The 576,716-nt window shown below is 43.1% G+C and overlaps 3 protein-coding genes, 1 long non-coding RNA gene and 1 pseudogene across 18 annotated transcripts; 2 read left to right on the plus strand and 3 right to left on the minus strand.

Annotated features, from left to right (window-relative positions):
• Window positions 1-45,548: 45,548 nt before the first annotated feature.
• Window positions 45,549-384,059, minus strand: Itpr1 (inositol 1,4,5-trisphosphate receptor type 1). Of its 15 annotated transcripts, none has more exons than XM_029478985.2 (62): window positions 383,878-384,058; window positions 382,973-383,049; window positions 361,002-361,109; window positions 356,849-356,919; window positions 263,591-263,706; window positions 250,193-250,279; window positions 247,756-247,914; window positions 245,131-245,229; window positions 243,594-243,677; window positions 243,340-243,486; window positions 236,108-236,203; window positions 234,489-234,533; window positions 230,679-230,833; window positions 222,823-222,922; window positions 221,755-221,915; window positions 221,297-221,438; window positions 218,519-218,677; window positions 218,228-218,400; window positions 217,386-217,505; window positions 215,825-216,019; window positions 213,215-213,466; window positions 212,581-212,722; window positions 211,736-211,889; window positions 210,524-210,711; window positions 201,421-201,559; window positions 200,794-200,848; window positions 199,268-199,433; window positions 198,918-199,088; window positions 198,238-198,303; window positions 197,063-197,200; window positions 193,748-193,873; window positions 191,622-191,822; window positions 189,542-189,793; window positions 187,512-187,637; window positions 186,999-187,127; window positions 181,973-182,093; window positions 178,953-179,137; window positions 175,929-176,077; window positions 174,898-175,009; window positions 169,523-169,555; window positions 161,167-161,202; window positions 159,961-160,008; window positions 154,288-154,420; window positions 152,164-152,354; window positions 122,892-123,072; window positions 120,475-120,728; window positions 114,339-114,539; window positions 112,758-112,868; window positions 110,329-110,424; window positions 107,230-107,352; window positions 105,917-106,021; window positions 101,935-102,127; window positions 96,603-96,725; window positions 89,755-89,930; window positions 84,931-85,095; window positions 79,944-80,139; window positions 78,300-78,392; window positions 77,099-77,238; window positions 76,477-76,642; window positions 72,504-72,664; window positions 54,044-54,205; window positions 45,549-46,896 (listed from the first exon to the last, which is right to left on the minus strand). In XM_029478985.2, exons 3-62 carry the CDS (start codon window positions 361,091-361,093, stop codon window positions 46,810-46,812), a joined length of 8,247 nt encoding a protein of 2,748 aa, XP_029334845.1. In that variant the 5' UTR covers window positions 361,094-361,109; window positions 382,973-383,049; window positions 383,878-384,058; the 3' UTR covers window positions 45,549-46,809. The 15 variants fall into 15 exon arrangements, with proteins under 15 accessions (XP_029334845.1, XP_029334838.1, XP_029334837.1 ...); XM_029478978.2 differs by having other exon boundaries at window positions 159,961-160,011; XM_029478977.2 differs by having other exon boundaries at window positions 211,709-211,889.
• Window positions 384,060-409,946: 25,887 nt separating this feature from the next.
• Window positions 409,947-494,230, plus strand: Sumf1 (sulfatase modifying factor 1). Its single transcript, XM_021164694.2, has 9 exons — window positions 409,947-410,223; window positions 417,533-417,706; window positions 420,340-420,414; window positions 443,679-443,761; window positions 445,495-445,617; window positions 446,394-446,508; window positions 453,843-453,956; window positions 482,540-482,599; window positions 492,669-494,230. The coding sequence occupies exons 1-9, from the start codon at window positions 409,960-409,962 to the stop codon at window positions 492,777-492,779; spliced, it is 1,119 nt and encodes a 372-aa protein (XP_021020353.1). The 5' UTR covers window positions 409,947-409,959; the 3' UTR covers window positions 492,780-494,230.
• LOC147003861 (deubiquitinase OTUD6B pseudogene) lies at window positions 435,010-436,644 on the minus strand (annotated as a pseudogene).
• A 4,699-nt stretch (window positions 494,231-498,929) lies between the features above and the next one.
• LOC115031281 (uncharacterized) lies at window positions 498,930-520,140 on the plus strand. Its single transcript, XR_003836880.2, has 2 exons — window positions 498,930-499,231; window positions 519,564-520,140. It is a non-coding gene; the product is annotated as an uncharacterized LOC115031281 (long non-coding RNA).
• On the minus strand, window positions 517,388-529,325 carry LOC110296632 (histone-lysine N-methyltransferase SETMAR). Its single transcript, XM_021165339.3, is given in 3 exon segments — window positions 517,388-518,031; window positions 518,034-518,789; window positions 529,123-529,325. Coding segments are annotated over 3 exon segments (948 nt in total). The 5' UTR covers window positions 529,282-529,325; the 3' UTR covers window positions 517,388-517,998.
• Between the last annotated feature and the right edge of the window lie 47,391 nt (window positions 529,326-576,716).

Consider the following 576,716-nt stretch of genomic DNA (forward strand, 5'->3'; position numbering starts at 1 on the left):
ATGGAGAGAACTCTACTGGAGGCTCTTTTGCAGACTGGTTACCTCCAAGGTATGAGATGTTTCCATGCATAGGTGGCTGAGGAGAAAATTGTGCATTGGCTGGGCCATTCATCAGTGGTCTCTAAGCAAGCTGGAAATTATACGCCCCCTCAGCTATGATGGGGAATACTTGTCTTTCTGGCCCCATCTGGAACAATTTGATCAATTCAAAGATAATGCCCAGGTTTGGCAACTGCTAGATTAGATTCCCAAGGTCAAATCCAACCTTAACACAGATTTCCAATCTTATATGTCCCAACCATATGAGAGAGGTTGTTGCAGGTATGGATTTCTGGGAATCATTTCAAGTTTAGAAAATCAGGCCAAGCCGGGCGTGGTGGCGCACGCCTTTAATCCCAGCACTCGGGAGGCAGAGGCAGGCGGATTTCTGAGTTCGAGGCCAGCCTGGTCTACAAAGTGAGTGCCAGGACAGCCAGGGCTATACAGAGAAACCCTGTCTCGAAAAACCAAAAAAAAAAAAAAAAAAAAAAAAAAAAAAAAAAAAAAAAAAAAAAGAAAATCAGGCCAAAGTAAAAATTTTTGTTTAATTTTTAAGTTTTTTGACTATATACACTTAACATGCTGGAAGTTTTATAAGGTCTAAAATATTGTGTTATAAAGGATCTAGGATCTCTCTCCAACTTCATCTTCCTGATACTTCAATTTCTTCAATTTACTTTCTGGGGTAACTAGCATTACTGTTCTTCATCTACTCATCCAGAATATATAAGAATGAATACACACACACACACACATACACACATTATCTCATGGATAAACTGTATGGTTACATCTTATAATCTGTAAGTAAGATATTATTGTGGAAACAGATCTCACACCTCCCGATGCCCATCATAACCTCTTTCTGACAACTCCCTAAACACAGAAGGTGGGCAGATTAGAAAGCAAGCCAGCTGGAGACAAGGGATTCATTCCTCAAATGCTATTAAATCCTCAAAGGTAACCTGAAAACTTTGTCCTCTGTTTTGATAGGAGATGTACACCCGAATTTTGTCTGGCAAGTTATACATATACAGCCTCACCAAGATCATACAACATATGCTCCCCACAAGCAATTACTCTCCCAATCCTGGGAAGACGCCAGCCTACTTTCTTGAGGTTACCTGTAAAGCCAGAATGGAAGGAGTTTTATTCAATAGCATTAAGGAGCAATTGGCCAACAATTACAAATAAAAACAAATACATAAGAGGCTAGCCCACCTAAGCAATAGGCTACCATGGAAATCATGAGAGAGTTGGGCTGGAGGAAGGACTCAGCCACTGATCCCCTTGCTCTGTAAGTGTGAGGATCTAAACTGGGTCCTCAGTAGTCACATAGTAAGCTCGGTGTGGTAGCACGGGCCTGAAATTGTGGCACGAGGGGAGAATGAAGAGACAGATGTATTCCTGGAGCCCATTGGTTGGTCTTACAAGCCAATCAGTGAGCTCCAGGTACCCTGAATGCAATGATTCATGGAACCTCCAACTCTGGGCTGTAAGAGATACTGCGGCTTCAGTCGTGCTCTTTCTCTCTCTTGCCTATGAGGACCCTGGAAGGGACCAAATCTTCTGTAGCAGTCAGGACTTAGGGGCTTCTTAAGTGTATCATCTCAAAAGGGCATCCTTCAGCTTCAGGTCACTCTCCTTTTGTCTATTTTATTTTATTCTATTTATTTTATGTGCCTTGGACTTTGCCTGTATGTGTGTCTGTATGAGGGTGTCAGAGTCCCTGGAACTGGAACCACAGACAGCTGTGAGCTGCTATGTGGGTATTGGGAACTAAACCCCAGTCTTCTGGAAGATCATGCAGTGCTCTCAGCTGCTGAGCTCTCTCTCTAGCCCTTTATCTATTTCTTTTAAACCGGGGTGTCTTACATCTCAGACAGGCCTCAAACTGACTGTACATCTTAGTGTGACCTTGAACTTCTGATCCTCCTGACTCTACCTCCTAAATACTGGGACTGTAGGGTTTGCCAGGAGACTCAACCCAGGCCTTTGTGTATCCTAGGTAAATACTCTACTAACTGAGGTGTATCCCCAGCCCCTCAGTCCAGCCCTCTGAGGACAGCAGCCCCAGAGAGGCCCTGACAGAGAAAAGTACTTGCTAAACTCCTTCCAATTCAATCAGACGCTGCACGTTATAATAAATGCCTCTGTGCTGAATTTATTCTTTTAAACCGCTAGTGTTGTTTGTTTGTTTGCTGAGGGAGAGATGAGATAGTGCCCCATTACATGGAGAGGTTTTAAAAAAATTATATTACATAATCTTCTTTACTTACAACTATACTTACCAGTAGCTTCACTCCCATCTCCTGGATAAATTGTACAGTTATGTCTTCTATCTGTAAGTAAGGTACTGAGCTACCTTGGTTTACCCCAGGTAAGCATCAGTTCAGAGTACACGTGAGGCTTGTCCACCTTGTTTCCTTTGGAATGCTAAGGCTGGGAAGAGCAGATGGGGAAAACTCTGATGATCTTTTGAGTAGGGATGTGGATTATTTGTCTCCTGTAGAAACAGATCTCATACCTCCGGGTGCTCATCAGAACCTCTTCTGACAATTTCCTAAACACAGAGGGCACGTAGATTAGAAAGTAGATCAGCGGGAGACAGGGGTCCATTCCTCAAAAGTGATTAAATCCTCAACCCGATCCTGAGAGCTTTGTCATCTGTTTTGTTAGGAGATGTCTGGCAAATTGTACATATGCAACATCACCAATATAAAATGCACACAATTGTCCTCCATACACACACACACACACACACACACACACACACACACACACACACACTACAGGCAAATGGTAAAGTGCTCACTTCCATGCACCAGGCCCCGGGGGGGGGGGAGTGTGGAGGGTTACACAATAAGTCTGTTTATTCAGACTCTCCCACCTTTCTGTGAGTTTCTTATGTCTCTTTCAGAAATAGGATTTCATTACTTTGCAAATGACTCAGATGATTGTTTTCAACAATGGATCTTTATTGGCATGTATTGATTATTCAGAATAATGGATTTCATAGTGTTATTTTACGTATGCATATCGTTGTGTGGCTTTGTTTAGTTGATATTTACTGGTTTTGAGGCAGGATTTCATGTTTTCCAGACTGGCTTCAGACTTGCTTTGTAACCAACGATGATCTTAGACTTCTGACTCACCTGTCTCTCCCTCCCAAGTGCTGAGATCACAAATATGGACCACTAGAGCTATATATGGTGTTCAGGATTAAATCCATGACTTCATACATTCAGGACAAGCATCCTACCAAGTGATCTACATCCCTAGCCTTCAGATGATTCTTCTTATTATTATTTTTTTTTGCAGAGTGCCCTGGCTGACCTGGCACTCACTATGTACATCAGGCAAGCCTTGAACTTACAGAGATCTGCCCTCCTCTGCATCTAAGTTCTAGGATTAAAGACATGTGCTACCATGCCCAGCCAAATGATTAGAGCCCTTCACTTGCTTTATACAAGTTGCATGAAATGCCTCAGCCAGATTGTATCCCTGACACCTTATATTTAGCCATTGTCTATAAGGGAGCTTGCAGTCATTAGAAGGAGGAGCCACTTTTAGCCTAAGCCCTGTGATTCTGGCATGCATTGCATTGCCCCTCCCTAGCATAGAAAGCAAGAAAATTCTGGAAAGAACAGAGTTTTATCACTGAGGTACAACAAACCAAATCAAAACAAAGAAAAAGATATGGAGGTAAGCATTGAGTGGGAATGGAGAGAAAGGTGTTCTTGGCAGGGAGAAGAATATAAATATGGCACTCCCAAGTTTAGATCCAGCACGCTACTCTCCGACACACAGCATCCCCAAAGTAGAGCAACCAAAGAGCCTAGGGAGAAACAGAGGAAGCAAATGTACTGGCTGCGATTAAGAACAGCTAAAGCTGAAGCTCCAAGCTAGAGCATCTGGCTAGCAGAAGGAGGATGGGGCACCACCATGCACCCCAACTCAGAACACAAAATATATAGGAAAAAATAATATCTGAAAGTTAGATACTAACCTTGACCTGTTATACTTAGTGGGGAGGAATGGACATTGCTATTTAAAGAATGAGTCAGAAAGGCTACACGTGGAAGGAGAGAGAGAGAGAACAAGAGCGAGAGTAAGACAGAGAGAGAGAATTTTAAGACATTCTTAAACCTGGACTGGCCTGAATTAGGTGGCGGGACACATAGGTCAGTGGTAAAGCCTTGCCTAGCATATGCAAGGCCTGCATTCCATCCCCCAAGGACAAGCAACTGGAAACATCTCACAGCTCAAAAGGTGGCTTCCGTCAGACTGAAAGGAGACTCACCCAGCTTCTCCCATGTTTCTAGCATGGGTTGCTCATCACCCATTGACTACAATAGGGAACAAGGGTGAGAAGACTTGAAGAGGCTGAAAGAACCCAGGAGGCTGGGAGAAAGAGTCATTGGCTGTTTTGAACTGAGAAGCAACACGGTTGAAACGGAAGTGCAGCTTCCCGGTGAGAAATAGGGGCCAGGTGGTAGTAGATGAGGGCAAGACAAGTTTCTCTTACCCCTCCTCTTCTTCCTCCTCTTCCTCTTCCTCCCCCTCTTCCTCCCCTTCCTCCCCTCCTCTTCTCTGAGACAAGGTCTCACCCTGTAGCCTTGACTGGCCTGGAACTCACAAAGATCCATTAGTCCCAAATGCCGGGGGATTAAGGCCATTGCTCCCCACCCACACCCACACCTGCCTGTTCAGCCCGGTTCCTTTGGCCCTTTTTTTGCCTTGCCTACACAGCTTTCTGCTGCCCAGAGAGTCTCCTGTTCTCTCTTTAAGCAAGCTATTTATCAATACTCTTCAAGCATCCTCCACTTGTTCGAGTGGCAGGGCTGGGACCTGGAGAAACGTGTTCAGAGCTACTGTGCTTGAAGAATCTTCTCGAATGGTTATAAACAGTCTCATGTTCAAAACTTGCTCTAATATATTTTCTTTTCTTTTTTTTTAATTTGCTCCACATGACGGTCACACCTCTTGAGCAGCCCACAGTACCATGGATATGTTTGTATCTAGGTAAGTCCACAGCTGCTGTTCTCTACAGGTTTTTTTTTTTTTTTAAGAGTTTTGATTGGAACATATAGAATTTAAGCACATTCGCTGTTTGAAAGTACCTTTGTTTTGTGCCTTGAGCAACTAGCCAGAGTCATTTTAAAATCATGGTGGTGACTAAGAAAGTAAGATCTATGCAGAAAAATCTGAAGAATTTTATCCATTCTTAGTTCTTGTTAACAGGCTCATTGTGCGCCGTGTGGATGGCTTGGGTCTAGGACAGATTTCTCTCTGAACTTGACAGCATGGGTATATGAGTGCAAGTTGGCCTTTCGTTTTCCCTGGCAGCCGGTGCCCGTCCATTTATATGGTATGTTCACAGGAGAGCTGACAAGTGTTGAGAGGTTTTATTTGATATGCAATTTTTTTTCCTTTTAAGATGAAAAAAAAAATCCGTAAAAATAGGTACTTGTTAGCTAGTTTTCCTAGTTAGTCTTGTGATCATAACCAAATGTTTCATTAAAGAGTTTCACCCAAGCAGATTAATGTGCTGAATGGTTGTGCCATGTTTAATATTCATGGTGAAGGTGTACACAGGGGGAGTTTTTAATGATGCAAATGTAAAGCCACGTTATTTTTCCTGTATGACTTGCAAAAGCCATTCCTTCTAAAACAGGGCTATTTATGCTAATTTGCAATAGTTACTGAATTGCAGGCAGCTCTGTGAATTTACTTTTCTTGGCAGTTCTAGAATATCCTGCCATAACACATACTGAAAAATTGTTTGACGGGTTATGAAAATCTGGATGCACTGCAGGTCGGTCTTGTGCAAACCATGAAATGGTGACTCCATTAGGAGCACAAAGCCTGTTATCTGATCAGGGAAAGGAAGCAGTAAAACAGGGGGAAATCCAGGGTTCTGAATGGAAGACAGGCTCTGTATGCGTACAGAGGCTCACTGGGAAGGTTCATTACTTGCTATGTAACTTGGTTCGTGGTACCCAGCCCTTACTTGGTATTATTGATCTTTTTGAAGATGCTGAGCTGCACTGTCCATGAAACTCACCTGGGAGGCTAGTAACACACACCTTTCTCTAGAAGGCATTCATTATTGTTTTGAGACAAGGTCTCTTGTAGCTTTAACTAGCTTCAAACTCACTATGTATTCACCCTCCCCGCCCCCATGAACTTGAACTCATCAGTTTCCTGCCTCCACCTCCGATGGGCTGGGATACAGGTATTTGGAATCATAGCCAGCTTGGTGACTTAACTGACTTTTTTTTTCCTGTTTGGAAGAATAGGATTAAAAAAAAAAAACCTTTATTGTCTTTATCATATATTACACAAAGAAAATCTTTAGTTGCACCATAAAATTAAATGCTTTTAAAAAATAAAAATAAGGAAACTGGTCTAGACCAGCAGACTTCTGGGTCCTGACTCAACTGTTTGTTAAAGCAAGTAAAACTTTACTCCAAATATTTCTAAACAAGACATTTTATTTGAAATTGTGATAAATCAGGACAGGTATCTTGGAGGAAAGGACCTTGGTTTATAACTTCAACTACAAAATATTTAATCTTCCGTCTAATTTAAATGATTCAAAGAGTTTCAAAACAGTTGTAACATTTAGAACATTAATAAAATATAAAAATTTAAGAGAAATAAACAATTAGGCCATGAGCAAGATAGGTAACCCTTTATAAATAAACTTGTCAATACCGTAAGATATATGAAATATCACATAGCAATGTCTCAACAGGAGTTTTTAAAGCGAGGGAAGTGGTTGTCAGAATTACAGGTGCAGAATACGTTTTGAGAATTTTGCTATTATTTTTAATTGATCCTCTAGAGTTGTTTTTCTCAAATGATAATTAATTATTGGCTCTGTCACTATTGAGCTAATGATGTGTGATTGCTTTTTTAATGATTGATGACCTCAGTGGATAATATGATTCCACACTGTTAGCTGTGTCTAACCTACTCCTTAGAGACAGTTCCTAACCTGGGTGGGCAAGTGTGATTCTATGCAAAGACATTGGGGAAAAAAACAGAGGTCGTCCATTTGTTTATCAAGTAGATGTTGAGAATGTCTATGCAAAGCACTTACACTTTCTTGGGGCCTAGGGAACACTGTAGTGAATGAGAGAAAGGGTTCCTATCTTTGACGAAGAGCAAGAAGACAAACATGAAGGTGACTGAATGATAAACTACTTAACTATGTGAAGTGCTTTGAAAGATACCTACAGCCTGGGTTGGACATATATGATGATGTATAGTTTTAAAGAGATTGTGTGTTTTTTTTTCTTAGAGATAGGATTTCTCTGTGTAGCCCTGGCTGTCCTGGAACTCACTCTGTAGACTAGGCTGGCCTTAAACTCACAGAGCTCTGCCTCTGCCTACCAAGTACTGGGATTAAAGATGTCCCCACCATGCTTGGCTAAAAGGATTTCTCTTTTGAGACAGGATCTTAGGTACTGCTGACTAGTCACAAACTTGATTGTAGCTCAAGATGAGCTTGAGCTTTTAATCTCCCACTCTCAGCTTTTACCCCAGTGCTGGGATTGTCACTGTTCATCATTTATCTTAGATTTATTGAGATTGTTTTTACTTCAACTACTATTTATTATTATTATTATTATTATAAAGACCGGGTCTCACCATATAATCCTGGCTGGCTCGAACTCTCTACATACCCCAGGCTAGCCTCCAACTCACAGAGGTCTGCCTGGCTCTGCCTCCAGTACTGGGATCAAAGGCATGTGCTACCATGCCCAGCCAAGGAAATGATTTTATAACTCTAAGATAGAAGCAGTATTTTTATATTCCACTTCCGAAAGAAGAAAAATAGATAAGAAATACAGATGGTCAATTAACTTGTTCATCTAACTTCATTCAGATCATAAAGAATGCAAACGAACATAAAAACTGTAACAGACTTATATGCTTTATATGCTAAGAAGTGCATCAAAATTTATTAAAAATTTCCAGTGGTAAAATTGGATACTTGATCAAGGAATGTTCTCATCTGTTTCTTTTTTTTATTTTAAATTTATTTTTGATAATCATCTTTTAATCTCTGACATGTTCATACAGTATAAATATATATTGTATATATGTATATACATATATATGTATAATATACATATGATATAAGCATAAACAATATGTCCCTATCAGATCTAACTCTAATACCCATCAGTCACCCCAGTTCCTCTTCTCCTCTTTATATCTTATCTTATCTTTCCTTTCCTTTCCTTTCCTTTCCTTTCCTTTCCTTTCCTTTCCTTTCCTTTCCTTTCCTTTCCTTTCCTTTCCTTTCCCCTTTCCTCTCTCTCTCTCTCTCTCTCTTTCTTTCTTTCTTCCACTCAATTTAATTAGCACTGTCTTTTGGAATGCTGACGGATATTGTTTGCTTGATCTTGTCCAGGTAACCATTGCCACAGTGAGTTCATGAGTGCAGTAGCTATGTCATGTCCTGAAGACAGTACTTCACAGCGCTCTTCCCCATCCTCCATTCTTACATACATTTTGCCTCTCTTCTACAATATTCCTTGAGCTTTGGGTGGGGATGTGTACTGATATAGATGTCCCATTTAGGGCTGAGTACTTACTGGCCACTAATTTTTTTTTTCATTGGTCAGCCATTACTCTTTACATTAACTGCTGCCCACTGCAGAGAAATGCTTCTCTGGACAAGGTTGAATAGTGTTGATCTACAAGATGAGCATATGTATTTAAAAAGCAATTTGAAGACATTTCCACTTAACAAAACGACAGCGGTAGGTTCCTTTGTACCTACGATGTTCCTAACGATGGGTCTTTAACCAGGTTTACAGTACCCGGTAGGAATTCCCTACTGTGGAATATACCTTACAATGCAAATGCGATTGGTGGCATCCATAATTGTTGTGCCACCATTGCGTCAGTGGGCACATCTTGCCTGACACGTTATAGTATAGCATGCATATATATGCACGCTATAGTATAGCATGCATAGTTCACCACCAGGTAATACAATTGATTAGTTTTCTTTTCAATGGACTGACTAGCACCTTCCTACACTATGACAGCTAGCTAGCAGAGAGAAAGTTTTCAGGTTAGTTCTGGGTTGATTTCTTTATGTCCTGCAAGAAAAGTATGTGGTGTCTTCAGCAATAGTGTCTGATCATCTAGTTTCATTATATGAGAGATCTAACATCTGTTCCAAGGACAGATGTTAGGTCGTTCCTGTTAATCATCTCAGTAGTTACTAACTTTGTGACAGTCATTTTGCTGTGTATTCATAGAGGTAGAACTTCCAGCTGAAGAAATAACCAAGCCAAAATTCCCTCCATGAAGACTTCTACAATAGAATCTTTTTTCATTTTTGTATGTACACTAGGCACATGCACTTACATGTTTGCATGCGTGTGGGCACACATGTGTGGGTGCATGTGGAGACTAAAGGCTACCCAGAGGAGCCATCCTGCATTGTTCTTTCATCTTAGTCATTGAAGTGGGGTCTTTAAACCCAGCCAGAGCCCTCAGATAGGCTATTCTCACCAGCCATCTGCTTCTGGAAATTCCCCCTGCTTCAACCTCTGGAGTCTGGAATTGCAGGTGGCTCACTCTGCCAACCTGGCATTTACTTGACTCATGAGGACCTGAGTTCTGGTTTTCATGCTTGCACATCTTAACCACCGAACCAGCTCTCTAGCCTTGGGTGACATAATCTATATTTCCAACAGGAGTACGTGCACACGAGTATTTTCAGTGATACCAAGCTTTCAGATTCCTTTTGCAAATTGTTGAAGAAAACCAGGGCCTCGCTTTTTCATTGTTTTCATTGTTTTTCTCTTCTGTTAGCCATTTTTTCCAATTTAAAAAGTTTTTTTTTAAATACAAGGGAGGTAACTTTTTGCTTGCTAATAACAAGTTGCAAAACAATTCATATCTCACTGTTGGACTTTCCACTTGCTTTCGGTGACTTTTGCCAGAGGGAGATTATTCTCTCTCTGTCTCTGTCTCTGTCTCTGTCTCTGTCTCTGTCTCTGTCTCTCTCTCTCTCTCTCTCTCTCTCTCTCTCTCTCTCTCTCTGTTCTGGCTCTCCTGGAACTCACTTCATAGAACAGGCTGGCCTTAAACTTACAGAAAGCCTTCTGCCTCTGCCTCCTAAGCTCTGGGACTAACAGTGTGTGCCACCACTGCCCAGCTGAGGGGGATTTTTCTTACATAGTTGAATTTAACAAAACGTTCTTGACTCAAGATTGGAAAACAAAAAAATATCATATTGCATTTCATTATGGGGGTATGCAGTTTTTCTTCTTGACTACAGTATAGATAGTTTTTAATATCTACCTTAACTTTTGTTTAGCTGTTTTGAATTTTAAAATGCTGTTTGTGTGTGCACACTGGGTGCACACTGTGTGGAAGGTAGAGAACACATGGGAGTCGGTTCTGTCTTTCCACTTTGTGGATCTGGAGACTGAACTCAGGTCATCAGGCTTGGTAACAAGCTCCTGTACCCTCTGAACCGTCTTGCCAGCCTGTGTTTGAAGATTGTCTTGGTTTATGAAAGGTCTAATCCCTGCCCTAATCACTCGTCTACACTGATCTGTATTGCAGCCTTCCTCCTTTTCCTCCCCACTGTCCCCCTAGCCCATCCACGGTCCCTCCTTATTGCCATCTCAGTCTGTATTTTCCTTTTCCCCACTCTGCCTTGCAGGAGGGTCTTGGTATCTAGTCCCTTTTAAGTAGTCTTCCTGCTTCAGCCTCCTCAGTGCTAGGACTGCAGGATGCTCTGCCACACCCAGCTATGGGGGGATTTGTTTGTTGTTTTGTTTTGTTTTTCTCTCATATCTCTTTGGATCAATGTCTGAACTTCATTTTCCTTTTCTATTTCTTAACATATATATTTTTACACATCTCAATTCTTTTTTTTCTCTTTTGGTTTTTTGAGACAGGGTTTCTCTGTGTAACCTGAACGCACCCTGTAGAGCAGGCTGGCCTTAAACTGAGAAATCTGCCTGCCTCTGCCTCCCAAGTGCTGGGATTAAAGGCATGTGCCACCATTGCCCAGCTTACACATCTCAATTCTTAAAAATGTTCCCATGTGGCATCTGTCTTTAGGCTCCTCTGAGGTGACTACAGGGTTTAACTTTTTATTTTATGGCTGATTTTTTTCCCCCACTGTTAACAAAGTTTGTTCTAGTTGCTTCCTTGGGCAACATGTTTAGAAGCTTATAATGAATGAAAAATGTGTTTGCAATTATGTGAAAATATTATTCACATCAGAGCTAACTCTGCAGAAGCTGAAACCTCGTGAAAAAGACACATCTATTTCAAATGAAATTCTTCCAAGAGAAGAGTCCCTAGAGTCAGACCAGAATACACGCTTACACGCTCGCACAGAGAGAGAGAGAGAGAGAGAGACAGAGACAGAGACAGAGACAGAGAGACAGAGAGAGAGAGAGACAGAGAGAGAGAGAGACAGAGACAGAGAGACAGAGACAGAGAGAGAGACAGAGAGAGAGAGACAGAGAGAGAGAGAGACAGAGAGAGGGAGGAGAGAGAGAGGGAGGAGAGAGAGAGGGAGGAGAGAGAGAGGGAGGAGAGACAGAGACAGAGAGATAGACACAGACAGACAGACAGATAACCCATACACACATGAAATGTGTTATATATTTTGAAATGAAAGATCTGGGCAATGAAATGATAGAAGAAAGTATTTTAGATCCACCTTGAAATCTGCAGTGTGATTTACTGGCAAGCTGATTTTCATTAATTGATTATTCTCTGTGTATGTGTGCTCACGCATGTGGAGGTCAGAGATCAATGTTGGCTGTCCTTCAGGTGCTATCCACCTTGCTTTTTTGAAAGAGAGCCTCTACTTGGCCTAGAACTAGCTGATTAGGCTAGGTGGTCCGGCCAGTGAGCCTCAAGAATCCATTAGCCTCCACCATCTTACCTCTGAGATTCAAAGTTCCAATCCATTGTACCTAAGTTTTCAAATGTGTGTTCTGGGGATTGAACTTGGGTCCTCATACTTGTATAGCAGGAACTGAGCTATGTCCCCATCCCTGAGACTGATATTAAATTGTACTAATTGGACAAGAAGATGTGCATCTATCCCAGCACTTGGGAGACTCAGAAAGGAGGAACTTGAGTTTTAAGACAAGCCTAGGCTACATAGTAAAACCTTGTCTCAAAAAGCTAGAAATATCACATTTACTGTAAGGTGGTTCTGTCCCTGACAAAGAGTTTTAATAGGAAACAGCAGCAGTTGGTTTCATAATACCGGGAACTGCAAGATTATAATGACAATGGGATAATCACATGCAACGTTTGTGTGTCAAAAAGGGGAGGGGCAGAGAGAGGTCTGCTTCATTTCCCTACCTCACTGATTATCCCTGGTTTAGCTTAACCTGGAAGCTTATACAATTAAGAATCCGAGATCCAATAGTCTATAGACTATTGAATCCTGCACCGGGCTTATAGACTTATTTGTGCTCTTGGACTGCTTATGCAGAGTTCCTGATTTCCTATTCTTACCTAAAGTGCATTGGGGGAGCACACAGTGATTCTTATTCATACAAGCACAGAAGAGGTGGACCACCAGGCATTCAGAAAATAAAATTCATGGAGCAGGAATCTTTCCCCCTCTTAGCATTATAAAGTGCTCCGACTTAGGTCAGCTCTCTCTTCCTGGGAAGATACCACTGTTAGCATCATGCCCAATTTAATGAAGGATTTCTTCCTCGTATGTTAAGGCGAAGACATAGCTGATTATTTGGGAGGGGAATGTGCCAGGAACAGTGTAGCCCAGGATAGCCTTGAATTTGCAGCCTTTCTCCCTCAGCCTCGAAGCACGTGCCACCATGCCTGGCTAAATGCAAACATTTGTGAGACTTTAATAAAGATCGACACATATGAAAGAATCATGCATTTGAAGTAATTTTGTTACTCCCAGACTGTAGTGGAACATAGATACCTTTTACATTCGAAATAGAAATAAGTAGGAATTGATCCCTAAATTATGCTTAGGTTCTCTTTCTTCTTGCAAATATAATCTTGAAATTAAAGCAAGTATCTCAAAGGTAGAAATCCACCATCGTCAGGAGACATAATTTGATCACCTACAGGGGAAACCTTTAGTAATTTTACTCGGAGTAGTTTTTGCCTGTACACAGATGTAACTAAATGAAGTCAAAGTTAATTTTTAACATTTGCTTAGTAAATGTGTGCTATTTTTTAATACTAAAAGTAACTTTTTACTTTTTTGTAAAGAGGAGAAAAAAACATAACTAAGGAAATACACACATTTCATTTAAAGAAAATTTATGCCAGGGATGGGGAGATGGCTTAGTGGTTAAGACATTTGCTCTTGCAGAGAACCCTAGTTTGGTTCCCAGGACCCACATCAGGCAGCTCACAACTTCTGTAACTCTAACTCCAAGGGCTATAACATCCACTTCTGGCTTCAGTAGGCATCTATATACTATATACACATATGCATACAACAGATAAACACACATACACATGAATTAAGAATAAGTTTTTAACTAATTTATTTATTTTATGTATATGAGTACATTGTAGCTGTACAGATGGTTGTGAGCCATCACGTGGTTGTTGGGAATTGAACTCTGGCCCCGCAAGCCCTGCTTGCTCCAGCCCAAAGATTTATTTATTATTATATGTAAGTACACTGTAGCTGTCTTCAGACACACCAGAAGAAGGTGTCAGATCTCATAACGGATGGTTGTGAGACACCATGTGATTGCTGGAATTTGAACTCAGGACCTTCCGAAGAGCAGTCAGTGCTCTTAACCGCTGAGCCATCTCTCCAACCCAAGAGAAAATTTTTAAAGGAAGCTAATTTGATATAATTTACTTGTATCCTGGGAATGAGGAAATGGGTAAATTAAAACTGGGACTAGAAGGTGGGATAATTTAGATGCTTAATCCTTGGATATGCATCTTTTTTTTTAATTGCATCTTGTTGGTCTAGCCTGCACCACTGTGAAACAACAGAGGGTCCTATGACGAATGAATGGCCATTGTTGGTATGAAGATATGATGGCAGTAAGGCAGTGGCAGTGAGGCAGCTTTAAAGGCACTAACACAGAGTCCATGATGAGCAAGAGTGGACTGAAGTGGACATTCCCCAGCAAAGCAGCAAAGGCAGCAATTAAAGCTATTTTTTAAATGAGTACCAATGCCTGTGGTATGGCTTTCATCGCTTGCTGATTTTATTGCCTGAGTAGTGTGACTTTCTGTTCAATTCCTTTTTAGTGGTTCCTCATAAAACTGCATGTGAGAAATGAGAATTGAAAAGCCTTTTAAAAAAAATAGGACTAACGTGAAATCAAAGTACTCTGAGACTAGCATGTAAAAGAAAGAATACAATTGTTAATTTAAACCCCCTCTTGTATTTATTGTACACATTTTAAGGCTTAAATTTTAATTTTATGTAATGTGTGTTGGTTGCATGGGTAGCAGCCCACAGAGGTGAGAGGAGGCATCCGTTTCCCTGGTATTGAAGTTACAGGCTCGGTTTCCATGCAGTTGAAATGCTAGGCTGTTGTGAGCTACCCATGGGTATTAGGAGCTGAACCCAGGTCCTCTGCAAGCCATTTCTCCAGCCTCCTGTGTTAATTGTCTTTGGTGGATTTATCAAGTGTCTTTTACATTCAATGAACTAAGACTTGCTTTCTATTTTCATAGTGAAGTGGCTTGTTTGGGTGACGAGTTTAATCTTCTCTAATATGTAATATTTAAGCCTATATATCAACTGTCAGAGATGATTCGGGTCATAGCATTTCAAAAAGAGAAAGACTGTGGACTGTCAGCATAGGCAAATTTCCCGAAAGACTAAAATTAGTTCTTTTCGCTCCTTCTATATGTTGCTGTATATAATTGGCCAGGAACCAGAGAGCTGGATTGTGATGCGAGAATAAAGGGCAGGAATGAGGGGGCTGGGCTGAGAAACTGTCATAACCTTTGGGAAATGCTTTACCCATCATTGGTGCTACTGAGAATGCCTTGTGTATTTTTCCCTCAATCTTTTACTGTTTCCCTCAAACTTTCTCTTTTCTGATTTAATGACCAAAGATGGTACAGACACAGAGGAGACAGAGAGGCAGACAGAAGGGCTTGGCCTGGGTCTGAGAAGCAGTCCAGCGGGTCCATCCTGGTACCCAAATCTGAGAAGGGGCCTTGTGGGTGAGCACTTGGCTAGGAAGATGACATGAACATGTTTTTCACGTCAGGTGTGAGGTTGAACTATGACCGAGTCCAGTATAGCACACGAAAAGGCCGAGTGCTTGTTGGCAGTTGGGGCAGAGTTAAGGGAAACCATCTCAAGTGGGTCTGAGATCTTAGGCTCCTGGGGACCTCAGATTCTCCTGTTTTATGGCTCAGATCGCATCCTTCAGCATGTAACAAACAACACCATGGCAGGCATTCACCCCTCGCTGCTTGTTCCTAGGCACAGCCTCTCCTTTTGGAAAAGAGCATGCCTCGTGACTAGAGCCAAGTCTCCTACATTCTTCCCTGATTCCTGCCTCAAACAAACCTGAAGTCCAAGGTTGTGCAGGCTTATTTTCTTTCAACTTGATATAAGCTAGAGTTATTTGGGAAGAGAGAATCTCAACAAAGAAGATGCCCCCCACCATCAGATTGGCCTGTGGGTAAGCCTTGAGAAATTATCTTGATGGAAGACTGATTTTGGAGGTCCAGCTCACTATGGGTGGTGCCACCTTTAGGCAGGGGGTCTTGGGCTGAGTAAGCTATGAGGAACAAGCCAGTAAGCAGCACTCCTCCATAGCCTCTGGATTAGCTCCTGGCTCCAGGTTCCTGCCCTGTGTGAGTTCCTTCCTTGACGTCCCTCAGTGATGGGCTGTGGTATAGAAGTAAATCCTTTCCTCCTGAAGTTACTTTTGGTCATCATCTTTTTTTTTTTTTTTTCACAGCAATAGAAACCCTACGTCAAAGGTACACTCTGAGCTCAAGAATGTCCCTGACTGTCTATGCTGGGTTCCACAGCAAACATTCGCCTGGATCAATACATGCGAGCTGTCTTTTGCAGATGCATACATTCTCAATCATCCTCTGTTAATGATGAAACCCTGGAGACCTCTTCTTGACCCAAGTTTTCTAGCATTGAATATTGCCCCAGGGACACGAACAAATTGAAAGGTTCAAGGTGCCCTTGGAATCCTACCTCTGACTAGCATTTTGTGGCTGAGTGATTAATAGTTCTCTCAAGTCTTTTGATGTGATTAAAGCTGAAAAGTTATGACTACTTGGTATAGTCTGCATGTCACCCTGACCATCCATTAAGAAATACCATTTCTACTGACCTAAACACCTCCTTGTTCCTTCCAGGAAAGCATGAGGTGGGAGACAGAGGTCGGGGATTATTTACCACACTTCTCTGTTTGACTTTTGATTTTAGAGTTTTCTTACTTTAGGTTAACTTTTCTTTACTTTCTGTAATACGCACATGATATTACTAATACTATAACAAATCAGAAAAATACATTTTGTCCCAAGTCAGCAAAAATGGAAAAGCTTTTAAAAATGATAAAGGCACATAAACACAGAGTATACTATATATACAAGTGGTATGTAGGAGTGAGTGGGGGTGTAGGTTCTTGTCTGTGTGTATACACAGAAGCAGATGCATGTAGAGACCAAAGGTTGATGCTGGGTGCCTTCCTCTATCATGCTCCTCTCTCTCTCTCTCTCTCTCTCTCTCCTCTTCTTTCCTTTCTTCCTTCATTCCCTCAACCCCCACCCCTTCCTTATTATTGAGACAGAGTCTTACCGTATAACTCTAGCTGGCCTGAATGCTGCATAGAACAGGCTGCCCCCAAATGCATAGAGATCTGCCTGCCTCTGTCCCCCAAATGCCAGGATTAAAGGCATGTACCACCATGACCAGCTCCCACTTTGTATGTTTGTTTATTAATCAGGGACCATCTGTCTTTACACACACACACACACACACACACACACACAGTGCTTGGGTATGTATCCCAGATGCTACTACTGTCCAGGTTTTGAAGTGGGTGCTGAGGTTCTGAATTCAGGTCCTCACAGATGTCTACAAGCACTTTACAGCGTAAGCTGTTTTCCAGTTCCAGGATATAATTTAAAAATAAAGTTTCACAGCCTTAAAGCTGCAATGGCGGTGCTAGCATTGGCTGTTTCTGTAGTATTTTACCAATGGCTGTTTTCTGCATATACCATTGGGAGTAGCATAGATTGTTGGTTTGCGGTCAGTTCAGAACATGGCTCTGCCACTCGAAGAGTCAGAGAGGGTAAGGTGTTGACTTCCTCTTAGCTACTGCTTGATCTCAGTCCTAGTCTCACAGAGTGACAGAGGATGCTGAATAATGCCTGGGATATGTTCACTGGGCTGGACTATGGAAAATGTTTCATGGCATTACTTACTGTCTGACTTTATTTCTCGTGAAAAAGCAGGGCATGTGGGATTAGCATCACTTCGCCAAAGGGGAAATTTGCGCTCAGAGATTAAGTGAAGTGACAAGTGACTCCTGCAGTATTTCTGCCAGGACTGGAGGAGACAATCAGCGAGCTCCCTGGGATCTTTCTGAAAGGTGGGGCAAACCCAAACCTGAAATGCCAGTTGAGCCTCCCTGGTGGGGTTAGCTGACCCCATGTGGTCCTGTCAGCTCTCCCATATAGTTCTATGCACAGCCAAAGCCTGAAAGCATTGGGGAACTGAGCATGAGCAGGGAGGCCTCAAGTCCTTCTTCATGCTGCTTAAGTTTTGATGCTAGGTCAGAGGAAAAGATGGTGAGACTACATTGGTACTCTGGTAAACTTTCTCATTTCCAAATGAAAAGTCGTCTTCTCCACTTTCTGTGAGTGTGCAGCCCGGAAAAGCTGCTTTGAAAGGCCAGCTTTGTTAGTTGCTGTGGCTTTGAGAAAAGGCACCTAAGCCTTCCAACCACAGGGTGCCGGCTGGCCCTTGCCCTATTTGTTCCGGAGATGTGTTGACACCTCTCATCAGCTTGTGACAAAGATGTACTCTGCCATCTCTTCTCAGCAATGACATCTCCCTCCCCTGCATTAAAGCTCCCTCCTCCCACCACCTCTCACCATCTCTTTATCATTTTGTTTCTTCTAACAATCCACACCTGCCCCCCTCTCCCCCGACAAGCCATTTTTAAAACGACCCATTGCTTTTAAAAATGAACCAGAGTGTTAAAATGTTGGAGCTGGGCACAGACTCCATCCTCATTCTATAATTGGGGTTTTTGTGTTCAGCTCTGAGAGAGGTAAATGATGAGATGGAGATTTCCCAGTCAATACTGTAAAGGGCACAATTCACTTTATAAAAGAAATGTTTATTCGCATATGGGTTCGTTGGTGATATGTTTGACGTTGATCTGTGAAATGTTAGGAGTCAGTTGGCCCGAAAATCTCTGAAGTCACATTGTCGAACAGACAAATTAAAATGCAAACATTTTGATGCTTCCCGAAGTTTCCAGCTTTCATAGCTACTTGGCAGACTTCAAAGTTTATTAACTACAGTAGTTTGGAAAAACCAACATGAAAGAGTTATAACATCATGCCTATAGGTCATGATGAAAACAGATTAATTCAAAAGAAAATAATAAATCAGGGGTAGAAGATTTAGAGATTGAGCCACAGATAGAGAAATACTTCACATAGGCACTATAATCTTTAAGAAATATAGGATTTCTTTTTCTTTTAGGGAGAGGTCCTCATATAGCTCAGGCTAGCCTCCAACTCATTCCCTTGTTGAGAATGACTTCCCTTCCTGCCTCCACCATCCAAGTGCTGGGGTACCCGGTATGCATCGCTGATCCTGGCTTTTGTCATCTCAGGGACTAAAGACAGGACCTCCAGGGTGCAAGGCAAGCTCTCTGTCTGCTGAGCCACATACAAGCCCTATTTATGAATCGTTTTTTACTGAATTTTACTGCATTTTATTACTTGTTAGAGTTTTAGACAGCTTTCTTACAGACCGTCTACAAGGATGCCAGAGAGGCATAGCAGCCCCTCTTCAATTTGCATATGGCCCGAGACAGTTTGCAAATGGTACTTTTTTGTTCTTCCAAAATTATACTTTGGACGGATGTGGTGGCACAAGCCTTTCATTCCAGCATTCAGGAAGCAGACACAGGTAGGTCTCTGAATTAGAAGCCAGTTTGGTTTAAATAGTGAGTTCCAGGCTAGCCAGGGTTACACTGTGAGACACTATTTCTAAAGCCAACAAATTCACCCTGCTGGTAAGGACTGAGCATCAAGGGTCAAAAGTGCTGCTGCTTGTCCAGAGGACCTGAGTTTGACTCTCAGCACCTAAATCAGGAAATAACAGTAGCCTGCAACTCCAGTTGCAGAGTCTGATGTCCTCTTCTGGTCTCTATGGACACCTGCACAGGTCAAAGGCACACATGCACCTACACACAAATAAAAGTTAAATAAGTAAAACTTAAAATATTTCAAGGGGCCGTCATGATGACGGCTCGGTAGGTTAAGGTTACTACTGCCAAGGCGGATGAACTGAGTTCAATCCCCAGAGCCCCATGGTGGAAGGAGAGAAACAACTCCTCTGCAGTTCTTGGACTTCCACGTGCCTGCTGTGACTTACTCATGTATCCTTTCCCCCAATAAAGGTGAAAAGTTAAAAACGCCATTGAGTTGAAGTCTTTTTTAAGAGAGGATTTGGAGGCTGGAAAGATGACTTCATGGTTAAAAGCCCCAGCTGTTCTTTCAGAGTGCCTGGATTTGATTCCCAGCACAGACATCTGTAACTCCAGTCCTAGGGGACCCAGTATCCTCTTCTGGTCTTTATGCAGACCAGGCACGCAAACAATGCACAGACATATATGTTAGTAAATGCACACACACTTTAAGGAGAGAGGGGTTTACAGAAATGTAGTATGTAATGACAGACTATTCATAGTTTGCACTCTGGAGTTCTAACTAGGCTTAAAGGGGAAAGGGATATTGAATTCGAGGCCTACACCAAGGCACTTTGGAGGGAACGGAACCCACATTCTCAAGGGCTGAAACTGCACTTTTAGTATTTTACTCAAAGTTCCTGTAATTAGTTTTCCTATCAAGCGTTTTATTTGTTTGTTTTGAGACAGAGCCTGCTATTATCTAAGTAGCATCAAACTTCCTGCTAACACTCCCAAGTATGGGGATTACAGATGTGCACCACCACATCTGGTTATGTTGTGCTGATGACCAAAGGCGGCTTTGTGCATCCTAGACAGACACTCTACCAACTGAGGTACTTCCTCATCTCTCCCATCAGGAGTGTATGTGTGCAGGCACACATGTGAATGGATGCTGTAGTGAGGGCATGGATGTCAGAGGACAAGTTTTGGGAAATTGGGCCTCTCCTTCCATCATGTGTTGGGGAATCAAACTGGGGTTTTTGAGGCTTGCAGGCAGGAAAAGCACTTTTACCTGCTGGGCTATCTCTCTGGCCCTTCTTATCAAGTTTCGAATTCCTAGCATGAAATTCACACATAGAGTTTGGAACCTGGGTGATGCAGGGTTTTGCTTTGCAGTTATGACTGGTCTAATCCCGCTTCTCCACAGTTCTAGCATGAGATGGTCCTCCTTTCTTAAGCAGTAGCTTGCACTCCATTTTCTTGGATATGGACAGACCAATGCCAGGGCAGAAAGGAGATCTTATGATTTGTAAAGTGCAAGTCATAGCAATTAGTGTGGTTTCTCTTGGGTATTGCCAGGGCTCCTGGAGATGCCCTATGGAAAGCTCTCCCAGTAGCTCTGCCATCCTAGCCCGACCTGTTTTAGTTTTCTTTCCCCCAACTCCCAACCTCCAGACATGAGGCAGACAGCCTTCAAATTATTCCACCCTCCAGTCTTTGAGCCAGCCCCAGCTGATGCTGCGTGGAGGGCAGGACCACCTGTCTCCATGGAGCCCAGCCCAGATTGCAAAGTACTTGGGAAAAGAAGCACGATGCATGTAGTCTTGATATCCAAGGATTCTGAGGGCATGGATTCAACCAAGAACACATGAAAGATACCTGCGAAAGATGTGTCTGTACTGAACTCGTGGATATGTATTGTCATTCTTCCTCAAATAATAAAATATAACTATTACACACATAGTATTTGCATAAAGTTTGTGTGTGTGTGTGTGTGTGTGTGTGTGTGTGTGTATGTGATGTGATGTGCTCACACATGTACAGACCAGGGATCAATGTTGGCTGTCTTCCTCAATTGTTCTGTTTTGAATGACATTGTCTCTAATGGAACCTGGAGTTTGCTAATTTGGCTGGACTGGAAGGTCACTGAAGCCCAGGTCGCAGAGGAAGTCCTCTGTGAATGTGTATTGTTGTCATCAGTGTGGCAATGTGAAGGACCAAAGCCTCACACCCATGGGAATGGCAAAGCCTACTTCTGGTCCTAAAGCAAATAACTGTTGGCAGGATGTACAAAAAGTAGCCAGTGCAGCTTCCTCCTCTCCAGGATGTTGACAGCTAGAGACTTCTCCCTACAGAGATCTCTTACAGAGACTAGCTAACTCCACCACCTTTGCTGTGCATAAGAAAATTACTGGGGTTCTAGGTTGTTGTGAATGGTTGGTGCCATCCTATCAGATTATGATCGGCCCACCTGACCCCAGCTTTTCAGTACATGTGTCTGTGTGGTCTCGCCTTTCTTCATCCCCTGCATGGCTCTAAAGAGGTTTCCAGGACCAGGCTTTGCTTCAAGAGTTGGGAAGAGCACCACTCCCTGCCCCCAACTTTGTTGGGATTACAGGCATGTACTGTTATGCCTGGCATAAAATTTTTTTAAAAGATTCTTATTCATATGTATAAATACTTTGCCTGTATGCGAATGAAAATGAGGACATGACCACTCCAAGGTATGGTTGAAGAGAAGTATTTTTAGTGTACCTATAAGGGAGAGTACAGTCAAAGGCAACTGGAAGAGTCCAGACTGAACTTGGCCATGAGGAGAGAGAGAGAGAGAGAGAGAGAGAGAGAGAGAGAGAGAGAAGCCACGAGGGCAAACTAGAACCGCAAGGTGAGAAGGACCAAGAGAACACATGGCCAAAATGGCAATTATAGAGGAAAGAGAACAGTTATATAGGAGGGGAGCAAAACCCGTGGGCTGAGAAGTTTAGGGGAGAAGTGCTGAGAGGAGCCACAGGTGCTGAGTCTAGAACACCAAGCAGACACTTCGCTATGCTAGTAGGTACCACAGTTAACCATTTGTCTAGTGTTCCCTTGGGCCTAACAGTATGTATGCATATGTAGCATGCACAGACAAAGCTTGCGGAGGTCAGAAAGAGGTCGGGGCTGATCATCTAGACCTGGAGTTACAAATGATTGTGAGCTGCCAGGTGCTTGGAGGCAAACTCAGATCCTCTGTATCAGGCATCATCACATGCTCTTAACTTCCGAGCCCTTTCTTCAGCCTCCCTCTCCACTTCTAAAATTGGGGGTTTCTAAGCATGCAGTTCGGGTCTTCATGCTTTTGGGGCAGTGTACAAGCAGAGCCATCTTCCCCGCCTCTCTATTAGGTTTTCTAAGCAGTCTAGAGATGATTTTAAGCCCCTGGGAAACTGTGTAGAGATTACATACAAACACTGTGCCATCTTATATAAAGTTCTTGTGTTTGCCTCTGATTCCCCGGAGGGTACCAAGAACTAACTGTAGTGTTGCAGAGTCTACTAGTGGTTTTCTATATAGCATTTGATAACCAGTGTGTTAGATCTGAAGAAAGTCTTGTTAGGGCAGAATACTGTCCATTATTGTACATAGCAGGGCTGGTTTACCAAAGTAGAGATTTGGCTAGTTTTATTTTGTGAACTAAAGCAGACACTAAAGCTAAAGCTAAATCACCTTGTCTTGGGAAGAGCGGTAAAACATACATGGGAGTGTTGCTTGACCAGGAAGCCAACTCAGGCTCCCAATCCTGACTTCATCATAGATGTGCAAAGTGTGGCGAGGGGTGTGACAGTCCTCTAGTTGTCTATTTCTTGTGATTCTCCGTTAGGAACTGGGCTGAAGTGTTGCTCGGTGGCTTCAGAAGACTTCCATCTCTTGTCTGGTGCTCTTCCAGATGGATTTCGTTCCCAGCCCATGCGATACTTCTCTGCACGCTTGACTGTAGCCCAGGCTTCACAAAGCCTTTCAGGCTCTCTTCCCAGAGGGACTCAAAGCCAAGGTGGCCAGATCTCTTCAGAGCAGAGCAGTCTCTGAATGTCATTTTTACTTCATCCTATTAGACAAAGAAAGTCACAGACCAAGCCAAGAGTGAGAAAAAGTGTCACCAGCTCTGTGTGAGTGGTGTGTGTCATGCATTCACAGGGTGACAAGAATCTGATGGTGGCCATTTTGGAGACAGACAGGAAGGATAGTTGGTCACGAATAGGGACAGAACCATTGTATTTTTGTTGTTGTTGCTTTTATAGACAAGCTCACATTGTAGCCTAGGCTGGCCTCAAACTCATAGCAATTGTGCTTCAGCCTCCTGAGTTCTTGGATTATAGCTATCAAGCCCTGCAAGGGAAACAGTCTTTTTGTTTTAGAGGTTCTCAATCTGTAGGTCTTGACCCTGGTTGGGGGTCAATGGCCCTTTCACAGTGGTAACTGAAGACCATAAAAAACAAAACAAAACCCCACAATATTTACATTATGATTCATGTCAGTAGCAAAGTTACCTGTATGAAGCAGCAATGAAAATGACCTCATAGTTGGGGGTCACCACAGCATGAGGAACTGCATTGAAGGGGTACAGCATTAGGAAAGTTGAAAACCATTGTTTTGTTTTGTTTTGTTTTGTTTTTTACCCCACCCTGACTCCGAGCAGGGCTTATGTTTGTCATGCAGGCTGGCCTGGAACAAACTGTGCAGCCCAGGGTAGTCTAGAACTCGACACTCTCCTACATCAGCCTCCCAAGTGTTGAGATAACAGAAGTGTGCCACTACGTACACACGTCTGGCCTAAGAGAGCAGTTCAAACTCGGGGACTGCCTTTAGCGATGTGAGATTGGCTTGAATAATAGCTAAGGGGACTGGCAGTTAAGAACATGCCCTCCAATCCTACCCTGCTCTAGATAATCTAGATAAAATATGAGCTTAGGAGGCGTGGGAGGGAGCAGCTATAATCAGATACCTGATAAATGAATTACCCATTTGTGTTCTTCTGGGTGCTGGTTAGCCTGCGCTGTTGTTTAGAGCTGTGAACCCGAGTGACATCCTCAGGGGTCATGTCCTTAGCTGCTGCAGTGATCCGGTTGCACCGCCCCTCTTCCTCAGCTTCACAGGATAGAAATACAGCACACACTCCTGTTTTTTTTTTTTTTTTTTTTTTTTTTGGTTTTGGTTTTGTTTGGTTCAGTTTTGCTGACTTTTACAGGGAGTGAGAGATTTAGAGTTCTGCCCAAATCCTGGAAGCTGGTTTGTACAAATTATATAAACCTATTACAAGATAAGCACCTTGAAGTTTATTGAAATATCTCTTTCTTTTGTTTTTAAATCATCTTCACGTGTTCTAACCTTGACACTTACAGTTTCCTGAGGCAGCGTTCTATAAGACATCATTTGAAGGGGACAGTCTTTTAGCTGTCTGTGTGATTTTCAGTTGGAGGTATCTTGCTCAAGGTTCAGTAAGTGACCCGGTACATTCGAGCCTGTGGGTCAAGATGGGTACAGCATTCAAGCCTTTTCTGGTTACACCTGCTCCTGGAATTTCAGCACCAAGCCCCAGGTTCTGAAAGACTCCTGTGTGCTTGGCTCTAACTAGTTTCACCTGTAGGGTGGAACACAGAGACAATCTGAACAAGATCTCCGTGCTCCTAGAAGATTCTGTTCTGGTGTTTAAACTACTCCCTGCACCCTAGGCTTTCCTATCCTACAGCCAGGATCCCTCAGAGCCTATATAACTAAAATGGCTCCTCAAATGAGGACATGGGACAAGCAATATACAAATCCTCTATGCCAAGAACTAACTGTGACTGTTAAAATATAGACTAGCTGGTATTAACTGGCTACCCATTCTGCTTTTTGAAAAATTCTCATTCTTTCTGTAAGTTGTTACCCCATCTCCTCCAAATCTCCCCAAGCCATGATCTTCCACCATTTTTTTTTTCAAATATTCGACACTGCTTTCCACCCCATTTCTAAAGCATCTAGGCTGTAAAAACTTGAGTGATGTGCATTCCAGTCAACCCACGTTTGGAATGCTGAGGCAGGAGGTGAATGAGTTTGAGGCCATCCTTGTCTCCTGAGGGGGAGGGGGTGGGAACTGAATCAAAACAAAACAAAACACCATGGTTCATATAAATCAAACACCTTGAGTTGTCTGTACCTGAGCGTGTCTAGCGATATAGTCTATGTAGCTCATGCTGACCTTGAATGGAGAGTCCTGCCTCCCTTCTTAACTGCTGGGATTATGGGTGGCTGAGGCAACCACATCCTGCTCTACATGCTAAGAATTAAGACAAGAATCAAAGCAACCCCTGAGCAGTCGGCCAATTCTGAAGTCTTGCGAAGTGGGAGGGGCACACAAGAGGTGGCAAAGAAGGACCTGGGCATTGAAGGCTTTTCTGTAATCTATTCAGTCCTCAGTGTTCTGCAATCCTCCTGTCCCCTGCACGACCTTCTGACAATAGTATTCAGTAAGACTGGTCACGAAGGATGAGACTGAGAACAGAGGGGTGCAGCTTCTGCAGTATTAAGAAGGACACAAGGTCTCAGTTGAGCCAAATATTGGAGCAATAACAACCAACTAGACCCCCAGAGCTCCCAGAGACTAAACCACCAACCAAAGAGGACCCATGGCTCTCAGCTGCATATGTAGCAGAGGGTGACTTTATCTGCCATCAATGGGAGGGGAGGCCCTTGGTCCTGTGGAGGCTCAATGCCCCAGCATAGGGAATGCTAGGTCAGTAAGGTGGGAGTGGGTGGGTCCCTGGGGGTGGACTCTCATAGAAGCAGGAGGGGCCATAGGAGAGGGGGTTAGCAGAGGGGAAACCCAGAAAGGGGATAACAGTTGAAATGTAAATAAATAAAATATCCAATTAAAAAGTTTTTTTAAAAAGAAAGTGAGGGATGATGGTATATAGCTTATATTTTGGTGGCATGTATAAGGCCTTAAGACTTAGGTTTATTCTCCTGTTTTATTTGTTTGTTTATTTAAGGAAGAAAATGAAATTTGGGGTTATGTGTACCCACATATAAAAATATTGTCCAGAAATTGACAACCAAGCAAAACTTCATGCTACCTAATGAGATAAAAGTGGGACACTTGTTCATCTAAATCCTTTCCCAGGAACGCCCCACCGTAGTAAATGCCATTGGTCGGGTTCAAAGTAATGTTAAAAACAAAAAAGTGGGGTGTGGTAGCTCACATCTGTAATTCCAGCCCTCTGCACTTGGGAGCTGGAGGCAAGGGGGATCAGAAGTTTATAGTCAGTCTCAGCCCGGACTACGTGAGATCATGTAAGAAGCAAACCAGGGAAAACGTGCTTTTCTCAAGGTACAGGCTTTATTGAGTGTCCGTGGACTAAGAACGCACCAAGTGGCTAAGATAGGGATTTTGAAAAATCAATGCAGTCTGGCGGCTTCTGGAAGCTGCAGGAATATACCTTAAGTTAGGTGTTGAGGTAAGAGGAGAAGTGTTGGTGTTCTGACTCTGTAGGAGCCTGGCTTATGAGGCAACAGGCCTAATAGACTCACAGGAAGCTTGGATAGGTGGCCCCCACACAATGGATGGATGCCCATGATTACTGCCTGCCTTGTGCTGAGAAGTCACAGGAATTTTGATAACCGCGACTTAAGAGTGTTTGCATGCAGCCATAAAGTGGGAGACTTTAGCAGGTCCTGGTGACTTCCCTCACAAGACTCCCACGGGGCAATGTGTGTGCAGCTTTTGACACCCACTTCCTTTTCTGCAGAAACGCCCTCTCTTCTAATGTTACCGACCTAGACACCCCCTCCTTTCTACCAGAGCTAGCTGCCTTTGCTGCTGCCTCAACCGCACCCACGGACTTCCTCAAATCCCTACAGCCCACACTGGAGCTTACTTTGCTGGATCTGGATCAGAAGAGGGGTCTCAGAGTGCTGCGGGGTGGGAGGGTGGGGGACGCCCTGGAGGGCGTGGCGAAGACGAAGCCCCGCCCTGAGATTTGAGCTGGCTTCTCCGCAGAGGTCCACGTGAGCTGTTCCCCTGCTTGCCCTTGGCAGTTCGCAGACGGGTGCAGCGGGGCTGGGGCGAGGGAGTGCCTGGGAACAGTCTGTGTGCTCCTGGCGCTGTGCCTTGCAGCTGGCGGGAGGGTGGGGTCGCCCTGCCCTGCTGGGAGCTGCTGACCGGAAAGCTGGCTGGGGATGGGAGCCCCTTGGTTCCCCCACTTCTGCTCAGAGTCTGGGGACCTTGAACGTGAGGTAGACAGGCTCTGGATAGAATTACCATTTGGACCACAGAAAGACTCAAAGGCTCTTTTCTGTCTGCCCCCTGCCCTGTGACCTTTGCTAAGTCACTTGATCTGGGGCTTCAGTTTTCCCAATTGTCCTGAGGAGTTGAGGCTTGAAAGTGGCCAGGGAGGACACAGCATGTCATGTCACATTACATTCAAAACATGTCTAGTGAGTATTTAGGATGTTCATCCATGCCCTCCCTCATCCCGGGGGTCTGGTGCCTAGCGCCAGCACTGTGCCAGTTAGGTGCTGAGGATCCAGCGTGGGCAATGAGGCCAGTTTGGTCTCGCTTCCTCACCCAGCTACAAATTGGCTTCAAAGGTCATGAGAAAAGGCGAGGTCTATGACGTACTTCCTGTAGTCCCTGGCACAAAATGGGCTCCTAACCCAAGCAACTGGCTTCCGGCTGCACAGAGGGTTTGGAGACAGCTGTTCCTATGAGACTGGCCTGGTCTGGAGAAGTGGAAACAGACCTTGCAAGCTGGGTGTGCACAGCGCCGAGCAGGGCTCAGTTTCCACGTAGCTGGCTAGCCAAGAAGGAATGCAATTACTCAGTAAGCACACTCCCATTGATCCCTGCCTTAGCAAAAGCGTCTCAGCGTTGCTGCTGTCAAATTTCCAATTCAACCCCTGTTTAAAAAAAAGAAAGAAAGAAAGAAAGAAAGAAAGAAAGAAAGAAAGAGAGAGAGAAAGAAAGAAAGAAAGAAAAGAAAAGAAAACCCAACGAACGGTTCATGGACGTTTCCCCCCTGAATTCACACTTTCTAACGAATAAGAAGAAAACAAGATTGGCCTACATCAGAGGTGATTTGTTTATCGGTATGAAATTATAAGCATTTAATGGCAGAGTTGGTAAAAAACCACATAGGCTTCATCCGTCACTGTGGCTCTCGGCTCTAAGTCTGGAAACCAGTCATACTTTGTGCCTTAGGGATAATATAAAAAATCCCGCCGCCCCTGCTGCCGCTAGGTGCAGGGGTTCTGTTTTGATGCTCTAGACTCCTGCTGTGACCTTAGTTTCACCTTTTCCTGCCAGTAGCCACTGTAAGGTCCTGTTGCTACAAGAATTAAGGGAAAACCCATTAGCAATGAGTTATAACCACACCCCTGACTTCTGCAGAATGTTGAGTAAATCAAACTTCTGTTCTTTCTGGAAAAAACCTGCAGCTGAAACTGGGATCAGGGCTAAAGAAACCCAGCTGGATTCTGTGTCTGCCTGCCCCTGGCAGTTTCTGTTATGATCTGTTTATCATACAACATTTTTTTTTTTTTTGAGGATGTGACTAGCTTTTCTAAGTCTAAGATGATGACAGCCACTGTGGGATGCCTCATGTCTAAAAGACACAAGAACAGCCAATTGATCCTGACCCCTCTGCTCAACGCTTATTGAAGTCAGTGGTCTGTTCACACGTATTAACAGTTCCCAGAAAACAGTAGCTATTGGCTAGTGTTATCTATGAATAGTAACTTAAGATGAATAAAACAGGAAGAATTTCTGGGCTCAACCCCTTTTTTTATTTCAATCTTTTAAAAAGTTGGTGAGTTTAGATGCTAATGTCTATGATTCTTAAGATTGCTATAAAAGGCTGGGCATGGTGGGGCACGCCTTTAATCCCAGCACTTGGGAGGCAGAGGCAGGCAGATTTCTGAGTTCGAGGCCAGCCTGGTCTACAAAGTGAGTTCCAGGACAGCCAGGGCTACACAGAGAAATCCTGCCTTGAAAACACAAACAAACAAACAAACAAAAAGATCCAGTTGTCTGTCTTTGAACTCATTTTAGTCCACCAATTTTTTTTTTAAACCGTGAGTATACACTATGCTACATCAGGATATCATTATCATCAATATTCACTGAGAATGTTCTATATATGCGCTTAGTATATGAATGTGTGTGGTAGTTCTATATGTATCTACATTCACATCAGTGATGTGATTATATATAGCTACATCTATATATCAGTATCAATCACTCAGCATTTATGGGCTTGCCCCCTCCCACCTGCCCCCATTTCCTGCTTTCTGTAGTATTGGGGATTGAACCCAGGACCTTGTTTATTCTATGCTAGTATTTGACCACCGAACCATACCCCATTACCGTTTTTAAAAGATGGTTTTTTCCTGTAAAATTATGCTTACCACCTTGTGCTTGTATTAAAGCCAGGGACTTACTTCTTGGGCAAGTACTCTATCATTGAGCTGTAAGTCTTGGTAATTTGTAATGTTCAAGAAACACAATTTACTTTTTTTTTCTTTAAAGGAAATCTGACAATGTTTTGGGGGTTTTACAAAAAAAAAAGTATAATTTGTTTATTTGAATAAGAGGATGGAGAGTTTTAATTCAAAGCATAGCAACCACTTGAGAAGCTGCTCATAAAATTGGTATCAGATGATGACAGTTTTTAAACAAGGGTTTTTAGATTTCAGAAAATGAAACGTAATTTATGGCTTATCTTGTACTGTAAATAAATTTGAATGGATAGGAAGTTACATTAACATGAACATGGATGGGTAAAAGATATTAAGTGGGGTTTCGGCTAAATGGATCTAACGGTGACTTTCAGCATCAGGGGTTTATGTATGTAAGTGTGGTTGGGTATCACTGCTCAGTTTACAAAAATCCAGTTCCTCTGTTCCCCATCTAGTTCTCCTGAGTTAGTTTGATTTGGGTATTGCTTAATCCATTTAAGAAACAAGAAAAAAAATATGACAGGGTAAAAGGACGTATCCAAGTATTGTGAGTCTAGTTACTGTAGTGTCCCCATGACAGGAAGGCACTGGGGACACTGAGCACATCTCAGCAGAGCTCTGATACTGCCCCTTCAGTCTGCCAGAAGGAGAATCATGACTTTTCCGCTGGCTTCTTCTTTCTGCCCTTTAACTCTTTCGAGGGCAGAAGAAAAGTGAACAAGCTAGAAATCACTCACTGATCACATCCCAGTGCTGGGAAGAGAGAACGGAGAAGATGGAGGAGAGAGTACAATCCTGTGGGAGATATAGAGAAAGGAAAGCAATCATGGAGTGTTTAGTGTCAAAGGGAAAGGGGGCACTATGTGACATGTCAGAGGAGAAATGCCACTGAGATCTTGAGGAAACAGAGTTGGTCAGGGAGACAGCAAGAGATGGGTATTCTAAGGAGAGAACAGAAAGGGAAAAGACTCCTGGGAAAGGAATGCTTGTTCTGCCAGCGCTGGGATGTACAGTACAGTGTTGGTTATTACAGGTGTGTGTGTGTGTGTGTGTGTGTGTGTGTGTGTGCTCGCGCACAGTGTGTGTGTATATGTACTAGCACATGTTGGGGACAGTGACTCTCATGCACAAGGAAGTGTTGAGAGATGGGCATAATGAAGAAGGAATCAAAGGACTTTGCACAAGCAATGAGGATCAACTCATCAAGACATGTCATGGCAGCCATGACTCAGGGCACTAGCATGCTATAAGAGCCGTGAGACAGAACAGATCAGCGTTTCAGTGGAAGTTGTCAACTCGTGGTTTAGTATCCATAGAGCGAGCAGGCAGAAAATCAGCAGAAATGAAGAAACCCTAAATGTCCCCAACAATCAGCTTACCCTAAGTGTATTTTGGAGAATACTCCATGAACTAACAAACACCCCGGAGAATACATCTCCTTTTCAAGAGTTTATGAGAAGTTCACAGTTTGAACATATTAACACATTGACAAATATACATAATTGAGATCATTTAAATTATGTTCTCTGGACTAGGGAGGTATCTCAGTGGATAAAAGTGCCTGTACTGAGATCTGACAGTCTGAGTTCCATCGCTGGGACTCACATGATGGAAAGAGAAAATGATTCTGACCAGTTGTCCTCTGACTGCAAATGCACTGTGGCATGGGCCCATCCGCACCCCACAATGGTGTCCTCTGATCACAATGGATCACACTATAAATTAACAAGGATGTCTGGACAACTTTAAAATATTTGAAAATTAAGCTCAATACCTCCGAATAATTAATGAGTTAGAGAAAGGGATAAAAGAAATCCAAAACTGTTTTGAGTTGGAATGCAAATGAAAATGCGCTCCGTTAGAGTGTATGGGACTAAGCCACAGCAGAGCTCCGATGATCACATACAGCATTAAATGCTTATATTAGAAAAGATAAAGGACCAAGGGCAATGATCTAAGCCAGTGTTTCTCGGCCTTCCTAATACTGCTAGCCTCTAATATAGTCCCTCGTGTTATGGTGACTGCCCTGCAACCATAAATTATTTTCATTGCTACTTCATAGATCTCATTTTGCTACTGTCACAAATCTTAATATAAGCATCTCTGCTTTGCTGTGGTCTTAGGTGACCCCATGAGAGGGTCTCAACCCACAGGGTGAGAACCACTGTAAGAAAATAAAATAGAAGAACAAATTAAAACCCCACACCAGCTGGGCAGAAATAGAATTGAAATCAAAAGTAGAAAAGTCATTAAAACCAAAAGCTGGTATTTGAAAGATAATATTCATTAAAAAGAGGAAGTAGATGTAAACTTTAGTCTGCAGACTGCCCTGGGGTGAACCCCTGGAGTGGACCTGAAGTGGCTGCAGCTGCTCTAAGCCTGAAGCTCTACCAGGGAGATCAAGATGCTCTGGGGATGCTGAGGAAACAGAGGCTGGCTAAGCTACAGGTGCAACTTGGGATCCTGGCAACATAGCTTAACAGGAAGTGAAGCACAGGGAGCAGAAAGAAGTAATAGCCCAACTTCTGGATCAGTCCTGGAGGGATAATCTCTTGTGGACTGTGTGGAAGCATCACCTGTCAATAAAAAGCCGATGGCCTATTAGCAAACAGCCGGAAATAGAAGGTAGGAGTTCTGAGAGAGAAACTGGAACTCTGGAAAAGAGTTATGTAAGGGGAGATTCACCCTGGACTCTGAGGAAGTCCCTAGCCACATGGCAGACATGGAATAGTATAAAGAGGTTAACTGAGTTCTGAGCTAGCAGGAAACAATGCCTGCTATAAGAGCCAGTAGCACTTGTTAGCATAGTCTCCATGTCATTATTTGGGAACTGGAGAGGAGTTAGAAAATCCCAGAGTGGTTACAGGTCCTGTCTACATTGTATAACTTGGCACTTGAAAAGACAGGAATAAATGAAAGTAGAAGCGAATTTCCTTATATAGGATGGTAAGTTATAATGACCATATAGTAGAAAGCTATCCGAACACTGTCCAGCAGAAATCCTGAAGCAGGAAGCCGACAGAAAACGCAGGTTAAAGTCAACCTAAAAAGAATAATGGACTTGGATGAAGATGATGATTACTGAACTAAAAATGTTTGGAGCCTGCTGTGGTGGTGCATGTGAGCCATTACGCCGTCATAGCACTCTGAAGGTTGAGACAGTAGAATTGCCAATTTGAAGCTGGGTCCGGATACAAAGCAAGACCTTAGAACAAGTTTTAAAAACCCCGAACAACACATGCAACAGCCAGAGAGAAGTCTAGAGGGCGGAAACAACTGTAGACCAGAGTTTAAGATCAAATTAAGGGTTGGCTCTGTTGTTGCAATGCCTTAAAAGTAAACCTGTTATACAAAATGAACAGCAGCAAACCATGAAGTGAGAGACATCACTATAGTCCCCACAGATGTTAAAATAATAAGAGAATATTATTGGCAATTTCTAAATGTCAGTAAAATTGATAACTTAGAAAGGACACAAGTCCTTGGAAGAATTCAAGGGAGACTCAGTAATTTAAAACCTTTTCTCAAGGAAAAGTGTGCTGGCTTTCAGCAGCCAACACCTGAGCAGCACTATGAATATTTGAGAAGTCACGCCAGCGCTGCACATCCTTTCTCAGAAACAGGAAACGAGGGAACCCTTACCATCCACACTTACAAGGGTACTGTGCTCTCCATAGCCATGGTTTCAACTAAGTGGGAAAAAAAACTCGACTTATAAACTGTTTTCTTGATACCTTGTAAACAATCTATCACAGCAGCCATTTATCTATTTGTACAACATTCACATTACATTAGATATTTGATAAGTGCTCAAGAGGTGATTTGTGGTAGATAGAAGAATGAATGTAGGCTAGTTACGAATATTAAGCTATTTGTAATGGTCCGAAGAAGATGCAGATTTTGGTATCTGTAGAGTGCCCTGGCTTTAGCCCTCTGTGGAAGGGACCTGAACTCCAAGGGACAACTGGGTTAGTAAATAATATCTGATCTATAAAGAGTAAGAAGTAAATCATTACCGGATGAGCTTAGCAGCTCAAAGGCAAGATTGGTTCAGTATCCCCGAGTCAGCCAATTTCATTTATCATTTCATCAGGCTAAAAAAAAAAATCATCTCAATAGATCAAGATAAAGTATTTCATAATCATCTATTATTTCCTGGAAAAGCTTTCAGAAAACAAGCAGTGAAAGAAAAGTTTCTCCATTTGATAAAAGGCATTTATTTAAAAATAACCTCACCACTAACATTGTAAGTCCAAATGAAATATTGAATGGTCCCCCCCTGAGATCATAACAAAGGGACAGTGTTGTGTTCACCATTGTTACATTTTAAAAGTATTTATTTTGTGTGTATGTGAGTATGAATGTATGCATGTGTGCACATACATAACCTTCTGAGACATCTTGCTTGCCCTTTTGACATAAGCATTGAACATTGTCAGGGATATCCTACTTAATACATTATGGCAAGAAACAGAAAAAGAAGGCATATACATCGGAATACAAATATCTAATCTAAATGACTTTATTCATATATAGCATAATATCTATGTGGAAAATTCAAAGGATACAAAAAGTTGATGACAACTACTACCCAATGCTCAGATAAACAAGGCCATGGGTTCAATATATGAAAGTTAATTTTCAATACTGACAGCAAACGCAACTTGAACATTTATAAAAGCACTATGACAATTGCATTCAAATAATTTAAATTTGTATGGAGAAAACTAATGAAATATGTGTAGAATTTATGAGCCGAAAACTCTTAATATTATTAATAATAGAAATAAAATTTGACAAAAACTACTGGTTGCATACACAAAGTTTGGAAGACTGGTTATTATTAAATGCCATTGCTGCTGAGTTAGTGTATAGATCCAGAGAGAATTCAGGGGAAGACAGTCTACGTGGCCTTGCTTATGGAAGTGGTCAGGTTACTTCTAATATGTGCACAGAGAAGCAAGGGAAGTCAGGAGAAAATTGAAAAAGAAAGAAAGGAAGGAAGAAAGAGAGAAAAAAAGGAAAGAGAGAAAGAAAGAGCAACCATTTTCCCCCAAACAGACCAAACTCCCTAAACAAAACAAAAAACAAAACAAAACAACAAACAAACAAAGGTGAGGCTGCAGATGGCTGAGGACTGCTGTCAAGTTACCACAATCAAGGCAAAATGAAATTTTAAAACACTGTGGTTAGAAAACACAACATAAGAGGCAGGTAAGTATGGTCCATTGGTCTCTTTGAGACAGGTCTTTCCTTGAACCTGGAGCTAGGCTGGCAGCCAAGCAGTCTCAGGGATCCTTCTGTCTTTATCCCCAACCCCAACAGCAATGGAGTGTGATAGGTGCACATGGAGCTACACCTAGCTTTTAAAAGTGTGGGAACTGGAATTTGAACTTAGCTCCTCATTCTTGCATAGCAAGTACCCATCCTCACCGAGCCACCCCACAGCCGTTTTCTAGTATTTGCGGCATCTCTGTACTTTGGTTGTGCCTGATCTATTATATCCCCTACACACAGACTTTATGATTATATCCTTGCCTATGACTGTTACTTCCTGGTTTCTGTCTCTGTCACTGTTGGTCTAGTACTCACCCTAATAGGTGTGAGGCATTCGTTCTCTCACTATGGTTTTGATTCACATTTTTCACCATGATTTCTGACGTGGAATGTTCACACACATTTGCCATCGGCCATTTGTATTTCTTTGATGGGAAATTGTCTCTGCATGCTTTTGTCTATCCTGAAAGTATGTTTGTTTTTGTTTATCTGCTTTGTAATTAAATTATTGGAATCTTTATGCTTTGGAGTATTATTATCCCCTTATCAGATTATTGGTGTGCAGATATTTTCCCCATTCTACAGCTGTGCTCTTGTGCTGTTTCTGATGTGTGAGGTTTGAATTCTGATGCAAACTTGCTCTGCTTTTGTCCCATAGGCTTCTGGTACCATACTGAAGAATGCCCAGTGAAGACAGTCATGAAAGTTTTCTGGTATGCTTTCTTCCAGGATGCGCGTGTACACACACACACACACACACACACACACACGTATGCTAGATCAAACCCAGGGTCTCACGCACATTGGGGAAGCATGTTATTCTTCGGCTACCCACTATTCAATGTTACCTTCATTTTCCCCACTAAATGTAAAATCTGTCGTAGGATTCAAGGCCCTTTCTTTTTCTTTCTTTCTTTCTTTCTTTCTTTCTTTCTTTCTTTCTTTCTTTCTTTCTTTCTTTCTTTCTTTCTTTCTTTCTTTCTTTCTTTCAGATTTATTTATTTTTTATCTGTAAGTACAAAGCAGCTGTCTTCAGACACCCAGAAGAGGGTATCAGATCTCATTATGGATGGTTGTGACCCACCATGTGGTTGCTGGGAATTGAACTCAGGACCTTTGGAAGAGTAGTCAGTGCTCTCAATCACTGAGCCATCTCTCCAGCCCCTCAAGGGCATCTTTTAGACTAGAAGCAGCAAGCCTTGGTTTGTTATTCTGATCAGCATAGACCTATCCTGGGGACAGGACAGGGGCTGACGGAGAGTCCATCTGAGACCTTGTAGTGAAAGGTCCTGTTATTGCCAGGGAGAGGTATCTCCCTCCCAACAGGAGATTGGAGAGTTCTATTATGTGGGTGTCATCCTATGTACCAGAGCACAAGACAGCAGAACAGAGTCCCCTTGAGAGTTGTGGTGGCAGAGAAATTAAAATTCACAGCTGCATAGGAAAAATAATTGGTAGACCTTCTGGATGGGATGGGTGCACTTTGACTGGAAGGAGCCGGTTTGGTCACTTTTTTTTTTTTTTTTTTGATTATTGTTGTTGCTGTTTTATCAGTTTGACCCACGTGTCTTGGAGCTAAACCCCCAAAGTTCTTTCCTTTAGGTTGAGTTTCAAAGGCAATGTCTTATGCAGTTTTTTGTCTGGGTGAATACAGCCTCCAGCTCTTCTTGATGTTAGTGGGTAATCAAAATTGTTCCTCTTTTTTTTTTTTTTTTTTTTTTTTGGTTTTTCGAGACAGAGTTTCTCTATATAGCCCTGGCTGTCCTGGAACTCACTTTGTAGACCAGGCTGGCCTCGAACTCAGAAATTTGCCTGCCTCTGCCTCCCGAGTGCTGGGATTAAAGGCATGTGCCACCACACCCGGCTACAAAATTGTTCTTAATGCTTCTTGGATACGGTGGAATTGGCTAGATCCTGTGATGTCAAGCGCATGCAGAGTTCAGTCACATTGCTAAAGGGGTGTGCCTGCCTAGGACACACCAGGGACACTACAGTAACCAAAGACATGAGTCCAGCTAGGTCCTGTGGCATCAAGTTTGTAGTGGAATCATTTGGGATGATGAAAGTGTCTGAGATCTGTTAGGCCAGTGCTTTTTACCAGGGTTCTGAAATAATTAGTACTCTGTGAGTAGCCAGTCCTGCTTCCTGGTTCTCTCTGGTTTATGCAGTTTCTTTATCCAATATGACTTTTGCTAAAGCTTGAGCATAATTTTATTAGAGTTTGGGAGAAATAACAAGGCAAGCAAGTTGTGACTCTCAGCAGCTGCCAGAAGAGACTGAGGTGAAAAGGAGTCAGATAAACATGTCTTTTCAGTCAGGGCTCAAAAAGCAGCCATCATCAGCCAGCACCTGCGTGGAGAGGGTAGTTTTCAAAGAAAGAGTGTGTAGCCTCAGAGCGGGAGGGCAGGTCTGCTTAGGAGTTTGGCCAGTATCCAAAAGAGAGATAGAAAGCGGGGAGGGGAGGAAAGATGATGATTATCGAGTTAGAACTCAAAAATGGGCTGACTTAGCAGTCATGATCAGTCATCGACTGCCTCAGTCTTACTTTTTTTTTTTTTTTTTTTGAGACAGGGTTTCTCTGTATAGCCCTGGCTGTCCTGGAACTCACTTTGTAGACCAGGCTAGCCTCAAACTCAGGAATCGCCTGCCTCTGCCTCCCGAGTGCTGGGATTAAAGGTGTGTGTCACCACGCCCAGCTTTTTTTGTTTGTTTGTTTGTTTTTTTTTGTTTTGTTTTTTTTTTTTTTGGTCTTACTACTTTTTAAAGTGTTAATACTCACAAATTAAAAAAAAACTGAAGGAGATGAAATCTAGTAATACTCTGTGTCTGTCTGTCTGTCTGTCTTTCTCTCTCTCTCTCACACACCATATGTGTGTATACATATGGATGTGTTCCTAGTTGTCCAATATCAATACATTTGAAAGGCATGGTCTGATTCTTACTCAGGTATATGTAGCTTTCTATGATCATTTCAGTGGCCTGACTTGCTCAGCCTGTTTGGACCACAAGAAATCATGGCATTCTCAATTGTATTCAAGTCTCTCAGAAGTGGAAAACAGAAGTGGTTTTCTTCTTCTGTCTGAAACATAACTGGCCTAGACTCTGCTCAGTCAAATGTGGTAGGCACAATAGTGGTTCCAATAAAGATGCCTGCATCCTAATCCTAGAGACCCATGGATATGCTACCATAGCCGGTGAAAGGGGATTTGCAGATGGAGTCTTGGGATGCAGAGATTTCCTGGGTTATCCAGTTGGGGAACAGGGTCATAATACATGAAAGAGGTAGGCAGAAGAGTCATAGCAATACCCTGTGCCAGATGCTCAACTGACTATAACTGCCTTTAAATAGGAGCAGTCTCCAAATCAAGGATGCTTCTAGAAGCTGGTAGAAGCCAGAGAATGGGTTTTCTCTATAGGTCTTCCAGGAGAGTGTAGACAACCAGAATTGTGAGATAATGTATTGATATGATGATGATGACAATGTTAGGGTTCTATTGCTGTGAAGAGACACCTTGACCAAGGCAACTCTTACTAAAGAAAGCATTTGACTTGGGACTTGTTTATAGTTTCAGGCCACCATAGCCATCATGGTGGGGAGCAAGGCGCTGGAACAATAGCTTGATCTGTTGTGGAGAAAGAGAGAGAGAGAGACAGAGAGAGAGAGACAGAGAGACAGAAACAGAGAGAGAGAGAGAGAGACTGGCTGCACCTAGCATGGGCTTTTGAAACCTCAAAGGTCACTCTCAGTGACACACTTCCTCCAACAAGACCACACCTCCTAACCCCCAATCCTCCTTAGTCACTCCCCATGACTAAGCATTCAAATATATGAGCCTATGGGGGCCGTTCTTATTCAAACCACCACAGCATCTCTGCCTTTGTTTTCTTTGGTTACTTGTTACAGCTCCAGAAGGAAATTAGCACAAAATTCATTTGCAAGGTTATTTTTAAAGTAATTACAAAAACCGAAGCAGGACACAGCTTTTCTTCTTTTCTTTTGTTTCTTTCCTCCCTCTCTCTGTCCCTCCCTCCCTGCACTTCATTGCCATGCCTGTAAGACTCTAGCAAGCAGCTTTTTGGTTCTTATTCTTGTCCTCAACTCTGAAGTAGTTAAAAAGTGTGCATACTTAATGTGCTAAAAAAGATAAAAAGTGGGTCAGCCATGGTGGTGCACTCTGGGAATCTCAGCTTTAGGGAGATTGAGATGGGAAAATTCCAAGCGTGGAGCCTGCATAGGCTACACAGTAAACAGACAAAACATGTGTGTCAACCCCAACATCAGTGGTGCTTCTCAGCAGAGGAGGCACGGGCTGCTAACATTCCAGGCACCGTTAGACGCATGCATCACAGTTTACTTACCATTTACTAGTTGGTGAGCATTTCTGTTGTTTTGGTATTGGGATACATTTATAATTTGTGTAGAGGTTTATTTATTTATTTATTTTTAATTTTTTTTTTTTTTTTTGAGATGGAGCCCAGGCTGGGCTGGAACTTGTTAAGTATGTTGCTGAAGATGACCTTGAACTTTTGATCATCCTCTTGACTCCATCTCCATAGTCCTGAGATTATGGTTGCATGGCAGCATGCAAGGCTAGGGGTCTTAGTCTCCATTACTATCATAAATCACCATGACCAAAAGCATCCTGGGGAGGAAAGGATTTCTTTCAGGCTTAAGAGTTCCACATTACAGTCTCTCATCAAAGGGAAGCAAGGCAGGAACTTAAGTCAGGAATTGCAGTCGAGAGCATGGAGCGTTGCTGCTTACTGGCTTGCTCCTCACGGCGTGTTAGGCTTGCTTTCTTACAGCACCTAGGACCACCAGCGCAGAAGCAGCAACACCACAGTGAGGAAGGCTCTCCCACATCCATCACCAACCAAGAAGATGCTCTACACACTTGCCTCTAGGTGTTCTGAGGGGAATGTTTTCTCCGTTATGATTCCTTCTTCCCAGATGACCGTAGCTTGTGTCAAGTTGACATAAAACTAGCCAGCATACTATGCAAACAATCTGCCCACAGTGCTATATCCCCAGACTTGCATATAGGTTTTTGTGTAGACATGTTTTTTTTTTTTTTTCTTCTTCTTAGTTACATTGTTGGAAGTGGGATTTTGGGATAATAAGGTGTGCTTACACTTTAGAATCTGCTAAGTGTTTTCAAATGGGTATATCATCTTCCTACTAACAATTGTAAGAAGTCCAATTTAAATAGTAAGAGAAAGACACAGAATAAAAAGTGAGTTCCATTTCACCTCCTGGTCTGTTTGTTCTTATTAGATTTCTGGGATTAGCAGAAACTCTGAAATATGTTTGTTTTTATCCAGCTGGGGGTTAAATTTGACTCAGTCATTTACATATAGTTCATAAATAAATGAGACAATTCTTTATACTACCCCAAATGGCCAAAATTTTCTTATGCTACCAAAGGTGTGCTCTGTCTAAGAACTGACTCAATGAGCAAGTGGAGTGTTCCCTTTAAGGGTTCCTGGATGAGGGGTGGTATAGCAGGGAGCATTGGAGGTACAGCTGGGTCTGAATTCTCACATTCCTGGATGCTAACCTAAGCCACAACACGGTTTTGTCTCTTCTCAAGAAAGAAGAGCAGGGCTTTGCTTGTGTAGAGGGATCAGCTTAGTGTATGGTTTTGGGCTCTGAGGTGAGAGGCATTCTGAGTAGTGAGTGGTTATCTGGTAGCAGCTGCTGGATTGTTACTTTAGTGGTATGCTTCTCTTTTGGGGTGACTGGCATATTCTTTCTTTCAGGAAGTCTTCCTCCTTAAACTTGACTCCAGAACTCTAAAGTAGATGAAGGGAAGACTTCCCCACATGCATGGGGCTTCTTCACTCAGGAGGAACTGTGCTCCATCCTGATGATAAGGAAACAAACTAGTATCACCCTTAGTTCTTAAAAAACACTTTCAATTTCGAGTTGGGGAAATAGTTCGGGTTGACAGAGCCATTGCCTTATAAGCATGGGGATCTGACTGAGTTTAACCCCAGCTGCATCTATTAAAAAAAAAATAAAATAAAAAGTCAGGCATGTACTCTCTGCACTGGACAGCCGGAGACAGGAAGCTCCCTAGAGCTTACAGGATAAGTAGCCTAGCCTACTTGTAGACCAGAGAGAGAGACCCTATGTAAAAAATATCAGATGACATCCAAGGACAGAGGATATCCTAGCTCACTGTCTATGGTTGATGAAGGCAGGTGGTTGCCTTTGACTATCAGGCTCAGAGTTCTGTTCAGTTAAATCCAGGTCATCTTCCCCACGTGGATGTCTTCTTTGAAGCTGAAAGGTGGGCGTTTTCTTTGTTTTGCTGTTATCGAACAAGATGGTGGGCAAATATAAATGGCTGAGAACTTGTTATTTGAGTGGCAAGGAAGGAAGGGAGGGAACTCTCATTCTGTTTTCACAGGTTTCCTGTTCTTTGTTCTCTTCCCCTAGTATGGTGCCATTTTTCACACTGCCCTGTGTCACTGACACTGAAGGAAGGAGCACCATAGCCACATCGCGGGTGGAGTAAGAGGGAGATGGGACAGGAAACAGAATAGGAATCGGATGTAGGGTCTAGAGTGGGAAGGTTCACTGAGGGAGTGTAAGCAAATTTCTTAGGCTCCTTGAAACTGTTAAGGGAAGTTCTGGGTCTCCACAGTTACATGCAATATGGCACAGACTTTACATTTAAATGTTAAGTGAAAGACAGTGAAACTGTGGATGAGTCAGATGCAAGAGGAACTGTATCATTAGCAGGGTTGGGAGGTTCATAAGCTAAGGAAATCCATGATCCCAGACGTTAAATAGCTTCAGATATTTAAAAAAAAAAAAAACCTCGGATTTTAAATTCACCAGTGATCACAAATATAAGAGCGATTATCCGGAAGTTGGGAACTGTGTGACTAAGTTTTTTTTTTTTTTTAATGAATTATTCAGTTCAAACTGATAGTTACAACATAGTTAAAATAAAAATGACTGGATGTGACCCAAACATGTCATGTGAAGACATAAAGATTTAAGATCCACAGCAACAACAGCAGAGCGATTTAGTAGGAACAGAAAGTAGCTTGGTTGTGCAATAGTTAGCTGAGATTGTGGGTAGGTGTGAGAAGAAAATGTCAGGCACAAGGAATGGGCAATATGGATGGAGCATACCAAGCAGGCCCCTGGTGTCCGCATAGCATCTCTGCGCTCATTACCACCTGTGGGAGGAAGTGGAAAGAGCGCTCTACTCTTAGAATGGGGAGAATTAAAAATTGAAATGACTAACTCTCTCAGAGTCAAAACATGTAGGTGGTTGAGCTAGCACAAAGATTCTCATTGTCAAGGGCCTTGTCTTTTTATTCTACCCTGTACCCTGTGGAGGCCAGACAGTCCTTTAGCCTCTGAACCAGTGGTTCTCAACCTGTGGGTTATGACCTCTTTGGGGGGTTGAACAACCCTTTCTCAGGGGTCACCTGAGACCTTATGATTCACAACAGCAACAAAATTACAGTTATGAAGTAGCAATGAAAGTAAATTTATGGTTGGGGTCACCACACCATGAGGAACGGTATTAATGGGTGGCAGCACCAGGAAGATTGAGAACCACTACCAGCCTTGTGTGTCCCAGGCATCTTACCCAGTGTCAACACCAAATCTTCCAGACAGCTTCCACAGAAGGCTTCTGGAGAGACTTAGGAGATCCTGTAAGTGACACATATGTGAAAAGGGCATGAAGTGCCTTCAAGCTATTCAGCAGTGAGGACCTTACATTCCTGGATTGTGCACTTGTGTGTACTGTATTGTATTGTTCCATTGAAATGGACCTGGCCTCCCTCCCTCCCTCCTTCTCTCTCTCTCTCTCTCTCTCTCTCTCTCTGAGGTGATCACAAAAGTGCTGGCGAATTCTTTCCACCAGTGGTTCCTGCACACAACACGCACTCATGTTGTGGGACTCTTTTTGTTGTTGTTCAGAATTCACCTTAGGGGTTTTCTCAAACTCTGCCTTCTTGCTCTCTGGTGGTTTTTAGCTTTCTTTTTTCTTTCCAGGCTAGGTGGATGATGCAGTTTCACTTCTAGGTGTTAGGATTCTCTTCCACACTGGCTTGTCACGACCTTAAAAGGATTTTAGGTTGCCTGCTTGCTATTTTTTTCCTCAAGTCATACCTCCAGTAATCTAGAGACTCGTAAAAGAATTCAGAAGTCCAGCATTAAGGCAGTCCATCCTATAGTGTGAGCTGTGACAAATACAATCCACTGTTGTTTTCTAAATTGTCCATGTTGGTAGGTTTGGTGTGTTGAGCTGCTTGTTTCTGAATTGGTTTTGGGATGCTATACTTGGCTTCTATTGCTAAGGGTGGAAAGGTATTTGTTATGATCCTAATTGTTTTAATTATAATTGCCGTCTTAGCTCTCTCCTGTCAGGTAATTGAGGTCTGATAGTCATTCTTAGCTAAAGCCACCCACAAAAACCACACACAGTGCGTTTTACTCAAAACAGTACTTTAACCACCACTTTGTGATGCAAAATCAGTGGAATTTTGGGTACTTTCTGTAAAATCGAAATCTTTATGGGGGTTTTCCAACATCCCAGTTGATTGTTAACAAGTGATCAGTGAACTAGAGTTAAGTGGATTTGGCTAAACACTTGACTTCTGGGACAGGATGGGACAGCAATGAGTACAGTCATCGGAAGGGAGCTGCCTTGATTGACTTGAGATTGGCTCTCCTTTTGAAAGATGTGGCTAAAAGGTATTGTACGAGATCTCTCCTTGTGGAAGGCAGATCTGTTAGGAGTGTACCTGTTGCTTATCTTTGCCACAGGGTTTTCAGTCTTGATACAGTATTCACATTTAGTGCTTTCTAGCTTATAGACTCTCTTATGAAAGAGATTTGAAAAAGAACGACTGATCGGTGGGTAGAATTTGCTATGCAGGGACAGAGTGGGAAGGAGATGACTACTAAAGTAGGCTAGCCCTGTGCTAAAAGGCAGGCAGCACCTGACTTGGGAAGAGCTAGCTCTGTCTTGCAGAAGTCAGGAGGTGTCTGTTTATGTTGGAGCCAGCGCTCAGGAAGTTACTCTCCCTGTTGAAGGCTCCAGGGCTCATCTTTTAAGGCTCATTAGTGCTCTTTGGTTTGGTAGACTGAGCATGTAGTCCTTTAAGGAGGACAAACAAACCAACCCTCCAACCCACCAACCTACCAAAAACCAACCCACCAACAAACCAAATCCACCAACCCACCAACCTACCAAAAACCAACCCACCAACAAACCCACCCACCAACAAATCCCATCCACCAACCCAACAAACCAAACCCCAAAACTTGATCTGCTATGGTGGCAAACATTTAAGCAAATAAAGCCACAAAGGCTTTCTTCTTGCACATGGACACTGCATTGTCATACCTAATGCTTAACCTGGAAATACTACTTCTTCATGGGGGATGGCGGAGGGTAATTTTGAAGGTGACCTGGATCTCAACCCCTGAAACAGAGGTGTAGGAAAAGGTGGTGTGTGGAGGAGGCAGTGGAATCAAGGCCCTCTCAGATGCCCTGGGAGAGTTACCTATAGATTCTGTTTTAGCTACACTGTACCAGCTTTGGTGTTGACGCCCACATTCCCAAGGTAGGACCTGCAGCGAGTAAGGCGGAGTGACATTCCAGTTTCAATTATTTTCTGCTGAAGCTGGCAAACTGAATGAAGATTTATATCTTTGGTGACAGGATTCAAATGAGACACGACAAACCTGTAAAAGCTGCCACCTAAACATGTCAATGCAGAAGTTTCCAGTGAACCAGCTAGGACGTGGGGAGACACAGCGTACAATGCCAGCTATGCCGTGCTGGAGAGCTTGAGAGATCAAAGACGAAGCCCAGGGCAAAGAGCAGGTCCTTGCTGGCCGCACAGCATTATGGGATTGAGTACAGGAGCCATGTTGGTTTTAGACAAAAAGCAGGCTTACCTTATGGTGGAAATTTTTAAACTGACTGGAAAATTGACTTAAGTTACCCAATTTATATAGTAAAGTGTAAGTTTTGAAACTACCCATTGAGATGGAATTTAATCTGACCCAGTTCTCTGAGCTGGGTGAGAATTAGTCCCATTTACCAAAGCACAGTCAACAGGTGTCAAAAGAGCAGCCGGAGCCAGCCATGCTTCAGGAAGGAACACATTTTCTCTGTTTGGATGGAAGAATGAGCCTAGTACAAGACAAACATCAGAAATGCTCTGTGATAGAAGCCTGGTCACCAGGGAGTGGGACCAACAAATCCAATGATTAGTGATCCTTCCTCTCATCTGGGAAATGCCAAGTTAAAGGTGCCCACACTAAACAGAGCACTCTGGACTGTGTCATGCCAGGTGCCGTTGACATCCTGGTGCTACCCAGTCACTGAGGAGAATAAATTCTGTATGAAGTTCCTTCTGGTATTTGTTTGACTGATTTCTCTTGAGATATAAACAACTGTTTATTTTCTAAAATCAGGTCAGCATTTCCTGAATTAATCTGGCAACCAAATGAGTTTTTAGCTATAGTTTAACTCAGTCCCAATGGGGAGAAAAGTCTAACACTGGAATTGTTCTCAAGCCACAAGGAAATGCCAAATGAAAGCCACCAGCCAGTCACTGCATAGGATTCTGCATCGTTTATTAAATATTTTTAGGTATGCATTTACAAACTTGACTTGCTTCGGAACTCTGCATACGGTTCAGTTTTTAAACTTTTGTGCAGAGACGGTCTAGTAAAGCGAGACCCAGGTACAAAACAAGGCGACAGGTAGAAAACACTTCCTGTGATACTTTGCACCCATCCAGAAAAGAAATCATGTGACAAAGAAATAAAACCCAAACGTGGTTCTTTCAGAAGAACAGCATTGTCAGTGTTCAGCTATGCATCCTAAGGGACAGCTCCTACTTTGTCTTATATGAATGTATATATGTATATACGCATAGTAACTTCTTACCTACTGCATCATGGTTCAGAGGAAGAAAATCTAGAAACCATCAGCTAACTCATTTGACTATGATGTGACATCAAAATTCACCCGGGAGATGACACTGACTGGTCAGCAATATGCTGTTATTCCAAACGTCGTGTAAAAAGTTCCCTTTAAAAAATTAATTCATCAATTCCTTTCAAGCTAAAGTGTGAGCCTCTAACATGGCTCTCTTAAAGAAACACTTTAAATGATTAACTTTGAAGCTTAAAATTATCCTTGAAACTAAAGTTGCTTTTCTCAAAATGAATGCTGTTTGAATGGTTCACAGACCTGGAGTTATCACTAGGATACAGGGGCACTAATGCCATTAGCAACGAGAAACAGCATCACCATAGGATAATTACAAGGTACAAAATTGCCCAGGGGCCAGAAACTCGCTATTAATATAATTTTGGCAGCAGCAGCATCATTTGATATTTAACCATTTATTACATGAGTATCAACAAATCAGCTTCAAAGATGCGTACTCCCTTAGGACACTCAGGAGTTACAAAGTTATGGTGATTGCATAATTTGTATTGCACAGTTTTATAAAAAAAACATAAATACCGGCTATTCTAGTTTTAAATACAAAATACATGTCATATACTTTTAAATCTATAATCTGGTTCAAGTGCAAATCAGGTACTTTCTGTAGTCCTTCCAAAAAAGGCATTTTTAATATTTTTGGCAGGAGTGACACGTCACCATGCCAACAGAGCTAATTACAATACGAAAGTCCAAACCTCTGAGAATAGCAATCATATACATACAATACAAAACTGAGTATTTACACATGTACTACGCGCACATGTAAGCTTAGTGGGCAAATCAGAACCAATGAGCCGTACCCACACTGACAGTAATACACAAAGGGCTGAGCAGAGTCCTTCTGCCTCATTTGCCTAGGCCGGCTGCTGTGGGTTGACATTCATGTGAGGAGGATGTCCTAGAAGGCCAATTCTTTGTTTCTGCTTCCTCTGTTCTGTCATCTGGAAAGTTAAAAAGTTTCATCATTACACTCAGACACTTCCTGTGCGTCAGGTCACACACTGAACCATAGATTTACCTCTGTGGTTATGGGTTATACTGAAACCCACTTTCTACAAATAGTGTACTGTCACACACACACACACACCCCTTCAACAAGGGCATCTTCCTCCGCAGATGGGGAGTTCTGGGGCCTCATCATGCAGGGTGACATTCAGTTTTAGTGTATGTGCTGCCGAAGCGAGCACAGCAGGGTGACATTCAGAAGTACTGCTTGCTACTTGTTTCATAGAGAAACAAACGACAGGTGAAGCATAGCTTCTAGGTCATTTCCAAACGCCATTTCCAAGTGATGTCAACACTCATTGGAAAGTGGCAGCTCGCTATGATTATGTTATGTCACATGATCTGGAAAAAGCAGTGTTGTTAGAATCCCTGGGTCTACTAAAGACTTTGTGCCCACACTCTTCAAGGGGTCTTGGGTTCCTCTGCTCAGTGATTCTGCGAGGTGAGAAAAAAGTTACCTGCTTCTTCTAGGAAAGATGACAGACAGGTCCTCACCCCTGCAAGGTGCAGGGTAACTAAACGGCTATATAAACAGTGCTCTAGCCACCAGTGCTGTGAACAGGGACTGGATTTTGGGTCACATCAGGTGAGAGCATTTCTCAGTGTGGGTTCCCATGAAGAAAGTACACTCTCAGCCCAGAGCAAGAGGTTGGCTTTCTTCTGGCTGCTGGGCTGAGTTCTCACTTTGGGTCTCTAGCTCTCTCCTGGATATTTTACGACTCTGTTCTCTGCAATAGAGTTTTCTCAGCATTCTCAGGACGACTTCTGAACTTGAGGCTCATAAGTTAACTAAGATAAGAGACTATATGAATACATTAGATGGAGTTATGTGCCAATAGCATAAGGTTTAGGGTAGAACAGTAAAAACCTAAAGACTTTAAACTCAGACAGCCATTTAAGTCAATGTAAAATGTTATTTAACTTCTGTCACTTTGTGCATCAGTCCAAGTAGTGAAGGTAATTCCCGTCTGGAGGGTAAAAAGCTGAGGACCTATCGAAATGAGATGGGACGTATGGAAGAGCACAGAGTCAAAGCCAGGGTGTCTGGGTTGCAGTTCCTCCCTGCACTGATTGCTGGTTCATTCCTAGCTCAGTTACTCTGGCTCAGCTTTAAAGTGGTTATATTTTGCTTTCTCAGAGCAGAGCACTTTACTGTTTAAACCAAGAGATACTATTTTTTTGCTCAAATGGAAACGCTATCTTTATTATAATTTAGACAAAAAGATGTACAAAGATTGAACACCTCTACTTGGAAGTTTTAAATAAAGTTTTTTGTTAAACTGAATGAAGATATTCTAGCCAGCCTTCAAAGTTTACATTCACAGGTTCATCTGAGGAAGGAGATGTTCACATGGCACATGGATACACTCATTGTTACATTAACATGTCAGTTACATGCTCATCTGAATGGTTGACAGTTCAGATAGGGTAGCTCAGGTAGTTTGGATAGGTTTCTCACATCAACTGCTGTCTAGACAGGCAATCTTGTGGGGAATCCATTCATATCTTGATAATCTCAAGTATTAAAATGGGTTTAGAAAATCTTGGCATACTCACCCTTTAAGAAAGGGTACTTTCCTAAAACATCCATATGGAACTGCTAAGACCATGCAGCTCAAAACTGGCCCATACAACTTTCTCAGAAATACTTCAGTAACTGTTGGGACCAGAGAGAATCTTTTTTATACACTCACCTCCTCTCTGCTCAGTAAGTCACTCACTCTATCTTTGTCTTAAACTCACAACCTGTAAAGCTTTCTGCCTTTTAACAAGTGAGTCTTTGGCTTCACTTAGAGCCATCAATGGCTCCCTCCTTCATGGTCCTGGTCTTCCTTTCTACTTGTTTCTTTAAAGCCTGTTAGCAAATCATCTTCCCTCTCTCTAAACCAATAAGGTCCATAGTGCTATAGGTTAGTGGTGAAGTCTTAATGCCTAATCATGTCAAGTACCCAATACAGTACCTATCTGACTTTGATCGTTTCTATAGACTAGTTCATAAATGGTTCAACACCGTAACCACCCAGCACATTAAAATATAGACAAAGAGAATTTGATATATCAGGTCTTCTGTGGGGGCCTAGGAATATGTATTTCTAGTGAAGTCCTGGGTGTTGAAGATGTTGCTGGCTTGTTTTGGAAGAACTGGGTGTGTACATTTGGAGCATGTTTTCATATATTTCCGTGTTTCCTTTCTCTTCCATGCAGACAGGTCTTGGAGAAGATTCTCTCCAGCTAAGAATACAGTAGCACACTATTTGATTGTGTGATCTGCATTAGCCTTGGCCTCATAGACAGGAGGAAGCCATAACCCTTCCACTGGAAGAATTGGCTATCAGAAACAACTACAAGGGAGTTAAAGAGGGGGAAAAACAAAAACAACAAACAAAAGCCATAAAACAGCTAAGGTCTAAATCTGACTTAAAAGGAACCAAGGTCAGTGATATTGAACGCTTAGCTTTCCTACCGTTCCTGCCTGTTCCAGACTTCCCATGATACAGCCTACTGGCTATCTTACTGCAAGGCCTCGCTCACTATGTGTTTCCATCACCTTGTCAGGAAATAATCTGTCCTAATTAATGGATATCCAGAGCAAAACTGACCACTGATAAAAGTCCCCATCAGATTTATACTTAAGTAACTGAGTCATGTAGAACATCCTCATTGGAGAACACTCAAAGGTTTTAGAATCTCCACACAGCTGAAGACTGGCAGCTGAAACAGTGCTCTGCTATAGCTATACAAACGCAGAAACCACCTTGAACATCTCTGTGCTGCCTTTTGCCTCTTGTCAATATAAATATAGATGTAAATGTAAGTCAGACAGAAGCAAAGTCATGAAGACCTTGCATTAGAACACTAGACCCAGCATGGGTGATCATGACGTGAATATAAGTTTGCACAGGGCTGAGGCTCACCCCCACCCCCAGTATGGCTCACAACTGACCTTAATAACTCTCTGAAAAGCTGCTGGTTACACATGGACAAACATCCTGGTTACTGAGATGCCAAATAGCCAGCAAAATCTAATAACCAGAATTCTGTCCTATGGTTCTGTACAGTCAGTCGGATTTAAAAGATGCTTAGAAGTAAAAACAAGATAATAGCCAAAACCACAAAAACAAAAAACCTGAAACAAGCCCCGAACATAGCATCTGCTAAATATGAAATAATATTGTATATTAGTATTGCTCAGACCCTTACAGGTCCTTCCCCCCTACCCCCCATGTGTTAACTACTACCTCACTGACAAACACTATTTCTCAGACTCTGAACCACACACAAACTATCTTGAGAAGGTCTTGGGGCAATGGCTGCAGTCTCTCCCTTAAGCTCACTGTGAGGAACTCATCACTCCCCTTTGGAAGTCCTGGTGGGGAGACAGCTAGATCTAGAAGGCAGATGCTAGGCCCTCTCTGCCCTTGTGTCCCTGCCATCTAGTGCTGTTCTTGGCAAACACATGGCTCCCGTGTTGGTGGAAGTGAGGAGTCAGGTTAACTTGGGTATGTAGCCATTCCTTGAGCGTGCCATGCTCAGTCATGCATTTGTTCATGCTGCTTCCTTGCCAGGAAGGCCCCTATTGTAGTTCTCTGCCAGCCCAGAAGCCACCTCCTGTGTTATTCAGAAGCTACACTGGTCTCACTTGAAGCCACTGTTGGGCCAGCCTCCTCTGTGTTCGATGGAGCCCTACTCACTCCTTCTCTATGTTTCTTGCTAAACATGGAGTCCTAGAAGGCAGACATCTGTCTTGGCTCTCTTTCATGAAAAAAGGCAACATGCTAATATAATTGAGATGTTCAGGCACTTCTTACATTCCTAGCATAACAGGTAAGGGGCGCTGTCCTTTAGGAAGCCAGTCACATTTTCAAGAAAATTAACCTTTGCTTAGTATTTGCTCTTTTGCATTATGAACGAAACATGCAAAAAAAAATGTATGAAGTTCTTACATTAGTCTTCCTCCTTGGAATAAGGATGTAAGAGAACCACATTTAGTATTCAGAATCTCTTGGGAGGGGAAACTTGGAGATGAGATGCATCATTTAGTTCTTTGAATAGCAACCGTCTCAGTAGAATGAACACCTGACACCACGAATCACGTTTTCACTAATATCCTCGCAAGGACACCTCCCCTCGTTGGTAGTTTAGGAAAACAACACCCAGAGACCTCAAATACAGCAAGGAGTGAAACCCAAAGTCATTCACACTTAAATGACTGTCGCTCCATTGCTGGTTTCTGGGCCAGAACATCTACGGAATAGCTAAGGGATGAAGCAAGTTTTTGTGGATTTCCCAGTGAATGGCGGTCTTTCATGGCTGTAGTAAAAAAATGTCTGTGACAGAGGTTCTTGTTCTTGAACCATTTGTGGGGCTTTTAGTTTTAATCCATTTTGATGCCTTTTGTGGGCAGGAATCGTTGCAATGACCAAAACCAGATCTGTCACATGCCACCATGAGTTCCAATCCACAACAGCTTAACAACGTTTAGAATTCTCTGAACACCAAACTTAATAACATTGAAACCTAGTCAAGTTAGTTCGGAGATGATGCAAAGGTTTGTTAAGGTGACCCATTAAGGAAGCAATTTCTACCTCCTTTTGAATGAAACAACCCTTTCCTGACCCCAAAGCAACTGTGGGTTTTTTTGTTTTGTTGTTTTTTTTTCCTCCCTGTATTTCTTAGCATGCTGAAACTTCAGCAGTTCAATCCTGGTAAAAAAGAGAACTTCAAAATGTGCTATTGCTGTTCCATGCTTCTTTGTAGCCTAGAACACTTTCCAAGAAAGAAAAAAAATTCATTTTCAGAATCCCTCAGAGGCTTTTCTCTAAAGAGCATTTCTTACTGCCAACCTGAAAACGGAAAACGATATAAGAAGGGCTGGGGACGGAACAGTTGAAACCACCCAGAATCTAAGGTGATTTCATGACTTTTAGTCTAGGGTTAGCTCGGGAGAAATAGCTCTACCCTGGCCCGAGTTTACAAAAGATGTGCACAGCTTTTTTGTTTGCATATGACAGTGGAGGCATCCTCAGTCCCATGAAATAGTTTCTTCTTCTTTTAGGGAAGGAAGGGAGGAAGGAAAGGAAGAAGGAAGGAAGGGAGAGAGAGAAAGAGAAAGGAAGACAGAGAAAAGAAAGGAAAATAAAATTTAAATGTATCACAGAAGGCAAACTGAATACAAAACAGAACACACCTATTAAAGACTTCAAAGCAGGCCAGCACTGGGGGATGAGGGCTTTACTCTCTCCTGCTGTGCCGTGCAGTGGGACCTGCTCTGCTCCTTGACATCCTTATCCAGAAAATCAGGGTACTGGTAGGATGGCCCATGAGTTCCTGAGGCATCTCCCTACTCCTGCCATCCCTGCTGTATCTCCTCAGGCCAACTCACACCCAGGTCTGTGAAGTGGGGCTCCAGGTAGCTTCTGAATCACTGTACGTGAGCCACTGGGAGACAGACTACTCAGCATATCATGGGACAGGGATTTTCACCAGAATCTTGACCACCACAAAACACTCCAAAACTTAGTACTTTTGTTTTTAAGAAACTCTCGGACAAACTGGAGGCCCCCCCCCCCCAATTGTTCATATCAATAGAGCACGTCGCTTCTGAGCTTGCAAGGATCATGATAAACAGTCTTGAGGAACTCAGATGAGGGTTAGACACCATCCCTAGGAGGCCTGAGCAGTAGCAGTTCTGATACCCTGGGCATGAAGTGTAGGTGAACGCTCTGAAAAAAAAAAATGGCACCAAGGTCACGGGTAGCACCTGTGTTTAAGTGTCTTGGATCAGAGTCCAAGAATTGTTCTCTGTACCTAATTTAAAACATCTAATTGGACTGAGATTCTTGATGCCACAGCTACCTCAGACAGGAGAGAAGAGCTTGCTGGGCTGTGAAGTTCACCAGCCTCTCTCGGGGGCTGGAGAGACAGATGCAGACTCAGTCATTGATGCATTCCTGAATCACCCTTAAATGTCTCACAGCAGGACGGGCAGTTAATAAGGAAAGCAATCTAGCTAGATCTTCCTCAGTTTTCTCATTTAGGCTATTGCTCATCTCAGATGGTTGCCAAGCTCTGGGCTGCAGATGGCTCTCATCAGTAAGACCTTCTCTCATTGGTCTTTTCTTATTTGTATCTTAGTGTATTTGAAAGGAAAGAACTTGAGGCCGAATGGTATCTTAGGGCACAGATGAGCAAAATTCAGCGGGAAAAGAAATATAATTGAAAGCAGAATTATTAAAAATGCTCTTTCAACTGCCTCTGAGAAGTGTTTATTGCAGGCCAGCTCTTCTCTAGTTGTGAAGTGCATAAAAGTAATAAGTCACCTGTGGGTACACCTTGCTACTTACCTCCAGGGCAGGCTTGTCCAGTGCCTACTGCAGTGTCTATGGTGCCCATTAAAATGCCTTCAGAACCATATGATGCTGAGCTGTACCTGTTAGTATGTGGCTATCTCTGGGGAGCTGCTCCCCATCTCTGGTTCAAGTCCTTGACCCAAAGTGGCCCCTATCACTACTATACAACCATTGGGTGCTTGCTGTGCTCTCAAGGCATCAAAGGTCTGTGGGTGGAGGACAATAAGCTAGGTTTAGTGTGAATCCGCCATTTCTTTTCAACTTCCCTCAAGAGGTAGTAGGGCAGGGGGCTGTGTTTCTGAGATGACTAGAAAAGCTCCCCCAAACCTGCAGTTTTTCTCCGGTTGTGGAGTTTTAAAATGCGGGTGAACACCTGAGAAGTCACAGGGCTGAGAAGCTAAAACAGAACTAAGCACACACTCTCCCATCAGTGAGTCAGGTCGCAAGGGGTGCAGCTCTATGCAGCGTAATGTTTTTGTTGCTCAGTGTTTCACTGAGATAGTTTACATATTGAGACCACAGCCTAAGTAGTGCAGAAACAGTGACATATCCACGCCAAGGGTAAGGGCAGCCAAAGCAGTGACCGTGAGGGGGGAGTCTGTCTTCTGACCCCCAGTCCCCTCCATGGAGGTAAGATGCTTCATTACTGCAGCATGAGTGCTGCCAGAGTTGGAATGGGAGACTGCAGTGAGGATGGGGTGGGAGGGGTGCGTGAGGGGGTTTGGCCCTTTACCTGGTCCTTTAGTTCTGACAGCTGGCCAGAAAGATTGGTGACCAGCTTCATGGTAGACTCCAGCTTCTCCTGCAGGTTCCTCAGCTCGTTCTGTTCCCCTTCAGAATCGCTGCTGACCAGGGACATGGCTCTCATTCTGGGGAACCAATCAAGGTTTCTTTCCTAGAATTCACAAAGAGAAGCAGAGGGAGGTACTTCTGAGGGTGGAACAGCAAAGAGTTATCTTTTCCCGTCATCCTCCCATGGCTGGCATCAGAGTCTTCCTGGTTAACTCTCCGTGTTGTTTGTTCGTTTATGTTTTGGTTTGGTTTGGAAACAGTTCTCCTTAGGTACTACTGACTGGCCCAAAAGTGTGTAGATCAGGCTGGCCTTGAACTCACAGGGATCTCTGGCTGACTCTGACTTACAAATATTGAGATTAAAGGTGTAGATTACTATGCTTGACCCCACTTAATTATTTTGAGAAAAGGACTCTTATTCATGTGAGCTCCCCAACTTGGCTAAACTCACTGGCCAGCGAACCCCAAGGATCCCCACTTCTTTGGAAGCACAGGTATATACCACCTGGTCTGACTTCTTCCGTGGGTTCTGGGGAGCCAAACCCAGGCCCTCAGGCTTGTGTGGCCAGCACTTTACTGACTGAGCCATCTCCCTAGCCTAGAGAAGCTGCACTCAACACGGTGGAGCTCTTAATTCCCGGAAGAGGAGACTGCTGCAAAGTTGAATGTAAGGGGAAAGTAGGCTTCTAGTTTAAGTTCCTAGCTGAGCAGTGGACACAGCCTCTTTAGCTTCTGTCTGTATTACTATGGCTCTTAGCTTTGCCAAACTACATGACTGACAAGCTTTGTTTCAGATGGGGCAAAAGAACGCGCATAAGAAACAGTAATTTTTAAGTCACAACTCAGGAGCACTGAATACATTCACACTGCTGCATAGCCTACACCAGAATATTTCCTTCTTTCCAACTGAAACGCCGTGCCCTTTATGTGCCCCCTGATGTTACCATCTTTTCTCTGTCTGAGGCTTTGACCACTGTAAGTGCCTTACACTGCACTGTATTTAAAAGGAGCTACATGGGGCTGGGGGGAACCTGCATTAAGTCCCTGCCTGTTCTGGCATTTTAAAATATGTGTGAATTTGCTTGGGTAAAGGATTGTTAATGGACTGAAGACGAGGCAATGGGCTCCTCAATCCATTTCCAGTTGGTGAGCTTCTGGAAGGTACAGCCATGTTCCTTCCAGCCTTCAGTGGGCGACAGATGCTGCTCACTGTACAAGGCCGGGCAGTTCAGCCACATGCCCCACCCAGCTCCATCCTCTTGGTGTCTCAGCCTGTACGTGTGAACGGTCTTTCTCACCTTTGGTTAGCAGAGTGGGACTTTTCCTTCTCTCACCTCACTTCCTTCTTCCCATGATGCCTCCCTCCTGAACAGCATGCTTCATACTCGGGGCAGGGATGCACAGAGATCCAGGGGAACTGACTCACCCTGGGCCTAGCCGCTGTCTTCTCACCTGGGCCACTTTGATCTTATCAATACACACTGCACACTTTTCAGAACACCCCTGTAGGCAGGAACAACGATCTACTATGGGTTCTCAGCTCTGGGAGCCAGTCTTTTCTGACACAGACTATTTTTGTCTTTATGAACCATATGCCCTCTTCAAGATATCTATGGGTATGAAAGGAAAGATGCAGCTGTGTGCCAAAACAAAACAAAGCAAAACAAAAAAAACATTATTTACAAGTGCTGGTGGCTCACTGGGTTTGGACTGTGGACTAGTGGTGTCCGTATCTTGAGAGACCTAAGTCTAGATATGATATATCAGTTGAGACCATTAAACTGTCTTCACTTAAGGTGATCTTGCAGGAGAAGCCATTCATAGACCTGGTTCAAAATAAAGAAGGCAACCCATGTTCTTGCACATCTTTGTGGGGTGTGTGTGTGTGTGTGTGTGTATGTTGGTGGGGGAAGGGAGTCATGATCTCATGTATCCCAAGCTGGCCTCAAACTCACTGTGTATAAGTTGACCTTGAACTCTTGATGCTCCGGCCTCTATCTCTTGACAGTTGAATTATAGCTATGTACTGCCATGTCCACTTCTGTGGCTCTGGGCAAGCATTCTACCAATTGAGCTATATCCCCAGCTCAAATCACAATGTAAAACACCAGGGGAGTCCACGAAGGCATTCCTAGGCGCTCACTACTGTTTAAGGTGAGGGGCTGGACCTACCTCTATGGAGTGACTAGACCAAAGCTGACAGTCAGTGTTTGTGGGAACATGGAGGGATCCTTCACACACTCGACTCTACTCACATGAGCTTAAATAGTTAAATATGAGGTGCTTACAATGTTTCTTTTCTGTTGAAAGAAAAACATGGCACTGTCTACCCTGCTATATCCTCTGATAAACATTTATACTACCCCACATTCATTTTAGTAAATTTCTCGACAGAGCGACAGGCAAAAGATCAGCCCATAAAATACTCTGATTCAAAGCTACTAGCTAAAACACTGAAGTGTTTCTCTGCCTGTAATCTGTTATCTACAGAACAGCTTCAGTGACCTGCTGCTGCTGAGACTCTACAGGCCTGTGTCAGTCACTCAGACACATAAAACCATGTTCCCACCAAGGAAACATCTTTGTTCAAGGGATGAAATGCTGAGGGAGAAAAGAATGTTGTATTTCAGAAGACAGAAGCATGTGGCTGCTGGATAGTGAGCTTTCTCTCATCAGGGTAAACTAGCTTCTGTGAAGGGATCAGATGCTGGGGACTGGCTGACAAAGTCATGTACCCAAATTGATTGAGGGATCTCAGAGGCCAATTTACCCATCAAAAGCCACAGATATCCAGCCTCACTTTAATAAGTTTTGTAGAAGAATGATCCCAGAGAAGGAGAACAAAGATCCCAAATCTTACTATCATTGTCAAGCCCATTTTCAAATAAGATCTTAGGAATTAATTTGTATTTACAAATTCTATATCATTATAGCGGAGTATATGGGTGGACATCCTAGAGTCATTTGAGCTCAAGTGTGTGTAAGCAGGAAAGCACTCTAAAAGTATAACAAAATCAACATAAACTATAGGAAAAATGTGTGGCACCAAGCATGGTGCAGTGGCCACACAGATAATGGTCACTGCATCTGGGTCCTGGGACCTCTTTAAAAGTAGGTATGTTTGCCTTGGACACCTAGGTAGGAAGCGGGTCTTCCATCTCCAGGTGCCTGCCAGGGAAACGAGGAAAGTAGGTGTTAGGTAAGAAAGAGGAGGCTGCATTGAAGCACATGAGCAGAAGGGAGGACTATTACGGTCAGACAAGGTAGCTTGGATCGTAGCTGTACAGCTGTACAGCCCAAGGAAGCATCGGGAATAAGGAGACAGGAACTAACTGTGAGTCAGGGAATGAAGGAAAGAAAAAAGAAAGGTGATGTGAGAGAAGAAAGTCCACCTTACTAGGTGTGGGGCATGCATAGTGAGCAGCCCTAGGCTCATTTGTGATTGTTACTGCTCTGCAAATAGATGCCCCAAGGCCAAGCTGGTAGTAAACTCCTCTAAGGTCAGGCTCTCTAACGCCCTATGTTCTCATGTGCTTAGCAACCCTTTTAGAAAAAAGAGAAGACAGATTTCCAAAGAGTCCATGTCAGTGAATCTTTAAAAGACTCCAGAAGATCCATATATGGGTGTGCACACAGCTTTGAATTTAGGGAATGGTAACACACGACTGAACAATGACAGATTACAATGAGATTGAGCTATAATGAATTTCTACTTCTTCTGTAGCACGTGTGACATCCACCCCACCCCCCACCCCCAGTTCGAGCAGTGACTGCAAAAAGGGCTTTGAACACATGTAAAACGCACACACTTCTTCCACACAAGAGTCCTTGACTCAACTTTACTCTTTCTAGTTTTTTCCCCCTGCTCTATACAGGGGTACCTGTGACTCTGGGATATGAAGGCACTGTTCAACGAGTCCATAAACATCCACAGACATAATGGATCTTTAAACCATAGCAAACTGAAAGAGTGCTGTGGACCAAACTTTCAAACTTCAGTAGCATCTACAACAATCAAAGGTCATGTGTTCTCACCTGGGATAACCCTTCATTCTCTACTTCTTAGGAGATCTTCCATGAAAAGGTAGGAAAGAGATTTTTCTGGGCTATGACCCCTTCACTGCCTCTGTAAGTTCAAAATGTGAAACTGGGGTAGGAGGAACCCCATTAAAATCCTAATGCATAGAAGACAAGTTTCCTAGAACAGAATCTAAGCTCTGTGCTGAAATAACAGATCCTTAAATGTGAGAACTTTGGTATCGCCAGTATTTAAATGAATCACCTGCCTGTTAGGTCAAATCTCCAATTACGAAGTAGTTAAAATTAATTAGCAATTCTAGCCAAACTCTTCTCTCCATTTCCAGCTGGTTTTTGCATGTGGCTCAATAGGATGGATAAGCTCCTGCTGGTTGGGGTTCTTCATCAAGAGGGTTCCAATCTACATGGGGAATCAATCTGAAAAGAAAACCTTCAGACTACTGTAATGCAGTGAAGGTGTGTGTGTGTGTGTGTGTGTGTGTGTGTGTGTGTGTCTGTGTGTGAAGCCTTGGACTTTTAATGCCATTACTAGCTTGTTATCCACAAGTTCTGTCACCATGCATCTAGCCATATTTGCAGACTCTTGCCCTAAAGTCTACTCAGGATCAAAAGCATGCCACTGGCTTGCATTTTTGGAAAAGCCATCCTTGACCATGACATCCTGTTTCTAAGTGAGTTCACACTGTGGGGAATGTGTGTGGTTGTGTGTGTGTGTGTGGGCATCACATGGCATCTGCCATTCTGGGTCTGCTATCCCTCTTCGCCTTCCTCAGTCAGCTTGCTGCTGGCATCTCACATGCCAATGCTATGAGGCACCGTCTGCCCGGGTCCTCCCACAATCCAGTCATGCACTTCCCATCCTTGCAAATACTTCCTCTGTCAGAGCACACAGACTAACTGAAGCCACAGCCGGAAGCAGGCTAACCACAAGTGCTAAAGTTCTGGTTAGTTCTTTTCTAGGTAAGGTTGGAAAAGTCCCTACAAAGGCAAACACTCAAGTTTTAGACCCGGGGGTGGCACTGACCAGCCACTTCAACACATCCTTGACTGGAAAGAGGGAGAGTGTGTGTACATGTGTGTGTGTGTGTGTGTGTGTGTGTGTGTGTGTGTGTGTGTGGAGGGGAGGGGGTGGTAGGGGGGCTGGGAGCAGAGGCAGGGGTTGCCAATGCTGAGAGGCAGGTGTTTTTTTCTTCCCAGGATCAAGTGAAGGAGCTGTTCTGAGAAAGATTCCAGAGAATCCATGGCCTCCTGAGAGGGAGCCCTTCCTTCTTACTTCTCTGCCGTTAACCCAGTTAAAAGTGTGCATTGCTGAGGATATAGCTATAGCTATATACAGAGAGATCAGCAGCAGCAGCAGACACACAGATCCTGTGACGCTGTTGTGAAAGTCCTGGTTTGTGTTGGGAGGGCTGCTCTTGCTGTTTGATACTCATCCAGTGTTTTCTGACAGACATGTGGTCGAGCAGGTTACTTGCCAAACCCTTTGTTCTTCTATAGAAAGTCTCATGAGAACATGAGGACTTGGGAGTTGGGTGAAGGGTAAAACAGATGGGTCATGGAAGAGACGGCAAGGTCTAGGAAATGGAACTATTGCTTTGCCCCCAAGTAATCCCTTTCGGAAGATTCTAGATGTCCAGACTATCTTCAGCTCAGATGGTAGCTGCAACTCTGTGTCTTTTGGCACACTAGAAATCGAGAGGCCAGAAACACACTGGAGTTCAATCTTCAACGCCTCAGAATGCTTAGAGGGGGAGGGAGACGGAACATAATACTTAATTTGGACAAAGCAGACATGTAGGGTACCCAGCAAACTTGGAATCAATTGTCTCTTTGGGGAGCAAGGCTGGGTCATTTACGCTGAAGAAGAAAGTAAAGTATTCTTTAAAGTGTATTTGTTCTTTATGCTCCATGACTTTCATATTTATACATTAAAACCCCCTGGAAAGTATATTCCAACTTGGTAAACTCAGTGGATGCCACAGGCTCTGAGGGAGAGGCACATGAGGTCCAGAGGCTTTAGGGCAGTGAAGCTAGCCTGTGTGATTCCGTAATTACAAACCATATGCCTGTCAGAAAACACTGGATGAGTATCAAACAGCAAGAGCAGCCCTCCCAACACAAACTAGGACTTTCACAACAGTGTCACAGGATCTGTGTGTCTGCTGCTGCTGCTGATCTCTCTGTATATAGCTATAGCTATATCCTCAGCAATGCACACTTTTAATTGGGTTAACGGCAGAGAAGTAAGAAGGAAGGAAAGACAGGAAAGGGAGGAGGTAAGACTTGATACATGGGAAAATGAGCTTCCTGCTCCATTTCTCTATAAACCTAAAATTGCTGAGAAAAATTTAATGAGAGAGAGAGAGAGAGAGAGAGAGAGAGAGATATCTTCTACCTGGAATTTCATTGCTACCTCAAAGAAGCTACCAATGAGAATCCAGTCAACCTAAAGCACAGATGTTGCTTTTTCACCACTTCTATACATGTCTACCACAGATTTGTGACAGTAGAAAGAGCAAAGGCCTGGATCAAAAGCTAGGCAGAGTTAGAGGTGTGACTTTCTCTATCCACACAGGACAGAGTGAGTCAGCTCATTTAGCTCAGGATTTCCTTTCTTCTCTCTCTGTCTCTCTGTCTCTGTCTCTCTCTCAAGAGCTCACTAGCTATTGTACTTGGTGACAATAAGGATCAAGTAGCTGTGAATGTGTCCCCTAAAATGGATGGTATTGTATAAAAGCATTATAAATCAATAAAAAGTCATTTGCTCAAGGTCACATAGCTCACATAGAGGCAATGCTGTAATCTAGATATCAAGACTCCTACCTAAATTACTTTCTTTCTGTGGGATAAGGTTTTGGAGACTCTGTTTTTCTCTTTGACCAGAGGTTTGTCCAAGTCGCTTACAAGTCGAGGTGGTAGTCTGGCCATTTGTGTGCTCGGAATGACATTACTGAAACAGGCACATTACATAATCTCCAGCTGGGCTGTGATGACCTGTTACCCGTCCTAGACTTAGTTAATAGTTGTTCTTGGATGATATAGAACAACAAAGACCAGCTCGTGCCAGCAGAGAGAACCGCACCCAGTTCTGATGAAATTCCCATCCACAGCCAAGTGCAGAATCACCCTTTCAAGTCAGTCTGGGGCCACAGGTGGAGTGTTCCCTGCGCACCCATGGCGACTGTGAGAAGGCAGAGTTCACCACTGGGAGTGACTCGCCTGGGTCCTGGGCACCCGAGGCTGCCACGTTGAGCAAACCAGAGGTCAGGGAGGAGAAGGAGGTAGGCCAGTGGCCTGTGCCAGGCAAGGCAGGACTGGCCCCCTTTGAGACTGTTAATAAGAGACAATCTGGCAAAAGTCACCCTTTTTTGGAATCCAGCATCCAAGCTGGCTTCTGACCTGCTGCTAAGGCAGCTTCCCTTGCAGTTTCCACCAGCTAAGAGCTGACCAGAACATTCCTGGAGTTGGAGATGGAGACCGTGACAATTTTCAGCAGTTTTGATTCGTTCTAGATTCTGTAAGTTTTTAACGTTGACGTGGTTGACTGAATCCAGTGCTTTCTTCTTTGCTTTGATGCCTAATCTGATAACCAAGGTTCTAAAATCTTTTCCCCCAACTAGCAGAAAGTCCTTCCATTCATTCACCTTTGAACAGACACAGACACATAGCTAGGTATGGTGGCATATGCACTTAGGAGGCAGAGACAGGAAGATATTTGTGAGTTCAAGGCCAGCTAGGACTACACAGACTGTGTCTCAACACACGTGAACCAACATACAAGCACACACACACAGCTAATAGCTGTCTCATGTGCCATGGTGTGCTTCCGGAGCTCTTTCAGCTGGGTTGAACAGAAAACTCAAGAGAAGCTTTGTTCAGGATCACTGCTTTGTAGCTATTCTGAGGGCAGGCTAGGAACACACTACAAGTCTTTCTGCCCACAGTTCTCAAGGAACTGAAGAGCTGGTCTGTACCTACTGACCTGAGAGTGGTTTGCAGGGATGGTGCCACCTCTGAAGAATGCATATCAGATGCAGGCTTTCCAGACTCCCCCATCCTCTCCAAATCACCTATCCTAGTCTCTAAATACAAGCCTGAGTCTCCCCTGATACCACTTTGAAAGGTGGTACCCAAGTCTTTTCCCTTTCCCATGTTCCCTGAAGGCATTCACTATAAAAAGACAGGTCTTAAATAATTTCCATTGTGTGCACTTGATAAAGACAGTCCATTTCAGAGTACTTTACAGATTGAGTTTTATATCTCTTATACCTGTTTATCAAATATATACACATACATACATATATATATATGTGTGTGTGTAGTATATGTATATATGGCTGTATACTGTCTGTGGTAGCAATATGATACTACTAAGTGGTTATATCAGACAAAGTTGGTATTTAGAATCATTAGGAATGAATGCAAGAGTCAGGGCAAAGGAATTACAGATGTTGCCTGAATGGGTGGCAGCCCAGTGGACTGTATGATGGATGAAAAAAAATGGGAGGGGGGCTGGGTATAGTTTTTTTTTTTCTTTTTGTTTATTAGCTCTGTCTTGTTGGGTGATGTGTATATAAATATTTACTATAAGCATATAAGCATGTGCTCTCTTGGGTGGTGAACACTTTCTCCGTGGCTCTATCCAACCTTTGTTGGTATGACCCTGACCCTCTGCGGCCTGGAAGACCAGTCAGGTGGCTCCACTCCCCCAGCTCCCCTTCAGCATCTCAGATCCTTTAGGGCTCCACTTTCTGTCAGAAAGGCTGTAACATACAGACTGGGGAAGATGCAGAGCATGCTAGAGCTGTATGCAGAAATGCAGGCCAGATGCCAAGTGCTTCCCAGCACCAAAAAGGTGTCCATGAAGTGCACAGGAAGGAGGGGGTGGCCCCACCCCCTCTACACCAGAGGACAGAACATGTTATGAAGTTAGGTGGGGAAACATAAGCTCAGCAAATGTTTTGTGCAGCTGCCACCGACAGGAACCCAAGCTCAAGCCCAGCGGGTGGGGTCAGAGCCTGGCTGGCTGGCTGGCAGGCTGGGAGGTACACTGAATGGTGCTGACACACAGTTTCCAGCCCCTGAGAAGGCAGTGGCCAAATCCCTCTCCACTTCTCTTTCACCCTGATATTCTTGAACTTGGACATGGTGTCACCTCACTCCAGGGGGCATTCTGGGAATGGTATTTAGAGGGCAGCACAGGCTGTCTCCTCCCGTATGGAAGCTCAGGGCTTTTCACCAATGCATATGGCCTCCCAGGTTAGGCACAAAGTTGTTGCTATGGCACTGAGGATACCGAAACACTGATATCGCTGCCCCAGGAATTTATCGAGACACTCCCTTCCTCCTAGCATCCTCCCTTGATTTCCAGAATCAAAGTCCAAACTGTATGCTTGAATGGAGCAATGGGATGTCACTGTCACATTTCCAATGCCGGGACAAAGCGGAGTCTGTCAAAACTCAGGTAAGACAGGTCAGGGTGGAGCTGGCTGCATGTTCTGCCAGGCTGTGTCTCTCAGTTATATACCTCACATGGGCTCTCATTCTCATTTCCCTCCTGGAGACCCCCGTGGCTGTGACATTTGAGATGCATTTCCCTATGCTGGGCAGCCCTTGCTCCACAGCCACCCAGAACCTTGATTTATCTAGGTATTATCCATGAAGAGTCTCCATGCCAGTCCTTGGACTACCCTTGGCAGAAGCACTGTCCCTGCACTGGAGAGTGCCTGTCTGCAGACTCCAGAGTACAGGCACTCCTTCAGGTCAAGCAAAGTGCACGACTTGGGCCAGTTCTGCTTTAAGACAGAAGGGAGTGACACCCACGCAGAGGCGGGCACTTACTCCCCATTCTGATCTCTCAACCTTGCTAAGGGTAGCTTTCTGTTTACTTCCTGTGTCTTCTTATCAACTACAGACAAACAGGCTGAGGCCAGCGCTCCTCTTGCTTCCCAGTTTTCTCACCTTGGTCCCTCAGAGACCTTTTGTACTGCATACTTTGTTAACACAATCTATTTGCTTGGAACCTTCCTTGAACAGACCTTTTCAGGAAGAAATAAAAAGATTCTCACCTAGCTTCTCATACAGACTGCATTAGGCTCTTTAAGGAAAGCCTTTTCCAAGAACGCAAAGCAAGGGTCCCTCCCCTGCTGGGCAGACACTCTCTACTACCTGAGAGAGGATTAACAAAGAGTTCACAGCGGTGAGAAAGAGTCAGCGAGTCAGCGTGGGGCTTAAGGGATGTCAGAGCAGACATTCTCCGGTCTGATTGTCACTGGGTGAAGCGCAGGGCCTGAGTCACCTGGGTGTGGAAGCTGGTCCGCCTGGTGGTTCTGATGGCTCCTCTACCTTCTTGCCCTTAGAGTCCTCTCTCCCCCACCAGATCTGGCCATCAAGGACTATGCTTTGGTGTCTCAAGTGTAAGTGGTGGTAGAGGTGTTTATCATATATGTCAGATACATTCTTTCCCAGAGCTGTACACTCCCTGCCCTACTTCTGTCATATGGACACTCTCTAGCACTTGAGGTGGTCACCTGGGAGCCAGGCTGGCTATGCACAGCTTTGAGCATTAAACCCCATCTAACCACGAAGCTCAAGGCCTGCTGATTTATGCATTAGCCAGCCAGCATTACCCAGGAGATCCTCTTTCCAGCGGCTCTCCTTCCTACCCCCCACGGGGCCTTTTCTGCCTTTTAAAAAGTGATTAATTCCACACCACAAGGGAGATGAGGCAGCCAGATGACAAAGGCTGCATGCAGCCTCCCGACCAGGAGGGCCCAAGGCCGAGGGCCCTGTGCAGGTGCACAGGCTGCCCCCAACCCCCACCCACTTGCAAGGGAACCTAGATGTATGGGTGGGGCCACCTGAGGCTGAACTGGGGCCCAGCAGCTCTGGTCCAGCTGTGTGACCCTGCAGAGGCTGCTTTACCCAGCTGAGTTCTCATTGGTGAACTGTTTATATCCTGCTAGGTATAGAATGGGCGAGATGCTGCATGGAGGGTGATTAATGATAACCTAGGACAGGCAACCGCTATCCAATCAGCCCTGCTGTTGCCAGTGTACTCTAGCCGCTGTTCAGGTCACCTGGGGAAACACATTCTTAGCCACTGCTGGGTCCTGGGTGACCCTGATTTTTGGCTTACCGCACCGAGGTGCATATTTTACATATCAAAGCAGATCTGGCCTCCAGGTTCTCCCAGCATCCTTCAGTCCTTATTTGGCACACCCAGCTGGCAACCTTGAATTTTCCAGCCCAGAGGCTGAGCTGCCCTTTCCCCAGAGGTTCTTCCTATATAATCCAGTTATTTTGTTCTCATGTTCCTTCGTTCTCTCCCCCCTCCCCCGCCCCCTCTTGGGGCCAGTGAACTCACCTGAGAGCAGCTTCCCAATAATCCTGCCTACACGATCTAATCTGGTTTGAATTGGCTCATTTCATCGGCAGGATAGAAATAGCCTGTCTATCACATGCTACCATGGAGGAGCGGCACTCAGAATAGCCCAGGATATTCTATCGAGTCACCCCACTTTCTATGAAGTTCACTCAGAAACACTTCTTGGGGGGGGGGAGGGATAGCTAAGATTATGAGGTGGAATTTCAAGATACATAAGTGAATCTGTGTTTAATTAGGAAAAGAAATTCATCATTCATTTTTTTTTTTAAAAGCACCTTTCCTTTTAATGTTTTTTTGTGCTTCTAACATTCAAGAATTCAGGCTTCTCCCTTGAATACAGCAGAAAAAAGGGCAACTGTATCTTTCTGGGAATCATATATTTTGTCTCTTACCGTTAATGTCCCCACTTATGTAGTATTTACATCCTCCTGGGCAGATAATTCACAGTGAATTCCTACCCAATAGTATCACCTTAACCTTACACAAGCACAAATCCTCAGTTTGGTGGGCCCAGGACAAAGCCACTGGTGTAGAAATTATATAAAAGGCATGTATATAGCTGTGGAAACACATACGGAGATCCAGATTAACAAAACCCCATAGGCTACTACCTATGGGAAAAGGCAGCCCTATCTATCTATCTATCTATCTATCTATCTATCTATCTATCTATCTATCTATCTATCTCTATGCTGCCAGGGGCTATCTGAGGTCACTGCAGTCATAGCTTACCTGTGACAAAGATGACATCATTTCTATATATTAAGCTGCACATGTATTATAGGAGCCGGAGCCAGGGAACAGAAGAAAGCAAGTTTCTCCAGACTTCTGAGTCACAGACCACTTACCATTGGGGCTGCATCCGAAGGTCAGGTCTACTAGTGAACTGAGAGTAACCCCAGAACTCTAAGACCATTTCTCTGAATCGACAGAAGCCCCACTGATACTAGAGAAAGGGGAAGATACTGTTTTGTTTTGTTTTGTTTTTTTTCCACATAGGATGCTATTAAAATCAAGATGGCTTGGTGACCATTAGCTGGCAGCGGAGGTACCTCCCACAGGGATGGGACTACAAGGAAGCTCTTCTGTCACCATGTGGCCTTCCCGTTTGCTGGCTGCTGTGCTTAGGCTTGCCCACCAGCTGTTGCTCTCCACACCCTCCTGCCACACTCTGGGTCTTATCTGTCTAGTCCCAGATGGGTGTATGAGGTAGCATGAACCTGAATTTGTAGAAGTCCCAGATGGTCAATGGGTTACTGATGTCCTATGACTTGGCTGGGGATTTCATGCCTATGAAAGAGCAGAGCTGGCACTCAGACCAGGATCTTCTGTCCCCACACCCTGTCCCTGGGTAGGAATGGGCTCTGTGGGAAAAGCAACTGATGAAACAAGACAAGGGATGACCAAAAGGAGAGAGCTGAGGATGCAGGTCATATTGTACTTATGTGAAATTTAACTTGTGGGTGAATGGCTGGGAATTTCTCAACTAAAAGATAGTTTCCTTCGTTTCCCCCTAGGGAGAGCAGAAAAGCACAACTGTCCTTGACGGAGAGGAAGAACCTTGTTACCTTGACTGAGGGCCATTTCTTGACTGAACTAGGGAAGGTGATACGCTAACCTATTGAGCCTGTCCTCAAACTCCTGAAATCTTGTCTCCACATCCTGAGGGCTTGCATTACAGGTCTGAGCCACCACATACCTGGCTGTCACGTTTTTTTTTATACAGGTTGGCCATTACCATAAGGGACATATGCCTTTGGGACGTGAATGCAGGCAAATGCTCAGTACTTAGGCAACTCCCCATCCTCCCCATCCATGGCCTGTAGGCTCTCTTCCTAAATCACCAGCCAGACGCTAGCTTTGGGAGTGGAGGCCCATATTCTAGGCCTGATGCCTCTGCCTGAAAGGCGCTGTCCTCAAGGTACCAGAGAGCTCTTTTACCTTCTGAGCTCTTTTACCTACCTGAGGCTTCCCACTTGGTCTCCTGCATGGCCTGCAGCAGATGTGACAGAATCTTAACTGATAGACTAAGGAGAGCAGTGGAGGATTTAAACATCCTCTTCCCCCATCAGGCAAATGCTGTCCTTCCTCAGGGTCGCATGCCACTAAAGAGCCTTTGTCAAAGACATGAAGTGTCTAGGAGGGGTGAGCACTGCTGGCCTTTAGCTTCCCTCCCTGATGGCTGTCCCCTTTCTGTCCTTCACCTGCAGTGACAGCAGTCTCCAAGGCTTGTCTTGCCACACAGCCTAGTTTCCTGCCCAGAATCAGTGAGGAGGAGAGGTCTGGGAGGCCTCTTCCTGACAGTAACAGCTTCCACATAGCATGAGCTCATGGTTGTTACAACACGGGCACGTGACCTGCAGCAGTGCAGCTGAATGTGCCTAGGAGCCTGACAGCCTTGAGTGCTTAGGCTGAACCACACTCAGGTCCTCTCCTGCTATGGCTAAGTTTCTGTCAGGGATTCATGTGGCACCAAGTTGAATCACCACTAAAGAAAAAAGATCATAGGCAAAAGGCTCTGCCTTTTGGCCAGTGGCTCTAATACTCTTCTGTGCCTCTTGTATAAGCACAAAACATCCCGCTCCCCAGCAGTGCTGACATTCAGAGTTAAGAACCCTTTAATGCTCTAGATTTTCCTGCTTTCTGACAAGACATCTTAGCCAATCAAACATGGTACAGACAGGAAGCAGAATGAATGCTCAGGTTCTCAGAGCATTGAATGCAGAGGACTCTGATCAGGCTGTGTGGCAGGCAAGGGGTCACTCTGCTCTTAATCCCAGTCAAGTGACTGCTCACAAGACTTCAGTAAGTCTCCATGACTGAGACGGAAGCTCCAAAGGGCACCAGACTTTTCTATGAGTATAATGTAAGCTGATTAACAGAGCTTCACAATCAGCCCTGGAAAGATTTAAAGATATGACACAGCCAGACACTTTAGAGAGGAGAAAAGTCCAGGTCACCACACATACCTATGGTTAGGTTCATGGCACTGTGCGGGCTGATGAAACATGGACTTGTTTGCCAGTGTCAACCACTGGAGGAATAGACTCAGAGAACTGATGTTTATTAGGGTGTCATGCCCTGATGGGAACTGGCTCTGACACTCTCTGCTTACCTACCCCCATACAGAAGTCTGCTCCCATCTGACCAGGTCTCACCAGCACCCTGCCAGCCATCTCCCATAAAAGTGCTACAGAAACTGATTTCTGAAACCCTGCCTAAAACCTTCTAAAGCTGTGTGGGCAGGCACCGACCCCAGCGTTACTTTCATCTGCATCTATCCCTGTCTTAATATTCATGAAGTATCACCCAAAGATTTCCGTGGTAAAGGCTTGGCCTTCAACTGCAATATTATATCATTGAGAGGTGACTGTACATGAGTGTTGCCTTAATCAATGGATTAATCCAAAGATCAGTTTACAACTTTGATGGCATTATTTGAAGGTTATAGAAACTTCCAGAAGAAGGGCCTACTTGGAGGAAGTAGATCATTGGGAATTTCACTGTATGTTTTGGTTTGTCTGTTTTTCTTCTCCCTCTCCCCACCACCCTTCTTTGTTTTTCTCTGTGTTGCCCCAGTGTATGTGCTCCTATACGTGGGCATGTACACATGGAGGCTGAAGGTGGCCACTGGGTGTTGTCAGAGCTTTGTCAACTTTGGCACAGCCTAGAGTCATCTGAGAAGGAAGTCTCAATTGAGGAACTGCTCAGGTCCAGTTTGCCTATGGGCATGTCTATGAGGCATTTCTTTTTATTACTAATTTATGTAGGAGGTCCCGGCCCACTGTGGGCAGTACCATCCTCTGGGCTGGTAGTCCTGGGCTGTAAGAGAGCCAGTTAAGTATGAGCCTGTGCGGAATACAGCAAGCAGTATTCCTCCATGGTTTCTCTTTCAAGTTCCTGCCCTTAATTCCCCAATGACGGGCTGTGATCTGAAAGCAAGAACCAAATGGCCCTTTCCTCTTGGTCAGTGTTTTATCACAAAAGCAGAAAGGAAATGAAAACAGCTCTTTCCCTCCATTGCTTTCCACATTGTTTTCTGAGCCAGGGTCTCTCGCTGCTCATCACTTGTTTAGTCCACCAAGCTAACAAGCTCTAGGATATATGCCTGTCTCTGTGCTCCCTCCTATCAGTGTGTGTGCGCGTGGGGGGGCAGGGGGTCACAAGCATGTGCCACTAAGCCTGGCTTTTGATGTGGGTGCTGGGATCTGAACTTAACGTTCTCATGGTTGCACAATAAGCACTCCACTCACTGAGCCATCTTCCTGGCCCAGAATCTGCCTTTAAAGGATGATATCTCTTTCGGGCCTCTGCCTCCAAGAAGTGAGTGATAGCCCTTTCCTTCTTTGGTTGTTTGTGTCGGGCATTTGTTACAGTGACTAAAAGAAAAACTGCACAACCCTTGCTCTTGATGGCGTGTTCTTTGCTCGCTGCTCCTCTCTGGCTCCTCTTCCCTTACGTTCCCTCTCAGGACAGGACACTTGCTCTTGATGGCGTCTTTTGCTCGCTGCTCCTCTCTGGCTCCTCTCCCCTTACGTTCCCTCCCTCCAGATCCTTTCCAGAAGCATGCTCTGCTAATCTCTTCCCTTACCCCAGACCATTCCCTGTTGCAAGCAAGTAGTTACAGTGACCAAACAGAATGCCAGATATGGAAGAGCTTTATACGTGGTGAGAGCTACGTACAGTGGGGGTCGGCAGTATTTCTCCTCAGCAGTCACATAACCAGTCTCGTTGCTGTGTGTGCATGTGTGTGTGCGTGACTCACCCATGTGTGCACGGACAGGCCAGAGGCTGACATCAAGCACCTTCTATTGCTCTCTGCCCTCTAAAAAAAGTTTTCTTTTTCTTCCTTTCTATGTGTATGAATGTTTTGCCTGCATGTCTGTATGAGCACCCAACTGGTGCCCGTGGAGGCCAGAAGTGGACATTAAATCCCCTGGTACTGGAATTACAGGTAAGGGTAGCAAGTGTTCTTCTTAACCTCATATCCTACTTTAAAAAATTCATTTATTTATCATCTTTATTGATTTTAATTGTTATGTTTATATTATAAACATAAGTAATAAGTATTATATGTAAATAAGTTATTTACCTATTACATTAACTTTATTACTTTATATATATTTGTTATATTTAATTAGTTAGTTATCTTGTGTATGCACATGGCATATGAATCAGTTTTCTTTCCATCATGTTGGTCTGAGGAATTAAACTCACGTCATCAGGCTTGGCAGCATGTGACTTTCCCCACTGAGCCATCTTGCCACACTCTACACTCCCAATGACCTACTTCCTCCAACTAGGCCCTACTCTGGAAGCCTCGCTGGTTACCTAGACTGGCTGCCTAGTGAGCTTCAGGGATCTGTCTGTCTGCATTTATAGACTTGTGACACCAGGTTTGGCTTTTCCATAGTCACCAGGGATTTCAACCTGGACTCAGAAACTCAGCCCAGCAAGCATTTTGCCCACTGAGCCTTGTCTCCCAGCCCTTGGATGGTAACTGATTAAGTCAAAGTGTTTTGCCTTTTCTGTTAGATTCTTACTACGCAAAGGGTGATTCGCAGATTGGCACCCCAGGGAATCCTTGAAGTGAGTGCTGAGTCAGAATAATACTAAGAAGAGTTCTAAGTGAACTGAAATTTGGGAAACATGTAACTTGTGGTTAATACAGACGGTCATTCACCTTGAGAGGATCTAAGGTCACTTAGGAGACATGCCTCTGGGAGGGAGGGCCTAGACTTGGTTAGCTGAGGTGGGAACACCCATCCTAAATGTGAGTGGCACTGTTCCATGGGCTGGGGTCCCAGGCTGAAGGCAAATGAGAGAGCAGCCGAGAAGCAGCACTCACACTGTGGGCGGTGTGAGCAGATGCCTCTCACTCCTGCCTTCACGCCTCCCTGAAGCCGCTTCTCATCTGGTATCTGGTCACAGCCATGAACCGAGCACCTGATACAAACCCTAAGGATTCAAGATACATATGGTAGTTCCCTCTCCAGGAAGCCTTCGAGCTGGTAGGACTGGGGGGTGCAGGAAGTATTACCACACGACTGTGGCACCGCACGCAGTACAGTTCACTACCCCTTGCTAGCATGGGTGCTGCTGCTTACTGGGACAGACGTGATATGAACATGTTTCTAGGCCTGAAAGTCTTACACACAGAAACCACAGCAGAGCTTGGTTAGGGAAACTCATGGTCAGTTGGAGCACACTGGTTCCTGGCCACTGGGAGGAGGGCAACAATCGTGGAGCCCACTCCTGAGTGAGCCCAGGTTCATCACCCTGCTTTGACAGTCCATGCTTCTTCGCTTTTCCACACCCTCCCCCGCCCCTGCCCTGCACATTCTAACAAATTTGGAAAGCATGTGTTATAAAGGGCAGCTGGCTGGGGACTCTCATAGCACACGTCTTATGATTCCTCAAAGCCCTGTGAGAGAAGAGTTATCTAGAAAACCTACAGCAGCTAACTCTCTGCCTTGCTGGGACACAGAAATATACACTTCCCATCAGCAGGAAGGTTAACCTGGAGCTTAGACTCCCTCATGTGATCCCTTCCATATAATCAGCAGAGCTCCTAGAAGGCTGAGCCCAGAGAAACAAGTCATGCTGAAAACTATACATATTAATTATGGGGTATTTAAAGGACCAATTTTAGTGGGACTGGAGACGTTAAACAAACAAAAACAATGTGGAATACCAAGGAGAGGTAGACTGAGACAGATACTAAGCTGGGAGGTGGAGTTTGAGATAAGATAAGGCAGCCCTGAGTCCATTTTCCCAAAGTCTCAGCCTCCCTTCCTTGAGAACCGGTGGGCAGAGCTGGCGCCAGTTGAACCTCAGGGAACAGAGGTGCACAGAGTACTGAGGTCTCAGCCCATAGGTTTTTGGTATGTGGCTCCTCTACAGGTGCCAGAAACATTGAACCAGAAAGGCAGAGCCGAGGCTGCCGGGGCTGCCTTGCTTTGGGGCCCCTTCTTACCCTGATCATCTCTGCCACGTAACTCTCAGGCCCCGTGTACTCTGTGGAGTCCTTCACTTTCACCAGCACGATGAAGCACAGATAGTGCCACATGTTGTGTTCTTCCTTGATGTGCTCTTCAAAGGTGACAGTCTTATTGTCAAACTTGTCCCTTTCCAAGCCTAAATGAGAGACAGAACACCCCATGAGCCACCATGATACAGCAAAGTCAGCATAGCTTGTTGTCTTGATTAATCTGAAGGCAGTGTTGGAGTCTTTTGGCCTTAAAACCCACTTTCATCATGGTAGGAGGGCACAGGCAGGGAGTCTGACTTACCAGGTTTTATTTGATATTAATGTTTTGTTTTAAAACAGGGTCTCATGTAGCCCAGGCTGGCCTTAAACTCACTATGTAGCCAGGGGGTAACTTTGAACTCCTGGTACTTCTGCTTCAAACTCCCAAGTGCTGGATTTACAGATAGGTAATACCATGTGCAGATCCTAGGGTCTGAAAATCCTGCTTTCTACTGAAGGCCAGGTGCCTTGGCTGCCTCACGGGTGCATGGGAAACCTGCCTTCCAGCTTCTAGGGGAAGAACATGAGGATAGGCTCAGGCCCTGGAGGACATCCGTGATTTTAAACTCCCTTGTCCCAGGTAAATGCCAAAGTGTGGACATGACAAAAAAGAACTTTAAACCAATTTCAGATGCTGGTTGATAACTGTATTTTGTAGAGGCCTGGGCTAGCCATTATGAAATTAGAATTGAGTAAAGGAAATATATTTCAGGCCATTAGTAGGGTTTGGATTCCTCACATTAAAAGAAGGGAGCACAAATATACAGAGTAAGGACAATGATATAGACACGGCAATGCTGAGGTAGAATTAGAGGTAGCCATCTTTTTGTTATCTATATGAAACTAGAGGAACAGATGTAGGTGGATCCGTCTCCATGTCTTTCTATGCACACACAAAGGCATACATACACACCAGCCCATAGATCTACAGCCTAAACCTGGAACAGTGGTCATCAATAGGAATGAACACTTAGATGTTGCCTACTAAATGCCTATTTCACTATGAACAACTTAAGAAATGGCTGATTGTATGGCTGGATCGGAGAAGGCAAAGGTTGGAGACTGGAAATTCTTAAGCTGCCAGAAAAATATACAGTACAAAAAAAAATTATGACAGGACAAAACACAAAAGGCAGCCTGAAGGGTTCTCACTGGCCAAACCCAAGGGAAAATGAGCATCAAGGCAGAACCTGATACAATGGCACATCACCATAGTTGGGAGGCTGAGGCAGGAGGACCACAAGTTCAAGGCCAGCTTACGCTAACTCAAAATTAAGGTAAGATGTTATGCCAAACTTAATGAACTGAATAAATAAATATGGGAAATAATTTCTGAGGCAAGAATCATTAGGGGATACTAAAGCTGGGGCTGAATGTGCAAAGGGAGGAACACCAAGGTTACTTACAAGGTTTCCAAGTGAGAAACATACCAAATATGTCCTTATCCAAGAGAACAGAGTGAGTATCGGCAGCTGTATACTTTAAGCTATGGCTTAATGTTTCCCTGGTGTGGCATACTGAGACGGTGAGAAAATATGTCTTCAATATTCGTATACAAATGTATAAGCTTAGCTCTACTAGAAGGGACCTTCAGAGAAACTCAAATCAAAGGATTTCCTACTAAACAAGTGCCTTATGTCCTTCACAAATGCCTGTGGAGGGGCTGAAGAGATGGCTCAGTGGTGAAGAACACTGGCTGTTTCTCCAGAGGTCATGAGTTGAATTCTCAGCAACCATGTGGTAGCTCACAACCATCTGTAATAGAGTCTGATGCCCTTTCTGGTGTACAGACAAACATGTGGATCAAGCACTCCTATACACAAATAAACAAATCTTTAAATTAAAAAAAAAAAAAAAGCCCATGGAGTTAAGAGGAGCCCAAATGTAGGATGTCACATGGCCTGGGACTTTCTAAAGGCACTAGTGGAATGAAGGGTGAGTTTTTAAAATTAGATAGACAGATAGCCTTGTCTTAAATTTCCCAGCAACTATACTGCAATCATGTAAGAGAATGTTCTTGCCAGCAGCAAATACATACTGAAATGTTGAAGATCAACAGGGCATCGTGTCAGCCACTGACACTGAATCGGTTCAGAAAAACTGTGTGTGTGTGTGTGTGTGTGTGTGTGTGTGTGTGTGTGTGTAGAAAGTAAAGGAAAGGGAAGCCAGTATTAAAATTAAAATTAGGGGAATCTTAGGAGCTGGGAGCAACTCTTTGTACTAATTCTATGACTTTTCTGTCACTAAAATTACAGCAAAATAAAAAGCTTAAAAACTAGGTCTTAAAGAGGCTAAAAATTAAAGAATTTAGATGTTTAAAACAAAGTTTCCCTTTTTTAGTATCCATATTGGGAAGGAATTCATAAATTTAGTAACCATATTCTGAATAATCCTGATATGATTACTCAGCTTCCAGATTCCCACATGATTAGTTTGCATTTACATACATTTTCCTATAGTAATACTTTTAGAGACTTTTTTGGTACCTCATGAAACTATTTTTATTTTGGTTTTTGAGACAGGGTGTCATGTAGCAAAGGCTGGCCTCAAACCCATAGTCCTCCTGGCCCAGCCTCCTCCTGAGTGTTGAAATTGCAGGTGTGAGCACTTGTTTCCTGCAGCAGTTCCTACTTAGCCTGCAGCGTGAAGGGGTTGGGGGTGGGAGTGGCTATGTCAGGAGCTTATCCAAGTCCTCACTCCTAATTCTCACAGGGATGCAGAGAGGTGCACGGGGACACCACCCACGTTACAGGTGGAGAAGATGGCTCGGTGAATGTAAATGACTGAGCGCAGGTGCATGGCCAGTCAGCAGCTGAGGCTGGTCCAGAAGCAAGGGCTGATGTACCTAGTCCAAGCCTTTAATTTTCACCTGACTGTAAGAGACCTCTTTCTTTCTTTTAAAAAATAAAACAAAAAATCTATCTATCTATCTATCTATCTATCTATCTATCTATCTATCTATCTATCTATCTACCTACCTACCTACCTATCTACCTATTTCTTGAGATAGGGTCTCACCATGTACCCTTGGCTGTCCTGGAACTAGCTATGTAGACCAAGTTGGCCTCAAAGTCAGAGATCTATCTGCCTCTGCTTCCTGAGTGCTTGGATTAAAATACAATTATACCATCCGTGTGCCCCCTCAAACTCATGGTGAGCATATGCATATGTATATAAATACAACCTACTGAGTCCATTAGTGTTGCCTGCATATATGTGTATCTGAGTGCAGGTGCCTATGGAGACCGGAGACTTGAGTTCCAGGGTGATGTGAGCCATTGCTTGACATGGGCGCTGGGAGTTGAATCTGGGTTATGTGCAGGAACAGAGCATGCACTTAACCTCTGTGCTATCTCTCCAGCCCTCCTCTCTCTCTTGTCGTTGAGAAAGGTTTTTACTAGATAGCTCAGGTCCAAGTTGGCATTGACCTCACAGCAATCGTCCTGCCTCAGCTTCCCAAGTGTTCTGATTACAGATGGGTGCTGCTGTGTCCAGCTCTAATGGAATTTTCCATTGCAGCCTGATCCTGCCAGTGGAGAAGACATTTTCAGGCTGTTGCTGGATAACAACTTTCCTTCCTAGTCTACTCAGGACTGGACCAGGGGACTTTCAGGATGACGCGAGATACTTTTTTTTCTTACACGTGTGGCGACATTTCTACTCTTTAGAACTTAATTCCGAAAGGCAAACCAGTAACTACTGCACAGAGTTTATTGGCTTTCGAGATACTTCCTGGGTGGGTGGGTGGGGGAAGCCACATAGAAGCCTGCTGTTTGCCAAGAGAGGGCAGGGATGGGACTGCACAATGTGACTGCCTCAGTGCAGTGTCTGTTATGTACCCACTCCATTGCCACGTGGCCATGTGCTCAGCCACGCTGGCCAGTGGCCTGTGGCCTGCCCCAGTGGGACAGACACTCACCGCAGATGAAGCACGTGGTTTTTAAGATCTCCTCCTTCTTTTGCTTCTCACTCCTCAGGTCAGCAAAGGTGTCGATGATGACCCCAAAAATCAGGTTCAGGACGATGATGATGACCATGAAGAAGAAGAGGAGGTCGTAGATCACCCTTGCAGCAAACAGAGGCTCCTGGAGATGAGAGATGGTGCTCTCAGGCAGGGCCCGCACTGCCCTTTGCTCTTCAGAGGTCAGAGTCCAGCTCCAGCTGGACAGCTGTCCACTTTGACAGGACTTACACTGAGCATCAAACTTTAAAACTCCCAACCAAGTCTCCTTTTAATCCCCTGGCTCTATACTGGGAGTGCTTCAACGGCTGTGGGAAACACAACTAGGAAGATTCTGTCAGTATGTTGGCCAGACCTAATATTAGACAAACCTGTGTCTAAGGAGTTGCCCTGGGGCCTCAACATGCCTTAGTGGGGTCTTGAGGGAAGGGACTCTGGCTGGGTTCTGCACAATGGCTTGTCACACTCCCAGCTCATGTTCCAGACCTGACAGCTTACACTCAGCATCACCACCGAGCACCCCCGCTGCCTGCCCCCACAAGCCCCTGTGCCCCCTCTTTTTCCCTTGAGATCGGTTTACCTCTTTGGATGGCTTCCTGAGCACGTCTCCTACCCCTCCCCCACTCCGCAGCCCGTGACTCAGAACAGTGACGATGCACATGAGCAGGGTCTCACACGTGTGTTCCTTATCCTGTTCTGTTTCTTCTGCAGGGAGCAGCTCTGTGAGCAGGGCGAGTAATAACACAGTTAAGACAGGAGAGGGGAAAGAAACACTGTGATTCCCCAGTGATGCTTCCCAAATGCCATCTCTCCAGCTGGCAGCCCATGGAATAAAATTAAGCAGTTGCGAGTCAGATATGTGCTGTCGGGAGTCAAACAGGGCTGTTCCCACTTTAAACCTTTAACTGAAAACTTCTCAAGCTAAGCCACTACTGTCCTTCCTCTATGGAGCTTCAGATATCTCCTATTGTTTGACCATGTTACACTATAGTCCTACCTACAAACAGAATAGTCTTTGGCCTAGGCTGGGAACAAGGCATCTTGCTTCTCAGGTGAGGTTTCTGCCAGGTACCCACTGGGTATGCTCAGAGGACAGAAACAGGTCTTTGGCTTCCCATTAGAGGCCGTTTATCCCACTTTGCAGCCTGTCTTGCTACCTTCTCACTGGGCTGCTAAAGATCTCTCTTATCTATTGATTTTGTACTCCTGGCAGGACCTCACACAGATTAGGCAAGTGCTCTCCCACTGAGGTACAGTCCAGCAGCTTCTGGGGCTCTGTAACTTTCACTTGCTTAGCCTGACACAGATCCATAGAGACCGGTCCTTTTCTGGAACCATCTCTTGCTGCTCTCCTTGCACATGCCTGTTATCTCTCTGAAGGACTTTTATCACTGAATGCCTTTCTCCCCTCCTTAGCCTGAGAGTCCTTAGTTTGAGTCGCAGCACCTTTACCACAATACTCTGCTGGCTGCCAGTCTTCTGAATGGCACCCTTACTGAAGCAGCATTTGGTTATGTGAACTCTCGTTTACTCCACCATCCTCCCCTCCCATGCTGTCTCCACTCAAATATTGGCTGCCTCAAGTCAGTAGCTTGCTTCATCATATGTGGCTTCCTTTTCTGTTCATCCCCACAATCCCAACTAACTTCTCCCTTTCGTTGTTAGCCTCACTCCTAAGCAGTAGTTCGGCTTTCTTTAATCTGCTTCCAATACCACCTGCCTCACGCACTTCACTGAAGGTGTCTGATAGTCACCTGGGGCTGGTGGCCATGTGGTCCTACCTTCTTTGGGTGCAGGAGAGGTGCAGTTCTCCCCCGTCTCTACCCTGCACACATCAGAGTACAGGAAATCGTTGGCCAAACTCTCGCCAGTTTCTGGGATAGAGAAGGGAGTTTTGACGAACAATCTGGCAGCATATGGTTAAAATGTTTGAAGTCCCTAGTTCACGGCTGATTAAACAACCCTTTACATAAATAACACCCTCCAATACTGCATATAAATTCAAAGCACAGATGCAATTTACACTCTTATTTGGTGAGCTGGATGGGAAAAAAGCCAGAAATGTCAAGTTCTGTAGGCTTACTAACAGTATCACACTTAAATAGCACCTCTCCGGCTTTAAAGACAAACAGCTCAAACTCGAAGACAAATACTACTGGGTGTACAGATTCCATCAAGATCTGGAACTTGGGCATGAATGGAACCCCAAGGCCCAAGCTGGCTCAGTTTAGAATAAGAAGGTAGGTGATACTAAGTGCCACTTGGTGTCAACTGAAGGTTGAATGAACTTTTACAGCAAGTTGCACAGTTGCGGGAGAAGGCGGCCAAGCTTGGTGTGGCATAGAAGGTCTAGTTTGTCCCCAGGATTCAGGCAGCCTGACTCCTTGTAACCAGGTACTTTTCATTAAGGACTGACAGCTCTTCTGGGAAAGAATGCTTTGGCATCATCTAAAAATGACCAAAGCAATTGGTCGCTGTTTATCATTTACCAACAGGAAATCACTTCCAGTTTTGTTATATACAGGAGGTCACTGTAAAATTCACACTTTTTTTTTTAAATAAAGTTTCAAGGATAGCCACCTCAAACAATGTGGGGTGCTTGTCTTTCTACATTAAATATACAGATACCCAAGTGTGGTATATGTATGGATGTAATCCTAGTACGTGGGTGGTAGAGGCAGGAAGAGGAGGAGCTCAAAGTCTTCTCTGGCTACATGGTGAGTTTCAGCCTGGGCTATAAGATGCTCTGTCTCACAAAGCTCCAAACACAAAACAATACAGTGATATAAGTCTTAATTTAAGGTATGATCTTACTACTATTATTCTGTATTTTCTCATGTTATCAGTGTTTGTCCATAAAGGCTTATAAGGATGCACTCTCTGTGTGGGGTACTCCACCCCACAGATGTGGGCCATCGTCCAGTGCAGTGCCCTGTTATATTTGGATTGCTCCCAACTTCAAATTGCAGTGAACATTTTCCTAGACATGTCTGCTTTTGCACACACTCAGCAGGTTTTCCCCAGAAGTTACCAGAAGTAGGTTCAAGGGGATACTTTCACTTTATACAGTCAAAATGCTTTGTGAAAAAGTTGTGCTGGTTGAAAATATGGCATTAGTAAGTTAGCCCTTTTCTGTGTATTTTTGAGACGGAACCTTGCTATATGTGGCCCAGGCTGGCTTCTACACCAATCTCGGCCTCTTGAGAGTTTGGATCAGAGTGTGTGTGAACACATGTGGCTTTGTGGTCACTGGCCCTCGAAACACAGTATTCAGCATTACCCTTTGAATAACATGACAATGACATTTGTGTTCATACTTTGTATTCTGGTGTTAGAGACACAGTTGCCTGCTAAGGTCACGTATTTACTCTAGTCTGGTTATAATTGTGTTAACGCTGAAAAAGACAAGAGGACCCCAAACCCACCTGGGACAGCTGTTTCATTGGGCAACCTATCTACTTCCAAGATAAAGTCATCCTTGAAGAACAGATAGCCCACAATCGAGAACAGGTAAACCAGGATCAGAGCCAGGACCGCTGTCAAGATGATGGACCGTCCATTGCGGGTGACACTTTTAATGACATTAAGCAAAGTCTCCTCTCTGTACACTAAATCAAAAAGCTTCAAAAAACAAGACGATAGAAGAGTTGTTAAGGGATTTGGTTTATATCAGCATCATTTACTCTCCTGGAAACTCAGAATCATTCTATAATTTTAACACGTAACATGTTGCCTGTCTTCACAGTGAGAACTAGGATGGTAAAAAGGAAGAAAAATAAACACAGAAGAGGGGGTGGCAATCAGTACCAACTTCAAACCACACACAAAACAGGTTAGAGGTTCCAGAAATAGAAATAGGAGTTTCAGAGAGCGAGGCGGAAGAAAGTACCGAGGGTCTTGGAACCCATCCATTTAGCATCTAATTTCTGAGCTTCTCCAAAGGGCTAGGAACTCTGGTATCTGTCTGCCTCTAGGAAGGCCATTATCTAGTTGTGAAAGGCAGGCATGTTGTAATGGTTTTCAAAGGGTTCTCATGACCCTTTGGCAAGCTTCTATCTCCAGTAATATTTACATTATGATTCACAATTTCAGTTATGAGATAGCAACAAAAATAATTTTATAGCTGGAGGGGTCACCACAACCTGTATTAAAGGGTCTCAGCATTAGGAGGGTTGAGAACCACTTAGCTGGTACAAGCTGCAAGATCTCTGGACTGCTGAGGTCCATATCTCAGCTCAGTTACTGAGAGCCAGTGGGATCCTGGGCTTTGTTCTGTCCCTAGTCCCTAGTCTCAGTTTCCACATATGCAGACCCCAAGATGGAGAGTTAACAAGAAGACTAATCAATCATTATATATACAGTGCTTAGCACACAGGCATACATACATACTGTGCAAGTACAGTAACTGGTAATCACCAGCTTCCTGATGAAGACACTGGAGCAAAGCCACACAGTGTGGTTGAAGGATGTCCATAGTGGAGACATACCAGGAAGCCTTACCCTTTATCCTCCTCCCCTAGTATAGGAATGACCCCTAAAGGCCACACTGGGTTCATAGGTCAGTCCTAACCCCTAGCTTGCAGGAAGTGGGCTTCATGAGAAAGGCAGGATCCCTGAAGGTACACATGGACATTAGAGGATGACAGGTAGAGAGATTTCCATGAAGTACAGGCAACTGTTTGGCTGGGGAGCCACTAGGGGAAAGCTCTGGAGTAACTCTTGGACTTAGTTAGAAACTTTGAGTATTATTTTTAAGATGGAGGTCTCTTTATGTTGCCCACACTGGCAGCAAACTTTTAACTCTCCTGCCTCAGCTTCAGCTTCTTAATCATCTAGTGTTATAGGCACATGCTGCCCAACCTGGCTGAAGGCTAGTGTTGTTTGTTTGTGTTTTAATTAATGTTGCCTCTGTTCCCATGTCTAGGCAGCTCTGAAAGGCTTGGTCTTCATTGTGGCTTTAGCTAACTGCACAGTGAAGATGGTTATGGGGAAAGCAGGTGGGCTCTCCACTTTGCTTTTGAATTACAGCGAGATGCCGAATGAGCCTCTGTGGACCTCCATCTCCTCATCTGTAAAATGAGTGCACAGAGCTGGTCTCTTCAATGTCTTCCAGTTTAGTACTGTATATCTGAGGCCATTTTCTGGCCAATTAGCTTTTCTCCCATCTGTATCCTGAAACCAGTTTCCTAGAGGGTACTGGGCAAAGTAGGATCCTTCAAAGGAAGCAAGGATGTGGCATTTAACCCACAAAAGAAAGTAAAAGGCTGTGTTGCTTTAACATTGGTTAAATATTTCCTAGCAACTCAGTCTGAAGTCCTAAGAGCAAATCACACAGTGAACAAAGGGTACTTGTCTTCTGTGAGCAGGAGGCGCCGAATCAACAGGTCAAACCAGGAAAGACCCTCTTACGGTGTTTAGAAAATAATTTTAAAATTTAAACAATAAAATATAGCATATATTCTATATTTTTACTTATAATATATATAAATATATTCTATATTTTTACTTAGAAAAAATATTTTTTCTAAGTAAAAATTGACCTTGGAAAAGATAGAATATAAAGGAAAAAACCTAATAATTCCATTCCATCATCTATAGACATCCACATATTATTCCTTTTAAAAATGGAATGTATAGATATTATTAATAAATACCATAATACTGACTTATAGCCACTCCTGGACATTTCATGTCATGTCAAAATGATCTCCTAGTGTTATTTAGAAACACATACACTTAACATAGCCAGTATCATGTTTGTGACTAGTCAACATGTTTTCAATTGTCTTATCAGTGCTTCTGTGATGAATACCTCTGGATATGCTTGTATACACATCTGTCTACTTAGGGCTTTCTGACTAATTTCCAGAAACAGAAATCTGTAATTCCTGTTATAATAGAAGAGTACTGCCTATAGCCATCAAGTATGCTGTCTCAATTTATATTTGCAATTACTAGCAATTTAGACCCACTGTGTCCCTATGGCCACCAGACCAGGAATGAGTGTGCTGTTTAACCTTTCTCAGGCGACAGGTTAAACTCAGAGAGTGTGGGCGTTCTAATGAGCTTGCCTTCGCTCAGCACTCAGGGATGAACCTGTCTCTGCGTTCAGTGACCATCTGGGGCCCTCATCCTGTCAGCTGCTGTTTAGGAACTTTGTACATTTTCATCTCCGCTGTTAATATTTTCTTAAGAATACAACTGGAATGCAGGCTTGAGGCCAGGTCCAGATGCTTCCTGGGGGCCATAACCTTAGGCCAAGGGATTACTGTTCCTTCCTCCTAGATAGCTAAAGCCAAAGGAGCTCTGATCACCCAGGGGACTCCTCTAGATTTCTCTGTAGGAAGTCAGTCTCTCTCTCTCTGTCTCTCTCTCTGAAAACTCAGGTTTGTTTTGAACATGGGAGGCTTTCTTTCTTTGTGGGAGTATTGGGTTTTGAGTTCTCATCAGACACAATCAGTACTTCTTTGGACAAGAACAGGATCCCACAGGCAAGTCAAGGCTCAGGAAGCCCCTGGATGCACACGAGAGTGGCTTTCACCCTGATCTAGACTGACAGCACTGTGCTTCCGTGACAGGAGGGCTCTGGAAGCCCAGGTGTGAACTGCAGCATGGGACGCTGCTCTCACAGAGGTATGGCCTGCCCATGATTGGGAGGAATGACATTTGGGTCTGGAAGATCAAGTGACTGTGTGATTCAGGACACAAGTTACTTAACTGCACCATGCGTCACGGTCCTCAGCTGCGACCTGAAGACATCATCTCCCTCAAAAGGTGGGTGAGAGTGTGGGAGCAGAGAGTTAGCTGCTACCGGTTTGCCTCTGTCTCATTGATGGGAAGGCTGTGAGGTAAGGAGTGTGGGTCTCACCTCACACTGTCCCTTGCATTTAGGAAAGGCCCTGGCTACCTCCAAAAAATAACTCAAAAAAACAAAGAAGCAGAATGGAAATGAAGAAGAAAGGAAGCAAGATCAACAGGAAGGAGAGCAGCAAGGAAAGCCACACCCAGCAGGGGGAGAGGGCACAGGTCAAAGGGCACAAAGGGAGAGATCCTACCTCAAAACAAAACAAACAAACACACACTCAGGGACACAAGAGACAATCCCTGACCTCTGCCACTCTCCCCAGGGAGAGTGCACTGGTGGATGTAGGTCTCCTTGACTCACGTGCTAACTTCTGTCCAGGGATGTTCATGCACGATACAGAACAGTTCCAGAATAGGCTCCAGAATGGCTCTAAAGATTTCTGATGCAGAATGACCAAAATAGGCCACATAATAGCACTCACAAGTACATCCTGCCACCCCTTTGCTTAAAAGTTCAAAGTACAGCCAGCCAGATTCTGAAACTAGAGAAAATAATCCATTCCGTTTAGCCCGCCAACATCTCTCACTAATGGAATGAGCTAATCCTGGTGAATTCTTTATCTTTTTTTTTTTTTTTTTTTGTGGCATGGAGAACAGAGGATGATAAAGATAAGACTAGGGAGCTGTCCCGTGGCTATGCTTGCTTAGGATGCTGACATGAACAGTTACATGTGATCCATACAGTATCCCTGCAAGGAAAACCTTCTCAACTTGTAAGGAAGGAAGGAAACGAGACAGACAAAAGCAGCTTAGAAACCATACGTCGGTTTTCCTTAAGGACGTTTCACGATCCCTATTGTCTAAATCCTTTCATTCCTTTCCTTTCCTTCCATTTCCCTACCCCCTCTTATTTTGAGGCCTTGGGTATTTTTTTTTTTTTTTGATCTTCATATTTTTATATTTCTTGTGTTTGCACCATAAAAGTTTATGCTTCTTGCCATGTTATGTAGGTGCCCTGAAATTTCTTATCCCCAATTTTATAGATCTAGGTTTCTTTTGACTTTGGCACAGAAAATCATTATTTGGTTTGTAACTTAATCTGCTCCCCAGAAAGGGACAGAACCAACTCACTAACTGTCAAGGTCTTAACAACTTGGCTCTATGGGAACAAAATCACTTTTACTTAGCAAGCTCACTGTCCTGGGTCTTGAGGCTTTGCAAGTTGCTCTTACTTTGGTCCTGGCATGTTTGCCTTGAGAAACAGATCCCAGAGGACTGTAGGTGACAGTGTCAAACATATGCCTCTTGGCAAGTGCTTCCCGAGTGAGAGAAATGGACACATATGTAGGAAACATCTGAACTGCAGAGGCACCTCTTCTATGAGTGGAAACTACAGATGTGCCACATACAGGACATGATGAGATCCTGCACTGCCAGGTTCCCTGGAGCTGCCCTGTTTCCTATGTCATTTTCCTCTCAGATCCTCCCAAGACCAGATGCAGTTGGAGTTTTATATTATAGGACCAGGCCCAGTAGCTGTGATTAGAAGGTGGGGGGTCTGTGATAAGAGATGACACAGTTCTCCAGATGTGAACCCCTGGTACTCACCAGCAAGCTATAGAAGAATTCATGTACGAAGAGGCCCATGGCACAGATGAGTAGATACAGCAAATGATAGAGGAACTCCACATCCAGAACCATGGCCCGGTAGCCTCTGGTGAAGGTCCCACAGTTGCCCACAAAGCTCATCAGGAAGATGATTTTATTGCAGACCTGAGAACAGAAGGTGGTGGGAAGAGTCAGATGACAGAGACCATGCTCAACTAGGCGTGAGAACCTGAGAGGAGCCTTAGCAGCGAGTGCCCACCAAGGTCTCTCAGAACTGTCCTGTGACTCTAAGTCATTCCAGTACTTTGCTTTTCAGGCATAATACAAATTACACGGTAGTCAAATCATTTCAAGTGTACCAGCAATCAAGCAGCACTTGTGTACGGCAAAAACAAAATTAACACATACTGAAATGATGGTTTTCGAAATGAACCATTTCTAACATTCTTATATGAGTCAGTCAGATACACAAGTCACCCCTCTCTGTGAACTCTGTGATCAGCATGCTTAAAGCTCGTTATCTAAGCTGGCTCCATTCCAGACACTACAGGGGCTGAGCTTAATGAGAAGTGGACACGTCTCAACTTTCTTTGCTTCTGCAGTCACAAGTAAGATGAACATTTTCTTAAGAAACAAAAATAGGGTTTTGCCAGGATGAGCTCTTTGTCCTGTACTTCTTTCAGGGAACGATTTCTGACCTTCCCATGGGGGATCCACCCCTTTTCAAGAACCAGTTCCCGAGGACGGGAAGGAGCTTCATCCGGCCAATCACAACATTATATTCTTCTGGATATAATAATTGTTCAAGAATTGTCATGTGACCAAATGAGCCAATAAAACCCAGGAGGCATCCCCCCCCCCCCGGGATTATAGCAAAAGACAATTTTGTTTTTTTCTACTTACCTTGAACCTGAAGGGAATATGAGTTTAGGGCTACTGTCCTCTTCTTACCCCACCATGGGTCATAAAATCATAAATATTCAGTAGACACAGAGCCAAACTAAGGGACAAAAGAATTGGGCCCTCATGCCACTGCTTAAGCCCCCATATTCAGCTATACCTGAAGCCAGGCTCTTGCTTTCTATGTCAAAATGAACCAATGCATTTCCACTCTGCTTCAGCTAGTGTAGGTTTCCTGACACCTACTATTGAAGGGGCCCTGACTTACCTACTAGATAATACATTTGTATGTGAACATACACCCCCTGCCTGGAAATCCATCTCCATTAACAGGCTGACAGAAAAGCTGGAGAGAAGACTCTGAATACACTTGGGGAAACCATCTTCTGCTTCTCTAGTTCCCTTGGCACCAGGCACACAGACATCCTGCCAGCTAATCTGCAGGCCAGTGTAAGCCAACTCCTTCACAATCAGATAAGGGAGGTCACCAACACGGACAGAGAACCTCCAGCTTTCTCAAGAACCCTCAACATTCAATCGGCCAGGTTTCCCCTGAGTTCTGACCCTGTGGGTGAGAGTCCCTCACAGGGTAGCAGAGCATAACTGACTCTGGATGGAGGTTTAGAGAGAGGGGTTTGGAGAAACGAGAGATGATCATAGTCCAGTTGACACCACAGAACCTCTTACACACCCAAGTTCTAAAAATCTGAACAGGCCAACAGTCCACTTCAACCTACTCGCTCTCCTCTTTAACATTCACTGCCTCTGAAGCAAGTATCTCCTGTTTGTGGACTCAGTCTATTGCCCCTACTCCTCACTGACTGTTTGACCAGCTTTTGATCTAGCTTCCTGCCCTACCTCTAAGGGATGCTGTCAGTATATACCATGTCTTATGTTCTGAGCACATCCATTTTGCTTCCTCTAGCAGGAGACTCGTGAGCCTGTCCTAACCCTAACCCCAAGTGAGCCATCCTTTTGATAGCACCCTAGCCTCTTCCCCTAGCCTTCACCTGTTTGTTCAGCCACTCTTCCTTATCCCATACACACCAAATGGTATGTCTTGCTAAAACAAAACAAAACAAAACAAAACAAAACAAAACAAAACAAAACTCTAAGTGACTATGATAGCTGTCCTGGCCTCCTTAGCTAATGTATTAAAAATAGCAATTGTTCAACTTGAGTCTTCCTTGAAAATGGTCTTTGTTAAAGATGTGTTGTTTGTGGAATGATCAAAGGACAGAACAAAAAGAAACAGATAGTCACACATTCTGAGGAACTAATATCTTTTCTTTCCATCCATCTGTCCTGTCTGTCATCTGATTATCCTATGTTCCCTCTGAAACAACTTCTCAGAGCACACAACACCTATGCCACTGTCTCTAGAACTCTCTCTCTCTCTTTGCCATTGTGCCCATGCTTCGATAATTGTAAGAGCTAATAGAAATGGCATGTTGTGCCATCTCAGGCATTATAAGTGAACAATGTGAATGTATTGTTGCATCATTTCATTTTAGATGGAGGCCATAGTATTGCCCCAGCCACCCATGATTGGAAACTTAGAGTTAAATTGGTATTTTTTACACTAGGGAGATGGCTCAGTTGTTAACATGCTTCCTGTGTAAGCCTGAGTTTGATCACCAGAACCCATGTTAAAAAAAAAAATCCTGTGTGGTGGTGTAGACTTGCTATCTCCGTACAGGGGAGGCAGTGGGGAGGCAGTGACAGGGAAGCCCTTGGTGCTTGTGAGCCTAGCCAACTCAGCAAGCCTTAAGCCAGTGAGAGACCTGTCTCAAATAAGAAGGTGGATGGCTCCTGAGTAAAGACACTAAAGTTGACATTTGGCCTGCCTACACACTGGCACAAACACAAGTACACACGTGAACTGCAGCCTCTAGACCCAGGTGGCTTGAATGAAAATAGCCCCCACACCCCAGGCTCGTGTGTTTCAATACTTGACCCCAATTGGTAGACTAATTGGGAAAGATTAGGAAGTGTGACCTTGTAGGACGAAGTTCATCACATGGTGGTGGGCTGGGGGTGGGAAGAGGAGCTGAGGTTTCAAAAGGACAAGAGCCATTCACAATTTGCTCTCTCTGCCTCCTGCTTGTTCAAGATATGAACTCTCAGATGTTCCTGCTGCCGAGCCTTTGGTTCCCCCATTAATTGACTTGAGCCCCTGAAAGTCCAATTAAATGCTTTATAAATTGCCTTTGCCTTGGTATTTTGTCACAGCAACAGAAAGGCAACTAATACACAAAATAAATTTATTCCTTTCATTGTCCACCCAGTTAAGACAATAATACTTCTTTGCTTGAAGAAAAAAACCTCATCATTGTTTGCTCTGCCTTTTTGCCTACCCCATGGTGTTCTTTCCTTCATCACTGAGACACCTGCAGCTTGTTTCTTATGTCTACACTATGACTCAGCCTTACCACACCTGATCAAAAGCGCTGGCAGAGCCCCAAGGGCCTCTCTGACTACAGTACCTCCCACCCCAGTCTACATAACATGGATGAATGAATTTTCTAGGATGTCTTTGAAAAGATCATCTTGGCTCAAAACACTGCAAACATTTACCAAGGCGAACAGTGTACCCCCCCTGCATCAGTCTCACTGACTCGTCAGCAAAGCTACAGGCATGTGGGAAACATGGCCACGAAGGTTCCCTTTCTCAGAGATTTGGGCTTATTCTTTAAGTCTTTATTGCAGCTACAACACTTTTAATGGATTTTTGCCATTGACCCTCTATTTTAATTCCTCACCCAACATTTACCACCATGGAATGATGTTCTGGAAACACATGCAAATCTGGAGGAAGACATTCAATGAACTTACCCCAGAGTTCAGTCTTCCAGGATTAGTCCCCTCCCTAACACGGCTCTCTGGTCTATTGCTCCACTTAGGCCTATGAAGCCTAAGACAAGCAAAATGCTTTCCTGAGTCTTGCACTTCCTGGCCTCACCTTTTCTATTCTTTCATGTACAGTTTCATAAGGTGTGGTGGCAAATGCTTGTAATTTTTATCACTCTGGAAGGCTGAGGCAGGAAGATCATGAATTGGAGGTCAGCATGGGCTACATAGTCAATGTAAGATCAGCTTGGGACACAGAGAAAGTTCAAGGCTGAGCTGGGCTCTACAGCAAGAATATTTCAAAAATCCAAACCAAACCAAAACCAAATCAACAAAACACAATTTCAAACCCGCTGCCTTTCTCTGTGCTTATGTGGCCAGAATCCCTGATGCTTTAGCGATCGGGATACCTGACACAATTCTGTATTACCTGTACTTTTCTATGACACTTCCATTTTTGTACAGCCACGTCAGCTTTCTTACATGATTAGAATAGAAACCAAAGCCAAAGGAAGGTGTTCTGAGATTCCCAAGATGCAGGAGTCCCATGCCACCTATAGCCTTCCCTCAGCCATAACTATCTCCTAAGGACCCTGGACATCCCTTTAACTATAGTGACAGCACTCCACTGATATCTAAATAGTCATCCATCATTTCTCCTTCCCTCACCACTTGCTCTGTCTGTTTGTGAACAGTCCCTCTAACCTCTCCCCTCTTTTCTATGTGAGCCCTTTGAGAACCGAGTGCTATGTTAATATTTGATCATTTGATTTGCTGGCTAAAAACCTATGGTCCAAACAAACCTTTGGTCAGACTGACCAAACTAACTTGAACTTCGGTGGTTGCTACTGTCCCTGTCTAGCTCTTGAGAGGGATACTCCCAAGGAAAAGTCATGTTGAGGCCCAAATGATGCCCTGGGATACTCAATTCACCCTGAAGAGGTCAAAGGAAGATGGAGACTAATAGCATTTTTTTCTAGATTGAAAACCAAAGTCAAGATGCTAGGGACAAAATGGAAAGCATTCCTACTTACTCATATATGAGAACTGTACTACAAAGCGATTCATACTTACATTGAAAGCTCCCAGCAGAAACAGTGTGGGTTGCAACCCAACTGAAAATATCAGTCGTAGGATTGTAGAAGCAATTAAGGCCCGGATGCCGTGGGGCTTGGGCAGAGCAATGACAATGGCCAGAGAGATGAGCATGGCTGTCCACAGGAGGCCTGACCAGTGTGGCTCTAGCGTTCCTGGAAAGACAATACAGACGTCTTTAGAATTTGTTTTCATGACATCTAGGTGACAGAGTAAGATAGGTCTAATGACATTTTCTTTAGTTACTTCTCTAAACGATGTTCTGATTTTTTACCTCATTAGATTCCCAGTCATTCATGTTTCTTATGCATCCCCCCCCACCACCACCAATTCTCTGGTCTTCCTGTGTATTTTGGGTTTAGCTGAGACATTACTATTTCTGGTAAGTCATTCCTACTTACAAAGAACTTGCAAAGTGTTTCCTCCTACGCTATGTCACCATACTTCCTGGTTATTCCTATAGGGTCCCGTATGCTAGGGAAGGGCTCTACCCACAGAACTACACTCCTGGCTCAAATACTACTATTTTCTTTCTTTCCTTCCTTCATTCTTTCTTTAAGATTTATTTTATGTCCATTCATGTTTTGCCTACATGTATGTCTGTATGAGGGCGCCAGATCCCCTGAACTGGAGTTACAGATGGTTGTACGTTGCCATGAAGGTGCTGGGAATTGAGCCCAGGTTCTCTGGAAGAGTGGCCAGTGCTTTTACTGTTTGAAATATTTCCCCAACCTCAAATGCTGCTTTTTGCTAACCATCATTTTACTTGTCTGTCTTCTATCTAGACTCTTGAGAAAAGTATGTGGCACAGAGGACACACCAGATTCTCACTCAATAAATAAAACTCATTCTCAGGTCAGAATTTACTTTAGGGGAAGGAGGAATTGGAAGCCTAAGCTGACTTATATTCAAGATCTGTGAAGTCATACTGCAGGTTCCATGGCTCAATTTGATTTTCACAAGGGAAGGGGGAAGGCGACTTCCGGCTTTTGAGCATCATCTACAGTTAGATTAACCCAGTAGATAACGAGCTTCTACCAGTTTTTGTCATCTCTTGCTATTTCAGGTTCTATTTAGAGTGTCCCACGAGATGTCTTGGTTACATAACATGAGCCAACATGGCTAAAAATACAGTTCTGTAAAACACTCATTAAAAAAAATAAAACACCCCTATTGCAAATGCTGTCACATTCCGAGTCTCCCTCGGATGTAAACAAGCAGGGCTACATGATTCAGGACACTTATATAAAGGAGATTTTCTTCTTTAGAATAGCCAGGAGTGTAGTCCAGCTCAAGAGGAGGTACCTATGCAGGTGGCTGCTCTTTCTCCAGCTAAGTGACAGCCACCTGAGGCATTTTCTCTTCAACAACTGTCCCCCTAGAGCCAGCCACTTGCCTTCCCCCCCCCGCCTTCACTTTCAACATCCTTAAGGAAGAAAAGCTGGTTAAAATGGGCACAAAGTGGCAGTTCAGGTCCCCACTGTCCATGTGAATGTTGGATGGGTGTGGTGGCTCTCCTGTAATGTTCCTGAGTAGGAGGTGGAGACAGGCAATCCCCTGAGCAAGCTAGCTAGGTAGACTAGCTTGGGCTCAAGTGAGAGACCCTGCCTCTATATACAAAGTAGAGAATGGTCAGGCAACACACGCATTGTTAATATTGAACCTCCACACACAAGCATAAACATGTGTGCTCACACACATGTGACCACGTATACCTCATCCACAGAAAATAAAAGAAATGGGCACAAAGGTACATAAGGTTTATAGAAGCTAAAAATGTGGCTTCTGGGGGCAAATTAGCATTTTGTGCCCATGTAACAACTGTCACACATCCTGCTGTCTCTCCTGTTCTCATTAATTACCGTTCACTCAGCCCTCTCTAGCAACCTAGGTTGGTGCAGTATCTCTACTTTAAAAGCAATCCAGTCTTTATGCATTTTATCTGAAGTGACCCAGGAAACGGCTGGATGTACATGCCTTTTATGTTAACAGTCTTCAGCTACTGTTAAAATAAAAGCAGCAACTCACTGTGCACATGGATCAAGAATTTTGACAGTTTTTTGTTATATGACCATCACAGGATGTTGTTGCCACAATCAAGACCTAGAATGTGCTCACCCTGACAAACACGAGCACCCTGACAGGCTGCCTAGAGGTCTCCTCAGTTCATGTGTTGCCTCACCCCACTCCCGGATACCACCAGTGTGCTTCCTGTTACTATACGCTTGCAGTTCTCATGAAAATGGAGAAATAACTGTATTAGGAGGTAGGCTTGGGTGTGACTAACAAGTGCTTAAAGAATCATGGTGGCTACTCCCACTTCATTGTTCTTGCTGCTGAGTAATAGTCCGCACTATGCATGTACGGCAATTTATAATCTATTTATTCATTCACTAAGTGGATGGATGTCTGTGGTCATCCCAGAGGTACTGGGAATGTTGCTACTAGACCATTCAAGTGCAAATCTTGGAGTGAAAATGATGCTATCATTTCTTTTGCAGAAACACAAGAGAAGTAGACTGCTGGCTCTTACACAGAATGTACAATTTTGTGAGATACTGCCATACTACTTTCCAACCAAAGCAACCACACATTCTTTTTTCTTTTTTTCTTTTTTTGCCTTTCACTAGCCATTGATATTAACAGTCTTGTGATTCAGCCATTTTAGCAGGTCTATAGAACTACATCACTGTTCTACTTTGTATTTTACTGATAACTCTAGATATTGGCTATCTTCTTACATACCTACTTGTCATCCTTAGATCTTCTTTTGTTAATCATATGAGCAAATACTTTGCCCATTCTTTTAATGTGGTAGTTTTTCTATTACAGTGTTTTATGTGTTTTTAATCTGCATTTACATCCTGATATAGTGAGATAGTCTTTGGAGATGCCTTCCTCCATTCTCTGGCTTACCTTTTAGCTCATAAATGTTTAAAAATGTTAAATAGATTTCTTTTTTCTGGATACACTATGTAGCCACACTACAGGGCTAGACTATATAGCTCTGGCTGTCTTAGAACTATTTGGGGTTGAACTCACAGAGAGCTGCCTGACTTTGCCTTCTATGTGCTGGAATTTAACAAAAAAGAAAAAAAGAAAAAAGAAAAAAAAAGGAAAAAAAAGCCCAATTCCACAAAGCCTGGCTTCTAAAAGATTCTCAATGTCTTAACCATAAATATGGCTGGTACAACACTTGCACCCAAGGCCTGAAGAGGCCAAGGTAAGAACCTGGTCTTTTGATGCTATTAACACAGTACTGAAAACTAGTGCTAGACTCCAAGAGACTGGGTCTAGAAAGAAACCTTGGAGACAGCTGGAGAAATGTGAATTTGGACTATTACAAGATTTACTGTTAGTTTTGTTACATATGATAATGGCCTGATGGTTATATATATTTTAAAATATGCTTATAAGTTAGAGGCACACTGAAATATTTATGGTCAAAACAACAAAATGTCTAAACTTCTCTAAAATGTTTCAAAAATACAGTGGGGGGCTAGAGGAAACAAGTTTAGCAAAATGTTAATTGTTCAAGCTGGGCCGATGTACATGGCAGTTTGTCATGCTGTTCCTTCTACTCATGAGTAAGTTAAAACATTTCAATAATAAGAAAGTTTAAGGAGCCATACTGTCTTTATTTGAGCCATTGTGGCATGTTCACAGATTGAGTAGTATCTGACTCTGCACCAGGACTGTGCTTCTGACAGGTGGCTCAGTGGGCTGGGACGATGCTTTTGAAAAGGAGCTTTTAAGGCCACTGCTGCTCTTGGCTGCAAAGGTCATGTAAGCCACAGAACCACAGCACTGTACAAAATTAGATTGTTATAACATCTAAGAGGTACTTTTTAGCAATTCTGTTTTTAGAAAGATACTGTGATGCAAACATACACAGAAAATTTTATTTTAGAAGTGCTGGAGCTCAAATCCTGGTCTTGGTCACGCTTGGCAAGCATCCTACTACTAAGCTGCACCTACAGAGTCTAACACATACTGATCTCACACTGGCATTTTCAGACCAATTAACCAGATATATTTTCTGAGCAGTATGAAAACAACCATTTTCCTGAAAACAGTTGGTGCTAAGCACAGAAAATTTCCAGAACACATGTTACAAATGCAAGCATTCACTCTAATAGTGAACTGTTGCTTCAGTGAAAGGGGATTCATGGGTCACCTCAGCCTCTTTTCATTCCCAGGAGCTCTGACACTGCTTTCCATAAGTCCATTGGTATGAAGTTCTGAAGCCCATAATCCACAGTCTGACAAGGAAACCCTGTGAGGCTAATAAAGGTGGGCGCCATATCCGAAGTGCATCACCATAGAGTTGGAAAGATCTCAGCCATCACTTCGTTCAAGGGGTCTCAGATTTGACTGGTAAGAGATAGGCTTCTAAAGCTATTTTGTCAGCGCCTTCTAGGCATTTCTGAAGCCACATCAAAGCCTCAACATCTTCACTGTCAGCATCTTATAATACAGGAAACATCAAGGAGTAACCAAAGAGGCCTGCACGGAGTCACATGACCAGTGGCCAGCAAACCCATGGCTAGAATTCTACAGTATGAAGACTAATACTGAAGGTGAGGGGTGTCAACTCACTGTCCCCAAACACTGGTCTGGATGCTGGTGCAAACGAATAGTGAAGAAAACAGTTGGGGTGGATCATTAACGTCTATATGAAATATCTTCAGAGGAGTGGAGGGCAGAGGAGAGCTCAGCCAAAGAAATGGCTGGGTAATCTGCTGAGAGGAACACAGTAACTTCTTGTGTCCTTGAGCTGGAAGGAGACCGGGTAGTCACCAACAGAGGTTTGTGCTGACTCCCTGACTACTCTCACCTCCACTGATCAGAATCTTTGTTAAAGGAGCTAACTCCCCAGAGAAAAACTGTAGCCCCGTGTTCTGATCAAATCTTTTCAAATATTGACCCTCATGTTACCTAAAGTGGCATTTAAAGAAAATACATACACACATACATACATACACCCACACACACCCTGGGTCTGTGTTTAGATCATGCTTCAGTGAAGAAGTGGCCATTCAAATAGTGCCTTCAATGTAAGTTAAGTCCAACAGGAAAGTTAAGTCCTTGAAAGGGTATGTGGCATTATACAACATGTTATCACTTTAAAGTCCTTAAGTATACTTTTATTACACATGTGCTGCTTAGATCTATGACTGTATTATTCAGGTCAAATATTCTCAGTGTTTTCCTGGTCTGATTCTGGGGCTTCTTTATCCCATCAAGTGTAATACAGGAGGCAGGTTGTTATATCTAAAGGTGAACTGGTGGGCCAAAAAATCTCCAAAGAAAAACTTAGCTAAAAACCAACCTTCCTGGAAACTGGGCTACATGGGACTGGGAACAAGATCCCATGCTGGAGCACTTGCCTAGCACTCATGAGGGCTTCCATTGCGTCCCTAACATGGTGAGGAGAGAGGGAGGACATGAATTGCTAACAGAAGAGGAGCCTTTCATGTCTGCCACCAGAACTCCACAGTGCCAATGGCTCTCAAATGCCAGCTATCAAGTTGAGGGTCCCCAGTAGAGAAGTGTTGTCCTAATCGTTGCCATTTTTCATCAAAATATGTTGAAGGCTCATGTGGGCGTCTGGAAGGAGATGATGGGTGGGGGAAATCCACGAATGGTCGCAGGCGGCTCTCCACAGACTAAACACTCAAGGAGTACTGGCTACAGTCTCAAGACTTGCCTTACCTCTGACCTGCAAAAGGGAAAAAAACATTCCAGAGGTTTCTTAGTCTTTAGTTGAAAACCACTTCCGAAGCACAGTACGGGAAAACATACAGTGGCCTGACTGTTTATATCTATGCTATGAGATCAGCTATGCATCTAACTAGCTTGGTGTGATATCTCTCCTAACTTCTTGGATGCATGCTTTCCCTGTATGTAGGACATGGGGCTTAAGACAATTTCTGACAGTCTCAATAGCTCTTTCTCCTCTTTCTAACAATTTTAAGTTTACTTTAAAACTAGATCTTGGGTAAAAGCTAGCATTTCATCTTATCTGCGAATGGATAACTGGGATCCTAAATGGCACTAAAGATTTCAGTGACAGGATTTAAGACCTAAGACACAGCCTTCCAGAAGTCATCAGCTATTTCTTTGAGATTAAATATATTTAACCTGCTATGGTAGAATACGCCCGTATGTGGGTTAGTTGTATGTCAATATGACACAAGCTAGAATCATTTGGGAAGAAGGGACATAAATTAACAAAGTGTCCCCATCTAATTGGCTTGTGGGCAAGCCCGTGTTGCATTTTCTTGATTGATCTCTGAGGGTGATCTGACCCCTGGGCAAGTAGTCCTGGGTACTCAAAATTTGGATTCTCAGGCTTCAGAATTTTTTTTTAAATAAGATTTTAATAACATTTTATTTTAGACCTGGATGCCAATGGGATTACTTAGTATTTAATTTATTTAAGAAACGAATATCTCAAAATGTAGTGCAAGTCTGTGTTTTTCTGCAATGTTCTGTTAGTGAAATCAAAAGGTAGGCTGAGCTAGCTATGAGGACCAAGCCTGTGAACAGCACTTTGATTCCTGCCTCAGGATTTCTGCCCTTATTTCCTTCAATGACAGATTGTGATGTAGAAGTTCTTCTTTTCCCCAAGCTGCTTTTGGTAATGGTGTTTATGACAGCAACAGAAACCTTAGAAAAATAGAAAAAGCAGGATGACAGCCTGGATCACCAGAAGGCCACAGCAAGAGAGGAGGAGCCTAGGTTCCAGGCCTGCTTGTCCTTCTAGCAAGATGGTGTCTCAAAAAGATAAGGCAGAACACTTAAAGAAAGAAAGGTATGGTTACCTCCCCTCACTCCTTTAAATGGATAGAAAAACGCCACCAGCAGGTTCATCAGGACGGCCAGGTTGAAAGAGATGCTGCTCCAGAAAGACATGTTTCGGGCACACCAGTACAAGACAGGTTGGGCTGTGGAAACAGATGAAGCCAGTGAGGTTGTTGACTGCCGCATGTCAGAGGGCTAGAGCTTGCCACAGCCCTTACTTCTGCTAGATCCCTACAAGTCCACTCTTGTTCCCAGTCTTGATCCCACCAGTAAGAACAAGAATTTGTTTCAGAGCTGGCACACAGTCACATGACATCAGGTCATTGGAGAACTCATGAACAGAGGCTTCATTGGGGTACAAGGGAGAAGAGAAGGGCAAAGGCTGGGCCATCGAAAAGTCCTTCGTGCCCTGTCAACTCCACCAGTTGTGGAATCTGAGGGTTAGCCAGAGTTCAAATACTGAACTTCTGGTTCTCCCCCAGATCTCCAGTACCAGATGAGATGCCCAAGAATTCAATTAGCCTTTTAGAAATGTCAGAGAGACAGAACATTCAGAGTTGGTGCAGCTGAGCCTCTGACTGGGCCTGGTACCATTTTCTTCACTTAAACACCCCATCAAGTCCCTTGTGTGGGACAGTTACCCCCCTTTCACCATCAACTCACTTGCCATTTCCCTCAAATGGTATAGTTGATCTCAAAACCAAGGAACTGGGGAAAGCAGATAGGGTCAGCAGTGGAGTTTACATCCAAAAGCTCCAGGAGAGAAAAGATAGGACACAACGCTGTAAGTTTATCCTGACGTGGCCATGCAGGGGACAGCTTCCACAAGACAATCTCGTTGGATATCATTCCCTCTGCTCCAGAGCACAGCACAGGATATGTGAGACAGGAACTCTATTTTGTCCCACCTCCCCACCAGTGAAATCTTCTTTGTAAAACTTTAGGACAGCAGCCAAGCCTTTGGAAACATCCATCCAGAGAGTGTTATGGCACAATTAAAGAGGTCTCTGGTAATTTAGTAACTGTTGATAATCATGTTGGAACTTGGTCACGGGCAATGTTTCAAAACTGTTGAGTTACAGAGCTATGAGCAATCATCTAGTTTGAAATTCTTCATCTTCAAAAATAAGAGAAACCAATGCCCAGACATTGGAGGAAGTATTCACGATCTTGTTTTCCCAATTAGTGATCATCTGGGGTTAGTAAAAGGACTAAGACAGATGGCAAATGTCACCATTCAATGGAGGAGCTGACTAAATCCAGTCAACTGCCAGGTAGCAATGTAATATTTTGTAAAATAGTAGTGAGACAAAAATGAAATCCTTTTTTGAGTCAAGGTCCCAAGTAGTATCAGGTAACCAAGTAGTGTCAAACCAACCACACAGGTTAGGATGACCTCAAATTTCTTATCCTCCACTCTTTTACTGAGTACAGGGATGGCAGCTGTGTGCTACTGTGCCTACTTTATATGGTGCTGAGGATCAAACCCAGGGCTTCACATATGCTAGGCCAGCACTGTATAACTGAGATACATCCCAAGCCTGCTGAAACAAACTGAAGATGAGAATTCATCTCCTCTGGCTGTAGCAGCCATTGGCACTTCTATGGGGACCGAAGTGGACACTTGTGATACATGTAACAAAAAACACCTGAAAAGGTCAGGAGAGCTGAATGCTGAACGTTGGTGATTGCTGAGGCTGAGAGACAGCTTCAGGAAATCTGACAGCACCCTCTCCACACTAATGTATGCATCAAAAGCTCATAAGAAGTCAAGAAATACAAAAAGCTAGCAGAAATCTGTGGTGGTCCTTGGAAGCCAGCATTCCTTAAATGAGAACATGTCCCTTTCAGTACAGCAATAATAAATGATCTTTAACTAGGGTATATAGCTCACAAATAAGTTTAATTTCTCAAAGCTAATATTCATTATGCTCTCATTTTGAATCTAAACAAATAAATAATCAGTTCTATAGCTCAAACAGTTATTAATCCAGGTATACAGTTATGGTTAACGATCCACAGTATCTTTACACTTCCTATGATACATTGGGCTAAGTCCTATCCTTCTCCAAACCATCTCCCTTCTCCACATAAGGTGCTTCTACAACCTAACCTAGTGGTAGTTCCCACAAACGCACTGTGCTTTCCATATTCTCCCTCTGCTGTGAGATAGCACATGCCCCAGTCTTTGATGGAATACCTTAAGAGGGGCAGCTAATTATATTGTCCTGAGTATGGCTGTACCTGTGCTATGATTCTAATATGAAAAGGATACTTTACATGCAGGCATTAGGTTTCTAAGAGCAGGTCACAAAAGCTCTGTGGCTTTCTTCTCACTCTTGCTCTTCAATCATTCACTCTAAAGAAAGCAACTGCCACGTTATGAAGATTCCCCAGATTCACTGGAAATGTCTATGTGCAGACGAAAGGAATGCCCTGATTTCAGAGCTATTAGAGAGCACAAAGAAGTGGACTCATCAGGGCCAGGCAAGTGCTTAGATGACAACAGCACTGGACATTATCTCAGTGGGGACCTAATGAAAGACTCTGAGATATAACTATCCAGCTAAGCCACTCCTGACCACAGGAAACTATAAGAAAATGAGTATTTGTTGTTTCAAGCCATTGTGTTTTGTGAATGATTAAAGCAATTAACATACATTGATGCTCACAATGTCTGAAACCTCAGTCTTCAGCTGGTGAATGTGTTATGTTACATGACAAAAGGGACTGACAAAGTCTTTCTAGTGAAAGGAGGAGGCAGAAGATTCACCCTATCCAGATCTGGATTTTTTTTTAAAACTCAGTGAGAACCTCACCTGACTTCCAGAACAATAAGATAGTTCATGTTCTTGTAAGCATCGGAGTTTGATATCGAAGCAGCAGGCAATAGAACATACCTCCCCATCCCCTAATCTTCTAGGCTGTGTCAATCCAAATCCTGCTAGATGTTACCACCATTCATCCCCTTCTTTCAAGTCCTTCCCCATACTTCTGTAACCTGTCATTGCTTGATTATAACCCTGGTCATAATCAACTTCACATTGTAGCCACTTAAAAATCTACTTGTGCTGCCTGTCTTCTTACAGAGTGTAAGTTCCCACAGGAAGAAATATCCACGTTGCCAAGCCCCCCTCCCCCGTACCTTGCAGCATGTTGTCTTTTCTAAGGATTGTAATTTAGTTGAACTGATATATTTGTCACACACCAGCAGAATGGAAGAACGCTGGCACCCGAGACAGACAAAGCTATTTAAATAACTGCATCCAGGGCATGTCTCGGTCACAGTGGTTCCTGGTTTGTGTTCAAGAAACTAGGTTTTTCTGGATGACTTAGGACTCCACACAAGCAAATGCTACCTCTAATGTCATAAGCATGAGGGAAAATTCCAAGCAAGAAAGGGTCAGCATGAGCAACTCTCTCTTAGCTTCCTCTTGCTCTGTCATCTGGGTTCCACAGCCTAGAGTCTTCTCTTCACCAGATGTGTGATCTTCAGGTGTCAGAAAAGGGATGGCCTGAGAAAAGCATGTGTATACATAGAAGGGTGTGTGTATATCTTTCAAGAAGAAAGCAGGAAAGGGCTTCTGTGGAGCAAATCAAACCGGGTGTTAAACTGCTTTAGAATTAAAACGTTTGCAGAACCAATTTCTTCTAAAAAACAAATTTCTTGATCTTTATTTTATATGCATGGGTGTATAGCTTGCATGTATGCATGTGTATCACATGATGCCTGGTACTCACAGAGGCCAAAAGAGTGTGTCAGATCCCTGGGAACTGGAGTTACAGATGGTTGTGAGTGGCCAGGCAGGTGCCAGGAAGTGAACTCAGTTCTTCAGCAAGAGTTGCCTGGGCTCTGAACTGCTGACCCATCTCTCCAGCCTCATACTGATTTCTTAACACTACAAAACACTCACATCAGTAGACAGGCAGACACTGAGGGAGAACTGCCTACTGACTTCCCATCACACCCATCACAACCTTCATGACTTCAGCCAAAGGTAAGCTAGCTTTGCCAACACAACAGGAAACTCTGCACACTTGGCAGAAGTAACTTGCTCGGGAAAAGCAGTGTGTTCTATTTTAATTCTGCTTCTAATGAGTACATCTCTCCCCTTCTAAATACTTGCTTTGTTTAATTCACTTATTGTTTTTCCATTTTTCTCTTAGTCTATAGCTTTGAAGGCAACTAAAAATTTTCAGATGACAAGTATTGTTGTCTTTAAACTTCCCTAAAACAAACACTATTTTTCAAAAGCCAGGAAGATTGAAACCAGAGGAGGCATTAGCTATAATTTACTAAAAATCTTGGAACGATGAGGCAGCCTCTCTGGAGAAAATGAATCTTGCCTACCCACCGGTTCCCAGAGGGTCTGGGGATGGGTACGCTGCCTGCCTGTGTCCACAGAAGCGGTAGATGGTGGAGGTGAAATAGAGAGCACTTCTCCCACTCCTCGGTGCTGAGGACCTGCTACTCCTCTGATTGCAGGAGAGAAGGGAAGCAAGGAGGAAGGCAGACAAGGTAAGCCTGGTGAGGATGGCAGGCCTGGCTCTGCTCAGGGTGGCAAGGACCAAAGATTGCCCAAGAGATCCCAGAAACTGTGCTCTCTCTTACCCTGGCCGCACCCTGCAGAAAGTCTCAAAGATCTCAACTAGAGCCTGGCTTTAAAATTGAAAAAAAAAAAAAAAAATCCTGGCTCCCAACTCATACACAAATAAAGCACGATCCTTTAAAGTTGGTCACAACAGCTGCTGCCAAGTACACTGCTGGTGCTGAAGGATCACATTAAAGACGCTAATGAAAACTGGGAGTCCAGAAGCCCTCTGGGGGAAGTGCTATAAATGTGCCTTAGACAAGTAATCTTCATTTGACTGGGCTGGCTTTGTCATGGGACCTGCTGGTGAGCCACACTGCATCTTAGATGGCAAACAACTGTACTGCCTATAAAATGACTGGGAGTTCTGACCCTGAGCCACTCCATCAGAGGGAAGAGAGAGAGTCTCAGGAACAGGTGTGCCAGTCTGCCCTCAGCCCGAGGGAACCATCCAGGGCAGGAAAAGGCCTGGGCTTTTCTCTAATTAGTTTCCATAGGGAAACACCTAAATTACAGGCACGCTAAGCCATCCACGAAGCTCCTAGGCCAATCGAATCAAATGCTGTGTGAATGTAGTCCATTTAGGGCCCTTAGATTGAACCTGGATATTAAGATACCAAAGTTCTCTGTATTCAAAGGGGCACACCAACACCAACCGTTCCTGACTCGATTGTCCTTGGAGGTGCACGCACTCCCCTGGGCAGGTGTGAAGCCTCAGAGCTGTACATTCCCAGAGCGTGTCCAACGCGCTGTGACTCACCTCGAAGTTTCTTCTGCCAGTTCATCTCGTTAAAGAGGTCCTCGGAGCGCAGGAAGAAGTCATTGATCTTGCTACCTTGCTCATCCCGCTCTGTGGTGTAATATATTCGAAGTTTCGATTCCTTAGTCAGGAATTCACAGATGCTGGGCACGGGGAAGACGATCTGTTCCATTGTCCGGTCCAGTCTGACAATCTAGGGTTAACATGGAGGGTAAGCGGCTATTCTCAAAGTCTTTTACACACACTCTTTTTCTTTGCTATTGGCAGTGAACTCTGGTTTCAAGGCTCAGGATAATGTGAATCTGTCTGATTTGAGAGCCCTCAGCTGTGTGCATTTGTGCATGCACACTTCCAACATAAAAGTTTTGTAAAGTCTATATGAATTTGCCTAACCTTATGCTCCATTCATTTAAATATGAAAATATGATCAACCTCCCCCCTTAACATCTTAATGCTCCTCCACTGTTTTGTTTGTTTGTTTGTTTGTTTGTTTGTTTGGTTTGTTTGTTTTTTGAGACAGGGTTTCTCTGTGTAGCCCTGGCTGTTCTGGAACTCACTCTGTAGACCAGGCTGGCCTCGAAATCAGAAATCCACCTGCCTCTGCCTCTGCCTCCTGAGTGCTCGCACCACCACGCCTAGCTTGCTCCTCCACTTTTAAATACTGGTTTTAATTTTATGACTGTAGCATGGAATTTCTTTTTAAAAAAATAATCATTAATAAAAAAATATAATCACTAGAATCAAAAAAGTATTATAGTTACAACTCTACATACTCCCAAGGTACTTTAAAATGATGCTGTTTTGAGACTGTAGATAAACAATGTACAACCATGACTACATATTGCTGAAGTGCTTGTCAACAAACAACTGATAAGCTTAAAGACAACCAGCTCAATTTCACAAGCTGACAAGCTCAGCCAGGGTAAAACTCAGCAGCAATAGACGCCAGCACTGTAGAGTGTAAAAACGAGTTGATCAAAATGAACATATGGGAAACCCATTTCTCATTTTCCTTTAGATAGGATCAGCTTTCATCAGGAACAATTTATACTGTGCTTCAGAACACTCAGCAGAGGTTGGTACTGTACAATGGAACTTTCTATAATGATAGGGCAGTTCTTGGTGTGTCCACGAGGACAGCCACTAGTCACAGAGGCCACCAAGCACGAGGCACATGCAGTCACCGCAAATGAGCAACAGAATAATTGCTTGCATCTAACTTTGCGTTAACAGGCACAGCTTGATGGCTATCATGCTAGATAGGGCAATGTTGGGTCATAGTATATGCCACACCCACTATTCTTCCTCAGATAGCAAAACTGGGTTAACTCTGGATAAGATCCTTTAGAGCAGACCTTTGCTTTTCTACCACAGTTGCAATGACTTCTTACACCTTGTCATAATGTCTAGAATGCATGACATCTGAACCAATATGCCCACTGCCTCTGGGAGGACATCAGTGTTCCTTAAACTGGCTTTGTGCTGCTGCAGGGGTGGGTGGCTGCAGGTTCGTTCCATTTCCTCCTTAGGCGGGCTCCATCTCCAGAGTAGTCTGTTTCCAAGTTTAGGACACTGTATTAAGTCACAGTTTCAAGGGCAGAGAGTTCTAAAAGGTCACAGGCTGCAGTACACCAGAGACATGGCCTCTTGGCCTTTCTGCATTCTTCCCCAGAAGCTGAGGAGGTCGAGTGAAGCCCAGGGCTGACGCCCTTGACAGGACGAGCTTGCTCCCTCTCTCAATACCTTTGTTCCCTGATGGGGCAAGAGAGATGACTCAGGCCCAGTTGGAGTGGGAAACTCTTATGGAGGTCAGACAGGTTCTCACAGCTCTGACTGCGTAAGTACAGAGGAAAATGGTCTTTATACCAGGGCCTCCTGAATCTATCTAGAGCTCAGGTTTTGGGGTGGGGGTGGGGGCTCAGAATCACTCTGCTGTCAGAATGGTTTTGGTTCAAAGCTAACCTGGTTTAACTGGAAGTGTAGCGTGTGGTTAATACCTAGAACCTGCCTGGGACACAGGCTCAAGGGCCTATTCCATATGTTTGTTATGAAATGGTCACCTGCTTCACAGACTAGCATTAGGACCCAAGCACAGAAGAGGTGTGCAGCTGGCTTCAGGAGGAAAAGGGAGGGAAGAGGAAGACTTCTGGCAAGAACTGCATTCTATGGCTGAAGAGTGAAGAGTCCAGAGTCTGCTAGCAAAGCCCAAGCAGCTATGCCACAGAACCTCGGATCTGCATAGTACCTCAGATCTGCATACATAGCCCTCGGGGGAATCAAAGGGAGGGTCCCAGCAAGTCAAGGACTGGATTCTGAGGCTAGGAACAGCTTTTAAAATTTCCTTGTTTGGGTAGATTTAGTGGTGGGTGGGAGTCAGGAGGACAGAATAGCATTCCTTCTCTATGCCTAGTAGTAAGACACTTTGTTCATGCCTTTTCTCTCGGTCAGGCTTCAGTCTTCTCCCAACTGGGCCAGAGAGTTGGACAATACCTCCTGATTCTATTCATCTTTAACCTTCTCCATTGCCATGCTTATCTCCTGAAGGATGAAGAAGACAGAGCTAGCTGGCCTTTTGGCTAAGCTTCTGGCCAGAATCAATAAATCCGGACTATACGTTTGGCCTGGCTGACTGAGTTGGTCAAACGAAGCATTTCATCAGGGTGGCCTGGAGAGCTGAGACGGCAGGTAAGAAGAGACTCCCAAGAGCCTCCATCCTGAATGTGTCATTGCACCCAACCAGTCCCTTAGGTCTACAGAATCCCTCTACAGACAATGATAATAAATTCATTAGCAAAACAAGGTACAATATCCTGACTACCTAGACCCTGGAGTCAGACATGTTTCTTTTCAGATTCTAAGAGACATATAGGTGATATAAAAGATCAGGGGTGGGACAGCCTGGGATTCATACTCCAGCTGTGAGCCTGAGAGTGAGAGAAGTTAGCATCCTCACTGAACGTTATTGAAGAGCTGCTCCTCCACTCTCCAGGTAGAGATGATGTTATGCCGTGGAGGAGGTCACTGAGTGTTTTGTCCTGTTAGGATGCATAGAGGACGGTGGGGTTTCTGTGGGAGAAATGCTCGCAGTTCCACTGCTCTGAGAATAAAGTGCAGATGTCTTCCCAGGACAGTGTGTCCGTGTCCATTGCTCTGTGTTATTTCCTCTCCTGGACTTGCACATTTTCACATTGATTCACTCCCTTCCAGCCAGCATGCCTTCTCCTGAGTGCCCCTTACCTCGTCGTTCATTCCTTGTAGGGGCCAGGAAAGCTCATCTCTCTGGGAGCTGCTTGGTTCAGTCCTGTGTTCTTTCATTCTGTCTCTGGATTCCATTCCTTCTAAACAGACCTCCTACAATCTACAGGTCCCTCTGCTAGACTTCATGTGCATATATGTTCCTATGTGTGGGTGGGTACTGGTGTACATATAAAGAGAGAGGTCAGAGTCAACCTTGGTGTCTATCAATTATCAGGCACTTTCTCTACCCTGTCCCTTTTTGGAGGCAGTTCTCCCTCCAAAATTGATGGACCTGTCTCTAAGGAGGCCAAGCAAGCCCAGATATCTGCCTAGCTCTGCCTTCCCAGATGCACTGAGACCACAGTGCATGATAATACACCTGGATATTTTATGTGGGTTCTGGACATTGAATTGGGCCCTTGTGGTTGTATGGCAAATGCTTTATCAACTGAGCTGTCTCTTCAGCCCTACCTACTTGCTTTAGCAACTGGCCAGAAAATATAATCAAATCTATATGAATCTGATCAGTGTGTTCCCCCTCTGCATGTTAAGCAGTAATCATGATAGTTTTGATCAACACTGGAAATCTAGTACCTAGTGGGAGGAGCTAGAAAACAGGAAGCACTTCAACACTTTTATTGCTCAGAGCAGTGAGAACACGCCAACCCTGGTATAGGGTACCATCTACTGCAGGTCCAGGCCTTGCTAGTGAGTATTCCCTGCTCACGGCTTGACTGGTTCATACCTCAATTTGTGCTGTGTGCTTCGCGTAGAACTCCAGAGCTTCATCCCCATCCACCTGGCCTCCAGGTTTCAGCATGGTTTGAAGTTCTTTGTTATGCCGAGCCAACTAGACCACAAGCAGAGAAAAACCGGGAGTCAAGGATTACAAGAGCTACTTTTAAACTCTAGATTTCTTTCTTTCTCGTGTATCTCGGGCTGGCCTTGAACTTGTGATGTAACTGAGGATGACCTTAACCTTTCCGTTCTCCTGCTTCTTCCCCCAGAATTCTGGTTTTATGGATGTACACCACTGCAACCAGGGCTTTTTGGATGTTAGGTGAGCACTGTATCAGCTGAGCTATACCCAGCTTTTCGGAGTTTAGAAAAAAAATTGCAAAATGACCAGCAGTAAGCCAAAGGCCAAGGTACCTAAAGAGAGGCTTGCTCCCTCTGCAAAGCTCTGCTTTGCACAGAGGCTATTTTGGGAGTCTGGCATAAAAGAATAGATAGTCCATGCCCATGCAGAATAACCCTTTTCTCTGATTTCTTAAGCTAGGCAGGAGGGACATGAAGTTTTCTGTGCACCCCATTAAGCCTCCATTCTGGGGCTATTGAGAAACCCTTTTGGATGCTAGATGCTGAGTATGGAGGCAATGTGGGACAGGGGAGTGTCTGAAATCATTCAGTACGCATGCAGAGGCAGAGACCTAGTAACTCCAGGCCTCTTGCCTTCGTTGTATTATGCCCAGGTCCTGTACCCAAGTTTAAAAGAGGCTAAGGAAAGGACATGTCAAACTCCACTGGGCTTCAGCTTTTCCATCCCCACCCAACACCTGAAGACACGAGTATACCCAAAGAAGCAACTGCAAAAACCCAGACACTTGGGAGGTGATTATGAAATGTGGCATGTTGGTGTCAGGGAAGAAAGTATCACCCAGAAAGGCAAACAAAAGGAAACTGTAAGGACAGGTTCCCACAGATCCCCAAATGTGATAATCAAGGAGGCTCAAGTTTATTTCTTTAGGTTGTTAGGAGAGACTCATTAGTATTTATAAGATGCCCAAGACTCCTTTCAGCCACCCTAGACAACCATCCTTAAGAGTATATGTATGTACAGAGCATGGGGATTTCCAAGTCCCCGACCTACCATACTGGGAAAATGGCAGTGTCTGGGAATTCAGTCCCTTAAGGCAGGTGGGCAAACACACCTGCAAGCCATGGTCACATGGGTACAACCAGTGCTAGAAGAAAGCTTTCCAGGAAGAGTCAGTCTCAGGGTGCCTCTAGCTTAACATGCTGGTGATGTGTAGAAGGGCAAGAGAGAGAAGGCTGTACCTGGTGAGCGAGGATGTAGATGTTGTGGCCCACGTTCCTGGGGGAGGCAGCTCCATCCTCACCATTCTCCCCATCCTCAAATTCCACTTCACCTTGCATGTAGGCCTTCTTGATCACTTCCACCTTTGGGTAGGAATAAGAGAACACATCTCCTGACTCAGGGCTGACCCCTGCAGGACTGGCATCTATAGCTTAGACAGCTGTCTCCACTCCTAGAACAGACACTGCTCCCCAAGGACTACAGCCCACTCCATCAGGCTTGGTTGCAGCCCAGACTCCTCAGTTATAACGATCCCAGGAGCAAGCACCACCTTCACTCACAAGAGAAGTTGGTTCACTCTGCTTGGACCAATACATTCAATGGCTGGCTTATAACCTTCTGCTCTGGAAGTTGGTGGTGAAAAAAAAAAAAACACCCTAATAGGGGAACAACGGATTGTTGAGATGATTGGCTGAAAGGGCTTTGCCATGCAAGCTGAAGGCCTCAGGTTGAATCCTGGAACCCACGGTGGAGAGAGACAGCCTGTTTGTGATCTCTATATGTCCACTACTACCACCATGAACATGCATGGAGATACACACTACCACCTCCAGTACTACCCAATCCCTTGAAAATAGCAAAATGTCACCCACCCCCAAAGTTTCCTTATCCCACTGCTACTTTGGGGAGCTGGTGAGGGGGAGTGCAGACGAGTAAGAAATCCATTGGCTTTTGAGAAAGCAGTGCTACTACTTTCTGTTAAAATGTAATGCTAGCAAACATTCTGTGAGGTCTCGGAAGCCCCTACTCCTCCTTCATCTATGTAGAAATGAAGACACAAAAGAACATTGCTAAGGTCATGGTTAGTGAACTAGGATTTGAACTTAGCCACTCCCCTTCACAGCTGCCTGGCTGACTCTAGGATTCCGCACAACCTCCTAGCACACTTCTTAGAGCACTGCACTATCTGCTGACTGTTCTCACTCACGTTGGTGAAGAAGCTGGGGCTGCTTACATCTAAATCCCTCCCCATGGCACTTGGCACGCTGCCCTGTCAAGCTTTCCTAAATAAACATGTCATTCAGAATTTAATAATTCAAACACTAAGAGTAAATATGTTCAGTTATATTAAGAATTAATCATTTCCTTGGATGATTCAGAAGGTACTTCAGCCTGGGGCACCGTCTTCATTGCCACTGGCCGTTATCTGGGACCTTCTCATTATCCAAGAGGAAGCATGTGGGCAGCCACATATTCTGCACTGACACGGTCAGCTGCTGGATGTTACTTCAGGGATGAGACCCTCACTCTCTAAGTTTGTTTTCCAAGCAGTTCTAAAACCAAGCCCAGCATACTATATATGCAAAGAACATACATAGGTGTATGCATGCATGCATATATGTGCACATGCAGATATGTTCTGCATTTAAGAGCTTCCTTCCTGTTTGTCGCCTTAGAGCCCTGGTTGCTACAAGAAGACTTGATTCTGTGATCCAGAATAATGTGCTCTAACCAAATGGGGCAACCCTGGAGTTGGTGGAGCCATAGCAAGGGGTCATGGCATTTGCTCTACCCGTGACAGTCTTGAAGAGACAGGGCATATTCTTAATTCATATGATCTGAAATGGGTCCTATGCAAGGGCCATTCTGACCCTACTAAATAATGACCCTTGGCTACCCAGTTACCCCCCACCCCCCACCAGTTACATAAGCTGTTATGTAAACTCTCAGAGAATCCTGTCTCTGTGGGAGAACTCACTCCCTGACCTCAGGGATCAAAGAAGCAGGCTGCTGTGAACTTTTATTTAAAGGATACATAAAGGGACTTTGGTCTGGCCTCTAGTGCACATCCAGGTTACCAGGAGGCAGAAATGCTTTAATGCCCTCATTTAAGTCTGTCGGTTACAGTTTATTTGCATGGGGCAAAGTCCAAATAGACTCAGCTCATATCACCTATCCTTGAACACTGCTCCTTTCACAGCTCAAACCACCAACTCCCAGCATGGGGAATCACAGTCTATCATAAATGTCACCCTTCGAAAATAAACCAGGTCATGTTTCAAGGAAACAAAAAGCAAACACCAACATTCAAATAGACTCTCCTGTTGTTCGGGCGACTCCACCAAGAACAGATGCGAGCCTGTAAGGCTTTAAAAGATGTGGTAGTAGGCTATGTATGTGTGGTGACACACACCTGTCATCCCGGCGCATGAAGTTAAAGGGATAATAAGCTGGGGTACAGCAAGTCACCGTTCAAACAATCAAAGCTGTCAGGGAATGGGGGGAATAGCACGGCCATAACCCCACCTCTCAGGGAGATGGAGGTAAAGAATCCAGAGTTCAAGGAAAGCCTGAGGTGCACAGTGAATCTGAGGTCAGCCTGAACTACATGGGACCATGTCTCACCCTATTATTCCTAACCCTGCTTCCTTGCAAAAAACGAAAGCAAAATTGCCCAAAATCAAGAGCTGGGAATGTGGCTCAGTGGTAGAACGCTTGCCTAATCATGAATACAGAGAGGAAAATGGACCTCAATTCACATGAGGCTATATGCAGGCACCATGCTAAAAGTCTGACGTGACTCTTGTGTTCTAGACTTTAAAATAACCCTTCAACGTAAGGAATCTTACTTTCTCTTTTACAGATCTGGAGAGTTGCACAGCTCAGAGAGCTCCAAGAGCTGTGTAAGCTGCACAGTCAAAAGAACGAGCACCAGACCTGCACACTTCACACTCACTCACTGCACACTCACTCACTGCACACTGCACACCCACTGCACACTGTACACTCACTCACTGCACACCCACTGCACACTGTACACTCACTCACTGCACACTCACCCACTACACACTGTACACTCACTCACTGCACACTGGTCTCCATGAGCGAGCAATGGGGAGGGAAGCTTTCATACATGGTCTGTGCTGATAGGTCAATGTGAAACATCCCATGTCCACTGCCATATTTCTCTATGTAGTCATGGGGCTGGATTAAACCAGCCTTGATGTTTCTGTTTTGGGGAATGTTTTCAGAAGCTCAAAGAAGCAGGTTCATTATTCTGTCCCAAATTTCACTTTGAGTTCCGTGGTGCTCCTGTCAAGGGATGGGTGGCAACTCACCAGCTCCTTGGGCCTCATGTTATACAGGATCCTCTCTGCATTTTCACTGTCGTGTCTGCTTTCCATGATGGCCAGGAGTAGCTTCGAAGCATTGTTCTAAATGGAGAGAACCAAGGGAAGAAATATGGAGGAGCAGCCTGGGCAGCTGCCTGGACCTATGTGCCCAGCTGCACAGGTGTGCACTGCAGAGGACCTTCACCAGTCAGGGCTCAGCATATGGACAGAGGCTGAGTTGAGTCTAAGAGGCCTCTATCTGTTAGGACATGCACTACATTTTTGCAAACTTTCACAACCCCTGGGACCCCAGAAGAGGGTGAGAGATTGTTCAGGAGCACACTTCAGACACTGTCTTCAAAAATGGTCTGTTAGCTAGTAAGCCCCACAGCAGCTCTAGCAGAAATAGGCAACTTACACAAGGGTGCAGGTGGGTGTGGTCTTCTCACTGTAATTTCATGGAATAACATTTGCATATAATCTATGAATTTTTTCTTTGTCTACTTCATCTCTATATTATTTGTTTTTTTTAAAGATTTATTTATTATATGTAAATACACTGTAGCTATCTTCAGACACACCAGAAGAGGGGGTCAGATCTCATTTTGGGTGGCTGTGAGCCACCATGTGGTTGCTGGGATTTGAACTCTGGACCTTCAGAAGAGCAGTCGGTGCTCTTTCCCACTGAGCCATCTCACCAGCCCTCTATATTATTTGTACGACCTAGTATGGTCTACACATATAGTATAGATACAATCTTTTTTCCCTAAGTATTTTGTTACTCAATATTGTTGGACAGAGATGACAGTCAATAAATGTCATTTCTCCCTGTCCTAAAATGCATCAACTTTCATGCCTCTGTTAGCCTGACTACATATGCCATTAGTTAACAAAAGTGGCCCCAAGGAACACTTCACATCCACTGAGGCATACCTATTATGTTAACAATGTCCATGTGTCCACACCTGGAGTTTCATGGCTTGATATCATTTGAGGTCCCAGGTCTACAATTTATGTACTTCTTTGTATATAGGCCTCAAAAGTTAAGGTTTTCTTTCTAGGGGTTGGAAGTTGAGACCAGTTTTCCTCCCCAGCTTTGGTCATAGAAGTTCAGTCCATTTACTGTGCTCTCTGTTTTTCTAGCACAATCCTCAGATGGCTAAATTTATTGGAAAAGGCACTGAAATGCCAACCAGGAACACAGGCGTGTCTCAATCTATTTCAGATACTCACCATGTACTTTCTGATAAATGGTAGCCATACGAGAGCTTGAATGATATTCAAGTCAAGAATAAAGTATTTATCAGAAGGAAAAAAAGTGCTAAAAAATTCCACTTAAACCATATGTTCAAATCAACCATGAGTTTGGACTCTCAGTTCTAAATACTAAAGGCAAAATAAAATTAACCATGTAGTTCCTGGAGAAGTCTGTGTTAATATCTTCCAAAGGCCTTGTCTTCTATCACCTTTCATACAATAAATACTTTTCAGCTGACCTTAGTAATTCAAGGCTATTTCCCAGTCGTGATAAAGTCCTTACTGATGCCTCTGGGTATAAGGGAGAACACAGATCTCAACATGCCCTAACGTGGGAACAGCAGAAGAGGAAATGTGCTCAGAGATGCTAACACGTTTCCAAACAGCATCCCACACCAGGGTGGGTTGCAAGGTCAATTTTCAAATTGGATTTTTTTTTTAATCCTTGACAATCTCTGGAACACCCCCTCCACACACACCCTAGAACAAGGGCAAGACATTGGGGCAACGCACACAGACCTTCAGAGATGGTCTGTCAGCTAGTAAACCCCAAAGAGAAAGTGCCTTAAAGCCATCATTTAACTCCATAAAGCTGTTTTCATGGGGCATCAAATGCTAGGGTTGCTCCTGGCTTCTCCCACTTGTGACAATTTGAAGAACTCATCAGAGGACTGGAGGCACATTCTTATTTTAAGCTAACATTATTAGCCACCCTTCTGCACAGCCAATGACAGAACAGAAAAAGGCGTCCCTTAACTAAGTAAAGATAGATTTTTTTTTTTTGAGATACTGGAAGGGCTTGGTTGTACTGTGTTTCTGCTGGCCCCTATCCCCAAAGGCAGTAAGATCAGAAACCATAGAGAAATGGTCTTTCTTTCTCCTTCTAACTCCCAACAGATTTCAGAATTGAGGCTTTTCATTCTTTCTGAATTTGTTTCTCAGTTTTGGGGACAGCTCTTCACTCTAGGTGACCTGAAAAGCTGGTACTCCCAAGGCCCTTCTTTGGAAAGAGGTAAGTTCTGCATTTTTGGTCAGAATGGACAATGTGGGTCATTTGACCAGTTAAACAGAATGTCTTTGGTATTCAGTTTCACAATACCATCTGTGTCACATGCCAGGCAACGCATACAATGACTTTTCCCAAAGGCTGCCTCCTCTAGCTCTTCGTTTCCACTTGCCTTCAGTTCTAACACCAGGTCCATCCGCTTCTTTCCCAGAGGGTTGATATCATTGAGGATGAGGGCTGTGATGATATCGATGCCATTGGACTCGTGGGTGGCGATGCAGTTCTATATAGACAAGCACACACACGGGCATTTACACAAATGCTGGCCATAAATCAGACGTCAAAGGCTAACAGGCTAAACTGCTATTTCAACACAATGCTCACCACTCCCAGTAATGTCGTTTGGGGAGAGTGCAATTTTCCGTGAGAAAGTGGTAAAAATAAAAGACAGATGAAGATCTCTAGTTTCAGAATTAACAGTAAACAGTAGGAAAGTCCCCATACACCCTAACTGATAAATTGGCTGAGTCTAATCCAAATAGTGCCGTGCAGTCGACTTTGTTCTTATAGGAAAATTTGGTGTGTGACTGATACCAGGATCTGAGCCCCCTCTCCCCTTTAAAATTGTGTTCCGTTCTCTCTACACCACTCATCTTGTGAATTTGGTACTTCTGCTTAAGGCTTAAGCTTGGAGAGCAAGCTTTTGGCTCAGTCTGTATGGTATCAAAATGGAACAGCTTCCTCCAATTAGGTTCCTTGACTGCAGAACAAGCCAGCCTAGTTGGTTCCTTTCAATAGGTCTTGGTGTAGCATGAAAATAAACTTGAGGTAGTAAGAAAACTCACCTACCTATGTCCAGAATTGGTGTATTTCTGTTTTTTCTTATAACTAGACCTATACCATCTCCTTCCAGGAGAAGGAAGTGGATCTACCAAAAATGTCTTCATACTAAGACTACTGTTTTCACAGATGGTAAGTTGTCTACTTTAAACTGCTCTCCTTGGCGTGAAGGTCCCACCTCCCCTAACTAACTTAGCACCTCATACTTTCCCTGCCCGTGGAGTATAGAACCGACCATTTCAAGCCTTCACCCACCAGCTCTCCAGCCAGGAAGGAACTACCATCTGGAGCTAAAAAATCATAGTCAGTCTAGCCTTGAAGTGTAAACTAGAACCTTCCAGATGCCATGTGTGAGCAAGGATTCTGCTTAAGAAAAAAAAAAAAAGATATAGGCTCTACTCCACAGTGACACTTCTGACACTTCTTGTGGGCTTGGGCAAGGCTAGCTGGTCTTTCCTTTCCCAGAAGACCCTGGTGTTAAATCTCAACTACAAATGTTCTCCTCTGCGTCCACGCACTTTCACAGGAAGCAGGTGTTTTCTACTTAGCTGGGTTTTGAGGAGTTTCAGGGAATCACTTTTTGACCTTTTCTAGTATTTAGAATATGTCACAACTCTCAGGTACTGCTTTCATTCCAACCTTCTTACTTACCCCTAAAAGTCAGTTACAATTGGACATTTAAACTGATTCAAACAAGACTGAGCCAAGAAGACGAGGTCAACCTCGTGTATTCACTGGGTCAAGGTCAAGTTCTGGATTGTGAAGAAGTGGCACGGAAACGTCTCCCCTGCTGGAGAAGGAGCTCCTGTCTTAGGATTTCCCTAAGAGCCACAGGCAGGGGTTTTATATCCATTGTTAACCTTTTCAAAAATATGTATGCCTTGCTCTCATCCCAGAGCATAAACAGAATTACCTGGTTCTCATGGCAAGGCCCTTGACAGTACTCCGTCAGACTCTCCAGGGTTTGGTTGATAAGTGCTACATTCTTTTCGTTTATGTACAGTCCAAGAAGACCAAGGCCTCCGGTTGTGCTCCCACAGATACAGTCCAGAAACTGCAGTGTCTCACACACCAAATTGTAGTTGGTCTTATTATTTTGGCAACGAAGGAAATTCTGCATGAACAAAGGCAAAAACAAAGAACAACAACAACAAAAGGTCATCCATGCTGCTACTTTGATTTTCTCTCTCTAGTAGGCTGGTGTCCTGGAATCAAGACTATGATAGGCTGCTATGAAAGCAGGTGCAATATGGGCTAGAAGAGTCTTCATGGCCCAGGGATTGTCAAGCAATGGTCTTGCTCTATAGCTACATCACTGGCTTTTTCATCAGTACGTCTATATGAGTTTCAGGGAAGGAGCAATTCTCTTGAAAATCCATTTCAGGTTCCTCTGGTATGAATTTTCACTTTTCCATTTATTCCTTTAACAAAATTAATCTGGGTACAGATGTATATTTGGTGGATGTGTTTATATGTGTGCATGCATGAATGCTCCTGGGTATATGCGACTGTGTGTGTGTGTGTGTCTGCATGGAGGCCAGATACCAATGTTAGGTATCTTCCTTAATTGCTCTCCATTCTATTTATTGAGCACAGTCTTTCACTGAACCTGGGGTTCATCAACTTAGCCAGGCTGGCTGCACAGTGAGCCCCAGGGACCATTGAGTAGTGTGTTTACATGCATGCACTGCTATGCACAGCTTTTTACATGAGTGCTAGATCTGAACTCTGGGCTTCAGTTGCATAACAAGCACTTTACCAACGGACCCCTCCCCTCCCCTACACCTCTCTGCTTACTTCTTCCCTTGCTTATCGTGTTCTTATTGGGTGGTTAGGAGGTAGTGTGTGGTGAATACAAGACTCATGTTAAGTATAGATACTACAAAGAGAGATGTTAGAGGCTGGCTTAAGGGCTGGGAGGTTAGCTCAGAGGAAGAGAGCCTGCCTAGCACCTTGGTTACATCACTGGCACTGAAAAAACTGTCTTACTTTACACACACACACACACACACACACACACACACACGCCTGCACACACACAGTTTAGTGGTAGCTCATGACCATTTCCCCTACTAAAGGGTGAGAGTAGGTGTGCGTGTGCATGTGTGTGTGCGCGCGCGTGTGTGTGTGTGTGTGTTCATGCATATGCCTGACTGTATTCTCCAAGAGAAACAAAGCAAGATCCTTCCTCAACAAGATAAAGAGAGCATCATCTAGGTAATCTTGCAAAGCTCGGTATTCTAAGAAAGAGGAACTTGTCTGAGAGTCCAGCCACAAGGCACAAATCAACTACAATATTATTTATCTCAGGGTTAGAAAGTGGGCAATGTTTACTGTAGAAATTGGGAAGTAAAAATGATAACATCCATAGAAAGGGACAGTGGACATGAGCTTTGATGTGATTCCACTTCTGTTCATAAAGTATACACTGGACACTCATGATAGCACTGTTTACAGCAGCGGAGAAATGGAAATAACCCAAATACCAACTGGGGAATACTAAAACAATACTTCACTAAATAATAAGGATCCAGGTTCCGGTAGGGTTCAGAGGAAGCACAGACTACTCAGGGGTCCTACCCTGTGGGCTTTCCTAAGGTAAGTGAGTAGTTTTTTTCAGGGCTACAGGAAGGCAAAGAAGGGTCTCACTCAGTTTATTCCTTGCTATGACTACCAAAGGAAGGTGCTGCATATCTAAAGGCCTGGCAGGGCCCCCCAACACACAGGGTTAGAGGGTCCTCGGCCTAGGCATTGAAAGGATCTGGATGCTCAAGAGGCAAACTCACAGCATCCCTTCTGCGGCCTACCACAGTGACGTCACTGTTCCCAGGACGTTCATCTCTGCTGCGTGAAGTCACTGCTCCCCCAGCAGTGCTCTCTGGCAGCAGCAATCAACTACTTATTGCCTAAGCACTCTTTCCTTTTTTGCCTCTGGGGCTCCACACAGTATTTCCTCTGTCTCACACACTCTCCTGGCCTCTCCTCTGACTCCTCTTCCTTCAGGATGTAGTATAAAGTCACTTCATCCAGGAAATCCTGTCTGGCTCTGGAGCACCCCCATGTTATGGACAGGAGACTTATAGGATGCCTTTCTGTTTTCAATGCCGGTGGGCGGTGTGGGCTCCACACGGGAGAGGTCCCTTGGTACCACTGAGAACATCCCCGGCTCAGTGTCTTGGGCAGCTTACACAAGGCTGGCACTAACTAGCTGCTTTATCAAAACTGATTGCAATCATCTGAATTCAATTAAACAAATGGAGAAAAAAAGACAAAGAAGGCCATCAGCTTATGTGGTCTCCAGGGAAGGCCACCTCTCATGGTTTTTGCAGTGTCTAGTTGGAATCTCCCTTGTCCTAAACTCAGCTCTATTTCCTCCTATCTTTTACACAGACAGACACATACTTCTCACCGAGGGGCCCAGGGAAGCTTTGTCAATCCACCTTTAGCACACAGCACATTGCCTCGTCAGCATGAAGAAACTCTGGCCTTTTGGGGAGGGTGAAGTGGGGGATGGAGATGGGTGAGGAAGGAAAAGGTTTCAGGCCTGTGCTCATGTAGCCTTGGGCCTTTAACCTGGGGATGGGGAAGCTCAGGCTCAGCAAACACTCAAAACCACACACTCTGGTGAAAGGGCAGTCCTTCATTAGGCTTCTGACTAAGCAGGGCTTGCTTAGGGCAGTGATGGCCCACTTGGCAAGGCCAAATTCAGTGGCTTTCTCGACACTGAACATCTACCAACAGGAAAGTCAAGGTTATAAATATGACAAGAAACTGGCACGAGCCCAGAGACCGCTGCCTCAGAAGGCTGGGGCTTCCTCTGTCTGAGCAAATCTGGGTTTCCTTGCACCAGGGAGCCAACCACTCCTGCCTGGCAGTTATAAGAAAAACTGAGGGTCATTCCTGGGTCCACCGGTAGAGGCGGGTAGGTTAGAAGCCTCTTTTAAGAACTCATCATATATGTACAAAAGTATCCCACTATCTGCCAAAGGGTGGCATTCTGAGTAGGTACACCTTACTTCCTGTCATTTTCACAACTAGTGTCTCACAACTGTAATGCCAGTGGGGCAGGGTACCCCGATTTGTGGAGAACCATGCCTCTGCCTTAAAATTGATTTTTAAAATGACCACACTGAGAGATGAGTTTCATTACGACACTCTCGTACATAGCTTGAGAGTTTTAAGTAGATGGTTCTACCCTACCCCACCCCCCACCAGTGGATCTGGGAACACCACAGGTCCCTGAAGACACCTGAGGTTCCCAGGACTGAGCCCTATGCTCTAGAGCTCCTACAGATGAGGGCTAGGGGAAGAAGGCGCTGGGACTCTCTAGTTTCCACTCTCAACAGGGCAATTTTGCTCTGTGCTACTCAGCTCGAGCCTATCTCTGCACAAGAGGTCTTCAAACAAAGGATTCTATAGTGAAGAAAAACGTTGCTTAGAACCACTTAATTGGAAAATCTTCATATACCTTCAAACGTTACCTTGCTAGGTCTTTTTAAAATATGTGAGTCAACCCTGCACCCTGCATGACTACACACACACACACACACACACACACACACACATACACACACACAGTCCCCCACCCCCAATTTTCCCTAGAGCAGTATAAAGACCTTACTAAAAGTTGAACTTTCCAGAGATCCCAAGGGTGTAAGGTGGAGGGAGAGTTACATGAAAGATAAAGTCTAAGAGTATAGTTCTGAAGACTTCCAGCAAGAAATCATGTAGTTTGTGCAGTTAGCTAATCGTGCACTTAAGGCCTAGCTCTATTTTCCTACTCTAGAAACATGGAGATGAGGGGTCGGAGAGTGGGGGGAGAGGAAGAGAAAGGCAGGGCAAGTCCATGAAACCAGAAGGCAGCTCAGAACCCATCTATCAGCAACTGTCCCTGTGACGTGCACAGAGGCAATCCTTGGTTGGTTAGATGGGAACTCAGCAAATATTAGCTGTTTGGACCTTCACAGCACTTAGCATGCTGTATTGCAATCTCTGATTGGTCCCAGTCCTCCTGCTCCATACACTCAGATCTGAGGGATGAGTGAGGTCTGATCACCATTAGTGCTGGGTCCTGAACATGTGTTCTCCAGTGTACATGACAGGAATTGATGCCACCTATTTCTTTTGGGGAGCTTGAAGTTGGTGGTGGTCAGTGACACCACATGGAAGAACAAACAGTACAGAACACCAATCCCTATGCTTAGCAGCACAAGTCACAAAGATGCCACAAATGAACTGCTTGGGCCTAGATTCATACACATCACTTACTCTTCCCTTAGTCAATTTCCCTTCTGACCAATGATGCTGTTATAAGGTAGAGGGACATCATGAGACACGGGAATGCCGGCCAATGAGGCAATACCCAGATCCTGGAGCTTTGGGAAAAGAAAGGCTCTGTTCTGCCTGAGCCGAGTCTCATCCAGTGGATCTGGGCCTAAGGTGTCTGAGCCTGAAGCAGTAAAGTTTGAGCAATGGTCAACCAAAGGGACATCTAGGATGTCATCCTCAGATAGTGACAAGGTAAAGCTCAGAACACTGACACCTGAACTGGACCACTGACTGCCAATCATACCTTGGCACATGATGGGTCAGCATGGCCAATGGTGGGTCTTATGGGGAAATTCCTTCATTTTAAGGTCTGGCTCCATTTAGCCAGTTGATGACCCTAGAAATTAGATGGTTTTCAAAGTTCAGGGTCTTTAGAGAAATTTGATAAAATAAAAACAATCGGATGGATTAACGTTAAAAGATGTCGCTTAGTTCCATTTCATTGTTCTGTATTATTCTTCAAGTGTCTTTTCTTTATGATGGAGGTTAACTTGGCAACACTAAATGGTCCAGCCATAGTCACTCGGTAGATACAGTCAGCAATGTAAACATTTAAAGGTAGTACCGTCCTCTTGCTACATTTGGTGTGTATCAATGCCTCTCATATCGCCATTTAAGCTCATAGAACTACCAATGCCAAGTTGTTTAGCGTTGGAAGAGATATCCCATCTAAGAGCCATGCAGATATACTTTTCCTTTCCATCCTAACACCACTCAAGCAAAGAGGGGCGGGCACCTAAGGTTCAAGAATTGACAGGAAAGCCAGGCAGTACACCAAGGGCCACATGTTCCAGCGCATCTCTCCGGGGCAGGGATTTGGAACAAAGAGTTGGATCTCTGGAGCACACCCTCCATGCCCTTTCTAAACAGTCTTTGTTGCAAGGAAACTTCAAGCAAGGTAACACCTTGTCCTTGTCTTAGAGTCTGGTTAATATCACAAGCTCTAGACTGTCTAGGTTCGAGTCCAGCTTACTAAACTTCTAGAAGATGTAGAACACACTGCTGTATATATGATTTTCCAAACACTACAATGTCTTTATGCAATACACAGCTATACTCAGATTTATGTATTTGATTTTGTAAATCTCATGTGCTTAATATATTTAACAGTCTATTCATCTCTTCAATTATTACCTGAACATCTATTGTTATTGGTGGCAAAGAGCAGTAGGCTATAAGACATATGCTCATAGGAACCTATGCACACTAACTACATATGGAGCCAATGTCCCTAATGAATGAGGCTATCTTTGTTTGACCTTGTGGAGACAATGGTGAAGACATGATGGGATAGATCACCCACCCATATTTCCATTACTAGTCACCCAAAAAGTCTGTAATGTTGGATCCTCAATTCAGGCAAGCTGGCCTAAGTGACAGGAGCTGAACCACGAGTAGAAAGGACACCACGGTCCAACCTACCCCAAACTCCCACCTCTAGGTGCTGAGGTCTCCAGGGACCTCACCTACAAATGCTGGGGCTTCCTGGGCTTTAGTCAATTACTTACAGACCTCAGGGTCCTCCAGTCCCAGGCTTTCACCTGCCAGTGTCAGGTTCCCCAACCCAGAACCCTCTCCTGGAGGTCTCCGGGTTCCCATCATCTGGCTTCCCACCTGTGGATATTTAGGCTCCCTACACAGGACTCCTCTTGCACATTTCCAGGTTTCCACAGCCTGGCCTCTCCTGGAGGTCTCAGGGACCCCACAGCCCAGTCTCTCACCTGCAGATCTCGGTTGTGGTTTTCACACAGAAGCTGCAGGAAGCGCAGGATAGGCTGCATGATGGTGATGACAGCGCTCATCTCTAGGTCATCCTTGGCTTTGTCGGTTGTGGCCTGGGTGCCCTCCCCAGACTGGTAATGGTCATCAGGGTCGGCCTCCCTCCGGAAGGTGGTAAAGGCTTTCCTGGTGGCAGCAGATGCTTCCAGGAGCTGATCCCGGACCTCTTCTGTTATCTGTGTTGTGGGTTCTTTGGCTAAGAGGCAAACTTGTGACAGTCAATACTGCTACATCCTCAGAAGTTCTATTTTCTATATTCTATATACCAGTCAGAAGCCCAGGTTCCTGCATTTGCAAGGGATCTGTACACTTGGCAAAAACAATCCAGGAAGCCACCATCTCCTCAGTCTCTTGATAGGTGGAATATAGAGCCTAGCCCTGCTAATTCCATAATGCTTTTGACACATCACTGAGTGACCCCATAATCTGTGGCTCCGAGCCTCAGCTTCTTCCTCCATAAAATGTGAGCACATCAGTGATTTCTTCGAGAAGGTTCCTGAGAGGCCTGAAGTAATGCTAATGACAACAGCAATTACTGTTACTGGAAGGACAGCAATTGACCCCCTGCCAAGTGCCAAGATATCATGAGTAAGCACTCTGTGTGTATTATCTTATCTTTTCTGAAGAATAACCCTCTGGGATCACTACGGCATCATAGGTGGGGCTGGGGATTGCATGGGCTCTGAGGCTGGCTCAGTGGCGTACTACTATATCTGTGCCTCAGTTTCCTTATCTGTAAAATAGAGATAGCCATTTTATCTAAGTACAGGGTTAACTTGAGGTTTACATAAATTGACACAGATAGGTAAAGAACTTTGAACAATAGCTGCTTACAATTTGGATTTAGGAACGTCTTTCAAAGGCCCATATGTGAAAGGTTTGGGCCCCAGCCTTTAGTGGTATGGGAATGAATAGAACCTTTAAGAGGTGGGGCTTGGTGGGAGGTCATAAATTAGTAGGCGGGGTGTGTCCCTAAAGGGATTGTGGGACATTGCCTGTTCTGGTTTCTTCTGATTCTCTGCCGTGAGGTGAGCGGTTTTACCCTCTGCTCTCTGCTCTAGTAGTGATGTGCTGCTCTAAGGTGGGTTCCAATGCAACTAGACTGAAACCTCAATTAGTCTGAGCTCAGACAGAAATTCCCTGGTCCTCGGTTTATATACCTCAGGTATTTATTACTGCAACAGAAAGATGGCTAGCATACACCTGGTTCATATTCAGTACTCAGCAGGACTTGGTAGGTTTATTTTTCCCTCCTTCTCTTTATACCCCCTTCTAGACTAGTGGTTCTCAAACAGTAGTGAAAGTGGAGATTTTTTTTTTCTCCCTAACTTTCCCCAGCATCGAAGTGGAAATATCTGGAGACATTTTCGGTTGGGCATATGGGTGTGTGAGTGGCATCTAACAAGCTAAAGGTCACAAATGTTGCTCAACATCCTATAGCCTCTGCGAGGAACATTCTCCAAATGTCAACAGTTACTTGATTGACAAATCTAGCACTAACCTTGAGAAGTTGAGTTCAGTGTGGTTAATTAACTTGCTCAAGGCTGCTTGACTCCTAAACTCACCCCTTCACCACCAGTACTTATCTTTTGGTTTTGAAGGGAGATTATAGAGGAAAAGTTTGCAGTTTGGAAACTAAAGTTACCTGACACGGACAGACAAGATTTCTAAAAGTACATATTTTCTCAATGTTCTCTAACAATAATCAGAAAAACACAGTAAAACAAAAACAAAACCCAAACAATTCATGGATCTTAATTTCCAATGCCAACTTGATGCGATTCAGCGTTGCCATGGAAATACGACGTTGAGCTTATCTATGAGAGAGTTTCTTGATGAGGTTAACTGATGTATGAAGAATAACACCGAATGTGAGTGGCACCATTTCCTCAGCTGGTGCTGAGACCTGAATGAGAAGGAGCCGAGAATCCACTCATCACGCTCTGCTTGCAGACTGGGGATGCAGGGTGATCAGCTGCTTCCCATCCCTGCCGCCAGGCCTTCCCTCCGTGACAACTACAACCTCGAAGCCTGCTCTGCAGTAAGACTGGTCTGTCTTGGGTTGTTTGTGTCAGGTCCTTTGCCACAGAAATAAGAAAAGTAGCTAATGCCACCCATACTAATTAGAACTGTGCATGCATGAGAATATTTATGAATTTATTAAAGCAGGAAGACCTTCCTAGGTGGCAGGGCTTTTTTTTTTTTTTTTTTTTTTTTGAAAGGATGGCATAACCACAGTGGTAGCTTTCTTCTAAAGGCCCTGCTCAGAAGGCATGTTGGAACCTGGAAGCCATGAAAAGCATGCAGCATAACACAGGCTCCTCTGTGAGCTCCAGTCCGATGGACCAGAGCATATTACCTTTCTTCCGAGACGGGGCATCCCTGTCCACTTCATCATCTTTCTTTTTGTTTCCCAAGTCGCTGGTGTTCACTGTCACTGTTGCCTTGATTTCTTGCTGGGCCACCTTCATTCGATCGTAAAAAACCTTGAAGAACTTCTCTGATTTCTTATCTTCTGTCAGCCGGCAGAAAAATGAGTGCTGTCACGGAGAAGAAGAGATTCTCAACACCATGAGACGGACACAATTAAGATCCCCAAATTAAATGGAGATCCTAGGCAGGTCATAAGCTTTGCAAATGGTCTACCATTCTGCTTATTAGTGCCTGGGAGTTTAAGGCCTGAACTTTTCAACATGGAGAACTTCAAAGAAACAGCTGAACTTGGAACAGCACTCGCTCTGCCTTCCCTGCGGCTTAGCTAGGATGAAGCTCTCCTCTCACATCAATGGACAGCACACATGAAGGAGGTCGTTTGTCTTCTCTATGCTCCTGTGCACATCCCTACGAACAGTGAATGGAAATATGCCATCTGCTCTACAGGGCATGCTCATTGTTTACAGGTGACCTGTCCACAAGCCAGGCTGAGGTTCGAGAGCCAAAAGTGCTCAGGAAGGTGTGGGATCATGTGACAGGAGCATAGATGAGAGTAACAGTGGGCAGAACAATATTAAATGCTTCAAGAAAAAGGTAATTTTCAAATAAGGCCTTGTACCATAGGAAGGAGTGGTTAGATGATGTTCGGAATTACCAGGTAGCTTGCCTCTTGGATGTGCATTTGTTTTTGGCCCCACTGCAAGCAATAGTGTATATTGTTGATGTGAAAACACAATATGGTGTCTCTACTTCATTTACGACTGTGCGCTTTCACCCCCTTGCAAGAACCACACTGTTGTGAGTTATTTACATAAAAATACAATACGGTCATTTCCAAAGGAATGAGACAAAGCTTCAGACACTATAATTCCTGCTCTCAGGAGATCTTTCAGTTTCGTACCTGATTCTGGCAAGATGGAAGTTCCTACAGGGATGTCCTAGGCTTCCAAAGCTGGAAAGAACTATAACCTCCTTGCAGCTCTGCAGTGGCCCCTAAATCCTCTAGCTCTTATATGTGCATCTCCCAACTTAGTAACCCACCCCACAGAACTGCTGCCTCCATCTGTGAACAGGCATTTGCTGGTACCCTGGCTCTTCTGGCCACTGACAAACCCACTGACCAGTATCTGTCCAACAATCTCCTATGTTATACTTTCTTGCTCATGTCCTTTCTTCTAACTCATGGATTTTAACTTCTGGTAATGACAACACAGGATCTGCTACCTCTTTGCAGACTCTCTGATTCTGACTTGTCCCCTGCAGTCACTCCTGAGTATCTAGGCCCATCTCTATCTTCCTGACTGTGTGATCACTGAGTCCTGTAAGACCATGACTGTTCAACTAACCTTACATCTGGAGTACCCACCACTGCCCTTTACTGCTTCTCAGTTGCTTTTCTCTTTTTTCCTATTCTATCCACTCACCCACTTGCTATTGTGCACCTGTCATGAGCTGGGCACAGTGTCAAGTATGAGAGATGCAGGAACGAACATGGACCTGAATCCCCACTCACCATGAACTGACAGGGTGGTAAGGAAAAGACACAGTAATTCAGAACTCACCCTAATGATCACCTACTCACTCCTTCTTTTAACCCTAGGGGAAAAATCCGAGTCTTCTGGCAAACAGCACTCAATGCCACCACTTGAATCTTTCCACAGCACTCAATGAGTGTGGCAGCCACTCAATGCCACCACTTGAATCTTTCCACAGCTAGACCCTCCTCATCTTTTTGTCTCCCCACTCAGGTTACTTCCTGCCTTAATGAAGGCATCCCGAAACAAAGTCCAGGTCAACTGCTTCTTTTCAAATGTCCAGTCCTCTTCTCGCAATAGCAAGATGCTGTGAAATCTCACTGTAGTGATTACTGTGGAGCTGCTCATTGTCTTGTACAGAAGTGTAAGCTCTATGCAGGCCAACAACTGTCATATGTTGTGACCAGGCTCAGCATATAGCAGGCATTCCATAGCCATTTGACAGCAGATTGGTAAGAAGCTAATGTTTTATATCTTCTTTTGACTAGCCCCCCTCAATGAGATCCTTCTTAATTCAGCAAACTTGATGAAAATAAATAAATTCTGGAGGAACTGCTTAAATATCAGAAACCAACACTTAACGGTTCCCCTCAAACTCAACACATCCACAAATAAAATGAGCCCTGAGTGGATGGGGAACCAAACCGCAGAGCCTTAATTCCCCAAGGCCACGGAACAGCTTCTCTCACCCAGGGTCACAGGAGTTGAAGGCAGACCCTCAGGGTAACCCATGCAATTGAAGTATTTGGGAGACAATCTGGTCATTTGAGAAAACAAAGTACCCCTCTTAAGTAAATATATAAATAAATGGAGCTTGTCATCTGTCTCTCCCAATAGGGAGAGGTGGCACACAGCTAGCTAGCCTGCTGCAAACCACAGGGCTCACTCAGCATTGGGGGTGGGGGAAAGGTAGCCCAGCTGATGCTAGCTGACACCTCCTGGGTAAGGGACGCTCTCCTGAAATGAGAGAAGGGCAGAGACTTCTGTCTAAGTGTCTGCAACTGGCCACTCTTGTTTATTTTGCAGTATTTATACCTTGGTCAGCTCCTCAAGGACCTGGAGCAGGAGGTCCTTTAGGAAGAAAACAAGGAGGTAGTGACTGCAGAAGATGGGAGAGCTGCTTTTTGTGTCCCCTCCCCCACTGCCACCCTTCACAGTTTGAGCTCTGCATTTTCTCATCAAAAGGAGAAGGTAATGGGGTATCTCAAGGGAGGCTCTTCAGAGAGAAGGCACTGCAAGGCACAGGTCTCAGTCCCACTTCTCTGTACCCCAGTGAAAGAAAGGGCTGCCTCTGTACATGGAGTGCACAGCCCATGGCCACTGCCAGGCTTTAGCTCCGCTATCAAGGGTCACCACAGAAAACAGGTCTCTGGTGCCTTACTCTCCTCACCGCAAAAGGAGTACAGTGCTAGTACTTCCTGGTGAGCCTGAAGGCCCAGGGATGACTTAGAGCCACCCTCGTAGTAGGTCAACAGCACTGACTTCCTCACTATGTGCCAGGAGGAAATCCTTTGTGCAGCATCTTAACCAAGTTCCTGCTGAGCGTTCATTCCCAGGACCCTAAAAGACATTACATGTTAAATCCTTAGCACACCCGGACACTGCAACTAATTTGGAAGAAGGTGGCCTGGGTCCAGGGCACACACATGCAGGTGTGGTAATTTAGGGGCATAATGGAGCACAGGCTCAGGTCTCAGAAGACCACATTAAACAAAGACAGCTGGAAGACATCCAGTCTCTGGAAGAAGGCCGAGGCATCTCCCGTGAGGATAGGACTGAGCACTGATGATGGATGGAGTAAAGAAGCCTTCGACAACACAACAAGGTGTGCCAAGTGGACAAGAAAGACATGGAGCCACAGAGGGCTCCAGGACAACCTGCTGGAGTCTGCTAGAGCTATTCACTTGCCTCCTCCATGGTGAGATCTAGACATTAAGAGAGAGACTGGGCCCTTTGCCCTCTTCACAGGCCTATTCACATTCACCAAACTTCTTTCTAAGGTAACTAAGAAGAGAGAAGCAGTATGGCTTGTCACATCATGTGGGGCTGAAGACCAGGGCAAACAGGTACACGGCCCCTATAGCCTCAGCACTACCTGGCCCTATGCCCGCTTTCTTCACTGAACCTATTTCGGTGAATTGTCTCTTCCCCCAGGTCAAGAGTTGTCACAGGGAGATTTTACTTTTTCGACTCTTTTCCTCCATATCACCCGTCTGGGTGGGAGTGAACCCTTCAATATAAAGCTAGCTCACGGTAAGAAACACTAGATGGCAATAGAAATGTCAATGGCAGTGGTCTCCGTGGGTAATGATGGCAAGTACAGTTAAAAAGGGGGATAAGATAATGTTCTGGGGTGAAGGACCATTGTGATGAGAGCGGCAGTTGCACGGATGTCGTAAACAGTGGGTTTCTCAAATATGCACGTGTTCATCCCTGGGTCCTGACAATGCGCACTGCACCTTACACCAGAAAGTAATGTGGCAGATGGGATGACTGCTAACTATCCAACCTTTAACACTGACACAACTTTGGATCACCACAGGGGCCCGTTGATATCACAAGGTCCCTTTAACATGGAAGAAGGTAGCTAGGAGGTAGGAGAAGTCAGTTCCTTGCTGCTATGCTTAAAGGAGGAGGCTGGGAGCTCAGGTAAGAAGAACCTGAGAATGGCGAGTAAGTGGAGGGTCCCTGTAGCCTCCAGCTTGGAAACACAGCCTTGCTGGCACCTGGATTTTACTCTACAAAGATTCATGTTTAACTTGTTAGATACTTAAGTTGGTAGCCCAAAGCATCTAGGTGTATGGTCATCTGTTATTGTAGCCATACAACAGGTATAAAAACATTTAAAAATCTAATGAAGTTCCACTCTTCAAATCGGCACATATTACAGAAGAGACAAGCCTGTTTGGGTTCCAGGATACTAGGGAACTTCGGCAACATACAGACGTATGAGGCCACTTCCAGAACATCCCTGGTCATCCAAGGGAATGGGCATCTGCCTGCCCCTTACTGACCTGTCCTCACCCTTCTTTATCTCCAAATCACGCTGGATGCCAAAACCCTTTTAATACATACTGTCTCATCAGCACCTGAAGAGATCGCCAAGATAGATATCATTGTTCCTAAATTCAGCACATTGCACACAAGCGTGCTAGGGTCAGGGGAGGTCAGAGGCTTGTGGCAGTGCCACAGAAAACTCTTGCCCAACAGGAAGACAGCCTTGGTGGGCAGACATGAACAGAGGCTAGAGAAGTAGAGGAAACGGGGTTTGTTCGGGGGGCAGACGTTCACCAAGTTGAGACACGAGGTATGGCAGGTCTGCACATGACATGCTTGAGGGAAGGAAGTGGGGTCAGGGGTAGGGTGAGGAAGTGGCTGCCGGCCTCAGCCATCTCCAAGCAGTGGTGGAGGGTACGGGTAGGGGGTGGGGTGACGGCAGCTATTATAAGCTAAGGTTCAAAACAGAACAAAGGAGAAGAGAAGCAAGATCATAGGCTACTTACTATGGCTGGAGCTGGGCAAAAGCAGCAGGATCCAGTGTCTTGCCCAGCATAATAACCCTCCCCCAAAACGATTCGATACCCAGACACCTTATATAAGAAAGACTCAGGCAGACGGGATCACTTTGAGGTGGCACTAGAAGCACACAAGCTCTTGAAACTAATTCACAGATTTACAAAATACCCTTTTAGCTACCCCCTTCATGTTTTACAAATGAAGAAATGAGGCCTTTCCTGTAACCTGGATCCACAGCCAGGACAACGAGTAAGTGGCAGACAGAGACCTCCCTCATCTGAAATGAAGATCTGGAGCCCAGTAAGCAAAGGACAGGCAGGCTCTTGGACTCTGCTAGCATGGTGCTCCCTGGAAAATGAGCGGCCTGCTTGGACCTGCCGAGGCACTGGGTCACCCAGTTTGGAGGAACCCATTGGTGGGTATCTCAGCTACAGAATGGGGTAATGGCCAGAGGTGGAGCAGTCTAGGGCCAGGGTGATAGTGGGACTTTGATCTTTTTTCCAAAGAAAGACACTTGTACATTTGTGGCAGGGCTACCTTCTACACTTAACTCTGGACCCTGAGAAAATCCAGAAAGTGAGATTTTTTTTCCATTTGACTGTTTTCACAAGACATGACCCTGAGTGATACAGCCATGACGTCGTTCAGTTGGCTTCACTTATCTGCTGCAAAATGAATTAAGTCCTTGGGCTAAGTCCGGGAATTTGAAAGATGTGGCTGAGCAGTGAGCCAACAATGGTGTTTCCAAGCACTGATGACCAGGCCGCCTTTGCTCTTTGCTTTACTCTTTTTAACACTAGCTCTGGGACTTGAGGGGCATCAGAACTCAAACGACTCTGCCTGTTTTCCCCGGTGGAGCAAGGTAAAGGCAATGGTGACACCTTTGGCCGCTCTCCGTGCACCTGTGATTAACTGAGAATTTGCCACTTCCTAGGGACCCTTTCTGAAAATTATATGGCAGTTAACAGCAAAGGTGCCAATTTGCCAGGCATCACCCAAGTATGGCACTATCTCTATTAGTTATCTATCTTAGTTATTATCTCAGCCGCCCCATAGGTAGGTGCCATTATTATCTCTACAAAGAAACAGAGCTTTGGACAAGTTGTATAAGTTGCCAAGTCATACAACTAGTGCTTGCTGGTGCTGCCCCCATACTTAGCCTGGCATGCTTCTGACACCCTAGCCTTTGTCTATTGCTTTGTTAAACTTGTCTCTGTTGAACAAGAGATTGTCAGAGTCTGGATACCTTACAGCTTTTTATAAGGCACCCCAGACTTATACTCCAACTCTGTCAGAGATACAAACACAGACTACTATCATGGCAAAGAATCACTGTGAAAGGTACCAAGAATCACAACTCCACAGGAAGCAAGGATACTTAACACATGTGTTAGCTCTGACTCCCAAACAATTCCTTTATGGTATCTGAGGGTATGCCAGGGCTGGGGCTCATAAGCTCTCAACAGAGCCATTGACACACAATAACTACTGTAGCACTTGAGTCTTTTTCTTAGGCACCAAGGTGTAATGATCACAAGTCAAAGATCAGAAACCACAAGGCAATAAAATATACTTGATTAGACACACCAGCTCTGGAGAACTGGAACTCAGAAATGGACATCTTGGCCTTGGCTCCTCACTAGCCAATCCTGTGGTCTTAAGTAGTTTCATTCTCATTTGTGTCTTGGGGATTCCTTATCTGAGAAAATTGTACAACCTGCCTGGTCCACATCACATGGAAAAGGCTAGGGCTCCATCAGGGTAGCAGTTATGAAACAGTGTGAAAAACGACCTGACTCCTACTGAGCCTGATATAAATGCATGATGATATTATTATCTAACAGTAATGCCTGTGTCGAAGGAAAGACACTTGGATATAGGATAGGTGGGTCCGTGGGTGGTATGTAAGGATCAAAATCTCCTACTCATGTAACATCCAGTGACAATTCCATATGGTATTGGTAGCTCAAGATAGCTTCCAAATTGACAGCAAAAACATAGTAAATGGTAATCCCCTGTAGTTGTCACGATATAAGAAATAACAGTAAAGCTGGTCTAGACTATTACTAGCTATAGAAGTCATTCTGATTTCTGTAGACATAGAATGCCCTTTAGCTTCCAATTCATGAAGTGAAATACCTTCAAAGCTATAATACAAGCCTGATATCAGGCCTGCCTTCCTAGATGGTCCTCTGTATCTGTCTCTCTCACTCTCTTTTAAAAAAGCTTTGATTTAGAGTTGTGTGTATGTGTGTTTCTGTGTATAGCTATCTGTGCATGAGCAGTTGCGGAGGCTAGAAGAGATTGTTGGGCCCTTCAGAGCTGGAGTTACGGGTGGTTGGGAGATAACGTGGGTGCTGGGATCCAACCTTGGGTCCTCTGCAAGAACAGTTTGCTCTCTTAACACTCTTTAGTCATCTGACCACCCTTAAGCCATCTCTCTAGCCAGTTAGGTGTTTTTTTATATGAACTCTTCTCCTCTACTCCCAACACTTGATGTTGGGATAAGATGGATGTATAGGAAAAGGGAACATTTCCTTTTGTAAAAGTTACTAAAACTCATTATAAAAAGTCAAGTTTTAAGCTGACTATGGTGGCACACTTTCTTACTCCCAGCCCTAAGGAGGGAAATTCGGGCATTTACCTATGAGTTCTAGGACAGCCTTGTCTACATAGAGAGCCTAGGACAGCCTTGTCTACATAGAGAGCCTAGGACAGCCTTGTCTACATAGAGAGCCTAGGACAGCCTTGTCTACATAGAGAGCCTAGGACAGCCTTGTCTACATAGAGAACCTAGGACAGCCTTGTCTACATAGAGAGCGCCACAGCAGCCAAGACTGTCTGGAAGGAAACAAAAGCAAAACAACAAAAGCAAAACAAAAACCCCCAAAAGGTGTTTTGTTTTGTTTTGTTTGGGGGGGGGGAAGTTTGATGGGTTTCAGCTAAATACCTGTAGCTTTCACTTAATCAAGTATGCTGTGGCTTTTTCAGGCTTTAATGAGTTATGAAATAAACTGCCATATGGGAAGGGAAGAGTCAATAAGAAAACCAAGGGTACCCAGAAAATCATCAATGTCTTAACATCCTTTTTTCAGAAATGAGGTTCTGCATCATCTGAATTGTAGCACCTCCTCTGATGGCTTAAAAATGTACACCAATTTTCAATTATTCTGCCAACCAAGAATGGACAGAGGGCATGTTTTGGCCCATCACTGACTTCCTGGTGCCAGAGAGAAGAAGAAGAGACAAGGATACCCTTACTTGGATTCACTAGATTCCTGGACTTCAGGGTCAAGGACAAAGCAGACTTTCACAGATGCTTTTCAAAGTAAAATAATTCATCTTTTAGCAAGCAGCCAAGTCCACTCTGTTCTAAAATGCATGCTTTCTCTGAGGCAGAAAGCTGAACTGTGTTCTCCTTCATCTGTCTTTCAATGCCCACAGGAGCTGGCACTTGCTGGGAAATTGTGCCCCATCTATACAGCATAGCATGCAGATCACCATGCAGATCAGAATAGGAATAGTTTCATACATATTCATCAATAACATCTCAGCCAACAAAATATACTTAAAAAAATTAGGCTGGGCAGACCTAGTAGCACACACTGTAATCCTGCAATCTTAGCACTAGGTAGACTGAGGCAGGAAAAACCTCCCCACAAAATTAAGAGGTCACCCTGGGCTACATAGTGAGAACTTTTCTCTAGATAAATAACAAGGCGTCTTCCAAAGTACCTGACTATATAAGTATCCCGGCAGCCATCACTCTCCACTAAGATTTAAGAGTCACTCAAAAGGATTTCAGAGACAGGAGACATGGCTTTGGAGAACCCTGTGCCTCTGGCTGAATCTTTCTCCAGATTTAACTACTGGAACTTGTTACAGAGTCTAAAGGTCGGTATCACATTTGTGTGATTTCTGGCCAAACACATGGAGAGGAAAAAGTAAATCCTCCAGGGGGCGGGGGTGGGTGGGGGGACCACGACAATGACCACTGGATAGAAAACAGGCACAATCCATAAAGACAGCAAGGCAACGTGGGCTAAGAGCTGCATCATGAGTTAGTAGCCTCTCTGCCCACCTCCCACCTGCGTAAGAAAGTATGGTGGTTTGTCTCTGAATGAGTATAAGCCTTAAAGTCAGTAATAGTGCCTTTTTCATTACTGTAAATCTCAGATCTGTGGAAGACTTCTGTTTGAAGGATTTAAAGGCTCACAGTCTCAACTCATGGCTATCTTCTCAAACAGAGAAGGCAATGACCAACAAACCGGATATGGCCCCGGGGCTGCAGGAGGTATGTATGCGTCAGCCAGCCCAGAAGCACCTTCTAGGGTCATGACGCAATGGGTCCCTTTTGGCAGTTTGTGTGAAATTCTGAAGTCTTGCCTTGGCATGCTCACAGACTCACTGTGGGATCTGCAGTGGGGAGTTCATGGAGGTCTCCTCCTCAGACCTCCAACATGCACCGTGACACTGCATCACCTAAGAGATGAAGGTGTGAGCTACACAGTGAGACCAGGGCAAAGAAAGGAAGGAGGTGTGTGTGTGGGGGGGGGGAGATAAGCCACATGCTAGGACATTAATTGTTTTACCCAAACAAATGCGCCCCCGCATCTCCCAACTCCTCACACTCATTTTGCGATGAGCTTCATCAGGTATCATCCTGAGGCCACAAAGGTATCCCACAGTGAAACATGTAGAAGGCTAAAGGGAGCAAAGGGCCAAAGGTGGGCAGGATGAAATGACACAGCCCTTATTCATGCAAGAGCATCTCAACAGAAAGCAATGCAGTCTACATCAGCTCCAGGGGTCTGGGTAAGGAGTCTTCACCCTGGAAAGAGGAAGGCCACGGTCGAGGCTCTGACCATGGCTCGATATCTTTCCTACATTGATGGGTGTGATGATCTGAGATATTACAAAAGAGGCATGAAGAAGAAGTCAGTTTTTAGAACAGACCCTCGAGGTCATGCATCTTTTCTGTGTACTTGAGGGGACCATTCATTAACTTAGACCAGTTTCCTGACTCAGAGCTCTGAGCTTCTCAGGGATCTTGCCTTGAAATTTAGAGCAGGACCAAGAATAATCCTTTGTTCACACATTTTCTGTGTCTATGTGGAGCCCTGGGACTGAGAAGGAGCTTCATAACCTATATCCTTAGGGAGGCAGGGCTGTGTGTGTGGGATGATCTGAGAACTGGATGCCTTTGGGAAGGTCCCTGGCTAAACCCCTGCTGTAGTCCCCTCATCTTCAGGAGGAAAAAGGAGGATTAAGAACTATCTGAGAGGTTTATTGAGAGGAAGTAGGAAATACATGTGACAACCCCTACAACACCGGGCACCCAGCAAGCTTCAATGCTATCCCCTCCCACCTATCCCTGCTCTCAACATACTTGACTGGGCCAAGTCCACTAGACCATAAAATCCAAAGAAAAATAATCACCCTCTCTCATGCCAAAGACAAAACAATGTCGAGCTGATGGGAAACCCTCTGTCCCTTGCAGTGGTCATCCCTGGACTACTGGTCCAGCTCCTCTCACCCTCAGACACACACCTGTGAGACCATCACATCCCCCAACCCAGCAGGCCCATTCACTATGTTGGCCTTTTGGACGATGTCCCTGTGGCTTGAGAAGCATCTGACAGTGACATGTACAGATAGCCAAACCGACAGAGGTGGTCAGGATGAAATTACATGGTTCTCATCTTTGGCATCCTATTCCATCCCTGGCAGCAGTAGTACGCATCCAGGCAGGTCACTGACCTGAGCCAACTTGGTGCCCTTTAGAAGTACAGAGTAAGGACTGGCAGAGAGCATGAGGATCAGGGGATCACCTAATCCAGCCTCCCACCTGATGACAGGCGTATTACCAAAGCTGAGCAGTCACCTCATGCTGCTGCCCGCCCCGCACGCTGTTGCTGCCACACTGGTCTCCTCAGCCATGCCAACACACCCAGCTCCGGGGCCAGAATACCCTTGCTCTTAACCCCATTCCATCTGGAAGGTCTCAGCATCCACGGCTCCTCCACGAGTGCCCTTCCCATCCTCAAGGAACAATTCCTTGCTTCCGGTCTCACTCTCCCAGTTTTGCTCAGGTTCCTTAGCCGGCTCACCCACTGGATGGCATACCATCGAAGTCCCTGCCCCAACCCGCACAAGCATTTTGTCCAGTGCCTAGTATTTATTGTCTTAATGAATGAATAACAACCCTAAGGGAGGCACAGTTCCAAAAACCTTAATTCTGGGAATGTGAAAGCTCAAAGTCCTGCTAAATGGGGAAGTGTCCCACCTTGGGATGGGGTGCAGGGGCGGCTGAAGGGAGGTGTGGAGCTGGCACTTAGCAGGCTTTTGCTTCTAACTCTGGGACAGGTTCAGCCTGGCTGGGGATCTTTAATCTGCCCAGTTAACTGTTAACCAATAGGGCCTCAGAAACACAGCTGCCTGCATCATTAACTTGGGAGCAGGAAGGGCAATCCTTTGTGGGCCCTCCACCTTAGAAGCTGGCTGTCTCCCCAGGCTCCACAGCTACAAACTCCAGGCTCAACAGTCTGTGGGGTCATGTTGCAAGAACATTAATAAAGCCACATTTCTCAAACACCAGCTGCTGAGGGTGACTCCACCACACCTTCCTTCAACTACAGTCCCTCCCAACACCCCCCCCCCACACACACACATTTTAAAGTCTTGGATTTTTGGAACAGTTGCGGAAGAATACACATGGTTTACAGAACCACAGCCTTGAGTGTCTGAACAACACTGATGAAGCAAGCTCAAAATCCAAGCATAGGATACTGGTAAAACACGGAGGGCTACTTTTCGAAGGGATCTTAGTGGACCTTGAGAAATATAAGTGTGGGCAGGTTCTGAAGTGGCAAGTGGTGCTAAGATATAGAGCTGCGGTCAGCTGTGAACATCAAGAAGGTTCTCAGAACTGAGGGCTCCAGATTTGTGTCTGAGGTGACTGAATTGCTTCATATTCAGGATCAAGCTGCTGCCTAGCCCAGTAAAAACCACTGTAGGGCTTGCCCAGCCCAAGCACAGCAGTAGAGCACTTGCCTAGTGCATACAAGGCCCTGGGTTCTATATCCAACACCAGGGCGAAAGAGAAAAAAGTCTCAACCACGAAGTTCACTCTCTTGGAAGGTTTCCAAAGGGAAAGTCCCTCAAGTTACTCAGAGGGAAAAAAAATTACCTACTCAGTCTGGAATCTGGGATGTTTTATGCAGATGTCTGCAGCTCTAGTTAATGAAGGGAAGTCAGCCGGCCTTTGATTATTCAAACAGCTACCTCCAGTAAGGATTGCACAACTCCTTACTAAGCAATGAAGGGGTGGGCTTGACTTTTTAATTTTTTTTTTAGTTTAAAAATCTTAAGCCTGTTTTGCTGGAACTATCCCCACGCCCACCCCCCATGGAGTTTTTCATCTCAACTTATTCTTTTGTACTTGTTAAAAGCTTCCGCTCTGGTGAGAGTGTCAACACAAAGTCAGCACAGAAACCTAGGTGGCTTCCCTCAGAAGCCAAGGTGCAGGGAGCAGGGAGCACTCTCTGGCGGCCACAGGGATCTCAGCCATATACCTTCCTTGCTATGTATCAGGGTCAGGGTGTGTGTGTGTGTGTGTGTGTGTGTGTGTGTGCATGCGCTCTCACACACATGCACTGTTCTCGAGACAGATGGAGGATCAAACCCAGAGTCTTACCCGTGCCAAGTACACACTGTCCCACTTAGCTAACTCCCTAGCACATGACTTTTTCTTTTTTCTTGTTTTTAAATGTGTGTTAATTCAACCTGTAACTTTCAGGTAACAGGGGTCATGATTGTGGGACAAACTTCCCTTGTTTTCCTACGAATCTCTTTTATAAAGTGTGACTTTATTTCCTAATAATATGGCTAGAGGGGACAGATGTCATTCAGCTTAGGGCAAGAGCAGAGACCAGGATGTAGGGAAACACAAACAACCACTCTCCTCCGGGGCAAACTGCTTTGCTAGGAGCAACGGAATCCACCTGGTTCCGGAGCAATCTAGCAGGAGACAGAAAGCCTCTATCCCGCCATAGGGAGGCTAAGCCCGGGCAATGGAGGGAGTGGTTACAGGGGAGGGTGGGAAAGGAGCACCTTAGGAAAAACCGCTTCTGAAGCCCTGGGGCTACACAATGGGGGTGTTTGTGGAAGGGAGGGAAAATATTCCTGTTTCCTGAGGCAGCTCCAAGAAATCACGAGTGGGCGTGAGAAACAAGGAAGCGCATGGATTAAAAAGAAAAGAAAAGAAGGGGGTGGGGAGTCAGGGAAGGGGAGAGCAGGATCCTTGAGAGACAGGGGAATTAAAAAACACCATGGCAACAATGCTGCCCACCTACTACCCCTGGCCGCCCACCCACAGCCTGATTCTTTACTGACGCATTTTGAGAACAAGCTGGCTCCTACCAGCTCAGGAAGGTGAGCAAACCCAGAGCTCATTAAATCCCAGCTCTGCGACTCTTGCCTGCCTGCAGATAGTGAGCAAGGAGGACATAAATAGAAGTTATGTAACAGCGCTTTGTTGATTCCTGTGCTCACCAAAAACATGCAGCATGACCTGGTTTTTTTTTTTTTTTTTTAAAGTTCGCCTTGGCCTGCAGGTTGACGACTTTAAGGGAACCATCTTAATGTTTAAACAGCAGGATACAGACTTCCGAGTTAAAAGGAACTCAGGCCAAAGCTAGGAATCCTTGGGGCAAGTTATCTCTGGACATAAAAAAAAAAAAAAAAAAAACAAGAACAACAACAAAAACCCCAACAAACACAACAGTAACAAAAACGGGTGAAACATCTTGGGATTCCCTCTTAGGACCTTTCCTGATGAAAACTGAAAAACTTGAGGGTAAACACCCACAGCAGAGCCTTGGGAGAGTGGCTCCTGTGGGTTTTACAGGGAGATGACAGAATGAACAAAGAAATAGAATGGAAAAGAAAGCAAGCATGAGTGCCCCTAGGTATGGTGGTGGAGGAGACGGTTTATTGTAGATAAAAAGGAGAGGGAGCCCAGAGTTAGAGTATGCAGGCACATCTGGAGCGTCCAGAGTAGATGTGACTAGACGGAGAGGCACTATTTGAGGAAATGGGGAGGGGGAAGAGACGAGATCCATGTGCATCATCCACAAGACCCAAACAGACACCAAGAGCAGGCAACCCAAAAGGCCCAGCCCCTGGACTGGAGAAATTTAAGCTAGGGGCTGGGGTGTGCCAGCCAAGAGGGCCCTGTAACAGGTAAGGATTGAGGGACATGGGGAGACGCACCAGGCCAGGCCCGCTTTGACATGTTACATAGCCACCTCAACCATTCGTCCCAGGTTTGAAACCCAACATCTAGTAGCAGAGATCAAGATTTCCAGCTGAGGGCTGGGTTCTAACTACCTTTCAGACACAGGCAAGACAGTAAGAATCCAGGAGGCTGTAAAGGCCTCCCACAAACAAGATGACACCAAGAAGCTTTGCTGTGCCAAACCAACAGGCCCTAAAGCCTGGCCTGTTTTGGCCAGGCCCTCCAGTGGCTGAGTCCTGCCTGAGCTCAGTCATAGTCTCTCCTAGGCTTCCTTCTGAGGAGCTGTGCTTACAGGATGGTGCCCCTGAGCCAGAAGACTTCTTGCTTAACCTGTGGATGCTGTCAGACTGTTTCAAACACTGTTACCATGGAAACTTCCCTAGTGGATTGTTCTTCAAGACAACAGTACAGGTGCTGGTCCCAGGAAGCTTTTCTTGAATCTTAGAATGTACGGTGTAGACTAGGGAGACTTTTAAACCCATAATGCAAGGGTTTCAACTCAAATGTTTTCAAAGATCGGACCGGTAGGCATCAGTCAAATGAAGGGTGGGATGTGATGTCCCTAGAGCACAAAGATGGGCCACTTTAGTGCTCCAAGTCTAGGTAAGTTCAGCGTTCTGGGCAAGCAAAATCACTCAGGTGGGCGATAATCAGCTCAGCGGCGCTCATTGTACTGTGGGATTTCCTTCCTTATCAGAAGTCAGAGGTAGTCAAAACCTCAGCACTTAGATCAGGCAGGAGGCTGGGGATCAAATGAAAGCAATTAAAGATATCTTTGTCACAATATTAAAAAGGTCCAGGTGACTCATATAACGACTAGGACACGAGGTGGTGGTTGTTTGTTTTTAGTTTAAAAAGATCAAAGATCAGCAACAAGGATTCATGGTGATTAAGCACAAACCCCTCACCTAACCCTAACCGAGGAGGAAAGAAGCACAAGATTCAGGGCAGTCGCAGAAAACGCCTCCGGACAGCCTCAGGTTTGGCTGTGACACTGACTGCAGGGAGTCTTTCTATAAGCCCATTAGCTCCATGCCTTCCCCTGTTCTCCATCCCTGCAGGGAAGCAGCTATTCTCTCTTCTACAGTACAGAGAGTGGGGAACTGGCAGAAACCAACACATCTTCATGTGCCGACGCAGCAACGTTGCCAGGTAACAAATGTAGAAATGTACTCAGAAAACTGTATGTGACAATATGCAACCTCCGCTCTGCAGCTGATAACCAAGAGAGTGTTAAAACACTATGTTCTCTTAACACTTCGGCTTTAGTGTGAAAATAAAATTAAATGGGATACTTCCTCTTGTAAATACAAGGCAGGCATACATCTCACACATACATGCCAAACTGGGAATAGTAGAAGGGGGTTTGTGACACCCCTCACTGGTCTATCCCAGCAATCCCGCTCCCTCCACATGTAGTCCAGAAAACATTGAGAAATGTAGCGACTGAACAGGAGCCTTTTTACAGTGGATATATTCGCCTCTGGCCAGACAGAGCTACGCATGATGAGAATACAAATGCAAACTGAAGAAAAGCTTATACAACAATATGAAACTGAATATGCTTCCCTGTGTGGGTTCATGAGTCAACCTTTAAAACTGATTGCCTAGGCCAAAGCAGCAAGTGCTTGCTGCTCAGATCAATCAAGAACTATGGCCTTCTCTCACCTCCAAAGATAAAGCAGACACTACTAACAAGGCCATGGTCAGGGTGAACAGTTGACTGACGAACTTCCTGCCTGTGTGACCCAAAGACTGTGTCATATGGAATGTAGGTGAAAGAGTGGGGAGGGAGAAAGACTTGCATTCAAACCTTGGTCCTGACAGTTGGAGACTGAGTAATACTGGATTTACTGGACAGGTGGAGCCTTGGTTTCCTCGTCCGTAACTGGGGGCATCTCATATAACCCAACTGCTTTCCATGTCACAGTTTCACAGGAGAGTCTTCCTGTCACTAATTTTCATGGACCTGGGAACCTGAAACTTGCTGGAGGTAAAACCTGTAACGTGTACAAGTTTTATTTGGCAAGCGAGCAATACCCAGGCTGAAGGGAAAAGCCTTTCATGGCTTCTTATGTCATATATGACCATGTTTACTGACAAAACAAAACTAACCACCCAAGTATCTTCTGAGGTACTAGAACGCCAGAGCATTCTCCAATGAGAAGGCTCACGTGCCATTTGTCTCACAAAAGATGCAAGGTCCCTAAAGGGGGAATGGACCCATGTCAATGTTAGGAAATTTGATGGAAGAGTCTCAGAGAAACCAAAACTAAGACGTGTCAGGAAACAACATCTATGCAAGCGCCAGCTAGCTCTGGCATTCTAAGTGCATTCAACTCTGGGACCCCGTTTCCTCTTCGGCAAATAAAGGGGTCACAGTAGCACCTTTTACATAGGACTGCCACAAAGTGAAAATGAGCTCAGGCAGAAAGGGCACCACGCTGAGTTTCTGGCTTCCGGTACTCCTTATTTATTATTAGTTATGATTAGGTTGTTATTAAGAAGAAAAAATGAAAAACTTAGCCCTAAGATATTTCTCCATTGCCTTTGTACATTCGTTTCTCTTGGGCTCAGATGAACCTATTTTGCTCTATATGGGACATGCCCACTTTCCATTAGCCTGGAAGGCTTCCCAAGCCCTGTCTGAAATTGCTTCCATTCTGAAAACTTTCATCTATCCCCTGAGGCAGAGGCAGGGAGAGCTCCACCTCTAGTCACAGTGCCTTAACGAATGATCCCACCTGGAGTTGGGTGAAGACCCAAGGGGGCCCAGGCCAAATCTTCTTGCCCCACCCAGTGCTCCAAAAAAGCTTCCGCATATGCTAGCAGAAGAAGCATGTTCAGTCTGAGTGTGATGAGTCGGTGCCCATGATCCCACTCTGTGGGTGAGACCGTATGTGGAAGGTACTCAGCTCAGCTGACACATACACAGACATTCTTGCCTAACCCAGTTTATTTGCATGCAGGTACAGGGAATGGACAATATGTGGGAAGGAGAGGGCAGAAACCTAGGCAGTGCCCCATTTTACAGGGCATCCAAAGACATCACCAGAGTGTCAATCGAGTCTGTTCTCTATGGGAGACTTTGAAGACAGGAGACAAGATGACCAGGCTTCTCTTAGGAAGTGTCACTGACAATAATGCTAAGAAAGACATGGTAGCTATGGAAGGGCTGTCCTGCTGCTGCATGGGAAAAGCATCCAATTCAGGTATCATGCAGCCAAGGCAGGTAGGGTGTACAGCAAGGTGACCGAGAGGATGAGCTCCAAAGATGAAAGCTTGTTTTTCTGTCCCATTCCAACCCTTGCTAGGCTGCTCTATACGTTTTATTGACTCTAGCAATTCCCTGGCTGAATGGAAGTTGTAACTGAATCCTGGCCGAAAACTACTGGGAGATCAAACAGGCACAGAATTGATTTGTGACCAACAGTAACAAAGAAAAATAATTAACAACTTTATGGGTGCCAGTGGAGGTGGCTGGGGGCTTGGAGGTGATGACTCATGTGTGACTCTTGGCATACAAATGGCATGGAAGAAAAGAGACTAGATGGCAGCCTGACTGGGGTCATGTTAACTTAAGAGTTAAGTAAGATAAAGATGCTCTAAAGAGATTTGAACAGAGATCTAGAAACTGGGAAAGAGGTGGGGCCAAGAGCTACATCTTCGGGAGCTGTTGGCATAAGTGCTGGCTGGATGCCTTGGGAATGAATGAGATCATGCAGGAAGTATGTGGGAGGAGGAGACAGATGGGAAACAAGGTCCCAACAGTTCAGGTATCTTAAAGGTAACTATGTGCCTTTAGGAATCCTTGTTGTTTCCTCCGGGAGAATTTCTGTGAGAAGCACAGAAATAGCAGACCACAAGGCCACAAGGAAGTGACTAACCTTAAGAATGGGATGCCCTTAGGTTGAATGGTCAGAGAAGGCTCACAGATCACAAGTCTGGAAGCTAAGGTATCTAGACTCTAAGCCACATGGACACTTCCCTGAGGATGACTGCTTTGCCATGCCTTCTGGATCTAGGATAAAAGGCAGCTAGCAAAGGTAGAGAATTATAATAAAGAGAAAGGGGATATTATCTGGAGGAAGGAAATAGTGCTCTAAAAATAAACCCAACCCGACCCCACTTCCAAAATGAAGGAAGGTAGGCTCGATGGAGGGAAGAACGAATGGATAGACAGACACATAGACAGAGAAGATACTCATTACCCTGAATTTGCTATTGTTAGCTAAGTGGCTACAATAGATTGGGACTTCAGATACTATTCATCTGATGAAGGTCAGATATCTAAAACCTATAACTGCCAGATCTGGGGTATGGGCAAACTCAGAACAAGGAAATAAAATCCATGCCTCTTTTCTTTGTATGATTATTCAGTCATAACAATCAAGTAAGCATGGAGGTTGGCAAATGATTTTATGAAAAACGGCATGACAAAGGGCCACCATCTTTATTTCAGCTGCTCAGCTCTGCCCCTGTAAGTGGAAGCAGCCATGAAGGACACTGGAGGACAGCTGTGTTCTAATAAAACTTTATACAAACATGAGCAGCTGGTTAGATGTGGTCCTTGGCCCTCTGCTTAACAATCCCAAAGCAAACTGTAAGAAGGAGAATCTGGTATCAGTTTGTACTGCATGTTCAGAAGTCACAAGGACAAGTGCAGATGGGTACTGACCTAGAAGTGGAAGAAGAGCTAGGAAGAAAGTCTAGATCTGCTGTGTGTCTAGATGAAAGGAAACAGGCTCAACTTATAAATGAAGTATTCTCTGACATCTTCTTTCGCTTTATTTTTATTTTATGTAAATGGATGTCTTGCCTGCTTGTATGTCTGTGGACCACAGGTGTGCTGTGACCACAGAGACCAGAAGAGGGTGTCAGATCACCAGGAACAGGAGTTAGAGGTAGTTGTAAGCTGCCATGTGGGTGCTGGGAACGAAACCAGCCTCTGGAAGAGCAGCCTGTGTTCTTAACCGTTGATCTCTCTGTCTAGCCCATTCTCTTGTATTTTTATTTGCTGCTCTTTAGTCATGCAGAGACTGCAGAATCTGAGCGTTCCTTCAGATGTCTGGTCTTAGAACTCTATTGCAGCCTCTGTGTTTTACAGGAGGGGAGGAGAACAGGACTTTGCTCTTTATCCTTTCTCGCCTTTTAATTTTCTTTGTGGATGGCCAGAAGAGCGGATATATGTAAAAGTCTTCTTCTGTCTGTAGTGGGATTTTACCATTCAGGAAGGAACAATATCAGGTCTCTACTATCTCTAGAAGGACTATCCCCATGAGCTGTGCTTCTTCCTAATAACACAACTGTCAGTCTTGGATGAATAAGCCTGGCGATTCTTAAAGCAGTGTCTTGGCTTAACAGCCAAACTGAATGCTTTTAGACCCACACACTGCCAAAGGTTGTCACTTAGGCAGACTCACTAACAATCAGAATAGAGCTCTGAGAGTTCACATTGTCAGTAAGTCAGGCTAGTGCCTGAGCGTGGTAACTGCTGAGTGTTTCACACACATATGGAAGCTGGAGAAGGACATTAGGCATCCTTTTCTATCCATCTCCACTTTGTTCCTTTGACAGCCTTCCATTAAGCCTAGAGCTTGGTGTTGACCATCAAGCCACTGAGACACTCCTGATTCCGCCCCTCACAGTGCATAGGTGACAGGAACACATGTGACTACATGCTCATGAGAACTCATGCTTGCCTAATAGCACTTTTATGCACTGAGCCATCTCTTCAGCCCTGACAGTAGCTATTTTTGAATTATGGCTTTCTATGAGAGCAGGATTTAGGCCAATAATCCAAAGGACTTCTGCTCAATGACACCTGATTTCCTAGAGAACGATAGGCGGACAATACACTCACATGTCAAAGGCACTGGAGGGAGGGAAAAGAAAAAGGCTGAACCAGGGGAAAAGAATATCATCTGTCTTCTGCTCATTTGGCATGGCTACCAGCATAAGAAGTTATACACCAAAGGCAATCGTATTTCCTAACTTTCAGGATGTTCAAATTATCTTAAATATATGGTCAGAAAGGTGTAAGTAAGGTAGTAAGAGAAAGCAAAACATCCTACAGACCTCTCTGGGTGATAGGCCACTTCACAGAAACAAACAAACAACCAGAAATGTTTGACAGAAATCAAGGCTAATAAATGAAACCTGTCTTTAAATGACAAGGAACTTCATGAAACAATAGAAACTAACATCCGAATGTCTTAAGAGTGTGGAGGAGTTGTGAACGCCACACAAGGCACCTTCTGGGACTCAGCAGGGGCCCTGAGAGGCAGCACCTGTCAGCAGCTTGCTCTCCAGGTGAGCAACTAGGTAAGGAAAGGTAAGGCACTTTGGCTGGAGGCCTGAAGAAAGGGCATTTCTTGGGTCAAGCACTTTACCCTCTTGCTATTTGTTTAATCTTCTGGAGAGTTCCAGAGTGGACTTTGTTTTCCAACCCCCATTAGGGAAGAGAAATCTTCAAATTCAAAGTTACTAAAGGCTGACAAGGGCACAGCTGGATTCCAATGTCCCACTCAGGAGGTCAGAGCCCTTTGTGTGACAGGTTGCCCTTTCAAGGCTCTCTACCAAATCTCTGCATATTTACACATTGATTCTCAAAGGAGGGCCAGGACTCACAGGTAGACCCTAGATGTGTGTGTGTGGTTTGTTTTGTTTTGTTTTGTTTTGTTTTTTTGCAAGTATAAGTGGCCTCACTGTTCAGATCCCTCTAGTTGACTGGCACGCACAGTTCTGGGAGTGGGGTGGGATGCGCCCCCTGGAGATGCCAGGCTGTTTTAATCAGTCTTAATGCCAAAAACCATCTACAAGTCCCTACATGTTGGGGGAGAACAGTCCCTGACTCTGGGGTTAGCTCACTTCTTTCCACATGGATAAAACCTGAGGTTAGAAAACACCACTTGAAAGTGACTCATTTCTAACTCCCCTGCCAAAAACAACACCCGTTTATGTAACTCCCTCACCCAGCAGACTCTTCCTCCTCTTCAGGGTGACTGCCCTATCAAACTGAGGCGGATCTCCCCACAAGCTGCCCTTCTGTTTGTTACCAGAGAGTCAAGTCACACTATTCTACATGTATCTATCTTTCTGTGATGTGTGTTTGGGGGGTTGGGGGGGAAGGGGGTCGCAGACAATCAAAGCAATGAGTTCCTCCCACGCTGTGCTCTGCAGTGATAGGTCCAGATAGAGTACGATGTCATATCCCAGACCGGCTGGGACTCATTTCTTAACCCAACCTTCAAAAGTGGTCGGGGAAAGGCCCCATGAATCAGGGAACTCTCTCTTTTCAGCTGAACTCACAGCTTGGTTTCTGCACTCAGAGCACCTCATATTTTCCACCTCTAACTGTGTACGTGCAGAGGGAAAACTTTCATTGGGTGTGTCTGTAACCCAGACCTTGGCAGAGGAATAGCCGTGGGCAGTCACTTGATACATGAAAATCACTGTGCTTCTGCAACTGGAGGCAAGTATTCCAAGAGGAAAAAAAAAATTATTCCCTTAGTTTGCTACAAAGTGCTACATCCCTCTCCAAACATCTGTATTAGCTTTTAACCTTTTAAAGTCATGGAAGTTCATAGACAGATTTTCTTCCTCCACATTCCAGGTAAGGACAACCCCTGTCCTCTGCAGGGAAGAGGAAACGAAGGGAACTCCCCCCCCCCCCCCCCCGTGCTGGTGGGAACATCTTAGTAGGAAGGAACACAGAAGTTGGCACGGGCGTGAAGGACGGATATACAGACAGCACCATGAGGCTTACTGAGTGCTCTGTGTGCCAGAAATTAATTCATAAGCAAATGCTTATTTTATAGTTTCCCACTTGCGACAAAACATCGAGCAGAAAGGAAATATTTCTTCTGGGGGCTGGCACTGGATCAGGGACAAAGCAGCAGGAAGCAGCCTTCAAGATAAGCCTGATCTCCCACTGCCTGACAAGTGTGTCACCCACCCAGCCAGAAAGCTCAAGGGCTGTGCCACCATCTTCACGCTCCTGTAAACAGAGCTGCTTTGAAGGCCCCAGGCAGGAGAGTTACCACCATGAGAGAAGCCTTGGAAGAGAAAGAAGGTTCTGAAAACCTTGGGGACAGGGTTCCTCCAAGTCTATTACACTACACTAGGACAGTTGAACCTTGACTTCTGGCAGTTGTCAGGGATCCAGATGCTGAGAGGTCAGTGATGGGGGTTTCAGGACAAGAGGGCTGAGCAAGTGTTCCTGTGCCATTGGTTCTGGTTTCCTACTGACCAAATCTTTTGACAGTATGGCCAATTAAATCCAGGATTTCTGGAGAGCTGAGGTCCCCAGTGGCCTGATCCTCAAGACAAGACTGAGTTTTCACACTCCATCCAAAGGGAGTGGATGTGTGTCAACATTTTCTACAAAGAAGGGATTGCACTTCCAAGGAAAAACTACACTCAATTCCAGAGATTACAGTGTTGTCCTTCCCCGCTTGTAGCTTTCACTGGCCTATGCTGGGGTGCACAGTCAATTATAACTGAAGGAAAATGGACTGATGCCAGGGACAGCCCTACCAATGCCCTCTCTCTTCCTCTACAGGCTCCCCTCCCAACAGCAGGCTGAGACCTTATGCAACCACGTTGGTTCATGGCTAGAATGTAGTAGGCATGTCACCCTCAATTCTGAGCACAGGCTTTAAAAGGATGTACAGCTGGGTGTTGGTAAGAGAGGGAATGGGAGCTAGAGCCATGGTTCAGTGGTTGAGAGTGCTAACTCTTCTTCTAGAGGATCAGAGTTTCAATCGCAGCTCCCATAGTTGGTATCTTACAAGTACCTGTAACTACAGCTCTGGAGGATTCAATGCCCTATTCTGGACTCCTACTGTACCTATGGACAGGTTAAACATGGACAGGCCCATTCACAGATTCACAAGAATACACACATAATTAAAAATGAAAATAAATCGTAGTGGGGGAAAACAATGAACAGCTTCAAATTCTATTGCTTCGAGCACTTCTCAAAGAACCCAGCCACCATGTTGTAGGAAGAAGTGCCCCACATACCGAAAAACAGTACACTCCAGCTCAAGCTGAGAACCAATTCTCACAGCCAAACAAGTGGCCATGCTGACGACTCTAGTCCCAACCTCCTGATGAATTCAGCCCCAGTCAAGACCACATGGGGTGAAAGTGTCACCTCGCTGAGCTTCAGCCCACAGAAGCATGTGACTGCTACCAAGTGACTCCTGGGATCTGAAGAGGTCACTCGGTGATAGACAGTAAAGATGGACAGCATGGGAAGTTTAACTGTAGCTCTGACCCATCGCTTCCTTGAGTGTGTTTCATCTTATAGCACACAGAGGTCACGTGTACACACCTCACAGGGGAGCTGCCAGTCTTAGATGAGACACTGAATGAAGGGGAATCCTGCAGAGGAAGCCTAGGAAGCCAAGCTGGATGCTAGCTGGCTGTGGCCCTTTCACTAGACCTATCTTTTTCACTTCTCCTAATTTTTAAAATTGACACATGCTACCAAACTGTCTCTTTGGGTATTTAGTTGGATATATTTTTCACACACATATGAAGTTGTGTGACTGCCAGAAAAGGAAGACACACAACACCCCTATGGCCTCAAATACTCCCGTGTTCCTACACTTGACCGAATTCTCCTGTGACCCCTGACCCTGAGGGCTGATCTGGTCTTCATCACCATTTGTCCTTCCAAAGAACCCGATAGATACAATTTAGAGTGTTGCTGTCTGCACACTCACTGACTTCTTTCATTCAGCCTAGTGTGTGTGAAATGGACCTATCTACTGACTGCTTACCAGCTTAGCATATTTTCATTGCTGAGTACCTGCTGCACGGGTGTCGTCCTATGGCTCACTTGTCCAATCATTACTATTTTTTAATAATTATTTTCATGACTTAAGAAATGGACTCCCCATGGAAATAACTAAACAGCTAATATGACTTCAAACAAACAAAAGTCTTGCTTTAAAGCTGCGAGGGTTCAGAAGTCCCTGTCTGCTCGCTGACACAACAGACAGGGGAACGTGAACTGAAAGATAGATTTTGAACCCCACATAATACAGGATTTGAAAACTGCTTTCCTTTTGATATAAAGACGAATCAGAGTAGGTCGATGGCACTTTAAACACAAGCCTAAAACACAGCCCTGCCTGTTTCTCTCTGCCGTCCTTCTGACGACCTGCACTGGCAAGAACAAAGCAGGAAACCCATCTGGCCACAGCACGCTGTCCTTCATGAGAACGTGCACGTCACACAGAACAGGAAGTGGTAATGGGCAGTGAGTTCCAGTTAGGATGACCCTGTCTTTCATGGATCACAGCGTTTATTTCAGCAATCATTAATAACAGCCACTTTGATCCTAACTGAGGGCAGACTCGCCTCCCAGCTGGTCATTTACTACTTTAAACCGGCTTCTCGCCAGCAAGACCAAACTCTGAGTCACCTTCCCTGGGTCTTTAGGGTTCCTGTCCTCAGCTGGTCCCAGACACAACCCTAGCTCTAAATTATTTCCTCCAGAGAAAAGCTTGGGGCAAAGCAGGGATCTCTCAAGGCGACTCCATGCTAGAAGAACAGGCCCTGCACCATAGGCCTGATACCATGTAGTGGGTCAGACTGGGGCCCTGGGTGTCTCAGAAAGGGGTGAGACAGAGGGAGCATAATCGAGAACCTGAAGGCTATGTCCACACATACTGGCTAAAGCCTACAGCTTATCCACACCCGATCCAGTTACTCATTGGTGTCCTGGTTCCCTGGAGAGGGAGAGAAAGAAAGTGCTTCTATCAGGAGTGGCTGACCAGACCTCATTGCAGCATCTCATCTTTCGCCAAAGCACGTGAGTCATGAGTGTGTGAAAACACGGAGCTAATATTCATAATTCCTGAATAAGATAAAGAGCTGCAAGGAAAAACAGCTTCTGTCTGCCTCTCCATCACTGTCAGGACGGATGCTCTGAGAAACAGGGCGTCTTGCCAGAACCCCAGATTCCACCTCAGCAGTGAGCCTTGGGAGCTGGCAGTCTCATCTCTGTGAGCCGCCCCACGCTTCCTTATTCCCTTACCCATGGTGGCTCAGAGCATCTACTCATTCCTGGGACAGAAAGCCTCCAGAGACAGCAGGGACATCTGCCCTCCTCTCAGCGGGACTCAGTTTGCCAGCTCAGTCTCGGGGTCCAGACTTGGCCCCAGCAGAGGGTGTCAGTTTCACCCACTGCAGTCTATCCCTCTTCTCTCTTGCATCAGGGTCCCAACAAGGTCTAGGCTCATGCTCGTGCTCATATTCATTCATTCTCTCTCTGTCTCTCTCTGTCTCTCTCTCTGTCTCTCTCTCTCCCCCTCCCTCCCTCCCTCCCTCCCCCCTCTTTTATCACTTACTAAAACACACCTCAAGCTCAGTGTGTAACCATGTACACAATCACATAACTGTCACCTACACAAAGATAAAGAAGGTTTTTCTAGCACGCAGTTGGCTCCCCTGTGCCCCCTACAGATCCTTTCTTTAGCTAGTATTGTTGTTCTCGGAGTCATCAGAAGGTGGGGCTTACTAACTCAGCCCCATATCATTGCTATTTAACCTTTTCAAGAAATAAATTTCATTGTGTATACCTAAGGTATGCAACATGATATTGTGACGCATGTATAGACAGGATAAAACTTACTACAGTGAAGCCAATCCACCCATACTCCACATACATTTATTTTTTTGTTTCCATGGCAACAGCAGAAAAAAATATCTGTTTTCATAGATCTCATACAACCTGCAGTTTCATTACCTGTATCAATCCTCAAGCTGTGCATTAGGACACTAGACTTGTTAATACTACATATTTAGCACATTTGTATCTTTTGATTTTCCTCCTCAGTGAGGAGGGCGGAACCCAGGGCCTTGTGCACATGAGTTAAGAGCTATATTACTAGCGCCTGTTTTTATTGAGGCTGGGCCTCATGGCCTTTAAACTTGCTATGGTGGGGTGGTTTACACTGAATTCTCCCTCCTCCTGCATCTACTTCCCATGGACTGGGGTTACCCCAAATTTGTTTTTTGTTGTTCTTGTTTTTGAAACAGTGTCTCTGTCTATATTTAGCCCTAGCCGTCCTAGAACTCACTGTGTAGATCAGGGAGGCCTTGATCTCATAGAAATCTGTCTGCCTCTGCCTCCCAAGTGCTGGTATTAAAGGTGTGTATCACAATGCCCAGCTAGCAGATAAACTGTGAATTACTGACTGTCTCTTATGTACCCTCTGATGACAGAGTTAGAGCCCTAAATGATAGTTTTGAGTCTCCTTAGAGGGGTACATTGCTTTCCATTTAAATCTCAATTCTCATCTGGGCTCTCTACGCTCTCTTACACAGTGCTCTTCAGTCTCAAGGACCCAATCCCTGTTCACATTCCTCTGGGCTTTGTTAACCAATCTTCCCATGTGGGGGGCCTCATGTTTAGTTTTTAACCTCGTAATCCTATGCCCCCTCCTTGAAAGCACAGGTCACCAGAAAACTTTTCACAAACTCCTTATCTCCTTATACCGATCTGTCTATCTGTCTGTCTGTTTGTTTGACTGTCTGTCTGACTATTATCTAGAGATATCTCCTCATTACCTTTGTCAACAAGTGGTTTCCCCAGCCCAACCCCTTTTCACTGGGAAGCCATAGACTCTGTTCTTACATGTAGCTTTCTGTCCTTGCTAGACATTCAAGTTTTTTCTTTTTTTGAGAACTACCTCAGAAATTCTTAGATTTCTTCAATTAGTAAAGCTTTTATTTAAAAACAAAACAAAAAAAAACAAAAACAAACAAACAAACAAAACACGGGGAGGTGGCTGGGCATGTGGATCAGCTGGTAGAACATCTGCCTGACCAAGTGGATATTTAGACCAACTGATCTGACCACAGGCGATCTAAGTCCACTGCTACCATGGCAACACAGGGAGCTGACACTGTGCATACAGCACTAGCAGGAAGTGTACCCCAACAAGGGCAAGGGCCCATGAATCCAGCCATTCTCACACCCAGATAAAACCTAACAGCAGTCTCAATGTATCATGACTCATGAACTCATGTGTGCATGTGACCACTCAGTCAAGCAATAGACTTTGCCACTGGCACGGGTGAGTAACTCATTGCCACAAATCTCTGTGCACAATAAACTTTGAAGTGTGTGTTGGGTCAAGTAGGGATTGGAGGGCAGAAAGAAGGGCCCCTGAAGTGGGTTATGCAAGGCACAGGGTTCCAGGCTGGAAGAGTGAGCAGAGGCTAAAGTCTAACCCATCCTGTGTTTGCTAAGTCAGTGTCTTGGCTCAGAACACATCTATCCTTAGGGAGAAACAACCTTTTTCTGATATAGGAAGATATTCTAAGAGTATAAGTTCTGAATTTAAATGTAAAGCCAAGAAAGTATCAGGTCGAATATAGACAGAGGGGAAAACCTTTTATCATATGAATTAACCTGAACAAAGTTTGGATCAAAATGAGTGCGGGTCTGTGTTCATAGGTACATACTTCCAAAGAAAGCCTCATTCAGTACGCTCACAATGAAAGAAAGACTCAGGCAGAATGGGATATTAAAAATGGTTAAAGGGCTTAAAACTAAGGAGGCCGAGGCAGGAGGATCATCAAGAGTCTGGTCTACATAGTGAATTCCAGGTAAGCCTACTACAAGGAGAGACATATCTCATAAACACACAATTTTTAAAATAAAAACAATCAATTTAAATGCCATTTCTAGTCTAGCATAATATCATAATTGTGCCTGTAATCCTGCTGCTAGGAAAGATGAGGGGAAAGAACTATCTGAATCCAGGAGATCAGAGTCAGCCTGCACCACCCAGGAAGATCCTAACTTAAAGGACAGAAAAATGAAAGAAAAAGCCATTTGTATGTAAAGGTTGTAACACACACATATACGGACACACACATTTAGGCTCCTTTAAATGAACTCTGTGGAGCTAGAAAGAAGAGGGTTTTGTTGTTGTTGTTTTGTTTGTTTGTTTCTTTGTTTTTTAAACAGAGGATCCAGGTTCAGATCCTGAAACTGAAAAATGGTGGCTTACAAGAGTAATTCCAGTTCAAGGGATCTGATGCCCTCTTCTGGCCTCTGTGGGTACCTGCATGCATATTATGTATATAAACTCACACAGGCACACAATACACATAGAGGAAGCAAATCTCTCTCTCTCTTTTTAATGGTCCATTCAGGGACATTTGCCCAAATTAATATTGTTTAAATATTATTTATATATATTGTTTGTTTTTTTCTAGACAGGGTTTCTCTGTATAGCCCTGGCTGTCCTGGAACTCACTTTGTAGACCAGACTGGCCTCAAACTCAGAAATCTACCTGCCTCTGCCTCCCGAGTGGGATTAAAGGCGCGCACCACCATGCCTGGCAACATATTAATATTTTAAATATCATTTAAAGATATGTACAGTTAACAGAAAAGTCATTTATCCATCTTTGACTAACCTAGCCTAAGTCTCTTTTCCCTATTAGTCATTTGATTCATTGAGCTTTCAGTTTAAAGGTAGAGTTTATAGTTAACCGTAGTTACAGAGCCTATGGACAGGTAAACATTTTACATCTTCTAAACAACCCAAGTCTGAACACTTTTCTGCTTGTCTAATGACAAGAGCTTCTATATTCCTGAATAGAGAAGATAGACAAACCTTTAACCATCCATTTGATACATGTTACAGCATACCTACACTGCAGTTCAAACAGACCGTATACTTTGGAACTATACTTGAAAAGACAATAGTCATGGCACGAGAAAAATGAGGTCTCCCTCATGAGACCAAGGCTCAGCCTGGGGACCTGGCCCTCAGAACTAGGGTACAGCACCAGCTGTCTCATCAGCTTCCTACCTGGATGGTGGTGTTGCCTCCTTCCAGAAGTGCGATGGCCAGCAAAATGCTTTCATGAAATACTCGGTCACTTGATGCATTCATTATGAGATCGATGACCAGATTGGAGGCCCCCTCCTTGTCGAGGTGACACTGAACCTCAGCCAGGCTCATCTCACCCCTGCTTGTGGAACTGGATCCAGGACCTCCCCCTGGAAAGGCAGAATATTACTCTTATTAAGACATTGAAAGCTATGAGAGATTTGCATTTTTACTAAGTGCCAACCTTTAATGCTCTAAATAGTAGATGTCTGTCTCAGGACACCTAAATTTACAAGTGGCAAAGATGGTACTGAACTCAGGCAGGCAAAATGAAGGAAAATGGATACATTTTCATCAAGTGACCCCAAACCATTCAGCCAATATGGTATCTTAAAATACAAAGACTTGGGGCATAATTTGTTTAAGAGTCAAATCAAAAGGAAACATCTCTTAAGACTCTTCCTGGAAAAGCTTTACCTAAAACAATCACCACTGGCCTTCTTTCTAACAAACTCCTTCTTTGACATCATTCATTCATTCATTTATTCACCAAGTATTAAGGCAGTGCTTGGCATGAAGTCAAGAGCTGGGGGAAGGGGAGGTGTGAACAAACGAAGTCCCCCTCTTCACAGCTCTAAAGACAAGATGAATCAGTGAAGAAGAAGGGGCCCATGGCACTCAGTGGGATGGTTTCTGATTATTTTTGGAAAGTTCATATTTAAGAACATGTCTTCAGTTATTATTAATAATAACTGAAACAAGAAAACATAGAAATGGGGACTGATTAACTCCAGAATGCAAAACCCCATCTATCACTCCTTCTGTCCAGAGCTCAACAGAGGTGCTACTTCCACTGCAGTCCTAAGACCTGTGCACCAGCTGCCAGAGCTGTAAGGCAGACTATATGGACGCTTTTCCCCATTGAGATACCTTCCAGTTCCCTCAAGAATCTGTCAAAAACCCATCTCAGATGATACAGAGAAACAGTTGTGAGCTGTGGCCTGAGAAATGGTCCTGCAAGAATCATGGGCTATGGGGGGTCTGAGAAGACGAGTGCCATCTCTTGAGTGTCCGGGAACTGCTCCATCACTGAAACCTGCAAAGCCCTTCGAACCAGACAGACCTCAGGTTCTCATTAGAGGAAAGCCAAGCACCCTCCCCACAAGGTGCTAGGATAAGAGCATTAAATACCAGGATTATAAAGACATCAGATGTGTTTTATTTTATGTGTGTGAGGGTTTTAACCTGACTGTACTACTTAAGTGCACCACAAGGATGCCTTGTGTCCTAAGGTGTTTGAAGAGTGTATTGGATCCCCTGGAACTAAAGTTACAGATGGCTGTGTGCTACCATGAATGTTAGGAACTAAATAAATCTGGGTCCTCTACGTGTGCGAGAAGTGCTTTTAATTATAGAGCCATCGCTTTCACCTAAACAATATGTCTTTTGTGTATTGCATGGAACTTCCTAAGGATCTGAATCTGCCCCATAATACCACAACCCCAAAATTATATCTCGACAACTCACTTTTGTGTCTTGAGCACTGGGTGACATATATATATTTGGTATGAACTTTGTGTGTGTGTGGGGTTTGAAATAGACTTTTGTTTTTCTGTTAAACTATGCCAAAAAACAGTATTTGTCCTGTAAAGGGGTAGCTTGCAGAGTGTTTGGGAAAGCCCTCAGAGCATTCAGCAGGCACATAATAAATGCTAGCTTTCACCATCTTGCCTGCCATCATCCTCATCAGCTTATGGGTAAGCACAGCTCCTAATGAGCACAGGACAACAGACAGTGAAATCTAGCTTCCCACATCATCTGAGTATCAGCAAGAGGGTCACGGCTTGGGGAAGAACAACAAAGGATGTATGGAAAACATACCTGCTTAGAAATGCTATGCTATAGGGAAACATGTTCATGTAGCACACCGATGTTTCATCCAAACACAAAAGAAGTTACAACAACAAAGAGAAACAAATTCAGAAACAAAGAAAACCAAAAAAACTTCCATATATCTAAGTTTCAACTTCAAGCAAAAGCAGACAGCTCCTTGTGACATGCTCAGTTCACACAAGATGCTCCTTAGCACAGCACGGAGCCTACCTCCTCCCCCAGGCTTGCTGGGTCCTCCTGGTGATAGTGGGCCATTGCCAAAGCTGGTAAGGCTCTCTCTTCTTCCTGAAGGTCTGATGTTTCCATAGTAACGGTTGACCAAAATTTGCCGGAGTGCCTCACCCTAATTTAAACAGGATAATGAAATCAGATTTCAAATTTAAAGCATAATTGAGTGATTAATATTTAAATTGAAGAAAAAACCCCACACACATACACAGGATATTCAGGTATATTCAACCGAGTTTCACTCAGTGGAAAAAAAAAGAGATTAATAAAAAGCATTTAAGAAACTTTGAAGTCAACTTCCAATATTTTCTCAGGGAACAGAACATGGTTTATTTATTTATTTAATTTATTTATTGAAGAATTGGTGTCAATCTACACTATTAAATTCTGAAGTACCCCCTCACACAATGGTAAAGACAGAACAGTAATTCGGAAGGGCAACTAGCAGCCACAAAAAAACAAATGAAAAGCCCTTTGGGTTAAGCTGATAAAATTTGGGCAAACTGCAAATTTTACAGGTCAGCTTCCACATAGCAGTATATTAAAAAAAAAATGCTACCCAGGCACCAGGTTTATTCCTGAGGGTGTGAAGAAGGGGAACCGTATTGGAGGCAGTGTGTAACAGAAGGGTGGCTTTAACCTCACTCTGTAGTCAAAGATTATCTTGAATTCTGGGTCCTTCTGTCTACTTTCCAAGTGCTGGGGTTAAAGATGTGTGACATGATGCCTGGCCCAAGAAGCAATAAGATCTTACAGTAAGAGTGTAAGCTGATATGACAGTTGACAGCAAGCCTTTCTTACAAAGACGGCTGATGGGGCCACATGGTGACGACAGAGAAGGATGATACGGGAAATAGGCAGTGGTTCCAAACCCGTGGGTCATGACCCCTTTGGGGGTCAAATGACCCTTTCACAGGGGTCCCCTAAGACCATTGGAAAACACAGATGCTTATGATTCATAATTGTAGCAGTAGCAACATTATGGTTATGAAGCAATGAAAATAATTTGATGGTTGGGGGTCACTACAGCAGGAGGAACATTTTTAAGAGGCTGCATTAGGAACGTTGAGAAAGCTGGATAAGTGCGAGATACACAGATCAAAAGTAAGCAATATGCACGAACCGCCACCATGATTTGCTTAAAAATAGCACAAGAAAAAGAGAAATAAGGAAGAGACAGAAGAGGTAAGAATGAGCAGGAGCTGATAGATGAAGTTGAGTTATAGATAGTTCCCCAAACTCTTCCTATTCCTTTAATATGTATTTCAAGGTTTTCCTAATGAAAAGCTTAAAAATATAATCATTAACAAAACCCCGGAGTATGGACATAATGACCCTTTCTTAGAACTCTGACAGAAGCAATCTGACTTCTTCTGCCACACTAGGATGCATGCAGCATTCAGGGGTGAGCTTACTCTCAGCTCTAACACCGTTCCCATCCCAGTGCTAAGGGAGTCCTGGACCACCGACTGTACATTTCCCAGAGACTGTTTCCTAGGGGCAAAGTAGTATGGCCTGGAGTTCCTCCAGGGTAGCAAGAGAGAGGCGTGGGGAGTCTGGCAGAGGGAGGTGCTGAGAACTAGCAGGTCTCTAAAATAGTCAAGAGCTCTGAGGAGACCTGGAACTGAAGCATGAGTCAGTAGAATTTAAAGTGATTTGTTAAGAAGTGCTGAGAATAGGTCTGGGACTGGGGGAAGGGTTGTGAAACAAGCTGGAGGGGGGAACAGATTGGGGGGGGGGGTTGTCCTGAGAGAAGCAGGCAGCCAGGGAAGAAAGGGAAAAGGCAGAAGCCTGGATCCTGCCAACTGGAAAAGTCTATCAATCACTAGGGCTATGCTGCCACATTTATCTCCTTTGTTAATTTATGCCGGAACCCACAGGGACAAACATGGATGAAGCAAACCAGGAGAGAGGAAGGTGCTACAAGCCTGGTGCTGATTTTTTACATGAATGTGCAGGAAATGGGGGGGGGTGGAACCCCAAAACCTCAATTTTCCCTTCTCCATCCCCCTTCCCCCAAATGGGAGAGCATTTTCTCCTGTCTGCTTATGAGACTCATTTTCCACCTGGACCACCAGAAAGTCCATAATACCAAGACGGTTTCCAGCAAGGAAGTCACTTGCAGTGTTTAAAGTGCTTTCAAAATGAAATGCCCTGCTAGGGAGAAACAGTTCCGGTACCGAGCTGTTTCACGGCTCAGAAAACCCCATCTTGATAGAAAGATGCAGCTTTGACTATCCCAGGGGCTTGGACAAGCCAATCAGCATTCCCCAAAGCTGTCACTGGGAAACCGGGGACTTAAAAGCTGACTCTGGGAGAAAATAAATTCGAAAGAAATATCCAAGAAGAAAGAAATGGGGAAGACAGGTTACCTCTGAGCTGAATGAAAGATTAAATATAACCCCTGTTTAAAAGGAGCCTGACATAAAGTATGCTACCAGTTTGAGTGAGAAGAGTCTGGGGAAAGGCAGAACCTATGCAAAGGCTCAGAAGCCTCTGACTAGATCCCCTCGCAGCTGTGAAGACACCTCCGATCTGCCACCGTGCTCTCAGCCCATCTATGTTGCCATCAAGAGAAGAGTCAGGAAGACAGCTGAGCTGAGTGGTCAAATCAGAAGAAAAGCGATGGGAGGCAGTCAGCAAATGTGCACACCTGACCTTTACACAGCAGTTCCACTTTGGACCAGAGGCCTCAGGCTTTCGCCTCCCAGGCTTGTTTTCTTTTCAACTCTTGATTTGGGGGTTGGGAGCAGCAGCACTGGGGTCTGTTTGCCATCACTCAGGCAGAAGGTGAAGAAGAAGGGAACATGTGGGCTCTGCACAGGAAGTCTGTGTTTATGCAGCCCGGATGCCCAAGTGATACAGAGGGACTGCACATTTGCATCCTGCCTCTCCTCGACAGAAAAACCCTAGCAGTTACCATAGCAACAGATGCATCAAATGGTACACTTTCCCCCATAATATCATGAAATGTGCTCATTATTGAGGGAGGCTGTAGAACACATTCCACCCACAAACTTTCCCCATTCTTATTATACGATTTGTGGTATATATTAATCTCACATCAATGAGTGTGTGTGTGTGTTTGTGTGTGTGTTTGTGTGCATGCACATGCACACACAGAGAAATGTAAATATATAGAAAGAACAGAGCGGGTAGGAATTGTTTTGGCTTATTCTTAAATAATGTATTGAAGTTGCTTTGTTTTTCTGTACAGAAATAAGATAGGATTCTGGATAAAAGGGGACAGGAGAGGATTGTGAATTAACATTATCAAAAGTTATGTAAATCTCTAGTGTTTTTCTGAGCCACTGTTTTAATTTAGGCAAAGTTAAAATCTTTAGAGAAAAGCCTTCCTAATCATCTTGGTTGGAATTACTCAACATCGAGCACTAAGCTGTTTGCCAGGTACCAGGCTACAGCAACTAACTGCAAAGGAGAAGACAGAGATTTCCCGGCACTGTCACTGCAGCTCTGGCCCTGAGCTGTAGGAGTATAGATCTTTTTTCTCCCTCCTCGCTTCCCCCATGGCATCTAGAGCATGAAGACAAATACCAGACATTTGTCCTCAGGTAAGAAATTCTACACATAGTAAGTATTACCTAGGATGGAGGAAAACAAAACTTCAGAGGAAGTTTCATTTGTAGTAAGTGTCGTGTTAGATAATGATAATGGGCACACATCAGTCCTGCGCTCCTGTCCTGCTGAGCTGCTAATGAGCTGAGTGGGAATATAGCTATGTGTTGAGCAAGGTACCCAAGAGTCAATGCAGTGCTTCCAAAAGAGATGGAGATGGCCTTTTGGGTTCCTCGGTTCCAAGCACTAAAAGAGCTCGTGCTTTAGGCAAGATCACCTCTTAGACCTTGAGCCTCTCACATCTTAGTACTTACAACAGCACCTGAATTAAAACAAACAAAAAGGAAAGAAAAACAAAAAAACCTCTCCCTTTTCTTAACCTTGCTGTCTACAAAATCACTCAAGCATTTCAAACTGCTAGGTTAAAAGCAATGTGAAACTCTCAAACACTTCAGCCACTGGGCTTAGTGCTTTATGTGCATGGCTCAGTGTTACTGTACTAAGGAACAGAGACTAGTGTCATTCCCACTGTATAGTGGGAGAAACCAGGGCAAAGGAATGTGAAATAACATACAAATTAGACAGCTAATACCCAGCCAAGGAGAACTGCATCTGATTCTAATACCAATGATTTGTTGTTGTTGTTGTTGTTTGATGCTGAGTCCCTTGAGAAGCTTAGGGCATGAAGGATGGGTGGGTACCTTTTTCTAAGGTATAGAATAATTCTTCACTAGTTGGCAAAATCCTGGAAAGGATGTAAGTGTAATGTGCCCCTAGTCAGTGAGCCGCAGGGCATACAGTCTGTTAGAGGGGTATCATGTTCCAAATTTGGCCTAAATGTAAACTTCCTGTAAACTATTTCTTAGCTGCAGAAATCACAAAACTTACTTCTCTATCAAGGCAGGAAAACAGAACAAAATCTGAAAGACAGAGGGACAGGGGAGGGGTTGGATGTGAACAGGGCATAGGTATCTAACCCATTTATCTCAGAAATAAACTCTTCATGACACAAATGCCCAGAACCCCATGGCAGCCTTTACAAAGACCAGGTTTCTAATCCTGTGACCTTGAGTAATATGCTAAACTTCTGAGGTTCAACTTTCCTAACTTGTGGCACGGGAGTAAAGACCTTGCCATTGGGATAACTTATACTTTGTTCAAAACTGACACAGGGGAATATATATATGTCTTGCACAATACTGAATAAGTTCTAATAAAACCGAGATGCCCAGCTTCTCTAGAAATGGATAATGTGAAAAACCAATGCTGGTCAGCAAGTTCATGCATACATGTGTGTGTGTACATGTATATGTATATGTGAGATATTCTAGAAAATTCTTTGACAATACATAGCCAGCATTGTAAGAAAGTATCAATCCCTTGTCCTAGGCACATTCCTCTTCTAAGAATCTATGCAAACATACATTTATTTTGTTCCTTTTCGAAGAACGAAAAATGACAAACCCTTTCCTAATTTGGGGGAGCTTTATGTGACTCCTAGTGTTCAAAGCCTTAGCTTTCCTTGCCCACCCAAGGCTGAGATGTAACATTAAATAACAATAGCCAACTATGAAGTCTGTGCACCTACGAACAATCCAATGATGAGAATTTGCATGTGTTTGTTGGGACACACACTTGCACAGGTAAAAAACTGGCTGAAGGGAAAAGGAGGAAGTTAGCACACTCACAGTTAGCTGGGTGGTGTAATTCCGATCTGTCGACACTATGCCTTTGTGTTTACTGTGAGCCAGCTGGAAGGATCACTAGTCACTACAGAAGCACAAAGCTCTCCCATCACCTATTTAGAAAACCATCTCAGGGAAGGAGGGTGTGAGGTGCTCACTTGGTTATTGTTTGCACCTTGGTTGTACAGAGTTCTGTTCAGGTAGATAACAGAACTGCCAGTTAGCTTCACCTCTATACAGCAGATGATCGGTCCTAAGCCGATTCATGTTTGGACAATAGCAACACCTACAGAAGCTGTCTTTAAATCGTAGTTGTGTGGCTGGGGGGAGGGGGCGGGGGGGGGGGGGAGTTCCAGCCATCAGCTCCCAACCCGAGAGACTCAAGGCTACATACCCTTTTATGGTCTTCCAGTTGCCTCAGGGGTGGACTTGGTTCAAGCTCCTGCTAAGCATGCAGAAATTCCATTTTAAGTATGGCACTAAGGAAACACTACCATCTTCAGCATCAGTCACAAACAAAATACATTGTGAGCTCATATACAGTCAAGGTTACATAAAAGAATTCTCTCGTTTTGTGGTTTCTCTCCCAAGGTATGATGAATACTTTAGATTCTACTTAACCGGCATCCCGATCCTACCTCCCACGACACTGTTTCAAGTGAGCTTTTGGGCCAATTGTTTTTCCAAAGATAATGAATGGTAATTCTATAGGATATGCTGTTATATTAACCCAAAAGGGGCTGTAAAGCAAGACTCAACCGGGCAGCTCCTTATGATTTCATACATGCAGTATTGAACAGCACATGCGTAAGGACACTGAAACATACAGCATGGATCAGACACATACAGGAGACCACAGCTCTCCCTAAGCCACCAATAGATGGGGATTCTAATCAAAACTGCTAGTGGCGAGCTCTGATTAGAATATGACAGGCCTATCCCGGGAAAATATCCCCATTGCACCTCAGGGGCTCTATCGTTTGTGTTTGATTTTTCTCACTTCTGATCAACTGCTCTCCAACGAAGCACCTTTCATTTCAGCCTGAACTCCTGCAATCTACCACAGTTTCTGACAGCAAGCTTTCACACCTGGAAACACGCCTGCCCTAACAGTTTCTCTGATCTTACTCACTTGAATCAATTCTGGTCGTTCATTTAGCCAGCATAGCTGGTGACTGTGAAGGATGGAGCAGAAAACACTGCCTTGTGCAACTTTCTTGGTGGTTTCTATGAAAACTAGAGATTCTTGCCTAGATTTTCAAAAGTGCGTGATCTTTGCACAGGATCTGAAGTCAGTTCCGTACAACAGCAGAAATGATCTTAACACGCCAGATTTTCTCAGGTCCAGACGGAAAAGGGTTAAGAGTGAAGCCCTCCAATGGTGCATCCTCTCACCTGGAGCTTGCTTAGTCTGGCTCCACTGTCAGAGGACTTTCTACCCCCAAAGCAGCAGCGGATCAGTCCCCAGCCTGCTACACAGTCTTCCCTCCCCTGCCCAATGCCAGAACGGACGGCTCGTCAAGACAATGCGCACACTGGACTGGGACAACTCAAAAGCACCCAGATTTGCTATATTTGCAAATGCAGGTGGGCAACACACCTCTGTGGAGTTCTCAGCTTCCGGTGCCTGTGGCAGCTAGTTGGGAGTAAAATGAAGCATGTTAGTCATGGCATTTGCATTTTATAGACCACAGAGAAGTCTGCAGACCAACACTGAAGGACAAAAACACAGAGAGGAAGGTCACAGACAGGCGATTTCACTGAATCACCCGTTACATGGGGCTGGGCTGTTGACAGGACCAACCACTTGATGTTTAAAGTAAATGGAATGTGGTGGGAAAGATGACTGATAAAAGATACAGGTTTAATGTTAGAAAATAGAATAATATCACTGTGATGATTATAATTTTTTTTTACCATCAAAATGACTAGACTGCAGATCGCCCAGAAGATATACTTCTGGGTGTCTGAGAAGGCACTTTCAGGTTTACCTGAGAAGACCTGCCCTAGTTCTGAGTGGAACCATCTCATACTGAGTAAATAGGGTGAAAGGAAGAAGTCAGCTAAACTCCAGCATTCATCCCTGCTACTTCTGATTCGTGGTACAATGTGATCTGGAGAGCATCTACCATAGCTACAACCAATCTCTTCTGAGCCACGGTGGGATGTCAACTGTGCGCCCAGATAAGCTGCTTTAGCCAGGTAGTGTGTTACAGCAGTATGGAAACTGAAGGGCTAACTCAGCACGAAGGAGAGCTGCTGGTCATGGGGGTTTTGCTGGGCAATGAGAAGGGTCGTTGTACTGTGACAGGAACAGAACCTTCGAGAGGCACAGAGATGGACCAAAGGGACAGAGAGCATCACTGCTCAGGCTTGGCAAGGCTCCTCACTGCCACTCCCCTGGGACCAAAACCGCTTATGGATTTACGTTTTCTCCTGTCCCTGCCACTCCATGTCCCATCCTGCAGTGGATGGCTTTGCTTGAGGCTTACCGAATGTCATATCCTCTTTTACAACCTCTGAGACAAGAGGATTTTCTGAATTTTGAGCATGATACCTTTAACCTTATGTATCCCCTAGGGGTGTCACAGATAGATTTCCTGGGACCATTCCTGCCATACCATGTAAACACCCCAAACTCTATTTCAAAATCCCTTCCCTATGGAGGAAGATATACACAAAAGATACACACATGAACTAACTCTAACTCTGTCTCTCTCTCTCTCTGTGTATGTAAATGGATAGCTCAAAAAGGGTGTGGCTAGAAAAGTCTCCTGCTCCATATGAAGATAGTGCCACGAGCCTAGCCAAAGGACACGTGCGTGAACCAGGGAACCAATGTCAGACATACCTATCAGATCCTATGTGGGATGCCCTGGACCCAAGTCACGCTCCGGCAGCATGGCTGAGTGGTGCAAGGTACAGGCTGGAGCCAAGGAATGAAGCCAGGGCTCATGCTGTAACCATACGACCTTGGCCCCTGCTTGCTCTCTGACACTGTGCAGTGTGCACCTCTCCTTAAGCCAGAAGGTGGCTGTGCAGTGACAAGCCAGCCCTGAAGACTGACCCTGTGAGACCTGGGGTGGGTGCTGAGCTCCAGGGCCTCGCAAGGCAACCACGTTAGTAACCAGATCACCACAGCGGACAAAATTCCCGTAATAAAGCTGCTATCGTGCAATTTTTAAAAATTGTCTTTCTTTAATATCCCAGCAGGCAAAATGCAAGAGCAATGGGAGCAAACTGTTTTACGGAGGGTAGAGAGGAACTTTCAGGGGGCTGCTCAGTCGGGCCCAGATAGAGCACCTGTCACGTGGAATCCAATGCCACATCTTCCGGGGAGACAAAGTCAGTGCAAAGCACAGCAAGGGAAAAAAAAATCAGAGCTGAGGTGTGTGGACTATCAAAACGCTTAACATAACAACACAATCCTCTTACTGTCTGTCTGCCTCCTGCTTTAGGCTAAAAACAAAAACAAAAGAGAAGAAAACAACTCCCTCCCACCCCCCCTCTGTGTGAACAGTGTTGCTTTCTGTCCTCCGTACAAAATGGACACATCAGAGCCGAGTGAGAGCACCTGCCCACACGTGCTAGCTTGGCCAGAGACTGAGATGAATGTAATGCCTTCTACCATGTGTGTTGGCCAGGCTCCACGGGCACGTCCGTCAGGTGCATTCTATATGATAACAACAGAAGGATTACAGGCAGGGATTTCCTGCAGGAACCCAAGCAGCTATCCTCAGTCCCTTGCCAACACCAAAGCTAAGGGAAAGGAAGAAGACAGAGCCGGAACTGGTGTATCGTGTTCTGTTTATTTGTTTAATTCTCTACTCTGCCTCAGTTCTCTTTGCCCAGAGAAGCACGTCCGATTCTGCAGATGCCATCAGATGTACAGTCTTTATTTCTTAATGTGAGATCCCGTGTTTTCCATGTTTCTACCACTGAACTTCACACTGTATTTCCTCCCTAGATGACTGCTGTGCTTGTTTTAAACTAAGTCTGATTTTTAAAATAAAATATAAGCCAATTAGCTTTTTTTTTTTTTTTTTTTTTTTAGTTTTTCCCTGAAAGTCCTATGAAGCTTTTTTTGGACCCTGGAGGCTGCTTTGAGGCCTCATGAATTAGTATTTAGAAGGACAAGTTTTAGCACTTTTTACTGGTGGATTGCCATGGACAAGTGAGAGCACTGGCTGGTGCCATGTGACGAGGCCCTCTGGGAGGCCTTTTTGGTCACCAGAGTACCTCCTTGGGCTTCCACCTCCTCACGTGTTCGCAGAAACGGGAGCATTATCGTGATTCTTTCCAGCTGACATATCAAATAATGAAAGATCTACTGACAGTAAACTTTATTTTTAAACATCTAACGGCCAAGTTCTACTTGATTTCAGACATGGCAGAGACCTGGCCAAATCAGGAATATAATTAGGAACAACAAGCAACATCCTATACCTTCTTCATCTCCATCAGCACTTCCTTCCCCAGTGAATGAAGTCACAGTTTCTTTCTTAGGGGATAAGCTGCTTTTAAGGAAGTAAGCTGCAATTCTGATAAGCATAAAAGCAAAGTATGCATGTCCCAAGAATAGCTATGGGGGCTGGTGAGATGGCTCAGTGGGTAAGAGCACCCGACTGCTCTTCCGAAGGTCCAGAGTTCTAATCCCAGCAACCACATGGTGGCTCACAACCATCCGTAACGAGATCTGGCGCCCTCTTCTGGAGTGTCTGAAGACAGCTACAGTGTACTTACATATAATAAATAAATAAATCTTAAAAAAAAAGAATAGCTATGTAAATATAAGATATGATGCCAATATAAGTAAAGAGTAGGCTTTGATAAATAAATTTAGTTCCTCAGAAGTAGTTGTTTATTATTATTATTATTATTATTATTTACTTTACTTGAATGGTGATGTTCCAGTGAACATTTTAAGGAATAACATTTTAAGATCTACATATTCTAGGTCTTATTTCTCCCTCATAGTACATGCTGCTGGCATCTCTAATCACAGCTGGTCGGTGGATGATGAACACGTCTAGTTATGAATCTGAAAACTGAGTATTGCCCCAGACTGCTTCACCATATTGACCCTTTGATTAAAAGTTTCCCCAGAACTCTCAAAGATGTTCAGCAAAACATAATTTCGTAGAAACAAAGATCCAAATGAGTAACAAACATTTAAGAAGAATTTTAACAGTAACTCAAGTTTCTGATCCCTCAATGTCCTTGTTGGATGAGGCCAATAATCAAAGTATTATAACTGTGATGTCAACCAAGTAACGTAATATGTGCAGAGAAGATGCCTGTGGGCGGGCTTTATATAAACAAGGTACCCTATTTCTTATGGAGGGATGCACGTCTGTTATCACTCTTTGAACTTCTTAAAAAGATATCTATATATGTCCTAGGTTATTCCTGGTGCTTTTGAGTCAGCACCCCTCCCGACCCCGTCTCTCCCCCCCCCTCCTCTCTCTCTCCATCCAGCCCTTTTCCATGAGTCTATTATAGGACCAGCACACAGTACGGCTGTGAATAGGCTTTGCCTTCTTCTGCCCTTAACAGGAATTCCTCTCTGGCCTCTGAGCATCCACCATTTTCTGTCTAATATAATGTCCATTTATGGACCATCTTGGCAGAAGTTGAACACAAGTCAAGACCTGTATGATAGGTTGATATATCAGTACATCAAAAATAATTTATCATTTCTGGTTCGCTAAATCAGCACTCAGTTGCTTTTCAATCTACTTATAACCCTGGGAAAAGGAAACAAAACAAGAGTGAATGGGCTTGCAAGCACATTAGTCAGGGTCCATCTTTTATCAGACTTTGAAACCTCTTCATTGAGAGAAAAGAAATCTAAAAACAAACAAACAAAAAAACCCCGAACCAAAGATGGAAGGGTTTTTTTTTTTCTGAATTTAAATGGACAACTTTAAATATTCACATCTACAAATACAATTCTCATTTTAACTGCATTTGCTTTTAGAAATAAGGATAAGTTAAAAATTAAATGGCTCCACCCATGAACTTTGATGCATATCTTACAGAGAGGATTCATCAGAACTCAGTAGTGTGGTCCGTTAGTTAAAAAATGCAAACTGGCATGACGCAACTACACAACTTCAGTCATTCTGGAATAATCTCAGAAACAATAACAAAGAGAGTCCAAAGATTTGAAAAGGCCCTCAGCAGACTCCGCAGTGGCTTCTGTGTGCTGACAGCAGAGCTTGCTCTGTGGTTGCCAGTGTCTAACAGTAAACAGTCCTGCTGCACTTATTGGCAATTACTGCTGAAGGTCGCACATCAGCAGTGAGCTTAAATTCCAGGAAAAAAAGAAAGGGCTTATGTAACGGCTGCCTGAGGGTTGGCAGGTTCCCAACTCAGCAGTTTGCAGCAATGTAAGAAAGTAGGACGCCTCCACCCGGGTCGGACGTCATGAGCGCGCCCCCTGAAGGTGAAAACTAACAATTCCTAAGCGTCTGCACCCCCACGCCCACCCCACCCCCACCCTTCACACATCCTGAATATTACAGAGATTTTTGTCTGTGGCATCACTAGCTTGTAGGGGAGAGAAGTTTAGGTCACAATAAATAAAATCAGGCTACAGCTACCCTGGGTGACAAGGATATCTGTTGTTTTGTTTTGTTTTGTTTCAATACAGCAAAGCAAAGTTGCACTTGCCTGCTGTCACCAGGGTGACAGTAATTCAGTGAGGATGTCATCTTAAGTGAAGAGGAATGGGCATGTCTGCTGAACTACAGCACACACTTTTAAAAACACACAACTTAGTTTCAAGGACAAAAATGAGGAAACCTAGATGGCCCACCCCATCATCCACTACTGCTGCCTAAACCCCAAGTATGTTCTCAAAAGGCATGGCACTTCCTAGTTTAGAAAAGTGGGTCCTGCCTTGAGGTTCCCCGTTGCATTCTTGCCTGACCTCTCAAGTGACTACTTGCCCTTCTGACATAGCGAGAAATCCCCAGATAACACTTTCCCACAATTCCATGTATTTCTATCATGCTGCATGACAGGCTGGGGTAACTTTTCCATTAATTTGTTTGGTCTCTAGCAGAGTCTCCCGCAGGGCAGATACTATGTTTTTGGAGGCACATCGTATCAAACCCTCAACATAGTACCTGGAACCTAACAGATGCTTCCAGTGATAGAAATCAGTATCTTTAACATCAGCTGATGTCCATTTATGGCCAGTGAGGAAGCTTTCTGTATCTTGATCTTCATCTGCGGCTCCCCTCTGTATAGTTACCCTGGCAACTGTCAGAACCATAGGATACCAATACTCTGTCTGTGGTCCTGGCCCTTCTGCTAACTGACTGGCCTTTGTCATCAGTCCAAGATTTGGGGGGATGTATAGTCCCAAGCACACAAATGTAGCAATCCGTGAAGCTTCACACACACAGTGCAGGTAGTTTTTTCTATCCCCATCCCACCCACCCCCACTTCCGCATCCACCCCTAGTTTGTTTCTCCTATCTCCAGTGAACAAGATCAAGTAGGGGTAAAGATAGAGACTGCCTCTCTCTTGCCAAGAAGCAAACACAAACACCAACACCCTCCTGTTCCTGGTGTCAAATAAAATTTTATTCTAAAGGGCAGCTGGGAAGAGCCTGTACATGCATGTTCTTTATGAGAAGTTTGTGCCTCTACCCTTATTTTAGCGTCTTGCCCAAAGTCCTGATGTTCATGCAGGAGGTCTTTCCCTCTCTCCCAAGTTGCCTGCAGCCATCTATTCCCCGAGATACTCAACTGTCCTTATCACCATCAAAGGCAGTGGCTCTTCCGCAATGAGAAAATGGAGGGACCATACATGCTTGCTATTTGTCCCACTGCCACCACCATGATCACTCGGGACAGAAGCCTTCAGTGTTAGGTGTGAGGCTCGTCCCTACCCAGATCCTTTGCTGGCAGGAGCTCTCATTAAACCTCTGTAGAAGCACAGCTGTGGACTCCAGCTTCCCCAAGCACACACTGGTAGAAGGTTGGGGGGGGGGAATCGTACCACAGGGAGCTGTGATAATTTCCAGAATGGGCTGATAATAAAGGCCAATCAGTCACCTCTGAGAAGAGGGCCAGAGCCAATAGCCCCGAGGGACTAGGGACAGGGTGTTGGTGTCCCTGGGTTCTGACGGTTGCCAGGGGTAACTACGCAGAGGGGAGCCACAGTTGCTTCCTCAGGGAATTTTCAAAGAATCTAAGCGCCTGCCAGAACATTCTTCTTTTATAAACAGACAGTATTCTATTTCCTAGAGTATAATTATAAACACACCTGCTCCAACTGTGGAATCTTTCCATAAGCAAGCAATAAACTCCCAGCCAGGAGAACCAAGTAGTATCCTGAGCAAGCAAACACATCAACTGATTTACTATGGTGCAAACGGTGTATTAATAATGCTACACAGACCACAGTGTGTGTGTGTGTTGGGGGGGGGGGTTCTTTCCCTGACTTAATCTGTACTTAAGCAAATAGAAATTCAACCTCAATAGCCCAGGGGGAGAAGTTTATAGGGAGGCATTTATAACTCAAGGAAGAAACAAGAGTAATGAAGGGTATCAGCATACTAAGTCAGTCCAGGACATTCCAGCATAGAAATAATTGAAAAATGGGAAAGCTACATACGAAATAAGGGAAAATGATTGTGCTAAAAGTAATTAATGAAGCTGCAGGGGTCCTCCCCTTCTTCACCCTTCAACCATCCTAGGAAACACATCTAACTAAAGTATAGACCTGCTGTGTCTGATTAAAAGAAGGGCAAAGGTTTTTATATAGAATTCACCTTATAGACCTGTAAGAAACTAAACTAGCCACATATAAGACCTAACTCTATAGCTGTGTGGGCAAAGAGCGGCCATTTACCTCTCTGAATGCCATTCCTGAGACAGCTAGTCCACATTCATAACCACGTGTGTTGCTTCAGGTTGTAAGTCTGTGGTGCACCTGAACTTTTCTTAGGTATAATTAAGCCATTTATTAAGGGTTTTCAACTATGAGTGTATTAAACTAAAGTGAAAAGATACTGGATAGCATGCCCATCCTGGGAGTTTAATTCCCAAAAAAAAAAAAAAAATCAGATAAAATCCTATCCCAGTGCACTCTACTCATCAGCCAATGAAACCATATAATGTGCACATGTGTGAATATCCCCCCCCCCCAAATCAATTTTTTTGCTGGTACTCCTTACCAAGTATCTTCCACAGCCTAAAATCATGAGGGCTGTAGTAAAATGCACAGAACAAACAAGGGGAGGAAAACAAACCTCCAGTGTGAGGTCTACTCATGGATCAATCAGTTTCCAGGACGTTACTATAACTACAAGGTGACAGGTGAGTATAGGAACCACAGGGTGATATCTTCATTTCTACATTTACAGGCAGATCTTTCAGAAGGGAACCAACCCATGGCTGTCGGGGTTTCCTAATATCAGGGGTGGAAGGTCTCATCTAGCACTTTGTTGATTGATATTGCCTTGTGAAAATACCTGGGACCCCAAACATGGAAGGATCGTCAACACAGAGAACGAACGAGAGTTTGATGGTTTGTTGCTACATTTTAACAACTTCTCAACAATGTCAATCTATTCTTTCTCTTTGGGTCAGATACTCAACATAAAGCAAAATTCCTTTATGTTAACATCAGCTGCTTCAGGCATAAGTTAGTGACCAGCGTTAACCAGAGACTCAGTTGAGATGAGGGAATGGCTGAAACCTTATTACAGCTTACAAACTATCTGGAGAATGGTGGAATATCCAAGGACAAATGATAAACACTCTGGAGAGAACTGCTAATACAGACAGGACCGACCCTGCTCACCCCCAGAAGGCACACTACACAAAGTCAGACGCTAGACGTATAGACCAGAGAACACAGTACAAGGTTAACTAGAAGGGGATCATGGAGACACCACAGTGGGACATTAAAAACAAAAAACCCAACAAAGTTAGGACCTCGGCATTTTCCGATTCATCAATGGAAATTTGCTGGAAAAGAAGAAAGGAGGGGAGAAAAAAAAAAGATCTGTTAGGAAGGGAAAGCACAAGAGTGTAAATGTTAGAAAGTTGCAACTGTATGGGTCTGTTCAACCATGGCTGATAGGCAGTGGCCATTGGAAGGAGTTTACGCACTGAGGATACTGCCACAGCTTGGAATGACATTTGCTCTGGAATAGAATATACCATATGTGCCATGCTTTATGTGCCACAGTATGTGTCACACACTGAGCAACAAAGCTCACCAGTCCGTCATCCAAGCATCAAGACAGCCTGGTACCTGCTTATAAACGAGAAAACTTGAATGGAGTGGGATCAGGAGCTGAGTCCCCAGGCTATGCTTTTCAGAATTAGATAGGAAGGGACAGAAGACTAGAGTACTCAACTCATTTATGGAGGGTCAGGAGCCCAAACCACAGTCGGGCTCAGTCAGATCTGGGATTACCTTCAGGAGGCAGAGACTAGCATATCTCAAAACCTGGGAGAGTTGATGACCAAGAGTTGACATTTGCCCCAGTTGGATTACTAACATGGGTGCACTAGCATCAACTCGATGGGAATTTAAAACCAAACAAAAGCAAACCTCACAAGAGAACGACCTCAGGCACACTGAGTTAAGAATAGCTAGCTGATGCGCAGTTCAGTTACATTTCACTCTGAGAAGTGGAGAGTCTTGTCAGAAATGCTAGTTGCCAGAAAGGCCAAACCTCTACCCATCCAGGAGCTTCCATGATTAGCAGAGAATTGACAATTTTAATAAATAAAACCTCTGGCGTTGCCTGAGGTTGGCTCTCTATGGAACTAAAGCAGGGATTATTCAGAATGGGGAGTGGAATGTTAAATTCTGACATATCCTTTTACATTAGTTCCTGGCCTCTGATTCTCCTCCAAAGTTCTCTGACCAATAACATAAACCTAGGTCACCTTAATAAAAAACGACCTGAAAGAGGCTAGTACGTTTTAAGATAACTGTGCCATTTTTTTTCTCAAAGAGGATCAAGGGGCAGAAGATTTTCTGTGAGTTGGAGCTGCAGAACAATCTTTACAACTCTTAGCTAGAGGGATGTTAATTGTTTTCTTAGCTATGGGTGACTTTTAATATAGATTGAAAGCAAACTGTAGTGGGCATTTCATATGCAGTATGTTTACAGTCCTGGTATCATTCTGAAGTTTGACCTTTTTGAAGATGCAGGATACAAGGATATGGGGAGCTTCATACCAAAACATATTCAACATCATGTTAGCAATTATTTTTCATACCTTCTTTATTTTTATGTTTAGTACTTGGTTCTTTGAATTCAGGGATAAAACTGGTGAAGTTCTTTTTTTGTTGTTGTTTGTTTGTTTTTCCTAAATTCCCTGAGTGCTTGTCATGGTCTGGAGAGGGTTTGAGTGTATTGACAGTTCACACACTGGGACGCTGAACCTCACTGGTGACATGCCTTGGTAAGACCTAGGGGGAGGGCCCAAGGTTACACACAGGGCACTTGGTTTCTTTTATTTCTTTTGGTTTGGGTTTCTGTGGCCCATGTTGGCAGACTCTAGGTAGCTTTTCTTCCTCAGATTCTTGGGTTTTCAGAGGGTGATGGGCATTAGTAAGAAGCTGTGCCCTGCGTTAGTTCTTTGGAAAGGTATCTGTAAAAGCAAGGCAGACTCCTCAATCCCCCTTTGGCTTTCTGTTTCAGAATGTGATTTCTCACTTCTTCAACTACTCAACAGTAGACCATAACCAGAGAACAAATGAATGGGGCTGCCCAATCTTAAGAGTTCCGGGCTCCCAAACTGTAAGTTATTAAGTATAACTCATTTGTTTATTTTAATTAATTAATTAGGGTAGGTAGATAGTAGGGATTGTGTCTGATAGGCCAACACTCTATCATAGAGCTACCTCATTTTTTTTATAATATAGGCCCTTCAGGTATTTCACTATAGTAACATCACTGTAGCAACAATTGTGATTCATCTACTCCCTGCCTTTGGCACTTCGTGGACTAGCACATTTTGTGGATAGTGAGTTAAACACTCACTAGTCACTATTCTGATATCTATTCAAAACCATATGTCTCTGATGGTCCTGGGGCATCCAGAATTTATAAACTTACCTCCTACCTAATGAAAGCTTCTTTCAATTGGATGGCAAATCAGAACTGAGCTGAACCCTAGATATTCCGCAACATCGGATGCTCCTGTCTTTTATGTAGTAATCATATACCATAATGAAAACAATGTTAAGACCATAGGTAAACTTCAAAGCACTTAGGTGTAGTTAGTCTATATACTTATGATGTGTTGGTGAAACTCTAGGTATCTGGAGTCAGACTGGAGGTTTAGGTTCATGGGGCCTTGTTCTTAGCTGTATGATCCTAGACAAAATTCTGAACTTTTCTATGTATTCAACTTTGAGTCTAAAAATAACAATGATGATATTTATCTCCAGGGCTGACCCAAGATAAGATAGGAGACTGTTACCCAAAAGGTTAGCAAATGCTGTTATCTGGTGAGTAGAAAGTGTAAGGTGGCTTTAGAGAGAGGCTGGTATATCTGAATCTATTTGGTAATCCAAGGCATTCTCCTCAATGGTCTTTTCTCCCCCTTAGGAAAGTAGACCTACATGAACACACCAACACTTTTAGAGTAGAATAATAAGGAATTGTTTCAAACTTCTTTCTCATCTGTGACCCTGATGAAGTCCTGAAGTTGAACGAAAAGGGAGAGAGGAGCAAAGGTACACAAAGCCCCTTTTGTCCATGGAGACTGCAGCTTAGGGCAAAGGATACAGAAATGGCCTGAACCAAAAGATGCTGCAGAAGAGAGGCAGGAAAGGGCATGTACCAGCATGAGCGAAACTGGGGTTCTAGCCTTGACCACATGGATTCTCCATGTGACCCTGGGCAGATAGCTCATCCCAGCCCAGGTGCTTCTGCCCAAGGGGGGGTTAATGAGGCAAAGCCTGAAGCCTCGTCTAGATCTGATTCTGTGGCTATGAGGACTCAAGAAAGGGCAGGGAAGGAGGACTGTAGCAAATACCCTTAGGAAGGTAGTAGCCATGACCACATCCCTCATAAGGGGCAACCAGCAGGAAAAGTGTGATGAAAGCCTGGGAGAGTCCTCAGCACAGGGCCAGGGACAACCTCATTGATAAAATCCCAAGCCAACTGGTTTCCTTGAAAAGAAAAGGTTAGTGCTCTGGCTGTGAGTTTTTCTACCCTTGAAAATATTGGCCTGCCTATGTGTCTGTCGTGCTTCTTCAGTACACCATGAACAGCCAAGTAGCCTGTTGAAATATCATCAAAGAACCTTAGTGAGACAAAGTCATTAACCAGACAGAGGGAAACAGAAACACTTTCATGCTTCCTTCCCATTTCAAAATTCCATTAATATAAATGGGTAAGTAGCATTTTCAAATAACCAAGGCACTAGGGCCAGAAGTTCCAAGGATGAATTGCAGGTTCCTAGAGCATCTTCCTTGGTTTTGTGCTCTTCCCCACTCTAGTTTACAATGTTCCCAATTTCCTGAAGTGGGGATGAAATTCCAAGCAGTCTGGAAAGAGACGTCAGCCTCTGGGCTCTGGCATGTCTAGTGTCTTCACCAGCTACAAAGGAAAGTGAACTGAGGCCCAAGAAAGTCTTTTAACCTCTGGGCATTTACTCTTTTGTAGCATCTTCTACCTGATACCCATCAGTCTTTCTCTGCCCACTCCACCCCAAAGATGCCCTTGGTGTCTCTCTTCCCATCCCTTCTCCTTTCTATCAATTAAAACTTACCCAGGTGCCCACATGTGTATATGGGCAAGTCATCTCATCGTTTCTCACCTGGACTAAGGCGCTTTGCATCTACTACTTATATTTGTATGCTTCTGCCTATCAGGTTCCGTCCACGAAATCCTGACTTAGTGAACAAGCATTCACCTTTAAGTTTACACACTATAAACATTCAGAATGAAATTATATATAATTGTGTCTGTTGGGTTGGTTTGAGACAGGATTTCATGTATTCCAGGCTTGTCCTGGAATTCTATGCAGCCAAGGATGACCTTGAACTTCGGGTCACCCTGCCTCCATTTCCCTAGTGCCATGATTACAGGCATGCACCAAGATGTACATCTAGTATCATGCAATTCAGGGTGTCAAACCCTGCTTTGTGCATGCCGGGAAAGCATCTTACCAAAAGGAAAACCAGCAGAGGGCTACGGCACAGTAACGACTTCACTTTTCTTGTTCTCTCTCTCTCTCTCTCTCTCTCTCTCTCTTTCTTCCTTTCTTTTTCTTTTTTCCTTTGAGATATGTTTTCTCTGTGTATCACTGGCTGTGCTGAGACTCACTCTGTAGGCTAGGCTGGCCTCCGAGTCAAGAGTTCTGCCTGCCTGTTCCTGCTGAGGGCTGAGATTAAAGGCGTGGGCCATCACTCTGCCTTGTTTTCTTGTTCTTATTTGGGGAGCATCATTTGTTAGGTAAGCTTCTAGTGAAAGACCTTGCATAGGACTCTAGTATCTAACTTAAGCCCACGAAGTTAGCAGTCTGTTATGCTTATAATAATTTGGTTATCACCCTCTATTCTGACAGGGAGAGAGGTGGTTTAATTACCAAGGCTTCTTCCCAGAGCTGACCAATGAGTTACTGGGTATTCTGAAAGGACAGCGAGATCAAGAACCATTGGTCAAAGTGGCTAGCAATTAGTGAGTGTTGTTAATTACCTACCCAGTGACGGTTGGTGGCATTGAGACTTATGCTTAAGAGTCCTTGCTGGGTAAGAGAATGAGCACCAGGATTGTTCTTGCCCTACGGTGCCTCACATGGGACACATGCCAAACGCCTGCTTTCTCATCTACCAAGAAGTACCAGGTCACAGGAATTGTCCATTTCACAATCTCAATCAGAAGTGGTGACATGCAAAGAAACCAAGTCTTCCTTCTAGTTAGAACTCGAGGGAGTTTCGTGAGGAGCTGGAAGGATTGTGAAATACCCATCGGAAAGAGGTAAGCCAGCCCACAGGTGTGCTCAGTTGGAACACAAGTCCACAGATCCGGACTGATACACAAGCCGCTATGCCTCACTGGGAAGTTCACTAGGCAAGAACTTAGAACTACTTCCTTGACATTAGGTTATGTGGTGAGGTGTCCATGAGAGACAACTAATAATATTTATATTTGACTTGCAGGGAAGGCACTCATATGATTCAGTGACCATCCAGGACAAGAGAAACAGCTTTTTTTTTTTTTTTTTTTTTTTTTTTTTTAAATTAAACTGCCAGCCAGTAACTAAGGGGCTTCCACACTCTCAAACCTAAACTTTAATACACAGCATAATTTGAACGGGAATATAAAATGCAATACCTTCTCTCCATAGCCTCTGTCTTTGGTCATCATTTCCCTGAGGGTCTGTAAGACTTTAATGCACAGTTTCTCTTCATTCTCCTCCAGCAGCTGCTTGGTATGTTTTATTAGCCTGAATAAGAGAAAATGGGGGGTGACATCTTGAAACCATCCTCCAGATAAAGACATGCCACAAGAATTCTGATCTAACTAAGTCAGTTAAAGAATGAACATTTAAGAAGGGTTCCTACTTTAAATATACTTCAACGCATCCACACACTTAAGAGCCAGTCAGCAGCCGTGTCTCACACACGACACCTGCTGGCTGGGAACAGATTACCAGGCAGGAGCTGGACACAACGGGAGATTATACCAAATGGAGAAAGCAGACAGAGCCCTACTCATAAGCGTGGTTATTTATGCACTGGGGATTGCTGATAAGATATTCCAGCAGGACATTTTTAAGGACCCCACCCACGAGGATGATGGCTTGGGGAAAGACACATTCGGTATCCACAGTCTCCTCTTCAGAGGAGCTTCTAGGGCAAAGCCCACCTTCCACACAGACAAACAACTCAGCTCAGTGAAAAGTCAAAGGGGATTATTTATTTATTTATTTATTTATTTATTTAATTATGTATGTCAAAAGACTGATGACTTCTTTATAGTTTATGGCCCACATGGCATAAACTAAGAATCTAAAAGCATGTTAGGCAAAGATAGTGAGATCATTGCAGGTCCAAGACGTTAGAGGGCCTGGAGGGTCATGACAGTTTTCTGTTTGTTTGTACCACACATGGTAGGTGTTTGCTCCCAACTTGCTAAGTAGAGAAAAAAACTGAACAGGCATGCAATTCAAACAGAGCAGTAAGTGTCAGTAACTAGGATCTAACAGACAAGTTTGTTTGGGGATGGTCAGAAACAGACTCTAGTATCTGACTTAAGCCCACGAAGTTAGAAACCGGCCAACAGCTCCTCCTTCAGGAACAGGGGCTCGGCCTGGTCATCAGGGGTTCCTGGCTACTGACCACATCAGAAGGGAGGCTGCTTACTTGCAGATGAAACCTCCACTCTCACATTTCCTCCTGGCATCCGTATTCTCGGGGAAAAGCAGTTCTGGTCTGTGTAGAACATCCACGAGCACAGACAGCTCAGCCTGGACCAGGGGCCTGAGTCGGTCCTCTAGGGCAGACACGATGTCCTGCAATGAGAGTGTGCCTTGGTCAGCAGCTCGGGAGGAAGCTGGCTGGAATAGGATGAGCCTCTATCTATCTCTGCCTGAGCCTGTGGTACAGGCTAGGCTGTGTTAGTGCGGCTTTAGCATTGTCTCCCATTATTTCCAGTTATTAGATACTGTCCAATGGTTACCGGAAGCATTGCCTTCCAATCCAGAAAACAAAGGACAGATACATCATCCTGTTCTCCACCTCTTCATCTGAGACAGTTTATGCTATCAGTGGCCATTCTACTTATTCATAAGCACAACACACACAAAAAACAAGTTCAATGGTGTCAAAAGATGTCTGCAGTATGAGCTTAGAGCAGTCAAGCAATAGTATGGATTTTATGACACGGTTTCAAGGACAATATCCATAACTAAAAGTACATACCAAATCCCACTAACACATCACCACTGGTTTTCTCTGGGTGGGAAGATTACAGGGGAGTCTAATATTCTGCTACATAGTTGCTAGTGCTGTCTGATTCTTAGCAATGAGCACAGTTAACAGAATAATCATATAAACATTGAGAACACAAATGAAGGAACATGCTGTATCAACATGCTAAATACATGTACCCTGATAGCATGATGGTCTTCAAATGCAAAACACACAGCTGTAGGAAAGGAAAACAGAGAGAAGTTGAAAGAGCCACCAATCCAACACAACAAACACCATTTAAAGGCAAATGATAGGAAACAGATGAGGAACCATCTTCAAAAGATGCTGCAGCCTGGCCCAAGGCTTGCTGACTCAGCGTTTAACTAGCACCATGCTAAGACTGGAGAAGAACACAGCACAATGCGATTTGTATGGGAAGAAATGCCTCATTTTAATGTTTTTCTTTTTTTTCCCCCCTCTTGGGGGGTGTTAAGAAAAGGGACTGAAAGATCTTATATATAGAAACTCAATTTAAACCACTTAAAGATAGACTTGGCTTATGTTTAAGAGACTCTGTATAATGGTAACAGGACAATAATGTTTAGGACACAGAGATGCAGAATTAGGTGATTGCTCCTGGTGGGAGAAAGCGTTCCCAACAAGATCCTAAGAAGCATAATGCACATTTCCTACTTCGTGCGACTTTCATGGGAGTGAAGAAGGAGGTCCCACCAGCTTTACTGAGAGGATGCCTTTGAGGACCACTCTCCTTCCTCTCCTCTGCCCCCTTTCTCTTTACTCCTTCTTGAGCCTGACTCTAATACAACTGAAAGCACTTATGGGGGTGGGGGTGGAAGCAATTCCTTAGCATTCATTAATGTACTGCATGAAGCTGTGCATCTTTTGAGAAGTCTTGATTTTTATGTTGAAACTTGTTTGTACTGTATTTTCAAATGTATGACATTCAGCATTCAGCGAGCGACTGTGAAAGCAACAGCAACTGTGAGAGCAAGAGCAAGAGCGAGAGCGAAAGAGAGAAAGAAAGTGAGAGAGCAAGAAGGAGAGAGAGAGAGAGAGAGAGAGACAGAGACAGAGAGAGACAGAGAGACAGAGAGCACAAAGCAATGAGTTGGGGAAGATGAATATTGAGAGAGAGGGAGAGCGCGCAGATGAGGATTATTACAGAGGTGACTAGTTGCCAGGAAACTGTCCTTGTTACAACTTTTGCTGCACAAGGACATCGAATGATGACAGGGACTCGGGTAATATATTACTGCAGTATCAGGGTCTTTTAAAGCCCTGACAAGTCTTTGTAGCAAGAAGTATGACCTGCCTATGCACTCTGTTCCATTTCTCAGGATACCTACTATGTCTGAGGCAAGATGCTGCTAAGCTTGCAGATAACTGACGTGGACTGTGTAGTCAAGAAAATACTGTTTGTTCATGGAGCATCGAATCTGTTATTCCTCACCTCTCCCAAAGCACAGAAGGTTGGGAAGCCCTCCTTTAGTTACACAGTTATATTTGCTTAGAAACGTCTTCTACCATAGGAAAGACTCCCGGGCCTTTACTTGACCCTGTAGCTCTGCTGGCTGCCTAGCCACAAGGGCTGCATCTGTTCAGAACGGTAGCCTTAGGCAGGAAGCTTCCCACTCTAGTTCTTAGGCATCCCTTGTCCCTACCCTAACCCCTGTCCAGATTAGCTTTCCTGAAGCCACTTTAGGTTTACACATGTAATTAAGCTGATTCATGGCCATGCCTCTTCCAAAGCTTGAGGCTTTATGAAAGGGGGAGGAAGGGGCTTTTCTCACTACATATCACCAGTGCCCAGGGCTGATAAATCAATCAGTAAATTTGTCTTTACATAAATTATGGAGCCACATGGTGACTCAGTTACTTTTCCTAATGATAGTAAATTTTATAACCATAACAGTAACCTTAGGCATTGTAAGAGAAGCCCTTGAGTGCTCACTATATGATATGCCAGGCACTGTTGAAGGGCTTGTGCTCTCCAATGGCAGCCATTACTCTAGTTCACACATTGTTGTAGCTCGATAGCCTTCCCACTGAACAGTGGTTTGAATTTCCCTCCTCAGAAATAGAGTGTACCTCTGAGACTGCATAGACCAACAGAGGGCAGCAGAACGGATGTCTAGTGACATCTTTAGAGCTAGGGTGATAAAGACAAAGCTGCTTCCAAGTGGTCCCTAGAAATGTTTATAGACTCAGCTGTCACGGTGTGAGGAGGCCTATGCCACACAGGGACACTCTATATAGACTTCAGACAATAATTATAGCTAATGCTCAGCATCAACTGTCTACCGTGAAACCCCTTCTGGGAGTTTTTGTTTCCCAAATGACCTGGTAACTCCTGGCCCCACAAACCTCTTCTGTGTAGCTGAGCTTGTATGTTTTGTGGCTTCAGAAAATACACTTGTCAAGTTCAAGTCCACTTCTTCCAGCCTCAGACTTTACCTGTAACCTCTCAATGATATTTCGGTAGTCTCTGGATGCTGCCAGTACAGAGTCTCTGCGAGCGGCGTTGCGGGCTGATAACCGCCAGTTCAGGGCTGTTTTCTGCACAATGTTGTGGGACTTCAGGAAGAGGTTGTTGACTTGGCTGTCCAGGTCAACAGGAATGGCTATGGCCCGGCTCTTGGCTGCAAAAGAGACGGATGACTCATGAGTCTACAACAGTCTGGGAAGCAGGCTAGAATCCTCATGGCCCACTAGACAGATTTTTCTATGCCTGTAATGGGCAAGTATGTATGGTCTGGTGAAGAGAGAGAGGAGACTCAACTTTTAAGCACAAATGTAAACTCTGGGGACTTGTACCCACAGGCACTGAACTGGTTCCAAGCATTAACGCTTGGGGAACACATATTAACAGCTCAACACCAGTTGAAGTGAATGGCTGGCTTCTTACAAATGCCCGGGTGTTTGTACATTTTAAGAATTACCTGGACAAATAAGTTGGTTGGCCAAGAAACTGTTTTCCTAAAAGTAACCAATTTTGTTGTTCTACACAACAGCCCACAGAAAGCAAACTTCCACTGACCAAGACACAAAACAGCATCTGCACTGGAGGCTCCTCTTTCCCTCCCTAACAAAGGATAACGCCACGCTCCCCCATGAGGAAACAGTGCTGAAATCCAGCACAGGGCCACCTGAGGACACTTGGCCAGTACTTGTTTGCAAAGGCTGGTGAGGTCATGAGTAACAAGGAAAAACAGAAAAACCGCCCCAGACCAGACTGGGCACATGACAATGGAGTGTGTGACAGGAGTGGAGGTGTGCCCAGTACGGAAGAAGGACATTCATGGAGACATTATGAAATCTGAATCAGGCCTGGAGTTTAGTTGGTGGTAACGTACCACTGTCATTCTTCAGCTTTTGACAATGTGCACTAATAACGGAGATGCTGAGAGTGGAGGAAGAAGGTGAGCCTTACACAGGAGCCCTATTGCATCTGTTTTATAACTCTCCCATAAATCTGAAAGTATTACTAAATATAAGTTAAGGAAGCTAAGATGAACACTTCTGGTTTCTGTGTGGGGAACCCTCCCCAAACCAATGGAACCCTTTCCTATCTTCACCGATGCTTCAAAATACTGGAAACAGAGGGAGTGTTCCCCACTGCCTGTATCTAACTTTGAAAAGAGCTGGAACGTTCTGAAAGATGGGCTAGAGAGCAACCATTTTTCTCTTAATGGGACATATAAGGCACATGAAAAGAGTCAGTAGCTAGTCAATAATGTTCTAACAGTTTACTCTATTAAGTGGGAAACCCTGGGAGAAACGTCTAATATAAAAAAGCAGGGGACATGGTTCACGCTTATCTGTTAGAAAGTCTGTGCCCTGACTGACCTATCGAAAACCGAAGGGGATACACAGGATTTCAGGTACAGTTTGACTCAGGAGGCCATTCCCAAGAGGCACAGGACTGGGTCTGGAAAGGGACTAGGCTGCCTCTTCTCCTGATATCACACAAGCATCTGCTCTCTCCTCTGTTTTTGTTTCCTCGAAGTTCCCAGGACTGATGCGGGGCCTCATATAGACCAGGTGAGCTTTCTACAGCTGAGGTGGCTTCCCGCTGTCTCCATGTTGTCACTCCTGCTGAGACTACTGAGCCTTGTAGCTTCTCTGACCAAGTGTCAAGCTGCCCATGAAGCCAACGGCTTCCTCAAATCAAAACCAACTAAGTTGTGGGGCAAGGACTTACAGAGACGTTTTGGCCTGAACAGCGTATTTCATCTTTACGAATTGCTGTCGAGTCTGAAGAAAGCATAGGCCATCCAGGCATTCTCTCAGCCTAATCTCTCCCAACAGCACACACATCAACACCCACACACAGGCACACTCATGTAATATCTGTCAGCTGAGAGTGTAAGAGAACAGGAATAAGGCAGGGCCTAAAAAAACCAAGGCAAGTGGTCCTCACAAATACATCCTCTGCTTGCCCTAAGTTATAACATGGAAGAGATGTTCATTTTCTGGTCACTATGGAAGCTCTCTTTCCCATAAATCCCATCCTTTCCCAAGGAACACCGTTTCTGAGAAGTGTGCTTGCTGCTTGCCAGGATCGGGGGCTCTAGTTTAGGCACAGGACTTCTCATCTGAGTGGGGAAGCTTATTCCTTTGAAGAGAACTCATGGAAGGTGTGGAGGGGAAGAGGTCAGAAGACTGATTTAAGGAGATGTAGACGTAAAAGAGGAAAAGTGCTCAGGCAAGGACAGAGAGGGAAGGCCAGACAAAGGCTGGATAACGGGCAGTTGCAGCATAGTAACGATATATAGAGATTCACCAACTAGTTCAAACCTAGTAGAAGAAATCTGGTTTCTATGGCAACGGGAAGCCAATTCCCCTGACGATGCTGTACCCCAAAACATGTACTGTGATAGTACCACTTAAACTTTTTTTCTTTGGAAAGGGCTGAGGTGTAGTTCAGCGCTAGAGTGCTTGCCTAATATGGGATAGGCCAAGGTTCAATAGCTAGCATTGCAGAACGCAAGGATGGGGAGGGATAAACAAGTGCCTTTTAGACTGGCCTTCGAGATAAGAATCTTGGGGGTTGGGGAGCAAAGAGGGAAAAGAGAAGCAGCCACTTCATAGAGAGATGCAAACAGTGCACCACTTGCGGGAAAGAGTGCTCTTTGGGATCTTAGGGGTGCTTCACAGGAAGAAAATTTCCACGCAGCAAAATGCATCTGCTGGAGTAAACAAACTCGTGCTATGAATGAGGGACTTCCCAGGGCCTTGACAGTCTTGATGGATCGTCACTTGCCAAGAGCCGTCTGGCTTTGAACTACAGAATCTTGTTTTTCAAAGACTTACTGTTTCTCACTGTGCTGGCTTGGCAAAGACAGAGGCCGAGGAGTCAAGAGCTCGGCTCTGGGTCTGGCTTTGCAGCTTCCTTCCTTGGGAGAGCTGCGGCTCAGTAAACAGCAGGCCACTCATTTTCATCCCGCCACATCCAGACGGATTGGCTGCCTTACCTACGTCAGAGAGCACCCGGATGCAGCTCTCCACCGAGGCTTTTTGGCTTGGCATCAGCCAGTTGCAGTGGTAAACTCGGAACACGCCTTGCAGGAGTTGCACAAAGACAGGCTGGCGGGTCTATAAGAGAGAGAGGCGAGGTGAAGAAGACTGCAGAACACAGATGGCCTGGCTAGAAACAGAGGCTGTCTCGAACCCTCCACATCTTAGTGGGAGGATTCCAGAAGGGTCAAGGACTGGACTCCAGAATATTTCTGCTTTGGTGTAGATGTTGACTATCCCCTAAAGAGCCATGTATTAAAGGAACTGGTCTTTAGACTGGTACCATGGGAAGGAGGTGGGACCTAGGAAGAGGTCCTTCGGGCATCCAAAGGACAGGGGGTGGGACATTGGCCTCCTCCTTGCTATTGTTGCTTTCTTTTTATGATTGGTTGAACATGTCTACCCCATCAGACACTCCTGCCATGATATGCTGCCTCATCTCAAAGCTTTGGGGGAAAAAAAAATCAATCTTTTTTGTTTGTTTGTTTGTTTGTAACTAAATTAGTCTGGTTTTTTCATTATATCGACAGAAAGCTGAAGAACACAGTGCCTAGATGGTGAGAGAAGCTCAGGAGCATTTTAAAGCAATAAAATATCATCACCGACTTCATGTTATTTATTTTAGATGCATTTTAAACTTAATATTATCTAATGAATTCTGACCACCAGAATCGGCAGGGGAATCAAACTCTCCAAAGCAGTAAAGCCACCCAACTACAAACTAGATGAATTAACCCAGGTCAGTGATTGCACCCTGGTGTGAGTGTCCCCCAGCATGTCTGATGTACCACAGTCACTAAGACCAAACTCTCCTTGAAGCACCATGTCCCAAGAAAAGCTGTGACCTCATGAGTCTGCTGCTGCTGCAGCATCCCAACAGCTGCACTACAGGTGCAAACCACCATCCTGAGCTAGCATCTGTATGTTCAATACTTTGCTTATTTCCTTATTGTTTAACTGTATGCATTCATGTGTGTCATGGGGAGTCAGTTCTGTCCTTCTAGCATGGGAGTTCCAGGGATCAAACACAGGCATACTAGGCATGCTAGCAAGTGCCTTTACATATTGAGCCATTTCACTGGCCCTAGACACTATATTTTTAATCCACAAAAATGGAATGCCAGATGGATGTCAGCAGGGATGTCACCTCCATCCTTATTTATGACAGTCTCTTTGATGGTACAAAGACAACCCAGCTGTAATGGGTGGTGTCTATAAATATCCATTTAACCCAGAGCACGGGCACAAGCCAATTGCTTTCTATGAGAAGACCTCTCTTCCGTCTCATGAGAAGAACTAAGTTTGCACTCCTTTTAAAGTAAAAGCATGCATACAGCTAGTGAATTAGATACTGACTTTCTGAATGCTTTTTATTTTTTTATTTTTTTTGGTTTTTCGAGACAGGGTTTCTCTGTATAGCCCTGGCTGTCCTGGAACTCCCTCTGTAGACCAGGCTGGCCTCGAACTCAGAAATCCGCCTGCCTCTGCCTCCCGAGTGCTGGGATTAAAGGCGTGCGCCACCACGCCCGGCCTGAATACTTTTTAAAGTAGGGATTTCTTATCTCTATTCATGTGACATTTTTCTCTTTGGACATGCCAGGCAAAGATGTATGGTGAGCTGCACCAGTCATCTGTTTGGGGCAGATAACTCATTCGGCTGCACTAAAGTGCATCGGAAAGGAGTAAAGAAAGAGGCGGTGAGAAATCTGAAGGGATTTCCGTGGTGAGAGGGAACCAAGGCAAGTGCTAGAGGAGGAGGAAAGTCAGTTTTAAGAAAATGAAACAGAGGAATAGAATTTTCAGCCCCCCCCCCACACACACACACAAATGTAGTTCATGTATCTTCCCATTGTTGGGTGCATGATACAAACCAGATGTGTCATGCATGATCTCATTTGGACCTGGATAATAACTATGTGACATGGAAGTTACCTTTGTGTTCTAGTGTAAGACAAAGGCTGGGGAAGGATAAAATTATCCAAAACTGCTAAGAGAGGCCAGCAGAGCACTGACTCAGCCTCTTCTCCCCATTCTGGTCAGCTGGGACTGGAATCTTCCGGAAGAACAGCCTGCCCTGCACTCCCAACCATCCAGCAGCAAGCTTCATTACTCATAGAGGTCAAGGGGACAGGAAGCCAGAGGAATTGGCCAAGGAACTTGGAGTCAGTTCCTATGTCTGTGGCTTCTGCTTAACCCCTGAGTTTATAAAGGGTCCCAATCGAAAGAGCTACCGGCCCCGAGTCCTTGCCCCTGGCCTGCCCCTGTGCTAAGAACTGTGCAAGTATCTCATTTAGCCTTAGAATGACCCTGTGAAGAAGGAAGGGGCATTATTATAAATGCTGAGCTTGAGACGAGACCCCTACAGTCTAAGTCACGGAGAAGTGTTCCTCGGGTGGTCAATTCACACGAACCAGTGTTTATGAACCATCTGCTTCCTCCTGTCTGACACCTGGGCATATAAAGATGACCGAATGAGTTCTCAGTAGTTGCCTCCTAACTGAAAAATGTGACAGGCAACATGGTGATATCAGCTCACTTGACTTCCTTGCCAAAATGACAGGGCTAGTCCTATAGTCTATTCATTGTTTGGGTAATCAAGAGTGATACAGGGACTCAAGGATACATGTAATTTCAGGAGTTGTCCACAAGGGGGCAATGCTGGAAAGTGGTGGAACCTTTGATAGGTAAGGCACTGTGGAAGGGACATTGGAACAGTGGCTCCTTTTCATCCCTTTCTCCTTTTTCTCTTCCTGTCTTCCCTCTGCCCACCTTTCTCCCCATGCCTCCAGTTGCAGGCACCACACTGTAATGTGAAATAGTTCAGCAGTCCTACTTGGTTATGATCCTATCCCGCCTACGTCTTCCTCTGGCCTCTTAGCTCCTCTCTTGAACCATTCATGTTCCCTCCAGGCCCCGAGAAGTCCCTTCCCTGCCATGGCTAAGACTTTAGTCTATTTTTAATCTTTAGCCATTTTATCCTTCTAAGTCTCAGAGCTCAAGTACTAAATCAAAAAATTAATAACTAGGTGCAAGTTGTTAATACCAGCATCAAAGGCCCAGCAATGTCTGAGACACTAGTCTGCAGACCGGTAGAGGCTGCCACATTTGAACCTCCTGCTGTGTGCTAGGTATTATACTGAATGTTTCAAATAAACATTGTATCTCATTCTCACAAGAGCACACCAAGTTGATATTATATTCTTGCCAGACATACAGGATAAGTTCTGAGCCAGGTGTGGTGGTGCTAGGTACTATACTGAATGTTTCAAATAAACATTGTATCTCATTCTCACAAGAGCACACCAAGTTGATATTATATTCTTGCCAGACATACAGGATAAGTTCTGAGCCAGGTGTGGTGGTGCTAGGTACTATACTGAATGCTTCAAATAAACATTGTATCTCATTCTCACAAGAGCACACCAAGTTGATATTATATTCTTGCCAGACATACAGGATAAGTTCTGAGCCAGGTGTGGTGGTCTTGGGAGGCCAAAGCAGGAGGATCAGAAACTCAAGGCCAGCCTTGGCGACATAGCGAGTCTGAGCCACCACAGGCTACATGACACCCTGTTTCAAAACAGAAAGAAGAAAAAAGAGAAGGCATGAAAAGGGAAGGGAGGGGAGGGGAGGGGAGGGAAGGGAACAGGAAGTTCAGTGACCTCTCCGTGTTAACAGAGCTCATAGGACAGAATGGAGATTTGAATCCAATCTGTCTTGCTCTAAAGCTTCCAGAATTCTCCTCTTCCTCCCTGGAATTCACATTTACAGGCTGATAGTTGGGCATTTCCCTGGCAGCTCAAATGCAGTGCATATAACGCCAAATTCATCGGTCTCAGCTCTGACATGCGAGGCGGGAGGGAGAAAGAACTGAGATGTAGCTAAGGAGAAGACACGCCTTACAAAGGAGCAGCACGAGAGGCTGCTCATTAGCAAGGAATGGTTCAGAGATCGATCAGCTACGTCTTCAGAATTACACTTTGATTTCCAGGTATAAACTACACCTTAGGAGAGATTCGGGATATCTGTCATTTGAAGACTTACTTCTCTGGCAATTCTTGCTTATATGCTGGATAAACTTAGTCCACAGAAGGAAACAGTAGCAACCAAGGTAAGAAGCCATAATGTAAGCCCCATTTAAAGCTGTGTGTGTGTGTGTGTGTGTGTCTGTCTGTCTGTCTCCAGGTACACATGTTCAACAGCCCAGGCTTGGAATTCAGAGGACAATCCTTACGAGCTGATTGTCTCTTGCTACCCAGTAGATACAGGGACTGAACTCAGGTCGTCAGGCCTGTGAGCACGTGCCTCCACCTGTCGGGCCATCAGCCGACCCAGGGCACACAGCTTATGGTTTTCAACACTGTTTCGCTATCTCCTGGGGCATCACCATCTCGAATGTCACCTTCTCCTACAAGAGAAGCGTGTCTGGCCTCATTAATCATTGTGATTTCCTGGTTGGCACTGGGTGTAAAAGTACAAAGAGATGATGCGCCTGGCTGTTAATGGGCTCTGCTTTTCAAGAATGGATCGCCACTCTCGCGTATCCTTGGGTTCTCCACGTCCAGATTTATCAAGGACTGAAAATATCTGAAAAATCATCAGGTCTGTGTGGAACTCATACACAGTTTTCCTTGCCCCTGAACAATATGGTGGGCCCACTACTCACACAGCGGCTGCATGGCATGGCTTACTGTAAGTCTCTTAGAGATGATTTAAAGTCTGAGGGAGCATGTGGGTAACTTCTATGCAACTATAACACCATTTACTGTTCAGGACTTAATTTTGGTATGTGAGGACCGAGAAGGTCCAAGAGCCAATCCCTATAGGTACGATGGGCAACATCCCTTCTGTTCCCAAGGGCCCCTGACAGAGCCACCTTCCATTCTGGCTTTGCAGAATGGCTCATTTCCAGCTCCTTGCACATGCCTGGATGTGGACTGCAGACGCCCACATGAAAACTGTCCCTCGGGAGGCCGTTCTCACCTGAAGAGTGGTGCTCTGGTCTGAGAAGGGAGAGCTGAAGAAGGTGGTGACGATGCTCATCACGATTTCAGTGACGTACTTCTCCAGAATGGAGTCTGCGTGCTTCCTGTCGCTTGTGTTGTTACAGGCCTGGAAAAGAGACGGAGGCCGGGAACTCGGCATGCAAACCTACTCCAGAATATCAACAAATGACATTCCTCACTGATCACCAATCACGGGACAGAGGTAAAGATCTAGAGGCCACAGTGTGTAACAGATGATCACACAGGTTTCAGTGTGGAACAAAATGTGGAAAAAAAAATCACTTATATTACAGATGAAATAAGAAATTACTAAAAAGAAAAAAGTAACGAAAAGTATCAAGTATGAACAGACCCTTCCACTCAGAACTGTTCATGGAAGAAAATTCACAACTGGCTTTTACAGCATTTCTGAACAGGGATGACAGACAGACCTATCATACTCACATGCCCATGAAAACACCACACAGACACACACACACACACGCCTCACCCTGCAGATGTCCACGAGGAAATTCTCAAACAACTTCCACATGTGGTTGCTCGTGTAAATCTCCTTCATCTCCACCTCAGTATCCACATAGCAGTGATTCAGGAAGTTAATGTAAGCGATCTTAACCTGAAGGGAGAAAGAAGCTCTCGTGAGAACCCAGCTTCCACAAGGAGCCCACGAGCTCTCACTTCCTCTCCAAGGTTCGGTGCACAGTCTTATCCACTACCCCTGCTGGCTCTCATTTCTGTAGCTTTTTGATTTTCCAAATTCACAACTATAAAATTCAAAACCCCAAAGCATAAAGCTTTAGGGCGAGACTGTTTTTATGATCTCAAGGTAAGGTTTGATGAAAAGATTCTGACCAAAGGAGAGGTTCAAGTTTGACTACACTGTTCCTGTTGGCAAGAAGGCAGCGTTATTACATGGTCCAGCCTGGGAGCTGTTTGCAATGAGTGAAGCCGGGAAGGCATGACCCATGTCCACATAAAACATGACAGTTAAGTCTCCCCAGCAGCACCCTTTATAATGGCCAACCTGTGGAAAAAGCACACAACTGCACCAGTGATGGCTGGAATGACATAGTGTGGTATCTGGACATGGGAAAGTATTACTTGGTAATAGTGAAGTACCAATGCCTGCAAAGCTGGCACGAGCTGTGAGAAACTATTTTGCAATCACCCAGCCAGAACAAGGCATGCATGTGTGATTTCGTTTATACTGAATGAGCACAAGAGGCAGAGGAAAATCCATGATTATCTAGCCACGGGGAACTGGAAGGAAATGAGGCTAGTCTGGGGTTGCTTTGGGGGGGTACATAGATGATGGCAGTGACAACAGAACTTTGTGGCTCCGTCTACTCATCTGTCCAATATAAATGAGAGAATTGTGAGCTCTGTAAATAGAAAATTAACCAAGCACTAGAGATGTGCACACTGAGACAACTGAAGCAAGAGAGACCTGGTAATATCAAATGTTGACACTGCTGTGGAGCACTGAGTGCTCCAGAGGGAGGAGGGGTATTGAGGGGAGCAAGTCTTCTAGAATGAATTAGACATTACCAAGATGACTTATAGAGATGTGTCTGCTATGGTCAGTACTAGACAGGGAAACAACCTAAATGCCTTTAAACTGATGGATGGACAATAAAAATGGGGAATATATCTACACAATGGAATTCGAGTCAACAACAAAGAAAAATGAAATCATGAAATTTTCAGGTAAATGGAGCGAACCAGAAAATGTTAAATTGAGTGAGGCAATACAGACCCAGAATGACAAACGCCATGCTTTCTCTTATTTGTAAGAGTCAGCTCTTTAGATGTGAGTCCATAGCCTACAGTAACTGCAGGCCCCAGGGAAGTTAAAAGGGACCATGCTGAGAATGGGGCACAGGGACACTGGAGTGGGATACAGGAAGCCACAGTTGCTATGCAGAGAGAACTGGGAAGAATGGGTGAAGAGATTTACTTCTTTGTCTGTTGGGGATAGAGTTTTACTGTGTATGGCCTGGTACTTACTATGTAGCCCAGGCTAGCTTCAAATTCATGGCAATCCTCCTACCCCTGCCTTCTAAGTGCTGAGATAATTGACATATGCCACCATACCTGGCTTTGCAGGTACTCTCTGAGGGAAGTGCGATTTCAGGTCATTTTCATTTGTTACAGTTACCTGTAGTTCCCCAATTCTGTACAATGGTCACGCATTCTTTCTGTACTACGAGATCTTGCTTGGAAGAATTAAACTTACAGGCGAAGCTATCTCAAGCCATTGATAGCTTCTCTTCTAGGCAGTTCCTTCGGCGCACATCCTCTGTGAGATGAATTTGTTCCCCAACCCTGAAGCTTTTATCCCAGATTTGGGGAGAAAGCAGAGACTCACCTGCCTCCTGTTCTTTTCACACAGTATCAACATGGAGGCAAACACTGTTGCAGTGACACTAAATCTTTCTGCACCGTGAGCTGAAGGGCCTGAAAGCCGTGGGTGTCCCAGGCCAGCCACCATGTCTCCACTCAGCTCCACAGGCTACTCACCTCGGGGATGCAGTCTTCATGAGTGACCACACGAACGATGTCATCGAGCGGGAGCAAGGAGTTGCACTTGATCTCTGTGTACACATTCTTGCCCTCTGTGCACACAGCCAAGAGCTCCACCAGATGGATGTGGTACATGAGAGGGCTGTTCTCATCCATCCGGTCACGCTCGGACCGCATCATCTGGATCAGAGTCTGGAAAGAGGCTCTGTCATTGTAGAACACGAGGACGTCCTCTCCAGAGTTGACAAGCTACACAGAGAAAAGTGTTCATTGTTGCTACAAGCCTGCAGGAGTGAGGCAGCCTTACACAACCCCACAGGCAGAGGAAGAGAGACTTCCTTCCCCACACAGGTTGTGTCCTTATCACTAAACTCATCTAGATCCCACTTGTTTCTGGACTGACCAACCACACTTTCTTAAAAGCATCATATGAATCCAAAGATACAGAAATAACCATGGTGACCCTAACAGATTGACTAGGGGAGGACCAGTCTGCACACAAGGCCATTAAAAGGAAACAGGGACTGCTAGCGTGTACTACCAGGCTGCCATTTTTCTAGCTTAAATATTTGCAGAGCTTGGTCTATTTTAAAAGGCATCCTGATGCAAGTCTTCCATCCAGTGTCATATGTCTTTGGTCATAAGTTATCCACATCTACCTAAGATGCTTTTCTTTCTGCCTTCATCAAAATGTCAAGTCATTTTAGCTGGGTGTGGTGGTACAAGCCTATAATGCTAGTACCCGGGAGGCTGAGGCAGGAGGATGATGAGTTCAAGGCCAGCCTTGACTGAACACTGAGTTTCAGACCAGTCTGGGCTGTGAGGCCCTGCCACGTGACAGAAGAAAACAACAGGGCAAAAGAAAAGTCAAGGCATAATTTGTTTCCTTGGATGGTGCCTCTAATACATTTATTTTAATATACATCAATTTTAGCACAACATGAAATAAAAAAGTTTTATAAAGGGCTGGCTCAGAAGTCAAAATAAACTCAGTCAATACTATTTACTCAATGCCAACATATCCTCAACTCAGGAACTGCAGGATTTGGGGGAAGGAAGACGCTACTAGTGAGTGAGCCTAGGACCTTGTTCATTTATGCATGCTGTACTGAGGTACATCCCTCAGAGGTCTGTTTGCTTATTAACAATTAATTTTCATGAATTCCAATCAAGGGTCTAGATACCAAGACAAATACTTTTTCCTGCCTCTGTTTCTGAGTAAAAAATGGGTACAAAATGTGATCTCTGACTCAAAAGTGTTGTTGGGTTGAGAATAAACACTCAATTACAAATTTCTCAGAACAATGTGCAGACTACCATAGGCTTCAAGTAGATGTTAGCTATTTATTCCTGTTGTCATTACCTCATTCAATCTACACAGTCAGTGAAAACACTCATGTAACAGAAATGCTCAAGTCTTGAGATGTCAAGACAGAAGAGCCAATGCAGACCAGCCTGTAAGTGATGCAGCGGGCATCTGTACCCGAGGCGGAGCCAACTCTACTGCCCCTGGAACCACAGATGTGGATGGCTCAGTCAATCCTAGCACAGGGGGAAGTTTACTCAAGTTCCATGGAAGCCACCATTGTGATTGCAGGGTGGGTCTTCCTAATCAAAGACAACAGTCACAGCATAGAGCCAACTTCTGCAAAGACCCAAGTGGAACTTGGGCCTCCACCCTGCAGACCAGAGGCTCCTGGTGAAACATGAAGTTGAAACTGCTCAAGCTAACTAATTAGGTGCGTAGTTAAATAAAAAAGTCCTAACTCCTAAAGGGGACGCTGCTATGGCTTACTGATCTCACCCACATTTAATCTCACATAGATATTGGTCTATCATTCTTCCTCTTTTCTGGCTGAAGAGTCCAACCCAAATTGCCTTATGAGTAACAGATTTACTGTTACAGAGAATCAGATCAGACACTTGCCTAAGCCACGCACGTGAAACTACGCACACATACAAATACAACCTTTCCTTCCATATTGCTCCTCAAGAGGGTGCCAGACCACACAGAGAAGACTAACTTAAGTTTCTATAGAACACCAGATGAAGGTAGAAGCAAATATGTGGTTGTCACCTCAGCCATGACCATGTCTTGGCACTTTTTAATGAATTTCCCTTCTGCCTTGACAATCGTCTGGAGAAACTTGATATACTGGACGTTTCGACCGTGGGTCTCTATGCAGTGAACAAAGTGCTGGACCACTCTCTCGTTGATCTCACTGCACAGCTGGAAGTTGTTCATGAAGATGTGCTGCATCGTCACTGCCTCCAGGATCTGGCACAAGACAAGGAGCGTACAGAAGGATATGGTCACAGAGAGGCCAGTGCAGGCTGATGAGATAAACTGCCTTACTAAAACCCAGAATCATACCTGTATCTGAGCATGCTTCTCATTCTCCCTTTACACTATCCCATTAGTCAGCAAACTCCTTGTTTTTTATAAGACACTGTCAAACAGCTTTTGAAAAGATGTTCTGTATACTTTATATTGCAGTACAGCTGTTCTAGATTTATGTGTATAAATGTTCTATGTGCATATACGTACACCCCGTGTGTGTACCTGATGGATGCAGAAATCAGAAGAGGATGTCAGAGCCTCTGGAACTGGCGTTAAGAGTAGTTGTGAGCAACCATGTAAGTGCTAGGAACTGAACTCTAGTCCTTTGCAAGAGCAATGCTTCAAGCCACTGATTCATCTCTCCTGCGTAATACAGCTATTCTATATCCCGGTGAACACCATCTTTTCTATTGTAGTCAACTCTTACATGTCAAGTTATGTTTGTCTGATCACTCATCATGGTGTGGAGACCTTGTCTCACCAACTGCTTGTGCCCATCAAGTTTTTGGCCCTCTCTCCTCCTTTCTTTAAAAAATTGTAATAAAGATGCTGAGAATCAACTCTTTGCTGAACATATGTAATGCAAATGTCTTCTCTCACTCTGTGTCTTAATTACTCTTGGCTGCTCTTAATGATGGCATCTTGGGCATAGAAGTTGATTTAATAAGGTTCGATTAATCGATATATTCCTGTATAATTAATTTCCTTCGCACACGGTACTGTGATGTGACAGAGCCAAGAAGACATCTCACATCATGGTCCGGGAACTTTATTTTGTACATTTTATCCAGAGATGCTCGGTCTTGTCCTATACTGGCAGGGAGCTGAGTACTGGCTGGATTTTGATATCGATATTCTTATGGTTCATCACCGGCCTCAGTATTTTATAAACCTACACCTTCCTTACTCTCTGATGGACTTAATATTAAGAGCTACTGGCCAATAGCTAAGAACTTCCAGGCAGAGAGAGAAACTTTGGTTTAGAATTAGGCAAGGGATCACTTGCCAGCATGATCCAGAGGAGGAGGTGGGACAAGCCAAGAGTGTGAGAGAGAGCAGGCCATGAGGCAGGATGTGAACCAGGACATTCATGCTAATTAATTTGTATGAGCTGGCTGAGAGGCTGCCCAGCTATAGTGCGTAAGCTTTTAGAAATAATAAGTCTCCGTGTCATTATTTGGCAGCCAGCAGGTCCAAGAAAGTTTGGTAATAAGTTCTGCTGAGTGTGTGTATGTACATGGAGAAAGACATCGTTTGCAGTGTTATTTATGAAACCAAAAACTGGGAAGTGACTACTTATTCACTAATAAGGTAGTAAAGTTTTTTTTTTTTTTTTCAACTTGCAGCCATTTTACAGAAGGCCATTGAACGGTCAAAGACAGTGAGAAAAAAAATACCACTTATTTCTGATTTACAAAGGCATCAGTGTTGTGTTCAATGCAAACAAAAAAGTGCAGGATGTAAGATATGTGTGAGTGTGAAGGCATATTAAACAAAATGTGCTATATTTACTGAATATATCTAGAAATATGCACTTAGCAAGCATGTAATATAGAAATGCTTCATGTGCGCATATTACATACTTAGGCAAGTACTGAGGAACATCACTATTGTCTTGGTAATTGTGACACAGTGATGGATGGGTTCAGGAAATATACCTCCTTTGCCCTCCTGAATTCTCTCCTTTGTACCCATGTCATCCTAGATTCACAATATGCTGCATTTATGTCCTGACAGCTGGTCAGAATGGTCTCTTTGCAGTGAATGCTGCATTCTAACAAGTTCAAGAATACACAACATCAAAGGACAACTGGTTCCCCACAGTCCCCCCAATGCAGGTCTGCCAGGCCTTCCCATCTCACCCCTGGGTTGAGAAACAGGTTTATGTGTTTATGCAGCAAAGCTTGATTCTGCTGGTTGCCTGCACAGAAATTCTGCAAAAATTCATGAGCCAGCCGCATGATCTCCTGCATCTTGGTGTCTTCGGCCTGTGTGAGAGGAGAGACAAGAAAAGCACTTATTGTGACACTTCTACTCCATGCTAATACCCTCTATTAAGGTGGGATCCAGAGGTGTGTGCCCAGGGTCCTGATGGTAGAGTAAGGTGCTTGCCAAACCCTCTGAGAACTAGCCAGAAAGAAACAGACTCATGCCTTGCCTTGTCTTTCCCACTGGCCATTGACACAAAGATTTTGCATAAGAAAAAGTTGATTTTGCAGAGTTAAAGTTAAGAGAAGGATTCCACTGTATATCATTGGCTGGAATTTCCAAATTCCTACTTTTGAGAATGGGTCCTGACAGTGGAGCGGAGCGCATTTCACCCCTGCTGGTACATACTCAGCTCATCTGCTCCTGTTAGTTCTATAGCCACTGGGAAGCACTGTAACTTCCAGCAGCATGTGCCAGGGACGAGGAGAAACGTCAGTGGATTCTAAATTCAGACACCTGCGCCTGATCTACTGCTTTCTCTGTAACCCCAGTCCTATCTATAAACTAAGATTTAGCTTTTCCTTCTGCAAAATGGGACAGTATCTGCCCTGGGCGCTCTGCATTGCTGGTCATGTGGCTCTTCCACAATTAAGACCATGATTTCATATTAAAAATTTTAGTGCTAGTAAAGAGTTAAGTACCATTGTTATAAAACATAAAACCTACGGTCATTCTGCCCAGTTCTCGATTGAAAACATTTAAGGCAGTAATGGGAGAATGAGACTCTTCAAAGTGGAAGCCACCGTTCACACCCTACTGCGTTCACACCCTACTGAGTTTACTTCCTAAAGCATTGAGTATCTATCCCTTCCTCCTCCAGGCAGGAGACTGACAGCAAGGAGTGGAGACCTTTGTATACTTTATTCTGACCTCACATGGACATGTATGACCTAGCTGTGTGACCTGGAACTTAGTGGCAGTCGCTGCTCAGGACAAGTCAGCTCTCCATTCTGGTTTGAACAGAGGTCATCAAATTTACAAAGCAAGGCAGAAAACTTTTTAGGATTAGTGAATCAAGAAGCTAAACCCTAAGCTCTGCAGTTTCTTATGCAACTATCTGGAAATTCAGCAGCTATTCCGAGCTGACATGCTGGGCAAAAGCAGGCAGTGTTGGAAGTGCCCCATATCTTGTCAACCATGTCCTAAAAAATAACTCTGGGAGAAGGCAGGACAAACCTCTCAGGACAGGAGACATAAGGACTGGGAGCAACCAGCCCTGGTTGTGGGTTCTATGCCTACCTCTAATTCATGGGCAAAAGTTCTAGGTGTAAGAAATCAGAGGACTCAGGACAGATCGATGCTGCTGGTTGAGAGTGGTAACCTTAACAGTCCTGCGTGCTTTCATGACTTCTACTAAAAAAAAGAATCGGCTGCAAAGTGGGGAAGAGCTTCCAGGGTTTGAAGGGCATTTCACACGGCAGGCAGGCTTGGGATTTGTGTTACAAGATGTCTCCTGGTGAGAATTTCTTATCGTTATCACAAACTGGGATGTTTGCACCCCACTCATAGTGAGTGAGCAAACACACACACACACACACACACACACACACACAGAGCCAGAGAGTCAGAGTTCTGCCTTAGAGGCACCAACTGCAGATCAATCTGGTTGTCCCTACTTTAACATTGCTCTCTGAATGGCTATCATTAAAGCCAAGGGCAAAGCTATGGCCACCAAAAACCACCTCCCCACACTACACACTGGAAAAGTGTGGATGGCGCACACACCTGAGCTAACTCCAGGTTACCTACAAGTCTGATTTCCCAGAGGGATTTGGCTTGTGCTTCCCTGTGGCTAGGGAAAGGCACGGCTCACCTGATTCATAACCTCTCCATGACTGAGAAGGCAGCTTCTATGGATGTGCTATCTAGAAGGGAAGGCAGCAGACCCAGACTCCACGGGGGAGCCAAGCTGGCCATATGCACACAGCTTTGCCACCCTGAGCCTTCCTGGCCACAGTGTCCTCACTCAAAGGAGATGTGATGGCATCACTGTCTCATCAGCATGTGCACAGGACACAGGAGATAAACAGCATAAAAGGACTGCAGCAAAGTGCTGTGGGCCTCCAATCCCTCAGCAGTGGGCTTCCTCCAGGAGCTGCTTCACCCATGGGTCAGTCAGCCTTTGGGATTGTAATGGAGCGCAAGGCACTCCAGAGTCATGCCCAACTTCCCTGGGCCTCAGCTTCCCAATGTCATGTGCGTAAACCACAAAGCCTCGCTGCTGTTGCAAGGTTTGAATGTATCCCCAAGAGCCTGTCTGTCTCCACAGATGCCGAATAGGCTTCCGCCTGTGCTGATTGGCTTTTCAACAAAATGCAGCTCTTTGTGCAAAGAGGGAAACTGAACTGAGGAACTGCATCCATAGCCTGGCTTATGGGCTGGGGCGGGGGGGGGTGCATTTTCTTGATGAGTGACTGCTGGGGAGAGCTCAGCCCACTGTGGGCAGCGCTGTCTGTCCTTGTGCAGGCGAACCTGCGTTGTACTAAAAACCAAGCTGAGCAAGCCATGGAAACAAGCCAGTAAGCAGCATTCCTTCATCGTCTTGCATCCATTCCTGCACCGAGATCTTCCCTTGCCTTTCTTCAGCTATGGGCTGTGATCTGAGAGTTGTAAGAGGAAATCAACCCTTCCTTCCCCGCAAGATGCGATGCCTCTGATCATGGTATTTATTTATCACAGCAATAGAAATCTAATCAAGACAGTGCCCTTCTGAAATACAATCTCTTGGAAGCAAAGAAAAAAAAAAAAGAAAGAAAAAAGAAAAGAAAAAAAGATGGTGTTGGGGGTAGGGGGTCGGGGGTCGGGGCTTGGTCTAAATATATACTCAGATGATAGGACACTGTCAAAAACTAGAGCAAGTTCCACATAGTTCCACATGCCTCCAATGACTTTGTTTTAGCTGTGTTTTGGACAAAGGTGGATAACACCAGCTAAAACACACAAATGAAACCTCTGGTGTAGATCTAGAAGTCCCCATCTAAGAAGGCTTAGGTGTGACAGAAGAATCAGATCCTTATTTCTTTATAGAACGCAAACACTGGAGGTGTTGAGGAGAGGCAATCTCTCTCATATAAATGACCTGGACTTGCTTTAGGTCACAAGCGCATCATTGGCCCTCCCCTACTTCACCCAATTGTGAAGGCTTTGGGGGTGGGAATCCGGCCCACCCTGGATGCACGCGCCCTCACCTTCTCGTAGGGGATCTGCAGCAGCTCCAGCACCACAGCGTGTGCGCCCATGTTCCTCAGCAGTCGCTGCTGCTGCTTCCGGCTCTTCCTCACCGACGCGCTCTCCTGCACGCAGAGCTTGCTAAGTCGAATCAAAATCTGAGAAAGAAGAAATCAACCACATCAAACCAGGAACTGCAATGTGAGGAGAGACCTGAGGGTCAGGTCATAATACATTTACACCTTAGACAGGAGCATTCCTCCGGTACGTAGTATCTGTGCGGATTGTACAAAATCTAATCTATGGAAGAAAAGTGTCTTGCTGAACACATCTATGTTTCAATGGCCAGTGTACTGGCTGGTTTTGTGTGTTAACTTGACACAGGCTGGAGTAATCACAGAAAAAGGAGCTTCAGTTGGGGAAGTGACTCCATGAGATCCAGCTGTGGGGCATTTTCTCAATGAGTGATCAAGGGAGGAGGGCCCCTTGTGGGTGGTACCATCTCTGGGTTGGTGGTCCTGGGTTCTATAAGAAAGCAAGCTGAGCAAGCCAGGGGAAGCAAGCTAGTAAGAAACATCCCTCCATGGCCTCTGCATCAGCTCCTGCTTCCTGACCTGCTTGAGTTCCAGTACTGACTTCCTTAAGTGATGAACCGCAATGTGGAAACATACGCTGAATAAACCCTTCCCTCCCCAACTTGCTTCTTGGCCATGGTGTTTGTGCAGGAATAGAAACCCTGACTAAGACAGCCAATAACATGGGTTCATGGGTCACTTAAATGATCTGGCTAGGCAACAGCTTCGAAGACCTTAGGAGGGCTTTGCTGGGGTAAAACCCACAAAGCTTCCAAGCCCAAACTACTACATGCAGAGATTTCTAAAGCCAAGCATGGATATAAATCCTCAGTGATTGTACAAATCAATTTCTGATCCACTTCAAAACCTCAAAATAATGTAGTTCCTGTTAAAAAAAAAAAAGCAATGCCTAAAAAGGTGAGGGAATAAGAACGCTCAGATAATACATAAACTCAGACCTGAGGCTGGAACCCAAGTATTCAACCGCAGGGAGCTACCTTCTCCTCTCCCCAGACACATTTTACACAAAGAGCTCACATTCTTGTACCTTCAACTCGCTGATCACTGACTAAAGCTCACTAGCGTCATCAGGACGAGGGTTGGCAGGGCGCCTGCCTTACCTCTTTCACCACTCGGTAGTTGTAGCTGCTGGTGCTTTCGTGCTTCAGTGGCTTGCTCGTCCCCTCCTAAGGACCAAAAAGAACACATACAGTAGGCGCCTCTTGTGGTCTACAGTTAGGTAAACATCACCCTTTAGCCGGGCGGTGGTGGCACACGCCTTTAATCCCAGCACTTGGGAGGCAGAGGCAGGCGAATTTCTGAGTTCAAGGCCAGCCTGGTCTACAAAGTGAGTTCCAGGACAGCCAGGGCTACACGGAGAAACCCTGTCTCAAAAAGCCAAAAAAAAAAAAAAAAAAAAAAAGAAACAAATCACCCTTTAAGAAAGTACACACACTGTGCATTGTCTTTTGACAGTCAGGCAGCCCGAGATGTTCACCAATTCTTCACCCCTGGGAAGCAGATGTGGTGGTCACAGGAGGCCATTCCCTAGTGAGTCTCTCGAGGGAAATCCAGTGCTACTTCACTCAACTACGTCTCTTCTACATGGTCCACAGTTGCCCAGAAATACATCTAAGCTTTGATTTTTGTAGCTAACTTTCTAGGAGAATAGCGGTCACCCTGGTTACTTAGTAAGTATCTCTTGATAGCAACCGTCCTATCATCTACGTTTATATCTAAGACTAGAAAAGAATGCTGCCTTGCTTTAAGAAGCAGGAGACCTAACGTGGGCTGTGCCTACCTCAGTTTTCTTATGCTCATTTTCACCAGAGGCTCCGTCCATAGGCTCATCGGGACCCTGGCCTTTGTACACCCAGAGCTCAGACTTCTCCACAATGGACCTTAGTTGGTCCAAGTCTTGCTTGATCTGTTTATAGTTGTCCACATCTTGGCTAGTAACCAGCAGTTGAACCTTAATGAACATAATATGTTAGTTACATGAACCTTAAAACACACACACACACACACACACACACACACACACACACACACACAGAGTGAGAGAGAGCGAGAGAGCGAGACGAGCACAAGAGAGACATAATCCTTTCATTGCACAGAACACACAACAGCTTTTTGATACACAGGAAGTACCTGTTTGAAGGCCTGAAGGACCTCCTGCCTCTGGCTGAAGTGCCGAAAGAGGAGCTGCAGGGCCCCAGACACCAGGGGTGGGTAGTCATGCATTGTCAAGTGGAGCAGGACCCTGAGGAAGGTTCTGCCACCATGATCATCCAGGTCCAGAGGTGTGTTCTCCTCACTACAGGAACACAGGGAAGGAGAAAAAGAGACCAAGTAAAGCTACAGTCCCAGGATCATGCACATGAGCCTGGCAGAGCTGAACGACAATTCAAACACTACTCCAACCAATGGAGCCTCGCTGTTCATCAGCTCCTTTTTTATAAGCCAATTGTGTTTTACCCTCAGCTCCTCTGTGAGAAGAGGGGACAAATACGATGTTATAACTCCCTAAGCCAATAGGACTAACATGTTGAGATTTTGAGACCTAACTTACAGCTTTCTTCCACTGGGTTTCATCTGTGTTCCAAAATCTAAAACAAATGTGCTCCTTCCAAGCTTTTTGTTTAAAATGCTGTAGCTTAGCACTTATTAAATCATCTGGTAATAAAATAAAACTAGTTTTGAAAATATCTAGTCTGCAGTCTAGAGAGCACTTGCTTTCTGTTGGCTTGTCTTCTTGCAACATCTGTTCTGAGAATCAGCCACCGTTCTGTAAGGGAGCACAAACTGACCATGTAGAGCAAGGTTGAAACCTCAGCATGACGTATGTGCCTTTACCAGCACCAGGAATATAAGTAACATCCAGTGCATACCAGTCCCAGCTACTGTACCACGACAGTTGTGTGGCAGACCCAACAGTGACTAGAACTGCTCGGCAGGGATCCAGGTCACCCCAGACAGCTGGGAGAAATACTTGGGGCTCAAATTCTTAAGACTGTTGGAGATGTGTGTTGTGAAGCAATAAACAGTCAAACCAAGTATGCTGGTTATAATCACTGTGGCCTTTGGATATTTATTACAGATGTGTGAGTTTATACTAATAATGTTTTGTGTTAAAACTAAGATCTGTGGTATTAGGAGGCGTTCCCATCAGGAGTGATTAAAGGATACATTGTTTGTGTGTTTGTTTGTTTTATCTTTTGCTGCTTTTGGTTTTCTTTGTTATTTATTTTTGCTGTTGTTGCATAGCTTGGCTATCAGTGGAGGAAGTCAATGACATTAGTAACCTCTATCTGATTTGAACCCCTTTTCTCTACTCTTTGACCCACATCATATAAAAATAACCTTGCAAATATCTCTATATATTAGGATACCTTAAATCTTTTTTGTCCTAGGCAGGAAACACGTCACACACACACACACACACACACACACACACACACACACACATACACACACACCCTAAATCTTTTCTGTCCTAGGCAGGAAACACATGCATGCACAGTGCATCACCTAAGTTCTGTGACTTAGTAATTCCAAACAGAACCTAAACCTGAAGGCTCAACAGTATGCTCAAGAAGAACCCTGGGAGAATTAGAGAAGAGCTGCCTTGCACACTCTAGAACTACCAGACAAGGACACAATGAAAGCACACTTTCCTTCCTCCAAAGATGCCTTCTGCTTGTTCTTCAATGTGTTCAAAGTCAAGAGCACCTGAAAAGTGAGAGTACGCGAAGTTAGACAGGACAAGGCCTGAAAACCTGCTTCTGCAGAACTGAGCTGAATGTGCTTCAAAAGCAACGCTCCATGCGACCCTCAGATCTGCCCATGCGTCATAACCTACAGAGCCATGGAGTCAGGCTGGCCCAGATGACCCTCACATCTGTCATTTTCTTGTTGCTAAAGAAGAGTGATGGCCTCACTCTAAAAAATACTTGTGCTGTCTGGGAATCACAACTACCACTGTCTTTCCCTTAGTCTTCTCCAGTATCTATGGCTGAGTAGAACATCAAATACGCCACAAAAGTTGCTGGTAGAGAATATTTTTGGCATTGTGTTGGTTTTGAGTTGCTTTTTAGGAAACTCCAACACTATAAATCTCAGGTGTCTTCAGTCCCTAGAGGTGTACCCCCAAGAAGCAATTTTTTGTGTGTGTTTGTTTGTTTCCTCAATATACTCTTGATCAAAGAGTCTTTAAAATACTGGAATCTTCTCTCTTTGAGCCCCAAGTGGCATTGCACCCAGGTGCCACTCTATGGCTGAAATCCCATGCTGGCGTCACTAACCTGGCACATTACTTGGCCCTTCCTGGCTGCTGTTTCCGGAGGATGTTTCCGATGACTGGGAATTGCTTTCATCAAACTCCCGCTTAAATATACACAGGAGGCAGGAGATCCTATAATCCAATCTCACATTCAAAATAAACTGAAGATTCAAGGAGACATGGAAACACTTTGGTTACATTAACATACCATCTTTAACACTTTGCCAAGCCGCTGCAGTCTGGCAGGGCCTGGTATCAGCTGCATCAATTACCTTAAGCACCGAGTCAAATATTTGTCTTAGGTTTCAACAGTCATTTTAACGATAACAGACTTCTAAGGGGCACATCCTGTGTGCCCACAATACCTTAGCTTCTGGTGTAGACTTTGGCATCCTAAATTAAACACCCAGAATAATACATCACTCGTGCCTCCATGCTTTGCAAAACAGGATTATATTTCAGCAAAGACTGAAAGCCAACTCTGGGCCTAACTAGCGATGAAGATGGCTACTTTGGTTAAAATGAACTGGCAGAAATTTTGCTTTTACTTCTAAGAATTAGCTTCATTTATAGTTGATTATCTCCTCCGGTTAGTTAGAGTCCCCTGGGTTCTTGTTTTGTTAACTTCCTATATTCCCCCTCCCTCTACTCCTGCAGACATTTCCCAAAGGATTATAGCTAGAGCCCCAAAGAAAAGTTAGCCAGCTGCATCATGTAGGCATCCTACTGACATCCCTCCTTCCTCTCTCCTAGCTTCTGCTTGGCCCTCTGGGTGACCTTACCCAATTACAGGCTGTCACCGATCCCACATGGAGACAGATGTTTGACCTGTCTCCAAGCTCTTAGTCCCCATTCCCAGTGACTGTTGCACATCCGGTTTGGTATATTCCCAGAACCTCAAATTCAGTATTATGCAAAACCAACTATAATTGTTACTGATGGGCGTCAGCTTAGAGAGATTTAAAGGACCCCCAGATGGCTGGCTGAAGGCTGGGAAGGTACAGAGAAAGGTGGGGAGATGGGCAATGAGCAGTTAGTAGTGAGGAAGGAAGGCTTCCTTTTGTTTGAACATTTTTCAGTTGTAGGAATATAGCAATTGGCATGGCAGATGGAAACAATCATGTTAGAGAGGACAGACTAGTAATTCTAAGAGCGAGCCAAGTCCTTGTGTGTGGAAGGAGAAAAGTCAGTCGGAGACTCTTGGCCCCATTACATCTCTCAACTCCCAGCAGCTTAGGATGCTCTCTTTCTGCTCCTTGCACGGAATTTTCAACCCCAAAGATGTCCCGCAGTAGAAAGATTCACATTAGCTATGTTTGAAGAATATACACATGGCAGGTATGATGTCTCAACTGTCACTTAATGGTTCAATTGAGAAAGAGGTGACAATGTGTATTGACCGATTCAAGCTGATTTACCATTTCCCTTTGTCCTCTTGAAAACAGGCTGTTCCCAGACTTGTCCCCACTTCAGACTCTTTGTACTTGCTACATCCTAAGACTTCCAAGGTATGGCCATGGGCATCTATGTTTGAGGAAACCACTTTACTACAGAGGTCTTCTCTCACAACATAAAAAAAAACCATTATCTGTGCCTGTGGTGTCCTCCAAATCAGTTGACCCTTCTTCTTTAAAAGAAAATTAATTTGTATGATGTATTATTTGTATGATGTATGTTAATTAATTTGTATGATGTATGTATGGGTCTTCTGTGTGCATGGTTGTCTGTGTACTACTTGCACTCCTGGTGCTCATGGAGGCTCATGAAAGCCACCCAACTCCCTGGAACTGCAGTCACAGATGGTAAGCCAGCATATGGGCTCTGGAAACCAAACCCAGGTCTTCTGGAAAAGCATCTAAGTTCTTTTAACCATTCAGTCATCGTTCCAGCTCCCAGTCAACTTGTCTTTATGTTTTAACAACTAAGCCTATGTCCTTGTCAAAATGAAACTTTTTAGGATCAGAACTTGAATGGATTTTGTTCCTTGTTGGCTCCCAAGTGCTAAAAGGGAGTTGGTGTGGAGTTAATATCAACTAACATTCATGGGTGAATAGGTGAGTGGATGCAAAAGGTAGAAAATGGAAGAGATGGGGTGGGGAGAAAAAGAGGAGGGGACCAAGGAGAAAGGCCTTGCAATGCTAATAGAGTCCTGGAGTGACTCTAGGCAAAGGCTTGGGCAGAGAAAGGGTGAACAGCTCTGACGTAAAGCTAAGGTAACTGAACAAGTTCTGAGATGGCAGACTAGACAAAGCCATGATGGGGAAAGGTAGGAGATGGCAATAAAGAATTAAAAGGAGCAATTCTCTCTCTTCCGGTCAGAAAAGCACCTGGGCAGCTGGGGCGCAGGGTCTGCTGACACTCGCCAGCTACCCACAACACCCGCCACAGGATCTTAAGACTTCTGGTGAGTGGAGCACAGCTTCTGCTCCAATCCAATTGCGCGGGACCTGAGACTGCATTAGTTAGGGAAGCAGAAACCGGCCTGAGTAGGACCACAGGCCTCATCCGGCTGGATCAGCGCCTGGGTAGCGGGAGCGCAGGGTTGCCTGACACCCGCCAGCTACCCACGACCCCCGCCGCAGGATTTTGGGACTGCTGGTGAGTGGAACACAGCTTCTGCTCCAATCCAATTGCGCGGGACCTGAGACTGCATTAGTTAGGGAAGCAGAAACCGGCCTGAGTAGGGCCACAGGCCTCACCCGGCCGGATCAGCGCCAGGGTAGCGGGAGCGCAGGGTTGCCTGACACCCGCCAGCTACCCAAGACCCCCGCCGCAGGATTTTGGGACTGCTGGTGAGTGGAACACAGCTTCTGCTCCAGTCCAATCACGCGGGACCTGAGACTGCTCTGGTTGGGGAGAGAGAAATCCGGCCTACATAGGGCCACAACCCTCTTCCGGTCAGAAAAGCACCAGAGCAGCTGGGGCGCAGGGTCAGCTGACACTCACCAGCTACCCACAACACCCACCACGGGATCTTAAGACTTCTGGAGAGTGGAACACAGCTTCAGCTCCAATCCAATTGCGCGGGACCAGAGACTACATTAGTTAGGGAAGCAGAAAAACGGCCTGAGTAGGACCACAGGCCTCTTCCGGCTGGACCAGCACCAGGGTACCATCAGCTACCCACGACCCCCGCCGCAGGATTTAGAGACTGCTGGTGAGTGGAACACAGCTTCTGCTCCAATCTTTAAATAGTGACAACGATAACAACTAACCCCAGAGATTACCAGATGGCGAAAGGTAAACGTAATAATCTTACTAACAGGAACCAAGACCACTCACCATCATCAGAACCCAGCACCCCCACTTCGCCCAGTCCAGGGCACCCCAACACACCGGAAAAGCTAGACACGGATTTAAAAGCATATCTCCTGATGATGATAGAGGACTTCAAGAAGGACTTTAATAACACACTTAAAGAAATGCAGGAGAACACTGATAAAAAGGCAGAAGACAATAAAGAGGAAGCACAAAAATCCCTTAAAGAATTGCAGGAGAACACTGCTAAAGAGTTACAAATCCTTAAAGAAAAACATGATAACATAATCAAACAGGTAGAAGTCCTTACAGAAAAACAGGAAAACACATCCAAACAGATGATGGAAATGAACAAAACCATACTAGACCTAAAAAGGGAAGTAGACACAATAAAGAAAACCCAAAATGAGGCAACACTGGAGATAGAAACCCTAGGAAAGAAATCTGGAACCATAGATACGAGCATCAGCAACAGAATACAAGAGATGGAAGAGAGAATCTCAGGTGCAGAAGATTCCATAGAGAACATCGGCACAACAATCAAGGAAAATGTAAAATGCAAAAAGATCCTAACTCAAAACATCCAAGAAATACAGGACATAATGAGAAGACCAAACCTACGGATAATAGGAGTGGATGAGAATGAAGATTTTCAACTCAAAGGACCAGCAAACATCTTCAACAAAATTATAGAAGAAAACTTCCCAAATCTAAAGAAAGAGATGCCCATGAACATACAAGAAGCCTACAGAACTCCAAATAGACTGGACCAGAAAAGAAATACCTCCCGACACATAATAATCAGAGCAACAAATGCTCTAAATAAAGATAGAATACTAAAAGCAGTAAGAGAAAAAGGCCAAGTAACATATAAAGGCAAGCCTATCAGAATTACACCAGACTTTTCACCAGAGACTATGAAAGCCAGAAGATCCTGGACGGATGTTATACAGACACTAAAAGAACACAAATTCCAGCCCAGGCTACTATACCCAGCCAAACTCTCAATTAACATAGATGGAGAAACCAAAGTATTCCACGACAAAACCAAATTCACACATTATCTCTCCACGAATCCAGCCCTTCAAAGGATAATAACAGAAAAAAACCAATACAAGGACAGGAACCACGCCCTAGAAACAACAAGAAGGTAATCCCTCAACAAACCTAAAAGAAGACAGCCACAAGAACAAAATGCCAACTTTAACATCAAAAATAACAGGAAACAACAATTACTTTTCCTTAATATCTCTTAATATCAATGGACTCAACTCCCCGATAAAAAGACATAGACTAACAAACTGGCTACACAAACAAGACCCAACATTTTGCTGCTTACAGGAAACTCATCTCAGAGAAAAGGATAGACACTACCTCAGAATGAAAGGCTGGAAAACAATTTTCCAAGCAAATGGCATGAAGAAACAAGCTGGAGTAGCCATTCTAATATCTGATAAGATTGACTTCCAACCCAAAGTCATTAAAAAAGACAGGGAGGGACACTTCATACTCATCAAAGGTAAAATCCTCCAAGAGGAACTATCAATCCTGAATATCTATGCTCCAAATACAAAGGCAGCCACATTCATTAAAGAAACTTTAGTAAAGCTCAAAGCACACATTGCACCTCATACAATAATAGTGGGAGACTTCAACACACCACTTTCACCAATGGACAGATCATGGAAACAGAAACTAAACAGGGACACAGTGAAACTAACAGAAATTATGAATCAAATGGATCTGGCAGATATCTACAGAACATTCTATCCTAAAACAAAAGGATATACCTTCTTCTCAGCACCTCATGGTACCTTCTCCAAAATTGACCACATAATTGGTCACAAAACAGGCCTCAACAGATATAAAAATATTGAAATTGTCCCATGCATCCTATCAGATCACCATGGACTAAGGCTGATCTTCAATAACAAAATAAATAATAGAAAGCCAACCTTCACGTGGAAACTGAACAACACTCTTCTCAATGATACCTTGGTCAAGGAAGGAATAAAGAAAGAAATTAAGGACTTTTTAGAGTTCAATGAAAATGAAGCCACAACATACCCAAACTTATGGGACGCAATGAAAGCATTTTTAAGAGGAAAACTCATAGCTCTGAGTGCCTCCAAAAGGAAACTAGAGAGAGCACACATTAGCAGCTTGACAACACACCTAAAAGCACTAGAACAAAAGGAAGCAAATTCACCCAAGAGGAGTAGACGGCAGGAAATAATCAAACTCAGGGGTGAAATCAACCAAGTGGAAACAAGAAAAACTATTCAAAGAATCAACCAATCAAGGAGCTGGTTCTTTGAGAAAATCAACAAGATAGATAAACCCTTAGCCAGACTCACTAGAGGGCACAGGGAAAGCATCCTAATTAACAAAATCAGAAATGAAAAAGGAGACATAACAACAGATCCTGAAGACATCCAAAACACCATCAGATCCTTCTACCAAAGGCTATACTCAACAAAACTGGAGAACCTGGATGAAATGGACAAGTTCCTAGACAGATACCAGGTACCAAAGCTGAATCAAGATCAGGTTAATGATCTAAACAGCCCTATATCCCCCAAAGAAATAGAAGCAGTCATTAATAGTCTCCCAACTAAAAAAAGCCCAGGACCAGATGGGTTTAGTGCAGAGTTCTATCAGACCTTCAAAGAAGATCTAATCCCAGTTCTTCACAAACTATTCCACAAAATAGAAACAGAAGGTACTCTACCCAACTCATTCTATGAAGCCACAATTACTCTGATACCTAAACCACAAAAAGACCCAACAAAGATAGAAAACTTCAGACCAATATCCCTTATGAATATTGATGCAAAAATCCTCAATAAAGTTCTTGCTAACCGAATCCAAGAACACATCAAAACAATCATCCATCCTGACCAAGTAGGTTTCATCCCAGGGATGCAGGGATGGTTCAATATACGGAAATCCATCAACGTAATCCAGTATATAAACAAACTCAAAGACAAAAACCACATGGTCATCTCCTTAGATGCGGAAAAAGCATTTGACAAGATCCAACACCCATTCATGATAAAAGTCTTGGAAAGATCAGGAATTCAAGGCCCATACCTAAACATGATAAAGGCAATCTACAGCAAACCAGTAGCCAACATCAAAGTAAATGGTGAGAAGCTTGAAGCAATCCCTCTAAAATCAGGGACTAGACAAGGCTGTCCACTTTCTCCATACCTATTCAACATTGTACTTGAAGTCCTAGCCAGAGCAATTCGACAACAAAAGGAGATCAAAGGGATACAAATTGGAAAAGATGAAGTCAAAATATCACTTTTTGCAGATGATATGATAGTATATATAAGTGACCCTAAAAATTCCACCAGAGAACTCCTAAGCCTGATAAACAGCTTCGGTGAAGTAGCTGGATATAAAATTAACTCAAACAAATCAATGGCCTTTCTCTACACAAAGAATAAACAGGCTGAGAAAGAAATTAGGGAAACAACACCCTTCTCAATAGTCACAAATAATATAAAATATCTTGGCGTGACTCTAACTAAGGAAGTGAAAGATCTGTATAATAAAAACTTCAAGTCTCTGAAGAAAGAAATTATAGAAGATCTCAGAAGATGGAAAGATCTCCCATGCTCATGGATTGGCAGGATCAACATTGTAAAAATGGCTATCTTGCCAAAAGCAATCTACAGATTCAATGCAATCCCCATCAAAATTCCAAATCAATTCTTCAACGAATTAGAAAGTGCAATCTGCAATATCATCTGGAATAACAAAAAACCTAGGATAGCAAAAACTCTCCTCAAGGATAAAAGAACCTCTGGTGGAATCACCATGCCGGACCTAAAGCTCTACTACAGAGCAATTGTGATAAAAACTGCATGGTACTGGTATAGTGACAGACAAATAGACCAATGGAATAGAATTGAAGACCCAGAAATGAATCCACACACCTATGGTCACTTGATCTTCGACAAGGGAGCTAAAAACATCCAGTGGAAGAAAGACAGCATTTTCAACAAATGGTGCTGGCACAACTGGTTGTTAACATGTAGAAGAATGCGAATTGATCCATTCCTATCTCCTTGTACTAAGGTCAAGTCTAAGTGGATCAAGGAACTTCACATAAAACCAGAGACACTGAAACTTATAGAGGAGAAAGTGGGGAAAAGCCTTGAAGATATGGGCACAGGGGAAAAATTCCTGAATAGAACAGTGATGGCTTGTGCTGTAAGATCGAGAATTGACAAGTGGGACCTCATGAAACTACAAAGCTTCTGCAAGGCTAAAGACACCATCAATAAGACAAAAAAACCACCAACAGATTGGGAAAGGATCTTCACCTATCCTAAATCAGATAAGGGACTAATATCCAATATATATAAAGAACTCAAGAAGGTGGACTCCAGAAAGTCAAATAACCCCATTAAAAAATGGGGCTCAGAACTGAACAAAGAATTCTCACCTGAGGAATACCGAATGGCAGAGAAGCACCTGAAAAAATGTTCAACATCCTTAATCATCAGGGAAATGCAAATCAAAACAACCCTGAGATTCCACCTCACACCAGTCAGAATGGCTAAGATCAAAAATTCAGGTGACAGCAGATGCTGGCGAGGATGTGGAGAAAGTGGAACACTCCTCCATTGTTGGTGGGATTGCAAGCTTGTACAACCACTCTGGAAATCAGTCTGGCGGTTCCTCAGAAAATTGGACATAGTACTACCGGAGGATCCAGCAATACCTCTCCTGGGCATATATCCAGAAGATGTCCCAACCGGTAAAAAGGACACATGCTCCACTATGTTCATAGCAGCCCTATTTATAATAGCCAGAAGCTGGAAAGAACCCAGATGTCCCTCAACAGAGGAATGGATACAGAAATTATGGTACATTTACACAATGGAGTACTACTCAGCTATTAAAAAGAATGAATTTATGAAATTCCTAGCCAAATGGATGGACCTGGAGGGCATCATCTTGAGTGAAGTAACACAATCACAAAAGATCTCACACAATATGTATTCATTGATAAGTGGATATTAGCCCAAAACTTAGGATACCCAAGATATAAGATACAATTTGATAAACGCATGAAACTCAAGAAGAATGAAGACCAAAGTGTGGACATTGTGCACCTTCTTAGAATTGGGAACAAAACACCCAGGGAAGGAGTTACAGAGACAAAGTTCGTAGCTGTGATGAAAGGATGGACCATTTAGAGACTGCTGTATCCAGGGATCCGTCCCATAATCAGCTTCTAAACGCTGGCACCATTGCATACACTAGTAAGATCTTGCTGAAAGGACCCAAATATAGCTGTCTCTTGTGAGACGATGCCGGGGCCTAGCAAACACAGGAGTGGATGTTCACAGTCAGCTATTGGATGTATCACAGGGCTCCCAATGGAGAAGCTAGAGAAAGTACCCAAGGAGCTAAAGGGATCTGCAACCCTATTGTTGGAACAACATGATGTACTAACCAGAACCCTGGAGCTCTTGTCTCTAGCTGCATATGTATCGAAAGATGGCCTAGTCGGCCATCACTGGAAAGAGAGGCCCATTGGACTTGCAAACTTTATATGCCCCAATATAGGGGAATGCCAGGGCCAAAAGAATGGGAATGGGTGGGTAGGGAAGTGGGGGGCGCTATGGGGGACTTTTGGGATAGTATTGGAAAGGTAATTGAGGAAAATATGTAATAAAAATATTTAAAAAAAAAAAAAAAAAAAAAAAAGGAGCAATTCTGAAACGATATATAGGGATGAGTTAACATTTTTGCTATTTTTCCCAGAATGCCTTGGGCCTCTATCAGAGCAGAGAGGGGAGATATGAAACAGAGACCACGTGAGCATCTTGTTCCTTGCACCACACCTGGAGTATTTCAATGATCTTCAACTTGGTGTCCATGACCATGATGTCCTCTTTCTCTGGCTCTGCCTGCTTCACATTTCCTTCAGGGGCCGCAGCCATGGGAGTCATGGGCAAGAAGCCTCCTCCCCGCAGCACCACCTGGGTCATCAGCTCCCCAACGCCATGGATAGATCTCATCACGTTACTGCCTAGAAAAGGCCAAGTCAGACCACGGTCATGACATCTTTGGAGAAAGCCTGAAGGCTCTGATTAGGGGTATGGGCTTTTTTTAGGCAAACTATTTAACACATCCCTGTCAAGATACATTCTCTTGACCCAAGGAACCCAGAAAGGTTAACAAGCATGGCAAATTTAAGACTTCTGAGATGAGTGGAACATCCTGGTTTTGACATCTCCAGTGGGGTGTTGCTGCTTTACCGATTTCATCACCAAATTTGACTCAGCACCAAAGACATGTGCTTGTCATTGTACACAGAATAGGAATGTAAGTTAGCAGGACACAAATACTGCTGCTTCTAACCAGAGCTGCTTGGTTTTGAATGCATTATGTCACCTCTGAGTCTCGGTGTCCTCACACAGAAAAGAGCTCTATACCAGAACTCCATGGTATATATAATGCATGAAAAATGGTATCACACAGTACTTGGCAAATAGGGAGAACCAAGTCAAATGCCTTTTTCATCCTACTTAAAGAAAACCAGCTAAGCATAAGACACATCATAATTATCCTATGCCTATTCTGACCCCCCTAATACAGCATGAAATAAACATATAAACAAGGATTTTCCTATTCACAAGTGGAAAGGAATATCAAGATATAAGCTTGCGCTTTAGCTCATCATATAGGAGTATCATCCTCAAGTGTCTCAGAAGCATGGAACACAGATGGCAGAGCATGGGCTTTGGAGGAGCAAATGGTCAAAGCACAAGGCAACCTTCACACTCTTCAGTAAGACACAAAGAAGGACTCTAGACAGAGGCAAAGGGAAGAGTAAATTGCTGAGAATGACCATCAGTGATGGGCACTGGACTTAACGGAACTCTTCCAGACTTTATTTCTATTGGTATGCTCCCAATGGTGAGAACGGATGAGGACAGGACAGGATGTCACATGATAGGCATGGCATGAATGAGACAGCATGGGCTGGGAGGGCATCTGTCAGCACAGACACTTCAGATACTCACTCTTCAGCTTCTCCTCATCATTGTTACCTTTATTCTCTTCTCCTTTTGTCATCTTGCTAATGGGGAAGATAGTGGTCACATGGACACAGTCTAAGATTGCCAAGAGGATCTTGGTTAATCGGAGAAGGTCAGAAAAGTTGTAGAAACCAAAGTATATGAGATTCCTGGCTAAGTTCACAACCTATTGCATTTAAAAGAAGAAGAAATTAGTATTCATTGGCCTGTGTTCTCCTCTTCCACTTGATCCTCATTAGCTAATCATGATAGATTGTGTCCTCCTTTATGGTCAGAGAAGGCATACATCTGGATTTCTGTTTCTGATGAAATTGTATTTTGTTTCACAATGAAGAAAAATAAGAAATGAAAGCTTGCACACCCACCCATCTACCTGGATGACTAGATCATAAAGCAATGGGTCTAATCAATTGATATTCTGACTTCCCAAGAATATACCAAATCATAACAAGTAGGAACACAGATAAAGGCACTTCGAGTCTCCAAAATATCGTGCCTAAAGAGTGACAGTGGTCTTTGAAATTATTTAATGTAAAAGTAACAAAAATGTATGTTCCTCAGATGATGAGACTATGACACATCCCAAGCATGAACTTTCTCTCCTAATACTTTCAACAAAAAGTGCAGAAGCTCTGTGACACTCTCCAACTTTGCATAATTCACCTTCGGTGTTTCTATGAAGCTAAGTGTCTGGTAACTCTTCTATTTTGTTGAAACAAATCTGACCCAAATTCCTTTTGTGTTTCAAAACGATAGCATTGTGATACAATCACCAAGAATTAAAATACTTTCTACTTAGTCCACAGAAAAATGAGCACTGATAACAAAATTTGAGAGAGCATCTCACCATGCCTTACCTCAAACGTGAGCTTGTTTTTCTCCTTATCAGAGAAGGGGAATCTTTGACACACCACATCTCTTAGGTACTCCTCCACAAACTCCATCGTCTGCGCAAACCTCTCTTTAATTTCATCTTTGGATGTTCCACTGCTGTCATAGCTGAGAGGACGAGACAGGGTGGGGGGACTGTCAAGCTCTTTGCATCCAGGCCTTCTTAGGCTGCTTAGCCTGCAAAGACCGCATCCCCTAACCCGGACCAGACTTCTGCTTCCTTCCTTAGCATGTACACTTACAAATCTACCTCATCATGTTTACTGCCTGTCTTTCCCCCAGTATAATAGAGGTAGTTTTCTAGATTCTTCACTAATATTCCCCAGTCTTGGGACTTAGTACAAATTTAGATATTTGCAAAAGGAAAGAGATAAACCAGAGATAGTAAAAATGCACCCTGGCATCCTGTTTTCTTGAGGAATTAAACACTATTTGCTAGCTACACAATTCTATTTAAATACTGAAGGAAAAAAAAGTTCTTCCTTCTCTTATGATTTCACTAGGTCACCTATGTGGCTTCTCTGCGGCTGCACAGAACATTAGAATCGTGGGGTTTTGAAGTGACATAAGAGCTCTTCAGGGAGCTGGACCCAGACTTACTCATCAATGGCGATCTCAGAGGGAATTTCTGACCACAGTCGGGCATATTTCACAGGTGTCACCTGCTCCTGGGGATCTCGGTCCACATGCATGTGAAGCATGAGGCGGCAAAAGGATGCCCTGAGGTCATAGGGGAGGTTCTCGTCAGACATGCAGCGGAGAATGAGATCAACATCCAGCTGCCCAGAGATTTCATTGATGGCCAGGTACTGGCGGTCCAGACACATCCTTGCAAAGAGGTTCAGCTGATATCTTGGGGAAAAAAAAAAAACAACAGAAGGCTTACACTCAAGACATCACATACTCACTCATGTTTTATGGAGTGACATATGGCCATCACACTTCTATACCAACATCCCTAAATGATTGTAATACACATAATTTTGGATTCTGAGCTAAGGAGATGGAAGAAAAGTTTATAGTATGCTAGAGTAAGGGTCAGCACCCCATAGTCACACATCTGTCTAGCTATGTTAAAGCAATCATGTCACATGATTACATTCACCATCTTTATCTTATAAAATAGAAAAATGACAAAGCCTGAAATGATTATCTTTCTGCTCCCCACTTTCTCTCTGCACCCCTGTATTTCATACAGTTCAACAAAGGCCATGCAGGAAACGTAAAACATATGGCTCATATAAAGTATAATTAAAAGTCTACAATGTCTTTAGCGTCTTATATAGTGAAAGCTACTAATGGTAAAAATGTTGATGGAATCATGCAATGTAGTACTGCTTACTAAAGTTAAAAATCCGAGTTTCCATCAATTCATCTCTTCACAGGGAGTAGACACTCATGTATACACAAAATTAAGTGAGGATGTGCCCTCACATGAAGGACTCAACTAGGACATATGATGGAATGCCAACAGAAAGTGACATATTAGCACATGGAAGGCATGCAGCAGTCAAAATTATAGAAACAGTCTACTTCTATTGACACTGAAGTTATATTTTCATATGTATTTCAGAAACAATACTGAGGAGACCTTTAGAATGGTATCTGGTACCATTGACATAAAATCTGTGCAAGAGAAAGCGCACACATGCACATGTGATATAGTGTAAACACAATAAGGGGGTGCTGCAGAGATGGAGCTGCAGTAAAAAGCACTCTGTGTTCCTACAGAAGACCTGGGATCAGTGCCCAGCTTTTCCACGGTGGCTCACAACCATCCACACCTTCAGTTCCTAGAGATGCAAGGCCCTCTTCTGACCTACCCGGCAGTGAGCATCCATGCGGTGATGCACGAACATGCATGCAGGCAATGCAGAAAATAAAATAAAGTCTAAAACCATAACATACAGTAATAAAAAAGACTACCATGTATATAAATACAAGGAACTAGAATATAGGAGTAAGGAAAGACATTTTAACTGTAAAATTTTGCTTATCTTGTTAGGAAATATCAGAAGTACTAAGGTTTCTTCCCTTTTCTTTCACAAGTATCTATCAGTCAACTTCTCTTCCTTTTCTTTCCTTTCCCCTGCTTCATGTGGCAAAGCTATGTGGCCTTGGGGCTGGGGCCAAGACTAGGAACTAAGGAGGTCAAGAGAGGTGGGCAGTGGTGATATACAGTGGCGTACACAGGCAAACAGATGGACATCCCAGGAATGACAGACCGCAGCTGGAGGGTGACAGGCAGAGTGCATCTGTGGTTTTAGGGCAGAATCGAAAGCACATACTGAGCATGCCTGTTTTGGAAATGCACCAGACCAACATTTTGGGAACTACATTGTGTAAACTTCATCAGTTGAGTTTTGCTAATCTGAAAATCTAAAATGCTCCAAAGTCGGAATCCTTCTGAACATCATGCTTGGGCTTCCCACAGTTCTCGGTTTCAATCTCAGAATTTGTAGCCTAGGGCTACATGATTTGGATTAGTCCAAACCCCTGCTTTTTACCATAGGTTTGCATACATGAACACCGATAAATAAATTATGAGAATACAGGTGTGTGCACACATATGGAGACATTTTCTGTTTCTGCAAATATTCGGGAAGACTGGCACTATTATGGCTATTTTAAAGATAAGGACTCTGGGACACAAAGCCAAATTCAGCCAAAGCAGAAAGGCTAGTTAAGAGATGAGGATTTGACCAGATGCAGCATGGGCCCACAGCTGCCTGCTGCTGACTGTGTTATATACAGGCTGTGCTGTTTATGGGTCAAGTGTAACAAAGGCTGGTGCATGCTCTTGTCCTTCCTATGACATGGACACACAGAGATAACATTAGACTATGAGTCCATGGCATCTTCTACTTAATCTTCACAAAGCACACATCTGACTTTCCATTGGACAATCTTACTGCAGGGCACCACTCTACGACTTAGAACAGTGGTTCTCAACCTCTCTAATGCGCCAGCCCTTTAATACCGTTCTTCATGGCATGGTGACCCCCAACCATAAAATTATTTTTGTTGCTACTTCATAACTATAATTTTGCTACTGTTATGAATTACAGTGTGTGTTCTGACTGTCTTAGGTGACCCCAGGAAAGGGTTCTTTGACCCCACCCCCAGGTTGAGAATCACTGCCTTAGAGTCACCAACAAGAAAACCATATGCCCCCACGTGCTGCGGCTGTCCAGCAAGCCTCCCACTCACCTGTAGTAGCTGAGGATGTCCCTGTCTTCCTTCTGTCCCTCTTTAGCATCTTGCGCCAATTCCCTAACACTCTTACTACGGATCTCTTTGTTGCTGTCCCTCCAGAACAGCCACACCTCTTCCTCATCTTCCCCGGCTTCCAGAGCATTCTCTCCAGTGGAAACGCCTTCAAACTCAAAACGAGAAAGAACCAACCTATGAAAGAAGAATAGGAGATAAGAGTTCAGTTTTTATGAAATCCTTTGAAGTCTTGCCTCCCTTCTAGCACAGAGACACACAGAAAGCCACTTTGTTCTTTCTTTCTCCCAGTGGCAGAGCCACAAAGATCTGTGTGGTCTTGGGATTTCTCAACTAGCACAATTTTTCCTCCCAGTAGACATTTGGCAGTATCTGTAACATGTTGGTTGTCACAATGCTGGGAGATGCTACTAAGATTGTGTAGCCATAATCTAGGGATACTTTTGCAAACATCTACAGTGACAGAACATTTTCTGCCATGAAGTCATCTAGCCTTAAAATGTCACGGTGCCAAGGTTGAGGCACTTTGCATTAACACAAGTCCCCAAATTAAGTTACAACTAAGGAAAAAAACTGCACCACTTGATTTCACCTTAATTCTTTTAATACAGTCTACACTGCTCTAGTACAGTCACCAAAAAAATGCTCTTTTAATAAAAGTAAATATCCACTATTACCAAAATAGTAATAATAGTAATTATGATTAGTATCCACCATAACTATAGTATAGTACTTATATATATAATAATTATAATAAGCACTACTTAAACACTTTTCCAATTTTTTTTTTGTTGTGTGCTACAATGGATGTGTATATGTCAGTGGACAACTTGTGGGTTCTCTCCTCTCACCATGAGTTTCCAGGGAATTGAACTAGGCTCTCAGGCTTAGCAACAGATGCCTCCATTCTCTGAGCCACCTCACCAGCCCATCATACTTTTGAACAGTGATAACTTACAACTCCTCCCAACACTGAATTAATACTAACACTGGGTATTTGTTAGCATCATTTACTTTTTTTTAAAGATTTATTTTATGTCTACGAGTACATCGTTGCTATCTTCAGACACACCAGAAGAGGGCATCAGATCCCATAACAGACGGTTGTGAGCCACCATAGGGTTGCTGGGAATTAAACTCAGGACCTCTGGAAGAGCAGTCAGTGCTCTTAACCACTGAGCCATCTCTCCAGCCCTGCATCCTTTATTTTTTAACGAGTGATAGAACTTCAATGGCTCATCAACTCTTTAAACTATGTGTCAAATGCTCTCTGGTGGGTTTATACAACTTTAGAGTATAGAGAGTAAGTGACCTTCTGTACAGAAGATACTATGTACAGAAGGTCACATCAAAAGCCAGCTAAACCACAAGCTCAACAGTTCTCTTAAGCAAGGCCTGTGAAACAAAACTGAAATGCTACCAAAACCAACATGAGACCAGCTCTGCACAGAAGAAGGAGCTAGGTTTATTCCCCATGAGCATATACAGCCATTTGATATCAAATGTATCTCATGGTTAGCATATGTCCCCAGATGGTACTCACTTGGTCTCAATCAGGATGTCAGCATTGGTGGGATTCAGCACAGCTTTACAGATGAGCTCCTGCGTCACAGGGATTGACTTGTTCATGGATACACAGAGGTCAGAGAGGTAATCCAAGAACCTAACCAGAAAGCAAGCAAGCAGGATGCTGTACACATACCAAGCAGAGGGAGCCTGACTTCCTCGAGTAGACAAGTCCTACATTCTTTAACCTGGCTTATACCAGTTTCCTCATCCATCAGCAAAGACATAGTATATGGTTTCTAAGGGCTTTCCTGAGGATTAAATGTGAAGCCTCATAAAGACTGGACTCAGGAGATGCTGTAGAGAGGGAGTAGTGGCCATGTTTATAGCAGCATTGATGACTGTACTGTGAACTGCTTCCCACGTCACCTGAAATCTCGGGGAGAGAAAGCAGGAAGAGATAGGGAAGGAATGGGGCAGATTTGTGGTATGAGAGGATGGGAAGAATGCACTCAGATACAGGAAAGCAGCCAGGAGACAACTGAGTATAACAAGGGACATAGTGACAGTATGGGCAGGAGTCCTGAGAGCCACAAGGCCCAAAGAGCGAGTGAGCAAAAATAAATGTCTTTTACTGTGTGTCCTGCGACCGACAGCTCACAGATATTTACCCTTGCTCATTTAGCAAATGAGGGAGATCACTGGTAAACCCTGAAGTTGGGGCTGCAGCAAGGGGTCAGGTACGGCATTCCTGCCTCTACACATCACAGGGACACTGGAAACTGACTGCTGCCAGTCCCCAGGACGCAGTAGGGGACAGCTACAGTTCTGCATTTAGGTGGACAGAGGCCTCCTCTCGAGTCCCCTCTGGTGCCTCACCTGGGCTCCCTGTTCTTTCGCACCAGGCTGACAAACGTGTCAATCTCTGCCGCGGTGATGTGCTTCTCCAGGAGTTTCCTGTTGTTGTGGAGCAGGGCAGTGATGGTGTCTTCCGCCAGCACGTCATAGCCAATCTGCTTCTGCATGAAGCCAAACTGCTTGGCTATGTACTCCTTTTAGGGAAAGAAACACAGATCAACAGGGGAGATGAAAAGACATCGTGGTAATGTTAAACATCAGAAAAACTAGCAGAAGAGCCAACAATCACTTCCTGTCCATCTTGATCCCCACCTGGTTCTTCCTGTAGTCTTGCTGTGAGTGTCGCAGGACCCTGTAGCAGAGTCGGCAAATATGTCTGAAAGGAGCATGGCGCTGATCTCCCAGCTCCTCCAGCCGAAGCATTGGGCCATCCCCGCAGTCCGTGAAGGGGGCCTGCAACAGCTTGAAGATCTGTTTGTGAAAGAAAGAGCAGGCTGCCATCACTCCATGGTTTTGTTTGTTTGTTTGTTTGTTTATCTGTTTGTTTGTTTGTTTTGTTTTTCGAGACACGGTTTTTCTGTGTAGCCCTGGATGTCCTGGAACTCACTCTATAGACCAGGCTGGCCTCAAATTCAGAAATTCGTTTGCCTCTGCCTCCCAAGTGCTGGGATCAAAGGCATGAACCAAGACCGCCCAGCCACTCCGTGTTTTAAACTCTAACTCTTTCCAGGAAGGACACAACTATAGGGATAATGGGATTATATGAAAAGGTTTCTCTATCCAAACACATCAAGAAACTGACACCTGAATCTGCCAGTCAGCTGGGCTGGGCACCCACTCATTTATTTGTCCCCATACACAGGACAGAGCATTGTTTAGCTGCATTCAGGGAAGGATTAATGTTGAAATCACACACCTTTATGACTTCTGCCAGGGACAAAATCAAAATAGATTAGCATTGATCCAGGCACTAAAACTGAAGTTGGGAGGACTTGTTAGGCCAGGTGTCACACATGTCCACAGTTCAACTTTTGAACTTAGCTGTCTTTGCATGCACACACAGGTATAGGCTAACCTCAAACACTGAGCTGACCAGCAACTCCTGGGAGGAGACTCAGTAGGTATCATAACAGTTTGGAACTATCTGCCTAGCATCATAAGACTATCCGACCCCTTTCCTGAAAGGCAGTGTGACCTTGGCCACACCAACCAGAAGTCTTCACAAACAGGATGCAGTTAGCCAGCCTGTTTGTGGATTAAGCTATAAAAACAGCTATCATTGACAGTGCTCTCAGAGGGCTGCTGGACTTGATGCCTCCTGGACTACAATCCTGGTAAGACCAAAATGAATGTAACTCTTTGCGATCAGCCAGATGAACTGGCTCTCAGGAACACTGGGTAACCGTGCCAATCATGTCCACAGTAACCATGCCCTCTCCATGGGAGAACACAGAGCATAGTGTCTAAACTATTTCAGTTTGCTAAGGATGAAAACAGATAGCAGTTGCACATCAGGCGTACAGCTCCGTATATAAGTGACCAACACTCTTTTAGCCCCTCAAGGGATGGCTAGCATGGAAATGAACAAGGACGCTAAGCAAGAATTGTAATCTGGCTTTCAACACATGAAACATCTGGGTATGATTCATTCTTGGACTTCAAACCTTGTTGAAATGTGAATTTTGTCTATCCCAGCCCAACAGGAAGAAGGATTTCTACATGCCAAGTTTTCAGGGAGAACCATGGGGCTTTGGAGCTTGTCTCTCTTTTCATTTTGGTCACCAGCAAGGTCCAAGGAATAACTAAGCAAATCTCACAGCTTTAGAGAGGTGCACGGCACATGCTCAGAGTGTGTCCTCCACTTGGATTTGTCATGCTCCTCCCTCTAATTCATCCACTTATTGAAGTTAACACTGTCCATACTCAGAATCCTAAAGGCCTTGAAAAGCTCAAGGTAAAAGCCTGGTTCCCGAAGCGGCAGTTGTTGAGATGTGAGTCCTTAGCCACCAGCAGATTCATAGCTGAATAGATTTCATAGGAGAGGCATGTTCAAAGGAGCAAGCTCCTCTCTGCTCCCCCCATGCAGGGGTTAGCAGACCACATATTCCCCAACATCACGTATCAGAGCCCAAGAGTGACAGGGCTAGTGACCATGGACTGAAACTCCTGCAACTACAACAGACCTTTTCTCTCTGAGATTTTTTTTTTCCAAGCTGTGTCGTCACAGTGACAGGGCAGAAAGCTGACTCCTACAAGCCAAATGTCATCTAGATATTTCCTGTGAACTCACACTCCTTCTTCATGAAAATATTTAGAAGTGATCACTAAAGCTGTCCATGAGAGCTAATACAGGCCTTCTGTGTTTGTCAAGTACTGCAAATTCCCTAAACATCTGCAGTAACCGTAAGGAAATGTGGCACATTATATTAGTTTTGAAGAATGTAAAGGCGTCACCTGAACACTTCCTAGGGTACCTAACAGGTAAGTGAGCGCTCACTCAGCCCACGTTCAGCAAGTACAATGCCTGTCAATGGGACTGGGGCATTGAGTCACAAGAAGGCACGGAGAGCTGTACACATCTGAAAAGGCTGCCAGCTACATTGTGGCACCTATACGGTAGTCTGAACAAGGCAGAACACGGACACAGAAAGGAGGAGTGGGTGGAAGGCGTGGTGAAGAATGATGAATGACAGGTGAAGCAGAAGAGCTGGGGGGCAGAGAACTTTTCAGGCCATGATATTGTGATAGTGCACGCATGCCATTGTTATCTGTCAAAAACAAATCATGTATACCTCTAAGAGAGGTCCAAAAACTATAGACCTTGAGTGACAGTGATCTATTGACCTATGGTCACCCCTGCGATAAATGATCCATTTTGCTGCAGGATGTTGACTCTGGGGCAGGGGATACAGGAGGACACTCTCCTGTCACGTGTATTTGCTACACACTTAGAACTACTCTAAGAAATCAGTACTTAAAAGTCCATCCTCCGAGTCTTCGGGATGAAAATCATCCCTGTCTCTTTGTATGAGCAGGGATCCCACAGGCTTCTCACAGAGCCCACCCCAAAGCACATCATGGCTCACCGACCTGCTTGAGAATATTCTGTTCCCTCATCAGCTTCTGCCGCTCTCGGTTGGGCTTAGAGAAGACTACTTCAAGCACGTCTTGGCCAGAGTTAGTTCCACCCGTGACAAAGTAAACCAAGTCTTCCAACAGCTTCGTGACAGACCTTAAGAGACAGAGATTGCTAAAGTTAGGTTTCAAACTTCTACAGGCTAAAAGCCTTGCCTAGAAAGGTCCAGACTTTAAGAACAAGGTAAACAGAAGAGAACTCAGCTTTCTAGCAGCTGCGGCTAACTGAGCTGCATAATACAACGGAAACAAAACAAGACACATGAGAAGATAAAAGTGACCATATCTGGACATCATAAATTGAAGCTGCCCGCAAAAGCTCAGGCCTGACCCTCTCACACACAGCTCTGCAGTCTTGATGCTCTTGCTCCCAAGGGCTTTTCCCGTCTAGCCACCCGTGAGGACACCCTCACCTTCTCTCATTCTGGGTGATGGTGCCCTTTTCCAGCTTCCCAGCGATGGAGCCCAGCACCTTGCTGGCATCATTGGCAAAGTCCAGGTCCCGAACCTCAGCAGGGGAAACAGGAACTATGGCGAATGCTTCCTTGTCCTCCTTCAGGGGAGAGGTACCAATCTAAAAGGCAAGGGAGTTGGAGGATAACCTTGATTGGGAAAGTAAGAGGGTAATCAAACACTTTGTTTACAGGAGATTGGGCAATGCAAGGAACTTGAAGTTCTCTTAGCATTAATATCAAGTAGACATAGGAAGCTTCTAGAAGAATGTTCTCCAAATAGAAAATTAGTTTTGGGGGGAGACTGGTAAGTAGTAAAGTGGGGAGGTATTTTTTTTTAACATCTGCATTGTATATATTCCTTGTGCTTGGAACTACTGTGTTACACAGAGCCATGGGAGTACACACTGTACGGTGAGTAAGGGAAAGAGCAGAAGGAAATGGGGGTGAATACAGCCAACAGGAGCAACTGTAATCTTAGCATCTCCTTGGTCACAGGGAGGATGGAAGATTCTGATAGCTAAGTAACATTTCATGAAGACAGAAAATGTAAATACAGAAAATGGCAATTACTTACTTGACAGAACAGAGAAAGACTATGGCAGTCTTTCAATATTTCTGAACCTGAGCACACCCATAAGAGAAAATAAAATTCTAAAAAGAAAAATCCCAGGTGTATTCATGCTATATAAGCTTAGCGACTGGTGGAGAAAAGGCATATTTATATGCCTTATATAGACTGGGGGAAAAATACTAATGATACAGGGGGAATCAATAAGATATCAATGTATCCCTGACACAAGCAAACATTCCCATAGCCAGTCACGTTAAACATGAAATGCAGAGAACTGCTCAATGCCAATGGAATAAAACAAAAGGTCTGGTTATTGTCAAAGCCCTAAGCTTGCTTCACCCAGATCCCCGGGAATACATCTTTTTAAAAATCACAACAAGTTTGGCCATGACTCTACTCTGACCAAAGAGCCCTTTCATCAGAGATGAAGGGAGATGAGCAGGCTCTGGGCTTACTTTCAGCATCACTGGTTTTTCCTCTTCCTTGTCAATGGGGATGTTTGTGCTGTGCACCCAGGTGTTGGTACACAGGTGTCTGAGACGGACATAGGAGTTCCTAAAGGGAAGCAATGACAATGATCAGACAGGGGGACATTTTGGGTTACTCTACAGTTAAATAGCATTCTGTCAAAAGGGAACAGGCTACCAAAACAGTTCTCTACTATAGACACTGGGCGGAATACACCTGGGAATCAGTGGCCCCTGTCACCAATGTGCTGACAATAAAAAATAACTTCATGAGGAGTCTAAGGTTTTGGAAATATGTGATATTTCTGAAAGATACTCTGCCAGTAAATACTAGAAATAGCATGAGACAGAGCCACAGAACTAGGTATAAATTACTGTGTATTAGGACTTGTCATAACAGTTAATAATGGAAATTTTAAAGCAAAAAAATAAGATTATAAAATTTCTGAAAAAAAAAGAGATGAGTAAGTGTTTATTTATTCTGTGGGCAGGTAGAGCTTTTTAAAGTATGTAATAAAGTACAATTTTAAATTTTAAAACAAAAAGAGGGGTGAATTTGATTACATGACTGAAAATTTGAATCTTCTATAGAGGAAGTTGTGTGTGTGTATGTGTATTACATAAAACTATTATTGACCAAGAAACCGGAAAAAACAAAAGAATAACACACATATTTTAAAAGTTATTGATATACACACACAATAAGAAACAGACATATGGGGCTGGTGAGATGGCTCAGTGGGTAAGAGCACCCGACTGCTCTTCCGAAGGTCCAGAGTTCAAATCCCAGCAACCACATGGTGGCTCACAACCATCCGTAACAAGATCTGACTCCCTCTTCTATGGAATGTCTGAAGACAACTACAGTGTACTTACATATAATAAATAAATAAATCTTTAAAAAAAAAAAAAAAAAAAAGAAACAGACATATGAAACTGGGAAAGGACACAGCCAATACTTTAATGATAAATATCAGTTGTTAATAAATATTCAACTTAGTATGTAACTAAGACAGAATGGCTTCCTATGGCAGGCATCTTGCTTTAGTCATAGGACTGACCAGGGGCCTTGACATTTTAGACACAAGCTATATCCCTGAGCTGCAGTAGAATGTAATCAGTCATAACTCTAGAAAGGAGTCCGCTAGCTGGGATAACATGATAAAGGAATACAAGAACACAAGCACATATATCTTCTTTTATTACCAACTCCAAATTGAGATTTTTTTTTTCTAAAAGAAACAACAGCTCAGGTGCAGCATGTATTATAAAGATGTGCACGTCAGTGTTATAAGACTAAAGAACTGTACTATCTAATGCTTCACAAGACAGTCTATTACAGGCTAAGTATTGCCAGTTTCTTAAAATGATGACAGATAATAATCACTTACTTGAAAACACTTCTACAATACAGAATTCCACTAGGATCATGCAAAGTAGCTGATGGTTTCATGTATGGAATATCACATGTTATGTGTGTGCCCAGAGACCTGTTGGAACCTACATGAACCAGAATCTTAAATGCCACCAATTCCCTCTGGATAATTGAATTGCACATAGTTGCTACCTGCTTCTTTGTCTTCTACGTGGCCTAAAAACTATTTTATGTTTGTTTCTTTATTTGATGGTCACAAATCGTGGAGTTTAAGATATTTTTCAACTCTGCTTCACTTCTAAAGTAGCAGAAAACAATGGAAGGATTGTTGCCCTTCAAGGATTCGCTGCTGCATTAGTAAGACAAGATGACAGCACATCAAGCAAGCAGAAACAACAGGAAATGGGCACTAGAAAGCATGTGGTTCAGAGACAGTTGAGGACTCGGAATCCTGAAAGCATTGGCACAGAAAACAGATGACTTGGGACTAGAACTTGACACTGGTGTGCTAGAGGCAAGCACGATGGTAGAAAACATTCAAAGTAAGAGTACCTGAGGACCAAGGCAGACCATGCCCCATTTGTGGGGAAGAGACGAAGCTAATCCTGCACCTTCAGTAGACCTTAGCTTTCTTTGCTGTAACTCCCCTCCACATTCTAAGGCCAGAAGACAGAAGCCCTACCTAATATTATTTACTTTGATCAGCATGAATTAGACTATGTGGACAAGATATTAAACAGAGGCATTTGCAGTTTTCTACTTGAGTTTTATTCATTTTCTGGATTTTCAGAGGGCAACCAAAGCTTGGAGCATAGTTTTCACTGGATAATTATATTCCATAGAGTTCTATAACAAATGCCATCAAAGACACATTCAAAGTACATTCAATCAATTCTTCTGAAGTTGAAGAATTCCTAATACTTAACTCAAAAGTTATGTTGTCGGGACAAGTACACAAAACTCATACAAGTAGATACTCCCCCAATGCTCACTTAAAATATCTAACCATGTGTATTGCAGTTTTATTATCTGGCTCAATATATCCAGGATTAGTCATTATCCTGCTTGGCTCTGAAGCATTCCATCTACTGCCTATTACAAAAATGCATCTCCTGGTATCATTTGACAGATGTCCATGTGCCTAACCTTAAACACTGCGATCTGTAATAATAATAAAAAAAAATACAGTACAATTTTAAAGTGACTTGTAGGTTAGCACACACAGTCATATGGAATCAGGATGGCATCCTAATATTCCTGTGTTGCTAAATTTTGTTCTCCTATGTTCCTCCAATGGCACTCCTGCACTGCAGAGTGCTAATATGCAGAGAATGGGATGTGTTGCTCTTTGGGTTACTTAATTTTCACAGGATTAATGAATAAGAGACGCTATTCTCTTCTGGCTCTGAGGATGGCAGCCAAGAGCAAGAATGAAGAAAAAAGTCAGGGTAAAGATCCAGCAAGCTCATACATGAACACACTGGGGGACCACACCTGGGCTTTTCTCCTCCAAGTCTGCATGTGGGCGAGTCCTTGCCTCACTGAGGACTAGGACACCTGCTCACAAAGAAAGATGGCCACGAGGAAGCAGTAGGGAAGGGTGAAGCAGAACACAGAGGCAGGGGCCTCCACCAGCAAACACCACCTAGACAGCTGACTAGAAATGTAAACTGTGCTTCTCCTCAGGATTATGGGGGCTTCCAAGCCACTGGAGAAGACAGGCTGACTAGTTCCTCATTCTCTCTTTGCCAAGGAATGCAATAAAGAAGAGTCTCATGGGCCATGTGATATTTTAAATCACATCTTTCAGTTCTTCACTAGCCTAACAATCTTTCAACACATGTTTCCTGACATTCTAAGAAAAATCACTAATCTTCAGAACTGATATAATGGAAAATCGTTTAAACTGCAATGTTTTTGAGTTCTGCAGACCAGTACCTTTTTACATAATAGGTAGTCAATGAGAACAGAAGATTTGAAAATACAATATATGCGACCTCAAAATATATTTTAAAATATTCCCAAACGAGCCAAGACTCTAAATGTAAACAATGAAAATGAATAAAATCTTAAAAGAATATATCAGTATAAAATTTTGTGGCCATGGTTGTTTTTTTTTGTTTTTAAGTCAAGAAGCTAAAAGCTGAATCAGACTAAAAAATAAATTGAATCCGTCAGGATACCATCGAAGAACAGAAAGATAACATGCAAGGAAACATTTGCAAATCGTGGATCAGATAATATTTGGATCTAGAAAACACACAAGTCAATAATAAAAAAGGATATATAACTAATATAGAACAACATGAAGACCTGTACTAAAGGGTAGCAGCATTAGGAAGGTTGAGAACCACTGCACTAGCGAGCCATCTGCTCATCCAGGCTCATGGCTGTTCTATTCCCAGCAGGTAGGAACCAGGCTTCAGCATGAACGTCCATCAACAGAACAGATATGAAAACGGTGGTATATGTATATAATGGACTATTACCCACTTGTATGGGAAGATGAAAGCTGCAGGCAAAAGGATGAACTCTAAGAAATTATACTGAGTGAGGTACCCTGAAAGACGGTCACCCTTGCTCTCTCCATAGACAGATCCTGCCCTCAAATCTTTTGTTTCATGTGTTTAACTTGGAGCAGGGATGGAAGGCAGGCAACTAGAAAGGGGCCTTCTGTAGGGGGAAGAGGATGTTAAGGGAGGAGGTAGATGATGGGAGAATTGGAAGTAGAGAGGTGGAAGGCAGCAGGGGAGGAAAGGCTTAAGCAGGGGTGGGAACAGGGGGGGGGCAGATTCAGAAGATGGGGGAAGGGGAGGGCTAGCCACATGAAAGTCACACTTGATGTACACCAACCAAAAGACAAAAACAGTAAGAGCTGGGCTAGCAGGACACCGTGAATTGAGAGGAGGAGATTGAAGATTAAAGACTGAGTGGGGATGGCAGAGATGAAGGGGTAGCCAGAGGGACAACCAAAACTCAGGGTCCATGAAAAAGCCTAACAGAAACCCGCCACTTAGTAAGCTCATTTTAAAATCCAACTAAAAAAATATAGTCAGTTTAAACAGAATTATCCTGCATGAGAGGACAATGCTGCTTCTAGAAGTCTTGGGTTATTAAATGAGCATTGCAGTACAAGACATGGGATTCCTATGAGTTATTGGTAAAAAAAATCCTAGTGCTCTCTAAAGTAGCATGGGTTGTTGGATTGCCCTTGCTTACCCAGCATAACCACATGGCAAGAACCCTGCTGCTGAAGATACCACATGATCTGACTGTAGGACACAGGGATGTCAATCCCAAACCTCCCGAGAGACATTCACCCTGATTGCCACTTTTATGGTGGCAGAAGGGGCTGTGCAGGCAACTGGGGGGGAGCAGGCATCCACGGTCTTACCCAGTGCTGAACCCTTTATGTTACATTACTAACCTGCCAGGCATGATGTGCCCATTTGGGTAATAGTGGCACAGTTGTTATAAGGCAACTAACCACTTTCTGATTGGATTTCAGGCCCACTCTGCTAAAAGGAATTTTATGCCTTATGCTGTAAACCTTGTCAAAAGCACAGGCATGACTAAGGACCTCATAGGCCTGGAAGCAGAGTCTACTTTTCTTCTGCTGCTGAATGGTCACACTATCAGCATGCCTTTATAAATAGTCACGCTCATACCCATAGAACCACAGCAGATGAAGGCTGCACTTGACTTTTGAAACAGAGAAGGTTCTTTTTTGTGGTGGACAGAAGTCAACGAAGGGAGGCAGACTTGGTCAGTGTGCTGAGAATAAGAGACTGAGTGTTCAACCTAGATGGAATATTGCTACTACCAGGGGAGCTCAGGGAACATACAGAAGAGGAAGCAAAAACAAAAAACAAAAAACAAAAAACCAACCAACCAACCAAACAAACAAACAAAAAAAAAAAAAACGGTGAGAGCTGGAGAACGGGAAGAGGTGTTGGGAAATGCAGCCTTCTGGCTGTGGCATGCTTGTTACAGTATCTATGGTTACCTGTATTAGAGCAATTCTGAAGGAAACTAAAATAATAGGTTACAGATCTAGAAGAAAGCTGTGTATACCTGCAGGCTTTTAAAGATGGATACCTGTAGCCTGCCTCAGATTCTCAAGGGGTTACCAAGCCAGCAGAGCTTAACAACAAGGAATCTGGCTGAATAGCAAACAAAGGCCTTCTGCCTTGTAAGGTTCTGTTCTCTGTGGGCACTACCTTACACTTCTACCTTTGGGAAGGGACAGGAATATCAAATGAGCACAAGTCAAGGATCCTGAATTCTGAGAGCAATTACACAGGGTGAGGTTAAGTTTCCCAGTCATCCTCGGGCTGAGCAGGAAAATGACAAGGCAGGCACAATGAAGCACAGAGGTGTCCTCAGCGGAGGGCCCCATGAAAACCCAGTCAACACTGGTGAGACATCAGACACCCAATGCAGAGCGGAAGGGTGAGAAGGACTATCTCACTGTGAGACAATGCTGTCCTAGCCATTTACCAATACAAGCTCTGCTACAGGACTCTAATTTATGACACTGCTTAAACTCTCTGAGTCTCAATGTCTTTCTATAAGAGAGTATATAATTCCTAGCTCACAGCGCTTCAAACATGACAAAATTATAAATTATGTAAGATGAGTCTACTATCTACTTAGCACTATGCATCCCATGTCACTGGAACTCAATGAATAAGATTGTTCTTGACTTTGTCAAGAACAGATTTTTGACAAGGTGTGCTAGTACACACTTTTAATCCCAGGGCTTGAAAGGCAGAGGCAGGAAGACCTATGTGAGTTTCAGGCCAGCTAGGGCTACAAACTGGGACCCTACCTCAAAATAAATAATAAACAATCAAACAAACAAATAAATAAGTGACTTTTGGGGCTAGTGAGATGGTTCAATACATAAAGCAATCATAGTAACACAAGTATGGCACTTGGAGAAGGTTGGAAAGATGCCTCAGTGGTTAAGAACTCTGGCTGGGTGTGGTTCCCAGCACCCACATGGTAGCTCACAACTGTCTGTAAAGTCTGTGGGCAGCTAGCTGGCAAGCACATTGTGCAGTGACATTCATGCAGACGAAAAGTCCATACACATGTATTAAAATACAGAACTCTAAAAAATTTTTAAAAGAAAAAGAATGGCATCTGAGTTTGAGCCCTAGAGCCTAGAGAAACAAACGCTATCCTCTGATGCCCATGCTCACAGCGGCATGCACAGCCATTTACACACATCACGCACAATACTATACTTGTTAAACACAATGCCAACATTTGTTTAAAGATTGGCTCATCCATTTATAGCACGATTTAAGAATATGTTTTTGTTTGTTTGCTTTTTGAGATGGGATTTCTCTGTCTAGCCTTGGCTGTCCTGAAATTCACTCTAGACCAGGCTGGCCTTGAACTCAACAAAGGTCCTATGTCTGCCTATCAAGTGGTGAAACTAAAAGCATGTGCCACCACTGACCAGCTATGAAAAATACACTCTTAGGCAACAAAAGTAATAGCTAAGTTGAATAAAATACATGAAAAGGAACACTGATTTAACCTCCTAAAATTTTAAATAAGCTTACTACGCACCCAGTGATTTTTTCACTTTTTAAAATTTTCTCTTCAATTATTTAGCCAGTTAAGAAGAGACAGCCTAGGTTTGGGGAAGGAGGAAAAGGGGTAAAGTTACTGAACTGCTTATGGTATGGATTGTTTACCTAAACATCGCACTATTAAATGGTGTGTGTGTGTGTGTGTGTGTGTGTGTGTGCGCACACACCTGCATGAATACAGATGTCAAAGGACAACCTTTGGTGTTAATTCTCACCTTGCACACTTTGCTTGAGTCAGTCTCTTGCTCACCACTGACATACGAGGCTGCCTGCCTCAGAAGCTTCCAGGCATCTCCCATCTCTAGTTCCCATCTCGTCAGAAAAGCACTGTGATTACAGATGCAGGCTTTACATCTTTTACACTCAGCTTTACTTTGGTGACAGGGACTCAAACCGAGATCCTTTAGATTTAATGCCAAGCATGATATCCCGTGTTTCTCCCCAGCCCAAATACAGTACACTTTAAGTAAGAATTTTTTTTAAATGTGTATGTGCGTTTGCATGTGTTTATGTGTTTCTTGTGCATGCAGTGCCCACAGAGGCCAGAAGAAAATATCAGACCCCATAAAACTGGAGTTAAAGATAGTTGAGAGCCACCATATATGTGCTGGGAACAAAATCTGGATCCTTTGTGCTCTTAACCCCTGAGCCATGTCTCTAGCCTTATAAATATAGTACCTTTTACCCAACTATCAACAACTTACCATTGATGACCCATACAAAACTCCATGTCATGTTAGAGCCAGTCCAAAGGCTGATTCACTACCTCTTCATAAGTGCTTTGGTTAAAGTCCAGGCTGCTTTGGATTCGGGCCATCAAGACCGCCCTGATTCTTTTGAAATAAGAAATTTTAAAATGATACCTTGGGACAAGGCTGTCACCTCCACGCAGAGTTGTGGGGTCTAGCTCAAAGATAGAGGAGATGTCGTTGCCTTCAGGTACGGAGACCAGAGAGTATACCATTTTTTCTTGCGCATTTCTCAACCTGCTCCGAGATGCATCCTGATCAGGGTCCACCTGGGGGCAAAAGGTGTGGAGTGAGGATCTCAGTAGGTTACAGCCTCCCTTAACATCATCTGTCCAGTCCACAGGAAGAAATGAGAAGAGACAGTGAGTGTCAGCGGCTGGCAGGAGAAGGACCGGTTTCAGAGTAGCCCTGCACAGTGACCACGGCCACCTGATCCGAGGCCACTCATTCTCTACTGTCATACAAAATCTTCAAGCACTGTGAAATAATAACAGCATATGACTATAGAAAAAGAGCTACAAGAACTGAAGACCTTCACTCCATATAGTTACAAGGAAACTTGGCCTGTCAGCCTTTTTTTTTTTTTTTTTTTTTGCGGTGGTGCAAAGATACAGTAATGGTTGTCTACCAAAAATAAGGCACAGATATTTTCTAGAAGAAGAAATAAGCCCTGATCCAAGTGTCCCTTAGTAACAGTTCCAGTATAGTTTGTCAAGTCACTCTAGCTCTAAAGAACACACTGGTCATTGATTAAGAAGTCCACTGCTGCTGAAGTAAAGGGCCACTCATGCTACAGCGGGATTTGGTTGAAATTAAGGAAAATCCTTCATAGTAAGACGTGATGAACAATGAAGGTGTCCTGGGTCTCCAAAGCAAAGGCCACATGTCAGAGATGTTAGCAAGTGGCCTTAGCCTGAATGCCTGACCAGATGGACTCCACAATGTCTCTCTCAGTGACCATGCATGCAATTCTTATAAATGTTTGACATTCCTAGTAGGACCACATGCTCTGCACCTGCTGGGGAAGTACTCTTTCCTAATCCCTGGCTTGCTTCTCTCTGGATGAAACATCGTCTCCTGCGCAAACACACAGAGGAAGATACTGTAATCTAGACCAGGAAGTCACATCAAAGGCAAAGGAAAAGAAGTAAGAAAACAGCTACGCACAGCTGAGATCTAACCTCTGTTGCCCAGAAAATAGCTCTAGCCTTGTATATATCTGTAGTCTCAGCTAACAGGTCTACTGGGGACCTGGGGCTTGTGGGGATTGTGGTGGTACTGGAGCCCGAGGGTTCCAGACCTGCCCTGGCAACATAGGAAGACTCTGTCTCAAAAACTAAAGCACAACTAAAAATCCATTTAAGAAATTCTCGGTACCTAAAAACCCAAGGCATTTTACTCTCTCTTTGTTAAAGGAACATCTGGAGCAAGCACATTCTGTGCCTCTATTCAGGAAGGAAACCATGTACATCTGTTCTCACCAAATTCCTGCCCCCTATCACATGTCCTACACACCACTCTCAACACAGGGTCTGAACCAACTATAACTAAGGGCTTAGTTACAGGCAGTGATGGCATGGCAGCAGATCCTGAGGAAAACTGTGCCTTGAGTATATTTTCTTTACCTAGCCAGGGAACCCAGCAGCAGAGTCCTTGGTGTGCATGTGCCATCTAGTGGGAAGAAAGACACATGTGCAAAGAGCAGCAGAGAACAAGCCTCTGATTGGGTTTTGCTCTCTTGGGCCAGGCAAGTGAGCATTGATTTCAGAAGGCGCACCACACAGCTAGTTAGGCCTACCTCTTCCGTGATGTCAAGCTCCAGGAAAACCATAGGCAGGTGAGAAGAGGATGCTTTTCACCCAGGTTTATGACTCTAGACTCCCTTTTCTCACTCCCATGCTAAACAGCCAAAGAAGAGAAGCAGGCCCTCTCAAGGCTAATACTTGCCTATGAAGACCAATGCTGTGCTTCCAAGTCTCTTGGATACAAGTGAGACACTCTCTACACACTCATTTTCCATGTACACCCAAGGCCCAGCAACCTTGGGACCATTAGAGAACTGCCATCTTGATCCACACCCAGCCTGCTGGTGTATCACGACTAAAAGGAAGCATGAGGCTCAGAAAGACCACTCAACCCAAAAGAACCTGAGATACACATCATGTTAGACCACTCACCTAGGCATTTCCTACCTCGTGTGAAGTCAAGATGGCCTGCTGGATATGAGCACACTAAAGTCCTTACTGATCCTGTGCAACTTGAAAATGTTGCTGGCACAAAGAAGGAATCTGAGGCTCGGGGAGGGAAAGCTACTTATTCAAGCTCATATGACTTGTCGATGATCAGTCTATTTAAATAAAGGTCTGTCTTTCTTCTTCCTCCTTGGGTTTATCTTACCCTGCAAATATTGTCTTCGTTCATATACAGAACCTAACGGAACCATGCCATCTCCCATAGTGCCCATGGCTCACTTAGATAGCATCTCCCCTTCTAATGATTAGTGATTTATCTTCATGCCAAAGGTCAGACTCCCTCTGTGATACCTCAGCTGGCAGCGTTGATGCCATACATGGTAGTTTCTTCTCTCAGATAATGACAGTCTAAGAATAAGAAATATCAAACAAAACGGGCATTGGTGGCTCACGCCTTTAATCCCAGCACTCGGGAGGCAGAGGCAGGCGGATTTCTGAACTCGAGGCCAGCCTGGTCTACAGAGTGAGTCCCAGGACAGCCAGGGTACACAGAGAAACCCTGTCTCGAAAAAAAGAAAGAAATATCAAACAAGAAAAAACAGTCAGGCCAAGGGCTCAGACAAGCAGCAAACTGGATTAGCTCTGCTTTCTAAGCTGGATTAGCTGTGGGGGACAAGCTTTCCACTTGTCTGCATAAGTAAAGGTGACAGAAAGGCAATGGGAAGATGGAGAGGAGTCCCAGGCACTCTGTGGGACAGAGCGGAGGAGATGTCACTAGTAAAACCCTAGAAGTCTATGTAGTCACGGCCAGAAGTCCTCAGCCACAATGGACTTTCTTTCTTTTATTGCCAGGCCTCTACCCAAACATAACTAGAAAGTTAACCACTAGCACAAGATTCCCGGCCCCTTCCTTTGGACTTATCTCTGCCTTACTTCCCCTCCTTTATGTGCTGTTCCCAAATTTCCTAGAAAAGTAAGTGCCCTTGAGTCTAACTGCCACACCAGCCACTGAGACCAGCACACGTACTAACTTGTCAAACAAGACAGCAACGGTTTGGCATTGTGTTTGGTTTGAATTCAGCATAACCAAGCACTCTGCAAATAGAACCATTCTGTGGATATCCAATGTCCATGAAACATTACCACTGCTTTCTTCCTCCCCTACCTGGGGTATGCACAAATCAATATTCCTTGGTCATGATTTCTCCAAAGCTAAATCCATTTGTAACAAAATTCCAAATCACATCAGAGCCTAACACCATTCTGGCTTTGTAAAAAAAGCAAAGTTAGAGGTCAGCCATCTGATTGTCCCATTGGAGGACATGTGTCCCAGGCTTCATGTGTTATCTCCACAGTCGAAAAGATACTACACACTATCTCTTCAAAATCTGGATGAGTCACAGGTCAAGGTCAACAGCACTAAGAGACTATTGTTTGTAAGAGGCCACCTTTACATAAGGACCACCACCATCTCCCACCCAGAAATATTCCAAGAGATACATGCACTTCTCCAACTTAGAAGTGTAGACTCTTGACACAGGAAAACCATCAAGACCACAGGAAGATAGGACATTCTCTAAGAGAAGCACAGAACAAGACCCTGGTGAAGGTAACCTAAATCTTCCCCTTCCCCGACGCTCACAGGCCACTTGACAATTTCTTAAATGCGGCTCCAGATTGCTTGGCCTTATCCCTACCAGACAAAGACAAGAAGGCTCTTGCCTGTACTTACTGAGGGCTGAAACTCCAGGCATTCTTCCTCAAAGTCAGGGTCTACCTGATGAAAAAGAATCATTAGGAAATTAAAACATCCATTTCTTTCTCAAGGACCGGGACCCAACTGCAGGAGACGTCAATACCTGCAGTCATCCTTGAACGGCTAAGAACTTGTCCCTTTCCCCTATTCACAGAACCAGCATGCCACAACAACAACACAAGTCACAGTTACAGTACACACACAACAATCCACCAATCACTAGTAGACAGTTCAGCTCTGAGAATAGACAAGGAAAACACAACAAATTCACTAGGAAAGCAACAGGAGAGACCTAAGATAATGTCAACACAGTCATTGATAGCCCTGCTTAAGACACCTCTAGAAAGAACTACATTTACCTTAAAACATAGCAGGAAAGACAAACACTCTTAATCTTTAGCCTCATAACCAAAGGTTTTTCAAAGCTGCTTAGATGGCTCTCTTCCTCCCAAAGATTCCATCTTAAATGTCAACTTGGACTTCTTCATGGTTGGTTCTTCAGTATTCCAAAATCATCAGTTCATCCAAGTATCAAGACACTCCAGGTAGTTTACATATTTAGAATCCAAATTCCTAGGGCCCGTGGCAGCAGAAGCAGGACTGATCCTGACACAAATCCTTAGAAATTCTGAGCCAGTGGTGCCAGACACCCGTGGGCTCTTTGGATGTACTACTAGAATGTGAAAATGATCGGATGTACGTCTTCCCTCAGATCAGAGGAAAACTCCACATCAGTTACACTGCAGGATGTCCCTTAACGTAATACAGAAACTGAAGTGGAAATTCCACCCATCCTTCAACACTGAGTCTTTCCTTTGCTCAAAAAGCTTTCATAAGCTAAATATAGTAGATAAAAGGCTGAGGCAGGAGGATAGAGAATTGAAAGCCAGCCTGAGCTGCAAAGTGAGACCCTGACTCAAAAAGTTGACTTGAGTGCTTAGCATGTGTGTGTGTTTATGTGTGTGTGTGGGTGTGTATGTATGTATGTACGTACGTAAGTGCATACGTGGGTAGCGGCACATGACTTTAATCCCAGCACTCGGGGGGAGGTTAAGTGAATTGCTGTGAGTTCCAGACCAGCCAGAGCTATATAGTGAGACCTTTTCTCAAAATAATTTGTTAATTGATTCGTGATGTTCTTATGAGATTGATGACACCTATGTCCCCCCATAACACTCTGAGGAATCCGATTTCTCTATGAAATGCTCTAGTTCTCCATGCACTTCAGTGCTTCTGATTTTATTTACCATGTGACCAGGACATGTGTTAGGTGTGGGGTTTTCAGATGACTATAAGCAAAGCGGTATACAAGAGCAAAGCAGGAGAACTGCCCTAGAAACCTACAATACCATTACACTCTAACTTCCTTCTCTTTACATCTTGCTCAGGAGCCCTGTCAAGTCCCACAGTATGCCAGTCATTTGTAACTCTTCTTTTCTAGAGAAATGAGAAAGAAGAACACAGAAGGGCAGACGAAGAAGCTCGGTGGCTGGGGGCTCCCTTGAGCTTCCAGGCGTCCAGCTGCTACAGGCGAGGGAAGAACAATAACCACAGTGAACTCACTTTCCAAGAGAAAACCATATGTCGACACTTACCTCTGCAGCCAAGTAATGCCCTGTAGCCAGGTGCTTGAACCGGAAGAGGCTATTCCAGTACCCAGCTCCACCCCGACACGGGTCGTGCTGGACTACCTGCAAGAGCGAAGGTGGTTAGTGGGTGTGGAAGAGTTCTCAGCCCACAATGAAATGCCACTGAACTGGAGACAATGACAAGTCACAGTTCACTAGCGGTATTACTAAGGGGTTAGCATCCTTCTATAAAACTGTGCCAAGTTCCAAGATGGAACATCTCAAGTTACAGAATCATGAAAATGACGTTTCTCTATAAAAGGGATTGTCTCCTGGCTAACATAAAATGTCTGGAATAAGAACTAAAACACTATTTAGATCTCTGCCTTAATACTAGTAAAGTATAAAGCTCATTGGCTAGTTGTGTATGTATATGTGCATGTGTGCACACACATGCATGCACCCATCTTGTGCTTGCACATGTAAAAGCCAGAGGTTGACTTCAGGTATCTTACTCCATTGCGCTCTCTGAATCTGGAGACTTCCGTTCTGGCTAGATTGGCAGGCCAGCACGCATCTGATGATCTGCCTGTCTCTGCCCCTGCACCTAGCCCTTATGTGGCAGTGGAAATGCAAACCCAGGTCCTCATGCTCACATGACAAGTGATGAGCCATTTCCCTTACCCTAAGACAAAAGATTCTGAAATTCACCCACAAAATGCAAAAGTTGATTAATAAAAATTCAGAGATCTTTCCCATGCATGTACTTGTGTGTTGCAACACATTTGCAAAGCGGTGCTCTCAAATGTGAGAGGAAGGAGAGTCTGGGGCAATTTACCATGAAACTGTACCTTTCAGTCATAATATTGCAACTGACATACAGAACTAGTGTGCTGCAGTCTACAGATGACATCACCACAGTGAAGGAGAAAACTGGAAAGGATGTATGAAACGCATGTATTTGTTAGACAGGGAGTGGTGCACCACTGTGGTCCCTCAGAATAGGTGTTGCAGCCCAGTGAGAATATATCTAAGTACAAGGCCTTAGTCAAGGAGAAGATCAGAGTTTGGGAGGAAGAGCTATAGAGATGTAATGCTAGGCACAGAGAAAGTTCCAGAAGTTTGTCTAAATTGTTGACTGAATATTAACCCACCAATACCTAAAGACCCCATAAGACCACTCAAAATGATCAAGGTTGACAGAGGAATAGAGTGCAGTGGTAGAGCACTTGCCTACCATACACAAAGTCCATGCTTTATTCACACCTATGCACATACATATACACATGAATGTGCCTCACAGACACACACCTGAAATGCCAGTGCTCCCAGAGTTCCCATGGGGCTGGGAATGGTTCTGATTGACAAACCTTGGCCGAGAGATCCTGTGGTCCATATTGGGCGTTTACCAATAGTAACGGAGCCTCACAATGTAGACTGCTCTACCTTGACCTAGTAATGCATGAGAATGAACTTCCATGGGACCAAACTGATTCACAGGAAGGTGACTCCAACAAAACAAAACTGCTTTCTCCTAAAAAGAACAACAAATCCTATACATCCAATAAAGCTACACTTTATTGTCCTTATATGTCCTTTATGCGTCCTTCAGAGAATTACACACTCCTGCCTGCACTGTCAAGCAATAAGGCGGTGACCCATTAACTCAGTCAGATGATATTAAATGCTCCAGCTTATGTCAGGGTGGGTTGGTCAAAGTCAAAAACATATCTGAGAAATAATGACCTGTGTCATTATTGACACATACCCATAAAGTCAAGAAACATAAAGAACTCTGCCAGGATAAGCACAGACATGCACGCTCAAGGAACACCAGAGTCAAGTTTATGAGACAATACAAATGGGGGGGCGGGGGGGGGCAAAGATTTCAAAACCATTGTACTAGCATCCCAAGCATTATAAACCAAGCATTACTGCCTAATTAGAATTTGAAGTGCAACAAACCACTCTTCAGGAAATGAAAGCTTCATGGAGAGACCAGCAGCACCACGACACACTGATGGTAAGTAACAGTATGCAGAAGCTTCGGGGGTGGGGGGTAGTCTGGGGACACGTCACAGGTCCAACTCGAATCTGTCACCCATGATTCTAGTCTCGAGACATGAAAACACTTGCACACAAATGTTCATGGCTGCATTCTTCAGGGGAACCAAAATGTAAAAATGACCCAAAAGTTCTAAATGATAAGTAAATAGAGAAAAGGTTTAACTCATATACTGCTGTGTTACAGGGTGTAAGGGAAATAAAGTACTCACGCATGCCAATGTGGATGAACTCTGAAGGCAGAATCTGCATCATCTGAATGTGTGCGCCCCTTCCAGAGATTCCTATGCTGACATCTAATCCCCAAAGCTAAGGGCTCGGAGCCTTCTGAAGGGATTTACACTACACCCTCAAGCAAAAGACCCCAGAGAGCTGCCTAATTCACTGTGCTATGTAATTACATTTAGAAATCAATTTCCAGTCTTTTGTTATAGCAGCCCGAATTACAGTGAAACACTCCCCTGAGTAAGAGAAGCCACTCACAAAGAATTGTTTACAGGGAACATCCATGGAAGATGTTGACTTTGCCCAGGAGGCCGAGATGGAATGGGGGCTGGGGTGAGGATGACTAGTGACTGCTATTAGAGACAGGGTTTCCTCAGAGACGATTTTAAAAAGTTTATAGGGCCAATAATTGCACAGCCCCACGAATCTATTAGAAATTATTGAATTGAATAGGTTTCAGTGTGAATACACAGTATGACTTGCATCCCAATAAAGCTATTAATTAAAAGAAGGGAAAAACATTTATAAATGAGAGTAAAACAAAGTTACTTCCACACAAACGAGAATACAGACAATTTGTTGAACTACAACAAACATGGGAAGTTCTTCTGAAGAATGAAATCCTCTATGCAAACTTGGATCTCTCTGAAGGAACACAGGGCTTAGGGTGTAACAATGAAAGCAAGCATAGAAGACCTGCGTGATCCTGTCTGCATGACCTTGAGACATGAGCAATTGTTGCTTCTTTGGGTGTCCAGTGTTTCGGCTTCTCTGAGCCATACCACGCAAAGGGTTGTAATACAAACAAAGCCATATGTATATGCTTATATGAAGATCTAAAGGCTACTGGCTAGACACCCCTGGGAGCAAGGCATACAATAAAGTAAGCTGAAGTTTGTGATCCATGTAGAAACAAAACATATGACCACAACAACACAAAGAACAGGAGAGAAGAAACTACTGTAACTGTGGTTTGAGGTGGGACTCGAACCCACATAACACATTACCAACACATCACGCTAACTAAAGCTGGTGCCTATGCTAATACGTGAGACCCTCAAGAGCTCTTCCGAAATTTTCTTTGAATTTTTATCTTATTTTATGCGTATGAGTGTCTTTGCCTGTTGTGTATCCGTGAGCTGTGTGCATGCAATTCCCATGGTGACCAGAAGCAGACTGGAGTTACAGTCAGTTGCTTTCTGCCTTGTGGCTGCTGAGAATTAAGCTCTGGTTCTCTACAAGAGCTACTAGTGCTCTTCTCTCTAGGACACCTATGTCTAGTGTTTTAAATCCACAAAACACATGGTGTTATTTTCCTTCTTTATTTTGAAGGACAGTTTCCAGTAAGGCAGGAAACAATTTAAAGAAACCCTAAACTTTTCCATAGGAAATTCAGAAGAAAGAAGACAAAGAAACAAACAAAAACTGGCAGGAGACAGATTTTAATGAAGCAAGAAATTGACAGCTTGTTGTCCTCAGAGCAAAATGAAAATGCCCTCAAGGGAACTTTCAAGTTAAATTTCCTCGGAAAGTCGTCAATCAATTTTGAATGAGGAAGGCTTGGTGAATGGCTTTTAAGGCACTGGTGTCAGAGACCCTGATTTCTGTAGGCTTACATATTTTCTTAACCATGTCCCAGCAGAGTGAACATCTGTTTATAAAGTGCCAACTGTACAAAACTATCCTGTCCACTGAAGAAATGGCTCAAGGGAAGTAGTTAAGGCAGGAGACAGTCTGCTTTCCCTCTACTTCCGACATGTTTGGTTTTTCCTTACTTTGTATTTCCACTTCTAGTTACCTTGGGAGACTGCTATCCTACCTGTCTCTTTCCTCTCTTACCTCCTTCCTTCCCCCAACCCCTGGCTTCCTCTTTCTGTATCCCCTCTGCTTCCCTCTCCCACCCCCTAACTTCCTCCTCCTGTATCCTCTCTGCTTCCCTTTCCCACTCCCTGACTTCCTCTTCCTGTATTCTCTCCGCTTCCCTTCCCTCTCCTACTCCCTGACTTCCTTCTCCTGTATCCTCTCTGCTTCCCTCTCCCACTCCCTGACTTCCTCTTCCTGTATTCTCTCTGCTTCCCTTCCCTTTCCCACTCCCTGACTTCCTTCTCCTGTATCCTCTCTGCTTCCCTTTCCCACTCCCTGACCTCCTCCTCCTGTATTCTCTCTGCTTCCTTTCCCTTTCCCACTCCCTGACTTCCTCCTCCTGTATCTTCTCTGCTTCCTCTACCCACTTTCTTCTCGGACACTATTTTGAATGCAAAGAAAAGAACAAACACAAACTGTGAACAAGGAGGATATCTGTGAATAAAGACAAAGTTCTAGCTCTCAGGGAACTCCCTGAATGGAACAAGCTAAATGACTGACTGTCCCTAAACAGATGTGAATAGCCAAAGAAGAAATGGTTCAGACACTGAGAGGAAAAAGCAAAGAAAACTGATGGACAAGCTAACACACACACACACACACACACACACAAACAAGCAAACAAAGAAGAGAGATGGATGGATAAGATGAATGTAGGCAGATAGGTCAGTGTGTCTTTATCATGGCAACTGCAGGAAATTATTTACCCAATGCCAGGATGAGCTTATTTCTACATCCAGGTCAAAGAAAAGGAAGGAAAATTTTAAATGGGCAAAGTATTTGAGCAGATACTATACCAGAAAGGCTGCACAAAGAAAAGATGAGCACAAAGAAAATTAGCAACATCACAAGGGAGGGCAAAGGCCATGAGGAGCAGCACTGTCATATCTGTTTCAGTGGCAGACATGGAAAAGAACAGAGTGTCTTGAATGCTCAGGGGGAGAATTCGAAAATACTCCCTCCACTTTAGAAGACAGGTAGGCAACTTCATCCTTGTTCTCAGTTTCCTTTCTGTTTTGGTTTGGGTCAGGGTGTTTACAGCTAGCCTAGCTCGACCCTGAACTCATGGTAATCCTGCTGCCTTGGCTTCCACATGCCGAAATTAGCAGCATGTCATCAAACCTGGATTTGGATTGGCAATTTCTCATAACATTGATCCTATAGCCGATACAGGCTTCAGTTATCCCACTGGCGTGCATGCAAACACATGAAAACTTATGTCTAAGCACAAGTGTCCCTGAAGCTTTATGGATAACAGCTCCAAATTATAAAGAACTCAAAAGTCATCAACAACTGGCAAATTTACAGGCTGCATAGGCTGAAAGCTGCTCCGTGCCAGTCAAGGGAGAGGCTGGCCACCTATCAGCAGTCACCTATCCAGGAGCAAATGGGACATACTCGGGAACAAGCTGGGGGACCTCGTATGGGCTATTGTTCCTCTGGTGCCTGATCCAGGTGCTGGTTCTTAGCTGAGTGGAATATAAAGAAACGTAATTCTGTATTTCTGACTTGGGCATTCTGCTATATTTGCCAAGGGCAGAAGGCAGGAGAAGGGGCATAGGTAACAAGTAGAGGCAGAAATGCACTGCACTCGGCGGGAGACTATGGAGGACAGCCCTGCCTTCCGTCACACTCTCAGTCCAACACTCCTATCAGCCTCTTCCTTGGTCTTACAAGCCTATACCTCAGACAGAATCACTGCTTTCTGTAAGCGCTTGTTGACTGTGCCGACTCTGTCCCTCAGAACACCTTTCCGGACTTCTCCCTGCCTGGGAGGAACATTCCCAGTGCCCTGCAGCTTTGGCAGGTGCAATTTGAAGCGGTGGTCTCCAGTGTGGTCATTTCTCCATGTGCATCCTGTGTCGCTCCAAAAGCCAGGTTACTCAGTCTTGTGCCAAGGCTGTCTCATGATATTTCCGGTTCCCAGCCTTTCCCTTACACGACAGGAACTACCCTACTTCTTTCTCTCCCTTCCAAACGCAGATCATCTAGGAAACATCAGTCAAATGCTCACTCTTTCGATCTTTGAAGTTCTTTGACAGTTTAGCACTTGTATCTAATTCCTTCTCCTTACCCCCTCCAGCCAACTCTCTAATCTCCCTGCCTTCACTATCAACCCTCGCCCTTCCCCTCTGCCTTCCCTTTTCCCACACATTGACTTTTGCTTTTGGTTTGTGACCAGTGTTTTGGGACACCCATTGTCTTTTAGGAAATCTTAATCCTCACCCCATCAGTTCATCCTTCCTTACTAAAACCTCCTGAGCACGTGGAACACCTCTCCTGTCACCCCAAAGCTCCAGAGCACCAGGAACAGCCCTCCTGGCACCCAGGCCCTCCTGCTGAGTACACCTGTCTAGATGTTTGCTGCTTTTCTTTTTGATTTATGATTTGAGAATTTCACATATGGGTATTGAAATTACATAATTTCCCTCCTCCTTCTAACTCCTCCCTTGCCCCCAACTCTTCTCAAATCCATGGCCTCTTCTACTTTAAGTCTATTATTATTATTAGCTTGCTTAGTTAACTCAATGTTGCTCATAGGTATAAATGCTTAGGATTGGATAACCTATCAGCAGGCTCATCCCTGGAGGAGACTGGTTCTCCCCTCTCTCGGCAGCCACTAATTTGCCTGGAGCTCTTCACCAAGGGGTGAGGTCATGTGGAACCCCCACCCCCATCCACAAAGGCACGTCAGCTTTGGTGTTTCCTCAGGTCTTGTTTAGGTAACCCTATTGTTGAGGTTTCGGGAGTGCAGCTTACTCATCATATGCAGGGTACATACATAAACAACAAGCAAGAGAAAGGAAAGAAAAACATCAGAGGAGGATGGGGGAAGGTAAGAAAAAGCCATTTCGGTGACTTGGGGAAAGAATGTGTATCTTTCTCCATAAAACCATGCAACTTTCATCTGCGACATCACGGTGTGCTTGCTTCCCTGGGCCATATCTACTTATCTTTATGACTATCTTGGTATGATTTAGAAACACAGCTGCTCAGAGGTTTAATTCTGAGCTCTATCACCGCCCCCCCCCCCCACACACACACATCCCCAGTCGCTTCCCTAACCTCTCCTGCCTCACTCTTTACCTCCACAGCCCACTGCTCACCTCCACTTCCCACAGGGCTTTGGAACTGGTGGCCGACGTGGCTGACTGCCTGCCGGTGGTCCTCAGGAAGACATGCTGCTTCTTCCTGTGCTCATCGCAGGTGAGAAACTTCTCTTGTTCGGCATGGAAGAGCCTCACCACATCACCCTGTACGTCAACACAAGATGGAAGGGAAGGGTTTGGGAAACGGGTTTGGAAACAAAGCCAACCTGCTACTCTGAGAAGCGCACGGTGCCAGGAAGAGTCACACTTACTCCTTTGAGAATGTCGTCTTTGTTATCACTCCATTTCATGAAAAGCACTATCTTCCAGCTTGTATTACAGTTGACAGAGTTGACCTAGAAAGCAAATCAAAGTTAATTTTTCACATAGCTCCTAGAATAGCCATGTCATATAGACCCAAAGTTCCTCCCAGGAAGGCCAGCTGGGCTTCAGTACAAACATCTTGTTATATATAGTTCAGAGAGCCATATCATCCCCTGCGATTTTGTGTGTCTGAAGGCAGCGGCCCCAGCTAGTGGAGCTGTTTTGGCAGGATCTGGAACCTTTAAGAGGAGGGACCTAGCTGCAGGAAGTTGGTCTCTAGAGTGAAAGGCATTGAGGTGGATGGTCTGGCCTTGCCTCCTGGCCTCTCTCTTCTCTGCTTCCTTTCTATGGAGGGACATACAGCCTGACTGGTAACACTGTTCCACTCCCATCCCTGTGTCTTCCCCACCATGCATCTTAGCCACAATAAACCTTAAATTGCTTTTTTTTTTTCCAGGTACTTTGTCGATGAGAAAAGGCCATGGGAAAAGTCCCCAATACATCCCAAAGAAAGAACCTCAGAAGGCACGTGGGGAGGAAGAACCTTTGGCAACAAATGGTTCGTTTGTGCCTGTCTCTACACATGCTCCAAATCTGACCTGAAGCTCCAAGCCCTGGTTTTCTCCTGCCCCTTTTGGAATGCAATGTTTCTCTCCTATAAGTCTCTGGTTCTGTAGCCACACGTATAAATGCCAAATGAAATAAAGTATTTATAAAATGGAATGAGATACTGAGGTAAGAACTTGGCCAGTGCACACATTTGAAACCGCCAAGGTCGTCATTAACAGCAAGAGCAGCACCTCACATGCTCGCCAGCAGCACCCTAAGAAACTGGTCCACCTTTCAGACTGGGAACTGATGCACAGAGATGCTAAGTAACTCATCTGCAGTTCCAGTACTCGGGCACCACAGGCTGAGATACGAATTCACATCTTTCACGATCCAGAGCTCATGTCCTCTCCGTGAGACAGACAGACATGTATCATAAGAGATTTAGGATCCTGTGTCTGTAACTGCCCAGGGAGACACAGGGAGATTGGCAGATGTAGAGATGAAAGTAAGAGACTGTAGCAAGGCTACGCCCAACCTGTAATGTAACTTCCTGAGAATTACCATAAAACACTCTCCTTAGGGAGTCAAACTGAAAAAAATGTGTTCCTCCAGCTAGGGAAAAAAAAGAAAATGGCGACAGTAGCATTTTCAAGCTTAACCAATTAGAGAATGATTCATCAGTGATGCAAAGTTTATCAAACTCACCACTCATGCAGAGACCTACAAAACCTCATCACAGTCAACAGTGGGCCTTGGGCTCTTCTCCTGAAGAACTGGCAGTATCCTGAATTTCTGCTAAAGTCACACGCAGTACACACACACACACACACACACACACACACACACACACACACTCTTAGTTCCCCACAAAGCCTGCTTCTGTGGTCCAACCCTCACCCATATACCAGACTTCAACTTTTCCAATGTCCTTACCTCATTGCAGCCTGGGTTATCTACCAGCTGATGAGTGCTGGCATGTAGAGGCTGGCCAGCATTGACAGGATTCAAAACTACCTTGTCGCCTATGACCACCTGGAAAGGAAGGAGGAACACAGCTTTTTAGGGGACAGGTACTGCTCCATGGTTCTGGAACACCCATCACAGCAAGCCTGTCACAGCACGTGTGAACTTTTAAAGCTTGACCTGTGCAGCATGGTTTGTGTTCTGAAAGGCGGCTGAGGTGGATTTCAGTGCACAACTATTGCATACTTTGATAATCTGTGAGTTGGTCCAGAGCACTAGGAAAAAGGTTTATTATTATTATTAAGTTGAGAAGCTTGTATAAATAAGCTCAACTCGATTTGGGGGAAAACAAGCAAGATACTATTTGAGTTGTTTTTTGTTTGAAAGAATGAAGCCATTATCATGTTTCTAAAGCACTGATCTTCAAAATTGTGACTACAACAGAAGGAAATTTACTTTCTATTATTAGATTACTATATTTATAGATAGATAGATAGATAGATAGATAGATAGATAGATAGATAGATAGATAGAGATAGACAGCTTTTACATTTTTTTTTTTTTTTGAGACAGGGTTTCTCTGTATAGCCCTGGCTGTCCTGGAACTCTATAGACCAGGCTGGCCTCGAACATCCACCTGCCTCTGCCTCCCAAATTCTGGGATTAAAGGCATGCGCCACCACTGCCCGGCTAGCTTTTACATTTTTTTTTTTTTTTTTTTTTTTTTTTTTTGGTTTTTCGAGACAGGGTTTCTCTTTATAGCTCTGGCTGTCCTGGAACTCACTTTGTAGACCAGGCTGGCCTCGAACTCAGAAATCCGCCTGCCTCTGCCTCCCGAGTGCTGGGATTAAAGGCGTGCGCCACCACGCCCGGCTTCATTTTTAAAGCTTATTTTTATATTGTGTGTATGTGTGAGTGCCCACTTTCTCTGTATGTACACCATGTGTGTCCTGACATTCCTGTGGAGGCCAGAAGAGGGCTTCAGATTCCCTGCCACTAAAAGTATAGGTAATTCCAGACTGCCGAGCCATCTCTCCAGCCCCCAGCAAGAGACAGCTGAATACAGTAGTGGATAACTAAACAAATGTGTCTGTCCAGAAACTTGAACCTACCCTTACGTGTAACACAGCCTGATACTTTATATTCCACTCCACTATTTAAACTGACACCCTTAAAAGTATGACTGGGCCAATCCCTACAGGTGAGAAAAACTATTTTTTAAAAGAGATAATTATTAGTATTATACAGTCAAGTAGGTCATAGGTTAACATACTAAATGACAGAAAAGGAAAGATTTATTGAATACAAAACTTGGAACCAAGTACATTGGAAAGTGTGTGTGTATGTGTGTTGTGTGTGTTGTATGATGTATGTGTATGTTGTATGTGAGTATGTTTGTGGATGTGCATGTGGAGGCTAGAGAAGGATGTAGAAGAACCTATATCATCTCCACCTTATGTCCCGAGACAGGTTCTCTCAGCACACCTAAAGCCTCCTGCTCAGCAAGACTACCTGACTAGTGAGTCCCCAGGATTATTTGCCTAGTCTGCTCTCCCAATGCTCAGCTTAAAGTCAGACATAGGCAAGCCTGGTTTTTATGTGGACACTGGGGATTTGAACTCAGGTCCTCAGGTTTGCACAGCAAGCTATCTCCTCAGCCCCACATTTGCTTTTAACGGAGGAAGTAGAAGGAAAGGAAGTAGAAGAGATGCTTGTCTTCCTATGAGGTAAAACCTGCATGTTTTGAAAATGATACATTTTGGAAAAATATATGACTAAATTTTCTATAACATGGCATTACATAAATAAATAAATAAATAAATAAATAAATAAATAAATAAATAGTCATTCAGTCAGTCAGTCAGTCAGTACCTAGTTTTAAGTAAAGGGTAGGTAAGTATTTCTAGAACACTTCATGCTTCTCAAGGTGCCAATTTCCTTTTAGCTTGTTTTTTAAAAGCATCTATTTTAGAACCTTAACAAGGTCAACTACATAGCTGATAGCATTTAAACATATTCACTGTTAAGTGTGTGCCCACGTAATGACTGACTAATTTAACTTACAAATATCAGAAGTGTTCTCAGTTCCCTTGATAAAGGGATCCCAGTGGCTCTGTATTGTCTAGAATCCCAGGCCAGGGGCTTTCTGCATTTGCGGAGGTGATGGAGACACTGCCTGCACCCACTGACACAGGCAGCACAGGGTGAACAAACAATCCCATTCCCTACTAAGGCTGTTTCTTTTCCATTTTCCATCCTTCAGTATTTCCAAAATAGCTGAACACTGCTGCTGCACTCATGGAAATGGAATGGCAAGGGATCCTTAACCAGGATATTAATTCGGCATGGATGTTTTCATGGTAAAATTACAGAGGTAATAGGATTTTTTTTTCAGAGGCCCAGTAGGAAAAACATAGCGACTGTATTTAGGTCACACTCCACTCTTCATTTCCTTGTTTCCCAAACACTAGTTTCCATGGCGATCTGATCTCCTCATATGCCTGGGGCTTCAATTCTAAACCTTTCCTAGTCAAGCCTCAAGCACAGTTGCGGCTGGAAGCATGTGGAGGGCTTTCCAGGGTCAGCTCTACTTACACTGTCTCCAATGGAGCGAAGCTTGTAGAACGGTTGAATGTAAAACCAGGACCCTTCATTTCCAGCCTCGTCCAACGTCACCCTCATGGCGTTCTTCTCTAGCAAGGCTGGAAGCCTCTTATTTACAGTCAGGTATTTATTGCTTTTCAAATGCAGGAGCTAAAAATCCATCAAGAGAATGAGATATGAGCGGGCCTGTGAACTCCCTGCCATAGCTCTCTTCGTCAAGTAAATTTTGTAACAGACATTCCTCCCACCACTGAGCTGCTGAGAAGCAGGAGAAACACAAAGTGCCCAACCTGGAAACAACAAGCAAAGGAACAGTGAACGGAGGCAGGCCAGGGAGAAGGAAAAATTGTTTGCCTTTTTTTTTCATCAACATGGTCTTGGGCAAGAGAGAGACACTGTGGAAGCCAATTATTCCATCATCTGAGGCTGCTACAGAGGCATGGCATCATGCTGCGGATAGGGGCTAAGGGACTGTAGTCTAACTAGGCACCGATTCCAGTGGGGAATGAAGGAAGGGCATTTTGTCACTATGCATTAGTCTGATTTAAAAGGCAGTTCCATCAGGGAAATATCATTCTCTGTGAAGGACGCCCTGAGCATCCACCTTCACTGACTGCTTCATCCTTCACTCGAAGATGTTGATTACAGGAAGCATAAAGGAGGGAAGATGCAGACGAAAAAGAGTTTGTCTAGTAATCTGGACCAGTAAGCATTACCATAGCTTCCCATGTTTATGGATAAAAGAGAAACACAAACTCAAGACTTCTCAGTCCCTAGTGGGGGAAGGCCAGCTTGTGACTTCATTGCTGCTGCCCCATCTCCTGTTCACATAACACAAGAGCAGCAGCCTTAAAAGGCCAACGAATCTTTGATAGGGCTGATGAGAGTAGAGGAATAACCTGTACCATTTGTGAATTCTTGATGGCCTATGGGTAAGATAATTTGAGACAATAATGCCTTCCCAGGCCCTTGATGCTCCTCCAGGAACAGCCTCTGATCATCCACTGACTCACCTTCCCACAGGTAAGCTCCAAAGCCTGAGACCAGAAATAAAACTGAGATCTCTTAAACCCATCCTAAAAGCAGATACCTTGTCAACTGGTTTGGCATGTCTTTCTTGAAACCTCACAGGACTGGAATGTATTGGCTGCCAGTACCCTTTATGTACTTTTTAAATCCTCAGTTGTAGACAGTTCTCCAAACTGAGTATTTCCTACTCAGCCTCAGAGGACTGGCCTTGCTTGACAATGGGATGGAACTTCACAAGGGCACATGGGACTGATTATCTAATATTCTAATAGCTTTTGAGAGCTATGAATAAGGCCTAAGTAAACATTTAATCAAAAAGCATTAGCCAGGAATGGTGGCCCGAGTACCTACAATCTTACCACTCAGGAGGACAAAGCAGGAAGAAGACCCAATGCTAGCCTGGGCTGTACAATAAAATCAAGGCAAGCCTGGCTATACAGTAAGATCAAGGTAAGCCTGGACAACTTAGCAAGACTCTATCTAGTTAACTTTTACATCCCCTACTTAAAAAAAAAATACTGAAAGTTATTTTTACACACTTTTAGTAGGGCTTTTTTTTTTCCATATTAATGGTTAGCACTCTTCTAATCCCAATAGCAATAAAAACAGGAAGAAATTCATTCCTAATTAGTAGTTTACAAGATTAGCAGCACCTTCTGGGAAAGACCTGTGGAAGCCTTGTTTGGATGGTGTTATCTCTGCTGAAGGTTCAAGAATACAGAAGATAACAGATGAAGAAAACAACTCTACAATATGACAGTTGTGAAATACTTTTGATTAATAAAAACTTATTTAAAAGAAAATATATGATTAAAATTTTGTGAAGGTACCTGGGCCTTTACAAGCCCATAACCCCAATGTTTATAGAGTAGAGGTAAAATAATCAAGAGTTGAGAGTCAGCTCAGCTGAGCACAAGGCCAGTTTAGGCTAAGAGAAGCCTTGTACAGACATACATACATATATACGTGCATACATGCATATGTGCATACATACATACTTATGCCTGTGAGTGCACATAACTGGTTTTCTTTTCACCAGCAAACAGTTCCTAAACAAAACCTAAAATGTAGTCAACTTTCACCAAACCTAAGAACATCCTAAGACTGTAAGTGATGCAAAACTGTAACAAGTAGTATCTATCCTCTTCAGCCATCAAGTTTCCCATCTGAACCATCTGCATGCAAGTGATGAGCAACAGGCTGAGAAAGAAAATGCTTACACTATGCGTGACCCAATAGCATGACCAAGTGATATAATAAGAAACACAAGGAGGTTGTGTTTTGTTGTTTTGGTTGTTTTCAATAAAGTAGCTGCCATTGCCCCTATCACGAGTTTGCTTGCTCAGTTCTTTTTCTTTCTCACGTGTCAGCTCCAGAAGACAAGAGCAGCAGCGCCTACCTGGATCACGTTGCCATATTGGATGACGGTCCCCAACAATTTCCTGTTTTCTGTCTCGTTCTGCTTCTTTTCCAAGTCTGCAGCATGCTGGAACATTGACAAGGAAGAACAGTCACAAAGAGCAAATAGTTCTATTCCTCTACAGCAATAACAGTGATCTGAAACACACTGCAAGCGAATCCCTGGGTGTAGCCTAAGGCTCTATAAAATGAGCCAGGAGCTTGTGAAGCTCATCTAACTCAGCTTAGCTTATGTACTTGGACTCAGCTTTCAGGGCTTTGGGGGCTTCATTAATATGAGCTTGGAAGTCATGGGCACCTGCTTATAAGAAACACACACACACACACACACACACACACACACGAGTAAGGTCAGAAAGGAGTCTGCATTCCTCTTGTGATTTGCAAATGTTCTTTAAAGCTTTGGAATAAAACTGAATTGAAAAGCCGATCTTGGGCAGCACGTGGTTTTGGGAACTTTGGTTTATTATGAAACATCTGTAAACTTGTTTCCTTATTTGTAAAACCTGGATAAAAATGCATTTAAGTCACCTTGCATAGTGGCTACTGATTGTACCATATGTGGCCTGTTATTCACTACTGTAAAAATTCATCATAATTTCATTTTCATTTAGTTCCTTAAAAGAAAGATGATAGCCCCATTTTAAAACAAGAAACATGCAGTTATGATCATCAAACATTTACTAAATGGCAGAGGTAATCCTCAAAAATGTGTTTGGCTTAACCTCCAAATATGTACAGTGATGAGTAAGGCTAAAGACACACTGAGAAAGGTGACAAAACCAAATAGAAGGTCCTAGAAGAGGGTGTTGGGGCCAACATCATGAAAAGACATCTCTCATTCTTTTGTCCAAGCGGTATTAAAAAGGCCATCATATACATCAAAGCATGCCAATGGGAAACTACTAACATTATGGACAATAAGCAGACTATCTATCATTCAAGCCCATTACTCATCCTTAAAATGGATCAAAGAGACAAGAGAGGGAAGAAATGACATTCAGAACCTGATGGAAGCCCAATGACAGATAACGTAGGGAGGCTTCAGAAGTGTTTCTTTGCCGTGTCTGCTCCCTAGAGAGTCACCCCTTTCTTCAGGCAAGATGCTACCAGTTGCCTATAGGTTCCCTTTCTCAGGTAACATACCTTCATTTTCACAGAACCTTTGGGGGACATCATGTTAGAGGTCTTACACTAAAACTTTATCATCTGAACAGGTCACTATATATTAGTAAAACTCAAGATATGTCACAAGCATTAGCAAACTACCATAAATAAGACAGAAGATGGATGATAGATAGAAGCATTCAATCATTTTCATTTTAATTATTTTATGTACTTATTTAGTACTAGGGATAAAACCTAGGACCTCGAACATGCTTTTACCTCTGAGCTACCTCATCAGTCAGTCTTTTAATAAAATAATTGTGATGGCTTGGATAGGAATGGCCCCCAGAGGCTCAGAGATTGAAAAGCTTGGACATTCAGGAGTGCCACTACTAGAGAGGGTTAGGAGGTGTGGCTTCTTGGAGTAGCTGTGGCCTGCTTTAAGGAAGTGTGTCACCGAGGGAATGGGCTTTGGGTTTTCAAGGGTCCAAGGCAGGCGCAGGCTCAGTGTCTCTGTCTGTCTGTCTGTCTGTCTCTCTCTCTCTCTCTGTCTCTCTCTCTGTCTTTCTCTGTCTCTCTGTCTCTCTGTTTCTCTCTCTCTTTGCCTAATGCTTGCAATCCTTATGTAGAACTAGTACCATGTCTGCCTGTGTGCCACCATGTTTCCCGAAACGATATTGGACTAAACCTAAGAACTGTACATAAGCCTTAGTTAACTTTTATTTTATCAGAGCTGCTGTAGTCATGGTGTCTCTTCAAAGACTAAGACTTCACATGACTAAGACAATAATTCAATTTTTATTATTAGTGACAAGATTGTAAAACTAAGAAACGTCTTGAAGATAATTTTAAAACAAGACTTAGGAGGGCTGGGCCAAAACTTTAACCATTCCTTCAAGTTCATGGTCTTCCCTAGCTCTGCCTGTGAGGCATGTGACTTAGAAAGGCAAGATTTAGAGAAAATTGCAGGACACAATCCCAGTTCACAGGCAGGACGATATGCAGGGAGATAATGGCCTGCCTACCAGGGGAATCCCTGCAAGCTCTGTACTAACAGAGGGGGACCTGTTTCTTTCCTTCTCTTTTTGAATGATATACCAGTCTTCTACTCTCACTAATACAAAGATACGGCCACGGAACTCTAGTCATATCCAGACAAGGTGCCTTGCAGACAATGCAGCAGCACTCAGTATCCATGATGACCTCTGCACAAAAGATCTCTCATTTTGTTGTCCAAGCTATATTTAAAAGCTAACACATATATCACAGCATGCCAGTCTTACCACTCCTCATCCTTGTTCTCCCAATATCTACCCTGTATCCCTATACCCTAGAGTTCTCTCTAGTCCCCACGGTCTAGATTCATTGGGAATCAGAGTTTACACTTCCTACATTGTAATTTGTTCTTTCTACTAAGCTGCTCTCAGCTAACAATGAGTAGAAATTCAAGAGAGTTTAAAAAAAACTAGTCATAGGGAGAAAAAAAATCAATGAACTCAGGAAAATAAAATAATATTAAAAAAAAAAAGAAGCAAATACAGCTTTTCTATGCCCAGAACATGCCACTGGTTAGGTTCAAGCATACAAAAGTCTTCAGTAGCAATTCTTGGCCTCACATGATTTTAAGATGGAAATTTCTCATGAACCTTTTCTTAGTCCCCAGAAATTCCAAAAGCCTCAGTTAAGACCTAAGAGCCTAAAAATATTAAGTCCCTTGCTGGCTGGTTTTATGTCAACTTGACACACAAACTAAAGTTATCTGAAAAGAGGGAACCTCTATTGAGAACATGCCTCCATAAGATCCAGCTGTAAGGCATCAGGGAGGGCTCAGCCCATTGTGGGTGGTTCAATCCCTGGGCTGGTGGTCCTGGGTTCTGTAAGAAAGCAGGCTCAGAAAGCCAGGGGAAGCAAGCCAGTAAGCAGCACCCATTCATGGTCTCTCCATCAGGTCATGTCTCCAGGTTCTTGCCCTGCTTGAGTTCCTGTCCTGACTTCCTTTAGTGGTGAACAGCAATATAGAAATGTGAGCCAAACAAAGCCATTCCTCCCCGAGCTCCTTTGGTGGTGGTGTTTCATCACAATAATAGAAATCCTAACTAAGACAGTTCCTACCTATGCTGAATTGGTGCAAATCAGTGTCAAACTGGTCATTCAAAAGATACTATTATGTAACAGAAATTAATTACAAGGCAGTGGATCTGGAGATCAAGGGCAGTTGTCTAAAATAAAAGGGAAACTAAACAGAAAGCAGATAGAGAATAGAAGCCAAGATTTACCTTAAAGACACCTGGAAGATCACAGTTAAAAGTTTGTCAGACTATGTTACATCTCTTTCATTTCTGCACACTGCACACTGATGATGGTGCATGCCGTCAGTACTGAACAAACACAGAAAGCAGTAACTTCTGTGCCACTTTGAACTTGCTTCTATAGCCTCTTATCATACAAGGAAAAAAAGTCTCCAATTTACTCTTACTAATAGCTTGAATATAAAATATGTTTGTTCAGTGCAAGGACTGGGAGATGCCTTAGTTGGGTCAATGTTTGTCAGAGAGCATGAAAAACTGGAGTGTTCAATCCCTAGGACCTACATAAAAAGTCAGGCAGGATGGCACAGATTTGTAATTCCACTGCTGAATGTAGGGGAGGTAGACACAGATCCTGGTTTTATCTGGTCAAGCAAGACCCTGTCACAGAGGGGAGGGGAGGGGAGGGGAGGGGAGGGGAGGGGAGGGGAGGGGAGGGGAGGGGAGGGGAGGGGAGGGGAGGGGAGGGGAGGGGAGGGGAGGGGAGGGGAGGGGAGGGGAGGGGAGGGGAGGGGAGACGAACAAAGTTCTGGCTAGAACTTGTTAACTTGTAGCCTTTACACACATACACACATACACACACAATTACACATGTGAATGAAATCACATAGCACAACACATCCACACACATACAGGATAAATAAAATTCATTCAAGTTCATGCATTGGTTCCTAAATAATTCTCCTTACAAGACAAAACTTGGTTTTGAAACATAGCCATCATGATTTTTAGGTTCAATAGGCAACATGATAGGTAGATTAGAAAGTATCAAAATCCAGATTGGACCTGGGCCTATAGACTGAGGTTGCCCAATTCCTTGAAAATAATGAGGTCAAAGTTTATTAAACTCTTTAAATATATCCATGAACATACTGCAACCCAGTCAGCTGACATAACCTTTCTAAAGATAATGGGATGCACTTCCTCAATGGAGGAAATTTTACTCTATAATTTTATTTCTAGGAGTTGGTCTTACTTAGGCAATCTCACAAAAGCACAAAGTTATATATTGTTTTTGCAGGATCTTGACTAAGTCTCCCTTCCTCCCCTCCCCACAGGGAATGGTTATCTAAAATTTCAAGATTGTCCTACAACAAAATAACCATGTAGCCATTAAAATGAACAGAAAACCTTCTGTTTACTCACAACAAAGTAAGAACTACAGAAACATCACAAAATTAGAGAAAATCTTGTCTCTTTGCCTAGAGTTTGACAATCTCCCCATGCGGGGATTAGTGCATACAGATGATGAAGATCAACATTAGTCTTCATCAAGTCACATTCAGGACCCCAGGAGTTAACGGTCTTCACTTTTGCCATTGAAATTTATTTTGGAATTCTTTTCCTATAGCACCCATTTGTATGGTTTCTGGAGCTACATCTGGGGGGGGGGGGGGCGGGCAGTATCTATGGCAAGTGACTTGGAGATTTTTTTTAAAGCCAGGTAAGTAAATTTTTTATATTTTCTTTCAAGATCTTGCCAAGATTAACACCTACTATTCCTTTCCCTTACACAGTGGGGTAGGGACCATTTTTAATTTCTAAGGACAAAGTATTCCATCCGACAGTTTCTGGGCTGCTGACATTATCATGTGCTCTAAACAAGATCAAGGTCAACTCTGATATAGTCACCTATTATTTTATTTCAGAAATAAAGCAAGCATTATTAAATCGGTACTGAAAGGTCATAAAGGTAAGGTCACTGAGCTCTCAATGACACAATAGCAAACTGAGTTAAAGATCCAGAAAAACAGCTACTCCTAGGCTTGGAAGAAAACAATATAGACCTCTCATTCCTCTGCTTAGCTTAGGTCAAATAGCTTAATGACATGCTCAATTCTCAAAATCCAAACCAGGCCCACACGCATTTCAAGGTTATGGGCAAACTACTCTCAGAAAACATTACTAGAGCCTTTATAACTAATGTGATATGAAGGTAAAGTTAACTCAGTTGGCCAAAAGACTTCTGGGAAATTGGTACCTAAAGAGTCAAAAACCAGCTTCTGTTGGAGCAGGGAGCACACAGTAAGCAGCCACTAGATGTCATTCTCCTTCAGAGGGCTGTGCAAATTGCTTACCCCTGTCACAAGGACGTTGAGTGGTCTAGACAACAAATTCCTTAAATGGCATTAATTAAAAATAACCTGACCTCCGACTCTCGGGTGCTGCCCGGTAATTGACCAAAATAAAAATGAAAACCCACTAGAGACCAGCCACAAGCCCCCAAAGGCAAGGAAGGCACTGACCAAAATACCACATTTTAATAACTGCACCAAAGGGGGTAGAAGATTTTTGGGATAAGGGGGAGAAACTCCAACTTAATAAGAAAGTATGAGCCATACAAAGTCAAGGGCAGCCATTGCCAAGACAGCAAGGCCATGCCAGTCATCTCAGGTCACTCAAGACAGCAAGGCCATGCCAGTCATCTCAATCACTCAGGACAGCAAAGCCATGCCAGTCATCTCAGATCAGGGCTGGGAACTGTTTTCCCTTTTACTTCAAAAACATAAATAGCATATAGCCATAATACATCTCCCACATCTTTCTCTGTCTCTTGTCTTTAGTGTTTCTTACTCTGTCTCTGTCCCTCTCTCTCTCCCTCTCTCTCATACATACACACACACACACACACACACACACACAGAGAGAGAGAGAGAGAGAGAGAGAGAGAGAGAGAGAGAGTTAGTTGAACATTCTTAATCACCTTTAAGAATAGACTTTTAAAAACAAAAATGGTGCATTTTGTTCATGTAGTTGTAGGATGGAACATCAAAAGGAAGTGCTGATGGAAAAATGCATCGATCACAGGTTGCAAATGACACTAAAGACTCACATCTGGCTTTAGCCCAGCCATTATTCTGCGTTGCTGTGGAGCTTATTCCGTAAGCCTTAACTTAATTAGCTGCCAGCACAGTTTGAAAATGGAAGCATTACACACAGAAGCATAGATTTCCATCTTCACTTGTCAAGGCGGTAGCCATGTGCAGCTCTCAAAGCACCTTCCCACCCAGCACAGCAGGGAGGTGGTGCCGCGCCCCTCCAGACCTGCAGGAGCAGGAACCCCAAGAGCAGCACTGCTCTGGAGGCCCCCTTTATTCTTGTAGGCTCCACGCTGGTTAAGAGAACTATGAACCTGAACCCCTACGGTAAAAAGTACAGGAGAAGAAAGAGTTTGAGATGTATTGCTAAGATCTCACTGATGGGGTGACCTTCATACCAGATTTGTGAAAGTAAGACAACTAAAGACACCTAGGGCATCCACAAAGATACTGCCCCAGGCATCTGCACCCTAGGAGGAAGGAGAATGGAAAGACCTTTTCCATCCCTTCAACCAGAAGCCCATGTGCCCATCATAGGCTTGGGGGTTGTGGGGTGCTTCTGACTGGCACGATTAGAGGAGGTGGAGCACAGCAAGTGACATTCAGTGGACAGACAGACTGGTCCTCATGAGATGCCTGGCTCAGTCCTGTGCAACAAGTGGCCATTTCATCCTACACAATCTCATGGCTCCCTAGACATTCACCTTAATTAAAATGCACCTGCACCTTTCAGAACCCTGGACCCTACTCCACTTAATACCTCAGGAAAAGGCATAATTCTGTGTGCCTCATTAGTACTATCACCAATATGTATTTACAAGTACTGCAGGTACTGTTGAATACAGCAAAGTGCACTGTACGGTCTTCATAACAGAACCAAGAGCTGCCGGTCATCATGAAAGTCCCATAACAGACGCCAGGCTTCCCACATGGCAAGTACTACCTACCTGTGTCAGTTAGGTCCCACAAGCCTGGGAGGCTTCTCATCTCCCAGAGAAGCTATCACTACACGTTAACTTAAGTGTGTAATTTATTATATAACGTATCATTTCCCTTTCTATCTCCTTTGTCATCTGTTTTAAAAAACTGATATTTAGGAAGCCATCCCATATTTGGAAAACTACAGTATTTTCTATGAAGAGGTAGCAATGGGCCAGTGGAGACTACGCCCAATGTGATGAGTTCTGTAAAAATGACATAATTCTTTCAGTCTTTACATAATCTTGACCCTCCCCCCACCCCCACTCCGGGTCTTTGCTTCTGTTCTTCTGCTCTGTAATTCTGGGAAATATCTCAGACATGTTACATGTTATCTCCCTCTTCCTCCAGGAAGCTTTCCCTGATCATTGCACCACACTCTCTTACACAGTAAAGGATATGTTGCTCTGTATTGCCTCTTTATGAACTGTAAGGCAACATTATCTCTTTATTCTTTAGTCATAAGGAGCTGAAGTGTAAGCCGGGCAGTGGTGGTACAAGCCTTTAATCTGAGCACTAGGGAGGCAGAGGCAAGCAGATTTCTGAGTTTGAGGCCACCTAGGTCTAAAAATGAGTTACAGGATAGACAGGGCTACAAAGAGAAACCCTGTCTCAAAAAACAAAAGGGGGAGGGAGGAGGAGGAGGAGGAGGAGGAAGAAGAGGAAGAGGAAGAGGAAGAAGAAGAAGAAGAAGAAGAAGAAGAAGAAGAAGAAGAAGAAGAAGAAGAAGAAGAAGAAGAAGAAGAAGAAGAAAAAGAAGAAGAAGCCGCCACCGCAGCAGCAGTCTAATTGAGTGGCAGACAAAGTGATGAATCAGAGAAAGATTTGACAGAATAGGATATGGCCAACTCTCTAAAAGAGAGAGAAGGAAAGAAAGCATCTTTAGATAGCAGTGCAGAAACAGAGGAGGCAGATTTATCAGGAGAGTTTTATAGAGACAGGTTGAAAAGAGAACAAGCTAAACACAGGAGAAGATAAAATGAGCCAGAAAATGAGGAGCCAGAAGATTAGAACAGATTGCCAGAGTCAGTTTGAGGCCAAGCAGAACAAATTTAGGAAAGGCCTAGAGAGAAGTCAGATTGAATCAGTCAGCTTGAAGAAGAGTTTTAGTCAAAACTGCTGAGTTGAATCAACCAGTAAGAGCCCAGAAAGGGTGAGCTTATTCAGCAGTAAATTTCAGGGGTTGAAAACATTCTAGGCGCCTTCCGGTCTGGTCCCAGTGCGGTCCTGGTGCTCTGAGCAGACCTTGGGCACTAACTCCACAGCCAGTCCCACAACACCCAGAAGAAGCTCCACTACCAGGCCCCCTAACATGCCCAGGACCAAAGGATCCCAGGAGCTTGGTCACACCAGGATCTCAGGGTCCCAGAGGCAGCTTGACTCCCAGGAGCTGTGACACATCCAGGATCTCAGGATCACAGGACCTCAGAATCACACAGACAGCTGAATTCTGAGAAGTTCAAATACAGCCAGAATCACAGGAAGGACAGGCTCCAGTCAGATATAGCACTAGAGATAATCAGATAGCAAGAGGCAAGCATAAGAACATAAGTAACAGAAACCAGGGTTTCTTGACATTATCAAAACCCATTTTTCCCAATATAGCAAGTCCTGGATACACTATTACACCAGAAAAGCAAAATTCAGATTTAAATTCACTTCTCATGATGGTAATAGAGGGCTTTAAGAAGGACATAAATAACTCCCTTAAAGAAATAGAGGAGAACACAGGTAAACTGCTGGAAGCCCTTAAGGAGGAAACACAAAAATCCCTTAAAGAATTAAAGGAAAACACAACCAAATGGGGAAAGGAAATGAACAAAACCATCCAAGATCTAAAACTGGAAATAGAAACAATAAGGAAATCACAAAGTGAGACAATCCTGGAGTTAGAAAACCTAGGAAAGAGATCAGGAGTCATAGATGCAAACATCACCAATAGAACACAAGAGAAAGAAGAGAGAATCTCAGGTGCAAAAGATACCATAGAAAATGTTGACACATAGCCTGGCGTGGTGGTGCATGCCTTTAATCCCAGCACTCAGGAGGATTTCTGAGTTCGAGACCAGCCTGGTCTACAAAGTGAGTTCCAGGACAGCCAGGGCTATACAGAGAAACCCTGTCAGAAAAGAAAAGAAAAGAAAAGAAAAGAAAGAAAGAAAGAAAGAAAGAAAGAAAGAAAGAGGAAAACATTGACACAACAATCAAAGAAAATCCAAAAAGCAAAATGAGAAGACCATACCTAAGGATAATAGGTATAGAAGAAAGCAAAGATTCCAAACTAAAAGGGCCAGTAAATATCTTCAACAAAATTATACAAGAAAACTTCCCTAACCTAAAGACAGAGATGCCCATGAACATACAAGCCTACAGAACTTCAAATAGACTGGACCAGAAAAGAAATTCCTCCTGTCACATAATAATCAAAATACTATATGCACTAAACAAAGAAAGAATGTTAAAAGCAGTAAGGGAAAAAGGTCAAGTAACATATAAAGGCAGACCTATCAGAATTACACCAGACTTCTCAACAGAGACTATGAAAGCTAGAAGATCCTGGGCAGATATCATACAGACCCTAAGAGAACACAAATGCCAGCCCAGGCTACTATACCAACAAAACTCTGAATGACCATAGACAGAGAAACCAAGATATTCCATGACAAAACCAAATTTACACAATATCTTTCCATAAATCCAGCACTACAAAGGAAAATAGATGGAAAACACCAACACAAGGAGTGAAACTAGGCCATAGGGGGAAAAAAAGTAATCTTTCAACAAACTCAAAAGCAGATAGCCACACAAACATTATTCTACCTCTAACAATAAAAATAACAGGAAGTAACAATCACTTTTCCTTAATATCTCTTAACATCAATGGACTCAATTCCCCCTAAAAAAGACATAGACTAAAAGACTAGCTATGTAAACAGACCCAGCATTTTGTTGCATACAGGAAACACACCTCAGTGACAAAGACAGACACCACCTCATAGTAAAAGGTTGGAATATGATTTTCCAAGCAAATGGTTCCAAGAAACAAGCTGGAATAGCCATTCTAATATCAAATAAAATCAACTTCCAACCAAAAGTTATCAAAAAAGATAAGGAAGGACACTCCATAACTGTCAAACAAAAAATCTACCAAGATGAACTCTCAATTCTGAACATCTATGCTCCAAATGCAAGGACATCCACGTTCATAAAAGACACTTTACCAAAGCTCACGCCCCACACAATAATAGTGGGAGACTTCAATACCCTACTCTCAGCAATGGACAGATCATGGAAACAGAAACTAAACAGAGACATAGTGAAACCAACAGAAGTTATGAAACAAATAGATGTAACAGATATTTATAGAATATTTCATCCTAAAGCAAAAGAATATATCTTCTTCTCAGCACCTCATGATACTTTCTCCAAACTTGACCATATAATTGGTCACAAAACAGGCCTCAACAGATACCAGAAGATTGAAATAATCCTGTACACTCTATCAGATCACCACAGACTAAGGCTGGTCTTAAATACAAAAAAAAAAAAAAAAAAGGAAAGCACAGATATATGTGGAAGTTGAACAATACTCTACTCAATGATAACTTGGCCAAGGAAAAAATAAAGAAAAATTAAAGACTTTTTAGAATTTAATGAAAATGAAGACATATCATACCATAACTTATGGGATATAATGAAAGCAGTTGTAAGACAAAAACTCATAGCTAAAAGTGCCTCCAAAAAGAAACTGAAGAGAGCTTACACTAAGCAGCTTGACAGCACACTTGAAAGCTCTAGAACAAAAAGAAGCAAATACACCCAAGAGGAGAAGCCTGCAGGAAATAATCAAACTCAGGGCTGAAATTGACCAAATAGAAACAAAAAGAAATATACAAAGAATCAACAGAACTAGGAGCTGGCTCTTTGAGAAAATCAACTAGATAAACCCTTAGCCAAACTAACCGGAGGGCACAGTGACAGTATCAAAATTAATAAAATCAGAAATGAAAAGGGAGGCAAAGCAATGAAATATATCTTAAAATAATTATTCTGTTTGTTGAATATTAAGAGTTGAGAATTTTAAAATCATGTTGAAGAAGAGGAAGAGGAAGAGGAAGAGGAAGAGGAAGAGGAGGAAGGGGAAGGGGAAGGGGAAGGGGAAGGGGAAGGGGAAGGGGAAGGGGAAGGGGAAGGGGAAGGGGAAGGGGAAGGGGAAGGGGAAGGGGAAGGGGAAGGGGAAGGGGAAGGGGAAGGGGAAGGGGAAGCAGCAGCAGCAGCAGCAGCAGCAGCAAGGAAACTCCTAAAGGTTAAGGCTCTGACACAATTCTACCTCTGGTACTTAGTACAATGCTCAGTCAGCCAGTAATTCTCAAGTGCCTCTTCTATTCCAGATACCATGAGAGAAGCTAGTAACAAGCATGCACAAGAGAGGCAATGCCCCTGTCCTTATACGGCTTCCATTTTAATGAGTGACAAATAATTAAGGAACTTATTACACATAATTGCAGACTATAATCAGCACCGAGAAAGACATAAGCAGGAAGCTAAAGTGGAAAACGCAGGCAATATCTCTATGATGAGTGTGTAGAGAACACTCTGCTGGGAGGCCAGTGAAACCACGGAGAGGAATGTGAAGATCTCAGTTGAAGAATGCCCTGCAGAAAGATTATCCAAATAGGATGATCTGAGTGTGAAGGTCATGAGTGCGAGGAGCTCAGTAAAAGAAAGTGAATAAATCTACTGTCATAAGAGGGCTGCACAGCAGTAGCTAACGAGAGAAGTTTAGAGCCCAGGCACAAATAACCACACACATAAGAAAGAGTCTGCAGCAGTGGGAGTGACTCTTGTGTTTCACGCTGGCCTCAGTATGAGCTGGTAGGGGTTTGGTCCCTGCACCAGTAGATGTTGCCTGAACACAGAATTTTTATTGAGGCATTATATGCTAAGTAAAGAAGTCTCTTCTCCTAACTTCAACCTCATCAAATACAGATGGTTATGATACTGCCACACCTAAGTGGAAACACAGCAGGCTGAGCCTGGGGACTTTTTGAGCTCCCCCAGGGCCCAGGGACCATCTTCACGTTATGACTAAGCACCAAGGGGCATGCTTCTCCTACCTACTTCCTGAGTACCTAGGGTCTGTGAATCCTGGCTATAGACATGAGGGACTTCAGCACGAACCCAAAGTGATACAAGCACCTGCCCTCGTGCAATTTATATTCTAAGAAGACAGACAAGTGACACGGAGAAAAACAAAACAGTAAGAGGACCGGAGTATTCAGTAATGCAATAATGTTACAGTGGCTCTGTGGCAGGATCCCCCTTCTGTGCATCTCGGAGAGCTTCTACACAGCTCAATCTCCAGGTGTCAGGCACCAGAAGAATTGCCTCATAGTTTTATAGGATGACCATCTCAGAGAGGCTCCGAGACCTGCTGTGGTCATACAAGACATTAGCAGTGCAGAGAGCACTTCTCTTACATGCCAATTAATATGGTGAATATAACGATAATGATCCAAATTTATTAAGGAACGGACAAAAGTGATTAATTACATGCCTGGTGGTGTTCAAAAGACATCTATGTACCCTTTAGTGTGATTCTCACAACTTCCTTTTAAGGTGGACATGACCACTGTTTCCATTTTAGGTGTCTATAGACAGAGCTGGATCATTTGATCAAGTTCACAGTCAATGAGTGGCAGAACCAAGATTCAATTCTAGCCACCATTTTGCCTCAAGCCACCCCTGGAAAGTTGGTGGTGGTGGGGGGGGAGTGCTGCCTCCCTGCAAAAATCTCAACATGGCTGTAGTCCATCTCTCCTTAGAATTTTTTAAGAAAGCAAGGAGACTGGAGAGATTGCTCTGCAGGTGAGAGCAATGGCTGCTCACATTGAGGATCTGAGTTGGATTCCCAGCTAACAACCATATGGTACTCCAGTTCAAAGGGATCCAAAGCCCTCTTCTGGGCACCGCGCACACACAGTGCACAAATGTATACATAAGCAAAACACACGCTACTGATGATGATGATGATGATGATGATGATGAATTTTAAAAGCCAGCAGAGAGTGTCAGAGGCTGAACTAACCATCCCTTTCCCACCGTCAGCCACCATTCAGGTGACCACTCACGACACCCCCATCACCTACACGCCACCTCCATACTTACATGCAATTTGTTGAGCAGCACGGCATCTGTAGTGCTGTTGGCCCCGGGCTTAGCAGCTTTCCAAAACTGTTTCTGTGCGGAGTATCGATTCATAGGACATAGCTTAAAGAGGCAGTCTAGAAGGGAAACAAAAGGCAAAGAGTGTTACTGGGCAGGCATATATAGTTAGCCTATGGGGGAAAAAAAAGCTTTCCAGTTTTACTAAGGTGTTACAATATACTACACATATTTTCACAAACTTGGGTCTTAAATTTTCATTATCACGTGAAGCTACAGATGTTTACAGAAAGGCAAGTTGTCACCAAGGCAGTTAATGGCAAAGCTGGTATCACGTGTCACAATCCAGTGCTGTTAACCTTTCTCTAGAATTACCACTGTCCATTCACGGTAGATAATTCTAAGGCCAAAGATGCCCCACTATATACAATGGAAGGATCTTTTGTCTTACTGATATTTTTTAATGTGAAACTAATAGCCCATATCTAGCTTACTTGAAAATACCTCCTAGAGCAGAGGTCTTTCAAGAGTCATGTGCAAGACGACTTACACAAAAATTTCAAAAACAGCAAAATTTAGATTGAGACCAATAAATGTGCCCTTGCCCCCTGTGAGAGTGCATCCTAATTGCTTCCAGTTAATAAGCCTGGGTTTCTGTGATTTTATTACATTGTCTTATACAGCATGGACAAGAGGCGTCAGGATTTCTGCAAAGAAACAGATGAAGTGACTATAGTAGCTAAGCAACTGAGTGAACAAGAAAGAGGCAGACATGACCCAACTCTTATTCTTCTTGTCAGCCACTCCAAAGTAAAAGATAATGATCTGGTCATCTCTGAGTCAAAGCCATCCAGAAGGTAAAAATCATAAAGCCGCCCATGTTGTCCTACGTTCTGATGACAAATCTTACCCCAAAGCAGTGGTAATGACCTGAGTGATGATGATCAGGAACAAATTCACATTGAACATTTGGTCCTAGCAGGTGGCACTGTCTTGGGGGTGGGGACGTCACGGAACCTTTGAACAAGTGGCCTAGGTGGTAGATGCAGACCACTAGGGATAGGCCTTCTACTGTTTCAGACTCATCCTGCTTCTTGAGCATCTGCTGAGATGTAGATGGGATTCACCGCAAGCCACAGCCACCTCAGCCCGGGCATCACACCCTCCCTGACTGATGGGCAGACACTCTTTGAAATAAAAAGCAAAGGAAACTCCTTCCTCCTTAAACAGTTTCTCTCAGTTATTCCATTACAACAATGACTAGAAGAGGAACTAAGACAAGCCCACCGGCTGTGCTAAGGTATAAGACAACTATGTGGCTGCTTTGATTAACCAGGCACTACTTTACTGTTTTATCTTCATCTTTCTCATTAGTTTCTATAGTTCTGCTTGCTTTATAATGTACATATTTAAGATCAGTAACACGTAGATGTAATTTTTTAAACATACAATTATTTCAAGAGGGCTATACAAAAAAAGTCCAAAGGGCTGGGAGTGGGGTAGAGCTGAGCAGTAGAACATGCAACTGAAAATAGCTACCAGAATAACAAGAAAAGTTAAGAAATAATTTCCTTAGGAAAATACCAATAACCCTGAAACTCATTTTGACATACTGGATACTCAAATAGTATGATAGAAAAAGCAAAATTAATAAACTTAGAGCAAATGCCCAATTGGGAAAAACCACACCCTTAAAGTACATCAGAATCGATAAATCACCTATTCCTATCTGCTCATTAAGACAGACTCTCTTAGACCTTCTCCAATGAACCCGACACATTACCTTAAATAATGAATTACCTCAAAGCAAGAAACCTTCACACACTGTCCTATGGGGATCAAGCTGAGTCCTGAGTGACTGTGCATTGCTAACAGAGGCACAGTCATGTCAAGGTAAATGACTTGAGAAAGGCCCAAAGGGATGGAAACACTTCCTTTTGATCGAGTGTGAATGTTGACAATGTGTATAGAAAATGTTCACAGCAGCATCACCCGTCCCCAATGCTTACAGCCTCAAAACTGCTCCCCTGCAGAGACTACTCATGCTGAGATTAGCTATGCCTGCCACCTCCTCAACTTCACTGTACGCTGCCAGCTCTGCCAACTCGTTTACCTTTATGCAATAAGCTCACCTCCCTGTCCAACTGTATATAAGAAAGAAGCTGAGCTTCCTGGATGCTGCAGCTTTCCTTCTGAAAGCCCAGACCAATCAATCCCTGAGGTCGACGTGTCTGTGTGATTGCCAATGCTTTGTTTCCTAGTCACTCTAATCAAGCCAGGCAGCACATAGCTATGAGCAACTTATAACCCCTCGGACCTTCCTCTACTTCAGACGGCTCTTTCTTCTAGAGCAAAGTCCCAATTGGGAAGAACCACACCCTTTAAAGTCCATCAGAATCGATAAACCACTTATTTCTCTCTGCTCATTAAGACAGACTCTCTCAGACTTTCTCCAATGAATCTTTGCTGAGATTCAATGAGTTCCCTCTGCATACTACACTTGCACATACTCTATATCACCAAGAAAAAAATTTTAATCATAGAAGCAAAAAGGAACCTGCTCCATTTGACATTCTCATCAACTCAGCATTTCTATACAGTCCCAGACAGTTAGTCACAAGGTAAACCTGGGAATGTTGAGACTCCCCTTGACCAAGAATCTGACTTGTCTGCTGAAAGTAATCTTCATTACATATGGCAGCCACTTTCCTGACATATGAGAGGTCTTTAGAGAGCAAAACATGGCAAGAAACATGTTGAAAATGTGGCCGCTGCTTTCTATGCTGATTATAAAAGGGATAAGGCACGGCCATTTACATAATCAATGGAAAGTGATGACATCATTTTGAGAGATGGTTTTTTCTACCAGCAAGACGTGTGAAAACTCTCCATCCACCGCCTGAATAAGCACACCACTGATCAGGACTAAATGTCTTATCTTCTTCACAGAATCCAGGTAGCACCTCAGCCCCTTCTCTGAGACATGTCTCGGAAGCATTCTACCATGGGATGCAGCTACATCCTCAGTGACTCTCCTACCTCAGCACCAAGTCCAGCTAACCTATCATTTAAATAAATAAATAAATATCAGAAATATGTCACCAGCACTGATTTTTTTGTATTCGTTGAGAATTTCATACATGAATGTAATAAAGTTGATCATATTCACCGATCCCCCAATTCCTCTCAGATCTTCCCCAATAGCCACACCCCAGCTTCATGTCCTTTTAACACAGAAAGATTTTACGTGTGTCTATATGTTTATGCACGTGTGTTTGTATATATGTGTAGGTGTCCACAGAAGACAGAAGAGGTTCTAGGATCCTCTGTAGCTAAAATTTACAACCCAACATGAATGCCTGGAATCAAGGAATCAAGCTTAGGGCCCTGAAAGAGCAGCAAGTGCTGGCAACTGCTGAGCCATCTTTCCAGCCACGCCCACCGCTCCCATCATCCCCGCTCTGCTTTGTTTGTGTTTGTTTGGTTTTGATGTCACAGAGTCTAATTAGCAGCACTAAATTTTAACACATGACTTACATATAACATATAAGGACCGATGTGACTAACGTTTTCGATTTCCATTAATACTAAGATAAAGATAATTAAGTGGCCTACTTTCTTTAAACCTCTAACGTATTTCACAGGCCAATAGCTTGGCACTATACATTGCCAAAAACAAAGCAACAGCAACAAACAACTGGACTGAAGTTGATGTGAGGAGCAGACTGAACTCATGGTGTGAAGGGATAGAAAGCAATGGGAAGTACCATTTTATACCGTGTGTGCTGGGGCCAAGGCACTTAGCAAACCAGCAGGCTCTACCACACAAGCTCAAAACTCAGGTAACCTCACCTAAGGGTGAGAGCAGGAACTTAAGCACTTCATGATGGAACCTGCCTGCCTCACTTGGATGAAATGTAGCACTGCATTGGCTCAAGTGTATTTACAACCAACTGTCAATGTAAATATAAGACATGCTAACACACTAGTAACAGAACCAAATTAGCCTTGCTGATTTTGCCCTGTCTTCCTGGTTGCCTAGCAACAGATCCAAAGTGAAAATTAAATTAAGCATTCAAATATAATGTTAAAGTACCCTTCTGGAATTTTGCAATTCCAAGGCTCCATGGTGCCCTTTGCTCTGTGGATGGCACAGCAGAGTGAAATTAGAGTTCTGCTGGGTCCCAACACCATGCTAAGTATAGAACCACTCAGATACAGGACACTAGGTGGTAGAATACATAATACATACAATCTACAAGGAGGGGAGGGAAGCATGTTTGTATGTATATATGTGTATACACACACGCACACGTACATGTACACCCACTCACACTGTGGTTTGGTCTCACTCCAAGAATATGCCACAAAGAAAATTTTACATGATAGGTGTTATTTTAGGCTTTTGAGGAATAAACTAAATTAAGCTTTCAAAAGAAATTACTTAGGGATATTCTGAAGCATTAGCATATGCCACAATGGGTTAGGAGAGAACTCAGCGGCACTGAGGAGTTGGTTAAATGTCTTAGGACTGGGTGAACCAGAGAAAAAGGGAGTCGGAATCTTCCATGGCTTGAGTGCACTCAAGCTGGTGGAGGGATGATGAACTGTGTAATGTGGTCACCATGCAGGAAGGACGTGGGGGGCACACTTAAGAGAAAAATGAGAGTGCAAGAAACCACAGACATGCCCCTAGCCAAGTGGAATCAAATGGAAGGGAAGAAAATAGTGTAAACCTCAGAGACTACATCAAAAGGTAAAGGTGGGAGCCCTTGGTCTCCACAGCACCCACGCTCCCCCAAGGCTAGGTCCCTAAGGGCCAGGGACTGGGGGTGGGGGTGGGGTGGGGAGCAACTAGCTGTTCAACCAAGGTGATGGAATAGTAATCCCAGCATGCTCTAATCCTGGGCTCTAGAAACAATGGCTAGGGGTTGTCTGAAGGCATTCCAAGCTCTGAGCTTCTAGATGTACACTGACAAAACTAATTACTGTTTAGTGATGTGCTTGCTATGTGCAGGTACTGGGTACTGAAAATAGAACTAGACACAGCAGCTTCTTAAATCACAATCAGTGACAGAGGCAAACTAGTCAAACAGACAAGTTAAATCACAGCAAGCTCACAGTGCTTGGAAATTAGATGAAGCAATTAACATGTGATGTTTAGCAAATCAGTGGCTTGCCTATTAGTCTTTGCTATGTGACTGGTACAGTGGGGGCAGGGATTAGAGGTCAGAACTGCCTTTGGACCCAAGCAGGATGCATGGAGAGGCAGAGATTCCCAAAGGCCATCAGAAAAGTATCTCCAGAACTAGGGCATCTAAAAGGTAGACCCGAAAGGCAGAAAGGGAATGTGATGGGCAATCGCTAATGCTAACTTGATAGAGTCTCCTTGGAGACAAAGCTCTGGGTGTGTCTAGGACAGGTCAATAGATAGAATCCTCTGTTTCCTGGCTGCTGGTGCAACAATGACCACCCACCACCACACCTTCCTCACCATGATAGGCTGTACCTCAAACAGGAGTCAAAATAAAGCCTGCCTTTTTCTAAATTGTTCCTGTTTGGTACTTTGTCACAACCGTGAGAAAAGCCATTAGGGCAGGAGGAGACAGTCTGGGGGAAATGAGTTCCAAGCAGAAGGCATGGAAAATACATAGACCCTGGACTGGGAGGGGAAATGATGTTTACAACATTAAAAGAACAGGAAAGGGGGTACCTGGGGTGATGTCTCCGTGGGTAGGAACATTTGCTGTGCAGGAATGAAGGCCTGAGTTAGACTCTCCAGTACCTTTATTTAAAGGCAACATAGCTAGGCATGCCTATAAACCCCAGTTGGACTGGTAGAAAATGTGGATTCAGGAGTACCCACACACTCAGAGCATGTAAAAAACACACACACACAGAGAATGAAAACAAGTGGCTGACACATAGAGGACAACAATAAGTTATAGGAGCTTTGGCTCTAGAAGCAAGCAGAAGCTGCTATAGTGTGCAGGGTACTGGAGGCCTGGGGTCTGGGGCATCTGAGTCTTGGAAGAGCAGTGGGAAGCCACCGAGAGTCTTAAGCAAAGAGAGAAGAGCTTGGTCTGCTTACAGTTACATGGGAACTTTCTTTTCTTTTTTTTTTAAATAAATCTTTTTTTTTTTAGATTTATTTATTTATTATTATATGTAAGTACACTGTAGCTATCTTCAGACACACCAGAAGAGGGCGTCAGATCTCATTACGGATGGTTGTGAGCCACCATGTGGTTGCTGGGATTTGAACTCTGGACCTTCGGAAGAGCAGTCGGGTGCTCTTACCCACTGAGCCATCTCACCAGCCCCTTTTCTTTTTTTTTTAAGTTTATTTTTCAATTGCTAGTTTTCATTATGTGCACTTGTGTGGCCCGTGTGTGGGTGTGTCTGTGTATGCAAGTGCCTGAGATGGCCAGAAGAGAACATCAGGTCTCCGGGAGTCATAGGTGGGTATGAGCAGCCAGGTATGGGTGGTAGGAGCCAAACATGGCTTCTCTGCAAGAGTAATATGCACTCTTAAACACTAGGCATATCTCCAGCTCCTAAGGAAGAGTTCTTATGCACCATGGATGCACTCTTAAACACTAGGCATATCATCTCCAGCTCCTAAGGCAGAGTTCTTACACACCATGGAGCCTAGTGAGAAAGCAGAAATTAGGCAGGAAGGAGCAAGTATTCAGGAGAGGAGGAGAAACCAAGGATTTTATTTGGACTACATCAAGATTGGGATGCTCATACAATATCCAAGTGGAAACGCTAAGTGACAAGCAGGTCAACCAGCAACTAGAATACGGTGAATGCCAAACAGCAACCTAAGGCTGTCAGCAGGCAAAGGCACAGAGGAACGATGAAAGGAGGGGAAGGCAAGGAAGTCAGGATTCAAAATTCCACTCCAGCTACCCATCAGGAACTAGGGACATCACAGTCTCTCTATTGAAATTAAGAAAATACATTGACGTGAGATTTGCAGAACCTTGACCTTGATTAACGATTTTCATACAGACAGAATAAAGCACTTTACTTTCCACCTCCAGGGAAAAAAAATGAAGGAAAATTTAAATTCAATATCATCTTCCATGAAACTAAAATTTATCTTCCCAACTTACAATGAAGATGGAAAGACGAGGAGGGTAGAAGTAGACAGATGGAGTGAAATGAAGCCTGTGTTGCTGCAGAGGAAAACAAGAGGCAGCAGAGTGAGTTTGTAAAACTCCAGCAAGGCTCAGGAACTGGAGGCTGCAGACATGGGGCATGGTACAAGTTAGGTCTGAAAAGGCCATTAGATCTTGCGGGGCACCACCACTAAGCACCAGGTGCACTATGCACACGTACTAAGGACAACCCAGGCTTTCCTGGGGGAAGGTGTTATCTATGAGGTGGGCTGGCAGGTGGGGGTAGGCACAGAGGCTCAGAAACCCTGAACACCAACTACGGTGAAGGAGTAAGAGATGGAAGTAGAAATAAATGAACCAAATACAAATGCACAAGGGGTGTACGGTGAGATACACAGGCGCTCATAGCCAGGGCCTTCTTCTCAGGTGGGAATCTAGAACAGGAAATGCCAATCATGGATTCCTGGGCCAACTGTGATCAATTTCAGCTCATCTGTGTATGGCTCACAAGCTAAGAAGGGTTTCACGTTTTCACATAACTGGAAACAAAATATATGGTAGTTTATAACATAAAATTATGCCAAATTCAAATTTCAATGTTCATAGAGAAGATGAATGACTCTCACCAATAAAAACATTTTAGGAACATTTGTTCTCTTGTTATATAATATTCTGAGTTCTGCCTACTAAACTGCAAAGCATAAAACATTTCCTGTCTCAAGGTTGTCAAGAAGGCTAAGTGGGTAAAGGCATTTGCCATACAAATCTGTTGACCTGAGTCCAAAGCCTAAAACCCAGGTAAGGGTTAGAGTGAGTAGGAGAGATTCAACTCCTGGGCATTATCCTCTGACCTTCACACTCTCAATAAATAAATGAGGTAGCAAAGAAGTAAATATGTTACTTTATTACTTTAAAAAACATTTCCTGTCTCATCCTTTACTGGAAATGTATGCTGACCTTAGACCTGAGGCTCCTTCTGAGGAGACATGTAATGCTCCAGAGAGATGCCTTACCTGTAGTCTCTAATGAGAAAGGTGGCTTGCTATTTAATAATTTGAGAGTGAAAGTAACCATTCATAAGCCCTACCAACTCATGTGCTCCCAAATCTACAGGCTACTCAATTAGCTCCCTCTGGTTCCCCTCTTCCCACCTTATCTACACAGACAACCAAGATCAGCAGACATAGAATTACTTCCTGATGCTACACAGAGGTATCTGACAACTGAGAAATGCAACTGAGGGCACAGAGAATACAAGGAATGATTGGGAGCAAGCAACCACAGTCAGCCTCCTCACAGGTAAGACTGGGATTTATCGTCTTAAATATGCATGAGGCCTTACCCTGTGACAAAGGAAAGGAATTTAAAATCAGGAACTTGGCATACAATGACAATGCAGTTTTTAAACACAGAAAGTTTTGGGAACTAGGTTAAGAGACTTTCTCCAAAAGTAAAAGCAGAGAGGACGAAGAGAAAAGGAACTGGCAGATAAAACCCACAGCTCTGACACCCTAGGATTTCAGAACAAGACACTGAGAGTGCAGAAATCATCACAGAAAACATCCTGGAAGTGGCGAAGACTTTCTAGTGTGGGAAAAACCTCACCACATCCCTACATATGGTTAGTATCTAGAATTTTTTAGATTAATGGGGAAAAGGAGAAGATAGTTGAGTCTTTTAGTAGAAGTGGGAGAGCCATCAACTCTCAAACAATAACATTAACAACAACAACAACAATACCATCAAACATTTTATATGAACTATCCTGGGATTCCATTCCGACAAAACACTGACATCAAACTACTGACTTATAATGATTCTCAACCGAGGATTCTGACTGTACTAAATAACCAAGAAGGCTTGAGAGCCAAGTCTCCCACTAGTTAGGAAGTTACTGGATACGCTCTACCCGAAGGAGGAGAAGACATTTTCTGAATATATCTATCTGTGTGGAGGTACAAGCATGCGAGTACAGGTACCCGCAGAGATCAGGAGAGGTACTGAGTTGTTCACTCTGTCCTGGGATTTTACTTTACCTGACAAGTGTCTGTATAGGACATGATCTAGGGAGCAGCAAAGAGTACAGTACAGCTCTCAGTACATTAGCTGGGAAGCAACCCAATGCTTACAGGCATTATCAGTGATCTCATGAGGCACAGCAGCTACAACAGTGCTGAGCTGACCCTTGGGAGAAGCAGTGCCCGCTCCCTCAGTGCCTGCCTACAGTTTCTGTTACAAGGACTTGTGTGACCAACAAGATAAGCACCCAACAAGCTACCACTGTTTAAAGGGCTGGAAAACTGACTCTGCTGGTAAAGTGACTGCTGCATGTGCATGAGGATTTGAGTTAGGACATCTAGCACCTATGTACTATCAGATACAGCAGCCTGAGCCTGCAATCCCAGAAACAGGGGATGGGAGCAGGCTATGGTGTCAGGAGCATGAAGAAGGTGCATTCCTAGAGTTTGCTAGTCAGCTACCCTATCCCAAACGGTGAGTATCTGGTTTGGTGAGAGACTGTGTCCCAACAACAACAACAATAAATTGAAGAACAACTGAGAAAAGACATTTGACATCAACTTCTGAATTCTGTGGGCACACACACACACCCTTTTACACACATATACTCACAAAATGTAAAAATAAAAACTCTTCATTGACCCAGTATATATAAATGGACTTTTATCAAGAGAGAGAGTCACAACTAAGAAACAAACAACATCTGCTGATCATTTATACCCCCCCTTTTTTTCTGAAAAGATAAAAACCAGCAGAATAAGTTTCAGAAGGGGGTGGGTGTTATGAGTGTCAGTTCCTCACCAGGATAATTTCTTACCACTAAAGTATCAATGAAAAAGAAATGCAAAATACCACATACTTAAGAACCATCTTATCCCAAACTTACTACACAATTAGTACAGAGAGGAGGGTTGGTCTTCCCGATGAGTCTGCTGCTCATGCATCCAGTAAACATGCGGCAAATAAATCAGTGGGAAGACGGGCAAGATCAAAGGGCACCCTCAAAAAACAGTTCGCAAACTTACTCCTATGTCTAACAAACGCCTTTCAGTAAGCAAGTCATTGCTTACTGAACTCCAGGTCACTGTAAGCTGAAGCTGGTTAGACACTGTTTTGTCTACTGAACTCTAATCACACTTCCCAAGCTGTGGCCGAAGCCTTTGAAGTTAAGTGACATTTTCCAACTGAAGTGCCAAGCAAACCTGGTATTACCTGTCTGCAAAAGGAATAAACATTGTCATTAGGAGACAAAAGACAACAAGTTACTGCTTTTCCATTTGAGACACCCAGATGTCTTCTCCAAATAGAAAACTTAAGATGATACATGTAGGGTCACCTTTTCTCACCTTCCCTGTGATAGGACAATCTTTCATACATCTTCTGGAACTGGAAGTACAAGAAAGAACTTCTTATCTGGCCTCTAGCTGAGAATTCAGTTTTTTACACAGATTACTTCATTTAGATTGGCACTGGTCCAGAGAATGGCAGCTACCAATCAGCTGAAACAGCAACTCTACCCAACTCTACTCACCAGCAGAACATAGATACCTGCCTACACCTGTGTAGTTAGATGCTGCATCCTGGCCTCTACACCTGAGGAGACGTCTGCAAGGACATCCGGTGCCCTACTAAAGAGCACCTTAAGTAGCAAGGTCACATGGCCAAGGGCAGCACAGAGTCCCTTCAAGACAGAGTAGGGATGGAGTCATAGGACCACAGGGTTCGTATCACAAATCTGGCAGAAACATCACAACTTCACTGTACTCAGTGCTGACTTCCTCCAGCCTCTACACAGAATGTTCAGGGTAGGCAAGAGTCTTACTTTTCAGCCGGTGTTAGTCATTTTTATTGTTTGCAATGGAGAGTTCTAGGTGACTTGAAAATGACAAAACATTTTTCACTCTCAAAACTTACACTGACACCAAAGAGAATGCCAACTGTTGTTGCTGTTGTTGTTGCTGTTGCTGTTGCTGTTGTTGTTGCTGTTTGTTGTTCAGGTACCCACAGAGACAGGCTCTACCTGTCTCTGCTGCTCACTGCCTGATCAATCTTCTCCAGAAACTAAACTTTTCCCAGTCTTCCTGTCTTCCCCCTTCAAGCATCCCTTGGAGATTGCAAAGCCCTCTCTAGTCATATAGAAGCTTCCATTCAATGCCCTGTAATTAAGAAGAAGTGAAGATCTGTGCGCATCCTCCAATGTTCAGGGGTATAGTGTGCTCCACCGCATATATTTTGTATAATTTGGGGGAAATTATCTACATATTTAAGTTTCTTATCTCCACAGGGAATAGCCACAAGAGCTAGATCTCAAGTTAACTTTCAAAATGAAATCAGCTACTTCACTTGATGTCCTCTGAACAGATCCTAACACAGTGATGAGTCAATTAAATACCATTGCTATGACACAGTGGGCAGGCAAACGGCACAGTCACGCAACACCGAGATGCGGGGAGGCCATGCTGCCCTAAAAAGCAAGTCAGTGTCACACAAAAACAGCAGGGGCAGGTTTCACAAATATTATTTTACTTTGAGTGAAAGGTCACAAGGCAGTGATAACAAAACGAGTCTGCTGACACAGAGTGGCCCCATTTATATGACATTCCTGACAATATCAAAACAGTGGTCACCCCTGTTGGGGAGTGGGATGGTGGTGTTTGGAGAGATCAGATGCTTTTTAGGGAAACAGTAATTTTCAGTACATTCAAGCATGGGAATGAAATGAGTAAGTAAAATTTAATCAGTGATACATTTAATGTCTGTACATACATATGTGTACATAGATGGACGTATATATACATACATGTATTTAAAAAGACTCAAACAATGAGTTTCTTTTTATGGTTTCATGAAAAGGAAGATCTTGCTGATAAGGAAAAGGAAGAAGAAAAACAAAATTTCCCTTCTTGAAAAAGGTCAAAAGTGTCTGATTTCTATCGCTAGAAAAATATGCTTTGTTTGGTCAGGGTTCAGGGTTGGGAGTGGGAAGGGGAGGAGAAAGCGAGAGAGATGACATCACCAACTTCCCCTATGGCTTCAGTTGTCTGTGTCACCAACGCAGACTAACTCAGGCAATGCAGTTTTTCAGGCCTGATCCCTATTGGCCCAGGGGGGCTGCAACAGAGCACAGGACGGCTTTCCTGGGTTGCCAATTCTACCCCAACAGCTGGAATTGGAAGCAACTTGGAAATGTCCTCTCAAATCAAATAACACAATGTCTGGAAATGATATCATGTTAATCAAGTCCATGAAGCAAGGTGCTGGCTCATCACTGCTGAAGGTCGGTGCTGCATGTCCAACTGTTCTCCAGTCTCCAGGTTTTACTCTTTGTTCAATAGAAAGTCTTTAAAACCACCTTTGAAATTTATTTTCAAGCTTACACTTTCTAACCAAACCCAAAGAATTCACTAGGTTCAAGGAGGTTTTTGTTTGTTTGTTTTGTTTTGTTTTGTTTTGTTTTGAAGCTGTAATTCAACATAAAGGGAATGACAGAAGCATGTGGGGGGGAAAAAGGAATGCTGAATGGATCTATCCAATAAAAAGAATCTAACACATGGACACATGGAGAGTCGGGGGTAGAGCGAGAAAAGTCACATTTGTGACATAAACAACACTGTAGACTTTGGGGTGAAAACTTGCTGTATTGAACTCACTTCACCTCTCAGAGTCAAAAGCAAAGAGATCTCACTGCTCCAGGCCTGGTGTTTCAAAACCTGCAGCCCTAGCCACGCCAGCTTATAGCCACCAAAGGGCTTTGGAAGGCTTAAGGCAGCCTGGCATGAAAGGAGTTACATAAGTTACCGGGCTGGTCCTTCCCAGAGTCTCCTGGAAAAGTACATTTTTTTCACTACACAAAAGGAAAGTAGGCTGTTTCTGCCCCAGCAATGTGATGTGCCTTTCACTTAAAGTCAGTAAAACCTGGTTGCAGGCATCATGGGAAGCCTGAAGAGTGTCTGGATCACAGGGACACAGGGATACAAAAGCAAGCCGAGATGCAAAAGCCATCTAGAGAAAGCCTCGGCTAAGCTTGGCAGGTACAAGCCTCTGGCACGGAAGGAAGATCACTGTGTAATACACAAAGAAAGAGAAGCCAGAGGAGTCAGTTGCTCGGGAGCCAGGCCAGTAGCCCCACAGATGATTTCCTCATCTGTGCAGTGGGTACGGACTAGAAATAGAAAAGGAACCAATCTTTCCTTAACACCTGTGTACACAGAGTATACAGCTGCAGGGCCAGCGGAGCAGAGCTGCCACAGATGGCTTTGCCTCTCCACAGGAAGAGAACAAGGATGCCTGCCCATGTATACTTTGCTATTCCTTTCTTTCCTGCTTGCTACTAGAGAGGCGATGAGAACCTAACCTGGACCAACCCAGGACTGTGCTCCACCCAGCACTCCAAGACAGCTCCTGTCAGGTGGGTGTGGGGCCATGCCCTCACCATTCAGAAAATAGCATTTTTATTCAGCACTCAAACTCATCAGCCTGACTGAGATATTTAAAGACAAACAGATCACTGGACTTTGTTCAACTTCGTCATTCTTTCTTCCCATTTCACTGTTTTCTTCTCCCAAGCAACCCCTTCCTACTTTCATGTCACATGGACAGATAGATTTAAATATGGATCCTACACATAAAGAAAACGTGATTTTTGCTTATCACACCAACCTGCAGATAGACCCACCCCTTTTCCTGAGACGTACTGCACTCTCACTAGTATGTGCACCGCTCTTTCTCTATCTGTTCATCTAGGGTTGAACCTCTATGCTGGTTCCGTATCTGATCCACTGTAACCAGCACATCACAATCCATGTCCCCAAGCATCTTGGTGGCATGCTGGCTTAGATCCCTTTAGGTATGCACCCAGGAGTGGAAGAGCTGAATCACCGGGTAGTCCTATTTTTAGCTCTTGAAGGAACCTCTAGCCTGATTTCCATAGCGATTGCTGCAGAAGTTACATTCCCACCAGTGGTAAATAAGGGCTCCTTTCCCCCACATCCTCACCAACGTTTGTCATTTGCTTTCTTGATCGACATTCTGACCAGGGTGAGGGGGAATCCAAATATAGTTTAAATGTAGTTTTTCCTTCTGGCTATGAAGGTTGAACTTTTTTATGTACATATGTTTCATATGTCTTCCTTTGATGCCTGTTCAATTCATTTGCCCATTTATTGACTGGATGAACATTTTTCAAGGATTTAAACTTTTTACTTTGTTATATATTCTAGGTATTGATCTCCAACTGTACATGTCATGTGCATAGCTCGCAAAGATTTTCCCACAGCCTGTACGCTCGTCTCTTGACTCTATCACTTCTTCTACTGTGCCAAAGCTGTTTAATTCCATGCAATCCCATTTGTCAATACTTGGGATAATCTCCCGAACTACTGGGGTCACTTCGAGAAATGCCTTGCCTCTACTTATAACTTCAAGTGTTCCCCTCTGACAGTTTTAGAGTTTCTGATGTTATATTAAGGTTGTTAATTCATTTTGAACTGAAAGGTGAGAGACAGGGACCTAGTTTAATTTTCCTACATGTAGATATGCAGTTTGCACAGTACCACATTTGACATTTGCACGTATTAATACCTACCCTCTGTGAACCTAACCCTAACTCTATGCCTAGCTAAACAGAAACTATTACATTGGGGCTCACTTTACAGACATCGTGTCTGCCCTGAAGATGAAAACTGTTTTCTTACTTTCTTTCATGACCTATGCTTCATGTGCTTACACATTAGTTTTAGCCTAGCAAACACAGCCACTACTAAAGCACCTTTCAAAAATTCAAAATATCTGCCAAGAAGAATGACTGTCAAAATTCTCCTACCACAAAGGTTTAGTACAGTCCTGCCTCAGATGTTGGGGCCTAATCACAAAGTCTCAAGAAGATGCTACAAATGATTCTAACATACAAACGGTGTGCTTTGAAGAACAGAGTTGCTCAATGCTATATGTATTTTGGGCACCATTTATAATTCCTTAGAGGTGAGGACTGCTTTGTACTAAAGGATGCTGCCAGGCTTTAGAGATGGTTATCTCCCAAAGAATCTCAATGTAGAATCTTGGCTGCTAGTGTAAAGGTTGTGGTGAGGTCATGGGGCTTCTGATAGTTAATCTTTACTGTCAAGTGGATTCAGAATCACCATGGAAACACGCCCCTGGATGTGCCTATGAGGGTGTTTCCAGAAATGCTTAATTGTGGAGGGAAAAGACCTACCCTAGATGTGGGTGGCACCATCCTACAGGTTGAGATTCAAAACGGAGGAAATGAGCTAAGCAGCAGCATGCATCTGTCTACTCCCTGGTTCTGTCCTGACGTCTTTTTATCCTGATGACACGCCTATACCAACATGATGGACTGCAACCGTCAAGCATGGGCCAAAACAAACCTTTCCTTCTTGAAGTTCCTTTGTCAGGGATTTTGTTAAAGCAGTGAGAAACGGAGCTAATCTAGGGCTCCAGTCTCCATTCACCAAACAGTTGAATGTTATCTTTTGGGAGTGAATCAAATCTGGTAGATTCAATTAGTTCACTCAAGGAAGGCTGTTACAGAGGGAGGCTGGCTCTTCTCCAGTCTCCTGCTCTCTTGCCCTTCCAAGTGCCAGTTCTGCAGAGGATATTGAGCCCTTACAAACACTAGAATCATGAGCCAAATAAACCTTCTATCTCCTGTGCTAGCCAATCTCAGGCATTTTGATACAGCAATCTAGAAGACTAGAAGAGGTGCTAAGCAAGCATCATCCTTGGGCTTTCAACCATAGTTGTCAATTGCACTCCACTCCTGCAGGAGTTGGCCAAATGTCCTCAGGGGGATGAAATCACTTCCCATGAGAATTGTAAAATTAAGCTCTCCTCCCCACTTTTTCTACAAACCAATGTCTTCCAGCTATAAAGGAGAAGGTGACTGATGAAGACAAGACTCCGGGCATAGGGTATGTTAGAACCTTTAGAATGATGTCTCAGAAGCATCATGCAATCCAACGTAATGAATGTAATTCACTTTCTAAAATTACTTTCTCTGTCTAAAACCCCATAGGGATGTGTTAGTCACTGGGGCAGCCTTCAAAGCAATGCAGTTCGTTGGCCCATCATTCGGGAAGTTGGATCATGAAGAATGCTTTCCACCCATCTCTCCATGGTGGTTGCCACTAGGAGCAACTCTTAAGATTTTATACCACATGTCCTACCATATAGTAGATGGTACCAGGGTAGATGGATGGGCCTAGGAACCTTCATTTCTCATAAGTTCTCCAGGTGACTCTGATTCAAGAGGCCCCAACGTACTGAGAAACACACAATGTAAAGGTTGGCTGAGTTTTCAAAATACAGCACTTCTCAGATTGCATCATGCAGGCAGATTGCCTGGAGGTCTTGATAAAATATGATCTTTGATGTAGGCTCAGGAGAGTCCAGGCACCTATTTTCCTAACAAGATCCTGGTCTATGACTCACTAAAGAACAGAACTGCCACAGATTGAGTCACTAAGTCACTGCCAGCAATCAGGGTGGATCTCCCAGTCTAAGGACATCTTAAACAGCTTGTCAGTGCAAATGAGCAGATACTTTGAAAACTACTATTATCCTCTGTAGAAAGAACTTCAGCCACATGTGTCAGCCCTTCATTTGGCCCATCTGTCTCTCCTGTTCCATTTCTTTAAAATGTACCCCCTCCATGAATACACCACTCTGGCCCTCTCCATGTCATTACAATTCTCAGGTATGTGCCATGTATCACCCTTCTGGGCCTTTACCAAGTAGGCTTTCTCTCTCGTAGAAACTGTATTCCACAGCACCTTACCCACATCAGTACCACTACATGCCAAGGATATCTTCACTCATCAATAACAGTCTGAGCTCACCTCAAAGTCAAGTTCTCCAGGTTCTAAAGAAGCCTTTCCTGTCCTACATCCTACCCTGGAGAGCCCATTACTCCAGCCTCCAGGACATCAATGGACTTTTTTACTCTAAAACTGCCTTATAACTGGAATATATGTATGGGTATGTTAGATGTTAAAAACATATCTGATACAATCAGAAAACACCTTTGACTTTCACCGTCCACTGTTGTTTTAAACTTCACCATGCCTCTGGAGAGAGGAAGAGTTGCCAAGGAGCCAACTCAAGACATGAACAGTCTCTGGTCCCATGTGCAATCAAAGCTCCCAGTACTGTCTCAAACTAAGACTCTACTACCTGCCTCCCTGGCTCTCTCCTGTCTTATATTTCCCTCCATTATCCTGAGGGCATTCCCGTGTTCCCTCCTCTCTGGTTCCATCTGTATCATAGAGCAAACTGAGCCACAGGAACACCTTTCACCCTTCTGGCCCCGAGGTCAGGAAATTAAAAAATCAAGGCTAACTTCTTCATTCACAGACACACTTTCCTAGATTTGTATTCAGAAAGAGTTGAAAAGTTATAGGAAGTTTACAAGGTAAACAGCATTAAACCTAGCACCAGCCTTTCAACATTTTACTCTTAGTGCATATGCATATGCATGTGTGTTGGGTTATGGTGGTAGAGCATTTGCTTATCACGAGTAAGACCCTAGCTTTGATCTCTCACATACACAGATATATGCACATATACAGATATGTACATAGTAATCTCATGTATACATGAAATTATTTCCAGAATCTCACAGTGAGTTGAATATATCATGCAAGATTTAATGGAAGATATATGTATTCCTGGACAGCTATCAATTCCACCAAATTTAATGTTAATGGTGTATGTTTATGTTACTTATGGTTGACATTCCCATTTTGTCATTTAACTCAATGTTTTCCCAGCACTGTCTCTGACCTCCAGTTCAGGATCCAACTGACGATCAGTACTGTACTTAGATACTATCTTTCAACAGCTATTTTTTGTCCAGACTAGGAAAAAATAAAAAGAAAGAAAGAAAACATGTTTGTTCCTCCTATGGGTTTATCTGATGTTTCCTTATGGTGAGATTCCAGCTGGAATACTACATACACGATTTGGTTTCCTTCACAGGGCCGCCCATCTGAAGACTCCCAGTGCCCATCTGTTCTCACTGGCACTTCCACAGTCATCTTGGTGATCAGCCTGACATTGCTAGAGGTCCCTCCCCTGCATTCCCATATCTGAAGCACAGCATCTGTTCCTTAGGAGCGATCTTCTCTCCTGCCTGAGCCTTCCTCCCATAGGCTCCACCTTCTGTGGTACTTTCTTCACAGCTATAGGATTCCTAGACCAGTTCCCTCACGTGTACCCATTCCTGGAGAAATCAGGAGACCCTTAGTCAAACTGCTGCCAACATAGAAGAGAAATGCTTCTTTATTCCACTTGTCATGACAGCTAGACAGCCCTTGTCAAACCCTAGACATCTGCTTTCATGGTCAGATCCCTTGACTGCCAGGGGTTCACATTGAAAATGCCAGCATCAGAAAGCCCAGGCAAGACGCTCAGTCACTCAAGGCCAACTTTAGTTACATAACAAGTCAGAGGCCAGCACAGCTATGTAGCACTCTGTCTCAAAAGAAAAAAAGAAAATTACATATGCCTTTATGCTCCCAAAGGAAGAAAACATAGAAGCAGCTCTCTGAGAAACCCACTTGTGGCTTTTTCTCTACCAGTGCTTCAGCTAAGCCTCTGATCTCCATTCTGTCTTCTTGACCTCTTTCCTGCCTTCATAACTCTATAAACCCCAAAGCACACACCCTGGGTTCATTTCATTCCAAACAGCCTCCTTGCCAGCACATATGCCTGCAATGTATTTGCCTCCCACAGGAAACATATATTCAGACACAATCAAAAACTCATTCTCAGAGCAGACTTCATCTTATTTCTTTCCCCCACATACTCTCTTTTCACTTTCTTGTCTTTTAGACAAAAGTAGATATTTTATTATTTTATGTAATGTGTCTCTGATGTTCTATTTGCATGTGTTACGACCAGTAAGCTTAAACACCTTACACATAGCCACTTTTACTAAGATTTTATTCAAACCTAACAAAATACACAATATAGTTTAGCAGTTTTGAGACAATTCAGAGTTTATATGATCACTACTACAACACAAATATAGAGTGTTTGTATTATTACCCTGGGGGCAAAAAAAAAAACAAAACAAAACCCATGTCCATTAGTAGGCACTACCCATTCTCCCATGCTCTCAGGCCTAATAATTAGCAATCTACTTTCTAAAAGTGTATGGATTCTGAACACGTCACATAAACAGAGACTTTGCAGCCTTTTGCAACAAGGTTCATTCAATCATTATTACATGTGTAAGGTCCATGCACAATAAAGCATAGATCAGCATTTCTTTCCTCTTTATGCATGAAAATATTTCATTGTGTTTGTTTCTCAGTTTATCAGACAACCCTCTCTGCTGTCTCCATATTTTACTTATCATTCATAAAGCCACTATGAATATCCATTCTTTTGGTTAGATGCCTGGGAGTGTGTCTGCTGGGTCATATGGTTTGGCTATGTCTGACCTTTTGCCTATGTGTTCTACAAAGTCACTGCACAATTTTAAACACACTAACTGTGCAATATAATGATTACAATTTCTACAAGCTCTTGCCAGTATTTGTTTTTCTGCCATAGCTTCTTTTGTTTTTCTTTAGATAGTGTTTAAGTGGCCAATGATGGCCTCTACCTCCCTAAAACAAAGACTGTAGACATGTACCATCATGTCCAGTTCTGTACTGAGGAATGAACCTCAGGCCTTGTGCATACTACACAAACATTCTGATGTTGAACTGTATCCCCAGCCTATAGCAACACTCTTTATGGTCCATCTTTACAGCAACTGACTTCCCATTATGGTTAAGATCTGCATCTTCCTAATGAGTTAACGATTCAGAACATCTTTCTAAATTTCTAGTAATTGTGGAATTGCTTTGGACAACTGTGTTTTCAAATTGTTTTACTTCTATTTCAACTGTTAGGTTGTGATCATTCTCTATGTATTCTGAATACTAGTTCCCAATCAAAACCTCATTTATAAATATTTCCTCCCTTAGTTGTGTTTTGAGTTTAAAAGATGCTCAGTTTTTCTGTACTTACTTTTTCTTTCTTCTTTGTTTTGTTTTGTCCAAAACCATGAAAATAATGCCCAAAACCATGAAGATTTAAAGCTGTATTTTGTTTTCAATAGGAGTCTCATAGTTTTATGTTTTAAACATTTGGTCCATTTTTTATTAACTTTAAAGAGAGGTAGGTTTGCTAAACCAACATAATTCATAACTATAGTCTGAATTTTTATACTCATGTGTGAGTATAGTTCTCCACCCCTATCAAGTAAACTTTTCTTTGCAACAGACAGGTACCACTACCACAACCAATGACAAAGCACAGTCATGGAGCCCAGTACCACATGACACATCTATAGCCCAGCTTCTGCACCTCAGGCTCAGGGGTAGCTGCAGAGGAGGGCCTGATGAAACAGGAAGCTTTCTGTGAGATTGTGTCCCCTGAGAATATCAGAGAAGTAGCAATCATGACATCTCACCACCACGGCTACCTAAAGAAGACCGGAGCAAGGATGAGGCCAATAGACATGAGGGCATAGACATGATGTAGAAGGAGGGAATTTCACTTGGCTCCAACCCTAGATAAAGACTGACGGGCCAATAAGGAATGCTGAGAGCCAGAGAAATGGTCTTCTATATTCCCACATCTGTGGAAATCCCATTGTCTTGGTAGCACTTGCAGGAAAAAAAAAAAAAACCTCCAATGTAACTCACCATTTTGGAATCTGCTAAAAATCAGCTGGCCATAGATTACAGGTTTCCTTCCCCTTAACTCCTAGAACACATGATTCAAATCAACCCAATCCACTCAACACCCAATATCACCAATAAAAGAAAAAGTAATATCTCAATTATCAACTTAAAAAATAAATTCTAGGTGTGAGGCAGGCAGCTCAGACATGTACTTTTGAGCACCAGAGGCAGAAAATGCTAGAAACTCACCAGGCAAATCTAAAAATATAATCACAGAGATTTGGGGGGAAAATCATATAATTTCTCTAAAATTAGGCAAACATAGCACCTAATAATAGAAAAATGTACAAAGTGCTATTCATTATGAAGTGATATACCTAGGTATGAAAATCTAGCTTTTCAGAGACAAGAGGAGGAGGAAGAAGGTCCCTCAGCCTGTTGATACACAGGCAACAGGGCATTCCATGGCCACTTTTCTCTAAGAACTTCACAGGCAATGAATACAATGCCATATTTGGTGAAGTACCTCTGACCAAGTTGTCTTCCAGAAGTAAAAACAAATGCTAGCACCAGGTTCATTTTGCTGAGGACCACAAAGGCACAATGTGGTTTCATACGTTACAACACACAGCCAAGAAACTAAGTGGTGTTCCTGTTGCTACCTCTCCGTTCCCGAGCTGTGAAGGCAAATGATGCTCCGTGGGGCTGGTGAGTTCTTATGGCACAACCCTGACATCCCTCCAAGGTCTGCATCTTCCATCACTGACTTCATACTCTCAGTATTCCATACTTCATCTCATCCTCTCCACACCACAATTCCTCAACAGCCCACAGACCATCATCTCATGTGGCAGATTCAAACATTCACATATAATTAAGAAATGCCAGGAAAATGTTTCTAACTTTGAAACTAAAACTGAAACTGGTTTAAATCATTCTTTTAAATACCACAAAATAGGAATGTCCAAAGTGATAATGTTCTTTCTGAGCTCTAGCCTGGGGACCTTCAATGAGCCTGTCCACATTTTCCACCGAAGGCCTCTACGATGGTTGTAAGGTTTCTTCTGAAATCATTTGGAAATTTAATACCATTGTGATGACACTAAGAGGTGGAACTTTTAAAGGGTCCTTAGGTAATAGGACTCATGGCATCAACTCAAGAGTAGGTTCCAAATAAAAGCAATTTTCTCTGTTTCATGTGCACTTTCTTGCCCTTCTGTTACATTATAACACAGCACAGAGACTCTTGCCAAAAACTGGTGACAACTTCTTAGAATTCCAGAAGAGTGGGATAGAAATCGCCTTATAGAAAGTTTGTAGTAAGCCATCACAGCAGTATACAACAGCCCGAGACAGTGTACTAGCCAGTGTTCTGGTCCTATAATAACTGAGATGAATGTCAAGTGATCAAAACAAAGGTTTATTTGGATGAAAAACCCATTCATCTCATAGTTACCTCATAACTGGGATTGAGGAGATCAGAACAGAGGTGAGGGAAGGAGGAAGAGGAGAGGGAGACATACCAAGGTCCCACAATCCTCTTCTACACATAATCTCAATGACTGAATGATATCAAACTAAGCCCTACCTCTCCAAAGTTCAAACTACCTCCTTTGGTTATCAGCAAGTTGAAACATGAAGTTTTTGACACATGAGTCTTTCCAGAATGTTATAGGTTCAAATTACTGCCAAGCTAGTCATCAATGGTTTTCAGAACCCAAGTTTGCTCTGATTTCTACATCATATCCTTGATGTCTAGAACAGCCCTCCTAAATGTTGGGTCTTAAATGTCTCCTCTAGGCACCTGTGTTGAGGCTTTGTCTCCAGGATAATGCTACTATTTAGCGATGGACCCATACAGAAGTAGAATCTGGTGGGAGGCCTTCAGATCATTTGCCGCAGAAACATAACAGGGTCCTTAGTTCCTTTCTCTTTTCTCTGTGGATCATGATATAAACCAGTTTGATAATTTACCAGCCCCACAATTTTGGACTGCCTTACTACTGACCCAAAGGTCAACTGATCATTGACTTTGTAAGAGTGTCTCTTTGTAAATTGATTGATTGTCTCTGGTGTTTTGTTATAATGCTGGACAGCTGCCTACCACAGGTGCCAGTTGCCTATCTTCTTTCTAAACACCCAAATGTCCCCCTTCCTTGGTAATGACAGCCAGGAATTATCTTCCCAACTTGGGAACACCCATAACACTGTCCTCCCTCTTAACAACAGTTCTTATAAATGGCCCTGGCCCAATTTGACTACACTAGGAGTGATGTCTTCCTTGCCTACTCTTCCACCAAGCTCCACAAAATACCTTCCACATGGTTCTGTACACATGAGCTAATAGTTGTTTCACTTAAGGAAACATTATTTTCAGTAAAAATCTGACTGCTCTTAGACTTCAGTCTAAAACCCACACACAAGATTCTATCTGGCCTCTTCAGTGTTTTAAACAGACTCATATTAATTGCTACTATTTGGAAACTCAGTGATTTCACATTAAAAAAAAACCCAGCTCTCCAGCTTTTCAGTAACAAGCAAAGAAGCCAAACAAACCAGTGTTTGGCAACACTCTATGGCAGCAAGCAGCTGGAAGCGAGAGGACCTCTTGAGTCTGGCCATAGAATTGCTTGCTCATTTGCTCTGTCCTCATTGAGTTTATTTACTTGCTTACTGTTCTGCCGACAGTCCTAACTCAAGCTTGTTGAATATGCATTAGCCACAAAGCCCCAGTGACATATCAGTACACAGAGATAATCAGGCTGTGAGTGCCAGCATCCTTCTACTCACCCAGAGAAACAATAAAAGTCAACATGCTTCAGTGTGAGTTACAGTTGGCCCAAGGAGTGGCCTGTGTACTGCTCTATATAATCAGCATAGAGATGCTGAAGGCTTTAATGGTAATTAGTGTACAGATGGGCAGGATTAGCAGCTGCCAAGGAATATTGCTGATCATAAGACACTGCCTAAGATTTTATAACAGGCATACAGAAGTGCACCCTAGCAAAGATGTGGACAAGCCCTAGACACTTTAGTACATCTTGATATGAGAGCCTATCTATGACCAGTTGTTCAGCCCTCTGGAACACAGATAAACCCTGACTTCCAATCCAGGCCCTTATAAACAGGGGATTGACAAATCATAAATATAACGTTACAGGGATAACAAGCTACAACTTTACTCTGCTAATAAGTCTGAGTTTCAGAATCAAAGATGACAAACATTATTAGGAACTAATACTTTAAAAGTCGAAAAAGAATAACTCATAGCAAGGGGGTGCCTGTTTGTATATGGACTCAGCTTTCAATTGTAATTAATTAGACCCTAAGCAACAATCCCTTGGGAACTCTTTCTCTGTCCTTGGCTCACAATGAAGTTTTACTGCAAACACTTGTCTGGATGTAGACAGCAGTACTGGGAGGCAGAGAGGGGAGGATCCCAGATGCTTGCCAGTCTAACCTAACTGATGACATCCAAGTTGTCATGAGACTCTATCTCCAAAACTAAGATGGAGAGGAACAGAGAAAGACACCAACCGCACATGCAAAATGATTATTCTATTCTTCTAGTCTTCATATGTAAACTGTTCAATATTGACTGCGATGGGCACTATGAAGAGACTTTCATTAACCTTTGTTGCTGTACTCACCATCTAGACTCAGCCTCCCATTTTAGATGGGTAAAGTCATACTATCTCCTGGTGTAAGGCATACACCATGGGAATGGCAAGAGTAGGTAAGGGCTTCATGCGGACTGAATTTATTACTATTATGGATACCCTCAAGCACTTGGCAGGTCTCCCACTGTACACTCCTCTGCCTGATAACATCTCAGTTTCTCCTTAAACACTGGGAGCTGACAGTTAGTTGCTTACCCCGTGTCCATCCTCCTCATTTTCCTTGCTACCCAACCACTTTATCACCAAGACAATGGAGCTGATTTAAAACAAACCAGTCCCAGTGAGATGGCTCAGTGGGTAAAGAACAGTCTAAGGACAGGTACACACTAGGGGTAGAAAAACAGAGTCAAGAGGCTCTTGTTAACAGTGATCCAGACCTAAATTTCATTTACCTGGAGAAAAATCAACATCTAGATTGGGTTATGGTCCCTGCAGGGGGGTCCTGGAACAAAAGCATACATCTAACTGATTTACTGATTTAAGAACATATTCTTCCAATGAAGCTGGAAAGAGGTGAAGGAAACAAGTGGGGTGAAGGCTCTGAGAGTGGAGATCAGCGAGGGTCTACAGAAAATCATTTCAGCGAGCTTTGTAACAACTCAGTATACAGCTCCTGCCTCCTGAAGCCCAGGCTGTCCTACTGGGCTTTCATTCTCCTCTACCAGTGGTCCCAGTCTCCAGCACTCTAGGCTTGCTGAATCTCAGGAAAGGTGGCTTTTTGAGGGTGAGCCTGGCATCAAGAACCACAGAACAAGGAAGAAGTACATGGGATGACCCCAGGTCAAGCACCCACAGCACCAACTGTACATCTGTGCTGTGATTTACACCTCTGACCCAACTGCCACTGATGAGCCAGAGACATTTGCTCCGCAGCTCTCGCCTCCATCTAGCACTCTAGACTCCAGACTGGAGCTTCAGTTCCCTGTACTAACTCCATGGCTGCTCAGACTCGGCTGGGTCCTTCTGGAATCTGGATGACTGACATGGATGTCTCATGGACTTGTCTATATCAACTAGGATTAAATAATTTCCTGTTTCTGCCTTACTCAGTATCCAGTCATTCTGATAACCATCTGCCTTAACCCATTTTTAATCCCACATTTTTTGGAATCAGAAAAGGCTGCTTACATTATCTTTAATTTTCTTCTCTCCTCAAATCTTCCAAAGCTAGTGAACAAGCCCCAGAGATACTGACTTCTGCTTAAGGCCACCCTCACTTTTCCTGCTGCCTCACTGAGAGCTTTGAACCCCTACTTGTTGACTCATTCAGTGACTCTTCCAGGAACCTCCCTGGCTCCAATCTCTCAGGTGACTGCCAACATCTGCTTTCTGAAGCACCTGTTGACTGACCACATCCTTCCCTACCCAGAAATCCTCAAAGGTTCTTTCTGGTAAGCTGCAGGTCCTGAGCCCCATACAATCATCCCTCAAGGTAATCGAGCCTCTCACCCCACTTTTCCAGTTTCACCTCTACCCTCATCTTGTGTCTTTATTACATGCCTTGTGTTCTCTTTTACACTATGTTCACTTGGTAAAGCTATACAAATTTACTGAGCATTTGCCATGTCTTACATGATGATGGAATCCAGGGATACATCCATGCTGTATAAGTACTCTCCCACTGAGCTACATAAACCATAGACCTGTACTCACAGCTTTGAAATCCCAGGTCTTCAATAAAATGAAAAATGCAACCCAGACTTTGCTCTGACATCTCTGGCTACTTGACCTCTTGGGTCAAATATTCTGTTTCTATAAATGGATGAAGCAAGCTAAATAACAATGTAAAGTTTTAGGGCTCAAAGTGACTATGTCTAAGCCTTCTGTTTCTAAGTAGAATAGCTACTCAGAGGAAAGAAATGGTAAGTATAAGTTCACATAAGTATAAGTATAAGCCATGTGAATAAATATCACATGTAAAAAGTGTTAGTAGGCAGACCACCCAGGGCCAAGACAACAATTAGAAATGCTGAAATCAATCCAACATTTTACAAGTCAAAGAAGCAAACGGAAGTAGAGGGTCTCTTGACATGTTCTCTTCTGACAAACAGGACACCCTCAGTTATCAAACTACAGACCCCTGTCCAGTGATCATGTCAAGAAGTGCTTACCCAGAAAAGACCAATGCCCAGGTCTTCCAATGTCACCAATCCCATTTCCTTGGGAACTAGTCTCTGTCTTGTCACTCAGAGTCTAAATGAAGATATTGTACCTCTCTCTACGCTAAAGGAATTCTATGAGTCAGCACTAGTCAGAGACAGAACACACGCATGGCCTCAGTGTTAAGTCTTTGACCTCATAGTTAGTAGACTGGCGAGAAGCTAAGCAGAGTCTTTCTTTCTCTTCCAGCCTAGCTATAAAGAGGGTTCATATCGAGAGTACCAAAAGGGGTTTAGACATCATAGAGAGGAGACTGAACTCAGAACTGAATCACTCATAGGTGAACAGATGAAATGTGGAGAAGGGGCAGAATCCAGGCCCAAAGGACAGGAGCCATCCCTACAGCCTCTCTGCTGACAGTTATGTAAGCCAACATGTATGAGCTAAGTTTTGGTTGTTTGTACCTTCAAGGTCCATGATTAATAAGAAAGCCATGAGGAAAAAGCAATAGGAACCTCTTTGCTTAAATAGAAGCATCTTCCTCCAGTAGATAAATGACCACACATTTTATATACAATGAAGAAAATCTGGCAAAATTTTTTGATGTACTTGAATATCACCACCCATGCATTAGTACTCAAAGGCATGTGTGAAACAGACACATAGTTTGACCAAGGGCATTGGAATGAGTTTCATACCTAAACTGCTCAAAAGCTAATCAAACCACCTCCCAGTCTTCCCAGGTATAGCGAGATGGCTGTGGCAGTACATCTTAAAAATAAATAAATAAGTAAATAAATAAACAGGATTGACGTGGTCTTCTGCACTTGCCCAAATTTTGTTATTACACATAGACACGTGTCTCAGCATCCTCTTTCAAAAGCCCAAGCATCCTTCAGAACCCCAGCTCTGAGTTAACCTCCTGAGAAGGCCGTATCAAGGGTAAAGGATCAGAAGCAGGAAGCCCAAGCTCAAAGCAGGCACAGTAGGAGGAGTTCTGAAACCTAGCTGCAAAAGCCTTCCAATCTGCATCCCTGAAAAGTCTGATTACATAAGATGGTTATGTCAGATCTGACTGCTCAACTGATATTGCTCCAGATGAAGACTGTGAAAAAAGTAAAATTCAACCAAGCCCAAGTAAGCCATCACATGAAACACATGCCCTCTAAACCCACTCCAGAACAACCTCTGACAAAAAGTGGTCTGGTTGACAGTGCAAATGCTGTGCGTGACTGGGAAAGAAAAATGGCCAGGAGAAATGAACATGTCTCCCGGGGCCTACGGCAAAGCAAAAACAATGCAAGACAAAGACCTCGTAACCAAAAGCAGACTCGCTGCTTGACATTGTCTAGTTATTGTTTGTTTTGTTTTCTTTTCTTTCTCCTCTTTATATTCTTCCCTAGGAGAAAAAAGAAAAATGTCATCTTGAATCAAATACATGACCTAGTGTGTCAAATAAGAACAAAGCATCCGTCTTCCCTTGTCCAGCAAGAGAAGACACACAGAGCCAGAAAAGCCATTCTACAGTCAGTCTTCCATGCTACTTCCAGCTGTTGACTTTAGAGGGCTGGAGATGAAAGCCAGGGCCTCAGGCATGCAAGAAGGCCCTCCACCATTGAGCTTTCCGACCAGCTACTCCTGTTCATTAGCAATAGGAATTCTGTATCACCTTTGAATCAGACACAGTTCTAGGTACAAAAGACACAGTGGTGACCAAGATGGGCACAATCTCTGCATAGTCTCTCACATTCAACTTAAACCATGGGGAAGAAAGGAAAGCTAGAAATGAAGCAACACAAAATGCAGAGCTCCGAGTGGAGTGGGGTCTTAAAAACACCAGAAAGTAGCTAAAGGGTTAAAGGTGACAGGACAGGAAGGGAGGGGGTCTCTGTGAGGTGATGGCATCTACAGAGAGTCATGAAGCAGGTGATAGAAGAGAATTCCAGGTAGAACCCACAGTGAATGCAAAGGCCTTGTGGATAGAAAGCAGCTGGCTGTTTACAAGGACTATAATGTGGACTATGTATGGGTGTAGGGCCTTAGCGGTTCAGAAGTGCCACAGAGAGGGCCGCTGTGGGAGGGAGGCAGGGACCAGATGATTCAAGCTGTTCATCTATCCTGGCTACATACCCAGGGATCCTCATTCTCCAAGTCTGGGGCACTAGTGTTGTTTATTGTTTATGTATTTTTAATTCCTCCAAATGATCTTAACCTGCAGCCATCTCCCGAAGTGGCCCTAGTTGGATAAAGAGGCCTGCAGGATTTTGCTGACCATGAGGTACTATGTCATTACTGTGCAATCATATCATAATCTGGATAGTTCTACAGTGACCACTACAACTCTGGCCCGGTGGAAAGGATGGCAAGCAGGTCAGCAGAGCTAGAAGGACGACTGTGGTGATTCCATAGCAAAAGGAGGGCCTGTCTCAGAGCAGGCTGTTTCCACAGGCCTACAGGGGGCTGACAGTCATACTTCTAAAAGGTTTCCAGTTAGAACCAGTGTCACTAACTTCACAGACTGCCTACAACACCAATAGTGTGAACTACTGCTCTTCTAACTACCATATACATTTGAAAGCAAGTCACAAAATGAATTAAATAGATTGCAACTAATATCACACATACACACACACACACAAATGAAATATCACAGCAGTGTACTACAAAAACTAAAGGGTAAGTACTGTTTTCTGCCTTTTCTTGACTATGTCTCTTGGAATGCAACATGCTCCTTATACAAGGATCAAAGAGGAGTGAGACAGTGCTCTAGGAGACAAGACGATGGTGATTCACAAGAGCATGGGGCGGTCAAGCACAGGGATGTGAGTCGATCAGCAACACCATCATGGGTCAGAAAACAGGCCTCAGATGGCTAGAATGCAATGGATGATGGATGAAGAGGATTCAGACACTATAAGGATCAGAGCAAAGGTCAGATAGGAAAGAGCAGGAGCGGGCGAGGGCACAGGGAGACTCTACCAATTTGAGACAGGGTATCACTGCGAGGTTTCACTATCACTGAGGTCTGTTCCTGGGGAGTTGTCACTCAGAGAGATGGATATACAGATTTAGCTCCTGGGAGAACAGATGCTGACGGAGAAACTAACCGTGTTAGCCATTTGCGCATTTAGCCTCTAAGATCAGCTACCAAGTGGGTGTGAATGGAGAAAAGGCAAGGATGAGAGGGAAGCAGGGGGCCAGGCCAACAATTAGAGGTGAGAAAGGCAGGCACACATATATGCCTGCAGGGAGGTGCATGCAGGGCCAGGAAGTCAGTCCGTGTTGGCTGTCACCTTCCACCTTGTCTTAGCATCTCTTCTCTGTTGAGTACCACTGCAAATTCCGAGCTGACATACAGACTCTGGGGCATTCCTTGCCTCCATCTCAGGTGCATGATACCAAACCTTGCTTTATTTGGGTTCTGGAAATTCAAACGCATGTCCGGACACTTGCAAGGCAAGCACCTTACCCACCAAACCATCTCCCAAGCCTTCCATTTGGGGATTTTTGTCTGCCAATCTCATGCCAGGGGCGTGGGGAGCAATACAACTTTACCACAGCAGTCTTGGCAGCTGAGATCTGCTTAAGGGTAATCTCCCTACACAGCTTCTATTTTGGACTCCAGCAGGCTATTTAGCAAAAAGTCAGATGAAAGGTGTTAGGAACCTCTGCAGTTAGAAGCTGTCTTCAAGAAGACTCCAGGCAGTGTGATTTACAGCCTTCAGTGACAACCATTAGCTGCTAAGCTACCAATTAGGGACGCCTGCCTTTTTAGCAAGTCCTGATCAAATGGCAACAGCTTCTTCTTCAATCCCCTGTGCATCCTTCTCCCTATTCTCACTTCACACTGGTGACAGCAAAGCTTCCAGATGGCCGCTGAAGTCACAAATTCCAGCCACCACTAGAGACAGCTCCATAATGAACTGGAAAGGGGAAAGTCACATAAAATAAATAAATAAGGGATACTCCAAAGGCAGGACCAGTGAGCTCAGTCCCGCTCCTCAGGTGAAGAAATGGAAACTCATGGCAGCCACATCCTGAGAACTTCTTAGCAAGTAGAAATGCTCTCCCTTTTGCCCCAGAGCAGGTCAAACAGAAAAGAGGCCAGTCTACATACAATCTTCATTTGGATGACATCACTGTGCATCTTACATATAACTTATAAAGTACCAAGGTAAAGCAAGGCCAGCTGATCAGCATGATCTCCCGGAGAATGTCCCTTTAAAATTATGCCCAAGCCTAACTCACAACTGTAGACACAGAACACGAAGAAACAGTGTGGTAATCTCCAAGGCACTTATTCCTAGCAACCAACACCTGAGAGGCCCTGAAAATCTGACAGCTCCAAGTAGCAGATGAAAAAAGGTCAGGAAAAACAACAACAATAACAACACAGTAATGTAACAAGACAAAGGAAGCTCAAAAGAGACAGTGGAAGGCCAGGGTGAGAGGTCAAAACTTGGGAGGACCTAAGCTTGATCCCCACAACTCACATAAAAAGGCCACCTGGGTAATATGTGCTTATAATCCCAACTCCAAGGAAGGAGAGACAGGCAGTTCCCTAGGGCTTGCGCATCAGGCTATCTAGGCAACCTACTTGCCTAGGCCCCAGGCAAAGTAAACAATTCTCTCTTGAAAAGAAAAACTTCAACAACCATGTATGGCTCCTGAAGATGGACAGTGCAGCCTGACTTCTGGCAGTTACAAGCATTATACATACATGTGTCTACACATCTGTGCATATACAAACGCGTGCGCTCGTGCTCACACACAGCACACAAAGCACACATGCAAAGAGAACCTGGTGCTAAAGAAAGGTCAGCAGTGACTTTATGGACAAATCATCAATCACCAGAAGATCGCATGCAACTCATACAGGCAGCCCCCAGCACTGGACGATCAGACTGATGGAAAGAAAGCCTGCAAGGCTTTCTACGCAGGACCAGGCAGGGGCTTCAGCTGTGAGAAGGCCCTTAGTGCAGGTGGCTGGAAGGCCACTTCCCAAGTCTGGCAGTCAGGTGTATATGTCTAACTATGGGTCTGAGCATGTTAATTCTTGAGGCCTGTGTTTCTAGAAAAATAAAAGATGTGACCAGCACCCGCCGCATGAGAGAGCATGTTTGCAAATTTACATATGGGTGAACTTCAGTACAGACCAGGTACCCTGGAGTACTCGATACCTGTCCCTGTAGCAGAAATCATCATTATCCATGTGAAAATGTTATGTGCACCAGAATAGAGAATATGTGCAAAGGACAAAGACATACTCACTCCACCCAAGGAATGGTCATCCTAATGCAGGATGACTTTGGGTGGCCGCACTATGGAGACAGGTGATTGGCTGGTTTCATGTGTTTCCCTCAGCATCAGGCAGCCTTGGTCCTGACACATCTTGACTGCGGCGTTGAATCTTCTCAAGTCAGCTTGCTATTTTCTCATCAGCAGACAGAAATACATGAACCAGATAGGAGTGAATGGAGTATTCATCTGCCCAAACACCTGCCAGAGCAGGCAAGCAGGCACGCACACACAATCCCTGGCTTGGGTGGTTGGGTAATACATCCTGACAGCATGGAGCTCAGGGTAATTGTGGTATTGAACATACACAGTCTTCCCTTCTACATCTCTCTCCCTCTACCCTAGCAAGCTGCCAGATGTCACTCCTTTGCCAGACAGTGAACTGTAGGGGATTTGGGAAAAGCGGGAAGTCATTTTGGACAGGCAGAGCTGGAAGAGAGAAATGTAGCCATGCTTTAAAAAAAGAGGGGTGACGGGGGGGGGGGGGGGGGCTTCACCAACAAGTTCTAGAAAACGAAAGTGACTTCAAAGCTTGCCCAATCCTCACCACCATAGAGAGGCAGACCATGAAAGATGGGAGGGAAAAACCGGTCTCAGGGTAGCTAGGCAGCCGCCTCAAACCATTACCAAATTCAACTTCCCTTTTTAAAAATAAATAAAGTTTTTTAGAGAAATGTTCCTGTCTGAGCCAGGAGCAAGGAGTGCTCCATCAACTCCACCCCTCATCTTCAGCCCCACCTTTCATCCAGAAACCTCTAGCTTGTATGCAACACACTACAAACTTCCTTTTTAGGCTAAAGCACAAACTAACCATGGTCTGAAAGATAAGCCACACCTCCTTGTCACTCTTGTGTTCAGTCTAATTATTTTTAAAGTGCTGCTGCTTGGCTTGCCCAGGAGGTCGGGAGGCTAGATTCCACCTGGTAGAGGAGCAGGAAGGGGAGGGGCAGCCGCCTGAGTGGGAACCACTAAGATTACTGTTTCTTTATGACACTCGGAAGCCATACTTCAGAAGATAACTGAGGACATGGATCTGACTGAAATCAATGTCATCTATCCCTGTGATAGATAAAGCCCTCAAAGAAGCAGAGCCAGAGAGAATAACTAGGGGAAAGGCAATCTAGGCAGCAGGAACCTGGGAAATGAGAAAGACCAGACCACTTGGGGCTCTGAAGAAAGGAAAAACGAACAAACAAACAAACAACAACAGAAACCAAACACAGCAAACAAACAAAAACCCAGCACACTCTGGAGTCCCTGGTTTCAAAAGGAAGTTTATTCTTAACTATACAGCTTATTGTTAAACATCTCATTAGCCTGAGGTCCAAACATCACCTGCCCTGGAACCAGTGAGAATCCATTAGGATCCCCATTAGAGCCAGGAACCCTAAGCTTCAAGCAAGCTCTAGTTCTCCTCAGGAGATGGTGGAGCGCAATAGTGCTTGAAACAGTGAAAAGGCCCTTTCCAGGAATAACGAACTCCACAGCTGACCATATAAGGCAAATGAAAGCAAAAGGCCAGGGTGGCTCTTCCTCGGAGCAGCCGGATAAGGGACAGGGACACACACCCCAACCCTAGCCTGGACTGTCTGGATTGTGGACAGGAAGAGAAAATGCTAAGAGCTACAAAAGCGAAAGCACGGAGCCAAAGGAGAAGCCGGGGTGCGCTGCTCCCAGCCGGGGACAGACTTGGCCTGGGAACCTTCAGACACTGTGCGCTGCTGTGCACAAACCCTGTGAAACTATGCAAACGGGCAGAGTCTGGCACTAGAATTCAAAAGTAACTGCTTTTTTCAAATCCCCAAGTCCAGACTCATAGTCTACAGCTTATATAGGACCTCGGTGTTATATATGATCCTACACAATCAATTTCCATCTTTCAAATGAAAACATTTACAAGGCTGATTTCATCTAAGTGTTTATTTCACTGTTTTTTTTTTTCTTCCAAACTAAGTCCAAAGTTCATGTTTTAGGAACTCTCCTTATAGGAGAAACGACTCGGTTCTTTAAACTATATTTTCCTCCTCCCTTATGCCAAGAGTCCTTTATATGCTGAGAAAATTTACAATAAATAGCAGACGGGATGATTGCTATTGTTATAATAAAGGTTGGCTGTGGGGGAGGAAAACAAAACTCTCTAATACAGGGTTCAAGCTTAGATTCTGCCACTGTCTCCTGTGGGTTTTTAGAAATGTCACCAAGCCAGAGTGTGGGCATATGACAAGAGAAGACAGAAGCACCCAGACAGATGGGAGGAGAGCACATTCCATAGATTTTTCCAGAAAACCTAGCCCCGCCTTTCCTCTCCTTGAGCCATGTAGATTTCTTAAAGCAAAGCTGCTCACTGGAAACTGTAACAAACCATTAACAAACCATTAACAAACCATCAGTCGGGAAGAGAGGTTTGTAAAGGGTTAAGTGCTCAGAAAACAGACTGTCACCTAGTTAATAGTGTCTCTCTTCCAGGATCAGAGTCCGGCCTATCCACTTCCTTTCTGTGCAATGCCCTCTCTCACTCATTCTCCGCATTAGTTATGTTTCGGGAGTCTGGAACAAATCTTGCCAACCTCAGCAGTGTAGGAAGATGCTCAAGGCTATCTGCATCTTGACCCTGACCGAAGGCAGAAACAGCAGAGATATACAGGCTGGTGGGAGAGGAGAAAGTGGCCATCTATCTACTAAACAGACTCAAAACTGGGTCAGCTGGCTCACCCTGGACACACTGAGGGAGGTAGGAGGTGTCTCACTCTCAGCAGAAACCCAGCCCTCAGGCTGTAAACTGCCCAGCTACTTCTCTGGCACGTTCCAACATTGCTACAGCAGAAAGCTCATCACAGGGATGGAAGGGGTACTTGATAAAAGCAAGAGGTGTCCAATTGCTAGGTTCGGAGATTGGTATCTAAGGTTAGTATGTGACTGCATGGAGCACGCACACTTGATCTGACTTGACAGCTCAGTATTTGTCAATGCATTAAGGCCAGGACTGGATCTTTTGAGGCCTGGCATAGAGCACAAGTTTAAGGGACACTGGTCAGAATCAGGAAATGACCAGAGCCCTTGAAAAGCTCCTATGATCCTGATGTTCAGTGACTCTAACCTGTGCTCTACTTATAAACATCGAGTTCCCATCCTACTTTTCAAAAAGGGGGAACAATAACAACAATAAAACCTTTAAAACCCAAGACTCAAGTAGACTTCTTTTAGATAATAAAAAATAGGGGGAAAGAATCTGACAGCAGCTTCTGTTGGCAAAATGACATTTCTAGTCCACAGGGAGCAGTGTGGGTCCCTCCAATCCAGAAAAGCCTTGCAATGACCTAGCAGATATAGTTCTAGGGCACGATTTTTGACCTGTAAGATTAACTTATATCCAGGGCAGAAAACAACATGTTCCCCCCCCCACACACACACACACACAGTCATTTTTGCATCGCAAATGATTTCTGAGCATTGCCTTATTTTTAGCACATCATACAGTGGAGTCTGCACAAAGCAAAAATAGATGTTTGCTTCATATAAAGCTTGTAATGGGGTGGGTGTTACTTGTTGTCCCAGACTTATTTAATACTGAATTGAGATGATCCCAATATAGATTACCACTATCATCTCCCATCTTTCTAAAACAGGCTTATGTAGAACATGGCAAGCAATCTGAACACAAGATACGGCATACACCGTGCTTGTCTAGAAGCCGAGAGCCCTGGTGCCAGGAGCTATGAATCCTACAGACGGCACAGCTCAGGAATAACAAACGCATCCTCACAGGGGATGAGCTTCACCCATACAAGGGTTCCTCCTGGGACTGGACCTTGGAGCCTCTGGTTACTGCAGTTGCTGCCTTTAGCACTGGTCTGGCTAACCTGCCTCTAGCTGCAACCACAAAGGCAGTCTCTAAGGTAGCCAGTCAGTCATGGTTGCTGAGCCCCTTCCAAAGTTTCTCCATAGAATTATTTGGAAATTTTGTCTACCCAATATAGGTGGTTATTTTCCTTTTCTGAAACTCTGAGTGGTTTTACCCTGAAACAGAGACTGCTTTACACCCCAGGGTCCTCACAGTTGAATCCTATGCATTACATAATCCAGGGAAGAGAGCTCTGGCAGCTGACATAATGCTTGCTGTTCATAGGAAATGGTCTTTGCTGGCTGGAAGAGGAAACCTTCACTCCTTTTTGCTGACGCCTCCCATAGTGAGGAGGAGCTACCTTCAAGGCCACCAGTCCTGGTTTCTATATGTCTGCTCAATTCTTCTCACTGAAAGGCAGCTCTGTCCAATGTCGGCCAGGTCTGTGCATGCTTAGCTCAGTCTCTGCAAGCTGTCTGATGAGAGAGGCTTCTGTGATGAGCGCCCCACCCAAACTCACCCCGCAGGCAAAGGGAAGGAGAAGAAGGATGGTTGTGGAAAACACACTTATGGGGCAGCAGCATCACAGACACGAGCTGTAACAGTGAGGGCGATCACTCCCTGGAGCTGTCCGTAACCTCCCTAGAACCTCCCAGTAATTTTCCGTATAGTCACCTCTGGGTCATTACATAATCTATATGATCCTTCCTATTATCCTGAACTTTGATGCTATACAACATATATGATACATGTGATATGACTATACACACACACACACACACACACATACATTAAGCTAATGGAAATAACAAGTGCAGTCAGCCCTCTGTATCCAGGGATTCCATATGCACAAATCAAACGCTGGCAGAAATAACCTTTGAGAAAAGAAAGTTGTGCTTATAATGAACATGTAAAGCTAGTTTGCTTATTGTTATTTAAATTTTATCACTAATGTATAACATTGATGAGGTATTAGGTCTTACAAATAAATTCAAGATGATTAAAGTATACAGGAGATTATGCCTAGTTTATATGAAAATACTATGCCATTTTATATAAAGCCTTGAGCAGTGGCTGCTTTTGCTACCTCTAATGGTCCTAGAATTAATTCTCTGTGGCTACCAAGATATAGCTCTATTTATAAAGAGTTATTGGCATTAAAAAGGTATTATCATTATATAACTAATAATTACAATGCTAAAAGTACCTACTTGCACTTTAATTTATTTCCTGCAATGTTTTATGAGCTATGTAAATACTTCACAGTAATTGTCTCATTTAATTATCAAAACAAACATCCTTTAGCAAAATCTGAGGCTGCAAGAACTTAAGGAATTTCATAGTGTCACACAGCCAGGAACTAACCCATGGCAATTTGACCTCACCATGCCTTCCAAAGCTCTCAAAGCTACTGCATTTGAGTCTGAACGTTCAGACAGCAGTGGCCACAGAGCCACTCACTGTACTGACTACACGGAGCTAAACATAATGTTACAATATGCTAAAATCAGTAGTTCACAGAAATGTCTTCCAGCATAAGGTTACACAAAGACTGAGTAGTCTTACATATAAAATCTAAGAGACGGAAAACCTTCAACACAGCAAACCTTCTGAGATCTAGTTATCTGTAACAGTTGTTCTTGGGAACATCTTAGGGTTGCTCTTGTTGCTGGGATAAAACACCAAACAACTTGGGGAGCAAAGGGTTAATTTCAGCTCACAGCCTTGCAATCCTCCATCAGGGAAGTCAGGACAGGAACTCAAGGCAGGAACCTGGAATAGGAACGGAAGCAAAAGACATAGAGGACCGCTGCTTATGGCTTACTCCTCATGGCTAATTTAGCATGCTTTTTCATTCTATCCAGGACCACCTGCCAAGGGATGGCACTGCCCTCCACATCACACGTGAATACAGAATTTCCTACAGACCAATCTTATGGGGGGCATTTTGTCATGTCAATCTTCCCGTATATGTCTAGATTTGTGTCAAGTCAACCAAACACTAACCAGGACAGGAAATCTACCTTTCACCATAACTGTCTCAGGGGCATCTCAATGCTTGTACCTCATGCGCAAATGTCAAAGGGAAGATCATGGCAGGAAAGGCTCTATTAGCAACAAGGACTCAAACACTAGAGGACCTCAGCACAGACTGCAGGTACTTGTACCTTTCCTAGCTCTGAGCAGATCTCAAACTCCCCCAATTCTCACTGGCAGGGCAATCGGGACTAGAGAGACAATTTGCAGTCTTGTTATTTGAGGGACTTCCTCAGGTGAGCCCAGGAGGTGTCAGTTACATTCCAGCTGTGACAAAATACCCAAGGAGAGCAGATTAAACAGAAAAGGGTTTAATTGGGCTTATGGTTCAAGAGCATGGGGCCAATCCTGTCAAGGACAGCATGCAGTTTGGGGAATCTGGTTACATTGTTTTCACAGTTTAAGAAGCAGGGCTGGAGTACATATTGTGTGAGTTCCTTTGTGAATATGTTACCTCACTCAGGATGATGCCCTACAGGTCCATCCATTTGCCTAGGAATTTCATAAATTCATTCCTTTTAATAGCAGAGTAGTACTCCATTGTGTAAATGTACCACATTTTCTGTATCCATTCCTCTGTTGAGGGGCATCTGGGTTTTTTCCAGCTTCTGGCTATTATAAATAAGGCTGCTATGAACATAGTGGAGCATGTGTCCTTCTTACCGGTTGGAACATCTTCTGGATATATGCCCAGGAGAGGTATTGCTGGATCCTCTGGTAGTATTATGTCCAATTTTCTGAGGAACCGCCAAACTGATTTCCAGAGTGGTTGTACCAGCTTGCAATCCCACCAACAATGAAGGAGTGTTCCTCTTTCTCCACATCCTCGCCAGCATCTGCTGTCACCTGAATTTTTCATCTTAGCCATTCTGACTGGTGTGAGGTGGAATCTCAGGGTTGTTTTGATTTTCATTTCCTTGATGATTAAGGATGTTGAACATTTTTTCAGGTGCTTCTCTGCCATTCGGTATTCCTCAGGTGAGAATTCTTTGTTCAGTTCTGAGCCCCATTTTTTAACGGGGTTATTTGATTTTCTGGAGTCCACCTTCTTGAGTTCTTTATATATATTGGATATTAGTCCCCTATCTGATTTAGGATAGGTAAAGATCCTTTCCCAGTCTGTTGGTGGTCTTTTTGTCTTACTGACGGTGTCTTTTGCCTTGCAGAAGCTTTGCAACTTTATGAGGTCCCATTTATCGATTCTCAATCTTACAGCACAAGCCTTTGCTGTTCTATTCAGGAATTTTTCCCCTGTACCCATATTTTCGAGGCTTTTCCCTACTTTCTCCTCTATAAGTTTCAGTGTCTCTGGTTTTATGTGGAGTTCCTTAATCCACTTAGATTTGACCTTGGTACAAGGAGATAGGAATGGATCAATTCGCATTCTTCTACATGATAACTGCCAGTTGTGCCAGCACCATTTGTTGAAAATGCTGTCTTTTTTCCACTGGATGGTTTTTGCTCCCTTGTCAAAGATCAAGTGACCATAGGTATGTGGGTTGATCTCAGGGTCTTCAATTCTGTTCCATTGGTCTACTTGTCTGTCGTTATACCAGTACCATGCAGTTTTTATCACAATTGCTCTGTAGTACAGCTTTATGTCAGGCATGGTGATTCCACCAGAGGTTCTTTTATCCTTGAGAAGTGTTTTTGCTATCCTAGGTTTTTTGTTGTTCCAGATGAATTTGCAGATTGCCCTTTCTAATTCATTGAAGAATTGAGTTGGAATTTTGATGGGGATTGCATTGAATCTATAGATTGCTTGGATACCCAAGATATAAGATACAATTTGTTAAACGCATGAAACTCAAGAAGAACGAAGACCAAAGTGTGGACACTGTGCCCCTTCTTGGAATTGGGAACAAAACACCCATGGAAAGAGTTACAGAGATAAAGTTTGGAGCTGTGAAGAAAGGATGGACCATCTAAAGACTGCCATATCCAGGGATCCATCCCATAATCAGCTTCCAAAGGCGGAGACCATTGCATACACTAGCAAGATTTTGCTGAAAGGACCCAGATATAGCTGTCTCTTGTGAGACAATGCCGGGGCCTAGCAAACACAGAAGTGGATGCTCATAGTCAGCTATTGGATGGATCACAGGGCCCCCAATGGAGGAGCTAGAGAAAGTACCCAAGGAGCTAAAGGGAACTGCAACCCCATAGGTGGAACATTATTATGAACTAACCAGTACCCCAGAGCTCTTGACTCTAGCTGCATTTGTATCAAAAGATGGCCTAGTTGGCCATCACTGGAAAGAGAGGCCCATTGGACTTGCCAACTTTATATGCCCCAGTACGGGGGAATGCCAGGGCCAAGGGGTGGAGGTGGGGGACTGGGGGGGGGGGGGAGTGTATTGGGGACTTTTTGGATAGCATTGGAAATGTAATTGAGGAAAATACCTAATTAAAAAAAAAAAAAGAAGCAGGGCTGGAGGAATGCTGACACTCAAGTTTGCTTTCTTGATTTTTTTTAATTGGTTATTTTATTTATTTACATTTCAACTGCTAACCCCTATCCTGGTTTCCCCTCTGGAAACCCCCTATCCCATCCCCTCTCCTCTTGCTTCTATGAGGGTGCTCCTGCCGCCTCGCCCTGGCATTCCCCTACACTTGGGCATCGAGCCTTCACAGGACCAAGGGCTTCTCCTCCCATTGATGCCCAACAAGGCCACCATCTGCTACATATGCAGCTGGAGCCATAGGTCCTTTCATGTGTACTCTGGTGGTTTTGTCCCTGGGAGCTCTAGGGGGTCTGTTTGGTTGATATTGCTGTTCTTCCTATGGGGTTGCAAACCCCTTCAGCTCCTTCAGTCCCTGCTTTCTTGTTTTTATATAGTTTGAGGTCTCTGCCTTGGGAAAGTTCCACCCACAATCAGGGTGGTTCTTCCTACCACAGTTAACTTCATCTAGAAATTTCACAGACAGGTGATATTACTAAGCACCACAAAGGTAGGATATTAACTGAAAAGGTTGAAACTGAACTGTTTGCTCCAACGTTGCTGAATTCCCCAAAACTGTCACTCAAAAGAAAACAACAACAACAATCAAATCACTTTAGAAACTTTTTTGAAAAAAATCACCTAAAAGAGCTGTTTTCTATAAGCTCTTACATAATTAAAAATTTTAAACCCATATTAAATAATTTTTGTAAACAGAAACACACCTACGTACTTTGCAACCTTTAAAAGGCCCAAGGGCTGTCAAGGAGTAGAGCAATGCGAAAATAATAATTTTTCTCGTTCTACATGCCATAAACAAATTATGAGTCGGAAGGGCTAATATTTCAAGATGTTTGTAAAATGTATAATTTTGCTGTCACTGGTTATTGTATGAGCTTCAGATAAGAAGGTTACCAGCCTTCGCGTCTCTGAGCCAGCACAGAATGGTTTAATTAATACTGTAAGACTGGAGTGTGACTGCAGAGGGGCTCAGTGGGTAAGCACTTGCTAGAAAAGCATGAGGGATAGAGTGCACATGCCTAGCATTCACATACATGCAGGGTGGGTGTGGCCACCTGCAATCCAGTGCTCAGGAGCACAGACAGGGGATGCTTGGAATAAGTCCTCTGTCTGAACTAGGCGTACTGTCAAGCTCTGGATTCAAGTGGGCAATCTTGCTTAATGTACAGATATAAATACATAATATATTAGACTATATCTTTTCATTATAAGCTAGAAAAGTTCAAATAAGATAACCCAAACTAATGAAAATCAAGCTACCACCAAAGAGCTCCTTACTGAGCCAAAGACGGCCTTACAGATTTAGGCATCTATAAAGGCACTATGCTGGGTGGTCCACTCTCTGGCATCAGTGATACTGGTAGTTTGCTCGAGATGTGAGACCTCAACTCGCACCATAGATCTGCAGAATCTACACTGTTAACAAGACAGCCTTGCACAGTAAAGTTCCAAACCAACAGTCTACATCAACCAAATAACACCAGTGCAGATGACATGGCATGAAAGAGCTCAAGGGCAGATAGCAGCCTGCATCTCACACAGTTCAGCTGAATGGCTCTCTGGGTCCTCAAGTCCCCATTTCAGTAATACTAAAAACACAGGAGGGATCTATGGGACCCAAACCTTGTGTCCTAATAAACCAAGCTGCTGTCACATTTAGCCAGCATCTTACAAACAGCACTCACTGCAGTAGAAACCCCTGTGATCTATAGACTCCTCGAGGTAACCAGGGTGGTTCTGACAGGGAGGGGATCCTTGCTGCAGCAACATTTCAAGGCTGAGCCCAGAGCTCAGCCCATAGGAGCTACATGCTTAAACAGTACTTGATGAATATATGAATTAACTGAAATATTTTCCCATCAAGAAGTTCTAAAGGTGAGCATGGTGGCATACACCTACAATCCTAGTACTGAGACCACCTAGGCTACATAGCAAAACTCTGTCTCAAGAAAGAAACCACCAAAGCAAAGCAGTCTCTGCTCACCCCTCAGCAAGACACCTCTGGCTCTAGGTGTCTCTCCTACGTGGCAGGTGGAAGAAGTCATCTATAAGGTTTGTTCCTGATCTTACGAATGGACAAAAATCCCTGCCAAGAGCAGTTTTCATTTAAGTACTGAACCCACCTTCAGATAAAAACATTAGCGGAGCAATGAAGAACAGTGGGCAGCAAGCTCCGGTCTTACCAGACCTGCCCTACGAGTCCTTCTGCACTTGTTCCTTTCAGGTCCCTCTTCTGTCTCAGAAATGTATCTGCTTTCTCACAGAATGCCACCCGATCTTCCTGACAGGTATGTGTTTTCCCTAACTGGTGTGGATTCTCCCCAGAAATCCTTTCTCCATGACCTACCTATCATCCACTCACACCTGCTTGGACTGGAATCCCACTGTTGACTTATGACCAGCAGCATTTTTTTCCTCACTTGCCCCCGAGTCACTCTCAGTCCTGCCTGGGTGATGCCAAGGGTCTCAGTGTTCATCCACCAATCCTCTATTTGTAGATACAATTGTTCCTTGCATTTCAGCAAAGAACTTCAGTTTCGACGTGCTAGCCTCTACCTAGTATAATATAATTTATATCAAGACGAACTATGAGCAATTAAAACATTCTGTAACACCCTAGACTATAAACCCAACCAGCACTCTGTGTTGCCTGTGTGTGTTGCATACACAAATATGTGCAGGTGTGCTCACCCATGTAGCAGAATGCTGAGGTCAGAGGTGACACTGAGATGTCTTCTTCAATTATTATTGTTATTGTTTTTGTTACTATTATTGTTATTACTATTATACCCTGGAGATAAATTTTATTTATTTTTAATTCAAATACAATTACATCATTTTCCCTTTCCTCCCTCAACCCCTTCCATGCTCCCACCTTTGCTCCCTTTTCTGAATTCAATCAGCTTGAGCAATGATAAATCATCTAAAAATATAATCTACCATATGTTCCAGCTATACCATTTCTTGTCATATATCCAAAGATCTAGTCATTCTCCCCCACAGGTACTTGTTCGGCCATGCTCATCTCTTCACAATCCACAGTAGCTAAGAAATAGGAAACAACCAAAATGTTCCTCAGCTGAAACTGTGATACATATTCACCGTATTTTCTGAGATCATTCCTCAGTGAACCAGGAGATGACCATTTCAGCCCCATAGCTGGTTTCTAGATCTGTCTCTTCCTACCCTTCCCTGGCCCAGTACTGCAGTTACAGGTATACATGAACAGCCCAAGCTTATACATCGTTGATCAGGAGCTGAGCTTAAGTCTCCATGCTTGCCCAGCATGTACCTTGCCCACAAGCTATCTCCCCAGACTGTGACCAGCACCATTTTGAAAAAGAAACATCCTCAACAGAGGAATAGATACAGAAAATGTGGTACATTTACACAACGGAGTACTACAATGGAGTACTACTCAGCTATTAAAAACCATGACTTCATGAAATTCTTAGGCAAATGGATGGAACTAGAAAATATCATCCTGAGTGAGGTAACCCGGTCACAAAAGAACACACAAAAGCTCAGATACCCAAGATATAATTCACAGACCATATAAAGCTCAAGAAGAAGGAAGACCAAAGTGTGGATGCTTCAGTCATTCTTAGAGGGAGAAATAAAATACTCACGGGAGGAAATATGGAGACCAACTGTGGAGCAGAGCTGAAGGAAAGGCCATTCAGAGACTGCCCCACCTGGGGATCCATCCCATATACAGTCTCCAAACCCAGACACTATTGCAGATGCCAGGAAGTGCTTGCTGACAGGAGCCTGATATAGCTGTCTCCTGAGAGTCTCTATCAGAGCCTGACAAGTGCAGAGGCAGATGCTTGCAGCCAAACATTGGACTGAGCATGGGGTCTCCAATGGAGGAGCAGGAGAAGGGACTGAAGGAGCTGAAGAGGTTTGCAGTCCCAAGGGGGGAGCAACAACGTCAACAGGCCAGACCCCTCAGAGCTCCCAGGGACTGGACCACCAACCAAAGAATACACATGGAGGTACTCAGGGCTCTGGCCACTTATGTGGCAGAAGATGGTCTTGTTGGACATCGGTGGGAGGAGCAGCTCTTGGCTTGAGAGGATTTGATGCCCCAGAGTAGGGGAATGCCAGGGCGGGAAGGTGGGAGTGGGTGGGTAGGTGGGAAAGGATCCTCACAGAGGCAGGGGGAAGGAGAAAGGATAGGAGGTTTCAGAGTGGAGACCTGGAGAGGGGATAACACTTGAAATGTAAATAAAGAAAATATCCAATAAAAGGGAGAAGAGAGAGAGAGAGAGAGAGAGAGAGAGAGAGAGAGAGAGAGAGAGAGAGAGAGAGAGAGAGAAGCATCAGGGGTTTTAGACATTCCCACTCCACCATTCTTAATAAGCACACACACAAACACCAACACCAGTCTTCTCCAATACAAAGTCACTGTTCAATCTTTTAATTGCTTTGGATTTTTCATTTGTTTTTTGTTTGTTTGTTTGTTTTGGGGTTGGTTTTTTTTTTGTTGTTGTTGTTTTTTTTTTTTTGAGACAGGGTTTCTCTGTATAGCCCTGGCTATTCTGGAACTCACTTTGTAGACCAGGCTGGCTTTGAACTCAGAAATCTGCCTGCCTCTGCTTCCCAAGTGCTGGGATTAAAGGTGAGCACCACCATCGCCCGGATGTTTTTTGTTTGTTTGTTTGTTTGTTTAGATTTAAGTATATTTTTAGATTTTAGTATAAGTAAGAGTATTTTTCTAACCTATGTGGACCATGTGTGTTGCTGGGGCCCATGGAGTTCAGAAGAGGAAGCTGTATCTCCAGAAGTGGAGATACAGGGGGTTGTGAACCACAATATAGACCTATGGATCTGGGAATTGAACTTGGGTACTCTGGAAGAACAGCAAACACGCTTCGTCTTCCTTGCTGAGCCATCTCAGCAGCCCACCATTCAATCTTAAAGATATCAATAATACACTAATAACACAGTACAGCAACAGTCAAAACCCACTCTTGGTTTCTATTATCCACACATTCACTAAGCTGTCTATGCTAACGTGAAGTCTGGAGAGATGACTAGCAACACACTCCTGGAGCATGGATAGGATGCCCTTCAGGCAATGAGCTTGTACTGTATTATTACAGCTCTCAAATGTAACCGGCTTATTGTAGCTTCATCATCCTAATCTTTCTACTGTAGGAGCCAAGAAAAGGTAGTGAACAGACAAATCATATTTAAATCTTTGCTGACTTCTCTCAATCCTCCTTTAGAAGATGAGTTTGATCCCGTCTAGTTTGCCTTCCTATAATATTCTGCCTTTAACTCTTACAGTAGTCTAAGCCCATATGATCTTTGATTCTCTTCAACAGCAGGAGACCTTGTAAGTATGGACTGTGGTTGGTTTCTTTTCTCATGAAAACGTCTTTAATCAGATGGTGCATGATGCTGATCTAAGCATTTTGGAGGATAAGCCAAGAGGTCTGTAAGCTCAAGTATAGCCTGGGCTACACGGTAAGACTCCTGTCCTAGAAAGAGGGGGGAAGAGGGTGGTGAGAGACCTCAGTGGGTAATCAAGCAAGCCTGACAACCCCAGAAACCACACAGAGGAGGAAAGAAATAACCAACTCCACAGACTTGTATGCTTGTGTTCAAGCTTCTAGATGTGTACTGTATCACACACATTCTCACAAATAGCATGCACAGACACACAATAATCATACAGTATTTTTAAAGGGGGAACAGGTTTTTGTTTACTGAGGCAAAACGAGTTTGTAGCATGTATACACATCATAAAGTAGAGAGCATTGATTTTCAAAGGAAACTCATTTATACAAATAGCCCCCAGACCAAGTTAAATGACACTGGTACCCTAGGAGTATCCGTCCAGCTCTGATGTCCAAACATCCATGGGTTTCTTGCAATCAGTAGGCACCTGGTTTCCTATCAAGGCCCTAGCAACCTGCAGTTCTGTTTTAAACACCAGGACTGGTAAGACTGAAATAGCTCCATGCTGAAAGGATGCAGAACAGGCAGAGACCATGCTCCAGGCCTATGACACAATCACTGGGACTGAGGCAGCAGCAGCATTTTGCCCCAGTGGAGAAGACCATGTAAGGTAGAAGAGCTGTTCTCACAACACCATAAAAGCCATCATATCTAAATGGATGTCTCCATCAGTGAACAAAGCCATGAGAAAACAATACAAGTATACATGATTCTAATCCCACAGCCCCCCAAAGTTCTGAACAGCAGATGGGAGAATGTCAGAAGTATCCCAAACAAATGGGGAAGAAAAGCCCATTGTTTACAGTTTTATATTATGGTGTCATTAAAAGGGAGGTAAGAGGAAATTCCATTGTATAATCCACAGACTTGTCAATGGACCATCCCCTGCAGGAGGAATTTCTGGCTTTGTGCTGTGATGCTCGCTTCCAACAAGCAATCTGTGGACAAATGAGGCTCTGCTCTCACAGGACAATAGGAAGCAGGATTGCAGGTAATAACAAGCAGCCAAGATTCAGTTAGGTAAGGTGATCTGGGGCCAAGGGAACCTAGACAGACAGCTGTCATCAATCCCTGAGTTGTTTTCAGTTAGATGAGGCATCTCTACTTTTCTGCTCAAAGTTCTTGACAATGGCCTAGAACTCATGAGCTGCAGAAATCACCAAGAAGTGGAGTCCGGCAAGAAGTGGAGCCCAGTGAAAGGCGTTCTCCCTGGAAACTAACCCTACTGACAATCGCACATGTGCCCACAGGATCGCTGCCTCTATGCCAAGCGCTGTTCAGATGTAAGAGCACATACATATATTCTTTTATTCACTTATCACACGAATATTTTCTGAGCAGGCCATCTTTCAGATACCGAGATGGAATTTCTGCATATGTAAGGCTTACATTTGCTCAGGGGAACACAGCAAGGAAAGTCACAAATATAAACAGTCTGATATCTCTGAAGGGAGCAAGTACTTACACCAAAGAAAGCAGAGAAGCTAGAAGCAGTTCACAGACATTGTCTTTTCAGAGAAGGGGGTTGGGAACACTCTGAAGAGGTTGCAACTCAGTAGCACTTGAATTGTAGGAAGGTGTAAGTCAAGGAATGTCCATGAACATAGCCCCTCACATTGAGGGCACATCAGATGCAAGCAGGAAAAAAAAAAATCTTATCTACTATGCTTAAGGCAGGTGACAAGAAAGCAAGTCCTTATGGGGTGGGATGCTTTGGATGCTACAAACCAAGGAAAAAATTACAGGCCTTCTCTGCAGAGTGATGGTTGTCAAATGGGTTTTAAATAGGGGACAGGAGAGTGCCAGACTATTTGTTCAATTTATCACTGTGCAAGGGTGCAGACAGAAAGTCCCAGTTAGAAGACCAGGGTAACAGTCCAAAAAGAGTTGACAGGGATGGGGGAAGTGGAACAGTGATGTATGTACAGGATAAAAAGCAATCAGGTGACAGATAGAATATGTATCTAAAGCAAGTGGGCTTGCTTATGGACCAAGTTTAGGAAACGTGAAGGGGTGGAGGGGACTAGGGATACAGCTTTGCACTACCTAGTACGTGCAAAGCAATCTGTGTGAGCTCTGGCATTGACAGTTAAAAAGGAAGAAAAGAAAAAGAAAACCAAAAAAAAAAAAAAACCCAAAAAAAAAACAAACAAAAAAAAACCCTATTTTCTATGCGAGAGCCTGTCTAAAGATAGATAGGTAGACAGACAGACAGACAGACAATAGCTAAGATCTCAAGGTTTGGCTTAATGTGTAGACGTTAGAATCCTTGTACACTGTTATTGGGATTATAACACAACTATGGAAAAACTATGAAGACTTCTTTTAAAATAAAATTAAAAATAAAAATTAGAGTTAACATATGATTCTGCAAAGCCCACTTCTGGATAGTCAAATAATTGAAAGCAGGATGCAGTGAGAGGTATCTTTGAAAGGATATCTGTATAACCATGGCCTCAGAAGCAATATTCACACTGTTCAAATGGTGTGACTGGCAGATGAATAAACAATGAAACCAATTTGCCCATGAAAAGGAAGAAATCCTGTTATGTGCTACAACATAGATAAGCTCCACAGGATTACTATGTGAAATTAACCAGTCATAAACCACAAATATTTTCTGATCTTATGCACACGTGGAACCTAAATTAGCTAGGTATTCTGTGACAACCACAACTCCAGCACTCAGGAGGCTGAGGCTGGAGCAGCAAGGGGAATTTAGAAGCCATTCTGAGCCACATAGCAAAATCCTGCCTAAACACAAAGTAAGCAAATTCATAGACAGAAGCAGAACTCTGGCTACTCAAACAAGGAAAAGAATAAAGGAAAACGAGTTGTTAGATGGAGTTTTGAGTACAAACTGGAAACTTTCAACATACTTTTAAAAACAACACAAATATAAATAAGATAATATGTATCCATTTTGTTTAAGATGCCAGGAAATGAGAACACAAAACATGGTAAAGAACAGAAATTTGAAACTCTATTTTATTTCATCTGCATTAGATTATGTTTTCCAATCTGTTTTCTTTTATAATATATACACCGTATATTAACACTATAATATATGCATATTACAAATGATTTAGCAATAAATGGGAAGAAAAGTTGCTAACTTCTTTTTTTTCTGTAAACATTCATTGAAATTGCCTTTAAGAAGTATCATAATAAGCCTAAGCCCCTTTAAATTCCAGTTAGCAACGTTTTAGTGTTTGAATTATCCAAAACTAGTCGTAATCCTCTTACCCACTCTGAGATGGATGTCCTTTTTCTTAAACTAGAGCTGGCTGAAGGCTGAACAAAATTTGGGGCACAGCATGTTCCTATTACTGGACTTTGTTGCTCTTTCTATAATCATTTTGTATTTGATATTAATAAAGACTGACTGGGAAAGACTCAAGAGCCACCCAGCACAAACAAACAAAACAAAACAAACAGAACCAATCTAACAAAAAACCATTTAGCCAAGAATCCCAAGGCTTACACAAGCAAAACATTGACATGACTGATAAATGCAGGTTTATGAAGAGGAATTCAAGTTGTCCAGGTAGGGTACAAGTTTGAGATGTCTACAAGATAGGCACCTTACTGTCTGCTGAGTCTGTGGTTGTGGGGAGAAGTCCAGGCTAGAGGCGGAAACTTGTAAGCCTTTGTCATCATGGTAACATAAAGTCAAAAGTCTTCCACTATAGAATGAGTGACCTAGCCGGGCGTGGTGGCGCACGCCTTTAATCCCAGCACTCTGGAGGCAGAGGCAGGCGGATTTCTGAGTTCGAGGCCAGCCTGGTCTACAAAGTGAGTGCCAGGACAGCCAGGGCTACACAGAGAAACCCTGTCTCGAAAAACCAAAAAAAAAAAAAAAAAAAAAAAAAAAAATAGAATAAGTGACCAAAAAGAAAAAGATGAAGACAAAACTCTGCTCTCCTCAAGAGTGGACTGGGAAATAAAAAGTCCATGAGGAGTTGGGGGTATGAATTTAGACCCAGACAATGGGTAACTGTGAGGGTTGAGCTCAAATCCTTTTTTCTTTTTCTTTTTTTTCCCCCAGAGCTCAAATTCTTGACAGAATTGAGACTGAGGCAACCACGTTGAGTCCTACATACAATAAAGATGGAAAGAGAAGAGCCAAGAGGAGAAAGAAAAGAACGTTCATGAACTCTACTGCACAAGAAACAATCGATGGAATCTAACACATCTGCGTCCTTTCTGGTGTTCCCTGTCTACTCTCTGGTGCCATACAGTCGTTATCTTATCTGTCATGTGTATAGTAATCTTGAAGCTAACTTTTTCTGATCATCAAATAATTCCTGATAAAGAGCTAAGAAAAAGCAACACTGCAAGTATGATATTTAGATATGAAATCCGCTGTACGTATAAAAGTTGTCAGTCTTACAAGATAGACTGGGGTACAGTTCAATGATACAGAACTTGTCTAACATGTTTGAGGCCTGTGTTAAACCGCCAAGACTATAACATTAAATTGAAAAGCGACTCTTGTACAATGAATTGCATCATTTGGTCCCAGGTCTCATTCCTTCCTGTGTCCATGCCCTTTGCCTTGTAACTTTTCAGTGCCAAACTACTGTTGGGTGGAGTGCCCTGTCTGCCCTTGACTGTGTGTTCTGCCCAAAGGGACATGCTTTGGATCAGTTGAATAGGTCACCTGGTAAGTAGTCAGTCAACCCCAAGGCACATGGACAGACTTGTGTAAGCTGAACAGAGCCTCTGCAAACCCAGACACATCAACAATGAGCATAACACTACACACTACTACTGTTTTGTAACTACCGTGTGTCAAGATAGTGATAGTGAATGGCTGTGCTTAACTTGTCTCCTACTCGGAATTATCACCACTAGGCAAACCCCTCTTCCCATATGGGCTAAAAGTAATTTGCACCACAAGAATATGGACACACAGGCATGTCTAACCTGCAGCCAAGATTAAACTATAAAGGTAGACCAACACAAAATTCTTAAACCGTTATATAAGGATTTGAGTTTCGTTTGTATTTTAGTTTGTTATTGTTGTTTTGCAACTCAACTGGGCAGTTCTCAGTCATGAACTTTGTAGATGACAGGGTCATGTCACAACGTCAAAAGGCTGGGCATACTGGATAGATGATACAAGATACAGTTGATGAATCACTGTAATAGACAAACAAAATGAAGCAAAAGCCCATCAGACATTCAGACTCTCTCCTATTTAAGACTTGCTATCCAAGTGGCTAGAATATTCAAAACCTTTCTTTTCTTTTAAAAGGTCTTTAATTCTTTCCTCATAGACACATCATTCATCTTCAAAGAGTGCTTATAGTAGCCCTGCTTGGCCTTTTAAGTCACATGACTCTCAGACCGTGCTAAATGTGCTCGTGTTAGCACAGCTTTCATAAATGCTGCTCACACACTAGAACAAATTTTAAAGAGTGCCACTACTCCTCAAGAAGTGTTAAAATTGTCAATAAACTGCCACGAATGAGCTGGACCATTCATTTGATGGTTACTATGCTGATGAGCTTATGAAATTTAAGTCACCTAAGTAACAACCTCAGAGTCACCTGTGACAGAGCTGGGCATCTTGTCACGTTCTTCTACCAACTGTATCTTGTGTTGTACAGTGAAATAGCAAGTAAGCCTCCAAATGTGAGTGTAGGGCTGGGGAGATGCTCTGTGGGTATAGGGGATTGCCACACAGACCTAGTGACCTGCGTTCAATCCTTGGGGGTTCACATAAGGTTAAACAGAACTCACTCCACAAAGCTGTCCATTAACCACCATACATGCTGAGCTCCGTGTGCACCCACACAAACTATCAGGCATGTACATTCATCATTACAGGCACAAAACGTAAAGAGTTCCATTTTTTTCAAGTGTGTGGAAATATTTGATGCTTCAAATTAAAGAGGAACACAAAAGTAGAGTTAAGAGGAGAGGAAATGCATGTCAATACAACCTTCAGCTGTTATGTTAGACCCGTGAACACAAGAATGCCAGTAAATACCAGTTTGTGGTTTGCCAACAGTTCAAAAATATTAAATTCCCATAGGACATCCTTTCTTTGAACCTGAATATAACTGCCCTCAGATCTTTTAATAGCCATTCATAAAAATCCTCATTAAGTATGTATAAATGCATTCAACAGCTGGTCTTTGGAAACTCCCATGACAAGCTCCACGACCTAGTCTCAAATACCAAAATATCCACGTCTCCACTGAAAGATGCTGTAAAACAGCTCTGTAGGTTTCCCTCATCTGGAATTCACAGCTGGGGGACTATAGAGTCCATGAATCCTACTGATACACAAGAAAGTGTGTTCTCAGAGATGCGTTTAGAAGGGACCAGGGGTTTACTATTGCCCTCCAGCTTCTGGAGGGATCAACATGGAAGACAGGTAAAGCAAACCTTCTCACACACTGAGTTCTGGTCAGTGGCAGACAGTAATCTTTCTCCCAGACAAAGTATGGACACAAAAGGAACTGCTGTTCTAGGAATCTAAAAGGTGGTTTGCTTGGGCCTTTCAATCTATTCACAGTATACCTTTAGAAATATAGATATGCTCCAACACTCTTATAACATTAGAAGTAAACAAAAAGAAATGTTAAAAACAAAATTTGGATTTTGCATGAAAAACTGAAGGTAAGGAAACACATCTTTCACACCATCCCCAGAATAACATAGAGGCCCATATCATTTAAATACAGGGAAAAAAAAAAAAAAACAAAAAACCTTTCTCTACAGAGCCTTCATCAATTTTTCCAGTCTCATCTGGACCGTGTCCTGCCCAATCCTGGGGTCTCCCTTCACTCCAGCCACACACTGAGAACACTTGTCACTTCAGCTATGGCCTTTTCGATCTCCTTTTCGTTAGCTCCCTGCGTTGGCTGGAGTGACTTTCTCCAACAGAATAATCCTGGTGCATGTGTAGGACTTCACGCCCCTGGAGCTCTGTCCATCTCTCAGCCAAAGGCCCTTTCAAGCTCTTCCTCACGCTGTTCTCCCCATGACCACCCACAGCCAACACTGAACTTGCTCACTAGGGACCTCCCAGCCTGGGAAAGAGGCAGGAAAGGCACCTTCATCTGTCCTGGGATCTTCGCCTGCACAGGAGTGGCAGGTAACAGCAGAGCTCTGTGAAACAGGAAGTGAAAAGGACAAGAATAGAAGCTGAAATTGAAAAAGAGGAAAGTGTACACACGCCCTGACTGAACTAGAAAAAGAAAGTGTGTGCACACACCCTGAGGGACAGTGTGGACACCAGCAACAGAGGGGGACCACAGGTAGAGGAGTACTGTCTTGTGCTCTCTAGTTACCCTAAGCAACATCACTGGTCATTTTATTGTAAAAATCTCATCAGGATCCACTCTTCTTAGGGCTCTGATTTATCCCACCCATTACACTGACCGTCCAGATTTCCAGTGACCATGTACCTGCTATAACCAACAGGCAGTTTTCTTATCTCAACATAATTGACTTGTTAGGAGCAATAGAGTCAAGGAAATATTACATTATCTATGCCCTTACTCGTTAAGAATTAAGATTAATAAACACACACAACACAGACAAAACAAATAAAAATTGGTTTGGTCTAAGCTCCTGTCCTAGGCCAATTGTACAGTCATTCATGCTAAAGGAGAAATAATGGCCAAATTCCCAGTCATGCCAATTATATCTGACTTTATAAGCAAGTCCCTCTATCTTAACTCTTACATGCAATAACGTGGATTAAATAATGACAATCACTAGTTATTATTTTTCTCTTATTCATACTTTGCAAAAAGCCATTGTTCTGTTATTGATCAATGGGATTCTATTTGTAGGATGGATGCTGCCCAGAGTTATGACTCAGAGATAAAAAGCCTCTCTGACCTAACAATTAAATTTGTTGTAATTTTGTCTTTTGACACACCTTTCACGGGCTCTCTCTCAAGTTCCATTTCCTTTGTGATGGCGCCTGTGACCATGCCCATTCCATTTAGCTAATTTATTCTTCTTTTCCTGGCTTGAATCTTGATTCATGATGCCTAACATTCTCTACACTCTACTGCAATCCTTTGTTGATTAGTTGGCTTTCCTACAACAGTTTATGTTCCAAGAGAAAGGAATTTATCTCATTATACCTTTCTATCTTTCTACCTCCAACCTGTAGCATCTCAGGAAATTCAACCAGGAACTATTCTGTTAGCAACCAGCTCTTTTATGTCTGACCACTCTACTATAGAATAATGATGAGCAAAAATAATCAGGGTGAGATACTCACTCGACTGTCACTCAGGGAAGAACTGACAAGAGTACTTCTCATCTTCACGTAATGCCAACTGAAGACATTAGCAAGTGTGGTTTAAGAGTTCGCCGTGTGCTAACTCACTTTACACAGCAGACTAACAAAATAGGTATTATTGGTATCAATACTTCATACCAACACAGATGAGTAGGAAATGAAATACCTTCCTGGGTCATGAGTGGCAGAGGCAGGATTCAATTGTAGACACTCAAATGTAATCTACCTTGTCTTGCTGCTCGAAATGCACATCCTGGAAGAAGAGATTGGAAAGGAGGGGAAGATGGAGGGGAAGATGTCACCTACTAAACACTCAAGTCTCCTGACAATAGAGGAAATGGAGAAAAGAAAACCATCTCCACAGCTCCTGGTACAGAAAAGCACCTAGCACTACTCATGGCCCCGTCAGGCTGGTTACTGTCTGATCCCTAGCCATGCGGACTTGAGAGATGGATCACCTCAGGACAGGGAGTGGAGAGGGAAGATAATTTGGGCATAAGTAACTTAGGAAACAGCTCTGCTTCTTTAGTGTATTTAAAAGTTGTACATATGTGTGTCCTGGACCAGACAATGGTATTTCTTTTTGTTTGTTTGTTTTGCTTTGTTTTGTTTTTTTGAGACAGGGTTTCTCTGTGTAGCCCTGGCTGTCCTGGAACTCACTTTGTAGACCAGGCTGGCCTCGAACTCAGAAATCTGCCTGCCTCTGCCTCCTGAGTGCTGGGATTAAAGGCGTGCATCACCACGCCTGGCTGACAATGGTATTTCTTAATGTCTAGGTTCATTTTTGCCTCAAATGGCCCATATGTATCCTCCCTTTCAACTGTATTTATTTGGAGTTGAGGTTCTAGACACAAATGCAATGGACACAAGCCCACTCCCAGGGGAGACAGGAGTGATGGTCACTACATTCTGGAGAAAACAAGTATGATGTCACAACACCCTGCTCACACACACAGTTGGTGTTCCTTAACGGGAAATTTGAAAAGCAATTGTTAACTCTCTTGAACTGGATGAAAAAACTTTAAAAGATTGAAGATCAATTTCCAATTTGACTTATAATTCTTATAAGGCATTGACTTCTTTATGTATTTGTACTGTGGGTTTCTGGTATCCTCGCCTACCTCCAAGACACTTTCCCGAAGTTCACTGAGAGCATGCCACAAACTATTGTGCAGGGATTTGTCTACCAGAGCAATGACAGGATACAGTCAGCCATTATGCTTTTTGGATTCATGATAGGCAACTCTGGATTTCCTGGTACATTCCTTAAGACAAACTGGAAAGACAGGAGATGAATGAGGAAGTTACCTCCCCGACCATGACATTCCTGAACACTGATACAAATTTCCAAGTCAAGACACCTAGCAAAATGTAAGAATTGCTTTTCAAATGACTTTGGCATTGATCGCCAAATCTCAATACATTCAACTTAATTTCTTAAAAGTTTGAATGTAAAACCTGTTTTGACACCACATTTCTAGTCTATAGTATCTATTGTTCGATGGCCTACAGAATCCTGCCTAGTCAAGCAGTAACCACTCAGAAGTGTCCCTATTCAGCACCAGGGAGGGTGAGCAATGCAGCCTCTCACCTTGGGAGAACACTGTCCTGCATGTAAGAGAGTTGCAAAAGGATGGAGAGAGCCTGTCTACTTCTTGGCAGTAGGGTACAAAATTCTACTTAAATGATTACAAGTATTTCATCTTCAGAGTGCCTCAGAAATATTAATGTCATAACCTGAAGGTTAAGTCTTACAGTGCTACTATACATCACATTATCTTCCTGGGATAAGGACCATGGGGTTCACTAAAGAAGCCAGGGGCAGAACAAGAAACTTCTTCTCTAACACTTAATGGATTAGTGACTATGGACTCTCCTGCTAGTAGTTTTGGATACTTCATCTACCTACCAATTAAAACTCAGCATGAAGAACAGTGTTGAAACTAGAATCCATATGGTGGTGAGGGCAAAGTTTCCTCACAGAAGTCAGGCTGGGTTCCCTCAAGTGCAAAGACAAAGAGCTTATAATGCCACCTCCAGAAGATGCTTTGTATGATTTACAGATACCCAAGGATCTTTGAGTCCACTACAGCTCAAGAATCATTAGTTGCTACTGATTAGAAAGGAGACTTATTTCCCAGATACTTACCCTCAAAAATAGAATCAAGGGCTCCAAGGAATTAGCAGGTATTTGTAGGAAACTACTACCTCTGGAGGGTGGTAGGGTAGAAGGGAGGTTAAAGCATTTAAGAACACTTATTGAAGTAGATTTTGAAAACTCTAAACCAACAGGCTTCTTTTTATAGTGAAGACCATTATGACATAAATATGAAATGTCCCCGTAGGTTCGTGTGCTTGAACTTGTGGTCTCAAAGTATAGCTCTGTTTTAGAAGGTTGTAGAAGCTCTGTCAATCTTGCCAATGAGGAGTTCTTTCCTGGGCCTATATGTTAGTACTGATATCTGCTTCTTGTTCCTGCCCACACATTTTGCTTCCTAATTTACTAAGATGTGACACACAGTAAGGGCTAGTTCCTACCACCACATTGCTTCCAACATGATGTGCCACCATGCCTTGCCCACAAGGACAAACTCTATTCCTTAACATCAATGATCGTAACAAACTCTTCCTCCTTTAAGTTGTAATACGATTTTGCTATAGTTCCACACGTGAGGTACATTTGGAATGTACCTCACGTGAATACCAAGAAGACTAATGGTACAAAGGAGCCAAAGCCAAAGAACCAAACAGGTACTCCGTCACAGCAAGCACACTGAGTACCAATCTCACCCATACCACAGCAGAACCTTCATGACTTAATCACTTCCCAAAGGCATCCTGTCCTGATGCCACAGATCTTAAGTTCCATAGAAAGAATTGCTTCATATAAAACTATATACAGTACATAAAAAATGTGACATTACAGGGTCACTACAGATGCAGTTAGTTATGAGTAGCTCAAACCAATGCAGAGTACACCCTACTTTATATGACGGCTTTAAAATAACTATAATTGGGAATGGAGAGAAAGATCCATGGTTACGAACTTGTACTGTTCTTGTGGTGGACCAGAGTTCATTTCCCAGAACAGGGCAGCTCTCAACTTTCTTTAACTCCAGCTGTAGGGAATCCAACACTTCCGTGGGCATCCTCACATGCATCCACATATACACAATTAAAAAAATAAAGATAAATCTTTGTAAATAGTTGCAGGGCCAGTGAGATGGCTCAGTGGGTAAAGGCACTTGGCATCTAGCCCAACAACAACCCCGACTCAGACGGTGCAAGGGGAAGAATTAGAAAATGCACTCCAGCAAAGGGTCCTCTGACTTACACATAGACACACAAAAATAAAGGTTTTTTAAAAAAAAAAAGCTTAATGAAGTCTTTAAAATTATAATTCTTTAGTAAGTGACGTGTCACATGACTATCAAGGTAGATGATGGTAAAAGTAGGCAAAGCAATGAATAACAAAGCCACCATCAGACTACCGCCATCAGAGTACCGCCAGCCAGCCCACAGCAGGATCTGGTGATGCTCTCTCTGCCCTAAAGTACAAGCTTGCCTACAAAGACTTTTAATTTAGGTGAGACAATACATTTCTGTCTTTCAAACCACTTCTATCAGTGTAAGCAAGTAAACCTACACCTAAACAATACCCCCTTTTTTTTTTCATTTAACAAACAGACATGAGCACATGCACCCGCATTCTAAGTGTATGCATATTGGTTTATTGGCCTGCAGGAGCCTAAAGGATCCTGTGAGATCCATGATGACAAAGGGCAGGTAAGGGAAGGAGGAGCAGCATAAACGTATGGAGCATGGGTACAACTCGGAGACCAAGTACACATGCTTTAAAGTTCACTAGGAAATCGGGATTTTCTTCACCTTAACTTTACATGGCTTTAGAAAAATCAAATTCATCAAATGATTCTGATTCCCTGACTAGAGGAGAAAAACAGCTGGACATAGCTAGACTCCATGCAGTATGGCTCAGTTGGAGTCACCGTTTGGTTCCCTGATGCTCTCCTCCTTTCTCCAGTGCTAATGTGTTCATGACCTGGCTTTTAAGTTTGTGGTTCATGGGGCCTTGCACATCCTTCTTCTTATATAAGCTTATATGGGCAGCTGCCTAAGGCAAACCCCAGCCTAGGTAATACCTCTGTAGAAGACTTCCCTCATCAGCCAAGTTAGTGCTGGTCTAGCACATTGCCTCCAGCACCACTGTATCTGATCTCCATACTCCACACTCCAGGCATTTGTCTGTGTTGGGTGCGATCTTACAAGCCACTGTTTACTTGTATGGTTTCTTATCCCACCTGCCAAGAGAGCAAGCCCTAGAAGGGCAGAGACAACCTACCCTCGCCTCTCCCATGCTTAGCATACTTCACTGTGGGCACTAAATATTTTTTGGAAAAGGAGTTCTACCTCCAAAGGTGAGCTATTTTTAACCAAGTGCAAAGTCCTACTGTCTGTTAGAGGACTGGCTGTCACTGTAAGATTCTGGAAAATCTCAACATACAGGGTTGGCAAATGTAAAACTTGAGATATTGGTAACGCACATTTAAATGATCTCTACTGTAAACAATTTGCTCCGTGTAAAGTAAACATGTCAGATATCTTTTCCTAAGTAATCTCAGTTTAAACAATTAGGCCAACTGCTTCACCCACTCAGTGTCTCCTCCTTCCCCTACTCCTACACACTATCAGTAAAACGAAAACTAAAATCTATGGTTACCACAAGCCAAGATTTTAAGACAAATGGGATTATCATCATTCAAAGTGCAAGCCTACTTAATGCAACTTAACACTACAATCTCATAATTTTTCTTACAAAAGACAAAATGGAATAGGTTTTCTTTTTGTTTTGTTTTGTTTTGTTTTAGGGATCCTGTGATGTGTATTTACATTCCAGTCTCTGTAAAAGATTTGTTCAGACAACGGGAGTTAAAGACAAAGTTGAATAAATGCCAAAGATGCTAGAGCTATTCAATTCAACTTGTCTAAATTATTCCTCTAAGAAAAATGGCCATTCTAAAAGTCAGGAGCACTGAATTTTGGATGTGACCTTTACAGGAAAACAAACAGTTATCTGCTTACTCATGTTCTTTTAACCCGAGTTCATTTTTTTTAAAGCCTTTAAGTTATTCAAGCTAGATGATAAATATTATAATCTAATGCTGTGACAGAAAGGGGTGGTTGGAAACGGGAAGGAAGAGAGGTAGGGTAGGAGGTAGGGTAGAAGGGATGGGGAGACAACAATAGTGATTATAGCTGCCATTCCTAGGAAAATATAACATTTTCCAAAACCCATTTCAGATTCAAAAGTCAGAAATAAAAGTATGTAATAAAGATTATTTCCCCCCCCCCCCCGTTACACTCAGTGAGTGTTATCACACTATCTTCCCAAAATCAACACATTTAAGCCCAAAAAGGTATTATAATGACTTGTGGATCACAAAAGTACATAAATTCTGGCAAATTATTCACCTGCAAATATCTAGATTAAAGAGTAAAAAAATCCTGCCAAGATTTCTTGAGCCACCATTATCATTATCAGTTGCTAGAACTGGCTGAAAATTTTTAAGAGAACCTAGGAAGCTTGACACAGTCCTTCTCAATTAGGGAAGTTCTTCAATAAAACAGAATTTCACTGACATCATTATCATTATAAGAAAATCCAATATCCAGCCCAGCAGAGCATCTCCACTCTTTTGAGACTCTTCAACCAAAACCACCACTACAGGAGAATAATCAGCACATCGTAGCCAACCAGGTCAGGTGCAGAAAATGTCCTGGGAGACATTTGGAACAAGTCCACTTCATCCTGTGGACATTTCCAGGCATATCAATGAATACCACAGCTAAGACAATACCCTGAATCCTCAAAGCTGCCAAGTGATTCCAGTTCTCCAAGCTCTCTAGTCTGCTGAACTTTAAACAACCACAATATCAACAGTTAGACCAAGATAGGGAATCTGAAGCTACCACCAGTCGCTTGGCCATATTGCCACACAATCCACCACCACTTCTCCTCTGCACAGACTGGGATAGTTTACATAGGGCAAGGAAATCTCCTGTTTGTCCAACCTGTGAGGTAAAGCTACTCTGACCACCCAGACTCTTGTTAGTTTTAAGGGCTTTAAGAGAACGAAGTTTCTGCTGCTCTCTCTGACAGAAAAGCATGGACCCAGCTATAATTTCACAGGAAGTTTAACATGGTAACAGCCTTTTAGGAGCCCGTGTAACTCATAGGGTTTTACCTGTGGTACAGTAACTCTCAGCCACTAAACTCCAAGTTCTTAGTGCTCCTCCCCACCCCACCCCACCCCACACACACACACCTCTCCACATCCTTCTATGCCTGATTATCTCAAATCTGTGTCTTTCTTTTTCATAGTCAAGGCTGATTTACTGCTTTCTAACCACAAGCTGGTTGGTAGTTTATATAACTAGCATCATGAAAGTATTGTTCTGTGCATATCAAGTAATAGAGTATAGCTACATTTCTATTTTTCAGTAACAGAATTTGCTTTATTGCGTATATTAAGTTTGTGCATTCACTGGACAAAATGGCAGGTTTGTTATGGCATTTCCTGGTGCCTGCACCATGCCCTCTTTTCGAGTCCTGCCATCATTACCCTTCCTCACTCCTCCTCCATCCCACGTGCTTTTTTGATTGTTTAAATTAGATTCCATATATAAAGAAAAAAAAATGTGGCAATTATTGTTCTGAATCTGGCCGCTTTCCCTTAATGTATACAAAGGAATATAATGTGAGTACATTTCCTTTTCAAATTATAAGGTTTAAATCAGTTAATATTTACACATATTTTAATATAAAATAAATTCAGTAATTAATTTCCTTTAGCTCCGTCTTCCCCCTGCCCTGAGTTTCCTGTTGCTTGTAGTTCTTCTTGCCCCATCTGCCTTAGTGTGTCCTCAGCATGGTTGAAACTCCTCATCCGATCGCCTACCCTATTAGAACTACTTTACTTCAGTTACACTCTCTTCGTGTTTACATAACTCTGCCTGCCAAATAAAAGAAAAATCTCATTCAGAACATCCACTCCGAAGCATCTTTTTCCAGTTGGCCAATTTGAGGATAGTCCAGTGCTACTCAGAACTTACCCAGGAGTGCAGAATATTCTTGTAGGAAAGAAAACAGGGAACGGGATGAGACATGGATTTAAATGGTTACGATACAGTGACTGATAAATGTAGATGGGTTTATGCTGTGAACATGTGACTGTTGCTGAAATTACACTCAAGCCAAAATCACCACGTGAAAACCCAAATTCAGAGTCACATTTAGAACAGGGACTGTCCCACCATTCCTGGGCTGAGTCACAGCTCCTCTGGTAAAGGAGAAAAGGACATCATAAGTCAAATTAATGTGAAGAAAAAAGCAAATTCGAAGAGGATAACTTCAGCTTTCAGCCTCCACACACACACACACATATACAAAATACACACACACTCTCCTTTCAGCTGGAAATAAACACATTACTATTTGCAGGTCTCATCAAACCATCTGCTAACATAGTTCATCCCAATGAGAAGGAACTGAGCACAGTCAAAAAGAAACTGAAGGGTGATTTCAAAGTTGAGGCTCTGGGTTCAAGTCACTAACTGCCACTCACTAAATGAGTAAACTGGAACCAAAACACTTTACTAAATTATTGATGGTTTCTATCTGACAAGAGGCTGGATGCACTAAGTAAGGAGTACACTGTTGAAGACTATTTTCAACAGAAGCCATCTTTATGTGTCTAAGTGTTTACCCAAAGGTGCTGAAAACATATCCACACAAAACCTGCTTATGGGTGTCTATAGCAGCTTTATTTACAACTGGCAAAACTTGAATGCAGCCTGTATGTCTTCAGAGAGTGATAGAGATAAGGATAGAGATTTGGATCTATCCAAAGTATTACTCAGTGCTAAAACGGAAATGACCTATCAAGCCAGGAAGAGATAAGGAGGAAATTAAAAAGTGTATTAGTAAGTGAAAAAAGTCAATGTGGAAGAAGCATTGTTATTCTAACTACATGTCTTCCTGGTGGGAAACAACAACATAGAAACAGTTCAGAGACTGATGGTTTCCAAGAGTCAGGGACTTGGGAGGCTAGACAGCAAGAGCAGAGAGACTGTCACGACAGTTCAACTGTTCTGTGAGATGCTGCAATAGTGGACACACTATCACAAATATGCCCAACGCCATTTACTATATATCGTGTCCAGGGTGAAATACTCACACTATGAGCTTTGAGTAACAATGATGTCACTCATCTATCCTAATGGCCCGCCACTCTGGTAGGTGGTGTCAGCACAACAGGAAACTGCATAGGGGTTGGGGGGCACGGAGTCAATGAGAAAACACTGTAAATTTCTCTCAACTCTTTTCCTAAGAACTCGAATTGACAGAAAGAACAGAGTTCATTTTTAAAAACTGTATTAGGAAAACAAAGCTTTGGTAACTCCATGGCTGTGCCAATCACCTGGCATATCAGCCATTTGGACGTGTGACCAAAGAGCTAGGGAAAGGCTGTGACTGCTCAAATGCAGCACAATGCTCAAGGCACAGTGACAGTGCTGAAATCAGCCTGGCTTGAAATCCGAACAGCATGCTTATGGGACATTAGGTAATTCGTTAACTTCTTCCCTGACTCAACTTATTTTCCTGTAAGACCAACAAAGATCATGATGCAATTAAAAAACAAAAAAAGTTAATATTTATCCAGCCTTTAGAAAAGCATAGCACATGAAGATAAGAGCTGTACAATTTTTTGTTTGTAACTTGGTAATACTACTCATAACTGTAATAAATGAATGACTTAAATGTATATATACCACCGAGTATAGACAATTCCGCTCTGGCATAGTTATACTATAAAACGAATAATCTGCAACACTTAAAAAGGGCTAGGTAGTAAACGTGTAGATACAGATACCAACTCCAAAAGAGACGGGGAAGGCCGAGAAGTACTATCGTGTAAAGAGCAAGGGCCAGAAGAGTCATTACGGGACAAGAAAACTCCTAAAACTGTGCTCTTATATAGATTCCTATCAGCCTTCAGATGGGCAGGAGATCTTTGAGAAAGGTGGACAGCAAACTGCTAAGTATGATCATCAGATGTCTCTTCGAGGCTGTAGTCCTGTCTCCATACTAATTAGCTGTCTGTCTTGGCTAAGTCCCCTAACATGGACCTGCTTAAGGCGGCTCACACATCTTAGGGATACTAGGATTCAGCAATTCCTGTAACTGCCACCATTCTCCTTAACAGGACCAGTGCATTCTATAACTAAATACACTAAAAACTCAATGCTGCCATTCGGCTCAGCATTTATCAGACTCTATAAGCCGTGGGCCATTGTTTCAGAAGCACAGCCCAAGCCAGATGGTGGGTATACTTTGCGTGGGTACAGCTCCATCCCGGATCATGCTCTCAGTAACAGACTCTTCCTTCCCTCATTCCCAAAACTCCCACAATACTGCCATGTGCTGTTACAGAGGAGCGCTGCTTACCAGTTGATGCATGAGCAACAGTTCCTTGTTTTACTGCCATTTTTGCTCCCTCTTTGGATTGTCATCAGAAACATGTTTATCCTATCATTCATAAACACAGGCAATCCAAATCAGCAACCCACAAACAGGAACACAAGAACTTACTGTTTAATCAGCATCCTGTTCTCACCACCTCCTCACAGACACTACCTCCGGCTCTTTCCCTGCCCTTCCCTCAATCTACCACTGATTGCATCACTGTAGATCAGCTCCAAACACTGCCTGCATTCAGCCGACACAAGAATTATTCATTGATCCAAGCCTCACCAAATTTATCAATAGAGTTAATGCTTATGACACCAGACTCATCTTCCTAAAGAGATGCAGTGACCAGACCTGTAAGTGGGCAACGTTCATCTTCCCAAACCTTAGGGCACCTAGAATGTGTCAAATATGGTGCCCATTTATCTCAGTACGAAGAGCACCCTAAGGCCGGAGAACACAGATGTGAGGAAAGCAGGGACCACACTTACATGAGGCCTGGATGTCAGGTCCCCAGCAGCCACACAATTGCCAGGTGGGCATAACAACCCACCTGAAATCCAGAGATCAGAGAAAGAAAAGGGATCCCCGGGGCCAGCTGGTTAGCTAGATTAGCTATATTTTCAGACTTTAAGTTCAACTGAGAAACCCTGCCTCAACGAATAAATTAGTGATGGAGGAAGATGCCTGGCATTAGTCTTGGACTTCCACATTCAGGAGTGCACACATAGTTGAAGTAACACCCGTGTACACACACACACACACACATACATGCAAACACACAAACACATACCAGCCAACACCCCCACAGACATGCATACAACAGCAAACAAAGGGGGATTCATCCCACTTCCACAGTCACAGAGAAACCCTGGGCTCAGTGGACCTCTGTTCCTACCAAGAATAGAATCCACTGCTGACTATGAGGCTGAACAGGTTTCACACACTCATCAAACTTTTAAGCTAGGACATGCTCACTGTAATAAGATTGCTCTGTTGGCTAAATAAGGTGATTGTATGGAATTCATTCATCGTAAGAACTTACCACGAAAGGCCATCTTTAAATTAACAGTAATACTATTATCAACAAAAGCAAATTGTCCTTATCCATTAAGCACCTTCAGATCTGACACCCATCACCTGCTCCAACCTCAGCATCACACAGAGTTTATTGGTAAGATATAGTACATTTGCACTTCACCCATCTGTGACTATATTCTTATAATAGCCTGGGAATATAGCTCAGTGGCTAAATGCTTGCTTAAAAGGTTTAATCACCGGTTACTAGGGAAAATGGCAGGGAGGGAGGGAAGGAAGGAGGGAAGAAGAAGGAAGAAGGAAAAGATTTCTGTATGAGAATGGTCCCTCATTCCAGCCTCACTGGTTCTTCTTATCTTTATCTCTTACTCATCTTTCATGGCCCAACTTAATCTTCTTTGTAAGTTCTCTAATAATGACCCTGTCTGTCTCCAAGTAGACTTTAGGCATGTTCTATGGCAGTTCATACATGAATGAAATAGTACTGGTCTTTGCTTTTATAGCACACTCATTCAACAACCTTTGGATGACTGCCAGAGTTTTCTGAAAGATGTTCCCTTTTGTAGTGTTGATGCAGAGGACAACAAGAAAGGTAAAGTCTCTGCTCACAGTCTACCAGGGGAGGTAAGAAAGAACAAAGCATCCTTCAAACGATGTCTTCCTTTAGATTACAATAAGCAACTTAAAACAGAATTTAAAAGATTCAAAGAGGGCTGAATATATGACTCAGTGTATAAAACTACAGGCTGCTCTTGCAGAAGGCCAGGTTTGATTTCAAGGCCCCACATAGTGGCTTAGAACCACTCCTTAACTCTGGTTCCAGGGTACCCTGATCTCATGGACACTGCTTGCGTGTGGTATGCATGCACATATACGAACAACTATACCCATGCAAACAAAAGAACTTTTAAAACGTTTTTCAAAAAAGATACATGGGATTACTTCTGCTATGTTAGGATGCAATGGCAAATCTATTTCAACACAGTACCTCCAAAATCTACTCGCTGAGAGTTCAGTTGGATCGACCAAATTGTCTTTTCTACTAAAAGTTGTCTGAGAGTACAATCCATGTGTCAGACAGACAGCGGAGAGGAAGCATAAGGTAGAAGTACCAGCTCTTTAATGGAATAGCACAGCCCTGACCTGACCTTCCCAGTTTTCAGGGTTTACACTTAAATAAGAGAAGAAACATTTACAAACTGTCAAAATCACTATAGGTGGGGTATTATCTTTCTGCCTACTGCACCACAAAGAACACAGTCTATAGATATTGCAAATGCTAGTGGTATTTTTGCTAAAGGAATGTTAAGCCACTGACCAAAGCCAAGGCTAGCTTTGCTATGACCTTAGTCCAACCCTGAGACATCTACTAGACCCTTCATAACTAAAATGCAAACTATGCTCTCGAGATAAGAAGCATGGGCATTTCTTGGCAAAGCTAAGCATTCTGGTTTAAAAGTGAAAAAAAAAAAGTCCTATGCATAAAAGCTATCATGAGGCTGTGTTCATTAAAAAAAACAACAACAACAACAACTTTCTGGGTTCATGATTGCTCAACCCTCAACGTCGGTCCCCCAAATGAGAGGTGAGTAAAAGAGTCCACCCCATAAATACAGCAATGCTGGCACGATCCTACCACCCTCTGTTCCCATTATTTTTCCTTTCAAGACACCAGATGGTCTTTTTTGTGTTTTTGATACATGTAGAACAAAATCAGGAGAGCAGCTAAACACATGCAGCACATAAGGTCCTTCCCTGAAGCCTTGGCCTCCAGACATCCACTGTGAGAAGCCCCAGCTGGAATCGTCTCCATGCTGGGGTCCATCCCTCCCCATAGGCCGGCACTTCCACCAATGCCTGCTGTGTGCAGGAGACTGTAACACCAGAGACCATGCAAACACAAAGTCTGGCAGTCTTTCTCTTCTTCAGCCACTTTGGGTCTTTGTGGAGTCATCATCTTACTCTTGAGCCAAACAGGGCTTCCTGTTAACCCCTTCCATCATGTACTGGCAAAACATGCAAGTCGTAGCATGGTTCTGAAGTTAATTGGTCTCATTACATTCGCCAAGTGTTTTCATTTTTTGTTTTTGTTGTTTTCATTTAATGCTTTAGGAACATATACGACATGCCAAAGCACAAAGATAATGTTGGTTTGCAATTATGTACCAGAGACGACATGATTTACACAAAGCCCCCAATAACATAGTTACCACGGTGGTAGCAGGTACATGTCAGTATGTCTATAAGTAGGGTAGTTACACTGGAATCTATGCACAGACAGTGTTCTTGCTCAAGGGCCTAGTTTGCTGCAGCCTCTGGGTGTCTTTAAATAGCCCATATGAATATATAGTATGAAAAAATAATAAAAAAATAAATCGATTAAAATAAATAACCTATGGGCTAGATATCTCCAGTATCTTCTTAAAGGCACCTGGGGTCTTAGAAAAAAATCTTAAGCACAGGCAATGAAGCCCACAAAGGCCTGCTGGTGCCAAGCTGTCAGCAGATCCTCCGGCAGGTGATGGCTGTTAACAGTAGGCTGAGAGACAGAAAGCACCAGAAATGCTTCAGCCTTGATTAGAGGAGTAGGAGCATCCCTCCAGGGAAAAGCAGAGCACAGAATGGTTGTCTCCAGGGAAGCCCTTCGTTTTCTTGGGGGAAGGGAAGAAAGACTCAGTCTGGACTTTCCATTAATAGAAAGACCCAGGTCTCTTGCTTTTCTTGCACCTCCTTCTACCAATTCTACCAAAGGCTGTCGTGGCACTGGACCTTTTCTACATAAAAATCACCCACTTCATAGGAGGAGACACAACAACGGGTGGAGAGAACAGAGTGAGAGTTAAAACCATGTTGCTTCTCGGCAACTGAAACTACCCCGTGGCGAAGAACGAGCCAGAAGCTATTGATGAAAACCCAGGATGAGCGATATAATGTTTTGATTTGATTAGACTTTCAAATCTCAACAGTGGGGACTGCAAGAACCCTATTTTGTGGAGTAATGGAAGACAACACCTTAAGAAGACCCTTAAGAAAATCACCTGTTCAGAGACTCCAAAGTACGGATGGGGCGAGAGGGAAGGAGGCAAAAGTCACACTGATGCTCACAAGAACAAAGCATTCTGGGCTTCATTCAGGATGGAACTGGTAGGGGCTTAACAGCTCAAGGGGGTCTTTTAATTGTTTTTTATTATTTCTTTATTATGTCACACTAAAGAAAAATGGTTGATTTGGTTTTTAGCTAGAAGAAAAAAAATAATACGCAGCCCCTTTGTTTAAATAGCCACAGTGACTTTGAAAGTCACTTGTGACTTTGATTTCAATCTCCTCATACACAAGTAAATGTCATAAACATTTCCTGTCAATGCATTAAGCCAGTATATTTAATCTAGGACAGTGGGTCTCGTCCTATGGTTGTCATTCTGTGAGTGTGGATGGGGTGGGGTGACAACCTTTCACAGGGGTCACTTAAGACCATCAAAAAACACAGATATTTAATTAGGATTCATAACAGTAGCAAAACTACAGTTACAAAACAGCAACTAAAATAATTTTATGGTTGGGACTGGGGATCAGTACCACATAAGGAAGTAAGTAAGTATATTAAAGGGTCACAGCCTCAGGAAGGTGCAGAGCCATTGCGTTGGGAGCTAGAGAGATGGATCTATCTGTAGAGTACCTGCAGGACAGGAAGACCTGAGTTCAGATCTCAAGCACTCATGTCAGAAGCCCATGTGGTAGCATGCATCTGTTAGCTCAGCTCTGAGGGCTCAGGGACAGGTAGATGCCTGAAGCTCACCATCTAGCTAGTCCAGTCAAATCCATGAGCTCCTGGTTCAGTGAGAGACCTGTCTTAAAAACCAAAGGTGAGCCGGGCGTGGTGGCGCACGCCTTTAATCCCAGCACTCGGGAGGCAGAGGCAGGCGGATTTCTGAGTTCGAGGCCAGCCTGGTCTACAAAGTGAGTGCTAGGACAGCCAGGGCTACAAAGAGAAACCCTGTCTCGAAAAACCAAAAAAAAAAAAAAAAAAAAAACCAAAGGTGGAGAGTAACTGAGAAACACACACACACACCCATCCCCAAACCTACATACAAACATATTAACACACACAAAAAGCAAACTCCATTATTTTTACATTTATTTGTGTACACACACACACACAGATACACACACAGGTCAACAAACGATTTTGAATAATCTATCTTCTTCTTCCACCATGTGAGAAATGGCGACAGAACCCAGGTTGGCAGGCTTGGCAGGAAGTACCTTTACCCAAGGCAGCCATCTTTGCAGCCCTCATGATATTTATTTAAACTAGTTAAGCAAACTGATATTTGGAATAAACATATTAAATATTTACACACTATAATTCTTCTAACAGCCAACAGTTTCTATAAGAATCAATAGATAGATAGATAGATAGATAGATAGATAGATAAGTAAATGTTTAAATCAGACACAATGGCATACATATTTAATCCCAGCAGTGAAGAGGCAGAGGCAGGTAGGTCTCCGAGTCTGAGGCTAGTTTGGTGTTCATACAGAGTTTGAAGCCTACTAGGGCTGCATAGTGAGACCTAGTCTCAAAGAAACAACGACAAACAACTCAGGCGCACTAAGGTTTTATATGCTGACTTTCCAGCCCAGACTGCTCAGCAACGCTATCTGCACTCTAGGAAAAACCAGCCCCTGCTTCTGCAAGTGATGTCTGAGTAACAACAGGAGAGCAGACAGGAGCTTCTGAATTGAGGAGTCCTTTTTGGCTGAGAGGGGGAAAGAAACAACCCAAATGTCTCAAGGGGTGGTGAGAACTGGACCAGCTACCCACCACTGTCAAGTGCAAATTTCGCAGCTGGGAACTGTTTCTCTGGTTTAGAGAGATAATGTGGGGCTCTAAACTCTAACCAAATCTGAAAGTCCACTTAGCCATAGCCCTAAAATGAGATTCATAACCTAAGTAAGACTTCCCCCTCCATGAAATGCCTTTGAGAGGACATGGACTATAGTCACTGGCACTGGCCCAATCAACGGGACAAAGAATGCATTCATCGCTGCCTGTACATTTCATGAAGAGGTAAACGACTGCAGGGAAAGGTACTGAACTTTATTTTCTTCATGACGGAAATTAAACATCTGCTAAGCCTGGTGGACTAAGTTAAACACCATCAAAGGATGAGAGATGCGGGGCTGACTATTTACTAAAACGATAAGAACATCCTCACTTCCCACACACGCGTACAACTAGATACTCATGCAGTTCTTGGATGACGTTGCTAGAGATACCTCTGGGAAAGTTCATCCAAACGTGTAACTAATCCAGCCTGGGTGTTTGCCTGGCCCAGAGGTGAAAAGACCAAAGATGAACACAGACTGAGACGTAATTCTCAATTAATTAGACAAAACCAATTGCCCTGGTTTTAATTCAACTTCAATTTAATCTTGGCAGTGTCTTTCCACTTACAGTCAGATGAAAGTCTTATTAACTTTACCCACTACTGAAAACAAACCTGGGCTGAGCCAAGGAGAGACTCCATCCGGAAACAGTTTTTAATGATGACTTCTAAAAACCTTTTTGCCTATCCTTATTCAATCACTCTTCAAGGTTCTGACCTACGCTGGGAGTCAAGATAGAGTCTGACTTTTGAATTCAAATGAGAAATAACTGAGTGCGTTTGGCAGAAGGTCAAAGACTTTGAGCAGGGCGATGGTGATGCATGCCTTTAATCCTAGCATTCCGGAGGCAGAGGCAGAGGCAGAGGCAGAGGCAGAGGCAGAGGCAGAGGCAGGTAGATTTCTGAGTTCGAGGCCAGCCTGGTCTACAGAGTGAGTTCCAGGACAGCCAGGGCTACACAGAGAAACCCTGTATCAAAAAAAAAAAAAAGACTTGTAGTTTTGCTTCATAGGTGGAGTATTGAAAAACAATCTAAAATAGCAGAGTGAAACAAAACAATATAAATTGTCCCCTTGCCCTGAAATAGCTGGGCTAAGGAAGTGGCTCCTTGGTCGGGTGCTTGCCTAGCATCTAAAAAGTCATGGGTTCAACGCCTGGCACTGAGAAGAATAGGAAGTCAAGAAATGTGCTAGTCACACAAACACAAATACTCATACAGACACATACATAAATTTTAATTTTCTAATTAGGCAGGAGGAGATGGTTCAGCAGTTAAGAATGCTTGCTACACAATCGTGAGGACCAGAGTTCAGATTTGAGTACCCACTTCCTGCGAATGTTTCTAACTTCATCTTGCAGAACCAATGAATAGCCTCTCTGGCTGCCACATGTACACGCGTGCACATGCCCACTCCTGTGCACATGCAGAACTTTTAATGAGTTCATTAAAAACATGAACTTAATATTTTTAAATAAATGGTCTTGTACCTTTTCTTCAGCCCCATCTATCACAATACTGCACCAACTCTGGGGAGATCAAAGCTAATGCTCGTGGCAGGTAAATGAATTTTATTCCTAGTATAATTATATATAAATGAACAATTACTGTGTACCTATAAGATACATAAAAGACCATCTCTGCTGGGAATGGTATTTTACAGCGTAACAACTCTTCAACAACCCTCGCTTACAGTAAATGGTGACTAGAATTTGACTGAGTCTTACCATGCTATCATTACTGTGTCGTTTCACCTCCCTACATGCAAAAGTCATTTGAAGCCATGAATTGACATACAAGCAAGAAAGCCAAATCCACGTTATTTAGAGAGAAACTGAAATAGGGCTTCTGAGAGCATTAACCAGTCTTTTTGTTGCTTATGTTAGAGCTTCCCATTGTGGGTAAGTATAGAAAAATGTTTTTAACTTCTTGGCTAAGTATGTGACTTTAATAAATGCATACATATGTTGGTGACTCATATACATAAATATGAAGAGAAATGGGCTACTCTAATTTAAAGATTGTGTGATTTTTTTTTTTCAGAGATAGGGTTTCTCTGTATAGCCTTGGCTGTTCTGGAACTGCCAGTAGAGCAGGCTGGCCTTGAACTCAGAGATCTGCCTGCCTCTCTACCTCTGCCTCTGCCTTCTGAGAGCTCAGTTTAAAGGTGTGTGCCACCACCCTCCATCTGATTATATGATGCTTAAAGATAAGAAGCAAGAACAAAATGTCAGGCCTACTCTTTCATAATCCAGAGATTAAATTTTACCAGGAGATAAGAATGACTGCAAATACTAACACAATGTCAATTATTCCTGGCTCAGGCCTACATGGCATAGACTTGCAGGAAGCTGTGCTGTGTTTTACTATCAAGCCTAATATACGATCACATCATGGATGAAGAAGCAAGGGTCCAGACAGGGCAATGGCATTCCAGGAGGTCAAGTTGGTAGTCACAGTCAAAGCAAAGTTGTCTAGCTCCTGAGGCAAAACTGTTTCCAGAGCACTGATAGTCAGCTCTCTGGTTTCCCTGTCCTATCTGCCATGCTCAGACTTCCTCACATAGCACTTCCTTGGGGTGGTCATGCTAGACTTAGATCAGAATATAGCACACGGCAAGTCTAAGACAACAAAGAGGCCTAGTCCTCTCCGGGACTGGTTTATTTTATTGATTTTTAAACACCATCCTATACATGCACCATTCAATTAAGTTTCCATTCTTTAGAAAACCTCACAATCTTTTTAGATAGTGTGTGATGTTTAAAACAAGGCAACAACAGCAAAGCACAATAAAGCCCAAAGGCTTCTGGTGCTGAGGCAGAGCACACGCATGCCACTGCCGGGCAGGGCAGCGGAACATGGGTCAAATACTCAAGTTTTTGTTATAATTTTTAGCTGACTCAAGTTTCACAAAATGTTGTTCACCATCACCCCACACCTAGTAGGGGGAAACTCCACCAAGCTGAGGTGAGGAAAACTGGAAGACAGAGAGCTAAGTGGAAGGTTCCAGCACACGCATGCTCTAATGCACCAGCAAGTGCATCTTCTAACAGCGCCTAGACAAGATACTCCTGCTAACTACCTGAGCCCTTTGGAGAGTTCCTTCTTCCAACTCAGGAAGAACACAAAAAGAGAGGGGGAAATTAACCTCGTGATCACCTTGGTCATTGCTGAGTGGGGACCGCACATTCAAATGTGCTGGGCATTGCTCTAATGCTCTTGAGCCATGAGTCCCACATCTATCGCATTCTTTCAAAGCTTTGCTATCCTGTTTTGTCACAGCAATAGAAAAGTGACAAGACAAAACCACTGGGGAAACATACAGCTGCCTGTATTTATTTATGATCCCTTTTCACAGACAGCTTCAACTAGATAGAGAACTGCTTGTTCCTAACAGATGCTGCTGCTAAAAGCCACACGAAAAAAACTTCAACAGGAAAAAACAAAAAAAAACAAAAAAAACCACTAAAACCTGTACAGAAACTCGGGTGGGCTCCTCCGTGTGCAATCAATAATGTAACAAGATGTACCCTGTTGTCTATGCTAAAAACTTCCAATACCTTTCTGATTTGTGGCTTCTTAACCCTGTGAGAGAAAGAGCACCTCACTTCCCCGACACCCTTTGAAAGAGAGAGAGAAGGAAACACAGCTTTGACCTGTGGAAGTAGCTGGCTGGGAGGGAGGGAGGGACGGAGGGAGGGAGGGACCTCGGAAGAGAGGAGTGAGACCAGAACTCAGACTGCAGCTCTCCCCTCTCACTCCTTGCCAGGAAAATAAACACAACCTGGAGCTACCACAGCCATTCTGTAAGCCACGAAGTGACAAGGCTATGAAAAGAACTCAGACCTGGCCAATGGAGAAGTTAAAACAGAATACTGAGCCTATCACTGTAGCTTTCTGCCTAACAGTTAACAGCCCCTATGCTTTAAGCCATGGTTAGATGGATAGACCTCTTCTTTGACTGTAATGAAAAGCACCCCTACCAGATAAAAGAAACCTTCTAGAGCCCTAATCCACGGCAGGGGATATCTTATCTGCATAGCACCTTTTGTTAGCTAGTCACTCTTTTATCTGCTTGTTTAGTTTAGTTTGACCTGGTATTAGTGCGGAGTTCCATGTGAGCTTCCATATTACCACAGAACCCCATAATCCTTGAGCCTGAAGTGAGACTGATTTAGTGGAGTAAATCTAACCCAAGACTAACTTGAGTCCCTTTCCTATAATTTGAATATTCAAAAACAAGAGATCAGACTCTTTCTAAAGATTCTATCTTTACGGTACTACATTGGAGGCGCCCCTGGTAACCCTGCCTTCCTTCATACAGATAATGAACTTGTTGTGAACAAAAGACTTGACAGGTTTGCTTTTCCTTTCCTTGGAGTGTAACAGATGGGGAACCCTGAATGAGCCTCTCAACTCAAACAAGAAGCTTGAGGAAATAGTAAAGCACACTTTAAAAGCATCCAGAGAAGCTGTTAGGGGCTCAAGCCTACCCTTAGGCAAGCATTACTTCTAAGGGATTCTAGAAACCCTAGGTATCTCTGGCTGTCTTCAGCCCACTCAAGGTCAAATACTGAGGAGCAACCCTTGAGTACATACACTCAGTTTATATGGTAAATACCAAACAAGTCTGTCCCTATATAATAGTAACTTACTTTTTACATTCAGTGTGCCCACAGGGGAGTGGGGTGGGGGCAACAGTTATAATAATTTAGAACTAGGGTGCGCCCTCATATTGGTTTGTCACAAGAATTCATGCCACATTGGAAATCTGTAGATTTTTAGATAGAAAATAAACAAAATAAAACAAAAAACATTAAGAACCTAAAAACTTGATTTCAAGAAATCTTTTGGTGGCAGCACTTCACGCAATAGACGAAGAAAATCATTCCTTCTGAAGGAGTATAAGTTCAAGCCAGGGCTCATAGATGAAATGCAAAAAATGCACAAGCAAGTGATCAAAAGCACAACACGATGCTTTAAAATTGCAACATAAATACCCTATATTAACTAGTACAACTGTGACAGATAAACTAGTTTAGGAAATCTTTATGGAACAGAAAATAAAGTGAAGGCTTGAAGCATGGAGGAACAAGAATGATCAACACCTAGAGAAGAATATATAATTTTTTGAAATAAAAATATATACAAAATTAATTTCTCTAATGATCATAGGATAGACTTAGTAAACAAGAATAGATTATGTGAAATAGGAAAGTTCAAACTAGATAGCAAAAATGAGAATAAAAATTTAAAAAAAAAAAGAAGAAGAAGAAGATATCCTAAACCTAGAGCGCATTTGCATGGTTCTTAGTTCTTCAGGATTATTTACAAAAACCAACCCGGGGTCTGGAAATCTCCCCAACAGTGCACATAACAAAGGGAGGGAAGGGAGCGCTTGCAGTCCCAGGAGGAAGACTGCAAAAATCACAGCAAGAGAGAAGCTCTGAAGGTCAGCAAAGAGAAAAGACAGAAACAAAAGAAGCCAAATTGGGGGGGGGGGGGGGGCATTCTTAATCTACAAATCTCTACCAAGCAAACTGCCACTTAAGGATAAAAGAGAAAGACACAAAGAAATGACTGTACTTTCAGTACTTTCAGGATTCCCCAGAGCTACGGGACCTTCTGGAAGCAGAAAAGAATTATCTGAAACACAGCTTTAGTAAAAACAAAAGTCAGGCCAACTTTTTAAAATGGCAATATAAAACAAAATTATACTTACTTTGCAAGGCCAAGCAAACATCAACAAGAAGCCCTATCATTAGGAACAATAAAAGCATATTCTGAGTAGGGGACAGTAGCATAAATGTCCTCACTGTCCTGACATTGTAGGAAAGAGTGACAGCCACCAACTTCAGGCTTAATGAAACGTGCACAGTAAAACATCTGGGCAATCTCTAAGACAAACACACAGAGTCTAAACCCCATCCAACACAGCTTAAAGGCATGGAATAGGCGAAATAGGAATTTAAAAAAAAATCTTCAAAGAAAGAGAGCAAGAAAACAAACAAAAGGAACACATACAAAAAGTTAACCCTAAATATGCTGATGTCCTCAACAAATGTAAATGAACTGAAGATTTCAATGAGCGGGCAAAGATGGGATGGCTTCTAAATATCTGCTCAGATACAGCTTATGAGACACATTTCTAAAATATGGCAGATAATTTAAGTTATACCCACAAAAATACAAAAAGGGTTGATGCCAATGTTTTATTTAGCATAAGCCAAAATAAGCCTTAGTATATAAAGCATTAACAACAACAACAAAAATGCCCTTCCCAATGACAAACAGTCTCAGTCTTAGCATGCATTAGTATGATCTCCCTATACATAAAAGAAAAAAAAAAAAAAACCTGTAGGGCAAACGGACATAATCCACTGTTGAAATTTAACTTTTTACAAATGTAATGTGTAGGGCCATTCACTGTCTTGCTTGGTACATAGTTTTGTGAACCTGAGCACACACATAAATCCATGCCATCACTACTACAGTTAGAATGTTGAGCAGTTCCATATTCCCCAAAAATTAATAGTACAAAATCTTAAACAACTTTCAACAATGTTTGATCCAACAGACAGAAAAAGCTAGTGAAACTCAGTCAGCCTAAAATTATAGAAATAAATAAACAAACAGAAACGTTTTATATAATTGGAAATATAAAACTGCTTCAGATAGCATAGTCAAGAGCATGAGGATCTGAGTTCAATACCTAACACCCACATAAAAAGACAGCCATGGTGGCAGCCATACTTGCAATCCCAACAGTGGAAACATGCAGAGGGGCAGATCCTTGAGGCTGTCTAGCCAGCCAGCCTAGCAGAATGGGTCCCAGTGAGAGATTCTATCTCAACAAGCAAGGCGATTGGCTTCTGAGGAGCAATACCTGGGGTTAACCTCTACATTCACACAAATGTGTACACACACACAGCTAGCCCCAAATGAAGCCACAAACACCAAGACTTCTAAATAGCCATGGAAAACAAATTATACTACAGACATGAAAATAATTAAAATTAAGTAAGAACAGAAAATCCTGTGTAGGATACAAGTTAAGCAGTATTTAGAGGGCACTTAATAGCTTATGATGCTTAACAACTTAATTTAAAGAGTAAATTAATTTACAAATTAATTATTCAACTTAAGAGAACACTAAGAGGCTGAAAGACTGCTTAGTCTCTCAAGATCTACGCAAAAGCTAGCATGCTGCAGCTGTAATCCTAGAACAGAGCCGGAGAAGCAGGAGTATCCCAGGGGCTCACTGAGAGACCCCAGCTCACACAATAAGGTAGGAAGCTATCAAGGAATACTTAACGTCTGACCTTTGCTTTTCCCAAGTGCATACATGCACTGGTGCACATCACACACACACACACACACACACACACACACACACACACACCACATTAAATTTGGAAGTAGGCAGGGGAGTTCCTTATGAAGCTTCAGGAGAAAGTTTTCCTCAGGCTTTCTTTCTGGGTACCCCTCTGTTGCTTGGGGGCCACAAACTTCAGAGCTCTGATCCTCACCAACTCTACACCTTCAGCGCCCCTTGCGATTTACAGAGAACAACTGGAAATAGGAGAGGACTTCCCATCTCAGGGTCCTTATCATATCTGTGATGTTTCTTTTACCACAGGAGAGACATAATCACAGGCTCTGGGGATTCGGCAGCGGGATGTCACCGAGGGAAGTTGGGGAACACACACGTTCCTTCAGGAATTAATGAAATAAGAACGCTTAAGATGACAGTACATTTTCAAAAAGCAAAATAAACTTACGATATTGACTTAAAAAGAGACAGCCCTTTAAAGACAGAGAGACTCTCAACCAGTAGTAAGTCTTCACATAGGGGGGAAACTGAACAGCTGAGGCATCTTTGGACTAACCTGCAAAATTCAATTCCCCAAAACCACAAGCACACAGGACAAAGGAACAAAGGAAAAGTTGGACAAGGACATGGAAGAAAGTAAGGCCACAGAAGTAAGGGTGTATGGGGAGATCATTAACTTCCAGTACCTTGTGTCACTCAGTGGAGATTATCTGAGCCAATAAAGTCTCTGGGTCAGGCCGATCACCCTCAAATCAAGAGTGCTTTCTAGTTGAACATTCCACCAGCGAGCCTGTTACAAGTTACCTCTTGGATGGTTTACTGAATAGCAACTCCATTATCCATATTAACAGAAGGGCCTGAGGACATGTGCATAATGGAAACCAGGAAGTGCTTTAGAATGCATGCCTAGCTTTTCCAGTGAGTGCTCTAATTGCATTTTTTAATCTATTATTACTGAGATGGATTCAAATTATTTGGACACAATGACCTAATGGAATAAAAGCATGGTTGAGCTCCAACACTCCCTAGAACAATCCACTGAGCACTTCTGACTTGTTTCTTGCCCTAACTCTAAGACTCTAATTCCTGCAGGGCAGGGGCCATTCCGAATGATTCAGGTAGACAGCCTCAGGAGCAGGCAGGTGCTTTTACAATCCACTCACCTAGGGGGCTGCTTTTCTGCAAGTCTTCCTAGGGATGAATGTTCCATTACCACAGCTGAGACACCAGTACAGAAACAAGCAAAATCGCAAGGGAGAGGAGAGGCAAACAGGTGATCCATCTTCCCACACATAAACTCCATCCTTCAAAGTCTACTAATAACCATCCTAAGGTAAAATTACAAAGCTAAACCATAAAAACTATAGGAGAGAAAACTTACTAAAGGCAACTTGTGTGGAACGGTCGGTCACAAGAGAAATTCACCAAACCCTGGGGATAACTCCAGCCCTCAACTGTGCCTGGTCTGGACCTGCTGGCCTAGGCCGTAATCTCAGGAATAGGGAGGCCTGTGAACTCAAGGTCCGATTTCCACCATAGCTAGGCTTACACTGGGATGACCATGCCAAGGAAAAAGGACAAGAAAGGCAGCAACAGATTAGAGAAACCTCATCCTGGAACTACAAAACATGGAATAATGGTATTTCCAATATTTCCAGTCAAGTTCAAAAATAAATAAATAAATAAACTCATGTAGCTCTTAACTGGAATTGGTGAGAGATACCAAATGTTATCTAATCTATGTACAGATCACGGTTTGGGACTGGATCACTGCTCAGTGAGGGAAGGACTACAGAGCTGGAGGAGGCAGAACACAGCTCTACTTACAACACGGAGAGAGATGCTGAATCCATTTAATGACACATTAAACATTCAAAGGAGTATGAGTTTAGAAACAAGTTGGAACTGCTCATAACACCAAGATTTCACTCAGGAAGTATCCACCTTCCCTGCAAACCCTCCCTGACCTGAAGGAGTGACCTTGCCAGCGCCCCGGTCCAGCCCGGCAGCATTTCCAGGCCCTGCCGGGTTGCTCTGTGAGTTGTAGGGTGTTGTTCGGCTCTCTCAGCAAGCTGTGTAAACTCACTTCTGACAGTTCTCAAAAATAAAACCAGTGAGGATATTCAAAAAACAAGACAAAAACAAACAACCCCAAACCCCACTCCAGTTCTCCAGCTTCCAAAAGACCAATCAAGAGGGCTTATGGGCTTCCTTCCTCCCCTGCCCAGGTCAGAGGACTGCATTCCCTCGGGCTTTATGGCCTTGGAATAATATTTAATTAAATACTCTGTTCTGGCTGCCTTATGTACTAGAGAATACTAATTTTAGAAAACCAGTTAGCTGGTTCTCTCTAACTGTATGTTATTATAGCGAAGGTCAAATTTTTCACTGAAACTATGGCAACAACACCCCACTACTTTTCTGCCGACAAGACTAAAACAAAATTCTCATGACAGGCTTGCTGGCTGCACCTGAACTTGATAATTCTCTTTCTTCCCTCTGCCTCCAATACCACATTAGTGGGGTGGCAGAGGGGTGGAAAGAGGGCCCAGTTGCAGCAATTTGCTAGCATGAGCCCAAGTGAGCTTCTATGTGAGTGTCATCACTAGTAACATTTTTAGACCCATATAATTTTAGCAGCATAAAACATCCAGACATTTCAGAGGCACCCAAAGTAGAACAGAAATGTACCTGGAAAAATACAAGTCCAGGAAAAAAAAATTACACATTAGTCAAAAAAATAATTGCTGAGCTTATTGTCTTTAATTTGCACAACTACTCAGATTAGTTTTCTTCATATTGATGAGCAGCTATTGGTCTCACAAGGAGAAAGGGAGAAAAGGATGGCTCTCCAAAGAGCTGTGGCTTGTTTTCCTCACTGGTGGATGCTCTTCCTAAACTATCTCCAAACCAACGCTATTGAGAGGAGCATATGTTTGGCCACGTGTATGAGCCACACACAGCTCTGAGAGAGAGTTGTCAACTTATGGTCAATACTGCAGAAGAAGTAATCACTTTTAGAAGTGTGATTGCCCTTGGAGCCAGATAGAGCAAGCCAAATGGCCTACACCTCTCTAAATTTGCAGCCCCTGGTGGCTCTGGAGAAAGAGCAGATTGGCCTGCTGTTCAGACGAGAGAAATTCTGCTTCCTCTTCTCTCTCTGCTAAGTTTGTAATTCCACACAGAAGACAGGATTACTGCCACAAGTGAATGACTTATCATGTACTGAGGCTGATCAAGACTTGTGGAAGGAAATGCCAGCTGACATCTTCCCTAAAGCCCAGTGTCCGTCTAAAATGTCCATCCTCCTGGAGGGCATCATCTTGAGTGAAGTAACACAATCACAAAAGAACTCACACAATATGTATTCATTGATAAGTGGATATTAGCCCAAAACTTAGGATACCCAAGATATAAGATACAATTTGATAAACGCATGAAACTCAAGAAGAATGAAGACCAAAGTGTGGACACTGTGCACCTTCTTAGAATTGGGAACAAAACACCCAGGGAAGGAGTTACAGAGACAAAGTTCGTAGCTGTGATGAAAGGATGGACCATTTAGAGACTGCTGTATCCAGGGATCCGTCCCATAATCAGCTTCTAAACGCTGACACCATTGCATACACTAGCAAGATTTTGCTGAAAGGACCCAAATATAGCTGTCTCTTGTGAGACGATGCTGGGGCCTAGCAAACACAGGAGTGGATGTTCACAGTCAGCTATTGGATGTATCACAGGGCTCCCAATGGAGAAGCTAGAGAAAGTACCCAAGGAGCTAAAGGGATCTGCAACCCTATGGTTGGAACAACATGATGTACTAACCAGAACCCTGGAGCTCTTGTCTCTAGCTGCATATGTATCGAAAGATGGCCTAGTCGGCCATCAATGGAAAGAGAGGCCCATTGGACTTGCAAACTTTATATGCCCCAATATAGGGGAAAGCCAGGGCCAAAAGAATGGGAATGGGTGGGTAGGGAAGTGGGGGGTGCTATGGGGGACTTTTGGGATAGTATTGGAAATGTAATTGAGGAAAATATGTAATAAAAATATTAAAAAAAAAAGAAAAAAAAGAAAAAAAATGATTCTAAAATTCAAATAGAATTGCAAGGTTCCACATATAGGAAAAAAAGAGTAAAGTAGGTTGATTTGTGCTTCCTTACTTTGAGTTATACTGAGAAGCAATGACAATTCACATAGTTGATTAATAAAAAAAAAAAATAAAAAATAAAAAATAAAATAAAATAAAATAAAATGTCCATCCTATCGACTGCCATTTTCAATAAAAATCAATAAAATTCAGTAAGGTTAGAGCTGGTCTGCATAGCCAGGTAATAATGGTGGTACATCTTTGATTTCAGCACAGGGGAGGCAGAGGCAGGAGGATCTCTGTGAATTCAAGTCCAGCCTGGTCTACAGAGTAAGGGCAGCGAAGGCTACACAGAAAATCCTGTCTCAAAAAAAAAAAAAATTAGTCTATGGGTTCACGAATAGAGCCTTTAAAACAGATCAGTGTTTTAGAAGACAGCAAGAGCTATGTTGGGTCATTCTGAGAGATCCCCTGGAAGCTGCTAACCACATATTCAGTCATTTCTAGGTATGTGACACTTAACCTATGCCGCCCACGTGGACAGGATCTCACACACACTAACTAGCTCGTCCTGAAACAGTACCACTATGACTGTACTATTAATTATTACCAACACCAGGTAGGGAAGCCAAGGCTTGGAAAGCTTACCAGGCTTGTCCATAGCCACCTGGCTGGTAAAGAGTCAAAGCAAAGGCTTGAATCCACAGCTGAGCCCATCGCTGGGACTCCTACAGATCTGCTCTACTGGTGTCCACAGCACTGTTCTCACTCACTACAAACACCCTCAGCAGGACCTTAACTTGGAAGGCTTTGGCTCTGCCTTATCGGTTCACATCCTCAGTAACCCCACCTCTCCATTCCTCTGCAACCCTCTCCACCACTAGACTGAACCCATTTGGTTTCCCAAGAGCCTCTCAGCATGACCTCTCAATCTGCACTCTCTCCAGCTGTTTGCAGATCCTTGTCCCAACCATAGGGTTTCCACAGGAAGCCAAACAGAAAAACAGCTGGGGTCCTTTGGTGCAAAAACAGAGCCTGTCAAAGGAGAACATCTACCTAACCTCTGTCCCACAGCAGACATTCTCTCTGCATCCTCAACAGATGTTCAGTCCCTTTTGAATCAAAGGAAACAACTGGATGCAGGAATAACAAGTCAGGACTTGTTCAGGACCAAGCTCTGTACAGTTAAAGCACTCTGCTCACTGTTAACCAAGTCCCACAGACCTGACTAGGGGAAGGCACCTATCACTGTCCCTGCAGGCATCCTGCAGGAGCTCAAGAATCTGTTAAAAACACAAAGCCCCGAGTCCCACCTCAGATATACTGTCCTTGGGACACAAGATATCAATTCAAACCAGAGTTAGCAAGTAACCATCTAGCTTCAAGTAGCCAAGTGCACCCTCAGCTTGACTGTGACTCCTCTAGGGTCAAGTGAGAGGGATGAAACAGGGTCCAAGCACAGGCACAATGGTGGGAGTGCCCAACAAGGGAGGGGTGTGTGGCCAGGAGGGGGATGAGAAGTGTTGCTAGAGTTTATCTGAGACCTCACCTCTTGCTGGCCCTGTGTTAACTTTCTCTGAGCAATATGCCTGCTCAATTTGATACGTAAGCAAGAGGCCCCAGATAGTCCCTGAAAAACACAACTCTACAAATTCACTCTACAGACAGACACTCTGCAGTTTCCCAGATGTGGGTTCAAATCCAAGTCTGGCCTGGTTTCCTACCCTCTCAACAGAGAAGGTGCCCAGCTCTCAAATAGGAACAATCACAGGGTTGCACCTATGACCATATCAGAAGACCAGGTACATGGCAGCCAAGACATCTTGAAACTGTAAGCATCAAAGGGGCAATGAAGAGTCAACATAATGAAGTCAAAAAAAGAAGAAAAACCAACCAAACAAACAAATTCCTTCTGAGGATGGATCAACTTCCTCTCATGAAAAGAAATGCTTGAGATAATCAATTTATAAAGAGAAAGAACTGTTTGGCTCAGTTTTGGAGCTCATGACTGGTTGTCCCTGCAGCAGAGCAGTACTTTCCAGTAAGAGTAAGAGCTTGTGGTGGGACAGTCAACTCTGCAGGAAACAAAGGAGAGAGCATCTCTCCTTCCACCCCAGACTCCCCCTCCCCACCCCAAAGACCTAAAGTCTTCTCACTAGGCCACACCTCTTAAAGGCACCACCACATCCACCTCTTAAAGGCACCACCACATCCTTGTTGCCCAAGCCTTTCAAATATGAGCCTTTGGGGGCTAATCAAAATCCAACATGTAGCAAAAAATGAGACCAAACACAGCCCAAAGTTCCAGGAAGAAGACAACCTCTTATAGAATACCAGACTTCTGTAGTTTGGAAAAAGATTACAGCGTGAGACAGCACACTGAGAAGACCAGAGGCCAGTTGACTTGAAATGTCATCAATGAAAACACAGTTGGGCTGGGAACCACAAAATATCATACCAGGAAAAACACTGACTCCTCTACAACTGGCTTTTGCTAAGGATCAACATTACAGGCGTGGGGGCCAGACAGGCAGGGCAATCTGTGGTACTTCCACATGCCCCACATCTAGGTGAAAAGACAAAAGGAGAAGGCAGCTGTAATAAACACCACAATAGAAGGTCAGGGTTATAGTTAGCAGATATCTCTAGTCTATGAACGCAGCTCTGATTGACATATTTGGGAAGGACACAAAAATGGGCAAAGTAGTTGTGTTGGGGCCAGACTGCTTGGATTTCCATTCTGGTTCTATCATTTCTAGCTGTATGATCTTAAACCAAGCACTGTACCTCTTGTATATCAGCTTCTCCATCGATAGAAGAGCAACTTCCTTCTAGAATTGTTCCAAGACGAAATAAACAAATGTATATAAAGGAAACTGTAAGATTCAAAAAATTGATTTAACTAATTTAAGTAAAGACTGAACAAAGTATTCACAACCATCTATTTGTGTTTACAGAAGGCAGGTTATTAACACAGGAAAACGGGACAAAACTTTATTTTGCTTTAATCCATGACCCCAAAGAACAAAAGGAAGCTTTGGGTACAATCCAATCCCAATTCTGACACAGCATCATTCTCTGTCTCCAGCACCCTAGTTATCCCAGTCCGATTTTCTCACTTGTCAAACGAGGAAGGGACAAAGTTATCACAGGCTCAAGTGATTCACCGCATGTTCATCTTCATTGATGCCCTTAAGACAGGACTATAAAAACCCTTTGCCAAAAGAAAAGTCCTTAATCAACCACTACATTCTGCTGTCAGAAGGACCATACAATGATATGACAATTTGACCCAATTACTTCTGGCTGGGATTTCAAAATCCATTTGTTCTAGAATGGAAGAAGCCACATGACATCAGCGGGATTGAATTAGACGACACGGTAATCATATTTATTTTGCGGGGAACATTTTCAGGATAAAACAGCTGAAAATGAATCCCATTAACAAGTAAATTAACTATTAGGGTAAGTGAATATGAAACAGACACTTGAGTTCTATTTGCCAAGGGTGACTCAATTATTCAAAACTAAATGGACTCAGAGCAGGAGAGTACTTGTGTCCATTCATCATACGAGAGGCTACAGGCACACATCTCATATCTTCAAGAAAGTGGGCTGAAACACACGGGGAGCTACTGGAAGAAGTGTGTGGGACTCCTGCAATAATCAAGCTACAGGAACCAGCCCCACTGATTGTGTAACACCCTGGAAGCATTCTAGGTTGCCCAGGGAATTGATTTAAATTACAGCTTTGTTCCCTTTCAATGGAGTCTGTTGGTGCAAGATTGAGATAAGCTAGCAAATCTGAAATGAAGATTATAAAAACCTACTAATCTTTTCATTAAATTTGAATTGACTTTGTGAATAAAGAACACGTTGCAAGAGCCTCTCCTGCAAGGCAGCTTCACACATAGGCAATATCTTCAATATGCCCCACGGCATGATTCTGACACGTACCTTCAACAGACTGATGGGTTTTTTTTTTCCCTTACCTAACAAGACAGGCAAAGAGTAAGCTCTGCATTCCTGTCATGGATTAAAATCAGAAGAACAAACAAAATTTAAGTTAGGCCCTCCCCTTTGCATGTGGGTATTTAAAACTAAATAAGATATGGGTTCATTCCTTGAATGCCTTGCCAAAAAGGGGGGGGGGGGGTAGGGGAGAATGTTGCATAGCAACAATTAAAACAATGTGCAGCAAAGGAACAGGGTTTGAAAGAAAGCTAAGCCAGCAGGCTTGTTAGAATCACCCTGAAAGACCTTTGTGACCCAAGATCCTGGCTGTGTCTCCTTCTGGCCTCAGGGTGAAAGTCTGTCTGTTTCCTTTTTATCTAGACAGAGACAACTTGTAATCCCAGGGAAAAGGAGATCTACTTCTAGGCAGCTCCAGGCTCCTGAATACCAATGCTTTCTTGTGAAATATGAACCTGCCCATTTCCAGTCCCGGCTGGCTGCAGTGTCTAGAGCTGGAATGGATATGGGGAGATATTTCACTAAACCTGCACTTAACAAATGGGGAAACAGACACATAAAGACACAGTGGTTTCTCCAAGATAATGAAGCCGTTTGCAGTAGCCAATCAGCCTCTAGCTCTGGCCTCACATGACATCCTTTTCTCAGTGTCCTACCTAGGCCTAAACCACAAGCGAGTCTATGATCCAGTAAGTAGGTTTTGACTATTTGTATCACTGACCCTGAAATAGGCCACTCCTGGTGGAGACACCTACCAACGTTGCCAGGAAGTTTCAAGGCTAATTACAAAGTGGATGGACCAAATATAAAACACTTCAGTCCTTCCCCCATTAAGACAGCTTATTAAATCTCCAAGACCCCTCAGAGAGGGACTGACATTCTGCAAGCACTCTAGAAAAGGAGAACAAAGGGTCTGGCAAAAGGAAAAAGGCCAGAGGCTTAGCCCTCAAATCCATAGCTATGCACTGGGCCTCAGTCCAACTCACAGAGGAAAGTAACGCTTCTCCCATGTTCATCGCAAGAGCTAGACTCGCAGGCTGTCGTGTCTCAGAGCCCAGCTGAGGAACCAGAGACTTTCAGCTCACACCCAACTTGAAATGCTCAGACACTGGCTACACTGCCTTGGGCTAGACCCTTAATGGCACCACAAATATGCCCCAATCATGTGGACATTATGCATACTCCTGAGCTTGTGTTGGGAACAGCTGAAGATTCATTGTAACAAAGGGTCCAAGCCAGCCTGCCTGCCTGCCTGCCTGCCTGCCTGCCTGCCTGCCTTCCTTCCTTCTTTTTTCCTTCCCTCTTAGCTTTTCATTGAAATAAGTCTGAATAAAAGCTAGGTAGAATTCAAGAACAGAGAAGTAACATTTTGTCTAGTCTCAATTAGAAGCTATGCAGTGACAAGGGCCATACCCTTACAGAACCCTCAGGCCAGGGGTTTAAAACAATCTATAGGGCAAATGGTGGAAAAGGACAGGGTCAGCCCTCAGTACTCTGGCATTCAAGCGTGACATGACACTGGACCAGTTCCTAACATCTGTTAACCCGAATAGCATTAGGTATGAAACAGATGTGTCCTGCTCTGGGGAGGTGCTACAGAGCCAGAGAGAAGGCACATATGTAGAGCATCATTATCTACTCTGCTCCAGTCCCATAGGAAAGTACTCTGCCCGCTCTCTTCCCCTTGCATATATAAGTGCTGTGGTGTGGGAACAGATGCCTTCCCAGAGGATGCTGGTAACTCTTGTCCCTGGAGAATAAATGGCCTGTAGCTGCATAGAGAAGGAAACCAATAAATGTTTGTGGAGTAAATGATAACCAGCCTAGGAAGGACAAGTGACTGTCTATGGAAAAGTTACTCAACTTCTTGGAGCCTCCATCTTCTCATCTGTATAATGGGAACATAAAGACCTGCCGCAAGGAAGTGGATTGCACAGCAAGATTAGAAAGAAGTCATTCATCAGGACAAGGCTTTGTACCAACTGGATGATCTATCAGTGTGATAAATGTAGTGGCTCAGTCTCTCCAGAGAACCCTAAGGTTCTTTTCTGGGTTGGTTTTTGTTTGTTTAGGGGTGGAGGGTATTTTTGTTTCTCCAGACTGGGTTTCTCTATGTACTCTATGTAACAGCCCTAGCTAGCCAGGACTTGATTTGTAGACCAGGTAGGCCTCAAACACACATAAACCTGCTACCTTCTTCCTCCCATGTTCTGGGATTAAAACTTGCACTAGCATACCCAGCTAAGGAAACAACTGTTCAACTCAACTTGCTGTTCGTACCACCTGACCCGACCAGGCAAGCCATCAGCTGCTGCACAATGTTGCCTTAGTCATACAGCAGCTTAGGTGGAATAACAGGTTTTGAAATCTGTCACACTGTGGGACAACAAAGGAACCCAAGGGCAGGGAAGACACCCAGAACCTGCTTGCACACTGCAGCCTGATGCAGGCCCTCCCCCCCCCCCCCCATTCATGGATGTGAGCTTGTCTCCTTCACTCCAACTCTTCCCTTTCCAACTCCCCTTTCTCCTACCCTACCCCTTCTTACCCTGCTGTCCTTCATCTCCCTCCAGCTCTGTGGGCCAGGGTCTCCCTCCTCACCATCCTCCTCCCTCAGTCTCCTGAGTGCTGGAGTCCAGTATGTAGCACCACCATGCCTGGCTTCCCACCTCAAATGTAAACTTCTTTTCTAACAGCTTCTTTCAGAAGCTCAACAGTTTCTAGAAATCTAAACGCTGCAGTTCAGTTGATGCTGATACGGTAACATATGTCCAAGGTCAAGGCTCTGAGGCCAAGGTGGTTCCAGTACAGTGAAAAGTTTAAGGACAAAAACTTGACCATTGCCCCAGTGTAGAAAAGAGATTACACAATAGATGGTGTGACCAATTCTACAAGCCTGTTTGATTCCCTCAAAGCCTGCAATCCCTTCTTTCTACTCCAACAACCCTGGAGGTTATTACTGTGAAAGGAGCAGAGGCCTGAGAGGAAAATGGGGTCTGGCTGTCAGTTTCCATCTTCCCTTAGAGAAAGTGCTTTTTATATTTAGTATCTTCAAGGGGGAGAAATGTGGAGGGATGGGAAGAGCAAAGATAATACAGAGAAAGGAATTCACTGACCACAAAGTTTCTATTCCTGGTTTCAATCTGATGTTTGTCTTCCTTATTCTTTCTATATTATGGGCAAAGCTAACTCCCATCAGAGAAAACAGTGATTCTGCCCCACTGTGCATAGACTCTAGCACTTTCATATGGTAGCATACTAACAAAAAAAAAAAAAACAAGAACAAAAACAAGGTACCCTAACGACTCCAGATCTCAGCTATTTCTTGTCATCACAGAGAATGACACAGTTCATAACCATTCAGACGATGAGAAAGATTTGCCTAATAGGAAACAGATGTACAAGTTTCCCTCACACACACACAAAGTTTGGGGGTTGGGGAGGGGGGCTTAGGAGATGTGGACAAGGAAATAACTCACATGAAAGGAGAAATTCATTTTGGAAATGTACTTGAAAGCATCAGAGAGAAGCAAGGGCACTCCGTGCTTAACTCCTTCTACTGCATCTGCTGTCCAAAAGAGAAGCTATGGGACCGGACCGGGGGACCATCCGTCCTACACACTATGTTTAGCCACACTACCTTCAATTCTATTACCTTTGTAAGGAAGGAAACATCCACGGCCCCATTCTACGAGTTGGGCAAACAAGCTCTCAAGTACACTCAACCAGTACAGCAGCAATGGCCCTGGAATCTAGGCTGGGGAGTCCTGTGTACACCCTAGGCCCACGACAGGGAAAGACAGACAGACGAATGGTAGACAATGCTCATGTCACTGAAGGAGTCATGCCTTCTGATGCCATTTATGATTATGGGTTCCATCTAGGGACTGGATAAGGTAAGACAGACAAGGTAAGCATGATGAAGACTTACTAAGCACTACATTGTTCTTTTTTCTTCTTCTTCTCATTTTATGTTTCTGCTTTGCTTTCTCTTTGACACCTAGCAGGTATACAATGTGATGTTTCAACTCATGTTTATAGGACTCTACTCAGTGCCCTTAGCTTATCTGTCACCTTACATAGTTATGGTTTCCTTTCTCTTTTCTTTTTGTGCTACACAGGTCAAATCCACACCCTCACATCTGAGGCAAGAATTCTATCACGGGGTCATGCCCTACCCCTTTATAACTTCTTTGTGATGCAAATATCCAAAATCATCTCTTCTAGGTAGTTCTAAATGCTTCCTGTGTGATAATTAGCCATAGCTACCCTAGTCTATGCTAAAATACACCAGGACCTGTTTCTCCTAACCTCGTACCCACTAACTAATCGCTCTCCTCTTTCCTCCTTTAACCTCTCTGCGGCCTCTGGTAACCACTGTTTTACTCTCAATTTCTAAAAAATTATCTTTAATCTTTTTTACAGTCCAATCATTATCCCCCTCCCAGGTTGCCCTCCAACAGCTCATTACACTAAATTTTTATGAGGTGATATTTTAGGATTCCCCATGAGTAAAAGCATCATGTCTCTCTGTCTGTCCCTGGCTTGCTTCATTGCCCCAGTGTCTTCCAGGTCCACCTACCTTGTCACAACTGGTAACATTTCGTCTAGTACTGCATTCTTCACACGCATCTATCTTTTACTAAAATTGATGTAGCCAGGTACACAGAGGTGACTTTAGTCAGGGTCATACAGGCAAAAATCTGTGGAACTTTGCTCTGAACCCAGAAAGGCTCATTGGTCTAAGGTTCTGTATGATTAAACACCAGGGTTGCAAATCTCAGAAGGAACTCCCCAAAGTCAGAAGTGATGGGGAGCAGACAATAGACAGGCTCCTTCCAATCCCCATTTACTGAAGCACAGGTTATCATGGTTCTCAGTATGGGAAATCAGTTGGTGAGCCAGCACTGAGAACCAGCACAGACCCAAGTGACTCAGCATAGCTCTGCTGACTACTTGGATAAAGACTTCATCATCCCATCAAGCTGCTCGCCAGCATCTCTTTTTCCATATGTGTTTGTTTCAACTGCAGTTGCAAAGGCTCCATGAGTGAAACCATGACCAGATCCGTCTGCAAACGACTCATCTGCCCAGGCACAGTTTCTAAGCCAGCAAAATGATCTCGTTCTTCAAAATGTACTTATAGTTGGAAAGGCAACAATCTTGTCCAAAAGAGAGATCTTTTTCCTTCATGTGGGGACGTGGAGGACTTCTTGACATAGACAGGCTACACCACAGCTGAAGAGATGTTTTCAAAAACATTGAAAGTGTTTCCTGCCCAAGTCCCATGGTGGAGAAGTCTCCAGCACTCCAACAGCCTGCAGAGGCAGATTTCCCAGGCTTCTGACCTACATGCAGGGCAATCAACCTTAGCACTCAGAGCTTAGGAAATTCTGACCTATATTCATGATGCCTGCAGCACAACTGATTTTGAACCAGATGTCCCCACTATCACAAAGCAGTTCACAGCCTAGAAACTACCTAGAAAGTCAATAAGCCAAGTCACTGCCTGGTTCCTACCTGTAGAACTAAGTCAAGACATAAAAGGAGATTGACTGTTTCCAAATGGCCTCCACCAGACTGATGCTTTGATTTCAAAACAGTCTCTTCAAATCAGACACCAGAGACACATCCAAGTGAGACCCACACTGACCCTAGTACTTGGGAACACACACACCTTCTGACATCCTTTGCAGCAGTCCTATTTACGTTAATGTCCTCACCCTGCATCCAAACAGCCACTTGATCATTTGTGATAAAACAAACAAACAAACAAACAAACCCTGGAGGACATGATGTTAAATGAAATGAGACAGGCATAGAAAAATACTGTATAATAATATCACTTATTAGTGAAATCTTAAAAACTTAAACTCAGAGAGGCAGACAGTAGGAGAGAGGTTATCAAGGCCTAGGGTTAAGATGGCAGGTTGGCAAGGGTATTGGTCAAAAGCTACAGCATCTCACTTAGATGGGAGTAATACACTCAAAAGATTTATTGCACAGCATGGTAACAATAGTCATCAACACAAACTGAATACTCGTACACCTCACAACACAAAAGCGACTTGAAGAAACCTATGTTAGTTAGCCCAAAAGTCAGGTATTCTGCAAGGTCTGCCAATTTCAAATCATACATAGCACAATTTTGTTGACTTAGAAATGAAAGTCATTAATATGCAACAATATTTTTAAAACAATACTGAATAGCCATTGGCTCACTTTACTCATTACATTAAATTCTCTTCCTGCTTGACCCCCGAGGCTCGGATGGAACAAGAGGTCCCCCTGGATCCAGCGCCTGCTCTGACAATCATCACTTCTCAGTGTCCCAGGTGCAAAAGCCAAGCTTAGATTAGCCCTTCCCTCAGCAAGGAAGTCAGTGGCTTGTAGCTATTAGCAATGGTTCTTAAGTATGGTTGCACAAGAGAATTACCCAGGGAGCTTTAAAAAAAATCCCAATGCCCAATTAACTCAGGAACTCGGCGGGTGGGAGCAGTTATCAGTGCTTTTCATAGCTCTCTGGGTGATTTCTCTGTGCAGCCAAATTTGAGATCCAAACCCCTACACGCTCCTGCCTCTTGCCATGTGACCTCAGGTGACACACTGAGGTAGGAATCTAGCCAATGCTTTCCCAGGAGAGAGGAGATATGACCTCCAACCGAGCTAACACAGGCAGCATCCTCTTTCAGCCCAGTGACCAACATGGCCAACACTGGGTGGAGAATTGACTCTCTAAGTGACATTATGGCCGTTAGATAACATCTTTCACTTCGGTGCCACTAAAGATTTTTAGAAGGAGACACAGGGAAGGGTTATGAAGAAAAACGCAGCAGAAGCAAGAGCTCCTTCAAGTTTCTGAGACTCACTTTTTTAAAAACAGTTTTCCCTCATCTTCAGGTGAAAATATTCTCCTGATAGCCTCGTGCCAACTGGATACAGCACAACACCACCATGCATCCAGATGGCTCCTTTCCACCTGAACGTCTGCCTTCCATTGCATCCTAATTTCTTTAGCTTTCATCCAGAGGAGTCAAACATTTTCTAAATCAGTCAACATAGAGAATCTAGAACTCAAATGAGAGAGTCTGCAAACAGCAAGAGCTGAACTCTCTGTGACCAGGCCACCAGTCAAGTGGGTGGCTAGGCCCACTAGCAAGAAGAATCAGTTTTGTCAGCAGGGTGACCCAGTGGTCAAGTCTTTGCACTCAAGATACAACAGACATTAGTGTGCAGGGGTCTGAACCATACACTCCCAGTGGGACTCCAATAAGCATGCATTTCTCCTTTTTGTAAGGGATTTAAAAAAAAAATGCCTTCTGGTTCTACCTGACCACTTGAGTCTAATCCTTGAAACTCACATGGTGAAAGGAGAAAACCAACTCCATCAAGATGTCCTCTGACCTCACCCAAAGATGGCCACAAGTGCACACACACAAAATTAATAAACAAAACAATGTAATTTTTAAACAATTTTGGAAGCCTTAAAAACGTCAGTACTGAGCGGGGTGCAATGGTATACACCTTTAATCCCAGCACTCAGGAGACTGAGGGAGGTGGAGTTAAAGGCCAGTCTAGCCTACACAGTGAATTTCAGGACAGCCAGAACTACCAAGTGAGATTCTATTCTGAAAACAAGCAAGCAAACAAACAAACAAAAACAGTTCCCAACCATCAATCCAGAGCATCTATAGAACTGAAAATCTTCCCCAGATAATTCTAAGATGTGGCTCGAACAGAGGACCACGTCCTACCACTGTCACAACAGGAGACAGAAACAAAGCCGTGGCAGCTAAGATGCCAATGCCATTCAAATACTCCCTGCAATAAGCTGAGATACCTTCTGAGAAAAACTAGAAGTTCAGGGTCATAGAAGGCAACATTAATAGGAACACTGCCCTGCTGTACCTTATAGCTCAAGTGGAAGTAACTAAGCAAGAATGCCTCATTCCAGGTAAGGCAGCTAAGAATTAGCAAGGCCCCAAGAGGGATCATGAGATCTGCTGAAAAAAAACATGCTCCTTGTGACTGGACCCTTAAATCCCATTTTTTTTTTTGGAGACATAGCTATGCTAATGAAAAGCTTTTAGATGAATTAGAACTTGGCAATACTTATTCTGTAGACAAACTAAGGCCCTACTAAAAGCCATGCCAATCTTGACTGAGAATTTATTTACGCATTTTTTCGAGAAGTTTTAAAGCCAGGACTTAAGTATCTTTTTCAAAATCAGATTTCAAGTAAATAAACCTAAGGTTGCTACAGAAAAGGATAAAGGACTGGAAGCACGGAGCGAAGGCGGGGGAGAGGGCCAGCTGGCCTCACAGGCCCAGCAACACCCTTTCTAAATAATCAAGTAAGTGAAGGTGACCACTCCATCAAAGCCATAACTTTACCTCTGAATTTCTTGGGTGGATTGTTAAGGTCCCCGGCTTCTGGCTGTACAACACAACGGTCATCAACCAAGCTGCAAAAAGAAAAACAAATCAATGCTGTATCAAAAGCAAGCCTAGGAAAATAAAACCCTCAATAAACAGTATGTAAACATGGAGAAGTCCAGGACTTTTCCTATGCAAAATTGATACTGCCATGTCCCTCTGGCAGGGAGCTCTTGGACAAGGAGGTTTCCTGTGCAAGGAGTGAAATAATCGTAACCCAAGGGCCAGCACTCTGTGATAGGCAGGTCAAGTTACTGTTCTCTGCAGCAACTTTTCCCAGAACCACATCTGTGAGAGATTTGCGTACAGCATACAATACTGCTGAGTCTGGAAGACACAGGAAGAGGTTAATGCATTTGACTAACAGTTGGCGAAGAGCCAACTCTGTGCCAGGGACTGTACCAAGTCCTGACATGAGGACTAAAGTGAGCCAAGCCTCGGCCCTGAAAGAGCTCAAGGCCTAAGTATAGAAGCCATAAAAGCAGGCTGATAAATAAGGTATAATCTAGGAAGGAAGAAAGAAGAACAGGCAGGAGTCATCTGTGCCAGATGCCTTCTGAAGCTTTGGACAGAGGAAGATGTATCGGAATTGTTGAAAGAGCCAAAACAAAGGTGGGGAGATGAAAACTGGAGCATCTTTAGGTGGAGAGTACCCAGTGAGTGGAGCATCTTTAGGTGGAGGGAACCCAGTGCAAATTGGAAGGGCTTGGAGTTTCAAAAGCACAATCAAGTTATGAATAAGTAATAGTCCCAGATTACATAAAGACAACTCAAATTCTGATTTCACTAAAAACCAATTTACCTTGCATAATTCTTTTTAGGAGCATCACTAAAAATATGTGCATATCATAGAGCTTTTGAGACACTGAGACACTATGACTTTTCCAAGTTCCTAAAACTGTGAGAGCCAGCTCATTTTACACATTACCAAGGAACTTAGTCCCAGGTACTATGCTAGGATCTTTGGAATCTCTTCCTTTGGCCTATGCTGCCTCTTATTCCAAATGCCAGGGGCCATTAAATATTCAACTTTGACCTTTCCTCCAAAACTGCCCTGCATTCAAAGCCCTGATTCTAATCCTCATTTCAGAAAGTAAACTATACCCCACACAAGCCTTTCTTGCCTAAAAATGGCCTGCTTCTCCTCCTCCACTGTCCCAACCAAGCTCCATGGAGACAATGCAATGGGCTCCCTACTTTGTGGCTCAGAAGATGCCCAAGGCATCGTGATGCTCAGTGTCTGTCAAGGGAAGTGAATCCAAGTATGAAGAGTATCCCACCTTTGCCCTCAAAATACAAAATCAAACTATGTACCTACAAGAGCCACAGGATGGTCACAGTGTGGTCAGCAAGCATCCTGAGGGTTTTCTACAAAAATGAAAAGTATAATGTGCACATATGAAAAATCTCTACCCTGGGCTCTGGAATTAGAACATAAGTTCAGAAAGGTCACCAAAGTTGACCCAATATTTAAAAGGTTGGGCCCAGAATCCAGTGCTAGTGACATAGTTCAGTGGTAGAATACTTACTTACTATGTATCAGACACTGGACTTGGCCCCCACTGGACATACATAATGCAAAGCTGGACGATTGGTCAAGTCCTAATAAGAGGAAATGCTAGGAGGAACAGCCTCATTGATTACAGATTGTAAATAACACTGAGATGCCAGCTAATGGCATGACATCATGCCATTTCACTTTCCCCTTGTCTCAACAATTTGTTGTAAAACAAATTGTTCTCAAGGATTCTCAACTCAGAGAACGTTTAGATACTCTCTGATTCTAAATATACCGGTTCCAGGGCCCCCCATCAAAACCCATCCCTCCGGCCCAGGCACACTGACGCTCTGCTCTAGGAAGTGATCTAAGAAGTTGGGTTCTTAACAAGCTCCAGAGGCGGTTCAGCAGCACACCAAAGGTTAGTGTAGATCCACACACATACACTGGCTCTCCAAGGTCCTGCCAGAATTCTAAAGTTCAATGAGGCATCAAGTTACTGAGAGGCAACCCCCAATAATCTATATAAACAGGATAGAGCTGGGGGGCCAGACACCACGTCCCACTAAGACTGACAAGTCACTCGTTGTGTCTATGACTGGTACTCCTTAAATGTTAAGCACATTTCAAAGAAAGGGAAAGAGGATTCAAATTTAACTTTCCAAATCAATGGTTTTTTTTCTTCCCAAACCAAGCCAGTTTTTATGTAAGCTATTCCTGAAGGTGAAAATCTGAAGGAAGAATTAGCACCCAGAGTTTTAAAAACCATACATCCTAGCTTTATGAGGGAGTCATCATATGATTCTTGAGAAAAATATTAAAGCAGAGTATGTACACCTACGAATTTTAAGAATGGTGCATACCTATAATCATGGCACTCAGAAAACTGAGGCAGGAGTACTACAAGTTTAAGGTCAGACTAGGCTCAAAATAATAATGTGATAATAAAATAATGGAGCTGAAAGGGAAGACGTGACAGAGGCTAAGATTTTAGGGGCTCGGTGGGGGGGCTCAGCATCTGAGCCAAGTTAACTATAAGGTCAGAGGCCCCAGAGGAAAAGCAGGTATATGATGGAGCTGAGGTCTGACAGGCACCCAGACCTCAGGGAGAACACAGGGAAACCAGAAAAAAAACCTGCCCTACAAAGGTTATGTGTTAGCATCCCTGGCCTTGGAGACCCAAGCCTTCGGAGCTCTGAGACCTGGGCAGGCAGGCACCTGCCCGAAGCACTCAGGTGTCATTTCCACACACAGTGATGACAGATGACCCCAGTGCTCACCACGAAGAGGGCTGATTGGGAGTTAGGGGAATAAGGGAGGCCCAGGACTCAGAACAGCACACAGTGAACACCCACCGGGCTCAGAGTGCTTACCACTGCTGTACAGTACTGAAGTCAATGCTGAAAAATAAGAATGGGGTGAATTAACCACAGGGAATAAAAAGAGGAAGGCGGGAGCCAAGATGGCCATCACTGCAGAGGCCAGAGTAGCAGGAAGCCTGTTTGCCCCAAGCCACAGTAGATAAACGTTCAGGGTAAAGTCAACTACACACAGAGGCCCGGCATAGGAAGAAGCCATGGTGACTTCTGAAAATAAACTCTCTAGAATGAGAACACAGGTCTAACTGAGATATAATTCTGTTATCTGAAATAATTTCCTCAGTGGGGGTAGAGTACCCTGAATGAGTCCTTAACAACACTCACTCTGCACAAATACCAGAAAATAAGCACGCTTCCAGTAATAGCTGTAATTACAGCGGACATTCTGGCTGCTGTAAGAATGAGGTTTTTGGAAAATCTGTTAGCCTGCCTTCTGCCCCCATTTATTTGAGACTAAGTCTTGCCAAAATCAACAATGCCACCCGGGCCTAGCTACTCCTTCCTACACAAAGACACTAGGCCACTCCTGCCTATTCTGGAATGAGCCATCTTGATTCTGCATTCTGCCTCTGTGTGAATTCAGGGGCTACTACACTTTACACTTCCTCCCTCAGATGGCAGGAGTAGGAGGGAGAAGGGAAAATGACCAGAGAGGCACACATAGGTTTATATTCTCCCAGGTTGAGGGATGACTTGATTGGAGGAAGCACAAATGAAGAGAAAACGATTTAGCGAACTTAGTGCCATTTGAAACTTCCAAGTGCATCTGGTTACTTAGCAGAAAAGGGTCTGCTTCACAGGTGAGAGATAGGCAGAGCCGCAGTCATGGCCTTGGCTCGGATTACACCCGGGTAGTTGTGTGAAAAGACAGGCCAAAAGGCTTTGCCACAAAGCCAAAGGCACTTCTTTGGATCTGTGTATATTAGTCTTTATATTTATTATTCCCTATTCTTTTTTTAAATTCTCTATTCTTAAGTACGTTCCCTCTTACATAAGAAGAGTAGATTATAATACATTCAAAGTTAATAGAGACCTAACTAAAAAGGTTTTGTTCTTTCGAAACTGACAGAAATGTCTCTGTGTGAAAGGTGAAGTGACTAACGCAGGATTTGCTAACTGTGCTTTCAAGCAGCCTTGGAAGAGCCACTTAATGTGATAACTGTCTTATCTTACACAAATCAGTGTTATGATGTCTTAAACAAACCCCGACGCATCAGGACTTCCATGCTCTTACCCCAAGGTGCTGATAAATCCATTCGTAGATCCCTCCGCATACAGAGAACAAATGTCTCCAATATGTAGGAAACTCGACATTTTGTCAGACATGTCCGTGTTGGAAAGCCTAGACAAAGTAAACCATGCAACACTGTTAGCAGAAGAGACATGATGAGGGGGAAAAAATGTCACTAAGATTTGGCTTAGCTCAATTTCCCCCAGCACATTACTTAAAATTCAAATTTAAATAGGCGTTTGACAGGCAGGCGATTCCATGAGCCAAGTGAGGACATCTGCAACTACATTCTGTCCTGCATATTAAAGTTCTGGATATTCCAATCACATTAGCATTTGCTTCTAACAAGGCCACACCCAGGTCAGATTCAATGCTTTGAGGACCCTTCCCTAATACTGAATGGCCCAGACACCAGGGAACCCAGCCAAGAACTCTGAAGTGATGAAGGAGCTGGAAAGTCTGACGTAGGACACACTAACATATTCAACGTGCCTCAGGGAATGCTAAGTCAAAGGAAACACCTGGTAAAAAACTTAGGTCTGGCAAAGCCATGGGGGCTGGGTTAAGGAATCAAAGCAACAAGATGACGATAATCGAAGGAAACCTGGGACTGAGTGATTATCACAATGCCTCGGAGGCCGATAGCCCACACTCCACACAAATGCTGCATCAGTCTTGCCTGCTCTACCAGGAAACACTCCTGGATGTAGTAAGACCCCTGCCCAGCCAGGTCCAGGCCCAAACATGCCGATTCAGGCACTAATCAATACTAAGATTCCCTGGCTGGGATTAGGTAGAAGTAATTCAAGAAAAATATTCCTCTATTCCAGGAAATCTCTACAAAGCCCAGAAACTATTAAACACACACACACAATATATATACAAAAATATTGAAGTGATTCCTAACATCTTTCACCCGGGCCATGACCATGAAGGAACAGGAGCCAACTGCAAGCCGTTGAACTGACATTTAGCAAACACGCTCAGTTATGAGGAGAGCAGCGGCCCTGGTGTGGCCTGCAGAGCTTCCCTGCGTTTCCTCTGCATCTGGGATGTTGATGCATGAAGTGTTGGGGGTTTCCTCTCAGCCCAGAGCCCTCTGGAAACCTTTCCCCTTCTACTGACTCCAATAAATCATTTACTGCACAGGCCACAAGAGTTATAATGATGCGGAGGGGTAAAATGTCCTCTCTCCCCTTCAACTCTTTTCTGGGTGCCAAGTTTTCCTCGGCAGGCAAACTTCTGGAAGCACTCTCGTCCTTCAGCAGGAATGCCAGATGCGGCAAGCAAACCGTTAGGAGAAGCGCCTGCCTCCCGGACTGTGAGGCGGTGCTACGGGGAAAGCTGCCCACTGCTCTGACAACCCGGACACTTCAGGAGAGACAAAGACTCAGACTTATTTATAGAAGAGTCAGCAACCGAGAACATAACCGACTCTCAGACAAAGCAACTCCCATCTCCAGATCTGGAGGGAAGATACCCAAGGAGCATGCGGAGGGGCCAAGATGCCAGCTACTGCTCTCTAGAACCCTGCCATTCATACTGCTATTTCTTCCTAAGGCCCTTGTATCTAGAGTCAAACCAATGTTTTGAACAACATGCAAAAAAGAAATACCAATGGAAATCCCCCTCCCCCCAAATGCACTTTAGGTCCTTCTATTTAAAAGCATTATCATAAATGACCAGAAAGTTAATATACTTCTGGGACCAATATTTTCTTTCTTTTGAAAAAGAAGGAGAGGGAGAGGGAGAGAGAGAAAGAGAGGTTATAAACGTTTTGAGACAGCATCATATGACGTAGCCCAGGCTGGCCGTGAACACAAGAGAGACTACTGACTCAGATTCTCTGCCGGAGATTCAAGCTGGCACTCTATACCTCACTAGGGGTCAAACCCAGAGCTGTATGTATACTGGGTAGTGCTCTACCTCTGCGCCATCCCCTCCACCCCACACTGTGATCATTTTACATGAAGAGGCCGGGGACCATGTATTAATAAAAGCACAAGATGATTGTTTTGCTTCCCCTGCACTAGGGCATGAATCTCGGATCTTGATATGCTAAGCCAGTGCTCTGTTATGTAGCTATCTCCGGGCTGGAGGGCTGTAGGACTGGTTATTAGAAAAGAAGTTCTGTTTGACTGACTTCTGAGTCAGACCAAATTTGTGTCTGTACATACGGGCCTCCCAGAGGACCAACGGGGAGCTGCTGGATGCAGGAGGGCAGGAATGTGCTTAGGCAAGACATGCAGGGCCGATTCGGAGTGACTAAAGCTCTCCTCCCAGGCCATATCCTTCTAAAGGGCATTTGACTCCAATGAAGACCAAGCCAGACAGCAGCAACATGATATTGTCCTTCAAATCTACATCCTCCTCTGGGTATCTTACTGAAAGTTTCTCTCACTGTAATGCAGCAGATACAACCCAGGGCTCTGGAGTAGCAGAGCGTGACATAACCTGTAAGGCCTGGGACATGACAGCAATGGCAAGACATGACAGAAGGAGTAAACCTGCAACCTGACAATCCCAACAGCTTCCTGGACTTCAGTTGACACTAAGAATCTACAGCAGTCCTATCTGTCCCCTCCAGGTTCCAGCCTGACCCCACCCAGCTTAGCTTCTGAGATAAGAGCAGATGAGAAACTGAGTAGCTTGGAGCTTGAACGCTTCAGCCCCACCGTTAAGCTGAACAGCTAACGCCTGTCAAGGACTATCGTGTCTACCTCTGTGCTGAGAATAATATTGTCTCGGAATCCTCCAGACATGTGGCACGGCGTGACATAGACCCACCCCTCTTTTGTTGTCGGGGAAACTGAAGAACTTCTACAAAGGTTCACATGTTCATCGTAGATAATTAGCCAGACAGGAGGCACAGAGATCTACTGAATTCTTACATGGGCTTCTACATCAACAATAATCCCTGGGAAAATGGAAAATGTCCACTGTTCTTATTCTCTGGGTGGCAATGAAGAACTGTTCACTTTTAATGTTTTTTTTTTAATTTATTCTTCTCTCATACAATACATCCTGACCACACCCTCTCCTCCCTCCACATCTTTTTTTTTCTTTATGGACAATTCTAATTCATTTTTTTCCTACTGCTGAATTCCTCATTTTCCTACCTTAGTCAAATATAACACTTTTGTTAAGTCAGAAGAAAGGTTACGCGTCTTCTTTCTTGCCCATATGCTTATTAAGTAGACAAGATAATTGAACAAGAAACCTTTTGCCATAGTTTATATTACCCCTGAAAACAGAGGCCAGTACACCCACCACAGTTAATGACCCTCAACTGGGCCATCTGCCAAAGGTCCCAACTTTAAAAAAAAAAATTAAGGATCATTAGGGCAGATTCATCCCCAGGGGCACCAGGCAGTGATTTGCTCCTTGGATAAGATTTGAGTAAGTGAACCACTTCCAGATCTGGTTGGAAACATCTGGGTCTCCCGCTGCTCTGCCTTTAATGGCACACAGGGATAGGAGAGGGCCAGGAGGAGAGACCCTGAAACAATTATCAGTTGTGTACTGAAAGGGAAAACTGGGGCTAGCAGAGTCAAAACAACAGGCGTTTGGGGCTGGAGGGACTAGGTAGGAAGTAGGCCTGGCAGCAATCATCAGGAAGACTTCCTGTTGTTAGGGAGCTGGGTGGGAGGCCACTTCTTTTATCTGATTGCAGACCATTCGTGCCTGTATGCTTCTACCAGCTGCACGCAGGGCTCCCAGTAGCCCTCAAACACAATGACCCGGTCACTGTGAGAAAAACAGAGCAGGTACCAACCTGCCATGCTGTCCTAACTGTGTCATAACTGCAGCTTCCAACACTACAAGGACACACAGGGCTCCATGCCAACAGCTCTACAAAACAGGCTTAGTAGTCGACTAAGTCGACCTATGACTCCATCCCGACTCTCTATGTGTAAGCTATTTTTGTATGCTAAGCCCACTAAGACTTCTCGGTCAATGTGGACCTCTATACATATCTCTACACTGGGGATCGACTTCAGAGACATGTCATAGGGAAGGGATGAGGCCATGAATGCAAAGTGCCTGAGACACCAGCTAACATGCTTTCAGCGTTCACTGCTAGCTCTTTTCTTCAGTTAAAAGATAAAGACTAATTTTGAAAGAATCTAAGATTTCGACCTCCATAAAGGGGGGGGGGGAGATCCTCTGTAATAAAATGTCAGCTAGGCATTGCCACAAATGACCTCCTGTAAGACCTGTGATGATCCATTTTCCTTTAGGGGAAGATAATTATCCTTCCTAATTCCTCTACTGGGAAAAAGCTGAACGATACTGAACGACTCTCAACTCCCGATCATGAGGCCCGCAGGCCTTTCTGAAGGCACAGAACTATAGCCTGAATACACACAGTGGCTTGAACCACCGGCTAAGCATGTCATCATGCATGTCTCTTGTGCACTGCTGGAATCCAGCAAAAAAACATCTCCATCTCCTCTGGAAGCTCGCAGCTCCTGCTTAAGCACACAGCAATTACTGCTGTCCCCACAGGGAGGCAGCCGCCTCCCAAAACTTTTCCTTCTCACCTGTCCTCTGAAGTCTCAAGGGCTTCTAAATCTGTGAGGGCTGCGTAGCTCTCTCCCAATGGCTTACCACTTTCCTTCTACTCTGACACAGTCTGATCTCAAGAGCTCAGCTTACAGGAAGACAGAAGGCTCCAGGCTCAAAGCACCAGCACTGAATCCCAGTTCTGTGAGTTACTCAGCGTAGGAATTCACAACTCCCCTAAACCCTGCTGTCCCCAGCTCTACACTATATACATCTTGAGGTTTGGGTACATGATTTTGACAAGCACCAGCAATGCCCCTGGTATGAAGCTGTGTCACCATCTCTATGACCTACAAGCGCCACCAACCATCACTACCCCAGCTGATTGCTGGCTAAGGCACCTGTCAGAACAGGATTTTTCCAGAATAGAGGCCAGAGTAGAGGATAGCTGCCCTGGTGCTTCTGCACACTGCAGCCACAGCAGCCAGATGGAGTTCCTACTCCCTGTGTCCGAGCTTCTCACTGCCTAAGAAATGGGTAAAGAAAAGGGGGTGTTTCGCTGCACTCCTAGGGACAGAGCAAGAACAAACACACAAACACAGAGATCTGCTCTGAGAACAGAGCAGAGGGGGTGGCACTCAGTGTCCATGTTGTTCTCTGCCTCCCAGATACTCTCTGTGTGCTCTGCTGGCCCCTTTGCCTAACTAGGATCTCCACAGATCTGTCACTGGCAACAGCATCTAGGGTTCTGCTCCTGGTTGTCCACAGCATCATCACAAGCTTTACGGCATTCAGTCACCTGCCTAGCTTCCGTGAAAGCAAGCCCTTCGGCTCTGAGTTCAATCATTATTCCCACCATCACTGGGTGAAGACAAATCCTTCTGTAACTTCCACAAACTCTGCCTGTGAGATCTTCTCTCCTCAGCTTGCTTCTGTCACAAGCTCACATCTATCGGTGTGATGCTTCTGACACCCTTGAGGGATAGGCAATTCTAGAGCTCTGCTCTCTACACAACTGTATCTCCAACAGCAATGCCTTGCATACAGTAGGTGCTCACAGAATAAAAGTAGGTGCTGTCAGATGAAAGACTGAAGAGCTTGACTTGAACATCCACTCCTTGTGATTTTCAATTTCAACATTACTAAGCCCTTCATTTCTCCTAACCTCGCCTCGCTTCCATCAGTCTCAGCCAGCTTCATTTCTTTTTTTCCCCATTTTCACTTGTGTGTAAGCCTGTGGTATATGTGTGTACATAAGTTTGAGTATGTGGGAGCACTGTGAGGGCACACATATGCATGTGTGTACACATCCACAGATGAGGTTGACGTCAGGAATCACCATCAAGCCCAGCGTCTCCAGGATGTCTAGTCTCACAAGCTGTGCCCAGGGATCTTCTGTCTCTATCTTTCAAGGCTGCAGTTATAGGCAGGTGGCTATGTGGGCTCCAGGAACCTGAACTGCCATCCGTACCTCCAAATGGCAAGCACTTTAACTACTAAGCTATCTCCCCAGTCCCAAATACCATTTTTCAACTTATTTTTTTATTAATATGCATGTATGTGTGTCCACATGTGTGCTACCTGCATGTAGTGCCCTCAGAGACCAGGAAAGGGCAATGAATCCTCTAGGGCTGAGTTACTGGCAGTCATGAGCTGCCATGTGGGTGCTGGAACCGAAACTGGGTTTTCTGCCAAAGCAGCAAGTGCTCTAACCACAAAGCCATCCCTCCACCCCATATTTCATTTCTTTCCTTTTTTTCATATTAATGACTTATTTTTATTTTATTCATATTAGTGTTCTGCCTGCTTGCATCCTATGTGTGAGAGCATCAGATCTCCTGGAACTGAAGTTAAGGACAGGTGCAAGCTGCCATGTCGATGCTGGGAACCAACCTGAGTCCATTGGAAGAATAGGCAGTGCTCTTAACTGTTGAGCCATCTCTCCAGACCCCGTCCCTTTTATTTCTTAACTAGACTCTTGAAAGGTCTAGCCTTCTGACATTTCAACTTATGATTGGCATCTTTAAAATTCACATGCCGAAACTACACAACTGAGTTATAGCAAAAACAAAACTGAAAAAAAAAATAACCCTCATGTTTTAAGTAAATTTACAATTTTGTGTTGAGCCAAATTCATAACTATCTTGAGGCACATGTGGGATATGGGTCCAACTTACCTGGACATCTACTTATCTTTCGAAAGACATGGGTTTCCCCTTAATCTATTCTGAGCACAGTCAACATAATCTTGTAGGAACATCAACTAGATCATTTCTTTCTTTTCTTTTTTTTTAGGGGGGGCGGTCAAGACAGGGTTTTTCTGTGTAGCCCTGGCTGTCCTAGAACTCACTCTATAGACCAGGCTGGCCTCGAATTCAGAAATTCGCCTGCCTCTGCCTCCTGAGTGCTGGGATTAAAGGCATGCGCCACCACACCCGGCGACTAGATCATTTCTTACAACTCTCCAAAGTCAGAGACAAGTGCAGCGTGCACACCTGTAGTCCAAACTATTCATGGGGCAAAAACAGGAGGTGCAAGCCTTTGCAGACAGCCTTGTAACTGAGACCAGAGACCCCCATCTCAAAAAAACCCAAATACCCCAAATCTACTGCAGCCCTGCTTGCCCTCCTGCCCACCCTCAACAGAATGCACCTTTCCTAGAATCCTTACTGCCTATGGCACTCCCTTCCCTCCCTGACACGGCTAACTCCCACACCTCTCCTCCCAAAACTGAGTTGCATACACACACTTCCCTCCACTGCACCTGACCGACCGCCCTCTTGGACCTGCCCCCACTGTCTCCCCATCACTTGTCTGACTTGTTCTCTCAGCTCTGCAAACTCACAAGGAAAGGACCACAGTGGCCTCACTCTGTAACAGCCCAGCACCAGGGAATGTGGTGATCAGCCACACTGGGATTCCATGTCACCAGGGTGGCCTGTTATCTGTGGCCAAAGTTACCTGCTGATACTATTTGGGGGCAATTATCTTCTAAAGTTAATTAAAGCTAAGTTTGTAAACTCTTGGATCAGTGATACATAGAACTTAAATCTAATGGCACTTTTTAGATTTCTGTGAGAAATAAAAGAACAAGAAACCAACCTCTTTTTAATCTGGGACAGCTGCTCTCAGATCTGCCCTGTTGACCTCCACTCCGAGTCCAAAATGGCTCATGAGTGCTGGCAAGAGAGTGTGCCTAGAAACACCGGCTCAAATGCGAGCACTCTGGCTGTGTGTCCTTAAGCAATAGAGCTAGCTTCTCTGATCCACAGCTCCCTTATACTAAAAGCAGGTGGAAGGAGGGAGTAATTCTTTGCAACTTTCAATATTATTTGGGGCATGAAGCAAACAATCCACAGAGCCAGCTCAAGCATATCGCCTGGCTCTGATGGTCACTCTTGCATCTCTGAGCCAAGCTGAAACAGAAACGCTGACCACAACGTTCTCATTCTCCTCTGCCCTTAACTTGTGATGATTCCCCTTGAAATATACTTCTTACTTAGTTGCTAGTGCTAAGAAAAAATGCAAGTGGAGGGGGGGAAACCACAGGCCCCAAAATATTTAAATCCTCTGCAAGCCCATGGGGTGTCTGTTGCCAGTACAGCATGTCCCAGGTACCCGAATTCACACCACCCAGAGAGTCAACCCACAACTCCACTCCCTCTCCCTCTTCTTCCCACATCAAACCAGAGGCCCTGCTGGGAAGGGGGGAATGGGAGAGAGCTCTTCAAAGGGCTGATAATTTAATTATTTAAAAACCTCTCCTATTTTGCAGTAAAAACAGGCTGGAGCACAGCCCCACTGAAAGAAGAACTATGTTCATTTAATTTTAAGCAGCTTCTGATAGGTTTTACATTTCATTTTCTAAAAGCTCCAACTGGGGGATGGGATGGGGGGAGTGGATGACAAAAAAAAAAAAAAAACTCATTTATTATCATTTTCCCATCTCCTGCACACACTTAAATTAATAGCACTTACATTACTTTTCCTTTAAAAATTTTTTTAACTTTCGCCTACACACACAACTCAGAATTCAAAAGTTGGGAACTCCTCAAACTGAGTCTAAATTAGAACACTTTTCATTAACCGAGAAGTTACCAGAACACCACACCTGTCATCTGTCACAAGTGGACAGGAAGCTCAAGGAACACAGAAACCAACTTAGCACCAGTCCGTGGACTTTAAAACCACAGGTTCAAGCCTGGACTTTAGCACGAGTTTTAGGTCTACGTAGGCTACAAAATAAGGCCTACTTTCAAAACAAGAAAAAAAAAACCCACATATTTGCACATTTGTGCTAAGAATAGCAAGCATTTTCTATGCTAAGATGAAGGCACCTGGCTATCGGAGCTGAACAGTTGCCTTTCAGTAACTGGGGAGGACATAAGACCACTGACAACCTGACCTTAAATGGGGCTTTTAGAAGCCTCCTCAGCACACCATTCATTTCCTGGTGACCAAGTCCCTCACAGATGCTCTGAGGTACGCTATTACCTTCCCAGTGACAGCCTTGCATGCTTCAGCCCGGAGACACATAAAATACTCCCCCACAAGTCTAAACCTTCTCAAACATCTCGGCAGGCCAGTGTATTATCAACAGCGTCCACCTTGATCCTTCTAACTCCGACTGCAGCAGAGACTGAGAAGCACAAAACCTCAAGTCGATTTAATTCCCACTGGACTTCTTGTCCCCAGTCCTGGGGACAGAACTCTGTGACCCATGCATGTTGGCAAGCACTCTACTAGCCAGCTACACTTACAGTGAAGACAACCTAATTTCTATAGTAGACTACTATTGTAGCCCAGAACTGCAATAAGAGTCCAGTAAACGCTGTGGAGTGGCAGCTGATAAGGTTTTTTTTCAAGCTGCTATTCTCAGTCCCCGAATGACAGCGCCCACTGCATAGCTCCTAGGCTGTTTGCTCTGCTGCTCCTTAGAAACTGAATGGAGACACACACTACCCCCTTACAAGATCTCAGAGCAATTTTGTTTTGCTAAGACTGCTGAAAAGCACTTCTTCCTGGTAAGGAAGAAATGATACAGCCTCCAGCCTTAGGGATGTTGGGTTGTATCATGCTACCAAAGCCTTCAACTCCGCCCTCTTTCAGAAGGTCCCTGCCATACCCAACATCTCAAAGGGTTCATTTATCCCATAATTCAGTGGCTTCAATGGGGTCCCCAAGACCCTTTCTCTCAAGATCCAAGGGCAAAATCAGTTTCACAATATGACCAAGGCACTTCTTTGTTCTGTCTCTTTATCTAGTCGCTTGTGTGTACATTAGAGTCGCTCAGAAGATCTAAGACATGACATCACTACAGACTGGAGACCAATGCAGATGTGCACTATGTGACTCTTCCATTCAACTAGGCCTTAAAGTGCTCTCTAAAACTACTCAACACCAGAGACGTAAGGGAGAGGGGGTTTATGTAAAGCATACTGGCCAGAAACTCAACAGAGATCTACCTGTTTACTTCTGGTGTGCTGGTATTCATGGTATACTCCATCACACCCAGCCATCTTGTTAAATTTTGCTTTGTTTTGTTCTAGAGGGCATTATCATTTTAGCATTAAAAAAAAATCTTACTATGCTCATGTGTAACTTTTAAAAATGTTTTCTAATATGGTAGATATAGGCTAACATATATCATATCTCATATTTATGGAGGTGTTTGGAGTTTCTCAAAAGTTGTTAAGCATGTAAAGAACTCGTGGGACCCAAGAATTTGAAAACAATACTGAGTTGAATTTCTCTTTGATTGGCATTAGCCAAACATTGGCTGTGACTCAACCCACAAAGACACTGAAAGACGATCAAAACTTAGGAAGACCCTGTCCTGACATTCAACACACATTAGGACCCTGTTCCAAAGACATACACATTCAACACACATGTTAGCACCCTGTCCTAAAGACATACACATTCAACACGCACGTTAGGATCCTGACCTAAGGCACACATCTAAGTCCAGGCAGACAGTAAACACACAAGATCAAAACAGGGTGAATTTGGTCACTATACATACATGCAAAGAATTCGAGCCAGCCTTGGGGGTAGGTCAGCAGAGCAGCTGCCTCTGAGTCACAACTCCCTGGGTCACACCCCCAACAGTACCTCCAGGAGAGAACAGAAATTAAAACTGGGCGATATCGAATGGGGCAGCAGCTTAATTCTGACTGGTGAGAGAACACCCAGCTGAGACATTTAGGCTGAGATCCTAAAGTGAAGACAGAGGCCATCCTAGGGAAAGGGGGAGGGGTGGGAGTCAGGCAGAAGAGCATGGTAGAAGGAAAGAGTGATGATACAAAGGGCCTAGGGGCAGGAAAGGGCCTGGGGTGGTTCAAAACCAGACAGCCGGCCATAAAGCATGCAGCTATAATGGGGAAGGGGAAGGTTAGAGGAATGGAGCCAGGCCACAGGGACATAAGCCAGCATGAAGCATGGGCCTTTATTTTATTTTATTTTATTTTTTTGCAGGTTCTTCCCTTGTCCACAGTCCAGCCCCACTCCTGCCTCTACTCATGGTCACTTTGACAGTTACTTAGTTTCCTGGCCCGCAGCTTCCTCTCCTGTAGGAAGGTGACATGCTGCAGATTAAACCAAGGGAAGAAAATAGCATGTGTGCTTAGCACACCGCAGAGAAAACAGGGGAGACAGCGCTGGTCTCTGCTTTCTGTCCTTTCTAATCTGCTGCTTGCTTACAGGCTTCTTAGAACTGGTTGAGGATAAGTCGTTCCGTGCAACTTCAAATGATGAGGAGTCCGAGGAAAGGGACACACTGCAAGTTACACATATAAAAGCCTGCCAGCACCGACTCCAGCAGAATATTCTCCATGCTACTCCTAATAAAACCAAAGGTACAATGCACAGAAGAGGAGGGAAGATGCTTGTATACCTCTTCTGCAGCACAAAAAATAATGAGCTCTTGCCAAAATCCTCTAGCACTGATTTCCTCTTGTCTCATTTAAAAAAAAATAACAACATCAACAAATTTGTCTAATGTTAGGTCGGTAAGAAGGGCCTTTTGCATAAAGGCATGTTTAAGAGCATCTGGAATGCAAGCAGATCTCTCAGAACTGAGGTCAGGGACCAGTACTAAAAGGCACCATGTCACTTTTAGGTCAAGCAGTCTCCAGGTGGGAGGGATAAAGGATGGGCAGAATCAGACAAGCCATAAGGACTTTGAAAGGAAAGAAAAGGGAATGTCTCAAGAAGGAAGAGTGGCTGGCCTGTGATCAATCTCCTGGCCAGAGGCCAAGGAAACTCTGTCCAGAGGAGCAGAAGTCTCCCCATCATGTCCTTACCCAGGTACATATATGGTAATATGACTGTAAACCCAGGGTAGAAAAAGCCCAACACATTTATGGTTGACTTTCCCAAGATAGAGGAAAAGGTTTCCTTTCTGTTTCTGTTTCTGGGCTCTCTCCGGGTTAATTTCTGAACATCCTTTGGGCAGAGATGCTGGATGTGATTTGTACTGTGAAAGTTGAACGAGCCTCAGAAGACTTTTGAGTTGGACACAATGCCACCCCAGCCTCACCACACATTCACACGTAGGCTTGTCCCATCAAAAACCATCCTTGGGAACACCACATTCCTGCCACTATAGAATTTATTCTGTTATAAAAACCACTGCTAAATAAAGACGTAGGAAACCATATTCAAATACTTTCGTTTTCAGCCCATCCCAAAGGAAGTGACCATCTCAGAAGTTCCAAGATCCTTTAAGATTATCTCAGAAACAGTTACTCTCTATCTGAAGCTCAGAGGAACTGTTAAGTTTAAATGATGTCCATTAGAGCCTGGGCTACACCACAGTTCCTAGCGTACACCAATTCCTGGATTCCATCTCCAGTGAGCTATCCCTCGGATATTTCACTCACAAATCTATTTGGCCCTCCACACACATCTGCTAAAGTAGTCTACACTGGAAACTGGTACACCTTCTACAAAAAGTTATTTTTCAAGAAAGATGTTGTACTTGTATCTGTTCTTATGCCCCCTCAAGGACCGCTGTAAAAGAAGGCAGCCACAAGCTCAGACTTAGCTCTTTAAAGTCCCAGAGAATTTGTGGATAGAAGCATTGAGTCAACAGTCCTCATTTTATATGGGGAAAACCAGCCAGTCAATTCAACTGTCCAGTGAGGTTATGGATGTCATTCATAGAGCTTATGAGAAGCCAGTGCCAGACCTCCAGGGCTTCAGAGACCAAGACAAGCTCTTGGGAAAAGAGAGAAAGGGTGTTTATTTTGGTACGATGTTCAAGTAGAGCCAGTATAAAGGGTTAGCAAGGTGGTTTTTGCCTTTACCACAACTGACAACTCAAATTAGACCCCCAGGGAAAGAGAACTGATTACTCCAAGTTGTCCTCTGACCTCAGAACACATGCCATGGTAGGCGCTCGCACATGCAGATGTGAAAGAAAAAAGAAAGAAAGAAAGAAAGAAAGAAAGAAAGGAAAGAGAAAGGAAATGTGACTTAAACATTTTTAAAGTTGGCACCAGCCTCAGAAGAAAGTCCTCTCTGCCTGTCTAACCTGAGCCATGGAGTGAAGTCAGTTTCCTAAGAGATGAGTTTTACTGTATCTACAAATCTACTCAGACCATGGGTTCCTCAACCCCGCAAGACTGACTTTTGGAGCAGTTTTTCACAATAGAGACATTTTCCTCAGCACCATAGCACGATGAACCTCAGCACCATAGCACGATGAACCTCAACGCAGGCCTCTACATTGGATACTAGCATGCACCTCACCTCAAGATCCACCGGTGGGACTAGGAAAAATGTCTCCTGACAAGGCCAACTGAGCCTCCTGGCTGAGAACTATCTTGGCTTTTTTATTTTTTATTTTTTCATTATCATGTTGTTTTTTTTTTCCCAGTCTGCTTACATATATCATTGGTCACAACGATCCATAGCAGGTGGGAAGAAAGGACATGTGTGTGTGTGCGCAGAGGCCACAGGTCAACCTTGAGTGCTGCTCCTCAGGAAACTCAATCTGGTTGGGTTTGTTTTGTTTTGTTTTGTTTCTGAGAGAAGCTCTCTCCATTTAATCTGGGGATCGATGGCCAAGACAGGCTGACTGACCAGTGAGTTCCTGGGAGCTGTCTCCCACTCCCCAGCCTTGGGAATGCCAACATGAAGCATGATACCTCACTTTTTGTGTGGCTCAGGGGATTGAACTCAGGTCTTCCTGCTTGCCATAGCAAGCACTTTACTGAGGCGTCTCCCAGCCCCACCCCACCCCTCAGCCTATATTTTTATAACTAGTCTACAGAAGAGGAAAAAGACACACAGATGTTGCATATTTTGGTGATATCCAAGATGCAGTACACAGGAGTGTGGTACAGGAGCCCCCATCCTGTGGTACAGCAGAGCCAACCAGTCTGAGAACTGTTTCACTACCCAGTTCTCACTTCCACTCTCCTGCTACCTACTGCTAGACATTTCCCAGCCGAGCATCCTCTAGAGAGCTGTAGTGAACAACAGCTTAAAATCCTCCCAAAGGGGCAGCTTAATATATTTCTACATGTTTTTCACATCTCTTTGTGCACCAAAAGGGTTTTCCAAAGTAATGGGACAACTCAGAAAAGGTTTAATCAGCAGAGAGGTACAAAACATTAGTTTCTTCTGAGAGGTAACCTGCAACCTTCAAAGACAGAGTGGATCTGAAGTATGGATTACTTCATTCAACAAATATTTTGTGAGCTTTTCCAATATGCTCAGTACTCTTGAGGGATAAGCAAACAACAACAACAACAACAACAAAAACATGAAGAAAACCGAGCTCAAGAGGCAGAGTTTCCAAATGACAGAAGCCTCCAGGAAAAGGAAAAGCAGGTCAGAGAAGGAGGAATTTGGCCTCAGATCCTAAGGAATAGGACAACTTGAAGATATATAGAGACTGGTGAAGTACACAGCAGGCAGAATATAACACACACACGCACATGCACACATACACACACAGGAGACAAGGCAAATAAATGAATGTCCCTAACTCTTTTTCTATTCAGAAACAGATATGGAATGCTTTTAAGCTGCCCTTACAAAATAAAACTACTCCCCAGACAAAGCTCCTCCCCCAATGCAAATGAACCAGGACACTTGGAGGCCTGGGCTGTTTTCCCTTGCTCAGATTTTTCTGATGAGAACATTTTTCTACCCAGCAGTCCAGAAGTTCTGTGAGGAAAGAAGTATTCAAACTTCCTAAAATGTCAGTTCCCCCAAATGTCTAACAACAGTAGGTTTAAAACCCAGCTGCACGTGTTTCTCCATGTGGCTTCATGGCCCCTGTGCCCACAGGTAGCCTGTGGTCTCTTTGTACCTCTAGGTCCACAGCCATAAAAGCATCCTCAAATGTAAACACAGGGTTCTTGGGGTTTGTTTTTTTCTTTTTTCTTTTCTTTTTGTTTTTGGCGTAGTTTTTGTCAGAATTCTGCCTGGTGAGTTAGCCTGTCTTTCTATCTCCCTGAAGGAGAGAAGGCTGCCAGGGACATGTTCAAAGATGAGCTTCAACAGGTAAGAACGAGCCATGAAAACTAAGCAACTAAAAAAGGCCACTAATAGGACTGGGCAGGCATCCTCCAGGCCAGACTTTCTCCAGCATCTATAGGTACACATCAGCTGAAGGTCTTACTGAATGCCTCCCTGAGCCAGTAGGACCTGAGAGTCCAACTACTAACAAGTTCCCAGGTGATGCCAAACGCTGATCTGGGGGCCACAAGGATAGAAAAATGTAAACAGCGTGTCTTAAACTTTTGACTGAATCCAACAGCAAGAGAAATACTGAACCTAATAATACCCCACGTGTTCTCTTGTGCTGCCTTTCTGTGTGTATGAGGGGGTTAGTTGTTGCAGTGAACACATGGGTTATTTTTGTCATTGTTTTGATGTTGGGGCACCTCATACACAGCACAGATTCTACCTCTGAGCTATGACCACAGCCCAGCTTCAGTACAGGTTAAACCAGGATAATCCAAAATTTAAAATGCTCAAAATTCCATAACTTCTTAAATACTGATATGGCACCACAGAGAAGATTCCACACCATAGGACTACTTCCATGTACAAAGCCGCTGAAGGACTGAGTATCTTCAGGCTATGTGTTTAAGATGCATATAATGAACATCGGTGTTCAGAGATAGGCTCCATTCCTAAGATACCTCCATCTCCAGCGCTGTAAAACACTTGATGTCTTCTATGTGTCCTACTTCATTGTAAAAGTTGAGCAAGGTCCACAATTTGACTTCCCCACCTCTAGGTGGGGTGCCACTAAGAGGTACAAATAGCATTTTTGCTTATCCAGGAATGTGCTGAAAGAATTTTTTTTTAAGTTCAAACTATTTTTAGGATCCTTTGAGATAAACACAGACATATTAAATACATTGTGGAAGTGTTGACTCTAAGAAACATTCAGGTAAGCCAGGAGGAGGGGTGCATTCTTTAACCCCAGTACTTGGAAGGCAGAGGCAGGAGGATCTCTGTGAGTAAGAGGCCAGGCTGGTCTATATAGTGAGTTCCAGGAGAGCCAGAGGTAAATAGTGAGACAAGTTCAAAAAAAAAAAAAAAATGAAGAAGAAAAACAAGAAGAGAAGAAGTACCTGGAGGAGTACTTGGAGAAGAAGGAGGTGGGAGGAGAGTTGGAGGAGGAGAAAGAGGAAGAAGAATAAGGGGGAGGAGAGAGGGGGAGGAGGGAGAAAGGAGGGAAGGAAAGACAAACGGTCAGAGAAAGGATTCAGGTGTTAACTCCATTTGTATTTCTGCTTTATCATCTAGGAGAGGAGAGCAAGTGGTCCTAAGCAAAGGTCTCTCAATGTGATTATTTCCCCGCTCAAAAGAACAAGGGCTTCCTGATGAAAAGGGTGACTCACAGTCTGGGACAAGAAATACAAAGGAGAAGCCTGGAACATTTGGTCACACAGAAAGGAAGAAAACCATGGAACTCTCAAGGTCTTGTTCAAAGTTTCAGGAAGCAACTTGAACTCGCTCACTGACATCAAAAACTCTATAACCATGACAGATAGTTATTAACAACATCAACAACAACAACAGTGGCACCCAACTATAACCCAAGATCTCCAGAGGCTGAAGCAAGAGGATCATCAAGTTGAGGCCCACCAGGGCTTCACAGTGAAACCCTATCTCAAACCATGAACAACATGGGGGTGGGAGGGGAGGAGAGGAGGAGGTACAGTAATCACATAAAGAAAAGCATACAAAGTGTGCTTAAATCTGTGAGTCCACAGGGTACTCTTAAAGAATACCATGCACAGGGATGCCCAACAGTGGCACCACCAGCCAATATTTTGAAATAGATAATGCTGTGACCCTGAAGGACACAAAACAGATTTGGCAAAAATAAGAATCAGCATGGACTGAGCTTCTACATCTAACTGCCAGAATACGATCTGTTGTAGGTTGCTGAGTTAACACTCACATCCGATGCGTGGAATGCCAACAGCAGTCCCTCCCCCAGCACCTGCATAGGAGAGCACCCAGGGCTGCTGGCTTTTAAAGTTTGCATTATGTACCTACATAAAGAATTCAAATCCTAAAGATTCACACTAGAATACAGATGCACTCGTGCATCTAAGATGTGCTTGAAAATAGTCATATAGTGTTTGCGGTTGTAGCTGGAACAAGATTAGCCATGAGTTACCAATAGTTGAACACAGAGCAGGATGGAACAAAGTGGGTTCCATGCGGTAAGAAGCTACTGTCGAGGCTGGGGAGACAACTCAGTGGCTAAGAACACTTGCAGCTCCTACAGAAGACCCAAGTTCAGTTCCCAGCACCTACATTGTACAGCTCACAACTGCCGATAACTCCAGTTCCATTAAATCCAGAAGCCTTTCCCAGTCTTTGCAGGCACCACGACACATACTGCTAAATTATGTTTGAACTCCTCTATGGTAAAAGTTTTCTTAGAAGTAAACAGTGGTGGAGAAATAGCTGAAAATAGTCGCTTTGCAAGCATGGGGCCCTTAGTTCAATCTCTAGAACTCAAATATTTAAAAACCGAACAAACACACAAACAAACAAACAAAAAAACAGAAGAGAGTCCCTCAACACACAGAAGAGAGTACTTACTTCACAGGATTAGGTTATTCTGAACAACTGAGAGAGTTTACAAGTGAAATACACTTCAACTGTCATTTCTTTTTCCCCAAAGGACAATTTGGATTGTGCAACAATGACGAACTCTGGAGGATGTAGTATTTTTGTAGTCTACTCATCCCATATATGTCATAACTTAAATTCTCTTCCCGGGGGCTGGAGGGATGGTTCAGCAGTCAATAGCACTTGCTCCTTTTCCAGGGGACTGAGGTTTTGCTCCCACCACCTGCACAATGGCACACAGCATCTGGAACTCCAGTTCAGGGGCTCCAGTGTCTGCTCTGGCTTCTGAGGGCACCGGGCATGTATGCAGTGCACTTATATAAATGCAGGCAAAACTCACAAAATACAAACTTTTTTTTTTAATGAAATAAAATACCATCAGAGCGACAGACTTTTGGAAGAAAAAAAAAAATACAGGTATCAGGTATCTTCCGGCTAGTGAGAAAAGAGACTCAACTGTGAACAAAAGGAAAGAGAGCAAGTGGGAGGTGCTGTGACTATGAGATTCAAACACACATCTAACTTTTCAAATATGTATTTATTTATTCCCCTTTAGTTTATGTGCACTGGTGTTTTGCCTGCATGTTTGTCTATGTGACAGTGTCAGATCTTGAAGTTACAGGCAGTTGTGAGCTGCCATGTAGGTGCTGGTATTTTAACCTGGATCTTCTAAAAGAGCAGTGGGCGCCCTTAACTGCTGAGCCATTTCTCCAGCCCTAATTTCTACACATGGTGAAAAGCCTGGGAACTGAGTCTCAGATGGCTAAGACAGATTCGTTGTTTTGCTGTGTGGCTTGGCGGTTGCTTCTCAGTGTTTGACAATGAACCTGTAATCTCTGTAGTGATGCAGCGAGGGGTTTGAGTTCTGCCCCTATGAAGGTGTCTCTTTCAAGGAGAATCACTAATGTGGAGCTTCTCACACCTAGGGATGGTGAGAACATGGCGCTCATTGTCAGGACTTCCCCAAGTGAAATCTGGTGGGCAGCAGGGTGGCCACACGGTCACAGGAACCCCAGGACCACACCAGATGGGTCTTAGGACATGATGAACAAAGCAAAGGCCAGCTCTATTCTTCAGCACAGGAGACTCCTTTCCTACTTAAGCAGACTTAAGTGCCAGGAAATGTCACATGACAGACCAGTCTGGAAATCTAGGTCTCCCTCATGCCCCCTGTATCAAGTTTCCAGCTGGTATGTGGTCTTGCCAGCCTGGCCAGTCCCTTTAGAGAGCACAGTGGAGTTCAGCAATGCTGAAAATGAAAACCACACTGAGGACCCTGTCAGGGTTCAGAAATCCTCAGAAGTGCTGATCTGCAAAATCTGGCCTTTGCCCCTGGACCCTGACCACCCTCCCACCTCAAGCTTTCCCCCTGCTGCCTACCTGCAGCCACTCCAGCCTCCGGAGCCCTGTCTCCAACATGCCCCACCTCCATCCACCTCAGGGTCTTTGCACTTTCTGCTCTGGACTCCTAGAACATCTACATGGTTATCTGGCTCACTTCCTTCAGTGCTGTCCTCAGTGTCACCACAGTGAAGAACCCTGCCTTACCTCCCAACCCTAATACACCCTTAACACCCTTCAAACTTCTGTTTTTCTTTTTTTTTTTTTGGTTTTTTCAAGACAGGGTTTCTCTTTATAGCTCTGGCTGTCCTGGAGCTCACTTTGTAGACCAGGCTGGCCTCGAACTCAGAAATCCGCCTGCCTCTGCCTCCCGAGTGCTGGGATTAAAGGCGTGCGCCACCACGCCCGGCTTTCATTTTTTATTTAGATAATACATATCAATTTGCAGGCGTTTTTAATGTTTAAAACAGAAAGCCTGTTTCCTTTAATCCACCTTCCCCTTTCTGTAGCCCATGAGACTTCATCAGTCCCCATTCTGGCCCTATCAATCTGAATATTCATGAGGGCCACTTTTCACTCTGTGTTATCATGCAATGTGTACCTGCTGATGCCTGGCTTCTTTCAGTTACAAAGTGTTTCCTTGGTTTGAATACACTGGGAAACAAGTTTCTTCCTTTTCTGGGCTTACTAAGAGTTCCCTGAACATATAACCAGCACTTTGGTTTTCCCTCATATTGGGGTTTCATTTTGGCCTTTAGGCCAACATGAGTGAGGTAACTCTCAATATCAAACAACTGCTTAAGTTCTTGCTTCAAACTCCTCAGAGAACTACACATGGAAACGTCAAATCATATAATAATTCTCTTTCAGATTTTCAGGAGCTACCATGCTGTTGTAGCTAAGACGTATCTCTTGCATTCCCACCAACAATACACAAGCGCTCCCATTTTTCCACATCTTGTCCACCTGGTTATTCTCTGTTCATCCCCTCCTTGTTGACTTTTGCTCCACAACTTTCTGCACCTGCCATACTACAATACCTGTTTGTTTTCGCTGATCACTTCCCACTGGGTCCTACTAAAGACCCGAGGAACCAACTTGATTGCTCATTGCCATACCCCAGGCACCTAGAGCACAGTTGGCACATAGCAGGTATTCAAGAAATCTATGGACTAAGCAACACAGAAACGCTCGAATGGTAACAATTGTAGCAGGGTGAAAGTCAGTAAGGTCCACGGGTTCACTGACAGCTTTGATTTCAACTCTGAGCAGCCTAGGGAATCTCATGGTCTACCCGGTGGCATACAACTAGCTACCAGGCAAGCCAGAGGCCACAGGACAAGCTACCAACATTCCACAGGTAAAACTAAAGCGGTTTAAGCTCTCCAATTATTCACGTAGAGACACACCTGACTCTTTCAAACCTGCTCAGCTGCCGTGATGTGAATGACCACGCTATACTTCAGATATGAGCCAGGCCTAAGGCTGCACCTAGACACTGGCTTTCCTCTGGTTTTCCTTAACTGTCCTAATTCAAGCTTTCAACACAGAGCTTTCCAAAATGAACTCAGCCCAACGTCAAAGCCTCCTACAAATACCTACAGTCTTTTATCCCTGCCAATGGTGCTATCATTTTCTTCATACATCAAACTAAGAATAGCTTGTGCATTGTTGGTGAGACATAAATAAGTTAATGCATTAAGATCAATATGTTTACTATTTTTCCTAGCATCTCCCCCTACCTGCCCCCCCGCGCCCAGTTCTCCATAAACTTAAACACAAGCGGTACACATTACTGCCTGGGTTGCCCAGTGACTTCATTCTGTATCTCGGTTTCTTTACCCATATCTAAGGTCTTCTGTGATACAGCTCTGTACCTGGCTTGCTACTACCTAATGGGACAGCCTCATTATATTTAGGCAAAAGATAGAGAAGAGTCTGTGGACCAGTTAACCTCGTCTGTAACGTACTTCAAAGAGAAGGCTGACCCCAATCTTTGATCAACACAGACATAAGTCCATAGAAGAATTAGCCTTCCCTTCCAAATGCTTCCCGCTCTGCCAGTATTCCTGAGGACCTTATCAACAGGAAACAAAAGCATTATACTACCATAATGAAGTATCTGGCTTTTATTCACTAATTAGAAAAGCCCAAAGATTGTAGCCCAGGGAACAGCTAAATATTTAGGACATTAAAGAAGTTACCAAGGACCAGCTGCCCACAACTCACCACCCACCCCTATTAACCTGTTGTTTACTCAATTCCCAGACAATTTAGGAAAAAACAAAAACAAAATCCAATGGCCAAACCTGAAACCATAGAGGCGCCTGTACCTACAGAAGCTTTATTTTCTAGAAATGGGCGGTGACGATTTTAAATATGCCATTATACTGACAGAAATGCTTCCTGCCCTCAGCTCCTCAGCCAGGAACAGGTGCCAAAGCAAGAGGAGCCTGCTGGGTTCCTTGACATTCAGGTGCTCCAGTGAAATCCTGGAAGCGACTGTAGTATTCTTTAAGCTCTTCCTTCCCGTTTCTAAGTTCTCATTCTTTCAATTTGTCACTTTCATTTCTTGCAGCCCAGCCCACTCTGGTTACAGGCATGCCCACAACCGAACAGAACAAAGTGACAATTTGTGAAAGGGAGGGGTATCTCACTTTTGCTTAGGGATCTTGGCAGATGAAAAGTTCTGCATCTTTGGGAATTAAAATAATGAGGGCTCTTCTCAGGCTGGTAAGGGACCACCCACTTTACAGTCCCTTTAACTGCACGTTGTGGTTGCTTACCGACATCTTCCCCCCCCCCCACCTCACCCCGCCATGCTTCACTTATGAGCGACGGTCAAAAGTGGCTGTCACTAGATCTTTACTCACCCAAGACCATGACCAATTTTGACCACGGTTTCTTTCTTTTCCCTACTCTACCTCTATGGCAGCTACAAGAGGACTTAGAAAATGCTTAGGACAAAAAACCCATTCTTGACTACAGCACTCGGCTCGCACACTCACCTGACTCAGGTCAGGCACTCTGTTAGCCAATGGACGCCCAGCCAAGGATGCAAATCCTGGTCCCTTGTAGTCAGCTCCTAAATATTTAACAAAGAAATAAGACTGAGTGGGGGGTCTCGCGAGGGTCTATCAGAAATTCCCAAATCCAAGTTTTGACTTTTATAGCCTCCGCTTTTCCTGCAGATCCCACTCCCCACCAAATTTAGCAGCTAAGTCGGAGGGATCTCTTGCCCCCAAATAAAAGCAAACCCAGCATGCTTATTTCCCGTCAGTAGCTGACCAGAAAGATCAGACACGCAGAAACTTCGAACACGCCGGATGGGGTTTGAAGGGGGATGGAAGTAAGGGACGTGTTGAGACCCCAAAGCACTTGTTTCCCCGCGTGGAGGCCAAATATGTGAAACCCGCGTCCTCATTGGGCACGAGCTCCGTCCACACTTCTTTCCTCATCGCCCCCCCCCTCCGGTTTTCTTCCTTTTTTTTTTTAACCCACGGGGGCCCCCACGCATGCATTATCCTACCAGCTGAGCAGCGCAACAGGGCTAGCTACATTTTTAGAAAGATTATTTCCTTGAGCGAACTCATATGACACCCCCTCAAATACCCCCCCAGGGGGGAAAAAACTATTTCCTGCAGACACTCCAACCGTTTCCAACTTGGGGGAATGCCATTTCAATACGGGGAAGGAGGTTGAAACCGGTCACTAGAGTCGAGGACGTTTGGGGTTACTTAAGCCTGAAAAAACCCAGACCTCCCCCCAAAACTGTTCACAGGGAAAGAAGCCCCCAAATACACGCCAAGTGCATGCAAAGCCACCAAGAACTCCCGGTGATCACGGCAAAAAACTTCTGCGCACGGGAGCTAGTGCCAACTCCCCGCGCCCTCTGCCCGGCCCCAGCAGCTACCTTGGTGACCGGGGAGCCACGCCGGTTTGGGGGATCAGGACCAGGAGAGGGGTTAGCAGCCGCTGGGCAATCCCATGTCCGCGAAGAGGGAGCTCGTTCCGTTAGGATGGGAGCGGAACACCCACACCTCCTCTCGGCGTGCGCTTTCTCTCTCTCCACCCCCTGCCTCCACCTCCTCCACCACCACCACCTCCTCCTCTCCTCCCACCCCGGCAGGCTTGAGGAAACGCTTCAGCAGAACATCCACATGGTTACTGCACTTTGAAGCAGCGCCCGGCTGCTTATATAGGCCGGGAAGCTCCCTGGGCAATGTAGTCCGAGTCCCAGGTCGTGCCGGCGCCTGGGGCTGCGCAGAGGGACTACAAGTCCCAGAATCCCCTGGGCTCCCGGGCTGGGTTCTAAATAGACTCCCGCGCGCTGACCAGGGGTGGGGAGGTGGGAGGGGGGAGGGGCGCCCAGGGTGAAGGCTCGGGTTGCGAACTTGTGTCTGAACACCGGACTCCCCAGGTTTGGCAAGCCCGACCCACTGGGTATGTCCCCTACCCCTCTGAACCCTTCTCTTTTGACTTCTATCTTCCCTTTCCTAAAGTCAGGTGTCCCTAGGGGCCGGAGAGAGAGGAAGAGCTCGGATTACTGCTTCGGGAAGTTTTTACAAGCTATTTACCCACCCCCGCGCGCCCTGTGTCCTGGAGCCAAGAATTTCAGAAATCCGAGGCACAAAAACGCCAGTGTTTGCGGTCAAGAATTAAAGAAACAAGTTTGTCTTTATTAAATCTGTTCTAGTTTTTTATTGGATCCTGCTAGTGTCTGTATGAAAAACTAAGTCTGGAAATGGGGTGGTCCCTGCTATTGAGGATGCGGGGTAATCGTGTGAGAGCCCTTTTCTGAATCCGAGCTGGGTCTGTCTTTCGTCGCCCGGTAGGAGGTAAAAGAAACGCTACCCTGACGAGTGAGCAAATAAAGGAACCATGTTGTGACTTGCTGATGTTGTGATCGCGAAGCAGGAAAGAAATACAAGCCGCGACCTCGGTCCTGACCCCCGCTTCTAAGACCCCTATGCTCCTGGAATCTGTAAACGCTAAAGTAAATAAACCGCAAACCAAAAAAATAAGGGCTTCAGAGAAAACCGCTTATACTAAGATGAGTGCGCCCGTCCAGGCAAGGCGTGCTGCAAGTCTTCAACCCAAGCCGCTGGGCTGAAATGGATTTCCACACACCACAAAATAGTGTAGGCTCCAGGCTGCAAAGTGCTTAGAACTTTGGTTTGGGGAAGAAGAGCTTGCATCACAGGCAAAGTTATCCTACTGTCTCCTTCCCCATCCCACCCCCCAAACCAGACTGCACGTATTCATTCCACAAACGTTCCCCGGGTGTCATCTGGGTGCCAGGCCAGGCACTGTGCCAGGATATGAGAGCGCGCCAAAATATATCATAACATCCTAAATGGGGGTCTGTCTGCTACCGCTAAAGACCTGCTAACAGTAATCCTTGTAATGAAAACAAGTGGTTCTACAGAGCTCAGCCTACCTGCTCTTTCTGTACAGCATGCTATTGAGTGTCACTGATTCTGGGTTTGTAACCTCTGCACAGCAGGTATAAGGCCAAAGACCAGGACAAACCAGGTTAATTTCCATCTCCATTGCAACTCCAACCTGTACCTATACTAAGCACTTGCCCTTTGGGACCTCCATCACTGCCTCCTTAAAGGACTCCCTCCTTCCATTTTAGGAGCAGCCTCTAAGCCCTTAGGCAAATCACCTTGATCCCTTTACCCCAGTTTTGCCATCTAGAGAGGGATTCGATACTCATTAATATTTGCCTGTTCTCTTTTCTTATTATGTGATTCAACAGCCTTGCCTACTCTCGTGAAATTTTAAAAACAAAAGAGGGCAAAATAGGTAACAATTATTGCACATTTAGTGCTCAACCTAACCATTAGGGGCATCACACTGGTACATCCTGTGGCCCAGGCATTGTTTCTAAGTAATTTAAGTAGATCATTTCAGTGATAGCACATGGAAAGCTAAAGGCATGCAGGTTAAGTTATATCCAAAAAGCACCGTTGGCAATCTAGGAAGCATGTGGGGATGCTTCAAGCTGCCTGTCTTTGTCCTCAGGAAAAACCCCAACTTGTCACCACAAAGGAATCCACACCTTTCATATCTGTTGTTTTTTTCCTTTCCCCGATAAAAACAACCTGATCCACTTTCCGAGTCCCTTTGACCCTAACTTTCAAGCAGTTTCAACAAATCAGCCCATGAAGGGAGTGGGGGGTTGCTTCCTGATCTTCTAATGTGGATTTCCAAAAGAATACTTGGCCATAGTGGAGAGATCCTCACCACACTGTAGACACAAGCCCTTGGTCTAGTTTATCATGGTCTTCCCTCCCCAGCCGAAAGTTTCAGTGAGAGACCATGTCTTCCTTACATTTGTGTACTCTAGTCCCCTTGACTCAAAAAGGCTTACCCTTCTGTTTGCACATTTTTGTAGATTTGGAAAAAAAAAAGTTTCCCGAAACCTTGTAATGGAAGGTGCATTGAGCATACAGAAGGCAACAGAAGCATATCTCTCTGAGCATTTGGGCCGTTTAGCTGCTCAGATCAGTTTGCTTTGTCAGTGTGTGCACATAGTGCTGTGTTCAACGTTTGGCAAGTTCTGGAAGCTGCCAGATCACAGGAAAATACTTTTGCTAGTTCTACTAGGGCTCAAAGAGATTCTTTGTGTCAGACAGTTGATGTGTGGCAATGCTAACGGTGATAGATGCTAGAATGAGTGGCTTATACTCCTTCATGAGCTGGGGAGAGGGAGTGTGTGTGTCGGGGGGGAGGATGAGCTGCTGCTTCTTTGTTATAATTTTTCTTGGGAAGAATTTTTCTAGACATGCATCTCCAATCCAGGAGCTATCAGCCATGTATGCACCAAGGATGCAGCTAGTTCTAAAGAAGATGTGAAGTACTTATAAAATACACAGTGAGTTTCAAACCTAAATACACACCTAAACTTCAAACGCAAGGCTTCGGATATGTTGGATCACACACTTGAAATGACTTTTCCTGACTTTTTTACCTTTTAAATTGACTAAAAATTTAATCTGCAACTCAAGTTATATTCTATTGCATAGCGCTAGTCCAGAAAACTGAGAATCCAGCTCCTAAGATAACAATGCCAAATGATGAGGATCAGGGCTGGGCAGATAGTTCAGTGGTTAAATCCCTTACTATAAAAGCATGAAGACCAGGGTTTTGATGGGAAAAGGCAGATAAAAGCCTGGCAGGTGTAGTAACCTGTAATTTCATCACTCCAGAGGCAGGAAACAGACCCCCAGGGCATGCTGGCTAGGTACACTAGCTGGAACTGGTGAGTTTTGGGTACAGTGAGAGACCCTGTCTAGTAAATATAAAGGGACATGACATAATATCAGCAGTATCACCTCTGGGCCTTGACATGCTTATACATACATATGTGCCATGAACAAATATCCCTATACATATGCAAACGTGTATACATAAACACATACCATACATGTGCCTAGTTTAAAAAAAAAAAGATAATCTGCCACAAAAGTCCCCATGTGTAACTTTACCCTTGAAATGCCCACCCAGGGAGGTCAGAGGACTTTGCAGTCAGGACAGTGTTAGAGACTGAGTCTGAAGAAAGTCCAAAGCTAGCACAGCAGCTTACTCCAGGGAAACCCCACAAATAGAAACAGTTTTTGTCAGCAGTCCATGGCTGCAGACTTGGACTAAATTCTAAATTCATCTGCTGAGAAACCCACCCTCAGGTCCCCTCCTACTAAAGAAAGCAAGATGTGCCAAGGAAAGCAGGATGCAGAAAAAGCAAGGCTGACAACCAGCTGCACCATTAATATCCAAGGTGTGTGCTTGTGGAGAGAGTGATGTGACTAATCCTCTCCAGCCTTGTCGGACCAGACAGTCATTGAGTTACAGGACACGAAAGAGCTTTCAAACCTTACCTGAGCTTTACCAAAACAAAAACATGAGCACCAAGGCCAGGAAAAGAGAGCAGCTCACCCTGAGACCGTGCCTGGCCACAAACCCAGTGTCAGCTTGTTGGAACACAAATCCCTAGTTTCCTCTAGTCACAAAGTCCAGTCTTACATGACTATCATAGTGAGCCTTGAATGTTTCAGTAAATAGCTTCTCCAAGTCCCCCTTAAATGGAAAGACAACAAGCTGATACTCAAATCAGAATTTATTCTGTCTTGGAGAGAACATCTTTTTTTACCTGGTGTGATGGACTACCATTGAGCATGAGAAATATCGGTAAAGAGAAATTGATATTGTCTATGTAGTTACTAGATTATCTTTCCTGGCCATTTTTTAACCTTCTATGGTAGAAGAAAGAGGACATAGTTCTTTTGGATAATTTTATAAAACTCTTAGACAAACATGTCTAAACACCAACAGATATTCCAAATAGTAGTAGCATCAGTCCTTGGAGTTTTTGCACTGAATGGTCCAAATCCCAGTCATAGGCACACTCAACAAGACTATTGTGTTTGAGCTTTCTGTGTGGTTTTTGTTCTTACAGGCAAGATAAGATCTTTGAAGATGAGTATTTGTGTACCGTTTGTAGCTCTAACTTGGGCACTGGGTAAAGAGGGGGTGTTCAGCACTTATTGAGTCATGAGGTCTTAGAATTCTAAGGATGGCCAGGAGCAGTGATAACCTGCAGACCCCAATAGTCTACACAAGATGAGACAGAGCTGGAATTTAAAAAAACAAACAAAGAAAAAAACAGGAAAGAGGAGAAGTTAGTCTGAAGCTTAGAAAGGGAAGGCATTTCCTGTATCCAGACCCAGGACATCCTGTTCCGCCAAGAGAAAACATCACAAATTGGAGGCTCTTCGTTTGTTGTCTGATCTCTAGAATTTAGAAGAGCCTGCTACTTAGTCACCTGAGGACTAGAGGGAACTGGGATGAAGTGTCAGTGACCACACCAGGCAGGCAACACAGAAGTTACAAAAGTCAGCAAAAAACTGGGTTGGGTTTGTAGCTCTGTAGTAGAGGATTCACTTAGCATGCTTTTTAAAAATATAGGCAAAAACTAGTTGCTACTGCTTTTTTTCCATATGGAAAAGGCAGCTATGCCACCCCTGATGGTATTATTGTCCATGCTGTCTGGAATCCCAAAACCATAAGGATTATTAATTTCTTACACATTATTTTCCTGTGAAACATGCAAAGTCAGGAGTTTACCACAAAGTAGAACATCCAGCCCCACTTCCTGCCTCCCATCTATAAGACTGTTGTTAACCTAACGTGCTAGGGCAGGCAAACTGGACCAGGACTCTTGAAATGCCTTGCTGACTTTTTATTATTACACTATCATTATTCCAGCAGAAATGAAATCCAGGTGTCAAAGGAGGTTCGGAAAGCTACTTTGTTGTTTTGAGATGGGCGTCTCACAAAATAACCCAACTCACCCGAACTCAGGGGCCTTCAGCTCCTTATGTGAATACAGTCATATTCCACTATGCCTCGCCTGAAGCTCTACTGTATGCAAGAATTCAGGAATCCATTTTTTTTAAAAAATCATATATAGGTATAGTTAAAAATTAATTATTTTGCAGCTTGTAGGGAAATGATTTATTTAGGTTAGAATGCCACAAAGTTGTGTCTCGTGGTATTTGAAACTCAATCTCAAAACCTACACTATCATGTAACCTAAAAAAAAAGTATACATTTCTTTATTTATATATAACAGTCTCATTAAAAAGCCATGAAGAGAACCCTATGTGAAATATTTATTGATAGTGGATTCTCTTTTGTAATATTTTTGCAGTTGTTTTGAAGACAGTTAGGTTTCAATAAATTGCTTTTAAAAATTATTTAGCTTACAAGCTACTAATAACCTAGCAACTTTCAGAACGCCAAGTCTCCAGGCTATGAGATTCTACGTATTTCAATAAGACTTCTTAAGGCTATACTTCTTAAGGCTATTTATGAGTCCCAGATCAACCAGAAAAGCAAAAGGTATTATGCATGAGAAAAAGATAGTAGAAAACTTGAGAATTTTTGCAGACTACAGTAAATATAGTCACTAACCCAGCATTAAATTTTACTTAAATCAGTCACCAATCAAGTGAAGCCTGTAACTTTTCTACTTTTCCTGTCCTATGGTAATGTTTTCAGATCAAAGCAAATCAACTACTTACTTTTCTCTCCAATTATTCCCTTCCCCAGGCTATGATCAACCTATATGATGAGTTCAGCCCAGATGGAGCACTTGAGGTTCATGGTTCACAATAAGGATCATTAAGATAGGAACAGCCCAGAGAAGCAGGACTGGGAGAGTAGCCGTTGGTTAGTTAATGTTGGGCTATCACTATCAGACTGTTTCTGACTGGATGAGTCGCCTCCTGTTTTAACCAGTGCTCTGTGGAGCACTGAAAGCACTGGAAGCCAGGGGAATGCAAAGAGCTTTTGCTGTCTGCCTTTTTCTTCATTTCAACCTTCTGCTTGGGACTCACAAACCACAGTCACCAGCTGGTCTTTCACCCCACACTCTGGGTTTCCTTCCAGGTGTGGAGTGCAGAGTATGCAGCTGTGGCCTAGCAAACCACCCAGATGCTTTCAAGCCCTCTGCCTGCCTCAGCTTCTTACCTCCAACAGGCACCTGTCGCTTCATGAAGCCATGTTTCTCCATTAATATATTACATACTACATGGCTCTAAGTCACTCAACCGTTTATGTTAACTTTTATACAGCGAGTGAAGGGGCAGTTCAGGGTATTTTCAGTCAACTTTTCCTTCAAAATTAGCCTTTGTTTTTGTTGTGTTGTGTTGTGTGTGTACCTCTTGTGGTACCTATTAGGAGGAGGAAGAGAAAGGGGGCCAGGAGTGGAGGAAGACAAGAAGGGGGAGAAGGCAGATGTGAGGAGGGGAGGAAAAGTGAATCTCTTTAAAGACAGACTAAGCCTTACTCAACATCTGGTACACTCTAAGAAAGAGACTACATCACCTATCCATAGTCAAACAAGCCATTCTGTAAAGAAAAATAAGTTTTAAACAGGCATATGATACTCTTATCATGAAAAGGGTTTTTAAGAAAAAATGATGATCATTTCCCAAAGACTTCAACTCCTAGAAAAAGGCCCTTTCCTTTCAACCCCAAGGTTCTGAGTACCCTCTTCTGTCCAAAAGGGAGAAAACATCGCATGGCAAAATGAAAATACTCCATTTAGTAGTAAGTACATTTGTTTGCTCTTTGGAAAGAAAGAGCCTTGTAAGACTTCACTGATTACTGTTAACTGTTAACTTGTGTGTTCTTGACTAGCAGTTCGACCTTCAGAAAAGGCAAAGTCTTTAAGTGCAGCTGGTTTAGACCTGAGACTTGGGAGGAACAGTTCATTAGAATAGAAAATCTTGCTGTTTAATTAGCTGTCTGTCCTTGCTTCTGATTTTTAAAAAAAAAAAAAAAAACGTTTTTTAGAATAATATGTTCAGCCTGACCCCAAACCAGTATTAGAAAGTAGGTTCTCGGATTAAATTAGCCTTTAATTCTCCTCTGCTTCACTTATTTTCAGAGCATATCACAAGGGAAGAGGCACCAATATTGAAAGGAAAGGGGGTACCCTGCTAACCTATTTATGAACTACGTTTTGAACCAATAATAAGTCTGATGACATGTTAATCCATGCTGTGAAGTGAAGGAAAAATAAACACCTTTCCATACACTTATGGGGAAATGCCCAATCCACAAGTAAATTTGATTACTAACAGTCATTAAATTACAAGTCTCATCTTCTGTTTTCTTTTATAAATGAAGTAGAAGCAAAAACTTCTCGAGACAAGGGAGAAGCAGCGTGTATTTTAAAGGCTCACTGATGAAGGGGCCTGCGGTCTTCTCGGACTCTCTAGAATTGCTGAAGCTTGCTTTTGGGGTTCTGAAAACTTTATGTTCATCAGACAGGGCACAGATTTTGAGGTGTGTATTTAGCAAATAGTAACATCCACAAATACACAAATAAAGAGGTTTGAGTAGAATTTAGCATGCACAGGGTAAACTTTAAAATGATTTCTGATGTTAGATCTTTGCTCTTTAAGTCCTCCAGTCTGAACACTCTATCTGGCACATAACAGATTCTTGGTGTATATATATCGTTTAAAAATGTGGAGCCAACGTATTTCTTAGCACTGTTGTCTGTATGGAATATCCGTGTCTCTAAAGGTCAGACAAGGTGAGTATACAGATACCTGATAGATTTAAAGCAAATTCATTAGTGATGTCATTTAATATTGAACTATATGTATTAAGACCAAGTCGTTCATTTCAAAAAAATTGTTGAGTTAGGATACAGCCTGTAGTACTAAGTCAATTGTAACCCTGGGCAGGTCAGTTTTAAGAAGCTTCGTACATCCATTTCTAGATGTCTGCACAAGAGAAAGAAAAGCATAGCAGTTACACAACAGCTTGTAAGTGAATGTTCATAGCAACATCAATCAGAATAGGAGAAAAGTGGGAGCAATCCAAATGCACACCTGTTCTCTCTCTCTCTGTCTCTCTCTATATATTTTTTATTGTGTGTGTGTGTGTGCACATAAGCAGGAGCCCGCAAAAGCCAGAAGAGGGCAATAGAGCATTGGATCCCCTGGCTCTGGACTTGCATTGCAGGCCCTGCAAGTCATACTGTGGGTGCTGAGATCTGCACCCAGGTTCTTTGCAGGAGCAGTAAGCACTGTTACCCTGTGCTATCTTCCCCAGCCCCAGCCCCCTTTGATTTATCTAGCAGGGGTCCAGGGACAGAGTAGGGTAGTGAGGAAAATGAAGAAATAACAGAGGGCACAGAGATAGAAACCTGGGATTGGTGATCTGGGCTATCACCTGGAGACGCCTCAGCACCCTGAAAGGTCAGCAGGTTTGTTAATCAGGGTTGAACAGACTGGACGCAGGGTTGGTTATTGCATACAGCTGTGCAAAGAGATGGTGTTATTACATACAGATGAACAAGGAAGAAGGTTTATGGTATACAGCTGTATCAAAAGGACAGGTTTAGCTAATCTCAGTAGAAGCAGTCCCTGTAAGGGCACAGTCCTCAGGCCATAAACACCCAGAAGGAAAAAGCTATGGTAGACATTTGCACTGCCAGTATCCACCCTTGGACCAAAGGAAGGCTTTGCCATGCCTCAGAGACTTATCCCAGGGTCAAGGCCAGCTCACACTCCATAACTAACCCATTCCCTGCCTTTTCTTCCCAATCTCTGACAATTGCCCACTACCCAACACTGCTTATGTCTGGTCACCTTCCACAAGTAGTACATATGAGCAAGAACCAGCCGGGGAATTGTGCGTTTGGTAAAGTGCAGACCCGGCAAGCTCAGAGATTTGAAGTTTATCCCCAGAACTGCCTATCGAAAAGCCAGCTGAGATAGCCTGTATTCAGAACAGTGTGCGAAGGAGGTAAGGACAGGAGGATCCCTGGGGCCAGGTGACCAGGCGGCTTAGTCTATCGTGTGATTTTTCAGGACAATGACAGACCTGTTTCAAAACAAACAAACAAACAAACAAACAAAAAAGGACAGAACCTGAGGAAAGACACCCAAGGTTGTTCTCTGCCCTCCCCCCACTGTATTTACACAGGAACTACCCACATAAGAACTGCACACTTGAACATGCAGTCACACAAAGAAACACATACACACACACACACACATACGCTATACTGAGACAAGAAATCAGGCTTGGGGTTACTTCATCAGCTCACAGATCACTGGAAATAGAAACTACTAAACCGACTCCACATCCCTTCCTGTCCTGTCTATCAGCTCTTGCTTATTTTCCCCTGAAATAGAAGATGCGATTAGCATTTTCTGGCTGCTTGCCTAACCATATCAGTATTATCACAGTGCAATCTCTACTTCTTATTGTAGCAGCATGTTATCCCACTGAACTATTCGCTTGTCCATCAATATGGCCAGTCCTCACCATGAAAACTTTCCATGAAGAATCACAGGAGCAGCCTACTTTCCCAGTGACCTAACCTACTCTGTTGCTGTGACCCAGACAAAGAATTCCTCACAGTGACAAGAAAATGGAGTTCTCCCAGGGGCGACTCCTTTTTTGTTCACATGATGGTGTTATCAATTATTTATTCTAGACCAGGAAGGAGAAAGAAGAACCCAAACCTTGACATTCTTGTTAGGTTTCCCAAAGGAGAGACTGTGCCACCGTTCCTTTTTCTTCTTTGCAATTATGTCCATATTAATTTGTTCCTGGCCCTGTGGACTTCTCTCCATTTCTGTCGCCACTGTGTTACACTCCAAATGACTTTCCTCTTTCTATTGTTGGATATGTTTTTCACAAAAGAGTTGAAAACTTTCGGCTTCCTCTTCCTTCTGTGGTGCGGATGAAGGAGTTTCTTCAGACTTTTTTCCTCTGGAGTCTTCCTGAGGGAATTTAAATGGCAATCCATTGCTCACAGAACGTTGTGACTTGTGGGGAAGGAGAGGACTACAGATGACATACTGTCAGTCTGTCTTTGGCTTGCCTGATTGCGGTGCATCTGAGGCCTTTTAGAGTTCTTCCTTTTAGTAATTTCTCATTGATCTTGCCAACACATTACATTAGAGACCACTTATTTTAAAGTGTGTGTGTGTCTGTGTCTGTCTGCCTGTCTGTCTGCATGTGTCACAGCAGCATTGTGAAGGGCCAGGGCACAACTTTGTGGAGTTGGTCCTCTCCTTTTACTCTCATGTGGGTTCCAGGGATCTAACTCAGGCCATGATCCTTCTGTAGCGTCCTTTTTCGTGGTGCTGAGCCATCTTGCCAGCTATAGAAAGCATTTATTGAGGTCTTACAGTATCTTCAGTATAGATCACCTTGCTGATCACCATCCTAAGAGAGGGATTTCATTACCCTTTTTGGTACATGAAGAACTTAAATTCTAAAATTCAGGAAAATTGCTTAAGATCATTCAATTGCAATTAGGGAGGACTGCTTGACTTTTGAGGAATACTCAGAGTTCTCACAGAGCTGCCCTTCAGATCAGCAGCAGCAGAGCAGCAGCACTGTCTGCTACCCAGGGAATTGCTAGACATGCAAGCCCTCAACTTACACTTCAGAGGGATGGAATCATAAGTCCCCGCCCCAGGGTCTTGGCAGGGAAGAAATTTGTGTTTTAGCCAGCATTTCAGATACCTCTGATGGAAGCTAACATTAAAGACTCAACTGTGCTTTGCCTTCTATGAACAAAGGAATTGCACTTGTAATTAGGAATCTGTGAAGACCACCAAGAAATGACTCTAGATGTTTGAGTTACTTGCCCAGAACTAGAGAGAGCCTATGGCTTTCTGTTTCTCAGCAAGATGACTCAACTATCCTATGGGTTATGAGACGTTCCCCCAAAGTTTTCAGGCACTGGACAGTTGACATTCTTTTGAATTCTCCTAAATAGCTGAAATCTCAGTGAGGCCAGGCTCTATCTGGTCCCTAGATGGTTGATGCTACTGCTTCCTTTTGCTAGATGACTCTCACACTTTCCTGGGGAATAGAAGGAGAGTGATGAGAGAGGTTGGAGGCCAGGGTCCCTCTAAGTTGCCTCATTCTTCCAAGGATGCTATGAAACTGCAAACTCTGCATCTTCTGGCCTCTTTGCCTGTGAGTTCAGTCCTCACCTACTAAGATGCTAGCACTGAAGTGTACATTTGGTCTAATATTCTCTTATTGTACAAAGGATCACAAACTTAGGAGCATTCACAGTATAAATAAGCTACTTTACAGTTCTGTGGGACACAAGTCCTTGCATGTGTTTCATTTGGATCAATTCAAAGCTTTAGCAAGGTTGTGCTCCTTTCTGGAACTCTTGAGCAGAATGTTTGTTTGTTTGTTTGTTTTTGTTGTTATTTGTTTTTGTTTGCTTGTTTTGTTTGCTATTTCCAGCTTAGAAAAGCCACATTCTTTGACTCTGAGCTTTCTTTAAAACCAACAATGTTGTATGCCTCTAAATCTCCTTTCATATATCTCTTTGAACACTTGTTTTAATATTAGAGAGTCCAACTTAATCCCTTTGTCTTTGGCATTTAACTTGATGACATTTGCAAAGTTCATTTTGCCAGCCAAAGCCATGCACTTATAGCAGGTATTATGAGAGAAAGCATTTAATTGGGGACTGGCTTACAGTTTCAGAGGTTTAGTCCATTTTCATCATGGTGTGGACACAGCAGCACGAATAGCACTAGAGTAATAGCTGAGAGCTACACCCTGACTACATCCTGATCTGCAGGCCAGAGAGAGAGAGAGAGAGAGAGAGAGAGAGAGAGAGAGAGAGAGAGAGAGACTCTGGGCTTGCTATAGGCTTTTAAAACCTCAAAGCCCACCCTCTGGGACACACTTGCTAGAACAAGGCCACACCTCCTAATCCTTATAATCCTTTCAAATAGTGCCACTCCCTGCTGACTACGTACTTAAATTTATGAGCCTATGTGGGCCAGTTTTATTCAAACCACCATAATATCTATATTTAAAGTAATTTTTTTGAGGAAAAGTGAGTTCTAGAAAAGCAGAAGTATCCATAGCTTGGAAGATTACAGAAATCATAAGGTATCTCAGAAACAAAATGGTATTCCAGGGATGTGAATGTGAAAGCCGTGTCTGATGAGACCAAAAGAGGGCACTAAACTGCAGGGACTTGTGAGTCCCTCTAGGAATTGAACCCGGTTCCTCTGGAAGAGTAGTCTTTGCTTTTAGCTGACGAACCATCAAGCTAGCAACCCCAACCCCCTTGACTTTTTGGTACAGCAAATTGACTTGTTTAGTTGTTTAGTTTTATTTTTGTTTTGTTTTGTCAACTTGACACAAGCAGGAGTCATCTGGGAAGAGGAACCTCCATTGAGAAAATGCCTCTATCACATTAGGCTGAGCACACCATGGGAGCAAGCCAATAAATGCCAGTAAACCACATTTCTCTGTGGCTTCTACTTCAGTTCCTGCCTCCAGGTTCCTGCCTTGAATTTGTGCCCTGACTTCCATTCACAATGGACTGTGATTGTGATGGTTAAGCCACACAAACCATTTTCTCCCCAGGATGCATTTGCTGTGGTGTATTTTCACAACAATTTAAAACCTAACTAGGACAGGTCTCATGTATCCCAGGCTGGCTTTAAGCCAATTATATAACTGAGGATGATTTTGAACTACTGATCCGTCTTCTGCTTCGACCTTCCAAGTGCTGGAATTACAGCCTCCATTTTACAATCCCTGAGATTTCAGGTTTACACTGCTAAGACTGGCTCATGTTGTGCTTATTTCTGGTCTTGTACTTGCATACCTGTCCTCAATAAAGCAGTACAACGAAGCAGGCAAAGGCAGGAAACCGGCTTATACAAGGTTAATGAATAAACTGAAATCTAAGTCTGATCTTTGCCTCTTTCTCTTCTAGGAGACAAGACAGCTCCAAAAAAGTTGTGAGCCTACAAGCTGTGGTTATACACTCTAGCAACCCGCTGTAAGAAGTGGGAGTTCACCGTATATCTGGCATTGGCCGAAGCTGGGCAAGTTGATGTGCAATAGTAATTCTTAAAGATGTGCAGGGTGTTTGCATGGTGTAAACTGAAATTTCCTTGGCTGATGTGTGGCTTTCATAACAGTACCTCGACATTTCATTTTTCTAGATAAATGGTTACCAAAAGTCAAACTGTAATTGTGGAAGTATCTGGGATAGCTATCTGTCTCATCTTTACTGAGATCTTGCTCTTGAAGACATCACTCCTATTCTTACCACTGGTATTCTTTGACTTCAAACATCATGAACGCTAGGGTTGAAAGAGACTTATGATGATTTCTCATGTCTCTCTCTCTCTCTCTCTCTCCCTCTCTCTCTCTCTCCCTCCCTCCCTCCCACCAAAGGCACATAAAACATCTTTTCCTTGCTCTTCATTTCTTTTGGGGTCCTTCTGGTTCTTCTCATTTTTCTCTTCAATCACCACTGTCCAGAAACACCGGGAAGATAAAGAGATGGGAAGTTCAGGCAAGGATAATTTGAGGTTGTACTGGAGGTTGCCACACCTCCAACAATGCAAAGAGAAAAATGCCTCCCTCAGCAGAGGTGCTGGAGACTAGCAGTAAGGACCAATTCTATGAAAGGGATTTGTCAGCAGGATCAGTGGCACAGGTGGGACTTCTTGAGACCCACTTCAGATTTACAGGCCAGTGCTTTCAAATAATCACTAAGGTGATTTCTAATGCAAGCGAGGTATCCTCTTGACCTAATTACAACAGTCTGGACCAGAGATGGGTTTCCTATTCGAGTGCAGCCAAACCACAGGCTCCCATTTGGGCTTATGGTGTTTAGTACTGTGAAAAAGAGAAGCAAACCAGGCTTCCCCTTCACAGCAGCTAAATAGGGAAATTGATACCTTGAGTGTCACCGGTAGCAAAAGGAGTAGAGGCAGAGTGAGGCCACAGAAGGTCAGGAGGGTGTTTGAAACAGGAACTGTAAGTAGAAGTGATGAAGCTAAATAAAATTTTAGTGCAAAAGAAGGAGAAGTAGAAGGCAGGCAGGCAAACAGGAAAAGACACAAGTGGACAGGGAGATGCAGAGTTTGGTGACGCAGGGAGTGAAGCAGGAAAGCCACCATGTGGGTCTGAAGAGCACCTGGTGTGAGGATCTGTGGAGCTGTTTAGTACCCCGAACCAGCCTTGATTCACAGTTCTGGTCTTCACAGTGTGCTAGCTCCTTAAATAAAGCGTTTCTTTTACATTTGTGGTTGTTGAGGATTGAACCCAGAACCTTGACCTAAGCACTCCAACACCTAACCACACCCTCTGCCTGAAATCTCATCACTCGACATAACAGAATCTCTATCTCCTTATCTAGGCTTATTATTTTGCCCTCATTCCCCAGCATTTGGGAGGCCGAGGCAGAAGAGATAAGGAGTTCCAGACCAGACCAGTCTGTCTACATTGTGACATCTAAGAAAGCTAGGGCTACATAGTGAAAAAGAGTTTCAAAAATTAAAAAAAAAAAAAAAAAAAAACAGAGTCCTGTACAATATAGAATTATAAAGGGAGGAGGAGGTAGTAATGAAACAGAAAGGGTTAAATGGAATAGGTTTGTGGGGCACGGTAGGGAAAAGCCTATGGAAAGCTTTAGACTGAAGGTCTTTGGAAAAACCAACGTGGAAACTCACTATTGAAAGATGTTTCCTAAAATATACATACTATGAAAAAGACAATGTAGTTAAACAGAGTTACCACATAGTTGGAGGATAAAACCTCAATTAGATATCACATCCTGTCAAGTAAAATCCTCAGCACCAGGAATGGGTCATACTCTCTCTGAAATGATGGCTAGTGGGGTTGCATAGATCTTCAAAGACTGCCAGCTATTGCTATTGATCTTGGTTACCCTCCAGGAATTGATGCTGAGACCATATTGCTGAAGACTTCTCTTATTTACACAGTTATAAACATAGGGATATTATCTGGAAGGACAATCTTTCCTGGATAGTTTGGAAGTGTTGGAAGGGCCGGGTGTGGTGGCACACACCTTTAATCCCAGCACTCGGGAGGCAGGTGGATTTCTGAGTTCAAGGCCAGCCTGGTCTACAAAGTGAGTTCCAGGATAGCCAAGGCTATACAGAGAAACCCTGTCTCAAAAAACCAAAAAAAAAAAAAAAAAAAAAAAAGTATTGGAAGGTACTATGCATAATACTGGAAAAGAAAAGTCTCATTCAACTCTAAGCTATTATAGCAGTTGGCCTAGCAAGATATGCCCACTGGTATAATAGTGGCATTAATGTCTGGGGAGTAATCAATAATTTTCTGTTTGGATTTAAGTCTTGTTCCATTAAATGGGACTAATACCAATGGAACTATCTAGCCAAGTATTAGTGGCTAGATAGGTCATAGATCTTAGAGAAAACCCTCTATTATTATTCTGTCAAATGAATACAATATTAAAATGACCCCTAATGACTTATCATTATACCTGTAGATCACTGGCTCTCCCAATCCTCACCAGGGAAGCTTCATACAGTACATGCTAATTAACATGGTAACTCACAGCTGATCAATGTGCAGAGAATAAAAGACTTCAAAGTTCTTATCTCCAAATGGGAAGTCTCTATTAAACCCCTCCCCTAAGAACCGAGGGATCTTTATGGAAGACGGAGTGCAAAGAGTCTAAGAGGGGACGAATTAAATTAAACAGTGCTTTCTGGGTGCAACAGGTCAGTTGCACATATAAATTCATAGCAACCATGATAGTATGCAGAAGACATGTGCAAGCTCTAGTCAGACAAAGTACCAGCATAAGGCAGAAGTTGAGCGTGAAGTCCTGTCTGCTGAGGTATTATTGACATTAGATAGTTGTTGGGAGAGAGTCATTTTCCTTTGGTGGCGTGGCACTCAGTATTTGAACATACATCAGGATGGATCCCAAGGGTAACTGGGCAATATAAACTGGACTTGATATATTAAACAAAACAAATAATAAACAACAACAAAAGGAGAGAACATTGGACAGGTAGAAAGTTGGGGTAGGTCTAGAAGGAGTTGAGGGAGAGTAAATATGATCAAGATATATTACATGGAACACTCAAATAATTAATAAGAATCAGAAAATAAAAAGCAAAACGAACAAAGAAACCAAATACGGTGTCCTGCACCTTTAATCCCAGTACTTGGATGATAAAGGCAGGAGAATCTCTGTGAGCCTGTTATATGTGTGGAGTTCTAGTCCATCCACTGATACATAGTGAGATTTTGTCTAAAAAGGAGGAAGGGGCTGGATAGATGGCTCAGCAGTAAAGAGCACTTACTTTGCTCACAGTTGACCTGGGTTCATTTCTTTGCACTCACATGGCAGCTACATCTATAACTCCAATTCCAGGGGATCTGATGCCATCTCCTAACTGTTGAGGGTAAAAGGCACACACATGGTACACATACATGCATGCAGACAAAACACTCATACGTATAAAATAAAAATGAAATAAGTCTCAAAAATAGAAATGAAGTTAGTTCTTCCTTCACATTCTAAAGAAGCTGCTCTCCCCCTCCCCTCCCCTCCCCCTCCTCTTCCCCTCCCCTCCCCCTCCTCTCCCCCTCCCTTCCCCCTCCCCTCTGTGTCCACTTTCAAGGAAAAAAGAAAAGACTAAGAGGAGATCAAGCACAAATGAGAGTCTCCACCTATAACTTTCTCACATTATCTATAGCACAACATTGGCAAACCTAGAGAGCTCAATGCTAGGTGTGATGCTGGACTCTTGCTATTCAAGCTGCTTTGGGAGGCTGAGTCAGAGGCTTACTTGAGTCCAGGAACCTGAGACAACAGAGTGAACCCTTGTCCTAAATAGAAAAAAATCATACACTGCCAAATAATATTTTTTTCTAACCACATAAGATTTTAAGGAGAACCTGGTCAGAGAACTGTATAGCAGGATTTTCTTACCCTTAATTATTCCCACCTATTTCTTTTATTCAAGGTATTAAGAAAAAAACGTCCTGTTTAAGTAAATTGAAATTCTTGGTTTTTTTTTAATATAAAATACGTGTGTCTTATATGAAATATGAATGTCTTCTTATTTCATTCCTTATACATCTCCTGTGCCTGGAATGGTCATGAAGGTTGACAACAGTGATTATACATTTATTCATTCATCCACCGAATGTCTACTTAATACTTATACACACTGTGTTCATTAATTATTTTTGTTATTGTCAACTTGACACAATCACCTAGAAAGAGAGGACTTTAGCTGAAAAATTTCCTACTTCAGATTGGCCCGTGGCCATGTCTGTAAGGCATGGTCTTGATTGATGATTGATAAAAGAGAGCCCAGCCCACTGAGGGCGGCACCATCTTTAGGCAGATGGACCTAGGCCATATGAGAAAGCTAGCTGAGAACATTAGTCAGCAAGCATTGTTATTCCATGATTTCTGCTTCAATTCCTGCTCGAGTTTCTGCCCCGATTTCCCTCAGTAATGGATTGTGACCCTGATGTGTAATCCCTAAGTTTGTTTTAGTTGTGGTTTTTATTACAGCAACCAACAAGAAAACTAGAACAGATATCAAGTATTTTAGGCATTAAGACTAGCATTAAATACTAAGGAATTCTGTCTCCAAAGAAAATGGAAAAAGCAAACACCACCCTTGCAGGGAGTGACGAGCGGAGGAGGGGTTGTGTCGGAACAGAGAATGGAATGATTATATTTGGCGATCAAGGGCAACCTCTCTGAGCATGTTACTTTAATGCTGAGGCATGATGGTCAAAAAGAAAAGGTTAAAGCATCCAGGTAGGAAGAACAGCACATACAAAGACCCAGAAGTAGCATTGTACTTGATGTGCCATGTGAGCACCAAGAAGACAGTAGCTGAAACATGATGGGCAAAGAAAAACTTGGGCAAAGATAAGCCAGAGCATTGTTGGCTGTGTGTGGCAATCAGTAGATTTGTGCAGAGATGGATCTTAAAGAGAGAATACACTTACTGTAGAGAGTACAGTTAATTTTTTCAGTGACCAATGTTCTTCATGGGTAGCCCCAGTCAATGACTGAACATGAAGGGAAAGGTAGGGTTAGATGTTTGAGCTCCGTGCTTCCCCCTCTAATATGGCCTTTGTTCTGGGGCTCCTGACTGCACTGACCTTGGTGTTCTCCACACAGAACCAGACCCAGAAGCTTGTCCTACCCAGCGTCTTTTCTGTTCCCCCTTCATCTCAGACGCCAGGCTTGTATTTTCCTACTGGCTCCTTCTCATTCCCTCTTCCTTTGCTATTTCAACAATGTTTTTGAAGAACTAATTGATTATGAATCAAAACCACCCACATTCATTTGACTCTTTCTGCACAAGGCTATTTTCCTTCCCATGTTGTAGTTTGGTTAAGAGCAGTGGCTGACAGATGGGACTTTGGTTAAATTTTAATTTTATTATTATTGTAGCGAATGAAGCAGATGTACCACAATAAAAAGCAATGAGCTGGGTGGGGGCATTGACACATGCAGTAACAAAAAAAAAAAAAATGGTTCTCTGTACTCCCTTGGGACCGTGGCGGGAGCTGGCGGAAACACCCTCTCTTCTGAAAGCTGGCAGTTCCTTCCTGTGGTAAAATACTGAATACTGCAAAGCTTATTTTGTTGAAAACATTAATGGCTTTGTTTCTAACTCCCTTCCCAAAAGAACTGCCGCTACATCCTCTCTCAGATGCTAGATTGATCCAAGACCCAATCTCAGTATAAAATGACTAGGAATTAGCTGGGACTAACGATGAGATTTCACTCTAGAGGAGATGCAATAGATAACTACATCTGAGAAGGTGAACCCACACACGTTGTTGGTGGAAGGGTCACCTGGTGCAGACACATCGGAAAAACAGTTTGATAGCTCTCCAGGACGGATTTACCCTAAGGTGCAGCAGCCTCCCTCCTAGTATATACTCAAGAGAAATGAAACTTGTGTCCAAAGAAAAGTGTATAGAGAAAGAAAAAACACTATTTATGAAAGACAAAATTTGAACCAAATGTGTATCATCAGATGAGTAGTTCATTGTAAGACTTATTTTTAATTGTGTAGATGTGTATGTGTGTGTGTGTGTGTGTGTGTGTGTGTGTGTGTGTGTGTGTGTGTGTGTGTATCCAGGTGAGTGTAGGTGCCTGTGGAGTCCAGGAAAGGGCATTAGGTTCCCTGGAGTTTGAGTTACAGGTACCTGTGCAGGCCACTTGATGTAGGTGCTGAGAATCAAACTTGTAAGAGCAGTACACACTCTTAAACCCTGAGCAAAGTTTTGAGATTTTAAAAAAAGATTTATTTACTTATTTTATGTATGTAACTACATACATAAAAGTCTCTCTTCAGACATACCAGAAGAGGGCATCAGGTCCCATGACAGATGGTTGTGAGCCACCATGTTGTTGCTGGGATTGAACTCAGGAACTCTGGAAGAGCAGTCAGTGATCTTAACCACTGAGACATCTCTCCAGCCCTGAGATTTCCCAGCCTCCCTGCTCCCAATAGCTTCATCCAGATTAATTCCTTGGGAGCTTGTAGAATGCCTGTTATATAGGTTATTCACATATATTTATCTAACCAGCAGACCCAGCTTTCAAAGAAGGAGGTGAAGGGTTAAGCTATAGCATGGGTAAGTTTGTTCCATACCAAGAGAAAGTGGCTAATCTCATAAAGGGTAAAGGTGGCTTACTGCAAGTGCATAAGAAATGCTGGCTTAGTGATTGTCTTCGTTTTCTGTTGCTAAAACAAAGAACCAAGATTGGACAATTCATAAACAAAGGGATTTATTTAGCTCAGTGTTTTCAAGGCTAAAATGTAAACATAGATTTACCCGTAAGACAGAGCAGTCTCCATCTTAGTCTATACCCAAGGCAGGTTGTTCGGATGAGTTATCAGGTGAAGTCGCTCGCTGCACAACCCTGCCAAGCTGAGTTTGATCCTCTGATTTCATGGTGGAAGAACCAACTCACTCAAGTTTTCTTCTCCACACCCCCATGGTACACGTTCTTCCTTTATCACAATAACAATAAAATTAAAAAGCCCCATCTGTCAGCTGCTGCTGAGGGCCCTTCTTAACCACACTCATGGCAAAAAGGGAAAGAAAAGAGTCATGTACAGAAAGAGTCAAATGAATGGGGTGGTTTTCATTTATAACCACTCAGTCCATCGTAAACATTATTTCCTTGCAAGAGCAAAACCTAGTAGCTTCTGTCAGATCCCACATCTAATGGGTTCCATGGCCTCAATCCTGCCACACTGGTAACCAAGCATCCATTGCATGAATCTTTGGAAGACAGACTGGATCTAAAGTGTGGTGGAGGTGGCTCTCTGTAAAGATGATGGAGCCACCCATTAGAATGTGCCATATGCATTCAATCGGAGACTCTGCAAGGTACTCCACTCTCAAATGGGAAAGAACACATAGCTTAAGGAAGCAGTATAAATAGGTCATTTACTTTCACTTCCTTTAATTCACTGGTGATTCTATTCACGCTGTTTGCAAAGTTGGAGGTTCTGGTACCCAGCATAGTGTTCTGTATCTGTGGATCCAGCAAGTATCTTGTTGAACTACAACCCATGTTGACATTAGGGCATGTGGTGGTTTGGATGAAAAATGTTCCCCACAGGCTCATGTAGGTGAATATTTGGGTTAGTGGGGGTCCCGTGTCCGTTTTGCCACAGGGCTCAGAGGTGGGAAGTTTTAACTATGCCTACCCCAGATCATCGCCATGCAGGTGTGGGGCTATGGGAAGCCGTGGGACACTTCTCTCGGGGTGGGGAAGCACAGTCTGAGGTCCTGGGGACAGCGGGTGAGGCTCGGGGAGGGGGGGGGAGTCCCCAGGCCTGCAGGATGGCCAGGACTGTCTGGTTCTCAAGCTCTTGGGCTCCCAGGCGCTGCTGGGAGCCGCAAAAGAGCTAAGAACAGAGTGGGGGCCCGGCAGGGCTGAGGGAGAAAAGAGGGGATCTCCGGCTGGATCCCATGGTGTTGAGGCAGGGGAGAGGCCTTGGCTTGGTTGGACGGCTGCTAGCTTGGCTTGGTGGTCATGGCTGGTGACATAGAGAGGCCTTGTACAGAAGATTAGACAGAGACTTTTTAGGCAAAAGCCATTTTCATGGCTCCCCATGGCAAATCCCGATGAAAAGAGGCAGTTTCCAGTCTTAAGGCATTTATTGTCATGACGGAAAGTGGATAAGTAAAACTGTACCCCACTTCTCAGGGTGGGCCTGATGTTAAATACATTTTGCAGGGAGGAGTGTCTGGGAAGGAAAGCGTAATTGGCTAAGCCTTTCAGGCCTTTAGGTACCTCATTAAAATAGAGATCTGTCTTGAGCCTACCTGTGGCCATGTCCTCTACCCTTACGTGACTGATGACCAGAAATCTATGGAGGGCTGCAGCCTCTGTCAGGAGCCTATGTCTGGGAACCAGGCAAAACACCTGCTGTCCCTTTAGGGTCTCTGGGGTTTCTAAGCTTAGCTCAACCAGGAACCAGGCTGCCTTTCACAGTCCTACATAGTTGGTTCGCAGTTGGTGGAGCTGTCTAGGGAAGTTATGCAACTTTTAGGCCTTTCTGAAGCAAGTAAATCGCTGGGGGAAAGCTCTGAGAGTTTATATCTTTGCTTCATGTCTGGGTCACTCTCTTTGTTTCCTGTGTTTGGATGAAAATGTGATCAGCTAGCTTCTTGCTCCTGCTGCCAAATCATGTCTGCTATTATGGATTCTGGCCCTCTAGAGCCATAATCCAAAATAAATGTTATTCCTTAAGTCACTAAGGAAATGGAGATTCTAACTTATCAGGGATATTAATCCTACTCAGTGAAAAGAGTAGGTCTTCAGGGGTCTTTACAAACAGAGCAGGGGTACCAAAATTTCTTATAGTAAAGCTGACAGGATCCTGAGTTAATTTGCCCTCTCTGAACTGTTCTGAACACTCTGTCTTTTTTCCTTCCCCTAAATAATTGTGCACACAGCACTTCCAGGACCTGGGTCTTGTCAGATAGAAGGAACAGGAAAGATCACAAAAATACAACTTGATGAATGTAGGGTTATCAGGAGAGAAGGAATCTTACTAGACAAGATACTTCCATAAAATTGGGATGTAGGCATGTCTGTAGGGCATTGTCTTGATTGATGATTGATGTGGGAGGGCCCAGCTCACTCTATTTCAGTTCCTGTCCTATGTTCCTTCAGAAATTCCTTCAGTGATGAAGAAATGTAAGCTGAAATAAAGATTCTCCCCAAGATGCTGTTGGTCATGGTGCTTTATCACAACAATAGAAGCCTGAACACTGAGGCAAAAGATTTGAGGTCTTTGAGTCACAAACATCCCAGTGCTAACCTTTTGAAAGGGAATAAAGATTATCCTTGACCTGGACTCTATACTATGTAGAACATCCATAAACAGCTTTGATTTTTGCAATGACATTTTACCCTCACCAACTCAAAACAATGGGAATAGCAATAGGTTTCTTGCTAACTGTTTGTTATATAAAGGAGGGAATGTATGGAACCCTTTGCCCAACTTCTGCAAAACTGCCAACATGGAGACAAGAGCCTTGTATTAAAAAATTTCAAAGTATGTTAGAATAATTCATTAAGGACTCACATACTCACCAACCAGTTACCACAATTATCAGGTCATGACTTGTCTTCTCCTACGTATCCCTCCTTTTTTTGGGGGTTAAGGAGTCAAATCTTCAGCAATGAGCACACACAGAGTTTTTCTATATGTATGAATCAAGAAAGGAATTTCAATATTTTAGGACTGAGAGTTTTGTCTGCATCAGTGTAAGAGCATTGCATTGCAGTCTCCTTAGAGCCACTGGGTCTTTTGAAACTGGAGTTACAAGGGGTTGTAAGCCTCCGTGTGGATGCAAGAAACTGAACCTGAATCACTGGATGGTGATCTTAATGACTGAGCCATCGCTCCTTCAAATGAATTTATTCTTTACAAAAAATGAAAGGAATAGCTGGAGACATGGCTCAGTGGTAAGGAACACTGGTTACTCTGCTACTCAGATTGTGGCTTACAACCATCTGTAACTCCATTTTCAAGGGTTATGATTCTTTCTTTTGGCCTCAGTAGGCCCTACCTACACATTATGCACGGACATATACACAGGAAGAACACCCATATACAAAAAATAAATAAATGAGCAAAATCAAAAGTCTTGTTGTTTATGTAAGATGCATGTATTATATTTGATTAGTACATTACTAAATCTTCTTCTTTTTTTTTTTTTTTTGACATAGCATTGATATTGGTCTCAGACTCCTGGGTTTCATAGACTCTCTGCCATCACCCTGCAGAATATTTGATATCAAGGGCAGTTACCATTGGCTGGTTTTGTGCCAACTTGGCACAAGATGGAGTCATAAGTGAGTCTCAGTTAAGGAATTGCCTTACACATATCCTACACATATTTTCTCAATTAGTGATGAGTGAGGGAGGGCCCGATATATTGTGCATGGTGCCATGCCTAGCCAGTAGTCCTGGGCTCTATAAGAAAGTAGACTGAGCAAACCCTGAGGAACAAGATAGAAAGCAGCACCCCTTTATGGCTTCTATAACCACCTGCCTCCAGGAACCTAGCCTGTTTGAGTTCCTGTCCTGACTTCCTTAGAGATGAACAGCAGTGTGGAAGTGTAAGCCAGATAAACCCTGTCCTCCACAACTTGCTTTTTGGTCATGGCGTTCTGTCACAACACTAGAAACCCTAACTAAGATACCACTACATAAGACCATTGTTGTGTGTGTTCTGATCTGTAGACTCCCCCCTTCATCTTACTTTTTTTTTGTCTTACAATCTATTTTCTGATACATCTGTAGAACAATCATTACTAAACTTCATTATGAGTTAAGTATGGTTGCATAGGCTGTTACAGACACAGCTCTCTGTAGGCTGAGGCAGTAGGTTCAGGAGTTCAAAGCTAGCCTGAACTATGTAGCAGAACATAGTCAAAACAAAAACAAACAGCAAACCCCAATAGAATCTTCAAAATGGATCAGAATATTAGGAGAACTTGGATTTCCTGGCTTCCAGTTTAGGTCCAAGTTCAGTGAAAGACAGTGTCTGCTTAACAGAGTCATAGATCAGGATGCCTGTTGTCCTCTGGCCTTGGCACACACCTGCCCCAGCCCCCTTTTTTGCTGTGTTCAGTTTCCATAGATTCTGATGAAGTGTTGCATTTTAAAATATTATTTATTTATTTTTATTTTATGTGCACTGGTGTTTTGCCTGCTTGTATATCAGTGTGAAGGTGTTAGATCTTGGAATTACAGTTGTGAGCTGCCTGGTGGATGGTAGGAATTGAACCCTGGTCCTCTGGAAGAGCAGTCAGTCCTCTTCCATGGCTAAAACCATCTCTCTTAGCAAGTGTTGTCTTTCCAGTAAGTTACCAGGTGATGCTCTTACTGTTGCTATGGTCCAGGTTTGTCCAGGTTGGGACAAGGGACTGAGGTGCATATTTTACAATCAAAGCAGACCTGGCCTCCAGGTTAATCCAGCATACTTAGGTTCCTACTGGGCATACCCTGTCCTCAGGTAGGCCCCTGGCTGCCTGCTCTTCCCTATATAATCCAGACATTTGTTCCTCTCCCTCTCTCCCCTCCCTCTCCCCTTTCACTTCCTTCACCTCCTTCTCCTCCTCCTCCTCCTCCTCCTCCTCCTCCTCCTCCTCCTCTTCCTCCTCTTGAAAGAACCTAGGTGGGGGTTGGAGATAGGGAGGCGCCAGGCCAGTCCGGACATTCTTGTATATCTTCCCTGTCTTTATGGCTAGTTGGTTCCTGGGATGACTTTACAGCCTTTGTTCTTTGTCTTAGGCCCAAAAGCCCTCCTAACTAGCAAGCCGCATGAGTCATGGACCTTGAATTTTAATTTTCTTTCACTTTCTCTCTCTGCCTGTGTGCCCTTTCTCTCTTTCTCCCCACCCCGCACCTTGGTGATGTTCCTGGCCTTGGTCCTTGGGGCCAGTGAACTCACCCAAGAGTAGCTTCCCAATAAACCTCTCTTCAATATATTCTAACTTGGCATTTATTGGTCTATTTTACCAGTGGAGAAATAACCTATCAGTCCAAACTTTGAGAAGTGTTATTTTATACAATCTCATAGTCTAGATTTTCCTAACTCTACTCACTGGTGTTTTTCACTATGCTCACTTTCCTGAGTCCATTTACTGAATTGCTTATAGAGCTTAAAATTCAGGGTTTCTGGTTAGATACCTTGGATTTAGATTTTTGGTGTTGACATGTTTGATACGTGATTTGAGCAGACCACTAATTGTCCTGTCAACACAATGTAGCAGCATCACTGAGGACTAAGTACTTTTTTAAAAAAATGAGTGTTTATGTAGTAAGGTACTGGTGCTCAGCAAATGCTGAATAAATTCAATTAGTTTTCAACCACGAAACTAGAGAGGGGCACATTGTCTGCGGAAGGCCTTGAATACCGTAGAGCTTTGTTGTGGTTTGGATGCTTTTAACTTCAGCAGGTAAACTCCAGCTAACTACCTGGAAGCAGTCACAGGCTATTTATTACCTATGTCAGCCAAAGCCACTGGGTTAAGCACCGCAGGTCACGTGATCCCCACGGATCACATGACTCCGGGAACAACATGGCTGCGCCCGCGCGAGAGCCGGCTCTCTGCTGCTGCAGGAGGCTGGCGCGAGTCTTCTTGCTGCTGGTGTTGGCGTGCGTGGCGGCGGGGAGCGATGAGGCCGAGGCCGGGGAAGGTGCGGCGTCCCTCGCGGGCTCCTGCGGCTGCGGAACGCCCCAGAGGGCCGGGGCCCATGGCAGCTCCGCGGCGGCGCAGCGCTACTCCCGGGAGGCGAACGCCCCGGGCCTGACCTCGGGCCCGCGACCGCTCGCGCTCACCAAGGTGCGCCTTCCATTCCTGGGGCGTGTGGGTGTCGTCGGGCTACGGCATGAGGCCTGGCTGGGCCAGAAGAGGGGGGATTAGAAACTCCTGGAAAGGGTCGAACCACATCCCAAGTCTCTCAGCTACAGAGCTCATTTGACAGGTGACCTCCCCCCTGCTCCTGCCCACTGGGAGGTGGGCAGGGGTTTGTGGCTGTGTTTATCACTAAAACTTAAGAGAGCTTAGCTTGAAGAGTGCTGTCCATTCTTTCTTACCTCTTCTTGCCCACTTCCCCCTTCCTCCACTCCGCCCTCCTGCTGCAGAGCTCCGAATTTAAAGTCTGATGGATTCGGGTTTAAGTTCTAGTTTTAGTACCTGTGGAGCCTGAGTCTCCAACACTGCCTTAAACTCACTGTGCTCACAGACTTGTATTTATTCTGTTGTGCTTAGCACTCCGAGTGCAAAGAAGTATGGAGCCAAGTGTACTTTATTGCTTTTATTTATGTCTTTGTGTAGTGCATAGGTGTGTTAGATGTTAGTATGTACGGATGAAAACAGTGAATATAGAAATGGTCCTTCATTCTACTTGCTAGCTTTAGGGAATTCACCCCAGGCCCTCTGAATAACACTTTTCTTTTGTACTCCTATCCAGTCTATCCTTGTTTCCCAGGTCTCTTTTCTTTCCTTGGCACTAAAGTTCAGGAGTTGGTGGGGGTAACATCTCCTGTGGGTCTTTCCTGACGCTTCCTTCTCTCCCTTTCAATATTTCCATAGATGACTCAGTGGTAGGTAGCAGTGCAACAACTAAAAAGATGCTTGTCTATAAATCCCCACAGCATTTTTTGGAGGGCAGTTGCCCAGTGGCCACTTGTCTATTTTGCTTACTGCAGTGCGGTGTTGTTTTCCTGTTACCTACTTGATGATGGAAAGAGTTTTAGATCTGATTTATTCTCTATGGATTTGCCCCCCTCCTCCCATCCCAGTGCCTAACCTATTTTAGACATTCTGTAATATCTCTTGAGAGATGTTTGTTTGTGTATTTATTTATTTATTTATTTGTTGGTAGCTACAATATTGAGAGGCTATTTTGGGGGTGAAGGTTATTGGGTACTTTTCAAAGAAAGCCTTTGTAAACATATACTTCTACTGTGTACCCAGAGAATCCTGTGCAGTCCATCGTGTTCTGGGTCATAGGTGAGGCACCTGAAGCTTCATGAGTCAAACATTAGTGCTGGAAATTTGGATCGTATTCCACCTATGAGGAATGTCTGTATACTGTGGCTGGACCAAGTTTTGTGTAGCTATTATAGCTGTTGGCATACAGATTTCTTTTGCCTGAGCCTTTTGTGTTAAGTTCAAGGAGTAGAAAGTAGGCAATGGAAAAAGAGCCCTACAAAATAATTTTATATGAGTTTATTTTAGTTTTATGCACAAAAAAATCATACAGTAGCAAATGGAATCAGGATAGCTTCAAGTGAGAGAGGGAGAGATTTATGGATTCTCTATACTTGGGAAGATTGAGACAGCACATGATTGTAGACACAGCTGGATCCAGGGCATCAGGCAGCATCCCCAGGCCCATTGTTCGCTGTTCCTTAGCCATCTTACGTTAGTTTAGGTCTGTTGTATAGAGGACATCCCACCTCCTAAACTAGTTGGAAGAGGAATAATTCCTTCTTAGTGGCTCCAGGAAAAGTTCCCAGGTAAACTTTGAGCCATTGTCCTGCTCCTAGTTGAATTATTGTGGTCAGAAGAATTGGCCATCTGGAATATATACATCAAACTAATAACTTGTCTTATGCTATTTAAACTCACTGAGAAGTTTGCTTGGGGTGATGTTGGTGCCCCCATGTTAGACCCCAGCATGTTTGTCTTCAGAGTGTTCTTCAAGATCCCTTGTCCCAGGATGGATGAAACAGTGTATCCTGGAATACTGGTGGGGGATACTTTGGATATTTATTATTTTAAATTATGTGTATATGGAGTGCAAGTGCCCAAAACAATGTTGTATGACATTATTCCTAGGGAGATATAAACAAACATCTAATCACCCCTGAGAGAGAATTGACGACAGACCAAAGTAAGGATACCACCAAAATCCAGCTTGGGGTTACTTACAGGAGCAGAAATGGCTCTGACACAGCTGCATCACAAGAACACAGCACAGGATGCAGTTCACAAAAACTGGGAACCTGGAGCACACTGCATACCCTGCATGCACTTTCAACAGGTTGGAGAGCGTTGGCTGGTGCCTGCTTCTTCCAAGCTAGTCCAGCTAATTTGACAGTGTCTCTGAGCAGTTTTTACTACTTAAATATGCTAGGGAGGGAGGACCCTTGTGAATATGGTCAGTTGCAGGGACTTCATCAGGTAATTTTTATTTCTTTCTGTGCTTAATGAGCATCTCCAGAGGAAGGAATGCTTCATCTCTCTTACAGACCTGCTGTTTCACCTCTCTGTAAGCATCCTGTATTTTAAGGAGTTTCCTTGCAAGGTGGAAGGTTTTTTGTTTTTTTTTGTTTGTTTGTTTGTTTGTTTTTTGTTGTTGTTTTGTTTTGTTTGCAAGATGGGGTTTTGTCTGTGTAGCCCTGGCTGTTTTAGAACTCACACTGTAGTCCAAGCTGGCCTTGAACTCAGAAATCCGCCTGCCTCTGCCTCCGAAGTGCTGGGATTAAAGGTGTGCACCACCACTGCCCAGCTCAAAATGGAAGGAAGGTTTTAATCTAGCCAGAAAGTGCTGTTCAACAGGAGGCCAGAAGAGGCTATTGGATCTCCTGCAGTTGGTATTGCAGGTTGTAAGCCACTTGATGTGCATACTGGGAACTGAACTCTGGTCCTCTAAAAGCATGTGCTCTCATCCACAGAGCCATGTTTCTAGCTCCTATTCTGAAGCTATTATTGAAACTTCTGTTCGAAATCTTAAGTTTTTCTACTTCTTTTCAGAGCTGTTTTTAAAAATTCCACTTTTTCCCTGAGGACAATAGAATCTGTGTCCAAGGTATCATAGAATATTAAGAATAATGGGTACATCCAGTTTAGTTCCTGTGCCAAGGCTATTACAGGGTTCACTGTGACACAGGCATGTAGCTCATGGCTGAGATGGTCTTACGAATGGAGTGGACTTTTGGTCGTTTTACTTATGAATAATTCTAATAGTAACTTAGTCTTCATATTCATGGACTTACACATTCATTCAGTGAAGATCATTTGCACTTTGACTATGGATCTCATGCCATGTGGTATGCTGGAGGTTTTGAAATGAAAAGTTTGTTTTGGGCTCATAAGGCGCCTAAGATACTGGTAAGGAGAAACTGTGTAACTGAAGAGGCAGTGAAGGTAGTTCAGTTGGCAGAGTGCTTGCCCAGCATGCATGAGCATGGACCACAGTTTGATCCCTATTGCTCATATATAAAGCTGGGAGTGGTGACATGTGTTTTAATTCCAGTACTAGGGAGAAAGCGATAGGAAGATACCTGAGGCCAGGCTAGCCTAACTGGTCAGCTCCAGACTAAAGAGAGATGCTGTCTTAATGGAACTGCATCGCGATCTGGAAGATGATACCCGAAGTACATACACACACACACACACACATACACACACACACACACACAGGCATGCAAATACATAAAGCATGAAGAAAGTATAAGATACTTTGTGAGTTTGTGGGGGCAGGGGGCAGAGAGGAAGAGGAGAGAGAAGAGAAGAGAGAAGAGATACTCATCAGAGGAAACAAAGATACCCCAACATAGCTAAGGAAAGGATGTATGGCAGGAAAGGCCGCAGAAGGGATGGTCCCTGAACAAGGACATAATTCCCAAAGAGACAAAATCACATAGGGAGCTTATACAGCCAAGTTCAAGTATGAGGTGGTGGTAGATTCTCATGTGTGGTGGTGATAGATTCTCATGTGAGGTGGTGATAGATAGATTCTCATGTGAGGTGGTGATAGATAGATAGATTCTCATGTGAGGTGGTGATTGATAGATTCTCATGTGAGGTGGTGATAGATAGATTCTCATGTGAGGTGGTGATTGATAGATTCTCATGTGAGGTGGTGATTGATAGATTCTCATGTGAGGTGGTGATAGATTCTCATGTGAGGTGGTGATAGATTCTCATGTGAGGTGGTGATAGATAGATTCTCATGTGAGGTGGTGATAGATTCTCATGTGAGGTGGTGATAGATTCTCATGTGTGGTGGTGATAGATTCTCATGTGAGGTGGTGATAGATTCTCATGTGAGGTGGTGATAGATTCTGATGTTTAGATACTGTATGCCAACATATGATAGACATTCCTGTATACTTTTTTTAAAGATTTATTTATTTTATGCACATGAGTACACTGTAGTTGTCTTCAGACACACCAGAAAAGGGCATCAGATCCCATTACAGATGGTTGTGAGCTACCATGTGGTTGCTAGGAATTGAACTCAGGACCTCTAGAAAAACAGTCAGTGCTCTTAACCTCTGAGCCATCTCTCCAACCCCCTATATAATTTTACATAGGGAAGAAGATTTGATCAGGTTCACACCTTGATTTGTTGATTGGTTAGTTTATTTATGTATTTACTTTGAGACAAGGTCTCACTGGCACTGGCTGCCCTGAAACTTGCTAGGTAGACCTGACTGGTCTTGAATTTATAGAGATTTACTACCCCCTACGTCCCCAGGGCTGGGATTAAAACCGTGAACTATCATGCTTGGCTCTTTTGTATTTTTTGAAGTAGATGTTACATTTACATGGTTGGTCCTAAAGTTTAAAAAAATGGGTGTGGAGTGAGAAAAATGATTGCTCACTTACACTACTCACCCCCAAGCAGAGGCAAGGGAATCTCAAAGTCTGTGGTCCCACTGTCACCTTTACTTAACCTCTTCTCCTCGCACACACTGGGACCATCACATCCTCTGTGTGCACCCTGCCTTCCTTCCGTCATTCTGTCATGGTGAGACTGCCCCATGCCATCTTATTAAAAGGTTCCTCTTTTCCTTCTTATGTCTGCTTTGCTTTCTGTTTCTGCATGACCTACCATTTGCTTCAACAATCCACTACTGATGCTTTAGTTTGTTTCCTATCTTTCTCCGAGACAGATCTGTGGTGCTGTGTTGGATACAGAATATGGACATTTTCAGTATTCTGGGACCTAAATGCCTGAGAAGTGAATGGCTGGGAGGAGTAAATGGGTGTCAGGAATGGGGAGAGGTGAATGGGTGAAACTGGAGCCAGGGAGACCATGAGTAAGGATACCTGAGAGTGGAGAAGAGGGAGGTCCAAGGAAGAGATGGATGGGGGAGAACTGGTGAGGCTAGGAGACTATGGATGCTGGGATTTGGGGTTGAGGGAGTTAGGGTCTCTTCTTGGAACAGGACTGATATATTGGACAAATATATATGATGCAAATCAGCTGAAAATAACATTGTTGAGAAGGCTCAGTGGTTAAGACCACTTTCTGCTGTTGCAGAGGACCTAGGTTCAATTCCAGGCAGCCACACGGCTGCTAACGACCCAGCTCCAGAGGATCTGATACCCTCCTTTGGCCTTGGCACTGCATGCGTGCACATACATACAGGCAAAACACTATTGGAAAAAACCAATACCATTATGACTGGCAAATACAGAAACATGATTAAAGTAACCTCTGGCAAAGTGACTGTAGAAATGGAAGATAGGGCAAGTAGTCCTGGATTTCTAACTTCTGTTTCTGTGTGTTCCTACTTTTCTATGCTTGTTGCAGCCCCTCCCTTTCCCCAGCTAATTACCTCTTTGATTTTCTTTTCTCTTTCTTTGGTTGGAACTCTTGTTTCTAGGTCAGAGACTTGACAGTTCACAAAATCCGAGAGCCCTGTAAACTGACTTCTTTCCCCTCATGATTTTAAACCTATACTTTATATCTATAGTGTTCTCACAGATAGTATAGTTGAAAGCCTATTTTAATAAAGATATAATTCATATATCATAAAATTCATCCTTTTGAATTTTATTAAAGTATATAACTCGGTGATTTTAGTTTTTAGTGAAATCAAAACTTATTGATATCTTATTCCAGAATATTTCAGTGTCTCTCAAAGATACAGCATTTCCATTAAGCAGTGATTTCCCGTACCTGATACCTCATAGCCTCTGGCTACTACAGACCTACTTTTTTTTTCATTAATTTTTTAGTTACTCACTTTACATCCCAATTGAAGCCCCCTGCTCTCCAAGTTCTCTCTTTACACATCTCCTTCCCTAACCCCTTTCCTTCTCCTCTGAGAAGGGAGAGGTCCTTCTGGATACCCACTCTGGCACATCAGGTCACTGCAGGACTAGGTACATCGTCTCCCACTGAGGCCAGACAAGACGACTCAGTTAGGGGAATTGGATCCACAGACAGGCAACAGAGTTGGGGACAGCCCCTGTTCCAGATGTTTGGGGACCTGCATGAAGACCAACCTGCACATGTACTATATATGTTGGGATGGGGGAGCTAGGTCCAGCCCATGCTTGCTCTTTAGATGGTGATTCAGTGTCTGGGAGCCCCCAAGAGTCCAGGTTAGTTGACCCTGTTGCAGACCTACATTCTGAGTCCTTGTGTTGTCCTGTTTTGAGTATTTTATTATTTTAAAACTTTTATGTGTGTGTGTGTGTTGTGCATGTCTGTGTATTCGTGTTTGCATCTGTTCGAGTGCATGAGTACAGTTTTCCCTTACCTCCTTAGTTCACTATTGCAGTTTTTCCAGAACTGTGTCCTTTGTATGTCCAAATTTGTTGTGAGGTTCAACTAGAAAGATCATTTTCCAGAAGAATTTTCCCTTCTTTCTCTGACTTGTGATGCACTGTCATTAACATGTGGAATGATTGTGCAAGTGTGTGTGTGTGTGTGTGGTGGTTTGTATGTGTGGGTACACAGAAATAAATGCATAAGTGGAGGCCAGAGGTTGACATTAGCTGTCTTTCTCAGTTGCTTCTCCATTTTGTTATTTTATTTCTGAGGAGCATCTATCATTGAGCCTTGAGATCATTGATTCAGTCAGACTTGCTGGCTATTGAGCCCTTGGAATCCTCCTGCCTCTGACCCTGCATCCCCACCACTACTGGGGTTACAGATCTGAGCCACCATACATGTCTTTTATGTGGCTGCTAGGGATCCACACTCAGGTCCCTGTGACTGTGCAGCAAGCACTTTCCTGGTGGACCGTCTCCCACGACCTTGATCTTGGTAGTTTTGCAGAAATTTCTGTGGTGGGGGTTTTAAGCAGTGAGCGCTTGATATGCGCTGAGAGCTTTGTGGCCCACACAGATGCACTTTGCTTTTGATGCGTGATGCCCCGTGTTTGCCCTTTCACTGCAGATGGTCCCCATCCCTGCTGGAGTATTCACAATGGGCACTGATGATCCTCAGATCAGGCAGGATGGAGAAGCCCCTGCCAGGAGAGTCACTGTTGATGGCTTTTACATGGACGCCTATGAAGTCAGCAATGCGGAATTTGAGAAGTTTGTGAACTCGACTGGCTATTTGACAGAGGTATGGGCTTGCGGATGGGAGGGAGAACTGGCTGTTTTCTAGAACACTCAGGAAGGCTTAATAGCTAGAAACACTGAACACTTTGTGCCCAGCACTGTGATGGGCACTTTTTTTCTTTTCTTTAATCTAACTTCTCCCAGCAGCTCCGTGGTATGCCAAGCTGAGAGTCAACACTGATACAACCTAACCATACTACTCAAGGATTGCAAGCAGCGTGGACCACAGCCCTGCTCCCAACCCTCCGTGGTGCTGTGGTAGTTAGTGTTTTAATCCACCTGACAGGGCTGCTGCTCACTAGGCTTTCTGAGAACACAGACGGCAGGACACTCTCCTCAGCGCACCTCAGATTGCCTGTCCCATAGGCGTTACACACTTTGTAAATGTGCAGGGCTCCAGTGCAGCGTCTCATCCTGCGGCTTTATTCCAGTTTATTCCAGTGTGGGTGACTCAGCAGCCTTTTCCAGGGGTCACCAGATCCATGCAAGGGGGTTGGTTTTCTAGTTGATGTTTGTTTCTGTGAGAATCTCAAATGTTCTTGGTTCCTAAATCCTGTCCCCTTTTATCTTGAAAACTTTACCCTTTTATTCAGTGTGTGGGGACCCAGCTTAAAAAAATTGTCCCCTAACACCTCCCCTTTTGTATTTAAACAGTTCATTTGAGGGTGAATGTCAAAGGCAAACCAGCATTTGGGTTCAGTTCTGCACCGCGTCATTTCTTTGGAATTTCCTAAAATATACCAAGTGGTTGTAAATCTTGGTTGTAGATATTTGTAGTAAGCTAAAGTCTCTATTCTTTTTATTTCATATTCTTAAATCAATTCATAATCTAAGTTAAAGAGAGAGGAGTAAGGGGAGAGGTAGGGAGACAGAGAGACAGAGAGTGACAGACAGAAAGGGAGGGAGAATAGGTGATCGTAGAGGCCAGGCCAGGTGTTGGATCTCATGGAGTTAGAGGTCCTGGTGGTTGCGGACTGCTGGAATGCCACTTTATTTTGTGAAAGAGTCTCTGTTTGAACCTGAAGAATGCACTTGTGGCTAGACTGACAGACCAGTGAGCCAGAATCTACCTCGCTCTGCCTCCCAAGCCTCTAGCACTGGGATCACAGATGTGTGTAGCCATACTTGGCTCTTGCTTGGTCAAAAAAGATCCTGATCGTTCATGCTTTAACCACTGAGCCATATCTCCAGCGCTAGAGGAGTTCTAAGAAAGGAAGGCTTTACAGAGCATAGTTCTTCTGGATGACCAGCCAGCAGGGGAGAATGGAAAGTCTCCGGGAATGAGGATGGGAACTATGCTATCCATAGAGAAGGATAGAGCCCATGCCCGTGAAATACTGACAGCAGCAGTTTCTGGTTTAGCCCTAGACCAGGCATGTGGTAGGTGTTGTATATGTGTTGAGTGACTAAGTGGCTTTGGTTGCTAGGCATCATGGTATCACTAGGAACACACAGATGCTATCAGGGGTGAAGAGAACTTATCTCTAGTCAGTAAGAACAGTCTGGAAGCTCCTGTGAGACCTGATGTATAGGGGTTAGGACTCAGTTAACTTTATCTGGTGAGGATAGGTTTGGAAGAGGACACTAGGGACATTCCAAGTACTGGTCTTGGTTGACGTGAAGAGACTGGGGAAGCTCTGTGCATTTCTCTTGAGTTTGCTGAGGTAGAACCACTACATTTAACAGAGGCAGTTTGCTCTGGCCTCCTTCCAGCTCCGCAATTAGAATCTCTGGGGTTGGTGAGCAGCAGTCTAAGTCTTAGCAAGCTGCTGTGTGAGCTCAACTGGATAACTGGGGAGCCGCTGGCCTAGTGTAAGAAGTACACACGGCCAGGCATTGGTGGCGCACGCCTTTAATCCCAGCACTTGGAAGGCAGAGGCCAGCCTGGTCTACAAAAGTGAGTACCAGGATAGCCAGGGCTACACAGAGAAACCCTCTCTTGAACCCCCCCACCCCCACCCCCCAAAAAAAGAAGTACACACAGGCCTGTGCAGAGCTCTGAGGAGTCCAGGAAGGCAGCCCTTATGTTACATGGATTTGGAAAAACAGTGGACTATGTAGGAGGAAAACCAGAACAGTAGAGTCACAGGAACTAAGGGACAAGGGATCCCACTTTCAGAACAGATATCAATGAATGTTTGTGATACCACTGTTAAGAACTGTTTAAAATATAGATTTCCACCTGATGCTTAGATTGGCCCATGACAACTGTAAACACATAGAGCATATCAGAGAATCAGCCATCAGTGCCGTTTAATTCTTTTAGGCAGATCCCAGGAGCAGGGCAGAGAACAAACAGCTTGCTTGTGTAATATTACATATACTAAATGAAGTCATTTCTCAGAGTTATTTACAATATTGGGAGAAATATGTTTCCTTCCATGGGTCGTTCATCTTCTTAGAATCTAATCTTGTGCAGCCGGCAGTCTTATCAGCTAATCTGGTCTCACATGAAAACAGTCTCTTGAGGGACATGAACCTTCTTTAAGAGGAACTTAGATACTTTCAAGACATTTTGGGAAAACTCGAATTTACTTGGATAGGAAAAATCACCATAGTAGCACTGTGAAGAAAATGGCACCCCGGATGCCCCGACTCTAACCTTTTCAGGCTTTTTCTTTTTTACTCTCCTTATAGGCTGAGAAGTTTGGAGACTCTTTCGTCTTTGAAGGCATGCTGAGCGAGCAAGTGAAAACGCATATCCACCAGGCAGTAAGTGATGTTTAAATAGGCTCTCATCAGAAACACAAGTACTACCTTCCTCTCCCAACTGGTGCCTCGCCATTCTCCCACTGAGGATTTTTCTCTGAGTCACGGGTCCATGGGCCAGGGTACCTTCTCTGGCTGAAAATGTACAGGCCCAGGAAGATGTTTAGTTTCTGCCTATCCCTTAGAGCGAGCAACACTGCACTGCAGAGTAGAATTCAGCCCTGTACTTTGTGTTTTACTTGCAGCCATTTTTAGAATGGAGGATAAATGAGAGCTTTAGACTTCTGTTTTCAAAGTCTTGATCTTGGCAGGGGCTGGTGTGGACCTAGAGTTTCATAAGTATTCATGAATCCCTCTGTGCAAACTCAAGTCCGTGGAAGGAATACCTTTGCTGTGGATGTTCATAGCAGATGGGGGCTGGGAACTAACTAGTCCTTAGAGGAAGGGGCGTGCCATCATGTACAGAGAGCATACAGGGGTGTGAATTAAGTCTATTTTTCTCAGACATCGAGGCCATTGACTAGGCTCTGTAAGTACTGTGTGTCAGAAAGAACTTGGGATTCTTTGGTCAGGTCTGTAAATAATATTTGCTTGTGTATATGTCTCATAGATATGTAAAAACAAGAGAAAACGAGGTTAGCTGCGATACTGAGAGTTCTCACAGTGGGCAGAGACTGAAGAGCAGGAGACAGAGAGTGGGCCTTGAGGGCCTGCCATTTCAAAGAGGACAGACATGGAAGGTGAGGATAAGGAAATCCCACCTTAATCTTCCTCTTTCATGCAAGTTACCTTTAATTAATTTATGCACGGGGGCTGGAGAGATAGCTTAGTGGTTATGAGCACTGGCTGCACTTGCAGAGGACTTGTGTTCTGTTCGTACTGACATGGAGGCTCACAGCCATCTATTACCCTCAGTTCTGGGGGATATGATGCCCTCTTCTGGCCCCCACAGGCACTGCAAGCTTGTGGTGCACAGAGATACAGGCAGGCACACCCCCCTCCCCCCCCCATAAAATCATGGACCTGGAGGGCATCATCCTGAGTGATGTAACCCAATCACAAAAGAACTCGCACATTATGTACTTACTGATAAGTGGATATTAGCCCAGAAACTTAGAATACCCAAGATATAAGATACAATTTGCTAAACGCATGAAACTCAAGAAGAACGAAGACCAAAGTATGGACACTTTGCCCCTTAGAATTGGGAACAAAACACCCATGGAAGGAGTTACAGAGACAAAGTTTGGAGCTGAGACGAAAGGATAGACCATCTAGAGACTGCCATATCCGGGGATCCATCCCATAATCAGCTTCCAAACGCTGACACCATTGCATACACTAGCAAGATTTTGTTGAAAGGACCCAGATATGGCTGTCTCTTGTGAGACTATACCGGGGCCTGGCAAACACAGAAGTGGATGCTCACAGTCAGCTATTGGATGGATCACAGGGCCCCCAATGGAGGAGCTAGAGAAAGTATCCAAGGAGCTAAAGAGATCTGCAACCTTGTAGGTGCAACAACATTATGAACTAACCAGTACCCCAGAGCTCTTGTCTCTAGCTGCATATGAATCAGAAGATGGCCTAGTCGGCCATCATTGGAAAGAGAAGCCCATTGGACTTGCAAACTTTATATACCTCAGTACAGGGGAATGCCAGGGCCAAGAAGTGGGAGTGGGTGGGTGGGGGAGTGTGTGGGGGGCTTTTGGGATAGCATTGGAAATGTAAAAGAATAAATACCCAATTAAAAAAAATAAAATAAAAATCATAAAATAACAAAAAGTCCTGCCTGAGCTTCAGCCTGCAGTGTTGGCGTCACTGTGTCTTGTCCTGGGAGTAGCGGCATCAGGAAATGATCCCCTTTTGGCTCATACTTTCTCTTTGTGTTCCAATTATTGTAGTCCAGGTTGGGGTAGGGGGAGACGGAGTAATTAGGACTTGGTCTCAAATGGTATTCTGGTGAGTCAGGCCAATTTCCTTGCTTGTTTTAGTACATGTTTAAAAGATAAGATTGAGCTCTTTTTGGATTCCAGTTTTCCAGTTAATATTGTCTCTTATATATTCTGATACCCTACCTCCACTTTTTTTTTTTTTTTTTTTTTTTTATACAAGCATCTGAGTTCAGCTTAGGGTAGTGGTGATGGCCCAGCAAGCATCGAGAGGGGTGGCTCCTGTTTTAAGATATGGGGTTCAGATGAGGAAGCCCGTTTGCTCCTGTTTCTGTGATTTGGCTTTCTGATGGAAGACGTCATGTCACTTAGGAACCACTAACATGTCAGGCATGAAGGCAGAGGTGGATGGAGCATTGTAGGCTCCAGAGGTGCCCTGAGTCAGAGTGAGGTGTGTGTGTGCTGTAGCTAGGATGAGGACAAGCGCCTCTCACCTGGCTGCAGGGTTGCTCTCGTGCTTAAATGCTTATAATGGAAAAGCAAACCTTTTAAGGTTGTTTTGAAAAGGTCGAGTAAGTAAAGACGTCTGTTGATCTGGGAGGACCTTTTGCCATTTCCCTGTTGGCCTGACTTACCTCTGCTCAACTAGCACCTTTGCAACTTCACATTTCTATAAGGTTGGATGTAAGATGTCCATGAGATGACATTAGGTCGCCTTTAAGAATGGAAGAGACAGTGGGAGATCCCCAAGAGTTACAGTAACCTCTCCTTTCATGCATCTTTTGGCCTTAAGTCAAAAGAAAGGCTCCTTTGAGTTCTGCCATGTCCCTAACGTTTCACACTAGTTTGTTTTGAGCATAAAAGCAGAGGTGTAGGAATCTTGCTGAAGCTGTAGTACCTGATAAAAATAATGTAGTAATTGTGTTTATTTTTATGTGTTTATTTTCAGGGTTATATTCTGTTTATACTGGTTTACACTAGTAATATGAACTGTCTTTTTTTGGTATTTAATAAAACACAAATATAGAAAGTCACCTGATTTAAATATGTTACCTAGGACATTATCTTGAGGTGGAGCCCACTTGTCCCTGAAACCTAGATCAGGAACTTGATTTGCTGCCTGCCCCAGCAGCCCTCTCCCACCCAAGTGGGTTCTTCCCTATGCTCATTATAGTGTTGTCACCTAGGGCTGGACCTTAAGTAGAATCATGCCCTTCAAAGAGATTTTGGTTGAAAGCATTGCTAATATGCTTCCCATCGCACCCCCCTTTTATCTTCTCATTAATTTTACCCTCCAAAGAGCACAGAGCCAGCTTGTAGACTTTCTCAGTATGGATTTTGCTGATTGACGGCTTCAGTACAGTTCACCTGTTGCCTCTGGCCTGTGTTCCCTGCAGATGGTAGCTGTGCTCTAAAGTGTGATCAAATTCACGGTGTACTTGTGTCATGAATATCATCACAGTGATGGCCTCCTCTAGCACCATGGTTCTCAACCTGTGGGTCTCGATCCCAGAGGGCAGCATATCATATATCCTGCATATCAGATATTTACACTACAATTCAAAACAGTAGCAACATTACAGTTATAAGGTAGCAACTGAGTGATTTTATGGTTGGGGGTTACCATGACATGAGGAAGTGTGTTAAAGTGTCATAGCTTTAGGAAGGTTGAAAGCCACTGCGTTAGCAGGAAGCAGCCAATGTCTATCTCGTCATCTTTTTTTTGTCATATCAGCTGATGCTATGCTGAGTGGCTCTGTCTATGAATTTACTGGGATTGTAGATGATGAGAGCCTAGATTTTTTTTTTAGTTTACTGATGGGATACTTTAATAAAGTGATAGTTCCTCCCACTACTGTTTTCTTAACCACTGTTACAGGTTTCACAGAATGATAGGTAAATGTGTGATTCTTTACTAGCTTTAAGGAAATGAACTAGTGGCCTAGAAAAATGGCTAAGTGGTTAAGAACACTGCCTGCTTTTCTAGAGGACCCAGGTTCAATTCTCAGTTCCTACCTGTGTGTTAACAACCATCCTAAGTCCAGTCCAAGGGGATCTGATACTCTCTTCTGGTCTCTGTTGAGCACGTGCACAGACATATATGGAGGCAACATACCCATACACATAAAATATAACACAGAAAGAAGTGAATGAATTGGTTGCTTCAAAGGTGGCTAGATCTACTTCTCACATACTACCAGGTCGGTGTGTGATTAAATGGACACTCCTTTGTGTGTGTATGTGTGTGTGTCGGTGTGTGATTGAATGGACACTCCTTTGTGTGTGTGTGTGAGAGAGAGAGAGAGAGAGAGAGAGAGAGAGAGAGAGAGAGAGAGAGAGAAGAGAGACAGAGCAATAGACAGGGAGATAGACAGAGATAGAGAGTTAGATGGAGAGATAGACAGACAGAGACAAAGACAGATGGAGCGAGACACTAGGATGGAACTGAGAGCCTCCTGAATGCTAGGTAAGCATCCTACCACTGATCTGTATCACCAAGCCATGAACTTGAAAAGGCTTCCTGTGTTCAAAAGTAGTGACGTCAGAAAAAATCATGATTCCAAGGAATCCATAACATGTTTAAATCCATGAATTTCTATTAAAACAAAACATTCTATTTTATTTATTTTTATTTTATTTTACTGATTTTTTTCCTTTCAAGGTGTGTGTTTTCATGCTTATCCTATGTAAATTAAATTTTTTCAGTCTTTACCTTTCTTACTTTTTATAAGATTCAGCTATACATTGTGTTCAAACCTACCATATTCAGTGTTGTAATTTTCTAGCTCCTGTTGCCCTGGTGTAGGAATAAAAAGAAAGAATTAGTATTTTTTTTAAGTTAGAAATTTTATTTCATATTTGGACATATTAGCACACATTTGTGATCTCTGCAATTAGGAAACTGAGGCAGGAGCATTGGATCAGTGCTAATTTTGGCTACATAATAAGTTCAAGACTATCTTTGGTTGCATAAAAATCCACCTTAAACAAACAAATAAATAAACAGAAAACAACCCCAAACAAAATCTTTAAAGATAGTAATATTTTCTAGGGAGTTGTAAGAAAGGGTGTGTCCTTACTGAGTTTCCTGTGGTAAAATGATCTTGTTTAACTTGTTCAGTTCACAGCTAGAAATGGCAGGTGATACAACCTCCGTCTCTTCATCTGCGGTCACAGTTTTATGTGTATTTGTTTGTGCATATGTGTATTTAGTTCTGTATAACTTTGATGCAACCATAGATATATGTAGCCTACTGTTTTTTCAAAAAAAATCTTTAAGAGTTTATGGATTTAAACCTGCTACAGATTTCATTCACTTAGAGCCATGGTCTGCTTTGAAAGCCACACATTGCTATTTTGAGCACAGATTGATGTCTTTTGAAGTTCTTGTAGGTCCTGTTATGTTCCCTCCTCCTGCTTTAAACAGTTGCATTGAGATGTAGTTTACACAGTTCACCTTTTTAAGTGTACAATTCAGTGTTGGTTTGGTATATTTTTAGAGTTGTGTAACCATCCCTACAGGCTAATTTTAAGTTGTTTTCATGAGCCCATAAAGGAACTTTGTTCTTATTTGTAAGTCACTCCTCACCCTTGTTCTGGGTCCTTTTTAACTGAGCCTAGGAGTTCTCTGTGGCTTCTTTGGTTTTTCTGATGGTAGTATCTGTCCTGACTGCAGACTAGTGTTATCTTTTGCTGTAAGAAGCCTTGGTTTGTGCGTTAGTTTCTTTTTTATGGCTGTGATGGAATGTCCAAACAAAAAGCAAGTCGGGGACTGGGGGAGACTTTATTTTGTCCTAAAGTTTCAGAGGGAAGAGTCCACTATGGCATGGTGACAGGAGGAGGAAACTGGCTTATCACACTGTATCCGCACTCAGGAAGCAGAGAGGGAGTAAGTGGGACCAGGCTAATAACCTCCAAGTCTGCCCTGTGATGCACTTCCTCCAGCAAGCCTCCACCTTGGGAAGGTTCAACAACCTCCCAAGTAGCACTTCCAGCTGGGGACCACTGTTCAGACCCACGAGGCTGGAAGAATGCTCTCTGTTCAAATCACAACTGCATCTTGAGGCAGGAGGGTTTCTGGGTCTCTCTGCAGGGTATGTTAGTGCCCCTGCAGTGCCTCTTCTGTGGGCAGAGCTTAGAGAAGATACGCCAGAGTTTCAAGTTGATACTTCCATTTCTGGACTTTTAACTTAGCCTGTTCTCTACTCCATCCCTTCCTTTATTTCTACTCCAAGAATCCTATTTCTTAGGACAGGCAGAGGTGAACAGCCTGCTGCTACTCAGGATGTCATCCAAGATCACAGACGTCAGTGCCAACATCAGCTCTGATAATTACTGAGATAGAACAGGTTAAAGAAAACTCACATTCTCACTGTGGTTTCTTCTCCCCAAGCTCTGAAATAGTCAGACTACTTTTTATCATCATCATCATCGTCCTCGCCCAAGGTCCACTGCATAGAGTGAGGTCTGCTTTTTAACTCCTTAGAATGAGTTCTAAAAGTAAGATTGTATTCTGTGTCTTCCTGTTGATGAGGCTCAGTCTCTGTTCGGGTTTCCAGGAAGTGGCCATAGGAACATGGCTCCTTCATTTCTGCCTCTCAGTAGCAGAGCAGAATTCACTTTTTAACTTTCAGGTCAGTTTTGCTGGGGAGGAAATCTTTGGTTTACATTTGTTTGTTTGTTTGTTTGTTTTTGACTGCTATGTACTTTATTTGGTTTTCTTTTGGAATAAAGTGGACCTGTTGAAAAGTCATAATTTTTTATTTCCTTGAAAGTTGCTTATTGTTTTTGCCTGAGCGCTCAAGTGTGGTGTTTGCAGTGTATGTCTTGGTCATGGGCCGGGGCAGTATTCTCAGACACAGGTTCGCTTTTTCAATCTCTATTTTCAGTGTTGTGGTTCAAATTTACGAACATTTTTGTTGTTGTCTTTCTACCAATTTATTCATTTATTTATTTTACCTCTCAATCTCAGACCCCTTCTCTTTTCAGTCTCCCTTCATACAACACTTCTCCCCATCCCTTCATCTGAGAAGGATGAGGTCTTCTCTGGTTACCAACCCATACTGACACCTCAAGTCACTGCTGGACTAGGTATATCCTCTCCCACTGAGGCCAGACAAGACAGCTGAGTTAGGGGGACAAGATCCATAGGTAAGCCACAGAGTCGGGGACAGCCCTTGCTTCTTGGGGGACCCACATGAAGACCAAGCTATGTTCCTCCTGTGTAAATGGGGATAGGGGTGTGGCTAGGTGCAGCCCTTGTATGCTGTTTGGTTGGTGGTTCAGTCTTTGGGAACCCCCAATGGTCTAGGTTAGTTGACTCTGTTGATCTTCTTGTAGAGTTCGTTTCCTTCTGGGTCCCTCAGTCCTTTCCCCAACTTTTCCACAATACTTTCTGAGCTTTGTCAAATGTTGGGCTGTGGGTCTCTGCATCTGTTTCAGTCCGTTGCTGGGTGGAGCTTCTAAGGGGACAGTTATGCTAGGCTCCTGTCTGCAAGCATAATAGAATATCACTAGTAGTGTCAGGGATTGGTTCTTGTCCATGGGATGGATTTTGAGTAGGGCCATTCCCTCAGTCTCTACAACATCTCTGTCTCTGCACTTTTTTTTTTTTTTTAAATTTATTTATTTATTTATTTTTTATTTTTTTTAATATTTTTATTACATATTTTCCTCAATTACATTTCCAATGCTATCCCAAAAGTCCCCCATAGCGCCCCCCACTTCCCTATCCACCCATTCCCATTCTTTTGGCCCTGGCATTCCCCTATATTGGGGCATATAAAGTTTGCAAGTCCAATGGGCCTCTCTTTCCATTGATGGCCGACTAGGCCATCTTTCGATACATATGCAGCTAGAGACAAGCGCTCCGGGGTTCTGGTTAGTACATCATGTTGTTCCAACAATAGGGTTGCAGATCCCTTTAGCTCCTTGGGTACTTTCTCTAGCTTCTCCATTGGGAGCCCTGTGATACATCCAATAGCTGACTGTGAACATCCACTCCTGTGTTTGCTAGGCCCCGGCATCGTCTCACAAGAGACAGCTATATTTGGGTCCTTTCAGCAAAATCTTGCTAGTGTATGCAATGGTGTCAGCGTTTAGAAGCTGCTTATGGGATGGATCCCTGGATACGGCAGTCTCTAAATGGTCCATCCTTTCATCACAGCTACAAACTTTGTCTCTGTAACTCCTTCCCTGGGTGTTTTGTTCCCAATTCTAAGTAGGTGCACAGTGTCCACACTTTGGTCTTCATTCTTCTTGAGTTTCATGCGTTTATCAAATTGTATCTTATATCTTGGGTATCCTAAGTTTTGGGCTAATATCCACTTATCAGTGAATACATATTGTGTGAGTTCTTTTGTGATTGTGTTACTTCACTCAAGATGATGCCCTCCAGGTCCATCCATTTGGCTAGGAATTTCATAAATTCATTCTTTTTAATAGCTGAGTAGTACTCCATTGTGTAAATGTACCATAATTTCTGTATCCATTCCTCTGTTGAGGGACATCTGGGTTCTTTCCAGCTTCTGGCTATTATAAATAGGGCTGCTATGAACATAGTGGAGCATGTGTCCTTTTTACCGGTTGGGACATCTTCTGGATATATGCCCAGGAGAGGTATTGCTGGATCCTCCGGTAGTACTATGTTCAATTTTCTGAGGAACCGCCAGACTGATTTCCAGAGTGGTTGTACAAGCTTGCAATCCCACCAACAATGGAGGAGTGTTCCTCTTTCTCCACATCCTCGCCAGCATCTGCTGTCACCTGAATTTTTGATCTAAGCCATTCTGACTGGTGCTCTGCACTTCTTGAAGGCAGGACACATTTCGTTTCAAAGGTTTTAGGGCAAATTTGTACAACCACTCTGAAAATCAGTTTTGTGGTTTCTCAGAAAATTGGGAATAGTTTTCCCTCACAACCCAGCTATACTACTCCTAGGTAAATACCCAAAAGATGCTCCACAATACCCTGAGGACACTGACTCCACTATGTTCATAGCAGCTCTATTCATAACAGCCAGAAACTGAAAATAACCCAGATGTCCCTCAACCAAAGGGACTGAGAAGAAAATGTGGTTCATTTACACAATAGAATACTACTCAGCTGTTAAAACAAAGACATCATGAAGTTTGTGGACAAATGGATGGAACTGAAACTATCATCCTGCGTGAGGTAACCCAGACCCAAAAGGACGTGTGTGGTGTGGACTCACTAATATGTGGATTTTAACCATAAAGTACAGAATACCTAGGATATAATCCACACATTCAAAGAAGCTAAATAACAAGGAAGGCCCAAGGGAGCATGCTTGGATTTCACTCAGAATGGGAAATAAATTGTCATTGGATGGAGGGAGGAAGGGAACTGGATGGGAGAGGGGAACTGGATGGGAGAGGGGAAGGGGAGGGGAACTGGTAGGGGGTGAGATATAGGGAGAGCAGGGGTGGAGTGGAGGGCTGGGGCCTTTAGGTAATCTCTAGGAAGTACTAGACACTTGGGATGGGGGTAGCTCCAGGGAGTCTGTGAGGGTGACTCTAGCTGAGGCTCCTTGTAGTGGGGGACATGGAGCCTTAAGTGACCACCTTCCGTAGCTAGGCAGGGCTTCCAGTGAAGGGATAAGGACATCAACTCACAAAACACTCCACCCAAAATTTTTCGTTGTTTTTACTTTGTGTGTGTGTGTGCGCACGTTTTGTGCCTTTACTGCGCTCTTGGAGCCTTTAATTTGTACACTTTTGTGGGTGGAGTCTTATACATGATAAGCACTATACACTGTATCACAGCGGTCTGCGTTCTATGTGTATTACTTGTTCCTTGAATTACCCCTGCCTTTCTTTTCCCGTAAGTTAAAAATTGTATTCATTTTGTCTCTTGAGTTTCTGAAGTAAAAGTAATATTGGTAAAATGATTTTTTTTCTTTAATTTCCACTTGTTTATTGACTTTGGCACATATGTGTATTTTTTGAGAACACTTTTGCCTATAATTTTATGACTACTTACCTCATTTTGCAACAGCATGTTGTGGATGTGTATACGTGTGCATGTATGTACGTGTGTGGCACACTATTATTCTCCATTATTATCCCATGTTAAGACGTGGTTGTACTAGAAGGTTAGTTTCAATATGGTAATGTGGAGAAGTGGTAGACTTTAAGTAGACTATTGAGACACACTTTAACTTTCAATATGAGAAGGTAATTAGGTCACTGGGGAGACAGCCTACCGAAGGGATTGCTGACCTTATAAGCCTTGTTATAAAAGGGCAAGCCTGGGCTGGAGAGATGGCCCACTCAGTAAGATGCTTGTCTGAGAACAAGAAGATGTGAATTTGATCCCCAGATCACATGTGAAAAAGCTGGCTTCAGTAGTTCATGACTAACTTTAGAACTTGGGAGAGAGGCAGCAGGATTCTTGGTGCTTGGTCTGCCTGTCTAACTGTTGGTAAGCTCCAGGCCACTTAGAAACTATCTGAAGAAAGACATGAAGCGAATGGGGAAGACACCTGACCTCTGGCCTCTAGAACTACATTCATGGATGGAATCATTAGCTATGGACTCATCCTCTTTTTTTTTTTTTTCCCCATTTGTGGTGGTGGGGAATGAGCTTTCTATATGGTAGACACTGAACTGCACTCCCAACCCAAACTAGTTTTCTTTAAACATTACTCAGCAGCTCATATTTTGCTGTAACACTGGGAAAACAACAGGCATCATCCCAGTTGCTCATTATCAACGTTTGGTAAGTTTTAGAAGGAGGTATGTCTAGAGCAGCTTTGTAACTCTGCTCAGATCCTTCTTGCCCTTTCTCCCTCATGTTACTCTGCTTTGGGGAGGTGGTTTCTGGTTGGTTTGAGATTCTGTGCTGGAAGGGAACCATGGTGGGTCAGTGTCAAGAGTTTGTGGGACAAGAGTCCTGGAAAGTCGGCATGTGAAAGAGTATTTCAGTGGACCCTTGCTGGTGAGAGAACTGATCTTAGGAGCAGCTCAGGTAGAGGGGCTGCTGTGACCACCTGCTGTGACTACCCACCATCATTTCTGTGGTCCGGTATCAGCAAGCTTCCTCTGGGAGGTCCGTGGACACCATCCTTCTCGATTGTTCCAGGGCCGTGTGCTCCTTGTGTGGTAGGAGTTCTCTGGCTTCTTGTATCTTCTGTGCTTTTTGTCTTCCTTGTTGTCATGCGGGTTCCTGTAGGCATTTCATAACTGTTTAGCTTACTAGGGTTCATCCCAGAAGGTGGGGCGAATGCATCAGAGGGTTATTTATTTGTTTGTTTTTGTTTTGAGATAGGCTCTCTCTGTGTGGCTCTGCCTGTCCTGGAACTCACTCTGTAGGCCAGGCTGGTTTCAAACTCAGAGACGCACTTGGCTCTGCCTTCCAAGTGCTGGGATTAAAAGTGTGCACCCTCATGCCCCACTTTGCATTGTGTTATTTACTCCTGTGTCTCTAGTACAGTGACGGCCACTCAGTAGGTGGTTATTATGTACCTGGCAGAATGAAAGCTTATCATTCAGGTGTTGGATTAGAACATTTAGTTCTTGGAAGGGCAGAGCTCAGACCTGGTATGACCTGTTTATCTCTCAGGCTGCAAAGTCAGCTCTTCTTTGGTTTGAGATGCTGGTTTGGTGATCAGGGTTGAGGCGGGTTCAGAGCTCCAGAGTTATTTGGAAAGGGAAGTCTAGGGCTAGATGACTGGATAAGATAAAGTACTTCTATCATTTGTGCTGGCTTGAAAAGAGTGGTTGTTTGCTTGACTCAGGAGTCAGTGTGTGGCATGAGCTCAGGAAGACAACTGTGATAAGCCTGGAAGGGGAGAGCGCAGTGTAATAGGATAGCAGTTGCTTTCCTCCAACCTGGCTAAGGCTCCTGATAGGATGAGGGTGCCGGAGGTGAGTGGGCGAGCACAGAGCCTGTGTACAGTGCACTTACATTTATTTTCAAGGCCTAGGTCTTTTAAGGCTCAACGTGGATCAAGGAAAAGAATGAGTATAACCTCAGTCCCCCAACGGAATGTTGGTTTTTATATCATCCACTCCCTTATAGAAACAAGGTAGATTACAAAATAAAAATTCATATGTGCCAGGTGAGAATGCCTTTAACCCCAGCACTTGGGAGGCAGAGGTAGGTGGATCTCTGAGTTCCAGGAGAGCCAGTGCTACACGGAGAAACCCTATCTCAAGAGACAACCCCTTCAAAAAAAAAAAAAAAAAAAAAAAAGGAAAAAAGAAAGAAATGTGTATATGCAAATAAGAATTTACAGTGGGCCGCTCCACATCTGTAACACCAGCATTCAGGAGGCAGAGGCAGGATCACCAGTTGAAAGCCAGCCTGAGCTATATAGCAGTGCCCTATTTAAAAAAAATAATGGGTAGAGGATATAGCTCAGTGGTAGTGCACATATATCTTTGGATTAGATCTCAGGACTGTGAAAGAGCAAACTCAAGAACAGAGTGGGAGAGATGATATTTCAGTGGATGGAATTTTCAAACTCTCCTCCAAGCAATCTTTTCTGTATATGCTTATTTTTCAGGGTCAATGTTTGAAGGCAGAGCTCTCTACACACACCATACACGCACTCTATTGTGGAGCTGCACAGCCCTCTGTAGCTGGGCTTTGCTACTTTGTGGGGTCTTCTTTTTCCTACCCTTTATTGTTCTGGGTTTACCCATGTCACTAGATAGAAGAGAAAGCAGGGGTTGAGGGGGGAGTCGAGGGGATTGAGGGAGGAAGAGAGGGAGGGAGGGACGGAGAGAGAGAGAGAGAGAGAGAGAGAGAGAGAGAGAGAGATCTGAATCTAATTTCTTTTCTTGTTTCTTCTTTGACCATGACTACTAACAAACTGCAACCAACCCCCCTGAATGATCAACAACTACCTACCCCACCTATCGGGGCCCTAGCATTTTCGTATCCCCTGAAAAGTTCCCAGAATTCTAAACATCACTCAATCACAGAAACTATCATCACCTGGCTGAAGGTTTTAAAGAAACCAAAATTCCAGAATTCTCACTGCAGCCCTCCATGTGGAGGTAATTTCTGTGTTGTAGTCATAGTTACTCTTCTGCTATTGTGCTAAGACACTGTGACTGATGCTACTTATAAAAGATAGAGTTTATTGGGGCCTATAGTTTCACAGGGTGGGTTCATGATCATCGTGATAGGGAGCAGGGCAGCATGATGGCAAATGGAGTTGGCTTTTGAAACCTCAAAGCCCTCTTTCTTCTCCAAGTTCCTCCATCCAGGCCACGCCTCCTCATCTTTTCTTTTTTTTTTTTTTTTTTTTTTTTTGATTCAAGTCCTTTATCATTTATTCTTTTGGTAAACATCAGATATTATGAGCAAAGCTATCTTGCTCACAACAGTTACACATTCTTTGTTTTACTTTTTACAAGCTATAAATATATGTAAGTAGATAAAATTCTTGGCTGAAGACACATTCTAGAATTTTGATATAAATGTTTTTAATCAAGACTAAAGACAGCTTGTGGAAGTTCCATCAGACCAGCAGCAGCAAATTTAATTTGCATACATGGTTCTTAAATTAACACCTACTGTTTTTAAAAGAATTTTCCATTTATTACTAAAATGGTAGAAGTGGGCCATACATTTTCTTCATAAATATACTGGCCATTTTAAAATAAAACATATAAACAAAAATTAGAAATACATAATTAAGTACATTTGAATCCTTGTCAAAACAACAAAACATTAATGAGTTACTTTAGAGTATCTTTGTTGAAAATGGATTTTTCAATAACTGTTTCATAATGTTTTGTTTTATTACTCCGTAAGACTGATACTATAAGATGAAGATAACATTTCTTCAAAATAGGTTCAATGCATTTATTTTACAACTTTATGTTTTTATAAATTTCAGAATAAAAAAGAATCAAAAGTTACAAAGCAGACACCCTTCAGAATACACTGTGTAGCAGGCAGAGTACATTTTAGTCAGCTTGAATGATCTCAGAAAGTCCTTGCTCTACTGAGCAGTCTCTGCCAGCCTGCCACACTATTACCTGCTTTTAACATCATAAGCCCATTGTTTACTCATAAGACAGTATACACGGGTCAAAAGTCCAGATATTATACACATGATGCTCTACTTAGTTGTATTACTAAGTTGGAAAAAAACAGATTGCAACAAAAAGTTTCATTTTCATAAATTGTTGTGTTTTGTTGGTGCTAGAAACTGAACCCTGAGCCTCACCCATGGCAGACAAGTGCTCTGCTAGAGCTGTGTCCCCATCCCATGGCACTTTGTTACATAAGAACAGCAAACAGACTTGTGTGTGGGCACAGCTCTGTTACAAAGAATACTGCTCGAAGTGATTGAAAATCTGAGTAACATGAGTCATTCCACATAAAATCCTTGTGTACTGATTTTACCACACAGCTCTCTGCTTCTGTGACCTTCAACTCTTGCTATACTTGAGTGAAAACAAGTGATACATTATGTAACAAAATAATGTGTAGCCAGGGTTTTCATTGAATCCTAGAAAGTGAGCACAAGCAGAGGTCTTGTTACGACAGCTGGAGGGGGGAAGACTTAAAAAGGGAGTGTGGCCATGGCCCTCCCTTTCTGCATTACTCCAGCATCACCTTGCACGGGCGAGCAGTGAGAGGCCACTGGATGCCTCTCAGTAGGAAAGGCTCCAGAGAAAGCAAAGGAGCTGAGTAGTGTTGGGGCACGTGTACAAACTCTCCGTTGAGGAGAAACAAGGTTCAACCCTGACCCCAGCCTCTGCGGGAGAGACCGGCACTGCAGGAGTTACAAACTTAGAAAGCTACACGTACATAAAAGGGGAATCTCCAATTTGTTACAAAGACACAAAACTGACACAATTAACACCTATTTACCACTGATTTCATTCATTTCTTTATACTGATTCTCATAAGTATTCAAAATGTCTTAACTACTGTAGTAGTTTCCTCTTAGCAGCAGAGATGTGCTGCATAAAAAGCGGCACACTCCTGACCCTAGTAACACCAAGGTCACTGGGATCACGAGCACTTTATAAGACTGATAAACCTGCTGTCATGACAATGTTCCTATGATGACAGAGACTGAGTCTCCACACTTTTAAGAAAAATTAAATTGAAATCTTCATTTTTGCAACATAAAGCTGGGGGGGCCAAAATCTAAAACAAAATTTATTCCAAACCAGAATGAGCAGGACACCTAAAAATAATTATCGGGAAGAGAAACACCTTGGTGTGTGATGACGTCCTCCACAAACTGCCACTGAGAGAGCACTGGTTAAAGTTAATCCAACGTGTTTCTTAAAGCTGTTAGTAAGCTTATTCATAAAACTCCTGTAAGGTAGCTGTGTTCTTCAGTAGCATTTACAACAATCTAGCACTTGGTAGATTGGCACACTTTATAAAACTGTAACATTTTGTAAACTAGCTGCAATTTTCAGTAGCTGAGTTCACCAACCGTGTAACAGAATTATAATGTTCTCCTAAGCCATAGGCATGCCTCATGTATACTAGTACTAATGGATTCCTCGGATACTCTTCACCAACTATAATAGGAGGAGCATCTGCCTGTAGTATCTCGATTGGTGTTTGTAAGATGTGAGACAGAGCTCTTAGCTCGAGCTGACCGCCCCATGCCGCTGTGTTTACAATATCGTCACAGTACTTCCCAAACTCTTCTGGCGTGTACATAGCTCCTGTGCTGGGGTTTGTTAGAAACGGCAGGAAGTCATCTGAATGGCTTTGCATATACTCAGCAGTCTGCTTCCTTAGGGTAGCCACAGTCAGTGCACAGTCTTGTTCTCTCAGCTGATCCTCAAGTGCTCCATACATACAATGACCATCAGATGGAATATGTTTAATTTCCAATTCTCTGGCTGCCAATATTTGAGCAAGTTTTTCACTCTCAAGATGTCTGGCTCCAGATAAGTTCTCAATTTCAGCCTCTGCTATTCTTTCTTCCCGCTCCTTTTCCAATGCAGCCTTCTTTTCCCGTCTCTTTTGTGCTTTTGAAATCCGAGGTGGTTGATTCTCAAGTACCAAGTTTGAAATGTTAACAGCAACAGAATCTATCTTACTGTCCTTGAAAGTCAATTGCTTCAATTGCTCCAGTTCTTCCCTGTGTTTTTGCTCCATTTCTCTCTCCAATTTAGCAACATCTTCCGTGAGCTGCTTCCTCCTCTTTTTGTCGTTTTTGGGAACAGCGTTCTTCATTCCCTGAATTTTGGCTTGCAGCTCCTTCTTCTCCTTCCGATGCCTTCTCAGCAGCTGCTCCTCATCATCGAGCTCTTCAGCCACGACCTCCTCCATGACGACCAGGCGGCCCGGCACACGCGCTGAAGGAGAGCCACACCCTCCTCATCTTTTCTAAGTAGTTCCACAAACCAGGGACCAAACCTTCAAGTATATGTACCTAGGAGGTCGTTCTCATTCACAGCATGACATGCTGGCATGTATAAGTGGTTCCATCAACTTGCTGGATATGCATGGGATGCAGACTTTTGATGAGTACTGTCACGTTGTTTAAAGATGGGACATGCTCTCACCTATTTGCACATCCTGTTAAAGTTAAAGTTTTTTTTTTTTTTTGATACTTTTTTTTCTTACTCCTTTTAAGCAATCACCCAAATCAGTACCATCCCCCATGTCTCTCTCCATCTCAACTGAAAATGAGTAAAACCAGCCAAGTGTTAGCTACCGTCGGCTGCACGTATTCCTTGAGCTGTTCTTACAGGTTACCTGCAATGCTCCACCCTGCCAGGGTTTCTATTCTTCCTGTGAAGACCAGTGTGATGGGTGCTAATTGTGAGTATAATGTTCCAGTACGGGGAATTTCAGTAAGAGCTGAAACATTTTTTGGTTTCACCCTACATTTCATAAATATTTGTGAAATCTGTTTGAAAAGGCATGTATTGTTCTCTTACATGCAGTCTGTGAAGTCATCAAGGTCCTGACTTAGGATTAATCAGAGGTCATGCATCTGACCTACCTACTTTCCTATTGTGATGATGGCTTTGTTTCCACCCTTTATTAGATCCTTGTTCTGATGTTCAGCGTGGGTACAGGTTGCTGAAGCCAGAGACATTTCAGTCATTACGATCTCCCTTCTATTTGATTCTTCCAGTTCTTAGATTCTCCTTTAGTTTTATTTATACTTTGTGGATCTGAATAGATCTGACAGTGCTCATTGTTCACTGGTGCCAGCTGAGAAATTCTCCTTATCTGTTTTTGTAAGGATAGCTGTCATGTTTACACTGCACCTCAAGAAACTTCTGTCTTTTTAATCTGCTCACTTAATTGCATTTAGTTTTTGAAAAAGCAGTTGTAAAATTGTGAACCTGACATCTTTAGACTTAAATATGCATGATTACACAGTATTGTGTCTTCCATGTGGATGCTATTCTGGGCTGTGTGTGCATGAGAAGCGTCACTTCCCACCTTTGGTAGGAATAGAGCAACTTTTGCTATCTCTCCTTTTCTCCCTTTTCAAGTTCTTACCAAAGTTCTGGCTATGTCTTATGAAAAAGGTGGAAACCATGTCTTTGCTCTCTGAAGTCTATATCTCAAGTGGGTATGAGACTCACAGCAGTTCTGTTTACATTGCCATTGGTCACTGGCAGGCTGGCACAGCTGTTTCGACTTAAACCCAAGGCAGTTGCTATGGAAATGGCTGAGTAGAAATAGGTCATGTTTAAAGTCCTTTCCCTCAAGTAAAAAGCAGTGTTATAACTTCAGGTTGTCTTGGTTGAGCAGCAAATGTGTAGATGGGCAACTGCATCCAACACTTTCTTGTTTTAGGATGATGTGATTTTTATGTTTTTATGCCAGCCTGTCCAACATTGCAGCTTCTACTCAGTAAACAAAACACCCAGGAAAGACCAGTGGTAGGGGTAGGGTCATTTGCTGTACGATTCTGGATAACTCTCTAAGTGTTTTTGTTCATAAAAGTTGCTTTATTTCATAAAAATTCCTATGTATGGTAGAATAGCTATATTTTCAAGACAGAGCTAGAAGTTCAAGGAAAAGTTTGAAAAACATTAAATTAATAACCCTGACATTTGGGAATGGAGACTGGGACTGCTGGTTAAGAGCACTGGTTTGTCTTCCAGAGGACCCAGGTTCAATTCCCAGCATGCAGATGTAAGCTTACAACTATCTGTAACACCAGGCTCAGGGATCTGATGTCCTCCTCGGCCTCCACAGGCACCAGACACACATGTGGTGCAGACTATATACACATTTTAAAAAAAATCTTAAACAAACAACTGCCATTTGCAAGAAGAAGGTATCTGGTGACATTGGGTGGAGTACGCCATGAATTTAGTCAGAAAGTATTCCGACTGGTCCAGAGCAAGTTGGCCAGGATGAACAAGGCCATCCATGCCTGATCTTATCCCAGTTATTAATGGGTGACTTTAATTTCTTGTGTCGTTTGGGGACTTTGTGCATCTGACCATCACAGTGCTGACCACAGTCAGTCTCACACACCGCTGCTGTCCTTATGTGTGCTGCGGCATTGTCTAATTGGGAGGGCATCTTCCCGCTCACCTCCTTCATAGTGCATCTTGCTGTGGAGGAACAGGCTGCCTTATGTGTAGAAGGTTCTTGATGCAAGACTGTGATGAAAGACTGTCATTATGTATTCTTCTTTAGAATATTCTGATAGGATACCTGCTGTTCCTTGACTTTGTACCCCTCGGGCACTTCCCACAGGGAAGTCCATATTGTGGAAGGGTGATCTGATGGGTGGATGAGGCACAGACTGACTGAAGAACTATTGATGGTGGGTTTTACTAATTGGAATATGTGCTCTATGAAAGCTTACTGCAATTTTGTAACATGCAGTAACATGAATAAATGATAAGAAGACTGGCAACTCACATGGGTTATTCGGACTCCTTATCCAAATGCTTTGTATGTATTTTGTTATATTTGTATATTTGTATGTTATTTTGTTATATAATCCTTGTGACAACCCTAGGAAACACAGCGATTTTGAAAAAAGCCTTTGTATTGATTTTTTTGGTGTGAGTTTCACATCATGCACCCCTATCCCTCTCACCTCCCAGTCCCTCTGTATCTGCCCTCTGCTCTTGCAACCTCCCTGTCAAAGAAAACAAAAAATAGAAATTAAAAGTTGAAAAACAAACAAAAATATGCCCCCCCCCCCCCCGCCTCAATCTCACTGTGGAAGCTGTGGTATGTCATGGTGTGTCACACAATACACCCTTTTGCCCACACAGCTTTACTTGTAAATGGTCATTGTGATGAGTCATTGGTCTGGTTCAAGGCCTCTGGCTTCTGCTGCACCATCAGTACTGGATCCTCACCTAGACTCATCTTGGATATCCTGTCGCCCTGTGTCATGGCGACCCTGCACCTTTGCTTCTGTGGGACTGTCCCCTTCACACACTCTAACAGCTCATAGATGGGATAGATATTGGGGTGGACAACTCAAAGCCCCGGATTTGGGCCTATGTGGTAGCTAAGTTGGTCAGCCTGCCAGCTCTCTAGCATCTAAGCCAACCGGACCAGCTTTCTCAGACTGCCCAGGCGAGTGGCTAGACAACTGGAGAGGGGTAAACACGGGGAGTTTTTTATGTTCACATAAAAACTTATGTAAACTGGGGCCTGGAGAATATAGAGAGTCCGAGATCTTATGTCTTGTAGCATGTCAGGTGCTTCTATTGTGGTGCCAATGTGAAGTATGTGTTAACATATAAAATGACTAATGGTTTTCCTGGTTGTCACTATAGCAGACAATTTGCTCTTTGGAGGAACACGTGGCCATGTCTAGATTCATTTGTTGTATGCCACAGTTGGGATAAAACTGGGGTCTTGTGGGTAGAGGTCAGAAGTGCTGCTTCACATTCTACCTTAGGCCGAGCAGGAGGCCCTAACCAAGACAGAATTATATGTCCTAGAGAATGTCCAGAGTGCTGAGGCTGGTGAAACCTGTTTTGGGATGTATGCTCATTTGATTCTTTGGTCCTTCACCCTTGTTAAGTGCATGTATATTCTCAGGTATTTTTTTAAAATTATATCTAGCTATACTAACATGTATTATTAGGCAAATATTTTATGGAAACAAAATTAGACCTACACTCTATAGGTTACCTTTGTAACAGTACATGATAAATTTCCATGTTAAAGTAAGTTTTGCTAACTATCTATAGGAAAACAGGATAATTTTGTAATTTTTATTTAGAAGGTCTTGTAGTCTACATGTATTTCTTGCTTGTGTTCTATATAGTCTGCATATGCCGTTGCATTCAGATCCTTGCTGTTTTGAACTAAAGAGTCTGTGGTCTTTGGTCCCTGTGTCCCCTCCTGTGTGATGAGTTCTTTTACCTTAAAATTTGTCAACAGTTGTATGTTTTGGATGGCGTTCAAGAGTTGATGTGACATTGCAGAAAGGAAAAAAGTAAGAAGCAGAGAAGGACAGGGAAGGGATGTCAGGGCCATTGGCCTGATGTGTGAGGAGGGGTCTGGGTACAAGGGTACATTTTGGTTTTACAAAGGTACAACCTGTCCATATGCCATCTTAAACTGCACTCTGGTAATTTCTGGTACATAGCAGCCCAACACCATCCCTGGCCTGAGGCATTTTCTTCTGCATTAGGGACCTCCACCTGGTAAAGCCAGATCCTGGATTACGCTGCAAAAAAGAGTTTCAGGATGAGCCAAAGTAGAGTGGAGTTAGTGAGCTCACTGAGTATGTCGACAGTAAGTCAGCTGGGGAAAGGACAGTGCACAGTACCAAGCCATGGGCCAGGGTGTTGGACAGCCATGCAGGACTCTGCTCTGGCTGTGTATGGTCCTGTGGCTTTCTAAGTTACATTCCACAGCAGAAGTTATTTATAACAAAGTTTCAAGAATAAGCAAAACTTAAAATTGAAGCAAAAATGTATGAATTGGTTTACTTATTTTTCTTAAAGGTTTTTCTTTTAAAGCTGTAAGGTAGTTTACCAGTTTTCCATGCAGAGATGAGAAAGGACTGAGAGTGTGATAAGACTAAACGTTTTGGTGTTCTGGCCCAGGCAAGCAGAGTTCATTTGTAGCTTTTAGCTTCTTTGTTTGCCATCTTTAGAACTCCCTAGAGGGAGTTTTGGCAATATCAGTTGTGGACTTTTTGTTTGTTTTCTGTCTTTGACTCAGCAAGAAAGGCAAAGTAGATTCCAAGACAAGGACTGCTTCTTTCCTTTGTCACACCTTTTTATTTTTGCCTGTTGTTCTATCCTGCCCCAGTGGGACTTGGCGGTTGAATTCAGTGAAATGCTGGGGATAGTGAAAGGAGTGGTGAGCCGCTGCTGCAGCAGCCCTTGGGTCTCCTCTGCAGAACTCAGCTTTGTGGGTGTTTTCCTCTGAAGGCTTGGGGAGCTGGAGGCGCTTCCTCCTTTTTTTTTTTTTTTTTAAATTAGATATTTTCTTTATTTACATTTCAAATGTTATCCACTTTCCTGGTTTCCCTTCTGAAAATCTCCTCCCCCTATCCCTTCCCCATCCCCCTGCTCACCAACCCACCCATTTGTGCTTCCTGGCCCTGGCATTCCCCTATACTGGGGCATAGAGCCTTCACAGGACCAAAGGCCTCTAGGAGCTTCCTCCTTGTCTGGCATTTGTTGTCTCCTCTAAAGACTGGCATATGGATAACTGAAGTCTTTCACAATGTAGAGTGAGTAGGCATGGACATCACCCAAAGCTACAAACTCTTTGAAGAAGATTCAGCCTGCTGTTTATTACAGTTCCAAACTAGAAATGTCTAAATGCGCATTAGTGGGCAGAATGGATACAAACAGATTGTCTATTTGTTTTCATTGCTAAACGTGGAAGAAATATTTCAAAATACAAAATATCATGAGAAAAAAAAAAAAGAATGAAGGCGGTCCAGTATCTACAATCCAGATTTAATGTATTTTGGTTTTTTTTTCCTTTTTTTAATTTAAGAGCTAGAATCTTCCATCGATAGCGCTTTGTGCTGGGAGTGGAGTTGGGCAGGTGGAGTCGTGGTTATTTTCCTGCAATCCAGAAGTGGAATGACTCGAGCTTTCTCAAGTCATCTTCCCTTGACACCAATCAAATTACCTGTCATTGGCACCAAACAGAACAAACCCAGATTAGCCGTAGATGAAGGGCATGCTCACAGTTCCTGCATGCTGTGAAATCTAATGCCTTGTAGTCGATCATGGTGAAGGACAAAATGCCTTTTCTATTGAAATGTTTAAACCAAAAGTCTTTTTCCATCAGGTTGTTGTGGAGATATCTTATATGTTTTGATTGTGTTAATGTGGAAAAAAATAGATGAGGGTAGTCTTGGCGCTCACAGTGACAGCTGTCATTGTCAGGAGGGACACAGTCCTTGTCAACTCCACCCCACCAGCTTATAAGGATGAAATGTGTTGAGAATACAGTTGGCCTGGGGCCAAACTCGAGTCCACTTCAGTCTATGTTAGAAGAATCTTTCCCAAGTTTCTGTTCTTCAGTATTAGCAGCAATGATTGATTTTTTTTTTTTTTGTGGCTCTCCTTGTGACTGCTTGTCATAGGGCCATGCTCAGTGAGACTGGTTCCTTGTCCCTACTGCTTGCTCAGTCATTACCCTAAGTTGCTAAGGGCAGAGCCTTAAGTCCTTTATGTTAGACTTCACCGTAATGGATGTTGGTGACTGTCTGCAAATGAACAAGCAGCCCCGGAGGAGGTTATACTGTGAAGAGCAGAGCCACAGTTCAAAACTACCTGTGACTGGCATCAAAGCTTTAGGTGCTAACCAGTCTGTTCCCTCCTCACCCGCATTGCTCTGGTGAGCACGATTAGCAGAACCCCCCAAAAGTGGCTAAGGTTCTAGTAACAGTTTCCTGAGTATTTCACAGTCTTGCCAGATTTGGCCCCCTCCTTTCTGTGTTAGTTGAGGCTGGATTGAGATCCTGTTTCACAGAAGGTCTGTCAGACGTTTTGTTGAGCTGCAGATTGAACCATGATCTTTTAAACATAGTTTCTTGTTTTTCTTCTGAGTCCACTTGATCCCTGGCCATTTGGATAACCTTTAACCTCATGTTTAATGTGAAGATGAACTGTTTCTTCATCTTTTAAGTTGGTGACATACCTCACTTCCTATCTACCACTTGTCACAGCTTATAGAGGATAAATGGGCAGGACGGCCTTAGAAAATCCCTGTAGCTATGTGGCACTTAAATAGACTTGTATGAACTAATGGTTTTTTGTTTGACTATGTGGTCACATATAAGTCTATGGTACTGATACTCTGTAAAGTTTTTTATTTTAGAACCCAAATAGGCCTCATGACCCTATGTGAGATTTTTATTATTTGGCTGTGTGTATGAGTACGGTGTATTTCTGGAGTCATAGTAGCTGATGGAAGCCTATTTTCGGTTGCTTTGAGGTTGCAGCTGCTCCATGGTGGTTGCCTGTTAAAGGAGCTAATTGGAGACACCCAGAGGGTCCGGACTCCAGTATTCTGCACAGGTGAGTCTGGTCATGCCCTGATGATATGGGTTGTTCCAATGAAAATTTCTGTGCTCTTGCAGAACTCAGTGACTCTCTTCATATGTAAAATGAATGGCAGGTATAATCAGCCACTCTTGGGAGGGCAAGGAGATGATGGGAAATAATGTATATGAAGTCCCAGTCACAGTGTCTGCTCACGGAAGGCTTTGACTAAATGGACTCTTTCCTGCTTCATTTGGCTTCAGAGTTCCTCCTCACAGATTGCCTTGCTTTGGACAGGCTATCACAAATGACATGACACATTTACTCAGAACAGTCTATCCACGAATGAGTCTTTATGTGAAAGAAGACTGTCACTCTTATGGATACTAGTTGTGTCCTGTCAGGTGGCCTTTGGTATAGTATCCATGTACTTTTTAGTCCTCGACTGATACACTTAGAAGCCAAAATCTGACTAAAAAAACAAAACAAAACCCAGAGTGGCAGCACGTCTCCGGGGTGGCAAGGAGGTAATTATCTTAAGCAAAAATAGAGATGCACATTATACCCTGGGGACGAAGCGGGGTTTCAGTTATGACTTGGCTTCCAACAGCCAGGAAGCTGTTTGCCTAACCCCATTCTTCAGACAGGGCTTTTGGCCTTCGTTTCTAACTATATTCAAGGTTATTCCCCTTAAAATCAGGGAGCAGGGAATATATATATGAACTTCAGCTCTAGAGACCCAACCCCCTTGATAGATACAAAATTTTTCAAGGTCTGAACTGGCTTCCTCTGTGTAGAAATTGATGGTGAGGTAGAAAGTTTCAGGATCCTTGAGGACCTGGGGTGGACTTGTTCTCTAGATCTCAATTTTACCTTCTTTTCCAGGTGCAAAGTTGGTTGTCAAGCTAGTAGAAGGAAAACCCAAAGGAGACTGCATTTTCATTTGTGGTGCTAAGACTTGAACCCACAGCCATCTGTTTTATGACTGAGCTGTACTCCCAAATTGGAATATACTTTTAAATTTATGCACTAGACTCAGAGCTACTCAGGAACCTTTGTGGAGTAAATTAATGAATGTCCTATAGGAATTCAGAGATGCATGAGGAGTTAGGTGGGCCAGTCTAGGTCACCTAAGAGTGAGTGGTGATTTCAGCTCCAGTGACTTCCTCCATCCTCTCAAGAAAGGCTGCTAGTGTGAGGCAGATGGTGACCCTTAGTAGGATAGCAGAAACATGCAAAGTTAAAAGCTAGGTGTCTGGAAACAGGCTAAGAGTTTGGCATGTCTTTTAGGAACTCACAGATGTGTAAGGGAGTAGATGCCAAAACTACCATGTAAGCCCAACAAAGTTCTGGTTTAGTTTGCATGGAGCTCTGTGGAATGTACAGATTATAAGCTGAGCCTCTGTGGGCCTTATATCTCTGCTGTGGTAGTCACTGGAGGCTCTAAGGTGCCCTAACCATTTTGCAAAATGTGGAAGGAGCCAGAAGCATCTGCTGATGACTACGCAGCTGAGCCAATGGGGGCAGAGCTTCACTGTGCCTGCCATCCCCATGGAATCTGTGGGCCTCCAAGGCTGCAAAGTGAAGAGACGCTTGAGTACAGAGAGGCTGTGACCCATTTGGGCATCTAAGACTTCAGAACTTCCCACTGGAGAGGACAGGTGTGTCACAGCTAGGCTTTGAAATCATGACTGTGGTCACTTTCTGAATCTACCTCCTGCTTTCTGTTCAGGCCATTGTCTCTTTTAACTGCGCTTGCTCCTCTCTAGGTCAAATCATCCGGTTCTCCATGTTTCCTGGAACGACGCTGTTGCCTACTGCACATGGGCGGGGAAGAGGTTGCCTACTGAGGCAGAGTGGGAATACAGCTGTAGAGGAGGCCTGCAGAACAGGTACTCAAACACAAGGCCTTGCCTTGCCCTGCAATGTGTTGACATTCTCTTCCACACCTTCTTCCTCTGCTCCTCCCTTCTCTCTTCTCTTCGGCTCCCTGGAACTTGCTGTGGTCAGGAAGTTGATTAATAACAGCTGGCTTTTCTTCTTCCTTGTGAGGTGCTTTGGTGACACTAGTGGGTGAGTCACAAAATTTTTACAGTTCCTAAAGCCAGGTATGGGACCAAATGGACTCTGTAGTGGCAGAGTGAGCGCTGGCCGCACACCCGCTCCTGTGTATCCCTCCTCAGAGCTGCTTGGCAGGCTGCCCTGCTTTTAGCATTTTCTTATTTTGGCTGTCTTCTGAAGCCATGGTATTCTCTGCTTCTACAGCCATGAGACAGAAAACTCATGTTTGGGTCACATCTTCTAGGAAAAGCTCCTTAAAATAGACAGGGCTTAAAACAAAGTGTGGTACGCAGTGCCTGCTCATGTTACCATATAAGTCCAGAGTGATGCCTTGTGTCTCCGATCTCTAGAAGGCCTCTTTCAGTCATATCATTTATCTCAGGCCTTCTCAGTGCTGAGGAGAGACTGACGTTTTGCACACTTGACACGAGTTGTTATAAGAAAATTTCTAAAAGTCCCAATTAAAAGTTATATTTACAAGGGTATCTTTTAAAAAAACAGTTCACCCAGGACAGACATGCATTGTTTGTTCTCTCCCACTGCATCTTTCTTTTGACTGTGGTCCAGAAGCCCGTGACCATGCTGATGCCTGTGTCTCTCCTCACAGGCTTTTCCCCTGGGGCAACAAACTGCAGCCCAAAGGACAGCATTATGCCAACATCTGGCAGGGCAAGTTTCCTGTGAGCAACACTGGCGAGGATGGTTTCCAAGGAACTGCCCCCGTGAGTAAGCAGGCTTCTCGAGAAGGGCTATGTGCCTGGGAACCAAGGCACTGGGACTGGGTTGGAAGACCTGGGTCTGACACCAGCATCTGGAGGTTGAGGCAGGAGAATCAGAACTTCAGCTTGGCTACATAGTGAGTTCTAGGCGAGCTTGACTTACAGGAAGCCCCATCTGAAGAACACAAAACCAGCGCCAGAGAAATTCATCAGTGAGGAGAGGTAATTGTAAGCAAGTGTGCTGACCCAGGTTATTACCTAGAACCCTTATAATGGGAGGAGAGAGCAGAATCTTGTAAGTTGTCTCCTTGTTTCCACACACACTGTAGCATGAACTTGCCCAAATATATTGTGCGTGTATGTGTGTGTGTGTGTGTGTGAAAGGCACCATTTGCTCTCTGACCAACAGTGTTCTTCCTTCATTATCCACCCTCAAGAGTGGCAAGTGCTAGAAATCATCAGATGTCTCCTTTGGGGTGCATTTTTTTTGTGTGTGTGACTATATAATGCACACTATAAGAAAGACTCTCTGGATAGAGGAAGAAGCTAAGCTGGCCTGGCAGTCTACTTCCCAGGTTAATCTCTATTAGCACTCTGGTCCCTGACCTTCCACTCGTCCTAGGGGTTAATGGTGATGGTGGCGCCAGCTTTGCAGTGTGCCAGGATTACTGTTCCATTATCATGCATAGATCTGCTCATTTGTAATGTCCATTTAACTCTTTAAGATGGGTATTGGTGTGCCTGTGACATTCTGAGGCACAGAGATGTAAACTCCTGTTCCAGTTTACATAGCTGGGAAAGTGACCACAGCTGATTCAAATCCCAGCTTGGCTTGTTCCCAAATCCCATGATCCTAACTACCCTTTTAGCCAGCATGTGTATCTCTGGTGTCTAGTCAGGGTTTCTATTCCTGCACAAACATCATGACCAAGAAACAAGTTGGGGAGGAAAGGGTTTATTCGGCTTACACTTCCATACTGCTGTTCATCACCAAGGAAGTCAGGACTGGAACTCAAGCAGGTCAGAAAGCAGGAGCTGATGCAGAGGCTATGGAGGGATGTTCTTTACTGGCTTGCCTCCCCTGGCTTGCTCAGCCTTCTCTCTTATAGAACCAAGATTACCAGCCCAGAGATGATCCCACCCACAAGGGGCCTTTCCCCCTTGATCACTAATTGAGAAAATGCCTTACAGTTGGATCTCATGGAGGCATTTCTTCAACTGAAGCTCCTTTCTCTGTGATAACTCCAGCTGTGTCAAGTTGGCACAAAACTAGCCAGTACATCTGGTATATATGTAGCATATATATTTTTATATATTCCTTTTAAATCATATTGGATAGAATATTTTAAAGATGTTATTTTTAGTTATTTGTGTAAGGGTATGTGCAGGCGTCCACAGAACCTAGAAGAGAAAGTTGGGTCCCCTAGAACTTGAGTTGTTACATACAGTTAGTTTTAACTTTGGTGCTGGAAAATGAAGTTGTGTCCTCTGGAAGAGCAGTGCATGTGTTCATCCATCTCGCTGGCCTCGGGATGGAAGACTTGGGATCCCGCTGCTTCCCCTTTACCGCCAGGAGCGTTTTATCTGTCATGCATAGACCATGATCACATTGCCATTCACAGGCTGGATAACCTGTCATATAAATTATAAGTCCTGATTTGCTTAAATAATACTGCAGTGAACATCTTGTATATTCATACTGAGCATCTCTGATTTTATAAAAAACAGATTCTCAGCGCAATCAATGGCTAAAGGGTAGAAAATGTCTCAAATGTCTCTCCATTCTCCTTTTTCACTTCCTCTTCCACCGGCAATCAACCCAATATCTTGCCTATGGCTAAGCATGTGTTCTCCCACTGAGATACACTCCCACCCTAGAAATCTTCTCTTGACTAAATTGTGTCCAATAGTGCCCAAGGTATGTTTCCTTCTATTGATGCGGAAGAGTTCTTCTCTCATGGAGTTTTTACCAACAGTACAGCCATGAAGCTATGTTTAAAATCATCTCAGTTTATTTGTGTGGCTATAATAAAATCCCATAGACTTGGTCACTGATAAACAGGAACATGTCTCACAGATCTGGAAACTAGAAAGTCCAAGATGGACACCTTAGTAAGATTGGCATTTGTGTATCGCTTTGAAGGGAGCAACAGCACACTCGCTCAGTCTTGCGACTGTCTATAAAAGAACTCATGGCATCAGTCATTCCTTAGTCACCTCCCATAGGCCACTCTCTTAGTCCTGTTGAATTGAGGACTAAGTGTTAGCATGAGTTCTGAAGGGATACCATTCTTCAGACCAGAAAAAAGAAAAAACCAAAAAAAAAAAAAAAAACAACAACAACTTTATTTTCTCTTAAGACAACGAGGAAAGAAGTTTTATGATGTAGAAATAGCCCTACTGCCTGGGTTTGTTAGAAAGAAAGTGATTCTCTCTCTCTCTCTCTCTCTCTCTCTCCCTCCCTCCCTCCTCCTTCTTCTTAAAATTTGCATTTTTCCTCAAGAAAATCTTCCCGAAGAGTATATTTATACATTTGACACAGATATGTTATTTGGAATGTGACCAAATGGTTAGAAAGTTTCAGTTTGAAAACTAAATAAATGAGAGTAAAAGACCAAGAAATTCTGGGAAAAGAAAGAGTGAAGAGGCACCTGATGTAAGAAAAACTGAAAATCTGTTTGAGCTGTTGTTGGCATTGTAGCATTTGGAGCAGAATTTAGTTAAAAAGCAAGTTGCTTGAGGATATTGAGTCCTCCATAGCACATGATGCATTTGTGTTTGTATCCAATTCCATGTACGTGAGTTACATATATGTTAAGCCAACACAAACTGATGGGAGACGTTGCATTATTCAGTAAGGCAGAAAAGGCAAATCAAGCCATCTGGTCGCTGATTCCTCCTAAGTTTCCTTCAGGATAGCTGCTCCTCTTCCAGACACATAGTTTTGTTTGTAAAGCATTGGAAGTCTTAGAAGGCAGTGATTTCTACCTTTCTTCATGCTTTACATGGATAACAAGCCAAGCTTTTTGGTAGGAGCAGGGCATGGAGTGAGGACTTCTAGGGGACCTCTTGGCCAGCAGAAGTGGTGCTGGAGCAAAATGTCAGGGGTGGTGCCTGATGTGAGTGTGTGTGAAAGTCCAGGCAAGGAAGGCCTTGGCTGTCAGAACCTGTCAGATGCTCAGTAGGTAAAGCTGTTTGCCAGCTAGCACCATGGTCTAAGTTAAGTTAGATCCCTGGGATCTAAGGATGCTAGAAGAAGATAGACTTTCATTACCTGTCCTCTGACACCTACAGACACATTGTGCTACATGAGTGGGCATACACATACTCTTTTTTTCTCTCTTTCAAAAAATGTATTTAAAAAGATGTTAGTTGTTACAGAGAGCAGGGCAGTAGCTTCACTTATAGGTCCGGGTAGCACTGAAACGGATAGCACTGCATGTCAAACTCATTTCCAACTTCTCTGGACAAGAACACGTGAAGGAGCCTGGCAGGAAGTGGGACCTTGGCAGGAGGGGCCTCCCTCAAAATGTATAGTGCCACCTAGAGCAGCTGCAGTAAACCCTGAACCCAGAGTATTGCTCAGATGGAGCAGACCTTAGTTGTTATAGTAACAGCATTCACATGAGAGCTGTGAAGGCCAAAGTACAGAGTGTCCATTGTTCCACTGTTGAACAGGATCGTTTTGTCCTTAGAGATGGGGAGGCTCCATCCCAGAGGCACAGGTGACAGCTTCCATTGTCTCTGTTGTTGGAAGAAGTCTGTGGTAGCTTTAATAAACCAGATCAATAATGTAAGCCCCAGTCAATTTTAGTAAGAGACTATGATAAAGCTGCTTTGGACAATGACAGATATTTCCTGTGATTACCACCATAATATTGTATGTGTATTTAATTAAGTGAGCTGAAAGGAGGAGGAGGAGGAAGAGGAGGAGGAGGAAGGAGAGGAAGAGGAAGAGGAGGAGGAAGATGAAGAGGAGGAAGAAAAAATAATGAGTCATTTCTGGATACCTTTGTAAACAACATAAAGCTCAGAGGGCCTGATACACACACACACACACTCACACACACAGAGACGGAGAGACAGAATTAGAGACACAGAGACAGAGGAAGATCAGTATGAGATATGCACTCTCTGTAGATGTTTATTTTATTACCTTTATTGTGGTTCTTGGGATTGAACCTAGGACCACACTAGCACTAAGCTACACAAACGCCTGCTCTGCCCTTCCATTGTTTGGCATTAGTGTTTGACAAAGAGGTCAGCAGGTATCTGCAGAACTTAACCTAAAGACATTGCCCCCCAGTTACCAAGATAAAACTGTTAACAGTTACCAGCAGCTCTGAAGGAACCCATTCTTAAAGTAGACTTAATCAAGGATGAGGAAGGCTTCAGATGGGTCACATCTATGTTAGGTGTCTTTAAGTTTAGTTGATGCCTACAAAAATGACCTCAAATTGACCCGAACTGTCCTTTATATTGTCTTAGTTAGGGTTTCCATTGCCGTGATGAGACACTATGACAAAGGCATCTCTTATAAAGGATAAAATTTAATTGTAGCTGGCTTACAGTTTCATTGCAGTTTCTAACAGCCCGTTATTATCATGGTAGGAAGTGTGGCAGCATCCAGGCAGAAATGGTACCATGAGTGATACCATGGAGTGGTACCATGGAGTGAAGAATTCTACATCTTGATCCAAAGGCAGCTGGGAAGAGACTATGTTCCACACTGGGTGAAGCCTGTCTATAGGAGACCTCAGTGTCCACCTACACTGTGACATACTTCCTTCATCATTGTCACACCACCTCCAATAAGGCCATACTTCTTAATAGCGCTATTCCTTATGGCCAGGAATTCAAACACATGAATCTGTGGGGGCCGTACTTATACAAACCACCACAGTTGTCACCGTGCTCTCGGAAGTCGAGGACAAGAATCTAACTTACTGGGTTGTTTTCATTTTTAAGACAGGGTCAGGCTAGCACCAGACACCTCGAGACTGAGTGTTGCACACTGTGAACCTAGGGAGATGGAGGGATGTTTTGCTATTCTACTGTTCCACCATCACTAATTCATTTTGGTTTTAATGCTTAGCAGCTCGTTAGCATTTCAAGAAGGATTTGTCTTATCCTTTGTTTTCATGTGAGGTTCCTGGGAGGAAGTTTGGTTAGTGTGATTCATATGACCTTGAGCAGTGAGAATTCCATTTCCCACACTGCCCTGCTCACATATAATAAGTTAGTAACTAAGAGGGTGCTACCTTCCAGATTCTACTTCAGGTATTCTCTTATTTAACGGGGGAGGGCGAACCTTTGATGGGCACTGTTACTTCCCTGTTGAGGACTAACAGCCAAGGAAGGTTAACATGGTACCTCTCATGTACCGTCTAGAAACCTGGAGATGGATCCCTTCCTCTAGAATGTGTTTCAGTTACTCATTCCCCTTGCCTCGTAGTGTCTTCCACTTCCTCCCTGCAGCCTACTCGTTTCTTCTCTTTCTCGTTCCTTCCAGCTTAGTCCAGGGGCTCTTTATGTCCCAGACATGTTTTATAGCTTATGCCGTGGCCTCCCCTCCCTCTTGTCTCTTATATTTGGATCACAGATCCTATTCCAGGGCATCCGTAGATCCTCCCACTGGAGTTTGTCCCTTGGAATTTGTGTGGCCTTTCCTGTCCTCATACTTTCTCTGTCCCATTCTGCTTTGTAGAGCTGTATTGAAAGAGAACGAGTGAGTGTGAGTGTCTGATGTGGCCCCAGCTGGCCTCAGACTCACCATGTAGCCCAGGCTAGTCTTGATCCTCCTGCCTCCACCTCCCAGATGGTGGAATTGCCTGTGTGCCTGTCAGGCCCAGCTCTTTAGAGCTGAATTGTAGTTTCAGGCATTCTCCTTTTGCTTCCTTCATTAAACTCTTTATGAACTCATTTGCCACGGAGCCCCTCCCTGCCCGTACTGGCCGCACATGGCATTTCTGAATGAGCCAAGGCTGTTTCCATAGTGAACGCTCATTATGGAAGCAGCATGGTGGGGTTTGACTTCCCAGCTCATCTCCATGAACTGCCTTTCAGTGTGGCTTCCTAACTTGGATTAAAATTCACTGAATTGCCCAACCGGCAGATGCTTCTGTATTCATGGGTAGATGTAAAACCATCTGAAGCCATTTAGACATGAATGTTAGTTTATTCATTCTTACAGTCTTACTTCTTCAGTATGGAAAAGCATGAATTATGAAAAGAGAAAAAAAATATCTCCGAAGATAATGGCCTTTTTCATCGCAAACATATTTTTAAAAAAATGTCTATTGAGAAGAAGGCTAAAATAATTTTTTCCCCAAAGGATTTTTGTTTTGTTTTGCTTTTATATTTTGACTTTGTCTTTTTTCAATATCTTCCTGTTCCCTGCCTATTGTGGGGACCAAACCTCGGACCTTACCTTACAGACTCTTCCACTGAGCTAAACCCCTAATCCTGATGGGGAAAATCTTTAAGTCATGAAACTGGCCAGTGACCTGAATTCACTATTGTTCAGTGTGTTTTCTCCTCCTGCCCTCTGTCTTACATAAACTGCACCTTGCTTCCATGCCTGTGGGTGTTATCCTGTACTGTCTGACCTGCCTTTGAATTGGGCCGTGATTCCTTGATGGATGTATAATTTACTGCAGACTGCTGCATTCCAGAGACCTGCTGTTAGAAACACATGGGTTAATGAGCTGACATTTTCCTTATTTAATGACAGTGACTGCAGATTAAAGAGAACATGGTCAACTAGATGGAGCTTGTGGAGGAGGCAGACTTAATGTGGAATCTATGGTGCTAAAAGACACTATTTGCCTGGAAAAGCTGCTTTCTAGTGACAAGACTTTGATACTAGGAGGACATTTCTGTTAATGATCTTGAAGGCCTAAATACTGTTTGTCTGTATACCCCCATATACTCATACATACATGCACACACACACACACACACACACACACACACACACACACACGTAGGTATTCTTACAGCACCTCTCTCCCATATTAGTCAAGCCTTGGTACTTATAGTTAGTGTTAGTTACTATTATTTCCTGTTAAAAATAACCTCACCAGTTCCAGCCCATTTAATAAACTCCCTTAGGTTTATAAACTCCCTCTGAATGCTTAAAGTAAAACAAAACAGAGGGGGCTGAGATTTTTATATTTATTTTTCCAGACTGGTGTTTGGTAGGTGGTTATGAAAATTGGTATTCCTATTCTGAAATAAATGATCTTGATTCCTTGATGTATCAGAGAGATTTTTATAGCACTATAGATTTTAATAGTGAATAATTAATTGGTCAATGTTGTTTTCTTTATTTTTAGGTTGATGCCTTTCCTCCCAATGGCTATGGCTTATACAACATAGTGGGGAACGCGTGGGAGTGGACCTCAGACTGGTGGACCGTTCACCATTCTGTTGAGGAAACCCTCAACCCAGTGAGTATCTTGTAGAATAGACTTGGATCTTGATGGGTGACCCTTGTCCTCTGAGCAGACAACAGCAAGGATTTCATGCATCCGCCTTGACATTGACCTTTCATGTCTCTAAAGGAATACCGTGTGCATGTCTCTTGTCTAAAGGAATACTGTGTGCATGTCTCTTGTCTAAAGGAATACCGTGTGCATGGCTCTCGTCTCAGCTTCAGAGCCCTTTATAAAAATGTTTTATTTTATGTGCCACTGAACTATGATAATGGTAATACCCTTTTGGGGTGTTTACCTATGCTTCATCTCGTAAATTTGAGCAAAGTGTGGTATATAAATGGCTGCAAAATTCACTAATGTTTTAATATTAACTGTTAAGATATATGACATGGTATTCTTCATGAACCTCCTCACCTGGGCTGTGATGAGAGCAGATTTTGATTCAGCAGTGTAATTTGGAGAAAATGAGAGGAACTTGTTGAGTGAGAAACTTGAGTCACTTAGTAGTTGTTTTCATGAGCCTGTTCATATGACATTCATAGGAGAATGTACCTATTCCTTGGAAAAGAAGATCACCTTGTCTCTCTGAGTTTTACTTCCCCTGTCTTTTTTTTAAAAAAAATATCTATTTATTTATATCCCAAATCCCCTCTCAGTCAATCCCCCCTCACAGAGACCCTTCCCCATTCACATCTGAAAGGGTGGGGCCCCCCGTGGCTATCCCCCACTCTGGTGCATCAAGTGTCTGTCACTGTAACCAGACCAGGCAGCCTGTGGGGAACGCTTACCACAGTCAGGCTACAGCTTTAGAGAGAACCTCTGCTCCAGCTGTTGGGGGCCCCACATGGAGACTGAGCTGAACATCTGTTACATGTGTGCCGGGGGCCTTGTTCCAGCCCATGTGTGTTCTTTGGTTGGTGACTCAGTGTCCGAGAGTCCCTAGAAGTCCAGGTTAGTTGACTCTGCTGGTCCTCCTGTTGGGTTTCCATCCTCTTCATTGACAAGTTCCTTGCCCCTAAAACCATGCTCTCCAGTACTGTAGACATTTTAATAGGAGCATGTGTTTGGACAGTGCCTCCTTTACAAAGAACATCTTTGAATACTTGTCATTGAACACTTTGGGGATGGGTATTCATCAAACTGACCGAAGAACAGTATTAAAACCAGACCCACTGGTAATGCTCTGTGTGCAGTGCACAGAAGACGGTGATAAAGAACATTAATGCTTTAGTTGCTTCTCATTCAAAGGTTAGTCAGTTTAGAGTTATTGAAAAACCTGTTGAACTCCATGCCTCAGGCCATTTTCAGACTGTTCGGATAAGTTTCTGTTTGATATGCTTAATTTGTTTTCACAGAAAAATATGTGGGCTGTTCATGAATAGTCCAAAGATATATATCTACCTTTTTGGAAGTACAGATGAACAAGATGAATTCTTTAGACATTCTACCCTTCTGTCAGGACTGCTGGTTGTAGTGGTCAAACAACCTGTGTCTCCAAGTGAGAGGATTGTGCAGACTTGGGGAGTTTGTGCTTGGAGCCCCTCTCCCTGCTGGCAAGACGTGACTTGGCGTTTGCTGTCAGAGGCAGAAATAGATTTTCCCTGTCAGATTAAAGCATGCTGCTTGGAAGGGGCTGTGCAAGGCTCCAGAATCTTGGCAAGTTGTGAATGTAGCTATCTGAGCATCTGCTGTGGCGCTCAGGGCTCGTTAGCTTTCACTTCTGTAACGGCCTGACTTTCTCCTAAGGGTTTGTAGAAGAAGTCACATTTTTTTCCTTTCAGCTGTTGCAGGCTATTTCCTGATGTCACTCTTGTTCTGTGAAATTGTCCCATTTATTCTAGTCTTTGTCACATGGCCTCATTTGCTTTCTGATTTGATGGGGTTGTAGTTCAACCATTTTGAGAACTAACCCCCAAATTCTTGATGCCATCATGGGGATTGTTATAGCTCTCTTTATGCAGCAGACACGGAGTCATCAGTGTCTGTCATCAGTCTCCCAGGTGAACTCCTTGTCTTCACTCTATCTGCTGCCTTGCATCTCGAATGGTCTTTGTGCAGACCAAATCTAATACTGCTACTTTCCCACTCAGATTCATGCATACTCCTCCCTCTCCCTCTCCCTCTCCCTCTCCCTCTCCCTCTCCCTCTCCCTCTCCACCCCCTCCCCTTCCCCTCCCCCTCCCCATCTTAGATATTATTGCATAGCCCAGTCTGTCTTAGAGCTCACTATATAGCCCAGGCTGACTCAGTATACGTGTCTGTGAATGGCTTCTTACTGTCTGCAAAATGAAGAAATAAATATGACTCTGAAAGCCAAAAAATGGTTTGGTCTTTGCTGATCTCTTCTTCAGACACAACTTTCAGTTCCTTTTAAAACCTTTAACTATGAAATGTTACATGAGCCCAGAGAAATACAGAAAGAAATAAGATAATTGGAACCTCTGTAGCTGTTTTTCTCTCTTTTTAATCAAAGAAAGAGGATAAAAGAGCAAGAGTTGTTTTCATCAGCACTTGGTGTTGTCAGTGTTTGACACTTCATTGCTCTGGTTAGTGTTTACTGCTCTTTTACTGTGGTTTTCAGTCATTTAAAGTATTTTTTACTCTTATTCTGTGTGTGCAAGTACTGTACCTGCATGTATGTGTGTGCACAAAGTGTGTTGTGCATATGGAGGTCAGAAGGGGGCATCAGATCACCTGGAACTGGAGTTAGAGACTGCTGAAAGTCATGTGAGTGCTGGGATTCAAGCCCCTGACCTCTGGACGAGGGTAGAGCATAACTGGTGACTTGTCTCTGCCCCACAGTCAGCAGTTTGCAGTGTGGACACCTGGTAAGAAACATCTGGCTATCTCTTGTTCTTGTTGTTCGGCCATGTCTTGTTTTCATATGGACATAGTTATTTCTGGCTGGATCCCAGACATCTCTTGTGAGAAACCGAGGTGAGGTTTTGAGTTCTAGCTGGTGCAGTCTTTTTCTAAAGTCTTTACTTTTGTCTTTGTGTCACATCAGCCTAACCAGTTAGGATCTGAAGTGCATGAAGGTGAGTTTTCGTCCCTCTCAAGCCCATTGCCAGTTCTTCTTGATTCCTCAGGGTACCAACTGAGAGACTAGGGCATGGATTCACCATGGAGACTCCTTGGAGGGCTCTGAACTCCAAATTTTGTTTTCTTAGGCTGTGAATGGGTTGAAAGGTATTCAGCATCTGCTGCCATTTGAATCAGCAGATCCCTAGGGAATTTTTTCTGGGATTTGGGCTCTGTAATTCTTACAGCTGCGGAGGCTCACCTGACTTGACCAATTCCTATTTTTCTGTGAGGGCCTAACTTGTTTGCCTTTCTTCCCTAATGGCTTATGTATCATTAGTGCTTGGCACAGAACCTGGAGTATAACCATTAATTTCACAGTAATGCCAGTTCCAGACATTTAGACCTGGAACACTCAAGTCGCTGTCCAAATTCCAGGTGGGTCAAAAGCAAAGTTAGAAATAGACATCTTCATAGAGAGTTTTGACCCCGAGTGCCTATGTAAACATTTTATCTCAGAACCTGACCTCTTTAGTGCCGCGTGCTCTTGCTATCCCCAGAACTGGCTTATAGCAAATAGTTTTAAAAACTGCTTTGGAAAGCTGGGGAAAAGTCAACTTTCCTTATGCACAGGTTATTCAGGACATATCTTTTTCTTATTCAGTGGCTTCTACAAAGCAAAAGTTAATCATTAGTTTTTATTTTATTGCGCTGTCATCTATGGCAAAGCAGCCTGTAGAAACAGCCTGGCATACTTTGTACACAAAGTTCTAAGAGAAAATAAGATATTTGGCCACGTGCCATGAGGATCAATCAGTTCAGTTTGCTTTTTGTGTGTGTGCATCTGTCCATCTCTCAGTCCATAGAGCACCCATAAAGACAACCCAAAGTGAGGACATTTGCTTTCATATATCTTTTTTTTTAATAAAGATTTATTTATTTGTTATGTGTAAGTACACTGTAGCTGTCTTCAGACACTCCAGAAGAGGGCATCAGATTTCGTTGCTGATAGTGGTGAGCCACCATGTGGTTGCTGGGATTTGAACTCAGGATCTTTGGAAGAGCAGTCGGCGCACTTAACCACTGAGCCATCTCGCCAGCCCCTCTTTGATATATCTTAACTACATAAAATATTCAAGTTAAAAAATTTATTTGTATTTTTTCTTTCTCATTTGCTTATATCTGGGCCCCATATCATCTGTGACATTATATAGTGCATTAAAAAAAAATGTAGACCTAAGAAAAGGTAAGCGATTATTTAATGTTCTGATTTCCTATGCTTGCTGAGTCACTATGGCTACCATGATGCTATGTCGCTGGTGATGTGATGGGATTGTATGGTTTATAGTATCCTTCTGGGTCTAAGAGGAACACAGTTGTATCTAAACAGGCTGCTTGTTTGCTTGTTTGTTCTGTGACATGGGACAGGATCTTAGTCTGTAGCTCAGACTGGCCTTAAACTGAAATCTTTCAGCCTCTGCTGCAATTTTAGGAGTGTATATCACGTCTGGTCTGGTTCAGACAGCTATCTGTCCTCCTGCCGTACTCCCAGCGAGAGTTCTAGTCTTGGAACTATCCAGAGTGATTTGTGTTTTTCTAACTCGGCAACAATGGAATGCATATCAACTCGAGTGCACCTGAGCCTCTCTCTGTGTGAGTTGGAAATACGTGTGCACACCTGATGAGATCGCTGGCAGATCAGGCATCTTAATGTGAGGAGACCCTTTCCATTCCTCTGTCTCAAAGTATTGTTTTCTTCTTGTTGTTGTTTGCCTGTCTAGTTAGAATGCTACTGCTCCTGTCAGCTGAGATAATAGCCTGTGCCAGCAAAGGGGAAGAAAATTATAATTGAGAACACTGCTTGCTTGCTCTTCTCGCCCTCTTCGCTTTGGTTGGTGCAGTCCTTGGTCATCCTTACTTACAAACCTTGCTCATGCTTCCATGCTGTTATAGTCCAGACACCTCCTTCCCCTCCTGCCTGCCAGGGCTTAGCTAGACATCTGTCAGCTTGCTTTCAACATGGGTTTTGACCATATATCATACTGTATAGTTCCAGACAGTTGCGAAGTGTGTGTCTTTTCTCTCGCCTGTTTTGATGTCTTAGGGAATTGATCAGGGAGTCTTTAAGCTCATCCTTTCCGCCTTCTGTGGCATGGACTGTTTGTTCTTTGCTTGTTTCTATGGACTCCTCTCTGAACCCTTATCTCTCTGCACATGGCGCACTAAGTAAATTGGAACACACACCAGTCTTCTGGTCTGAGAGCAGCATGGTAATGGGTAGTAACCTTGCTGACTTACTGCCTCTGCCCAGATACTTCTTCCGCATTGCTTGGTTGCTCTTAGGGTTCAGACTGGCTTGACTTTGTAAGTCCTAAAGCTATGCTTGATTTAGATCCTACTTGCTATGCTAGATGTCTCTCATCCATAAACCATTCTGCAGCCTTCTACCACTGCACGTAGAACAAAAACCACATGCTGCTGACTGTCTGTCCCTCTCTGTCTGTACGATGCCTTCATAGGCATGGTCATTCATCAAGCATATACTTAGTGCCTAGTCTGTACTAGAAACAGGACGTTGCTTTGGGATTTCTACTGCTAGAAGACCTTTGATCGTGTGTCCTTTGCGAGGATATTCCGGGGTCTGAGAGTTCAAAGTGGAAAAAGTGGTTGTTTCTAGCAGTTGACAACTAATATGACTGCAAATATGCTTAATGAGTGCCAAGGGCAATGCAAAGTGGTTGTACTGTTGGCTTCTCCAGACTTTGAAAAAATATTTTTCTGAGTGTGGAAGGACATATGGGACGGAGGGTTTGGAGGAATGGAAAGGAAGAGAGAAATGTTGTCATTAAATTATAATCTCAAACATGACATACAAATATAATTTTAACTTTGTCCTAGTAGAAGCTGGGAGTCTTTCTGGAGGAAGTACTTGTGGATACCCACTGCTGTTTGCAATTCTGGGTAGAGCTTTTCCTACAGCACACAAGAACTACTGAGGCAGAGAAGTCAGGGCGGATGATGTCTACAGTTCCAGTGTTTGGCACCCTTGACTACATTTGCAAATGTGTTATGGGGGTCGGTGGGCATTCTTAAATGAAAGTGACTGCCAGTTCTAGTGCTGAGATGACATTTGTTTCCATCTTCATAATAAACACTTTCTCAGAAGCCCCTGTTGCAACTTCCTGAGCAGGGAGTGGGACACTATATAGTGTCCTCCCCGCCTTCTTTGTTAGGGAATTCAGTCATGCAGGACTCACTGATAACCCTGAAAGCTGAAGACACTCCTGGCCAGCAGGAACTCCAACGCCTGGGGCAGAACGTTGCTTTATGGGAAGGTGCTGTGTCCAGCCAAACCCTCCCTGAGAGTATTTAACTCCTTGGCTTTTATTCTGCTCTCTCCTGACCTGGAAGCTTTTCAAGTTCCTGAAGGTCCCCATAGCATTTGCCTCTTAGTCTTCCTTTTTCTGGGTATGTATCCCCCTTTCTTCTATTATATCTGATATAACTTACAATTCAGGGCAATTCTGTTACTTTCTTCCGAACCACATCAGTGGCAGAATGTCCAGAGCACGTGCCGAAGCACACTGATGCTTGGAGCTTGAAGGATTTAAATTTTGGACCATGGGAAATTTATGTATACATTTTGCACTATCTCAAGGGTAGAATCCAAGTGTGCATATGAAATGCTTCCATATCATACTTAGCTTACATAAGAGCCTGAAGGTGATTTTAAATAATATTTTAAATAAATTTTGTATATGAAACAGCTTATGAAATTGAACCATCAGTCTTTCAGTATGCTGATATTTGAAAAAAAATATCTTTTAAACCTCAGGGCAGCTTTGTGTAGAAGTGTTCAGCTTGTAGCAGCTTCCCTTTTCAGTAGAGCTGGCTGTTTGTAAGTGAAGAGGACACTGAACAGAGAGCTGAGGCAAGAGCTCTAGAGCACCAGTCAGCCCACAGTGCCACAGTTCTGACTGGGTTATGGAGCTGTCCTTGCTGTGGGGGTTGACACAGGGACACGGTAGACAGGCCCTGTTGTCAAGAAGGTTCTTTGGAGGAAAGCCTTGGAAAATCAAGGTCCACTGTGACAAGACTTCCTGTGTGTGTGTGGAGCCTGGAAGAACTGTTTGTTCTTCACTGTGGGAGCTGTGACGACATCTCTAGAAGAGGCCCATCAGATGATGGCAGCACATTGCCCTGCTACATCAGTGGGATCCAAAGAGCAGAATGGCAGGGCCGGGCTTTTTAAGGAATTTAGAAGAAGCAAAGGTCCCTTACCACAACCACACTCATGGTTTACAGTTCCTCTGGTCCTTGGAGCCATTGTCTTCAGTTTACCCTCATCCTGAAACACAGTACCTTAGCTCTCCCCCATGGGTGAACATACTTGTTTCCTCTCTCTCCTCTTCTGGCTTTGTATCACTACCCCATTATGGGAGAACTAGAAATGAATATAGATTTCTTTTGGTTAACTAGTTAGGGGCTTTAGAAAGTGACTCACAATTTATGTTTCTTCCTTCCATCTACTCAAAGGGCTTTTATGAGCTCTGTCTTTTATAGTGTGTGACACCTGATAGGGCTAGCAATGTTGAATGAGAAGAGCAGGGTTTGCCATAGTGTGTGACACCTGATAGGGCTAGCAGTGTTGAATGAGAAGAGCAGGGCTTGCCATAGTGTATGACACCTGATAGGGCTAGCAATGTTGAATGAGAAGAGCAGGGCTTGCCAGTGGGTGCTTTGTTGATCTCAGTAATGAGCTTTCTGTTGTACTCAGTAACGACTGTGGTTAAGCAATGGAATAGAGGTCAGAAGCTGTGTCTCCATTTGCAGTTTAAAATGCTACAAGGCCAGAGGTGAGTCATCTCACCCTTGTTGGGCTTACTAGTCCTTCATCTGTTGTCCTGGTTGGTTTTGTCAGCTTGACAAAAAGCTAGAATTTCCTGGGAAGAGAAACTCCAATTAAGAAATGTCTCCATCAGATTGGCTTTAGGCCAGCTGATAGGATGGAAATCTTTCTAATTGATGATTGATGTGGAAGGGCCCAGCTCCCTGGGGCTGGCAGCACCCTGGGCAGGGAGACCTGGGCTGTAAAAGAAAGCAGACTGAGTGAGCCATGGGGACAGGGCAGTGAGCAGCATTCCTCTGCTGCAGGTCTTCCCTTGAGTTTGTGCCCTGATTTCCCGTGGTGATGTATATGACTTGAGAGTTATGAGTGAAACCAGCTCTTTCTTCCTCAGGTTGCTTTTGGTCACAGTGTTTTATCACAGCAGTGGAAACCCTGACTAAGATGTCTGTAAATTGCATTAAGGATTTAGCAAGTTGTTCTCAGGGAACAGGCAAAGTGGGCAACTATTGCTTGCTTTTGACTAGGAGAGTAGAGGACCACTGAAGATGGTACAGTGGATCATCTAGCAGTTGGCAGGATAGCTTGTAAATGATGTAAATGGAGGGCTGCATACAGGTATCACCCGGTGATGTAGTAGTTTTGGGACAAGAGAATGAAATCCTTTGATTCTGTTTCCTGTTCTGTGAGAGAAAATGAACAAAATTTCAACATCATGTCCTTGTATTAAAAAGAAAGACTAGTGCTGCTGAGCCCCATGCCTGTAGCATAGTCAGCACTCAGGAAATGCACTCAGCAAATGAGACTAATTACCATTTCTGAGTACCCCTGAGTAGGAGTGTTTTCTTTTTGCCAGTTCTTCTCCTCAGAAACACCTTTTGTTTAATAGGCCAGATCATGGTATTTACCTGTGTTTGCTGAGCAGCACCACTAGGCACTTGGTCTGAGCTAGGTAAACATCAGCATCACAGGCCTTGGCCGGCAGATGTTGAACCCTGACTGTGGACCTTATCATTCACACAGCATTGAGTGGATTTTTCCCAACTGATGCCTCAACCTAGACCTCGCCTAGAAGCTAGACCCCAAACCCAGATATGCAGTTTTCTTTTAAAAGTGTTTTATGCCTTCTTTGTCCCTTTCTGAACCTAAATAGGCTCGTGGGGACCAACAAAGATAACCAGAGCCTCTGACCCCCTTAGTTGTGTCTATAACTCTGACAGGATGGGACATTGAATTCTGGGTAGAATTTAGGCTTAGATCTTGGGTTATTTGCTTGAGGCTGCTTGTCTTATCTTGGTTTGGTTGGTGAGTGGGCTGACAGCTTAGCAGTGTACTGAGGGCCAGGCTGTTTCCACCAGACTTGTCATCTCTGTGGGCCTCTTGACCATCTCTTTGTTCCTGGGACTTCAGTGGGTAGATGGTTTTTCTCACTATTTCAGTCAACCCAACATGCCACTCTGTGGCATACACTATACTCTGAAGTCTAATACATGGATTTTTAAAAAATAGAATGCCTTTTTAAAATTCTTAATCAGTTTCATGCACGTAAATAATGCATCTTGACCATGTTCATTTCAAACTCCCCTCTTCCATTCCCCCTGGCCACCCCTAATCCTCATCCCATCATGTGAGCACTCCCACCAGTAACCCAGTGGGATCAGTCAGTGCTTCCTGTTAGAATGTTGAGAGGTCTTGTTGACTTGGTCCTATGTAGGCAACTTGTGTCTATAGTGAAGTCCATGAGTATGTCGCATCCAGAAGGCAGCATCTCACAGCTCTCTTCCCATCCTCTGGCTCTTACTATCTTCTGTCCTCTGTTTGCTCATGTTTCTTGAGCCGTTGGTGTGGGAGGCAGAGGCTGTTGGTATAGATGTCTCATTTGCGATTGAGCCTTAAATAGTCACATAACCTCAACACTTTGTCAGATCTGACTTTTTGTTGTACATTTGCAGGTGGAGCTCTGTTTTATTATTCTCAAGTCAACAGAGATTAGCATATGTTAGATTCTGACCTCTATTTTTTTTTTTTTTTTTTTTACAATTTCTTATATATGATCAACTCATACTTGTGGACATTTTTTTTTTCCTTGAGTACTGATCAAGCCGAAGTGGAATCATTGCAGAAAACCGCCATCTCTTTCAGCTAGAAGCAGGCCTCCATGTGAGCTTATAGATTTGTGTTCATCCTTTTGGGGTTTTGTTTGTTAGTTTGAGATAGGATTGTTTGCAGTCCAGGCTGACCTCTGTATAACATAATGACATAATTGCTCCTTGGAATGGTTAAAGGGGAGGTTTTTGTTGTAAATGAGAGAGAGAGAGAGAGAGAAACACAAACAAGAGAACAGTTAGAGGCTTCTGGGAAAGTTCAGAGCAGAAAGAGACAGAAATAAACATGGCCATGAGACCTGGCCTGGGCTCTGAGAGAAGGGAGACCAGCAGGGAGTAGGAAAAACAGAATGAGAGGAGCAGGAAGGAGGGAGAGAGAGGGAGGAAGAGGGAAGAAGGGAGAGGGGAAAGGGAGGGAGGGAAGGAGAGAGAGAGAGAAGGAAAGATAGATTGATAGACAGATAGACTGAATTGCAGGGTTATAAGAAGAATGAGGAGCTCTGGGGAGGGGGTGTAAGGTAGGGGAGGAGGTTAGAAGGGCTGGATGCCAGCCTGGACATTGAAATGTGCTGCAGGTACTTGTCCTGAGGGAGCCTGGAAGCCAGCATCTGCTCTGCTTTAATATGTTATTAGGCACCATAAATAGCCATTTGTCCCTTCAGCCAGTGATAAGAGAAAGGAGTCCATTTGATAGGGAACCGATTTCACAAGTTCCTGAGGAATGCTGGCTTTTATGTAACTACCAGAAATTCTCCTAACATCCATGTTGAGCCCATTTCTGGATATTTGGACTGCCTTTTGGGGTCTGGAATTGGAACTTCATTTGGACCTAATAGCTTCTATTCCTCTATGTGGCTGAAGATGGTGAACTCGGTTTTGATTTGCTGTATATGTGTGGCTGAAGATATAACCCACAACTTCATGCGTGCTTGGGCAAGCAGTCTACCACTATACATGTACCAAGCCCTGTATTTTGGCTTAAACAAAATCATATAATGTTGTGTAGTACTTTTATTGAGAATGAAAGTCAAAGTCAAAGTGATGCAAGTTTCTTTTCCATGAATTAGAGTGCTTTCTTAAGCACAGGTGTGTAGGTGCTGTATCACTATCCATCTATATCCATCATCCATCCATCCATCATCCTTTCACCTATCCATCCATCCACCCACCCACTCATCCATCTGTCTGTTATCTGTCTATGTGTCTGTCTGCCCATCTCTCTCTCTCCTTCATTCCCTCCCTCACCTCTCTCTTTCTACACACACACACACGCACATACACATGAATGTACACACATCATATCCTTAAAATCTTTCTAACAGTGTGAAAGAAGGTCTGTGTTCTCAGAACCATTTTTCATGGTAATTCATGGAGTGGAGAGATGTGCTGACTTCACCTGGCCTTTGAGCCTCATTTATAGTCAGGACTCAATTCCAGCTTTTTCAATCCCCAGACTTGTTGAGGTTTACTGGACTTTATTTCAAATGCAAAATACAAAGGGCTACTTACTTCTTTGTAGTAATGTTGAATCACAAGCTACATATGTTAGTCCAGGAAGTGTTAAGAATATGCAAGATGATTTAGGAGGCATGAATTGCTGTGTCATGCAGCACCTCTTTCCAAAAGCAAAGGGGAGGGGATAAGTTATGTCTACAGTTTCTATGATTCTGAATGTTGAAATTGGATTCCTGGCCTTCTTGCCATCTCCAGCTCTTATTTCTGCTAGGTTACTATTAAAATTACTGATGTGGCAAATTGTTGGATTTTGTTGTTGTTTTAACTCTGGCACCTAACTTGTTAATGAAGGATAAAGTAGCTGTGTGTCACTTCATTTCTGTATCTTCCTTGTAGTGCCTTCCCTCTGCCACACAGTGACTCATTTGTTCTTTCCCTCAGGGCTCTGAAATAAAGCCTGATGAGAAAATAGAACAGTCAAATTATCTTTTCTTCTTAATCAGGTTATACTGTGATTTTTTTTTTTGACGTCGTTCTGTGGACCCATTTTTAATACATGTATACATATATCACACGCCACTCTGGCGTGAGTTCATGGAGATAGCCCTTGATATCAAAAAGTTCTGCATCTAAGGGTACCATTAACTAACCTGAAAAGTTGTACCCAAAACTGCCCAGACCTTTTGGTCTTATTATTTCTCAAACAATGTAGCATGATAGAGATTTGGGTAATGTCTGTGATATGTCAGAAATTATATGTAATTGAGATGATGCCAACTACATAGCAAGATGTATATATTATATGCCAACAGTGCTCTGTTTTGCATAAAGGATGTGGATTTGAGTTCCTCAGGAGGTCCTGAGTCCAATCCGCCCCAGATACTGAGCAATGTTGGTATTTCATTTATTTGGCAACATTTATCAGAAATCTCATCATGTTACATTTGTGTGTAAAGTTTTGGGCATTTGTAGACATAGCATCTTTAATTCGAAGTGGAGATGTTTGAAAAGCAAGTGAACACACCTAAGCACTTAGGAATGCATGTCTGTTTAATCATGTGCAGGGACGCAGTATAGCGTGATGTTTGGAAGAATTTAGTTTTAAAGTTGGATCCCAGTGTAGCCCCCACTAGTTGAATAGACTGAGGCAGGTTTTTAATGCATTTACTCAGTGTCTTTGTCTGTTAGTGAAGAAATAGTAGTCTGGGCCGAGGAGATGGCTCTGAGGGTTAGTTTGCTGTCATCAAGCCTGATAGGCTGAGTTTGATCTTTATATTGTGGATGGAAAGAAAACACACTCTTGAAGTTTTTCCTCTGACGTCCATGTGTGCTGTTGAAATGGATAACTTAAAAATTTTACTTCTACAAAAGCACTAAGTCAGTTTGGTCTTAAACACAAGTAACCAGAGACATCTGCAGAGACATCCCTAGACAGAAGTCAGGGCAACACTGCAAGGACCCAGACCTGGGACCACAATGCTCCGGTCCTCACTCTTGTCTTGAGGTTGCTCACTTGTTAAGCTCAAGTGCTTCCGAGAGGCCTCGGAGGTCTCTTAGACTGTGCCTTTACCACCCCAGGCTGTGTCACCACCTTGCTCAACTATACGTGCACACACAAACACTAAGTAAGTAAGAGGGATTAGAAAAAGCAAAGAAATAGTCTTTTTTTTCCAGTCTCTTGAGAGGTTTCCATGGTACTATGAAGAAAATGTTTAGTGTAAAGCTGGTGTGTAGTAAGCATTTCATAAATGCTAATTATAACTAGTGTCTTAATGTAATCAAAGTTTAAAAGAAATATTTGTAAGCTACAAGCGTACACCTTACTCTGAAATCTAATACATGGAAGAGATTTTTTTCTGGACCCTTTTAGAGATGTGGAGAAGAGCTATGCCATCTGTTAGCATGTAGTTATAAATAACACCTCTTCCCGTGGGCAGCCTCCACTTCATACCCAGTACAGGAAGTAAACACTGCATCTCATCCAGTGAGACAGTTCACAGCACTGGGCGCTTAGCACTTACCCACTTTCAGACTCTCCAAATAAAATCACAGAAATCTTTAAGTAGTTCTTTGAAAATAATGTCGAAGTTAAAATACCATTTGGTCTTTCCAAGACTTTTATCATGAATGGGTGTTGGATCTTGTCAAATGCTTTTTCCGCATCTAACGAGATGACCATGTGGTTTTTGTCTTTGAGTTTGTTTATATACTGGATTACGTTGATGGATTTCCGTATATTGAACCATCCCTGCATCCCTGGGATGAAACCTACTTGGTCAGGATGGATGATTGTTTTGATGTGTTCTTGGATTCGGTTAGCAAGAACTTTATTGAGGATTTTTGCATCAATATTCATAAGGGATATTGGTCTGAAGTTTTCTATCTTTGTTGGGTCTTTTTGTGGTTTAGGTATCAGAGTAATTGTGGCTTCATAGAATGAGTTGGGTAGAGTACCTTCTGTTTCTATTTTGTGGAATAGTTTGTGAAGAACTGGGATTACATCTTCTTTGAAGGTCTGATAGAACTCTGCACTAAACCCATCTGGTCCTGGGCTTTTTTTAGTTGGGAGACTATTAATGACTGCTTCTATTTCTTTGGGGGATATAGGGCTGTTTAGATCATTAACCTGATCTTGATTCAACTTTGGTACCTGGTATCTGTCTAGGAACTTCTCCATTTCATCCAGGTTTTCCAGTTTTGTTGAGTATAGGCTTTGGTAGAAGGATCTGATGGTGTTTTGGATGTCTTCAGGATCTGTTGTTATGTCTCCTTTTTCATTTCTGATTTTGTTAATTAGGATGCTTTCCCTGTGCCCTCTAGTGAGTCTGGCTAAGGGTTTATCTATCTTGTTGATTTTCTCAAAGAACCAGCTCCTTGATTGGTTGATTCTTTGAATAGTTTTTCTTGTTTCCACTTGGTTGATTTCGCCCCTGAGTTTGATTATTTCCTGCCGTCTACTCCTCTTGGGTGAATTTGCTTCCTTTTGTTGTAGTGCTTTTAGGTGTGTTGTCAAGCTGCTAATGTGTGCTCTCTCTAGTTTCAAGGCCCATACCTAAACATGATAAAAGCAATCTACAGCAAACCAGTAGCCAACATCAAAGTAAATGGTGAGAAGCTTGAAGCAATCCCTCTAAAATCAGGGACTAGACAAGGCTGTCCACTTTCTCCATACCTATTCAACATTGTACTTGAAGTCCTAGCCAGAGCAATTCGACAACAAAAGGAGATCAAAGGGATACAAATTGGAAAAGATGAAGTCAAAATATCACTCTTTGCAGATGATATGATAGTATATATAGGTGACCCTAAAAATTCCACCAGAGAACTCCTAAGCCTGATAAACAGCTTCGGTGAAGTAGCTGGATATAAAATTAACTCAAACAAATCAATGGCCTTTCTCTACACAAAGAATAAACAGGCTGAGAAAGAAATTAGGGAAACAACACCCTTCTCAATAGTCACAAATAATATTAAATATCTTGGCGTGACTCTAACTAAGGAAGTGAAAGATCTGTATAATAAAAACTTCAAGTCTCTGAAGAAAGAAATTATAGAAGATCTCAGAAGATGGAAAGATCTCCCATGCTCATGGATTGGCAGGATCAACATTGTAAAAATGGCTATCTTGCCAAAAGCAATCTACAGATTCAATGCAATCCCCATCAAAATTCCAACTCAATTCTTCAACGAATTAGAAAGTGCAATCTGCAAATTCATCTGGAATAACAAAAAACCTAGGATAGCAAAAACTCTTCTCAAGGATAAAAGAACCTCTGGTGGAATCACCATGCCGGACCTAAAGCTCTACTACAGAGCAATTGTGATAAAAACTGCATGGTACTGGTATAGTGACAGACAAATAGACCAATGGAATAGAATTGAAGACCCAGAAATGAACCCACACACCTATGGTCACTTGATCTTCGACAAGGGAGCTAAAAACATCCAGTGGAAGAAAGACAGCATTTTCAACAAATGGTGCTGGCACAACTGGTTGTTAACATGTAGAAGAATGCGAATCGATCCATTCCTATCTCCTTGTACTAAGGTCAAGTCTAAGTGGATCAAGGAACTTCACATAAAACCAGAGACACTGAAACTTATAGAGGAGAAAGTGGGGAAAAGCCTTGAAGATATGGGCACAGGGGAAAAATTCCTGAATAGAACAGTAATGGCTTGTGCTGTAAGATCGAGAATTGACAAGTGGGACCTCATGAAACTACAAAGCTTCTGCAAGGCTAAAGACACCATCAATAAGACAAAAAACCACCAACAGATTGGGAAAGGATCTTCACCTATCCTAAATCAGATAAGGGACTAATATCCAATATATATAAAGAACTCAAGAAGGTGGACTCCAGAAAGTCAAATAACCCCATTAAAAAATGGGGCTCAGAACTGAACAAAGAATACTCACCTGAGGAATACGGAATGGCAGAGAAGCACCTGAAAAAATGTTCAACATCCTTAATCATCAGGGAAATACAAATCAAAACAACCCTGAGATTCCACCTCACACCAGTCAGAATGGCTAAGATCAAAAATTCAGGTGACAGCAGATGCTGGCGAGGATGTGGAGAAAGAGGAACACTCCTCCATTGTTGGTGGGATTGCAAGCTTGTACAACCACTCTGGAAATCAGTCTGGCGGTTCCTCAGAAAATTGAACATAGTACTACCGGAGGATCCAGCAATACCTCTCCTGGGCATATATCCAGAAGATGTCCCAACCGGTAAAAAGGACACATGCTCCACTATGTTCATAGCAGCCCTATTTATAATAGCCAGAAGCTGGAAAGAACCCAGATGTCCCTCAACAGAGGAATGGATACAGAAATTATGGTACATTTACACAATGGAGTACTACTCAGCTATTAAAAAGAATGAATTTATGAAATTCTTAGCCAAATGGATGGACCTGGAGGGCATCATCTTGAGTGAAGTAACACAATCACAAAAGAACTCACACAATATGTATTCACTGATAAGTGGATATTAGCCCAAAAGTTAGGATACCCAAGATATAAGATACAATTTGCTAAATGCATGAAACTCAAGAAGAATGAAGACCAAAGTGTGGACACTGTGCACCTTCTTAGAATTGGGAACAAAACACCCAGGGAAGGAGTTACAGAGACAAAGTTCGTAGCTGTGATGAAAGGATGGACCATTTAGAGACTGCCGTATCCAGGGATCCATCCCATAAGCAGCTTCTAAACGCTGACACCATTGCATACACTAGCAAGATTTTGCTGAAAGGACCCAAATATAGCTGTCTCTTGTGAGACAATGCCAGGGCCTAGCAAACACAGGAGTGGATGTTCACAGTCAGCTATTGGATGTATCACAGGGCTCCCAATGGAGAAGCTAGAGAAAGTACCCAAGGAGCTAAAGGGATCTGCAACCCTATTGTTGGAACAACATGATGTACTAACCAGAACCCCGGAGCTCTTGTCTCTAGCTGCATATGTATCGAAAGATGACCTAGTCGGCCATCAATGGAAAGAGAGGCCCATTGGACTTGCAAACTTTATATGCCCCAATATAGGGGAATGCCAGGGCCAAAAGAATGGGAATGGGTGGGTAGGGAAGTGGGGGGCGCTATGGGGGACTTTTGGGATAGCATTGGAAATGTAATTGAGGAAAATATGTAATAAAAATATTAAAAATTAAAAAAAATGAAACAAAAAGAAAAAAAAATACCATTTGGTATCAGCTAATTGTTATATTCTCCCTTAAGTTGTTGATGAAGTATCATGCAGAGCACTGAGGTTGCATGAGAATGTGTTGAGTCCCTAGGAAAATGGAATGGTTCATCATTTCCACTTTAAGGGATGCTTAGAACCCTATCTGACCTGGCTTGCAGGACCAGGGCTTTCACAGTCTTATTCTGAGAAGTAGAAGTGATGGACTTTGGAGCAGGTTGTTAAGTCAGTGTAGCTGGTACCCTGTGCTTTCCATGGTTCATTTGGGTTCAACTGGAAGTCACCTTTCTTTAAGATGTATGCATTGTGGGCTGGAGAGATGGTTCAGTGGTTAAGAGCACTGACTGCTCTTCCCAAGGTCTTGAATTCAGTTCCCAGCAACCACATGGTAGCTCACAACCATCTGTAATTGGATCTGATGCCCTCTTCTGGTATGTCTGAAGACAGGTACAGTGTAGTCATATAAATAAGATAAATCTTTTAGAAAAGGATGCATGTATTGTTTACAATGAAAGAAACTCATTTCTATACATGTTAGTGTGAATCTATTAGGATTGGGTAGACAGGGATGTGGTGTACAGGATCAGCCCTGCTTTCTGAGCATGAAGGAGCACCTATACCTTAGGAGACACTGTCACAGAACTGTGTACTGCTTTCAGTAGACAATGGAAAAGCAGTTGCCTTGGTACAGAAATCCATGTGACTTGTTTTCTTTCAGCAATGGCTGGAAAATGCCTCTGTATTTAGGCTGACTGGTTTTTAGCACTTAGACTCTTCATATCCTTAATTTTTAAAATTACCGCTCATTTACCAGAGTGTGTATGTATATGCCGCTGGGTTTTTGGAACATTAAACTATTTTCCTGGAGCCTGGCTGCACTCTTTCTTCTCTTCCTCCTACCTGGCGTTGAAACCCTTGAATAAGGCATTTAAAGGAAGATTGTAGTAGCTTTTCTGGCATCTTTGGAAGAATGGACACACAGTTTCTCTGGAGACAGTGAGAGTGTGGTGTGGTAAAGGCACTGTCTAAAAGCGTAGCTCCCATGGAATGGAAGTGGAGGCAGGGCCTCTGAGGCCTCTATGAAGCACTTGAACTTAACAGATGAAGGACCTCAAGATCAAGATCAGAGCTCAGTGGTCCCAGGTTCGGGTCCTTGCAGTGCTGCCCTGACTTCTGTCTAGCTCATTCTGCAGATGTCTCTGGTTACTTTGCAGTGTGTTTAAGACCAAATTGACTTTGTGCTTTTGTAGAAGATTTTAAAGTGATCCTTTCCATCTTTTGTTTGTTGGTTTGTTTCTGATCTTTACTCCCCTTGTTTGCCAAATCCCAAATCACTGGTGGACAGTTACTCCACAGACATTTAAGTGTAGAGTGGTTGCCATGGAGTCAGTACATGTCTGTTGACATTCCCAATCTCAGATGGAACGCTCATGGTGAAGTGCTGAACAGAGCAAAGCCCTTGCTGTCAGGGGGCCTGTGTTATGCTACCAGAAATACAGGTAGAATGAGGTGGCAAATGCTAGTATGCCTCATTTTTTTTCTGTTTCTTGTAGCTGCCTCTTCTTCCTTTTCCTCTTTTTTCTCTCCTCTCCCTTTCACTTCTCCCTTTCCTTTTCCTCATTTTTTTCTTTTTTTTTTTTTTGTTTGCTGATGGGGAGGGAGTCGTATTATATATCCCCGTGTGGCCATAAACTTGCTGTGTTACAGGCTGGTCCGGCACTTGAAACCTTCCTGCCCTGTCTCTGCTGTTATTACAGATGTGGACCATCACACCTGGATCTGATACCGCTTCTGACATCAATGTGTATAAATGTATACATGTTTTCTCCTGGCAGGAAGCACGTGCTATTTTACTACAGCAGTTCTCCAACACCAGTGATCATCAGCTCAGGAGTTCTGATGTCCTGGTGTTAGCCGAGAGCCCACAAAAGTCCCCATTCCAGACACTAGCCTGAAATAGGGCAGTCAGATGACTTCCCCTGGCCCCCATAATGTGTAATGAATGTGTATTCATTCATTCCCATAACCACCTTCTCTAGTTTTTCATATATAAAATGTTTGAGGCTAGCCTGGAATATAGTGAGCCTTTCTCACTCACCGCCCCCCTCCCCCCAAAAAAAAAAACAAAACAAAACCCAGTGGGGATGTGGGACAGGTGAGGCTAATCAGTGTCCTTTGAAATCAGTGACCCAGTCACTCCTGGTTCTTCATGAGTTGTAGGCCTTTTCCTGAAAAGACTCTGGAAAGGAAGGCGTAGGTGCCTCAGCTGGAACAGCTGAGTCATTTGTGGCGGCAAAAATACGACACTAGATGAGGTAATCCACACAGACCACCTGACGGCCTGGGCTTGAACCCTGGCCCCGACCTACCTCTGACCTTGGTAGGCTTCTCACCTTGTCTCGTCCTTAATTCTTTATTTGAAAAAAATGGGGCAAATGACTGAGGGTCTGCACATGCCTGTGCTGGCATGATTGTTAATAGTTAATAAAGCCTTTGTCTTTTAAACATTTATTTAAATGATACAGTATGTGGTTACCTTATAATAATGATAATAATTGGATTTGTTACAGTGAATGGCCATTTTACAGATGTAAGACATAAAGCAGTACTTGGATATAGTGTGTATGTGATAAGTATGAACCTCTAGGTTTCCTTGCATGCTGCTTATCCTGTGAGAAGAATTAGTATGTTTAATACCATATTTTATGCATGATTCCAGAAGCAAAAATTGTAGGTTTTTAGACAATGGAGTGCCATCCATCCTGGTGTGAGCAACTTGGATGAAGTTTCAAGGATTCTCTTCCCTTTTGACCTAGCATGAGTAGAACAAACAGAATGAAGGAAATGGCTCTTCTCCTTTACCTTAAAAGCAGGGGGCACTGCTTGAATTCGCCACTGCAGGATTCTGTGCTTCTCTAATGAGAACCTGGGAAGCTGTTCATTTGGTTTGTGTCTCACATAGGCTGTGGTCCTAATTTGAACTTCCCTCTACCTTTGACCTTCCTCTGCCATCACCTTCCCCTTCCTCTTTTAATGCAATAATTAAATTTCTTTCTCTCTTGTTCTCTCTCCCCCTTTCCTCCTTCTCTCCTCCCTCCCCCTCTTTCTTTCTCTCTCTCTCCCTTTCTTTCTTTCTTTCTTTCTTTCTTTCTTTCTTTCTTTCTTTCTTTCTTTCTCTCTCTCTCTCTCTCTCTCTCTCTCTCTCTTTCTTTCTTTCTTTCTTTCTTTCTTTCGAGAAATCCTCTTGCCTCTGCCTCCCAAGTGCTGAGATTAAAGGCATTTACCACCATGCCCAGCTAGGGTACCCTTTTCATTGATTCTTTCCTAGGGAATAAATAACATTTCACCTAATTCAAAAAACTTTATTTTCAGTAGTGCTTTAATGTACTTACTCTTAAAATTCTTTTTCACGTGAATACTGAGCAAAAAAGAATTATTGGGACATCTTATTTTGTACCTTGGGAAGAGATTCTGTGACATCTCGAAGATGGTTGATTTCTTAGAGGCAAGGTCAGTTTGAGGGTCCATGGTGTGGACTCTGTGACTGCACAGCCCTCTGCTCAATAGCTGTGAGCCTAGGACAAGGCACACATTTCATTACTCTCCGGCTTCCAATTTCCTTATCCTTAAAATAATACTTCCTGTTTTCAGGTTCATCTTTGGGGATCAGATGGCATAAAAAGGCAGTAATTGTGATGTAGAACAGTGTTTTACATTATGGGATGTTTGAAAGCACAGTGCCTTTCTTTAAAGTGGGTGGGGGAGCGGCAGATGTGATGGTCAGCACCCATCACTCCAGCTCTTAGGATGTCGCAGTATCCTGGCTTACAGTAGTGGTACTTGGCCTAATAAAAGAAGATGGCAGAAGTGGCTGAAGAAACTTGTAGGAACGGTGAGGAGAGCCTGTCTTAGTCACATCCATGATGCCCCTATTGCTGTGTTAGTATGCATGCATGGATGATGTTTTTGTTGCCCTGGGCTGCTGGAACCTTGCCTGTAGGAGTCCATGTCATCTGCCAGCTGGAAGGCTTGCCTAGAAGTCAAGTGTGCCAGGGAACCCAGCACACAGTTAACCAGGGCAAGGGCAACTTAACTCCCAATTCTTAGCACTCAACTGAGTGCACTTCTCAAGGTTGTAGAGAATAAAATCTCTCCCATTAATCTGAATTCCTGTGCACTTAAAGTTCGAAGGAAGTCTTTGATGACCAGTATTTGGGGTCCTAGAAGACATAGTCTTTCTTTTCATTTATTTTAGTTTAAACACTTGTGTTCTTTGACTTTAAAAATGATTTTGTTTATAGAAAATTCCAAACATATAAAAGCAGAAACAAATACTCTGCTGAGCCTCTGTGCTCTCCAGTCAGCTTTACTATCAGCTCACAGTGGACCTGGCTGTCTCTGTGTTTGTTCCTTCTTGTCCCCAGTGATGTGAAGGAGGCACAGAGACCTATTGTCCGTGTGTTTGAAGAGACCTCTTCAGTAATTGCTTTAGATTTTGCATTTTCCTGAAAATGGCTTAGTCTTCTACTGCCTTACAGCTTACGCAGACTTTCATCATTATATGTTTTTTTTTTCCCCACTCAAAAACCCCAATTGTGGCTGGACATTCATACCTCCCAGTACTTGAAACACAGAGGTAGGCAGATCTCTATGAATTTGAGGCATCCTGACCTAGATAGGGAGTTCCAAGCCAGCCACATCTCCCCTGGTGCGACCCAGGCTCAAAACAAGCAAATAAACAAGCAAGTACTCCCCAGATTACCTTGGTATAATTGATATTTATATGCAACAAACCACATACATTTGAAGTGTTCATTTTAGTTCAGTTTGATAATTGTCCATGAAATATTCCCAATCAGAATAGTGACTATAGGAGTCATCTTGTGCCACCTTGTAACCTCTGTGTCTCATGCCCCAGAAATTTGTGATCCTCTTTCTAGAAACCACAGATTCTGTGGAATTGATTTCAGTTTCAGATAAATGGAATTATAGATTATGCATTCCATTTTGTCTCGCTTTTTTTTTTCATAATGCCAGCCTTTTACCTATTCTACAGATGTTATTGGGCTCCCACCAGGTACCATTTTGAAAGCTATAAAGGCCTGTTAGGAGGCTATTATAGTTGGTTCTGCTGACAATGATGGTGGTTTGAATCAGAGAGGTTGCCATGGAGATGATGAGCTGCCATTCATTAGAACTCTCCTTTGGAGGTAAAGCTAATTGGACTACTTGGATGTAAGGATAAAAGGGAGGGAGGATTTCAGGTCATCTCCCAGGATTGGGAGATATTTTGAGATAGTCACAAAACTGCTATTTAAATATTTTTAAAAGCAAAGAATAGCTTCCCTTGTCCAATAGAAAATTATGAATTTCAGTTTTTCTCTCTGGTGTTGGGATATGATTTGAATTAGGCTAGCAGAAAGACCTTAGGAAGAAGGGGAATATTTTTGGATTTTTTTCAATGTATATTGAAGTGACATTAACTCTGCTATCTTTGACCAACAGGTTTCTGTTTTGGTTTTAGTGATAAAAAGATCAATTCAACCAAGTCTGATGCCATGATTGAGTCAGACTGTACTTTGTGATGGTACTTTAGCTATGGTAATTTTATTATAGTATAAAACAGCCTGTCTTCAGTCTACAAGTGTTATTAACATACCATGAATTTTATTAGGACTTGGACAACTCTACTTGGGAATTGAGCATTAGACAAACTAGATCAAATGTTCTCTGTGGATTTGAATGTGAAGTTATACACTACCAGGGCTATTAAGTTCATGAGCACCTTTGGGAAATCTGAGTTAGTTATAAATTAATAATATGAAGTAACATCAGCATGACACAGATCTCCTGTCATTTGTTTAATGTGTTCTACACATTATCTCCTTCAGTCCCTACATGTGTCCAGAGAAGCTGGGATGGTTATTATTTCTGTTTTTCAAAGGAGGAACCTGGGGGCATAGAGGGGTTGCACAACTATCTCAAAGGCTCATTCAGTTCAGGAGCAGGATTTGAACCTAGTTTGATTGAACCCTTGGTTTTCATCCTGAGCTAACATTTGAGGTGAATCTTGAGTTTAATGAACAGCTGGGAGCAGGCGTGTTAGGCAGAGAGAGTAAGTGTTCCTGGGTGGCTGATGAGAAGTGCTATCGGTGAGTAGGAAGAACGCAGGGCTTCTAGGCAGCTGTCTGGGTTAGCTGAGCAGATACTTCACGGAGAGATCTATGAGGCCATTTAAAGGAGTCCTTGACATTTTGAATAGTTTCATAATCCCTCTTTTTAGTTTCTTAGAGGCAAAAAAGCTCATATTGCAAGTATGTGTACATGGTATGGTGTGGCTGATATCAAAGACATTTTCTGATTTCAAACAACTTGCATCTTGTTCTCCACTGCTTCTCCCCTTTCTCTTAGGCCTTGATTTCCATTATGATCAAAAAGAGAAGTCTGCAGTGGTTGTAAACTGCCTGATCTTCCCTGCACTGCCCACACTCTGCCAATGGCTTTGGGGCTGTATGTAGGCCAGCATCTGAGCACCACTGGAGTGCTCCCACACACTCCATATTTGTACCTGTGACATTTTCAGTGTCATGGCAGATCTTTTTCTTAGAGTCTCATTCATTTATTTTTTTAATTATTTGTACTTTTTTTTACAATGTTTTTATTAGGATGCATCAATTATACACAATAGTAGTTTTCATTATAATATTTTCATCCACATCTAGAATTATCTTTTTCACCTCATTGCCTTCTTATCCTGATCCCAATCATTCTGATTCCCATAACCCCTGTAACTAATCCTCGTGTGTGTGTGTGTGTGTGTGTGTGTGTGTGTGTGTGTGTCTCCATCTGTACATCCTAGTGAGTTTCATTAGGGTTGCTTATTGAGTTATGGGTGAGGGGTTTTTTGGAAGATTGTGGGTACTTTCTAGAAACTCATAATTATTTTCTGCTTTGACTGCATTGTGCTCTGTAGTACTGGCTTGTTTATAACAAGATGATTGTACGTGCTAGATTCCCTTTCTCTTCCCAACTCTGTGTGCATCTTCCTTTTCCAGCTATGTTCTCAGAGATCTCAGGGATCCACACTACACTAAGAAAAACACAATGAAAAATACATTTAAGATTCCTAATGAACTATATCTGATTGTATGCAGGAGCTCCTTATTAAGCCGGAGAGTTTCAGTTCGTACTGCACGGAATCTGTTCCTCCATTTTTTACGAAAAGAGTTTGAGAAGGAACTCATGATTAGCAGTTTTAGAGCCTCACACTCCTGCCACTTAACCTCTGTTTTCTTTCTTCTTCAAGCAATATTACAAATACTTGTTTAATGACTCTGCTTGGTGGCATTTCAAGTTTTCTGTTTTGAAAATGTTCAGATATAAATGAAAACAGGGATCCACAGCTCAGGCTATTAACTCTGTCAATATGGTTCATTCAGAGATGGGACCAACCAATAGTGAATGTGTGTCTGTGTGTACATCTACATGTGTAAGATAAATTTTTTACTGAGTTTCTTTTTATCATACTGAGCATCTATAATCCTATTTTAAATTTAAAATTTGATTCTGTCATACATACATACTGTATTATGAACTAGTGTTTTTCTTAGTGTAGTATGGGTCCATGAGATCCTCAGAAGATAACACAGTTGGAAAAGAAAGATGCACACCTAGTTGAGAAGAGCAGAGGGAATCTGCCACATAGGACCATCACCTGAAGTTCATGAAGGCAGACTGAAACTGCCAATCTGTCACTGCTTTCAGCTCTGAAAATGTGGATTCCTATAGACAGGACAAGTCCCCTTCATCCCTGAGCCTAGAGCACACGTGCTCTGGAGTCAGGCTAAAGGATGGATGGATGGATGGATGGATGGATGGATGGATGGTCCAAGGGAGGTAGCAGCAGCTGTAGATCAGCTTGGTCTTCTTCTATCAGTGTTCAGATCATGAAAACACTACAGTTCTTCTTGCTCTTTTGTCCTCCAGGCCTCCCAGGAAATGTCTCTCATAGCATCCCTTAACCAAAAGCCAGAAGGAATAGAATTCTGGGAATACAGTTGAGTAGAGCAGAGGCAGCACATTGTAAAGCTTCTCCATTTTAATAATTATACAGTCTAGTATAATCAAATACCTTTATATTATTCTAAAATAATATATTATTCTTTATATATTATTATAATATATAATTATAAAATAATATATTTCCAAGCGCTATGTGATTTTTTTACCTAAAACCTTCATTCAGTATGTGTCTAGAAAAGGTAGAAGTTTTAAGTAATACTTTTAATTCTTTGAGGAGAGGTGGGTCTTGAGAACTCTTCCTTGATCTGTTATGGAATTTTGACTGACTTGATCCTGTGAAACTGAGCAGATACATGCAACAACCATGTCCTTCCCAGAAGTCAGCTCTCCTACTCATTTGCTAGCTCTTACTTCTTTCCACCCCTCTTCTATGACATTTCTTGAGCCTTGGATGTTGGCAAGCTGATATAGATGACACATCCATAGAGTTATTCGTCCTATGAACTTTGACCAGTTATGAGTCTTACATAAGAATCTTCTCTGACCAAAGATGAGAACAACACAAATCCATATGTGTAAACATAAATATTTAGAAGGCAGTGTGACAGTATAGCCACTTAGCAAAAACAAAATCAGTAGGCTTCCCTTAAGGCCATGAACTTCTCAGTAATGGAGTTTTGACCAGGTATAAAATTCTTCCTGTGGAGCTGGGTTCATATCCAATCAGAAAGCAGCTGGTTACTCCTGTAACCATCACTCCACTGTTGGACGAATGGGCACATCTTGCCAGCATGTCAATATTGTAGCATTCAGGGTTCTGCACTAGGTAGTGATGTTTCTTTCCCCAGCAGCCTTGATAGCACCTCTGTTACTGTGTAGGCTAGCCATCTAGGAGAGAGTTTACTGGTCAGTTTGAGATTGATTTCTCTATGTACTGACCCAAAATGAGGAGTGTCTTCAGCAATAGGCTCTTACCACCTAACGATAGAACGACATCACCACTAATCCATTTATTTCTTTTGTTTGTATGTTTATGTGTGGACATCTGTATGTTTGTGTGCACACACATCAGTGTCCCAGTTTGTATCAGGAAGTCAGAAGTCAACTTGCATGAGTTAGTTCTCTCCTTCTTTCATATATAGATCTTGTGGATAGAAATTAGCTCATAACACTTGTGACAAGCCCTATAACTCCTGAGTCATCTCACCCACCCAAATTAGTACCTTTTTAAGGCTCTGTCGAATGTGAGTTTTTAGGGTCACTATTTTAGACACTTTGTCCTCTTCGTAATTTTCCTGTCTTTTTGGCAAAGTAGTAAGCATTTCAAACAGTTGTATCTAATCCTATGTCTTGTTTCATAGCAAAAGCAGTCTCATATATAGCAAATAGGTGAGCAGGTTCTAGGTCCAGGGCTGTATTGGCTGCTGCAGCTGGATTAGCCTGCAGTGGCTGTTAGTGCTGCACCGCTGTGAAGAGTGACACAGTTTTCGACTGCAACTTTATGTCATTGGAGTAGCAGAGAGGGAGCATTAGTTTTAACACCTTCCCGTTGGTGAATGACCCACTTCTTATATGTATTTTAACAAAACAAAATTAATCTTATATTCTAACACATACTGTGATAGTTGTGTTGAGAACTGAATTGGCATGAACCTCTGGTCTGACAGAATGTGGACAACCTCCAAAGCAGCACATGCAGGGATTTTCAAGCAAAAAGAGTCGTAAGCGATGTGGTCATCTTATAGGGTAGACGTGTAATTATACATGCTTGCAGTGAATTCTTGATCTATGCCTCCCCTTTTCCCATCTTCTTTTATGTGTATGAATGTTTGCTTGCATATGTTGGTGTAGCATGAGTGTGTAGTACCCACAGAGGCCAGAAGAAGGCCTCTAGTCCCCTGAGACTGAGGTTCCAGTTGTGAGCTGCCTTGTGGGTGCTGGGAATTGAACCTGGGTCCTCTGGAAGAGTAGCCAATGCTTTTAACAGCTGAGCTGTCTCTCTAGCCCCAAGTGCCTTCCTTTTGTACATTGATAAACTCACCCAGCGATTCTGGTGTAATAGCCGTCTAGTTCTAGATGTTCCTGAAGAGAAAGCTGTGATTTGAGCCTTTATTTTCACTGGTAGACTTTACATTTTTAGCATGCCAATTAATATTATCAATGTATCTAAGTGTTTTAGGGTCATAGGTATACCCTGAACTTGCAAAGGAATTATGTAGAGTCAGGAACTGAGTGTATAAAATACCTTGAAAGATACCTGCCCTTCTATCTATCCACCTGACAAGACTAGCATGATAGTGTACTGCCCCTCTTTGAGAGTGTGGTGGGCATAGTCCTTTTACCTTTTGTCTTTTAATCAATAGTCTTTGACAAACATGTTTTTAGCTAGAAATGGGAAAGTGAAACCAGGCGGAGGATTGTGCCCGGGCTTCTCTTATTTTCAGTAAACAGAGCAGATGGCTGCGTGATTAGTTTTCCTTTTGAACAACAAAGAAAAAACAAATCGTTCCCACCCCCACCCCCCAGCTCTGGCTCATGGGAGTTTCTTGGCGCTTCTTATATGCCTTTTGGAGAACACACTTGATGTTGAGGCTTTTATCTTGGCAGCTGAAGTGCCAGGATTTTCATCTCCATTGCCCTTTTATCAGAACTTCTTTCTAGAAGAAACAGACATACCTTTTGGCTGCTCTGTCTGTGTCTTTGTTCTCTTTACTGTTCCTTCTTGCCAGCATTAAGCTCTCTCCAACTTCCTGCCTTTCTGGTTTCTAAGGGGAACGAAGGCCGAGAGCTTCAGAGCACTGGTCCTGGAGCAAAGCCTGGCTGTGACTCTTCACTCTTCACTTTCCTTTCTCCAAAGAGGGGTTATTGATGGTGTAAGAATTAATACAAGATACTTACAACAATGCCTTGTTCCAAACGGCACTAAATCTAAAGTATTTTATTTTTAAAGAAAACTGTTTTGTTTCTGAATTACATTGAAAGTTACATGGTTCTGAAACTGTGTAAGGGAATCCTGGGTGATACACAGTCAGTTATTAGTCAGCAACAAGACAGCTCACTCTTGCTATCTGAATGAATAAGTTCGGTAATAATAAGGGTAAATCTGAATATCAGGGCGGTGAGGCAGGAGATGCTGCCAAGCAGTTTATGGCATGTAGGCAAAAAAATACAATTGGGAGATTAAAGGTAGATAGCTTTCTGTCATCACTGTCTTCATGCAGAGGCAGGAACTTGAGGTAGATTGTAGAAAGTTGGTAGTTGGACGTTTAGGGTCAATGGTATTCAGAAGGGTGTGAGAACATATACAATGTCCAGGACAGAGACACATGGAGAGTCTGGGTAGCCATGGGATGACTGCTTCTGCCAAATTGGACTCCTTTCCATTCTGTGAGGAGCATTCATGTTGTCCAGACTAACAAATGATTTTTCTCTTCATCCACAGAAGGGTCCCACTTCTGGGAAAGACCGAGTGAAGAAGGGTGGATCCTACATGTGCCATAAGGTCAGTCCAACTCTGTGGAGCTGTTCTTGTGGGTCACAAACTCATGGTAATATACTGCCCCAAATGAGGAAAAGTGGCACAGGGAACAGTAAGAGGAGAGACGGCTGTGAACTGCATCCTGTCGAGCAGATTAGCTGCTGTCTCTTGCACTGCTGAGAGACTTCTTCCTGTTGGCCTGTGAAACAGGTTGGGCCATCTGCCTCTTCCATACTCAAGTCTAGGACCACACCCTTAATTTCAAATGTCTGTCTATTTCTGAGTTCTCTGTTGAGATTCAAGCTAAAGTTATAAATGGAGGGTAGTTTGTGGTTTACCAAAATGGAAACACCCAAGTGTGTCAGGTGTAAACGTGCATTTTTGCTCCGTGAGCTGTGATTTCAGAGTCCAACCTGGCAATTCTTGTGTAAGCTGAGTGATCGGCGCCTCACAAGTAACCTTCATAAGGAATTTGGAAATAGAACCTGACCTTTCTTTTTTTTTTTCTGTTTGAGTCATGCATTTTCTGTGCCTGGAGCACTCAGCGTCTGTCTTCTGACTCTGTACTAAGAAGCATTTTGCAGTTTATTATTACCAAGAATCTTTGCTTGGTAACTGACTCAGTCCTAGAGATTTCAAACCATCTACAGTGGTTACTACAATTAAGTTACTAATTTGTAGTAGAGACATTAGCGAACTTTAACTCTGTCCTAATTCAGTAGCCCTCAAACTTTACCTTACTTCAGAATCATCATATGTACGAGATAATGCCTGGCTTTTCACGCCTGCCACCATCTGGCTAGATCTTTCTGCTGTATAGCCTGGATAGCAGGATGTTTTAAAGCTCTGCAAGTATTGAAAACACACAGCAAAGTTTGGTAATGGCCTGAAGAAACTCTAGCAGACAAACACGGGTGAGTTTGTAGGTGTGTGTTTTCTACAAGTTTCTTAGTTCAGAATCCTTGGCCATGTGATTCAGGAGGGAGGACGTTCATTCAGTTCAACTCAATTCTTGTTTCAAACGTACATTAAACTGGGCATGGCGGCACCTTCAACATCATCCATCATCCTTCAGGAGGCAGAGGCAGATGGAGCTCTGTGAGTTCAAAGTCAGACGGGGCTAGCCAGCTGAGAGACCTTGTCTTAAAAAACTGATTTTTTTTTTTAAAGGACAACATATCTGCATTAATATAAGATGTAGATAAGTTTAACTTTATGGAGTCTTAATTAATTAATTAATTAAAATTTTGAGTCAGGGGCTTGGTATGCTAGGCAAGCTAGTCTCCAACTCCCCAAGCAAAGCATTCTTTCTGCCTGAAACCCCCATAAATGGGAGTATGGATATGATCTACCTTACAGGGCTCATGTCTCATGCTGTTTGTCAGTTTGTTTGCTTGCCTCCTCCCTCCCTACCTGCCTCCCTCCCTCCCTTCCTCCCTCTATCCCTCCCTCCCTCCTTCCCTTCCTTCTTCCCTCTTTCTTTCTTCCTTTCTTTTCTCTTCTTTTCCTTTTTCTTCTTTCTTTCTTTCTTTCTTTCTTTCTTTCTTTCTTTCTTTCTTTCTTTCTTTCTTTCTTTCTTTCTTTCTTTCCTTCCTTCCTTCCTTCCTTCCTTCCTTCCTTCCTTCCTTCCTTCCTTCCTTCCTTCTTTCTTTCTTTCTTTCTTTCTTTCTTTTTTTTTCTTTCTCTCTTTTTTTGAGATGGGGTTTCACTGTATATCTCTGGCTTGTCTGGAACATACAACATAGATCAGGCTGTCCTTGAATTCACAAGGATCCACACACCTCTCTGCCTTCTTAGTGCTGAGATTAAAGGTCTGTGCCATCATGCCCAGCCCTCATGTCCCATAGAAAATAAACAATTTTTTGAAATTAAGTATTGAGCTACACTAGCTGTTATATTTCATACCACATTAAGGATATTCAAAGTTTTTAGTCATCAATGAAATAGATTTTGCTACATGCTTTTTGTACATGTGTTGAAACAGTATTCTTTTCCTTTTTAGTCAGTTAATACAGTATAATATGATAACGTACAATGATTGATTTCCATTTGCTTGGTTTTGTTTGTTTGTTTGTTTACGTATTTATTCTTGACTCAGTGTCTCACTATGTAGCCAAGACTAAGTTTGAAGCCCTGTGGACCCCAGACTCTCACATTAGCACCGGACCATGTCCAGCTTGACCGTGTCTCACTTCTTGAGCCATCACTACGCTCTCGCTGACTGTTGCACTGAGTCATGATGTGCTGTCTGTGTTATAAAGTTTAGATTCAGTTTTCTAGAAGGTTGAGAACTTTTACATATAATTAATGATAAGTAGAATCTTTTTGTTGTTCCTAGTAATTTTTGTGTGCTTTTGGTATGTTGCTGTGTTCATAAATTTAACTGCAAAAGTAGTCTTGAATCTTAAGGTGTTTTTTTTAATATTTAATATTAAAGAAGAGTTCGTGTAAAATTAACATCATTTCTTTCTGAAGTGCTTGGTAGAATTCCCTCTTAAAGACATTTGAACCTAGACTTGTGCATTTAGCCCACTTTTTCATTACTATAATGAAAACCCAAAACAATTACTTTTTTTTAAAAAAAAGAGAGAGAGACTTGGGCTGGAGAGATGGCTTAGTGATTAAGAGTACTGACGGCTCTTCCAGAGGACCTAAGTTCAATTCCCAGCAACCACATGATGGCTCACAACCATCTGTAATGGGGTTCGATATACTCTTCTGGTCTGTGTCTGAAGATAGCTACAGTGTACACATATAAGTAAAAATAAAATAAATCTTAAAATAATAGACGTTTTTGGCTTATGTTTTTAAGGCTCCAAAGTTGAGGAACAGCATTGGTGCTTATATTCATGCTGGGTCCAGAGTTGTTCTAAGGCATCACATGGGAAGTGATGGTGTGTGTGTGTGTGTGTGTGTGTGTGTGGTGTTTTGTGTGTGCACATTCATAATGATTGTTCTTCCTCTTTGTATAAAGTCAGTAAGATTCAAGCATAGTGACTCTACCCAAATGACTTTATCTAATCCCAATCACCTTCCCCACAGCCCTCACCTCTAAACAACATAAGGGTAGGCCTCACCCCTGTCATAGCTTTCAAGGATATACTCAAATCATATGGAAATAAAATTTTCTTGTTTAATAGATGCTTGGCTTTGTAGATTATCTGTTTCTACTTGGGTACACTCTGGTAATTCTGTCTTTTAAAGAATCAAATCTTTTATATGAATTTTTGAATTTATTATTTCAATCTCTGCATTTTCATTCATTATTTAAACCATTTCTATTTAATGAAATTATTAATATTATTGGGCTTGAATTAGGTCTCTTGAGGTTTTGATTTTTTCCTTTGCTTTATCTGTTCTTTTTTATTCTTTGTCTTTTTTGGATTAAGGTGTTTGTATCACTTTCTTTTGCTCTCCTTAGGCTTGTTATCTGTGACCCTATTTTAAAATGAATGGCTGATGTACAGCCGTGTTAATGATTAACTTTTCCTAGTCAACCTGTAGAGTACATCGTGTGAACAGTAGAATGACAAAACTGGATGGAATTAGAATTTTTCCAGAGAAAAATGGCAATTCCAAAAATAAGAAGAATGAATGTTATAATTAATTTTTAAAATATAAAGAATGTGGTGGTGCACGCCTTTAATCCCAGATCTTGGGAGCCAGAGGCAGGCAGATTTCTGAGTTCGAGACCAGCCTTGACTACAGAGTGAGTTCTAGGACAGCCAGGGCTACACAGAGAAACCCTGTATTGAAAAACGTAAATAAATAAATAAAATATAAAGAATGTTATAAATTAATTTTAAAAATAAATAAAATAAATAAATAGAAATAGTAAGAATGTTATAAATTAATTTTTAAAATATTTATTTTTATTTTATATGTATGAGTAATTTATCTGCATATGTCTGTGTAAAACTTGTGTGTTGAATACCCTTAGAGTTATGGAGAGTTATGAGCTACCATGTAGGTTCTGGAAATTGAACCCAGGTCCTTTAGAAAAGCAACCAACATCCTTAACCACTGAGCCATCTCTCCAGCCCTATATTAATATGTAAAATTCTCTGACTAGAAGGTAATATACTTTTGGTCATAAATCAAGGTCATTTTGCATTGTTAAAGTAAACTCTAATAATATGTCTAGTTTTTAAAAGAGAGTGATTTTATTCATTAAGAAAATCTTGTGTGTATGTGTTTGTGTTTATGTGTGTGTGTAGTATGGTGTTGTACGTGCATGTATGTCTGCATACCACTTGTATTCTCAGTGCCGTGGAGGCAAGAAGAGATCATTGGATCCCCTGGCACTAGAGTTACTAATCGTTGTGAACCACCATGTGGTTCTTGGAATCAATCCTGGGTTCCCAGAATCAAACCTGGGTCCTCTGGGGATAAGTGCTCATAACTGCTGAGCCATCTCTCCAGACCCCTCATTCCTAGTTTTTAACAGAGTGACTAAGTTACAGGAAGGAGATGGGCACACAGAAAGAGAGGCTTTGAGGTAGTACAGCAACCAGTTAAGAGCATAGGCTACCATTCCCTGATCTGCCGCTCACATGGTGTGGCCTTAGGCACACCATTCATATTTCTTGGCCTTGGTTTTTCCTAACGTGTGTAATGCACATGCTATTTATATCTTTCTCATAGGGTTACTGGAAGGATGCGCAGAGTCAGTAGATGTTAAGTTGAGGAACAGTTCACGTAATAAGCACTCAGGTATAGAGTTTGCTTCTTGGTGTTGTTGGTTGATACCTAACATTCCAATGTAGGATCTTCATTCCAGTTCACAGTATCAGTGCTACCCTTCTACCAGAATGACAAAGGACTTGGTCTAGTGTCATTTGAAAGAGCAATGGTACGTCCTAGGTTCTGGTACCGGCTTCCCGAGAATGATTTAATATGAGATACAACTGCCTTAAAAATGCCCTTTATCTGAGAAACAGTTTTCCTCTCATGGAAACCATATTTCTGTCCCACTTGAGTTGAAGGCCTCCAGGGTTGTAGGTCATTATCCTAACTGGATTGTTTCCTGAGCCAAGAGCACATCCTCAGCACAGATACTGAGATCACTTTTACAAAGTAATTAGCCATTTTGATGAAATCAGGCCGAAACAGGTCCCTCCTCCTACTCCCGCTCTTAATTAATAGAATGACCCATTTTCCAGCCACCCAAAGACCTGACTTCCTTTAAGAACCACTTTTCATGCTGAAAATAGAGGTAGAAATATATAAAGAACAACCAGAACATTCATAACCAGGACATTTGCTCTTTAATTGTGTCTCACTAGTGACCCATTATTGAAGTTTAAGAGAACTACTTATTAATACATATTTTCTGAGTGAATGGATGTGTGTAAGTAGAATGATAATAGCATGAATTGACTCTTTGCAAGTTCTGGGCCTGAGCTCTCAGCATGTGTGTGTGTGTGTGTGTGTGTGTACACGCGCGAGCACATGCACCCTACCGCTTGGGGAAGTGCTTTACCACCAAGTGATGTGCCCATCCCCTCACCATGTATATGATGAGGCTTTCTTTTTTGGATTCAGATTTTCATAGTTGTTTGGTTAATGGAAGGCCTCAGGCACTGCTGTGACCCAGTAGTAAAACCTTTAGTGATTGCTGATTTTCTTGAAAGTGTTTTGGTATACAAACAAAACAATTTCATTGCATAAAATTCAGAAAAGAAATAAAATGAGAAAGATGGCAATGAAAAATCAGATATCTTATGTCTTGGAGAAAACTATTAGATGGTATTCTGCCATGAGTTTTATATACTTTAATAAACTATTTTTCAAATTTGAATTATTTTGTGTTATACTCCAGATTTTCAATTATGGTCATAAAAACACATTTGTATATCACCAGTCTTTTTCTAGTGTCTTGTGTCATAGATGCAGAATCCTTTCAACACTGTTCTGAGCAGGCACTAAAAGGTCACCAGCGCTGCTGCAGCCTGGCTCCTGTAGCATACAGAATAATCCATGCAAAGAGTATTGCAGTCCCGTGCCTTAGCGTTATACTCCAGCTGTGCTTCAGCCAGCACATAACCTGCTCCCTGCCATCCAGGTAGCTCATGTGTACCCACAGCTGGAGCTGGAAGAGGTGTGTGTCATCTTCCCTGCAGACAACCCAGAATCTCAGAGGCCTGATCTAAGCGGGACAGTGATGCTCGTTTCTGTGAGGACAAGGCTCAGTGACAGAGTGTGTGTCCCCAAAGGAAAGCATTTGCACTGCTTGCTCCGCAGACTGGTTTGCTGGCTTCTTTGGGAGGGCTTGGTTTTGGTAGTTTCCATTTTTGCGGGGCTGAGGATTGCTTGCTCACGGTAGGCACGTGTCGAACAGTGAGCCCAGTCTCCAGGCCAAGACGAGTGTTCTTATGCACTTTTATGGCCGGCTTTATTTTATCAGCGAGGACAGATTCTGGAAGGCTCTGCCTAAGGTTAAATAACCACTGAGATTGGGTTGTTTTTTTTTTTTTCCTTGCTGGTCAAAAGATTAGCAAAATGTTTATTATAATTTTCACTTGTTCTGAGCCCAACCTCCTCAGACAGTGGACACTATGGTGTAATTCTGGTTAATTCTCTGCTCACATAGCTTGCTTTTTACATTAACCATCTTTGGCTGATTTTCTCTGGAATTCCAGTTTTCCAGTTCTTTGGGCATCTCAACTCCTCAGAGAGTCTTTTCCAAACCACCCTCTAAAAAGCAGCCACTGTTGCTTACAGTTGTCCCTCCCCACTTTTCCTTTCTTCAGAGCTAACCCCTGCTGGGAGCAGTGTTGAATGCTCAGTCAGTTTGCAGTCTGACTCCTCCCTTTAAGTGGCAGCCCTCTGATAACAGGGTCCTTGTCTGTCTGCTCTGATTGCATTCCTCATGCCTGAAAGTGCAGCTGCCATACTACAAGCACTCATATGTTTAGTAGAACCTTGCCGTGATGTCATCAGGCTATGTAGAATCTGGCTGTTGTTTTGCCTAATTTTTGCCCTTTTTGTGCTTCTGGTACCACTCTTTAGCCCCGTAATCTGCCTGCCATCCTCCTTTATAAATTGCTAAGTAGGAAAGGAGATAACATTTGAAATCTAAACAAAGAAAATATCTAATAAAAAGAAGATTTGAAGTTTAATCTCAATCAATCAATCAATCAATCAATAAACAAATTGCTGCTATTCAAAGTGACCCCCAGGGATTGATCAGGGATGGGAAGCTTGTTAGAAATGTGCCCTGAGTACCACAGAAGCACCATGGAAGCAGATGTCTGTATGTCTAGGTGTAGCCTAGGAGGGGTATTTGGACAACCTCTTCAGTCTGTTTGTCTGTCTCCCCTCCCTCCTCCCTCTTTTCTCTCTTCTTCTCTTCCTCTCTCTCTCTCTTTCTGTTTGTTTATATGTCTGTATGTCTGTCTGTTCCCAGAGTATTAGTTACTTATCTTGTTGCTGTGATAAAATACCTTGGTTAAGGCCACCTAAGGGCCAGTGAGAAGATTGGTGGGTGGAAGGAAGTATATTCCATACTGATGAGTGTCACTGGATAACTGGAGTATGCAGCACACAAACAGAATAAGTAACTTAAAAGCAACTTATGAAAGAAAATGTTTATTTTGGCTAACAGTGCCATGGTAGTCTATCGTGACATGGAAGTCATAATGCTTATAGCTTAAGGTAGCCAGTCACATTGTATCCATAGTCAGGAATCAGAGAGGAACAAATACTGGGGTTCAGCTGGCTTTCTTCTTTTTATGTAATCTACAACTGTAACATAGGGCACGATTCCACTGATATTTAGGTTGGGTCTTCCCACATTTGTTAACCTGATCAAAATAATCTCTCACAGGCCTGCGCAAATGTTATTCTTTGGTGATTCTAGATCCTATCAAATTGACAGCATTAATCATCACAAGTTCATTCTGAGAACCATTGCCATAAACATGTGTACATCACCTAGGCCTTCCTAGAGCATTGACATGCTGCAAGTGATCCTAATGTGACTAACTTAGCTCAAGGCTGTTGGTAAATTTTTGATGCATACTCATTGTTTTCTCATCTGTCTGTGGCCTCCAAGAAGCCAGGCCAGGACCACGCCTAGACCTGGGCATGTTCTCCTGGTGTATATAGTCAGGAGATGGGGAGCTTGGTTATTTTCGTCCTGTGTGGCCCCTTCATGGGATAAGACTGCCAGAGTCTTCAGTGTGTCCCCCCACCCCGCTTGAGCTTGGCCTTGGCTGCAGTGTGGAATTCACTGCATGTGTGTGGTTTCCTAGAGGCGTCCTGGTGCCTGTGCTGATGATTCTGCTGTCTCCTCACACAGTTCCTGGCAGACATTGGGAAGCTTCTGTTGATGCCAATCACACAGACGCAGAGGCATCACCTTATTATTTCAAGCACATTCAAGCTTCACCTTCTGTCTGTCTACCTGAGATTGGGAATACATTCTGTTCCTCACTCTCCACAAGGAAAATTGGTTGCTATTGTTTTATTATCTATAGAAGATAGAGCATTATACCTTCCTTTTTTTTTTCCCCTGTGGGGAAAAATGCACCAGAGAATTTCCATGTCAGCCTCAAAGATAATTTTTATGGAGATTAGAAGCATCTGACTTTTTGTGAGAGAAAAGAAATAATAGGAATAAAAAAAAATGTCTTGCATGCTGACCTATTTTTTTCCCTTCCCACAAATTATCTCTTGTGTGTGAGTTCCCAACTTGTCCATGATTCTTTTTGAAGTGTCTTTTACCAGCTGGCAGCAGTGGGTTCAATGGGCTAAGTCTTGGCTTATGCTCATGGCTTCCAGGATGACTAGTCTGTTTTTATTTCATGCTATTTTTGAACTGGAGAATGACCTGCACAAGAGTTCCATGCATGGTTATTTTGGAATCTTGCAGCTTTAAAATGCTGTGCCAGTAGTCCACAGATACATGTCCTGTATGTTTGTGTGAATGTGTGTGAGTAGGCTGTGCGTTAGTGCTAGGAAGAAGACATGAAATGGATGGTACCCTTTGCACCAGAAGTCTAGACTAGCTAAGAAAGGAAGCACACTACAGTTTGTTCAGAGTGGAATCCTGCTTCCTTTAACACTTGTGTCACCTTCTGTAACTTGTTCCATTTGCCTGGGCTTTTACAATCAAAATAGCAGACAAAAGTGCCTGCTACCATGCCGAATATGTCCTAGGAAAGCAATGCCCAATTTGTGTGAGCATTTATTCTCTGCTCTTTCACAATTAGAATGAAGTAATCCAAACCCTAACATGTATAGTGTTATTATTACTGTGATTTAAAATTCTGAGGTATTGGGAAGAAAGAGATTTTCCAACAGCTTTTCATATTTTTTAAGTTCCTATGATGACTTTTTTTGCCAGTATGTTTATTGTCCCATGATATTTGGTTCTGCTATTAATCTTTTTGTTGCCATTTATATCCATTCTTTTTTTTTTTTTTTTTTCCTTTGAGACAGGGTTTTTCTGTGCAGCTCTGGCTGTCCTGGAACTCCCTCAGTAGACCAGGCTGATCTCAAACTCAGAAATCCTCCTGCCTCTGCCTCTCAAGTGCTGGGATTAAAGGTGTGTGCCACCACTGCCCAGCTATATCTCTTCTTATAATGTTAAAAATTGATATAATGTGCCAAAAATTAGAAGCTGTGCATTAAAGGATAATGATTGTGAGTGTGTGCATGTTATAATCTCATGGGTCTTTTAGTCTTTTTTTTAGCATATGATTATATAGGTTAGATCATACTACATGCACACACACACACATACATACACAAACATGATTCTTACTTTATAGTAGCCTGCTGACTAGACAATCACATGGATAACCATGGAAGGTTACTGATATTTTGGGGGGTGTTATAAGTGGTGGTGGCCTTTCTGCCATATGTAGGTGCTATTTCTAAGGTAAAAGATACTAGCTGGCTGACTCTTGAATATGCTCTGCTGTCTTTTGCCAAGCGTACATCACACAATATCTTAAGGCAGTTCAGGAGCAGCTCTTCCTTCAGGTAGCTCCGAGTTCTCTGTACCAGGTATTTTTGTGAAGCTGTATCTAACGTAAGCCTTAAGCCAAGGATTCCAGGATCTCTTACGGCATGTTATCTGTTATAGTCCTATTGCTATAGGTACCGCTGTGCAGCTCGAAGCCAGAACACACCAGATAGCTCTGCATCCAACCTGGGATTCCGATGTGCAGCTGACCACCTGCCCACTGCAGACTGACAGCCAAGAGGAGCTTTTCTAGATTCAAGAAGGCGTTTCTTATTCGCAGCTGGCCTCCCCTGGAAATCTGAACTGATCTCATGTAAAGTATTCCCATCTGAGGAGGATTCCATGTCCACCCAGTGGCCAAAGGAACTGTCTCGCGTGACCAAATGGCTGGCGCATGTCAGCACTTGTGCTTTATTGTGTGGTGTATCTTTGGGGATCATCGCCATGTTTTACTTTGAAAGCCTTTTGAAGAGGAGAGAGCCGAGAACCAAGAAGTCCTGGCCAGACTCTGCCACAGGGTCAGACCCTGGAGTCCAGCACCTTGTCTGCCTCGACCTCTGTCTCCTCATGAAATGAGGGATGGACAACATGATCTTTGAGGCTCTCTCCAACTCTATGTGAACTAGCAGATTCTATTCGAACTAGCAGAGTGTATTGTGATTGCATAGTGAGAATTTATGACAGATTATTTTTTAGCTATTTTTTTGCCATGTGTGAATCTTGAGTAATACTAATCATATAAGGTGAGAGTTATCTTACATATTATTTTCAGAAAAGGGTGGGGTTTGAGTCTTTTATATTCATACTGCACTTTGTTCTTTCAAGGAAATCAGTGTCTTTTACATTGTTGTGACAAATCCCATTGGGACAGTGAGGGGACACTCAAGTTTGGAGTTCTGAACACACAGGAATGCCTGTGGAGTGACTCTACTGTCCTTTTTCTTTTGACATTAAGTGCCTTTGGCTCAGAGGGACAGTTTGAAGCCTTGTTTCCCCTTTGCCCCCCAAGCCTTCAAAGAATGTGAAAAGTGTACTAATTAGGGAAACCATTTAATTCTAGCTCTTTGGGTGTTGAGGTTTTGTCAGATGGTATGTATTGTATTGTAATGCTAAATCCTGTACTGGAAGGTCTAGGCCTGTGAGTGAATTCTCACATTTACAAGCTTTTGTTGTGCAAACCTTGTTCCTTAATTTAAAACTATTGGCTAAATAAAATTGGCTGTACCCAATTACTGGAGGGATTAGAGATAGGTGGGTTTGAGTGTGGTTGGGTATGGAGAGAGAGAGGAGAGATCAAGGAGAGAAGGAGGAAGAAGAGGGTAGGAGGAGCTGCCTTGAAGAAGATGGACCATAAGCCTTTGGCCAGGAGAAACTCCAAGTATCTGGGAACGCCACTGTGAGGCAACCAGGCCAGCAGTTAGAAAAGTAGATTAGGGGTTACCCCCAGTAATTGTCAAAGCCAAATAAAATAACCATAGTCTGAGTCTCATTTATTTGTAAGCCAGTCGGGGATAAGCTTATATTGGTACCACATGGGAGAAAAAGAACCAGGACCTTGAATAGACTCCATTCAGGGTGTCTGGTATATTACACCAGAGAGATGCAAGAAATGTGGTTGATTTTGCGATATCAGATGCTTTGAATCATGTACTATGTCAAATAAACTAGTACCTCCCGAGTCAGACATTTTGTAATGCTTCTGTGTTTTGTTCTCTAGAAAGAAGCTAGTTGATAACTTTGATATGTGGGTAGTTTGTAGCAGTTTTTATTCTCTAGAGCAAGGCCATTCTGCCAGGAACCCTGTTATAGCCTTGCTACTTCTGGCCACAATACATGATACAAAGGCAAGGGCATTGCCCTGGTGAACAGACGCTTCCAAAGCCAGGGAAGAACTTAGTTCAGAGTAAAGGCTTTCAACTCAAGATTGATGCTAGCATCCACCCAGATTTCCAGAGTCCTGACTCCCTGAGCCATTTTTAGCAAAGTTCATCTTTATAGTTGCTCACAAAGTCAAGTAACAATGTCAAGTGACCAGTCAACGCTGGGTTGCTACTATTACCATTTTACTTTTAAAAAGTATGTGAGCACATGTGTACTTGTGCATGCACAAAGGTTGGAAGACAACTCATGGGAAGCTGTCTTTTTCCACCACTGTGTGGGTCTCAGGAATGAAACGCAAGTCCTCAGGTTTGGTGGCAAGCACCGTTAGTCTCAGAATCATTGTACCAGCCCTCATTTTGTTTTTGAGGGGTCTGTAGCTTAGGTCCGTCTGAAATTCACTAGGTTGACTTTGAACTTTTTGTCCACCCTCAGTCTCCTAAGTACTGGGGTTACTGTCATGTACCACCATGTCTGACAGTGGCTGTGTCTGTCTATAATCTCTTTATAAAGTAGTAATGTTGCTTGTATATCTAGACACATTTATGACCACTTTGTGAATATAAACCATTTCTCTAAAAACTTCTATGTGATGATTAATCCCACTCAGAAATAACAGACAAACAAAGCTTATGTAGGAAATAAGGTTTTTATTTTTAATGTCACCATTTCTCCTGTGCAGCTTTTGTTTTTACTTATTAGCTTCCACCTGTGAGTGAGTGCACACACCACCTGTATGTTTTACATCATTACATTATAGTGCATATATATGGGTCTCTTTCCATGTTAATTAATGTTTAGGTATCATAAACATTCTTGTGTGGTTTTGGGCAGTTCTAAGAACTTCATTTTTAGCAGCTCCTAGCATGTTCTAGGATTTAAGAACCACATATGTCGGTTACTACAACATAGTCTCCTAATATTACAGACTGACGTATGAGCAGGCAGACAGAATGTAACAATTACAGTTTTGTATTTCAGTACCATAAATGTGACTCTGAATATGTCACTTGCTTGTCTTGTCCTTGGACCTGCTCGTGCTGGGCTTGTCATGAGGTACACCATGGTGACAGAAGCATGTGGAAGAGGCGACCACTTACATCATGGAGGATAGGGAGCAGAAAGAGATTGCAGGAACACCTCTACTGAACTAATTCCTTCAGTTAAATCCCACCTCCAAAAATTTCTGCAACTTTTCACAAATAGAACCACCAGCTGGGGGCTAACTGTTCCACACATGTGCCTGGGTAAGACAATCAAACCATTAAGACTGAAGGTTTTTATCCCCTACAAAACTGCATATATCCACACACAGACACATACATATAAGCAAGCACCCAGCTGCACACAGGCACATAGAGACATATACACAGACACAGACACACACAGTTGTACACACAGTTACAGAACAGACACACAGATGCACATACAGAAAAAGAAAAGGTAGCTCGCACACACGCGCGCGTGCACACACACACACACAAACACACACACACTTCTCAGATAGAGGCAGACTATTTAGGAAATTCTCACAAGCAGCACTTGTAAAATAGGTGCTTAAGGAAACCAGGACCCTAATGAAGTTCCTACTGCCATTTGTAACTAGAGTTATAGCTCTTCAGTCCCTTGTCTCTCTATCCCCTGACACTCTCTCTCCCCCTTTAGGATGTAAGCCCTTAAAGGCTTGTGCTTCTAATGGAGACCATTTCCATGAAAAGTCAAACTTGGATCCAGGGACTAGACTCCTCCTCAACTGTTTTTTTTTTTTAAATTTTTATTTATTATTTATTTTTTTAAAGATTTATTTATTGATTATATGTAAATACACTGTAGCTGTCTTCAGACACTCCAGAAGAGGGAGTCATATCTCATTACGGATGGTTGTGAGCCACCATGTGGTTGCTGGGATTCGAACTCTGGACCTTCGGACAGTCAGGTGCTCTTAACCACTGAGCCATCTCTCCAGCCCCTGTTTTTTTTTTTTTTTAATGAGGCAGTGTCTTTGTAGTTTCTTAGCTGCGTTTTCTGCTGCCAGGAGAGCTTAACATAGCAGGAAATGTAACAGTTTCCTAAGCTTCTCACTAAACCACTCATTGTATTAAGGAAAGGCACCTCCAAAGGACTTTTAGTTGTTTTATTTTTATCTTCTGAAGGTCTTCCTAAATTGATTGATAAGGTTTTCTCTTGTATTGAAAGGAAATTTGTGCTTGCTTATTTCAGAATTTGTTTGCAACTCCTACAGAGCCCAATACAGCTTCCAGCCTTCTACTTACTGCTTGTTAATCACTTAGTCATTTTGCATTAAATAAATACTTTGGTAGACAGATTGTCAGGGGGACTAGGTCCAGCATGGAAAACCAGTTTGTTTATCTTTTTTCTCCTTCAGTTGCCCTTATTTTGGGTTGCTTTCTAACAGTTTTTGTTCCTTGTCTCCATTGATACATAGAAGGAATTTGGGGTGTGTTTTTCAGTCTGTTTTGGTCTCCAATTCCTGATAATTATGCTTTATTTTTAAGGGTGTGTTGTACATATTAGTTGAGTGGGAAGTGGGCATTTTGTCTTTCCCAAGGCCTTAGAAAACATGATTAGAAGGGACCTAGAGGTGGCAGGAGATGGGGGTGGCTACGAAGAGTGACACTTCCTTCTTGTAGAATATTGAATTGCAAATTGGTTGCAAACTTCACAGGGTTCAGCCTATAAACTCTGAGAACAGAACAGAACTCTGTAGCAATGCAGATTTTTTTTCCAGGCTCCCACCTCTTTTGGACAAAACATTTCAGTTACCCATTGCTCTTCAGGAAAAGAGTGCAATGGAAGGTACCATTTATTTCAGGACGTGTTGATTAGGGCACAGGCGTGGTGAATGGTTCCAAAATAGTGTCAGAGTGGGTCACTTCTGTTTCCAAGTCTTCCCTGATAACTGAATGTTGACATACAATAGAATAATGGCTTTCAGCCCTGGGAACCCCAGCGTTCTCTCTGGTGATGAGCTTTGCTAAAGGAATCACCTTTATCTTCAGTTTTCCAGTAGCACTTAGAATTTTTTCCATGCAGTTAAATCTATAGCTGCCATAGGACAGGGGATATTTTGGAAACAAACATCACTTCCTTTTTGTCCCAAAACTGTAGGAATTTTATAAGAGGCATGATAGAGGGTCTTTTATTTCATTGATTTTTTTTTTATTTCATTTTGAAATGATGCTTTACGTACACCTTTTTCTCCTCCTTTCCACGGACAGTTATCCTAACACAAAAGGACTAACCTGTAGGCTAGCTATCAGGAAAAGGAAGTGTGGAGGGAGTGGGGATGGGGGAGGCACACAAAACAACAACAGCACACCCGAAATGTCATAGGTGGAGCAGGCTGTGTGTATGTAAGTGAGGCCCGTTCTAAAGAGGCTGAGAGATCAGGCTGGAATGGCTAAACTGTCCAATGCTAGGGAAGAGCTAGATATTTGCGTTTAAAATAACATTTCTTACCACATTTTATGCTTTTGTGTCTATGTGCTACAGCACACATGGAGGTCTTGTGTGGGAGTCTTCTGCCTGGGTCTTGGTGCTCAAACTCAGGTAGTCATAGTTGGCAGCAAGCATCTGTACCTGCTGATCTCTTCGCTTCCTTCCTGTTGTGTGGCCTAAGATGGAGTGCAGATCCACATCCTCTGGCCCTAAGGATCTGGGTTTGGTTCCTGGCACTTAACGTGGCTGCCCACAGCCACCTGGAACTCCAGTTCCAGAGGATCTGACATCTTCTTCTGGTACCTATAGACACTACGCATTCTCATGATCCAGACACACGGGGAGGTAAAGCACTCTACACATTACAAAATCAAGTAAATATGAAAAAAATGGATAAAGTGCACACAGTGGAAAATTCACTTTCTGCAGTGCAATATACATGGGAAGAATGACTGATGCTGCAGTGGTACACAAGGAGTGTGTGTGAGAGAGAAAGGGCAGCAGCTTGCCTAGTGACCTCATTTTACCCAGAAGTCCCTGGGAAAGCTCCATGCCTCCATCCCCACCCCATCACACCTAGAATGATTTCCCAGACTTGTGTGGTCAGTAGATACACTGACAGGACATTTTCAGGCCCTTCGGCCTTCATCGCTAAGTTTTCCGGCTAATACCAGCTGGTACCACAAATGTCAGGCTCCTGACCGCTGGCTTCATTTTTATTGGTTGAAACTTGCTTCTTGTAATACAAAGTCCCCCAGAACAGACCTTAGTTCCACAGAATCTGGCCTTTGGTGTTTCTCATGCTTAAAACACCATGGAAATTATTAACTCCGTGAGCCTGGGATGAAACCTTGGCAGCTAGCCAGAGCTGCTTTTTCCCACTGTTGTGTTTAGAACATTAGAGCCAGAGTTTAATTAATTTTTTGATTAAGCAAAATCATTACAGATGATATTTAGGTAGGCTATGAAGTAAGAAACGCCAGATTTTGAAACTTGCCCTACTTGAGTTCTGAAAATTCAAGGGCTTAACACCAAGGGATCGAAATGGCCAGCTTCAGATTCTGACCTGTCCCCAAATGGTCATTGACCCCAAAGCCTTCATCACAAGAAGGCTGGTTCATCGGGTCTTTGGAATTTCAGAATAATTGAAGGTGAGATAAAATGGCTCTCCTGGCCTGAATCTAGGTCCTGTTTGACAAACTCTGTGCTTTATCTGCTGAGGGGAATGGAAGCTATCAGAGTGACTTCTAGCATGTCGGTTTGGCACCTCACTAAAGTGCTATTCGAAGCTCAGACTCAGCCTAGGAGGAAAATGAAATCAGCTAGCGGCTGCCAGAGGAAAAAAGGTGAGGCTGTCCTCATGTGCTGATAAAGGTTGGCCTGCATTCTGTCCATGCTTGTTGCTTGCTTTCTCAAAGGCTACAAGTCTTTTTCCTTTATGCACTTGCCAAATAAAATCTTATCTTTCTTTAAGTGTCACGGAAAAATGCGTCTTGAATCTCTTCCTTTAGTAATTGTCTTCAGCATCATGTTGAAGGAGGCCATTGTGGATATGTCCCTCTGTTCCTGTCCACTTCCGAGCCACCATTAGGCAGGTAACATTGTTCCTCAAGGTAAAATATATTTAGTGATAATGCCCACCTATGGGGATTATGGACCAAGGAGAGAATGCCAAGTTCCAGTGTTTAGCGTGGTGTACTTCATGGTTTTCTAGGTCCTCATTTCTGCTGTGAATCTGATATTAAAAGCAGAGTAGGGGCTCAGTAAGTTAGGTCACTTGCTGCTAAGTGTGATGACCCAAATGTGATACCTGGGATCCATATTGTGGACGAAGGGAACTGACTCCTGCTAAGTGTGCTCTGACTTCCACAGGTATGCTGTGTATGTATACACATACATGTACACACACACACACACACACACACACACACACACACACACCACATTAAAAAACAAAGCAGACTGCTGGAGAGATGGCTCAGTAGTTAAGAGCACTGACTGCTCTTCTGAAGGTCCTGAGTTCAAATCCCAGCAACCACATGGTGGCTCACAAACTTCCATAATAAAATCTGATGCCCTCTTCTGGGTTTCTGAAGACAGCTACAATGTACTTACATGTAATGAATGAATGAATCTTTGGGCCCGAGCAGGACCAGAGCAGGACAGGAGGGAGAGGGGCCAGAGCGAGCAGAAAAAGTGCCTGAAGACAGCTACAGTGTACTTACATATAATAAATACATAAATCTTAAAAAAAAAAAAAGACAAAGCAGCCGGGCGTGGTGGCGCACGCCTTTAATCCCAGCACTCGGGAGGCAGAGGCAGGCGGATTTCTGAGTTCGAGGCCAGCCTGGTCTACAAAGTGAGTGCCAGGACAGCCAGGACTACACAGAGAAACCCTGTCTCGAAAAAAACCAAAAAAAAAAAAAAAAAGACAAAGCAAAGAAAGAGATAGGTACAGTCAGGTAGGACTGGTCAGCTATAGTTACATCTATAAACAAAGAGCAAACTGGCCTAGGCTACATGAACGTGTTACTCAGATGCCTATTAATTAACAAGTTATATTCCAGATCCCTGACTTGGCAAATTCCCTCCTCTGCTCCATGGTGTGTCTGCTGCACAAAGTGTCTATACAAAAGGAAAGTTGGATCTGGTCTTTGCCGTTGTCTGTAATTCCGAAGCTCATCCTCTTTAACCCGCCTCCCAATGAAAGTGCCTCCCGTGGGGCTGGCCTTGTAATTCCCTGGCGGAATGCTTACCGGGCATGTCCAAGGCCCTTAGTTTGATCCCCAGCATCTCAATTAAAGGAGAAGTTACTTATGAGCATAGCAATTTAGCAAAGAGCAGGAAAGCGGGGGCAGCGTCTTAGTTGGTGAGATCTTGGCCAGCCGGTGAACTGTTCTCTGAGCTGATTTGAGTTTGGTTTAGTTCAGCCTCATGATTTATGATTTAAATGTATCCTTTTTGCTGTGATTACAGGTCCAGGATCTCCGTTCTCACTTCATCAGCTCCCACATTTAAAGGTTAAGAGGTTGTTCAAGGGAACAATTAGGGTTTGGGAGAAAGGACTCACAGGGTACAGGGCTTTCCTAGCTCAGCAGTTCATGTGTTATGGTTTGGGGCTCTGAGCTTCTCCAGCATCTTCAGGGTCAGTGAGTCAGCAGTATTTTCAACATTATTAACTACTACTGCTACTACTACTACTACTACTACTGTAGTAGTCGTCTTCTCCTCCTCCTCTTCCTCTTCTTCCTCCTCCTCCTTCTTCTTCATTCCTAGTATCACACGAGTGTACTGTAGAATTTTCGAGAGACTTCATGGTATATAGCTTCTTTTGAGTTCTCTGTCATTTCTAGGAGTGAGAATTTTGAGAGTGACTTCTCTAGGAGAGAAGCAAGGTCCCACAGTAACTACCTGTCTTTGTCTTTGAAGAACATGACCCACCCTTCTCCAACCCCTCTGAAGACAGCCCAGCAAGAACTGAGCACAAATTACTCTAAGAACAGCTTAAATGACCTTCCAAGAAACTGCCATGGCACGTCACATCTTCCACATAGCCTTTGAAACATCATCATCTGGTGTATGGACAAGTCTCATAGCTGGAATCAGTCTAATGTCAGACTTCCACAAGTGTTCCACATGGAAGCCTTCACTCGAGGGGACAATGGTCTGGGACCCTCTGTGTCCTTAATGTCTTCTCTTTAGGAGATGGCTGTATTACAAAGTCAGTGAGAAGGGCCAGGCTCTTGCTGTCTGAAGCACCCACTTCGCTCTTCCCTGCTGAGGTTTGACTTCTTGATGCTATGGCTTGTGATTACTCCACTTCGCAGCTAGCAATTTCAGGCACCTCCTAGGTGCTCAGGAGTGCTTAATGCCCATGATCTAGTTTGATCTGGAGCACAGTGGTGGGAGGAACTAGTTGTTTTGGGTCATTATTCCCAGTGGGCATATAGGAAACTAGGACTCTTAAGTGTCTGCAAGGTGCCCTGGGGCAGCTGTGGGATGAGGTAGGATCAGGACTTACTGTTTTTGTTGCTGCTATGGTATTGGATATTTGACTTTATTGTGCCTTTGGTGACAGGAAACATGGATGGAGTCTGAGAAATTATGAGGCTGAGCAAAAGGTCCATAGGGAGAAACAGGCAGGTGGGAGGTGGCTGAGAACATGAGCTTCAGGCTGTGGAATTCAATGATTTAAAATCTGGTCCCACTGCTTGTTAGATCTATGGCTTTGACTGAGTTCACTGAGTTCACAAGCATTTACGGCTTGAAAAGCAAGTGAAAGTACGTATAGATGACATAGAACCCGGGCTGGGCTGTTAAGGTCGTATAGTGTGATGTACGCATAGACCCTTGACTTGCCTTAAATCCAGTCCCAACTTGGAATGTCTCTGCTTTGCCACATCTCAGTTCCTCCAGTGAGTTAATGAGACATTGGAGGTTGAGACACACATTTTTGGAAAGACACACTTTGAGCCCATCTTCCCCCTCCCTGCCAAATGTACCACTTATTTTTACAAATAATTAGATGACTCTCAAGAAAGAATTTGTCACCCAGGCAGTGGTGGTGCATGCTTTTAGTCCCAGCACTTGGGAGGCAGAGGCAGGCAGATTTCTGAGCTGGAGGCCAACCTGGTTTACAGAGTGAGTTCCAGGACAGCCAGGGCTACACAGAAAAATCCTGTCTCAAAAAACAAACAAACAAACAAAGAAGAAAGAAAGAGAGAGAGAGAAAGAAAGAGAAAGAAAGAAAGAAAGAAAGAAAGAAAGAAAGAAAGAAAGGAAGGAAGGAAGGAAGGAAGGAAGGAAGGAAGGAAGGAAGGAAGAAAGAAAGAAAGAAAGAAAGAAAGAATTTGTCTTAGAGGTGAAGTAGAAGGGTGGGTATATGGGAAAGAAGTCATCTTGCTGGAAATAATGGCAACCACAGCATACATCGTCAGCTCATTTGTGTTCAAGTGCGTGAACTGAGTGAAGCTGATAGAAGGGGCTGAGATCCATTCTGAAGAGCAAGGGGAAAAGTGTATTCACTGTGCTCATTCAAAGTCTGCAAAAGTGTACAGTTCAGTCGCCTGGTCTTTGTGAAACAAGGCTGACCTTTCCTATTCTCTTACCTTCGCTGCTGGGCTCAAAATGGAACATTGTTCCTTAAGAAATAGTTTGGGGGCAGCTTCCAGCTGCCCTTTGCCTCTGTTCCAGAACAGTTGTAAAGAGTTGAGTGGTAGTGGTAGAAAGCCACCATCAGGGCAGTCACAATCACGTGTATAATCGTATTAGCGAAGGCCTTCGCTTCGGGACATATAAGGGAAGGCAAAGACTGGAACCCAGTGGCCATTGTTTGTGGTCTCTGAGCTTTTAGCAGTGTTTGTGGGTGGTAACATTTGCACCTCCTCCTGTGGCCACATTTCGGCTGTAAGGTGGCTGCCAAAAGTACTTTTATGTGTAACGTTCTCCCTCTAGTGGCCAGATGGGCTTTGTAGTTACTCATTTTATTGTTTTCTTACCGTTTTTGAATAAATCATCTGCAAATTTGAAGAACCTTTCATTTAGGGGTGCTGTGGATTTAGGGTTGCTAAGAGGAAGAAGCTAAGCGAGATGGGGTACATCTTCTCTTGAGTCAGTGTTCAGGTGTTTGTTTTTATTTGTTTATTTGTTTGTGGTTTATGTGTGTGAGTGTCTTGCCTACATGGGTGTGTGTACATCACCAGTGTGTCTGGTGCCCACCAAGGTCAGATCCCTTGGATTCTGGGAACCAGACCTGGGTCCACTTCTGGAACAGCCAGTGCTCTTGTCTGCTGAGCTATCCTCTCTCCTGCTCCAGCTGCTAGCTTTGTAAAGAATAGGCAGAAAGAGAGCTTTGAAATGATTCCTCATCTTTTCAATTGGATTTTTGGAAACATTATTTTTCTTAAGAATTATCTTCTATCATCCCTTATTAAAGAACTTGTCTTTGCAGTGGGTGGATACCATTACGGAGAACCACGACCAGTCAAAATGCAGAGCTGGGGAGCCTAGTCTCAGAGTCTGAATTTACTGAATATCCCCAAACCTAAGGCTCAGAGAACATGGCAGGAGACGGAGCAGAAGGGTCACAATAGATCGAAGAGTAGAGGATTTGCTGGGAAACTGTGTCTTCCCATGTCAGAAGCTACACCCATAAAGTCTCACCAGCATGACTGCATAGTAACGTGAGGTGAGCAACAGACATTCCAAAGTGCACGGGGGAAAGCCCATGGGGCCTCAGCTCTACAGGAAGAATATTGGAATGCTGAGAGCGGGAGAAATGCTCTTCCCCAGAGAAGAGCACACCAACTGCTTATCCAATACCAAAGGTCCCTGAAAACATACATACAAGTAGCATTATAGAGACTGAGCAGGTTATATTTAGGGAAATAAACGTATATGCATATATGCAGGGAACAACAATTAATGAAAAACAGAGGCTATGTATTTGAAAGAGAACAAGTAGAGGAATATGGGAGGGAGAAAAGGAGAGAAATAATGTGATTATATTATAATCTTTAAAAAGTATTATTAATAGCTATCAAGTTTCCCCCAGAAAAATCTGTATTTTAAAAATGTATCATATGTAATGAATACCTGGGGTAAAACTAGCAACTCAAAGGAGTAAGTAGAGGTTGAGGCAGGGGGACTGTTGATTTGAGGCTGGCCTTGGCCTTAGCTATGTAGAGAGACTTTTACAAACAAACAACACAACATAAAATGTTGCTCCCCGCCACCCCCGCTCTCTATCTGGTGCTTCTCTTTTATTCTGTAAGTTCTGATCTTTCAAACCCATGGCAGTAGGTTATCATTGTCAATAGTCTCTTTCCAGGTTATTCTATGCCTTTATAAACAGTACTACATATGTATGCTAGTATGTACAGAATCAGCTGATACACACAATTATGTCTGTGCTCACACATAGAAATGATGTGTATTGTATAAAACCTTGCTTTTATAAAACAAGGTGGAGCTGGGTTATATAATTTGGTGAATAAATACCGGCTTAACATTTGTGATGGTGTGAGAGTTTGATACCCAGCACTGAAAGAAAAAGAATCTATAGATAATACTATATCTTATACACCCTGTGAAGTTCCTGTGTGTTGCTGTGGGGATGGCTCACCTTTAAGTTTACTTAAGATTTTTATTTATTTATTTATTTATTTAAGATGCATTGGTGGTTTGTCTGTATGTATGTTTGTGTGGGGATGGTTAGTAGATCTCTGCAACTGGAGTTGCAGACACTTGTGAACTGCCATGTAATTCTGGGAATTGGACCCCAGTCTTCTGGAAGAGGGGACAGTGCTCCTTATTCACTGAACCATCTCTCCAACCCCTCCTTCTTAACATTTTAAAGTGCACCTTTTAAAATATTTCATTTTTAAATTATGTGTATATGCTTGTGTTGGTGTATATGCTTGTGTTGGTGTATATGCTTGTGTCTCTGTATATGCTTGTGTCTGTGTATATGTGCATGTGAGTATATGTGCTCTCAGAGGCCACGAAGGATGGGTGGCATTCTCTGGAACTAGAGTTACAGGTGATTCACAGCTGCCATGTGATTGCTGGTAATCAGACCTGAATCCTCTGCTCTTCTTAAACCATTGGGCCATCTCTCCAACCCCTAGATGATTATTGTTGCTTTAAATTATGAGTGTGTGTGTGTCTGTCTATATGTCTCTCTGTGTACGTGTGTGTGTCTGTGTGAATATGTGAATGCAGGGACCTTCTATGGTGTTAGATCCCCTAGAGGTGGTTTGATTCACTCGTCCTGGGTGTTAGGAAGCAAACTCCGGCTCTCTGAAACAGCAGTTTTTAACCTCCGAGTCATCTCTCAAGCCTAGGTATAGTTCATTTTAAAACAATTGATTTGACTTAAACATTCCTTTACCCTAAGTATCTGGGTTTTTTTTTTTTTTTAAATCTTCATTGTTAAAAAAGTGTTTCAGCAGACCAGTTCTTTCTTATTTATCTTTGGCAATTTGTGGCAATATGTTGGTAGGACACATTCCTGGAGTCCATATGGTATATTAAAACACACAATTATCTTAATAGTGATGGATATCGCTAGCCCTGTGTAGCAGTTGACAGCACAGGAAAGGGTGTACCCATGTTATATGCCCCGACACAGGGACTCTGCTGTACTTTATCCTACTTTGAGTCTGAGAAGAGCCAGCTGAGCTCAGCAGAGGGGAAATTCTACTGCAGGGTTCAGGAATAGCTGTCTTAGGGCTGGACAGTGGTGGTGGTGAGGAAATCAAGCCCAGGTCTTCTTGTGGTCGAGCGTACAGTCTTCTCAGCGTTTTGTGGCTGAAATAGTAGCCTGGGATATGCAGCTTGGTTCACTCTTGGCTGAAAATGACTCCAGTTTGCAGAAGTGATGCCCTGTTAATCAGTTCCATGCCCTGGAGCAGATTCTTTCCACTCTGCCCGCTGCCCACAATTGACAGTGACCTCCTAAGTGCCTGAAGTTCTAATACGGAGGCTTCTCCGCCTGTGGTTTGGTAAGCCGGGTCCCTTGCTGAGTTAATAAAACTGACTTTTTCTACATCTCGCTCATTCAGGCTGGTTCTGACCTCATGTGCCTCTGAGAGTTAATAAGCATGGTCTAAGAGTCAGAGAGGCCTCGAATGCTACTTAGTCTCATCATAGCCCAACACCTCATCCCTTTAGTCCATCTTAGGATCTGCAGGATTGGTCTCTGGACCAGGCCCAACTTGTACTAGAAGCGTTTTTTTTAAGAGACTGTCCAAAATACATTCTCCTGAGTGTTCTCTCAGAGGACTTAGTTTGTTGGATCAAAATCAGTCCTAGGATTATAAGCCTGAAGTTTCTGTTCTTACCTTCTTAGCTGTGAAACCTCTTGCCTCTTGGGAGATTAGGCTGTAGTATGTGTGAAAAGTGGATTTGAATTATATTGAACCCTCTCTCTTACAGAGAAATGGAAGGGAGGGCTTTCTGGAAAACTGCATAGAGACATTAGATTAAGTGAGTTATTCCTGGATCATTTTGGTGGCCTTGTTATTTGGGACTTCCTTAGTTTGTATTTCTTACCTCTTATTTGAGTAGCAACAAAACAAAACAAAACAAAGAGTTGGGAAGGGTCCTCACCTTTGGCACAGACCTGTTGTAGACCCCCTGGGAGTTAGTACAAAGGCAGTGCCAGCCAAAGAAAACCTGAAAACCTGATATAAGTAGGTTATTTTATTTTAAAGTGTCGTGTGTGTGTGTATACATGCACATGTGCTAGCATGCACACCTTATTTACTGCAGGTGCATTGGAGACCAGGAAAGGATATTAGATTTCCTGCAGCTGAAGTTACAAGTGGTTGTGAGCTACCTCAGTGGGCGCTATGAACTGAGCAGGCTGTGTGTCTTTTCTCTAGTCCCTGAAACCAAGGCTTTATAATGCTTCAAGCACCAGTAGCTACCATAAGCCTTAGTATAGATCGAAACTCCTCTATAGTTGCTCCTACACAGTGGCTGCTTACTAAATATTGCTAAATGACCAGAGGTTTTAATATTTGTGTGATTGAGGACAAAGTGGATCTTCTAGCAACTTCCTGATGCTATGTAGCCTTTAAGTTATACTTGCCATGTGCTTTTGTTGTTGTTGGAAACTGGAGGTTTTGTACCATGATCATGGTTCCCAAACTTCTATGTCTTGTAATCTCTGCAAGACTCTTCTTATAAGCAGGTTGGCACTGTGACAAGAGGTGAATTCTTATTCTGTGTCCCCAGAGCAACATTCTTTACGGGCTGAAACTGGGGCCAGAGTACTTCAAATGACTTTCTTCATAGATAGAAAAGAACAAAGTAAAAGTTAACGTTTGTGTGCCCAGCAAACCCAAGATTCATACTTGAGATTCGCCTGTCCCCAGGCCCCCAGCCTCCAATGCTGCGATTATAAGTATGCCTCATTACAGCTGGGGTTTTATGTGGGTTATGGAGACTGAACACGGGTTCATTCCCACATTACTGAACTCATACTTAACCAGGGAATCTCCTCAGATGAGCTATCTCCCTAGTCCCCAGACTCTGAGAAAAATTTAAAGATATTTTAAAATCGGATACTGTACGATTATGTGGTGAAAAGAACACATTTTTATCTGTTTGGAATATTAAAAATGGAAAGCAATATGTATATATAAATACACACATTGTATTTATATATAAGTTCATAGCAGAAATGGAAGAAAAAAGCCTAACCTGTATAAATAAATACTAGGGTTCTAGGTCCCCTTTAAAATACCAGAACTTGCTCTGATCTCCCCAGGTCCCGTCATCCCAGGTCCCGCTGTTTCCTGTAGGGAGACATGCTTGCCCAAGTCCCTGTTTGATCATGTTTTTCTTTTTTTCTCCTCTCCTGTTTATCTCCTTTTTAAATGCTGTTCTAGTGGCCAGGACTTGGGTTTGACGAGAACAAATTTGGCAGATGTGCTTTTCTGGCAACAATGCCAGCCTGTGTGATGTTCTTTGTGACTTTTTTTTTTTCATTTTTGGGTACAGCCAGTTCAGAACAAGATGTGCTCTTGTGAAACTTTAAGTCAGTTTTGATGGTTAAATATTCAAAGAGGCAGTGTCTGAATATGAAAGCTACCGTGCAGACATCTTTCACTAGGAGTACAGGGTTGGGGTGAAAAATCAGTGTTTGTGGGAAGAAGTAGAAAACTCAGATCATTTTATTTTACTGTGTGTGGAGGGTAATGTGTGCACGTGTGTGTAGGCACATCTGCATGCTTCAGGTTTTGGGTAGGTAGTGTAGACACATGTGTAGGCACATCTGCATGCTTCAGGTTGAAGTTCGGTGCCTTCTTCCATTGCTCTCCGCCTTGTTTTTTGAGATAGAATCTCTCACTGAACCTGGAGCTCAATGACTGACCAGTCTGACTAGCCATTGACCACGAGGCATCCCTTTGGTTTCTGCCTCTTTGGTACTAAGACTTGCAGTCCCATGCATGGTTTTTGAGGCTCTGGGACTCTGACCTTCTGGCCTCATGCTCACATGGCATGCACTTTGCCCAGGGAGCCCTTTTCCCAGCATCACAATCAAGGTTTGTTGGTGGTGGTGTTCTGTTTTTTTTTTTTTTTTTTGCCCCCCTTTTTACAGTTCACACTTGAATTTTGTGACTAAAAAACCAAAAAAGTTGTACAAACTCTATGTCTGAGGCTTCGAGTTCTCCTGGCTGTTTCTCTTCCAGTGATGACAAAGGCATTTCAGCGCATCTTCATGTTAATGCACCTGAGTTGGTGGACAGTGCAGGGTCATTTCTCAGCTTGCATAACTTTTCATCCTCCATCTTGTCCATCTCTTGTTTCTATCCGTATCTTTATTACTTCTGACAGCTACATACAGATTCTCATTGTCTGCCATAGACAGTCTTGTATCTGGTCTTCCTGAGCCTCTCTGACAACTTCCCTCTGCTGGTTACTCATTTGGGCAAGGTGCCAAGTTGGCATGTGCAGGTCCTGTACTATATAGGCACCCAAAGACCATATGAGACCCGTGCAAATGGCTCTCATTCAGAATGTCTGTAGATTTTCTATTAAGGGAGACTAAGTGCTTTGAGAATTAAGAATGCTTTTTGTTTTTAATTCTCCAGCATGTAATAGATTAGGGGCTCAAAAGCATTTGCCGAATAAGTTATAAGTGCAGGGTCCTAACTTTATAAATCTTGAATGTATGAGAATAATTAACAAACATTTGTGAGTTAATTGGCTGACTGAATAAGTAACAGAATTTTAAAAACTTTATTCTTCTTACTTTTAATGATTTATTTATCTATCTTGAAGACATTAAGGAAAAGGTCCACAATATAATTGCTAATATATAACTTACTCTGAACAAGCCAAAACTTTGAGAACAATTTTAGCAAAGCACATTTGGATGGAGTGGATGCTGGTGTCTATTAAGGATCTACATTTCTGAGCTGTGTTTGAACATCAAGGGTTGCTGTGGCTAGAGCTGGGGAAGACGTGAGTTGGCTCCTGGAGAGGAAGTGGATCTTATGCTGTTTGCAGGAGTTAGGTAGATAAGGGATACACAGTGGCCAGCAAACAATTCTTACAAAACCCCAAAACTCAAATAGAAGGGATCCAGTTATGTTCAGATGTAAACTAGGAGGCACAGTTTGTCTTTGTTTGGTTTCTGTTATTGTAATAAAGCACTATAACCAAGGTAATTTGGAGAGGAAAAAAATTATTTGGCTTATTTGTGTCTCAGATTACAATCTCTTGAGAGAAGCTGAGGTAGGAGCTGAAGTAGAGGCCATGGAGGAATGCTGCTGGCTTCTCATGGCTTGCTTAGTTTGCTTTCTTTTCTACCGCAGGCCCACCTGCTCAGGGGTGGCACTGTCCTGAGTGGACTGGACCTCCATACATCAATCATTAATCAAGAAAATGGCTCAGACTTGATTAAAGGCAATCTAGATTTGTATGTTACCACTCTCCCCTGTGTGCTGTTTAAATGATTTGTAGTGGCAGCTTATGAAGAGGTACAACCAGTCAAGTGATGGAGGGAGGTGTAGAGAGTGGGCATAGTGGGAAAACATCATTGGGTATAGAGTTGGAATGAGTGATGTCCTTGCTTAGTAATTGGTTGTCTTTGTCAATTCGTATGCCTATTCAACATGTCTGGACCAAAGGATTATCAGGTTAGCCATGTATGACATAACACAGATGGATCTGGGGTAGATCAGGTCATTTGTATTTCCCCATTTAACCATGGTTGTATGTCATAAGGCTGGGTGTGTGGCTGATAAAGATGTTGACAAGGTGACTTCAGGCTGATGAAATTGATGCACAATTAGGTGGTATCAGATGGAAACAAGACATGGGATGAAATGGTGGGAGGAGAGAGAGGGAAGTAGGAAGGGAGTAAGAAATGGTGGAGAAGAATATATTATTAGCTGTCTTGTTATTTTCAGGAGTCTAATAGTCATGTAAAAAATAAGTGTAAGGGACAGACAGCAAGAAATTACAGCCATATTTGAAAAGATCACCAGAGGGAAGAAAATAATGAGTATTCTGCAACAACAGTGGTGAGGGAGGAAGTATAATTTAAAGTAACAAGTACATATATATGTGTACACACACACACACACACACACACACACACACACATACACACACATATGAGTATTGCCCTTTGAAGGTCAAGTTAAACATCCTCTAGAAGACAATACTGTTATCAAGGCTTAAGGTAAGAGAAAGAGATTTTCAGTGACCTGCTGCAATGCTATGTTTAGAAATCTGGCAGCCACCTTAAATGATGATAAGACACTGAATGTTAAAGGCAGAGGGCTTCTTGTGGGAAGAGATGGGAGGAATCCAAAGCTGGTGGCCAAGGGCGTAGGCCACAAAGAAGCATGGGGTAAGGAGGCAAGGAGCGTAGAGTCTCTATGAGTTACCTTGATACTTTGAGAACTGTATTAGCCTTGCCAGGGAGTTGTTCCCTTGTCTCCTTGATAAGCATCAAGGCAAGGACAGCTGTGGGAGAACTGTGGATAAAAGTGTCCTCATAACCAGACGAGCGAAGCCACATACAAGGCTGGCTGTAAATGTGAGTGAAAGTTGGCAGAAACACTGAATGTTTCTAAATTCCATCATCTTTGCTTATGCCTTGGCTTTCACCGAGGTGGTGATATTTGAATGGGTAATAAAATAATGACCTTCTTGGGTCCATAAATTACTATGTAGTTTCTGTAAATTTGTTTTTCTCATCTTTCAGTAAAACCATAAATTGTGTTATAACAAATAAGATTTTCATATAGTTGTTCTATTAACATCAAATAAGAGAAACCTCTGGGTCATTGTAGTTCTGTATTAGGGTTTAAAAATGAGAGCTTCATTCTGCTGAGCAGGCATTGAAAACAAACCAGGAGATTTATTTATCACGCTCAAATATAATGGGGTCACAAACAATAAATTATCATTACTACAGAAACAATTTAATCATATAAACTATTACTTTTGGGGGGCATTTTCACCATCTTTTAAATATGATATTGACAAGAATCAATATAAAACTTTTTAAAAAAATATTTATTTATTTTATGTATGTAAGTACACTGTCGCTCTTTAAAGACACACCAGAAGAGGACTTGGGATCCCATTACAGATGGTTGTGAGCCACCATGTGATTGCTGGGAATTGAACTCAAGACTCTGGAAAAGGAGTCAGTGCTCTTAACTGTTGAGCCATCTCTCCAGCCCAATATAAAATTTAAAAAATCACGTGTAATCCACTATATAAACAAACTCAAAGACAAAAACCACATGATCATCACATTAGATGCTGAGAAACCATTTGCCAAAATCCAACACCGCTTCATGATAAAAGTCTTGGAAAGATCAGGAATTCAAGACCCATACCTAAACATAATAAAAGCAATATACAGCAAACCAGTAGCCAACATCAAACTAAATGGAGAGAAACGTGAAGCAATAGCACTAAAATTAGGGACTAGACAAGGCTGCCCACTCTCTCCCTACCTATTCAATATAGTACTTGAAGTCCTAGTACAATTAGACAACAAAAGGAGATCAAAGGGATACAAATTGGAAAGGAAAAAGTCAAAATATCACTATTTGCAGATGATATGATAGTATATAAAAATGAATTGGTGTGACTTTAACTAAGCAAGTAAAAAATCTGTATGATAAGAACTTCAAGTCTCTGAAGAAAGAAATCAAAGAAGATCTCAGAAGATGGAAAGATCTCCCATGCTCATGGATTGGCAGGATTAATGTAGTAAAAATGGCCTTCTTGCCGAAAGCAATCTATAGATTCAATGCAATCCCCATCAAACTTCCAACTCAATTCTTCACTGAGTTAGAAAGGGCCGGGGGTGGTGGTGCACACCTTTAATCCCAGCACTCAGGAGGCAGAGGCAGGTGGATTTCTGAGTTCGAGGCCAGCCTGGTCTACAAAGTGAGTTCCAGGACAGCCAGGGCTATACAGAGAAACCCTGTCTTGGACAAGAAAAAAAAAGAAAGAAAGAAAGAAAGAAAGAAAGAAAGAAAGAAAGAAAGAAAGAAAGAAAGAAAGAAAGAAAGAAAGAAAGAAAGAAAGGAAGGAAGGAAGAAAGAAAAAGAAAGAAAGAAAGAAAGAAAGGAAGGAAGGAAGGAAGGAAGGAAGGAAGAAAGGAAGGAAGGAAGGAAGGAAGGAAGAAAGAAAGGGCAATTTGCAAATCCATCTGGAATAACAAAGAAACCTAGGATAGCAAAAACTCTTCTCAACAATAAAAGAACCTCTGGTGGAATCACCATCCCTGACCTCAAGCTGTACTACAGAGCAATTGTGATAAAAACTGCATGGTACTGGTACAGTGACAGACAGGTGGATCAATGAAATAGAACTGAAGACCCAGCTGGTTTCCTGCCTTGCTTTGGGTTACAGTTAATTAAGTTGAATGAATCTCAGAAGAGACATTAAACTTTGGACTTTTAACATTGTTGCGACTGCTATAGACTATGAGGACTTTGAAAGTTGGACTAAATGCATTTTGCATTATGCTATGTTAGTATGGCCCCCATAGACTCATGATTTTGAACAAGTCTATGGGGACCAGGGAGTGGAATGTGATGGTTTGTATTTCCTTGGACCAGGGAGTGGCACCATCTGAAGGTGTGGCCTTGTTGGAATAGGTGTGTCACTGTGGGTGTGGGCATAAGATCCTCACCCTAGTTGCCTGGAAGTCAGTCTTCCACTAGCAGCCTTTGGATGAAGACATAGAACTCTCAGCTCCTCCTGCGCCATGCCTGCCTGGATACTGCCATGCTCCCACCTTGATGATAATGGACTGAACCTCTGAACCTGTAAGCCAGCCCCAATTAAATGTTGTTTTTTATAAGACTCGCCTTGGTCATGGTGTCTGTTTACAGCAGTAAAACCCTAACTAAGACATCCTATAATCCACCTTTAATGGAAATGATGAAATGAAAAACTTTAAACATTGGAGTAAAGCCAGCTTTGGATAGCTGGCTTGAGTTTCAGCAATGACTCCTGTTGGGGTTGGAGAGATGGCTCAGTGGTTAAGAGCACTGACTGCTCTTCCAGAGGTCCTGAGTTCAATTCCCAACAACCACATGGTGGCTCACAGCCATCTGTAATGGGATCTGATGCCCACGTCGGGTGTGTCTGAAAACAGCTACAGTGTGCTCATTATATATAAAAAATTAATAAATACAATTTTAATAGAGAAAAGAAATGACCCCTGTTACTACAGTGAACATGTTAGTTTGATGACAATACAGTGATTTATAAAGTTAAGAAGGATGCTGTAAAGAAAATTAAAGAAAAAAGTAAAAGGAAAAGAACTTATAGAAAGAACCTATCCATTATCTATCTGTCTGTTGTCTATCATCTTTTTACATAAAGGGGATTTATTAGAATGGCTTACAAGCTGTGCCATTCAACAACAGTTGTCTACCAATGGAAGGAAGAATTCAGTAGTTGCTTAATTCGAAAGGCTGGATGTCTTAGCTGGTTTTCAGTATATGCTGGATCCTGAAGAACTATTTCTTCAGAATTAAACATTATAATTAAATCTATAAGTAAATCACGAGGTTTGATTAATAAAGAATCCCTCAATGGTATGCCCAACCACTTGCATTTAAGTAAAATATAGATGTAGTCAAGTTGATAGCCAAGAATATTCATCACATTCTCCCGATGCTGCTGTGTCCAGTCTTTAGCAACCACTAATTTGTTACAGCTCTGTTTCGAGGTTTCTTTGGGTTCTACGTAGTTACATTAAATAAGGAAATGCTAAACTGCCTTGCAAAATACCTATATAATTTTGTAACCCCACTAATCATATGTGATGTTCCAATATCTCTATACCCTTGTCAACTTTTATCATGGCCATTCTGACTTTAGCTGTTAGAGTGTATGTGGAGTGGTTGCTGTGGCTTTGACTTGTATATCACTAATTAATGAACTTAAGTAAACTTTTTCATTGTCTTCCTTACTGTGTATACATATATATACACACACACAGGATATATATATATATATATATATATATATATATATATATATCCATCAGAGAAATAGTTTTTCAAATTGTTTGCATTTACTTTTGTAGTAGACTTTTACGGAACAGTTTCAGATTTATGGAAAAACTTGAGAACTGAGTTCTGGCACCCAGAGCCACCGACTGTCGTCACACTTTACACCCCATCTTCACATGCTACACATGTTACAGTTACTGAATCAACATTGACATGTCACACTTAAGTGAAGTCTGGAGTTGACACTGTAGCTTCCCAGGACATCACATCATATCTAGATGTCCTCTCTCCTCTGCCTCCTCTTGGCTGTGGCCGTTTCTGACTTAACTTTTTTTTTTTTTTTATTTTTATAATTCAAGAAAAAAAAAGTCTATTTTGGGTGTTTTGCCTGAATGTAAGTGTACCACATTTATATAGCGCTGAAGGGGGCCAAAAGAGGGTACTAGATATTCTAGAACTGGAGTTCAGATGGATGCTGGAACTGAACGCAGGTCTTTTGGAAGAATGGCCAGTGCTTTTTAACTCCTGAGCCAGTTCTCCTGCTCTGACTTTCCTTGTCTTTGATGATGTTGGCAGTTTCTGAGGATCTATGGTCAAAATTTTTGTAGAATGCTTCTTTATTGCATTTATCTTACTTTCCCCCCTCATGACCAGAGTCAGGTGATGGGACTTAGGAAGATCACAGAAATGAAGTGCTATGTTTATCACACCATGAGAGTCATATAAATACATTTTTAAAGTCACAGTCAATCAGGATCCTTAAATCTTTTAAATCTTTTTACATATTTTTCTCTGACAAGTATAAGCATCAGACTTATAGGCTTCAGCCTTAACCTTAGGACTAGGGTTTTCAGGAGTTTGTTTTATTTAAGAGTAAGAAAGTACATGAGGCTGCGCCAGTTTAAGTTGAGAATGGCCCCAATGGGCGCATACAGTTGGATACTTGGTTTCCATTTGCAGTTAGGGAAGGAAAAGGAGGTGTAGCCTTGTTGGAGGAGGTGTGTCACTGAGAGTGGGCATTGGGGCTTCCAAGACTCATGCTATTCTCAGTTTTCTCTGTCTTGTGCTTGCAGATCAAGATATGAGCTCTCCTCTGTTCCTGCTGCCACTTCTTTGCCATCCTGGTCTCTCATTGGAAACATAAGTCCAACTTTCTTTTAGAAGTTGCCTTAGTCATGGTGTTTTATCAGAGCAATAGAAAGTAACAAGACAAAGAACACTCTCTCTCTTTCTTTCTTTCTCTCTCTCTCTTTCTCTCTCTCTCTCTCTCTCTCTCTCTCTCTCTCTCTCTCTCTCTCTCTCTCTCTCTCAGGTTTCTTGTATTGTTTTCCCTGTGGCTGAAGTACCACAGGGCTGGGTGCTGATGTGTCTGAGTAGATTGTCCTTTGTGAATACACCCCAGGCAAGATGGAGATGTTCAATAGAGTGCAGGTAAAACGCAGCAAACGACTGCTTAACCAGATAGTGAGCCAAAAATGTCCCCCTCCCCCAAAGATTTCCTTCTTGCTTCTTATGTAGTTTAGGTCCTTTAGTAACAGTGTAACAAAAAGAACCATTTTGGAGTGAGAGATACAAGCTGACTTATGAAAAATAGGATCCCCCTTGCCCCAAGAAATCTAAGTACTGGAAAGATTTAATTATTTCTCAGAGAGAAATAATTAGTTTGGAGGCAACTGATTTTGACAATGTACCCTTGAAACTTGGGCCATTTTATGTACAGTCTACTATCTTGTTCCCAGGGAATAATTTCTGAAGCTGTGAGATCATACACTCTGCTATACTCACAGCACCTTTACTGAGATAAATCACATACTTTTTTTCCCTAATGGGCAACTAACACTTAGGTTATTACACTGGAATAGGATGTTATAAATAATAGAAATCTCTTTTGCAAGCCCAGAGCCTTCTTATAGTATGGTTTATATGTACTGCTGAAATTGATTTCTTTTTACTAATAATATACATGACTATTTGCCTTTTAAGATATTTAATTTCCAAAGAATATCCATAGAATGAACCTGATATTTCAAAGAGCTGTCTGTGTATTTATTCATCTGTGGTACACATGCTGGAATCCGGAGCTTCTGCATGCTAGGCAGGTGCTCCACCCCTGGGCTGTACTCTCCAGACTGCAGCTGACTATGTTTCTCTATTATCCTTCTGTAACAAGGGCAGTTAGAAGATAGAAGCCTTTGTCGCTCCACAACTTTAAATGGAATTATGAAACGCCCACTTGCTTCTATAGTGTTGACAGGGTTATTCTTGTGAAGGAGTGAGGCTGTTGGAGGTTTTGAAACCTAACTTCACAAGCCCTGCAACACCGCCAAGAGGATAGCAAAACCTTTACAATAGGCTTCCTCTCTTGACCTGACTAGAAATGGAAATCACTGGTTGTGCTTCATTACTGTCGGTGGTTAATAAGATTTAGCAGGTAAACTTAACAGCCATCCTCCTGAATTCATGTTTAGAGCCAAACAAGTAATAAGATCAGGAGTCAAACAGATAGAAGACAGCTTTATTGCCGGCAAGACTAGCCAAAAAGCAATACATGAGGTTTGCTCAAATGTGAGGCAGCAGTAGCTTAACACTGTAGGCTCCTCACCTACAAGAGCAGAGGCATCCATCCAGTCAGGACTAGCAGTATTTTTCTCCAGTGCCAGATACCTTGTTGATTTGCTCTGAATGACCCTTTGCCAGGGTCGTCCTGGCTTTAGGATGGCTGTTCTAACTCCAGCCATCAGGTCTGACTTCTGGTTTCCAAGAAGAAATACAAGGATTCATCCTGTTTGCTTGTATCCTGTTAGTTACAACATATCTACTTACCCACACTTAGCTACAAAGACAAGTATTCTGGGAGAGAGTGTATTGATGGACATTCCATCTGGGCCAAATTGCTGAGTTGAATCTAGGGAACCTGGCAGAGGCAGGGCTGGGCATCCCCTTGTCTTACAGGGATGAGCAAGATGCAGACTATGAGGTAGCTTTCCCTTGAGAGTAGTTTGCTTGTAGGAGATGAACCCAGATGGTATTTTATCACTTAATGCTTGGCTCCCTCTGATTTCTGTTCGCAAAGGGGCTGGCAGGTAGGATCTCCTTTCCTAACTGGTGCCTGGATTTTCTAAGGGGCCATATATAGTGAACTGTCATAGGGCAGGAAAGTGGTGCATGACTGGGCCCCACAGTAACAAGGCTTTCTTGGTGGGCTACAGTCTATCTTTTCTTTGTCTTTACTCCTTATTTGGTTAAGGAATCTTCCTGAATAGTCATAAGAGAGTTCTTCTCCTGGCAAAATATCTTTGGCTGCGAAAAGGGCCAGCTTAGGTACCATTGAGTCAATTCGGACAGGAATCATCAACAGATTTGGTTCACAAGAATGGTTTAGGAATCTCCCAATATTTCCTATGTAGGTAGGGTCGACAAATGTTTCCATGATCTGTCCATTGTAAATGTGTTCCCTGATGGCAATGATGTAATTCGGGTCATGCGATGTTTGTAGGTGAATTCTTCTTTGCACTTCAGAGAATCCTAACACCTCCCCAGCATACTCACAGACGAATCTTCCCTTGGGTATAGATTCCAAGGTCCGAAGTCCCCAGCCTTTTTTTTCTGTCTGGAACACCTGGAGAAGGAAGTGTAGGCCATTCTGGACCACCCTATTTCTGCAGTGCATGCCACACTGGCACAGAGCATTGCATTCAAAAACTGGCTTGGCGTACTCTCCTTCCGATCCCACATCCCTAAGGCATAAATTGTCATCGTAGTTATTCTCATGGCGAAGACAGGAGCAAGTGCTAGGGACACATGGAGTTTCAATGCAAGCACATCCAGGGAAGGTTATTTGTGTGGGGTCGATGTCTGCTCCAGGCCCAGCGACATGATCAGGAGTATACTGCAAAAATGAGTAACACTGGTTAGAGTGGTGTTCATATATTTCATATGGAAGTAATGTATGTACAGCTATTAATGGGGATACTTTCACATTCCAGCACATATGAACTATGACAAGACAAGCCTGCAAGAATACAACATTGAAGCTTTACCCTAGAAGATCCTTTCTTACTTACAGAAATTAAGTTTTAAAGATTTGTTTTGATTTTTACTCATGTGAATGTGTGTGTCTGTGTATGTTACATGTGTGTAGATACCCACAGAGGTCGGAAGAGGACATTTGATCCTCTGGAGCTGAAGTCACAGGTTATGAGCTGCTCGACAAGAGTGCTGCAAACCAAACTCAGGTCCTTTGCAGACACAGCAAGGTCTCTGAAGCCCAGGGGCCTCTCTCCAGCCCCACAAATTCCCTTCCAAAATTCAAAGTTTTGTGGTCTTACAGGAATAAAAATAATAGGATTTTTTTTCTATAATAAGGAATTGAAATCTTTAAAGCTTGCTTTGTTTCCCTCATAGTTCTTAGTATCAGGAACTGAAATTTCATTTTTTTTTCTTCTTTGAGAACTGCGTATGTGTTTATGATAGAACAGGATCATAGAGCCCCTACCTCACCCAACGCCCCCACCTCCCATCTTCACGCCCTTTTTTTTCTTTTTAAAAAGCTTACTAAGTCTGTTTAGTGCTGCCCACATGTGCACTATGTGGGGCTGTCCCTTGGACTGCGGACAACTTGTCCGTGGCCACACCCCAAGAATGTTTTTCTTTCTTTCAGCAGCTGTCATCTGCCAAGACTGCCGAAGTTAGGGGGGTCGCCTCACAAGTCACCTCCCCATCCATGCTGGTTAGTTGGCTTGACCTTGTGTAAGTCTTCACAGGTAACCACAGCTGCTGTGAGTTCCTGAGTGCAGCAGCCACGTGACGTCCACAGGATGGCATTGCACCGAGCTCCTCCACACCCTCCAGCTCTGCTGCCTTCCCCGCCTCCTCTCTGTGCTGTTCCCTGAGCCTTGGCACGGGTGGGAGGATTGATGAAATGTTCCGTGTAGGCCTAAGCGCTCACAAGCGTTTATTCTCAAGCACTTTGACCAAAACCTACCGAATGCGATGCCTGTATGAAATTCAATATTTTATCCTTAGCTTATTACTCTTTTTAGCTTTATTTGATAATGTATGTACATACATAGGGTCATTATGAGTAATTCTGGGTTAGGAAGTCATAAATGTTAAATCAATCACAGAAATAATTATAAGATGCAATGTATTAAATAGGTATCAATGTATAAATTACAGATGTATCAGATACATGTAAAGAAATTCTCTTCTTATTAAATGACAAAGGGAAAATTTGGAAACATTTCTTGGTGTTTTAAATGTACCTGAATTTTCAAAACATTTATTTTTATAAAATATGAAGATTAAAGTCTCAAATCTGAAATCTCTTGGAAAGCCTGTTGCTGTAACGATTTCCTTACAGCTGTTAAGAAGCATAATTTTAAACCCCGAAGCTTAAAGTGTCTCTTAGGGCTGGGGAGATGGCTCAGTTGGTAGACTCTTGCCACACAAGCACGGGGACCTGGCTCTGATTCCCTGGCAGACATGTAAAAAGGAGTCTGGTATGGCTGCATGCATCTGTCATCCTAGCACTAGAGATGTGGAGGAAGCAGGAGCCCCGGGACTCACCAGCTAGCCAGAATAGCCTATCAGTGAGTTTCAGTAAAAAACCCTAGCTCAGAAAGAGAAGGTGGAGAGCAAATGAGGAAGGTAGGTGGTAGTGGGGTAAGACAGTGTTCAGCTGCCATGAAACTTCTGTTAATCCATCTCAGCCACTAACATTTTTGGATTACAGAAGTGAGCCATTTCAATTTTTTAAGCTGATAATCTCGGGCATTTTGTTACAATAGCAGAAAGCTGACTAACCCAGGTGCAATCAACCTGTCCAGTGAGCTTAGAAATAGAAAGTGGGCAGCAGAAAGAGCCCAGATGCTTGCCTTTACCTGGAAGCAGTTAGTTCAAAGAGGGCATATGATTAGATGCAAGTCTTTAGCTTTAGGGAACAAACTTACCACCAGAAGCAACACTGACTTTTCTAGTACAAACACAAGAAAGAAATTTCACCAGTGTCCTTCCAAACCATTCTTCTGTAGGAGGCAGTTCATGGGACTGTTTATTCTGACCCTTAGTAAAGTGGCATGCCAATGTGTTGGATAAGAGTGGTTCTGCAAGGCACCAACTGCTTGGCTTTTCATTTGGAGGTTAAGGATGTTACAGGATCCTGAGGAATCTTGGATTTGCCCATCTCGGTCCTTTGTTAACAGGATGTCTCCTGGCCCATCTTTAGAAAAACACTGAACAGCATGTAGTGACACTTCCTGTGGAGGCTCGGTGGAGCTGTGCGGTTACGTTCGGAAGCCTGTACTTTAAAAAGCACAGAACTGGGGGAGGATTGGCATTCCTGGTGAAAGATTAAGAAGGTGACGAGTGGGAGTCTGGGGTAGGGGGCAGGCCAGCCTTCTGCTTAGACAGTGATTTGGGGGTGGGGAGTTAAAGAGCTTCCTCTTGCATTGTGTCTTACCACTTTAGCTGTGCAGGGATGTCCTACAGGGATGAAAGAGATGCTCCTGTCCATCAAATGTACCCGGGTGCTGTCTTACTCAGAAGCCACTTTTGGCTTTTTGACGATTCAGCGTTGAAATGTAAATGGTTATTGGGGCGTTTTAAGAAGTAGCTGTGAAATAAAGATTTTATGATCTCCTTGTGAAACCTTTCATGAAGAGTATTTTTAAACTGATTTGTTCCTCAAGGAGCACACCCTTTTAAAGCACAGTATTAAGTCACTGAACTATAAAATGATTTTCTTTTCCCCAACATAGATGATTCCTTTTAAAATCAAGTCTTATTTACTGGCGTTTTCTAACCAGAAGAGGATCTTTCTTTTTTTTGTTCCTAAGAATTAGTTGTTTATTTCTACTTAGAAAGTTAAAGAAAGTATTTTCAAGACTATTTTGTTATATTTTACTCATTGTTCCTGTCCTAAAGATTGCACCTAGGGCCTCACACATACTAGATAAGCGCTCTACTGCTGAGCTACATCCCCAGTTCACATTTTACTATGAAACATTCTTTTCTATGCTTTTATATATTTTCCTTCCATGTGCAAGGAATGTGGTTGGTGAGAGAGAGGGGGGGGGGGAGGGGAGGGGGAGAGGGGGAGGGGAAGGGAGAGAGGAGAGAGAGATAAAATTCTCTGACAACTTGAAATCCTTTATACTTGGGTTACAAATGGCAACAAATTCCAAATGAGCTTCAGGTATCTTTCAAAAGACAATACAGACTGCTAGATCATTTTTCAGTTTGGCAGCAAGTGTCTCTACTTACTGAGCAATTTTACCAGTCCAGAATAAAGAAATATATAAGTTTAAGTAGATATAATCATTGACATTAATACCAGTGATGATTATACATTATTAACCTTTAATCTTCATATTTTTTTAATTTTCTTCTCCAGGAAAGGCTATTAAAAATACTAAAAAAAACCCAAAAAACCAAAAACCAAAAAACAAAACAAACAAAATAAAAAAACCCAAAAAACATTTTACTGATTTAAAAAATAATTATAAATGAAGAATGATCTTTTGAGGGAGAGAGGTAATTCTGTGATAGAGTTTGCCTGGCCTGCAAAAGGCTCAAGGTTGAAGCTTTCCTATCATCAAAACTAAAACCCAAACCTCCAAACCTTTTAAAAACCATGCCTAATTTAAGATATTATTATGTGATTATCCATCTTTTCAGAGATTTAACTTTATAATGGAAAAGTACTTCATCTTTTCAGAGATAATTTGAGGTCATTGATCAGGCATTTTATTCATGTTAAATTGTGATGCTGGGCAGTCAGTTACAAATTGGGAGGAGCCACTTGGTCTTAACTGAAATGGTTTGAAGCACTTTCCAAAGTCTATCTGGACCCCACTTCCTGATACAATTTATCCACAAGGATTCTTACACCTGAAGGCTGCTTGTGCCTACAGGACATCAAGGACAGAGCAGGGCTTTGGTCATAGCATCCCTTCTTTCACTCCAGCTCCTCCCAGAAGTCTCTCCTCTCTTGACTTAGAGGTTGGATAAAGGTTCCAGATAGTTCCAGAAGCTGACCAGACTAAATAGAATATCATTAACTCTTTTCAAGGGTTTGTTTTTGGATTAGGGATGAAGCTCAGTTGGTAGAGTGTTAGTTTAGCATAAAGCAGGCCATGGGTTCTATCCCCAGTACTACATAAACCCCAGGGGAGGCACACAGGGTTGTTGTCCCCAGAATTCCACATATGGAAGCAAGGGGAATAGAAGTTCAAGGTCGTCCTTGGCCTCAGACAGTTTCTGATTAACCTAGGCTATAAGCGACCCCACCTCAAAACCAACAACCCGGAGAACAACTAAAGAGAACCAGGAAGTATTTGGTTTGAGAACAGACACAGCACCTAAGCCAGGACAAAAGAATCCAAATCTGGGATTACTGATACAAAGAAGGTAGAAGGATCCCTCCATGGAACGCTCAGTATCATGTTTACGGTATAGACAAGACCTCCTACCTAGCCAAGCACTGGAAAGAGAAGTACAAGCTTTGACAGTTTAAGTGTTACAGCTCTGAGGGGGAACTGTTTCTCCTATACAAGTGTATTGGTATCTTGGCAGTAGAGAGCCCAAAGTCACACCATACAACAAACCTCACAGAGGAGATTTATTGGGAAAGACATAAGAGAGTGGCTACCTCTGCTTGGTGAGAAGCAGCAGAGAACTGAGCAGAAGGCAGGCTAGTTACAGTGCTTCTCACAGGGTAGAGTTCTCCAGGGTGGGGACTGGTAGGATTTCAAGGCAAGCACAAGGATTTGGATTCTTGGGAATTGGTGGGTGTTCAGGCTTGGGAATTAGTGGGTTTTCAAGCTCGGGGACTGGTGTTATTTTGAGTTCAGAGACTGTTGAGTTTTTGAGCTCAGGGATTGGTGGGTTTTGAAACCCTGAAGTGGACTTTTTATTCTACAAACAGGGAGTGTAGTGATGAGACTACTAGATATCATTAGAGTCTTGGTCTAGACAGGCCTATGGTAGCCACTTCTGGACATTTCCATTATGTGAGGCAATTTTTCCTCCTCCTTTGCTTGAGTCAGTTTGAGGGATGTTTTATGCTGTCAAGGGAGTCCTGGCTAGTAAAGGTAGGGTGGAAGCTGGAAATGATGATAGGAATCAGCTAGAAAATGTAGTCAGAGATGTCAACGAACAAGGAACTACCAGGTTTCCAACTGAGATTAAGATACTAGAACAAACTATGCAGCAATTCAGGCTGAAAAACTTCCAACTGTGGCCAGGAACGCAGGGCCAAGCTATGGGGGCTTCTCAGTGCAGAACGTGGATTGTTCTGGTAACACATCAAAAAGCCAGGTTCACGTTACCACTGTGACTCTTGCAAAGGATTTGGTAAGTTTTGAATGGACAATTACCGTAGGGAAAATGCTCACATTGGGGGTGTTTTTCACAAACTCCTAGAGAGATAATGCTATTCAGGGTGTGGTACTTGCTTTAAAAATATTACCTTCCATTTACTACCTATCCAATCAATCTATCTCACTGACAAAGGAAAATAGAAGAGAGAGTCTAAATAATTACAATTGGGGCTGGCAGCATATAAATTTAAGAGAAATTAAACAGGCATTGTGGCAGGGAGTGAAAAGATAGATCCTGGAGCTAAACTTTCTCGCTGCAGACATACAAACAAAAACCCTGTCTGTGAATTCCTTCCCTACCCTTGGCCACTTAGTCACTTTGAATGGAGAGAATGAGAGCTGACCTTGCCCAGCCTTCCTTCATTTACCAACAAACACTGCCTCACTAATGGTCATGTGCATATAGTGGGATTTGGGATCAGCAGAAAAACTTGAAGGACAAGAAAGGGACTTAACCAGTCTGGCACTGTCATGTGCAAGAGTTAGAAACAAATGCAACACCATCAGTGGGAAATATGCCTGATAAACCACAGCCTAGGCAGAGATTTCAATCTTTTTTGTTTTTCCCCAAAAAACTTAAGAGAGAAAGACTTTATAATCAGTGATTGTCAAGGAAGATGAAGTAGAAACAGCATGTAGCATGTTGAAAGATAAACACTCTAACCTGACTTCTCTTGGTCATGATGATTTCATCCTTCTCTGAACTCGGCAAGCATGAACCGGCCTTAATGTTGAATCGTGTTAAACGGGTGGGCATCATCTTTCAGACCAATGTGTCTGAAGGAAAAGCATGGGGGTATGTCATGAAGTGCCCTTCTAATCTGCAGTTATAGACACACAGCAGACATCCAGTTTGTCCTGATTGCTTCACTGCAGCTCCTGATAACCTTCAACTGCAAGTTGGGACTGTTCTGATTAACAATATGTATCAAAGCCCCAGAAACTCCAGTACAAGTTTGTATAGTACTAGGACTTTACACATGAGCATGACTCTTAAGGAAGTTTCTTGAATCTTAGGGATACTCAAGGAAGTACTTCCTTCCTTTTTTGGGTGTGTTCAAAACCCAGCTACAGGAATCCTTGGATTTGCCCTCTCCTGTCCTAAGTTTTGCTTCTAGCAGCTATTAGGAGACTGGGAGCTAGCTAATTCTGGTCAAGGCCCAATGAGATCTTAAAAATAATGTTTGCAGTTGATCTGAGGGACCTGACAAATGATTAGGCCTGACTTGGCTCAAGAAAACCAATTAGTTTATTTTCTCCTTGGCTTTCAACCCCGAGGATGTGAGGATATGCTGGCTTCTAATCTGAACATTTCAGTGTGCCCGTTTCCCTTTATATGGCACCCTAGAGCAAAACAGACATAAAATTATTTTTTGTCTTGAGTTTTTCATGCCTTAATAGTTGTGTAAGCCTGTGAGCCAGGGTTTGCAGCAAGTATTCTAGTTTGACTTTTTGTAAGATTCCTTTTATGTATGTGGAATTCAGTGGGGAAAAAAAATACACACACACACACACACACACACACACACACACACACACATCCTACATCACTGGTACCACTAGACAGCCTGGGCAACTTTGAGGCTTGTCTTTAAGCATGTGGATTATCTTTTCTGAGAAGCAGTTTTTTTTTTTTTTTTTTCTATCAGAGATAGCTAGCCTCCCAAAATGCCAATATTTTATAAACTTCTCCCTGTTGTTAAACTCTTGTAAATTTGTCCATTTTGCCACACCTTGGTAGAGATTCTTGGAACTCTCCATAGAAGCCTTCCCCTGCTATAGCACCCATTAGGAACTAGCCAATCATGTCAGATTGTGAGGTTGAACTGTCACCAATGGAGGGAGACTTAGCTAATTGTACTCCCACCTTGGAGTGATTGCTCGGCTAGTGTGGGCCACTGTGCACACTTTTGCAAAAGAAAAACTGCCTGTCTAAGTGACCTCTACTTTGTTTAGTATCTCATTTTACAACCCCAGGAATATCCTTTTCCAATAGTTTTGTTCTCAAGACTTTCATGTATGCCCTCAATGGTTAGGGTAAGAATCAATCACGTGGCTCTTCTTCTCCCCTCCCCCCTCCTTTTAAAAATAGACAAGGACTTAATTTGGAAACTATGATTAGTACATCAAATCCCCTGAGTTTATGGACACTAATGACTGTAAGGAGTTTAAAGAAGATACTTATAGAGAATCTTTTAACTTCTTGATGCTGCAGGAGAGCAAACCCAGGAACTTGAGCATAAAGCACTTTGTCATTGAATTACTTTCTTAGGAACTAGCTTTGGAGACAGGGTCTTGCTATGAAGACTAGCTTGGCCCCTACATTCACGATCCCCCTGTTTCCACATCTAGTGTTGAGATTATAGGCAAGTGTCTAGCTAATTAAGTTATTCTTAGTTATTTTTTTGTACATAAAATGAAGTAGGCTAATTTAAGACCAACTGTTTTTATAGATAGGTCTTAGAGAAGATGGCAAAGAATCACACACACACACACACACACACAAACACATACAACACACTTTTATTCTGTAGCACAAAGAGCTAAAATTGAGTGTAGGATCATCACACTGTTAGTGCTTTGAGGGCAGGGGGCATGTTTTCTTATTCTCTGTATCCCAACTCATCACTTGGTATACTTTTAGTTCTTAATGAATATTTATTGGAGTTACTTAAGAATGGAGCAATATTTTTCTTTCATGTTAGATACTTCTAACTTAAAACAAAATCAACTGGATGCTGTCTTCTTCAACCAAATGATGTCCTCTTCTAGGCCTTGTCTAATACAGTGCCTGGTATATTATAGTCACTTGACTGATGAATAAAGAAAAAAATAGGTGGTCTTCGCAGACATCCTGGAACGTTTGATCTTGACCAAGTCTTAAGGGCTCATTGGTACATGGAGTATTATCTACTTGTGTTATTAATAAACTGTCAATGCAAAAGCAGGTGTGTGTTGCTGGCTATGAATCATATATGAGAGGGTGCTATTTCTCACATTGAAATCCAGCTTCACCTTTTGAAATCTGCTATAGAATGTATTATCCCATTTTCTGCTCATAAAATCCTAGAAGGAAGAAAGAGCAGCCCTAATTTGTTCTTATTCTGGATGGGGGAAAGCTATACAATTTTAAAGTTATTTTCACTTTGAAATACTCTTAAGTCCAACATCCAAGGGGGCGCTCCTCTGCCAGCATCTTTGGTCTTTCCCTATTCCATAAGCAACTTAGGCCATGGTCTGAGGGGTTGAGGGGTGGAGTAGGGCTTTGAGGTAGCAGCCATTTATTGAGTTCCTACAGAGCACTAGGATCAGTAATTCCCAAAGCAGCTGAGAAGTGAGGGACTATGACTTAAACTCTAAGGCTTCTGAGGATTTGAAGAAGTTAATTTATATGTGTCCAAGATCTCTCAGCATGGCAGAGACCTCGGCTAAGTTTGACTCCAGGGGCTGAGATTCATAACCAAGCCTTTCTTACATGTCAGATAGCCGAGACCAGACATGGAGATGGTTTGCTCTGATCCCTCAGTAAGTTCTGAGTACAAGCCAGAGAGGGGGGAAAAGCTTTCTGAAAAGTCATGCCTCTGCCACACATACGTTAGGGAACTGCTATTTTATAGACAGTATAAGGTAAGAATCCTTGTTAAGGTCTTATTACAGGTTCAAAGAAAAATATTAAATTCTGTCCATTTAAGAACTTTCCTTTCAGGCCAACAGCTTATCCCCTCGAGAGAGAAAGAACATGAAATTGGGTAGATTGCGAGGTGGGCAAGGATCTGTGAGGATTTGGGGGAGGGAAAAAGGATGACAAACATATTGTATGGGATTCTCAAAGACTAAATAATAGTAAAACGTCAAGAAGACTGCAGTTCCAGTAAATAACCTTGATGAAACTCATTGGCTCTCTGTCTCTCTGTCTCTGTCTCTGTCTCTCTCTCTCTCTCTCACACACACACACACACACACTCTCACCACAGCGAGATGAAAGATAAAAGGGGCACTAGCCAGGAAGATGAAGGATTACTGGGAGAGGGTGAGGGACCAGAGAGGGTGGTGGTGCATATCATCAAAACACATTCTGTGCATATGTGGAAAAATGTCATCACAAAACTCATTATTATGTATAATCAACATTTGCTAATGAACATTTTTAAAACGCCATAGTTAAACTAGATACCCCGTGTGCTAATAAAAAAAATAAAAATATCGGGGTGGGGTGGGGTGGGGGGAAGAAGCCTGTTGTTACAGCCAATTTGACAATTACTACCACGTGGGGGAGCTATGTGTCTCTCTTTCTTGGCTTCTAGAAAAGAGCTCTAGCGCCCCCTGGGGCAGTGAGTAGCTCTGGAGTTCTGCTCTGCAACAAGAAGTGTGCAACAATCCCCTTCCTACTTCCCACCCCATCACCCCCTCCCAGGGAACAGCTCTTTAGACCGGGCCCTACATTGGCGTTGGCCTCAACTACTCAAGATACAAGCAGCTCTCTGGTTCCTTCCATGGAGGCTGTCCGCAGGCCTCTATCTCCGCCCCAACATGGAAGGGTGCAGGCTCCGCTTGGTGGGAATTAAGAGGAGTCTTGTAGTCAGCCCCTGTGGGGCTACAGGACATCCCTCCAACCCAGTCTAGAACAGCGCTGGCCCCGCCTGGGGAGAGAAGGGAAATAGACAGGCCCTTTAGCACCGCCCCTAAGATCTGTGAGCTGCTTTCTAGCTCCGCCCCCATAGAAAGGGCACTGGCCCCGCCCCCGGAGGAAGAGGGACAGCCCTCTAGCGCCGCCCTCTGGCTCCACCCCCAACGAAAAGGGCACCACCCCCAGCCCTTTCAGCCACTTAGCCCCGCCTCTACCTGGAAATGTTTAGGCCTGGGCTCCGCCCCCAAAGACCACAAGCTCACAGGCAAGTTCTCCAGGCCGCACGCTACATCTTGTTGTTCTATCGGGGCTGCAGATTCCTCCTCAGATGCTGCTATCTCGAAAGAAAGCTTCTCCACACCTTCCGCAGACATTTATGGTCTCGCTTCGACTACTCGCCTGACCATTTTGGGCCTCCGGGAGGATGCTGGGAGTTGTGGATTCTGCGGCCCTACTTCCTCATGGGAGTTGTAGTTTTCCGTCCCCACTGGCTGCAGGTGAGGGAGATACCTCCCTCAATGTCGTTGGGGTGCTTTTCCTCTGGATCACACTGTTTTTTTTTTTTTTTTTTTTTACTATGATCATGGGTTGGAGTTTACTATTCGCTTCTAGTTTCTTTTTTTTTTTTTTTTTTTTTTTTTTAATATTTTTATTACATAATTTCCTCAATTACATTTCCAATACTATCCCAAAAGTCCCCCATAGCGCCCCCCACTTCCCTACCCACCCCATAGCTGATAATTACAGAACCACAAAAGGTACAAAATTTGGAGAACTTGAAATGTTTTCGTTTTTCTGGGGAACCTTGTGAAGCCTGGTTGTTTGTTCAGCCTTTGAGGGTTTGGTGTTTGGAAATGTATCGCCTAAGCTGAGGGAGAAAATACAGTCCAGAGCATATACAGATCTAGAATCCGCGGAGAAGTTGGGTGACTGGCAGCAGAATTTGTTTTTGATAAGGTCCTCTCCTTGTAAGCTCACCTTGTCCCATGTATGCACACATACATTTGTAATTTTTTTCTCTAAAACACAAAGATGAAAAACCTAAGATCCTGCATTTTGTAAAGCTGCCCCTTTTGTATGGATCTGTAACAATTCCAGAAACTAGAGTAATTTTGTTACTTAGTTCTAGTTTTAAGCAGCTAGGATACAAAACAACAAAAACCTGTCTTGAGTAGAGTCACTCACTGATCACGCCAGAGTTTCTGCATCTGGTGGAAAATGTTAACATTTTCCCATTTTCCCATCTACCCATTTTGCTTGTCTTGCTTCTTTTTCTTATTCTTCTTCCATCCCTTCCATCCCCTCAATCTCCTCCTCCATCTCCTCCTCCCCCTCCCCCTCCTCCTCCTCCTCTTCTTCTAATTTTCTATCTCTACTGCTTTCTGTGATAATAGGGTCCCATAGGGCATCCACTCTTGTTGGCCGAAAGTTTGGAAGCTAAAGGGGGACACTGAAATAGATTGTCCTTATAAGAGATTCATTAGAAGATACATTGATGACACAGGCAAACAGACAGACAGGCAGAGCAGGCGTTTCTTCTTAGAGGTTTCAGAGGAAGAAGGGAGTAGTTGATGAGTAGCTTGCAGGTAGGTTATTTCTGAGTTATCTATGAAAGTCACCAAATTACTCTAGTTTCTGGAATTGTTACAGATCCATACAAAAGGGGCAGCTTTACAAAATGCAGGATCTTAGGTTTTTCATCTTTGTGTTTTAGAGAAAAAAATTACAAATGTATGTGTGCATAAATAAATATATATTATATACTTAGGTGTGTGTGTGTGTGTGTGTGTGTGTGACTGTGTGTATTTAGCTAGATTTGTTTTGAGACAGGTTATTAGTATGTAACCAGTGTGGTCTTGAACTCTCCATTCTCTTGAATATTAGGACTACTTGCATGAACCACTGCATCTAAATATCTTAATTGGCTTTATTTTCAATTCTAGAAAAAGGGCAACATTTCATCCTGTAAGGTAGAATAAGCATTCTGATTTTCTGAGCATAGCATTGGTTGTATAGGAAGAGAAGAGATGGAAAAGCAGAAGCAATAAGCAAAAGAAGGATGGTCCTTTCAAAGCTACTCTATCCCTGTAAGGCATGGGCAGGAATACAGAACAGTAGGAAAATAAATGATTGCTTAGCACCAGAGTAATGTTTGTGTGCTAAGATGAAGGCAGAGGAATTTTATTATCCTGGGATATTTGTCTGTTATCTCTTCAGTTCTTTATTTCTGCAAAAGGTTACATAAACAGGTTAGTTTCAGCTTGGTGACAAGTGACTCTATCTTGATTTATAGTCTGTCGTGGGGTTTTGTTGCAGCAATAGAAACATTAACTAGACAACCAGGATCCAGAAGTTATCATTATTTTGAGATAGGATCTTGATATTTTGCCAAGGCTGGGACTCGATGTGTAGGTTTAACGGATCCTCCTCCTTCAGCCTTTGGCATAGCCAGGACAGATGCATGACCTTCCCCTGCCAATGTGGTTTCAGACATAAAGGGGGGATTGGCTAGGGACTAGGATGGCAGTCTCCAGCCCTTAGCTTCTTCTCTACTTCAGTTATGAATATAGGATGCTTTCACTTTCTGACTTATAGGATCCTTAAGCTTAAAATGACTAGAACTAATTTACTCCTCTGCAGACTTTGTTTGATTGATAATCTAACAGAGCATCCAAGCAGCAAGAGAAGAGTGTCCTTACCTCCCACCCATCCCCCAGGCCGGCATAATAAGGAGATAGTTGTGCTCAAGTCTTGGTTCTATCTTCATAGTAGTTTTCATTTTTATTACCTCTTACTTAGTTCTAGTTTTAAGCAGCAATAGAAATAATTAGAAACCTGTCTTCAAACTGTAGCAATGACAGTACGAACAATTGGGGATATAGAGAATAGCATAGTTTAAAAAGATGACTTTAATAGGCCAGGGAAGAAATGAGACCCTAGAATTTTATAATTAGAGTTTACATTGTAGCCATAACATGGTCATTGGAACACCCATCATGGGTTTTAGTTTTTTTTTTTTTTTTTTTTTTTTTTTTTTTTTTTTTTTTTTTTTTTAGAGTCATCTAAGTGATTAGGCTCAAAGTGCAATCTCTGGCCACACTTGACATCAGGATCAAAGCAATTTATAGGACAAGTGCCATAGCCACTAACAGAGATGTCACATGTGCCCTTTCCTATGGGAGCAGGGCTTGAAGTTCCAAGTTAGGGAATTAAAAAGTATACACTTTTTTTTTTTTAAATCTTACTTGAGAATACGGTGATTTACATAGCGGATGGTATTATATAACTTAAGAAATGTCCTTCCAGAAGGCTGTGCCCTTGTGCTTTGAAAATATAATGGGGTTAATTAGTTCGCCACAAAGGTAGACTTGATCTCATTGCTGAATATCCCCATCTGAAGCCTCACAGCGACCACCGTCCACTAAGCTACAGAGGCGTCTGGAGTGTGGCATTTAACCGATTGTATTGTAATTTGCTGTGAGCTACATCGGAAGGCTGAATAGTATAAATCTACTGCATATATGGGCATGTCTCTCTTGGGAGTTGTAAAAACGATGAGAAAAGCCACCAATTTAGGAATGGCCATCAGAATGGCCTCTTGCCCTATTCCCTATTGTTTTTAAAGAAGTGAAGGAAGAACACTGTGCTGTGTTGGAGTCACTCAGCCAGACTATGTGGCTCTTCCCACCCTGGGTCTCAGAATGGAGAAGGTGGTTATTTTTGTGCGAAATTGAACTTTCTTTGCAGCAGCAGAAACAGTTTGGTGTCACTCCAGTCTTCACTTGTTCACTCAGCTGTATGCTGTACCTGTGTCCCGTGGATGATCTGTCACCTCTCATGGTTCTAAACCCTCTCCTCTTCTTCTTCTAGATTAATTTTAACCTTAATCTCCTCAATTGGAAAGACTTGTTTGCCTACTGAACCACACATTTCAGTTTACAAGTATTTTTTACTTTTTAGTCAACTATTTTTCAAACACATTTTCTTTAGTGAGGTTTCAGCTCTGAAAGGCTCTATTTCATGATTTGGAGTTCACCCACAAGCTCAACTTAAAAGTACAATTTGCTTTTATACAGAGCCTAGAAATTCCACGGTTGATGACACAGGAAGCTATTCCAACTGGAGATGAAATATGTGAACTTAAAAAGAAAATCTCTTGGCAAATTAGAGACGTGCTCCCCGCAAAGAACCAACGTTTCTGCTTTTAGTTTTTGAGTTAGACAAGAAGTTCAGATTGGGCTTTCTGGAACCCCAAGTTAGTAGGCCTTTGTGACTTGGGCTCTTGCCTTCATATAATCTGGCGGTACCTGTTGAGGTGAGACAGCCAGTTTTACCACTTCTCTGGCATTCAGTCCAGCCATCTGCTCCAGTATTGGCAGTCAAACATTAAACAGCAAAAAGCCAAGCAAGTGCAGACTAAGCCAACTTTGGTGGCAACAGCTGGAAGAGAAAAAAAGGAAATATCATGTTTGACATTGTTCTTTGGAGTGGAGCCTGAGGCAAATCACATTCTGTATATTACATCATCCTATAAAATACAGGTGCATCCATGTTTGTGGGACTTCTCACTCATCTTGTTTCTACTAGGATGCTGCCTCTTCCTGCGACACACAGTGCTATCTGTATGTTCTTGGATGGGGCTGCCAATCAATGTTGAAGGGAATTCCATTAAGCAAAATTGCCTCGTGTTTGACCAGAGCCTTGAAGGCAGTTGTCTGTTTCGGCCTATGCTTTTAAAAATTGAAATTCGTATTGTTCCTGTGCAGTGCTGGGGACTGAACCTTGTGCACGTTTGGCAAGTGCATCACCACTGAGCTATACAACCCTGGCCCCACCTGTGTGTTTTAATGCCAAAGATGCCTGTGGCCATTATTTATACATTCCTGGGAAAATGGTCATCTTTGAGAAAAGCCAATACTTGTTTTTATTTTCTGCATGAAAAACATCTCTGTCCTAATTAATCATGGATAAGGAAGGGCAATTTATGCTAGATGAATACATTTACATTTGAACAATTCGAATTTTGTTCCAAACCATCTGGAGTAAATCATATTCCAAGCCTGTTTTTCACAACTAGTGGTTTTTCATGTTCAGTTAATGTTTTCCAAGCAACTGAATGAAGCTGCTGGCAGATCCTTCCACATAGGTGGCTCTCAGATGCCACTCTGAAGCTAAAGCAATGTGGTGCTAGGGATGAGTAATGCAGGTGGAGAGGTGAGGGAACGCACACAGGGAAGCCCAGGCGGGAGAGAATGCACACGACCTTTGGTAAAGGGTGACGAGAGAAAGCCTCCTTAGGTCAGAGACAGATATGGACTCCGCCTTTGCAAACGTGGCCTGTGCTACCGTAATAGACAGGGATATTTCTTGCTTCTCTTTGTGCAAAGTGTCTGGGCTGCATGGCAATTTAGTTTTCAACTCTGTGCTTGGAAGCTTAATTTTGTCTCTCCCCAAAGGTCAATACAAAGAACCCATTTCCTTCTGCTCCCAGAGCATGGGATCCGTGAGTGGAATGGTAAAATGTGACTTCGTTTTCTCCCCTTGGAGAACTATAAAATGCTTATTCACTAAGCATGAAGCCCAGTGATCTGTTATTTACTGCGGATATTCTATGGACAGAATGAGGCATACATTATTTATTTTGCATGAAATGATGTGGTTAAAAGGAAAAAAGGAAAACACTTTAGGATATAATGCAAGGACCAGGAGAGAGAGAGAGAGAGAGAGAGAGACAGAGAGAGAGAGAGAGAGAGAGAGGAGGGAGAGAACAATCAGGAATTTCAAGGTGTGTGAATGTGTGTATGCTTGCCTGCGTGCGTGAGCACAGCAAAAGAGGTGATGTCAACATTAGCTATATCCGCTTTAAAGGTTTGGCCTACTTCAACCTATAACCTAGGGCCACTGTTCACAAATCTCAAAGATCCTACTGAAAATTTTGATTTTATTTATATTAATAGTTGAGTATTTATTCATGGTATACCACCTACAAGGTATTATGATAGGATTGTGCGAGAATATTCTTGTAATGTTTACTGGGCACAAACTATACACTAGTCACTACACAAAGCCCTTTATTTTGGTTATTTAATTCTTATGACAGTCTTGTGCAGTGCACAATATCACCTCCACTCTCTAGTATGTGATAATTGTAGACAAAATAAATATGGAGAGGTTAAATAAAAAATATATACTATATACATGGAGAGGGGAGGGGAGGGAAGGGATAGGGTAAGGGAGGGAGGGGATGACCTCTTTCTAGGTAGTCCAAGTTGTTCTCTAGTCTTACTGGGATTACAAGTCTGTATTGCCACAGCTCTCAGGGACAGCAGTCTAATTTCCATTGTATAAATACACAGAATTTCAAGCTATGGTTTGAGAACTGACTTGAGATTTTAAACTCCTGGTAAGAGCAGACATTTCCATGCTGGTTTTAGCACATCTCTGAAGGTGGTTATTCACTCTTCCTCAAAATACATAGCCTCGTAGAAGAGATCAACTGAATTTATAAAATAGGAAGTGGTAAGGATTTATAGTAGAGTATTTCACTTGTGGTTTTCATTTGCAATTAGGGCTGGCTGGCTGTATTTGACCTGTATCTGGAGGTGTGGAATTAAGAGTCCGACCACCCTGAGAGGGTAGGAACCCAACAATTTCACATCCTTGAAATAGCCTTTGGCGCTGAAGCAGCAGTTCCCCGTGCAGCCACAAGGTGGCAGGACAGCTCTGTCCATTCCTGTATTACCTACAAATAATAAAGTACCCATTTTCCATGAAGAGGACAGGAATCTTTTTTTTTTTTTTTTCCTAAAAGAATGCTTGTAAGAATTGTGACTAGGAATTATAGAGAAATAAACTTTATTTTCTGTGATTAAAAAAACCCTCATATTTATATAATTTTAGATATTTATGTTGAAGTTTTAAGTTGAATAGAAAATCTTAGATGACTGAGTAAGCTTGACAAATCCATATAGAGATATTAAATATGGGAGCATATTTTATTTATCTTACATCTCATTGTATTAATAACATGTTCCTGGGATAACATATTTGACAAAAGCAACTTAAGGAAGGACTAGTTTGTTTTGGCTCAAAATTCTATGGCCTATCTTGGTGGGGGATCGGGAGTGTCATGGCACCAGGAGCTGGAGGTCGCTAGTCACATGTAGCCATCTATCGTGCGGGTCTGGGGGATCAAACTTGGGTTGTCAGACTTGGTTACAGGCTCCCACTATTCCAATACGATAGAATTTTATGAGCATAAATAAGGACAAATGAAGAACCAGGAAGGAAATGTGTTCCACTCCCAAACTACACTGCAGTCTCTGGGAATCTCAGGGGACCTTTCGAGGTTGCTCCGGGTTTTGTTTTGTTTTGTTTTTTTCAGTATTCAATGGAAAATACAACAGTATTCTACACCTGTGCCTATTACTGGCTTTAGGTCCTTCGCGGTTTCAATATGAGAATTTGCTGTCTTCCTTTCAGTGAGGCCTTGTCTTTGGGGGCTTAGGTCTTGGTGGTTGTTGTGAAAGAGAACAAGGACCACAAACATCAGTGTGTTATGGGCAATGACAAGGCTAGAGAGGTTGTATTGTTGACAGCTAAGCACACAGACCCCACATGTGATAAACAATATTTAAAAAAAATATTCATGCGAATAATCTTTCTAAATGTCAGTTATTGGTTGGGATATGGGTGATTACTAAGTGATCTGGGCCTAATAATACTCTTGGTATTTACGTTAGCCTAGGGACATGATGCCAAAATTAGTAGGGACAAAATCCGTCACTATGAACCAAATGTTTGGTAACCTAGAGTTTAAATCATTTTATGTATTATTTGTGGTGTTTTTTTTTTTTTTTCCTTAAAAGCTTGGCACTTTTCTATCATAATTTTGTCTAAACATACAAATGTAACTATGTACCTAGTTTGGAAAGTATCTTTTCTCTTTTTGTGTAGCTCTTGGGGTGCTTCCTCACGGGCCTGTCAGATGATACAGTGGTAACCTGCTGTGTTTCCTGGTATCTCTAAAGGAATTGTTTCTGAAAGCCACGGATAAAGAGTATGTCTTCACAGGCAAGGCTGGGTGTGGTCACCACTTTGTGTGAATGCCGTATGTCATCGATTCACACCTTGTTTTTCCAGTCAGCATATTTGGGAGATACCTTGATTTTTTTTCACTTAAAATTTTATTTAATATATCTAAGAGTCTAACTTTACAAGCCTGGTAAGCATATTGTGAATGAAAGGTTAATGGTTCACAAACTTGGAATTACTCATCAGTGTATTCTTGCCCCCAGCTTAATTGTTATTGCACTCTATAGTAGTAGAACGTGTAGCCTTCTTTTCTAAGTATATAAAAATGGCTTAATGATGGATATACAGGCACATGTGTTGCTTTTAATGAAGTAAAGATTAATACATACCTTAACATTTTCAGTTAATGCAAATACCCAAAGTCCTCTCATGTTCACCCCATGTTAGTTTCTAGAACTTTCTCATTACATGCATAGACATTCATACTACGTGCATATTTTATGCTCTTCTGAGTGGAACTATTTCTTGTCAGTTACAACCTGTAAGCTGCCTCATTCTTTTCCATAGCTACTATAACATATTGTCTTATTTGCTTACCGGTGGAGTTTAGGTTATTTTTCATAGTAAACATAATACCTTATGAATATACTTGAGTGTGTAATATGTATCCATATAGATAAATGTGAATCCTTGAAGCAATCTTGTTAAGTGAAAAGATATTTTGCCTCTTGATAAATTATACCTGGTTGTTTTCCAAAAAGATAAACTAATGTATAGTTCAAAAAACAGAGAATTTTAAATGTCTGTCTGTCTGTCTGTATTTTACTTTTCTTGGTTACAGGGCTAAAACCATGTCTTTCATGCATGCTTGGCAAGCATTCTACTACCAAACACATCAAAATTTCAAGATTCAATAAAGAGGAAACTAAAAAGTTCATTATATCTTTTATTGTCCATAATACAACCATTTTCATGCATAATAGCTTTTCTCTTGAAATCAATATTTTATTTGAAATGTTACTTTTTTCTTTAATTTTCTTTACAGCATCCTTCTTAACTTTATAAATCACTGTATTGTCATCAAACTAACATGTTCACTGTAGCAACAGGGGTCATTTCTTTTCTCTATTAAAATTGTATTTATTAATTTTTTATATATAATGAGCACACTGTAGCTGTTTTCAGACACACCCGACGTGGGCATCAGATCCCATTACAGATGGCTGTGAGCCACCATGTGGTTGTTGGGAATTGAACTCAGGACCTCTGGAAGAGCAGTCAGTGCTCTTAACCACTGAGCCATCTCTCCAACCCCAACAGGAGTCATTGCTGAAACTCAAGCCAGCTATCCAAAGCTGGCTTTACTCCAATGTTTAAAGTTTTTCATTTCATCATTTCCATTAAAGGTGGATTATAGGATGTCTTAGTTAGGGTTTTACTGCTGTAAACAGACACCATGACCAAGGCGAGTCTTATAAAAAACAACATTTAATTGGGGCTGGCTTACAGGTTCAGAGGTTCAGTCCATTATCATCAAGGTGGGAGCATGGCAGTATCCAGGCAGGCATGGCGCAGGAGGAGCTGAGAGTTCTATGTCTTCATCCAAAGGCTGCTAGTGGAAGACTGACTTCCAGGCAACTAGGGTGAGGATCTTATGCCCACACCCACAGTGACACACCCATTCCAACCAGGTCACACCTATTCCAACAAGGCCACACATTCAGATGGTGCCACTCCCTGGTCCAAGGATATACAAACCATCACATAGGATATGATTCCAATTTCTAATTACAGAATGTTCATCAAAGACCAATATTCTTTCATTTCTCAGAATTTTATTTCTGATCTCTTTAGGTGTATTATTTAATTTTCTGCATAGTGAGTATTAAGATATACTAACAAATCGAAACTATGTAAGGAACATTATAATGAGGACTTTTACAAAACTCCTTTCTCTGTGTATGTGTGTGCATGTGTGTGTTTGCACATACATGTACATGGAGGCCAGAAGTCAGCATTGGATGTCTTCCTCAGTCTCTCTCCACTTTACATTTTGAGGTGGTCTTTCACTGGATCTGCCCAGCAAGCTGTTCACCCACCTTCCTCCCAACTGCTTGGATCTGAATACCCTTTCACTGTTCCCAGTTTTCGTGGGGTGCTGGGGATCTGAGTTCAGGTCCCCATGCTTGCTCAGCAAACACTTTAGCGTCTCGTGACTGAGCCATCTCTTTAGCCCCCTAAAGTATCTTTTATTAAATCATCTAGAAATAGTTGAGTACTGTAACTTAACATCACATTAGTATTTCCTAAAGCATTTCTAGAATTTTGACTGCAACTTTAGACTTCTTGTATTCTACTGTCTATAAAAATTCCACAATATATTTAAATAATACTCAATGAAAATCTTCAAGAATTTACTAAGTACTTAAAATATTCACTTATGTGTATGTGAAAGGTCTATGTGGGTACATGTTGCCTGACTGCAGTATGCACAAACGTCAGAAAAGAGTGTTGGATCCTCTGTGATCTGGATTACAAGTGGTTGTGAGCTACCTGATGTTGATGCTGGAAAATGAACTTTAGTTCTCTGAAAGAGCAGCATTTTTTTTTTTTTTTTTTTTTTTTTTTGGTTTTTCGAGACAGGGTTTCTCTGTGTAGCCCTGGCTATCCTGGCACTCACTTTGTAGACCAGGCTGGCCTCGAACTCAGAAATCCGCCTGCCTCTGCCTCCCGAGTGCTGGGATTAAAGGCATGCGCCACCATGCCCGGCTAAGAGCAGCATTTTTTTTTTTTAATTGCTGAACCATCTGTCCACCCCCTTATTAAGTACTTTTGATAAAGTATTTCAGGTATTATTATTCTTAGTTTAGAGAAATCAACAAAAATCAAGAAACATCTGGGCGTTGTGGCACATAGCTAATCCCAGTATTTAAAATGTAGATGACGAAGAATCGGGGGTTTGAGTCCAGCCTGAATTGCATAGTAAGACCTTGTTTGTAAAAACCAATGGCTAGGGATACAGTTCACTAGCAGAACACTATCTGGCTTGATGATTTTTATTGTCAACACTTTATGTCAAAAACTAATGGTACTGCTACCCTCCTGTGACTGTTTTAGAAGGAATTGAATTTGAATTTGAGATTCAACTGTACCAGGGAACTCAAGGTGCTAACTGCTCAAGAACCTTTACTGGGCTTCTCTGAAGCTTTTATTTTATTTTAAGATAGCTCAGAGTTCAATCCTGAGACAGAAAAATAATGATAAACATACAGAGATTTCTGTTGCAGGATATTTGATAATTCTGTAAACCCAGAGATCATGTTCTTTACTGAAAAAACAAAACAAAACAAAACAAAACAAAACAAAACAAAAAACCTGTTTCCAGTTGTGGTGTGGCTCAGCCCTTAGTATACACCTTTTGCCAGGGGCCTACCCTGGCGGGGGTCTTCTTTTTGTAGGTTCCCCTTGAGACAGCGGAGGGAGAAGAGCATCGGTGGAGGGTAAGTCTTTGTTATTTTGAGACATTTAGGGTTGATGTATAATAATAAAAAGTTTACTTACTTAAGTCTAAGTTACTTTGCTACTGCCTTCTTTGTTCCACTGAGGCCCAAAGCTCCAAGTGTCTGGCATTTAGCACCTCATCCTGAAACAGCAGGACATTAAGTAAAGTAGCCCTTGTTCTAACTCCAAAGCAATTGTGCAGTTCCTACTTTCAGCCTGCTGGTTGAAGTTGCAGGAAGAAAAAGAGACACTTTAAAAAAAATTTATTGATTATTTTATTTATTTACATTTCAATGTTATATCCCTTCCCAGTTTCCCCTCTGCAAACCTCCTATCCTCCCTCCCCCACTACTTCTATGAGGGGCTCCCCTCACCCACTCACTCCTGCCCTACCACCCTAGCATTCCCCTATGCTGGGGCATCTCAGAAAGATCACCTGCTAGTTATTAGTTTGTCTTATGATGGCTCCCAACAACCATTAATCTCTCTGGCTAGAATACAGATACACCCTTAATACACACTTTTAATTCCAAACAATGAAGATAAAGTTAGTTAGTTGAAGGAAGCATTCGTGTTTGAAAGTGATGTCATATTGAGTGGCAGACAAAGTGACGAATTAGAGAAAGATTTGACAAAATAGGACATGCCCAACTCTCAGAACAGAGAGGAAAGAGAGGCTACTTAAAGGAGAGCAGTGTAGGCGGAAAAAAAAGGTGGCTGTTTTATCAGGAGAGTTTCATAGAGGCAGGTTGGAGAACAAGTTAGACACAGGTGAAGACAGAACAAGCCAGAGAATGAGAAGGAGCCAGAAGATTAGATCAGATTGCCAGAGTTAGTGTGAGGTCAAGCAGAACAATTCAGGAAAGGCACCCCCGCCACCACCGGAAAGAACAGGAAAGGGTGAGCTTATTCAACAGTAAGTCTCAGAAGATGAAAACATTCTAGGTCTATTTGAGATTGTAAGGTTAGAAGCTTCTAGGACTAGGCCTGGGTTAGCAGATGAAGGCAGTAAGCTTCAGAGATGACAATTAGATACTCTTACAGAGTTCTCCCCACTATCTCCAGATATGCTAGAGGTATGGCTATTCTTATGGCCAAATGGGGCTATTTGCCTAATGCACTATGCTTGCTGAGGATGGGAGGTGGGAGTGTGAAGAAACATCTTGCCTGCAGAATTTATTATTTGAGAAGACAGGAATTTCTTATATGGAACAGGGTTTACATGGCAGGGTAGTGTAGGAAGATCTGTTATGTGCAGGCTACAGTATGGGGCTCAGGAGTTCTCAAGGCAGTAAAAGCACTTGCTGTCAAATCATGAGGGCCAGAGCTCAGATCCCTAGGAATCTGTGTACAATGCCAGGTGAGTATGACAGTAATTCCAGGGTAGGTAGGCTTAGGCAGGGGATCTCCAGATCAAGATGACTAGCAAGACTAGTCATATTGGGTTTGATTGAGTACCTGACTCAATGAATACCGTGGAAGAGCAACGGGAGATGATTTTCAACACTAACCTCAGGCATCTATATGTACATATGTGCACATCCATGCACACTATATACATGCGCACACATGTCTCTATACATGAATGAAAATATGCACAGGTAAAACTGTATCAACGCTGTGATAATGGTACTGGTTATATTGGGTCTTCATGTTTTTGTTTACTTCATTGATACCAAAAACCTTTTTTCAACACTACAGATATTATTTAGGATCCTAGATGCTAGGCAGGTACTTCACATTGAGATGGATCTCTAGTCTGATAAGTATCTTTCAAATTTATTATTTTAAGCTATTTAATGTATGACACTTTCAATTTTTAAAGATTTTATTTATTTATTTAATGTATATGAGCACTCTGTCTGTCTGCCTGGATGCCAGAAGACAGCATCAGATCTCAATATAGATGTTTTTGAGTCACCATGTTGTTGCTGGGAATCAAACTCAGGATCTCTGGAAGAACAAACAGTGCTCTTAACCTCTGAGCCATCTCTCCAGCCCCCTTACTTGTGGTTTAAAAAAATTCCTTATTAAATCTTGACAATTTTTTGTTTTAGGGATCCTGTGGGCTTTAACAGAACACTTTTTTTTTTGTTTTATTTTTAACTCTGAGGAAAGTATTTAAAAATCACAAACATTAACTTCTTCTATTTTGTCTATAGAAATTCAGACAAGAAAAAAGAGAAAAGAAATTTTATTTTGGACTGGACTAAAAGCTACATTATCAGCTAGTATCTGGAACTGGATAAATGGCTCTGCTTTAAGTTCTGTTCTGTGGATGTAAAATAAGTTCACTTGATTATTCTGCTCATATCAGGTCTATTTAAAATTGAATTTTGCAACTTTAATTTGGTTTAGAAAATCTTCAGCTATTCAGAATAAGCCGAGAAGATTATTCCAAAGTTGGTTGAAAATTTCCATGTCAAACAAAACATTTGGATATAATAATATATTAAATTTTGTTAAGAGTCTAAGCCAATCATATTATTTTCTCTAAAGATTGTTTCTCATTTTAGAAGTAAAATTTGCTCATTTTTCTTTTTTACTTTTGTACAGTGTCAACAGAAATTATGCTCTCATCACTTGCACATGATTAAAAGATGTTTTCAGCCCAGGAATATGGCTTCTGCTTTATTCTTGTAGATGCAGAAAAGCTATGAGTATAATATTCAAAAGAAATGACTGGAAACATTTGCAAACCTGGTAGTTTTTTTTTATTCTGAAATTTGTTTTTTAATATTTTATTATAAGCCTTTGCACTTGCAAGTATGAAAAAATGACAATGTAACTTTTACAAGAACTATAATGTACTGACAATAAAATAAAAAGGTAAATAGAAGAAGAAATAGTTATACAATGTGAGAAGGCGATAAGCTGGCAATAGTTACAGGTTGTATTATTAAAGTAGACAATATATTCTTGCTGTGAATTATTCAATGTGGCAACAGGTAGGAATTTCCACAGGTATTTTCCATCACTTAACAGTCTATGTGGACACTTATTGATTTATTATCATCAGATAACCTATTTGCCTGAATTATTATACTTGATCCATAATTTATCCACATATATATGTATATATTGCTTGTTGTATTACTATTATATTATTTATCAGTTATTATGGATATAATACATCAATTCAATGATTTTGGTTCCTTTTTGATCAATACATCAATGCTATCTATTTAAATTCTTGGGAGTATCACTAATTCCCTGAGTAGCTACTGATGCTTACTAAATAACAGGCAGAATGGGACACTGCTAGAAGACACAATTATGTAATGCCCACAGCCTGTCCTTAAGGAGTTTTAATCTCTGATATATGCATGTGAAATTCTATAATAGATGAAGTAAGTGTTAAATTTTAGAGACAAAGTATCCTGGCATACAATTAACATTCATGTAAATTTCATTCTCCAAGATTTAAAATAATCACACAAATGTTTTTCTAATTACAATCATGAGTTCTCACTGTGAAAGCATCATACACTTGAAAGACATTGTCCTACTTTGCTTACATTTGCTGTAATCGAGACCATGGCCAACAACAACTGTGGAGGAAGGGTCGCTTTGGCTTATAGGTTACAGTCCATCATCAGGGCAGCTAGGGTGGAGCTTAAGGCAGGAACCAGGAGGTAGGAAGTGAAGCAGAAACCATATTGGGACTCTGCTTCTGCCATATTCCCCATCACTTGTTTAGTCTGCTTTCTTATAGAACCCAGACCTACCTGTCTAGGAATGACATAGCCCCACAACAGGCTGGACCTGCCTCTATTAACCAGCAATTAAGAAAATGCCTCATAGACATGGCCACAGGCCAATTTGGTGAAATCTTTTCCTTACTAAGATCCCCTCTAGGTATGTCTAGGTTTGTGTCAAGTTGATAGAAATTAACCAGCACAGAATAAAATGTCATCTGTAATTTCACATAGCAATTATCATCACGAGTATTGTTGTGTGTGTGTTCATCCCTAACCACTTGATTATTTGAAGGAGACCCTCTTGAAAAATGCCATGTGAAGATACTCATTCTAGGCACAATCCTAGGAGAGAAGCAATGGATTATACAGTCTTTGCTATGAGTGACCACAGCAGAGAAACTACTTAGAAAGCAAGCTACTGCAACACCATTTGTCGTATGAGCAGTAACGACTTGGCTACAGTTATAGGAGTGACTGTACAGTGTTGGCCAATGGACTGCATGCAGGTCACACTCAGGAGGTGGTTCTGGAAGGAGAGACAAGCATGTAAAATTCTGAGAATGTGACAGGTTCTCTTTAGTGGCCACCCTCATTTTCCCCAAGAGGACTTATAGCTGATTTTTACAGTATTGTCCATAGGACTGAAAGCTTAGCAAATCTAGGATTACATATGTTTGTATGAATGCTATCACTTGCATCTTTCTATTTGAAGTAATACTTCAAAAGATATTTTATTTACAGTGAAAGTAATACATGTTCACTTTTTCTTGTTTAAAATGCTACCACAACAGATAGACATAGCAGCAAATGATTTCATGCTTCTGTATAGCTTGTGTTAGAAGCTATGGTAGTTTATTACTTTTTGTTAATTTTTAAGTGCATCCTGCAAAGTAATGATTTTCATTATGAAGTTTTCATAATGTGAGTTGTACTGTGTTCTCTTTTCTCACACCCACTGCCCTTCCCCTTTCTGTTCTCCCCCTCTTTCTTGTCCCTGGCCTCATCCCAACATTCATTCTTCCCATCATCCTCTCCCTTAAGGTCTCTTCCTTTTCTCATGTTTTTTCCTACTTTCATGGTCTATCTATCTATCTATCTATCTATCTATCTATCTATCTATCTATCTATCTACATATGTGTGTGTGTGATTATAAATATAGGTTCTGAATAGGAGAGAAAACATACAGTATATGTCTTTCCAAGTCTGGATTGTGTTGACTTCCATACTTTTTCCTACAAATGTCATGATTTTATATTTCTTTGCAGCTGAATAAAACTTCACTGGTATCTGTATTAGATTTTCCAATCCTTTCATCTCTTGGTAAGTGTCTAGCCTGGCTCTACTTCTGAGTCATTGTGAATTATGCAGCAACAATCATGGATGTCTGAGTATTTCTGTTGTATGTTGACTTAGAAAACTTATGGTCGTATACTCAGGCATTGTATGGCTGTGCTACATGGTTCTCTTCTCTTCTCTTCTCTTCTCTTCTCTTCTCTTCTCTTCTCTTCTCTTCTCTTCTCTTCTCTTCTCTTCTCTCCCTCCCCGTCCCGCCCCGCCCTGCCCCTCCCCTCCCCCTCCCCCTCCCGCCCCCCTCTCCCTCCCCCTCTTCCCCTCCTATTCCCTTCCTCGCCCCCTCTCTCCTCCCCTTCCCCTCCCCCTCTCCCCCTCTTCTCCCCCTCTCCCTCCCTCTCCCCTCCCCTCCCTCTCTTCCAGAAACCTTATGGTACCCTTTCCACCCTCTTATAGATTAGTTTTCCACTGCCTACCCAGTTTGAAGTAATGGTTGAGGATAGTATGAATTTCCTGGAGAAGCCAGCTTAACATATTTTCCTGTGGGCCCAGCTCTTCTGCCCGTGGGTATTCAGGCACCCTTTCGAGCTGGGCCAGAAGGTGAGTTCACAGGATCTTGGTACAGCTCTCCTCTATTGTGGGAAGTGAAGCAGCTCTTCTAGCCAATATTCAGTGAAACAGCTCTTTTTATTTGGGGATAACAAGGGCTATATAAGCCCCTTAGAGAGTCCGTAGGCATTTTCAAGGAGAGTGTACATTATTGGCCGGGGCTGAGGTGCTGGGAATGCTTTATTTCCATGAAGTAGGAACCCAGGTGTTTAAACCTGTAATTTGGCTAAGAGGCTATGTGACTTCCTCAGGAAGGACAGACGTGCACCAGGGCATTCAGGCCTGGAACAGGGTAGGAGCAATCCTTACTACTGCCAGTCTCAAGATGAAGTTTTGGGGTTTTGGATATGTCTCAACCTCAATCTTTCTCCAGGCCAGCTTCCTTGGTCACATGAATTACACGCCCCATATTTTACTAGCAAGAAAAAAAAAACTATAGTGAAAGACATGTATGTCAAAACCACTATATGAACTGAACCATTCACATTTAGGGAAAGGGAGCTATGTGTGACTGCAGGGCTACGTGGGCAAGCAGAAGAGCAGAGCAGACCCCAGCCTGTGTTTTGGTACTTTCCTATCATATCTTTTAGCAGTCCCCATTCTGAGCCAGATGGAGCTAATTTGATAATTTTCTAGGGTTCATGCTTTGATGGGAATGTTTGTACCCCTCCCATGTTCTTCCTTGCATCCCCATGTAGATATCCTAAATCCCACAGTGATAGATTGACAGAATTTGAATGGCGATTAGGTCAATAGGGCAGGACCCTAGCGTATTAGTGTCCTTATACAAGAAGTCCCAGCAGCATCTCTGCCTCTTCTTCAGTATGACCCGAATCAAGAGGCCTTATCAATCACGAAGTTTACCCTTAGTAGACAGTGAACTTACTAGCACCATGTTCTGTGCTTCTGAGACTCCAGAAATGTGAGGGAAAACTTTATTATTTAGAAATTATGATTTTTTTTTTATTCTAGTGTCTGGAGTGTTCTAAGCCAGTGTCTTTCTGGCAGCTCTATCATCCCTGTCTCCCTTCCTTCCTCCTTCCTCCTCCTCTTCTTCTTCTCCTTCTTTGTGTCTGTGTGTGTGTGTTTGTGTGTGCATGTGTGCATATTCATATGTGTTTGTGATGTGAGTGCAGACATGTGTGGAAGACAGAGGACAGAAAACCTTGGATGCTGCACACTGCCTTTCACTTTATTTAACGCATATCTTCTCTGCTGTTTTGCAGATGCGGACACCAGGCCAGCTGCCTCTCAAGCTGTTGGTTCTGGGAATTTGAACTCGAGGCCCAACTTTTACAGCAAGCCTATTGAACCATCTCCTAAGACCCGTGCCAAATAGTTTTAGCTGAACAAACACTTATTTTTTTTTTCACAAGAACACAAGTGATAAATGCTACTTGTGCCTTTGTCTGCTTAATTTTTTGTAAGATTTATTTTGCGTGGATGTTTTGCCTGCACATGGATGTATTTGTGCCACATGCATGCCTTTGGAGTCTCCAGAACTGGGATTATGGATTGTTATGAGCCACCACATGGGTGCTGGGAATTGAACCTGGGTCCTCTGCAAGAGCAACAGGTGATCTTAGGTTTGGCAGCAACTGCTGAACCATTGTTTCAGCTCCCTTTGTCAGATTAAAAAAAAAGATTTATTTATGTATGTGAGTACACTGTAACTGTCTTCAGACACACCAGAAGAGGAGATCAGATCCCCTTACAGATGATTGTGAGCCACCATGTGGTTGCTGGGAGTTGAACTCAGGTCCTTTGGAAGAGAAGTCAGTGCTCTTAACCACTGAGCCATCTCTCCAGACCCATCAGATTTTTTGTTTGTTTGTTTGTATATTTTAAAAGCAAATCGTGCTTCAAGTTTATTTGTAAAAACTGCACAGGGGACCAGCCCATCTATCTTCACCTTGGCAGATAGAACCCCTTCTATGGGGCCTTCGCAAGGGTCTGGGTGTCAGGGACTCATCTGTTTCCTGAAGAAGGCAGAGAAGGCAAGGGAAGGCAGATGAAAGCTGTTTACTTTTTTGCACTTTAACTCTTTCTTCAACTCTTTGTTATTCTGTAGTCAAAAACCATTGGCTTCTGGCAATTTAACTCTTTCTTTAAATCTGCTATTCTGTGGCCCAGAGCTGATGGCTTCTGGCAGTTTAACTCCTGCTGATAGCAACAGAGGATTAAGAAAAAAGGCTTAGTTACCCGGGCTCTTTCCTCTCTGGCTCAAGGGCCCCTCACTGGTCAGGTGAAAGCAGCAGAGTTCATTAACTCTTTATGAGTCAGAGAGAAAGAAATAGGAAGAAATGAAGGAAGAAGATCTCTCTCTCTCTGACTGGGCCCGACCACCTGTTTCATCAATTTCATAAGTGTGCATGCCTACTTATATACATACACATACACCTATATACCTATGTATGCACATACATATAGACAGACAGGTATATATACATATATACATTTGATGCCTGGAGCAGAGCCCCCAAACCCACACTTTATTTCTTCTTTCTGTCAGTTTATACCTTCTTAGACAAAAGTTCTTTATAACAATTGCCTCATAGATAAAATGTTGCACAAAAGGGAAGTTACAGAAGAATGTTGCTGGTAAGTGGAAGGCAGTGCTTCATTCTACAAGTTCATTATAACTTCAAAGCAATAGTTTCACATGGCCTTGCTTCACAAAGACATCTGTGGCTTCATCCTTGAATCCAGCCTAGAATGAATGTTTTTTTCTTGATCACAAATTTGTCTCAACCACATTTCTCTTCTTAGTGTAATTGTGAAAGCTCATCGTGTTCCTAATTATTCAGCCTTTACTTACTATCCTATGGGGAGGGGTCACATTCTATTCTTGATTTGAACTTTATTACATCTTTCTATCAAAACAACTAAAACCATCTCCTTAAACTTTCTTCCCAAAATTATTTTGAATCAAATCAGGAACTCTATAAAGTCATTAATTCATATAAACAGCATTAAGTCATGAAAGTTCCTCTTTATGTTTATCTGCAAGAAATTTGCCAAATAAGGTGGGCTGATGCCCAGGAATCACTAGGCTATATAGTAGTGGCAGGAAAGGCATATATGTAGTGAGGAACAATCCCGGGTGGAAGTCTTTGGGGGCTATGCCTATCCAGAGTGCACCTATTGCAGCCATGCAAAGATGGTGGGCTATCTCCAGGAATCTCACTTGCTTGCTATAGCTTTTCCTAGATGGGTTCTGTCACCTGGGCATGTTTGGGAACCTGAGCTGTAGCTCAAGCCTCAGCCTTGGTTTGAGCCTTGAGTTTTGGTTTGCAGAGCCTGCCACCCTCGGTTCTGTAGGCACAAATCTATTTGTCAAGCTTTGGGTGGTCGGTGAAAGCAAGTCTTTGCAGTTTGGGACATGTCACCTTGGCCTTAACCCCCTTAGGCTTCACAAGGGCCTTGCTACTCTGTAAGCACTCACTGCCTTTGTATTGTTTTCCTGCATCTTCTTCAGGCCTCTTTTGTTGTGTTTCTTGGCAAAAACGCATGTTCCTCAAGAATGTGGGGTAAACCTCTTTAAGAGATTGGTATATTTGCTACCAGGATTTCTTGATGCCATTTATATACCATTTGGGGGACTGGTTGTATATGGTGTGATTCTTGGACCTGGCCATGTCTGCATGGTAATTCACAGCTCCCAAAGCACCTGGGACCAGAAAAGAAAAATACCTCTTTGTTTTTTAATAAAAATTCCAATAAGTGCTGTTGTGGTAAATCTCCAACCCAAATATGCCCTGGCAATGAAAGCACAACACAACTAATATGAATACATGTTGTGTGCCTAGATTGGGCAGATCTACCACTACACTACCATCTTCCATATCTATGAGATCCCTTAGAACTTGCTGTTTCTCCAGGCCATGTGCTTCAACTCAGCTTTTCTTCTTCCTCCTCCTCTGTGTCCTCTTCCATTTTCTCCTTCTTCTCTCTCCCCACCTTCTGCTCCACCTTCCCTTTATATGCCCAATCATCAGCTCGCCTTTATTTTACAAATTAAGTTGGGAAGCAGGTTTATAGGAAATCACCTGAGTGCTGACTCATTCCTTGTTTGCAGCCACTCACAGGAAAACATCAAATATAATTAGTCCTAGGGCTATCCGCAACAGAGTGAGTGCATGCGTGCACCTCTGCATGTCATTACACACGTGTACAGGCCAGAAGACAACTTTCTGGAGTAATTTCTCTCTTGCCACTGTTGTTTTGAGATCCAACTTAGGTCACTAGGCTCATGTTGTGAATGCATTATGTCTGGCTGACTCCCTTTGTATCTTTTGAGACAGGGTCTTATGTGTCCCAGGATGTCCTAGAACTTACTAAGTAGAACTCACTAAGCTGGCCCAAACCTTGTGGAAATTCTCCTATAGTAGCCTCCCAAATGCTGGCATTCCAGGAATGTGCCACGGTTTCTGCTTATTTGTCCCTTAGTTTGAGTGATATTTATACCTTCCTTTCCAAAGACTTAATGTATTTTACTGTTGCATTTTGAGGTTGAATGTGGGGGCAGTTTCCTAAAGAGCTTTAAACTAAACAGAGCAAACTTGTACTGGGTCAGCAAGTCTCCTCTTCCTAGTGTCATACCTGTCTTTAAGCATGTAATGATCTCCAGGAGAAAGGCACTAGCCTAGAGCATCATTTCCTTTTGGGTCCACAGCCTGAGCTTCTACAATGGCCCAGAATGCAATCTGAAGAGGAGAGGCATTCATCTGGTTCATTTTTCTCTCAGAGCAGAGACATGCAGTATGTGATTACAGATGGAGCCTTTGGAGAGCAATAAAAATAGCTCTGACAGCCATTTCCAATAAAAAAATAATTTTTCATTGGGCAGAGTAGCCAATCAATGAAGACACTCTCAGAGCCCTTGTTTGGCAGTGTGTTGGAGATATTGAGTCTTCCAAGCAGGCGTGGAGAAGGGGCTATGTGATTGATGCGGTACAAAATCCATGCACCTCGTTTTAAGAGAAGTGTCTTATGATCTTTGAGTTTCAAGATAAGATTTCCCTTAAAGTCTTTTTCTAAATAAGAATCGACAGAGTGATGGTTCTCCCACCTCCTGCTCTTGTGAGGCCGTCATTATTTTCACTGAAACTGCCATTTAGTATAAAAGGGTTGAAGTTGTAATAACTGTGGCTTAAGAGCTATTCAGAGTGCCGTAAGCATTTCTTTCCACTTTTAGTACCAAGGAGTTCTGTTTCTTCACTGATAAGGCAGGAATGGGGAAGCAGGGAGATTGTGAAAAGTTTACACAAAGCAAGTTTTATTATAATTGATAATTGTATAAATTAAATAGGAAGAACATTGCACTAATTCTGCCTCTGTACTCCTGAACATTTCTTTGCTCTAAACAAAACAATTTTAAATTCTCAGTGTTGTATCTTATTGTGGCTAGGCATTCTTCCTGGCGAAGCTGTAATAAAGCTTTCCTCTCCTATTTATTTGAATGCAAATTCTTTCTGAGGCTGAGTAAGTACATTGATTTTATGTTTGATGGAGATTAGTGGTTTAACAAAATGATAGTATGGATTGCTCGTTTCTCTAGTTTCTACATTATGATTGGATTTCACTACCTTTTTAACCCACACAGGGGCTTTATGTATTTTCTGCTTTGTTGTAGACAATGCTAAAGAAAACCATATAATGATAATGACAAATAAGGCACATTAAGAAAACGAAATTGAGATTGAGGGAGAAGATTGAAGTCAACTTCTAAGCACCTGTATAGGCGCTTGCCTTCTGACTTGTTCTATTTGTTATGTTTCTATACTGTGATAAAGCACCAGGAATAAAGAGCAATGTATGATAGAGTTTATATTGGCTTATGGTTCAAGATGGACGAAGAGTGTGTCATGGTGGGCAGGTATAAGCAGGAAGCTGTGCAATCACATCTTCGACTTCAAAGGTGAAGCAGAGAAGGAACTGGAGCGGGATCAGACTATAAGCTCTCAAAAGTCTTCCCTTCGTGGTGTACTTCCCCAAGCAAAACCACACTGCCTCCTCAAACACAAGGAAATGCACAAGCCTATGGGCATAGCTCTCATTAAAGCCACCACACTGAGCTTTGATCGCTCAAATGTTCTTCCCTCAAAAATGTTTTAGATTTTATTTTTACTTTTAAAAGGAAGTATTGTCACTTGGATAAAAATGCAAAAGCATGTGTTAATATTTATACAGATTTTTAATGCAATTATGAATATAATCACATTCTCTCTTCCATCTTTTTAACCCCTAGATTTACTTAAGATATCAATTCTTTTGAAGCTCCCTTGTTCTTTCATCTTCAAATTGTGTACATCCACAACACACTGTAAACATTTTCCTAAGATTCTTCTGTACTGCCTCACACTTAAAAAAATAATATGTGGATGGGTATTTTTTCTGTAGGTATGTCTATGTCCCACTTGCATGCCTACCTGGTGCCAGGAGAAGGCATTGGATTCCATGGAACTGGGGTTAGATGGTTCTGAACATGGGTGCTGGAATCCTTTGGAAGAATAGTCAGTTCTTTTGGCTTCTGAGCCATCTCCCCAGCCTCCTTGCCTTCCTGTTTCTTTGAGTGTTGACCCTCCTGCTTACTATGTGGTCTTCGGTTTAATGTGAAAGTCTCAGTATCTATAATTGTAAAAGTTTTGAGTATTACCACCACTGGGATGGTGGTGTTATGAGCGTTGACTAAGGTGTCTTACAGCAAGGACCCTGTGGGAAGTGATCGCTATATGTCAACTTCTCTTCCCTTACCTCTGGACTTTCCTTTATCCAATACAGAAGTGTGATCAACCCATTCTCTCATTTATCTTCTGAACTGGAACTATAGCAATCTTACAAATGTTTTTCTTGTCTCTACAGTTGAGCTTGTGTGTGTGTGTGTGTGTGTGTGTGTGTGTGTGTCTGTTCCTCACATTGAAAGTACAGTAGTCTTTCTGTGGCTTATGTCACATGCACAGTGAAGATGCCACCAAAGGCATGTGCGAATCTTACAACCTGTCTTCCTCATTCCTGTCCAGTTTCATTTTTATGCATTTCTTTCTTGCTGCATGTTTTTTTTTTTCTGCCTACCAGAGTCCCCATAACCTACTTCCCTCCTTGACAAGAGGCTATGGGTTGAATTGGGTCCCCATTCTCTTTGCCACATGTGTTGATGTTCTAAAATCCAGTGTCTGGGAATATAATCTTATTTGAAAATTATGGTCTTTCCAGATGATCAATTTAAGATGGAGTCATTAGGATAGGTTCTAAACCAACATGTCTGTGCACGAAATGGCTCACACAGAGACACAGTCACACAGTCACATACACACAGACACACACACACACACACACACACACGCACACATGAGCATACATGCACAATAGGCACAAAAGGAATGGCTTAATAAAGTAAGTTGACATATCATCTCATATTCTTTTTTGATTTTATCTTATATTCTATCACCAGTTTATTATATTATTAGGGTTTTAAAATATAAAGTCATGACATATAAGTTTTTAACGTCTTTAATTTTGTATTTTATTATAATTATTATAAATGTTACCCAATACACTAATAGAATTTTAAAAATATCAGTGCCTTCATATTTTTATTTTATTCTTCTCTCATACATTGCATCCTGACTGTAGTTTTCCCTCCTTCCAATCATCCCAGTCCCTCCCCCACCTCCCTTTCACCCCAGATCCACTCCATTTCCCTTAAGCAAATGAGCAGGTCTCTCAGAGACACTCATCAAACATGGCTTAACAAGATATAATAAGATACAATAGGATACAAGATACAATAAGACTAGCTACAAATCCTTATATCAAGGCTGGATGAGATAACCCAGTAGGAGGCAAAGGTTTCCAAACTCAGGCAAAAGAGTTGGAGATGCTCTCCACTCCCACTGTTGGTAGTCCCACAAGGACACCAAGCTACACAACCATAAGGTATATGCAGAGGACCTAGGTTAGACCCATATAGGGTCCATGTTTGTCACTTCAGCCTCTGTGAGCCCCTATGAGCCCTGCTTAGTTGGTTCTGTGAGCCTTCTTTTCCTGGTGTCCTCAACCCCTCTGGCTCCTACAATCTGTCTTCTTCTTCTATGGGGGTTCTCCTGGCTCTGCCTAGTGTTTGGCTGTGGGTCTCTGCATCTGCTGTTGCTGGGTGACACCCCTATGATGACAACTGGCCTAGGTACTGATCTATGTCAGCTCTCATTCTTGTCTTTTGGAGTTAGAACACTTGAAATCTGCCCTTCGTGATTTTCAAAATTAGAATTGTTCTTTTTCTTCTGATTGCTGTGCTGTGTATTTGGTAGATTGGAATCACATCCTTTAGAAGACACAGCTTTAAGGATTCTGTTAAGTTAGCTCAAAGACATAGTCAAAATTATCTCTGAAAAACCCTTCTATAATAGATCATTAACTATAGTACATGCAGTTTTTCAGCGTGTATACCATCTGGGACAGTGATTTTTAATGTATCCATAAGAGAGGAATCTTAGGAAGTAGGCTTCCCAAATAAAACCAGTGGATGGGAGAAAGCAGTCTCCATTTAAAGCCTGTCTTCCAGCCTGTGGAGGTGGCATATGTAACTGGTTCATATGCCTTCTCTCTCAGAGTGTAAACACAGAATGGTTGTACTTTATTCCATTTTTCACATTTATAGCTTCCAGCTCAACTCTGACGAACCTCGGCTTCCCACGGAGAACACAGTCACAGCTTGCTTGCGTAACTTTTCAGGCCTCGTTCTCTTTCTTTAAAGCTTAGTCCTTTGCCTTTAAAGACTCCAGTCTCATCTCTAGTTTACAGCTTTCCAGCCATCAGAGTTCTGCTTGCTGAGCACCAGTGGAAGTTTGGTTCCTTCATCAGTCTGTGCTGAGAAGTGACACTAGTCTCAGACACATTCAAGTTTTCTAGACAATTAAGGTCCTTCTAGGACTTGGCCACCGTCTCTGGCTGCATCATGCCATGTTCTTCTTGCCATATTCTGTGAAGACTGAGTACCACCCCTGGTTTCACTTGTGTTCTCTACATACTTTTTGAACTTGCAGGCAAGGGTGGCATCTGTTTTTCATACTTATAAAGAACAGTTTCCTTGAGATGTGAGCATGGTTGGCTTGTTTCTAGTTCTTTCTTTCTTTCTTTTTTTTTTTTCTTGAGACAGGGTTTCTCTGTGTAGCTCTAGCTGTCCTGGAACTCACTTTGTAGACCAGGCTGGCCTCGAACTCAGAAATCTGCCTGCCTCTGCCTCCCAAGTGCTGGGATTAAGGGCATGTGCCACAATGCCTGGCTGGTTTACATTGCATTTATTAAATGTGTATCTCCTCCATACCAATAATGGACCAGCAAACATATTGGCTCGTCCACTCAGGGTGAGCAAGTCCAACTTCTATTTCTTTTTATTATGTGTTGATGTGTGTGTATGTATGCGTATGTATGTATGTATGTATGTATGTATGTATGTATATGTGTATGTATATGTGCAGAGGATAACCTTGGGTGTTTTTCCTCTGCTGTGCTCCACCTTTTTTTGAGACTGGTCTGAAGCTTGCCAAGTAGGCTAGAGAGCTCCAGGGATCTGCTTGTCTCTGCCTCCTCAGCACTGAGATTACAAATGTGCACCACCACATGCAGCTCTTTCTTAAATGAGTTCTGGAGATCAGATTTAGGTCTTTATATGTGCTAGACAAGTGTTTTCAGTACTGAACTGTCTCTCCAACTTCCCTCATCATTATTATTATTTTTTCATTTTTTGGTGTTATATGTGATATACATATCACATATGAATATATATAACATATACATATCACATATAGCATGGTGTGTGATATGCATGGTGTGCATGGATTTTGCATATGTTTGTGAATGTGCATGCGTGTGGGTGTGTTCCTTCCCATTCACCAGGTCTGAACACTCCTCTGTGACATTCTCTGAACCTGTGACTCTCTCTTACCCTCACTCTCTCCTTTCCTCCCCTTTCCTCTCTCTGTCCCGCCCCCCTACCTCCCTGTATGTGTGTGTGTATGTTTGATAAAGATGTCCCATTTAAGGCCTATTATTCAGTCTCTCCTCATTAATAAAGTTAGGTTTTTGAGGATTGGAGTCGCATGCATATATTAAATATATAGAAAAGCTAAGTCTTGTTATTTCAAAACAATCCTCTAGCCTTGTGGATAGTAACTGCCATTCCTCACTCTTATGAATTATTCCAGAAAATTCCCTGTAAATATATGTATAGAGATAGATACACACATCCCCTGGATTTCTTCATACCTGGCACCATAGCATTTCTTCTATTTATGACTGGCGTCTGCATTTTCCAGTATATCTTGGAGGTGGTTGTGCATTGGCACACACAAACTACCTACTTCTTCATGACTCTGTAATATTTTGTTGTGTGGACATGTAATTATTGAGAGACATGCAGGCTGTTTCAATTCTGTTAACTATTTAAAGCACACATCTGACTTCTTAAAGGGCCTTGACCTTTTTACTTTTCCATTTTGAACTGACAGAATAAGAGGCTAAGAACATTGAGATAATTTTCTCCACACGCCTGGCTTTTAATGAGCTATTTTAGGTTTGTCATGATTTTCACATAATGCTTCAGTGTAGCACTAATCAACTTAATCTTTCAAGTGAAGACTGATGATTCAGTTATCATCGAAATAGTAATGTCGGACTCAGTCATGCAGGGTTGAATTAGAGCATTTTCCCCCTAAGTGACAAAAGAGTCAAATTTTGCTTGTGTTCTACAACTCACCAGTCCTTTGTGTATCATTACCTTTGTATCATGTAGTCCAAACAAATGATCTGACAATAAAAAAAAACATGAGTATAAAAATAGAAATCCTAGGTATTAGTATAGAGCAGTGATTCTTAGACATCAGTCTGTCTCAACTGCTTCCTGCCTCTTCTCTTCACCACTGTGCCTTTTACCCCCTCTTCCTTTCTTTCTTCTTTTCTTCCTCTCCTTCCCTGCCCTGTCCTGTTCTCTCTGTTTCTTTTTTTCTTCTGAGACACTGTCTCACCCTGTGCATCAGTCTGGCCTCAAATGTGAGCATCTTTCTGTTTACAGCTTCCCAAATGCTGGGATTAGGTACATGCCACCACACCAAGCTAAGATTTCTCATTGTTGGTGTGAAAATTAGCTTGCTTTTTTGCTCATTAATTTATACAATCTCAGTTGGATCTCCATCAGTGCTGCTTTTCGAAGAAAATGCAGATTTAAGCAATTTTTGTAGTTCGTTTTAGTAAAACTTCTAGTGGAGAAGTCAGTTTCATAGAAGTATTGGATGTTTACTAAAGAAACTTTAAAATAAACTTTAGCAAATTAAAGATGTTTACTTTACATTAAGCAAGTTGTCCTGTATTTTCAAAAATTACCTTAGGTTTTCTTTAGTAACTAGTCCTAACAATTTTAATCTTAACAATTTAGCCTTTATAATTATAGCTGAGTTTCAATGACAAAAATTTTTATTATATCCAAGATATGTGAATTTCTTCTTCTTGAGCCTTTTTTTAAAAATTGGAAATAAAAATTTAAAAATGGTATCAAGTTTTTAATAAAGTTGGTACAATAATCAACAATACCACCCAGGGCTGAGCATGTAGCTCAGTGACAGAGAACTTGCTAAGCGTGTTTGAAGCTCTGAGCATCGTCTCCAGCAATGCAAAACCCAAACTAAATCAAAAACAAAACCAAAAAAACTAAATAATGACCCATCCTATGAACTGCTAAGCAACCAAAGAAATAATCAAACAAAACGACATCAAAAATGGCGATAAACTCTTTTGTTCTCACAGTTACTGTTGATTATAGAGCATTCCTGCTTTTGTTCTCACAGTTCCTGTTGATTATACAGCATGCCGTCTTTTGTTCTCACAGTTCCTGTTGGTTATAGAGCATGCCTGCTTTTGTTATCAGAGTTCCTGTTGGTTATAGAGCATGCCTTCTTTTGTTCTCACAGTTCCTGTTGGTTATAGAGCATGCCGTCTTTTGTTCTCACAGTTCCTGTTGGTTATAGAGCATGCCGTCTTTTGTTCTCACAGTTCCTGTTGGTTATAGAGCATGCCGTCTTTTGTTCTCAGAGTTCCTGTTGGTTATAGAGCATGCCGTCTTTTGTTCTCACAGTTCCTGTTGGTTATAGAGCATGCCGTCTTTTGTTCTCAGAGTTCCTGTTGGTTATAGAGCATGCCGTCTTTTGTTCTCAGAGTTCCTGTTGGTTATAGAGCATGCTGTCTTTTGTTCTCACAGTTCCTGTTGGTTATAGAGCATGCCGTCTTTTGTTCTCAGAGTTCCTGTTGGTTATAGGGCATGCCGTCTTTTGTTCTCACAGTTCCTGTTGGTTATAGGGCATGCCTTCTTTTGTTCTCACAGTTCCTGTTGGTTATAGAGCATGCCGTCTTTTGTTCTGACAGTTCCTGTTGGTTATAGAGCATGCCGTCTTTTGTTCTCAGAGTTCCTGTTGGTTATAGAGCATGCCGTCTTTTGTTCTGACAGTTTCTGTTGGTTATAGAGCATGCCGTCTTTTGTTCTCAGAGTTCCTGTTGGTTATAGAGCATGCCGTCTTTTGTTCTCAGAGTTCCTGTTGGTTATAGAGCATGCCGTCTTTTGTTCTCAGAGTTCCTGTTGGTTATAGAGCATGCCGTCTTTTGTTCTCAGAGTTCCTGTTGGTTATAGAGCATGCCGTCTTTTGTTCTCACAGTTCCTGTTGGTTATAGGGCATGCCGTCTTTTGTTCTCACAGTTCCTGTTGGTTATAGAGCATGCCGTCTTTTGTTCTGACAGTTCCTGTTGGTTATAGAGCATGCCGTCTTTTGTTCTCAGAGTTCCTGTTGGTTATAGAGCATGCCGTCTTTTGTTCTGACAGTTTCTGTTGGTTATAGAGCATGCCGTCTTTTGTTCTCAGAGTTCCTGTTGGTTATAGAGCATGCCGTCTTTTGTTCTCAGAGTTCCTGTTGGTTATAGAGCATGCCGTCTTTTGTTCTCAGAGTTCCTGTTGGTTATAGAGCATGCCGTCTTTTGTTCTCAGAGTTCCTGTTGGTTATAGAGCATGCCGTCTTTTGTTCTCACAGTTCCTGTTGGTTATAGGGCATGCCGTCTTTTGTTCTCAGAGTTCCTGTTGGTTATAGAGCATGCCGTCTTTTGTTCTGACAGTTCCTGTTGGTTATAGGGCATGCCGTCTTTTGTTCTCAGAGTTCCTGTTGGTTATAGAGCATGCCGTCTTTTGTTCTGACAGTTCCTGTTGGTTATAGAGCATGCCGTCTTTTGTTCTCACAGTTCCTGTTGGTTATAGAGCATGCCGTCTTTTGTTCTCAGAGTTCCTGTTGGTTATAGAGCATGCCGTCTTTTGTTCTCAGAGTTCCTGTTGGTTATAGAGCATGCCGTCTTTTGTTCTCACAGTTCCTGTTGGTTATAGAGCATGCCGTCTTTTGTTCTCAGAGTTCCTGTTGGTTATAGAGCATGCCGTCTTTTGTTCTCAGAGTTCCTGTTGGTTATAGAGCATGCCGTCTTTTGTTCTCAGAGTTCCTGTTGGTTATAGAGCATGCCGTCTTTTGTTCTCAGAGTTCCTGTTGGTTATAGAGCATGCCGTCTTTTGTTCTCACAGTTCCTGTTGGTTATAGAGCATGCCGTCTTTTGTTCTCACAGTTCCTGTTGGTTATAGAGCATGCCGTCTTTTGTTCTCAGAGTTCCTGTTGGTTATAGAGCATGCCGTCTTTTGTTCTCAGAGTTCCTGTTGGTTATAGAGCATGCCGTCTTTTGTTCTCAGAGTTCCTGTTGGTTATAGAGCATGCCGTCTTTTGTTCTCAGAGTTCCTTTGGTTATAGAGCATGCCGTCTTTTGTTCTCAGAGTTCCTGTTGGTTATAGAGCATGCCGTCTTTTGTTCTCACAGTTCCTGTTGGTTATAGAGCATGCCGTCTTTTGTTCTCACAGTTCCTGTTGGTTATAGAGCATGCCGTCTTTTGTTCTCAGAGTTCCTTTGGTTATAGAGCATGCCGTCTTTTGTTCTCAGAGTTCCTGTTGGTTATAGAGCATGCCGTCTTTTGTTCTCACAGTTCCTGTTGGTTATAGAGCATGCCGTCTTTTGTTCTCACAGTTCCTGTTGGTTATAGAGCATGCCGTCTTTTGTTCTCACAGTTCCTGTTAGTTATAGAGCATGCCGTCTTTTGTTCTCACAGTTCCTGTTGGTTATAGAGCATGCCGTCTTTTGTTCTCAGAGTTCCTGTTGGTTATAGAGCATGCCGTCTTTTGTTCTCAGAGTTCCTGTTGGTTATAGAGCATGCCGTCTTTTGTTCTCAGAGTTCCTGTTGGTTATAGAGCATGCAGTCTTTTGTTCTCAGAGTTCCTGTTGGTTATAGAGCATGCCGTCTTTTGTTCTCAGAGTTTCTGTTGGTTATAGAGCATGCCGTCTTTTGTTCTCAGAGTTCCTGTTGGTTATAGAGCATGCAGTCTTTTGTTCTCAGAGTTCCTGTTGGTTATAGAGCATGCCGTGATGACTTCTAAACTTGTAAGGTTCACTGTGACCTTTTGATTTCATCTCTATTGAATCAGACATGGAAGCCCCTTGCATGGAGATTTCTTTCTTTCTTTCTTTCTTTCTTTCTTTCTTTCTTTCTTTCTTTCTTTCTTTCTTTCTAATATTTTTTATTAGGTATTTTCCTCAATTACATTTCCAATGCTATCCCAAAAGTCCCCCATACCCTCCACCCCACTCCCCTACCCACCCACTCCCACTTTTTGGCCCTGGCATTCCCCTGTATTGGGGCATATAAAGTTTGCAAGACCAGTGGGCCTCTCTTTCCACTGATGGCCGACTAGGCCATCTTCTGATACATATGCAGCTAGAGTCAAGAGCTCCAGGGTACTGGTTAGTTCATAATGTTGTTCCACCTATAGGGTTGCAGATCCCTTTAGCTCCTTGGGTACTTTCTCTAGCTCCTCCATTGGGGGCCCTGTGATCCAACCAATAGCTGACTGTGAGCATCCACTTACGTGTTTGCTAGGCCCCGGCATAGTCTCACAAGAGACAGCTATATCAGGGTCCTTGATAGTGAATGCAATGGTGTCATCGTTTGGAGGCTGATTATGGGATGGATCCCTGAATATGGCAGTCTCTAGACGGTCCACCCTTTTGTCTCAGCTCCAAACGTTGTCTCTGTAACCCCTTCCATGGGTGTTTTGTTCCCAATTCTAAGAAGGGGCAAAGTGTCCACACTTTGGTCTTCGTTCTTCTTCAGTTTCATGTGTTTTGCAAATTGTATCTTATATCTCTGGTATACTAAGTTTTTGGGCTAATATCCACTTATCAGTGAGTACGTATCATGCGAGTTCTTTTGTGATTGTGTTACCTCACTCAGGACGATGCCCTCCAGGTCCATCCATTTGCCTAGGAATTTTATAAATTCATTCTTTTTAACAGCTGAGTAGTACTCCATTGTGTAAATGTACCACATTTTCTGTATCCATTCCTCTGTTGAGGGACATCTGGGTTCTTTCAGCTTCTGGCTATTATAAATAATGCTGTTATGAACATAGTAGAGCATGTGTCCTTCTTACAGGTTGGAATATCTTCTGGATATATGCCCAGGAGAGGTATTGTGGGATCCTCCTGTAGTCCAATTTTCTGAGGAACCGCCAGACTGATTTCCAGAGTGGTTGTACAAGCTTGCAATCCCACCAACAATGGAGGAGTGTTCCTCTTTCTCCACATCCTCGCCAGCATCTGCTGTCACCTGAATTTTTGATCTTAGCCATTCTGACTGGTGTGAGGTGGAATCTCAGGGTTGTTTTGATTTGCATTTCCCTGATGATTAAGGATGTTGAACATTTTTTCAGGTGCTTCTCTGCCATTCGGTATTCCTCAGGTGAGAATTCTTTGTTCAGCTCTGAGCCCCATTTTTAATGGGGTTATTTGACTTTCTGGAGTCCACTTTCTTGAGTTCTTTATATATATTGGATATTAGTACCCTATCTGATCTAGGATAGGTAAAGATCCTTTCCCAGTCTGTTGGTGGCCTTTTTGTCTTATTGACGGTGTCTTTTGCCTTGCAGAAGCTTTGCAGTTTCATGAGGTCCCATTTGTCAATTCTCGATCTTACAGCACAAGCCATTGCTGTTCTATTCAGGAATTTTTTTCCCTGTGCCCATATCTTCAAGGCTTTTCCCCACTTTCTCCTCTATAAGTTTCAGTGTCTGTGGTTTTATGTGGAGTTCCTTGATCCACTTAGATTTGACCTTAGTACAAGGAGATAGGAATGGATCTATTTGCATTCTTCTACATGATAACAACCAGTTGTGCCAGCACCTTTGTTGAAAATGCTGTCTTTCTTCCACTGGATGTTTTTAGCTCCCTTGTCGAAGATCAAGTGACCATAGGTGTGTGGGTTCATTTCTGGGTCTTCAATTCTATTCCATTGGCCTACTTGTCTGTCACTATACCAGTACCATGCAGTTTTTATCACAATTGCTCTGTAGTAAAGCTTTAGGTCAGGCATGGTGATTCCACCAGAGGTTCTTTTATTCTTGAGAAGAGTTTTTGCTATCCTAGGTGTTTTGTTATTCCAGATGAATTTGCAGATTGCTCTTTCTAATTCGTTGAAGAATTGAGTTGGAATTTTGATGGGGATTGCATTGAATCTGTAGATAGCTTTTGGCAAGAAAGCCATCTTTACAATGTTCATCCTGCCAATCCATGAGTATTGGAGATCTTTCCATCTTCTGAGATCTTTAATTTCTTTCTTCAGAGACTTGAAATTCTTATCATACAGATCTCTCACTTCCTTAGTTAGAGTCACGCCAAGGTATTTTATATTATTTGTGACGATTGAGAAAGGTGTTGTTTCCCTAATTTCTTTCTCAGCCTATTTATTCTTTGTGTAGAGAAAGGCCATTGACTCGTTTGAGTTAATTTTATATGCAGCTACTTCACCGAAGCTGTTTATCAGGTTTAGGAGTTCTCTGGTGGAATTTTTAGGGTCACTTATATATACTATCATATCGTCTGCAAATAGTGATATTTTGACTTCTTTTCCAATTTGTATCCCCTTGATCTCCTTTTGTTGTCGAATTGATCTGGCTAGGACTTCAAGTACAATGTTGAATAGGTAGGGATAAAGTGGGCAGCCTTGTCTAGTCCCTGATTTTATGGTATGTTTCCAGTTTTTCACCATTTACTTTGATGTTGGCTACTGTTTTGCTGTAGATTGCTTTCATCATGTTTAGGTATGGGCCTTGAATTCCTGATCTTTCCAAGACTTTTATCATGAATGGGTGTTGGATTTTGGCAAATACTTTCTCTGCGTCTAAGGAGATGATCATGTGGTTTTTGTCTTTGAGTTTGTTTATATAATGGATTACGTTGGTGAATTTCCATATATTAAACCATCCCTGCATCCCTGGAATAAAACCTACTTGGTCAGGATGGATGATTGTTTTAATGTGTTCTTGGATTCAGTTAGTGAGAATTTTATTGAGTATTTTTGCATTGATATAAGGGAAATTGGTCTGAAGTTCTCTATCTTTCTTGGATCTTTCTGTGGTTTAGGTATCAGAGTAATTGTGGCTTCATAGAATGAATTGGGTAGAGTACCTTCTGCTTCTATTTTGTGGAATAGTTTGTGAAGAACTGGAATTAGATCTTCTTTGAAGGTCTGGTAGAACTCTGCACTAAACCCATCTGATCCTGGGCTTTTTTGGTTGGGAGACTATCATGACCACTTCTATTTCTTTAGGGGATATTGGACTGTTTAGATCATTAACCTGATCCTGATATAACTTTGTTATCTGGTATCTGTCTAGAAATTTGTACATTTTATCCTGGTTTTCCAGTTTTGTAGCCTTTTGTAGAAGGATCTTATGGTGTTTTAGATTTTAAGGATCTGTTGTTATGTCTCCCTTTTCACTTCTCATTTTGTTAAATAGGATGCTGTCCCTGTGCCCTCTAGTGAGGATGGCTAAGGGTTTGTGTATCTTGTTGATTTTGTCAAAGAACCAGCTCCTCGTTTGGTTGGTTCTTTGAATAGTTCTTGTTGTTTCCACTTGGTTGATTTCTCCCTTGATTTTGATTATTTACTGCCTTCTACTCCTCTTGGGTGAATTTGCTTCCTTTCGTTCTAGAGCTTTTAGGTGTGTTGTCAAGCTGCTAATGTGTGCTCTCCCTAGTTTCTTTTTGGAGGCACTCAGAGCTATGAGTTTTCCTGCTAGGAATGCTTTCATTGTGTCCCATAAGTTTGGGTATGTTGTGGCTTCATTTTCATTAAACTCCAAAAAGTCTTTAATTTCTTTCTTTATTCCTTCCTTGACCAAGTTATCATTGAGAAGAGTGTTTCTCAGTTTCCATGTGAATGTTGGCTTTCTATTATTTATGTTGTTATTGACGATCAGCCTTAGTCCATGGTGATGTGATAGGATGCATGGGACAATTTCAATATTTTTGTATCTGTTGAGGCCTGTTTTGTGACCAATTATATGGTCAATTTTGTAGAAGGTACAATGAGGTGTTGAGAAGAAGTTATATCCTTTTGTTTTAGGATAAAATTTTCTGTAGATATCTGTTAAATCCATTTGTTTTATAACTTCTATTAGTTTCACTGTGTCCCTGCTTAGTTTATGTTTCCATGATCTTTCCATTGATGAAAGTGGTGAGTTGAAGTCTCCCACTATTATTGTTTGAGCTGCAATGTGTGTTTTGAGCTTTATTAAAGTTTCTTTAATGAATGTGGCTGCCCTTGTATTTGGAGCAGAGATATTCAGATGAGATTTCCTCTTGGAAGAATTTACCTTTGATGAGTATGAAGTGTCCCTCCTTGTCTTTTTTGTAACTGTGGGTTGGAAGTTGATTTTATTAAATATTAGAATGGCTACTCCAGGTTGTTTCTTTAGACCATTTGCTTGGAAAATTGTTTTCCAGCCTTTTACTCTGAGGTAGTTTTTGTCTTTTTCCCTGAGATGGGTTTCCTGTAAGCAGCAAAATGTTGGGTCCTTTTTGTGTAGCTAGTCTGTTAGTCTATGTCTTTTTATTGGGGAATTGAGTCCATTGATATTAAGAGATATTGAGGAAAAGTAATTGTTGCTTCCTATTATTTTTGTTGTTAGATTTGGCATTCTGTTCTTGTGGCTGTCTTCTTTTAGGTTTGTTGAAGGATTACTTTCTTGCTTTTTCTAGGACAGTATTTCCATCCTTGTATTGATTTTTTTTTCTGTTATTTTTCTTTGAAGGGCTGGATTCGTGGAAAGATAATGTGTGAATTTGGTTTTGTCATGGAATACTTTGGTTTCTCCATATATGGTAATTGAGAGTTTTGCTGGGTATAGTAGCCTGGGCTGGCATTTGTGTTCTCTTAGCGTCTGTATGTCATCTGTCCAGGATCATCTGGCTTTCATAGTCTCTGGTGAAAGTCTGGTGTAATTCTGATAGGCCTGCCTTTATATGTTACTTGACCCTTTTCCCTTACTGCTTTTAATATTCTATCTTTAGTGCATTTGTTGTTCTGATTATTATGTTTCAGGAGGAATTTCTTTTCTGGTCCAGTTTTGGTTTTCTGTAAGCTTCTTGTATGTTCATGGGCATCTCTTTCTTTAGGTTTGGGAAGTTTTCTTCTATAATTTTGTTGAAGATATTTGCTGGCCCTTTAAGTTGAAAATCTTCATTCTCCTCTACTCCTATTATCTGTAGGTTTGGTCTTCTCATTGTGTCCTGGATTTCCTGGATGTTTTGAGTTAAGATTTTTTTACATTTTGCATTTTCTTTGATTGTTGTGTCCATGTTCTCTATGGAATCTTCTGCATCTGAGATTCTCTCCTCCATCTCTTGTATTCTGTTGCTGATCTATGGTTCCAGATTTCTTTCCTAGGGTTTCTATCTCCAGCGTTGTCTCACTTTGGTTTTTTTTTTTGTTGTTGTTGTTTCTACTTCCCTTTTTAGGTCTTTGATGGTTTTGTTCAATTCCATCATCTGTTTTGTTTTGTTTTTCTGTAATTCTTTAATGGATTTTTGTGTTTCCCCTTTCAGGACTTCTATGTGTTTAGCAGTGTTTTCCTGTGATTCTTTAAGGATTTCTACCTGTCTAGCAGTGTTCTCCTGTATTTGTTTGTTATTAATGCCCTTCTTAAGGTCCTCTACCAGCATCATGAGATATGATTTAGATCTTTCTTTTCGGGTGTGTTGGCGTATGCAGGACTGACTGAAGTGGGAGTGCTGGGTTATGATGATGGTGAGATGTCTTCGTTTCTGTTGGTAGGATTCTTATGTTTGCCTTTCTCCATCTTGTAATCTCTGGTGTTAATTGTTATAGTTGTCTCTAGTGGGAGCCTGTTTCTCCTGTGATTCTGTTAGCCTCTGTCAGCTGTCCTGGGAGTCCAGCTCTCTTCTGAGTCTAAGTGGTCAGAGTACTCTCTTCAGGCAAGCTCTCCTCTTGCAGGGAAGGTGCACAGAGGTCTGGCGTTCATGCGTGTCTCCTGGCTGAAGATGAAGGCCTGAATCAGGGCCTGTCCCAGAAGATGGGTTGCCTCTGCAGTCTGTGTGCTCACCTGCACAGACTGGTCTCTGAGGGACCCAAGACACAAGACAGTTTCCTCACCTGCTGTGGAGGTTAGAGCCCTCCCAGGTCACCTCTCCTCTGGCGGGGAAGGTGCTTGGATGTCTGGAGCCCCGAACTGGGGGTCTGTCCCAGAAGCTGTGTTGCTTCTGCAGTTTGCTAGGTCCCCCTCTACAGTCTGTGATCTGATCTGTGCAGACTTGTCTCAGAGGGACTCGGGAGACGGGATGGCTCCCTCACCTGCTCTGTGGTTCAGAACCATCATGGGTGGCCACCTCTCCTCTGGAAGGGAAGGGGCTGAATATCTGCAGCCCCAAACAGGGCCTGTCCCAGAAGCTGTGTTGCTTTTGCCTGTCCCAGAAGCTGTGTCACTTCTGCAGTCCGCACTCTCACCTGTTGCAGACTGGTCTCAGAGGGACCCGGGAGACAAGCTGGCTCCCTCACCTGCTCTGGGGTTCAGAGCCCTCCTGGGCGGCTACCTCTCCTCTGGTGGGGATGATGCCTGGATGTCTGGAGCCTGAAATGGGGGTCTGTCCCAGAAGCTGTGTTGCTTCTGCCTGTCCCAGAAGCTGTGTTGCTTCTGCAGTCTACTCGCTCACTCTCTGCAGTCCTCGAGATGATCTGCTTAGTGGAAATTTCTTAAATTCAATGTGTGCCCAATATGAAAATAAATAAATACTTCAGGATACTTAATATATATTTTAAAAATAATTTGAGGCCACTGGCCATGGTAGCACACTTCTGCAATCCCAGCACAGGTAAGATGAAGCAGGAGGGTCAGGAGTTCAAGGTTACCCTCCCATAGATAGCTGTCCAATGATACTCTGGACTTGTCTCAGAACAAACAACGTAGCATGAAAATAAGACTTTCATTTTATGGTCAAACATTGTGTACAGAAGTTTTTTTTCTTGATCACCTTTGTAGTTTAATTTACATAAACTGATGATAGTGATATGATATCATGGTGAGGAGTAAATCTCTCATCAGTAGCTTAAAACTTTGCCTAAGTCTTTAAAAATGCCCCCAAACAGTGGTCTAGAAGAGAAGGCTCATTCTAGTGCTTCAGTGGCCCATTTGTTAACAGAGAAACTCTAGTACTGTTAATAGTTTGCCTCTTGCAATCTGACTCTTACCAAGTATGGTCAATGAAAAAGAAGAACTCAGACATAATGTGTAGGAAATCATTCTCTCTTATACTGGTGCTGTTGAGCTTGTCTGGGTACAAACAATGGAAGTGACTTTTTTTTAAATAAACATTTTAGTTTTTATTTTTTTAAAGGGATGTACCCTTTCCTTTGACAAAATGCCTGTACTCGTGCTCACATGTCTTATTTTGTATTTTAATTTTTAAAATTAAAATTATATCATTTTCCCTTTGCCTTTCCTCCCTTCAATCCCTCCCATGTGTCCTTGCTCTCTCAATATCAATGCCTTGTTTCATATTTTGTTATTGTTATGTGTGTGTGTAAATACAACCTATTTAGTATGTTTAGTATTACTTGTATGTATATGATTTCAGGGCTGACCACTTGGTACTGGAATACCAATTAGGAGGCTCATGCCTGTTGAGGACTATTTCTACTGCTCTCTGCAATGCTTAGTTGCTTGTAAGTCTTGATTATAGTATGGGTGCGACCATATAAGATTTCCCCCTCCATGTTAGCATGTCTCTTGGTATTGTACTTGCTCAGGTTTTGTTTAGGTGGCCATATTGTTGAGATATGAGTGCAATTTCTTTGTTGATTTTAGGAAACACATCCTCATTGTAGATTTTTTTGGTTTTCTAACTCCTATGACTTTTTTCAGCCCCCTTTCCATGATGTTCCCTGAGCCTTAGGGATAGAAGTTGTGTCATAAATGTATCAGTTGGGGCCAGAACTCCTCTCTCTCTCTCTGAATGTTAAGATCTATACTTATCTGTATATATAAATGTAAATATTTAGAATGCAATTAGGAATTGTGCTGGCTCATCAAAGTGGCACTAGTAGGGTCTATAAGCTCTCTAGCCCTGATTTGTTGGCTTTAATACCAAGCTTGATTTCCTTCATAGTGAATAAACCTTAAATCTAGTTAGAGAGCTATGAGTTCACTAGCCCTTAGGGTTATAATTCTATTCTGGTTTATTGTGGTTCATAGGAGTTACAGCTGCTTAAGACTGTGAGTTACTTCTCTCATTCAGTGGCTTGCAGTCAGGGCAGGAACTCAACCAAGGAACCTGGGTGCAGAAACTGAAGCAGAGGGCATGGAGGAATGCTGCTTTCTGGCTTGCTCCTTGTTTTATTCTTGGTTTGCTTTCATAAAAAAACTAAAACAAAACCCATGACTAACTTCCTAGGGATGGTGCCATGCATAGTAGGCTGAGCCCTTTCACATCAACCATCAATCATCAATCAAGAAAATGTTTTGCAGTCTTGATTATCCCTCAACTAAGGCTTCCTCTTTCCAGATGACTACAGCTTGTGTCAAAGTGATCAAACAAACAGACAACTGTAGTAGAATTTTCCCTGTCCAATCACCTTAAATATTAATAGAACAATGCCATACCCACTCCAGTAAAAACTGTGTGACAGGCCCAAAAGCTTGGCTGCAGTCCTGAGGCATAAAGTTTTATGGAAACCTGTCTCCTGGAAAGTTTCTGGGGTCCCATAAACAGACGTATTTCAGATTCGTCTTTGCTATAGTTGGTGAATGGTTCTGTGTGCTTTCTTTCAGTATTGTTTTATTATAGGGGCCTCCAAGGAATGATTTGACAGATACCTAAATTAGGTTGAACTTTGCTTCCTGGCCTTCACCAATGTCCTAGGCAATCCTTGAGCGGACCCTGGACTTGGAATTTAGTAAGAATGTTACCTATTCAGATAAATTGCCTCCAGTATTAAAAGAGAGATAGTGAAAGAAATCAGGCATTACTATCTACTACATAGAGTTAGAAATTTCAGGGAAAGCTTAGCAAAGTAAGTTTAGAATTCTTATTATAGTTATGTATGGCAGACTACATTACTTAATAGAAGAAAGTCCCCCAGAAAATCACTTAGAATAACAGCCGAGTCACTCCCATATACCGGAATTTACAATGGCCTAGGGAGAAGGTGGATTATACAATAGACTAGAATTGGAACTATGGAAAGGGCATAAAGCCCTAAGAATAAGCCGACTTTAGGTGGGTCTGTTTTTTATCCCAGTTGTAAACACTGATTTTTACCCCAGTGGTAAACACTGCCTGGTTCCTGTTAGCTTTTCTGTATGCATTTTCCTGTTTTGTATAAAGAGTCATTTTGCATTGGGTCACCTCAATGTACCTTAAATGACTTTAATGTATCACTTAACTTCCTTGTTTTTTTTTCTGTAATATAAGTCTGATACTCACTTTGAGAAATTACATTCAGACCAACACTCCCTTGTGTTTGAGTTTGTTTGTCACCCCACCGACTCCTTACCCACCTGGGTACCAGAACCCTGATTCTCCTATGGGTTGAGGGGCTGACTGAGTCTAGTCCATGGCACAACAAGAAGCTTGTGATTAGACAGGGAGAAGGGAGGTGGAGCAAAGAGTTTCAGGGCTGGGGACAGAGGGAAGGACAGGAGGGACAAGAAAGGAAGATGGAAGGAGAAGAAGACGATCCAGATTCCATGTAGGTTTAAATAGCCACAGATAGATATGAATATCATAAGATGATAGAATAATTAGGATAACCTGTCTAATCTAGGTGGGCAGCTTACCATTACCAATTGGCTCTGAAATTATTGTGTAGGCATCTTGTGAATTGAGAATTTATAGATATATAATTCTGACTGATTAATTATAAGCTTCTAGGTTTTGATTTACTAGATGACAAGAATTTGAGACTGCAGACCACAGGAGGTTTATGGCTGAGAAGGTCCTGCGGCTATGAGACAAGCGAACTGGAGTTGGGAAGATCATGATCACTTGCTGCTGGAGTTAGTTTAGAGGTAGAGGTGGTGAGACCACAAATGGGGCAGAGAGTTGCTGGCTGTAGTGTGGGAACTTGCTGTTCCTTTTAATATTTCCTGCAACAGACAACTAACCAGGACTAGAAACTAACCACAACTAAAAACAAATAAGCCACATGCTGTAATACACATATGTCAGAAGTCTCTGTATAATCTCCACCTTCACAAAATCTGACAAATGAAGCTGTTCTATGTGTGCACAGAATAATAACATCATCTGACTCAACTGTTCAAAGTTGCCATTCATGTTCATTTCAACATGATTTTACCAAGATACAATATTGGAGGCAAAGAGAGGAGCATGGATGCTGAAGAAAAAGAAGGTATTGAACTTTGGCACAGAAGTATAGACCAAATAAACCTTTTCCTCCCTAAGGTGCTTTGATCATGGTGTTTAGCATATCAATAGAAAGCCAACTGGGAGAGCCTGTTGGATGGGCTAGTCTCCATCCAGCAGTGTTGGGAAGGTATTTCCCATTCTGCTTATGAGCTCTGTCTATGCTGAGTCTATCCTCAGTATTAGTAACCAAAATAAGTTTGGTTACTAATACTGAGGTTCAGGGATCCTGGCAGTTGTAGGGTGGACTATTTTAACCCCAGGTCCTATGATCAAAGGAAAAATCCTAGCAATCAAATTGTACCACCCAGAAAGATGAAGGTGTCTTCTTCCCTTCTTCCTTTCTTCTTACCTCCCAATCCCTTCCCTCTTTCTACTTATTTTCATGTTTTTACCTGTTATGAACAATGCTGCTAAGCTTATTCTCTTTGTATATACACACACCCTTCTTTTTCTTTCATCTAAGAATGTAGTTACTGGATCACATGTCAAATTTGATTTGTGAACTACTTTCTAAGGTAGAAAATATATACACCATTGGGAAATTATTAGAAAGTTAGCCCCAGTGTAGGGAATGCCAGGGCCAGGAAGTGGGAGTGGGTTGGTTGGTGAGCAGGAGTTGGGGGTAGGGGGTTTTCAGAGGAGAAACCAGGAAAGGGGATAACATTTGAAATGTAAATAAAGAAAATACCTAATTAAAAAAAAAGTTAGCCATATGTTGCTTTGCCTGGTATTTAGTGAGAAACAGAACCATTAAGATCCAACCCTGCAATGCCATGTCTAAGTTTTCCTTCTTGACCAAAAGGTCTGGGATTCTACTCTGGGAACGCTGTTAGCTGCTATCCTCTTCTGTCAGCATTCTCTAGCTACTTTCCTTGTCAGAAAAACCAACTTTGAATGGGACATGGCCCATTTCCAGGGCACCCTATATCCAGTGACCAACTGCTATGGGTCTGATTATGCCCAGAATTCTCAATGAAACATCACAGAGCTCAAAAATAAACCATATAACTCTAGAACTCTCAGGGAGCAGTTTAAGGGTTTTGTCCAAATTGCATATATTGAAGACCCCTCCCATTTTTCCTCTCTTCTCCCAGAAGAGGAGTTGATTTCTAGAGAATTTCTCCATAAGTTTCTTTTAAAAATTATTATTATTATTATTATTACTATTTTTAGTGTGGATGTGGGGATGGGTGTGCACATGCCTCAGTTGGTGTGTGGAGGCAGAGGAAAACCTGTAGGTGTTGGTTCTCTCTTTCTGCTATGTGAGTTCCAGGGGCTGAAATCAGGTGATTAGGGTTGGTGGAGGTGCCTCTATACCTGCTGAGCCATGTCATTGACCCGCTAATAATTAGTGTTTTGTATAACACTGTTCATCTCCAAGGAAGCTAACCTCAAAGGTTAATGACCTAGATGAATTGCTATGTTCTAAGCATTACAGATTACGTTTACACATGCTTTATTAAGTAGATCACATTATTGGCAAGAATCTGCATTTTATTGAAGTCTGAAGCCAAAACCCAGCCCCTGTCAAGAGATGAGCTTTTGTTATCTCAGTATCTACCAAGAGATGGCAGTGAAATGCTAGTTAAATTGCATCTATTTATAGAGCATAAGAAGTTTAATCACCCCAATAATTCCCAGCACTTTGTTCTTACAAATAGTACTTTTTGTTGACTTGTCCTGTGCCAATCAGAGTAGCATGTGAAGTGACAAACTTCATTCTACTTTACAAAGGGAGACCTTTACCAATATTTTTGTAGGACATTTCTGGGGACCAAAGTGAGGGCTACTACTAAGCTCAATCTCCAATTGTTAGGATGTGGCTTTATTTTTTAAATTAATACTTAAATTGGTATTATAGAAGCATCTAGATAAAATGCATTTACCTTAAATTGACTTTTTATTATTGTGAAGCTAGGAATAGAACCCAGCACCTCATACATGGCAAATATTCACCATGCTGTTGACCTACACTTCCCATCTCTACAGCAAACTTTAAAAATAATCAGGAAAAGATGCCTTATAACAGAGAATGCCCAATACTCAGAGGCTGAGGCTCAAGGATTGCATCAAGTTCAAGACCAGCAATAAAATTGGTGTTGTCGCAAACTTTATATGCCACAGTACAGGGGAACGCCAGGGCCAAAAAGTGGGAATGGGTGGGTAGGGGAGTGGGGAGGAAGGTATGGGGGACTTTTGGGATAGCACTGGAAATGTAATTGAGGAAAATACGTAATAAAAAAAATATATATATAAAAGAAAAAAAAATTAGTGTTGTATTTTAAATAAAACCAAAAAATGTAACAAAATGAAAAGTCCCAAGTCACACAGTGTTACACTGGGAGTTTACCCAGCTTGAGCTCTTTCTTCAGTGGGTAGAAACAGATGGTGCCTAAGACTTGACATGGTTGGACTGAGGTCTCTAAGGACAGAGGGCTGAAATGTCATTGCATGCAGTTTTCAGGTAGTTACACACTTTCATTCCTAGTGGAAAACCGTCAAGGTCCTACTAGGACATGTCTGTGATGAGTGTGAGCATCATCAAGATGACTGACCATAGTATTCCAATGCCTGTGGAGTTTTCTTTCTGCATTGCTAGCAGTTTCTCATTCTCTTCTAATTGTTAAGATTTCTGCAGAAGCAAGTATTCAGATTTAAAAGTATTCTACCTCGATCACTCAAATTGTGCATCCATAGCTGGTTGACTAGTTCTGTTTTGCATGCTTTAGGTTCACTTCCCAGTTGCCCAAACTCTTCTGGGTGAAATACCATTGTGTAAGCATATAAACCCCATAGTAAAGTTCTTATTAGAGTGGTGCTAACCAACCATTTCCCTCATCTTTGCACATTTCAATATTAATTTATCTAACTTTTTTTTCTTGGCCAAATCAGCATATATCCTAGTTCTAAACCTTATTGATGCTTGACAGTAGTTATCTATAAGGCCCACATTCTGATGTCTTTTGTTGAAAACAGAGGGGGAAGTGCAGTGTATTAAAAATGTTATTGTTATGTATGTTTGTGTATGACATGGTATGTGCATGTGTGTATGATGCACATATGAAAGTTAGAGGGCAGCTTCTGTTTTTTTTTCTTCTACCATTTTGTAGATTATGAGGATTCAACTCATATATCAGGCTTGTGCATGTTTATGTGGCTTCCTAAGCCATCTCACTGGTCTCTATCTACACCATCTCCATAAATTAAAATTACTGTATATTAAATTCCCTTTGTCTCTATAAATATGGACTCAAGGTAGCATCCTATAGAATCAGAAGGTATAATTATAAATACTGTGTTTATTAGATGGTTAATGAGATATGTATGTGAGACTGAAAAAGAAAGGAGGGAAGGAGATGAAAGGAAAAGGAAAGGAGGAGAAAGAAGAGAGAAGGAAGAAGGATGTTTTCTGCCTTGGTTCCCCTTTATTTTTTCTTCCTAATTTTTACTATCACCGGTAGTCAATCATGTTTCAGCAGTATCTTAGATAGGGTAGCTATTGCTATGATAAAACACCATGACCAAAGAAACTTGGGGATTTAAGAGTTTATTTGGCCTACACTGCTACAACACTGTTCATCATCAAAGGAATCAGGACAGGAACTCAAGCAGGGCAGGAACCTGGAGGCAGGAGCTTATGAGAGTTCATGAAGGGGTGCTGCTTACTGCCTTGTTCATCATGGTTACTCAGTCTCCTTTTTTTTTTTCAGAATCCAGGACTACCAGCCCAGGGATTGCATCACCCAAAATGCCCTTGGCCCTCCTGTATCAATCATTAACTTAAAAAGTTTCCTACAGGATTGCCTACAGTCCAATCTTATAGAGGCATTTTCTTTATTGAGGCTGCTGTCTCTCAGATGACTTTAGTCTGTGTCAAGTTGGCATAAAACTGTGCAACATAAGCAGTTAATTCTTCCCATATTGAGGGTCTCTTTAAGAAGACCCAAGCATCACTAATGTAAAATCAGTTTATCTTTCTAGATGGTCCAGCTTATCTCCCAGAACATGGTATACTGTTGGTTTTTGTCAACTTGATATAAACCTAGTCACCTGGGAAGAGGGAACCCAATTAAAAAAATGGTTCCTCCGGAGTGCCTGTAGGATATTTTGTTGATCAATTATTGATGTGGGAGGGACCATCACTGCCACCCCTGGGCAGATGATCCTGGGACGTATTAGAAAGTAGGCTGAGCAAGCCATGGGAACAAGAGGTGAGCAGCACTCCTCTGTAGGTTCTACTTCAGTTCCTGTCTTGAGTTTTCGCCTTCACTTTTTTTTGATGATAGACTGATCTGTAAGCTAAAACTACGATTTCTTCCCTATATTGCTTTGGGTCATGGTATTTTATCAGAACAATAGAAGGAAAACTAAGACACGCTCAAATGTTTTTGAGCCTTGCATTCCTTATAGTCAAACTATGATTAAGAGTACTCAAGGTTGTGAGCCTAGCCTTTAACAGCTGAGACATCTCTCTGACCCTTATTGCATCCAGTTATGCTGAGGTTGGTTGCTATCCCTGGGAGGCCTGCACTTTTTTGAAGGGAAACAGAGGAGCAGTGGATCTGGGGGAGAGGGAAGGTGAGGGAGTTAGGAAGCAGGGAGGGAGGGGAGCCTGTGGTTGGGATGTATTATATGAGATAGTAATGATGATGATGATGAAGAATAACAAGGAGCTGATAACCTGTGGTGATGGGTATGGAACTTAGTACAGAGTATCACTTCTGCATTGGCTCTTCATCTTTAAAAACTTCACTCATTTAGATTATCACTTACACAGAATGCAGGTTCCTAAGATCTGGTTGTATTATACATTCTATATTTCCTTGAATATCCCTCAAAGGAGGAGTGTTTCACCAGCTCAGATCCTCAAATGGAAGAGATGTATTTTCAGTTTGAAAATTGAGTTTTTTTTCAGTTTGAAATTTGAAACTTAGCTGAATGACAAGATCTTACCATCCTCATGGCTTCTAGTACAGATGCCACAGAAGAAATTCATACTTGTCTTTTGGCAGGTTGTTTGGTTAAGGGATACATGAGTTCTTGATTGTCATTTACCCATCCATTCTCTCTCCCCTTGACTTTGGATCTTTGTGAAATCTGCTCTGTTAGTTTTATCAGCGTCTCTGAACACCCAAGTATGAAAGATGACTCCTTAGTTAAGAGTTCCTCATATTGCTGTATAATAAACACTAACTAACTTATGATTAAATTTAGATTAAAATCATATTTCTGCATTTAAATGTTGACAGTTTGAAATGTTATGTTTCTGATAGTTGTAGATCTACATTGTAAGTATGTGGCTAATAGTGTGTTGGCGAGTTAAGCACTCAGATTTCTGCAATACATGTCAACACTTCCTTCATTCTTTAGAAGAAAATATTTTTATTTTGCTCGTTAAAATAAATTGCGAAGACTTAAAATGTCTTTGTGAAGTGTAATTTGATGGATCGCTAGATAAGCTTGCAGCAAGTGCACTGCACACAGAAACACTGTGAGAAAACAAATAATAGAATGTGTGAAAAAGCACTTTTAAATTATAAGGTATTATTTATAGATATGCAAATAGTGATGAGTATTGCCAAAAATTTGACAAACCACATTTGAAGTCACTGTTGTAAATAACAAAATGAACCTTAAAGGCAGAAGAAAACAAATGTGGCTCATAGGTTTCTGATCTTTGAACTACAAGGTTTTGTTGAATCTATAAGAAAATCTGCATTGAGGGGTGGGAAGATAGTTCAGTTCTTGCAAGGTGCTGGTCATGAAAGCATGGGGATTCCAGTTTGTGACCTATGACTCGTATGGAACATCAGTGAAGGTGGGTCAGA

The sequence above is a fragment of the Mus caroli genome, unplaced genomic scaffold (genome assembly GCF_978045245.1).
Source record: "Mus caroli unplaced genomic scaffold, Mus_caroli_1 scaffold_7, whole genome shotgun sequence".
Taxonomy (NCBI): domain Eukaryota; kingdom Metazoa; phylum Chordata; class Mammalia; order Rodentia; family Muridae; genus Mus; species Mus caroli.

Excerpts from the sequence above, each read along its gene's own strand:
- Sumf1 (XM_021164694.2), top strand. The coding sequence starts at position 409,960 with ATGGCTGCGCCCGCGCGAGAGCCGGCTCTCTGCTGCTGCAGGAGGCTG. Across the intron at positions 420,415-443,678 it reads AAACGCATATCCACCAGGCA|GTTGCAGCTGCTCCATGGTG; the intron begins GTAAGTGATGTT and ends GGTTGCTTTGAG. Across the intron at positions 446,509-453,842 it reads GTTTCCAAGGAACTGCCCCC|GTTGATGCCTTTCCTCCCAA; the intron begins GTGAGTAAGCAG and ends CTTTATTTTTAG.
- Itpr1 (XM_029478976.2), bottom strand. The coding sequence starts at position 361,093 with ATGTCTGACAAAATGTCGAGTTTCCTACATATTGGAGACATTTGTTCT. Across the intron at positions 230,834-234,488 it reads GCCTGGAGTTTCAGCCCTCA|GTGGACCCTGATCAGGATGC; the intron begins GTAAGTACAGGC and ends TTTTGCCCCCAG. Across the intron at positions 221,439-221,754 it reads ATCACCCAGAATGAGAGAAG|GTCTGTCACGAAGCTGTTGG; the intron begins GTGAGGGTGTCC and ends CTGTCTCTTAAG.